The sequence below is a fragment of the Triturus cristatus genome, chromosome 6, assembly GCF_964204655.1.
Source record: "Triturus cristatus chromosome 6, aTriCri1.1, whole genome shotgun sequence".
NCBI classification, from domain to species: Eukaryota; Metazoa; Chordata; class Amphibia; order Caudata; family Salamandridae; genus Triturus; species Triturus cristatus.
This window is the reverse complement of record NC_140589.1, coordinates 778,802,086-779,378,801: the sequence shown is the minus strand read 5'-3', so window position 1 is coordinate 779,378,801 and position 576,716 is coordinate 778,802,086. Positions and strand designations below refer to the sequence as shown.

The 576,716-nt window shown below is 45.6% G+C and overlaps 2 pseudogenes; both read right to left on the bottom strand.

Moving 5' to 3' along the window:
- Positions 1-28,317: 28,317 nt before the first annotated feature.
- Positions 28,318-28,464, bottom strand: LOC146817867 (5.8S ribosomal RNA; annotated as a pseudogene).
- Positions 28,465-29,337: 873 nt separating this feature from the next.
- LOC146817866 (18S ribosomal RNA) lies at positions 29,338-30,726 on the bottom strand (annotated as a pseudogene).
- Between the last annotated feature and the right edge of the window lie 545,990 nt (positions 30,727-576,716).

Sequence of the window (576,716 nt, the reverse complement as noted above, 5' to 3'; positions counted from 1 at the left end):
TGTCCACCCATTCAAATTGAAAATCATAGCCTAAATTAGTTATTTCAGTTTTACATCTCTCTGGAGAAAGTCTCAGAAGAACAGCTCCATCGTACTTTTTCCTTTCCTTCAAAAGAAAAGAGTTTCAAAGCTTTTTCATACACCCACTCACTCACTCATAGATATACTAACACAAGTACTTGCTCATCTATACCGTCACTGAGACAAGCACATACACTCCTATAGAACCTCACTCACAGTCGCTTACTCACCCATACTGCACTCATACACACATTCACTCACATAAACAGCCACTCACACTCCCACTCATGTACCCATACACCCACTTACACACCCATTCATGCACCTGTAGAGCCACTCATGTACTCTGTGACTCACCCACACAAACACCTATGTACATCCACAGTCACCCATTCTGCCACTCATACAGCCTCACATCCACCATTTACAGCTACTGTCACACCCGCGCACTCACCCAAACAGTCAGTCATTCCCCCTCTCATTCACCATTATAGCCACTTACACACCTACTCTCTCACCCTTACAGATATTCACAGCCACTCACTTACTAATACATCCACTGACACACCCACTCGCTCCCCCAAACAAAGACTCACACACCCACTCACTCATGTATACAGTCTCTCACATGGCCTCTCACACTTTGATACACCACATACACACCCACTCACTCACCCATACAGGCACTCTCCCAGCCACTTACCTTAGTATATATGTTTAACACTTTTAGAAAACACTCACATGGTGTATGGGTGAGTAAGTGGTAGTGTGAGTGGCTTTATGGGTGGGTAACTGGGTGTGCAGTGACGGTATGGGTGGCTGCGTGGGTGTCTGAATGGCTGTATGAGTGGCTGAATGGGCGACTGAGGAGGTATATAAGTGTCTTAAGGGGTGGTGGTCCCCACGGTGAGAGCAGTGAAAAAACAGCTACTTCCACGAGGTGGGAGCAGTGCCGGCTCCCAATGCACCCAGCATGCATGCATGAGCAGAGCTGGTGGGCCCACAGGTGTCCTGGGGCTCCACCTGCGGCCACCAATGCAGCATTTTGTGGGTGCCCCAAGTGGGCACCAGGGCATCTACCTGAGGCCCCAGGGGATGGGAACCCTAGATCTGAAGTGGCTCAGAAAGGGGAGCTGCATGCCCCCATCCCCTAATTAAAAATGAAAGGCCCTGGAGGATGGGGTCCCAAGAATTATTATTGGCTTGGGAAGAGTGACTGCACACCCCCCTGCCCTTACAACCCTGTGGGATAGGGTCCCCAGTGCCTGTAGAGGAAAAATATTTCTTGATGTTGGTGGCAGCCATTCAGAGTTCTTGGTCCCATGGGAGCATGTCTCCTATTGGAGCAAATTGTCCCAAGAGAAAAAAAGTTCCTTGGATGAATCAGAACACTTCTTTTTTTAAACTGGTTTCGAGAGTCCCTTAAACCCACGTTCCAGATATACAAATAGATTTGGAGCTTAATATCTCCGAAAGTACTGAACGGATTTACATCCAATAACAAAAAGCACACTTTCTGGACTAAAATATAGCATCCTAGCATATTTAATCTATTTCTGTTCAGCAGTTTTTGCGGTAGTGCTTCTTAAAAAGGTCAGTGAAAAATGCATAGAGATTTTGCATTTTTGGGACCTTGCCTCTTTCTCGGCCCCCGCTTGACGAATCACCCCGAACGTTTCCATGCACAAACTGGGCAAAACAGAGCACACTTTTTTGAAAGATTTCTGAAGATTTTTTCAAACTTTGTAAATCAATGGGTCAATAATATATATCTACATAATTTAAGCTAAAATGTTTTTTTTCCTTTTGTATGAATACTGACAATGTGGATTCTCTAAAAAGCTTCTCACTATCCTGTGGTTTCATACCCTGATTTCAGTGTTTGGTACTGCTTAACATAAAAAAAAAAATCGCAATATACCTGTGGAATCATCCATTGAAAGGAGGTGAAAGGGTTGAATATAGTAAAGATATGTCAAAAGTACATTTTATCCTATTGGAAATGCAGGTTCCCAACATGGATTATCTGAAAGAAGAAAGTTTTTCACACGGATCTGCACAGCATTTTAGAGATTGAACTGGTCTAACTTTTTAGACACCAAATGTTATATACAGTCAGCATGAATTGTGTGACTTTGAAGTTAAAACTTAGCAAATGTATGCTGTATAGGATGTATGGTGAAGATACACAATTACAACATTTCTATAACGTCAAAAACACATTTGTATTCAAGCCAAGGAAAACAAACTAAACAGGCATGTTATTGAATTTGAACTTTCTAAACTTCAAATCTGAGATGGTTTCTGCATCTAATATGAGTGTTAAGTTAGGATCAGTGCCACTGGAATTATGCGATTCTGCGACTGATGCGGTTTCCGTATAGTTATGATTGTGTTGCATTTGTCACATAACCGATCATCTGCTGCAGAATCTGCAGATTTTAACAAAGAAATATTCCTTGCTCAAACAGATCCTTGGACATTCTGTGGTGCATAATTCTAGGGGCCCTGGTTATGACTTTAGAATGTCTACCCTAAACCATGCTTTAGTATCTGACAAGTGTTGGTTGCGTGTTGGTCTTGAAAAATGTTAGTGTTTGAGATAGCAAACTGTCAGTCTTTTTTGTAACTCGATCATTGCATGTTAGATGGCAACATTATGAAAAGTAAACTGAGTTATCTCATAATGATAAGTATGGATAGTGTGTTGGACATCCACCATTCATCATTGACATGAGGCTGTCCAACAACATAAATAGAGTAACCAAACTAACAGCTTAAGAGAAAAATTAGTCTCCCAGCTGGTCCCACTCCTGCATACTGCATACAGTGACCTCTGTTCTGTAACCCACCACAGAACCTCGATGTGTCCATAGATCAGAGTCAATATCAAAATGTAAGCCGTGCAATACAAAACAGGCTACAAAAATCTTGCACAGAACTTCTGGGGAGCACACCAGCACCCTCGCTGTGTGGTCAAGATATCTGAATGGTGACATGAGCACCCCCAAAATTGCGTTCAGTAATGGCTAGTGTATGTATGTGTGCCAAATTGTACCAGTGCTGAGATGCTGTGGGTGGACGTTTGTAGAGTGTGAGGCGAGGTGGAGAGAAAGCATACAAGGCATTACCTGCAAAAAATGTATTTGTTTTTTAACAAAGCAGTGTCTATTCTAATTGTACTACATCATGCCTACCTTCATACACAGTGTCTCAGGATAATGTGTGTGTATTCTGTTGAAGTGATTATTGATTATGTTTGAGATACCACCCCCAGTTACCAATGCAGATCCATTGTAAGGTGTTTCCAATATTAAGTTTACCCTATTTTCCAGGCACTCCTGCTCAGCCTCCCATATTTACAACTAAAACGTATGCTTATGCGTGTGGAAACTCTGCCTTTGGGCAGAGTTGAGATAATGAATGAATACATGTATGTTATTAAACAAGGATAGATGGATGTATGAGTGCATGTATGCATGAATGGGTGAGTGGATAGGTGGATCAATGCAAGAATTGCAAGAGTGTGTGCATGGATAGCTGAAAGAGTGATTGACAAATAAGTGAGTGGATACTTAAATAGGCAACATCCATCAATGCACTCACTCATAAAAAATTCATACAACTGTTATTCAACTTATTCATTCACGTGTTCATATACATACAGAAAGAATGTTTAAAATATAAAGAATCCATACCTATTGGCAAATTATGAGGATAAGCCTGGTTGAGAGCTGGGTCCTGATTCATGACTGAAGGTTGGAAGGTCCACAGTATGAGCAGCTGGGAAATAGGTCCAGACTCCTGGCTAGAGTTGGGAGGGCTTGTGTGTGGTGATGCTACAAAAACACAGGTGTTGTGGCAGGTGCATAAACAATGGCTACCTCACTTCTTATTATCACACACACTGTTTGTAGCTCTGTGCAAATCAACTAAACACCATTACTATGAAGATGTATTACTCCAATTACTTTCACAGAAGCAAAATGCTGTAACATCCTGAAAGTACAAAGGTGTCACACGTAAAGCCACACTAGCAGCTGCATCAATGATGATATGTAGTGTGCTTACTAACATAGAAAAATGAGATGGAAGCCATACCAAACAGCTCGCTTTCGTGGGAGAAGAGATAGGAGGGCCAGTAGAATTGAGTGTGGAATTCTCAACTACCCCTCACTCCAAAAAGAGAGACATAAAAAACCCATAAATGTTGGGATATCAGGACACAGGATTCTCTTGACACATTGGAGACATCTCACACTCTCTACAGGACAAAAAATTAAGTGCAGAGATTTTTGAGCAGCCAACAAAGACACTTCCGGCTCCACTGTTAACAGGTTGCAAGGGCCCTTTCAGCAGATATTAGATTGGATTTTTAAAAAGGTATATATAAAACATGGAAAGGTTTGTGAACATCTAGTAGGGAACTGCACTGGAGTGAACTGCATTGTAAGCTGGAAAAAGGTAAAATATGTCTGTTTTTTGTGAAAATATTAGGAGTTTACCCATGGCTCTGTCCTTGTGGGATGTTGCAGTATTTGTGCACAGTATCAGCCGGCATTGAGGGAAACCCACCAGACCCAAACCTTTGGGAAAACTAGACTTCCGGGAAGTATCCAGGATGGTTTGGCTTTTGTTGATCCCACTACCTTTTATTGCACTAAATACCCCGGATTCAACATACATTTGCTAAAATCATAGATTTTCCTCATATTTCTATGTGAAAAAGTTCTGATATCTGTGAGGATCCACAAAATTCCTACCAATCAGCATTTTAATTCTTCTTCTACTCAAAATAGCACCCGATTTCTGTTGCTGGACCTATCACCTGTGACAGTAAAAGACCGAAACCAGAAAAAGGGAACATCAATATTGTTCCTTTTAAATTCACCATTAGCAAGGTATATAGCTGCAATATGGGTCTGGGCTTTATCTGCACCCAAGAAAACCTACCAAACGCAGGCATTTCTGATGGCTAGTTATCAACTGAAGTCCAGGGTGGTGTGACTTGTGTGGCTCTCTCTACATTTTCTTTCCGAAAATGTCCTTCCAATATTAAAGTTTACAAAATTCAATAATTTTCCTCACAATGTTGTGAGGAAATGTTCTGCTCTCTGAAATGATCCACATAATTCCTACCACCCAGCGTTCCCGCACTTTTCTCAATAAAAACTGTACCCTACTAATGCAGGTAGGCCTATTGCACTGGGCAGAGACTGCTCAAAACTGGGCCCAAGTGAATTCAAGGCAGTGTCAATGTGGTCTTCTCAAGTTAACAGTTTTGATCCACTCTTATCAAGTGTGTTACGCTGACTCATACATGTGAGGTACAAGAACTGTCAGGTAAAATGTGGGAATGCAGGATGTTAGGATTTTTGCTACTCACCAGAAGTGGCTAAGATTTCTGTTAAATATGTTCAAATTAAGTTTTTGGATCAAAACGTTGACATTTGGAGGGTACACTGGGTAAGATATCATGCAAGGATCCATGCAAGACACCCCACTGTGGATTCTCCTCGGTCGGTAGATGTGAGAATTGTCCAGGTTAGTTATGGGTTTCTGTTTGCCTTCCACCCCAGTTCTCAAATATACCATCAAATGCTTGGGTCACCACTGGTATGTTTTGGGGTAGCCAGCTACATTACAGGGGCCATCAGGCATAGAAATAGGGTGCAGTCCTTTTAGTAACCTCCCCACATCTTATTAGTATCGTTTTTAATAGTGGAGAATGTGGATTGAAGAAGCAGTAATGGTTTTATGGATTTGTAAAAATTGTAGAATTTTTTGGGAGACATTTTTTTTTATAGTGACCAGGTGCCAATCGTACTGTATTATTTATTATTCATGAAATGTTGTAACTGGAGTTTTTTAATCTGTTTTGTGTCAGTGAACTCATTTGACTTTTGTAATTGTAACTATTTGCATTATGAAACTTTGTTCTGTGCTTTGATGGTTTTAAAAACTTTTAACCGAATAAAGCAATCTTTGACTTGAAAAAAAATAAAAAAATATACACAAATTCAAAATGTCTACTTTGAAAAGCCATCTATGTCGCCTTTTCCACAGTCTAATTTTTTACTGCTTCCAATCAGTGCCAGAAGGCCGCACATATTGTGTACCATGTCCAATGAGACCTCCTCTACACAAAAACAGGAGTGTTAGAGAGTCCTCAACAAGTTTTCTAAAAAGCCAAAAAGTAGGTAAATAGGATATACAAAATTAACTTTTGAGATGAGTCACACTGTATAGATTACCAAGGCACAACATTTGCTTTCGGCCTTTCTATTAAAATGTTTGGTTTGCCATATGGATCACATCCATGTGTGCTATAATGCCACTTCACAAAACCAACCAAATTACTGTCTAATCACACATTCCTTTTGCGACTAGTCAACCAGATGACACACTGACATCAGCCACAGATCCACCTCACCAGGTATTCAGAAGAACACTGCCCTCAGTTCTTGTAAGGTTGTAGAATCGGAATTGCCTTTCTTCAATCTCCGAAATGCACAGTTTATCAGCTTTTTAAAGATTTTCAGTTGCGCGTTGTTTCCAATGTGGGAACAGGGGCGTTTGATTCGAGCAAGTCCTGAGCTCCTGCTTAGGTGGGTTCCCTTTTTACACCATATTGGTTTCCTAGATTTCGTGTGAACAACTCCCAGCTTCTCAGACCATCGGGGTCTGCGGATTGTGCTTCCTCCACAAGTTGTTTTGCAAGGATGAGTAAGCCTTCCGGATCATCCATTTTGCATTTTATTCGCCTTTCATTCAATGTAAATTCAGAGTCATGAGTGTTTGATGGCAAAGTTTGTGGGATGATGATTGAACCTATTGTGATTTCCTGTGGTAAATGATCGCTGTGTTCAGAGGTTCCAATGTGATAGTCCCTCACTTGTGGGAACATACAGCGAGAGACAAATGTGTAGTTTATTGTGGTGCTTGCTACTGTGTTGTGGAAAGTTGCGGTCTGTCGGCGGTCTCCGGGAAATCTTCCACTTAGAGATCGGAAGCCAAGCTGCTCCACGATTGCTAAAAGCCTCCGTGCTGTCTTCGTGTGTCTACCGCCTGCATTATTATCTTGTAATGCTACATTCCACAAAAAAGGGTCCTCGTCCGTGTCGGTGTCTTCAGGAGTTCTTCTGAACATGTTTGCGTTGAAGTCCCCAGTGATGATTAGACTGTTGGTCTGCTCTAACATTAGGATTCCTCTAGCTTCTCTTTCAGCTGCAGAATGCCTTTTGTTTTATTGCGGGGGTGTAGGTAAAGGTTTATGAAGATTACCTGCTCATTTTTTTCCTCCCCCTGTTCGGTTAGTCTGAGCGCTTGCATAGCATTTGGAGATGCTATGCTATACGTCATTGACTCCATAGCGTAGATGCTCTTAATGGAGCAGTATGTAGCCAGTCCTCCCTTGCTGTGGCCAAATTTGGCACTCTTTATGGCAGGTTGGGAGAGCAGATTGAATCCATTCAGAGCAGGCAGTGAATCGCTCTAAGTTTCCTGGAATGAGAGTATGTTGAAGCTTTGTAGGTAAAGTTGCAGTTCCTGATCCGGAGTTTTGTCTCCCACCCCCGTTGATGTTCCACAAGCAAAGTTTGAGGGCGTTTTTGGTGTCTATGTAGTGTTCAGTGAACCTGGAGTGTCAAAGATTTTTTTTTTGTGTTTATGGTCCTTGATAGCCAGCCCCACTCTTGTTGGGGGATGCTTTTTGTTGCAATGGACCAATGGAGCCGCTGGTTGCTAGCTTCTTTGCTCTCTGGTATTTTTCTGCGGGTTCCGCGTAGGACGAAGTACAAGTGTGTGCTCGGTTGCCTCGGTTGGCTCCCCCTAGGCTCATTTTGATTTTCCGAAGTTATGATTAGGGGTTCCGGGTATCTTGGTCTGGCAAAGGGACGCAGCTTAATGCCCCAGGTGTTGAACTTAGTGTTTTCTTTTAGAACTCGGTCTGCCATCGCAGGTGTGGCACAAACTGTTTTAGTTGCTTTCAAACCCAGGTGTTCCGAACACTCCATGAATTCTATTGACTCTAGGTCATTAGATCTTATGTTCTTCAAGTTATTGATGGAGTTTATTAAGCGTAGGATGTTTCCTCTATTTAAAATGTCCATCCATCCCTTTGACTTATATTTGGGGTGGAACATGATCGTTGTGGAGTCCGATTGTGCCGTTTGATCTACAGGTGGTTCCTGTTTGGCTTTGGGTGTATCAGCAGCCTCAGGGGATTCTCTCAATGTGGTTATTGCCTCACCATCAATTGTACCCTCATAAATGTGTTCTCTTTACTTGCAGGGTTCGCTCTTTGGGGCATCGCCACCGCTTGTGATTGTTTTGGAGGAATTGCTTCTTTTTGTGTCTTTCCCCTCTTCCTGGGGCAGGTGTTCTGGAAGTTCCTGTTGACTCTTTGTCCCGTTGCCCACCTGGGTTGTAATTTCAGGGGGATCCCCTTTGCAGTCTTTCCCCTGTTCCTGAACCATGGCCCTGCAAGGAGATGTTGATTGAATCAGCTTTTGGTTTCGCCCCTTTCTCTTCAGCTTCCTTCACTGTTTGGATGTAAGCGAGCTGGTTGGTGAATGGTTTGTTCCTGGAAGGCTGCTGTTGGAAGGCGCGTTGTGCTTTGAGAGCCTTGGCTAGGCAGTCAATAATCCTTGCTTTGTTTGGTTTTTCCCCTTCGATCTTGTTGGGGCTGGGCCGTCCTCAGGCGGACTAGTCTCTGTTTTCTGTTCCACGGGCACATCCTTGGTTTTCAATTGTATTTGGTGCTGCTCGGCAGTTCCCATTGTGGCTAGTTCTTTTGGAGTTAATTTCTAAGACACCGCAGTTCTTATATCAGATAGGAGGTTACCCATTACCGTTGGGAGGGTTGCCAGCTTATCTACTATGGATACGCATGTGCACCTAGCCTGTACTATTTGTGTCTCCGCTTGTGCTTTTCTGATCAGAATATTAAGGTCTGCCAGTTTGTCGTCGATGTTTGCGACAAAGATCGAGAGAGAGTTGAGGACTGACATTTGGATGTCCATCTTGTCGGACTGGTATTGCATGGTGTTTACCGACATTTGCATTGTGTGGAGGAGAGGTCAGGAAAGGCCAAGAGAACAACACGGTGCGAGGCGGACGGGGTGAAGATAAGCAGAGTATGCTGAGGTGGAACAGGCTGAGGTGGGACAAACCCATCTGCCACATCCGCGTTGACCCGTTTGCCCCCGCTTTCCCCCTGCCCCCTCCACCGCAGGTGACCAATCCACAGTCAACCGCCTACCCAGGCAACAGGCCTCGACAACCACAACCAACAAGCGGCGTTATGACCGGCTTACCGGGACGTTTCGCTGGCGTCCTCGTGTTGTTGGCCGATGGCAGGGATGTATTGGCGGCGGCAGCGGGGAGGCAGTAGCGGACGAGCGGGGGTACCAGTGCCGGCGTTGTGCTACGCGTCAGAGGTCTGATTTTTGCCGCTGGAGTTCACCGCGGCCACAGTCTTAGCCTGGAGGGCGGAAAGCCTGGACTCCGGAAACCAGAACCAGAAAAGCGATGCACAAACGTCACAGACGTCACCAAGCAGCAATCAGGCAAACAGTAGAAAGAGTTTTGTTCATTCAAATCACAACTGGGATTCTGCATTTCAGCCATCTCACCATGAATAGACACTGTAAACCTGTGTCATCATGAATGCTGTTTAAAAGTTGTACATCCCTCCATACAAAGAATTGATGGCAAGATTTCTTCAAAATGCAAAGCACTGCACTTCCCTTTTTCAACTTTCATTCCCACCAGCTTCTTCGGAAAACCTTTTTGGTTGCCAGAGTAAGGCAAGGTAGCAACTTGCGATGCTTTGTCTTACTCAATACCTATGAGGGCATACAAAGCCACACATAGTGGCTTTGCGTTGGCTCATAGATATGATGAGAGGCTTTTGCTGCCGGAGCATAAAAAAGTGATGCAACGGCGGTGCAAGGCTCTCATAAATAGTCCCCTGAGGGGCTTATTTACAAGCCCCTTGCGCTGCAGGTGCGTCACTTTTTCCCATATTAAAAGTGATGCACAGGTGGCGCAAGGGGCTTGTAGATAAGCCCCTCAGTCTTTTAGAAATAAAACTACATTTTAATCAGTTTCAACCTTCCCTTTAAAATTTTGGGGCAGATTTACAAGCCCTTGCACCGCAGATGCATCACGTTGCGTGATGCACCTGCAGCGCAACCTGCTGCGTTTTTTTCACAAGCACACATAAAGCTACCATGTGTGGCTTTACCTGTGCTTGTAAATATCGCCCCATTTCAAGCAACACTAGGTGTGTTAGGGGCGTGACATGGGTGTTGCTGTGGGTATTCCCACACAACACCCATGTTCACTGAAGCATTTTCAGATTTACGAGCAATCTGAAATCTGGAAATGCGTCAGATTGCTACGCTACCCTAAGGGGGGCATCGTGAGGTGCAACGCGAAGAAATGTTTAAATTTCTCCCCGTTTTTTTCCAATTTCGATGCGTCCTGCATTCCTCAGCACGCATTGGATGAGGAAATCACCTCAATTGATTGTTTTTGTGCAGGAAGGTGGCCCTTCCTGCACACAAACAATCTCTCCATAACTCAGGCATCCTTGCACCATGGTGCAAGGGTGCCTGCGCCGGCACATGGCAGAAGTGTGTGCGCCAGTGCAAGTGGAAGCACAGAGATGTGACATATTGAAACTAATGCAGCGCACCAAAATGACTTGCGGCACCACGCTGCCTTAGTTTCTTGTTAATCTGCCCCTTTGTTTTTTGCATATTTGGGAAATAAATAAACTAATTCTTACTTTGTGTATTTGTTTCATGCATTATTATTTCTGTTCTGTTGAGTATTGTTCTGAGGTTCAAATTGTATAAATTGCTTAGGAGGGGGTCCCGACCTTTCAGTAGTGATGTAATGGGGGTCCACGGAATTTAAAAGCTTAAGAAAATTTCCTCTAGTCCAATGCTCTCGGCTCTTTAGGAAGATTTTTGACGTGGGGCCAAATACCCGTCAACATAAAAAAAGCAAAATACTTAATAATCTAGCAGGAAAAAAAAAAAATGTCATTTTCTTTTTGCTATCTGTATTGTCCACAGATGGTCATTTACAGTTTTCTCCTTTGTTCAAAATCTGGCCCTGACAAAAAGGACGGTTTGTGGCTTCAGCAGAAAAGGCGTTTCCGTGCTTGACATTGATTAGCCTGGTGCACTGCTGTCGATATTTGAAAGAGTGAAATCAGGTAAGAGGCGATTAGCACATCACAGCGCCTGCTGGTTTGCTGAATTGATTTATTGGTCCCTTTCTTTGCCTTTTACTGTTTCAGGATATAAGTATATGTTCTAGAAATGTGTTCCTGGTCGGTACCAGAGCACCTACTGATGTCATACTTCTTACAGGCACGTGTATCTCTGAAGAAGAACCTCTGTTTGGAGGCGTTGGCTTATTTTCATGAATTATCTGACTGGCACTAATTATGCATTTTAGTGGTGTGGTTTGTAGCTCAATACTTAATCTAAGCATAACAACAGAATTGGCATTTGCAATGCTTGTTTATAATGTAGGCTTCCAGGTATTGTTTTGACTAAGTTTTACTTATAAATACAGACAAAAAGGGTGTTCCCTGTCTGCATTTTTTTAAACAGGAAAATACAGAAAATGTGTCTTATTTTGAGTGACTCTCCAGTCTCTCCATGCTGTTATTTATGAATTTTATGCCAAATGTTGTGAAGATTGACAACATATCATAAATTATGATATATATTTAATTTCACTGTGAATGAGGTGATATGGTTATTTTCAGTGAAACAAGAACAGTATAATTTATGTCTTGCTAGCTTAGCATACTCTAGCACACTCAATAGTGATGTAGCGCCTAAAGGTTTGAAAATTGTAGGGGTGCATCATATTCACTGTTAGTTGGCACCCGAATATAATGAGTGTATCTTTAGTTATTCTGTGCGAAACGTATTAAGAAATATGTTAGCTACATCGTCATGTAAAAGCGTTAGGAGACGTGAAAATGTATAATGAAGGTATTTAGCAAAATGCATAACGTTAAGCTTCTGTTTAATGCAATGTACTAGACTAAACGTGTAACCTGATTGAATTAATTCATGTATGTCGTTTATCCACGTATGTAAAAGTAAAAGCACTAATGTTAGAATGTAATTTAATAGTGTGTAACCTAGTAGAGGCACGAAGTCACATATATCGTTGAGGAGAAAGGCCTGGTATTTCTTATGTTAGCTGAATGCGGTAGGCTGCAAGTAATTTAATCTAGTAGAGGTTTTGGGCTGCAGTAAATCGTAGAGTTAAAGGATGCGAAGTATTTCTTCATCCTGTGATCTCACCGCAGGTGCAAGGACAGTTGGTTCGTTAGTAAAAAGGTCTTTGTCTAACAGTTGAATTATGGAGGAAGCCAGACATGGGAGTGCATTGGAATGTGCCAATCGCAACTCCTAGTGCCGCCGGTGTCTGGGACTCAAGGCCAAAATGATGGACGATGGAAGATGGACGGAGCAGGATGGAAAATTACCGAAAGAAGACCTGGTTGAGGAGGTGTGTCGGAGGGCGTGTTCTGTGTTTTCGGGTTTCGTATTAGGGACAGCGCCCCGAGGGTTGAGCAGAGAAGAGATAGGCGAGGAGCTAGAAGGAGCGTTTAGATCAAGCTCTCCAAGTGAAGACTTCTTAGGAAGCTCGCTTCTGACACCTTTTTCACGAGTTCTTGGGTCTTAAGGGAATGGTAAGCAGGGATGTCATTTAGCATAGAGTAGGGACAGAAATGCTTTGGTTTAATGATTCCTAATATCGACATTAGCTTGGTAGTTATCTACCTCATGCTTTTAGAAGCTGTACTTTTGTTCATATTCAGCCGTATGCGGATTCTTCGTAGAGTGGCATTTGTATTAGTACCCATTTACCTGTTGAGCCTTGTGCTAAGTTGCTTGTATCTGCAGATGTTTTTCTTGATAATAAAATCCCGAGATCAGTAGAAATTGAGTTAGAGTCTTCAATTATGTCAAATTGCGGAAGGTATTCTTTGATAATTGTGTTTGCTCCCTCCACGCTATTAGGCAGGTAAAAAGGTCCAGTCGACCAGAGTGGGTATTTGAGATAAATGAATACAAGAAAATTGGGCCCCAGCAGTTGGTAGCAGAGGATGGTTACTTCCGATAGCGAGGGACGATTAGATAAGATAAGTGATCCTTGAGACCCATAGACGATAAGTAATGGTGAATCATCAGATGGTGAGCAGCAGACGACGGCGGATGATGAACATAGACGGCGAGTAGCAGTGCGGCAGGAAGCAGCAGTTCGTGGAGTGAGTATCAACAGGTTGAGATGCTGTAGATTGCGGTGTTGATTTGTTGTGTGATGTCTTGCGGAGTTATAGTGAATGTTGAGTGTTTGTGAGATCAGGCTGTGAGCGCGCGCAGCCCGGAAATTGTGGTGTAGAAGACACCCGTGGTAGATTTTGTTGACCACTCAGAGGAGATCGTGAGGTACCATCGACCACCTGGACCGAGATAGGGGGAGCGAATGTGTGAGTGTATGACAACTCGACGCTGGTCGCGGGTTGCTGCATGTGGATTTGAGTATTTGTAACCTATCAGAGGCGACAGACAGTTGCCAACCGAGGTCAACAATTTCGAGAGACTGTGGACGAACAGTCAGAGGCTGTGGACGGACAGCCAGAGAAGTAACTTGTTTGGGATAAACGGTTATTTCAGGGTATGAATGGGACGAGTGCAGGCGTGAAACGTAAACAGTAAAGAGAGGGAACTGCTGCGAACGAAGAAAGGTGACGTCAGAGAGTGTCGCGCTGTGATAGGTTGGTTGGTGTTAGCCGCGCTGTTATTAGAGGGTTCGACATTAAGAGGTAAACAGCGTGTGAGATCGAATTTTGACAATCATGAAGTGTTTTAAGGTTTTTCGAGAATTGTGCAGAGGCGATAAACGTGTGTTTACTCGAGAGGGAGAAGAAGCCCCTCCCAAGGATACTCCAGCACATTATATGGCGAAGAACGTGGGATTGCATACGATTATTTGGCTTGAGAATTGGCATAAAATGACTCAAAGTGAAGGGGAATTAGCATTTCCGAGGTACGGCTCGTTTAGGCTAGCAGTGTTGTACCAGTTGAAATCTGTAATGGCGGGGTTACGACCGTTGCCAAGGCCAACACAGTTCGAAGCACTACATGCGTGGATTAGAGCAGCGCATGATAGGGATAGAGGGAGGAATCAGGAAAGAGTGAAAAAGTCGATCAGGGCTTATCAGGATGCTAGATGGGACACAGCGGAGAAAAGATGGAGAGTGCAGGCGATAGAGGGAGAGAGACTTTATCCCTTATTGATCACATCAGAGGGGGTAAGGAATGTAAAGTCAGAAGAAGAGGATGAGAGTGAGATAGACGATGACTTATTTGAAAGATTATTGTCAGAGAGACCACCTCCGTATAACCCAGAGGTCCCAGAAGGGACATTGGTTCAAATAGAAGATACTAGAGGAGTAACAGGCAATCCAGAAATGAGAGTGGAAGGAAGACTCTCAATAGGAACAGAGAGTACGAGGAGCCCGTCTGAGGCAAGCGTAAAGGTAGAGAGAGAGGGGAGGTTACCGGATGCTTTTAAGGTACCGGTTACCATTGGACCCATTGTTTCAATTTACCAACCAGATACAGAGGAGGGCGAAAACCCAGGGCGGACAGCCGAGGGGGTTAGAGGAGAGGTCACAGAAAGTGGCCTGGCGGGTGCGATGACCCGGAATCCGAACCCTATAGAATGGAGTACACCCTTGCCAGCCACGTCAGATTCCTCAGGGGAACAAAGAGAGCAGAGACCAGAGAGGTCGAGGTCCCTGATGGAGTCGAGATCAGATTTACGATCATGGGTACTGTCCCTGAGAGGACAGGACCCAAGGGTAAGAATGGCAGAGAGAGAGCAGGTCGGCTTTGGAGATCGGTCCGCTCCAAGGGAAATGTTCCGAGAAGGGAGGTCGCAGGACCAGGAATGTGAGGAGGATGGTAGAGGAAGGGTGGTCTGTCGAGAGGTGCTGAAAGGAGCCCTGGGAGCCGGGATGATAGATGTAGTAAGGTTAAAAGCAGAAGTGGATGAGATAATAAGCGGAAGCTTATCCCTTGAAAGATTGGTAACATATGGACCGGATGAAATACTCTTTGTGGCGAAGGATGTGACTCGGAAGGCACGAGTTGCACATGAGAAATTATCAGAATTGGCTAGGCGATACGAGGTAGATTTGTCTAAAACTAAAGCATTGCAAGGAAGCCATAGGTTGCAGTACAGTGACCAGGAATTGGAGGAGAAAAGGGTCGTCGGATTGAGGGCCAATAGCAGAGATTTGATCCTAGCCGTGCGAATATGGATGACGCTTGATAAATGGGAAGAAAAATGGTCCAGGAAGAAAATCTCCAGAGGAATGATAGGAGGGACCCCACCTCCGGGTGGAGGGCAGGTAAAGATAGGAAATTTCCCTTTAAGGGAAGTGCAGAATGGAGGATACGTGTACGTACTCTGGAGCAGGGGCGATTTGGCGGCGTTTACCAATGATTTCCCCCGGCTTAGGGAGAAGCCAGTAGAGTGGTATAAGCAGGTTGATCGTTTTGTTAAGATCTCAAAGGTATTGTGGACCGATCTGAATACTTTATTCGACATCGTGGTCCCGGGGGACTTGTGGGCGGCATGCAAGACTGCCATTGATTGGCCAACTCAAGAGCCTGAGAGAAATGCATACACGAATGGCCCATCACCGGCAGTAATGAGGATGTATGACAGAGTGATTGCCTGGTTGAAGGATAAGGTTTCACCCCAAGACATCGATTGGGTAAAGATAGACAGGACAGTGCAGGAACCTAAGGAGACGGTACATGAATTCTATGAGAGACATTTGCAGGCTTTTAAGCAGTACAGTGGTTTAGATGCGTTGGACACAAAGGATATGGGACAGTTTGTTTCAAAGTTTGTATTGGGATTGAGGCCAGAGGTTAGCCTTATGATACAGCAACATTTGATCTGCTGGCAGAATAAACCGGTTGACGAGATTTTGCGGTACGCTAGGTACTGTGCTGATGAGATTGAATCCAAGCATAGGAAATTGAAGGATAACTTGATGCTTGTTCAGATGCAAACCGCTCAGGGACAGCCTAATGGGGGAGCCTTGGTAAGGAGACAGGGGAATTACCAGGGGGGAAACCAGAATGTTCAGGGACAGGGAAGGCCAAGACCAATAGACCCTAGGACAGGGATGGATGTGGCGATATTCAAAAAGACTACAGCATGTCATCAGTGTCACCAGGTGGGACACTGGAGGCGCGAGTGTCCCCTGAACCCATGGAATCAGACGCAGCCGGAAGGGGAAGTAGTTCAGGCCCCTGTGGCGGAGGCGGTACAGACAGTAACTAGACCTAGGACGATGAAAGGGGGGACTGGTGTTCCGCAGATGCAGGTCCCCAGCCACCCAGAATACAGACTGTACAGCAGGGAGCTCGCACTTCTCTGCAGATGCCAATGTTTGAAGTGAGTGAGGGAAATGATATAAGCTTGTTGGCCCGATTAGGGTCTAACAGAGACGCGGATTGTATGCTTAGGGCCATTTTAGAAGTAGATCAAGCAGGACCCTTTGTGGAAGCAGATCTTGACGGTCATCCTACGACCTTTTTGGTTGATACGGGGGCTACTAGATCGACTATAAGGTCGGCAGTGGTTCCACGGTTGGCCCTTTCTGGACAAAGTATCCAGGTCGTTGGAGTGGCAAATAAGAAGCTGGTTAGTCCATTGACGGAGCCAATTCCAATCAGGATAGGAAATTTCAGTGACCGACACCAGTTTGTGGTGTGCGACTCTAGTCCGGTTTGCCTGTTAGGAAGAGATCTACTGTGCAAACTCAATTGTACGATCTACTGTACCCCGAAAGGAGTGGAGGTAGAGACGAGAGACGATGATGCTACCTTTAAGGTTGCAAATCAGCGTGTGTGCGTGGAAATGTACCCAGCCTTAACGGTGGAGGAACTTCCACTCGATCTGAGGGACTCAGTGTCTATTGATGTATGGGACCTTAGTGGTGAGGAAATTGGTTTAGTCAAGGGAGTAGATCCAGTGAAAATCCAGATTAAACCAAATGTAGAATTTCCGAGGACACCCCAGTATAAGTTATCCCCTGAAACAGTCGCAGGGATTAAACCTGTGATTGAGTCTATGATCAGGCAGGGAATACTGATGGAGATTATGGGTAGCCCATGTAATTCGCCCATTATGGGACTACAGAAGCCAAGCGGGAAATTTAGGATTGTGCAAGACCTGCAAAAGATAAACGAAATATTTGTTCCATGTTGTCCAGTGGTACCGAATCCATCTGTGATCCTATTTCAGATCCCATGTGAAGCTGAATGGTTCACAGTGATTGACTTGTGTCATGCGTTTTTCTCGATTCCTTTGCATGAGGACAGCCGATTTCTTTTTGCATTTCGGCTGGAAAATCGTGTGTTAACGTGGTGTCGTATCCCACAGGGGTACACGGAGAGCCCATCTATTTTTAATCAGATCTTGAAGAAGAATCTCGAAGGTCTTGTGTTGCCACAAAACTCTGTTTTAGTGCAATACATTGATGATCTGCTTGTCGCGTCAGAGACGGAAGACGCCTGCAGAATCGACACAGTTGCTCTATTGAATTACTTGGCAGAGAATGGTCACAAGGTGTCTCCAAACAAGCTGCAATACTGTTTGAGTGAAGAACAGTATTTGGGGCACCGAATTGAGAAAGGAAAGAGAAAGGTGTCTCCGGATCGCATTGATGCGATACTGAGAATGCCAGTTCCCTCGACTCAGAGGGAGGTCAGAATGTTTTTGGGAATGGTGGGCTATTGCCGCCAGTGGATCCCAAACTCTTCCTTTGAAGCGAAGCCTTTACAGCGGCTGACGCGAAAGGATGTGAGTGATCCGGTACCATGGGATGATGAATGCTTAAGGTCATTCTTGAGGCTGAGAGAAGCTTTGTGCAGCGCTCCAGCTTTGGGGATGCCAGATTATAACAAGGCATTTGCCTTATTCTGTTGCGAAAAGGAAGGTTGCGCATTAGCAGTGTTGACTCAGAGTCACGGAGGAGTCCGTAGACCAGTTGCCTATTTTTCAGCTACGTTAGATCCAGTAGCTTCTGCGTTGTCCGGATGTCTCAGATCCGTTGCTGCAACTGGTGTCAGTATCGAAAGATGTGAGAGCATTGTGATGGGGCATCCGCTTACTGTCCCTGTGCCACATTCTGTTGAATTGCTGATGACTAGGACTAAAACACAGCACCTCACGAATAATAGGTTGACTCGTTATGAGCAAGTCATCCTTGCTGCTGACAATGTGACGTTGAAGAGGTGTTCTGTTTTAAATCCTGCTACACTGTTGCCTATTCCAAAGGTAGACGATGAGGAAGATTGTGAGGACCATGATTGTCTCACTGTGACGGAACTGTGCACCAAACCGAGACCTGACATTGTCAATGAACCGCTCCCAGTTTCAAATGAGATTTTCTTTGTGGACGGTTCATGTTTAAGAGACAGTGTCGGTCGACTGAGAGCAGCGTTTGCTGTGTGTACCATCACAGGGGTGGTTGAAGCCGCTTGTCTTGAAGGAGTACACTCCGCACAGGTGGCTGGGCTTATTGCTCTGACCCGTGCCTGTTTGGCCGCTGATAAGATCCGTGTAACGATTTACACAGATAGCCAATATGGGTTTGGTGTAGGTCACGATTTCGGACAGCTATGGTCCCAGAGAGGGTTTATGACATCTTCTGGTTCACCCATCAGAAATGGGGATTATATACGACAATTGTTGGAAGCCCTACAAAGCCCAGATGAAATTGCTGTTGTTAAATGTTCTGCACACACTAAAGGAACCGATTTTGTGTCATTAGGTAATAATTACGCAGATGAAGTTGCTCGATTCTGTGCAGAGCAGGGATGTAGTTATACTGAGAATCATGTTGTGGAAAGCGAAGAGAAAACAGATTACACTGTGATGTCAGCTATGGCAGACTCATGGGAAGAACTGAAGGAGTTGCAACATGGGGTCACCGATCAAGAGCGGGACAGTTGGATACGAGCGGGATGTGAAAAAGGAGATGTGGGTATATGGGTTTCGAGTGATGGACGTGCTGTGTTACCGGAATGTTTGTTGAGTCCCATGGCGAGACTGATACATGGTGCTGTACATCTTGGCAGAGATGCCATGATGCGAGTGTTTCGCCAAATGTGGTACAATCCGAAGTTTCGGACGGTAGCTGAGGCAGTGTGCCAGAGGTGTGTTACTTGTCAACAGATGAATGTAGGAAAGAGACCCGCTGTGACGTTGAGTCACATAGGTAGGTCAGGTGGACCTTTTAATAGGATGCAGTTAGATTTTATTGAAATGCCGAAGTGTAATGGGTTGAGGTACATATTACTTATAGTATGTGTCTTTTCCAGGTGGGTGGAGGCTTACCCAACACGTAGGTGTGACACACTCACCATAGCTAAGTTGTTATTGAGGGAACTAATCCCAAGGTACGGTTTCCCGACCTCTTTTGAATCAGATAGAGGAACTCATTTCCACAGTGAAATTATGAAGCTGCTTTGTGCTGCCTTAAATGTAGACCAAAGATTGCACTGCAGCTACCGACCAGAGGCTTCTGGGATTGTGTGGAGCAAGTTAATGGAATTTTGAAAGCCCGAATGGCGAAAGTGTGCTCTTCGACATCCTTGAAATGGCCAGATGCATTACCTTTAGTTCTCATGTGTCTCTGGAGTGTACCTGATAGGAGGACTGGATTGTCACCCCACGAGATAATAATGGGGAGGACGATGCGCTTGCCAGCAATACCTGCTACTGCTTTGATTAACATCACTGATGACATGATTTTGGACTATTGTAAAGGCCTGGCTGACGTGGTCCATTCTGTGTCTCAGCAGGTGCAGACAGCAACGGTTCCCGCCGCAAGCGACCTGTGCCACGACCTGTGCCCAGGCGACTGGGTTTTGGTGCGCAAACACGTGAGGAAGAGTTGCCTGGATGCTCGCTGGCGCGGGCCGTACCAGATAATCCTGATAACGAATACAGCAGTGAAGTGTGGGGACCAGCCGAACTGGGTACACGCTTCCCATACCCGTAGAGTTCCAGCACCCTTGGAAGAAACAGCCCCTCTCGAGAACGAAAATCCAGTTGAGGTGGCCGAGCCATCTGAGAGGGCGAGTCAAGCTGTAGGGGTTGCTGACGCAGCTGGTTGTGCACTGAACCAAGAACGTGAAGATAACACTGAAAGAGACTCGGAAGAAGAAGAAAGAGCTGCAGGGTGCAGTACCGAGTCGGATTCTGCTGAAGAAGAAAGCAGTGCACAGGGTACCAGTAGGGAGCGCAGAGGTGCCACAGAAGCAGAAAGAGTTTGGCCTGTGAGTCAGAGGTGGGGAAACTCGAAATCGGCACCAATAACAGATCTTGCCCTAGTTTCTGAAGAATCTGAAGCAGAGCAAGAGGACGTAGATCGACCCCAAGGTGCTCTGAGAAGGTCGAAGAGAACAAGAGTGCCGTGCCAAAAGTATGCCTCACCAGAGTGGGCATACACAGTGACTGATGCCAAGTTTACTGAACACGGGAAGATTGAGATCGATCACACTGGTCAACAGTCTCCCGTTTCCGAGAGTGGAAGTGTTGTTGAAGATCCCAGGCTTAGAGATCGAAGGAGTATTGACCATCAATATTCCGAATCCACCATTCTTGAGTATCATCCGTGGTCTGATTTTGGAAACGCTTTACTTCCCAACCTTTGCAGTCATACCCGCACCCCAAGAACTGACAACCCTTAAGCTTGAAATACTGCAGGCGGTCCTAGAGCTGTTGTGACCAGCAGTGATTCTGGATTGAGTGTAAAGTTGTTGTACATAAAAGTTTGATAAGAAGATAACCTAGGCCCGAGAGGAAGAAGAAAAAATTTAGGGATTTTCCGGTGAAGAGACGAAGAAGAGTTAGGGGAGTCTTCCCGATCAGAAGAAACGAGAAATTGGACTTTGCTAAAGGTTTCCCCGGTTCAAGAGAGTAGCTGGATTGAACTTACTGGATGAGAAAGAGACTTGTGTCCGCAGAGACTGTACTGAACATCGAGAACATTTCAGAGATGGCGGAACCTGGGAATACACATCGTAGAGCCAAAATAGTGATAGGCACAATGTTAGGAGTAGTGATAGCCGTTATATTTGCAGTAGTAGTGACTTCATACATGGTGGCCCATAGACAGGAGGGGGAGGTACAGGGAGCACCCACACCTACCACTCTAGGACAGGGAGGGGTCACTATTAGAGATCAGAGAGCTCAGACGCTCGAGAAGAATCGTATGTTTCACATAGATTTGTCCAGAGCTGATTTTAAACTCAATGCTTATGCGAAGTTGTTGTATGAATACGTGGATGCGATGGATGCGAAAGATTGTTATGTGTGCATGCAGTTGCCTGCTTCGGTAGATGAGGGTATTAGGTACCATCATCTCCCACTGACATATGGGATCTCTTGCAGCCTATTGCTTCGTTTGTTTTATGAAAGGAAACAGTTTGAGTACTTTTTCTCAAATTATGACACAGTACTTCCCGAAGTTCCGGCATATAAGCATTTGAATAAGTATGACTATTACAAGTCAGAGGATAGGCTTCGGAAGTATTTTAGACCGACTGTGAAGCTAGATACAGCTTATGCTCATAGACATAATTTGACATGCTGGTTGTCCGAAACGGAAAAGAAGTTCATAGGTCAGATAGAGGATAGGTATAGAAAACTGACCCAGACACGGAATACAGGAGATAGTCTAGTGGATTGGACGGATGAGGAGAGATGGCATAAATCTAAGGGAAGCTATGGACCGATTGCATTAGATGAGGTACAGAAGGGGAAATTGTGTGTTGCCCGGCCTCAAACTCCCAAGGAGAAGGTTCTAGTGGGGCATAGTACGTGTGAACATACCTTTACCATGGAGGACTCTGCTAAGAATTTCTTGCAGAATTCGATACAGGTGATTCCGACTGTGTACTATGTGTGTGGGAGAAATGCATATGTGATATTGCCTGCGAATTGGTATGGTACGTGTTACTTGGCGATTATCTTCCCAAAGATTTATCATACGGAAGATTTGAAGCTATTAGAGACGGGACGCCATTCTAAGGTGCGTAGAGCTGCGAATGTAGGAATGGTGATTGGGGATATATACGGAGTGACAATACCTAGCTTGGGAGTGGTTCTGAATGATGTGAAGATAAGAAGATTGGCGACTGTGGTGGATGAATTGTCAATGAATTCGGCGAGGTCATTGCTGTTGGTGAATGGAGAAATGTTGTCGATACGGAATATGGTTTTGCAAAATCGACTTGCGTTAGACGTATTATTGGCAAAAGAGGGCGGAGTCTGTAAATTGCTGAAGGTCCAAGAATGTTGCACGTATATTCCAGACAACAGTAAGGACCTGGCGAAGTACATCGTCAACATTACCACGATCCATAAGGAAATAGAAGATTTGACGGAAGAGAATGTGTGGGAAAAGATTAGCCAAGGATTTGGTCGAGTGGGAACTTGGTTTGCGAACTTGGGAATGGGATTCCTGGGTTCGGTGTTGAAGCCAATCATAATTGCAGTGGTATGTGTGATCTGTTTGTTGGGACTCTTAAGTGCCTGGAAGTGGTGTAGAGGGAATAGGGCCGAAAGAGCCCTCCGAGCAAATGAGCAGAGAATGGAGAGATTACAGGATCGTCAGTATCAGAATCTTAAAAGGATGGAAGGGATCCGACATGGTGGGATGGTAGCAACTGCAGTTTAGATCAGCTTTATTCCAGGAGAAATGAGAATGATGGTGTGATGACAGTTGTCATCAAAGGGGGGAACTGATGTAGCGCCTAAAGGTTTGAAAATTATAGGGGTGCGTCATATTCACTGTTAGTTGGCACCCGCATATAATGAGTGTATCTTTAGTTATTCTGTGCGAAACGTATTAAGAAATATGTTAGCTACATCGTCATGTAAAAGCGTTAGGAGACGTGAAAATGTATAATGAAGGTATTTAGCAAAATGCATAACGATAAGTTTCTGTTTAATGCAACGTACTAGACTAAACGTGTAACCTGATTGAATTAATTCATGTATGTTGTTTATTCACGTATGTGAAAGTAAAAGCACTAATGTTAGAATGCAATTTAATAGTGTGTTTAACCTAGTAGAAGCCCGAAGTCACATATATCGTTGAGGAGAAAGGCCTGGTATTTCTTATGTTAGCTGAATGCGGTAGGCCGCAAGTAATTTATTCTAGTAGAGGTTTTGGGCTGCAGTAAATCGTAGAGTTAAAGGATGCGAAGTATTTCTTCATCCTGTGATCTCACCGCAGGTGCAAGGACAGTTGGTTCGTTAGTAAAAAGGTCTTTGTCTAACAGTTGAATTATGGAGGAAGCCAGACATGGGAGTGCATTGGAATGTGCCAATCGCAACTCCTAGTGCCGACGGTGTCTGGGACTCAAGGCCAAACTGATGGACGATGGAAGATGGACGGCGCAGGATGGAGAATTACCGAAAGAAGACCTGGTTGAGGAGGTGTGTCGGAGGGCGTGTTCTGTGTTTTGGGGTTTCGTATTAGGGACAGCGCCCCGAGGGTTGAGCAGAGAAGAGATAGGCGAGGAGCTAGAAGGAGCGTTTAGATCAAGCTCTCCAAGTGAAGACTTCTTAGGAAGCTCGCTTCTGACACCTTTTTCACGAGTTCTTGGGTCTTAAGGGAATGGTAAGCAGGGATGTCATTTAGCATAGAGTAGGGACAGAAATGCTTTGGTTTAATGATTCCTAATATCGACATTAGCTTGGTAGTTATCTACCTGATGCTTTTAGAAGCTGTACTTTTGTTCATATTCAGCCGTATGCGGATTCTTCGTAGAGTGGCATTTGTATTAGTACCCATTTACCTGTTGAGCCTTGTGCTAAGGTGCTTGTATCTGCAGATGTTTTTCTTGATAATAAAATCCCGAGAGCAGTAGAAATTGAGTTTGAGTCTTCAATTATGTCAAATTGTGGAAGGTATTTTTGATAATTGTGTTTGCTCCCTCCACGCTATTAGGCCGGTAAAAAGGTCCAGTCGACCAGAGTGGGTTTTTGAGATAAATGAATACAAGAAAATTGGGCCCCAGCAATAGCATGGTTATCTTTTCATAAGTGGGAAAAGCAGCAGGTACACTCTGCTTTTAGAATATATCATACTTTCTCTGTGAGGATAGAGGGTTGTGAAAATCATTGTTTAAGATTTGCGCGTGTTATTAATATGTTCAAGAAAGAATATGCTTAGACTGCTACGCTTTGGGTATTCATGTGAATTCACTTACGCTTAAGGTGGCCTGCTATAACGCGTGTGCATATAGAAATGGCATAGCAAGGACAACATGGGCCCTAATATAAGGAAGAGAAGAACCCCTGTTTTGGTATTTAAAACAGTTGTAATTGAGGAGTATTGGACTCCTACAATCCCACAGCTCTCTACCTGGTGCCCTATTGATAGCTACATCCCTGGCGTGTTTTATGTAGTGAGTACATTGCACAATTGCAATGGAAAATGTAGCACAAAAGACTCTGACCTGATCAACAATACATTCAGGGCCTCATTTACGAGGTTTTGGCTCAGCGCAACGCCACAAGGAATGTTACTGCACGCCCTGCGTCAAAAGAAAAGGGCAGGGATGACCCGTATCTGTGAGATACGGAGCTTTCCTGTCCTTTTCCTCTGTGCTGCCACACAATGGGCTGCCATGCACCAGCGCATGCACCATTGCACCATGGTGCAAGGGTGCCTGCGTTGCGGAGCTGATTGATTTTGTGCAGGAAGGGACACCTTTCTGAACAAAACCAATCAATTGAGGCAATTCCTCTTTCTATGTGTGCTACACAATGCAGCACATATAAAAAGAGGAACACAGTAGGAGAAATGAAACATTTCTCCTCGTTGTGCCTCCCTAACACCACCCCTGGGAGGGCATTAGAATCTGTTGCATTCCCAGGTTTATGATTCGTCATGAATCTGGAAATGCCTCAGATTCCATGGGTGTTGCATGGGAACCCCCGCAGCAACACCCATGGAATGCCTCTTTCACGCTGGGTTCTGCATGAAAGGAGCACATATTTACAAGGCCATGAAAAGTCACGCAAAGTGGCTCTGTGTGGCCTTGTAAATATGCGAATCCGGTGGCATAAAACTGCTGCAAGGGGCTTTGTTAATGACGCCCTCAAAATAGAGATACAACACAAAAAGATGACGGACAGAATGTTGAACATTGTCAATCATTCACCCCAGTCACAGAGCTGGGTTTAATCCATTGTTATTTTGCTCACCACACCATTCCAGTTTGGACCAAACTGCCAGGTTAAGTCCTCCCTAGACCGGAAAACAAGCATCCTGGGACCGATTACAGGGCATCACCCCACATCAGCCAGGCTAGCTTGACCTGCCCCCCTGCAACCCTACCACACTTACAGATCATGCCCGCAACCTCGGCATACTCAACTACCCCCTCACCATGAACTGACAAATCAATGTTGTATCTTCCACATGCTCCAACACCCTCCACATACGTCACAAGACCTTCAAATGGATCCCCCCAAATCCAGAAAGACTGTCAACCACACACTCATAACCAGCAGACTAGACTACGGGAACGCCCTCTATGCCCAAATCAATAAATCTTTGCTCAACAAACTCCAGGCAATCCAGAACGCCGCAGCCAGACTCATCCTCAGCATCCCACGACAAGACCACATCACCCAGCACCTACAAGACCTCCACTGGATCCCTGTCGAAAAGAGTCAATTTCAAGCTGCTCACTCGTGCCTACAAATACCTCCACAACACCGGACCACAATACCTCAATGAAAGAATCTCCTTCTACTCTCCAAAAGAAACCTCCGCTCCGCTGACCTTGCCCTGGCCAAAATCTATTGCATCTGCAGAGCCAGAACAGGAGGAAGAGCCTTTCCTTACATCGCGGCCCAGACCTGGAACGAGCTCCCCCTCAACATCAGACGAACCTCCACACTGCAAGTATTCAGGGAGAGCCTCAAGACCTGGCTCTTTGGTTGAATAGGAGCTGCCTGCACTTTCCCCCTCCCCCCAGTGCCTTGAGACCCTCACGGGTGAGTAGTGCACTTTATAAATCCCTGTTTGATTGAATGATTGAGCTTGAAATGGGTGGCGTAGCGAGCACAGAACCAACGTCTGGTCATACGCTTCCCAATAAGGTTGAAAATACAACACAAAAAGATGACAGACAGAATGTTGAACAATGTCAAGCACTCACCCCCAGTCACAGATCTGGGTTTAATCCATCATTATTTTGCTCGCCACGCCATTCTAGTTTGGACCCAGCTATATGCAAATCAGCCTTGTGCCTTGTACGTGGGTCCCAGACTCACTGTGCCACTGGATGTGGGTCCCAGTGTAGAGATAGCACTTGGACTAATTAATGGTCATTTTGAAGTTGGAGCTAATGCTGCTTTATCAGCATTAACGGCAAATCCTATTGTCAGAAAAAAATAAAAGTACAGGAGTCTTTCAGCAATAGGAACAGGATATCATTTTCCTTTGCTTGAGATTGCAACATGGAAAGGAATCAAAATAAAGAAGGTTGGATATAGCACCATTAAAACATGCTCATGTCATTGGTGCTGCCGGGCTGTTTTCCTAAAACATAGAGGTCAATAGAATCTGTAAATGAAAGACCAGAGTACAAAGCAATCAACACCAAAGGGACACCGAACATAACTCAAGGTGAAGGCCAATTAAGCATCTTTGACTCTCTGGATAGACTTGGGTAAGGAGTTCAAGTCTTACTATGTGGTTATGTTTGAGCCATACTTTCCATTGAAAAGGCATTTTTCATTTTCCTATAACTGTTGACCCTGTAGACAGATGTGCGTAACTTGGCAATTGGTGAAATCAAACTGTCCCTGCATGGTAAGTTTTGTGAAGATCTGTTTACTGGAAGAAAAGTTAAGGACGGGGAGTGAAATAATTAATGATTTCCTATTTTAGATCTCAAAGGAATGTTTGGTTTCATCTATAGCCGAAAAGGCTGGACTGATTTATACTAAGCTTTGCATGAAAGGTAAACCTTACTCAGAAAGTGATTATTTTTCATGTTTTGTGCTGTATGAGAGCTTAATTTTTTTACCCATATTGAAAATCTTGAGCCAGCTCTGACTCGCACATTTTACATGGTGAAATATGTTTTTCACAGCCATTTGCAGCCAGCCCCGAATGGCGGTTTATTCCAGAGCAGTTGTCAAGGGTACGCAGACACATGGAAAATCCATAGCACACACGGAAAAAAGTGCCCTTTTCAGAACATGACTTACAAGTTGAAGGTGAATTGCAAGCTTGGCAGTTGCCATTTTAGGTGCAGGATTTGATGAACACTTTTTGCCTCACTCACGAGTCGCTTCTGATTCAAAAGCTACATGCACTGTAAACAAAACAGGGTTTTTTTTGTATATATATATATATGGCCCTGGGGAGGGGGTGGTCCCAAGAGCTCTTTGAGGCAAAGGAGGGGTGCCCGTGTGGCCCCTTCCTACATATAATTAAAGTCCTGGGGAGGTGGTGGTCCCTGGGGCACTATGAATATGCATGCCACCGGGACTTCGCCACCCGGGGGCTCAACTACAATCAAACATGGGAGACTGTACTTTGTTTTTATTATTCCAATGTTACCACTAATTCACAAATCCATTGTGAAATCGCAGCAACATTTCAAAAAATGCTTTTTTTACTAGCGGGGTCCCTAGGGGACCCAAGCAACAGGGCTTGGGGGTCAGGACATTCCTAACCTGCCCCTTTTCTTTGATATTACGTTTTTTTGGTACTTGACTGAGGCCAAGTCCCAAGATGGCTGCCAACACTTCCTGGCTGAAATGCTGGCAGCCATTCAGATATTAGCACAGGACTGTTGGATCCCCAGAGGATCCGTGTCCCTAGATAACTACTGAAATAATTTAACCAAATAACAAAAGGGTGTTTTCTGGACCACAGACAGCTACACGCGGCATTCAGCTAGGTGCCCCAGGCAGACCAGTGGCCAGCCAAACACCCGCCGAGGCAGGAGGCAAAGCTAGGCACGCTGGTGGCATACCTCCATGACAGGACCGGGTGATGGATCCTGCCATGGATTATAGGAGGGGTCTGACCTTGTGGGAGGACTAAGGGAAGCAGAGCTACCCTGCGACAGCCCCAGTCGCATCCCCGGGGAAGCCACAGGGAGATTGCCTATCGAGCGACCCTCAGACAGGCGTAGCCCCAGGAGGAACCCGGGAGTGCATTCGAAGTGTCAATGATCAATGAGTCTTGTTATTCACACTAATTTTCGCACCTAGCTGCGTTCTTCTTCGACGTACAAGCTGAGCGATCTGCCAACAAGAATCGCAGGCAACCTTTCAAAAGCATTTGCCCGCCTGCGGTCATAGGAGAGGCGAAAGGAAGGCGATGCCGTCCGTCCTTCCACCACCCACGCTGCAAGACATTCCAGCATCCCATTCAAGGCATCACAGGCACGGGTGAGGGGAACGCCTGGAGCGGCAGGAGCAGGCAGCCCCACTTCCACCGGTCCCTCCCAGAGGACTGGGAGGGACCGTGCAAGTCTTCAAACTCTCAGCCCGGCCACACGGGATCAGGAACCAGGTACCTGGCAATGAGGGAGGGGCGCCCCACCTGCATGTCAGCCATCCACCACCGGGCTCGACCCCTGCGGCTCAGGTGGTAGCCCCAAGCCATGCCAGCGGGCTGATGGGTAGCCCACCCTCCTTGCCTAGGTCAAAAGCACAGTAAAGGAAGAGCAGGGCAGCTCCTCATCCTGCATGCCTCCCACTGAGAAGAGCCAGGGTGCCCTTGCAGGGCCCGGCTCCTTCTCTTCCAGGCTGCTCTGCCGCACGAGAAGGGCTGCTCCTTGGTCACTCAAAGCCCAGTCGGGCCGGACATCGGGTGTGAGAGGGCCCGGGGTGGCAGGGCTTTCAGGGGGTGGTCCAAGCCCAGGGAGGAACTGCCATTCATTTTCCCCCACCACTGTGTCGTGCTGGGTGATTGTGGGTTCCATCTAGGGAGGGCCTACGGCTGTGCCCCTCCTGGTGGGACAGTGACCGGGACCACCGTGCATTGGTCAGTAGGGTCCTCCCTGGGTAGGCTGCGGACCGCTCTGCTGACCAGGGCTCACGAGGGCAGGGCAGAGCCCTGTACATACGGTGTGTGCGCATGTTGCCCCTGTGAGGCAGCCGAGGGTTACTCTCAAGCCACTCCGCCATTAATGATCCTTCCGCAGGTTCACCTATGGAAACCTTGTTATGACTTTTACATCCCCTAGATAATGAAGTTTGCTTGTTTTCTTGGTGCTCCGCCTGGGTTGTTGCTGATCCCGGGGAGTCCAACCAAGGACCTCACTAAACTATCCAATCAGTAGTAGCAACGGTCGGTGTGTACAAAGGGCTGGGACTTAATCAACACGATCTTATGACCCACACCTACAGGGAATTCCTTGTTCAAGGGAAATAATTGCAATCCCAAATCCCTATCACGAACGGGGTTCAGCGGGTTAACCGCACCTATCGGTGAAGGGTAGATAAGATACACGCTGATCAATTCAGTGTAGCGTGCGTGCAGGCCCAGACATCTAAGAGCATCACAGACCTGTTATTGCTCGATCTTTTGTGGCTGAACGCCACTTGTCCCTCTAAGAATTTGGATGCCGACCGCTGGTGTCGCGTAGCTAGTTAGCATGGAGGAGTCTCATTCATTAATGGAATTAACCAGACAAATTGCTCCACCAATTAAGAACGGCCATGTACCACCACCCACAGAATCGAGAAAGAGCTATAAATCTGTCAAACCTTTCCATGTACAGGCCAGGTGAGGTTTCCCTTGTTGAGTCAAATTCAGACTCATACCCCACTCCTGGTGGTGCCCTTCCATCAATTCCGATAATTTTCAGTTTTGAACCATACTCCCCCCGGAACTCAAAGATTTTGGTTTACCGGAAGCTGCTCGGTGGGTCATGGGAATAACACCGTTGGATTGCTAGTCGGCGTAGTTTATGGTCGGAACTACGACATTATCTGATCGTCTTCGAACCTCCAACTTCGGTTCTTGAATAATGAAAACATTCTTGGCAAATGCTTTCGCTTTGGTTCGTCTTGAGCCGGTCCAAGAATTTCACCTTAATGAAGAAGGGCAGTGCTTTTCCCTGAATGCCAATTTGTATACCCCCAAAAATGTTTTGTAATAAAGAGCGTAGCTACGAGTGGTGCTACTGGTGCAATGCACTAGGGCCAGGAGGTCAGAGAGGGCCGAACTACAACAGCCCCTTGAGCCCCAAGAGGACACCTAAATAACAATGCGAAAGTGCAGAAGCTGAACGAGCAATAAAGATGACTTTAGATTTTGCTTTTATCTTGTGACATTTATTGTGTGTTAAAAGACAGAAGTCAAATGTCAGTGTAGACCTCTGACAAACTGCTGACTTATCACGGAGACTGGTGTTTACTTTTCTTTCTCTTACTGTAAAGTGTGTGGATTTTGTAAAGTGTTCCTCAGGGAAATCTTGCTGGTGTGAAATAAAAGGCTTTCTTCCTACACCCAACAAACTTCAAATACCTACACATTAACTGTGTAAATATTTTTAAATAAGCAGGAAAGTACAAATGAAATGCTTTTTTCTAAGTCTAAAGTGTGATGGATAAAAGATGTTAATAGGGCCAAATACAGTTCAAGACACTTTACTTGGTGATGTGCAAATGACAAATATTCACTGACACACATTGGCCCTAATACACAAAGGTAAACATACACGTGTGTGTAAGTTTACTCTTTTTCAGTATTCTCAAAACTGCTATTTAATAGTAACTTTACGACTGTGGAGACTCTGTAGTCGAGAAGGAGAACTCCGCACATACACAGATAGGCCTGTTCCATGCCTTTGGAGGAAGCTTGCACTTGCTGTCTATACAGTACCACACGTGTTCCATATCTTTGAAGCAGGTTTGCACTGGCCTTGATTACCACAGTTTTTCCTTGTTTGTGAGGGCAGCTTGCACTGGGCCTGCAGTAGCATACTTGTGCCACGACTTTGAAGGAAGCCTGCACTGTCTGGCACTACAGTACCACACATGTTCCATGTCTTTAAAGGAAACTTGCACTGGTTCTGCAGTATCACCTTTGTAACATGTCTTTAGGAGAAGACTGGGATGCACTTTACTTTTTTTTGTTGTTGTAGATTTTATATAGCGCAAACTTGACCCGGAGGTATTGGAGAGCTTTGCATGAGCATCAGTTACGTTACAGAAGGGCACATTAATTTATTCATTGCTTTGTGTCATTTGCATGTATACCAAGGACTCCCTGCACTCCTTCTTCCTGTGCTTTATCTATTTCTGTGTGTTTCAAGTCTAACCAAAAGACTGGTTTAATGGTATCTCAATCCTCATGCTTTCTCAAACATAATACATAATCTTGCTTAGAGAAAACTGCCTTTAGGTATACTGACCTCAGTTATTCAACTGACAGAGTGTCAATCACATTTAGGTTTAGCCCTTCAGAACAAAATGCATACAATTGGACAGTTGATCAGCCCTCTTCAGTCATTGGCTTTGTTGCCAATGTTTGGCACTGCCTGGTAGACAACCACTGGACTTTAGGATGTCATGTAGTCTGGATATCTGTATTTTGCCTGCTTACTCTGTGTTATTCTCACCTGCAAATACAGACTAATGCTAATCGAGTAATTAGAGTACCAGCATCTCCACTGCCATTGGACCACAACTTTCCTATGCAGAGAACCAGGCAGAGCAACAAGCATCACTTCTGCAAGCTTCAAAACAATGTCTGCTTACTCTATCATTTTGAACTGTTCCAAGATGACAGACCAGTGTGAAGTTTCACTTTTTTTATTGAAGCACTTGCCATCACATTTGGTCGTTATCTCTTTTTTTCCTTTAATTCTACCTTTTTATTTAGGCAGATGCTTACATCACAAGGAAAAAAACCTCCTTGTTTTTTAGAAGGGAATTGGGATTGTTTTTATGCCAAGACTCTTCCTCACAAAAGTCCACAAAGTTCAGACTCACATAGTCTGCAGTGCTTATCCAAGTGTGACTGATGGAAAATTAGATAACCTTGGTGGACATTCAGGCTTCAGTGTAGCTAATTCAAGAGCTTTCAGTTACAACGGTAGACCGATTCACCAGATAATCAACATGTGTCTGTCGGACTCACCGGGTGTATCCGCATTAGTGAGGTGGAAGAACCGATGCTGGATCCCAACTTCCCTCACCCACCAGATTAGGTCAACAGGGTCAAAGCCGCTGAGGTGAATATGGAGAAGAGGGGAATACAAAACAAGGGAAAGGAGATGGAGTAGATTATGATTGGCACATCTGAGATAGAGTCCTTAGGAGGTTGATTGCATGGTCTCCCTAAGTGAAATAATAATACAATGAGTATTCTTCCTATAGATATTGGGATAACAGTTAACAATAAATGAACATACGGGCAGTAATAATGTAGCTGATGAACACCCCTCTTCTACTATAACCGAAGGTACAAATATTTAGATAACCAATTGATATCGTTTGTGTCTATAAAATTAGAAGGTACTATGCATTAACATTAAGGTGATGGAACAAGATACATAGGCATCAAAGAGTGTATAATACCCACCTTAATGAATGCCGCCGTAATATCCACTAGACCCACAAAACATATATATGTATATCCTAAAATTCTAGGGAGAAACCCAAAAATATATTTCCCTAGACAGGATATTTTAAGAAAGAAAAAACATCACAAAAAGTGTGCTGGGTCAGATTAGTAAATAGGCTAATCCATATGACTAACCTATACTGTTCTCTCTGTAATTCCAGCACAGGGAAAATTGCAGGAACATCCAAAGAAGAAACATAAAACACTCTGCGTGGATTCCCAAACAATCAGATAAGTATATGTCAATGGCAAAAAATATAACAATCCTACCGTGTACAAATGGAGACTAGGATGCTTTAAATAATATCTCTTTTTCTTTCTTTCTTCGCAGCTTACCAGGAAAGAAAAAATGGAACACCAGCTGCCCGGGAGCTGCAGCAGCAGAGGAGGCTACCAGTGAGGGAACGCCAGCTGCCCGGGAGCCGCAGCAGCAGAGAGCAACCCAGAAGAGGAAACAAAGGACCTGGAAGAGAAGACTCTTCCAGTTGATGACGGAACGCGTTAGAGACGTCAAAGGACTCCGGCGGCTTCAGGCAAAAACAGGTAAGGCACAAATGGGAGAGCGGGAAGGCTCAGCGGCAACTGAGATGGAACGCTCCATTCTCAGTCTTCCTGTTTTATTAGTGTCTGGATTTGTCCCGCCCTCCAACTGCGGTCGGCAAATGGGGCGCACCCGACTGTGTCTCTTATGCTACCATCTGTCCAAGCTCTGCTCCTCCCTATTTGAGCGATGTACCTGTATGTAAGCTGTGTGCTTGTGTGAGAGTAAGATAGCCACCATGTTTTGTGAGTGCATTGTGAGGGATGTGCTGTGTGAATGCAGGATTACCATTGTCTTTAGTGAGTACAAGGTAAGTTGTCTTTACATTGAAAGTTTGGCCTGTGTGAGTGCAGAGTGAGGCCTATGCATGTATAATTGCAGCATGAGGGTTGTGCCCAGTCAGTGGCCTGCCCAAGATGTAATGCAGAAAGTGCAGATTTTTTTAAACGCATGTTCGGGGCTTGCCCGTTCCTAAATTGTTATTGGGAGGAGGTAACGACAATATTGGCAGACTTCACTGATAGAGAGTTGGACCCAACCATGACCCACTGTATTTTACACTGGTTCCCCACCTCGTAAAAGAACAAAATTACTAGCAAATGTATAGATCTGGGTCTGCTCCTGGGCAAAAGGAACATCACCACCCTGTAGAAGGCAAAACAGGGTCCTAGCATAGCAAAGTGGAAAGCGGAATTCCTAAAGTAGAGTGTGAGGGAGTGATTAGGTTACAAATAGCGCGGCGAATTGAGAGTGAAAATGCACTGGAACGGGCGAGAGCTTGGGAAGCGCTCGTTGTGGCACTCAAATCTCCCGAAGCAGATGGGGATGATGCATCTGTAGGTGACCCTGTGGCAGCTATGGTCTAACGCACAAGCAGCTCTAAGACCACCTCGAACTGTAGCCTCACGTTTGGTAGCGGGGCTTGGCAAGCAAGCCAGTTAACACTCGGCTGCAGCAGCCTCCTATTCAAATAAACAGCCCCACTGAGATACCCGTTTTACTTGTAGCCTGCACTTAAATGACACACCTGGGAGGGTGGGGCGGGAAGAAGGGTGGGGGGTTATTTGGGGTTGGTAATTTTCCAATGGTGGCAACTACTTATCGTGATGACTGTATGCAGTGTCTGAAATGTTGACGTAGATAATAATATGATGCCGCAACTGCGCCTTAAAGAACCTAATTTACACTGTGACTTTACTATCTATCCGGGGTATGTAACCAGATCCCCCTTATTGGATGTATGGTAAATCAATAAAATAAATTAGGTAAAAAAAATGAGAGACGTGTCTATGTGAGGGCAGCAGTGTCAGTGAGGGGTGCCTGCATATGTCTTTGTGTGCATAAACTTTATAGGGGCCAACTCTATTGGCTTTGGTATGCTTTTAGGGTTATTGCTTTGAGTTGCCGAAATGCAGTGCAATGAGTGAAAATACAATAGTGTGTGTATGAATGTGATAGTAAGATTTGATATGGCAGATGCAGAATCTGTCGAAGGAGGTTGAGGAGTGTTGGGGACAGATGACAGACTAAGATGTCATCCTAGTGTTGAAGCACAGTTACTTTGCTTGCACAAGGGCCATTGGCAAACTAGCTATGCCACTGATTGTAAGAGGCTACTGTACTCTCATTTATCTTAAAATGCTATTGCTATTGTTTCTCCCATCAAGTGTCAGGTCAGGTTCTGGTCTACTAGTGACAATGCTTTCAGCCTCCATGTATACCGAACCCAATCACTGTTCCTTCCAACCAAAACTCGACTGGGACATTATTCAACAGGCCCCTAGCACAAATGCATGTACCTGGAAGTCTGCAAGCATCTAATGCAAGGATCAGCAAATAATCTAATCATTAGTATGTTTGGTGGGCTGCAGAGAAGTAACTTTCATTTCTAAACCTTGTCCTGCATTACACATAGGGGACACTGTCCTTGTGCACACCAAAGCGCACCTTTAGGCAGGTGCGTTGGGTGCAAACAGGGATAATGCACCCTATTTCAATGAATGCTTGCCCCCCCACGGCAGTTGTGTACTCGTGCTGCCCCCAGGTCAGTGAATTCAATGGCATACAAAGCTGCTGCTTCAAAGCCACTCAGTGTTTCTCTGTGCAGGTGGCATCCCATCTAAAGGTTACAGGTTTCCCTGCAGGTGGGTGCAGTGAGTGACTGCACCCGCCTACTGGGGAATTTCTGGGGGCGGGGGTGTATGGGACACCCTTTAACCCCTCGAGAGTGCTGCCCTCGCTGGGCACACTGAGAATCCTTTTCCTTTTTGTGGCACTCTTTCAGTGTGCCTCCTAAGGGCCAGTTTGCCTCAGCGCCTGCTTCCATATTATGGCGTGGGCACAGGGGGAAAGTAATTGCCTCATTTGTATGGTGCCATGCCACCAATGCAAATGAGGGATTGCTCTCTCATAATATTGCTGACGCTACATGTGCTCCATCGCTAATAGTATTAAAGAAGGGGATGCACAATTGTCTGCTGTTTTTTCTCCACTAGATAGTACTCTTGGGTTGCAAAAAGTGGGCACACATGCCTGTTGTGCCACCTGGGCATTAAGTATATACGGACACTGGGGTTTTAGAATCTCCATGCATGTACCACGGCCATTGATGTCTCCCATTTTGAAAATGGGCTGAATTGGGTGGAGCTCTGTGTTCTTCTGCTGTGTGTATCCCATTGCCTGTCCATAATTGTGTTCGAAGTTCAAGTCAACTGTAAGTACTGTGAAGCCCTGGGGTGTATCGCAACCAGCCTACCCAATTAATCCAGACTCTTATTGGTGGCAGGCAGAGGGATGTATATGCGCATTAACATCCTGGGTTGTCCACCCAGTTCACCAAAAACTGAAATGTATCCATCTAATGAGTCTGCTTTGTTCCCTTGCACCCTGCATGCAGAGGATTTATGAAGGAGTATGGAATCTCTCTAGATCCAAATGTTAGTCCTGCATGAAAGGCTCTTGAGTAGTCACACCTGCTCAGAAGCTGACAGTTGTTTCCTGTCAAATGTGTTTCCTGTTGATTTAATATTTTCTTATTGGGTCTTCTAACATATTGCATCTCAACCCCTTTTTAATCCTGTCATTTAGGCCATTGACAATCCATTATAATATTAGAGTCGGACTTTCTGTGACCATATCAGTAATTGTTGCTGGATATATTGGTCTCAGATTAGGTGTGAAAACCCACCAAACTCTCCCCTCTCTACACTTCTAACCCCCCTGAAGTTACTGTGACTCTTCCCAGCTGACATTCTGTTTGCAAAATGCAAAACTGGTGCTTGAATCATGAAAGGCAACTCTTGTTTCCACCCCTCATTTGTTCCCAAGCCCAATTAGGTACTATATTAGCAATATGGACTTCTAGAATAATAACCATGATATAAAGAGGATGAAGGTTCGCTCTTGTTTTGTTGAATGTAATGTTTTGGACCCCCCAGTTACCTCTTAGGCATATATTGCTGCTGTGGAAACTCTACCCCAACACTACGGTTTCCCTCTCCTTCGAGTGTTCTAATGCTGATTGGTAGTGATAGAGCGAAAGATTTGTATCCTACATGGGGTACTTGCTAGGAGTGCAATGTCATTGTTGTGAAATGCACTCACATATTATTCAATGTTATGAAAGAATTAGACATTAGAAGAAAATGTGAAGCAACTAACATGTTACTGTAAAAATTAACATAACCCAATGTAAGATTCGATTGTTAGTGTTTCGAGCGTGCACTTATTATGGTAATCAATGTAACTCATTTTAGGTTTCATTAACACATGTGATTCATTGGTGCATCGATGACAATAAGTGCTCTTCTAGATTAATGATGAATACAAAAAAGTGTCTTAATGCAGTTGGTTGATGTATTTGCTAGCCTACCTTGAATAGCAAATTTAGTAACTTAGCTAGATTCCAAGGCCCTGATTTGTTTTGCATGAGAAGAGTCTTTATTGCTGACAGTGATGTTTGACTTGAAGTTTTCAGAAAGTTTCCATCTCACGTTTGTATTGCAGGTGGACGTTTACTAGAGAAGAGTAGGGGTATTGTTTAATTAGGCTAGGTTGCAGAATGGAGGAGTTACAGTTAGGTTGGTTGCAGGAGATAAGGTGGAGGGAGGCTTTTTCACATGGGAGATGGAGAGAAGACCAATGACGAGCAGCTACTGAGGGGCGTGTGCATTAAGAAGGCCGTGAAGGGAGTCAAAGTCATGGAAAAGTTCATGGCTGAGCCCAGAGTACAGCTTGTGAGACAAAAAGCATTATGGGACATTTGATGAACACTATTGATGTAGCGCTTAGAAGGTTGAAAATCGTAGGGGTGCGTTATATTCACTGTTAGTCGGCACCCGCATATAATCAAATGTGTACTCAGGTATTTTTGTGTGCAATGTATTAAGAATTGTATAACCTATGTCGATTTCAATAGAAGTGTTAGCTATGTACAAGCATCTTATGTATATATTGGAGCAATGCATAGAGTTTAGTCCTTTGAACAATGTGATGTTAAAACGTGTAGATTAGAATTCGTGTCTGTAGACTGTTTAGTTTGACCACACATGAAAGAAAGACGTAAATGTCAATACTGTGATTTAGACCTGCTTGTGTAACCGAAGTAGTGGCCAGAATTCGCATATATCGTTGAGGCGAAAGGCCTGGTATTTTCTTATGTTAGCCAAGGGCAATAGGCCAAAAGGGATTTATTCCAGTAGAGGTTTTAGGCTGTAGTAAATTGCAAGTTAAAAGATGTGAAGTATGTCTGCCTTGCATGATCTCACCCCAGGTGCAAGGACAGTTGCTCGTTAGTAGAGAAGCTCTTTGTTCACAAAATTGACTTATGTAGTAAAAGCCAGACATGGGAGTGCATTGGAATGTGCCAATCGTAACTCCTAGTGCGGATGGCGTCTGGGACTCAAGGCCAAGCGATGGACGATGGAACTGGACAGCGCTCTGTGGAAAATTACTGAAAGTCGACCCCGCAGAAGAGGAGGCGCAAAGGGCGTGTTCTGAGATTTGGGGTTCTGTATTAGGGAAAGCGTCCCGAGGGTGGAGGCAGATCAGAGCGGCCCTGAGCTGAGGAAGGCTAGGCGAAGAGATAGAGGGGGCAACTTAGACCAAGCTCTCGAAGTGAAGACTTCTTAGGAAGTTTCACTCTGACACCCTTTACTCGATTGGGGGTCTTGGGGATTGCTAAGTAGGGATGTCATCTAGTACAGAGTAGGGACGGAGATGGTATGGTCCAGTGTCCCTAATATCGACATTGGCTTGGTAGTTTTCTACCTCATGCTTTTAGAAATTGTGCTTTTAGTTATTTTTAGCCGTATGCGGATTCTTCGTAGAGTAGCATTTGTGTTAGTGCCTATGTACTTGTTGTGCCTCGTATTGAGGACTCTGTATCTTCAAATCTTTATGCTGATAATAAAAGCCAGAGAGCCAAGAGATTAAGTTTCGCGTCCTTGATTATGGCAAATTGTGGACAGAAATTTTGATAATTGTGTTTATTCCCTCTACGCTATTGGGCAAGTAAAAAGTTCCATCCGACCAGAGTGGGTTCTAGTAGATAACTGCGAGATACTAAAATGGGCCGGAGCAGTTGGTAGCAGAGGATGGTTACTTCCGATAGCGAGGGACGATTAGATTAGATAAGGATAAGTGATCCTCGAGGCCCAAAAGACGATAAGTGATGCTGAATCATCAGATGGCGAGCAGCAGACGGCAGCAGATGAGCATCGACGGCGAGTAGCAGCGCGGCCGAAAGCAGCAGTTCCAGGAGTGAGTATGAAAATGAGATGTTGTAGATTGCGGTGTTGATTTGTTGTGTGATGTCTTGCGGAGTTGATGTGTATGTCGTGTGATTGTGAGATCAGGCTCTGAGCGCACGCAGCCCGGGAGTTGTGGTGTAGAAGACACCTGAGATAGATTTTGTTGACCACCCAAAGGAGATCGTGAGGTACCATCGATCACCTGGACCGAGATAGGGGGAGCGAACGTGTGTGTGTATGGCAACTTAACGCTGGTCGTGGGTTGTTGTGTGCGGATCGGAGTGTTAGTAACCTATCAGTGGCGATCTGTCTGGCCGGACGGGGCAGACGGGCGCCAAACGAGGTCAACAAGGTCGAGAGACTGTGGACGAACAGTCAGAGGCTGTGGACGGACAGCCAGAGAAGTAACTTAATTGGTTATTTCAGTGTATGAATGGGACGAGAGCAAGCGTGAAACGTGTTTGGAGAAAGGAACTGCTGCGAACGGAGGAAGGTGACGTCAGAGGGTGTCGCGCTGTGATAGGCCGGTTGGTGTGAGTCGCGCTGTTATTGGAGGATTTAAGAACAAGAAGTAAACAGAGCGCGAGATCGAATTCGCGCATCATGAAGTGTCTCAGGGTTTTGCGAGAATTGTGTAGAGGCGATAAACATGTGGTTGTGCGAGAGGGAGAAGAAGCCCCTCCCGAGGACACCCCAGCACATTACATGGCAAAGAATGTGGGGTTACATACTATAGTTTGGATTGAGAATTGGCACAAGATTACACAAGGTGAAGGGGAATTAGCTTTCCCGAGGTATGGCTCATTTAGACTAGCAGTGCTGTACCAACTGAAGACGGTGATGGGGTCCTTAAGACCCTTGCCAAGAGCGGCGCAGTTCGAAGCATTACATGCGTGGATTAGAGCAGCGCATGATAAGGAAAAGGGAAGAAGTCAGGAGAGGATGAGGAAGTCGATTAGGGCATTTCAGGATGCCAAGTGGGACGCAGCGGAGAAAAGATGGAGAGTGCAGACAATAGAGGAAGAGAAACTGTATCCCTTGCTGATAGACTCGACGGGGATAAGGCACGTGAAAGCACAGGAAGAGGAGATTGACTCCGATGATGCGGTATTGCAAAGACTGTTAGACGAGAGACCACCTCCTTATAATCCGGACGAAGAGGATGATAGGTGGGGTGAGAGGGGAGAAGCTAGAAGGGTAACGATCCAACCTGAGACCCGAGTAGAAGGGTTGGTTTCGTTTGAAACAGCGAGTTCACAGGGTCAGTCTGAGGCTAGTGGGAGGATTGAAAGAGAGATGAGGTTACCGGATGCATTGAGGGTACCGGTCACCATTGGACCGATTGTGTCGATATACAGTCCGGAATCAGAGGAAAGAGAGAGGGCTGAACGAGTGGCAGAAAGAACGAGGAGAGAAAGCGGGGAAAGTGGGTTGGAAGGGGCAACGGCCCGACCTCCAAGCCCTGTCCAATGGAGTACACCATTAGCAGCGGTGTCAGATACATCTAGGGGCGAAGAGGACCAGAGATCGGTGAGGCCGAGGACTCTGATGGAGTCGAGATCAGATTTAAGGTCCTGGGTACCGTCGGAGAGGCACCTGAACCGGAATGTGGGCCAAGCAGAGAAAACTCAAGATGACTTTAAGAGTTATTCTGCTCCCATAGAAACACCAGAAGAGAGGAGAGGGAAGGAACCAGAATGCGAATATGATGAGGGACGTGGAGCAAGTTGTCAGGTGTTGAAAGGAGCTTTGAAGGCAGGGATGATAGACATAGTAAGGCTCAAGGCAGAGGTAGATGAAATTATATATGGAAGTCTACCTCTTGAGAGGATAGTATCTTACAATCCAGATGAGCTGTTTTTCGTGGCGAAAGATGTGACGCGGAAAGCACGAATCGCACACGAGAAATTGAGGGGATTGGCGAAGGAATATGATGTGGATCTATCCAAGACTTGTGTGTTGCAAGGAAGCCATAGGATGCATTATACTGAGCGAGAGTTGGAGGAGAAGAGGGTTGTTGGATTGAGGTCCCATGCCAGAGAACTGGTCCTAGCCATGCGGCCATGGCTGACGCTGGATAAATGGGAAGAGAAATGGTCAAAGAAAAAGATCTCTAGGGGAGCGGAAGGAGGGACCCCGGGTGAAGGGTTGTTACTAGCAAAGACCTTTCCCCTGCGGGAAGTGGCGAATGGAGGGTATGTGCATGTACCATGGAGCAGGGGGGGATTTGGCATCATTTACGAATGATTTTCCCAGGCTCAGGGAGAAGCCTGCAGAGTGGTACAAGCAAGTTGAGCGTTTTGTTAAGATTTCGAAGGTATTGTGGATAGACCTGAACACCTTATTTGATATTGTGGTTCCAGGAGATCTGTGGAACGCATGTAAAATTGCTGTTGATTGGCCGGACTATGAGCCTGAGAGGAATATGATTACAAATGGTCCGTCGCCCGCGGTGATGAGGCGTATGAGAAAGTAATTACCTGGTTGAAATCGAAGGTTTCACCCCAAGACATTGATTGGGTGAAAATAGACAGGACGGTGCAGGAGCCTAAGGAGACAGTACATGAGTTTTATGAGAGACTTTTGAAGGCTTTTAAGCAATACAGTGGCCTAGATGAGCTGGAAACGAAGGATATGGGACAGTTTGTGTCTAAGTTCGTGCTGGGTTTGAAGCCCGAGGTTAGTCTCATGATACAGCAGCATTTAATTTGTTGGCAGAATAAGCCCGTAGATGAAATCTTGCGGTACGCCAGGTACTGCACGGATGAGATTGAGTCGAAACACAAGAAGATGAAGGATAACCTATTGCTCATTCAGATGCAAGCTGCTCAGGGACCGCCGAATGGGGGTCCAGTGGTGAGGAGACAGGGAAACTACCAGACAGGGAATCAGAACGTGCAGGGTCAGGGAAGGCCGAGGCCCGTAGACCCTAGGACAGGCATAGATGTAGCAATACTGAAAAAGACGACAGCTTGTCACCAGTGTCACCAGGTGGGACACTGGAGGCGCGAGTGTCCCTTGAACCCCTATAATCAGCCACAGATAGAGGGAGGAATGGGTCAGGTCCCTGGGGCGGAACAGGTACAGACGGTGACTGTACCGAGAATGATGCAAGGGGGAACCGGCATCTCGCAAGTGCAGGTTCCCCAGCCACCCAGAATACAGAACATACAGCAGGGAGCTCGAACTTATTTACAGATGCCCATGTTTGAAGTAAGCGAGGAGAAAGATGTGGATTTGCTGGCCCAGTTGAGTTTAGGCCAGGACGATGATTGCATACTTAGGGCCATTCTAGAGGTGGATCAGAGAGGACCCTTCGTGGAAGCAGAACTCGACGGACACCCTACTACCTTTTTGGTTGATACGGGGTCTACCAGGTCAACTATAAGATCAGCAGTAGTTCCGGGTGTCGCCCTTTCTGGAGAAAGCATACAAGTGGTTGGAGTAGCGAACAAAAGGCTAGTTAGCCCCTTGACAGAACCGATTCCAGTCAGGATAGGAAACTTTAGGGATCGACATCAGTTCGTGGTGTGCGACTCTAGTCCTGTTTGTTTGTTGGGGAGAGACTTATTGTGCAAGCTCAATTGCACAATTTACTGTACCCCGAAACGAGTAGAGGTGCAGACAAGAGATGAGGATGCGACCTTTAAGGTTGCAAATCAGCGGGTGTGCGTGGAAATGTACCCAGCTTTGACAGTGGAAGAGCTTCCACAGGATTTGAGGGAATCAGTATCGGTTGATGTGTGGGACCTAAGTGGAGAGGAGATTGGCTTAGTCAGGGGAGTGGAACCAGTGAAGATTCAGGTTAAGCCAAACGCGGCATTCCAGAGAACACCTCAGTATAAATTATCCCCTGAAACGATTGCTGGGATCAAACCTGTGATCGAGTCTATGATTAGGCAGGGAATACTGGTGGAGATTATGGGTAGTCCATGTAATTCGCCCATTATGGGATTGCAGAAACCAAGTGGGAAGTTCAGGATAGTGCAAGACCTGCGGAAAATAAACGACATAGTCGTTCCTTGTTGTCCAGTGGTACCGAATCCATCTGTGATACTGTTTCAGATCCCATGTGAAGCTGGATGGTTCACGGTGATTGACTTGTGTCAAGCATTTTTTTCGATTCCCCTACACGAAGAGAGCAGATTTCTTTTTGCATTTAGACTAGAAAATCGGATATTAACGTGGTGTCGTATCCCACAGGGGTATACGGAGAGCCCATCGATTTTTAATCAGCTCTTAAAGAAGAATCTCGAAAGTCTTGTGTTGCCGCGAAATTCTGTTTTGGTGCAATACATTGACGACCTGCTTGTTGCGTCAGAAACAGAAGACGCTTGCAGGACTGATACAATTGCGTTGCTGAACTTCTTGGGAGAAAATGGTCACAAGGTGTCTCCAAGCAAGCTGCAATACTGTTTACCTGAGGTACAGTATTTGGGGCACAGAATCGAAAAGGGTAAAAGGAAGGTGTCTCCAGATCGCATTGATGCGATTCTGAGAATGCCAGTTCCCTCGACACAGAGGGAAGTTAGAATGTTTTTGGGAATGGTGGGCTATTGCCGCCAGTGGATCCCAAACTTTTCCTTTGAAGCGAAGCCTTTACAGCGGCTGACGCGAAAGGATGTAAGTGATCCGGTACCATGGGACGACGACTGTTTGAAATCATTTCTGAGGCTGAGAGAAGCGTTATGTAGCGCTCCTGCGTTGGGAATGCCGGATTACAACAAGGCATTTGCATTGTTCTGCTGCGAAAGAGAAGGTTGCGCATTAGCAGTGTTAACTCAGAATCATGGAGGTGTCCGTAGACCAGTTGCCTATTTCTCAGCTACTTTAGATCCAGTAGCTTCTGCGTTGCCCGGATGTCTCAGATCCGTTGCGGCAACAGGTGTCGGCATCGAGAGATGTGAGAGCATTGTGATGGGTCATCCTCTTACTGTACATGTGCCACATTCTGTTGAATTGTTAATGACTAGGACTAAAACGCAGCACCTCACGAATAATAGGCTGACTCGGTATGAGCAAGTTATCCTTGCAGCCGATAATGTGACATTGAAGAGGTGTGCTGTTTTAAATCCTGCTACACTGTTACCTGTTCCCAAAATAGATGATAATGAAGATTGTGAGGACCATGATTGTCTCGACGTTACGGAACTATGCACCAAACCGAGACCTGACATTGTCGATGAACCACTCCCAGTTTCAGATGAGATTTTCTTTGTGGACGGTTCATGTTTAAGAGACAGTGTCGGTCGACTGAGAGCAGCGTTTGCTGTATGCACCATCACGGGTGTGGTTGAAGCCGCTTGTCTAGAAGGAGTACACTCCGCGCAGGTGGCCGAGCTCATTGCTTTGACTCGTGCCTGTTTGGCAGCTGAGAAGATCCGTGTAACGATTTACACGGACAGCCAATATGGGTTTGGTGTGGTTCATGACTTCGGACAGCTATGGTCCCAGAGAGGGTTTATGACGTTGTCAGGTTCACCCATAAGAAATGGTGACCATGTACGAAAATTGCTTGAGGCATTGCAAGGCCCTGATGAAATTGCCGTTGTTAAATGTGCTGCACATACGAAGGGGAATGATTTTGTTTCGTTGGGTAACAACTATGCTGATGAAGTAGCTCGGTTTTGTGCAGAGCAGGGATGCAATTTTACGGGGACTCACATTGAAGAAACTGAGAAGGAATTGGTGTATGATCAAATGTTAGCAATGGCAGACTCTTGGGAGGAACTGAAACAGCTTCAGGAAGGGGTTTCTGATCAGGAGCGAGACAGTTGGATACGAGCTGGATGTGAGAAAGGAGATGTGGATATATGGGTTTCGAATGATGGACGAGCAGTGTTGCCGGAAGGGTTGTTGAACCCCATGGCGAGGCTGATACACGGTGCTGTGCATCTTGGGAGAGACGCAATGATGAGAGTGTTTCGTCAGACCTGGTACAACCCAAAGTTTCGGGCAGTGGCTGAAACCGTGTGCCAGAGGTGTGTTACTTGTCAACAGATGAATGTAGGAAAGAGGACAGCTGTGACGTTGAGCCACATAGGGAGGTCAGGAGGACCTTTCAATAGGATGCAGCTGGATTTTGTTGAAATGCCGAAGTGTAATGGGTTGAGGTACATATTAGTCATAGTATGTGTCTTTTCCAGGTGGGTGGAGGCATACCCTACACGCAGATGTGACACACTCACGGTAGCAAAACTATTATTGAGAGAACTCATTCCAAGGTACGGGTTCCCGACGTCCTTTGAATCGGACAGAGGAACTCATTTCCATAGCGAAGTTATGAAGTTGCTTTGTGCTGCCCTGAATATAGATCAGAGACTACATTGTAGTTATAGACCAGAAGCTTCAGGGATAGTGGAGCAGGTGAATGGAACTCTGAAGGCTCGGATGGCGAAAGTATGTTCGTCTACGTCTCTGAAGTGGCCTGATGCATTACCCTTGGTCCTTATGAGCCTCCGAAGTGTGCCTGATAGAAGAACTGGGTTGTCTCCCCATGAAATCCTCATGGGAAGAGTGATGCGTTTGCCTGCAATACCTGCCACTGCTCTGATAAATATCACTGATGATATGATCCTGGACTATTGTAAAGGCCTTGCTGACGTGGTCCGTTCTGTGTCTCAGCAGGTGCAGACAGCAACGGTTCCAGCTGCGAGTGACTTGTGCCACGACCTGTGTCCAGGCGACTGGGTCCTAGTTTGCAAGCACGTGAGGAAGAGTTGCTTGGACGCAAGGTGGCGCGGCCCGTTTCAAGTGATCCTCATTACGAACACAGCTGTCAAGTGTGGAGGTTTACCGAACTGGGTGCATGCTTCCCATACCCGCCGAGTCCCAGCACCCTTAGAAGATACAGCCCCTCTCGAGATCGAAAGTCCAGCTGAGCCGATAGAATCACCTGAGAGGGCCAGTCAAGCTGTAAGGGTTGCTGAAGCGGCTGATGGTGCACTGAATCGAGTTGGGGAAGGACGTGAAAGAAGTACTGACCCAGAACCAGGCGAAGGAGCAGGAGGTGCAGTGGCTAGTACGTAATCGAGTTCTGCCGAAGAGGAGGAGATCAGTGCACAGGGTATCGAAGGGAAGACCGGAGGTGCCACCGAAGCAGAAAGGGTTTGGCCCGCAAGACAGAACCGGGTAAACCTGAGGTCGGTACCGGACACAGATCTTGCACCAGTTTCGGAGGAGCCAGAAGAAGAATCAGGCGACGAGGAGAATCCTCAAGGTGTGAGAAGATCAAAGAGAACAAGAGTGCCAAGTCGGAAGTACGCTTCACCAGAGTGGGCATATCAAGTGACTGATGCCAGGGTTACCGAGCACGGGAAGATTGAGGTCGATGACATTGGTCAACAGTGTCCCGCTCCAGAGAGTGGAAGTGTTGTTGAAAGTTCCGGGATTGGAGATCGAAGGAATTCTGACAATTCATATTCCGAGTCCGCCTTTCCTGAGTGTCATTCGAGGTATGATCTTGGACAATTTGGAGTTCCCGACGTTCACTACTGTGCCAGACCCACAAGAACTGATTATTCTTAAGCTCGAAATATTGCAGGGAGTCCTGGAACTGTTGGGACCAGCGGTTATGTTGGACTGATTTGAGAGGGTTGCAAGCAGAGAGGAAGATAACCTAGACCCGAGCGGAAGAAGAACAAAATTAGGGATTTTTCCGTTATAGAACGAAGAAAAGTTAGGGAGGTTTGCCTAAGTTCACGAAAGAGACATTAATGAGAAAGAGACTTACCTTTTCAGAGACTGTATCGGACACTGAGTATATTCCGAAGATGGCAGATCCTGCAAACCCACATCGTAGGGCTAAATTGATAATAGGCACATTGATAGGAGTTGTGATAGTCACCATATTTGCAGTAGTGATAAGTTCGTACATGGTGGCTCACAGGCAAGAGGGAAAGGTTCAGGGAGCACCCACACCTATTACCCCAGAACAGAGAGGTGTCAGTATCAGAGAACAGGGAACATCGAAGTTGAGGGATGATCGCAGACTCCACATGGATTTGTCGAGGGGTGATTTTAAGCTTAACGCGTATGCAAAGCTGCTGTATGAGTATGTTGATGCGATGGATGTGAAGGATTGCTATGTGTGTATGCAGTTGCCTGCTTCAGTGGATGAAGGTATCAAGTATCATCATCTCCCATTGACATATGGGATTTCTTGTAGTTTATTGCTCAGTCTATTTTATGACAGGAGGCAGTTCGAGTATTTCTTTTCAAATTTTGACACAGTACTTCCTGAAGTTCCAGCAATAAAGCATTTGAACAAATATGATTATTATAAGAAAGAGGACAGACTCCTGAAGTATTTTAGACCGACTGTGAAGTTGGATACGGCGCATGCTCACAGGAATAACCTGACATGTGCGTTATCGGAGACGGAGAAAAAATTCATTGATCAGGTAGAAGACAGGTATAGAAAGTTGACTCAGACACGAGACACCGGAGATAGTCCAGTAGATTGGACAGAGGAGGAGAGGGCTCACAGATCAAAGGGAAGTTATGGACCAATAGCGTTAGATGAAGTGCAGAGAGGGAATTTGTGCATTGGGCGGCCTCAATCGGCCACAGAGAAGGTTGCGGTAGGACATAGCACCTGTTCTCAGACTTTCACTCTGGACGCCTCTGTTAAGGGCTTTATGCAAGGTCCAGTAGAAGTGATTCCGACAGTGTATTATGTCTGTGGGAAGAATGCTTATGTCAGGCTACCCGCGAATTGGTATGGCATATGCTATTTGGCTATCATATTCCCGAAGATTTATCACACAGAGGACTTGGAGTTGTTAGAGACGAAGCAACATTCTAGAAGACGTAGGGCTGCAAACGCAGGTGCAGTGATTGGGGACATATACGGAGCAATGATACCTAGTATGGGTGTGGTGTTGAATGACGTGAAGATCAGGAGGTTGGCGACTGTAGTTGATGAGTTGTCTATGAACACGGCGAGGTCGCTGTTGTTGGTGGCTGGAGAGATGTTGTCGATACGAAATATGGTTATGCAGAATCGCCTTGCGTTAGACGTGTTATTAGCCAAAGAAGGCGGAGTCTGCAAATTATTGAAGGTTCAAGAATGCTGCACATATATTCCAGACAACACGAAGGAGATAGGGAAGTACATAGATAACATCACAACTATTCACAAGGAGATTATGGACTTGACGGAGGAGAATGTATGGGAGAAGATTGGACAAGGATTTGGAAGAGTGGGAACGTGGTTTGCGAATTTGGGAAGAGGATTTCTTGGATCAGTGCTGAAGCCAATTATCATTGCTGTAGTTTGCGTGATTTGTTTGTGGGGATGCGTGAAGGCATGGAAGTGGTATCAAGGAGGCAAGGTTGAGAGAGCTCTTAAGGCAAACGAGAAGAGGATGGCGAAGCTCCAGGAGCAGCAATATGAGAGTCTTAAAAGAATGGAGGGAATTCGACATGGCGGAGCCATGACTAGTACGGTTTAAATCAGTTCTGAAAAAGGGGATTGTAGTGGTGTGATGACAGATGTCATCAAAGGGGGGAACTGATGTAGCGCTTAGAAGGTTGAAAATCGTAGGGGTGCGTTATATTCACTGTTAGTCGGCACCCGCATATAATCAAATGTGTACTCAGGTATTTTTGTGTGCAATGTATTAAGAATTGTATAACCTATGTCGATTTCAATAGAAGTGTTAGCTATGTACAAGCATCTTATGTATATATTGGAGCAATGCATAGAGTTTAGTCCTTTGAACAATGTGATGTTAAAACGTGTAGATTAGAATTCGTGTCTGTAGACTGTTTAGTTTGACCACACATGAAAGAAAGACGTAAATGTCAATACTGTGATTTAGACCTGCTTGTGTAACCGAAGTAGTGGCCAGAATTCGCATATATTGTTGAGGCGAAAGGCCTGGTATTTTCTTATGTTAGCCAAGGGCAATAGGCCAAAAGGGATTTATTCCAGTAGAGGTTTTAGGCTGTAGTAAATTGCAAGTTAAAAGATGTGAAGTATGTCTGCCTTGCATGATCTCACCCCAGGTGCAAGGACAGTTGCTCGTTAGTAGAGAAGCTCTTTGTTCACAAAATTGACTTATGTAGTAAAGGCCAGACATGGGAGTGCATTGGAATGTGCCAATCGTAACTCCTAGTGCGGATGGGGTCTGGGACTCAAGGCCAAGCAATGGACGATGGAACTGGACAGCGCTCTGTGGAAAATTACTGAAAGTCGACCCTGCAGAAGAGGAGGCGCAAAGGGCGTGTTCTGAGATTTGGGGTTCTGTATTAGGGAAAGCGTCCCGAGGGTGGAGGCAGATCAGAGCGGCCCTGAGCTGAGGAAGGCTAGGCGAAGAGATAGAGGGGGCAACTTAGACCAAGCTCTCGAAGTGAAGACTTCTTAGGAAGTTTCACTCTGACACCCTTTACTCGATTGGGGGTCTTGGGGATTGCTAAGTAGGGATGTCATCTAGTACAGAGTAGGGACAGAGATGGTATGGTCCAGTGTCCCTAATATCGACATTGGCTTGGTAGTTTTCTACCTCATGCTTTTAGAAATTGTGCTTTTAGTTATTTTTAGCCGTATGCGGATTCTTCGTAGAGTAGCATTTGTGTTAGTGCCTATGTACTTGTTGTGCCTCGTATTGAGGACTCTGTATCTTCAAATCTTTATGCTGATAATAAAAGCCAGAGAGCCAAGAGATTAAGTTTCGCGTCCTTGATTATGGCAAATTGTGGACAGAAATTTTGATAATTGTGTTTATTCCCTCTACGCTATTGGGCAAGTAAAAAGTTCCATCCGACCAGAGTGGGTTCTAGTAGATAATTGCGAGATACTAAAATGGGCCGGAGCACTATCATATGTATATGATGCGTTGTAGAGAGAGAGAGACAGTTATCCCCATTCCTGCTTAAACTCCTGACAGAGTGCATCTACCCGCCAATGTGCTCTTTCTGTTCCTTGTGGCGTTATGCCTCTGACCCATCTTATGGCGAAGTGACTTCTTAGGAAGGCTTTGTCTACTGACACTTTTTTATTTCTTTACCATTGCCCTCTCTCGTGATTTAGTTTAGGGGTGCCACTCTAGTGTTAGAGTAGGGATAGTTAGATTTAAATACTGCATCTAGAAGAAGTGCTGATGCAAGGAGAATTGATCTTCTGTTGTCTCATTTCATCTATAATCGTAATTGCGCTTCTTGTTCTTCTTATGCTCCAGCAAGTGAACCTCTTCAAAAGGATTGGCTTCCTTTTGTTTCCTTTTTAATTTTGTACCCTCATGCTGAGATGTGTATATGTCCAACTATTTTTGAATTTGTAATAAACTGACTAACCTTCATTTGGTTATCTATTTGGGTTCTTGTGTAGCCATTGGTGTTACACTGAAATTCAGTTGACTTATAATCTTTTCTTCCCTCTACATATTCATGCTGCTAAAAAGAACCATCGGAGTTCAGACATTGAACTGAACGGGTGGGTCCAGGCTCCTTCAGTAGTGATGGGTCCCATTCGTCATCAGTTCAGCAGCCATTCAGGTCGCTGCTAGTCCACTGCCTCATTCATTCCCAGGCTGAGTATGTTCTGTGTTCCTCCTGTTTGGGTCTTCATCTTCATTGACTGGGGCACCATTCTCTGGTCTCTTGGCTGCTCATGTGCTGTGTTCCACAGTCCTACTTGCTGTACGTCTCCAGCAGGATTCTGTCTTCCCTCAATGGCAGAGTTATGCTTTCTCCATGTTTTAAAAAAAAAAGATTTTTATTGATAACGTTATAACACAATACACAAAAGAACAAACAATACAGAAAACATAAATTCAAAAAACATAGAATACAATTTTTACGTGAGGAAACAAAAAATAATACGTAAATGATGATCATAAGAAAATCATAACAACCATTAAAACGACAAAAAAAACTATCAGGATATAAAGGAGAGGGGGAGAAAAAATCATGTTAAACAGGTTGGCAGAGCCTATAGAGCGTGCTTCGTGCATGTTCTTTTTATATCGGGGCTGGACGACATTCTCCCTCCTCCCCCTAGGCTCATGTCTTTCTGGGTTAAAAAAAAAAGGACTTCCCTTGGAAGATAATGTTTAATTTGGCCAGCTATAAAAGTCTATACTCCAATTGCATAGCTTACAGCTTTTCTTTTACTCCTAGGAATGTCTAATGTTGCTGTTTCACTTGTCTGGTATAATCTGGGAAAAGCTTTATCTTTTGTGAGACATGTGTCTGGTGCTCAGATCTTCTCAGAATTGGACAATGCAAATAATGCTATCACTGTCCACATAGTTCAACAATTTGACAATGATTTTGCTGGGTTGTGCGCCAGGAGGTGTTTTGAATGCCAGAAATCAGTGTGCTTGTTCCTTAATAAAGCATGTTTAAAGGGCCTCCTTCAGCATCTAGAACTCCAGCAAGGATTTCAGGAGCAGTTCTGGATTGAAGCCCTCTGCCCTCCTGATAGCATGCTCACAACTATTATATTAAGTAATCTGCCATGCATACCTCTCTGCATCTTACAGGAGCTTTGAAATATGTCTGTTTTCCCTTTCTAGTGGGTCACATTGGAGCTGGGCGATTTCTCTTTCATTTTGGCTACCCATCTTTCAAGGTCAAGCGTTACACCTTGTTTTGTTAATCAGTGAAGAAAGTAGCCCCTACTCCCAGTAAAGCCTATGTGATACCACGCTGGCCTGTCCCTCAAAAGCCAAGATGGCAGCCAGCAGCCAATCGGGTGGCACAGTAGTGAGCGCACACGCATATCGGTTACGCATAGAAGAAAAGGGAAGGCCAACCCGCGGACGTGCGCACTACGAGCCGGAGGAGCTGGAAGAAGAGAAGGACGCCAGCTATGAGAGGGAGAGGAGTCCAGGAGGTTCACGACCTATTAAGGAAGGCGGAATCCAGTTTTCTGATGTGACCAGCATGAAAGTGTGGAAACCACAGTTGTCCCCCTTCAACACCACAGATTCCAAGAGCAGATAGGCTGTCGCTTTCCAATCTGCCAGATCTCACGAGGAACGTGGCGGCAGGCAAGCTCCTTTCCTGAACTTTATGGCACTTCACAGGTGGTGGGCAGGGGTTAGTCACAACCCACAGAGTACAAAGAACACTAAAAGTGATGAGTAATCATGAGTGTGCTGTGGTGGTGGAGGAAACACAAAACAAGAGAGCACCTAGGTGACCACAGTCAGCTACTCACGGCGTCCCTCCTTTTTGTTTCTTTGGAGGACTACCCTCCAGTGAGTCGTGGGTGACTATTGGAACATCAGTGACAGGAAGAGGACGAGGAAGCCGGAACACAATCACCTTTTTTGGGGGGCGGGGGGATTACTGACTGACCTCGAAGAAAGGCTGGAAAGACTGTAATAGACTCATGTCTTATGCAATCTTGTGCTGTTGTTTGTTTTCATGACCCAACTGTTCCGAAATAAAACAAAGAAGGGAACGGTATCCTGGTTTCACTTTGGTCTCCTGTCTTCCTCTGATAAGAGATACACAGCGTACATTGGCCCCACAGCAATGGCTACAGGATAATCAGGATAGTTCAGAAAAAATGCAGGAAATCTCCAGGTATGACAGTAACAACCTTAAAAGTCCACCTAGCGTCAATGCCTTGGCTTTGAAACTCAATTTGCAGTCCAAATCACAATCCTGCCTTACCGCTGATAACGGTCCTGGAAAATCAGATGATCCAATATCATCAACTTTAGAATTTCAATACCTGTTTAGGAAAAACAAGAAAAAACTGATAAAGTTAAACAAAACAAAAAATGGCAAAAGCTATTCTAAAGGGACCATCAAGCATTGGCTTGTGCCAGAAAAACAGAGAACATAGCAAGGTGAACCAGAATAGTACCAAAGATTGGTCCTGGCTCTCACTGGCCTTAAACTCTAGTTCCTAATATCAGACCCTTACTAGGCAATCAGTCGACACCACCAAAGATCAGCTACGCCCTAAACAACGGCCAAGTTCAGTCAGTATAGAAGTCCCTTTGATGTCAATCAAACGATCAATATCATGACCTGGAACGTTGCAGGGATACATAAAGTCTTGCAAAGTCCAACTACAATTACATTCCTTGCAGGAGCAGACATAATCTGTGCCCAAGAAACACGGGATATTTCTTCTACACCAATAGGACTATGCGGAATATTTCAAACCCGCAATAAAAGCCAACATATTCGGGAGACCGTCAGGGGGCATTTCAATATACGTTAAGCATGTACTGAAAGTACACTTTTCAGTTATAAAGAACCCCTCAGACATGTTTTTGGCAGGCATTTTGAAAGGCTTGAACACAACAGATGGCCCAATATCAATATTCTTAATCAATGTCTATTTTAAACGCCATGGGCGTTGATAGCACCCACTTACAACAATCGGACTAGAATAGATTATATTCTTCTAAGTGAGAGCCTACAAAAACATACATTAAATTATGCAGTCCAACCCCGAAATGAAAGTTACCATGCCGCCCTAACCTTACAGTTATCCATTACTGCGAAAATTCGCTATACTCTTCGCTGCATCTGAGTCACAAAGGGGGAAGAGCTACATAGACTCCTTAGAAGAATCAAATGGGGGCCGCTCCCAGGTCATAAGTTTGCCTCATGGAAATCAACATGGAAAGGCTGGCAGACAGGTCTCAACAACAAGGGGAAAGGGGAATGGGGTTCACTTGCCTACGATTTAGCATCTCTGCTTCGGGGAAGCATCACACACAGTACCTATGCTAACCCCGCCTATAAATTGGAACACCAACCAGCAATCAAGGAATGCACTCTCAGGAGTGGAAATAGTAATGTTTACCCCTATGCTATCCAACACTTTCCCTACTCTTGCACTCTCTGGAGTGGGAATAGTAATTTTTACCCCTACACTATCCAACACTTTCCCTACTGTTGCACTCTCTGGAGTTGGAATAGTAATTTTCACCCCTACGCTATCCAACACTTTCCCTGCTGTTGCACTTTCTGGAGTTCGAATAGCAATTATAACCCCTATTCTATCCAACACTTTCCCTACTGTTGCATACTCTGGAGTGAGAATGGTAATTTTGACCTCTACGCTATCCAACACTTTCCCCACTGTTGCACTCACTGGAGTAGGAATAGTAATTTTTACCCCTCCGCTATCCAACACTTTCCCTACTGTTGCACTCTCTGGAGTGGGAATAGCAATTTTTACCCCTACGCTATCCAACACTTTCCCGACTGTTGCACTCTCTGAGGTTGGAATAGTAATTTTTACCCATACGCTAGCCAACACTTTCCCTACTGTTACACTCTTTTTTTCTGTCCGCTATTCAATATTGTTCTGTATTGTTTCAGTTAATGTTGTGTATAATTTATTTAACAACATTAAAAATATTGTAGTTTTTTAGTTTGTTATATATATTTTTTATATGTTTATTTATATTATTTGTGTATGTATGTATTTATAATTTTTAAAATGTTTTTACAATGTATAAGTTATTAAAATAATTATTTATGAATATTAAGTAAGTATATATATTATAATGTATATGTTTAATTTATTTTAACATTGTATGTATTAGTTATACTTTTTAAACATTTTTAAATGTTTTTAATTAGGTTTCTTTTAAATATATGTATTTGCTTTATTTTACATTATTTTTTAACGTTAAAAAAAGATATTATTTACAATTATATTTTTAACATTGATATTTTTTTCTATATATTTTTGTACTTACCATGATGTACATAGGATGTCGATAATCTTGACTTCAATATTTTTGTCACGATATTTTTGTACCTTGATATTTTTGTAATCAATATTTTGTCAGTGATTCGCTTTTAGCCACCAGGAAAGGTCTTTATCCAATCCTAGCCAAAATAACCCCTGTCACTTATAAAGTGGCCGTACCCAACAAAGCCAAAAGGGGACAGATCTACCATGTAAATCTGTTAAAAAAAATGGAAGGAAAGAGAAAGAGGCCACAGGGGTGACAATAGGAAATATAACCCTCACCAATGATAACAAACCCCCTCTTAAGATCTTTGAGGAGATCCCTCTAGAAGATATCAACTTCAGTGAGGCATTAAACCAAAAGCAACAACAACAGTTGGTAACCCTGCTGAAGAAATATCCGAAAGTGGTGTCCACGTCCCCGGGATGTAATATCCTTATAGAACAGAATAGTGTAACAGAAGAGGGAAAAATTGTCAGGTTAACACCCTACCGAGTACCGGCTGCCAGGAGGCAGGCTATAGAGAAGGATGACCAGGACATGCTTAGGGAGGACATTATTGAACCTTCCCAAAAGTGCCTGGAATTCCCCTGTTGTACACATACCTAAACCTGACGGAAGTCTTTGTTTTTTGTATTGATTTTAGATAGCTAAACGCCATATCCAAATTTGATTCCTATCCTATACCCAGGGTTGACGAGTTAGTAGAAAACATAGGAAGGGCCCCATTATGTCTACTATAGACTTTTCAAAAGGGTACTGGCAAATCCACAATCGGCCCGAGAGAAAACTGCCTTTTCCACGTCCTCAGGGCTATATCATTTCAAAGTCCTGCCATTTGACCTTCATGGTGCCCTGGCCACCTTTCAAAAACTGATGGATGTAGTCTTAAAAGCCCAGCAGCAATACACTGCTGCTTACTTGGACGACATCGTAGTTTTCACCCCTGATTGGGACACCCATTTAAAGCACCTGGAACAGATCTTATCTTATCTCACTCAAGCAGGCCTAACCTTAAATCCAAAGAAAACCACTCTTGCTATGGACCACATAAACTATCTAGGATTCTCTAACACACAAGGTCATATCAAACCTCAAATGAACAAAGCGGAGGCCACACAAAACATTCCACAACCCTCTTCGAAGAAGGAAATACGATCATTCCTGGGTCTTGTAAGATTCTATTGCCGATTTATTCCTTGTTTCTCTGAACTGGGATGTCCCCTCACTGATTTGTTAACTAATCGTCACAAAAGTGGTCCGAACAATTAGATCGCAGCTTCACTAGGATGAAAGATGCTTTATGTCACTATCCCATACTCCATTACCCAGATTTTGCAAAAACCTTTGTTGATGCATCTGCTCACAGGCTGGGGGCGGGATTGTCACATCTTGACCATCAGGGGCAATTGAAACTAATTTTGGACCTTAGTCAGAAAATATTCCCTCGAGAACAAAAGTATGTGACCATTGAAAAAGATGTTTAGCCATCAAGTGGGATATTATCGAGTCTCTACAATACTACATACTTGGTTGGTCCTTCATTCTTTTAACTGATCATGCCCCCTCAACCTGGTTAGCCACCAATAAGAATACTAATCCCCATATATTACGTTGGTGCCTAGCCCTACAACCTTTTTCCTTCCAGACCTAATGTCGACTTCCTGTCCCATTGTCCGGTCTCGGTAGGGCCCGAACATCTATATCTAATGAGGAAGCAATGTGATACCACGCTTGCTCCCCCTGAGAAAGCCAAGATAGCGGCCAGCAGCGGATCGAGCGGCACAGTAGTGAGCACACCAGCGTATCTGTTGTGCATAGAAGAAAAGGCGGGGCCAACTCACGGGCCCACGCGCTATGAGCCGGAGGAGCTAGAAGAAGAGGAGGATGCCAGCTATGAGAGGTAGAGGAGTCCAGGAGGTTCACGACCTATCGAGGAAGGCAGAAACCAGGGGGCATATTTACAAGCAGGCAATAAAAAATTATCCGAAAAGCGGCGATAATTTTATCGCCTAATTAGCAAGGCCACGCTGACGCGTGAAACCTTGCTTTAGCGTGGGGATTCCTAACGCCCAGCTATGCATCTCTAATGAGATGCAAAGTGGGCGTTCCTGACCTAACATGACAGGAGAAATGTCGCTGAGCGACATTTCTCCTATCATCAAGCCCCACGCTATGAAGCATAGCGTCAGGAAAAGTAGCGATGACCCCTGTTATCGCTACTTTACTTACGCCTGCTTCAGGACTGTCTTAGCCATGATATCCTATGGAAGGTGGATATCATGGCTAAGTTTGTGAGTCCCTATCAACAATCTAACGCCACATAGCGTGAGATTATCGCTGGGTTTCCAGCGATAATCTCACGTTAGGCAGTTAGTGTGAGGATTTTTAGCGCTGAGGAGATAAGCGTTGCTAATAGCATGCTATATCAGCGATAAAAATCCACGTTACCCGGCGATAATTATCCTCACGCTAAGAGCGCTGAGCGATAATTATCGCCGGTTGTTGCTGATATGCCCCCAGGTTCCTGACGTGACCAGCATGAAAGCGGAGAATCCACAGTTGTCCCCCTTCAACACCCCGGACTCCGAGAGCAGGAAGGCTGTGGCTTTCCATTCTGCCACGTCCCAGGAGGAACATGGCTGCAGGCAAGTTCCTTTCCTGAACTTTATGGCGCTTCACAGGTGGTGGGCAGGGGTTAGTCACAACCCACAGTGGCATGTCTGTAAAGAAAAAGACATGCCACTGTTGGCAGGCATTGCGTTTTAGTTTAGCAAGCTGTTATATGAAAATCTGAACGTGTACACTTATCATGTGATGCTGGAGCAGTACTGTGTCTCATATTTTTAAGTCTTTAAAATTCGATGTTGTTCATAGGCAGATGTTCTACACTGCTCTCACTTCCCTGATGATTCTTGGAAAGTCATTTCCTCAAGTTTGGGGTTTTATATTGAAAGGAGGAAGATAGATAACGAAATAAACATTTTATATTGAGGATAAAATAGACGGACCTAATATATTTAGATTGTTTTATTTCCTAAATTATGTTTGTTTTTGTGCAGATGTCTTAAACATTTATTGTGTGCAAGAAGCTGTAATTGCCATTTTAGTCCAACAGCAACAACGTTAATTCCTTTTCCAGCGAGGAGATTATAAACATTTACCTAAAAGGCTATGTCGGGACAGCTGCTAATAAAAAGTACCAAAGACTTCGAAAAAAATCCACTAGGTCTCACCTTTAACAGGCAAGTGCCGACGTATTGCCTTAATCAATGCTCTTTATGTTAACATTCAAAAATGGCTTCTGCTCTATTGGAAGAGTAAATTTTGTTATTGTTTTTCAAGGGCCAAATTAGCCACTGGTGCATCCTGACAATCATTTTGTACTGGTTTAGTTCCAAAATGGCAACCATGAACTTGCTCGTGCACACACGCATTTCAGTGTTTGCATGGGTTGCAAAACATGTGGCCTGACACACCAGCAGCCATTGTGTTTTTTTAGATTTGCCATCACAGATTGGTCTACAGCCATTTTAGAACATACAAATAGAGGGGCATATCAGCAACAACCGGCGATAATTATCGCTCAGCGCTCTTAGCGTGAGGATAATTATCGCCAGGTAACATGGATTTTTATCGCTGAGATAGCGTGCTATTAGCAACGCTTATCTCCTCAGCGATAAAAATCCTAGTGCTAACTGCCTAACGTGAGATTATCGCTGGAACCCCAGCGATAATCTCACGTAGTGTGGCGTTAGCTTGCTGACAGGGACTCACAAACGTAGCCATGATATCCACCTTCCATAGGATATCATGGCTAAGTCAGTCCTGAAGCAGGCGTAAGGAAAGTAGCGATAACAGGGGTTATCGCTACTTTTCCTGCCGCTATGCTTCATAGCGTGGGGCTTGCTGATAGGAGAAATGTCACTAAGCGACATTTCTCCTGTTATGTTAGGTCAGGAACGCCCACTTTGCATCTCATTAGAGATGCAAAGCTGGGCGTTAGGAATCCCCACGCTATAGCAAGGTTTCACGCGTTAGCGTGGCCTTGCTAATTAGGCGATAAAATTATCGCCGCTTTTCGGCCGAAAACGGCCGCAAAAGCGGCGATAATTTTTTAGCGCCAGCTTGCAAATATGCCCCTAAATACCTATAGAAGGTGTAATGAAGCACAAAAAAAGAAAGCTAGTAACACATTGACAATTCACAGCAGTGAAGTTCTCTCGAAAAAAAATAATAAGAAATGTGTAAAATGAGAAGCAGAATGAGGCGCGATGGGGAGCAACAAGCAAGCAGGGTGGTCAGGGGGTGGTGGTAAGCACCCAGAGAGAATGATAGCGGGGACACTCCTCAGGAAAAACATGTATAAATAATAAACAATTTAAAAAAGGAATTGATGCCAATATACTTTTTAAGTTAGTTCACTTCCATGACATGACATATTGTGGGTGGTAGCACATCTGATGTACAACCCATGAAGCCAATGCCTGAAGCCAACTGAATTACAGTAGCCAATGGCGGAAAAGGGCTATCCAAAAGCCTCTTTCTCTATGTATATGCATGAATGGTATATTGCCATAATTTTTGAGAGCTGTCAGGAGGTGTTACATCACAGGAGATACACGGGGAGTCATTACATCGCAGGTAACTTTTAAGACTTCTGCTTCACAGGTTTTTACTACCGAGGTAAATGTAAAGGAGGGATGGGAGAAACCTCTCTTTGAACCTAAGCAAGACATAGTGGACTACATGCTGGACTACATGCTCGTTCTCCTGTGCAGGATAGATGAATACATAGAAAAAGAGAAAAAGCAAGGAGCACCAGAAGTAATGGTGTGACCAAAAGGCTGCTATGGTTGACTTCCAACCAGGGCAGAAGGTGTGGGTTTTGGAGCATATGGCTCCAAGGGCCCTCCAAGATAAGTGGAGTGGGCCCTACCCTATCCTAGAAAGATAGGAGGTCACCAATCTTGTGAACCTTGATTCTGACAGGAAGCCCTAGAAGGTCCCCCATGTCAACCATCTTAAACCCTACTATGACAGGGGAGATGTGAGCATGCTCATGGTTACAGATGAGGATCAGGAAACAGAGAGTTAACCTCTCTCTCTGGCCTCTTGTCCAACACGGATGTAACCATGATGTGGACACTGGTGAAAACCTACCTGTCAAGAATAAAATATACAGGCAGTCTGATCATGTGAAAGAGAGCATCACAGCTGAAGCAAGCAAGATGCTGGAATTGGGAGTCATAGACCCATATGAGAGACCCTGGGCCAGCCCAGTTGTCTTAGTCCCAACGCCTCATACCCAGGGTGGTATGAAAGAAATTAGGTTTTGTGTGGACTATAGGGATCTCAGTACTGTGACCAAAACCAATGCACATCCAATTCCACGGGCAGATGAACTTATTGACCGGTTGGGAGCAGCCAAATATCTGAGTACCTTTGATGTCACATCAGATAAGTGTCAGATAAGTTTGACTACAAGACCAAAAGAAAGATCTGCATTTCCAACCTCAGAAGGGCATTATCAGTTCATTGCGATGCCCTTTGGTTTGAAAATGCACCAATCACTTTTCAAAGGTTGGTCAACAAAGTCCTAGCAGGATAGGAATCCTTTAGTGGAGCATATGTAGATGATATTGCTGCCTTCAGCTGCACCTGGCAGGATCACCTGATCCACCTTGAGAAAGTACTAGAGGCTCTGATAGTGCAGGCTTTACTATCAATGCAAGCAAGTGCCAGGGAAATGTTGTATACTTGGGTCACCATGTTGGTGTAGGCCAAGTTTAAACTTTACAACACAAGATCCAAACCATTCTGGACTGGGTGGCTCCAACTACCCAGACTCAAGTCAGGACCTTCCTTGCCTTGCCTGGGTACTATAGGAGGTTTGTGAAGGATTATGGTATCACAGTGGCACCCCTCACAGAAATGACCTCCAAAAGAATGTCCAAAAAGGTGAACTGGACAGTGAACTGTCAAAAGGCTTTTAACACTCTGAAGGAAGCAATGTGCTCTGCACCTGTTCAGAAAGCTCCATATTATACCAAGCAATTCAATGCCTCTGGACATGGGATCAGAGGGGTCCTACTTCAAATAAATGACCAGGGTGGTGACTTTCATTAGTAAAAGGCTACTCCCCAGGGAACAGTGTTGAAGTGCCATTGAGGGGGAAGTCTTTGCAGTGGTTTGGTCTCTGAAGAAGTTGGGGCCATACCTGTTTGGCTGTCACTTCCTTTTTCAAACCAACCACAGGCCTCTCGGATGGCTAATGCAAATGAATGATGGTCCATATCCCTACAGGGAATGGACTTTGAAGTTGAACACAGACCTGGCACTGCCCATGCCAAAGCAGATGGCCTTTCCAGGTTCTTCCACTTAGATGATGAAGACCTTCTAGGAGAAGGTTAGTCTCATCCTCTTTTTTTGAGGAGGGGTCCTGAACTCCTCGAGACCCCCTCAACCACAACTTGCTCTGGTAAGCCGTTTCCAACACCAAAAGGTACCCCTGCTTCCACCTGTCCAGGGCCTTGGTGAGGAGGACAAAAGGTGGCCCTAAGTCCCTGATTATTGCAACTTACCTCTGCAGCTGTTGGTTTCATCTGACAGGCCTCCTGTCCTGAGCCTGCAGCCAGGGGCGTAACACAGGCCCCCGCATTCCCCACAGTGCGGGGGGGCCAAGCTCCAGGGGGCCCCCTCAGCACTGCACTTCGGCCGGGGAGCTCCTGATAGAGTCCGGAGGGGGCCCCTCCATGTACCTTGCAGGGGGACCCCCTCAATTATCGTTACGCCTCTGCTTGCAGCCTGTTCCGATTTTGGCTGTCTCCAATGCTTTGCATTGGGCACCCAATGCTGTGTTGGCTCCCTGCATCCGGCCACCCCTGTGCCGCTGATGGTGTAGTGTTGGTGCTGCCTTGGGCCCTGTCCATGGCTTGCTTCAAACCCTGAAGACTGGGTCCCTCAAGCTTTTGCTACTTACCTGTAAGCAGCTTCTGACCGATTGCCCCCAATCACCATTGATTTGCATTGGGAACCAACCTCGAATTTGCACCAGGCACCCGGCCGCCCGATGCCGCTGGTGGTGCACCATTGGTGCCTAACTGAACCTTGCCCAAAACTGATCCTCATTTCCGAACACTGGTTTTGTAAATCGATGTTATCCTTATTTATGATGAATGTTTTGTTGCTCCCATAGGTTAACATTGCAGAGTCTGAAAATGTCACTGTGTTCATTTTTTAAACTGAAAGGTTTTTGTTTTTATAAACATATTTACCGATGACAAGGTTCTGTGCTTCTTCACAATAAATATAAGCAAGTATTATTTTTATAAATTTGTCTTGGATTTATTAATTGAGTGTGTGTCTCATTTATTGCCACTGTGTGTACAACAAATGCTTAAGACTACCCTCTGATAAGCCAAAATACTAGCCCACACTACCACACAACTGAACATTAGTATTATCGGCTTTATCCTCTGTAAAGTCTCCAGGGATCCACTGGACTGCCTGCGCATGACACCTCTTTTTGGAATAATATATAGAGAGACAGTTTCCTACACTTATGCTTTAAAAACACCTGCTGCAGAGTTTCTTGTGGCCCATCAGTTTTCAGGCAACAATAAAAATGTCAAGATCATTCTGGTGGTTAATGTTCCTGCTGCAGAGAGATCTGAGTTTTGTTTAGGGGAAGTTTTGACTCAGCGCAGAGGGAGGGTTAACATGCCTGCTGCTAAGGATGTGTACCATGCAGATCACTGAACTGTGTTGTATGTGGCTATCACAGTGGATTGCTGCTTTTGTCACAGACATCCTTTTGTTACTTCCAGTTCATAAATTAGAATTCTTATATAGCACATATAAATATTGTAGGAGAGTAGGATCTGCTTCACATGGGTACCCCCACTTTTTGCTGGTGTTTCGCTGTGTTTCGACCTTAGTTTGGCTGTGGCCCTGCTAATCAGGACCCCAGCCTAGCTGCTTCCTCTCTAAAATGGTTTCCATGTACATTAGGTACATATCTAATTGGATTCTGGTGTGCCTTATAAGCCCCTAGTATATGGTATACTAAGTACCTAGGGCATAGGTACCTCAGAGGCCTACCAGGGGCTGAAGCATGTATTATGCCACCCCTGGGAAGCACTCCAGAATGGCACCACAGGTCTGCTACTGCAGCCTGGGTAAGGGTGTGCTTGCACCCTTTACGGTGGTATAGGCTACCTATATCACTATCATTGCACACACATATAAAACCTATAAGTCACTCCTATGGCAGGCCTTGACACTCCTGAAGGCAGAGTGCTTGGTTTTTATGTGAGAGTGTGCCCCTGCATGAGCAGAGCCCCTCTGCAGCATTCAGAGTACCTCCTCTGATGCTGTTTGTGGTGCAGCCTGACCATACACTCTTAAGTGCATTATAACCTCGCGGTAAATGCTAACTTTGGGATGGCTGCCCGGAAACATGTCGTGTTTAGTGTCAAACACTTTGGAATACTACCCCCCCCACCAGTTCTGGCAGAGGGGGTAGCATTCCACCCTTCTAGAGGGAGAGACATGTTCACACTGGTCTAACCCGGTAGGACTTTCTACAGCCCTGGCATCACAAAATGGATGCCTCTGCCACAGACACGGGCCTGGCCTCCTGCTGATGACTGAAACTCCGACAGGGGAGGCCTGGACAGTAGGTTTCCTGTCCCAGGGAGGTGTAACCACCTCCCCAAACAGGCAGACGTGTATTGGGGCTGGGCGGGAGCACTCTCTGGGGCTTTGAAGTCCTGCACTGGGGGCACACTTGGTGTCCCTGTGCATAGTCCAGTTCAAACCGGTTGCAGGGACTACCTGCCCCTGCTCTGGTGCGAAACTGGACAAAGGAAATGGGTGTAACCACCCCTCTTTTCAAACCCTCCCATAGGTGGGCCCCTAGAGTATGTCCAACCCCCAAACTTAATTTAAGTATGGGAACCCAGTCCTTGCGACTTTAGATTACCCTGGATGAAACTCTGCAACATATATCCTGGACCTTTGACTTTCTATCTCAACTAGAAGATGGAAGAAATCTCCCTTGGGGTCAAGGAGTGACTTCCCTGCTTGGCAGGCACCAAAGAAGCAACTGACTGGTCTGCATCGCTGAAGCTCCTGCCGGATGCTGAAGTCTTTGCATCACCAGAGGTGGATTTCCAGACTTACCCGAGGCTCCCCTGAGTCCACAGTAAAGCTGAGGCCCGTAGCTATCGTGGGTGACGTGGAACCGTGACCCCTGGAGACCGTGAACTTTTGTAGCAACACTATCTTCTTGGACTTCCTCGAAGTTGTGCTTTGGGTTCAGAGTAGCCCCAGCCTTGAGCACCTCCTGCACCAAAGATTGCTGGCCTCCACTCCACGAGTGATCCGTGGGCCAGTTTCAAGTGCGACCGCTCGAGGCTCCTTCGCGATCGCTAGCCCGTTGGCTAGTAGGTCTCCACAAAGGCAACTCCTCTTCTAATTGGGCATTTCTGGTTGCTCCAGACATGCCCCGAGTTACCCTGACTTCCCAGGACACCCCCACGCCGCACGGCCCTCCTGCTGTAGGCGCGGTCTCTGCCCCAGCACCACAGGTCCGTCCCTGACCTCGGTGCCCCCTCGCTACCGCTCGCTCTACCTCCTCCGTTGTTCTCCGCATTTTCGTCGCATTTTCGTCATTTTGTTTTAATTGTTTTATTGTACTCCCTCTCTATTATCTCAGTTTTGTGCCTATTTGTTTAGGATTGTACCCACTTGTGCGCCCCCCAGCTCCCGCTTCCCGTCGCTGCTCCCTCGCGGCCCCGCCCCCTTTCCCTTCTGTTACCCCATTGGCCGCCCCGCTCCCGCCTCCCAGTTGCTCCTCCCTCCCACTTGGCCTCATATGGAGCCCATGCGGCGTGAGCGAGTGTGACCTGTTCCCAGGACAGCACCACGCTGCACGGCCCTCCTGATGTAGGCGCGGTCTCTGCCCCAGCATCACAGGTCCGTCCCTGACCTCGGTGCCCCCTCGCTACCGCTCGCTCTACCTCCTCCGTTGTTCTCCGCATTTTCGTCATTTTGTTTTAATTGTTTTATTGTACTCCCTCTGTATTATCTCAGTTTTGTGCCTATTTGTTTAGCATTGTATCCACTTGTGCGCCCCCCCCCGCTTCCCGCTTCCCGCCTGTAGGAGAGTAGGGTCTGCTATCCTATGGTCACCCCAAATTTTTGCTTTTTGCTTCACTGGTTTTTGACATATTGAGGCTGTAAGCCTGCTAATCAGACCCCCAGCCTGCTGTTCTCTCTAACTAAATTGACACTATGCACCCTAGGTGCATAACCAATTGGAATTGGATCACCCTGTGAGCCCCTGTACCAGTGTACACTAGGTACCCAGGGCATTGGTGTATCTAAGGCCTACCAGGGGCTGAAGCATGTATTGTGCCACCCCTGGCCTGGCCTAACAAATTTGACACAACTGGCTGATCACTCAGCTGGGGTAAGTTGGTGTAACCACCTCTTACTTAGGTGTAGTATACCTATACATAACCTTAAATGGGACACATGTTAACCTATAAGTCACTCCTATGGCAGGCCTTGACAAGGCAGAGTGCTTGGTTCCATGTGGGATGGTGCTCTGGCATGAGCTGAGCCTGTGTGCAGTGGTCGGAACAACTTCCTTCTACCGTTTCCAGATATCGTCATACCATATACTCTTAAGTGCATTATGAACCTCGCGGTTAAATGCTATCTTTGGTTTTGCTTTATCAAAACATGTCGAGTAAGGTGTCATACGAATTGGAATACTAACCCCTTGCCAATTCTGGTGACGGGGTTAGCATTCCACCCTTCTAGAGGGACACGACATGTACAGTACCTGAAACCCGGGTAAAATCAGACATAGCCTCAGCTCCACAAAATGGATGCTGCCACCACAGACACAAGTCTGCCCTCCTGCTGCTGGGAGTCCTTCCAGCTTGGGAGACGTGGACAAAGGGTTTCCTGCCAGGGGAGGTGCGAGCACCACCCCAGCCAGGATTTTGTGTATTGGTCAGGTAGGGCTTGAAAGAAACCAGACATGCCTGAGGCTCACAAGGAGCCTCGGTGCATATGCCAGTTCAATCCGGTCCTGGGGCACACCAGCCCCGGACCTGGGGCGAGCTGGACAAAGGATTGGGGGTGTAACCACCCCCCTTCCTGGTCCCACCCTTAGGGAGGGACCTAGCAGGTAGTCCGGCCCCAGAATCCGCTTAAAGGTAGGAGCTGTGTCCTAAGACTTCAGACATCCTAGAATCAACTTACTACAAAGAAGAAGACGGGAACTTCGACGCTCTGCTGCACAGAGGACTGAAGGAAATCTCCCCTATGGTCAGGGAGTGACCATCTTGCTAACGCAAGCACCAACCAGCTATTCAACGTCTGCTTTGCCGCCGCCTCCCGCCGGAGCCCAAGCCCAGAGCCTGACAAGACCTGGACCTCCAGACCTCTCACTGCCCGATCCACAGTCCCTGCAAAGAAGGAACCCGTGGAGGCACCGAGACACGTGGAGCCAGCCATCTTGGAAGACCGACAACAAGCTGCAAGCGCAACGACAGAGGCTCCCTCCAAGTTGTGCTTTGGGTCCTGAGAAGCCCAACCACCGAGCAGCATCTGCACCAAAGGTGAGCCCTCCAGCATCTCCACGATCTGCGTGGGGCCCCTCTGCACTTTGCATCTCGACGCGCCTGCCCGGTCCCTGGCCCGTTGGCTAGTGGCCATTTTGGCGACCTATTTTTAAATCAACGATGCTGGTCTGGTTGCTCCAGACTGGCCCTAGCTGCTCTCCAAAAGAGCAGCCCCTCTGACCTTGCTGGTCAGAACAATCAGCTTTCCTCTCTTTCTACAAATCCTGCCTTTGCCAAGGCTTGTTTGCTTCTTTCGAGTCGCCGACACCGCCGACAGCGAGAGCCTGCGTGGGACAGCTCGTGACTCGACTCCTGGACGTCGTCGACCTTCAGGGACCACGTGGCTGCGGAGACAAGCTACACCTAACCACCTGTTTGCACCCGACATCGCCTGGTACCTACCTGGTGCCACGCCGGTCACTGGCTAGTGACTGTGAACACTGTCCCCTCTGCTTTCAGGTCTTCTATAACTCCGATCCACTCTTGGATCCACCGCATCTCTTCTGGACCGACCGCCTGCAGCATCTTTGTCATCAGGCTCCATTGAATCGATAGAAGAAACCCGACGCACTTCGAGACCTATGCACCCGCTTCCTGTGGGTGAGGTAAAGCTGGCACTCCGGTGCCCAAGTGTAGAGAAACATCTCTAGTGTCTGTGTTTTGAATCTTAAGTTCGTAGTCCATCCAGAAGACCCTTTCTGCAGTAACTTTTAAGCTTTTACGCACCCATTGAAAACCTATCGGAGCCCACGTGTAACTTTCCTCACTGCACACGCGACCCGTGGACCTCCTGGTCACTAACTGAAGTTAGCTCCTTATAGGCCCAGCGATTCTAGAGGCCCTAGGCCTTTTCCCTTTCCTGTTCGTAGTACTTATACCACTATTTTAGTATATGGTTTGAGTGGCCACCAGGGCCCATCCATATAAAGTGCAACTTCTGTATATTATAACGTTGTCTTGCTTAACGATTTGTGCTCCTGTGCTCATAAAGAGTCTAGGGGATACTTTGAGAAATAAATACATATATATTTTGAATATATATCTGTGTGGTGTCCTTTCATTGGTATAAAGGGGGGTTGCAATTGGTAAAACAGCCTGCCTAACACGCTTTAACGAGTTTAGCCTCAAAGACTGCTTAGCCTACGCTACCACTAGGGCAGCTAGTCCGAAAAGGTTGACTTACAACCACACCATAAGGGTTGCTTGGCATGGTACAAGGTGGTCACTTTAACTAGTGAACATCATATACCAGGCCAACTTCTCACACCGCCGCTGCTCCCTCGCGGCCCCGCCCCCTTCCCCTTCTGTTACCCCATTGGCCGCCCCGCTCCCGCCTCACAGCTGCTCCTCCCTCCCACTTCGCCTCATATGGAGCCCGCGCCCAGCGCCAGGACCCCTGGACCTCGACAATGCCAGCGCACCCGACGAACTTACAATGCCGCCACCCTCCACGCACTCAACGCCGGCCGGAACCCCACCTGCTACCGAGCCGCCCCGAGACGCACCCACGGACCCTTCACCTGCCAAGCCTGCAAATTCACCTGCCACAGGACCTGCACCGCACCCGCCAAGCCGAGCACCAGCCACAACCACCTTGAGTGCATCCTGCTCAACACCCGCTCCGTCCACAGGCACGCCGTCGAACTCTGGAACCTCCTCGACACAACATCACCGGACGTCGCCTTCCTCACAGAAACCTGGATGAACGCCTCCTCAGCCCCCGACATCGCCATAGCCATCCAGGAGGGCTACAAGATCACCCGGAGGGACCACATCAACCAAACCGGAGGAGGCATCGCCATCGTCCACAGAAACATCATCCGCATCACGACCAACTGCGACGACATCCTCACCGCCGCCGAACACCTCCACTTCCAGATCCACACCGACCACAAGACCACCCTCAGAGGCACCCTCATCTACAGATCCCCGGGACCACGCACACAATTCAGCGAAACCATCGCAGATTTTGTCAGCCCACACGCCCTCACCTCCACAGACTACATCCTCCTGGGGGACCTCAACTTCCACCTGGAGAACAACAAGGACTGCAACACCTCCGCCTTGCTGGACAACCTCGCCAACCTCGGACTCAAGCAACTAGTGGACACCCCCACCCACTACACCGGACACACGCTTGACCCCATCTTCTCTTCCAGCAAGCACATCTCCTTCAGCCACTCCACCGGACTACACTGGACAGATCACAGCTGCGTCCACTTCAACTTCAGGAGAACCACGACCCACCACGTCCCGCAACAGGCTCCCCACAGAAGCTGGAGCAAGATCACCGTCGACCAGCTCGCCACCATCCTCAGCCAGAACCCGCCCACCAACACGACAGACCCCGACGAAGCAGCCCGCAACCTCACACAGTGGCTCACTGACTGCGCCGACGAACTCGCACCACTGAAGAATCTTCCCAGCAAACCCGGAAGCAGGAAAGCCTCGTGGTTTACCAACGACCTCAAAAACTCCAAGAAAACCTGCCGCACCCTCGAGAAAGCCTGGCGCCTCGACCAGACAGCAAAGAACACGTCAGCCCTCAAGAACGCCACCCGCAAACACCACCAGCTGATCCGTACCACCAAGAAGACAACATTCAAAGAACGACTGGACAACAACACCCACAACAGTAAGGAACTCTTCCTCATCGTCAAAGAACTCTCCAACCCCAGCGCCAGCAACAACGACATCACACCCTCGCAAGACCTCTGCAACTCTCTCGCCTCGTTCTTTCACAGCAAAATCGCTGACATATACAACAGCTTCGGCGCACTGACCACGCACCCTACCACCGAACCATCGCCCCCACCACCACCCTCTGCACCTGGACCCCTGTAAGCACCGAAGACACCACCCGCATGATGAACACCATCCACTCCGGCTCCCCCACCGAACCCTGCCCACACCACATCTTTAACAAAGCCGACTCCATCATCGCACCCCATCTCCGGAACATCATCAACAGCTCGTTCGCATCCACCACCTTCCCGGAGAGCTGGAAACATGCCGAGCTGAGCGCCCTCCTGAAGAAACCCACCGCGGACCCCACGGACCTGAAGAACTTCTGCCCCATCTCGCTCCTCCCCTTTCCAGCCAAAGTCATCGAGAAGACCGTCAACAGACAACTCTCCGCCTTCCTCGAGACCAACGGATCCCTCGACCCCTCGCAGTCCGGCTTCCGAGCAAACCACAGCACCGAGACAGCCCTCATCGCAGCCACCGACGACATCAGGTCCCTGCTCGACAACGGGGAAACTGCCGCCCTCATCCTCCTAGACCTCTCAGCAGCCTTCAATACCGTATGCCACCACACCCTGACACAGCGCCTCAGCAACACCGGAATCCAAGGAGCGGCACTGCAGTGGATCAACTCGTTCCTCGCCGGAAGAACCCAGAGAGTCCGCCTCCCCCCGTTCCGTTCCGCGGCCACCGAAGTCATCTGCGGCGTCCCACAAGGATCCTCACTCAGCCCCACCCTCTTCAACATCTACATGAGCCCCCTTGCAGACATCGCCCGCCAACACAACATCAACATCATCTCCTACGCCGACGACACCCAACTGATCCTCTCCCTCACCAACGACCCCGCCACTGCCAGAGGCAACCTCCAGGAAGGTATGAAAGACGTCGCAGAATGGATGAAGATCAGCCATCTGAAACTGAACTCAGACAAGACAGAAGTCCTCATACTCGGACTATCTCCCTCCACCTGGGATGACTCCTGGTGGCGCCCTGCCCTGGGCAGCGCACCCAAACCAACGGACCACGCACGCAACCTAGGCTTCATCCTGGACTCCTCCCTCACGATGACCAAGCAAGTCAACGCCGTCTCATCATCCTGTTTCAACACCCTGCGCATTGTCCGAAAGATCTTCCGATGGATCCCTACCGGAACCAGGAAGACGGTCACCCAGGCCCTCGTCACCAGCCGTCTGGACTACGGGAACACCCTCTACGCTGGAACCACAGCCAAACTACAAAAAAGACTCCAGCGCATCCAGAACGCCTCAGCACAACTCATCCTGGACATCCCTCGCCGCAGCCACATCTCGGCCCACCTGTAAGACCTTCACTGGCTCCCCATCAACAAGAGAATCACGTTCAGACTCCTCACCCACGCACACAAGGCTCTCTACGACAAGGGCCCGGAGTACATCAACAACCGCCTCACATTCTACAAACCCACCCGCCAGCTCCGATCCGCCAGCCTCGCCCTCGCCTCCGTCCCACGCTTTCGGAAATCCACCGTCGGAGGAAGATCCTTCTCCTACCTGGCAGCGAAGACATGGAACTCCCTCCCCACTCACCTACGTCTGACCCGGGACCATCTCTCCTTCAGGAAACAACTCAAGACCTGGCTATTCGAGCAGTAGCGACCCCCCCCTCAGCGCCTTGAGACTCTCATGGGTGAGTAGCGCGCTATACAAATTATGCTGATTGATTGATTGATTCCTCAGACATTGCTGGTCTGCACCGCAGTCCTTTCTCTGAGTTCCATTAACTTGCCGTTGCCAAGGCTTGTTGGGTCCAATCTAGTCGCCGACACCGCAGCACTCGACAGACTTTGTGGGACAGCTCGAATCCAGCTCCTGGTCATCATCAGCGCCTCCTGGACCTCGTGGCTGAAGAGTCAAGACACCCGTCAACTCACCTGAAGCTCCCAACATCTGTGGGCATTGGTCCATCGTGCCCCTGGTCACTGGCAGGTGACCCTGACTCTGTCCCCTCTGCTTTCAGGTTCCTTCCATCCTAGATCCAGGCTTGGATCTCTTCGGACACTTCTCCTCTTCACGCCAGCAGCAGTTCTTCGCCAGCTTCCATTGAAATCGACGACGTGACCCGACACCAAAAGACACCTATGCACCCGGCTTCCCTGGGTGAGGTAACACGAGTACTCCAGTGCTCCCATGGGTGCTAGCCCTAGAACTTCCTAAGTCCAAAAGGGTTTGGTCCTGACTCGATTCTAAGTGTCCCTAATCTTTAATTTTCCAACAGCGACATTGCCCATAGAAGCTAACGGGAACCCGTGGTTGTGTTTACACACTGCACACGGCCCCCATGGGTCCCCTGTGTCACTACCTTGGGTGGTTCCTTGGGGTCCCTGCAATTCTACAGGCTCTAGGTGTAGTGTCTAGTTCAGTCGTGGTTCTTATACCACTTTATTGGTATATGGTTTGGTACGCCCCTAGGGCCCAAAAGTGTATTTGTGCTATTACTGTTGATTGCTAACTTGTAAATTAAGTACTTCGAACTCCAGTCTCATAAAGAGACTAGAGGGGTGTGTTTTATCTTAAATACATATATTTTAAATATATACCTGTTGTGGTTGTCCTTTCATTTGGTCATTCAAGAGATTATAGACTGGTAAAACAAGCTGCTTTACATTCCTTCAAGACTTAGCCTGAAGGCTGCTCTCTATAGCTACCACTAGGATAGCTTTCAATAAAGGTTGTCTTTAACCTATTCACCATAAGGGGTTGTTTGGACTGATACAAGGTGCCCACTATAATTAGTGGACAGCATATATCAGGCCAACTTCTCACAAATATGTCGTATTATATGCCATCAAAGAGCTGCATGCAAACTGCATGGTATTGGTTACAACGTTCTGTGTTTTCCAAGTCTTTCATTATATTAATGTTGTTGAAAAGGTTATGTTTGGATAGAAATAGACCTCCAACCCCTGTGGTATGTTTTTAAGTCCTGGGTTTTCTGTTCTCCGGACCACAAACTCTTAAAATATACTGCCTATTAGCATGGGTGACATGTGATTCCTACACCTTGCAACCCTGATTGCCTGTTGACTCTTGGGAAAAGCTGATTTCGAACTCTGCTCCCCCAACTACTGGATTTGCTGTGCCGTCTGGGGCCTTTTAGCCTCTCAACTCAGGGGGGTGAACTCTGCCCCAGCACCTGCTGACATGTACCCGAGTACCTAGGGGGTTGGTGGACAACAGAATTGTAGGTCAGACTTTTCAAGGAAGCCAACAATTTGGCTCCCCACCGCCTGATGGATCGCTCCCACCCTCTGAGTCGTGCGCCAAGGGTAGAGAATGCACAGCAGGCTGCAGAAGTGAGAGGCAATCACGGTGATGGCATGAGGCAAACCTGGCAAGACATGCATCTTGGCCCTTTGAAGACCCTCGGAGGTCAAGAGCCAGCAGTAGGCAGTGGCAATTTTCCCTGCTCGGCTGGGCATGGCTAGGGTCCTGAAGGCATAGAAAGAGCTTTGTGTTCTTTCCAAGGGTTGAGGCAGCAGAGCACAAAGGCACCCTGACTAGGTCCATGGTATGGCTTGCTCCCCACTGTGTGCTCTCCGCACCTGGTTCTGGTCAAGCAGTTTGTAATTGCCTTTCCAACCTTGCATAAGACATTGCTTGCGGAGTTGGACAATCGCAGGAATTGTCTTCTATCTTGTACAGGCTTGCTGATATAATAACCACTTTATACATCTTAACGTTTTTTTAAGTGGATGCACGCACGCTGATTACAATGAAAGAGTAGGGTGACCATCAAAACCTTTACTACTATCCATGCAAGCATACAGAAGACACAAGCCTCTCAGCCCCTGACTCTCCACTAATAGTAATCTGCTCCCATTTGCAAAGCCCCGAAAAATCTGCTCACAGGTAGCACCAAAGAACCTTGTTAGTACATTCAAGCAAAAGGAGGGTCAAACCCCTTACAGGGGGTAGAAATTATTTGCCCCTCTTTTCCCCGAAGACAGTAAAGGTGCCTGGTGTGGTTATTTATAACAAAACAGAGGAGCATGAGATCGGGGAAGACAAAGGAGGCGCCAGCGACCACCAGGCGCAAGCCGAGGTGTACTCATGCGTCTAAAAAACACAATGCTCCAGAAGTCCCCCCGAAATCAGCACAGCAGGAGGATGGTCCCCTACGTTCCCCTATACCAGATGAACAGTATCATGTACTCCATTCAGGATTGCTGAATAAATTTAACTTTTTAAAAATCCAATGGACGCAATTATTTCATATAATAATGGGGTGAAAGGGTTACAAGCACCAATGCAACAAGATTCCACTCCGACAAGCACTTTGTAATTAAGAGATGTCTAGGATGCCTCACTACAAAGGAAAACGTCAGCAAGTAAGAAAAAAAGGATCCTTTCAATGGGAGGACTGGGCAATAAAAAGCGTAAAAGCAAGAGAAAATCGGCTGACATTTTTTCGAAAGACAGCCCCTAGCCGTTAAACCAGTAGCGGCAATGTCAGGCATGTGGCTTGACCAGGAGTGTCTGACAAACATCTCGGTAAGGCCATCGAATGGATCTCCATCATTATATGCAACAATACAAGGTCATCCCCAGCCTAATAGCATAGGGTAAATAGGGGTTCTTAGTAAATGCTGAGGAGCATCAAGCGCCAACTCAACCGAGAGCAACGATGGAGAACTTCATTGATTCACCTGGAGACACATCCAGCAATCAGAGTCCCCCAGCAACAGCTCCTTGACCACCCTGAACAGTCAACTAGTCAACTAACAATTGTCTCATGTCGATTGCGGCGTAGGCCACACTCTTCTGTAACTTGACCTACTATGTCTTTGGAAGCTACACCCAACTACAAGGAGTCGGGCAGCAATAGGTGTAAATGTGCTCCCAGTGGACCCCTGGGACTCTTCCCCCGACTTGGCCGGATGCACTGGAACACCACATGACATTCAGAACTCCTCAATGCAACAAAAGATGGCTGAAGGCTACCTGGGAAGTTCTGTTATACTCATTTAAATCGGTAGAGGATGCACTAACGTACCAATCAATAGGGGTCTTACATAACCTGAGAGGAACTGTACAGCACCCAACTCCAAATTGCCCGGCAGATCTGGAAGGAAAAATCAACATTTGAAAAATGGGGTATTGAAATCTCACAACACCAGGAAGCTGCATATCCGCTATTTCTAGACCCAAGCCATATCCAAAAATGGCGTTTGACTATACCCTCGCCAACAGCAATGGGAAACCATGAAAAATCTGACCTAGACTAAAAAAAAAAATGTGCCCCAACAACATCTGCGCTCAAAAGGGCAAGAAGTTACTCAGTGTCGTCACCAAATGGGGAGGCAAACACTAGTAACAGTAATAGAGAGGTGAAGTGCACGCCAAGTAAAGTTCCAACGGACTGGACATGGCTTCCGGGGGCGTAGAACCAGCTACAAACAATATTTTCTTGTCAGAGTTTTAAAATGCTAAGGGATCCATTATGATAACGGACGGATCGCCAACTCCCGTCTGGCGGTGGCCCGTATCACTATAGTTGGGGGTACCGTAGGTCCTAGTGATAGGCACGTACTCACGCGTGTACCGCCCGTACACACGTGAGTACGGCCCGTATCACTGTAGTGATGGTGCCTTAGGGGTACGTGCGAAACGCGCCGTACCTGTGTGGGGAGTTAAGAATTACAATGGGGACACATGAGGGACAAGTATTAGGGCCTAAATGCATGCAGGTTGTCATGGATACCGAGTTTCACGTTCAAAATTGAACATCATGTGGTCTGGAAAAATCAGTTGGCCACATTTAACAATGTTGCAAAGTGGTTGTTGACTTGACATCATGCTGCAAAGTCGAAAGATGCAAAGGCTGTCACTGGTGTCTGTTTAAAGGGATTGGAGGAAACGTAGGATGCAAATGAGTCTGACCAATCACTCTGTCCTCCTGTAAATGAAATAGGCCAGCAAGACAGATATAAGGCAGCCAGAACCCATGAGAGGGCACTTGCCTGCACAACATGTCAGTCGATACCACTGCTGCTGTATTGTCTCCCTCTGTCACCATGTCAAGGACTGTGGAGAGGGCCCAGCCTTTCACCCAGGGGGGGAGAACAAGGCCCTGCTGGATGTGATCCTCCCACAGTAACCCATGCTGTATGGTCGACCAGGGGAGCAGGTGAGTGCTGACTCCAATACCTTTGCCTGTGCACCTTTCTTGTGTCTGTCACTTCTGGCATTGTGGCCAGGTGTGACAGACATGCAATGTTGGTTGGAGTGGGTCCCAGGAAAGGGGGGGGGGCTTATGTCTCTCATGCAGGGCTTGATGTGGTTCATGTGTGCACTCCTCACTTGCATTGTGCTTACTGTGACATTCACTGCATAGTGCATGGCACATTCCACCAGCCTAATCCTCTTGGGCATTCTTGTTCTATTGTCCTGCGGTGATTCAGTGGTCACCCCGGTGTGACAGGTGACTGCACCCACAGATGTGTGTGAGAGTTGAGTGGAGCTGTGGTGAGAGTGTCCAAATGATGTGTACGCCCCCTGGACATTGATGTGTGTGAATGTTCCTTGTCATGTGGGTGAGTGTCCATGTGGAGTGTTGCACCACAGCTGCATGGAGGAGGCAACTGCTCAATCCATATGATGTGTGAAGTAAGCCGTGCTGTGGTCTGACTTGCTGAGGTAGCCCCACACCTGTGACCCCCCCTGGCAAGTGGCACATATGCAGAGTGAGGTGTGCATCTGCAGTTGGCAATGGCAGGTGATTGATGTGTGCCTGTGTGTGTCTGTGTACTCTGCTGAGGTTTTGTCAGTGGCCTGGGGCATGTGACTGATTTTCGGTGCTGTCCATCAGCCTTCTGTTGCTTGGGATGCACAGTGTGTGCCATGATCAGGGATTGTTTGGCCCCCCTCATGCCACCTGTGCACTTACTATGCCATGTTGTGCATTGGTGCGCCCACAGTGGAAAAAGTCCCTATGACTAAGGTGCTATTACTTGCCAGCATACTATGCCCTGTTCAACAGATCAAAGATGTTCAAATGTGTGTCTCTGTGACATGGTGCAGGTGTAGTGATGTTGTCCCACTTTGTCATCCACACAGGTATCCACCTACCACAAGGGGAAGATCTGGAAGGATGCCGTCAAGGCCGTGCAATCGGTGGAGGGTCGCAGGCGGCGCCTGCCACAAGTGAGGAAGAGATGGCAGGACATCCAGTGCTGGACCCGGAGGATCGCCCGGGTCATGCTGAAGGAGCAGGAGCCTTGCAAGCATGGCGGGTGCCGGCGCCTGACCCACCAGATGCGGCATGTCCTGGCAGTGGTCTTCCCTGACCTGGATAGGCGGATACGGGAGTTACAGCAGCAGGAAGGGAGTAGGTACATGTGTGTTTGTTGTGTGTCGCCAGCTTTTTGATCTGCTCAGTCGCCTGGATACACTGCGAGGCTATATATGTGCAGTGCATATCCAGTTCCCCAAAGTCAAACTGTGCTGTTCTTCCTCCCTTCCCCTCCTTGACATGTGTTACCTGGTCTGTGTGCCATCACTATTGCACATAGTCATCTAGGCTGCCAGTTTATCAAGGTGCACACTGCTTTCAGCATCATGTGTGGGGGTGGTCTGCCTGTGCCCTGTCCTGTTTGGTCATTTTGGGGTGCTTAAATGTTGGCACTGATGCTGAGTCTCAACATAGGAGTGTGAGGGTTCAAATGAACAGACTTGCAGCATGCATTACCAATGTTGTGGCCTCAGACATGATGTGCATGAGTGGGACATATGCTTAGTGCCGGGACGGTTGCTCCTGCGACAGTCAGCTCATTCCAGGACCATGGAGCAGTGTGCACACTACAGTCCCCTGACACAGCCTGCCCTCCTACTCATGTGTGTCATCCAACACTGTGCACATTCACTCACTGTAGGTACATCATGGCTCTGCCTCTGTGGCATTGTTCCCTGGCCTAGGTTGTATTTTTCACATGTGTGATACATTTGTCCACTGGACAGGGATACACCAGTTTGCTTGTGCATACTCACACTGGGCAGTGCCTGTGTGGCTATTCACAACAATCTGTTAATGTTTGTTTTAGACCAATATGTTTTGTCAGCCCTACAAGGTGATGTTGTGTTAATGAAGCTAGTTTTCAAGCACAGTTATTGTAACCCTGAATAAGAGGTGTCACTTCTTGATCAGTATAAGTCACATTGACTCAGGTATGGGTGGGTGTGTGCGGGAGGGGCGTACATGTTCAACCCTGATGTTTCATTGCCAGTTCTGACTTGTGTGTGATGAGTCGTAGTACAGACAGTCATCGTGCAGTGCCCCCGTGATGTTGGCCAGTGCTTAATGTTTGTGCATCATTGCCAGTGTCAGTTTTTGACAATCATGTATCCTGGTTGTACATTTTTGCCACCTGTGTGTGGTTCAGATGCTACACAGTTGTGACTTTGTGTGCTGACATCTGTGGGTACATTCTGGCTTGCCATGAGGGGGAACACACAGTACAGCTAGGCTTTTTTGCTACACAATTGCAGGCCCATTAGCTTATGCATTGTCCTGGGTGTGGACATGTGTGCCACTCCAGATGACAGTCAGTAGGTCATATGTGTAGCGAACTGTGTGATCAGGTGACGGATAGCCATGTGACAAATGACATGATGCAAGTTGTTACACAGAGAAAATGTCCATTGGCACTCACTGCACCTGTCAACATGTCTCAATGTTTCATATGCGTGACCTTGTTGTTTTGTTGTGAAGGACAATGATGTGCCTGCATGCCAGATGTCTCCCAAGGAAGTGCACAAGACACCACCTTTACACTTTCCAGGGACACGCTGGCTCATTTTACAGTAAGGCACAGTTTGAACAAAACTTGTTTGGAGTTCATACATATACATCTTCCCACAGTGTGCTAGCAATTGGGTTTGTCCTTGGTTGTTGCTGATACCAACTTACGAGTGTCAAGTCATCCAGACCACCCTGGTGCCATGTATATGTACTTACTGATACGCCATTTCTGCCTAACAGTGGCTGATTTGAATGAGTCTGGCAGCTCAGACAATGACTGTGTACATGTAGTTTGGTGTGCACCTCCTTGTGTGACTTCTGCTATACAGACACATGTGTGTTGTGTTCACAGAGTGCCACATTCACACATGCTAGACATGTCCATTATGTAAAGGGTTGTGAATCTCCAGGAGTCACAATGTATTGCTTTGGGGTGCCAAAAGTACTCACAGGTCTCTGAGTGTTGGGACACCTTCTGCATTGGCATGTGGTCTTTGGCCTTCGTTGCAACAATACTGTTTGTTTCACAGTGAACAAGAGGTGGCATGCCTTCATAGTCTCGCTGTGCTCAACTGATCCCAGACACTAGCTTCTCATGATCTTGTTATTTGCTGTTGTGTCCTAATTTTATTTTTATCCAAGTGGCATGGTGGGTCAACCAACTGGGGAGTGCAGGGCTTACATATGTGGGGAGTATCCTAGATGTTACTCATGATGCCTTTCCTGATATGCAGTGTTGCCTATTTTGTTTGGACTCATGTGTCAGATGTATACAGGTGACTGATTTTTTCCTGTCTCTTCATCTTGCCCACAGCATCATCTGAGGACACCGAGGGAGACACCGGCACGGAAGTCGAGGAGGGATCGAGCAGTGGTGCCACCACTGCTGAGGAGTCGGTGGAATCCAGTGGCACGGAGGGCGAGGGGAGTGAGGCGGAGGACCTGCCCAGTACCAACACAGACTACGAGGCAGACGGGTCTGAAGCTGAGCTCCCAGAGGGGGCGGAGGCTGCCCCACAGCTGAAAGCAGCAGTACATCTCTCGCCGCCCCCTCCATTCCCATCACCGCCCTCCCACTTGCTCGGGTCCCTTCTGTCCGTGCTAGGCGCCCACATGTCTCCTTCGTGCCAGGCACCGCACTCCCTACCCGTGTCCCCCCTACTGCCCTCGCTGCCGAGTCTGTGGACATTCAGCGGCAGTTGCAAGTTGGGCAGACATCGATCCTGACTGTCCTCCATGGCCACACCAGACTGCTGACACAGATGGTGTCGTACATGGAGGGCATGTCATCAGCGATGTCTGACCAATGGAGGTTGCTGAGGTCCATGGACTCAACACTGACGGCAGTAGCAAATCACCTGCAGCGCTGCGTCCCCCCCTACCCCATCCACAAGTCCCACAACCATGCCTGTCCCAGTCACACCAATACATCCACACACACGCACCCCACCAGACAGTAGCAGCATACCACCACATAAGGGCAAGCGCACACCTCCTGACACGCACACTCAGGGGGAAGCAGGCACACCCACTGGGTCTGGAGCACACAGGCAGGCACGCAGCCACAGTCCTCGTCCACATGACTCACTCCCCAGTCCCTCCGATGTCACTCACCTTGGCTCCCCTGCCCCAGATTCGGAGAAGGAGGCCTACTTTGCTGGGCTGGGCCTCAGCCCCACTAGTTCACCTGGGCGGAAACGGTCAAGGCACTCCATGGGTAGGGGAGTTAAGTCCCCCAGCCTGTCCACCACCTCCCCCAGTAGCGCTGCAACCCATCCCTCCGACCCCCCCTCCTCCTTGGGGCCTGTTGTTTCTCTGGGTGCAGGGGAGATGCTTGAAGAACTGGCAGAAGTGTGCAGCGCCGAGCTCGCCTCCACCTTTGGTGCTGCCCCACCCCCTGTGGTGGAGTCGTCCGTCCCTGCACCCACCACACCTACCCTTCCCCCTCCAGTCCCTGCGGTGCCTGGTCCTTCCCCACATGATGCCCCCCCCCGTCGACGACACAGTCTTGTGATGTGCAGGCAAGCTAGGGGAGACGCATGGCCATGTGGCCCCCCCAAGGACTGATGTAATGGACTGGCCATTGGCCTTTGTGAATAGTCTCGTTTACACATTATTATTTTGCTGCTGAATAAAGCCTTTTCTTTTTCGTTTGGAAAGTCTTGCATTTCAGGTATTGATGTTGATGCTGACTCTACAGGAGTTGGGGTTGTGGGCATGTGTTATGTTTCAGGGACATGTTGTACTCTGCTGCTCATGGGGTGGAACCTGGTATCTGCGTGCCATCACAAGGTCTCTGCAAAGATTCTTTGTCTTGTCTGCTCTTTGTGTTTGGAGACATTGTCCCAAGGAGTGTTCTTTCCTCTGTGTCACCTGGCATCTCCCCTGCAGAGAGTTGCACAATTGTTGTGTTGCCCTGTGTCTACATATCCTTGGCTGGTGATGGATCCCTTCAACTCTGGCCATGCCTGCTCAGCAATGTGTCCGGCTGCATAGTCTATACATGAGTACAGTGAGTACCAAGGATGGCACAGAGTGTTTTGCCATGCCTTCACGAAGACATTGTCCCTTTTCCGCACAATGCATGTGTGTAATCCCAGCCTAGTACACATATGGTACTTGTCCTGCTGGGTATTTGAACACCTGACTCACAATTGTGGCCTTTGTATCTGTGGGAACTCCACCCGATTCCTTCCGTGACAGACAACATCTTGGTGGCTAGGCCACCACCTGAACATTCCTATCAGTCCTGGGATGTGTGTGTCAGTGTGTGTTCTCTTTGGCTCTCTTAGTTTATTAGGCAGTGGCATGACTATACAGTCTTGTGGCATGATCTCAGTGTGTGTATTGTGCTGCATCTGCCAGGGGTGGTTATGCATGTGTTATTTGTCCTCACACTGACATGTGGTGTGTCATGCAGTGGGGAAATGACATCCATACTCCTGAGAGTGGGACACTGCTGTCAGTGATATGTTGCTATGGCACTATCATCATTGTCCTAAGTTATGGATACGTACATTGACCCATGGAGCTGTGGTCATCTGATAATGATGTACACCCCCCCCCCATATCTCTGTCCACTGCTGGGAGTCCTCTGCGCCCACCCCCATGGCTCTGTCCACTGCTGGGAGTCCTCTGCACCCACCCCTCATATGTCTGGGTACTGCTGGGAGTGATAGGCACCCACCCCTCATATGTCTGGGCACTGCTGGGAGTCATAGCCACCCACCCCTCATATGTCTGGGCACTGCTGGGAGTGATAGGCACCCACCCCTCATATGTCTAGGCACTGCTGGGAGTGATAGGCACCCACCCCTCATATGTCTGTCCACTGCTGGGAGTCCTCTGCACCCACCCCTCATATGTCTGGGCACTGCTGGGAGTCATAGGCACCCACCCCTCATATGTCCGGGCACTGCTGGGAGTCATGGGCACTGCTGGGAGTCATAGCCACCCACCCCTCATATGTCTGGGCACTGCTGGGAGTGATAGGCACCCACCCCTCATATGTCTGGGCACTGCTGGGAGTGATAGGCACCCACCCACCCACTTGCGCCCTTGCTGTGGTACACTGCTGTCCTGGCCATACACCACCCCCAATTTACAGCTGATGTGCTGCACCAAGCCGTACGCCTGCATCCGTGGCGTGTGTACGTCTTGTGTCCATCATGTAATGGGGCTGTAGGGGTACGCGTGTACGGACCGTACCCACGCTCTGGGGGCGTGTGTACGGTCCATACACTCGTACCCCTACATCACCACTACTATGGTGGTACGGACTGTAGCCACGCACTGGGGGCGTGGCTACGGTTCGTACACGCATACCCCTACATCACCACTACTATGGTGGTACGGACCGTACCCACGCTCTGGGGGCATGGGTACGGTCCGTACACGCGTACCCCTACATCACCACTACTATGGTGGTACGGTCCGTACACGCGTACCCCTACATCACCACTACTATGGTGGTACGAACCGTAATTATTGTGCAGGTTGTATTTGTATTTTGTGGGGTATGGGTTATGTTTCCTGCCCCTTGCACCCCCCTCCTTTGCCCCTGGGGGTTGTTCTGACCTTCTGAGGCGTCTGCGTCGGTTTCTGTACACGAGGTGGGTGGCTATGAGGGCCGGGATGACACGTAGGTTGGGGGTCCATCGCTGTCCGTCGCGTACCGGTGCTCCTTGTTCGCGTCGTCCTCAATTTCCCGGCAGTTTTTGGCTCCCGTAAAAAATGCTACGTGTGGAATCGTACTTGCTGGTCCGTAAAACGCTGCCTGACTCCGTCCGGACGTCGCGTCGTAGTTCGGCTGATTTTAGACAAATATTTGTATGTTTCATAAATGGCCACTTAAAAAATTTTCTGCTGAAAACCACACAATGGATTCCTATGGAAGGAAATACAACTTACTGGTAAGTACGCTTAAAATTACTTTTCAGGGTCAGTGCTGGGCTAAAAGATGCAGCACTGGGTTCACTCCTGATTACAGGTGAGTAAATCGGAATTTGTAGTTCGGCTGATTTTAGACTAATATTTGTACGTTTCATAAATGGACACAACAAATTTTCTGCTGAAAACCACACAATGGGTTCCTATGGAAGGAAATACAAGTTACTGGTAAGTACGCTTAGAATTACTTTTCAGAGTCATTGCTGGGCTACAATATGCAGCTAAGGGTTCTCTCCTGATAACTGGTGAATAAATCGGAATTCGTAGTTCGGCTGATTTTAGAGGAATATTTGTACGTTTCAAAAATGGACACTTCGAAAATTTTCTGCTGAAAACCACAAAATGGATTCCTATGGAAGGAAATACAAGTTACTGGTAAGTACGCTCAGAATTACTTTTCAGAGTCAGTGCTGGGCTAAAAGATGCAGCCCTGGGTTCTCTCCTGATAACAGGTGAGTAAATCGGAATTCGTAGTTCGGCTGATTTTAGAGGAATATTTTTAGTTTGTGAAAATAGACAGAAACTTTTCTGCTGAAAACCACACAATGGATTCCTATGGATGGAAATACAAGTTACTGGTAAAATAGCTTAGATTTACTTTTCAGGGTCAGTGCTGGGCTAAAAGATGCAGCACTGGGTTCTCTCCTGATAACAGGTGAGTAAATCGGAATTCGTAGTTCAGCTTATTTTAGAGGAATATTTGTACGTTTCAAAATTGGACACAGAAACTTTTCTGGTGAAAACCACACAATGGATTCCTATGGAAGGAAATACAAGTTACTGGTAAGTACGCTTAGAATTACTTTTCAGGGTCACTGCTGGTCTAAAAGATGCAGCCCTGGGTTCTCTCCTGATAACAGGTGAGTAAATCGGAATTCGTAGTTCGGCTGATTTTAGAGGAATATTTGTACAATGGTGAAGGAAGGGAGCGGGCCTGAGGTGACGTGTGCAAACACGCCCTGTGGCGCGTTTTAAGTTGGGGAATTAATTCCTCTTCAATCCTGAGATCCCCTGGGGCCAACTAGCCCACCTGGTACCTCCAGTATGCGCCAGGGAGCTGCGTTGCAGAGAGGTGTTCAGAGGCCACACCTTTTTTTACAACACTCTGCAACGCAGCTCCGTGGTGCTTACTGGAGGTACCTGGTGGGCTGGTTGTCCCCTAGGGGACCTCTGGATTGAAGAGGAATGAATTCCCCAACTTAAAACGTGCCACAGGGCGTGTTTGCACAGTACCACCTCAGGCCCGCCCCTTACCTTCACCACTGTGAAAACGCGCCCCGTGGCGCGTTTTAAGTTGGGAGATTAAGTCCCCTTGAATCCTGAGGTCCCCTGGCGGCCAACTAGCCCACCAGGTACCTCCAGTAAGTGCCACAGTGCTGCGTTGCAGAGAGGTGTAAAAAGGGGCGTGTCCTCATTACACCTCTCTGCAACGCAGCCCCCAGGCGCATACTGGAGGTTCCTGGTGGGCTAGTCGGCCCCCAGGGACCCCCAGTATTGAAGGGGAATTTGTTTCCCCTCTGCAAATCCGCCAGGGGGCGCGTTTGCAGAGTGATGAAAGGAGGGGGCGTGGCCTCCTTCCGATCACGTTTTTTTTTTTTTTGTCTTTTTATGACAGCTGTGTACTCCCCTTCTTTTTCTTATTTTTTGGCCCTGGGAACCCCATCCCCTAGGGTCTGCCCCCTATTTTTTTTAAACTGTGCAGGGGGGCCGCGTGGCCCCCCTCCCGAGGCCTTAATTTGCCCCGGGTACCCCATCCTCCGGGGCATGGCCCTTTTTTGTGTTGTTTTTTCTTTTTTTTGGAGGGGGGCTGCCTTGCCACCCTCCCGAGCCACTACTGGCCCCGGGGACCCCATCCCCCAGGGCCTGGCCTCAGTTGGGGACCGTGGGGGGTCCCCAATCCCCCCACGGCCCTGCCGGCTCCCCGCCTCCTGCGGGAGCCGGCATTGCTTTTCCACATGGGGAGCAGCTAACATGCTGCTCCCCATGTGGAAAAGCAATCTGCTTTGCTATTTGGAAGAGAGAGCAGGGAAATCTCTCTTCCAAATAGCAAAGCGGTTTGCAATGGCAGGGTGGGAGCCGCGAGGATCCCGCCCTGTCATTGCAAACAGCAGTGTCCCGGGCGTGGGCACCCCGGGACACTGCAGGAGCCGGCCCTGGGGGGTGGCGGTCCCCAGGGCCACAACAAGGCTCCAGGAGGGGGGCCATGCGGCCCTCCTCCCACTTAAGTTAAAGCCCCGGGGGGTGGTGGTCCCCTGGGCTTGGGGGTCAGTAACGGACCCCCTACTTTAAATATGTAGTGCCCCGGGGAGGTGGCGGTCCCCGGGGCTGCGGGGGGGCCATGAGCCCCCACATACATTAAGATAAGCCCCCGGGGCTGGGGGGCCCCTCTGGGCCCCCCATGACTATGAAAAATTGCCCCCGGGACTTGGCCCCCCCGGGGGCTAATTGTAAACGAAGCACGGGAGCCCACTTTTTTTTTTTCGTCAGCGGGATGCGCATATCGCGATTTAACATTTTTTTTTTTTTTAAATGTTGGCTTGGGAGTCCTTGTGGGACCCCCTGAGCAGGTCTAGGGGGTCAGGGTGTTTCTACCCTGCCCCCTTTTCGCGTTTTGCGATGGTTTTTTTGAGGCTTCTTGTGCCTCGTTTCTACTGAGGCACAAGATGGATGCCAACACTTCCAGATCTAGAGTGTTGACAGCCAATTAGCATTCAGCTCGTGCACGGCAGGGTGTGCGCTGGGTGCGAGGAGGGTGCGCGGATCCTCCTCGGCCATAGATATCACTAACTTTTTTACCCTAATTTTCTCAGGAACTACTGAACGGATTTACTCCAATTAAGCAAAAGGCACAAGTCTGAACTGAGGACTACCTCTTTGCCAAATTTGGTGTCATTCCGTTCAGCAGTTCGGGCTGTAGCTGCGTCAACAGGTCCTATGGGAAAATTCATGGGGAAAATGTGTTTTGGGACCCCTCTTTTTTCTCGGCCCCCGCTTAACGAATCACCGTGAAATCTTCAGGATAGGAGCGGACCGGAGCTGGCCAAAGGTTTGGAAAATTGCGCGAAGATTCGTCAATCAACGCCAACTTTATTCCAAATAGAATGTTGCAGATTTCCTATGGAAAATAGGTCCTAACTATATCTACCTACTGGCGTCCGCCAGTAGGTAATATATATATATATATATATATATATATATATATATACACAGAATGCTGGTTTTAAAAAGGCATATTTGCACAGTGAGGTTATTATTGCTCGCACTCTGAAGACATTTATTCATGGACTATTTAAAGAGACACTGGTCTAAAGAAGCATTTAAATGATTGCAATAGGTGCTGAGAAATTGAGTATTTTCACTATTTCAGTCCAATTGAACCAACGTGTAAGCTCTATATATTAAAAAATACAGGCATTCTCACCAGTTGATAAAGGCTGCATGGATAGCTGAAACGCGTCCTGGGTTTTAACCTGCTGAGTTTGTTGCCAATAAATGAAATGGGAAACTTACGCCATGTGTGGTGGGGGAGGGTAGATGAGGGTGTGTGCATGTGTGTGTTAGGTGAGGAGACTCATATATTATGTCCATTTTCCTCCTGAAATCGCCAGCTCTATCTTTGCCCTTTCTCTATGATAACATTATAGAGGACAGCTTAAAAGATAATCAAGATTATGGATAGATATTGATGATAGACCACCAGACTCACCTGATATGTCAAATGCTGTGCCTACTACAACCTTGTTGACCATGCTTAGAGGGGTATTTAGGGCCTAGTGAACAGGCAGCAGATCTGCCTGAAGGGATACGCCCAATGCTGCTGATACTCAGGCAAAGTACAGTCCATTCTATTTAGAGATCCTTATCTGCGTGGCCAGGATTTCTGTGCTGTCAGGGCAAGCAGCTTGGCCATGGTCTTCAGGCACTGAAGGCTTTCTGATTGGGCCTTGTTTTAAAGCATTCACTCAGCAAACTTCTTTGCATTGAGAAAATAAGCTCTCAAAGCTATAGTATGCTTTCTCAGCACACAATAAAGGTGACCTGACAAGCAGGAAGTGTTCTCCCTGCGTGTGGGTGCAATTCTACATTTTCACTGTCTGTATCCATCATGCATCCATGAGGTAAAATGAGTGATAGCCTGGCCCTCAATAGAGTTGGACAACCATCATTGTGACTTAGTAGTCCATGGGTGATTGGCTGCCAGGTCAGAGGTTTACACTACTAGAGCCAACAGGTACTCGACTTTTGTAAGCAGGTACCAGCTCTAAATAGAGCAGGGGAATGAGTTTGGTGTGTCGGAAACACTGCAGAGCTTTGATGGAGTAGGAGCACCACCATACTTTAAATGAGGTCATAAGTCTCACCTGTGTCTTTGTTCCTGTTGTCCTGAAACTGCCACCATGTGATATATAACGCTAAGCAAAACACCAAGAATGGTCTGATAACAGCAAAGCATCATTCTTTAGAGTGTAGAACAGGCTGGATGTAGTTTAGGCAGATCCGGCTAGGGTCAGGAGAAGAGAAACAGAATTGCAACCCTACAACATTTTTATGTGCAATATTTAATATTTAGCATTTAGCAATGCATAAACTTATATGAACACACACATACACCAGCCTTTGAAATCACCACAAAAATGTCAACAAATCTGGCATTACAATTGTCTCTTTCTGCAATTAAGATCTCTTTTCTTTCAAACTCTGTTTCTCAGGCCTCCTATGTCTTAAGGGCTACATTCCAGGCTGTCTCTTATCTCACCATTTTGTCCTGTGTATGAATAAATATTCCTCCTCCCAAGTTGTGTGTATTAATTTGTTCACTGTTTTTCCCATGAGAAGATCAAGAGATCAAGGCCATTCTTGACTGAATTTCCCAGCTTCCGGTTTCATTCTGTCTGGTGCAACATAACTACACCCATCACCCTTTTTGTCACTCCTGTAACGGCTCACCTAATTATTAGGGAAGAGGAGAAGGTTTACTCTTTGTTTACCTCCCTAATTTTGAGCACCTGTTATGCGGTTCCTATGAATTAAGTAGGGCTGTGTATCTGAACAACAAAAACGTTAGAATATGGGAACTCGGTCCACACACATCATCGGAATATGTTGGCCCAATTTCTAGGTAACTCACAGTGCCATATCTGAACCCCTAACCTTACCAGGGAACCAGATTTTATCTGCAACCTCAAACATGACTACTCTTATTCCCCAAGGAAATCGTGAAGACAGACTACCCTTTTGTTGTTATTTTTGAATGCCTAAGGGAGACACAAGAAAGATACGAAGCTGGCTTTTCAAACATTTATCAACACAATACTATTCTTATATAGAAAGCATGAGCTGCAATTAGTAGGAGGATAAAAGAAAGAATTATAACGAGCATTACAAGAATGGTGAAAAAGATAATCAGTTCAACCATTATAACATTACTATGTGATTATATTGTTATACTCCTATCTAATACTACCAACACTATCAAGAGCATAGTTGGAGTACCACTTGGACAATCTAACCCCCAAACCAGAGTAAGATGTGCTAGGAAGCTGGCCGAGACGGAACAGGCAATCATCCCGTGCAGGATGAAAGTCAGAGTCAGCAGGGCTGCATCCCAGTCACAGTGCACAGAATTCTAGGATAATCCGATCAGATGTGCTTCTCTGCAGAATGTAGCACAGAGGCGGTTTATATAACAAAAGCACTGTTCCAATTGCACTGTGTCAAAGGTGCAGAGCTGATGCAATTGTTTGTTTGGAGCCTTAGAACTATCTCCAATCAGACAAGGGCATCGCATTCCATGTGCCTAGCCTTGGACAGAGTGTACAAGTGACATGATAATAATGCTTACTAAGATGTGCGCTGCATGAAACATAGCTTATCAGTATATAATTGTGTAAGTGTAAAACTTGAAAAAGTCACCATTAGAGAGAGATGTCAAGCTAAAAGGTGTAGGTATAATGGAGACTTAGACAAAGGCCCTGTTGTATCTTCAAACTCCGGAGAGCTGGAAGCACGCCGAGCTCAGCGCCCTCCTGAAGAAACCAACAGCGGACTCCACCGACCTCAAGAACTTCCGCCCCATCTCGCTCCTGCCAACGTCATCGAGAAGACCGTCAACAGACAGCTCGCCGTCTTCCTCGAGACGAACGGATCCCTCGACCTCTCGCAGTCCGGTTTTCGAGCCAACCACAGCACCGAGACCGCACTGATCGCAGCCACCGATGACATCAGATCCCTGCTCGACAACGGGGAAACAGCGGACCTCATCCTCCTGGACCTCTCTGCAGCGTTCGACACTGTCTGCCACCGCACCCTAGTACAGCGCCTCAGCAACATCGGGATCCAAGAGTGAAGTGGATCATCTCGTTCCTCGCGGAAGAACTCAGAGAGTCCGCCTCCCCCCGTTCAGATCCGAGGCCACCGAAGTCATCTGCGGCGTACCACAAGGATCATCCCTCAGCCCAACCCTCTTCAATGTCTACATGAGACCCCTCGCAGCCATCGCACGCCAACACAACCTCAACATCATCTCCTACGCCGACGACACCCAGCTGATCCTCTCCCTCACCAACGACCCCGCCACCGCCAGAACCAGCCTCCAGGAAGGGATGAAAGACGTCGCCGAATGGATGAAGAACAGCCGCCTGAAACTGAACTCAGACAAGACGGAAGTCCTCATCCTGGGATCATTGCCCTCTGCCTGGGACGACTCCTGGTGGCCCCCTGCCCTGGGCGCCACTCCCAAGCCAACGGACCACGCCGCAACCTGGGCTTCATTCTGGACTCCTCCCTCTCGATGACCAGACAAGTCAACGCCGTCTCATCCTCATGCTTCAACACCCTGCGCATGCTCCGTAAGATCTTCCGATGGATCCCCACCGAAACCAGGAAGACGGTCACCCTGACACTCGTCACCAGCCGACTGGACTACGGGAACACCCTCTACGCCGGAACCACAGCCAAACTTCAGAAAAGACTCCAACGCGTCCAGAACGCCTCCGCACGACTCGTCCTGGACATCCCCCGACACAGCCACATCTCCGGCCCCCTGAGAGACCTGCACTGGCTCCCCGTCAGCAAGAGGATCACGTTCAGGCTCCTCACCCACGCACACAAGGCCCTCCACGACCTGGGCCCCAAGTACCTCAACAACCGCCTGACCTTCTACACGCCCACCCGCCAGCTACGATCGACCAGCCTCGCCCTCGCCGCCGTACCACGCATCCGCAGAGCCACCGCCGGAGGAAGATCCTTCTCCTACCTGGCAGCCAAGACTTGGAACTCCCTCCCCATGCACCTTCGGCTGACCCAGGGCCATCTCTCCTTCAGGAAGCAACTCAAGACCTGGCTCTTCGAGCAGTAACGGACCCCTCTCCCCCAGCGCCTTGAGACCCTTCCGGGTGAGTAGCGCGCTATACAAATGCTATGATTGATTGAACTCTCCCAGATGACGTATGTCCAGTCCGGACTCTTAAATTGTTGCACCTGATTCTACCTTTATCCTTAATACCTGTTTTCATCTGTCACTGTTGTTAGTGGATGGAAGAAAAAGAAGGTCAAAACCTTTAAAAAGAAGTCAAACTTGGACCCCAGTCAGAAGCTAACTATGGCCCATCTTTTTTTGCCAGCAGTCACTAAAATTGGTGAAAAGGTCTGACTTTCCAGCTTTATAACATCTTGAAGAGCACCATTTACTATATGCTGTGCAGTTGAGCTTAAACCTAATTTATACAATGAGGGGCATATTTACTAGCAAAGTGGGGAATTATGGGCCCGATTCACAGAACTAACTTAAGACATAATACCCAGAGCAGGGGTAAACGTAGGGCTGCACCATATTCTTGTGAATATGGTGCAGCCCTACGTTTCTAAAGTGACGGAGTGTGTCGTTAGCCTTCTTGGCTTAAAGACACAGGGCCCAATTCACAGAACTAACTTAAGACACAATCCTAAACTTACTACCATTTTCGTATTCACAGAAGGCACTGACTCATTTTGGTATTCACAGAAGACACTTACTCACTTCGGTATTCACAGAAGTTAGGAGTCCTAACTTTAGGACTCCAAAATGCCTTCTGTGAATACCGAAAGTCTTAAAATTAGGATTTTTCTCAGTTTAGTAGTCCTAAAGTTAGGACTCCTAACTTTACTACTACTAAACTGAGAAAAATCCAAATTTTAAGGCTTTCGGTATTCACAGAAGGCATTTAGGAGTCCTAAAGTTAGGAGTCCTAACTTTACTACTACTAAATTGAGACAAATCCTTATTTTAAGACTTTCGGTATTCACAGAAGGCATTTAGGAGTCCTAAAGTTAGGAGTCCTAACTATACTACTACTAAACTGAGAAAAATCCTAATTTTAAGGCTTTCGGTATTCACAGAAGGCATTTAGGAGTCCTAAAGTTAGGAGTCCTAACTTCTGTGAATACCGAAATGAGTAAGTGTCTTCTGTGAATACCAAAATGAGTAAGTGCCTTCTGTGAATACCAAAATGGTAGTAAGTTTAGGATTTTGTCTTAAGTTAGTTCTGTGAATTGGGCCCTGTGTCTTTAACCCCTTCGATGCTCATGACGGAGCGGTTCCGTCATGAGCATCGGTTGGGCTGTGCTCATGACGGAACCGCTCCGTCATGAGCACAGCCCCCGGGGGAAGCGCTGGCGCTCCCCCCCGGGGCATCGATCGTGCCCCCACAGAGGGGGATGGCAGCGGAAGAGTTTCCGCTGCCTCCCCCGAACCCCCCACGCTTCCCCATGACGTCAGCGCGCACAGCGCGCGCCGGCGTCATCAGGAAGCGCTGGGACGCCTGGAAGCCATTTGCTTCCAGGCGTCCACAGAGGGAGGGTGAGTGCTGTGTGCTCCGGTGGGGCGGCGGGGGCCTTTTGGAGTGTATTGAGGCATCGGGGGAGAGGAAAGAGTATTTCCTCTCCCCTGATGTCTCAATACAGGGCATTCCTGCTCCACGATCGCGCACAGCGTCGCGATCGTGGAGCAGGGATGCCCCACTAGACACCAGGGATGTGTGTTTTTGTATTTGGGAAGCGACCCCTTGGGCAAGGATCGCTTCCTGGGCCCCTATAATGCATTGAAGACTTTTCTGCCCCCTCTGGGGGCAGATCGGTGTTATTTTTTCGCCGTTTTATTTTATTATTTATTTTATTTTTTCAATTTGTAGGGCGCAACAGCTACCCAAAAAGGGTTTCCCGGCGCCTAGACACAGCTAGTTAGAAGACAGGACTAACGGCTATTGAGATTTATTGTTCAAATAGCCAGGTCTTGACATGCTTTCTAAACCTGACATAATTTTCCTCCTTTCGGATGAAGGGAGGGAGCGTATTCCAGAGGGAGGGTCCCAGATGGGCAAAGGATCTGCCACCTACTCTCGCCCGTTTGAATCTCGGCATGCAGAAAAAGGCTGCCGACTGCGACCGTAGGTTACGTTTGGGAGTATAGGGGTGGGCAAGGGCTAGAAGATATTTAGGTGCCGTGCCCGCTTTAATTCTGAACATAAAGTTCAGGGCTTTAAAGCGGATTCTATTTTCAACCCTGAGCCAATGGAGTTCTCGGCGGTGACTCGAGACTCCAGAGTTTTTAGGAATATTGTACAGTAGGCGAACTGCTGCGTTTTGCACAAGTTGTAGACGGCCGACTACTGATTTGTTGGCGCCCAGATACAGAATGTTGCCGTAGTCAAGCCTCGATGTTATGAGGGCATTGACTACGGTCTTCTGCGTGGAGAGAGGCAGCATCCAGAGAATTTTCCTCAACCATTTGACTATGGTAAGACATAGACCAGTAACTTTGCTGGCCTATTGATTCATGGAAAGGGAGTTGTCTAAGATAAATCCCAGATTACGAACATGGGTCACCGGGATGGGAAGAGCGCCCATCTGATCAGGCCAATGTACGGAATTCCACAAATCTTGATGTTTTCCCAGAACCAGAATCTCGGTCTTCTCACCGTTAAGTTTAAGTTGATTTCTCGTCATCCAGTTCAGGATGTTTAGGAGTCCTACTTTAAGTAGAGAAGGAGAGTTGGGACAGGATTCGGATAGGGAAAAAATGATTTGTGAATCGTCCGCATAGCTCATAAAAGTGAGACCAGATTGTTCAACAAGGTCGGCCAGGGGTCTAAGGTATAAATTAAAAAACAAAGGGCTAAGAATAGACCCCTGGGGTACTCCATGGGGTGCCAATAAAGTATCCGAAGAGGCTCGTGAAGAGGTGATTTGGAAGGTTCGACTAGCCAAGAAGGACCGGATCCAGTCCAAGGCCTTTCCGCGTACACTATTTTTATCCAATACCTTAACGAGAGTTTCATGGGAAATGGTGTCGAAGGCCGCGCTCAGATCTAATAGCACGAGCGCGACCGTCTGACCTTGATCAAGAAGTTTACGAATGTGCTCCGTAACTCCAAGCAGGGCGGTTTCAGTAGAGAAAGCGGCCCTAAAACCTGACTGTGAGGGATGTAGAAGAGAATTTTCTTCCGCAAAAATAGATAGCACAGAATGCACGTGCCTCTCCAAACATTTGGAGAATGCAGGAAGCAGGGATATGGGTCTGTAATTGGCAGGAATTTCCGGGTTAGCAGTAGGTTTTTTTAGAAGAGGTGTAACCATGGCATGTTTCCATAGAGCTGGGACAATGGCAAGGTCAAGGGAAGAGTTCAGAAGGTTTGTAATGATTTCCAAGGAACTGTCACCGAGTTGTTTAATGATTTTGAGAGGGATAGGGTCCCTGGGGGAGCCGGATTTAATGGTCTTAAGAATCACTTTCAGTTTGTCTACTGAGAGAGCAGGCCAGGATTCCATTGTGTTGGCACAAGGAGGAGTTAAACCTAAGTCAGAGGGAGAGGGTGGTGCTTTATTGTTCATACTGATATCTAGGATGATTTTATCAATTTTTTCAGTAAAAAAGAGTGCTAACGCCTGGCATTGTTGAGTGTTAAGTGGAGGTGCTGCAGCTGTAGTGTAAGCACCAGCCAGTTCTTTGACTTTGTTAAATAGGGTTTTTGGCATATTGGTGGCCTCCAAAATGCTTTTTGAGACGAATGCGGCTCTTGCTTTTGCGCAGGCCGTATGGTACAAATTTCTGGCCTCATGATAGCTTTTCTTGGCGTCCAGGGCGTAGTTTTTACGCCATTTGCGTTCAAGCGCTTTGCATTTAGATTTTTCGGCTTTTAGGCTATCATTAAACCAAGTAGCCGGGTGGCGGTGTCTATTCCCTTTAATACACGTAGAGGGCAGGCATTTATTCGCGGCATCGCTGAGCCACTTTTGCGCTGCAGCCGCGAGGCTCTCCATGTCTGGGCTATTACCCGGAGGGTTCTCTTGTAATGTAGAATTTAACAATTCTAAGTTCACTGATTTCCAATTTTTCCTGGGTGTTTCAGGGGAATCATATTGCAAATTGAAAGCGGGAGGAAAAGTGATGCTGAAATTTATTAGATGGTGGTTGGACCAGCATATGGGCATAGTAGCGAGACATTTAAGTTCTCTGATGTTGGAGAATATAGGATCCAGCAAATGGCCAGCTATGTGAATAGGGCTAGAGTTGATCAGAGACAGATTTAGAACCTTCAAGTCATCCAGTAGGTTAGAACAGGAAGAGGTGGTGGGGTCCTCAAGGTGCAAGTTGAAATCGCCCAACAGGGAAAAATTGCTTGAGGTAATGTAATGGGGAATGATAAGATTCGCTAAATTTGAAACCCATTGAGAGGGGTTTCCTGGGGGACGATAAATCAAAAAACCAGACATCGTGAAATTTGGGTTCAGAAAAATTTGAAAAAGGCCTGCTTCACAGTCTGGAATAGCTACTGGTTCAAGAGTACATTTTAAATCTCTATTAAAAATGATTGCTATTCCGCCACCTACCTGTTTATTCCTGTCTATTCTGACAATGGCATAATTGTCAGGGAGGGCGGTAGCGATATCCGGTCCGGCACTATCGTGCAGCCAAGTCTCCGTTAAGAAGAGGGCACTGGGACTCTTTTCAGCTAGGAGGTTGAAAATGTCATATTTATGTTTCGGTAATGAGCGACAATTAGTACTGTAAAAAACATAATTTCGAGATTCGTTTTTGCGCACTAATTTTCGTTTTCTGTGTCTTCTGGAAGTATCAGGGTGGGGTTTACATATTGAAATGGTCAATTTGCAGTTGGCGCAGGAGCGTATTCCTATTTTATGAAGATTACCTATTGTGCACCTAGGATTGGGGGTAGGACGTAAAGCTTTCAATTCTGACAATGATCTTACCAGCCTGGGTTTTGCAGGGGGAGCGGTGGCCTCAGCCCCGTGCCCCGTCCTGACACGGACGGGCACAGACGGGTTAGTCTTTGGCGTGTCTTCGGCGTGCCTATGGTGTGCCCGCTGCGCTCGTCCGCTGCGCTTCCGAGCGATGAGCATAGTAATGGGGAAGAGGAGGGGGCGTGGCTATTCGAAAGGGGCGTGGCCCCGAGTCACCTGGGTGGTGACGATACCGGGAAACTGATCTTCCCCCAGCAGCGCTCTAAGCGAAAATGCAGCAAGGTAAAACACAGTTTACGTTTTAAAATGACAACAAAACAGTGCAAATAAGTACAGTATTAAAAGTTGAGGAGCAAACCCCCGGCTTCCGCCTCAAGGGTAAACTAGCGTGTCAACACCGGCTGCTGCTCAGCGCGGCGTTTTCAAGCCTCCGGGAGGGGGCGTGGCTATTCAAAAGGGGCGTGGCCCCGAGTCACGTGGGTGGTGACGATACCGGGAAACTGATCTTCCCCCAGCAGCGCTCTAAGCGAAAATGCAGCAAGGTAAAACACAGTTTACGTTTTAAAATGACAACAAAACAGTGCAAATAAGTACAGGATTAAAAGTTGAGGAGCAAACCCCCGGCTTCCGCCTCAAGGGTAAACTAGCGTGTCAACACCGGCTGCTGCTCAGCGCGGCGTTTTCAAGCCTCCGGGAGTGGGCGTGGCTATTCAAAAGGGGCGTGGCCCCGAGTCACGTGGGTGGTGACGATACCGGGAAACTGATCTTCCCCCAGCAGCGCTCTAAGCGAAAATGCAGCAAGGTAAAACACAGTTTACGTTTTAAAAGGACAACAAAACAGTGCAAATAAGTACAGGATTAAAAGTTGAGGAGCAAACCCCCGGCTTCCGCCTCAAGGGTAACTAGCGTGTCAACACCGGCTGCTGCTCAGCGCGGCGTTTTCAAGCCTCCGGGAGGGGGCGTGGCTATTCGAAAGGGGCGTGGCCCCGAGTCACGTGGGTGGTGACGATACCGGGAAACTCCAGCAGCGCTCTAAGCGAAAATGCAGCAAGGTAAAACACAGTTTACGTTTTAAAATGACAACAAAACAGTGCAAATAAGTACAGTATTAAAAGTTGAGGAGCAAACCCCCGGCTTCCGCCTCAAGGGTAAACTGCTAGTGGGCTTTTCTGCTCCCAGGGGGGGCAGAAAAGCCCACTAGACACCAGGGATGTAAATATTATTGTAGGAAGCGACCCCTTGGGCAAGGGTCGCTTCCTTTGGCCCCTAAATTATTTGAAGACTTTTCTGCCCCCTCTGGGGGCAGATCGGTGTTATTTTTTCGCCATTTCTGCTCCCAGGGGGGGCAGAAAAGCCCACTAGACACCAGGGATATAAATATTATTGTAGGAAGCGACCCCTTGGGCAAGGGTCGCTTCCTTGGGCCCCTAAATTATTTGAAGACTTTTCTGCCCCCTCTGGGGACAGATCGGTGTTATTTTTTTGCCGTTTCTGCTCCCGGGGGGGCAGTAAAGCCCACTAGACACCAGGGATCTAATTATTATTGTAGGAAGCGACCCCTTGGGCAAGGGTCGCTTCCTTTGGCCCCTAATTTATTTGTAGACTTTTCTGCCCCCTCTGGGGGCAGATCGGTTTTTATTTTTTTGCCGTTTCTGCTCCCGGGGGGGGGGGGGCAGAAAAGCCCACTAGACACCAGGGAATTAGTTGAAATAAAAATAGAAGTGACCCCTCGCTTCCAGGGTGCAATTTGTTATAATATGTATTTGGCTCACCCGCCCCGGGACTGAGTAGCCTTTTTTTTCCTGCTGTTTTCTGCCCCACCTGGCACACAACCCGATTGACCATTTGGGTAGTGACATAGCATGTTATAATGTTTATTGTTATATTTTTTGTGAATTGCAATTGTAATGTTTTTTTGTTTTAACTTTTTTGTTCTAGGTGAAGGCTTTTCCTCTTTTCAGTTTGCCGTTTTGTTCTGCTGTTTGATTAGTTTGGTAAGAGACTTTTTTTGTACAATGTAAATGTGTTTGATTTCTCTGCCTGTTTTTTTTTGCAAATGGTGTAATAATAGCAGTATGTTTAGTTTTTGAGTGTCAAAAACTTTTTGCATTGGTGCTCGATGTGTATTTTGTTGTCTTGTGAGTAATTTTTTTTTTTTCTTCTTTCTAGTTTGATATCGTTGGTTTTTGCTGTGTCACTGCAGAGTTGGTTTCTGGTGAGTGCAGCTGTCTCTTGTAATTGGATTGTATAGTTTTTGAGTACATTGATCTTTGTGATAAAGGTACACATTTCTTTACTTACTTGGTTTGCACAGTGTTTGTTGTTGTTGACTTGTTTGTGCAGTCTTCTATCTTAGTAAGTATAATGGCTAGCCGCAGGATTACTGCTCAGCAGGGTGTTGGTTTGCTGTTTGAGTCTTCCTCTGACCATGGTTCAGAGACTGACTCTGCATCTGAGGGAGAGGAGGCAGGGGACGATTCTGGCAGTGAGCTGTCTCTCCGTATGGAGTCATCGGATGATGAAGATACTCTTAGTGCGGATGAAGTGCCTGTGTTAGAGGAGGAGACTGATGGGCCAATAGTGCGGCATCTGGGCTGCAGCATGGGGCTACAAGGCTTCCCGTTGGTGTAGTGCGGCAAGAGGCATCTGGGCTGCAGGCTGGGGCTGCAAGGCTTCCCTTTGAAAGTGATGACCTCTGGGTTGCCCCTGGCATGGTGCAGCCGGCATTGCCAGAGTTTACTGGTGTTCCAGGGTCTAGAGTGAATACTGAAAACTTTTTGCCGGTAAATTTTTTTCAATTGTTTATGGACGATGTGTTTTTGGCAGAGATTGTTGAGCAGACTAATTTGTATGCCGAACAGTTTTTGAGGGACAACAGTGCCAGACTTAGGCCCTACTCTAGAGCTACCCGGTGGACTCCCACAAATGTTGAAGAGATGAAGAAGTTCTTGGGTTTAACTTTTTTGATGGGCTTGCTAAGGAAGCCATCAATGTCTTCATATTGGTCTAGCAGTCCCTTGATGGCAACGTCTATTTTTCCGGCAGTCATGACTCGTGACAGGTGTTTGCTTCTGCTTCGGATGATGCATTTTGTTGATAATGGTTTAGCGTTGCCACGAGATCACCCTGACTGTGACCGTCTTTTTAAGATTAGGCCTGTCCTTGATCACTTTGTTGATCGATTTTCTGAGATTTATGCCCCTGGGAAAGAAATTGCAGTGGATGAGTCTTTGGTGTTGTTCAAGGGCCGCTTGGTTTTTAGGCAATACATTCCTAGTAAGAGGGCACGCTATGGAATAAAGCTGTATATGCTGTGTGACAGTAGGACTGGATATGTCTCTAATTTCAGGGTGTACACCGGTAAGGAATCTAGGATTAACCTCCCTGGTTGTCCGTCCACTTTTGGAGTGACTGAGAAAATTGTTTGGGAACTTGGTAGAGGATTTTTTAACAAAGGCCACCATTTATATGTAGATAACTTTTACACTGGTGTGCGGTTGTTCAGGGAATTGGCCAAAGTGGACACTCTTGCTTGTGGCACAATCCGCTCTAACCGTAAAGGTTTCCCAAAAGAACTTGTTTGTCAAAAGCTTGTGCGGGGACAGTGCAGTGCATTGCGTTGCCAGGAGCTTCTTGCTGTGAAGTTTACAGACAGGAGAGATGTCTACATGCTGACTACCATCCATGATGAAAGCACTGCACCTGTGACTGTTTGGGGTCAGGTCGCTGAAGCGCGCAAACCTGTGTGCATTTTAGACTATAATAGGCACATGGGTGGTGTTGACAGAGTAGATCAGAGGTTGGAACCTTACACTGCTCTTCGTAAGGCTTACATTTGGTACAAGAAGTTGGCTATCCATTTTTTCCACTTGGCAATGTTTAATGCTTTTGTTGTGTTCCAGGATTCTTGCCCTGAGTCAAAGATGACTTTTGCTAAGTTTCAGGAGTCTGTAATAGGCAGCCTTGTTGTAGTGGAACAGGCAAGTGTTCCTAGAGTTGGAGTGGTGGAGGATGTTGCTAGATTGAAAGAACGCCACTTTCGAGATCACATTCATTCCCACACCCGCAAAAGATTTTCCCAGTAGGAGATGTAGTCTGTTGGCGAAGAGGTTCACGGAAGGAGAGTCGTATGTACTGCCCCGACTGTCCTTCTCATCCTGCACTGTGTCTCCCTGCTTGTTTTAGAGCGTACCACACGTGAAATAATTTTTGGGAGCATTCATGAGTGGTAAAGTGAACTGCCTGGTCTGTATTCTTTGGATAATTTGATTCTGTTTCAAGGTTGGTCTTAGTGCAATGTATTTAGTTGCTGATTTTCTGTTAGAAGATTTGTATCTATTTGCGATTTGTTTTTGTTTTTATTTTTTTCTAAAAAAATCCTACATATGATGGCGGTGTGTGTAGGCTTGCGCTTGGCTGTTGGTGTGTGTGGACTGGCACTTGGTTGGTGGTATGCGTGGAATGGTGCTTGGCTGGCGGTGTGCGTGGTCTGGCGGTGTGCATGGACTGGCGGTCTGCGTGGACTGGTGCGTGGCTGGTGGTGTGCGTGGACTGGAGCTTGGCTGGTGGTGTGCGTGGAATGGTGCTTGGCTGGCGGTGTGCATGGACTGGTACTTGGCTGGCGGTGTGCGTGGACTGGTGGTGTGTGTGGACTGGTGCTTGGCTGGTGGTGTCCGTGGACTGGAGCTTGGCTGGTGGTGTGCGTGGACTGGAGCTTGGCTGGCGGTGTGCGTGGAATGGTGCTTGGCTGGCGGTGTGCGTGGACTGGTACTTGGCTGGCGGTGTGCGTGGACTGGTGTTGTGTGCGGACTGGTGCTTGGCTGGTGGTGTCCGTGGAGTGGAGCTTGACTGGCGGTGTGCGTGGATTGGCGATTGGCTGCCGGTGTGCCTGGACTGGCGATTGGCTGGCGGTGTGCCTGGACTGGCGATTGGCTGGTGGTGTGCCTGGACTGGCGCTTGGCTAGCGGTGTGCGTGGACTGGTGTTTGGCTAGCGGTATGTGTGGACTGGTGCTCGGCTGGCTGTGTGTGAGTAGTGACTTTCTGCTGGTCACTACACACACTGCTAGCTGAGTGCCACTCCACGCAATCCATCAGCCTGTGTAATTGCTGTGTCTGGATTGTGGGCGTGTGAAAGTGATGGGCCCTTGAATGGCGCTGTGTTCTGGTGTGAGTTTTGTTATGTGATGGGCCCGCGGCTGGCGGTGTGAATGGTTTTGTATGTCTCACACGTATGAAAGGTGTATAAAAGGCCTGTAAAGAGGTTGGTGCCTTGTCGTGGCTTTACAGCTCACGAGCTGTGAGTCAATGGTTCAGTTTCTCGCCCTTTCAATTATTACCAGTGCATTTCATTTATGTGAAATCACTTGCTAATACAATTGTATCTACTGAACCATCACTCACCCTCGTGCCAAATCCAACCAGTATGTGTGTGTGCTTGCGGATTAGATGGCTGTGCAGTAATATTTGTCTTTTTGAAGCAGGGTGTACCTTGTCCCTTTTTGGTGAATTTTGTAATGTGTTGCTTTTGTGCCTGGTGGTGCGAATGGTCTTGTTTGTATCACGTATGAAAGGTGTGTGAATGGCCTGTAAAGTGGTTGGTGCCTTGACGTGGCTTTACAGCTCACGAGCTGCGAGTCATTGGTTTGGTTTTTTGTGAATTTAATTATTGACAGTGCATTTCATTTTTGTGAAATCTCTTGTTAATAAAATTTAATACACTGAACCATGACTCGCCCTCGTGCCAAATCCAACCAGTATGTGTGTGTGTTTGAGGAATAGATGGTTGTGCAGGAATCTTTGTATTTAGTTTCTCTGCCAAGGTACACTTTCCATGCAAGAATAACCCACCAACTGTAGATATTGTCGAAAACCCATGGGAGTTCATGTTGATGTCTCTCTTGTGAATTCAAAAAAAATTTTTATCCCCAATGTCCTGCAAACCTCAAAATGTCTGCCACATTTTCTTTGCAATATTATTCCAAAATTCTCACGCTGTAGGAACAATAGTTAATCTGGTTTTGCAAGGGGGGTCACTTTAGTTTTTGGCCCGGTGCTCGGCGGCCATCTAGGGAAACCTACCAAACCCACACATTTCTGAAAACTAGACACCCGGCGGCTTCCAAGGAAGTATGGCTTGCGTCGATCCCCCAACGTTTCCTTACCCAGAATCCCCTGCAAACCTCAATTTTAGCTGAAAAAAATCACTTTTTTCACACATTTTGGGGTGGGAAAGTTGTGGCATCACCGGGCTCACACAAATTTACCACCACCCAGCATTCCCCCAGGTCTCCCGGTAAAAATGGGGCCTCACTTGTGTGGGAGGCCCAAGTACCCGCGGCAGGCAAGGGCCCAAAACGTAGTGAGGCGAAATCAAAATGGCCTATCGCAAAACCACCTGGTTTTGCAAGGGGGGTCACTTTGGTTTTTGGCCCGGTGCTCGGCGGCCATCAAGGGAAACCTACAAAACCCATGCATTTCTGAAAACTAGACACCCGGCGGCTTCCAGGGAGGTATGTCTTGCGTGGATCCCCCAACGTTTCCTTACCCAGAATCCCCTGTAAACCTCAATTTTTGCTAAAAAAATCACTTTTTTCACACATTTTGGGGTGGGAAAGTAGTGGCATCACCGGGCTCACACAAATTTACCACCACCCAGCGTTCCCCCAGGTCTCCCGGTAAAAATGGCGCCTCACTTGTGTGGGAGACCCAAGTACCTGCGGCAGGCAAGGGCCCAAAACGTAGTGAGGCGACATCAAAATGGCCTATCGCAAAACCACCTGGTTTTGCAAGGGGGGTCACTTTTGTTTTTGGCCCGGTGCTCGGCGGACATCTAGGGAAACCTACCAAACCTACACATTTCTGAAAACCAGACACCCGGCGGCTTCCAGGGAGGTATGGCTTGCGTGGATCCCCCAACGTTTCCTTACCCAGAATCCCCTGCAAACCTCAATTTTCGCTGAAAAAATCACTTTTTTCACACGTTTTGGGGTGGGAAAGTTGTGGCATCACCGGGCTCACACAAATTTACCACCACCCAGCGTTCCCCCAGGTCTCCCGGTAAAAATGGTGCCTCACTTGTGTGGGAGGCCCAAGTACCCGCGGCAGACAAGGGCCCAAAACGTAGTGAGGCGACATCAAAATGGCCTATCGCCAAACCACCTGGTTTTGCAAGGGGGGTCACTTTGGTTTTTGGCCCGGTGCTCGGCGGCCATCCAGGGAAACCTACCAAACCCATGCATTTCTGAAAACTAGACACCCAGCGGCTTCCAGGGAGGTATGGCTTGCGTGGATCCCCCAACGTTTCCTTACCCAGATTCCCCTGCAAACCTCAATTTTTGGTGAAAAAATCACTTTTTTCACACATTTTGGGGTGGGAAAGTTGTGGCATCACCGGGCTCACACAAATTTACCACCACCCAGCGTTCCCCCAGGTCTCCCGGTAACAATGGTGCCTCACTTGTGTGGGAGGCCCAAGTACCCGCGGCAGGCAAGGGCCCAAAACGTAGTGATGCGACATTTGGGATAGGCAATGTTGATGTCGCCTCACTACGTTTTGGGCCCTTGCCTGCAGCGGGTACTTGGGCCTCCCACACAAGTGAGGCACCATTTTTACCGGGAGACCTGGGGGAACGCTGGGTGGTGGTAAATTTGTGTGAGCCCAGTGATGCCACTACTTTCCCACCCCAAAATGTGTGAAAAAAGTGATTTTTTCTGCAAAAATTGAGGTTTGCAGGGTATTCTGGGTAAGGAAACGTTGGGGGATCCATGCAAGCCATACCTCCCTGGAAGCCGCTGGGTGTCTAGTTTTCAGAAATGCATGGGTTTGGTAGGTTTCCCTAGATGGCCACCGAGAACCGGGCCAAAAACCTAAGCGACCCCCCTTGCAAAACCAGGTGGTTTTGCGATAGGCCATTTTGATGTCGCCTCACTACGTTTTGGGCCCTTGCCTGCCGCGGGTACTTGGGCCTCCCACACAAGTGAGGCACCATTGTTACCGGGACACCTGGGGGAATGCTGGGTGGTGGTAAATTTGTGTGAGCCCGGTGATGCCACTACTTTCCCACCCCAAAATGTGTGAAAAAAGTGATTTTTTCAGCAAAAATTGAGGTTTGCAGGGGATTCTGGGTAAGGAAACGTTGGGGGATCCATGCAAGCCATACCTCCCTGGAAGCCACCGGGTGTCTAGTTTTCAGAAATGCATGGGTTTGGTAGGTTTCCCTAGATGGCCGCCGAGCACCAGGCCAAAAACATAAGTGACCCCCCTTGAAAAACCAGGTGGTTTTGCGATAGGCCATTTTGATGTCGCCTCACTACGTTTTGGGCCCTTGCCTGCCGCGGGTACTTGGGCCTCCCACACAAGTGAGGCACCATTTTTACCGGGAGTCCTGGGGGAACGCTGGGTGGTGGTAAATTTGTGTGAGCCCGGTGATGCCACTACTTTCCCACCCCAAAATGTGTGAAAAAAGTGATTTTTTCACCAAAAATTGAGGTTTGCAGTGGATTCTGGGTAAGGAAACGTTGGGGGATCCACGCAAGCCATACCTCCCTGGAAGCCGCTGGGTGTCTAGTTTTCAGAAATGCATGGGTTTGGTAGGTTTCCCTAGATAGCCGCCGAGCACCGGGCCAAAAACCAAAGTGACCCCCCCTGCAAAACCAGGTGGTTTGGCGATAGGCCATTTTGATGTCGCCTCACTACGTTTTGGGCCCTTGCCTGCCGCGGGTACTTGTGCCTCCCACACAAGTGAGGCACCATTTTTACCGGGAGACCTGGGGGAACGCTGGGTGGTGGTAAATTTGTGTGAGCCCAGTGATGCCACTACTTTCCCACCCCAAAATGTGTGAAAAAAGTGATTTTTTCAGCAAAAATTGAGGTTTGCAGGAGATTCTGGGTAAGGAAACGTTGGGGGATCCACGCAAGCCATACCTCCCTGGAAGCCGCCGGGTGTCTAGTTTTCAGAAATGTCTGGGTTTGGTAGGTTTCCCTAGGTGCCGGCAGGGCTAGGGTTCAAAAACTACAGCTAGTCACTTTGCCAAAAAAGGGTCATTTTTCACTGTAAAATTGAGGTGTGACCACGTTGCGTTTTGCGCCGTTTCCTGTCGCGGGCACTAGGCCGACCCGCACAAGTGAGGTACAATTTTTCGCATAGGACTTTGGGGAACGCGGGGTGGGTGGAAATTTGTGGATCCACGCAGATTCCAGAACTTTCCATCCCAGAAATGTGGGGAAAATGTGTTTTTTTTGTCATTTTTTTTTGTTTGCAAGGGATTCTGGGTAACAGACCATGGTGGGAGGCAGTCAAGTCACCCCATCCTAGATTCCCCTGGGTGTCTAGTTTTCAAAAATGTATAGGTTTGCTAGGTTTCCCTAGGTGCCGGCAGGGCTAGGGTTCAAAAACTACAGCTAGTCACTTTGCCAAAAAAGGGTCATTTTTCACTGTAAAATTGAGGTGTGACCACGTTGCGTTTTGCGCCGTTTCCTGTCGCGGGCACTAGGCCGACCCGCACAAGTGAGGTACCATTTTTCTTGTAGGACTTTGGGGAACACGGGGTAGGCGGAAATTTGTGGATCCACGCAGATTCCAGAACTTTCCATCCCAGAAATGTGGGGAAAATTTGTTTTTTTTGTCATTTTTTTACGTTTGCAAGGGATTCTGGGTAACAGACCATGGTGGGAGGCAGTCAAGTCACCCCATCCTGGATTCCCCTGGGTGTCTAGTTTTCAAAAATGTATAGGTTTGCTAGGTTTCCCTAGGTGCCGGCAGGGCTAGGGATCAAAAACTACAGCTAGTCACTTTGCCAAAAAAAGGGTCATTTTTCACTGCAAAATTGAGGTGTGACCACGTTGCGTTTTGCGCCGTTTCCTGTCGCGGGCACTAGGCCGACCCGCACAAGTGAGGTACCATTTTTCGCATAGGACTTTGGGGAACGCGGGGTGGGTGGAAATTTGTGGATCCACGCAGATTCCAGAACTTTCCATCCCAGAAATGTGGGGAAAATGTGTTTTTTTTGTCATTTTTTTACGTTTGCTAAGGATTCTGGGTAACAGACCATGGTGGGAGGCAGTCAAGTCACCCCATCCTGGATTCCCCTGGATGTCTAGTTTTTAAAAATGTATAGGTTTGCTAGGTTTCCCTAGGTGCCGGCAGGGCTAGGGTTCAAAAACTACAGCTAGTCACTTTGCCAAAAAGGGGTCATTTTTCACAGCAAAATTGAGGTGTGAGCACGTTGCGTTTTGCGCCGTTTCCTGTCGCGGGCACTAGGCCGACCCGCACAAGTGAGGTACCATTTTTCTCGTAGGACTTTGGGGAATGCAGGATGGGTGGAAATTTGTGGATCCACGCAGATTCCAGAACTTTCCATCCCAGAAATGTGGGGGAAATGTGTATTTTTTTGTCATTTTTTTACGTTTGCAAGGGATTCTGGGTAACAGACCATGGTGGGAGGCAGTCAAGTCACCCCATCCTGGATTCCCCTGGGTGTCTAGCTTTTAAAAATGTATAGGTTTGCTAGGTTTCCCTAGGTGCCGGCAGGGCTAGGGATCAAAAACTACAGCTAGTCACTTTGCCGAAAAAGGGTCATTTTTCACTGCAAAATTGAGGTGTGACCACGTTGCGTTTTGCGCAATGTCCTGTCGCGGGCACTAGGCCGACCCGCACAAGTGAGGTACCATTTTTCTCGTAGGACTTTGGGGAACGCGGGGTGGGTGGAAAATTGTGGATCCACGCAGATTCCAGAACTTTCCATCCCAGAAATGTGGGGAAAATGTGTTTTTTTGTCATTTTTTTACGTTTGCAAGGGATTCTGGGTAACAGACCATTGTGGGAGGCAGTCAAGTCACCCCATCCTGGATTCCTCTGGGTGTCTAGTTTTCAAAAATGTATAGGTTTGCTAGGTTTCCCTAGGTGCCGGCAGGGCAGGGTTCAAAAACTACAGATAGTCACTTTGCCAAAAAGGGGTCATTTTTCACTGCAAAATTGAGGTGTGACCACGTTGCGTTTTGCGCCGTTTCCTGTCGCGGGCACTAGGCCGACCCGCACAAGTGAGGTACCATTTTTCTCGTAGGACTTTGGGGAACGCGGGATGGGTGGAAATTTTTGGATCCACGCAGATTCCAGAACTTTCCATCCCAGAAATGTGGGGAAAATGTGTTTTTTTTGTCATTTTTTTACGTTTGCAAGGGATTCTGGGTAACAGACCATGGTGGGAGGCAGTCAAGTCACCCCATCCTGGATTCCCCTGGGTTTCTAGTTTTCAAAAATGTATAGGTTTGCTAGGTTTCCCTAGGTGCCGGCAGGGCTAGGGATCAAAAACTACAGCTAGTCACTTTGCCAAAAAAGGGTCATTTTTCACTGCAAAATTGAGGTGTGACCACGTTGCGTTTTGCGCAATGTCCTGTCGCGGGCACTAGGCCGACCCGCACAAGTGAGGTACCATTTTTCTCGTAGGACTTTGGGGAACGCGGGGTGGGTGGAAAATTGTGGATCCACGCAGATTCCAGAACTTTCCATCCCAGAAATGTGGGGAAAATGTGTTTTTTTTGTCATATTTTTACGTTTGCAAGGGATTCTGGGTAACAGACCATGGTGGGAGGCAGTCAAGTCACCCCATCCTGGATTCCCCTGTGTGTCTAGTTTTCAAAAATGTATAGGTTTGCTAGGTTTCCGTAGGTGCCGGCAGGGCTAGGGTTCAAAAACTACAGCTAGTCACTTTGCCAAAAAGGGGTCATTTTTCACTGCAAAATTGAGGTGTGACCACGTTGCGTTTTGCGCCGTTTCCTGTCGCGGGCACTATGCCGAACCGCACAAGTGAGGTACCATTTTTCTCGTAGGACTTTGGGGAACGCGGGATGGGTGGAAATTTTTGGATCCACGCAGATTCCAGAACTTTCCATCCCAGAAATGTGGGGAAAATGTGTTTTTTTTGTCATTTTTTTACGTTTGCTAAGGATTCTGGGTAACAGACCATGGTGGGAGGCAGTCAAGTCACCCCATCCTGGATTCCCCTGGATGTCTAGTTTTTAAAAATGTATAGGTTTGCTAGGTTTCCCTAGGTGCCGGCAGGGCTAGGGTTAAAAAACTACAGCTAGTCACTTTGCCAAAAAGGGGTCATTTTTCACAGCAAAATTGAGGTGTGAGCACGTTGCGTTTTGCGCCGTTTCCTGTCGCGGGCACTAGGCCGACCCGCACAAGTGAGGTACCATTTTTCTCGTAGGACTTTGGGGAACGCAGGATGGGTGGAAATTTGTGGATCCACGCAGATTCCAGAACTTTCCATCCCAGAAATGTGGGGGAAATGTGTATTTTTTTGTCATTTTTTTACGTTTGCAAGGGATTCTGGGTAACAGACCATGGTGGGAGGCAGTCAAGTCACCCCATCCTGGATTCCCCTGGGTGTCTAGCTTTTAAAAATGTATAGGTTTGCTAGGTTTCCCTAGGTGCCGGCAGGGCTAGGGATCAAAAACTACAGCTAGTCACTTTGCCGAAAAAGGGTCATTTTTCACTGCAAAATTGAGGTGTGACCACGTTGCGTTTTGCGCAATGTCCTGTCGCGGGCACTAGGCCGACCCGCACAAGTGAGGTACCATTTTTCTCGTAGGACTTTGGGGAACGCGGGGTGGGTGGAAAATTGTGGATCCACGCAGATTCCAGAACTTTCCATCCCAGAAATGTGGGGAAAATGTGTTTTTTTGTCATTTTTTTACGTTTGCAAGGGATTCTGGGTAACAGACCATTGTGGGAGGCAGTCAAGTCACCCCATCCTGGATTCCTCTGGGTGTCTAGTTTTCAAAAATGTATAGGTTTGCTAGGTTTCCCTAGGTGCCGGCAGGGCAGGGTTCAAAAACTACAGATAGTCACTTTGCCAAAAAGGGGTCATTTTTCACTGCAAAATTGAGGTGTGACCACGTTGCGTTTTGCGCCGTTTCCTGTCGCGGGCACTAGGCCGACCCGCACAAGTGAGGTACCATTTTTCTCGTAGGACTTTGGGGAACGCGGGATGGGTGGAAATTTTTGGATCCACGCAGATTCCAGAACTTTCCATCCAGAAATGTGGGGAAAATGTGTTTTTTTTGTCATTTTTTTACGTTTGCAAGGGATTCTGGGTAACAGACCATGGTGGGAGGCAGTCAAGTCACCCCATCCTGGATTCCCCTGGGTTTCTAGTTTTCAAAAATGTATAGGTTTGCTAGGTTTCCCTAGGTGCCGGCAGGGCTAGGGATCAAAAACTACAGCTAGTCACTTTGCCAAAAAAGGGTCATTTTTCACTGCAAAATTGAGGTGTGACCACGTTGCGTTTTGCGCAATGTCCTGTCGCGGGCACTAGGCCGACCCGCACAAGTGAGGTACCATTTTTCTCGTAGGACTTTGGGGAACGCGGGGTGGGTGGAAAATTGTGGATCCACGCAGATTCCAGAACTTTCCATCCCAGAAATGTGGGGAAAATGTGTTTTTTTTGTCATATTTTTACGTTTGCAAGGGATTCTGGGTAACAGACCATGGTGGGAGGCAGTCAAGTCACCCCATCCTGCATTCCCCTGTGTGTCTAGTTTTCAAAAATGTATAGGTTTGCTAGGTTTCCGTAGGTGCCGGCAGGGCTAGGGTTCAAAAACTACAGCTAGTCACTTTGCCAAAAAGGGGTCATTTTTCACTGCAAAATTGAGGTGTGACCACGTTGCGTTTTGCGCCGTTTCCTGTCGCGGGCACTATGCCGAACCGCACAAGTGAGGTACCATTTTTCTCGTAGGACTTTGGGGAACGCGGGATGGGTGGAAATTTTTGGATCCACGCAGATTCCAGAACTTTCCATCCCAGAAATGTGGGGAAAATGTGTTTTTTTAATCATTTTTTTACGTTTGCAAGGGATTCTGGGTAACAGACCATGGTGGGAGGCAGTCAAGTCACCCCATCCTGGATTCCCCTGGGTGTCTAGTTTTCAAAAATGTATAGGCTTGCTAGGTTTCCCAAGGTGCCGGCAGGGCTAGGGTTCAAAAACTACAGCTAGTCACTTTGCCAAAAAGGGGTCATTTATCACTGCAAAATTGAGGTGTGACCACGTTGCGTTTTGCGCCGTTTCCTGTCGCGGGCACTAGGCCAACCCGCACAAGTGAGGTACCATTTTTCTCGTAGGACTTTGGGGAACGCGGGATGGGTGGAAATTTGTGCATCCACGCAGATTCCAGAACTTTCCATCCCAGAAATGTGGGGAAAATGTGTTTTTTTTGTCATTTTTTTACGTTTGCAAGGGATTCTGGGTAACAGACCATGGTGGGAGGCAGTCAAGTCACCCCATCCTGGATTCCCCTGGGTGTCTAGTTTTCAAAAATGTATAGGTTTGCTAGGTTTCCCTAGGTGCCGGCAGGGCTAGGGTTAAAAAACTACAGCTAGTCACTTTGCCAAAAAGGGGTCATTTTTCACTGCAAAATTGAGGTGTGACCACGTTGAGTTTTGTGCCGTTTCCTGTCGCGGGCACTAGGCCGACCTGCACAAGTGAGGTACCATTGTTCTCGTAGGACTTTGGGGAACGCGGGGTGGGTGGAAATTTGTGGATCCACGCACATTCCAGAACTTTCCATCCCAGAAATGTGGGGAAAATGTGTTTTTTTTGTCATTTTTTTACGTTTGCAAGGGATTCTGGGTAACAGACCATGGTGGGAGGCAGTCAAGTCACCCCATCCTGGATTCCCCTGGGTGTCTAGTTTTCAAAAATGTATAGGTTTGCTAAGTTTCCCTAGGTGCCGGCAGGGCTAGGGATTAAAAACTACAGCTAGTCACTTTGCCAAAAAAAGGGTCATTTTTCACTGCAAAATTGAGGTGTGACCACGTTGCGTTTTGCGCCGTTTCCTGTCGCGGGCACTAGGCCGACCCACACAAGTGAGGTACCATTTTTCGCATAGGACTTTGGGGAACGCGGGGTAGGTGGAAATTTGTGGATCCACGCAGATTCCAGAACTTTCCATCCCAGAAATGTGGGGAAAATGTGTTTTTTTTGTCATTTTTTTACGTTTGCAAGGGATTCTGGGTAACAGACCATGGTGGGAGGCAGTCAAGTCACCCCATCCTGGATTCCCCTGGTTGTCTAGTTTTCAAAACTGTATAGGTTTGCTAGGTTTCCCTAGGTGCCGGCAGGGCTAGGAATCAAAAATTACAGCTAGTCACTTTGCCAAAAAAGGGTCATTTTTCACTGCAAAATGGAGGTGTGATCACGTTGCGTTTTGCGCCGTTTCCTGTCGGGGGCACTAGGCCGACCCACACAAGTGAGGTACCATTTTTCTTGTAGGACTTTGGGGAACGCGGGGTGGGGGGAAATTTGTGGATCCACGCAGATTCCAGAACTTTCCATCCCAGAAATGTGGGGAAAATGTGTTTTTTTTGTCATTTTTTTACGTTTGCAAGGGATTCTGGGTAACAGACCATGGTGGGAGGCAGTCAAGTCACCCCATCCTGGATTCCCCTGGGTGTCTAGTTTTCAAAAATGTATAGGCTTGCTAGGTTTCCCCAGGTGCCGGCAGGGCTAGGGTTCAAAAACTACAGCTAGTCACTTTGCCAAAAAGGGGTCATTTATCACTGCAAAATTGAGGTGTGACCACGTTGCGTTTTGCGCCGTTTCCTGTCGCGGGCACTAGGCCGACCCTCACAAGTGAGGTACCATTTTTCTCGTAGGACTTTGGGGAACACGGGATGGGTGGAAATTTGTGGATCCACGCAGATTCCAGAACTTTCCATCCCAGAAATGTGGGGAAAATGTGTTTTTTTTGTCATTTTTTTACGTTTGCAAGGGATTCTGGGTAACAGACCATGGTGGGAGGCAGTCAAGTCACCCCATCCTGGATTCCCCTGGGTGTCTAGTTTTCAAAAATGTATAGGTTTGCTAGGTTTCCCTAGGTGCCGGCAGGGCTAGGGTTAAAAAACTACAGCTAGTCACTTTGCCAAAAAGGGGTCATTTTTCACTGCAAAATTGAGGTGTGACCACGTTGCGTTTTGCGCCGTTTCCTGTCGCGGGCACTAGGCCGACCCGCACAAGTGAGGTTCCATTGTTCTCGTAGGACTTTGGGGAATGCGGGGTGGGTGGAAATTTGTGGATCCACGCAGATTCCAGAACTTTCCATCCCAAAAATGTGGGGAAAATGTGTTTTTTTTGTCATTTTTTTACGTTTGCAAGGGATTCTGGGTAACAGACCATGGTGGGAGGCAGTCAAGTCACCCCATCCTGGATTCCCCTGGCTGTCTAGTTTTAAAAAATGTATAGGTTTGCTAGGTTTCCCTAGGTGCCGGCAGGGCTAGGGTTCAAAAACTACAGCTAGTCACTTTGCCAAAAAGGGGTCATTTTTCACTGCAAAATTGAGGTGTGACCATGTTGCGTTTTGCGCCGTTTCCTGTCGCGGGCACTAGGCCGACCCGCACAAGTGAGGTACCATTTTTCTCGTAGGACTTTGGGGAACGCGGGGTGGGTGGAAATTTGTGGATCCACGCAGATTCCAGAACTTTCCATCCCAGAAATGTGGGGAAAATGTGTTTTTTTGTCATTGTTTTACGTTTGCAAGGGATTCTGGGTAACAGACCATGGTGGGAGGCAGTCAAGTCACCCTATCCTGGATTCCCCTGGGTGTCTAGTTTTCAAAAATGTATAGGTTTGCTAGGTTTCCCTAGGTGCCGGCAGCGCTAGGATTCAAAAACTACAGCTAGTCACTTTGACAAAAAGGGGTCATTTTTCACTGCAAAATTGAGGTGTGACCATGTTGCGTTTTGCGCCGTTTCCTGTCGCGGGCACTAGGCCGACCCGCACAAGTGAGGTACCATTTTTCTCGTAGGACTTTGGGGAACGCGGGGTGGGTGAAAATTTGTGGATCCACGCAGATTCCAGAACTTTCCATCCCAGAAATGTGGGGAAAATGTGTTTTTTTGTCATTTTTTTACGTTTGCAAGGGATTCTGGGTAACAGACCATGGTGGGAGGCAGTCAAGTCACCCCATCCTGGATTCCCCTGGGTGTCTAGTTTTCAAAAATGTATAGGTTTGCTAGGTTTCCCTAGGTGCCGGCAGGGCTAGGAATCAAAAATTACAGCTAGTCACTTTGCCAAAAAAGGGTCATTTTTCACTGCAAAATGGAGGTGTGACCACGTTGCGTTTTGCGCCGTTTCCTGTCGGGGGCACTAGGCCGACCCACACAAGTGAGGTACCATTTTTCTTGTAGGACTTTGGGGAACGCGGGGTGGGGGGAAATTTGTGGATCCATGCAGATTCCAGAACTTTCCATCCCAGAAATGTGGGGAAAATGTGTTTTTTTTGTCATTTTTTTACGTTTGCAAGGGATTCTGGGTAACAGACCATGGTGGGAGGCAGTCAAGTCACCCCATCCTGGATTCCCCTGGGTGTCTAGTTTTCAAAAATGTATAGGCTTGCTAGGTTTCCCCAGGTGCCGGCAGGGCTAGGGTTCAAAAACTACAGCTAGTCACTTTGCCAAAAAGGGGTCATTTATCACTGCAAAATTGAGGTGTGACCACGTTGCGTTTTGCGCCGTTTCCTGTCGCGGGCACTAGGCCGACCCTCACAAGTGAGGTACCATTTTTCTCGTAGGACTTTGGGGAACACGGGATGGGTGGAAATTTGTGGATCCACGCAGATTCCAGAACTTTCCATCCCAGAAATGTGGGGAAAATGTGTTTTTTTTGTCATTTTTTTACGTTTGCAAGGGATTCTGGGTAACAGACCATGGTGGGAGGCAGTCAAGTCACCCCATCCTGGATTCCCCTGGGTGTCTAGTTTTCAAAAATGTATAGGTTTGCTAGGTTTCCCTAGGTGCCGGCAGGGCTAGGGTTAAAAAACTACAGCTAGTCACTTTGCCAAAAAGGGGTCATTTTTCACTGCAAAATTGAGGTGTGACCACGTTGCGTTTTGCGCCGTTTCCTGTCGCGGGCACTAGGCCGACCCGCACAAGTGAGGTTCCATTGTTCTCGTAGGACTTTGGGGAATGCGGGGTGGGTGGAAATTTGTGGATCCACGCAGATTCCAGAACTTTCCATCCCAAAAATGTGGGGAAAATGTGTTTTTTTTGTCATTTTTTTACGTTTGCAAGGGATTCTGGGTAACAGACCATTGTGGGAGGCAGTCAAGTCACCCCATCCTGGATTCCTCTGGGTGTCTAGTTTTCAAAAATGTATAGGTTTGCTAGGTTTCCCTAGGTGCCGGCAGGGCAGGGTTCAAAAACTACAGATAGTCACTTTGCCAAAAAGGGGTCATTTTTCACTGCAAAATTGAGGTGTGACCACGTTGCGTTTTGCGCCGTTTCCTGTCGCGGGCACTAGGCCGACCCGCACAAGTGAGGTACCATTTTTCTCGTAGGACTTTGGGGAACGCGGGATGGGTGGAAATTTTTGGATCCACGCAGATTCCAGAACTTTCCATCCCAGAAATGTGGGGAAAATGTGTTTTTTTTGTCATTTTTTTACGTTTGCAAGGGATTCTGGGTAACAGACCATGGTGGGAGGCAGTCAAGTCACCCCATCCTGGATTCCCCTGGGTTTCTAGTTTTCAAAAATGTATAGGTTTGCTAGGTTTCCCTAGGTGCCGGCAGGGCTAGGGATCAAAAACTACAGCTAGTCACTTTGCCAAAAAAGGGTCATTTTTCACTGCAAAATTGAGGTGTGACCACGTTGCGTTTTGCGCAATGTCCTGTCGCGGGCACTAGGCCGACCCGCACAAGTGAGGTACCATTTTTCTCGTAGGACTTTGGGGAACGCGGGGTGGGTGGAAAATTGTGGATCCACGCAGATTCCAGAACTTTCCATCCCAGAAATGTGGGGAAAATGTGTTTTTTTTGTCATATTTTTACGTTTGCAAGGGATTCTGGGTAACAGACCATGGTGGGAGGCAGTCAAGTCACCCCATCCTGGATTCCCCTGTGTGTCTAGTTTTCAAAAATGTATAGGTTTGCTAGGTTTCCGTAGGTGCCGGCAGGGCTAGGGTTCAAAAACTACAGCTAGTCACTTTGCCAAAAAGGGGTCATTTTTCACTGCAAAATTGAGGTGTGACCACGTTGCGTTTTGCGCCGTTTCCTGTCGCGGGCACTATGCCGAACCGCACAAGTGAGGTACCATTTTTCTCGTAGGACTTTGGGGAACGCGGGATGGGTGGAAATTTTTGGATCCACGCAGATTCCAGAACTTTCCATCCCAGAAATGTGGGGAAAATGTGTTTTTTTTGTCATTTTTTTACGTTTGCTAAGGATTCTGGGTAACAGACCATGGTGGGAGGCAGTCAAGTCACCCCATCCTGGATTCCCCTGGATGTCTAGTTTTTAAAAATGTATAGGTTTGCTAGGTTTCCCTAGGTGCCGGCAGGGCTAGGGTTCAAAAACTACAGCTAGTCACTTTGCCAAAAAGGGGTCATTTTTCACTGCAAAATTGAGGTGTGACCACGTTGCGTTTTGCGCCGTTTCCTGTCGCGGGCACTATGCCGAACCGCACAAGTGAGGTACCATTTTTCTCGTAGGACTTTGGGGAACGCGGGATGGGTGGAAATTTTTGGATCCACGCAGATTCCAGAACTTTCCATCCCAGAAATGTGGGGAAAATGTGTTTTTTTAATCATTTTTTTACGTTTGCAAGGGATTCTGGGTAACAGACCATGGTGGGAGGCAGTCAAGTCACCCCATCCTGGATTCCCCTGGGTGTCTAGTTTTCAAAAATGTATAGGCTTGCTAGGTTTCCCAAGGTGCCAGCAGGGCTAGGGTTCAAAAACTACAGCTAGTCACTTTGCCAAAAAGGGGTCATTTATCACTGCAAAATTGAGGTGTGACCACGTTGCGTTTTGCGCCGTTTCCTGTCGCGGGCACTAGGCCAACCCGCACAAGTGAGGTACCATTTTTCTCGTAGGACTTTGGGGAACGCGGGATGGGTGGAAATTTGTGCATCCACGCAGATTCCAGAACTTTCCATCCCAGAAATGTGGGGAAAATGTGTTTTTTTTGTCATTTTTTTACGTTTGCAAGGGATTCTGGGTAACAGACCATGGTGGGAGGCAGTCAAGTCACCCCATCCTGGATTCCCCTGGGTGTCTAGTTTTCAAAAATGTATAGGTTTGCTAGGTTTCCCTAGGTGCCGGCAGGGCTAGGGTTAAAAAACTACAGCTAGTCACTTTGCCAAAAAGGGGTCATTTTTCACTGCAAAATTGAGGTGTGACCACGTTGAGTTTTGTGCCGTTTCCTGTCGCGGGCACTAGGCCGACCTGCACAAGTGAGGTACCATTGTTCTCGTAGGACTTTGGGGAACGCGGGGTGGGTGGAAATTTGTGGATCCACGCACATTCCAGAACTTTCCATCCCAGAAATGTGGGGAAAATGTGTTTTTTTTGTCATTTTTTTACGTTTGCAAGGGATTCTGGGTAACAGACCATGGTGGGAGGCAGTCAAGTCACCCCATCCTGGATTCCCCTGGGTGTCTAGTTTTCAAAAATGTATAGGTTTGCTAAGTTTCCCTAGGTGCCGGCAGGGCTAGGGATTAAAAACTACAGCTAGTCACTTTGCCAAAAAAAGGGTCATTTTTCACTGCAAAATTGAGGTGTGACCACGTTGCGTTTTGCGCCGTTTCCTGTCGCGGGCACTAGGCCGACCCACACAAGTGAGGTACCATTTTTCGCATAGGACTTTGGGGAACGCGGGGCAGGTGGAAATTTGTGGATCCACGCAGATTCCAGAACTTTCCATCCCAGAAATGTGGGGAAAATGTGTTTTTTTTGTCATTTTTTTACGTTTGCAAGGGATTCTGGGTAACAGACCATGGTGGGAGGCAGTCAAGTCACCCCATCCTGGATTCCCCTGGTTGTCTAGTTTTCAAAACTGTATAGGTTTGCTAGGTTTCCCTAGGTGCCGGCAGGGCTAGGAATCAAAAATTACAGCTAGTCACTTTGCCAAAAAAGGGTCATTTTTCACTGCAAAATGGAGGTGTGATCACGTTGCGTTTTGCGCCGTTTCCTGTCGGGGGCACTAGGCCGACCCACACAAGTGAGGTACCATTTTTCTTGTAGGACTTTGGGGAACGCGGGGTGGGGGGAAATTTGTGGATCCACGCAGATTCCAGAACTTTCCATCCCAGAAATGTGGGGAAAATGTGTTTTTTTTGTCATTTTTTTACGTTTGCAAGGGATTCTGGGTAACAGACCATGGTGGGAGGCAGTCAAGTCACCCCATCCTGGATTCCCCTGGGTGTCTAGTTTTCAAAAATGTATAGGCTTGCTAGGTTTCCCCAGGTGCCGGCAGGGCTAGGGTTCAAAAACTACAGCTAGTCACTTTGCCAAAAAGGGGTCATTTATCACTGCAAAATTGAGGTGTGACCACGTTGCGTTTTGCGCCGTTTCCTGTCGCGGGCACTAGGCCGACCCTCACAAGTGAGGTACCATTTTTCTCGTAGGACTTTGGGGAACACGGGATGGGTGGAAATTTGTGGATCCACGCAGATTCCAGAACTTTCCATCCCAGAAATGTGGGGAAAATGTGTTTTTTTTGTCATTTTTTTACGTTTGCAAGGGATTCTGGGTAACAGACCATGGTGGGAGGCAGTCAAGTCACCCCATCCTGGATTCCCCTGGGTGTCTAGTTTTCAAAAATGTATAGGTTTGCTAGGTTTCCCTAGGTGCCGGCAGGGCTAGGGTTAAAAAACTACAGCTAGTCACTTTGCCAAAAAGGGGTCATTTTTCACTGCAAAATTGAGGTGTGACCACGTTGCGTTTTGCGCCGTTTCCTGTCGCGGGCACTAGGCCGACCCGCACAAGTGAGGTTCCATTGTTCTCGTAGGACTTTGGGGAATGCGGGGTGGGTGGAAATTTGTGGATCCACGCAGATTCCAGAACTTTCCATCCCAAAAATGTGGGGAAAATGTGTTTTTTTTGTCATTTTTTTACGTTTGCAAGGGATTCTGGGTAACAGACCATGGTGGGAGGCAGTCAAGTCACCCCATCCTGGATTCCCCTGGGTGTCTAGTTTTAAAAAATGTATAGGTTTGCTAGGTTTCCCTAGGTGCCGGCAGGGCTAGGGTTCAAAAACTACAGCTAGTCACTTTGCCAAAAAGGGGTCATTTTTCACTGCAAAATTGAGGTGTGACCACGTTGCGTTTTGCGCCGTTTCCTGTCGCGGGCACTAGGCCGACCCGCACAAGTGAGGTACCATTTTTCTCGTAGGACTTTGGGGAACGCGGGGTGGGTGGAAATTTGTGGATCCACGCAGATTCCAGAACTTTCCATCCCAGAAATGTGGGGAAAATGTGTTTTTTTGTCATTGTTTTACGTTTGCAAGGGATTCTGGGTAACAGACCATGGTGGGAGGCAGTCAAGTCACCCTATCCTGGATTCCCCTGGGTGTCTAGTTTTCAAAAATGTATAGGTTTGCTAGGTTTCCCTAGGTGCCGGCAGCGCTAGGATTCAAAAACTACAGCTAGTCACTTTGACAAAAAGGGGTCATTTTTCACTGCAAAATTGAGGTGTGACCATGTTGCGTTTTGCGCCGTTTCCTGTCGCGGGCACTAGGCCGACCCGCACAAGTGAGGTACCATTTTTCTCGTAGGACTTTGGGGAACGCGGGGTGGGTGAAAATTTGTGGATCCACGCAGATTCCAGAACTTTCCATCCCAGAAATGTGGGGAAAATGTGTTTTTTTGTCATTTTTTTACGTTTGCAAGGGATTCTGGGTAACAGACCATGGTGGGAGGCAGTCAAGTCACCCCATCCTGGATTCCCCTGGGTGTCTAGTTTTCAAAAATGTATAGGTTTGCTAGGTTTCCCTAGGTGCCGGCAGGGCTAGGAATCAAAAATTACAGCTAGTCACTTTGCCAAAAAAGGGTCATTTTTCACTGCAAAATGGAGGTGTGACCACGTTGCGTTTTGCGCCGTTTCCTGTCGGGGGCACTAGGCCGACCCACACAAGTGAGGTACCATTTTTCTTGTAGGACTTTGGGGAACGCGGGGTGGGGGGAAATTTGTGGATCCATGCAGATTCCAGAACTTTCCATCCCAGAAATGTGGGGAAAATGTGTTTTTTTTGTCATTTTTTTACGTTTGCAAGGGATTCTGGGTAACAGACCATGGTGGGAGGCAGTCAAGTCACCCCATCCTGGATTCCCCTGGGTGTCTAGTTTTCAAAAATGTATAGGCTTGCTAGGTTTCCCCAGGTGCCGGCAGGGCTAGGGTTCAAAAACTACAGCTAGTCACTTTGCCAAAAAGGGGTCATTTATCACTGCAAAATTGAGGTGTGACCACGTTGCGTTTTGCGCCGTTTCCTGTCGCGGGCACTAGGCCGACCCTCACAAGTGAGGTACCATTTTTCTCGTAGGACTTTGGGGAACACGGGATGGGTGGAAATTTGTGGATCCACGCAGATTCCAGAACTTTCCATCCCAGAAATGTGGGGAAAATGTGTTTTTTTTGTCATTTTTTTACGTTTGCAAGGGATTCTGGGTAACAGACCATGGTGGGAGGCAGTCAAGTCACCCCATCCTGGATTCCCCTGGGTGTCTAGTTTTCAAAAATGTATAGGTTTGCTAGGTTTCCCTAGGTGCCGGCAGGGCTAGGGTTAAAAAACTACAGCTAGTCACTTTGCCAAAAAGGGGTCATTTTTCACTGCAAAATTGAGGTGTGACCACGTTGCGTTTTGCGCCGTTTCCTGTCGCGGGCACTAGGCCGACCCGCACAAGTGAGGTTCCATTGTTCTCGTAGGACTTTGGGGAATGCGGGGTGGGTGGAAATTTGTGGATCCACGCAGATTCCAGAACTTTCCATCCCAAAAATGTGGGGAAAATGTGTTTTTTTTGTCATTTTTTTACGTTTGCAAGGGATTCTGGGTAACAGACCATGGTGGGAGGCAGTCAAGTCACCCCATCCTGGATTCCCCTGGGTGTCTAGTTTTAAAAAATGTATAGGTTTGCTAGGTTTCCCTAGGTGCCGGCAGGGCTAGGGTTCAAAAACTACAGCTAGTCACTTTGCCAAAAAGGGGTCATTTTTCACTGCAAAATTGAGGTGTGACCACGTTGCGTTTTGCGCCGTTTCCTGTCGCGGGCACTAGGCCGACCCGCACAAGTGAGGTACCATTTTTCTCGTAGGACTTTGGGGAACGCGGGGTGGGTGGAAATTTGTGGATCCACGCAGATTCCAGAACTTTCCATCCCAGAAATGTGGGGAAAATGTGTTTTTTTGTCATTGTTTTACGTTTGCAAGGGATTCTGGGTAACAGACCATGGTGGGAGGCAGTCAAGTCACCCTATCCTGGATTCCCCTGGGTGTCTAGTTTTCAAAAATGTATAGGTTTGCTAGGTTTCCCTAGGTGCCGGCAGGGCTAGGATTCAAAAACTACAGCTAGTCACTTTGACAAAAAGGGGTCATTTTTCACTGCAAAATTGAGGTGTGACCATGTTGCGTTTTGCGCCGTTTCCTGTCGCGGGCACTAGGCCGACCCGCACAAGTGAGGTACCATTTTTCTCGTAGGACTTTGGGGAACGCGGGGTGGGTGAAAATTTGTGGATCCACGCAGATTCCAGAACTTTCCATCCCAGAAATGTGGGGAAAATGTGTTTTTTTGTCATTGTTTTACGTTTGCAAGGGATTCTGGGTAACAGACCATGGTGGGAGGCAGTCAAGTCACCCTATCCTGGATTCCCCTGGGTGTCTAGTTTTCAAAAATGTATAGGTTTGCTAGGTTTCCCTAGGTGCCGGCAGGGCTAGGGTTCAAAAACTACAGCTAGTCACTTTGACAAAAAGGGGTCATTTTTCACTGCAAAATTGAGGTGTGACCATGTTGCGTTTTGCGCCGTTTCCTGTCGCGGGCACTAGGCCGACCCGCACAAGTGAGGTACCATTTTTCTCGTAGTACTTTGAGGAACGCGGGATGGGTGGAAATTTGTGGATCCACGCAGATTCCAGAACTTTCCATCCCAGAAATGTGGGGAAAATGTGTTTTTTTGTCATTGTTTTACGTTTGCAAGGGATTCTGGGTAACAGACCATGGTGGGAGGCAGTCAAGTCACCCCATCCTGGATTCCCCTGCGTGTCTAGTTTTCAAAAATGTATAGGTTTGCTAGGTTTCCCTAGGTGCCGGCAGGGCTAGGGTTCAAAAACTACAGCTAGACTCTTCGCAAAAAAAGTGTAAATTTTCTGTGTGAAAATGTGGTGTGTTCAGCTTAGGTTTTGAGCCACTTCCTGTCGTGGGCACTATGCCTACCCACACAAGTGAGGTACCATTTTTATCGGGAGACTTAGGGTAGTTCAGGTTTGTAAAGCAACTGTTATTACCTATTGATTTTGGATGCATTTCTCCCTTCCAAGTGAAAGACATTGTGTAAAAAAAAAGTCATTTTGAAAAATGACCAATAATTGTCATGCAAGTATGAGTATTCCCAATTTCGAAAATGTGCAAATATGCACTGTTTCTAAACTCTGTAATTTGTTCCCATTTCAGAAATACATAGGTGTCTTTCATACCGATTTTTCCATGTATACATTTTCCCACAATAATTGCTATATACCCGGAACAAAAAATAAAACATTACAAAACGCTGCTCAGTTTTTTACTCTGGGTTCGTTGGGCTCTTGGTGAACCTACAAGTCCTATATATCCCCACAACCAGGACGGTCCAGTGGATGTAACGGTACATTGCTTTCTAAGAGATGTGATAATTAGAAGAAGTTACAGGTGAAAACGTTGACTCAAAAGGCTGCTTTTTTCAACTAATTTTTAATTTTTCCTATATTTAACTGGTAGTTTCTATAAAGAAACCTTGATGGATCTACACAAATGACCCCTTGCTGAATTCAGAATTTTGTCTACTTTTCCAAAATGTATAGCTTTCCAGGATCCATTATTGTTTTTGTACCCATTTCTACCATTAACTGGAAGGAGGTTGAAAGCACAAAAAATAGCAAAAATAGGGTATGTCCCAGAAAAATGCCAAATTTGTGTAAAAAATGTTGGTTTTCTGACAAAATTCTGTCATTCCCTAAAAGCTGGAGAAATGGTGATTTCAGCCCCACAAACCCTTTTTTGATACCATTTGCAGAGAAAAACCCAGACGCTTTCATTTGCAGCCCGTTTTTCCCATTTTTCACAAAAAAAACAAAATTTTGCTGTATTTTGACTAATTTCTGGGAACCCTCTAGGAGAATCCACAAACCCTGGGTACCTTTAGAATCCCCAAGATGTTGGAAGAAAAGGACGCAAATTTGGCGTGGATACCTAATGTGGTCAAAAAGTTACAGGGGCCTAAGCGCGCACTACCCCAAATAGCCCAAAAAAGGCTTAACACAGGAGGGGAAAAGGCCTAGCAGCGAAGGGGTTAAGCCAAGAAGGCTAACGACACACTCCATCACTTTAGAAATGTAGGGCTGCACCATATTCACAAGAATATGGTGCAGCCCTACGTTTACCCCTGCGCTGGTGCTAAATCTATCTGCCTAGCACCAACACAGGCACCCTTGCACCATAGTGCAAAGGTGTCTGCTTTGCAGGGGAAGGTTGTTTGTGTCCCTTCCTGCACATAAACAATCTTTAAATGGTGTTTTGTAACTTCTATGTGTGCTGCTTAATGCAGCACATATAGAAGTTGCAAAACGTAATTTTATTTAAATGATTGTTTATGTGCAGAAAGGAACACCTTCCTGCACATAAACAATCATTGACGTTTTGCTGTTTCCATGTGTGCTGCACAACACAGCACACATAGAAACAGCAACAATGAGGAGAAATTAAACATTTCTCCTCATTTAGCCATGGTAAGACCAGGTTTTCCTTGGTCTTAATTATGGTGCTGCCCCATATTTACACCTCCTTTGTACATAAGGTGCCGCATCAAAATCAATGGATGTTGCGGTGGAACGCCCACAGCAACACCCAGTGCCCTCCTCTTTCACGCTAGGTATAGCGTGAAAGGGTTCCTTATTTACTAGGCAGCATTACGCCACATTAAATGGCTTAATGCTGCCTTGTAAAAATGTGGAAGCCCATATTGCCACAGGAACATCACTAAAAGTGATGTTCCTGTGGCGATAGGGGCATTTAAATATGCCCCAGTGACTGCCCATGTGGCTATATCGATTGCCAGATAAGATTACTGTGACGACATTTCAACATGCCTAATCCTGCTGCTGTAGTGGTGTCATCCTGTTACCTCCAATTGAGGATCTTAAAGAAAAATCTTTTTTTATTCTGTGTCACATGAAAGCTTGGGTTGCTAATGCTACCACCATTCTAGAGTGAACTATGCCTAATGATTGCTACATTGGGTTTCCTGAGTCAGTTACATACAAGTTTCAAGGTTTTCAGAATATGGCCGCATGAATTATCATGAATTTCCTTCTTATCTGTTGCTTCCTCTATTTGGAATGTACTCCACTTTGCTCTGTGCAAAATAGAGGACCATTCTGTCTTTGAAAAGGCTCTTAAAATGAATGTACTTTGTTGATTATCCTCATATCTCTTCTTTTGGTATCTCATCCCATATCTTGCCTCTTCAAACTAATGTAGCTTAGCAGCAAAAAGATTGAAAACCCTTATTCTGCTGTCAACCGAAGTCTGGGTCATTCAAAAGGAGCATAACTCGGATATTGTATATAATAGATTGTCAATACAAAAGCATTGCACAGTAAAAACACTACTTCGAGAACTACTGCTTCAAGCGTTACAATGACATACTGGTAATCATATTGTCTGCCTAGTGTCTCTCTTGTGCCCCATTCCAGGGTTGTTCTTTTCGCTACTCAGGCCAGACTAATTGACATAATTAGTATACACATTTAGGAACACCTATTAAAGAGAAATTGCATATTCTTTTCACAGAAATTGTGGAGGAGTTCCTAACAAATGTTGCATTTTGTAATGCACATTGCCAGTGCAAGATTTATTAAAAAACATTGATATTTTAGTGGATTTAAAACTGTATGTTCTGGAGGCTTCTGGGCAGAATTGAAATAATGTTTTTTGTTACTATACCATGTTATTAAAAGGAACGGTTTCTGTTGGAGTGACCTCTTTGCGGGGCATTGCCCATCAGCCATATATTTCATGTGCTCTGGAGATTGTGAAGGAATGCATGTATTCATTCCATGCTAGAACACCATTTGTCGCCAAGTTATTTCAGGTAACTTCCTTTTTTGTAAGTTCAATAGGGCTGCTGGAGTCCTGCATGCATTTACCTCAGTCGTCTTTTATAAGAACTGCTTAATATGGGATGCTATTTTACTATTTTATTTGGATTTAGGATTGTGCAGATTCCTGGCAGAGTAACAAGAGGTAATATTACAAACTGATTGGCACTTGTGGTGTTGCCGGACTGCTACCGCTGCGCGGGAGCCCACAACACAGGGTGACACGTGCCACGGAGTAGGGCCTGTAAATAACACTCGGAGCCGGGGCTAGTGATTTACTCTGGTCGCGTGGTCGTAGCCCTACTGGCGTACGCACGCACACTGCCAGCTTTTATTATCGTACGCGGGTCACCTGACCCTTACGCCACGACAGGACGCCTGTTGCGTCACAGGCGCAACCACTACATTCCTCCCCAACAACAATGAAACACAACATGGCGGCTGACTGACCCTTGCAGTCAAACCTCAAGCCCCAAACTAACTCCCAGTACCCCAAAATAAAACGTTCTTACATTAGGGAGTCTCTTAGGCGGCTGAATGGTTTCGGATTGCCCCGTAGGCTGTACTGCGACAGTCCTCGACCCATGGAGTCATCGCCCCGGCTTTCCAGCAGCTGGGTAGGGTCGGCAGTTCTCTGAGATGACCTGGTCTCGCCGGCCGCTGGGTCCGGTTCCCATTGGCACGGAACCTGCACCGGGGCTTCCGGCCCTCCGGCGTCTGCGGCGTCTTCGGGAACGGGCCCCATTTCGACATCCACCGGTCTCACCTCCACTGCGACTCCGCCATTGGGACGGCTTTCCTCCTGGTTTGATTGCTGTCTGGGCCTTTCGGGATAGTATCTTTTAAAATGCGACACATTGCGGGTTACTCTCTCTCTCCCTCGAGCGGCCACCACTCGGGTTCCCTTGACGTAGACTACGGTCCATGGCTCTTTCTCGAATGTCAACTGAAACTTTCCACTGGTGACCCTATTTTTGAGTAGCACTCTGTCCCCTCTGCGTAAGTTGGGCACCGTGGACCGTCGTCGAAGGCTGACCTGCGTGTGTCATTGGGGGGCCTCTGGTCGCCATTCCGGATGATGCGGAATAGAGTCGCTGACTACTCGCCCCATCAACAAGTGAGCCGGGGCAATCCCGGTGGTAGTGTGTGGGGTTTGACGATAGCTCCTCAGGAACGTGAAAATAGCGAGTTCCAGGGACTGAGCCTTGTCGTGCGCAATCCGTATCACTTTGTTCAGTGTACGCATTAATCTTTCGGCCTCTCCATTGGCCTGGGGCCAGCGAGGGGTGATCTTCCGGTGGCGGATGCCGAGAGACTGCAGATATGACGCAAACTCTTGACTTTGAAACGGGGACCCATTGTCCGTTCGTAGCTCTTGCATGATGCCGTGGGCCGCCATGATTTTTTCAATCTTCAGAATGATTTCTGTGGCACTGAGAGATTATACTATTTCCACCTCCGGGTACTTGGAGTAGTCATCCACGGCTACCAGTGTGTGTCGTCCATCCGGTAGGCTGCCAAAGTCAATGCTCACTCGAGACCACGGTGCTCTTGGGCGTGGTTCGACGATGATTGGGGCAGGTCTGGGGGTCTCGCCCGTCACTTGACACGTCGTGCAGGCCCGGACGGTGGCCTCCACCAGGTCATCCATCAGCGGGAACCACACCTTGGTGCGAAGCCGTGACTTGGTTTTGACCATGCCCTGATGCCCAATGTGCACACGGTCCACCACCCTTTGAGTTAATGACGTGGGAATTACTAGTCTATGTCCTCTCAGCAGACACCCGGTGCTGTCTTCAGTGAGCTCACCGCGGACATGGTGTAAACTGTCCATCACCTTTTGTGCGGTGGCTGTTAGGCTTTTCCACTCCTCCTTGGCTCGGTGCCAGTTGTTGTTCCGGATAGCATTCTTGGCGCGTTGAAGACATTCATCGTGACTCGTGGCCTCTCTGAGACTCTCCATGGAGAGGGGTATGGGGCATGACCGAGCTGTGAGGCACCTGACGTATTCTTCAGTGTCAGCGGCAGCCTCCATTTCCTGCGCCGTGGCTTTCCTCGGGTGTCGAGACAGATAGTCAGCTGGGTTTTTAGACCCAGGTTGGTACTCCACTGTACAGTTATAGTTCTGTAATTGCAGCATCCACTTTTCAATCCGTGGCGGCGGCTTAGTCGAAGTTCCTGAGAAGAGGGCCACCAGCGGTTTGTGGTCTGTTGCCACCACGAATGGTTTTCCATACAAGTATAAGTGAAAGTGGTGGCATCCCCAGTGGATGGCCTCTTTTTCTATTTGTGAATATCTTTGCTCCGTCTCAGTGAGGGATCGGCTGGCAAATGCTACTGGGGCCCACTCTTCTTGTATGTTCCTTTGATGCATGAGAATCGCTCCTAGGCCCACCGGACCAGCATCCACGGCGACGAGGGTCCGCTTCGTGGGGTCAAAGAATGCCAGGGTGGTCGCCTCGGAGAGGGCCTCCTTGATTTTCTCGAAGGCCTGGACCTGCTCAGGGCCCCACTTCCAGGAGACGGATTCCTTAGTCAGCTCTCTTAGGGGAGACGTCAGGTTGGCCAAGTCTTGAATGAACCTCCCACAGTAATTGACCATTCCCAAGAAGCTGCGGACTTCCGTGACGTTGGTGGGGGCAGTGGCCTCTTTGATGTCCCGCACTTTTTATGGATCTGGGTTGACCCCTGCGGTGGAGAATGTGTAGCCAAAGAACTGTAGCTTTTGGCGTAAGAACTCGCATTTTTCTCGGTGCAGTGTGAGGCCAGCGTCCCGCAGCCGGCTCAGCACTTGGAGTAGGCGCTCATTGTGTTCCTTGATGGTTTTCGCGTGTATCATAATGTCATCACTGACATTGATAACGCCGGGGATGTCCGCAATCAGCTCTTGTATGACATTTTGGAATACTTCCGCAGCGCTGGATACTCCGAAACTTAACCGAGTGTATCTCCGGAGTCCCAGGTGCGTGGAAAACGTGGTGATGTTGCGGGAGGCCTCGTCCAGCACTAGTTGGTGGTATCCAGACCGCAGATCGAGTTTTGAAAACCAGCAGGCTCCTGCCATTTCTCCAATGAGGTCATCTATCGGGGGCGTGATGTGCCGTTCTCGCTTGATCGCGACATTGGGGAGTCTCATGTCGATGCAGATTCTCACCGCGCCTGGTTGCTTGGGCTTCTGTGTAAAGACGATCTGGGATACCCACCGCGTGGGCCCGGACACTTTCTCAATTATTCCTGCTGCCTCCAGCTTCTTGAGCTCTTCCTCCACCAGGTGCCGCAGATGGAACGCTATTCGCCAGTGTCGCAGGGCGACAGGCTGGACCGTTGGGCCTATGTGGAGGTGAATTTCTATCCCACTGAACCTCCTGATTCCTTGGAATACTGCTGAGAATTCCTCAAGTAGATGTTGGAGGGACTCTTGGTGTACTCCGAAGGCGAAGGTTACGACTCCCAGGTCCTCCGCTGCTCGGCACCCGAGGAGCATTCCCTGGCCATTTTCGGTAACATAGACATTGGTCGTGATGGTCCGAGAACCATGTGCTAAGGTCTTCCGGAAACGCCCCCGTACTCTCAGCGGAGCGTCTTGACCATACGCGAACACTGTGATGGTTGAGGGGTGGAGCATGGGTTTTGGATCCATGGTGCTGTGCAGGGCGGTCGCCATGATGTTGATGATGGCCCCTGTGTCTACCACAGCAGTGACCTCCTGGCGTCCTACCCGGATGTTGCATTGAGGTAGGCGTCTTGATTGACGGGTGGCTGTGCCAATTATGTGGATTTTGTGCACCACTCTCTCCTCCTCCTCATCATCGTCCATGTCGCTGGGCTCCGGGTCTTCTTCTTTGAGGGTGTTCGCTGCCTGGCGAGGTTTGCGATACCTCTTTGACCTACACACTTTTTCGAAGTGGTTGAGGCGCCCACATCCCGAGCACCTTTTGCCTTTCGCGGGGCACTCAGCTGCCGAATGCGGTGATCCTCCGCAGTATCCACAGGATTTGGCTTGCCCCTGGGCCTGTGTCCCTTGTCCTTTCCTGTTCCACCTCGGTGGGGGTTTGCTCGTCACTGCATTTACAGGTTCCGACTTTACTGGCGGTTGGAGAGCTGCTTCCATGTGCGGTGCACGCACTTTCGGCAGTTCTTTCGTCCGCCCCATTGTCAATATATCTGCTAGGGACTTGCCGGATTCTTCCAGTATGTGCTCTCGCAGCTTGGCCGACGCGCACCCCAGTATTATCTGTCCTCTGATTTCTTCGGTTTCATCGCGAAACCCACACGTGGACACCAGGTTTTTTAGTCGCGCGTGGTACGTGTCTAATGACTCTTCCGGGAGCTGGCGCGCTTGCCGGAATATGAACCGTTCATAGTCCTGGTTGGCCATCGGTTAGAAATGTTCGTTGAGGGCCTGTATTAGCGTGTGGTGGGTCTTGGGGGTAGCTTCGGCCAGTGTTTTTACGATGTTGTGTATGTCTTTGCCTCCCAAATGGATGAACATTGCTAGCTTCTGGTCCTTGTGGACCTTGGTGGCCTCAAAAAAGATGCGCAGGTGGTCTGCCCAGTCCTTCCATCTGGCTGCTAATGTGGAAGGCGGCCCTTCCACTGTAAATGGCTCAATGTGGGGAATGGTGGACATCTTCCTGTCGTGTCCTGTCCTCCCAGTCCCTCTTGGCCTCTCCGACGTTGCTCACAGGTACCTTATACCCCTCTTTTGTGTGGTGCGACCGAGCCGGTCGGATGTCCGTGAGCTGGCCTTCTTATTGGGGCACCTGCTTCTTCCCCTTCTGTGCTGGGCCCTTACTCGTGGGCTACACTGCGCTCCCTCTGCTGTTCGGCCTCTTGGTAGTGCTGAGTGCTGCTGCACAGGGCGATGTGTGCCTACTATTAGTCCCTCCTTTGTGGGTAAGACTGCTTCCAAGGCCTCACTCCCCACCACCCTGCAACCAGGGGTGTACTCACAGGCAGTTTCCGGCCGTCTGCGGGGATCCTGTTGAAAACTAAAACAGTGATATGATTAAGCATTCACTGAAGACATGAATTCTCTACAGTCAAAACGTGTGTCCTGTCTTATGTTGACTAATGTCCGGACTCCTTTTTGTATTGTCATGTCTCCACGTACTTTGCACGAGAAGAGTCCTACCTTTTGGCTAGTTGCTCTTGTAATCTGCCTAGTAACAGTGTATAAATAGCTCCTTTGTCCGTCTGGCGCATGCCCAGACTTGACCACATCTGTTATCAGTTAGTCCTTGTTTGACCATGTTTTCGCGGGCTCAGGAAATTGTTAACTCCGCCCATATATTGATCCTGTATCGAAAATGTCCATAAATGGTAATGAATTTTGCTCTATGTTGTATCCACCCACTTATGAGCCCCTCTGTTGTGTATAAAAGGGGACCATGTACGCAAGTTCTTTGTGCTACTCTATGCAATACTGAAGAGTGTTGTATAGGTTGTAGGACCACCCTTAAGGGTTAATAAACTCTGTTTTGTATTTACAGTTTCCGTGCCAACTTTCTTCTAGCTTTCGTTACAGAAGGGCGAACCCTTGTATTTTGCGGGCCTAGTTGGTGCCTGTATTCAGCAATTGGTGCCCGTCACGTGGGGCTCATCGGCGACTCGGATGCTCGAAGGATTGGTCGTGACGAAGGTGAGGAATTTGGCCGGGGATGTGATCACTGCCAGCGGCGTCTTTTAGTCCTGGCATCCCGAGGTTTCTTCCTTCCCTTCCGAGCTGACCATCTGGGTGGCGCCGGTCCTCGACTGAGACCTCTTCTGTCGGTTTGCCACGTGATAGCCGTTTGGGCGAATTTTGGAACTTGGCAGTTGGAATGTGGACACTCTTGATTGGTAAGAACCGTTGTACGGTACTTGCTCCGAGTTTTGAAGCCTGGGTTGGCTATTTGAGTTTGATTTGTGATGACCGGTCATATTTTGTATTGATTACTGTGGGAATATATGCGTTGCAACACATATAGGCAGGTAATGTGGAGATATTTCTCCGGAGTTGTTTAAATTTGAACGGCGCAACGTTTAAGTGCCATTTTTGATAATACTGCATATTTTGCATTATTTTTGAGCATGCCTGCTTTTAGCGCACTCCGTAAGTGGTGCTGCTGCTTTGGAAACTGGTTAAATCTTGAGGAATCTGCTCCAGCCCCCCCAGAGGGGACTCCTAATAGTGATATGTATGTGAAGCATGGTCTTTCCTCTATAATGTACAGCACAGTGTGGAGGAAATACACCAAAAAGGATCCTGAGTTACGATGGCCTTTGTATGGATCGTTTGATATGCGTAAGATTGAGTATGTGGGACAGTGTATGTGTAAACGGCGTGCTCGGCAAGACATGTTTGAATGTGTACGGTTATGGGTGAAGGAAGTGCGTGAGCGGGAGAAGCGTGAGAAAGCGCTGATTGATAAAGAGCAACGGAAAAATGATCATGTGAGAGCGCAGGAAGCGAAGCGCCGGGAGGAAAGAGAACTGGCGGAGAGACAAGAGAAAGAGCGTAGGCTGCAAGTATCGGGTCAATATGCTGTCCGCCAGCCGCTTTATCCTGTCCTTACTAATCTTGAAGATGATTTTCATTTATTAGATCGCTCTCCACCCCCTTATGTTGGCGCGTCTGCCCCGAGGTCACAGGATTCTGGATCGGTTTCGGATAAGGTAGACACGCGGTCCATGTTATCAGCTGATCGTATGGGTGAGCTTCGGAAAATTTATTTTCGTGCGCTTAAGGGCAAGCTATCTCTTACTGAATTATTGGCATCTTTGGACAGTTGGCAGAATAGGGAAAAGTTATATTTTGTTGAAACTTTTTCTGATGAAGTGGTTACTGTCTTTCGGAAATATTCTGATGTTTTTGAGCCTGATGATATAGTATTAGATTCTAAAGCATTACGTAACGGTGTCTTTTCTCCCTCTAAGGTACCCGATGCGGTCCGACGGCTGTTTGCATTGCGGGACGCGGCGTTTGAACTCAAAGAGAAAGCGCGCCAAAAGACAGGGGAGGAGGAGCAATCGAATCCACATGTCGGCGGGAAACAGTCGTCTACCTCCCATTCAGATAAGAGTGAACTAGTGCATGCTAAACCGATGCGAGAGGCGGCACCTTTGTATGTTCCTCCTACAGGAACGGGAACTAGTTCAGACATGTCTTCCCCCGATGCTAGGGGATATTTCGTGTATAATTGGGTTCATACTCCCTGGCATAGGACTGATGTTATGGCATTGAAGAATGCTTTGCCTGACCCCCATAAGAATCCAGCGGCCTTTTATGAAGAGGTCGAAGGGGCCTTGAATGCTTGTACTATGACTTTAGCAGATATAGATTTGTTCTTTGAGCTCATTTTACCACCGGATATGTGGCGATCTGTGCGGAAGGTGGATGATCAAGCCGCTTTTAAGGCCAAATGGTCTGAGATTGAGGATGAGGATAGGGAGAGGAAGCCCGCGCAAAAACCGCCCCAGCTTATTTTAGATCTCCCTGCTGCTATCTTGACTAAGTTGAAAACGATTATCCCCCCTAAAAAGAATGACTGGAATATGCTAGCTTCGTGTAAACAGAAGGTTGATGAATCAGTTTCAGACTTCTTTACGCGCTTTGAGGAAACATTTCATGATTTCAGTGGTCAGTCACTTACGGATGATACGGGTCGACATCTTTTTGTTGATAAATATGTGGCGAATTTATTACCGGGAATAGCAGCTCGATTAAAAGCGAGTGAAAGTTCTTGGTCCACCTCATCTCCGGCATCCCTCCTGACTATGGCTCAGTATTATGAGCGTCAGGAACAAGAAGCGAAGGGGAATGAGGAGAAGAAATCGAAAGATTTGAAAACTAAGGTGATGTTAGCACAAGTGTATGGTCCGCCTCGTCGGGGGGTTGAGAGAGGTAGAGGAGGATTTTATGGTCCCCCTTCGGGTCGGTCGGATATTAATAGAAATCAATGTGCGTATTGCAAACAGTTGGGTCATTGGGCCAGGGATTGTCCGGTATTATACGCACCTCGTCAGGGACGTGGTCAGGGACCGCCGAGAGGTAGAGGGGGCTTTTCGAATTTTAGAGGGAATTCCAATGATCGTGCTCGATTTGAGCCTAACGTGCAGCAACGAGATAGACCTAATGTGTTTGATCGGCAAAATCAGTATCAAATGTCTGGGAATGACCGCCCTGGGTACCATGATTCGCAGCATGCATAGGATTGCGTTGGGTGGGGGTTGGAATCAGTTGAAGTGCCGGTTGATCAGAGGGGTCCTTATGTTACAGCAAATGTTCTGGGTTCTCCTGATCGGTTCCTAGTTGATACAGGAGCTACTCGCAGTGCGCTGTCCAAACAATTGGTTCCGAGGGCTCCCCCATCTGGCTTAATGGTTACATCGGTAGGGTTTGATGGTACACTCTCTCGAAGCCCTCTATCCCAACCCCTTGCATTTCATGTTAACCAATTTTCTGCACCCTGTCCATTTTTGCTTGCCCCGAACACGCCCGACAACATTATGGGTCTTGATATGCTTAAGCACTTTAGAGCTACGATCCGCTGCTCCCCTACTGGAGTACGTGTGATCTTAAACGATAACCACTCCATGACAGGACGGATGTGTGTGGTTGCAGAGGATACTGTATTAGCTTCTCTCCCTCGTACATTGTGGGCCACTTCAGATACTGATGTGGGACAGATGGTGATTCCGCCTGTACACATTAGTGTCAAGGAGGGTGCTGTGTTACCACGCCTCCGTCAGTATCGTATTTCCCAGGAGGGGGAGGAGGCACTCATACAGATTGTGCAGGATTTGATCAAGGTGTGAGTAGTGGAGGAAGTTCCATACAATGTCTGCAACAGTCCTATTTTACCCATTTTGAAGAAAGATACTGATACTAGGGTTTATCGTTTTATTATTGACTTAAGGGAGGTGAATAAGATAGTGATACCTCAGTATCCAGTGGTTTCTGACATCACGACGTTGCTTACTCTGGTCCCGCCAACGGCGACCACATTTTCGGTTATCGATTTGAAAAATGCTTTCTTTTCGATTCCTATTCATCCTGATAGCCGGTATCTTTTCGGCTTCACTTTGAATAATCGGTCCTACATATTTTGTAGAGTCCCTCAGGGTTATACAGAGAGTCCTAGCATTTACAGTCAAGCATTGAAAAGACAATTGGATTCCTTTGTTCTGCCTGATGGTGTAGCCCTTATACAATATGTCGACGACATCTTGTTGGCGGCCGACACTCCCGAGCTATGTGAGAAGTGCACGTTATCCGTGCTTTCCTTTTTGGCATCTAACAATCACAAAGTGTCGAAGACGAAATTGCAATTCTGTAGACCAAAGGTGACTTACTTGGGTCACCTTTTGTCTAAGGAGGGGCGTGCACTCACACCAGATCGTATTCAAGCAATTTTGGACACGCCAGTACCTTCCACACAGAAGGACGTGCGTGCATTTTTGGGTCTTGCTTGTTTTTGTAGGCAATGGATATTGGGGTTTTCACATATAGTTAAGCCATTATTAGCACTTTTGACAAAAGATACCCCAATTCCTCTTCCCTGGCCAAATGAGTGTGAAATTGCCTTTCAGCAATTGCGACAAGCCCTTTGTTCAGCACCAGTGTTAGGTACCCCTGATTGTACGAAGCCCTTTACATTGTATGTACATGAGAGAGATGGATGTGCATTATCAGTTTTAGTACAGATGCACGGCGACAAGCAGCGCCCCTGTGCATATTTTTCGGCCGTACTTGATCCTGTTGCCCGAGCATTGCCTGGTTGTTTTCGCTCGGTTGCGGCGACAGCTGTGTCAATACGCCAAAGCGAGGGAATCGTGTTATCTCATAAGTTGTTGGTATTAGTTCCCCATGCTGTTGATGCCCTGCTTAATCAGACAAAGACGCAGCATTTGACCAGTGCTCGTTTAACGGGATATGAGTTGACGCTTTTGGCTCCTCATATTACGTTAAAGAGGTGTGCAACGTTAAATCCAGCCACATTGTTGCCGTTCCCGGAAACTCAGTCTGAAGCACGAAAAGCACATGACTGTATTCTTGTGACTGAGGAACAGACAAAGGGTCGTATTGATCTCCAGGATACGCCCTTTACAGATGTAGATGGAGAACTATGGGTGGACGGATCATGCCTGAAGCTACCAGATGGTACGACTTCAGCAGCGTATGCAATTACCACATTACAAACAATAGTGGAGACAGCACACATACCGCAGAAATCAGCTCAAGCAGCGGAACTGATAGCATTAACACGAGCATGTGAGCTCAGTGCAGGATTGTGTGTGAATGTTTATACAGATAGCCGCTATGCCTTCGGAGTAGCGCACGATTTTGGCCTACTCTGGAAGGAGAGAGGGTTTCTAACGTCACATGGAGCACAGATAATGTATGGAGAGTTAATTCACAATCTTTTGACTGCATTAACATATCCAAAGAAGATTGCTATAGCTAAATGTAGTGCCCATAAAAAGGTGGTTGATAAAGTTGGAGAAGGGAATGCTTTGGCAGACCGGGTGGCACGAGAGACTGCGATGCAGCCTGATTCTACTGCAATGTATGTTGTGAAGTCACAGGCAGAAAGATGGCACGATGCTAGAAAAGAAGTGCTGGAGATACAGAGGACCGCTTCCGATAAGGAACGGGAGCAATGGTCCAATAATGGAGAATTAGATGATGAAGGGTGTTGGAGAAATAAGCAGATGGATAAATGGAAGTTACCCACAGCTTTCGTACAACCTATGGTTCAGATGGCACATGGACTAGCGCATGTCGGAGCTTCCGCAATTGTAAAATTACTCACACGAGTTTGGGAGCATCTGGAGATCGCTAGTACGGCAAAGAGGGTAGTGCAGACTTGTATGATTTGCCTGAAGTATAACCCAGGAAAGGGTACACGAACTCCAGCAGGAGGATTTGCAACACCTACTGCACCCTTTGAGGTTTTGCAGATGGATTATATTCAGCTTGAGCGCTGTAACAATCTGAAGTATGTTGTAGTAGTGGTTTGTGCCTTCAGTAAATGGGTTGAGGCATACCCTACGAAAGACAATACTGCAATGACTACAGCCAAGATGCTATTGAAGGAGTTCTTCCCTCGATATGGTGTTTGTAGATTGTTGTGGAGTGATAACGGACCTCATTTTATAGCAGACGTTATCAAGTATGTCCTGAAAGGACTGGGAATTACCCAGAAATTTCATGCAGTGTTTCACCCTCAGTCTGCGGGATTGGTTGAGAAATATAACGGTACTTTGAAGCTTAAGATCGCTAAGATCCAAGCTTCGACTTCTTTGACTTGGCCAGACGCTTTACCGCTGGCATTATTGTCAATTAGATCGATACAGCATTCTCGGACCGGTCTCACGCCATATGAGATCGTGTTTGGACGCCCAATGAATATTTGGGGTCCACCGAAACCGAAGTCAGTGTATGATGTACCTTGTGTAATGATGAATGATTATCTGGCACAGTTAACGGATAATTTGGTTTCTATTCATCAACAGGTTCGAGAAGCGCTCCCTGATCGGTCCACAGGTGAAGGACATAACCTCCGGCCTGGAGACTGTTATGATCAAGGCGTTTGAAAGGACGAACAGTCTGGAGCCGAGATGGGTTGGTCCTGAGCAAGTCTTGCTCGCAACGAGGACAGCTGTGCGAGTCTCCAATCGGAAGAACTGGATCCACTCCTTGCACTGTCGTAAAGTGCCACCTGGATTAGTGGAGCCTGCTGTATTGACCGACCATCGAGAAATCCTGACTGCAGAGAAAGGCCGTGCTGTGGAACCGAACGACACTGAGGAGCTCTTCCCGGACCAAGCGATTCCTGGAGGAAGAAGATATCATCTCAGACGAGGAAGTGATTTCTTTCTGTATCAGGACACGTTGTCAGAACGGCCCGTAGGTTAGTGAAATGGAGAGCCAATGAGGCAAGGGGGGGGTCAGCCCTGCATTAGTGTAGTGACACCCGTCTTGGCCCGCTGGTGAAGAAATCAACGGCTGCCTAAGGGGAAGAGTTCTGACAACCTTTTAGTTTCAGGAAGATATTGATTTTTATTACAAAATGGAGAAGAAGAAGATTTTTTGTGCGACAAGTTTTATTATCATTGTAGCTATTGTTGGTATAACCACGTGGTTTGTTGAGGATGTGACTCCTGCCCGTGAGTTGCTTGTTTTGACTACTCCAGTGCCTGAGGTGCACTACTTTTACACCCTTCCGTATCAAGAATTGAAGCATCGCCAGTCTTATTTGAATAATACTTTTATCCAGATGTTGCATCATACCCATGTTGCTACAAATGCTACGAACTGTTGGATATGTGGTATGATGCCAGCTCATCAGAAGAAAGGAGGAACGCCGTTTATACCTCTTCCTTTCTCTCATAATGGCTCTTGTAGAGCATGGTACACTTTGCTTTTTGCCACACGGAAACCTACAGTGGGACGACTACTTTTTAGACTTAATAGGGAATGTCATCAAGATAAAGAAGGCTATCCACAAGCGAATGGGACAATATGGGAGTGGGAAGAATATCGACCAGATAATGAATCAATCCCCTACATCTTCACGAACACCAGAGACACTGCTGGAAATGAGAAATTCGTAATCCAAGTGGCACAAGCTCAAGCGGACCTGTGTGTCCAGAGTGTGGGTCATATTCCTGTTGGTGTTAGTGATTGTATTATTGTTTTGAATATAGATGGATTAAATAATAGTACTTTCTTAGCTTCCCATAATACGTACTTCGTATGTGGGAATAAAGGTTATTATCGCTTACCAGCCGGCTGATCCGGAGTATGTTATGTATCGTTCTTATTACCCCCTGTATTCTTAGGCCTGCATCCTATCATAAAGACTTGAAGTTATTGAATAATGTAACTGTAAATAGATATAAACGTACTCTATCTATTGATGATGTTGACCAAACTGACACTAGCTTACAGCAGTATGTTGATTTTAACTTAGAATTGTTTTTCTTTGTTGGAGCTGCTCTAAATAGTAGGAAGGTTCGACGATTAACGAGAGTTGTAGAGGCTGTAACGAATCAAGCTGCTGCTGCTCTTGGGAATCCTTTGGAAGAGTTACAAATCACTAGAATTGTTGCGTTACAGAATCGTATGGTATTTGATGTTATGTTAGCAGACAGAGGTGGAGCATGTAGGATTATCGGAAGTAGTTGTTGTGTATTTATTCCTGACCACACGCCGTCAGTCTATAACGCTATTAATAAATTGCATAAAATCGCAGCTGAGATTCATACAGAAAATGGCACTTGGAGCTTTTCTGGATGGTTTCGGGCATTGATCACTACATGGGGATGGAAAGTCTTAACTGGTCTCTGTATTATTGTAGCAGTTTGGTTTTCCTGCTGCATCTGTGTTCAGTGTGGTCCTTTACTCTGTTCTTTATGTGTGTCATTTTGTATTCCTGATAAGAAAGCTATTGCCAATGTCACCTATCAGAAATACTTAAACAAGGAGGTGGAAGAGATGATGAAAATTGACATATATGATGATTATCCTAATAAGCCGAATGTCTTCAGTAAATGCTGAAAGGGTCGTCTGTTGAAAACTAAAACAGCGATATAATTAAGCATTCACTGAAGACATGAATTCTCTACAGTCAAAACGTGTTTCTTGTCTTATGTTGACTAATGTCTGGACTCCATTTTGTATTGTCATGTCTACACGTGCTTTGCACGAGAAGAGTCCTACCTTTTCGCTAGTTGCTCTTGTAATCTGCCTCGTAACAGTGTATAAATAGCTCCTTTGTCCGTCTGGCGCATGCCCATTCTTGACCACATCTGTTATCAGTTAGTCCTTGTTTGACCATGTTTTCGCGGGCTCAGGAAATTGTTAACTCCGCCCATATATTGATCCTGTATCGAAAATGTCCATAAATGGTAATGAATTTTGCTCTATGTTGTATCCACCCACTTATGAGCCCCTCTGTTGTGTATAAAAGGGGACCATGTACGCAAGTTCTTTGTGCTACTCTATGCAATACTGAAGAGTGTTGTATAGGTTGTAGGACCACCCTTAAGGGTTAATAAACTCTTTGTATTTGCAGTTTCCGTGCCAACTTTCTTCTAGCTTTCGTTACAGAAGGGCGAACCCTTGTATTTTGCGGGCCTAGCTGGCGCCTGTATTCATCAATCCGGTCAGGCCAGCCACGTGTTCACGGCCCACCGGGCCTGGGGAGATTAGATGCGAAACCAGCAGTGAGGCCCCGACCACGTGGGCACTGACGCGTCGCTCTGCTGATCTCCCGCTCCGCGTCAGACAGGTTTCGGCCGTCAAATGCATGCCGACGGCACCGGGAGGGTTTTGCGGCCCGCCGCCGGGGATCGAGATGCCACACGCGCGCACTGGGGCACGAGCGCCACGAGCCGATGGCAGCGCTCGCGGCCGCCACACCAGCGCGTTGTGCGAACGGGCACACCTGCCCTCGTCGCCACTTTGTGGTGTTGCCGGACTGCTACCGCTGCGCGGGAGCCCACAACACAGGGTGACATGTGCCACGGAGTAGGTCCTGTAAATAACACTCGGAGCCGGGGCTAGTGATTTACTCTGGTTGCGTGGTCGTAGCCCTACTGGCGTACGCACGCACGCTGCCAGCTTTTATTATCGTACGCGGGTCACCTGACCCTTACGCCACGACAGGACGCCTGTTGCGTCACAGCCGCAAACACTACAGGCACTCACCTATTCAATCACCGGAGGAATAAAAAAAAACGCAGTAGGAATCAGCTCATGACTTGACTGTCGCACATCACCAAATCAGGTGCATGAACCCACTCAGCTCAATATTTTGAGACCTGAACGTGTGTGCAGCCTCAAGTAAACATGTATTTCAATGAAAGCCTATCTTTGGTCAACAGTCGGGTCGCGGCGCCTTTTTGAAGACGGAATAAAAAAATGTTTGTGAACTTATTGTCATTTCACAGAAGGAAGTTTTGGAGTGTTAGCAAAAAGGGATTTGGACCTGAAACAACATTGCGAAAACAGGTTCTACGGTACTCTGTGGCAGATTTACAAGCCCCTTGCGCCACTTTTGCGTCACTTTTAACATGGGAAAAGTGACGCAAAAGTGGGGCACGGGGCTTGTAAATCTGCCCCTCTGTATTGAAATCTGTAGAAGCTGCTTTTTAGTTAAATTAGTCATTCCCCCTTTTAAAGATTTCTACCAGTAGCCTGTAAACATTTCCAAATCCAAAAAAACATGTTTATTATAATCATGTCGAGTTCAACCAATATGTGTACAATGCACAATTTCTAACTAGGTCCTTGCATTTGCTTTACGGGAATCTCTGCCCCATCGTTTGAAGTGCTAGCTCCACTTTCATTGGTTGAGTTTACAGCCCATCCCCCATAGTTCGGATCTCGTTGTGCCTCTGAGTCCACCCACTCACAAAAGATCTTCAGTTGTCTATGGCAGCATGCAACCATAACATGACAGCAACAGTGCCCAAAGTACACGTGAGCTATGATGTTCAGAAGCAAGATTTTGTTTGAGGAGATATCCATTAAATTACCACATCACAAGCACTCCATACACTTCATTACCATTGCTTTGTCAATAGCACTCCCCATCCACATCCTTTGATGGCATCTAGACGCTGCCGCGGCTATCCATTAGCAGTGTGCTGTTCTCTCGTTAAATGCTTGGTCTAAAAATAATTATCAAAATCAATCAGGTTAAAATCCCTCACTCATGCACTTCACTGTGTATTGATTAGTAACTGGTAATAAATAAGCCGCGTCACCCAAAGGATCCAAAAACACGTGGCAGTGGTGAGCTTCATCTGTACTGTTCAAACTATGATGATGTCAAGAGATTAACAACTAAAAGAAACTGTGCATCTGAGAAATGTAAATGGCCCCCCTTCTCTGGGACGGCTTCTGTGAATGGGATGGAACTTAAACGAATATATCTTTTTTAAGTCTAGTCCAAGCAGGTATCCACCTCTCTGTGCCAGCTCGATACAGATAGTGTTGCTCACACCTGCATGCACTAATGCCCTCATTACAAGTTATTTTATCACGGAATGCGGTAAATAAGGGCTTGTTAGATGCAATTATCCATTATTTTTCAGGTCCAGTGGTATCAGATTTACCAGGTGCGGAATCACAATTGGTAAAACTGCAACGGATTTTCCTGTGCCCAGAATTACTGGCTGTGGTAAAATCGCATGCAGAATTACAGTCCAAGTGCAAAGTATCCTGATCCGGAAAAAAAACATCATTCACAGGAAATACAGCATTTTTGTGAAACTGACACAGTGAGTTGTGTCAGAAGATTTCAGTAATTGGTCATTTGGAAGCCTAAGATGCTCCTTTTGCGATGTACACTGAAGAAAGCAACTTGGACCGCATTATGCACTGCGGCCCATTTTCCTTGTTAGCGCTGAGCGCACCTTTCAAAAGGTGCCCTAATCGCTAACAATGAGCAAGGAGGGGTTGGGCCCATTTACACCACCCACACTAGGCCTCAATAATATATAACAGAACTTTACAGTGTATAGGTGCTACAATTCATTTGGAGACTGCAAAAACAGAACAACCATATTGCATTTAGTGGTCTTAGTGATTTAATTCACCTTCAATTTTTTTTTATTTTTTTATTTTACTGAGTTTTATATAGTGCAAACTTGACCCAAAGTATCGGGTATCAGAGCGCTTTACATAACACCAGTTGCGTTACATGAGGACACATTCATTTTTTTGTAGGGCACAGGGAGAGTGATTTGCCCAGAATCACAGCATGTTCAGCGTCATTGACGAGACTCAAACCCGGTTCCCCAGATTCAGGGACATTTCAAACATGTCGTACATGAAAGAACACCGGTTCAAGACATATATAAAACATACATAATCACAGAAATGAATACAAAAGGAAAAACATGTAAATACACTAACTTAACAATTGATAGGCAGACCTATCCTTCATTTCTAGTTTAAAAGAATAACGGTCAACAGATTTATATACTAGTCAAAATGTGAATCTTGCCATTACAAGCTACCTGGAAGCGAATGAAACAACAGGCTGATTGCCATGTTTGTTGGCTGGTTTTGGTCTAAACTGATTAATGTCTTGTCCAACTAGCTGGGTCAACACGTTTCGAAACCCTTGAAATCTTTTCGGGTTCTCCTCAGGACCAGGACTAGGTCACACACCACAAAAAAATTATGACAAATAACAATGTTTTAATTCTTTATGCAAAATTATTCCTTTTACCCTACACAACATCTTTTGGTGCGGGTTCTACACTTACCATTAGTAATCAGTGCTGGAACACACTTAGATGTCCAGTGTTAAGGCTTGTTATCTTCGGTATTTAATGTAATCGGTTCTGAAACCCAGAATGAGGGACATTTATGGATTATGTGAGTAATTTAAATGCAGGTTTTTGAAAGGTACACTCTAGAGAGGTAGCGGCGTTGATTGTTAATATGCGCTCAACTCAAGCGCACTGTTGTACTGTTTACAACCACAAGGTTTGCATATTATGAAAATCAAAGCCGTAAAATGTAGACGGGGCATGTTTAAACACAGTTAATCAAAGGGGTTTCTGAAGGTCTGCCTATCAATTGTTATGTTTGTGTATTCAGATGTTTTTCATTTTGTATTCATTACTGTGATTATGTATGTTTTATATACGTCTTGAACCGGTGTTCTTTCATGTACGACATGTTTGAATGTCCATGACTCTTTTTTTCAAAGAAGCAAAGTAAATTGAAGGTGAATTAAATTACTAAAACCACTAAATCCAATACGATGGTTCTGTTTTTGTAGTCTCCAAATGAATTGTAGCACCCATACACTGTATAGTTCTAATCTCTAACAAGGCGAGTGTAGTATTGCATTGAATTCGCTGACCCCCCAGGGCAACCACAAACTCATGCTACTCTGGGCGCATTTACGTGAAATACGGAGCAGCTTTGAAGCAGCTGCTCCGTGTTTCACTGTGTAGGAGGCAACATGCCTGCACTTTTAAGGGGGATTAGAGATCCCTATACAGACAGGTGCAGTGAGTGACTGCACTCGCCTGCAAGGGGATGTTTGGGAGGTTCATAGGACTAAAGTCACACAAAGGTTGAGGGGTGAGAGGATAAACTTCCCTCTTTGACCTCCCGCTTAATATCTTAATCACACTAGAGAAGAGGGATAATAAAACTTTGGGGTAGTGAGAAAGTGTAGGGGAAAATACATCTGGTTTATAAATCTGCCCTCACACACAGCAAGCTGTGCCATGCTTCATCATATTGCTGCGCAAGCCAACGCTGGAGGTGGAGCAATAGGGAGGGGGGAAGACAACACAACATAAAGTGGAGGATCACAAGTGAGAAAATGTGTGCAGAAAAAATGATAATATAAAACTGGTCCCATTAATAATTTTAATATTGGGCACCCTGTCCAGATTTAAAACGAAGAAAATGTGGATGCTGGGTTGGGGAGCTTATAATGAGTCACCAACCCCTCCACTCTGCAAAAACATCGACATGTTTCAGTCGGCCAAATATACTACCCCGGCTTTCTTCAGGACTCTCAATATTGTGAATCCTCAGTGCTTTTCCTACCTCCTTCAAATCCAGGAGTAGTGGGAAAGGCACCCTGCTGAGTCAAATGCTCGGTTGAAAAGTAGTTGAGCCCATTGCTCATGAAGAGAAACTGAGTTTATTAGAATTCTAACCTCGAACTGGCGGGGGAGTGAGAACAGCTCCCTGTAATCACACTTGTCTGAAAGGTAAGCTGTCGCTTGACACAATTTGTCTCTTCCTGTCGCCGTGTAGAAACCAGGTGTATTATTCCCTACACTTTCTCACTACCACAAAGTTTTATTATCCCTCTTCTCTAGTGTGATTAAGGTTCATAGGACTCCCTTTCCCCCTTCCAGAGGGCTGCTATTAGGGGGTGCACTAAAAGTGCACCACCTGTGACGTGGCGCACTGTCAGTGTGTTTCCTGATAGCTTCTTTCCCTCTGCGCCCGCTTATTTAATATGGCACGGGTGCAGAGGCAAATGGATTCCCTCATTACATGGGGCCATGCCCCCATGCAAATGAGGGAACACCCTCTGGTAATAGAGCTGCCACTATATGTGTGCCAGTGCTTTCTGCATCACATAAAGGGCCGCCCTTTCTGTAATACCAAAGTTCCCCAGTGTCGCAAAAAGTGGGTGCTCATACCTGTTGCACCCGCAGGGCACTTTCCATAATACGGTCCCAGGTAGCCGTTTTCTTATTGCTTTTCAAGGGCAATATTTGCATTTTCCATCTACAGTCATCCTCTTACTAGGATGACTCTGGAAGGAACCCACACAACATGGCTTCAAAAAGAATAAGTAATCACATGTTTTCTGAGTGGGATCTTCAGGTTTCGACTGAAGGGGTCATAAAAGGGACGCCACCCCACATGGGAAGCCTGATGGTGAAAACAACTCCAAATGTAAGGACATGACTGTTGCACTATATTATAAACAGGGCCAATGCAGTTTCCACAGGCCAAGGTCAGTGGTGGATTACATAATGACAGCAAAAGAAAAGTGGCATCCTTTCCAAACATCAAAAAGACTGCCTTGCCTCAGGAGAAGGATCATCACCAGCCCTGAAATGGAAGCCCTAGGAAAATACAGTAGCGCCGATTAACTAAGGTAATCTGAGATGAAAGTCTAACTTTATGACTTGTGGTATTCACAGAAGTCATTTACGAGTCGTATCTTTACGTCCGCAGTTGGACGGAATCTCCACACCAGGGACGTACTCTCCGCACCTGGGCCATACTCTCCGGCTTGGGCCGTACCCTCTGGCTCAGGCCAGATGAAGTGTAATCAATGGTCCAGAATGCACTTTTTACCAAAGGGATCGTTAGGAATGTGTAATAAATGGTAGAGGAGGTCATGAAAATCAGTTTGGGCAAGGAAAAGGGTGTGGCCGAACACTTCATTATATCCCAGAAAGGTTTGCTCCTTTGCATCATGGTACATGCAGCACACAATTTGTGCTCCCCTCAGTGTAGACTCTGGTGTCAACACTACATTCAACACTAAGGGACGCGCCCTTAGTGTTGACTGCAGTGTTTACACTATAGTCAACTCTGAGGGGAGCGCAAGTTGTACCATGATACAAAGGAGCAAACTTTTCTGAATTGTGATGTAGTGTCTGGCCATACCCTTTTCCCTGCCCAAACTGTTTTTTATGACCTCTTCTACCATTTATCACATGTTTCTAATGTTTCCTTTTGTAAAAATTGCATTCCAGCCCATTTTATTACACTTCATATGGCCCAAGCCGGAGAGTACGGCTCGAGCCGGTGAGCACAGCCCCAGCCGGAAAGTATAGCCTGGGTCCTGAGAGTACGGCCCGGGTGCTAAGTCTGGCCTAACTGCAGAAGTAACTATATGAATTGTAAATGACCTCTGACAATACCAAAAGTTGTAAATGACTTCTGTGAATACCAAAAGTCATAAAGTTAGACTTTAGTCTCAGATTACCTTTGTGAATCGGCCCCAGTATGTTTAATTATCAACCTCACTTGCCTTGAGCAACTCACTGGAGCCACAGATGTAGGAAGAGTAGAGGAGACAGGTAAGGCACAATAAATGTATATGTATTTTATATGTATACAATTAACAAATAACTTATAAAGCAACCATCGAAAACCCATGCATCTTATAATGTTATGAACTCAGGCTGCATGACCAGCTTCTAACAGATTATATATGATTTAAAATGCACATGCATTTGAATGTTTTGTGAAAAGTACAACCTGCACACTTTCATTGTTTTCTTCAAGAATGGTGTCTGCTCAGTATGCCACAGCCATGGACACAGAATCTGATAGAGCGAGTCAAAGGACGTATTGAAGTTTTATAAATACTATGCAAAACCTTACAATTTCGCTTCATGAGGGCCAACTTGCACTAATACAAGAAAATAATAGAATTTGAGATAGCTAGGAATGGCAGAGGATTCCAGAATTCCTGACCCATGTTACCTCAATAGAAAGCAGCTCCACTATTCAACTGCTACTTTTGATTGAACGTTTATCACCGTACCTAGTAAACTCAGCTGTGGTAAAAAAAACATCTGGGTTTAAAGTAGGTAATAAAATTGCACCCTATTAATCCATGTGTAATTGAAACTGTACAGAATGCGAAACTGGTAAAGAGGGCCTAAGTGCCTGCAATATGCTGTTGGCATCTGAAAATTATTTTGGGGTCCTCTTTCGCCACTTGCAGATCATAGCACCAAAAACAGGTATTTAAGTTTATTTCCATACATGTTTCCTCAGTTTGTGGTAGAAGTGGTCTTTGTGTCAGAAGGCCTATTGGCATTATTGTTGTGGTATGGAATCCTATTTTCTTACGGATGGCACACTTGGTTGAAGGGACAAAGGAAATCCTCAGCACACGTCTGTTGTGTATCTAAACAATTATCTGCACATTGCATGCATAAATATTAACACAGTATTTTGAGTTTCTTGTTTTTCTTTCTTTATTCTTATAGTTTTTCTGCAGCTGACACGTGTTTCATCGCATACACTGGGAAATCGCCCGCAACTTTCTCAAGGCTCTACAATCTTTGGTATATTCCTTTCTTATGTGGTGATAATTCCAACCCACAATGGGTAAAATATCTGTCTTCTGTGTTAAAATTGGTGCTTCATTCAGAAAAGGTCTCCGTTTGACCAAGTCACGAGCTCGTAAGGACAGCTCCATCATCAACGTAGCCCAAAGCCAAACCATGACTCTCGAGTGTACCAAAGATTGTAAAGCCTTGAGAAAGTTGCGTGATGATTTCCCAGTGTATGGGATGAAACACGTGTCGGCTGAAGAAAAACTATAAGAATAAAGAAAGAAAAACAAGAAGCTCGAGATGATGTGTTAATATTTATGCATACAATGTGCAGGTAATTGTTTAGATACACTACCGACGTGTGCTGAGGATTTCCTTTGTGTATTCAGTGGCCTCGGACGCAATTTTGGGGGAGCTTGGTGTTTCTCCTCACCTTACAGCACCGTCCAGAATTTAGGATCTATTGAAACTAATATATGTGCGATTTTCCTGAATGGCGCCGTTTCACCTAGCTCAATACCACTGTCTATTCAAAGGTCACTTGGATGAAGGGCTGTACAACAACTACCCACTTGGAATCCTAGCCTTAAGCCATTCCTAAATAGTTCTTGTTCATTTAAGTGGCCAGATAATACTGATTTGCTCCATCCATCCACATGGGGCTGTACTATATTTCCTATCAACTTGAACTGCTAATTGAGGTCCACATTTTAAGGTCTGACTTGATAGCATAACTGTCTGCATGATGTAGTGTTACCAGTTCTTCAAAATCTAATCAGACGAGTATCCCCCTTGCAGCTCATGCTACTGTGTGTTTTGTGTGTCATTTTACCTTCCAGAAAGTGCTTACTTTGGAATGCATGAGGGCCTCTTTTACAAATAAACAGTAGACACAATCAATATGTTGTCTGTCCCATTTAATATTTTTATGTCCTATGTGCATTCTGTACCAAGAGCAATGTTTTCTGCTACTTTTTCCGAACATTGGCTACCTCAATTGAGCAGACTTTAACCCTTTCGCCGCGGCGGGAATTCCGCCGCGGCGCGGGGGGGTGCGGGGGGGCAGCACGGTGGCGCTGTGCTCATGACGGAGCCGCTCCGTCATGAGCCACGGTTGAGCTGTGCTCATGACGGAAATGTTCCGTCATGACTCCGCCCATTTGATTTGTCCCCCCGGGCGGGAAAACAGCGCCGCATAGGCGGAGCGGCCGCCAACGGCCGTGACATGACGGAACCGTTCCGTCATGAGCACACGGCAACCGTGGCTCATGACGGAGCGGCTCCGTCATGAGCGGGGAAGGGGTTAATGTGCATGCAACAGATGTAAACAACATGTGCCTGCATGTGTTCTTCCCAGGGTTAGTCCCTGTAACCCTAAGATAATTGGGGAATGTATTGAAAATATATTTACATATGATGCTCTTTCCTGTGTGGATACACTTCAAAAATAAGTATTCAAAAGAACTGGAAATTGTGCTTTGTTGCAATTCCCATAGAGCTCAATTGCAATATGCATTTTTCCAAGTTGTATATCTCTTCTAAGCCTAAAGGACCCCTGTATTGCATAACACAAAGAGGTTATTTTTGTATTAACCCATCAATCAATCAATCAATCAATCAATCAATCAATCAATCAATCAATCCTTTCTTTGATTTCAATAAAGTACTAATAAAAAGAGAAATACATCAAATATAAAAGCTGCATAAAAGCATAAACCGTACAATGTCCGTTTAGGCAAATGTTAGACTGCTTAGTGCAAGGATGAAAGTAGCAGCATACTGTAATAACACAACATTACTCATTGGTAGGCTTCCCTGTTTTCAGTTTCTATTTTAGGTCAATTCTGGTGTGGTTTTTTCAGTGTTTTCAATACCTTAAAAAACCTGTGGTTATTGGTGGTTACACATTATCGTTCCAATAAAAACAACAGAAACAGTTTTTCTGTGTTTATGGAATGTTTTGCTTTTATTATTGCTTGCTTTCTGCACTGATATGCATGTGTATAGACAGTGTGCGTACAGGGTATATGAGGTCCAAATACATTTTAACAAATCAATCTTATTGTAGTACACCATACAATGATCAATAATAACTTTATTTGGAGGCAATCAGCCATCCATAAAAGTGATATATAAAACAGTGTAAATATAAAAACATTAAAAAGATACAATTCATAAGATCAGCTCAGATTATATGCATAATAATACCTTGAAACACATTAATAAAAGGATGTTTTCAGGTTAGCATCAATGCCACAATATATTAGTACATAAAATTGATGTGCAGCACTTATTGGTTAAAAAGTAACTGGGTGGATTGTTTACCTGCGTTAACACAAAGTTCCTATGACGGTATTACCCATAATTCAGAAAATCAAGAGTGGAGAAGGAGGACAAAGACCTTATGTTAGGTCCGCCATGTGCTCTCCACCTGTGCAGGCAGGCATACTCAAATCCAAACAGTCATAGGGACTTTAGAAGTGCAGGAAGTAATGTGTACATTAAGCACATATTGCCACCCAGCGAGACAAAATAGAGATTACACTCTAAAAACTTTACTGTGGAGGCGTTAAAATGATCTACTTTCTAACACATAAAACCGCCCACTTAAGAGATGCCATATTACAACAAATCGCCAGCGAAGTCAAGGATTGTAAATATAAAAGCGCAGGTCGACATTACGTAAAATGTGCCCTTCTTAAAATTGGTATAATGTAGCGCTTCCTCTGATGATTATAAAACTTGAAGAAAAACACCACATGCATGGTGTTCTGAGCCATGCCGTCACTACAAAGACAACTAGGTAAAATTGTAGACCAGTCATTCATGTTTGGAAAACTAACCAGCAAGTGAAAAGTGCCTAGTCTTAAATGAGTCAGGACAAACCTATGTTTTGAGTTTAAAACTGCTATACGGTAGTGTTGCATGTCAGGAGTTGTTAAAATAAACTGATTTTTCAGTACACTGGGTTTGCAAATTTCGGATGTAAGTCTGATATTTTCCAGATGTGTCATAATTTCGTTTTTTAAAGAGTCTCTGCTAATAAGGTCTAGTGTTTTAGGCTTCTCAAAATACTCCGGATGGCCCAGATCATTACAAAAGTGTTGAATGTAAACTAGCCATGAGATACACTGGTATGATCTAGATTTAAGACAATCCTTAATTATGGCACGATTTAAATCAGTGTGTGCAGAAGTCCATACTTTATACCAAAGTAACATAGGCTGTAACATAATCGGGTCTGTGATAAAGGGGGCTCCGAGTTCCGCATGACATACATATACTGGGGCACTTTTAGGGGTGGTAAGAAGATACCTAAAGAACTCATTCTCAACCGGTTGTATATCACCGCATTTGTTGTGTCCCCACACACTCGCCCCATAAAGTGCAATACTAAGACATTTAGCTGTGTAAACTGACATCATCAGCTCTAGTGGATTAGAGCCCAGTCGTCTGGAGAACCCTGAGTGCCATACAGTCTTTCCTGAGCTGTAGTTTCCTACTGGAGATTGCCTTTTTCCATAGACACTCTTTGTCAAATAAGATTCCCAAATAGGAAAAAGTATCAGTAAAGCCTATAGTTTTATCATGAATTTTTAGATCTCTGCATTTAGCGGTTTTCTTCCCACATTTCATAAAAAAGGTTTTTGTTTGATTTACTAAAAGTCCAAGGTCCTGCATATAAACAGCACATTTTGTCAGCAGATGCTGAAGAGCAAGTGGGGTGCTTGCCATGAGGACGGTGTCATTGGCATAAAGAACAGCCGGTATGGAGCGTGTCCGTAATTGCGGTAAATCTTTGGACGATGCATCAAGCACCACGCCCACACTATTTATATATAGAGAGAACAGAAAGGGGGCCAGGACGCAGCCCTGTCTCACCCCACTCTCTACCCTGAATGCTTCAGTACATTCCCCTCTTTTACCGTATCTGACCCTAGCGTTACATCCCGAATATAAGCCCCTCAAAAAGCTGATGATTGATGTATCTACCCCCAGCTCTTTCATAATTAACCACAGTTTGGCATGTATGACACAATCAAAAGGAGAGGAGAGATCAACAAAAGCTGAATACATGTTCCCCTCTTTGATTTTAACATACTTCCCAAGTTGCATGCTTAAGTTGAGGCTCTGCTCCATTGTTGCGACCCCGGGACAGAATCCATATTGTGGATGCTGTGCGTATCTGCCCAGTCTTGTAATCTATTCAGGATGATACATCCTGCGATCTTCAGCAGGGAATCAAGTACAGAGATTGGCCTATAACAGGCCAGATTTGATTGATCTCCCTTTTTATAAATAGGGACGATAATTGATACGGCCCATGTTGGCAAAAATCCGACTGTACAGCATGCCCTGAGGACTAAGGTCAATTAAGGTCCCCCTAGAGAAATATTTGCTTTAAACAAATCGGCTGGGATTGCATCCGGACCTGGGGCTTTACCACTTTTACTAGCTAATATCGCCTCATTTATTTCTTCCATACTAAATGGGATCATGGAGGTGGTCTTTGGGGTATCTATTCTTGCCATGAGATTATGTCCCTGCTCTAATACCGGTGCCACTTTGGATAGAGTATAAATGGTGGTAAAATGCTCTATCCAATCTTCTTCCATAATAGCCATCTTTATCCTGGGTGCCTCTTCTGCTATCAATGGTGCAGAGTTAATTATTCTCCAGAAAGCTTTATTATCCTTCTTGGCAGACGCTTCACATAAAGATTCCCAGACCATCTCCCTTATCTGTGATTTTCTTGACTTCGATGCTTTCTTATAATCCATTCTACAGGTCTGGACCTCAAGATTCCATCTGGGAGATTTATGAAGTGCCTCTTTTAACCGTTTATGGGCCCTAGTACATAAAGTATCAAACCAGCCCTTTTTCTCCTGTCTGGCTTTTTTTACTTACGGCAGACAGATTCTCCCTCGCTCCCTGTTCAATTGACAAAAGGCTTTGATGGAATAACTAGGTGCTGCTGAATCATCTAAGCAGATCTTAAAGGCCTCACTTTTACTAGCAACCAGTTGCTTGAGGAAACCCTCCGGGACAAACTGCGTCCATCACAGGATGTGCCCATTAAGGCTTGCTAATTCTATTTCCTCTACTTTTGGAATGGTTTTATTGTTCCGCTGCTTAAAAAATTGCTTTGACAATATATCAATACTTAATGGGTAAGGATCGCTTAATGCAATCAAATGAGTAAGAAAGTTAAATGCTTGGTCAGCACATCTGTTAGACAGCAATATGTGGTCAATAATGCTATTCGCATTTCTCCTGTTAAAAGTGCATTTGCGTAGGGCATAAGGGGAGGAGATCTAGATCGCAAAGGCAAAATAAAATTTCAATAACAATTCATTAATCTTTTGCCCAGGAGCATTATGATTAAAATGGGCTTGATCAGCATCTTCTGTATTTATCATACTGCATACCTTACTTGTCCGTACATTACACAGACAAATTAAAAACTCCACCCCATAGAGTAATCGTGTACTTGCTGTTGTTTGTATAGATATGCTCCAAGTCATCGTTCAGTTTCTGTAGAATGTCTGTGATGGCTTGCCCATTGGCATTGTTGTAAAAATTAATTATGGCTAATCTAGCAGGACCGGACAACTCACATAACATTAACTGATAATAAGGGTTGTGTTTTACCATGAAATATTGGGGAATTGTAGACTGTTTGATGCATACGTACACAGTCCACCCTTTGGTCTACCATGTGTAGATGAAATAGCAGGGGTAAAGTATGCTCTATATCCTTTCATATGAATGGGCTCCATAAGCAAAGTTTTTTGTAAGCATATAAAATGAAAGCCAGTTACAAAATCGAACCAGTCTGAATTTTACCCCTTGCTCCGCTGTCCTGCCACATTCCAAAATACTGAATCTAGGAGTTCAGAGGGTACTGATTCAAAGCTATATTTGCTGATATTATCTGAAGCCACTAACATAGTACTACTAGAGGTTTGTCTGAAGTTATCCTGCTTTTTCAAAAGTCCGTTTCTATCTGGATTAGAAGTGATCATTAGATCTTCATCCCTAGCTGCATAGGTCTCACTATTCAGTCAATCCTGCCCATCCAGGTTTGACAGGCTTTGGAAATGGTTATAAATAGGTACCATAAAGTTAAAATTCTGTGTGTCTTGGAGTGGGAATGAACCTCAGACGGTCCCTTTCAAGCTGTTTTTCTGGCTGGTAAAAAAATCCTAGCGGAAGAGATGGAATGGAAGTTGGGGAAATATTAGAGGGCCTGGTCCTGGTCAGGATGGTATCCACCAGCTGTGGCGTTTTAAAAGACAGGACTATACAGCCCCCATGCAGACTTTTTTCACCTTTACCCACCCATTTGACCCTCCTCACCATTTTGATATCTTTAAATAGCCGGTCGGTTAAACCTGTTCTTACACCCAACCAGTTTAGGAACTTATTTCTTAGTGCAGACCAAGTTTCGGTCCCATTTATAGGTAAATGTGGCACATTGGCCAGTGCAATCACATATGGGGTGGCTCCAGGAGGAAGGTCGAGACGGCCATCAATCTGTTCTACAGTTTCACAACAATTATCATCTGTCGTTGTTGTTGCTATAGTAGGACCCTGACATCTTACTCCTGCCGCCCTAATGTCTGGCGCTTCCTGAAGTGAAATCAGATTGTCACATAATCTACCTTTGTTACTGTTTAGATCAATGTTTGTACTCCTTAAAGGGTCTGAGTTGGAATCATTATAAATGATTTTATTAGTTGTGGGCCTGTTCAATACCTCTTTACAGGGTTGACCATTTGTCAGCAGGGCGCCGCTTGCGTGTCCTGCGCAGCAGGGCGCTGCTTGCGTGTCCTGCGCAGCAGGGCGCCGCTTGCGTGTCCTGCGCAGCAGGGCGCCGCTTGCGTGTCCTGCGCAGCAGGACCCGCAACGTGATTTTAAGCAACTCCAGGTGCAGGGGTAAATTAGGAAGAGAAGCAGGGAGTCTGGGAGCTGTAGTCCTCCCCAACACAGACTCAGACTCCCGTTGGCGATGCGAGCATCCCCATACAATACTTCTTTAGTGAATCTTTGGTGAAGTGCGCTCAATATTTCCTTCCCATGTAAACATTTATCTGTGAAAAGGCCCTTTCAGCATAGGCACTTGCGATTGGCAACACCAAAACAGCCAGTACATAGTTTGCTAACTCTGGCCACTGACATAGCTTTCCATGCCAATGCTAGCGCACCTGAAGATTGCGATTCTCTGGAACAGGTTCTGCAACATTTGCTTTGAACTGGGCGCATATGCCCTCAATTATTGAAGCTGTTAAAAATGAATCTGTACTTTTCAAAGTCCAGAGTAAATCTTCTTTTAAGAAGGGATCCTTAACTTGTGCAGTGTACCTCAGTGAGACACCACTATTCCAGATGCTTGTTGATAGCAGTCTTCTTACATATACCTGTCATTACACCTTGCATTAAATGATTAAAGTGTGGGGTGTTTGGCAATTCACCTACTTTTAAGACTGACTCTCTAGAAAAGGGGGCTGTTGTATGAAAGGGTTTCACCCATGCTCTGTCTATGGGTAAATGTGGTGATATATATTGGGAAAAGATTCTTATGTAACCAGCCATTTTGCCTATCAGCAAAAGAATCAAACATAGCCAAAATATCAAATATGATTTTAATATTTCCTGATTATCTACAGTTTATAAAACTATTAAATAAGACCTAAAACATGCTTCTAAGCCCTGCATCTTTAGGCCAAAGACAATAAAACTGAAAAAAGTAGCAGGAAGAAGAAACACTATTTTAGTGACATCTCTAAACAACAAAACTCAGGCAGAATATTAGCCCAGTCTTTCTTGCTGCTGCCTTGCACAATGAAGTTACATTGTATTGGCCCCTTCAGGAAGAAATAAAAATGACTCTTTTTTAATCGCCTTTTCCTTTTTTTGAATGGCATTCAGTTTGTGTTTACAAAGGCGGTTTTTCAGTGTTTATATGTTTACACTGGTGAGGGTTATTTACCTTTCGGTGGGGTTTTATCAGTTATTATAGGTTTAAATCTAAAACAGGATAGCCTATTTATTGGTCACAAAACATACTCGCTAACAACCCGCGCTAACAAAAACCTAATTCGGTCCATTATGTTACAGGTTATGATGGTGAACCCCTTATGAACAATCTAGCATAGAACCATATCATAAAATGCAAGGGTGAGAAGTGTTGTTGCAATAAAACAAGTCTCATAAAATTCTCACATTAACCATTTTCCAGGGAACTGATAACTATGAATGCAGTTAGAATGTAGATATATAAAACCAATCATTAAAATCCATACTCATATAAAGTAAAAAAAAATATGAATCAGGGGTATGAAGCACAAGCTGGAAAAGCACAATTTCAGGGAGCAAGTACAGAGCGTAAGCGTATGGTTCGTTGTCTAAAAGTTGCAATCGAGAAGCATAACCTCATTATAGATACCTTCTGAAAAGCTCCATGGCAGCCCTGCACTGCCTCACATTTTTTTGTTTCAAAACTGGTAGAATATACACAGACCTCAATGCAGAATAATGTTTGCAGAAAATAATAATGTGCAGGGTGCTCTGTGCAGACAATTTGTCACAGGGACAGACAGAGAGGTTAGCAGCAAAGGTGGCGTGTTTAAGGTGTGCAACAAGACAATGGACAGTGTTATGGCGTGGTCTACCTAGCAAAAATCTATGAACGAAATTGTTGACCAATGAAAGATACGGCTAATTTAGACATAAGCTATGACTGTGAACAATACTGAGTTTTTTGTCTTCCTTTTCTTATAATATTGAGCTAGAAAGAGATTCATAAGGGGTTTATGAAACCTGCCCTTAAAGCTAGTTGTGTTCAAAAGCAGCTCATCTAAATAAAGCCATTTGCAGGTCTTGAATATATATGACAACCAAGGAATGTTAGAACTCTTTTTCAGCTTCAAACATTCTGCCAGGATTGTGTGATTTAATGTAGTCTCCTTCTTTTTCTATTATCCCAACCATAACAGGAGGGGCTGGAGTCTCACAAGACTGCTTATGTACCCTGGTCCAGTTTCCAAATGACATATGTAGTTGTTGGTCAACTTTGGTGCCCTGAGCAATTTTTTAATAAACCCATTTGCTACATTCTCAAGAAATGATGCTCACAGAAGCAGCAGACCCTGGCCTGATATGGTTCTCCTGGGTGACTCAATCTTATACATTTTTAATAACTCTTTGATTGATTTACTACTTAATCTGGTACCAAAAACTAGGACCGCTTCAATAATCCTGGCCCGCGCAGCTACTTTGTCCGCCTTCAGAGTGCTCCAGGTTAACCTATCATCAAATAGTATTCCGAAATAGGAAAATGAGGGGACCTTACTGATCTTCACTCCATTAACAAAAAAGGTCCTGTTGTCCCTATCATGGGGTTCAAATACCTTAACTTGAGTTTTAGATTGGTTAACCAGCAGGTTTAACCTAGACATAAAAGTGCAGAATTGGCCTAGAAGTTGTTGCAGGCCACTTATGGTCCTTGCCATCAGGACTTTGTCAGGAGCATAGACCAAAGCTGGTACGTTGCACTTGGCTAACTTGGGATATTCAATTTTTGAGTTTAATTGACGCTGCTCCAGTCCATTAACATACAGGGAAAAAAGAAAAAGGGGCCAGTAAGCAACCCTGGCGCACACCATGTTCAAGTCAACAACTTTCTGTGTCCGTCTGAACTATATCTTACACTAGCAGTGGCCTCCCTGTGAAGCTCCCTCAGAAAATCTATGAAACTGGACCTCAACTCAGCCGTTATTGCCCAAAGCTTCGACCTGCTGACTGAGAAGAAGGCCAAGCTCAGATCCAATTTGACTACATAGATTTTGCCAGCCTTAGCCACTGAGTACTTATTTATTAGCAGGTGCAGGTCGAGGCATTGCTCCACGGTACCCAGGCCGGCTAGAAACCCGAATTGGAGAGGAGAAAACCTTATTGTCCTTAGTTTCCAATCAATCCAGAAAGATCCTGACCATTATCTTTGCAGTTGAATTATTTAATGAAATGGGCCGATAGTACTTTGGATCGCCCTTGGACCCCTTCTTGAAAATTTGCACTATTGTTGCATGTGACCATGCCTTGGAGGGGTCCATTAAGGACATTCATCATGATCGAGGTTTGCCCCAAACAAAACTACTGTGGTCCTATAAGGGCCTTAGTGCTTTACAAGTAGGGCGCCTCTTAATAGCCTTCTATAACATCAAAGACTTTGATATCTAGGTTGCAGACAGGTTTAACAGAAGCCATCATGGCTGTCAGTGTTGTCACCTCAGGCCTGATTAAGGAATGCACCTCAATAGTAGTGGAGCCCAAATATACCTGTGAAAAAGGCTTGTTTCATATCCCTGGAGGAATAACTGTATCAAGGCTGGGTTCCTGGCCTTTGTCTAGATAGTTTCTGTTTAGCATTTGCCAGATCATCTTGCTGTCCTTGAGTTTGCGAGCCCTCATTAGATCATGATATTCTTCCTCCTTCAATAACCTTGTCCAGGCCTGTAAAGCAGTCTTAGATCCCTTTCTGTAGGCGTGAACCCTTTCTAAGTCTCTTGGTACTTCTTTAAGTGTCAGCAGTAAGAGGTTATGGGCTTTAGTACATGAGGTGTCAAACCACCTAACCTGTTTGTTATTGCGGGTCTTCAATCTAAATGGTAAGCATTTCTCATGCTATTCCACAGATTTTATCAAAGCTGCTCATAAGCTCCAACACCCCATCCTCGCTTTTCTCTAAGCACGACATAAAATAATTTAAGGAAGCAGAGATCAAATTTGACAGGAAAGAGTCCTTATCTACTCACCCCAACTCATGGTAACCCCCTTATTGTAAGTCAAGGCCATTGGTAAGGATGGTAAGTGTCTGGCTCCTACTGTCTTTCAAAGAAAGCATCAATTATCGTGACTGAGATCAGCCTATGATCACTCAAAGGGGGGTCTAAAACCTCATAAGTTCCTAAACATGTTCTCCAGTCATATAAAAGGAGAAATAAATCGACGAGGCTGAAGTGGCCATGCATCGCAAATGTGGGAGTGGCTACTAAACCACTGTTAGAGAAATCAATCGCCAAAGAACAAGTTGTATGTAGAAACAGATTGAGCTCATTCCCCAGTGAATTATGAGAAAAATGTGCAGTAGACTCGCCATTAATACCCAGCAAGTTAAAGCACTTTGAGGGGGCTAAACAATGTTTGTCATTGACGTTTCTCATCCATATAAGTGCATAACTCCCATGACAATTACTCAAACTATGCTCTATGTGGTCCTGCAACAGTCTGACAATGGCAGTGTTGTTGGCATCAAAGACATTATTATAAAATTTCACCAGTAGTATATGTTCGCTGACACATTTCATAAGAATAATCTGTAATGAGGCAAGGCCAAATTGATCCAAATATCAAAACCTTGTATTAACCTATCAACGTTTATTAAATAAGTGATCTTTTACAATTTCATTTTGAAAGTTGACAAATACAGTTCTCATTTTATCAAACAACTTATACAATGGGGGCGCCAGGGGGTGGCATTCGAAGAATGTCCACCCCCGGGCTGCTTCGGGCCGATGGTATGGCCCAGAGCAAGCACGTGCAGGCGAGGCGCCTGCTTTAGAAAGCGGCGGATTCAAACACTGCGTTCTACTCGGTAGGCAGTTTGGGTCCCCTGAGGCAGGTAGGCAGGAGCGCTTTGTTTTTCGTGCCCCTCCCACCCTCCATTTAGTTTAGATTTTTAGTTTTCTTAGGACCCAGGATGAGGTTTACAGGCGTCAGGCAGTCTTAGTTTTTTATCGTAGTCTGATTTGTACGGGGATTGAGGCAGGCAGGAAGGGTTGGGGCAGGCAGAATAGCTTAGGACAGAGAGAAAACAGATGACAGAGGAATGAGGCAGGAGGTAGGAGGTAGGAGGTAGGAAGATGGACAAACTATGGGGTTGGGGACGAGGTTCAATATGGGGAGAAATTATGGGGAAAACCCATGGGGTACCAAGATGGGGAAAAATTCATGGGGGATCAAGTAGGGGTGGCGGGGGTTATATTTGAGTTGTGTTAATTAAGACTTGCTTTATGATAGTAATTGATTGGATTGTTGCTATTAAAGCGACCTTTTACCCCCATTTGGTCTGTGATGTAATCATTGCCCAAAGTAAAAGATCTTGTATTTCATTTTTAAGCAGGCCAGTAAGTTTTTCAATGTGTATTGATTACTTTAATGGAATACCTAATTAGTATTGGTTCTGCAATAATAGCTGCTAAATAGCAGTGAAATTATGGATTTGTAGCTGGTTTGTAAAAATCTCATATCTTAGCTCTCCCCAAATATTTAAGTGACAGATTAATTTGTATTACATTTTCTGAACTAGGAGGCATATACACGAGAGCCTTGCGTCATAGTTGCACCATGCTAAGGCATTCCTTGGGCTTTGCGGAGGAGGTTCCCATGCGAATCCCCTGGTGTGTGATGCATTCCCAGATTTACCAAACCTTGTAAACCTGGGAATGGACCTACAACACAGGCACCCTTACACCAGGGGTCCAGGGTGCCTGCATTGGCACCAGGTTGCCAAAATGGCGCCAGCGCAGGAGGAAAGGAGAGGAATGCACTGTTTTGGTTAATTGTGGTGCATTCCTGCCCTTTCCCTTTGACCCAGGGCAATGTTACAAGGTCACTTGCTGCACTGCCCTGCGCCACAACTCCCATAAACATACCCCTAAGTGAGGGCCATGATTAATCACATTTTACTTTCTATACTGATAGGTCCACCTTAAGTTATTGTGTAGGTTTATAAGTAGATGTTACAACTGAATATTATTTTTTGTTAGTCTAGTTGAGATTCCTTTATTGTATTGTAATGATTTTGAGTAATCAAACAATAAGCATTTATTATAATTATGGTGCATATTCAGGAACTTATAGGGAACACTAATACATAAGGATACAAGCGGGCAGCTGGAATCCCACTAACTGGAAAGGGATTTCTGGGTAGATAAGCATGCACAATTAATACAGGAACATCATTAGCAACTTGAAGAGGTTCAGAGTAATGATGCAGGACCGACAAATAAAGCAAAACAAAATAAGCATTTATTGAAAGTATCATCGTTAATACTTAATATTGATAAGTATGATTCAATTCCCAGTGTTAATATGCATATCGCACCTGAGCATATAAATAAAGTTCAAAAAGCAAGTCAGGATAATTGAGACTATGCCAAAGAACGAATGTTAACACCAAGTCAAATGAGGTAACTCCGAGAATTGACTTCCATTGTTAATCGGTGATAAGCAGGATGTTCACATTTGGCAGTGATCCTACATCCATATGAATCAGAGGTCTTTCATAAGTATGTTAGAAAGGCATGAGCCGCAAGTGTACAAAATCATGGAAAAAATGGAAATATGAAGCCATTGTAGTTCTGTCGAAATATCCCTAAGTTGATACTTATGATCTTTATTAGGGCACCAACCAAAAATTATAGACTAAAAGGTCATTAGAGGAAATCTTTTAGCTAATCTCTGCCTTCCACCATTACTGTAATTTCACCACCGGATATCATTACCTCGCTTCACCCAAATGGAGAGCTTTTATTTTTCCATCAGCCAGTGTTTCTTAAAGAAACTGGTCCTGCTTAAAATAAAAAGAAAACTTTCCCATTTGGAAAACTTCAGTGAAAGCATTTAGTGCTCCTTTGGACCACTGCCTACTCCCCTGAGGTCACCATTCACAAAGGAGAAGGTGTTACAAACTGCATTGAGGTAGTGGTAGTTGATCAATTGTTTGCAACAACAAATAAGGTCATAAATAATTGATACGTGGCATACCAAATCACAATAAGGGGATGATGCCCTTCCATGCCCCTTCATAATTTGGTATGGGTCGTTAAATGTGTTGTGATAGTCAGAAATGCATTTCTGATTCACAAAATGGGTTTAATATATATCTAAAAGACATTTAGGGTCACAGACCCTGTGATTTTGAAAATGACATGCTTATGATAGAAAAATGGCTTTATGCACCTGGCCTCTGCTACTAACACCACAGTACAGAACTAAAGAATATGTATGGACAGGCATACAAGAGGGGCACCACTTTATACACAACAGGCGCTTGATAACTAGCTAGGTATGATATTGGAGGGGTCCTTTTTGAACACATAACATCAAACAAAAGGTCGCAGGTACCTAAAGATGTTGATTCAGGAGAATAGAGACCTTAGCAGGGTTGCTGGGTGCCATGTCCCTCTAAGGAGAGCGCGAAAATGTCAAAATTTCCGCATTCCGCAGCTTAGCGATAATTTGTTTCTTGCTCGCGCTGTAAAATAATACATTCTCGCGCGCGTGCGATCGCCTTACCTGAATCCCCGCGTTTTGCCGACAAGTTTTCCCGATCCGGTCGCGTTCTCCACGAGATGTTGGATTGTTGGTAGCCATTTGCGCTGTCTCGCGACAGTTCGCGCCCTCAGTAATGTCATTGGTCGCGCGATCACGTCTTTCTTCTCGCGATCATGCACCGCGAGAGGAGTGAAAACAAGATGGCCGCGCCTGCGAGCAACCGTATGGGTAAGTTGGCGAGCCGCGACCACGCAGAAAATAGCACGAACGGGCAGGAAAAAAACTTCCGCATCTTCGCGATATTTCCGCGTGTTTGCGGAGATTTTTAACATTTTCGCGATAATTTGCGAAAGTCACTTTCGCAAATTCCGCCCACCCCTAGTTCTATACAGACTGCTGAAAATATGTTTTTTAGGTTTCTGCTGGCTGTTCCAAGCAGCACCTCCACTTATATATGCCAAACGGAATAAGGCATGCCATATATAGAGGACATTATAAAAATTCAGCGAGTCCTCTTGTGGCACAGGATTTGGACTTCAGACCAAACTGTGTTTAACCGCCAGATATTGGTTGATAGCCTTGGGCTGGACGGGCTGAAGCATATTAGATGGTAAGAATATTTCAAGATTTTCCTATTCAACTTAGGCCACCAGGAATACTGTAATGACCCCACTACCATGTGTAAGATATCCAGGAAAGATCCTAAAAATCGATGCATGGGTTTATTGGGCGAAATTAGAACGACAACTGAAATAAAAAAATTAACGGTTCTAGCTCACCATTTGACGCTGACGACCTTAACTATTCAGCCATACATTATTTTGACCACAGGTGACTATGATAGATTTTTATTAATGCGTTTTTGCCTGGGTATTTTGCACAGATCGTTGACCTTCCCGGAATTAAATGATTGATCGAGAGTATTAAACAAATGTCCGTGTGATGATGTATCTGTACAGTCGACCATTCATGTATTATTCTTTTGCAAATTTTATTCGGCTCCAAGAAGAATGTGGATAGTTCCCGTATTAAGAGGAATTGGTCTAAGACAATGTCGTCCAGCTCTTGTGGTTTTACAATCTCTAAAACAGAATCCATCATCGCCTCCGTGACAGTTTTCTTAAAAAAAAATTTTAAATGTAGAAAATCTATTATGATGTGATTTTATGACAAATATGATTTTGTGCCTGGTCCCTTCTTATTCTGTAACTGTGATATGATTGCATTTTATAAATGTTTAAGGATATTTTATTAATGTAGACATTGTAATGTGCTTTTATGGTTATCTTGAAAGTAACTGAATTAAGTGTGTCTGATTTGATTTGATTTGATGTACAACAGTGTCGCAGACACTGTTTGTGATTCCTAATGGGGTCGCAAATGTCCTGCCTCATCAAAATTCATGAAACAGGTCCAATTTGGACCCATTGGGAATGGACAGCATTTGCAGGGATGGTGGCCTGGTGGCCTGGTGACTGCTTTTTCAATAAAGCATTTTTTTTTTAAATGCAACCCATTTTCCTTAAAGGAAAATAGGATGCATTAAAAAAGAAAAATGAAACGTTTCTATTTCATTCTTTAAGAGTAAACAGTGGTCCGTGGGCTAACTGTCTACTTTTAAAAAATATTTTTGCATCCATTCACAAAAGGGAAGGGGTTCCCAATTGTGAGTGGCTTACCTCCTACTTGAAGTAGGTGGTAAATTGCAAGAGTTTTGCGATGGTGCATACCAATCTGACTCGCTATTAGGAAGGGACGCCCTTGGCACGGCCCTTCCTAATAGCGACTCACAAACACTATTTTGCAAGTCAATGACTTGCAAAATAGTGTTTGTACATATGAACACCTTCTTTTGCGGTCGCAAATGGGCCGATTCCCCATATGCGACCGCAAAAATCGGTCGTACATCTGGCCCCAAAGTACTTCCTGATTCTGAGCCTGAAATAATCTCCTCTGTGCTTCTAATTGCTTACAATACCCTAGAGATTCTAGTTTTTGATTTGGAATAGCACATCCTCAGAGCTATAGAAACTGCAAACCTGCTAGTGTTTCTATTAAAGTCCATTCTGAGATTAAGAGACTGCAAGCACATTTTGGGACTTCTTTTCAGTTTTCAGAGTAATATACCTAGCAACATTGTTTGCTTCGACTCCCTCGCTTGACACTACTGTTTGTGCCAGTAATTCCATTCTCACACCTTTCATTGCTTTTCTCCTTAGTCGTTTCCCTTGGTCTCTCTTCTACCACTTACTTGTATTGACTTCTGTATTTGTTCTTAGACTGATCTAGGTATTTTTACTCAGCTACTATTCATTGACCTTGCTACATGTTTCTCCTGTGATGTGGCTCAGTCGTCTCGGAGACTGTTTTTGACCTGGCTTCGGTCTTGTCTTTTGGTATGATGACTCCAGCGTTCCTGGGCAAGTTTCAGGTTTGCTTGGGGGCTACTCACAGGATGAATAAGGAAAATGAAGTGCACTAAAACTGCATAACAAAGAACAGAAATGAAATTTACCCTGCCCCCTCAAAAGAGCCTCATCTAACAGCCCTTATGTTGAATGAGACCTACATTTCGAGCAGATTCATTAGTTAGCGTTACCTTAAACTCTATAAGGTTTGTCCAGCCCTTATGTTGGCTGAGACCTACATTTCTAGCACAGTCTTTGGCTGAAGAGGGTAGACCTCAAAATCTATAAGGTTCGTCCAGTATATCAAGCTAATATTAATCTGATCAATATGACTGGTCCTAAGAGTGAAATAACATTAATATTATTCACGTGAGCTCACCTCAGAGTCTCCAGTTTAATAAAGTAGTGGAGGAAAGGGAAGTTAATGAAATGCAAGCAGTGTGCAGCAATATAGAACAATATATACAATAAAGGAGAGGCATGTGTTTAATACACTGTTACTCAGATGCACACAAAATTAGTGCATATAACGGATAGCGCACAAAGTTTTATAAACAAACATAAAAATGATTATAAAAATGCAGAGTACATTTTTAATATTCATGTACATATTGAGACCTCCATAAGAAGTTCCAAGTTTGTGGGATTCTCTATTGGTTTAGCACTGAGCACGATAGAGGGATAGTTCCCTAAAGAAGTATGTGGGTGTTTTATGTGGTTGGAGCTGAAGAGAGAAGGAGGAGGGGATGCATTAGAAAATCTTGTTTCTAAGATAAAAGTTAACCAAGAGGAGGCAGTCAGTTTATGAAACACATTTCCATCCATCTCGGAGCTGAGGTAGCAGTGACTGGAAATGAACTGCTCATCAGCACTCAAAAGATGCCCAGTTTCATAGAACAAAATAGAACATGGACATACTTTTCTGGCGAGAGATGAGGAAATTATATCTACTAACGCCACATTGGATTCAAAATTTTAACACTAGCCTTGGCTAAATTTCTCTGTACAAATAGGGCGCGCCATGTAAACCCAAATGGTAGTGGGTGCCAATCCGACCTAACACATCAGTAGTCACAAATTGCGACTCACTACAGTTAGTAGTCATTACGGCAATGGTGGCATGCTGGGGTTAATGACCACCCTGTCTATGAGAAATTTTTAAATAAATATATATTTTGTTTAATTCAGACTGTTTTCCCTAAATAACAAGGGACTCTTGCCTTTTGCGAAGGGCTTATCCTCTTATGTTGGGAGTCTGTAAAGTGTCAATGTTTTGTGACTGGACTTCCTTCGCAAAACATTGATACATACCTAAACGAATTCCTATTTGGAATGGGCACCCTAAACAACCCTCTTCCAGATAGCTATTGTTTATGCCCTTTTAAAATCATTTTGTGATTCGGTAACCTGTTACTCAATGGTAAAATGGGTTTAGTACATTGCAAAACCCAAATTTATGGTCACAAATTCCGAACCGGAGTGTCTGTAACCATAAAAATGTTTGTACATCTGACCCTACACAAGAAATGACAAGCTAAGGTTGTGGCTGAATTACACTGTTGATTTTGTTTTGAAGAAACATGCTAGCACTTTAGTTTCATAAACAACAAACAATAGCTGGCACCAAGCACCATCTGTTTAAGAGCAGACAGCTATTCATTCTTGAATTCTGGAATCCGGCATCAAAGGTATGCTCATTACAGTAGGAGGTCTAGTATGGATGACATCTTGCAACCTAACAGGTCATTTAGAGTTCGGTTCTTAAAACACACTGATAGCACAAATAACATAATGGCATGGGGGTGGCTGTGAATAGAATACAGCGTGACTGCATTTCTGCTCCTTCAACTAATACCATTAGTGCAATTTGTATTTAAATCCATCGTCAATCTGGGCACGTGTGTAGCAGCTGCTCCCTCGACCCTCTAGCACTCTACTTCATATAGCTAGTCCCAGTGACCATGAAGGGGTGGCAGAAACATAAAGTAACTGGACTTTAAGAGCCCCACTAACTCCCTGCACTTTCCACCACTTATCATTCCCCAGAAGAATTTCACTGCAAATAAGGGGCTGTAGGCAGACTAAGGGTGAGACAAGGGGTCATCAGAGGTTAAAAGTATCAGAGGTCAAAGATTTTTGATAATGTGCATGTGGACATTGAGTTAATACAAATCAGAAATTAGAATTACTTCAAAAAGAATAAAGTTGACCTATTTACCTCTATTAAAATATGCTGGCTAAGAAAGTGAACAGATAACATAATAGGCGATGAATTAACTCCTGCAGATAAGTCATTCAGGCTTATGACAAATGTGTGTTATTAAATGGTGTGGTTTTGCGACCTAACCCTAAAATAATGATACAAACCTTTATCAGATCCAGTCAGGTTTGTTTATAAAACCTCAGTTCAGTCCTGGGTAGCTGTGAATCAGAGGAGGAAGGACTTAAGAAAGGAACAAATGTAGAGCATTAAAGACTACCAAAAACAATTAATAAGAAAAAAAACACGACACAAGAAAAATCTGACATCAATTAATAAAAATACGTTGTATATGTATCTTTAAATAGACACCTTATTGAAAAAAGTTACTAGAGAGTTCCGGAGATATGAATTAATTGTTAAATAAACACTGCCTTTTACTGAATGCAACACATCTTTGTAATTGACCACAATCCTAGTTTAGTTTTAGCAATGACAAGCCATTTGAAAACAGGTATCTAGGCACTCTAGGTCCAAATGCAGTAGGGATCAAGTCATGAAGATCAGTCAGCTCAAGATGACAGATACCAGTAAATGTTAGTAGACTCCATTCCGTTTCCAAATTCTTGGGTCAAACCTCGTTTGAAGTCAATGGAGTGGTCCTGATGTAAGGGATACAGGATGCTGATGATGCGTGAAGATGCTGAGGCAGTGCATTGGGTCTTTCTGCGGCCACCCCAGGGTCCTCAAGATTGTGGGGGAGACTTTGGCCTTAGGGGTCGACCTCCCACAGTGTCTGTGTGGCGTCCAGCACTGGGTTTGTTGCCACTGGTTTACTAGTGATGGAGCAAGGACTCGTATAAAAGAAACTTGCTTGGATGCAATTCTCTCAAATAACTTATAATACCATAATAATTGTGTTTGTAAGTACTAATCTGCACCAGAAAATCTGTACACTGAATCTAGGGGAAGCTTGCCTATGTTTATTACTAACAAGTAACCCATGTGTCTGTAAAATGGCTGCTAAATGCTGGATTCTGCATTGCACCTGCGTCTACTGCATCTATGTAGTATGACGTACTATCGCTTGGAGGGAAATATTTGCAGCTGCGCAGTTGCTCTTAAAATGGCCGCTTGGAACTCACATGATAATGCGCATGCTTTGCTGACACTAAACCATGTAAGTTTACTAACATGCTAATGCGAAAGATTTATATAAGTAAATGGGAATAGAGTAGAGATAAGTGGTATACAGTGAAATCATTTATTTTTGATTTTAATACTCTCTTTCTTTGATCTCTCCATTAGTTTGTATTTGGGCCTCCGTGCGGGACTGAAGCTTGTGCATCATGTGACCATTTCACATGTGCAGTTGTAATGACCCAGGAGCAGGGATGCAAAGCCTTGAATGTCATCCAAAAGAAAACAGTAACATACCCTGGGAACCAGCATGATGTCCCGAGAACGGAAAGGATTTTAAATGAAATAGCTTACATTGCATTGATTAACTTGTGAATACGGGTGGGAAATGAAGCAGGGGAAAGTAAATTAAGAGGAGGCAACATAGAACAATGACCTTAAAGAAAAGTATTAAACTTAGCATGGTGTGATGATCATCTCCCCTTTCCTTGTCCAATCAGAGTTAGAAGTTTTGTAAATTCGAAACATTTAGGGGTGGTACATACCATTAGAAAGGTATAATAGAGGTAGTTTAGTTAGATTAGTGACAACAGAGAGACGGAGAATGCTGAGAGACCGAGATGCTGTCCGAAAATTAAGAAAATACTGAAGAAGATCCAATTCCAGACTTAGAACTTTTGAGCCAATTAATTAGAAGAACATCGCGGAAGAATCGAGGAGGCACATAATAGAAGAAGATCACGGAAGAATCGAGGAGGAAGATAGTGTCAGAGAGGGGTGCGGCGCAGGCGTCGTATCTGGAAGAGGTCACCTATCCTGTGCTGAAGCCTGTCCTGAGCCTTTGTCACCTGATCTGTCCCAGGGGACCCTTTCCAATTCCTTGGCCAAGGGGTTGGTTTCAACCCCATACTAGTTAAATATAATTCTGTGTAGTATGTCAACGTACTTTTCTCTCTTTTTCATCCCTACACAGGTTCTGTCATCGTAATACCTTTGTTTAACGATTATTCTGATTGAATTATTTTCTCTTCCTCTCCTTGTCGAAGACAGTGTTCTAACTGTATTTTGGTTCTTGGCTCACATGAATTTACTAGATAAACAATTTAAACTCTCCTGAGTCTGTGGTTCTTTAATAAAGGTTTATGATATGTAATTTTTCATCTATTTAGTTAACTAAAAGTTCCATTGACCAGAGGAAAATACATTGAATCAAGAGGTTTGGTAAGAAATGATTAGATAAAATTAATCTTACAGGTATTAGCACAATAAATTGACCCCAGCGGTATCTACTAGCCTATATGAATTAGTGTGTGTTTATGGGCCCAAGTGATTATATAGTAGTTGAGTACTTAAGGTTGGTAACCCGCTGGATCAGTTTTTCTGGTAGCAGAGCTATGATTTAATTTATTAACTAGTTAGGTGAAAAACTTTCAATTTGAATTATTGGTTATGTATTAACTTATAATCAAAAGGGGGACGTCAGAGCTGGTTATTTATAGAGGTCCTGTTCCTATGCTCGTAGGCATGTCAATGTATATCAGAAGGGAACAGTTCCTCTCTTGGGGCCTGAGTAGAGAGTATCAATGGCTTTCTACACGATTATAGATGGTATCTGGGGGTATCTGCAAATTCAGATCATAATGCCCTCACACACCTGTTAGGGTGTCATGCTTCATCATTGGGCGCTCCTCGTCGGACCGGCGCTGCAATGTCCGACGGGCCTGGTGGCATCTTTATCGGAGATCTTCTTGATCTGAGAACGCCGTTTGGTGAGTGAGGTGTGTGGGGCAATAGGAGAGCAATGTCTTCTAATGTGTGCGGAATGTGATTTAAAATAGGCCCACCCTTGTTGATTCACTTTATTGAGTATTCAAGGTTGGGACTAATTAAAAAACAGTGAGGCTACGTTAATGAGTAAAGGTATTCGAGTAGCCTTTAGTTGATTTGGGTCAACATGTTTCGTGTCTGTTGCTCCGAAGTAGAGCGACACTTCTTCAGGACCGATATGTAATGACCGCTAATGGTCAGCCAAAGGATGTTATCTCCCCTTCTTAGTGCCAAGACCCTAAATTTAGGGTTCTTGATCTGGCGTTCCACCTAAATAGATAGAGTCGGGGAACAAAAAAAGGGGGAGGGGATGGGGGTATGGATACAATCAGAAACACATAAAGGTGGACTAGTCAAATTAATCAGAAACCAGTACATCACCCTATAGGAACCAGAAAATAACCGGTCTCCTCTAGTAACAATTAGTTAGGGGAATAGAGGGTTAAAAGGTATTCTGAACTAACGCTAGGTCACAGTTAAAAAACAGTTAAAAAACATTACAACATTTCTGATATGACACAAGTGAAAAGTCCAACAATATGTCAACAAAACACCACACTAGGAAAAGGAAGAAAGAGTCAGAGGGATAAATACAGTTCTTACCTCCTAGAGGTGGGTTGGAATGCCTCATAGATGAGAAAAGACGACCCGACCACTTGAACGGGTTTACAATATAACAAGGAGTAAACTGGTATGTAAACATTGAAACGTGACAATGTCAGCAGAGACAACAACAAAATAATATTGAGTAGGTCATGAAAATAGATGAAGCCGGGTGATTGTGAACTTGTATTTCGCATGCCTTAAGTGTATATCAACCATGGTGGTACACGTTTCAACAGGGGGGGAGAGTAATATCCCACCTATCCATAGTGCGTAGCTCGTGTGGACGGGGCTGATTACGTGGACACCTCTATGATACGCAATAGAAAAGGCATAGCGGGGATTGGAAATGAATGATGTACAAGTTCACCGTGTGTGTCACGTCAATAACGTTGGTAGAGGGACTATCGGGGGGATACACAAGTGTGGCGTGCCGGGAAAATCAAACAGTGTTTGTTTTCCGTGCGTACAAGGTGTTAAGCCCAGAGGTCTTGTGTATTGTTAGTGGTCTATTCTTGGGCACGTTCTGAAGCAGGTAAGTGAGTAGCGCATGTACGTGAGTCTGTGAATACCAGACCGCGAACTTTCAACGCGCATGGGGGGGATTAGATGAGCCGACATGCAGCGGCTTCGTGCGAGCAGTTCGCGAGAGTCGCGTCTATCGCCAGGGAACGCAGGTGGGTTAGGGAAGGTGTTAAAAAAGTAAAAGACTTACCCTAAGCATGAAGCGGGTTCGAGGTTGATCCTACTTGTCTTAGCCTCGTCTGGATGTTACCGCCAGCCCAGAACTCCCGCCTTTTACACTCTGCCCAAAATTCATAAGGGAACCAATCCACCTCCTGGACGCCTGATAGTCTCGGGCATAGGATCACTATTAGAACCCCTTAGCAAATTCTGTGATCATTTTCTCTGCCCTCTGGTAAAACTAATACCTTCATACTTGAAGGACACTAGGGACGTTCTCAATCTACTAGCTGACACCACTATAAGTGGAGAGATCGACCTCATGATGACACTGGATGTAGAAGCTCTCTACACGAATATTCCTCAAACAGAGACATTGAGGGTCATAGAAGAACTCCTTCTGAAAGAAGAATGGATATCAGACACTCCGGTCTCCTTCATAATGGAATGTGCCACCATAGTCATGTGTGAGAACTTCTTCGAATTCAAAGATCAATATTTCCACCAGACCCAAGGAACTTCTATGGGTAGTACCTTTGCGCCGAGCCTGGCCTGCCTCTATGTCGCAGAATTTGAACGTCTCCACTTATCAAATACCAACGTTTACACCAATAACATCATCCTTTGGAAGCGCTATATTGACGACATCCTGATTCTGTGGAAAGGGGACATAGAAACGTGTGACAACTTTTTCACTTGGGTCAATTCTCTGGACCCTTACTTGAAATTGACCAGATCCATCTCTCCAACCGAAATCCATTTTTTGGATCTAACTATTACCTTACAAGATGGCACCCTCTCTACCCACACCTACAAAAAACCAACGGACTGGAATAGCCTTCTACAGTATGAAAGCCACCATCCGAAAACCCTTAGGGACACCCTTCCCTTCGGCCAGTTCCTACGTCTTCGTAGGAATTGTGACAAGACTAGTGACTACAAAAAGGAGGCGACCCCTTTAAGCAACCACCTTAAAGCACGTAACTATCCCACTACTGTTATCAACAGATCCAATAAAAGAGCTCTCAACAACAACCGAGAGGCTCTGCTACAACCCAGAGTTAAGAAGACGGACGACACACTTACCTGTGTCACCACCTACACATCGGAATCCAATAAAATACAAAGAATTATCACAAAAAACTGGAAGATCCGTGCCACAGGCATGTTGTCATTACCTAAACCAAGGTTGGCCAATAAACGCACTAGCAACTTAAGTGACATCTTGGTACACACATGCCCAAAAACTACCAAAGTAACAGCCCAAGGTATCCTATGGGGGTCATCGCCAGTAAGAGGTCACTACCCCTGTGGAGAATGTGGAGTATGCAATCTGACAAAGGCAACTAAAGAACTCAACCTAGAAATAGGCAAAGTCTGGACTCAAAAAAACCATACAAATTGTAATTCTAAAAACTGTGTCTACATGATTACGTGCCTGTGCAACCTTCGCTACATAGGCATGACCTCACGTCCAGTGAAAACGAGAATCATGGAACATCGGAGCAATGTACGATGTGGGAGAACCACCACAAAAATGAGTACCCACTATATTGCCAACCAACATAGACCTAACGAATTACACTGGACAGTACTTGAAAGCAACCCTGCTTGGTCCTGCAAAAAACTTTTTGAAACTGAACAAAGGTAGATTTTCCGCCTTTCTACACAAAAACAGGGCCTCAACGATGATATTTCATGGACAGAAGTTAATAACACATCCACACGATAAGTCTCCCAACTGCCACCATGAACACTTGTATATTCGCTATCTCTCCCCTCCGTGGGTCACTTTGCCTTCTTAGTTCATGAAATCTTCATAAAAACCTATGCCCAAAGGTCTAACCACGTTCCGTTTTGACAACATCATTATCCTATTGTTTACCATAAGATCTATGGAATTTCTCATTAGCCTTATAAAATATCTATTTTTCATCGTGGTCGATGATCATCGAGCCTTTTTGTCATCAGCCCCGTGAAAGTCGTCTAACCTGTCTCTACCGAGTCAGGCATCCTGTTTTGGGACAATACGGCGCACCTGATGGGAAAATGCCACGAGATCTCGGCACCTCATCGTAACTTTAAATCCCGGGATCCGTCCTCTGGCGGTAACATCCAGACGAGGCTAAGACAAGTAGGATCAACTACGAACCCGCTTCCTTCTTAGGGTAAGTCTTTTACTTTTTTAACACCTTCCCTAACCCACCTCCGTTCCCTGGCGATAGACGCGACTCTCGCGAACTGCTCGCACGAAGCCGCTGCATGTCGGCTCATCTAATCCCCCCTACGCGCGTTGATAGTTCGCGGTCTGGTATTCACAGACTCACGTACACGCGCTACTCACTTACCCGCTTCAGAACGTGCCCAAGAATAGACCACTAACAATACACAAGACCTCTGGGCTTAACACATTGTACGCACGGAAAACAAACACTGTTTGATTTTCCCGGCACGCCACACTTGTGTATCCCCTCGATAGTCCCTCTACCAATGTTATTGACGTGACACACACGGTGAACTTGTACATCGTTCATTTCCAATCCCCGCTATGCCTTTTCTATTGCGTATCATAGAGGTGTCCACGTAATCAGCCCCGTCCACATGAGCTACGCACTATGGATAGGTGGGATATTACTCTCACTCCCTATTGAAACGTGTACCACCATGGTTGATTTACACTTAAGGCATGCGAAATACAAGTTCACAATCACCCGGCTTCATCTATTTTCATGACCTACTCAATATTATTTTGTTGTTGTCTCTGCTGACATTGTCACGTTTCTATGTTTACCTACATACCAGTTTACTCCTTGTTATATAGTGAACCCGTCAAGTGGTCGGGTCGTCTTTCCTCATCTATGAGGCATTCCAACCCACCTCTAGGAGGTAAGAACTGTATTTATCCCTCTGACTCTTTCTTCCTTTTCCTAGTGTGGTGTTTTGTTGACATATTGTTGGAATTTTCACTTGTGTCATATCAGAAATGTTGTAATGCTTTTTAACTGTTTTTTAACTGTGACCTAGCGTTCAGAATAACTTTTAACCCTCTATTCCCCTAACTAATTGTTACTAGAGGAGACCGGTTATTTTCTGGTTCCTATAGGGTGATGTACTGGTTTCTGATTAATTTGACTAGTCCACCTTTATGAGTTTCTGATGGTATCCATACCCCCATCCCCTCCCCTTTTTTGAGTTTCTGATGGTATCCATACCCCCATCCCCTCCCCTTTTTTTGTTCCCCGACTCTATCTATTTAGGTGGAACGCCAGATAAAGAACCCTAAATTTAGGGTCTTAACACTAAGAAGGGGAGATAACATCCCTTGGCTGACCATTAGCGGTCATTCCATATCGGTCCTGAAGAAGTGTCGCTCTACTTCGGAGCAACAGACACGAAACATGTTGACCCAAATCAACTAAAGGCTACTCGAATACCTTTACTCATTAACGTAGCCTCACTGTTTTTTAATTAGTCCCAACCTTGAATACTCAATAAAGTGAATCAACAAGGTTAGGGCCTATTTTAAATCACATTCCGCACACATTAGAAGACATTGCTCTCCTATTGCCCCACACACCTCACTCACCAAACGGCGTTCTCAGATCAAGAAGATCTCCGATAAAGATGCCACCAGGCCCGTCGGACATTGCAGCGCCGGTCCGACGAGGAGCGCCCAATGATGAAGCATGACACCCTAACAGGTGTGTGAGGGCATTATGATCTGAATTTGCAGATCCCCCCAGATACCATCTATAATATTGTAGAAAGCCATTGATACTCTCTACTCAGGCCCCAAGAGAGGAACTGTTCCCTTCTGATATACATATGTATTAACTTAGCCATTTTTACTTGTTTTATGTTGTTTGGAAATTCCCGGGAATATTGAATAGCGGGTGGTGAATGGAAACCGCACTGCAGTGAGGTTATTCTTTTGCTAAAGGTAGCGCTGAAGGGCTATGCAAGGCTGACAGTGCTGAATTAGGGATTATTTTGTATAAAAGTGAGAGTGATTGATAGCAAAGAGTTCGCTGGTGAAACTTCGGTCCTATATCACCTAGAAAGGATAGTACTGAAGGAGTAGCAGGTTCATCTGTGCTTGAGTGAATTGGTAAACGGAAGGGTTTTACTCGTAGTGTGTAAAGAGTAAGCAGAATGGTTTACTGACAGTAAAAGAAAATTGGCTTTCTGATTTTAGCGGAGCAAACAGAGTAGAGAATGTTTCTATGTTGTCATTTAATGAAGTTGTATGTAAATTGAAAGAAAAATACGTTTTCGTGTTACCTTGCAAAGGAGGAGTCAGTTGCGGGTGCTGCACTGACGTCACAGAGGGATGCGCTGGGATTGGTTGGAACAGCGGGTGTGAGACTGAAGCGAAATTGTAAAGGAGGGGTCAGTAGTATGGAGTGATACTGACGTCACAGAAAAGCTGTGCAAGTATTGGCCAAGCGCATAGTGGGAAATAGAATTTAATTGGTCTAAAGAATAGAAGCCTCGCCGGTATTAGTCAAACATTAGAATAAAACTGAACCGTTGATTTGGCTAGCAAAATAGAAGCTACACTAATAGTTAACAGTGGGTTTTGTATGTGGAGACAACATTAGTAGGGAATCGACCAGACAGAAGGTGTTTAAGTTTTGCCAGAGAACAGTATATAAGAGGATTGACTCCTAAAATGTACAGAGAAAAAAAAAAGATAACATTTATGCAGAAAATGTAAAATTATTTTAAAAAGGATAAACTCTTTAAGACTAGAGAGGGAATTCTTATCCCTCCCCAAAAACGCCCGCATCATACATGATGATGGAGAGAGGCTATCATACTTGTTTATGGTTGGAGAATTGGATAGAATATACAAAAGGTGATAGAGTGCTAGCTTGTTCAGAACACAGTACATTTAATGGGAGAATTCTGCATAATCTGAGATTAATAATGAACGAATTAGAGTCCAGACCTAGATTAACTCAATATGAAGCATTAGAAGAATGGGAAACTGAAGCATTTGAGCGTGATAGATCCAGAAGTTGCAGAAACCTTAGTGGATTTTATCCGAGACTAAAGCTTGAAACTCGAGATAGTCAGATGAAACAATGGAGACAGGCAATGGTGGCTGAGGGATTATATCTTGTACTAATGGCTGAGGAACAGTCAGGAGGCAAGTGCACAGCGAAGACCAAACATTTAACAATGACAGGTAGTGGGGAATCGGAAGAGGATTTTTTGGAGGACTAAGCTTCTGAAATGGGAGTTGAAATAGGGAAATCCAAAGTATTACAGAAACCCTACAGAGCAGAATTCAGTGATAAGGACCTGGAAAATATGAATGTGTCTGGAAGAAAACTACAGGTTAAAGAATGAATGACCATTTTACAAAAATGGGGTGACTTGGACAAATGGAAAGCTAGATGGATGCGGAAAAGGGAAGAAGCACATGCTAATCGAACTATTCCTGAATTTGTGATGAATGAAACAGGAAAGGTAGAAAGATGATATCCTATGAGGGAGGTACCATGAGGAGGATATGTACATGTTCCATGGACCAGACAGGATATTTTATCATGTACAAATGAATTCCCAAGGTTAAGAGAAAAGCCAGTTGAGTGGTATTGGCAAGTTGAAAGATTTGTGAAAGTTTCTAAAGTGTTGTTAAATGATTTGGATGGTTTGTTTGACATTGTGGTACCTGCTGATCTATGGACAGAATGTAAAATTACTTTTGATTCGCCGAGTGATGAATACCCGAGAGATGAGGAAACAGGAACCCCTTCAGAATAGGTAATGAAGAAATATCACCAGGTGATCACTTTCCTGAAAGGGAAAATTCCTCCAAAGGAAACAGATTGGGTAAAGATAGATAGGACGACTCAGGACAGAAATGAGTCCGTACATACTTATTATGAACTCTTGCTGCAGGTATTTAGTATAGTGGATTTGAGAACATTGGAGATAAAGATATGGGACATTTTGTGTATCGATTTGTGACCGATTTAAAACCAGAAATTGGAGACATGATTCGTCAACACATGTTGTGTTGGCAAGCAAGGCCCATAGACGATATTCTCAAATACGCAAAGTATTGCGAAAATGAGATTGACAATAAATGAAAGAAATTAGAGGAAACATGTATTGTGGGCACAAGTAAAATTAGCAGAACAGCAGGAACTCCAAATAAACAGCCAGACAGGAAATCAAGGAAAGGGGCAAGGCCAAAATGAAAATAATGCGGGAAAAGAAAAGGGATGAATGAGTAGAGAGGAGGCAAAGAAAAAGTTTCCTTGACATGGGTGCGGAAAATTGGGGCATTGGAAAAACGAGTGTAAAATTATACAGAACAATAAGGGCCCAAATCAGTCAGTCAGTCAGTCAATAAGCTTTATTTCGATACATAAAATATCTTAAAAGCAATGAGCGATACAGTCCCATAAAAACATGTAAGAAGTTTCCAAAATACGAATTTTAAAAGTATTTACATAGAAAGGAGTCTTTGTTTAAAAAAAAACCAATTAAAAAGAGTCATTATAAAAGGTTTAAAATCCATATATGGTTTATGCCTGAAGAGGGAAGTATGCCTGGGCCAGAAAATAGGTGAAACATTTGAGCATTATATATTTTGGGAGCTGGTATTCAAATTTCTCGCTCTGATATTCCACGCCCATCTAAGAAATTTAGCTGTAGCACAAACGTATAGGTCCCTTGGGTCAGATCTTAAGATACGTAGTGCTACTTGGAAGTCACGAGTACCCAACTCCCTACAGAGAGGTTTCAGCCAACGCCTTCTAGGTAGTTTGTAGGCGGGGCAGACAAACATAAAGTGCGGGAGTGTCTCGATAGCCGCCTCGCAGCTAGGGCATAAAAAGGGAGCTTGATGGGGTGGCTTCCAGTGCCCAGTGTATTCTCGCAAGGGAAGGATACCTACCTTAAATTTAAAATACAAAGTTCGGTCGTAAGGATTTTGTATTAGATCCAGGTAGGGTTCAAAGTGCAATGTGTGTTTATGCAGCATGAATTCCTCAGTAAGTCTACCGACCCTAGGGTTGAGGAGGTCATTCATGGCAACCCACCGCCAGTAGGCTTTCTTAATCTCTATCTTCGGCCCAAATCCAAATTTACATCCACAGACGCAGAATGAGGTTATAATGAATCAACCGCAGCAGGTTGTAAATCTACAGTCAGTTGCCAACTGCCCCTATGCCAAATTTTGTGAAACAGGCCAAGTACAGTGGATTTCAAGGAGGAAGTGGTAAGAAAAATTCTGTAACCTCTCAATTTCTTTTACTGGACCCTTATTTCAATGACAGTGACCAATGAAGGTGCCTGAGGGGGGAGGAAAAGGAGTGCGTACTTGGCACATCCTTACCGGTGGATCAGTCAGATCCATATGTTGATGGTAAAGTAGATGGAAAAGATATTACCTTCTTATTGGACACTGGTGCTACCCGTTCTAGTTTGAGAACAGCAGACATTCCAAACCTACCCCTCTCTGGAGGAGCGATCCAAGTAGTGGGCATTTCCAATAAACAGATTAGAACCCCTATTACAGAAACCATGGAGGTACGAATTGGTAATTTTAGGGAAATGCACAAATTCGTAGTGTGTGACTCCAGTCCTGTAAATTTCTTAGGAAGAGATCTACTGTGCAAAATGAATTGCACTATATTTTGCACACCGGACGGAGTTGCAATTCAAACCCCAGATGAAGATGGAGTCTACAAAATCATGTTAGCTAAACAAGGCACCGAGATAGACGAGATGTATTCCATGATGACAAAAGATGACTTACCAAACAAGGTCAAAACGACAGTAAATCCAGATGTGTGGGATTTTACAGGAAAAGATGTAGGTTTAATGGCAAATGTAGACCCAGTAAAAGTAACCATAAAGTAAGGTGCAGTTTACCCAAACACTCAGCAATACAAGATGAGTCCTGAAAGAAAAGCTGGTGTTGCAGCAGAAATTGATCGAATGATTGAACAAGGCATTCTAAAAGAAATAATGAGTAGTCCCTGTAATTCACCTATAATTGGCATAAGGAAACCTAACGGAAAATATAGGATAGTTCAGGACCTGAGAAAAATTAATAAAATTATTGTACCTTGTTGCCCTGTAGTGCCCATCCCAGCCGTGATTCTGTACCAGATACCATGGAAGGCAGGCTGGTTCACCGTAATCGATCTATGCCATGCTTTTTTATCTATTCCATTGCACCCAGAGAGCCAATATCTTTTCTCTTTTAAATTTGAGGACCATATTTTAGTTTGGAATCGCGTTCCTCAAGGGTACACTGAAAGTCCTTCAATATTCAATCAGATAAGGAAAAAGTGCCTGGAAACCTTAGTGTTGCCCAGAGAGTGGGTATTGGTGCAGTATATTGACGACTTACTAGTCGCATCCAAAACAAGAGATGACTGTGTTACTGATTCAATCACCTTGTTGAACCATTTGGCCGAAGGTGGACATAAAGTATCCCCAGAAAAATTACAGTTTTGCCAAACCGGAGTCAAAGATCTTGGACACCAAATAGAACATGGAGTGAGGAGAGTGACTCCTGAGAGAATAGAAATAATAAGACAGATGAAATTGCCTGAAACTCAGAGAGAAAACAGAATGTTTCTTGGAGTTGTGGGATACTGTAGACAGTGGATTGTAGGGTTTTCCTTGCTGGCCAAACCCTTAATACAAATGACCAAGAAATGAGCAAAAGATCCAATAGAACGGGATGATGAAAGTATGGAAGCGTTTGTAAAATTACGAAAATGTCTGCGTGAGGCTCCTGCCTTAGATATGCCAGATTACTCGAAAGAATTTGCACTATTTTGTTGTGAAAGAAATAGTTGTGCATTTTCAGTCCTAACTCAGAGACATGGCTTGATGCGACGACCAGTGGCATATTTTTCTGCTACTTTGGACCCTATAGCCTCAGCTTTACCTGGTTATTTAAAAGCAGTAGCCGCAACCTGTACTAGTCTAGAACAAAGTGAGTCAATTGTGATGGGACATCCAGTAAAAGTGCATGTTCCACATTCAGTTGAGATTCCGTTGACAAGAACTCAAACTCAGTGTCTTACCCCTAGTCGGATGACTACATATGAAAGAATCATATTAGGTGCTGAGAATGTGACAATAGGTGTACCGTTTAAAACCCAGCTACCTTGTTGCCAGATGTATATGGAGAAGAAGTGAGAGATGAGGTCAAGCACAATTGTCTGGACATGACCGAATTTAGCACCAAACCCCGTCCAGACATAGAAGAAGAACCCCTGAAGAATGCTGAACATGAGCTGTTTGTAGACCGCTCGTGTATGCTCCGTTAGGAGGGAGGATTAAGTGCTGCTTACGCTGTATGTACATTGGCTGGAATAGTCGAACCATCCTATTTGCCAGGAGTCAAATCTGCACAAGTAGCCGAATTGGTGGCTTTGATTAAAGCATGCAAAATTGGGAAAAATTGGAAAGTAGTCATTTTTACTGATAGCCAGTATGGTTACGGGGTTGTGCATGATTTTGGCCAACTCTGGATGCAGTGAGATTTCTTGACTTCTTCAGGATCCCCAATTAAAAATGGAAATTTCGTAAAAGAATTGCTTGAAGCAATACAATTGCCAAAAGAAGTGGCAGTGGTCAAGTGTGCTGCACATCAGTCAGGAAATTACTATGTGACAGCTGGCAACAGGTATGCTGACCAGTTTGCCCAACATTTTGCCAGATATAAAATGGCAGTGAACAAGAAAATTGAAACAAACGGAATCAGCTGCCAACTTATGCTACCCTCAGGATTAGAAACATGGGAAGAAGAAAGACAACTGCAAGATGAGGCAGAGATGAAAGAAAAGGAAGAATGGGTGAAAGTAGGATGCCAAAAGAGGTCAGAAGATGATGTATGGATTTACCCAGATGGCAGGCCAGTAATGCCAGACTGTATGCTTTCACAAATGGCTAGGATGTATCACGGAGACACCCACATAGGCAGGTATGCCATGATAAGACTCTTAAGACAGGATTGGTTTAATACAAAGTTCAGAAGTGTAGCAGAGAGTACATGCCAGAGATGCTTAACTTGTCAGCAGCTAAATCCAGGGAGGAAAACAGTGATCTGTATGGGAAAAATTGGAAAAGCCGAAGGTCCCTTTATAAGGTTACAGTTAGATTTTACCCAATTACCACCTTGCAGAGGATTGAAGTACATACTCTTAATAGTCTGTTTGTTTTCACGGTGGGTGGAGGCATACCCTACTAGAAGAAATGACAGTATAACAGTTGCCAAACTTTTGTTGAGAGAACTGATTCCTTGGTTCGGTTTTCCAGTAACCTTGAAATCAGAGAGAGGGTCTCATTTTAATAATAAAGGAATTTGACTTATCTGTGAAGCATTTAAAATTGAACAAACACTGCACTGTGCATACCCCCCAGAGGCTTCTGGAGTGGTAGAACAACTGAATGGCACTATAAATGCAAGACTGGGAAAGGTATGTGCAACCACCCCACTGGACTGGCCTGATTCTTTACCTCTTGTTCTGATGGGGCTCAGAAGCATTCCTGATATGAATACAGGGTTGAGTCCCCATGAAATACTCATGGGAAGAGCAATGGGGCAGGCATGTATACCAGGACACAAACTGTTGAATATATCCGATGACTTGGTAATGGAATATTGCAAAGAACTGGCTGACCTAGTGTGTTCTATCTCTCACCAGGTTGGAGAAGACGCAGTTGCCAGGCAGCTGAATCAAGCACATGACTTGAATCCTGGTGATTGGGCGGTGGTGAAGGAACACGCTCAAGAGTCATGTGTAGCACCCAGGTGGGGAAAACCACAACAAGTTATATTGGTTACAACCACAGCAGTGAAATGTGCAGGCTTGCCTAATTGGATTCACGCAAGCCATACCAAGAGAGTACCAGCACCTGACACAGAAGGTTCCCAACTGACACAAGCGATTGAGGCTGCAGAAGGTGGTAAAGCTGAAGGATCTAGAATATCGGATCCTGAAATAGCTGATCAAGAACAACCGAGCACAAGTCAGGATGACTGGATACCAGTGGTTGACATACCTAAAGTCTTTGTGAGAACAAGAAGTCAAACAAAGTTTGAAAGGCAGGAAATTAGTGAGGACCAGATAGGTATAGAAGAACAAGCTCAGGAAACTGAAAATACAATTGTTGGAGAACCTGAGCAGGACCAGATAAGGAAAGAAACATCTACTCGGAAGGAAGTGGATGAAACCTTTCACGAGTCTGGGGAGGGACAGATTTGTCTAGAAGAACACGTTTGGGCTGCAGAAACACAAAATGCACTAAGACCCGAGCAGGACATGACAGGAAAAGAAGAACAGGTTCAGGTAGAAGAAGAAGAAGAAGAAGAAAAAAATGAAATAAAACCTGAACAGGGTCAAGACAGGGAAGAAGAACGCGTCCAGGCAGAAAAAGACATTGAAAAGATAAGCCCTGGACAGGGTCAGACAGGAATTCTGAAAACAAAGATAACCAAATAGTGCCACAACTAAATGAAAATAAAAGAACATTTGAAGACAGTGACAGTTCAGTACAAGCAAAAAGGGTCAGAAGAGGTTACAACTGGCCAAGTGTTGTAAAAAGGTTAAAGTATCATTTCAAAACAGTTGATGAAGAACCTGACCAAGTAAACAAAATTTCTAGTCAGTCTGGTACATCTGCTGAACAGCCCAGATGACAAAGTCAAAGAATAAGAGTATTGAACAATAAGTTCAAAGGTCCTGAATGGACCTATGTATTTCTTGAAGAATTCGAGAATTTAGATTTAAATTAAGAAAGTGATGAAGAAATAATTACAGAACACGGGTGGAAAATAAAGCATGGGAAAGTAAATTAAGGGGAGGGAACATGAAACAATGAGCTTAAAGAAAAATATTAAACTTAGCATGGTGTGATGATCATCTCCCCTTTCTTTGTCCAATCAGAGTTAGGAGTTTCGTAAATTTGAAACATTTAGGGGTGGTACATGCCATTAAAGGTATACTAGAGGTAGTTTAGTTAGATTAGTGACCACAGAGAGGCGGAGAAGCTGCCCGTAAATTAAGAAAATACTGAAGAAGATCCAATTCCAGACTTAGAACTTTTGTGCCAATTAATTATAAGAACATCGCGGAAGAATCGAGGAGGCACATAATAGAAGAAGATCGCAGAAGAATCGAGGAGGAAGATAGTGTCAGAGAGGGGTGCGGCGCAGGCATCGTATCTAGAAGAAGTCATTCATACTGTCCTGAATCCTGTCCTGATCTTTTGTCACCTGATCTGTCCCAGGGGACCCTTTCCAATTCCTTGGCCAAGGGGTTGGTTTCCGCACCATACTAGGTCAATATAATTCTGTGTAGTATGTCAATGTACTGTTCTTTCATTTTCCTCCCTACTCAGGTTCTGTCATCGTAATAACTTTTTTTAACAATTATTCTGATTGAATTATTTTCTCTTCCTCTCCTTGTTGAAGACGGTGTTCTAACTGTATTTTGGTTCTTGGCTCACATGAATTTACTAGACAAACAATTAAACTCTCCCGAGTCTGTGGTTCTTTAATAAAGGTTTATGATATATAATTGTTCATCTATTTCTGTTAACTAAAAGGTCCATTGACCAGAGGACGATACATTGGATCACAAGGTTTGGTAAGAAATAATTAGGTAAAATTCATCTTACAGGTATTAGCACAGTAAATTGACCCCAGCAGTATCTACTAGCCTATATGAATGAGTGTGTGTTTATGGGCCCAAGTGATTATATGGTAGTTGAGTACTTAAGGTTGGTAACCCGCTGGATCACTAGTCTTCAGTTACAGCAAAGCTAGTGGTTCCCTTTAACTTGCAGTAACTTCCTTGCTGGGTGACCAAACTAAACTCTAATGACTCTGCTAGATCCAGCAGCCCTGGGGGCAACTTTGGAGGATCAAGGCTCAGTCTCCCAGGCTGTACATTTGCATCCATCAGCATTCAGGCTTCTTGGCACTGCAAGCTTCTCAGTTTTTATGGCCCATTGGCTGTAACAAGGAGGCAGCCAACTCACCCTTAGAGTCACTTCCTCTGTCTAGCATATGTGGGCAACTTTCCCACAAGTGGAGCACTGCAGGCACAGCCCTTTCTTTGTGAGATCACAAGTGCAACAGGTGCAAGGTGCAATCAAGTCTTCGGTGCCTCTTGTTGCTAGGTCCAGGGAGCAGCAATAACGTCCATCTTTGGTCCTCTCACCAGTACAGATATGATCTAAGTTTTGGGGGCAAGGGGTGTTACTTTTATGCCTGTTACGAGCCTAGCCGGATGTGGTGACTAACTAGTCAATGAGCTACCAGGTCCCCTCCACCCTGATGATGAATTCCTGTAAAGTGAAGCATCTAGTTGTCTCAGAATGAACTATTTTGCAAATTATCAACACACTGAGATCCTTCTCACAGTGTGTGGAGCTCCCAAGCCCAAACCAGTGGAGTAGTTACCTGAGGGCTACACTACTCTTGAAAAAATCAGTTTAGCAACAGATTTTCCTTCTCTGCCCAAGATGCCAGCCTGTCTGCTAAAACAAAAGAGCAGTTATTTCCAGGTATGACTACCATATGCCCTTCAAAGGTGGCTTCCCCTTCAAAGCTTGACTTTTGGGCTCACTAATGTTTGTGCCAGTGATTCCATTCTCACACCTTTCATTGCTTTTCTCGTTTGCTGGTTTCCTTGGTCTCTCTTCTACCACTTACTTGTATTGACTTCTGTATTTGTTCTTAGGCTGATGTAGGTATTTTGACACAGCTATTGTTCATTGACCTTGCTACACGTGTCTCCTATGAATTGGCTCAGTTGCCTCGGAGACTGATTTTGACCTCGCTTCTGGCTTCCCTTTTGGTTTGATGACTACAGCTTTCTGGTGGGGAAGAGCACTACTCATCTTTAATTCTTGGTCAAGGTTCATTTTTGCCTGGGGTCTACTTACAGCAATGCTTCATCTCACACTGGGTTAGCCCCCTCAAGTATTTTGATAAAACTTCCCTGTTATAACAATCCTTCTTCTGTTATCTCTTTTAAGAATCAGGTGCTCCCTACCTTCCCTGGCACGGATACAAGAAGTAAGATCACCTACAAGAGAAGAAGGTAGAATTAACCTCGCTGCTCTTTGGCCTGAGTTAAACGGTGCAGACACTTTTTTTAAATAAAGACCCCCTTTTCTTAATTTTCAAATTCAATACACAGATAATCAAATTCCGAGGCCTATAAAATGTGGTGATCCTTACAAATATTTTGTACTTTAGTTTTTGTTTTAGTAACAAAAAAATACAAATTTAAATATAGAAACATTTACCTTAGGGTTTGGCTCAGCATAGAATCTCTTAAAACTAGCCGGGTACTAAATGTAGCTATTCAACCCATTGTCAGCATACAGAAGCAAGGAAACAGTTTTAACACCCAAACACTGGGAAGTTTAAATACATTTTTGTAAGGTAGAATCCAAATAATTAATGAAAATGTTATAAAGCTAGAGTGCATCAGTGATGGCCCCCTTTATGGATTCAAAGGGAGCTCTTTCTTTCTGCATTTTGGCCTTACTTGGGCTTGATCACTAACGCCACTGCTGCCACTGCTGCCGGTGGGGTGCCACGTGTGAAGCGGACTCCATTTCCCAGCATCCTTGGGGGTATGCACACCAAACCGGACAGGAGGCGCTTAAACCAACACAGTCTTTCTTTCTGCATTTTGGTCTTACCTGGGCTTGATTACTAACGCCACTGCTGTCAGGACCCGGTTTCCTTCCCGGTGGGGAGTTGCGTGTGAAGCAGACTCCATTTCCTGGTATCCCTGCGGTACACGCACCAAACCGGACGCTAGACGCGCCAGGAGGTGCGTAAACCAACGCCAGGGCTCTCGCAGCGTGGGAGCTCCTTCCTTCTACATTTTGGTCTTACCTAGGCTTGATCACTAACGCCACTGCCGCCACTGCTGTCAGGACCCAGTTTCCTTCCCGGTAGGGAGCCTCGTGTGAAGCGGACTCCATTTCCCGGCATCCCTGGGGGTACGCATACCAAACCGGATGCTAGACGCGCCAGGAGGCGCTTAAACCAACGCCAGGGCTCCCGCAGCACAGGACGTGCGCGGGCATGCCCACGCCGTGCTCGGTCAAAGCCTGCGCCAAGGGCGGGCCCGTCAGAGACCGAAAGAGGCCGGCCCAGGATACACTATTTTCATCTTGTGATCCGAACTTACATGGACGGAAATAGGGATTAAGGTATGAGGGTCTGAGGGTCTAATTCTGCTGGTATATATTGTCATATATACTCATATATTGTTGCCATAACGAACATCAATAGAGGAAAATGGCACAGAAAACATTGAACAAACGAAAATCATTAACAGGCCAGGGAGTGGTAGGGACTTTGGATGCTTTTTTGTTACGAGCAGAGTCAGCCCTTATTCATGAAATTGCTCTTACAGAGAGAAGACTGTCATTAGAGACACAATACCCCCTAAGTCAGCCTGCAATGTTTGACCCTGTAGACCTTACTGATCCCTAACGTAGTTCCCCTTCGAATAGCATATCGCTTAGTCAGGCACCTGAACCTATTGAAGCCCCAAAAACAAGTGATACCTCAACTCGGCCCAAAGTAAATACTAGGGGACACAAATGTAAGAATAGTCAGGGGAGTGCGTAAAAGTAAAATCACGGCGGAGGAGGGGAATTGCCCAGTTATTAGCATCACTAACAAGGAGTCTATCTGAACAACTCTATCCCCCCGCAGGGTATTGATAGTGGGGAGGTTTGGACAAAAATGGGTGAGGTTATCTCAGTTTTATTAAACCCACTTATGCAAAAGTTATCCCGACTGGAAGTGAGCATAGATAAGCTAGAAAAGCTTGCAGGTAGTGCTCATACGAATCAGCCGACCCAGTCTAGTCAGATGGGCTTTCAGACTACTCTGTCACACCCGACTAACTCATGCCATTGTAGATTTAAGTCTGTCCAGCCAAATAGGAGTGACGGATCCATAACTGTACAGCCTGGAATCTCTGGCCCCGGCCTAGTGGAAGCACTCCAAACTGCTCCATTGGATCCCTCGCTCAAGCACCATATATGGTGGTTTTGACTAAGCCACATGACATAGCAAAGGCCCCAAGCACCATTCAAGAGCGACTGTTGAACATCCAAAGGGACCTCCCCCAGTAGACCTAACTATGCACGCAGAAAGGAAGCCCATTTACAAGCTGTCCAAATACAAGAAAGCCAGCCACTGAGAGGTTCACCCGATATAAACACATTACATCTCCCTCCAGAAGCAACGCCTTGCAGTATTGTGTTGGCCAATGTCCCTACGCTGCCACATGGAGCTAGGGAACATTGGACAGCACTAAAAAACAAATCGCTACATGTGATAAGTACAAGGTCGGGATTATCAAATCCGCTCTTTTCAGAGTTTAAAATGGTCAGACGGAGTGGCTGGATAGGAAGATCTAAAAAGACACTAGAGGGTGACTGTGTGGTATTAACTTTTGGGTCACCGATCTAGTTCAAACAATACTAGATAGGGTGGGTAACTGGTCAGTAGAACAAAAGGGGATTAATATTGTTCCATTGGGTTATTTCTACAAGCCACCTGGCCCCATACAGCTTTTACCAGGGGAGGACAGAGGAGGGAGGTGGAAACAACACAGATATACCATCCCAGTGAATAACTACTATGATGTCCTCAAAACCCTAGACGACAATGACTGACGAAAGCCATTAAATGGGGGTTCATCTGACAGTAGGGATACTTTAAGGTGCAACCCGATTGTAGTATTAACTATCACTCAACAGGCAGTACAAGAGTCCATAGATTCTAAGCCACCGCACTTGCCAAATGTAAGGTAACCCCCCGAGAGATGCACTAAGAACAGCTCCCCAGTCAACCGACGAGATATAAGTAAACCGTTAATCACGGCCCAAATACACGTCCTGGGTCAAACGGCGGAGGAGGTCGAGGGAGTAGGAGGAGTACAAAGTGAGGAATTACATGGAATCCCTAATATTTGTATTAAAGAAGGTTTACCACTGGAGGCGTATAAATGCCAACAGCAGTTGAACTCACTATTGACAACTCCAGAAAAGGACCAATCTACAGATGGGACTGGCTTACGGCCCCTAGGTAAGAAGTCTGGAGGCCCTAGTCAGTCATTGAATGAGTCACTTAAGCTCCAAATATTATCCTGGAACATTGCAGACCTCTCTTCCAAACTACATAACCCAGAGTGGGGGGTATTTATTCAAGATAACTACATCTGCATGTTCCAGGAAACTTGGCCCAGGGAGGCTACTCACAGACTAGGCTATGCAACTTTTAGCATAGCAGCCACATGCGGGGAAAGGGGAAGACCAGCAGGGGGGCCTTAGTATCTGGATTGCCACACACCTAGGATGTTCAGCGAAACAGATAGAGACACTCTCTAGTGATATTCTTTTCTTTATCTTGAGTTTTTCTGCCAGAATCAAGATAGCATTGATTAATGTTTACTCACGTCCAGTAGGGTACGGCCAAGAGTCTGCCACCCTTGATCTTCTATCATCGTTTTTGCCCACCATCCTTGATAACAATTTGATCATTTTGGCTGGCGACGTAAATTGTCAGCATGAACCTTTGAAAAATTTGGATGCGGGTAACCCCAATGAAGTAGACTTGCACTGGGCCATTCCGGAGCCCAATGCCCCACCAACCCGGGCTTGGACACCACTGGTAATTCAAATGAACGCCATTTAATTGAACCACTCTGTGGTAAATATTTCATTACCGGTACTATTTTTTATGCGGTAAAGTCTAGTAAGAATAACTCAGTAAATATAAGAGGCAGAATCCGTGGTATTAGAGGTTCTAAAAGGCTTTATTCCTCTATAAAGGAATTACAGTTCGAACTGTAGGCTTCAAATTCCATCACCACGGAGGTTCAGGAAGGGAAGGCAATACATTATTGACAAGTAATGATATTTATATGAAAAGTATTACATTAAGACAGATGCAGGAGGCGTAACAGCTGATAATACAGATAATGATATACATACGTAATGGAAAAAAGGCGTAAACATAGGCGTAACTAGAAACGTCATTAAACATGATGTCACAAGTGGGTGGATCCATAAGAGAATCCTGCAATGTCAGCAGAAAATATTTGGCAGAGATGCACGCGCAGCCGCATGACGTGTGATTGACGTGCAACTAGAGGGTGAAGGGGACTTGACATTTAGCTCTACATGTGGAGACAGAAGTCTGAGGGGTCATGTCAACCTAATCCCAAATCATATCTAATATCTTATGTTTAAAGAACTGTATTATCCAAAAGGAAAGGTCTCTCGGACGGAATCTATTCTATACTGACTGTTAGTGCGTGTACAAGCGTCTAAGTGTCTACATGAGATGCGAGGGGGCAGGAATCTTCCATGGTAACAGGGGCTATGAATTACTTGCATGAGGACAGTGAGGCCTGGCCCTTTGCACGGTAGCTGGAAGAATGTTTACCTAAACTACTAGACAGGAATGCATCGGATGAGGAGCGGAGCAGATAATCTTGAAGGTGAAATACAGTTTATGGCAGGCAACAGGCTGGATCAGGCACCGTTAGCCGCGCAGGGAGTAGGACAAAGTTCAGGAATACAGATGCAGGTTCGGACTGGAGCTGTCAGAGGCAGAAGGCAGGAAAAGGCTTGATGGCAGAATTCAGGGCCTACTCGCCTGAATCTGTAAAATGTGGAAAGTGAACCACATAAAGTCGGTGGCCTTTCATACTTAGGAATGGAATATCTGACCCATTCATGGCGGATCTGAAAGAGGACATGTTGACGGTGGACGCACATGTATTTGCGTCTTCATAACTGGAACTGGAGGGAACATACATGTACTTATAGCATGCACATGGAGCCGTTGGGGTCTACGATAGGGGACATAACTGATCACAAAATTCATATTTCCTCATTCCCTCCTTGTCCCCTACGGACCCTCAGGAGATATCGATCTTCATCAATCCATCGATCTGTTCATATAGCATCATTTGTTCTTCTTTCTTCTTCCAGGATCTTGAACGAAAACTTGGATGCGGGATACACGATGTGGCACACAGACCACAAATCGCTGGCCCACATTGTAGACATAAGCAGCAACTGAATAGTATGAGAAAGCCACTACCTAGGAAGGATAGGATCCTCCATCCCCAGGCTGACAACACGCTCCAGAACCAACCGGACCAAGTCCAGGTGCCTGGACTCTGGTGTATCTGGCTTATAATCTTATGAAGGCGAGTTATGGCTTTATATACTGACGGCGAGTTTTCTGGTATGAAAACACAGCAACTTGATCCGATGACCCTACAAGCTCCGCCCCTATCGGCCAGGATGACGTCAAGGACAAGACGATTTTGAAGCACAACAATCCGCATAGCAGACTGCTCTTCTGTTAAATTGCCTAAGGCAGAAGTAGTCTCGTTCACTACTGCTTCAAGGGTTCTAGTTAATCTACGTATCAGCTTACTATTAGTGACTGTACCTATATAGGGAAAGAAACCTTTATTGAAATCTGTGTATTGCTCCCATGCCGTTTCAGTGTAATCGACAATTGGGAGATCTCTCTGCTGTCTATTGTGTACTAAATGGGTATTTCTGTGATAATCAGGAGGGGCTAGGAAAACAGGTGGCAGAAGGAATGCTATGTAACAGGTACCATCCCAATCTAGAGGTAGACGTATATATGCGGTCTGGCCACATATGAAGTAGGAATGACGGGAAGCTCTAAATGTAGACTTGCCTTGATCACTGAATCTTATTACAGTGGTACATTTACTATGGCCCATGTGTATGGAACCATTCTTTCTTACACATAATTCCCCTTTTACTGGGAATACTGACATAGCGGGCAAGATTGGCGTAGCTTCGGATTCAACATTCAGAATCAGGAGGTTAAGTGTAAAATTACCTAATCCATATACTTCATTTTCTAGATCAGTTCCTGTTCTTTTGGGAAGTCCCTCCTTGTTAGGGTAGCAGACTTTAAGCAAAACTAGGTTCAGGTTTCCCCATACCCAGTTGTCTTGATAAACTACGGGATTTGAATCTAGGGAATTAATCAAACTAAACCATGCTCCACAGGAGCCATTGTGTGTGAACGGATACGGAAAGAGGGGCAAAACTCCCTTATAGTTCTGATAGGGAGGGAGTCGGCCACATATCCAACAATTGGTAGCATTGCTGGTCTGATGGGAATGATGTAACATACTAATGAAAGTGTTGTTGCGCAGCGCAAATCTATAAGACAACTCATGCGGAGGTAATTCGCTAAAAGAATGTTCTGCGGTAACATTGTAAGCATGCTTAGAAATAGGGTAATACATATGTAACAATACACTAGAAATGATGATCAGAAAACTTAGAAAAAACAAAATTAATAATGTAACTGTGCAGTGACTACGAAGCGATTTACAGTACGCGTGTTTTTTAAGCTTTATCTGTCCATTTCTCTCTCTATTTCGGTCTAGAGCACGGGTACTCATAGTACGGCCCGCGGGCCGTCAGCGGCCCGGCAAGCCTTCCTTGGCGGCCCGCGGACCTTGCAGACATAGTGCCTGTGCCCTGTGCTTGTCAGCAACACCGCCGGTTACAGCAGCGCGGAGCTGTGAGGCCGGGCGATTCTTTTAAAGGCCATTCACTTGTTAATGAGGCTTTGTTGTATTTCACCTCTTCTTAGCGCCCCTGCATCTCCCCTCTGATTGAGTGGAGATGCGGGGGCGCTAAGAAGAGGTGAAATACAACAAAGTCTCATTAACAAGTGAATGGTCTTTAAAAGACCTGTGAAGTACTTGGGTGCGGCGGCCGTGTGCGTTCCCTGGAAGCCGTCTCAGCGCGGGGTGAGGTGACAGAGGACAGCAGGGTGAGGTGATGGAGGGCAGCAGGGAGTGAGAGCAGGGGGTGAGGTGACAGCGGGAGGAAGACAGAGTGCGACAGAGGGAGGAAGAGGGAGGGAGAGAGAGGGAGAGGAGGAAGACAGGGAGAGGAGGAAGACAGGGAGAGGAGGAAGACAGGGAGAGGAGGAAGACAGGGAGAGGAGGATGACAGGGAGAGGAGGATGACAGGGAGAGCGAGAGGGAGACAGAGGGAGGGGGAGGGAGGGAGAGGGAGGGAGAACGGAGGAGGGAGGGAGGGAGACAGAGTGAGGGAGACAGAGGGAAAGCGAGAGCAATAGAGAGAGGAAGGGAGACGGAGAGAGGGAGGGAGAGGGAGAGAGAGAGGGAGGGAGGGGGACAGAAAGAAAGGGAGACAAACAGTGAGTGAGACAGGGAGGGAGAGAGAGGGAGGGAGACGGAGAGGAAGGGAGGGAGAGAGGGAGACAGAGAGAGGGAGGGACAGAGAGGCAGGGAGACAGAGGGAGGAAGGGAGGACAAAGGGAGGGAGGGAGAGGGAGACAAACAGGGAGGGAGACAAAGGGAGCGAGAGAGAGACAAACAGGGAGGGAGACAGAGAGAAAGGGAGACAAACAGAGTGATGGACGGAGAGAGAGATAGATAGAGAGGGCGGGAGACAGAGTAAGAGATAGATAGATAGATAGATAGATAGATAGATAGATAGATAGATAGATAGATAGATAGATAGATAGATAGATAGATAGGGCGGGAGACACAGTGAGAGATAGATAGATAGATAGATAGATAGATAGATAGATAGATAGATAGATAGATAGATAGATAGATAGATAGATAGATAGATAGATAGATAGGGCGGGAGACAGTGAGAGATAGATAGATAGATAGATAGATAGATAGATAGATAGATAGATAGATAGATAGATAGATAGATAGATAGATAGATAGATAGAGCGGGAGACAGAGTGAGAGATAGATAGATAGATAGATAGATAGATAGATAGATAGATAGATAGATAGATAGATAGATAGATAGATAGATAGATAGATAGATAGATAGATATGTGTGCATACCGGGTCTGGTGGCTCAGTGGATGAAGGCGTCCGCTGCAGTGGCCTGTGTTCAACCTCATGGTCATAGTTTTTTTTTGCTCTAGCCCCGCCCCCTCCCCCACTGGCCCCGCCCCCACCGGTGCGGCCCTCAGCCAGAAACCACACTGTAAATTTGGCCCCCCGAGACAAAGTTTGTGAGTACCCATGGTCTAGAGGATACATGTCAGAGACAAATTCAACCGATTCACCTTGGAGAGGACTTAAACAATCAAATTGTCTGACTTGCTAGACCTTAATTTCAGTTTATAGAGTTCATTTTTTGTCGGTTCAACCAAGGGGAGCTTTGAGTCTGTCTGTGAGGGAATGCAGGGCTGAGTGTTCACATCGGATGGTAGTCCATAAAATTTCTTGATATGACTCGAGTGCAACCACCCTTTACGTCCTTCAACCTTCACGGCTGTCCTTGTTGTCAGCAAGACGAGTTTGGGCGATTTCCACCTGGGCTCCAACTGGGTCTTCCGGTCGAAGTTCCTCACAAGGACCAGATCACCTGGAACCACGTCATGGGGCTTCACCTCAGTGTTATCGGGAAAAGCTGCAGCTACCTGTGAACGACAAGATTGTAGTGCAGACATCAAGGAAGCCAGGTAATCTGTCAGCATATTACAGTCAACATCAGTGATTTTACGAGGTATAGGCGTCCCCCACATATTTGGTGGTCTACCGAAGATCACCTCGTACGGGGATAGCCCTGTTCGAGAATGTGCTACCATTCTCATGTAAAAGAGCGCAACCGGTAAGGCTACTATCCAATCGACACCTTTTTCTCTACATATTTTGGACAATCTAATTTTCAGAGTTTGATTATGACGTTCCACAAGACCTGCTGCCTCGGGATGTCGAACACAGTGGAATTTCCATTGGTAACCTAACAGAAGTGAAACGTGTTTCATTAGTTCGGATGAGAATGGCTGGCCGTTATCTGAGTATACAACACGTGGTAAACCGAATCGTGGGAAGAATTCTCGAACTAGCTGTTTGGCAGTAGTCGGGGCAGTGTAATCTGAAACCGGGTAGGCTTCTGTCCAACGGGAAAGAGCACAGACAACTACGAGAACATATTTGAATCCTCGACATCGTTCCATCTGGATATAATCCATCTGGAGGACTTCAAAAGCATGATCGGGAGGTTGAAATCCACCCTGCTCTACGGGGATGCTTTTACCTGGATTATACTGACAACATATCATACAGGTACGTACTTTCTGTTTGGCTGCTGCTCGCAAGTGTTTGTTGAACCAAATGTGTTGAATACTGTCTAGCATAGCTTTTTCTCCTAGGTGCGCTGGACTATGTATTGTGTTAATGATGACTTGAACCATGGAGTCGGGAAGAAACCATATAGATTTTTCCTTCGTCATCCATCCTTGATCCGTTTGGATCCCTCCTAATTCAGTCCATTTCTTTATTTCTTCTGGTGTAGCATGTGTCTGTATGTCAATTACATCAAGGGCGGGATCCTTAACTGTCATGCAATGTGTTGGTGTCGAAACTATTGTCTTTGTAGTGTCAGTTGTATGAGTCTGGTTCTGAGCAGTCTGTTTAGCTGTTCTGTCAGCTAGGTCATTACCCTGAGAAATGATATCGGTAATTTTTGTATGAGCTTTGCATTTCATAATCGATATCGCAGTAGGTAGATGAATCGCGTCTAATAGAGTTTGAATGAGGGGTCCGTGTTGGATGTGGGCACCGTGAGAAGTTAAATAACCTCTCTCTCGCCACAGCACGCCGAAGTCATGGACGACTCCGAATGCATAACGTGAATCTGTGTATATGTTGACTTTCTTATTTTTGGCTTGAATACAGGCTTGTGTCAGAGCGATGAGCTCTGCTGCTTGAGCTGACAAAGTGTTAATACAATTTGTTTCAATGACTCCAGTGTCTGTTGTGACTGCGTAAGCGGCCACTAACTCTCCTGTACTTGTTCTCATACATGAACCATCTACATACAATGTCAGGTCTGGATCTGATAAAGGGATGTCTGTCAAGTCTTGTCTGGGTTTCGTCGTGATAGTAATGACTTCAATACAATCATGTGCTAATGGATCTGTTCCATTTACGGGCAAAAGTGTGGCAGGATTTAACGTATTACAACGTCTGATTTCTATATGTGGCTGAAACAATGTTAATTCATAACCGGTGAGTCTTGCTATAGTCAAGTGTTGTGTTTGTGTGCGGTTCAAGAGAACCTCTACTGCGTGTGGTACTTGTACTGTCAATTGATGTCCTAACACTATGGCATCGCTTTGTCTGATTGCTAAAGCTGTTGCTGCCACTGATTTCAGGCACGCAGGAAGAGCCTGAGCTACTGGATCTAATGTACTAGAGAAATAAGCACATGGTTTGTGTGATCCTGCTTGTTCCTGAGTGAGTACTGACAAGGCAGTACCTTCGCGTTCTGTAACAAAGAGTGTAAACTGTTTACTGTAACATGGTGTTGCTAAAACAGGTGCTTGACATAAAGCTTTCTTTAAGCTTTCAAAGGCATGTGTATGTTCTTGAGTCCAAGGGAGGACAGTCGATGTGGCTGCCTCCTGCGTTGTCAACTGGATGAGTGGTTTTGCTAGAAATGCATATTGAGGGATCCACTGCCTACAGTATGAAGTGAGACCTATAAAAGCCCGCACCTCCTTTTGTGTCTTGGGTGGTGGCATGTTAGCGATTAACTGGATGGGTCCCGCATCGCCGCAAGTCCTGCCTGGTGATTTCTTGTTGGTTTCCTCGCCTGTCCCCACCTAAGGAGGGGGTCGTCTGTATCCCTGCTGCGCCTGGAGGCGCCACCGCGGGTCAAAGGAACTACACGGGACTCCGTATCCCAGGAGTCCGTGTGGAGCTGCACCTGTGCTTCGTCCCGCCCACCAGCCCCTGACCGGTGAAAAACGCCCTACTTAACCGATAGCGCCATCCGCTACGCGGTACGCGAGCGGGACGCGCCGGACGAAGCCCGGACAAAGGGCGGACAGTCTGGGACAGTCCGGGACTGTCTGAGGCTGGGCTGGGCCATACCCCTTACAACCGTGTTCGGGATCATTAAGGGCCGCGAAGCCATCTACACTGGTAAATTTGAAATTCTGGTATTTTGCACAGTACTGTTACCAAACTAGTGATTAACCCGTTGGTATCGAGAGTTGTATTTCTGTGATTGCTTTTAAAAATGTCCACAAGCCAGAAGGAACTAAGTGTCTCGGGGATTGGACCTCTCGATAATTACCTTGTGAAAAAGATCAACAAAATCAATAGCGATCGAAGGGCCTCTTTGGGGATGGATAGCCCCCAAGATAGTCTCCTAAACCCCTCTAATGCAGTGATGGGCACGACGGTCGAAGGTATTTGTGACCCCCCCCCCCCTGTCAATGCAACGGTCAAGGCCTCCGTTCAGGTTCACATGGATCCTTTGGCCTCAGACTCAAATATGGCGGGTGAAGATATTGATGAGGTTTTTCCTGTTTCAAGACCCGTCAGGAATTGTAGAAAGCAACAATGTAAAAAGGGGGGGGTTTACACAAAGGATAAAAAAAGGGTCGAGACTTTGGAAAATGTACAGATTGATTTAGACGAGCCTCTAAACAGCAGCTGCGTTGCTAAGACCCTATTACCCCCTGACCAACTCTCTCTATTACTCAGCTCCTTTGAGGTTTTACTTGACACTAAGTTGGAACTACTAATGCAACCTCTAGTACAGAAATTAGATAAGGTCGCTGATGAGGTTAAGAGGTTGGGTGGATTATTATCAAATTATTCTAACTGGGTAGACGATAATAAAAGGAAGGCCCAGAGTGTAGTTGGACAAATGAACACAGATAGAGTTGAATTTCAACAGTCACCATCTCAGCCCTCTAATACCAACGATATAGTTACGCCAACTTTCCCAGTGACCACTTTAGCCTCAAAATCAGTAAACCCCGTAGTTAAGGAGTCGGTCCTGGTGCATAAAGATGAGGTGGAAAAGAAAAGAAGAACTATAAATCTACCTCCGGCATGTTCCCCTTATGTCGTGATTCTAACCAATGTACCACCCCAGGACAGGCATTTAGTCCCTTTGCAAATGGAATCGCATGACTCCCTCAAGCAAAAAGCAGTCTCGTGGTTACATAGGAAGTGTGGGTTCCCTCTTAATTTTGCTAACGATATCCTAAGTACTCGAAGAGTAAATTGGATCCGGCCTTCCATAAAAACATCTATTGGTGAGTGTGTCATAGTCAATTTTAGACACACTCAACATGCGGCTACTGTCCTACTGAGGGCTGCAGCCTTGCCACAAGACGTAAATAACATCCAGGCGCGTCCTTTGGGCTACTTTTACCCCCACCCCCCATTTAGAGATAGCTTTCACCTGATAAACCGGAGGAACCACTTTCCAGTGACAGAATTGGCTCCGTTTCCCCTTCAGGGTGCAGGTGTTGACTATCAGTCCATGGGTGGGTTTCATATCCCTACGCGTAATCGATTTGAGGCACTCTCTCTATTGGATACGTGTGATTGACAGGAGGTGGGTAGTTGTGGGGGGGACGCGTTATCCCCCGTTCAGGACCCTAATGAGAATAAACAACCTCTAGACCCCCCCCTATGTACTAATGTAAATCACTTGATTGTTGACAAATGCAAGGGGGTCTCTATTAAAATGTTAACGTGGAACATTGCCGGCTTACGCTCCAAGAGAGACAACACATCCTGGTTAACTTTTTTGAAAGATTATGACATTCTGGCTTTCCAAGAGACCTGGGAAATTGATTGTGACTTTTGGTTAGACGGTTATACGTCCTTTTTTGTGCCAGCTCTAAAATCACCATCTGGAAGGGCTATAGGAGGTTTAATGATTTTGCTTTCGGTGACACTAAATGGATCAGTTAGCAGGATAACCTGCCAAAGTAACAATTTCCTAATTTTGGAATTTAAACTTACCAATAATACGAAATTACTAATGGTAAATTGTTATAATTCTCAGCAAGGTGATTCGCCGAATGTTCATTTGTTATGGCTGACGGACTTTTTAAAAACTTATAATCTGAAGCAAACCACTTTTTGCCATATTATACTGTTAGGTGATTTTAATGTACACTTATGTAGTCATGACTGTTGCCTAAATGATATTGATGGTCCAGATCTAACATCCCCCCAACATTTTGAGCACTCAAGTAAGGGGGAAGCACTGGAACAACTTTTATCCGATAATCAATTGTATGATCCAGGCTTTTATGATCTAAATTCACGGGTTCCCACATTTACAGGAAGGGACAGTAACACAATTATTGACTACATATTTCTTTCTTCTGGTCTTTTAAAATATGTATGTTTTTATAATGCTATAGAGTCTTTATTTAGCGATCATAATCCAGTGGTAATTGAATTGTTGGATGGTTTTTCCTTCCTAAACATCTCAACCCCACACATGACGGACATTGAAGTTAAGGCAAAGGACCAGGGGAGGAGGCTAAACTGGTCTAAGGTAATTCCGGAGGAGTTCTTTGAATTAATTAGGCTAAAGGCGGCCCTGGATCTGGAAATCTGTGGCGACCAATATTCCACGGGGAAGAAAGTTATTTCCTCGTTTGAAGCTATTTGCACTTTAGTGGCTAAGGACCTGACTAGCAAAAGTAGACCAGCTCCCAAGAACGTAGCTACTGGTTGGTTTGACCATAATTGTAGCAAAGCCCATAATAATCTTAAAAAGGCGCTTCTGGCCTACCCGAGGAATAAAACCCAGGTATCGCAGTTAAGAAGTAATTACAAAAAAGCACTGCTGGCCCGGAAAAAAGAAATTAAACAAAACGCCTGGGCCGATCTTATGGACAAAGCAACCTTAAAAGACAGTGCGAAATTCTGGTCAATTATCAATACTCCTCTTTTTTCCAACGTTAATAATAATGTGTTGGAAACTAATATTGCAGAGGAGGACTGGTTGAGCCATTTTAAAAATATATATGGTAGCCACCTCGATCTAGAAACTTTTTCTGGGCAAGCCTTGGTCTCCTCCCTGTCTCCAGTTAAGTTTCACATAGGAGAGGTTACTAAAGCAATTGAAGACTCGGCTGGAAAGAAGGCTCCTGGCCCTGACGGAGTTCCCACCGATTTGTACAAGGCCAATCCGGTGTTCTGGGCCAACATATTGACTAATGTATTTAACACCTCGGCATGCGTGGGTTTTCCTAAATCCTGGTCTCGCTCTACTATAATCCCGGTATTCAAGAAAGGTCAACGAGCTGACCCCAGATGCTACAGGCCCATATCCCTGATAGATTCCTCCGTAAAAATCTTGGGGAAGGTTGTACTAGCTCGGATTACGAACTGGGCTTCTGATAATAACATTCTGTCAGATGTACAATATGGGTTTAGAGCCGGCCGGAGCACGGAGGATCAATGTTTGAACCTCCTCTTAACAATAGCTAAATACACCGGGGCGACTGGGGGGTCCATCTATCTGGGATTCATGGATTTGTCCACGGCTTTTGATCTTGTTAACAGGTCAAAGCTGTGGTCAATGCTCCTAGAGATGGGACTTGACCCACCCCTCGTGTATTTTCTCTCAGAGCTCCACAAAGATCTGAATGCCTCGATAAGGATGACGACCGAAGGAAAGTGTACGTCCAGCTTTAAGTCCAGTAGAGGGGTACGTCAGGGATGCATCTTAGCTCCCATGCTGTTTTCCCTTTATATAAATGTCTTGGAGCAAGACTTGTTGACAGCAACACGGGATGTTCCGCGTATGGGAGGTACCCCGATCCCGGTCCTCCTTTACGCGGATGATGCTGTCTTGTTGGCCAGGACCCCCCTGGCTTTGCAACGATTGCTGGACTCATTTGGGGACTTCATGCATAGCTTGGATTTGGTGGTTAATAACGGCAAATCCCATGTTATGTCGTTAGGACAAGCAAAAAATAAAGTAAAGCCTTTTTTCTGTAGGGGAGCTGTAATCTCAAGAGTGAAGGTTTTCACCTACTTGGGAGTTGTCTTTGATGACAAAGGCTCATGGGCCCCCCAGCTCTCCATTAAGGTAAACTCCGTGAGAAATTCTTCTGCGGCAGTACTTGGCTTTGCTAAAAGGCTGGGAGGAAAGCCGATAGAGGCAATACTAACTATCTATAAAGCCAAAACTATTTCTATTGCAAGGTACGGGGCGTCAATCTGGGGTTATATTAAACATGACGTGATCCAAACTGAGGAAAACAAATTCTTGCGCTCCCTCCTTGGCCTCCCCCAATCAACCGCTTCTTACTCAGTCCATTTGGAACTTGGGATTGGCTATATAGCAGATATGATCAAATTAGCTCCTCTGCTGCTATGGATTAAAATATGGCTAAACCCAAATCTTACTCTAAATCAAAAAATCTTAAAGGACTGTACTCGACTTGACAACATGAACAAAATTCCTTGGTTGTCTAATATAGAGTCGTTATCTGCCTACATTGGGAGACCAGAAATCTTTTTAAACCCTGAAACTCTATGTAAGGCAGATCTTGAGTGGGTAAAAACCAATTTTATGAAACTCAGGGAAGCCAAGCGTGAGGAAGATGAACTCCATAAATCCTCAGTAAGGGAACACGTCCTGTTATCCCAGTCCTCAGGGTTGTCACCATATCTTTCAATAGTATCCAACCCGTTTCATAGATGGTTGTTGACCAAATTGCGGTTCAAACAGCTACATTTAGTTCTCTGGGATGTGGATGGTTGGCATAGATTAGAAGATGTTGCCCCTTGTAAGTGTGACGATCTTTCGCCGCAAGACACTACGCACTTTATGCTTTTTTGTCCGTTTTTCAAATCTGCCAGGAAAAAGTTTATCATTCCTCTGTTAAAAAGTAGGAATTTTACTCAGTATAAGCCAGCTTTACTGTTTTTAAGCCTGCTTGAATGTCCATTAATTATGTTTTGTGTTGCTAGTTTTTTAGTAGCCGCTGTTAGAGATAGAAGGGCTAGACTTAAACTATCACAAGACGTGGATCTCATCCAACACTAGGAAACTATTTCTGCTTTAAGTAACCAAGTTGATTATGGTCGACGATGAAATTTTATGGAAATATTTTTAACTGTATAACTGTAATTTGTGAAATTGTATATATTTATCTGTTTTAGCATACTTTTATGATTTTAACAAATCGAATAAAGTGGTTTTGACTTGAACTGGATGCGATCAGGTGTAAGCTGTCTTCCCTCCTTGGACAGCGAGTGCCCAAGGTAAACAACTTGCTGGACACAGAATTGCAGCTTAGAAGGGGACACCTTGTGCCCCTTGTCGGCCAGAAATCTTAAAACCGTCAGTGACGCTTTTTCACATTCAGGTTCGCTTCGGGCGGTGATCAGCAGATCATCGACATATTGAAACAAGGCAGTGTTAACTGGCATGTGGATACTGTCAAGTTCTCGTTTCAGTGCTTGGCTATAGATGCTGGGGCTTTCTGTGAATCCTTGAGGAGCGCGTGTGAATTTAAAACTTCGTCCATTTACACTGAATCCGAACAAATATTGACTTTCCGGATCTATTGGGACGCTAAAGAAAGCATTCTTGAGATCAATTACAGTGAAGAACGTTGCTTCTGAGTCAATAGCTGTTAGTAATGAAGAGATATCTGGGACTACAGGGTATTGTGGCACAATACATTTATTTAATTCGCGCAGATCAATAACTAATCGATATACTGGTGATGCTTTTGGATCCGTTCTTTTAAGAATCGGAATTATCGGGCAATTACATACATTGGAGTCGGTTTCTACAACCACTCCTTGTGCAATGAGCTCGTCAATGATTTGCAGCAAAGCCACAACAGCATCTGGTGGTAACTTGTATTGTCGCATTCGTGGTAGTACTACTCCTGTTTTTAGTGTGACTCGATATGGTGTAATGTTCATGCAACCAACATCAGTCGGGCCTTGTGCCCATAAATGTGTAGGTAAATTCTGCAGCCGGTGATCCATGTCTCTAGACACGTAGTGACCTTTGAAGTCACGTAAAAATAATCGTACTCCTTCCGGAGAACAACATATTATAGCTCCTAGAGCTTTCAATGTTTTTATACCTAACAAGTTTTCTGGACATGATTTAGTAAGCAATAAATCTGTAGTACGTGTTAATGGACCAACCGTAAGTGGAAGAGGTTGCGTTACTTCATTAATGATAGGCTTTCCTGAGAATCCAAGGGAAATATTCTGTGAGCCTGAGAGGGGTGCCCCTGGAACTTCACTGCGTCGTATAGTTGTTCTGCTTGCCCCTGTATCAAGTAAAAACTTTCTGTCTTCCCCTAATAGTTCACTATGTACATAAGGTCCCTCTTGATCTACAGGAACCTCGATAAGGGGTAAGCCAACTTCCCTCTCGAGGCTATTTCATGTGTATCGCTGGTAATCGGGATAGTCATTTTGTGCATACTGGTACATCTGTTGCGTTGTTGCTTGTGTGGCAGCAATAGGCTGCGCTTGTGGTGGTGCTACGGTCTGTTGTGGAGCTGCCTGTTGCGGAGCTGGCTGTTGCGGAGCCGGCCTATATTGTGCATGCTGAGGGATATGTTGTTGATTCTGATCCTGTCTAGGTGGACGTGGTCTTTCCTGAGTTCTACCTGTGGCAATATTATGTTTCAAGACTGGACAATCGTGTATATAATGACCTTGTTGTTTACAATAGTTGCATGTCCCTTTCGTCGGACCTGCGGAATCACCTTTTTTATGACCATCAGCTGGAACTGACTGGGCAACAAGCATTTTCATTTTCGTATCTTTCATACGTCTTTGTTCATGTTCTTGTTCTTCTCTAATTCTATTGTGGTGATATTGTAACATCTGTAACATCTGTGACGGGGTGTTACCTTGCCAGGTACTCTCAAATTTCAATACTCTATTCTTAACTTGCGGCAGGGAATTTTCAACTAATTTTGTCACAAATAGATGTGGATATGACTCGCTACTTGCTTTTATGCCACTATTGATACCAAAACATTTTTCAAATCGGGAATAGAAATCACTAGTGTCTTCATCTTGCTTTTGTTTACAGGCTGAGATTGCACCCCAGTCCTCCTTTTTCGTAGTTAATAAACGTGGCAGTACCTGTACTAGTAATCCTGGTAGTGCTGTAGTCTTTTCCCCAAGCCCTGATCCTGCAGCTCGGGCCTTTTCTTCGTTTTCTAATGCTGTCCAGTCTATCTTTTGGTCTCCCACCTCCCATTCCTTTTCTTTGAGTTTCTCGTAAACACCGGCAGGCATTAACACTTTCAATATTTTCATGATGTCGGGGTAGGTATACTCTCCCATGAGTAACATGTCTTTTATCTCACGGTGGAAACCTGCTGGATCCTTGTCATGGCTGGGTACTACTTTCTTAATTTCTATTAATTCAATTTTAGTTATAGGCGTGTACACAAACACGCGCGTAAAGTTATTATCTTCACCTCTGATTGGGTGTACTTCGCGTAACGGATTCTGTCTATCTATGTGATATATTTTTCTTCCCATAGTGGGATTTGGAACGTGTTCTGGGTATGTGGAAACTATATACTGGTTTCGAAATTCTAGAATTTCTTTAATCAAATCAGTACCTGAACCTCTCCATTTATTCGTGAGTAATTCGGTCAATATGTCAGGTAAGGGTCCAGGATCGGAGTGTTGACTTTTATATAATATAAGGAGGTGTTGAATCATGTATATACTAGCTAAACGCTGTTCGTATGGGGTAAGATTCAGAAATGTGTGTGCTAGTGCATCATCACTGTATTTGCTGGGACAGTCAGCCCATTGTACTGCTGACCTGGCCAATTCTTGTTCATCTATGGAATCGAGCATATGGTACCCCCTTCGATCTCGGAGTAATTTATCAGCGGCTTGGAATAGGTGTTCAGGGGACCTTGTATTTAACATAGGGGTTTGAAAATGTCTGTTACATTCTGGACGTATCGGACGTATCGGATCATTAAAGCCTCTAGTATTATTATGGGGTCTTCCTCTACCTACGTAAGCTATCGTATCTAATTGTTCTGGTTCTTGCTCCTCCTCTCCCTCTGATTCAATTCTGTCTGCTTCTCGTCTTTCGTTATGTATTCGTTCTACTTCCTTGCGGATCTTTCGATACATGGCGATTATACACGCCTGTCTATCATGTTTCTCGTCTGATATGTTCTGACCCCATTTGGCAAGTTTTTGCATGGTATCATGATCTGCCTCAGGCCTGTCTTGGTTCCTGATCACGCAGTTTATGAAAAAACGTAGTAGTTGTCTTTGTACATCCACTTTCTGGTATTCCATAGCTTCGTTAATACTTTCTGGGCCTCGCCCTGTTTGGACAAAGTGATATATATTGTCTAGGTGTTCAACCATTCCTGGTATCGTCATTAAATACAATGTAGCTCGTCGTATACGTAGTGATGATAGTAGCAATCTGTCCTGTTTACCTGGCACTGGATCGTATCTACAATCCACAAGATGTTCTTTAAACATGTCGGATGTCGCTAGTTGGGGTGTACGTTGGAGTGCTAAATCTCTAAGGGTCTGTTTATTTCGCGGCGGTGTGGCAAACATGTCTGTCGTACCTCCTGTAGCACCATCTGAGGTGCTGGGCAAGAAAGGATTCGTTGGACGTAAGATAGAAATTGTAGATGCGGGAAAAACAGTAGAAACGGACGGACCTGTGGGAATGGGCGTAGGAGTTTGTTGTTGCGGGGATACAGACGGATGATCTTGACGTTGAACACCATCGTCATGCGGTGTGTGTGGTGTGGCATTAGCATATTCGGGAGCTACGTCATCTAAATAGGAGGAAAGGAAAACATCTTTTGCCGTTTTGGGATGTGCTTTTATCGGGAGCAATGGAGGTGGCAAGTCTTTTGGTATTTCCGGGGTAGCCTTAAGTAACCCTTCGGCCAGAAGAGGATACATACCATTCATAAGGGTATGTCTTTGTCTATCTACTTGTTCTGATTTTACTTTGGTACCTTCCTCAATTAATAAATTTTCTCAGGTTTTATTCGAATTCTCCCTACCTTTCTCTTCTTGTCTGTGCGCTTTTTCTGTACGTCTATATGATTCTTTACGCCATAATTCAATGGCATCTTTCTGTGACTGTCTGGCTTTCTTTTTCCATAATTCTTCTTCTACTCTCATGATGCAATCTGCATCCCAGGTCCCCGCTGCGGGCCACCTCTGACTTTCTGGCAACTCTTTGGTGTAGTCCACCCATAAATCAAGAAATAACACGGCATCTAGGCCATGCTTATGATACATAAAGTATCCTGGAGTGTCCCTAGGTGGAATGGGAACAGCTTCTTCGAGTACCCCTTTTCTGGTTTTGATCTGTCTTAGTTTTGAAAAGAGCGGCATTTTTAGACCTTATTATTTGAACACACTTAATACAATAAATACAATAATGAACAATCATTCACACCACAATATGTAGAACGTATTAAAACATTTAACATTTAACAGTTAATGAACGATGATAATTAATAGAAAACTAGTTACTGACATAATACTGACACTAAATAATACTGAATTATATGCAAGACATACTAGATATACTGCTAAACAGTACAGATACACTGCTGAAACAGTGCAGACCGGATTTGTGTACCCAAACCCGTCTTGACCGGCACAACCTATGTGCACGTTTAAATGCCTCCCCGGCAATGGTACTCACCGGGTAGCGCGGAACGGAAGGCCTCGGAACTGAACTGAAACTGGACCGGACTGGACTCGACTCGACTGGACTCGGAACTTCGGAACCTGGTGGGCCTCTGTATACCTCGGATCTTGCTCTCTCAGCTAGGCTCTGGTCGGGATACTTCGCACTTCTCACCGCCTCGTCTCGGTGTTGATCGCAGCCTCAGTCGCCCCCGCTTGGCCGGAGGGAGATACAGGAAATCCTGCAGGTACGCGTTTTTGTCCGTTCAGCTGTGGCAGGAGACCGGGCCTGCAACGCACCTCCGGCGCGTGAGATGAGAAAGTGTCCCTGTTCGGGCGCCAATTTATGTGGTAAATATTTCATTACCGGTACTATTTTTTATGCGGTAAAGTCTAGTAAGAATAACTCAGTAAATATAAGAGGCAGAATCCGTGGTATTAGAGGTTCTAAAAGGCTTTATTCCTCTATAAAGGATTTACAGTTCGAACTGTAGGCTTCAAATTCCATCACCACGGAGGTTCAGGAAGGGAAGGCAATACATTATTGACAAGTAATGATATTTATATGAAAAGTATTACATTAAGACAGATGCAGGAGGCGTAACAGCTGATAATACAGATAATGATATACATACGTAATGGAAAAAAGGCGTAAACATAGGCGTAACTAGAAACGTCATTAAACATGATGTCACAAGTGGGTGGATCCATAAGAGAATCCTGCAATGTCAGCAGAAAATATTTGGCAGAGATGCACGCGCAGCCGCATGACGTGTGATTGACGTGCAACTAGAGGGTGAAGGGGACTTGACATTTAGCTCTACATGTGGAGACAGAAGTCTGAGGGGTCATGTCAACCTAATCCCAAATCATATCTAATATCTTATGTTTAAAGAACTGTATTATCCAAAAGGAAAGGTCTCTCGGACGGAATCTATTCTATACTGACTGTTAGTGCGTGTACAAGCGTCTAAGTGTCTACATGAGATGCGAGGGGGCAGGAATCTTCCATGGTAACAGGGGCTATGAATTACTTGCATGAGGACAGTGAGGCCTGGCCCTTTGCACGGTAGCTGGAAGAATGTTTACCTAAACTACTAGACAGGAATGCATCGGATGAGGAGCGGAGCAGATAATCTTGAAGGTGAAATACAGTTTTTGGCAGGCAACAGGCTGGATCAGGCACCGTTAGCCGCGCAGGGAGTAGGACTGGAGCTGTCAGAGGCAGAAGGCAGGAAAAGGCTTGATGGCAGAATTCAGGGCCTACTCGCCTGAATCTGTAAAATGTGGAAAGTGAACCACATAAAGTCGGTGGCCTTTCATACTTAGGAATGGAATATCTGACCCATTCATGGCGGATCTGAAAGAGGACATGTTGACGGTGGACGCACATGTATTTGCGTCTTCATAACTGGAACTGGAGGGAACATACATGTACTTATAGCATGCACATGGAGCCGTTGGGGTCTACGATAGGGGACATAACTGATCACAAAATTCATATTTCCTCAACTCCCTCAGGGCATGTAATGGGCGTTCTAAATCTGACTCACCGGCAAATTTCACCTATAATAGACCAGGCTGCCCCTCTGTCCTAGATTACATTTTGGTGAACACCAAATCATGGCACCGGGTAATTGATTTCAAGATCGAGCCCAGACACGACAGCGATCATAATGCCCTGATTCTTTAAATGGTTTCGCCTCGCACCGGGGACTCTCGAAAGGGCCATTCTCCAACCGCCTCTGGGCTAACCCTAACTAGTTGCAGAAGGAGAGTAAGATGGGGTTCACTTTGCCAATCTCAATCAAACCGTCATTCCATTTCTGAAGGTTGCAAAAGAATTGAGTGAGACTGTTGATTTCTTTAGTTAATTTATTAAAATTGCGGAAAACCATCAATGTCTAGTAGCTGCCCTGGACAATATCTTTTTCCCTAAAGCACGACCAAAGAAAAAGGGGGCACCTGGGCACCCCTAGTACGATGGTAACTGCTGCAAGGCCAAGCAAACCCTTGTCTTAGCTATTAAATCCAATGACAAGTTGCAAATAAAGGCTAAGCGGTTAGTTTACAAAAATATTATCAAACTAGCTAAAAGAAACTGGAAAGAAGACAAATGAGAGAGCCTGAGAAACGCATTAAGCAATATGGATATGAGGATTTTTTGGAATCTAATAAATACAGGCTCCAAAGAGGAGAAATCAACAATCGAACCAAATCTAGGGGCAGAAGTTTGGAAGGCCCACTTTCAGTCCTTATATTCCAGGGTAGAGGGTGATGCAGGGCAAGCTACAAATGAATGTTCCCACCAACAGTATTCTTGCTCCGATACCCCAGAAATTTCCCTAACAGAGATAACAGAAGCTATAAGCCGGGTAATTCCAGCAAAGGCCCCAGGTCTAGACAAGATCCCCAGTGATCTATTTCGTACTGAACCTAGTATCTGGGCTCCGTACTTATGGACCCTATTTAATGCTATTCTTCAGGGAATGGCGAGCCCCACGACTTGGTTGGGGGTGGAAATCATCCCGATCTATAAAAAGGGTTCACCCCTCCATCCTGCAAATTATCAGCCTATCAGTCTCATTGACCTCACTCAGAAAATATACGCCAGAGTGCTGCTGGACCGATTACAGAATTGGATGGAAGAATATACTATCCTTAGCCCATATCAGGCCGGTTTTAGAGCACAAATGTCCACTATCGACAAACTCTTCAGGGTGCAATTGTTGCACTGGAAGACAGTGATCTTGGAGGGTGACAGCCTCTACATGATCTTTGTCGACCGAAAATCGGCATTTGATTTAGTTCGTGGGGAGAAATTATGGGCAATCCTATCAGACCTGGGTGCCCCCCTACATATCTCTGCCGCAATCTGAAAAGATTACATGAACATAACTTTGCCCAAATTAAAAATGGAGAGCTCACTGATTGCATGCCTATAGAGAGAGGTGTACGACAAGGGTGTGTATTGGCCCAGACCCTCTTTTGTTTACTTATTAATGGCTTAGTGGAGGCGCTGACAGCAGGGAGGGATATAGATGCTCCAAAGTTGGCGAACCGCAAGGTACCAGCCTTGATGTTCAAAAACGATACCCTCCTGCTGTCAAAGTCCCCTATGGGAATACAGAGGGCTCTGGACACTTTCCATTCATTCTGCAAGAGTAGGGACCTGGAGATAAACACTCAGAAAACCAAATATATGGCTTTTAATGCAGGGTACTCTACATGACCCAAACCCCAATTAGATGGAGAATGTTTAGAGAAAGTTTCTGTTTGTGAATAACTGGGATTGTCACCGACTGAGAAAATGGAGTGGGGTTTACAAATAAAGAGGCTAGTCTAAAATTGGCCCAGGCAATGGGGGGTTAGCAATTTTGCAGAGGAAGTGTACACATAAAACAATAGGGCCTGTGCTGGAAATATGTAAGGCACAAGCCAGAGGGGCTGCTTTGTATGGGGCAGAAATCTGGGGTCATCTGACATCTGATCATCTCTCCAAGATTGAGAATTCCTTCGTCAGACAACTCCTGGGTCACCCCAAAAGTACACCGCTCACATCGCTTTGAATGGATCTTGGAGTTGGCCCGATTGCAGTAGAGGTCGCCCTTAGACCCTTGTTATATTGGCATCGCCTATGGAGCACCCCAGAATTATCTGTGTACAGAGAGGAACTGAGGGAAGTGGTAAACCTCCAGGGAACAAGTAAAATTCCATGGTTGGCCCATTTTAAGAACTCTCTAATTTCCACAGGAATGGGTGATTTATTGGCTAGTGCCGAAGATAGTTGTCCATCAACAGCTAGGAAGGCCCTGTCAAAGAACTATAAAGAACACAACCTCACCCTACTACAACGGAGCTCTGTGACTGCCACACTGACAACATCCTTTTTAGAAGTAAAATTGCAATATAGGTTAGAACCTGTCATCGATGACATACAAGACGGAAGATGACCTGAAGCACACCCTTCGTTATTCATAGGTAGTTCATATGTATATCCATTAATATTTCAGTTCGCGTGCAATACCAGAAATGGTGCGCCGTTCCTTCGTACCAAAGCATTGTGTGTTGAAAGTTAGTGGCCAACAGTGGAGTAGGTCACAATCCGGCTGCACAGCTGTATGCACTTAGTACTTCAAATTAGTACACATCCACCAGAGTAATCCATAGTTTATCCATTTTATTTTCTTTGTTTTTCATCATGTTTATCCTTGTTTTTCAACACGTCAAAGAGTATACAAAGTTCCACGTTCATGATTGCGGAGGAGGGACGATTAACATCTATTTAAAGCTTGAGAGCGATGTAGCATTTTTACAAACAACGAGCGAGAACAGGGGGAGGTAAACACGCAATACGCTTCACATCAGGTATGCAAGGGGAACCGGCACATTGCTTGAACACGATAATGGGTGAAGTTGTATTAGGATGAAGTGATTCAGTATAAGTTACGCAGTAATGGGGACGTTTTAGGTTCATATTGTATGAGTTTGTTTTGGCAGTAATAACGAGCACAGGTTCAGAGAGTAGCAATTGGGTTAATGTGTATTTGTGGAGAAATCGTAAGAGATAAATTTAATACGGGCACGCAGGTAATTTATACGTTGTGAATACGGGGGTTGATAATGCAATGTTACTGATACACACACGTTTTTAATTCGCAGATACTCCTGATGAAGGTTACACAAACCGAAATGCATTGAGTTTGATGTGTATTGAAAGAGATGGAGGACATGAAAATTCTAAGATTGTTCACTTATAGGCCTGGATGGGCAATATTTAGAACAAAAATATGCTGAAAGTAAACCAATGAATTTTGTATACTCTTTGACGTGTTGAAAAACAAGGATAAACATGATGAAAAACAAAGAAAATAAAATGGATAAACTATGGATTACTCTGTTGGATGTGTACTAATTTGAAGTACTAAGTGCATAAAGCTGTGCAGCCGGATTGTGACCTACTCCACTGTTGGCCACTAACTTTCAACACATCGATGACATACAGCCATCCCTTGCTAAAAAGTTATATCTGCAGTTTAGGCACGGTACACTTCCCTTGCGTACTTTTACAAATAAGTGGGGGGGGGGGGGCAGTCTTACCAAGGGCTGCCCGACATGCAACAACATACCGGAGACGGATTTACATGTATTATTCTTCTGCCCAGCATACAAGAAAGCGAAACACCATTGGTTACTGTATACTGCAGTTGTGCAGAAACCTCGAAACATCTCACTGCGCACAGGCTTTCAAGATTTTAAAATATGATACTAGTATGCCTATTGCGTATTCAGTCTCCCGCTATCTGTCTTCAATGTGGTGTGTACGCTGAGCTGTTTTAAAGACAGGGCTAGCCCAATTAAATCACCCTACTCCCCCATTGTGATTGGTCGCCTTACAAATCCGATTTTATTATATCTTGTGTGTTACAAATGTGTACATTTAAATATTTATTATACTTTTTAACTTTTTAGGATTTGTTTCTTTTTTTTAACAATTCTTTTTATTTAAACAAATAACATAGTGATCACAAGGTACATCATAGTGCAGACAAATACGTATTGCATTACTGTTGCGGTCAGATCTATACATGAGTACTTATTGGCTGTTACAACCTTTATGGTGATGGTGGTTCATCATGAGTGGGTATGGTAGGGGGGTACAAATTTCACCTTGGTATACATTCCATTCATTCCATATATGTGACCACTTCTGAGGGCATCCTCGTGCCACGTATGCGTCTTTACCGTAAACATGCACCAGTCCATGTTTCTTTTCCAGGTCTCTATTGTAGGTGCATGCGCGGCCCCCCATAATTCTGCGATATCTCTCTTTGCTACCATAAGAACCAGTGTTACCCATATGATGCGCTTGTTATTCAGATCAGTGGGTTCCCACACATTTAGGAGACATCTCTTGGCTTCAGGCGGATAGTCAGTGAAAGTACTTCACTGATAATATTGTGTATTTTACGCCAGTACCTTTGGATTTGTTTGCACTCCCAAAGTATGTGCCTGAAGGTCCCCACACTGCCGCAGCATCCCCTACAGGTGTCATCAGCTGCTGCCTCCATTTTCACTAGACAGGGCCCTGTTATGTATACTCTGTGCAGTATCTTTAATTGGAAAAGCCCCAGCCTAGCAGATATAGTCACCTCCCGGGGGGAAGTAGTCGCCACTACCCAGCCTTCATCGTTTATGACTATGCCGTCTCTTTCCCATTTCTCTTGTAAGTCTTTAAGTGGGTCACCGGGGTGATTAATCAGTTTTCTGTATGTCAAGGAGATGGTCTTTGTCGGCAGATAGCCGTCTAACAATCTATCCTCGAGAGGAGAAGCTTCCGGAGGAGTGACCCCAGACTGTAGTAGTGATCGTAGTGCGTGGTGAACCTGCATATATCTGAAAGTTTCTGTGGTAGCCAAATCATACTCTGTTTGTAGGGAGGCAAAAGGTTTGATGTCCCCCCATGCCCAGAGGTCTCCTATTCTAGAGATACCTAAGAGGTCCCATTTATCGAACCCCTCGATTTCCAGGGGTTCCCGAACTGTTCTGAGTCCTATAGGGGGTTACCAGTGTTAACTTGTGGTCCCATCCCAGGCTTCTATTGGCAGCGTGCCAAATTTGCATCGGTCTCATGAGAGAAGCGTGCTCGCGTTTGGAATAGAGGGCTCTGTTGTAATTCCCTCCCGGCAGCAACCACCTAGCATAGCCTGGGTCAACCATCCGGTGGTATGTACCTTGATTGATGGTGGCCAATTGCACTGCTTAATAGTATTTCTTAAGCTCGGGGAGGGCAATTCCTCTGTCATACCAGCTGAGGTGAAGTTTGTTGAGAGCTATACAGGGTTTTCCATTCCATAGTAGGTTTCTTTGCAAGCTTTCGATTTCCCTAAAATAGCTGGCAGGAACGAGATCAGGGTTATTCTGCAACACATACAAAAAAACGGGCAGGGACATCATTTTGAAAAATGACGCCCTGCCTAACAGCGAAAGTGGGAGTGCCTTTCAGCTCTCCATATCCCGTTTCAACCTTTGCAGGGGTGGAAGGAGGTTACGCTCAAATAAGCGCATAGGTTTTGCTGTGATAAAAATGCCCAGGTACTTGAAGCCGACCGTAGTTACCTGAACAGGGCAACCCCTCAGAAGACTGGGCGGGGGTCCCTTGAGGACATATAGTATAGATTTAATCCAGTTGATCAAATAGCCGGAGTATATACCGAAGGTTGCGAATATATCTAGTACACTTATGAGTGATGCCTTAGGGGAGGCCAAAAAAAGAAGGATATCGTCCGCATACAATGAAATGCGGTCCTCCCAGGTTTCTGCCCATCGCAACCCTCATATCACTGGATCCTTACGAATCCATGAAGCCAGTGGCTCCAGTGCTAGCGCGAACAGGAGGGAGGAGAGTGGGCAGCCCTGGCGAGTTCCCCTTCTCAGTTGGAATATTTTTTACTTTCTGTTATTAACGACCACTTGGGCCAGGGGCTCTGAGTAGAGGAGCTTAATCCAGTTAGTGAAGCGCGGCCCGAAACCCATTTTTACGAGAACCGCGAAGAGATACAACCATTCGACAGTGTTGAATGCCATTATGGCATCAAGGGATACAATTATTGCTGCTTCTTGGATGGTGGCTGCCCTTCCCATTACCCGATGTACTCTGCGCAGATTCAGTGCGGTGTTGCGGTGAGGCATAAAGCCCGATTGGCCTGGGTGGACCAGTCCGTTTATCACTTTGACCAGATGGTTGGCTAGGAGTTTAGCTAAGATCTTGGGCTCCGCATTCAACAGAGAGATTGGCCTATAGGAGGCACATTCTGTCCTTGGCTTGCCCTCCTTGGGTATCGTGACCAGCGTCGTGATCCTTTGATCCCTTGGAAGAGCTTCCTGTTCCATACTTTTCTCATACATTGCTCGTATGTACGGGGCGAGTCTATCTGCCCGGAGTTTGTAGAGCTCGATTGGCAGGCCATTCGGGCCCAGTGCTTTCCCGGATCGGAGACTTCTAATTGCCTGGGCTATCTCGTCATTAGTGAATTTACTTTCCAGCAATTCTAAGTCATCGGCCGAAATGGTTGGGAGGGTAATGTCTCGAAGCAGCTGTTGAGAGTCGCTTACCGTGTGTGTTGTCTTTGAGTAGTATATCTTGCAGCAGTGTGACGCAAACGTGTTCGCTATTTCCTGTGGATCGGTGATTGATTGGCCCGCCCGTCGATCAACTCAGGCACCAGTCTAGTCGCTACTTTTTTCCTGTCCTGCCATGCAATCAATTTCCCCGCCTTGTCCCCAAGGTCGTATATTCGACCCAGCGTCTCCCTTCCCATTTCTTTGGCCCTATCTGTCACAATTGCCTTGTAGCTGTCCCTCTTGATTTGCAGAATATGTAGTTTGTCTGGCGTTATCTCCCCATCTAGATCTTCCTCCAGGCGGAGGATTAACTCCTCAGCTGCAACTACATATTTCAACTTCTCTTTCCGCACTCCGGCTATCTGGGAGAGTGTCTGCCCCCGTATCACAGTTTTAAACGCTTCCCACATTGTCTGGTGGGAGTGTACCGACCCCTCATTTTCCTGGAAATACAACTCCATTGCTTTGTGTAACGCTTTTTGGACCTCTGGATTACGGAGGTGCCAGGGGTTAATGGGGGCGACTCTACCCACCCTCTGTTGACCAATAACAAACTGGGCCCATACCGGGGAGTGATCCGAGATGCCCCTCGCTATGTGTTTAAATTCCTACACTTGAGTAATTTGGGACACTGGCATCAGTAGGTAATCAATTCGCGACAGGCTGTGGTGCGCCCCTGAGTGAAAGGTGTGCTGGAGCCTGTCAGAGTGAAAGGATCGCCAGACATCTACCAGTCCCAGGGTTTCTAGGAAGTCCGGCAACCACCGGTTTGAGGGACCTAGTTCTTGGGTGGGTGACGATCCAGCTTGCCAGAAACCACAGAATTAAGATCCCCTTCCACTATCAGGAGGCTGTCTGGAGTCGACAGTAATATAGAGCCCAGGTCTTTGAATGTAGGTCCCTGTAGACCGGGAGGGACATACACCGACATCAGGGTCAGCGCCTGCCCCTCCCATTGTCCCACGATTCCTGTGTATCTCCCCCATGTGTCAATCCATTTTGAAGCTACCGCCATAGGAGTTCCTCAGCAGTATACCCGACCCCCTTGAGCGGCAGGCAGACAATTTTCAATAGCAATTGAGTGTCGTTGCGGCCATCATTTCCGACTTCAGCTGCAATTGATCAGTTTGAACAGGCTCAGTGGCCGCTGGAGTTGCGTTCCGCTGTGTCTCTACAGCCGTCCAGCCACTCACCAGCAGTTTCAGGAAAGTCCAAAAATCGGGTTCTCCCCTCGGCCTCCACTCGGAGCCGAGCCGGAAACAGCATTGTGTACTTTAGGCCTTTTTCTCTAAGTCTCTTTTTGATTGCCCGAAATGAGTGCCTCTGTCGTTGTACCGCTTGCGTGAAATCCGGAAAAAAGGTGATTTCAGAGTTCTTCTCATACCTGAGTGGTGGTGCTACTCTGGCCGTTTGCAGGATAATCCCTATCCATGTAATTCAAAAGTCTGGCCAGTATCGGACGTGGAGTGGCTGCAGGCTTTGGGTGACCCCTCGGAACCCTGTGGGCTCTTTCAATCACAAAAAGGTTTGACAGGCCTTTTGGTTGTAGGTGGGCAGTGATTAGATTTTCCACAAAGAGATCTGTAGCTTACCCCTCTGCTTTTTCCGGGACCCCTAAAATGCGCACATTGTTGTGCCTCGTGCGCCCTTCATACATAGTTGTCAAGCTTGCTTTCTGCGAGTTTCCTGAACGCTTGTAATTCCCGGACATCATTTTGTAGCTGCATGGTATCGCTCACCAGGCTCGTCGCTGTAATTTCCAATTGCTTGACCTTTTCTCTGTTGGTTGCGAGGTCAGCCCTGATGAGCATCACCTCAGAGGGGAGTATGTCCATCTGTTGTTACATGGATGCTCACACCCCGGTGATGGCCTCCATGACGTCTTTTAATGTCAGCTCCAGGACCTCAGCCTCTCTCCCCCCCCCCGGCGACTTGTCTTTAAGTTGCTGCTGCTCGCTTAGAGCCGTCCTTTGGCAGGTTTAACAGTCCAGCTTGTTGTGTTGGATGACCTTAGTGCCTCTTGCCGACGACATTGCTAGAGCGATTGCACCTCAGGACTGAGGTCACGCGGTTGGTCCCCCGGTTGATGACAGCATTTCCCGGCGCAGGCTGTACTTCACGTAGATGGAGGGGGAACTATGGAGTTTCTGCTGGCACCGGCTCATCGCTACTGTTTGTCCAGGGAGGGTGTCGCGATATTTGAGATTGAAGATGTCTCTGCTCTGCTCTATGTCACAAAGCCCTCTCCTGCGATGCCCCAAACACTGGTATCTCACTTTCTATCAAGGAGCCAACCTCGCGGCTTACGATCAATCCTTAGCACAGGGAGAGGTTCCATTACTATCAGGGCGTTTCTGAATCGCAGGTTCCTCAATAGTAGCCGCTTCCTTATACCGTGCTATTGCGGGCAAGTTTGGTGAGTTCAGCGGGAGCCTTTACATGCAGCGAGCCTGCTAGGTGGGGGGCGAGATAAAAAAAAGTCAGAGTCCGCAAATCCAGCGGGAATTTTATCGCGGCCCACCTGTCTCCCAGTCAGCCCGCCTTCCTCCTGACCGTTGCCTGAGTAATGTGCGCCTCAGCCACCCGCCTCCCGTGTACCTGGATCCTTCCCATCATTCCTTCGTGGGGTGCGCCCCTCCAATTCTTCACTACCCAATATCGGGCCCCCCTTCTGTACCCAAAGCGGTGCGCAGTCACCACAGCCTCCAGGGGATCTGTATTAAGTCACGGTCTCCCTACGGCAGCGGGCCGCACCTCCTCGTCGTCGTCGCCCCGACCACCACTCACAGCGCTTGCATTGCTCCTCTGCGGTCCATTGATGGCAGGGCACCATCGGGCACAGTCCCACACACCAGAGTTCCTACGCTTGGCCGTACAGTGTTTTCCACAGGGGCGCCGACCCGTTTGCCAGGGTCCGCTACAGGATTTTACCGCCTTCCGCTCGCCCACTGCCGGGCACAGCCACAACTCCAGGGCCCAGCTCCCATGCTGGAGAAGGCCACAGCCGGGCGCGTCGCTATCTTTGTCTCTCTGGACTCGCCAAGGCCGAGTTTGAGCTTGTTGCACTCAGCGGCACCTCTGGTTGCTGATTCCCACCTTGGGGGAGCAGATTTATGTGCCGGATTGATGTGGCTAGGGAGGGTGTAACAGAGCGACCCTAGCTAGCGGCCATCTTGCTTCGCCGCATAGCCACGCCCCCTTTTTAGGAATTTTTGAATAACCTTTTAATGTGTATGCCCTTCACTAATGGAGAACTTGAATTGCTTGGACTGCGTTATATATGTTTCTTAACTGTGCTTTTATGGCCTTGTTAGGCCGAAATAAAGAATTTCTTGACTTGAAATGTAGTTCATCATGTTCCTATAAGGACAAACGTGAATGCAAGCAGTGGTGCTCATAATAGTTTAACCTACCAAGGCCTGAACAGAGGTCACTACCATTGTTGGATAATGTTCATCAAATGCACGTTTGATGATGAAGATGGCAAAGAAAATTTAACATTTTTCAGATGGATGTAGGTTGATAGCAGCCTGGCAGAAGGTCTGCTTAAAAGTTCTTAGTCCTTTTCAAAAACCTTCCTTGGGAAGAGTAAGAACTTTATTGAGTAACAACCATTTCTGGTACTTAGCAAGGATCATCTTCCCAAACATCTTCCACAAACAAGGTTGATAATTCCATGAGTTAACCATGATGCCCTGTTTATAATTAGTGACAATTTCAGTGGTCTTCCATGACTCCAGGATCCGCCCTCCACTCTAGTAGGCTCACATGTGGTTCATACTAGGGAAGCCCGGATTGTTTTACGATGTTGGGGGCAGGAGACTCCAGGTACCAGCAATGCTCGCGGCTGCTGCTGCACTCTGATCCCATCACTCCTGTGCCCGGAGGCACCTTAATTGCTGCCTGGGGCTCCTGCTGCATGGGAAGCCCGGATTGTTTCATGGTGGTGGGGGCAGGAGACTTCAGTCCCCAGCAATGCTCGTGACTGCTGCCGCACTCTACTCCTGTTGCTCCTGCGTCCGGAGGCACCTTAATTGTTGCCTGGGGCTCCCGCTGCATGGGGCGTGCCCTTGCGCATGCTCGGGCCAAGAGCAGGCCAAGAGCGGGCCTGTCTGTGCATATCAATGGAAGGAAGAGTAAGGGCGGGCCACCCCCTTTGGCTCGTCCCCACTGGAGCTGTCTTGAGGTTATTGCCCCTGCGGCACGGAGATTTTTCCATCAAGAAGGAGAATAAGATCAAGGTATTTCTGTTCTCTGGGAGTTTCAACCAAATATCTGTTTTCTAGCATACCCCATGAGAGTGCCATACTGATACCCCTGATTTGCCTATTCTTGTTGCTACCTAAATTGGATGAAGTGGTCCCAAATGGTGTTGAAATGTGTGGCAACCATGGGCAGAAAGAAAGGTCCCACCACCAAAACCTCGGCCACCACACCCTGTGTGTCGACTATAGAAGGTTTCTTGCATCGGGCGGTGGGGGTCGTGTCCAAAGAAATAGAACTCGTTGAGAGGAGGTTCTCACTGGACACCTCTCATACCCTGCCCCCTGGTACACTTATCTGCAGAAGTTTAGCGTAGCTCTTTCAGAATATGGACCCTGTGAGGAAGCGTGAGGAAGATCCTGTGCGGGCCATCCCAGGAACAGACAGTCCTTTACTCTCTCCTACATCAGTCATCAGTCCAAGGCGTAACTGCAAAAGGAAGGCCCATAGGGGTGGTACTGATGAAGACTCATGGGGCAGGGGATCGCACTCTTGGGAGGGTTGTTGCAGCAGTAACCATCGAAGCTGGGGGTGTAGTGTCTCGGTCCCCCCAACTAGGCTTAAAGTATGGGCCTTTGGAAGCAATTTCGAGCTCTTTTAGCACTGACTCCCTCCCATGACCTTGGGACTAATCAGGGTTGGGCCCGCGCTCTGTGCCTCCCATAAACCTGGGAGGAGTGATAAATCTCCTCCCCAGCAGCAACACCATATGTCATGGTCCTAGGGAATGCCCCTCCCCCCGTTCTCCTGCTAATGGTGAATCATACCATGAACTTAAAAACAAGGTGATGTATTGGATTAATTCACATCTCACTCCTAGGAGGGGGCTTGTAGATGCTATCATCATGGTTACGAAGAAGAGGCTGGATAGGCAATGACAGGAAACCATGGCCAGGTGACTGTGTGGTGGTTAATTTTAATAACCTCTGGTTAGCGGGTGAATTACTTGCTTTCAACTCCCTTATGACAAAAGGCCCATCAAGGATAGTCGCCTTGCCCCTGGGTTTTTTCTACAGACCGGGTATCTCTCTACTATTTCTTATTCTCACTCCACTGGTAGGAGTCCCTGTCCAGCCAACGATCTCCCTGCTACTAAGCCACCCCCCCAATACCAACTGGCAATACATTTCTCCCCTTGAGTGGCTTGGAGACCTGTGACTGACTGGTTCAAATTGAATCTTCCCAGTTTAATAGAATCCGGGCTCAAATTGACCCTTCCCAGTCTCAAATAATCCCAGACGCCCCCCAGATAGCTCCCTCCCAGCAATATATGGGTCTCAAAGTGCTGTCCTGGTCTGTTGCACATCTTGCTTCCAAGTTCAGTGACCCTAGGTGGGTTTCTTATACTCAACCCTTTCATATAATCTGTCTCCTTAAAACGTGGGCAACTGATAATAGCTTTCATCTTGAGGGTTTCACCACTTTTTTTGTACCGGCGGTGCCTTCTATGGCCGGTAGGGCTAAGGGGGGCCTAATCATGTTTGAGAAGTTGAGTTGAGTGGGTTTATCGCGGACCTCAAGTGGCAAGCTCACACACTGCAGAGTATACGACTTACATTGCTGTGTCATTCTCCAATGGTTTTAATTAATTTTTACAATAACAAGGGTGGATGTTCCGTGTCCCCCGGCATTCCTCATTTAGAGAGAGCTGTGAGTTCTGTATTAGGAATGGGAGACGGTCAACCGCTAATCATCTTGGCTGGAAATTTCAACTGTCACCTGTGTAACCTTTCTCTAGAGGGTGGTACCTCTAATGGTAGTTGTTGGTTAAATGAAGGACTACATTTTGTTCACTCACAGGAGGGGTGGGAGCTAAATGAGCTTTTAGATACTCACAATCTGACCCACGCCATGGAGTAATTGGAACTCACTGAATCCTGCAATTTGCCCAACTTACAAAGGGAGGGGTAGAGGGACAATTATTGATTTTATCTTGGTTTCTGCACCACTATACCTCCTCATTTCTCATGTTGCTATCTTTTTTAGACCTTTCAGCAACCACACTCCATTAATTTTAAGTTTGGACATTGCCGTGGGCCCAAAACCACAGCCAAGAGTGGCCCTTACGAGCTTGTCCACTATGAATAAAGGGAGAAGGCTCAAGCAAGCACAGGTGGACCCGATGCACCTACAAATGTCTCTTTTCTCTTCCTGTCTCCATGATTGTAATATGTGTTTGCATAGTGATGCAGGGGGAAGGGAGGTATTGGAGGCATATGAAGGCATAATCCTGGGGTTTAGCAAACTCTTGATGGGTACAACCACTAGTACAGGGGAATCACAAACCACATAATGGTGTAACAGGGAATGCTCAGGGTCTCTGCACAATTTGAAGGCAGTGTTGAAGCAGTTCCTGAGGGACGGGGAGCTGATTGGAAATTGTAGGTGCGCCTACAAGGAGGCCCAAACGGGGTGTAGACATAAATTACAGGAGGTATCCTGGGAAAAGCTATGTTGAGCCTGTGACACGGTGGATAGTTACCTTTTTGGAATGTTGTAAACAGGCCGTTTTTCTGAGGATTCTGGCGTGCTTTTATGTCATCATAATCCAGAGCAATACTGGGTGGCTAAAAAAAAAAGGGTGGTTCATACCTAAAGGTGTCTGCACGGAAATTGCTTAGAACTGTCACTCCCCTTAATTTAGGCTTTTAAGAGCTACTAGACCTTCATTCATAAAGTAGGGTATAAACTTCTTCAACAGGGTAAAATCACCTGGGTCTAGTTATCTAAGCCAGATACTCTTTAGCAACCCAGCTGTCACATTCCTCCAAGCAACAAAATCCCACAAACCATAACTGTCATTTTCTTAAAGAACATGACGAAGGTTATTTCAATTTTTCAAATAAAAGGTGATTTTTATCTTGCATGAGTTTCTTATATTTGGCCCTTCTTTTTTGACATTGAATATATCTGAATTTTTGATATTAGTTAATAACCCTCATTTCACAGATTTACATTCTTTTTTGCTCCAGTAATTCTGCCATGTATGACCGTCCATTTTTATGGGACATGGCACCACTTCAAATCTATTTGTTACAATAAAGATTATGCTGTTCCTTAAGAAGATGGACAATTATACAGTATGTATTTGCATCAGATTCATCAGGGTGAATAAGAGAAATTAAGGGCTCTAAAGCTACAGAACAAAGAACATAAATGGAATTTACCCTGCCACCTCTAAAGAGCCCCATCTAACATCCCTTATATTGGATGAGACCTACATTTCCAGCAGATTCATTAGATAGAGAGACCTCAAACTCTATAAGGTTCGTCCAGCCCTTATGTTGGATGAGACCTACATTTCTAGCAGAATCATTAGTTAAATAAACCTCAAATTCTATTAGGTTGGTCCAGTATATCAAGCATTATATTAATATGATCAATAGTGCTTTCCTGATGACTGGTACTAAGAGTGAAATAGCATTAATATTAATCATGTGATCTCATCTTATAGTCTCCAGTTTAATAAAGTAGTGGAGTAAAGGTAAGTTAATTAAATGCAAGCAATGTGCAGCAATACAAAAAATATATACAATAAATGAGAGGCATGTGTTAAATACACTGTTACTCAGATATGCACACAAAATTAGTGCATATAACAGGCGGCGCACAACGTTCTATAAACAAACATTAAAATGTTTCTATAATGGTGTAGCTCTGAGCACGATAGAGGGATAGTTTCCTAAAGAAGTATGAGGGTGTTTTATGTGGTTGGAGATGGAGAGAGAAGGAGGAGGGGATGTATTAGAAATTCTTGTTTCTGAAATTGCAAATAACGGATAGGAGGCAGTCAGTTTGTGAAACACATTTACATTCCATCACGGAGCTGAGGAGCAGTGACTTGAATATTAACTGCTCATCAGCACTCAAAAGATACCTGGTTTCATAGAAAAAATAGAACTTCGACATAATTTTCTGACGAGAGATGTCTATCACTGATGAAATTATGGGGGATATTCTCAAGAACGTGTGATAACTACCTCAAAATCAGTTTAACGCAACTCTTCATGTCACAGTCTATCACGGGAAAATAACTCTGTGTTAACGTGGTATTCTCAACCCGGCGGCACCATGCGATAGTCCCACGATAACGCGTCAAATGACCGCAATAAAGTCAACGTGACGCTGCATTAATGTGAAATACGAACGCAAAAAATGCTGCGATGAGTCCAATCGCGGTACAAAAAATCAGCGAAAACCAGCCACAGGCCTGCAATTCCCACGCGTCATGTGGGAAAATGCACCATAAAAGTTGGAAAAAAACCACACACAAAAGCCAAACAACAGCGAAGCCCAATAGAGGTAGCCGGAGCAAGTGCAGAGGACAACCAGAACCCCACAAGCCCCCCGGAGGACCAGCCTGGGACTTCGGGGTCAGGGAAGGGCAAGGACAAGAAGAGTAGGAAGAAAAGGTTCAGTCCGCAGGAAAACAGGATCCTGATAACGGAGGTGATAGAACACCATCAACTACTGTTCATCACCTCCACTGTGTCACTGGGAACTAAAAATGGAATATGGTAGACCATCGTGGACAAAGTGAATGCAGTCAGAGTGGTGAAGAGGACAATGGAAGAGGTCAAGAGGCGCTGGAATGATGTCAAGCGCAAAACCAAGCAGAAACTCGCAAAAAAATGTAAGGTAGCAATGCAGACTGGAGGTGGGAGTCCAGCGCCACAGGAGGAGCTGGACGAGATGGAGCAAATGGTGTCCACAGTCAACAGTGGGGAGACGGTGGCAGGAGTTGGGGGCCCGGACACTGCTCAACATAACCGGACACAACAGCAACAGGGTGAGTAACAACCAGGGACTAGGGCGACGGGGGAGATGAGCACAATGGCACACATGCACAAATGAGCAGAGCACATCTGTGGACAAACCATGCCCCAGACCCCCAACTCCCACCAAGAGACCAATGCATCCAATTAGGCAACATTCCAGCACTGCAGAAGCCAGAGGCACACCTCATGTAAGGGCCAAGGGGCAAACAAATCAGATTTGCAGGGGCGACTCCCCCAAAATGCGGCACACACACATCACATGCAGAGCACATCAACATTGACAACGATGTGGCACAATCCGCAACACGTCCACAACAGAACAGAGGGCACAACTGGTGCGGCTTGTGTGCAGAAACTAGCCAATCACATATGGCATCGCAGGGAAATGTGAGTTGACAATGTACAAGTACAAACACACACCTGTGATGTAAAAAATGTCCACTGTCCTGCAACATATAGGCAGCTCCCTACAAACAGTCACAATGTACACTGTCATTCAGTCTGAATGTAAACATGTACAATGCATCAACATACATGTGAACACAATGTTAAACTGCATCTCCCCTTCACATTGCAGAGGGAAATTCAACACCTCCAGAAGAGCAGTCCCAACCTCTCTTCTCTGATGACAAAGAGGATCACCACACCTTTGACTCCGATGTCCTCCAACAGCTTGTGGACAGCCTCCGCAGCCCACTTCCCAGAGCAGGGCAGCCTAGCTGCTGCGCAGAGAACCCAGTTCTGCACAGGACACACAGCAGGCAGCACCCACCACCATGGCTGCCTCCCAGGACCCCCACGACGAACACATGGACTTTCAACGCCATGTGTTGGGGTGCCAGGAGAAGCTGGCTGAACAGGTGCAGGTGGGGTTTGACTGCATGGCAGACAAGCTAGACGCCATACGTGGGTGTCTAAGTCCCATCAGGGACCACTCACAGTCCTTAACGGACACCCACAGTCCGCACCATGCCCTCCAATGAACCATGGCTGACATCGCCAGAGTCCTGGCCCTGAGACAAGAACGACTGTCTAGTCAGAGTGGCTCCAGCGAGCTCGCCCGGGAGTTGGGACTCATGCGGAGGCTCATGGAGAACATAGAGCGGACGCATGCGGAAAAAGCAGCTGCCACGACTGCACACCAGCGAGAGGTAGTTGGGTCCCTCAATGCCATAAAGACCCTGCTCAAAGCATTGCTTCCACAAGGCCTGGCGCTGATGCATGCTGCTGCTACCACTCCATCCACATCTCCGGCCCCTGATGTGTCAATGCCACACAGTGCGGCACACATTCCACCTCTGGCCCCTGAGGTGTCACTGCCACACAGTGCTGGAGACAGAACATCACCACCCACATGTGAGACACATGAAACAGCAGAGGACTAAGATGTGGATGAATCTGCCTTGGTGGTGAGAAGGAAGAGGTAGAATTCATCTCCACCCTATGGCCTGTTTCTGCTTGGTTCTGCCCTCTGCATCATCCCCTTCCACTGTCCCCCGATGCGCTCTGCAACACTCACCTTGGACCTCGACATGGACTGCCATATTCTGTTTGGTTACCAATGACACAGCTATCCGACTACGAACTGAACTCCTCCTCTTCTGATTTACCTGTCATTCCCTGAAGGACTCTGGCTGGCCCTATAAGGGCCAACAAAGTAAAGTGGGGTTTGCATGGCCCTGTACTGCTCCGGCTTCAAAACCCCACTGATTGTGCAATAAACATTCGTGGTCACACCGATGTGTCATGCCTATGATCTTTCAAGTGTGGAAATATGGATGAATGTAGGGTCAGTGATTCCCCCTTACGTCCATGTTGCTCATGTTGTTGGGACTTGGGTCACGGGTGACACATTGCCGATTGTGGCACGGGTGGCGCCAACACTACAACGGTGACACACGCATTAGTTACTTCCTTGTCCAGCCCAGTACAGAACCACGCCCAGTGCCCCAGGGTCATAATTCACACCCTTACGCTGGACTGGCATACGCCAGGCCAGCCCACTCGGCTTACGCTCACAGGGGGGGGCCACAATGCTACATGTCCCAAGCCATCACTGTAGGGATCTGCTGCTCACAGGTCTAGTTGTCAGCATGCCACGGCCACTCCCTCACAACTGGTTTACACCCACACCACATCCATCCAGCACAGCTGTTACAGGACATGTGACCCTGCCAATATAAAGGGCCTGGCGCACGTGCTGGACGCCATTTCTACTCTGTAACTGGGTGTCTCCGTGTGTCCCTCATTTATGCATGAGGGCCTAGGGCCCTGCCACAGCACATTGCACAGTGCCGGGGGTGACATTATGGTGTCCGCACCACGAGACTCAATCTTAAAGGGTTCTTGGCTTGCGATGCACAGACTTGGTGGCACCGGATACACTGCGGCAGGCACACCGCCACAGGATGGTGTCTTGCGGTGCAGTGAGATAGGGACACCTGAACTGCTGAGTGGCTGTGCAGCCTGCGATGATGCGCCATCCTGGCAGTCTGGACTGGTGGGGATTAGTATACGCCCTGCTGGATCACAGTGTAGGCCTGAGCTAGCGGGCTGTGCGGGCCTCCTGCCATGCGGCGTTGCCTCGCTGTTCACAGAGTTAGAGGCACCTATAGGGCAGAGCGGGTGTGCAGCCTGCGATGATGCCGTGTGCACTGATATGGTCTCTGCCATTGCGTAATCAAGACCGAGAATCAAGTGTGTGACCTGGTGGCCCGCGGTGCGGGGCTGCATGATGTGGAGGGTGCCATGGTCACGGGCTTGGTGCTCCCACCGGCACATGGTGTGCCGTGAGGCCTGGTTGAGCAGGGGTGGGCAATCACCACTGGGCGGCGGGAGGGGCTTGGGTGTGGCAGCCTGTGTGCGCAGGGGCAGGCAAGCGATTATGGTGTGTGCAACTGAATGGGCTCTGCCATTCCTGTCTCCGTGAACTGTTTCAGATGAGGGACCTGAGGACTGCTGTGTATACCGGCACGTGGTTAGAGACACACCGGTGGCAGCAGCTGAGCAGTGAGGCCTGGGTCCGCAGTGTCGGCACTCTCTCTCCCTCTCTTTTTCTCTCTTTCTCTCTCCCTCTCTTCATCTCTCTTTCTCTCTCCCTCTCTCTCCCTCTCTCTCCCTCTCTTTCTCTCTCCCTCTCTCTCCCTCTCTTACTCCCCCTCTCTCTCTTTATCTCCCTCTCCCTCCCTCTCTCTCTCTCTCTTTTGCTCTCTTTCTCTCTCCCTCTCTTTCTCTCTCTTTTGCTCTCCCTCTCTCTGTACTTTTGATGGACGAATGACACACCTTAGTATCTGTATTTCTGTCTTGCAGGCTGTGACTTACAGAATGCCCAGAAAAGACCCTCCGTGTCTTTTCAGAATTGTTGTTTTTTGTTTGATCTGTAATAAACGTTTTATTTAGATTATATTATATGGATGTATGATTTCCCTTTTTCTGACCACACCTGTATGTTAGGTGTCGTGATTGTGCGCCTCCAGGCGATTTGTTTGGTTCATGGTTTTGTGGAGTTGATGTGCGTTCTCTTTGTCCAAATGGGGGCGGGTGGGGTCCTGTGGGTGGTGACGCTGGGTGGGGTTCCGGGCTGCGTCTTCAGTTACTCGGGTGCATCTGTTGTTCTTCATGTTTAATAATCAAGGTGGAGGGAATAAGAATCTGTGATCCATCCGGCTTCCAATGGCTAGTACAAAAAATCAAGAGGGGGGAGAATGTATCACTTGTCCTGTGAAATCAGGGTCTCAGTCGTTTCGGAACCGTATAAAAACCCTCATATACGTACACAGACAGTGGGCAGTATATCTTGATTCTCCGCCTAGGTGTTCTGTTGCAGCATCATCACAGGTTTTTTTTGATAGTATATATGCTGTCCTCCGCCTGGAGGTAGACCAACTGATTTTCCAGTAGTGTCCAGATATTAAAAAGAGGGCGTGTATGTGCTCAGGTGCAGGGAGGTTTAAAATTCCCTACTTCACTCTAATGCAAGAATTTATTTAGAAAAACGGTGATGTGGGAAATTAAAAGGTAACAGAGTGGTGCGTTTGTAGACCCAGTTACTAGTCTACCGCACTAGTAGGTCAACATGTTTCAGCCTTCTCGCATTGTCATGAGACTTTCGTCAGGACCGGGTGTGCTTAAAAGCTCATTGTGGCTCCTAAATTAAGTGGTCAACTTACCACTTTTGTGTATTTGGAGTCAGATCTGTTGTATCTGAAACTGAAATAAGAAAAGAAAATGCTATAGTAGTAATTCTTGTATACCCTATGGTTTCAACATAGTGACTAATCTGTCCTATGGTATATAAGGTGATTGCTGTCACAGTTTCATCTTTTAATGTCTGTATTAACTTGCACTGCATTCAGTAAGAAGTTATACGTTGAAAACAGGTGTGCTATGCTAGTTCAAGTGAGGTTGGGGAGTCAAGTGGTAAAGCTACATGGAGGTAAGGTGGTAATTAAAGAAGGGGGTTCGTTTATGAACCGTTACGATTGACTGTATTCAGAGTTATGCTTGTTTCAAAATCGGCTTCACAGTATCAAGGACAGAGTGTCTAGTTATCCGGGCGCTCATTCTGTTTTGTTATTTAATAGTCAAGTTAATATGGGGAAAGTTAAAGAGACAACCCCATCATGAGTGGTTCTACAAATGAAGCAAAACACGTTACGGCCATTACCTTTAGAATGCCGTTCTCTCGATTTCTCAGGGCACCAGAGAGCAATGAAGGAACCTTAGTCTGTAAGAGTAAACTGCATTCAGTAACGTTTACCTTACCGCGTTTGTTTTCTGCCTTGTGGTGTTTGAGACGGTGGCTTACCGATCCTTACAAGTCAATGACTTGTTCTGTCTCTATGTGCGGTGGCCCGGTAGAAGCGGGCCCGCGTAGAGCCTGTATTTACACGGGATATGGTATTGAAATGGAGAAGGGACTAATGAGTGTCAAGTTGGTTGGCATAATGGTTGGCACTACGATAATCAGTATAGTGGAAAGACTCATGTCACCATACCACTCTCACAATAAGCTTTTATCACAGATGTTTTAAAGTTAAGATATTTAAGATGTTTTGAAGAGTCTTGAAAGACAGCAGATATTATTGCCATGTTTGTACATTTGAGATCATTTTTTTAAATTTGCATTATTCGAATGCATCATGAGACACTTATGTTTCATTTGTGATCTAAGTATCGGAATGGCCAGATCACAGTGTCTGACCCTCAGTCTGGTTTTTCAAGATGTTAGATGTACTCACACTTCATGATCTGGAAACCAGTTAAGAGTGATGTTGGACTTATGCTCAGTATGGCTTTTTTATGAAAAATCACATTAGTGTATGCCAAGGAATATTATTGTTCAATCCTTCGATCAGTTTTCAGACCATGGATCCAACGTTGTTCTCTCTCGAAAAGAACTCGTTCAGCATTGTTGGTTTTCATGTATATTGTTTCCAGAACAACCCATTTAAGGTCATCTACACTGTGGCTGTTCTCAATGTAGTGCTTGCTCATCTTGGTGGTGGCTCTCTTGCAATTTACGTTGCTCTTATGTTCACCTCTGCGTAATTTTATTTTACGACATGTCATTCCTATGTATCTACATTTGCATGGGCATGTAATCATGTAAACCACGTGGATGGTGTTACAGTTTGTGTGGTGACGTAAGATCCAGGTGAAATTAGGCAAGAGTTCTAGTTTCTTCGTGACTGTTGTCAGTTTGTACACCATGCATGATCCGCATGGGTAATGACCCACTATTGGACTCAAGTTCCATGCTGCAGTGAGACTTTCTTTGTTAGCAACAAGTGCTGGTCTTGTATGCACTATGTGATCCTTTATATTCCGTGTTCTTCTGTTGGCAAATCTAGGTTTAGGCCATTGTAAGGTGTTTGATGTTAGAATCCTCCAATTTCTGTTTATAATTTTCTTCACAGTGTTCGTGGATGTACTGTACGTGGTTACACACGTTAGTAGGTCTTCTGGTGTTTCCCGTGGTATTGTCTCTAGTAAGCTCTCTCTCGCTTGATTGCGAGCCCTTTTTTGACATTTTCTGATGGTTTTCACCGGGTAGTCTCTCATCTCTAGTTTGTACATGTACATGTACGTCGGACAATAAACGATTAGATTTCTTAGATATCACAATCTATACTGAGAATGATACTCTTCAAACAAAGACTTTTTACAAACCCACGGCACGAAACAACATACTCTCCTATAACAGCTTTCATCCTCGCCCCCTAAGAGAAAATCTACCTAATAGCCAATTCTTGCGTCTGAGACGTAATTGCACTACCCTGAAGGACTACAAAGAACAAGCTAAAGAATTGGGAAACAAACTAGAGATGAGAGAGATCTGTGAGAGAAATTATGTGGCCTCACTTGCACACATTGTAAAAATGTCTGTCTCTTCTTTTTAATACACTATGGCCCAATGTTTGTAATACTGGCAGCAATTTGCTAACAATATTTTTGCAATTAATTTTTCGAACCAACCTATGTACAAATGTAAACCCAAATTGTAGTGGGTGGCAATCCAACCTAACTCATCAGTATTCATGTGGTAGGTCACAAATTGTGACTCTCTACAGTTAGTAGCCATTACAGGAATGTTGGCCTGCTGGGGTTAGTAGACCACCTTGTCCATGGTTTATTTTTAATTAAGTATATATTTGTTTTAATTCAGACTGTTTTCCCTAAATAAAAGGGGCTCCTTCCCTTTTGCGAATGGCTTACCCCCTCAAGTTGGGAGTCTGTAAAGTGTCAATGTTTTGTGACTGGATTTCGTTCGCAAAACATTGATACATACCTAAACAAATTCTTATTTGGAATGGGCAACCTAAGCAACCCTCTTCCAGATAGCTATTCTTTATGCCCTTTTAAACTCATTTTGTGATTCGGTAACCTGTTACTGAATTGCAAAATGGGTTTAGTACATTGCAAAATGCAAATTTACGGTCACAAACTTCGAACTAGAGTGTAACCCTAAAATGTTTTGTACATCTGGCCCTACAAAGGAAATGGCAAGCTAAGGTTGTGGCTGAATTACACTGTTGATTTTGTTTTGAAGCAACTCGCTGGCACTTGAATTTCATAAACAACAAACAATAGCTGGCACCAAGCACCATCTGTTTAAGAGCAGACAGCTATTCATTCTTGAATTCTGGAATCCGGCAACAAAGGTATGCTCATTACAGTAGGAGGTCTAGAATGAATGACATCTTTCTACCTAGCAGGTCATTTAGAGTTTGGTTCTTAAAACACACTGACAGCACAAATAATATAATGGCATGGGGGTGGCTGTGAATAGAGTACAACATGACTGCACTGCATTTCTGCTAACTTCAAATAATACCATTAGTGCAAAATATATTGAAATAAATCGTCAATCTGGGCACGTGTATAGCAGCTGCGCCCCAGGGGCGTAATACAGGCCCCTGCAGCCCCCGCGGTGTGTGGGGCCCCTGAGCTGCAGGAGGGCCCCCCTCATCACAGTGCTCAGCGGATTTACTAAATGTTTTGAGAGAGCGTTTGTGTGATGCAAAGCGACGTGCGTGATAACATCGATCCACTTTAGTGCACATTTTTTTTTGCCACAAAAGTCTTCGCAAGCACAGCGCTCAATGGCACTGTGTGGCACATTTCAAAGTCCTTGATGCAAAGTGGGTGTGACGAGGTGGGGACGGACTCCCTCGTAGAAGTGAGCGCAATCCCATACCTGCTAAAGTCACAAAACATTGCATAACCAAGGGTTAGTTGAAAACAATGGCACATGTCGCGGTTGGCAACATTGCTTGATTTTTCAATGCATAATACTGTCCATAATTGTAAAAATTATAATATGATGTGATGTACCCTTGAGCCGTCCTCTTCTGAAGACAATTATACTAGAGGATAACCCTCAAGAACAGAAGTCAGGCAAAAATACGCTCGAAAGCCTCTGCGATGAGGCGCGAGGATAGATATTGTGTTGTGCTTTGCAAACATAGCATTAATTTGCATTGGCGATGAAGGAATCAAAACGCAGTGCATGGTTACTAAGCGCCCAGAGGGAATGCTAAAAACGTGAATAAGAGTTGTATTAATAAATGAAAATGAAGTTTAGTAACTGGACAGGGGTTGAAGGCTCACAAAGGATTAAAAATAAAAGTTACCGTGTAGGATTTCCAGGCCTTTCTCGTCTAGAAGGAAGATATTAATAAAATAGTGCACAGAAAAGCAAATCTGAGTTTTGCTGAGGGGGGTGTCTGACCTAATCCCTGCCCTCTGAGATGTGAAGGTATTGCTAATGATGTGCGAGGTCTCAGAAATGTATCACAGCGCCGCAGCCAGCACCTGGCAATACTACGCAATGAAGTGCTGGCACACTTTAGCTGCTGAGTGCAAAGATCCCCTCTGAGAGGGATCCCGCTTGCAAGGCGAGGCGTTTTATCCGAAGGCTGCCCCTGCAGAAAGAACCCAACACACGTTTACTCTAAGCTTCCTTCCAGACGAGAAAGGCCTGGAAATCCTACACGGTAACTTTTATTTTTAATCCTTTGTGAGCCTTCAACCCCTGTCCAGTTACTAAACTTCATTTTCATTTATTAATACAACTCTTATTCACGTTTTTAGCATTCCCTCTGGGCGCTTAGTAACCATGCACTGCGTTGTGATTCCTTTATCGCCAATGCAAATGATGCTCTGTTTGCAAAGCACAACACAATATCTATCCTCGCGCCTCATCGCAGAGGCTTTCGAGCGTATTTTTGCCTCACTTCTGTTCTTGAGGGTTATCCTCTAGTATAATTGTCTTCAGGAAGAGGACGGCTCAAGGGTACATCACATCATATTGTACATTTTACAATTATGGACAGTATTATGCATTGAAAAATCAAGCAATGTTGCCAACCGCGACATGTGCCATTGTTTTCAACTAACCCTTGGTTATGCAATGTTTTGTGACTTTAGCAGGTATGGGATTGCGCTCACTTCTACGAGGGAGTCCGTCCCCACCTCGTCACACCCACTTTGCATCAAGGACTTTGAAATGTGCCACACAGTGCCATTGAGCGCTGTGCTTGCGAAGACTTTTGTGGCAAAAAAAAATGTGCACTAAAGTGGATCGATGTTATCACGCACGTCGCTTTGCATCACGCAAACGCTCTCTCAAAACATTTAGTAAATCTGCTGAGTATTGTGATGAGGGGGCCCCCCTGCAGCTCAGGGCCCCCCCTGCACCACAGGGGCTGCAGGGACCTGTGTTACGCCCCTGCTACTACAACTATGCTACTACAACTACTGTACTACTACAGTGCTACTGCTACAGTACTTCTACTACTATTTCTACAGTACTACTATGACTAAAGTACTACCACTGCTATTACTACAGTAATGCTACTACTGTACTACTACAACTACTGTACTACTACAATGCTACTACTACTGCTACAGTGCTTCTATTACTATTTCTACACTACTACTACTACACTACTGTACTACCACTACTATGACTATAGTAATACTACAGTGCTACTACAGTACTACTATGACTACTACTACTACTGTACTACTATTACTACAGTACTACTACAGTACTATTATTACTACCACGATTACTACAGTAGTACTACTAGAACTGTATTGCTACAGTTCTACTACTATTGTACAACTACTACTGTACTACTACAGTTCTACTGCTACTACAGTACTTCTACTACGGTACTACTACTACTATTGTACTACTAAAGTGCAACTACTACTACAATACCACTCTTCTTCTTCCTAGCCCTACAGAACGGATACGGTGTTGTTGATGTCCTGAACTCTGCCCACCCTTCTCCTCTTACCGATGACTATTCCCGCCTTTCTGTGACTTACGACGCTTTTCGTGGAATATGACAAGAACTGCTCTATTCCTTTCTGCTTCAAAAAGTAGTTGACGAACATACACTTGAATGTACATCCGGATTTACAACCTGTTACTCCTATGCATCATATTAAAAATTCAACTGAAACAAAAAACTTAATGTGTAACTAAGAGCAAGGAAAAGATCGAATCCTCAGCTGTTCGCACAGTTTTTTCGAATTAAGAGCACAGCGGAAGTGGCATCTGGTGATGTTATAACTGTGGGCTTCCTTTAACTGATCTGCACTCTTCAATATAGAGCCTCACGATGGACATTCCCTTTTATATAAATAAACTGGAGCGCCGGATTAAATCCAGAGCGGGCCCCTCTGTGTACCTTGCAGGGGGCCCCCTCCACTTTCGTTACTCCACTGCTGCTCCCTCAATCCTCTAGCACTCTACTTCCTATAGCTAGTCCCAATGACCATGAAGGGGTGGCAGAAACATAAAGTAACTGGACTTTAAGAGCCCCTCTAACTTTCTGCACTTTCCATCACTTATCATTCCCCAGAAGAATCTCGCTGAAAATAGGGGGCTGTAGGCAGACTAAGGGTGAGACAAGGGGTCGTCAGAGGTTAACAGTATCAGAGGTCAAAGGTTTTTGATAACTCAATGTTCACATGCACATTAATACAAATCAGAAATTAGAGTTATTACAAAAAAACAAAAGTTGGCCTACTCACCCCTACTAAAATATGCTGTCTAGGAAAGTGAACAGATAACATAATAGGTGATAAACTAACTGCTACAGAGGAGCCATTCAGACTTATGACAAATGTGTGTTATGAAACGGTGTGGTTTTGTAGCCTCACCCTGTAATGATGATACAAACCCATATCAGATCCAGTCAGGTGGGGCAAGATGGCGACCGCTAGCCTGGCGGTGTGAGCTGCCTCTCGCTTCGCTCCCCGTATCCCTGGCCCGAAAAGAGGTGGCGCTGAAGAAAGACTGACCGGCCGATTTCGGCTTCATGCTGTCCGCGGCTGACTCCGCGGCAAAATCTACGAGCTACCTTCGACTTTGATGTTGTTTGCTGCTTCCGCTGAAAACTGCTAGCGGTATTATCGATATTTACTCATCGTGCTCATCATGCTCCTTGGCTTTCTCCCTCTCCTCGCCATCTCTGATCTGAGCTCAACTCACCGTCTGTGTGCTCTCGACTTTATTTGACTTCATTGGTGCTGGGCTGCCCGCATTTCACGTCATTTGCTGCCTATGTTGTTTCTCATCATCCAGCTTCCTCGGATACGATATTTCATCCGACGCTTTTCGTCTTGTTGGGCTAGACAATCTGTGCTTTGTTCTGCTCTACGCTTGCACACAATGCCACCAAAAAACGCCAATCAGCAGGTGAAACCCCCCAACACGCGCAGCGGCAAGAATAAGAACGCTCAAACTTACGATGCAGAGGACCTGGAAGCTGGTAATTAAATGCGAGGGACAGCTAAAACCGGTGAGTTTACATCCACATCTACCTCTTCTTCTGCTAAAAAAGGGGGAGAGCCTCCAAGTAGGGCCTTTAATCAAACTGTACCTGCATTATTTAATAAACAAGCTGCTAGAAACGCAACTAATTTGCGCGCATCGGTATCGACTCTTCCTCTCGCACCAGCAGACTCCTTATTAAACTCCGATCCCGATCCCGAACCAGAAGTGTTGCGTCTCTCTGACTCTGTGCGTGTGTCTGGATTACTGTCGCATAGTATTCTAGGATTTGCAGTCCCAAATACTCTGAATACTATTGCTGGAACTGGGGAGGCACCGAACACTACTGCTTTGACTACCTCTGTGACTATCTCTGCTCAGCCCATATCAATGTCCACTGAAACTTCATCTCAGGAACCCGTTCTGGAGTCTACTGAAATTTTTTTTTCTATGTCTGACCTCACATCTGACGAGAGCTTGGACAAGGACTGGGCTGATTATCTAGAGGACAGTAGCCTGGGAGAGGAGACGGGGGTCAGTGAGACTTCACCTGGGCTAGCGTAACTGTAAAGAAACACAAGGTCAAGGTCAGGAGAACACCCTCATCCAGGAATAAGTCTAATGGTGCAGAGGGCCCTCTACCCATTCAATCTAATCTCCCAAGCGAACAAGCTATTCTTGAAGAATCTAATTCTGATCTGTGCCCGGAAGTGACTCTTTCCATGATATACCAAACAATGTTGGCTCACAGATCAGATACAAAAATGGAGATTGCTCGCACTCAAGGCACATATCAAAAAGTTAAAAATGCTGTGCGCCGTATTACAAAATTGTGTACCGACATGACGGCCAGAGTCTTGGAAGCCGAAACCAGGATATCCACTCTTGAAGATGAAGTTGCCATACAAAAGAAGGAACTTGCCTTGGTCAAAGCACAACGGGACGACGTCAGCTTCAAGCTTGCTGAGATTGAAAATCAATCACGGAGAAATAATTTGCGCGTGCTTGGAGTCCCTGAGAATCTCGGCGGAGCAGATCTTCGGAAATTTATCTGTGAACTTTTCTCGGAAGCATTTCCTGAACTTACATCTTGGGACTGGCCACTGGTCATTGAGCGTGCTCATCGCTTTCCATTTCAAATTAAATCTAGGTCAAAAGAAGGAGAGTCCCCGAGAGCCATTTTGGTCAGATTCAATAATTTTCTAGCTAGAGAAGCTATTTTTGATCTGGCCAGACCTGATAAAAAGCGATCTGCCAGAGGCTGTTGTTTTTTCGTAAGACCAGACTTTGCCAGTCCACTGTTACTAAGCGATGGCAGCTAAGGCAATTAATAGCTGGTTTTCAAGAAAAAGGCGCCACTGTCTACTTACAAAACCCAGCCAAACTTAAAGTTCTTTTTAAAAACCAGACAAGGTTTTTTGTTTCTGAAATTGGGGCAAAAGAATATCTTGATTCTATTTGATCTAATGCTATTTCTCAAAAGGAATGGTATTATAAATGCTATAGCTATGTTGGGTTGATATTGCTGGCTGGATTAAGCTGATTTTTGAACACTATTTTCTCTTTTCGGGTCATCCGGGAGTGGGGCGGGGAGGCACTCTGTGATCCCAAGGACTGGCTATCCCTGTGCCTCATAAGGTGGGTTGGGGTGGGGGGAAGATGTCAGGAGGGGTGTGGGGGGGTGGCGGTGGTGGTGGTGGTGGGGGTGTAATTCAACATCAGTCCAATTTAAGCAAGATTCAATGATAATGACCAGCTATTTGCAAGTTATGGAGCGTTGTTCAGACTGCTCTACTAATGATGTAACATTGGGCAAAGCAATGAAATTTCTTGCTACTGTGGTTTGTTTCCAATTCTATATGGAGCCATGTCTGATAGATCCTAGTTTTCTAATTTCTCTTTGTGTTCCATCTCCCAATGGATAGGGTAATTAAAATTTGTACTTTCAACGTTAATGATCTTAATGATGTGAAAAAGAGAGGTATCTTGTCTAAATTGATTCATTTGCTGCAAATAGATTTACTTTGTCTTCAAGAGACTCATTTATCATGGGAAAAAAATGATTTGTTAAAGAATTTGGGGTTGGAGGTGTTAATAGTTTCTAGGCAGATAGGTATTAAACGAAGTGTAGCAATACTTATGCGTCGGAATCTGGGCACTGTAATCAAGACCGCTGCTGATAAATGGGGCCGCTGGGCCATGGCAGAACTTTTATTTCTCAGAACAGGTTTATGATTTATTCAGTTTACGGCCCCAACCTCGATGATTCCGAGTTATTTAATTATCTAAATCAGGAGCTTGCTCTTAGTAGTATTCCTATTATTTTTTGTGGGGATCTCAATGTTCATATCGACGCTGATTTCAATATCAGACAAAATTTAAGATATAAAGGCTCGAAGCCACGGTCCTTTAAGGCTCTGCGGTCTCTGGTAGTAGACAACGCTTTATCTGATGCTTGGCATACTGCTCATCCAGATGAGTATGGCTTTACTTTTATTTCTGCTCCACACAAGAAATATGTTCGGCTTGATTATTTTTTTTTATCTCAGTTTTGTTGGGATAAAATTGGGCTAGAAATTCTGCCTAGGCTATTATCTGATCATAACCCTCTCTGTTTAAAGTTTAGTCTCTCATCATGCGAACCGGGCTATAAATCAACTTGGACGTTCCAACGGAATTTACTTCTACAACCAGATTATATTCAGTTTATGTCTAAAGTTATCCAGGAATTTTTTTAGTTAAATAATGAATCGGCCTCAGTTCCAGTTGTCTGGGACACATTCAAATCAGTAATACGGGGAGAGACACTAAAATACGCTAATTTTCAACTTAAGAACAAGCGTGATAAATTTAGAAGGGACTGTGATATGGTTCTACACGCAGAGACACGGCTAGCTGAATGCATCAAATCGAATAGCGATATATAGGAATCCCAACTTGATTTATCGATTAAACGCAGCTCCGTTTACGCTCACATAGCTGATCAAGTAGCTCTACAGCATATTCAACATCGGACTGAAAGTTATGAATTGAGTGAACAAACCGGAAAAGTCTTAGCACAAAGATTACGCCAAAAATGCCACTGCTAATCAGATTCTTAAAATTCAAGATCTTCACGGGGGCTTTAAAACCTCCAAAGCAGATATACTTGCAGCTTTTAATGAATTTTATCAACTGGTGTATCATCAACCAGATAGTGTTTCTGATCTTTCTATAAAACACTATCTTGATAAGATTAACACTATAGAAATGTCTGCAGAACATGTGGAGTCTCTCAGTGCTCCAGTCACCTGGGAAGAGATTGAAGTAGCTATTACTGGTCTTGCTGTTGGAAAAGCCATGGGTCCTGATTCCATTCCTCTGGAATTCTATCGAGTATTTAGAGGAATTTTAAAGCCAGAATTAATGAAGATTTTTTGTTCGGCTTTTGCTGGCAATCCACCTGAATCATGGTCTTATGCTACAATAGTAATTTTTAAAAAGAAAGGTAAAAACAGCGAAGAATTAGGCTCATATCGACCCATCTCTTTGATTTCCACCGATAGCAAAATTTATTCCAAAATTCTCGCTAATAGACTGAATCCACTGATGCCGACCCTTTTGTCTATTAGACAACATGGCTTTATATTGAAAAGAGACACTACAGACCATGTTAAAAAAATAATAGCACTATTAGACTGGGCCCAGATCTCTGAATCCCCGGTTGCGGTGGCCCTGTTGGACGCAGAAAAAGCGTCTCCTGGGAATATCTTTGGTCTGTCATGCTCTGGATGGGCTTTCCCATCTCATATATTAATGCAGTGAAAGCCCTTTATATTCAACCTAAAGCTGCCATAAGAATAACCAACTCTCTTTCGAAGGGCTTTGCGATAACAAGGGGGACTAGACAAGGTTGTCCTTGTTCCCCCTTGCTGTTTGCTTTATATCTTGAACCATATCTTCGTAATCTATTCTTGGCGTCCGATATTATACCTGTAAAAATTAATACTAATTTATTTAAAATCTTCGCCTATGCGGATGATGTTGCCGTAACTACCATAGATATCAGTCGTGCATTACCAAAAATAACTCTTTTGGCCAAAGAATTTGGTGTGCTATCTGGTTATAAATTAAATCTAGCCAAAACTCAATTGATTCATTCTAATTTTGGCCGACCTAATGAATTGGTTTTTGATCTGGAAGCCCAATATCTGGGGATAACGATCTCATCCAGGGTTGATGATATTGTACGCTTAAACATTGAGCCTGTTCTGAATTCCTCTAATAAAACTCTTGAGAGACTAAATAATTTGCATTTCTCTCTTTATGGTCGAGTCAATATTATTAAAATGCTAATTTTACCAAAGTTTCTATATTTATTTTGAACCATACCACTCTTGTTCCCGGCATATTACTTCACAAAAATTGATAGAATGATCTCCAGATTTTTGTGGGGGTATCACCGCTCTCGTCGAGCGTTGAAATGGTGTTTCTTGCCCAGGCTGAAAGGGGGGTGGGGTGTCCCTAATTTTCGGCTGTACTATTGGCTCATTTCTCTAAGATTTATGGGTAAGGCGGCTCCTCAATGCTTAGTCAAAATCATCGAACCTAGTTATTATAAAAAAACTAAATTTAAGATTATTTTAGCCTGTGCTACAATTTGGCGACAATTTAGGAATAAAATTCTTGGTTTGGGTGAAATTAGTTATTATTCTCCAATATTCAATAATTCTGCCTTACCTGCGGTTTTTCATGACCAAATCATCAGAACATGGTTTTTCTCAGGAATACAGATCTTGGGAGATTTATATGAAGAGGCTCAATTCTCTTCATTCTCAGCTCTCCGAACTAAATATGGTTTACCACAATATCATTTTTTTAAGTATCTTCAGATTCGAAGTTTCCTAGAATCGAAAAGTCTTCTTATTAATTATTGTATGAACTCTAATAAGATATTAGAAATTATTAGGAAAACAAAGAAAACAGGCCCAGCTTATCAAATGATTATTAATCAACTTGATGATGATTTATCCTCTGTAGAGAGCAAATGGCTAAGGAAGCTAGATTTAGTAGATATCGATATAGGAAGATCAATCGATATATCCATGAAGGTACTCTTTAATGGATCCCTCCAAAGTCAACATTATATGTCTGTCTTCGATCTTTATTACTCTCCCGCTAAGATAGCTAAGTGGAAGGTTGGCGGCGAATCCAGATGTAATCGCTGTAATGAGGTGGATGCGGATTCTATCCATATGTTTTTTACATGTGAAAAACTTCGCCGGTTTATTGCTGATATTGAATTTTTTATTAATAATAATCTCGGGTTAGTTGTGAAACTCTCTCCTGAACTGGTCATTTTTGGTGTTCAAGCAGATCAGTCTGGGATAAGACCTACTGCTGAAGAAGCTTTGTTGTTTATTTGTATGTCCGTCTTCCGCTTCTGCATCACCTCTCGCTGAATTGATATTGAACCCCCGACTTTTCATCAATGGCAATGCAAGCTACTTTCCATTTTTCATATAGAAATGGCTATGTATAGGCTCAAGGGGATAAAGAAAAAAAGGCAAGGACTAAAAATTTGGGATCCAGTCACTAAATGGATGTAAGAAACTTTCCCTATTTTTTGTACTTTTGTTGTCTGTATTTTATTTATATTACGCTGGCTTTCTTTTACATTGCTCAATGTATGACTGTTTGTTGATGTAAAACTCTAAATAAAAAAAAATTAAAAAAAACAGATCCAGTCAGGTTCGTTTGCAAAACCTCAGCTCAGTCCTGGGTAGCTATGAATCAGAGCAGGCAGGATTTAAGAAAGGAGCACATTTAAAGCATGAAAGACTACCAAAAACAATCAACAAGGAAATAAAGACACAAGAAAAATCTGACATCAATTTATAGAAATAGGTTGTATTTGTATCTTTAAATAGACACATCAGGGGGCGTGGCCAAGATGACGAGGTGAGCGGACGTCTTCCCCGCGAGCTCCTGTGCCTCCCAGCCCCTGAACCTCGATCAGAGGCCGAATCTCCCCCTGCTCTGCGGGGGTAACGGCGATAGTGCATGGTGAAGAGCGGGCCGAGGTTGTGTGGCACCCCGAAGACCCTGGGAGGCGCCGGTGACCCACAACGGCCGCCGAGCGCGGCACCGCGGCGCTGAGGAGGAGCGGGAGCCGAGCTTAGCGTTGGCGCTCGGGGGCTGAATGTTACGCAAGAGGCCGGAGAGGCGGTGGGGCCCACCGGGGTGCAGCTGAGAGCTCGAAGGTGACCGGGTGCACCGGGGACGTCCGGAGGGGGTGAGCGGACGCCGGAGGACTGCTGGAGGAGTTGCTGAGCCCCGCGACTCAAGTACCGGGCTATACACAGGCGGGACTGCCTCGGACAACAGTGGAGCGCGACCGGAGCATGGCGCCCGGCGGGCGGCGGTGAGGAGGGAGCCGCCGCGGGGGATCACGAGCGGAGCGGCAGCAGCGGAACGCGGAAGGAGAGGGAAAGTTTAACCCCGGACTGGAGGAGGCACCTGGCGGAAGCGCTGGCGGCTGGGACCGGCCTGGGCTCACTGAATGCGGCGCTGCGACCGAGGATCCAGCCATGCCACGAGGTGAGGTGGGGCTCCCAGAAAGGGGGGCTAGGCGGTGACTCTTGGCCTGAATGGACGCGACGGAGCAGCGGGGGCCGAACAGCCGAGAGCGGAACAAAAGACAGCGACCTCCCTTACCACCCGGCGGCCTCACGGGAGCTGGCTGGGGTGCGCCACAAGGAAGGGGGCACGAACGCACCAACAGGCGCTCGGGGGAGAGACGGGGTTGGAGACCTGCCCCTGCTGAGGGGTCTGAGCCGGGAACAGCAGGGACACAGCCAACGGGGAGGACCCACGCTCCCACAAGCTAGAAGAAGGCAGCGCCCAGAGTCCTGGCTGGAGGAGGGGCTAAGGAGCCCGGCATCAACGGTCTCCGAAACAGGACGCAGTAGCCGCGGAGGGGACCGGCGGGGACTGGACTGAGGGTGCCTCAAAGTGTCGCAGAGGCCCAGGAGCTGCCGCAGGCGGTGAACGGGGTAGCACGGCTGGGGGCCTCGCCTCCCCATCGGCATGGCGAGCAGCAGAGGTGGACGGAAGGGGGAGCGCACACTCCCTGAACTCCTCGGCAGATCGCAACACAGAGCCGACAGAGGGCTGCCGTCGCCTGGTTCCTCCGGAGGTCTGGGGGGGGCTGCTGATGGAGAGCCCCCGGTCACTAGGTCCTTTATGGAATCCCTTTTTAGTTCTCTCAGGGAGGACTTCCAAACCCTGAAAACCGAAGTGGTTGGGGAGGTGCGAGAGCTACGCCGGGAGATGGACGGCTTGGGGGAAAGAGTGGCCACGGTGGAAGACGCTGGCCAGAGGCGAGAAGAAGAGTTCGAATCCCTGCAGCAGGAGGTGCTGCGCCTCCGAGACCAGCAGATCGACCTCCAGGCACACGCCGAAGATCTTGAGAACAGATCTCGGAGGAACAACGTCCGGGTTCGAGGAGTGCCGTCCAAAGAAGAAGGGGCGGATGCAGCGGGGTACCTGCGGGACCTGTTTCGGGAGGTTCTGGGCGAGGGGGAGGACTTCCCCATCTGCATCGACAGGGCGCACAGGGTAGGCCCCCCACGGAGAGCGTCGGCGCTACCCCCGGACATTCTCGCCTTCCTCCCGGACTTCCCACTCAAGGAACGAATTCTAGCGGAGGCAAGGAAGCGGCAGTCACTGACCTTCAGGGGTCACCCGGTGGCCCTTTACCAAGACTTATCGGCCATCACGCTTCAAAAACGGAAATCTTTTAAAATTGCTACGGATTTTCTCAGAGAACACGGAACGCCATATGCCTGGGGACACCCTTTTCGGTTAATCTTCCGGTGGAACGGTACTATGCATCAACTCCGCTCCTTGCAGGAAACGTGTGGGGTCCTGGGCATCACCGCAACGGAGGAGGATGGAACGACAACACAGCGACGGGGGCGCTCCGAGGGGGACGGCTGGCAGCGAATCTCCAGGAGGCGGTCCCGTGGGCGCTCCAGGAGACCGGACTCGCCCACCATCAGAGCCAGCATGGACAGCGCAGTGCGGGAAGTGGCGGAGAACACCGGCACCAACGAGGTGGCGCTAACTGCCTAAATCACTCCGGGGGGAGAATGCTATCGCCTTCTTCAATTTGCAGGTTTGGGGGCTGGAGGGGGGGGGAGCGGGGAGGGACGGGTGGCTGTACGTCCACTTGAATATATTGCCAAGGTTTGGTTTCCAGGGGGACTGGACTTGGACTATGAGGATCTGGGGCTGGGGGAAGGGAAGGGGGAGTTTGGGGAGGGACAGCCCTAAGTTTATGGCACATTGCCAGGGGAAGGGGCTGGAGGGCGGACGGGGGGGTAGTTGGGGTAGAAGGAGTGGGGTGGGGGAGGGGGAGGGGGAAGAGGGATTCAGGGGATAAGAGGGAGGGAGATCATGGCGGGAAGGGGGGTCGTCCAGTGCGTGCACCCTATCCCGATTATGGCGGCGATGCTCGGGACCCGAGACCGGGGGCTGCACAGGGGAGGCGTGGCTACATGGCGGCAGCTGTATCATTCACAGATGGCCAAGACTCTTAACATTGTGACGCTTAACGTCAGGGGCCTCAATAATCCAGTCAAAGGGAGGGCGGTTCTGTCCCTCTTAGAGAGCACCCAGGCGGATATCTGTCTGCTTCAGGAGACGCACCTCCTACCCCGAGACTGCCTCAGGCTCCGCTCCCGCGCGTTCCCCTCGCAGTTCTTCTCGTCTAGCGGCACGAAAATGGCGGGGTGGCGATTCTGGTGGCCCGACGTTTTGGAGGAGAGGTTCTCAATAAACAGGCGGAACAAAAGGGCAGGCTCTTGGCCTACCGGTTCAGAGTAGCGGGCCTCTCGGTCACAATAGGGTCTCTCTACAGCCCGAACGACCGGCAGGAACACTTCCTCAGATCGGCCTTGGAGGAGGTCATGGCTACGCCGGACAGGCATATTATTGTTGGGGGCGACTATAACATGGTCTTTGACACGGCCCTCGATAGGTCGGTGCACCGCTCCCCGCAGGTGGGGGAATTCTCGGCCGGATGCAAGGCCCAACTGGCGGAGATGGATCTATGTGACCTATGGCGCCGCTTGCACCCCTCCGCAAGGGATTACTCTTACTACTCACACGCACACAAAACGTACGCGCGGCTGGACCACTTTCTGGTCACGAGACCGATGTACTCCTTAGCCGCGTCGGCGGAGATGGGGGTGATCTCCATGTCAGATCATGCCCCGGTCGCGGCGACGTTTACCGTGCCGCCGGCGTCTTGCACCCCGCGGATCTGGCGGCTCCGAGACTCCTTACTCTATAGGAAGGAGGTGGTCGCGCAAGTCACGGCGGCGATCCAGGACTACCTTACACACAATGGGGGTCCCGACACATCTAGCGCGACCCAATAGGCAGCGTTGAAAGCAGTCCTGCGAGGGGAATTTATCGCGATCCCTTCGGTGGATAATGCGGCAAGGCGGCAGAAGCGGGAGGAACTCACCCAGGGGGTACGCGAGCTGGAGCAAATGCACTGCAGGACGGGGGCCCCCCGGGTCTGGAGGCGGCTCAAAGAGGCGAGAAAAACGCTGACGGCGCTAGACATGGACCGCGCGGAATATGCAGCGCTGCGTCTAAAGCATGCCTACTACACGGGGGGAGACAAGTGCGGCAGGCTACTGGCGAGTAAACTTCGGGCGGTGAGACAGAGGCAGAGGGTGAAAGAGATCACCGGCCCGACGGGCTTGCCTGTCACGGAGGAGGCTGACATAGCAGAACTCTTCCGCCGGTACTATGTTGACCTCTACACCGGGGAGCCCCCAGCCGCTCACGCGACGCACGAATATCTGGACTCGGTCTCACTGACGTCCCTGACGCCTTCTCAAGCGGAGACCCTAGATAAGGAAATAAGGATAGTGGAGGTAGTTTCGGCCATTGCTCGTCTCAAGCATGGTAAATCCCCGGGACCGGACGGCTATACTTCCCTCTTCTACAAAACATTTTGCACGACACTGGCACCGGTCCTCACGCGACTTTTTAACGCCTTTGCTGAACCAGGGGCCATCGTGGCGGATTTGCTGCAGGCATCCCTGGTGGTCCTCCCCAAACCGGGGAAAGACAGGACACAGTGCGGGTCATATAGGCCGATATCTCTTTTAAATGTCGACCTCAAGTTGTACACTGGTATATTGGCGGCACGCCTGGCTCCGCATCTGCCGGGCCTTCTGGAGCCAGATCAAGCGGGTTTCGTTCCCGGAAGACAGACGGTGGACAACACCAAGAGGATTACCCACCTCATTGAAAAGCGTCTCGGATCCCGGGGGAAAGAATGTTGCTAGCGGTAGACGCTGAGAAAGCGTTCGACCGCGTCCACTGGCCTTATCTAGAACAGGTACTGGTGAAAATAGGGATGGGGGACAAGTTTCGCCGCATGATATTCAATTGCTACCGATCCCCGATGGCCGTGGTGCGAGTAAATGGGTGTAGTTCCAAGAGCTTCGCCATCGAGAGGGGCACGAGGCAGGGATGCCCGCTGTCGCCTCTGCTCTTTGCTCTCTACATGGAGCCCTTTGCGCAGCGGATCCGGAATAATGGGGCGATAAAAGGAGTGAAATTTGGTGGTTTCTGTCACGCAGTCAGCCTATACGCCGACGACGTCATACTGTCCCTCGAAGACCCGCTGCGGGCCTTGCCGGCGTGCATAACGGAACTAACTGCCTTTGCGAAGGTCGCGGGATTTAAAATGAACATGGGGAAATCGGTAGCTCTAGACCTTTCTCTCTCACAGACGACTAGAACGCTTTTACAACATCGGGTGCCGATAGTCTGGTCGTTGGATACCGTCCCCTATCTGGGAATTCTGTTGGCCCCCACTTTACCCGCTATGGTCGCTGCGAACTATGCCGCCCTGGGCAAGAAAATAAAGGAGGAGTTGATCCGATGGGGACGGTGACACCCTCTCACTGCTGGGTAGGGTGGCAGCGGTCAAGATGATGATTCTACCCCAGATTTTGTATCTGTTACGAGCGTTGCCGCTCCAGCCTCCGGCCGGGTGGATCCAGAAAATGCAGGCGGACCTCGCACGCTTTATATGGCAGGGCAAGAAACCTCGGATGAGGAGAACGCTCTCGATGCTTGCACCGGAGGCGGGTGGACTAGGTGTACCGGATCTCTGAAAATACTTTCAAGCGACGCAGTTGAGCTATTTAGTGGAATGGAGCAAATGGGAGTCTGACAAACACTGGCTCTTCCAGGATCAGGCGGTTGCGGGCAGGCCTCTACAGGAGGTGCCGTTACTGCGTAGGGCGCACCGCCCCGCTAACCTATATGCCTCCTTTATCACGCGAAGTCCCGCTGCGGGTGTGGGACGCCACCAACCTTGCGCACGGCCTCACGACCTTCCCTTCGCCGCTGACACCCCTGGTGGATAACCCGGACTTTACCCCGGGGACGGAACGGGGGGCGTTCGCTCATTGGCGGGCGGCGGGCTTCAGGGCTCTATGCCATCTGTACGATGCGGATGGGGTGATTCCCTTTCGGAGCTTCCGACAGGAATACACATTCCCAGAGACTGAGAGGATGCGATACACGCAGGTGCGCCACTGGGCGCTACATCCTCAGGTGCGAGAGTCGGCAGACAGGCGACTCCTCCCTTATGAGCGCTGGCTCATGTCGCGGACCTCGGATACTAAACTCATAAGCAACCTCTACCAGTTTCTCCAAACACCCCCGTCACATCTTTATAACCCAGGGAAGGAGCGATGGGAGAAGGAGTTAGGCAGAGCCCTGAGTCACAAGGAATGGGGACAGATAGCCTACAGGGCCCAGCACTCGGCGTACCACACAGGCCTCACGGAGACCTTTACTAAAGTCTCGATTTATTGGTATTACACCCCAGAACGCATACACGCTATGGATCATAGCAAAGAGGCTACGTGCTGGCGGGGATGCGGGCAGGTGGATACGCTTTCGCATATCCTATGGGATTGCCCTCTTCTGGGCACCTATTGGCGGGAGGTGCTGGACGAGGTGGATTCCCATTTTGGATTCGAGCTGCCGCGCCTCCCGGTCTATATTTTGCTAGGCCTCCCGAATCAGCTGATGTACCCCTTAAAATCCCGTAGAGGGAGGCAGATAGCCATCGCATTGGCGTCGGCAGTGCAGAATATCCTGATACACTGGCGCACGGCCACGCCTCCCTCGGTCACAGGCTGGCTCCATAGACTGTGGCACGTATTGGGTATGGAGAAGATGTCGCTGGCAGCGGCGGGCGAGGCGGAGCGGTTCGCGGACATATGGCAGCCGTTCCAATCGTTACTGGTCACGGAATTCAGAGAACTGACCTGCCCGCGTTACCTTCGGCTTCTGCGGCTTACCACACAGGAGGAGACCGCCTCATGACGGCACCTGACACGAGCCCACTGAAAGGGACTTGGGATGACTTCCGAGTATGCCTGACGACACGCACTGGACGACATGGGAGGGGGGGGCAGGGGGAGGGGGTAGTTAGGGTGGGGGTCGCTGGATGGGTGGGGGGGAAGTTTGGGGGAAAGGTTTTCGTTATTCCCCTGTTGTTTTGGGTCAGGAAGTATCGAAGCGGAGGACGCTCTCTAGAGCAGACCATGGTCACGAAGCCTTACGCCCAGAACGGACTCTTAGCCTCCCGGGGGAATATCCCTCCCGGGTCCGCATATGGAGGGGAGATTCCCCATGGGCGGGCTCCACGGGATAGCACGGGGGGGAGATTGGTCAGGGTCGCCCAACGGAGAACTCGGAGATCCGCTTGCACCTTGCAGTTAAGACGCGGCCGGCCCCACGGGGTTGTAGGCGACGTGCTGTGTTTAAGGGGGGTCTGCCACTGGGGTGCGGGTTGGGATCCTGGGAGGTTGACTTACAGGAGCTGTGACCCGCCGGCCCCGAGTGGTTGTAGGCGCCAGCTGCTGCTGCCGTTTCGATACTCTGTTTTCTTTCTTTAATAAAAACAGATTTAATCCTAAATAGACACATCAATGAAAAAAATCTTCTAGAGGGTTCCGGAGATATGAATTAATTTTTAAATAAACAAAATAAACACTGTCTATTACTGAATGCAACAAACCTTTGTAATTTACACACAATCCTAGATTAGTTCTAGCAACGATAAGCCATTTGGAAACAGCTATCTAGGCACTCTAGGTCCAACTGCAGTAGGGATCCAGTCATGAAGATCAATCAGGTCCAGGGGACAGTTACCTGTAGATTTTAGCAGTCTCCATTCCATTTCCAAATATTTAGGTCAAACCTTCGTTGAAGTCAGTGGAGTGGTCCTGATGCAAGGAATACAGGATGCTGATGATGCTTGAAGATGCTGAGGATTACAAACCTGTGCATTGGGTCTTCATGCGCCACCCAAGGGTCCTCAGGGGTCGACCTTCCAAGGTATCTGTCTGACATCCAGCACTAGTTTTCTTGTCGCTAGTTACTGCAAAGCTAGTGGTTCCCTTTAACTTGCAGTAACGTCCTTGCTGGGTGACAAAACTAGACTCTGGTGACTCTCCTGGATCCAGCAGACCTGGGGACAACATTTGAGGGTCAGGGCTCATTCTTCCAGGCTGTACCTTGGCATGCGTCAGAAGTCAGGTTTCTTGGCACTGGGCTCTCAAGAATACAGGCTTCTCAGTTTTCACTGGCTGTAACACGGAGGCAGCCAACTCGTCGTTGGAGTCCCTTCCTCTGTCTGGTACATGTGGGCAGCTTTTCCACAAGAGGGACACGGCAGGCACAGTCCTCTCTTTGTGAGATCACAAGTGCAACAGGTGCAATCAAGTCCTCAGTGCCTCTCTTTGCTGGAACCAGTGAGCAGCAAGACAGTCCTTCTTTGGTTCTCTCAACAGTAGAGATGTGAGCTGAGGTTTGGGAGCAAGGAGTGCCACTTGTATGCCTGTTACTAGCCTAGAGGGATGTGGTGACTAACTAGCCAATGGGCTAACAGGTCCCCTCCAACCTGTTGAGGACTTCCTGTGAAGTGTAGCATCTAGTTGTCTCAGAATTAACTATTCTGTAAACTATCAACACAGTGCGACCCTTCTCTCAGTGTGTGGAGCGCCCAAGCCCAAACCAGTGGTGTAGCTACCTTAGGGCTACACTCCTCTTGAAAAAATCAGTTTGGGAACAGCTTTTCCTTCTCTGCCTGAGATGCCAGCCTGTCTGCTAAAACAAAAGAGCAATCCTTTCCAGGTGTCACTATCATTTGCCCTTCAAAGGCAGCTTCCCCTTTGAAGCTTGACTTTCGGGCTCACTCCCACTCTGGCCATCTGGCCAGAAGGAAGTCACATCTTTTCCCTCAGCAGGTCCTTTGTTCCTCTTCCTGATAGTCATTTTCACCTCTCCCGAGGAGGGCAGCGGGTTGTCTCGACGGCAGCAGCTGTGTACAACCAAAAACAGCTAATGGGCAATTTCGAGCAACAAAGTGGCAACTTTCCAAGTTGTCATTTGTAAAATAGTTATAGTAAATTTGACTTGAGCAATAAGTCGGATTTAATGCAACAATTTGCTTGACACCTTGAAGTGCCAACTTTAGTAGTCCTATATGGAAGTTAGCATAGCTGATTGTCAACATGTTAATCCATACTCACCAATGGGGCACTAGCTTTTTCACATTAAAAATTAAACTGCTGGGTTTTTAGGGCCAGGGCATGTAAAAACACATGTCATTCTTCTTTAATAATGCTCATTAGGCTTGCCTTAGGGGTGGCATATATAAAAAAGAAGGATTGGCTGTGTCATTGATTTATAATGCAGAGGTAGCTTCCCAGTCTGCAATGGAAGACTTAGAGTCATGCTTTGCTTTGTAGTGGTCGCAAAATCAGTGCTTCAGTCCACAAAGGATACTTAACTTACAGGCCCAGGGTACTCCTGGTACCATATACTAGGCACTTACAAATAAGTTAACTGATGCCAGTGGTGGAAAACCAATTAAACATTGTTTGACTCTGCCCTTTACAAACATGTTATCTTCACCCTCCCTTGTTCTGAACCTCTTTTTGCTAACCAGTGCTAAAGTGCTTGTGCTCTCTCCTTTAAACATAGTAAAATTGGCTCACACTGAATTGGCACATTTTATTTACTTGTAAGTCCCTAGTTAAGTGGTACTACATTTATCTAGGGCATGTAAATTAAATGCTACTAGTAAGCCTGTAGTACTTATTGTGACTTCCAATTACGTATTCTTTTTAAACAAGTCTCAGGCCCTCCATGGCCATTTTGACCTGGCAAAATACACCTTTTCCCCCCAGGTCTATACCTTCCTTTTTAATACATGTAAGTTACCCCTAGGGTAAGCCCTTAGCTGCCCTTTTGAGTTTTACATGTCCTGGTAGTGAAAAACTCTCAAATTAATTATTCACTGCATGCGTGAGCCTACCTCTACCCTGCGATAACTTTGGGTTAACTTATTACATGTAATAAGTGATAACTTTCAATTAGGAGCAAGTATAAAGGTTAAGTTTGATGCCTACAGAATTGAAAATTAACACCTTCTTTAACCCCTTCGCTGCTGCGGACATTCCGCTGCAGCGCTGGGGGGGGGCAGGGGGGCAGCGCGGTGGGCCTGTGCTCATGACGGAGCCGCTCCGTCATGAGCCACAGTTGAGCTGTGCTCATGACGGAACGGTTCCGTCATGACTCCGCCCATTTGCGTTGTCCCCTCGCACAGGCGGGGAAACAGCGCCGCGCAGGCGGAGCGGCCGCCAACAGGATTGTCATGACGGAACCGTTCCGTCATGAGCACACGCCAACCGTGGCTCATGACGGAACGGTTCCGTCATGAGCAGGGAAGGGGTTAATGGTAAAGTTGAATTTTAAGTCACAATTCTGAAAATGTCACTTTTAAAAAGTTTGTATTTTCTTGTCCCAGTTTGTGCCTGTACTCTGTATGCTGGGTCAAATGACATGGTGTAGCTGGTAGTTGGTCTTTGTGTATTGCTCCCACACAGTGAGAAAAAGGGAGAATAGGTGTTGTCTGGGTGGGCAATCTCTGAATTGATGAGGGGAGTAACGGTCACCTCCCACATTTGCACATCACAAAGGCTCAGCCTCAGCACGCTCACAAAGGGTTTCACGCTAGTACTTTCTGTCCCCAGAAAAGCTAGGGCAAGGAGACAAGGAATTCCAAGCATTTCTGTGGGTGGAACCCTCTAGAAACTTCCCCTACTTCAAAGCTGGCATGAAGGATACATAGTGGACCCTTAGACCCAACTCTTCGGTACACTTCTGGAACTGGGAAAGACTCAGAAGGACTGCTGTGCTTCTCTGCTGCAAGAAGGGCTGCTACTCTGCTTTCCTGCCGCCCTGCTGACTAAGAAGGAAGATTAGATCTGCCCCCTTCATCGCAAGCTGAAGTGACTAGAAGTAACAGCTGACGGACCTCCTGTTTTGAGCTACAGGGGCATAACAAACTCCAGACGTCTCCTTTCATTTGCCCAGCTGACCTGCTGCCTGGACTTGCCTGAGCCCTGCTGGCCTCGGCTGGAGTGAGTTCCTGTTCACCAAGAGATGCCCCTCAGGTGCTGTAGCCTCGGTGTGGCATCCGTTGAGCTCCCCCTTTAAGAATAGGAGAAATCCTGAAGTTTTGGTCTCTTTGTGAACTCAAAAGGGCCTGTTCGCACTCTGTTTTTCTAAATAGGTGTGGGATTTTTCTTGTGTGATGTATTCAGTATATTACTATTTGAAGTGCTGCATAAATACATCATGCATTGCCTCTAAGTTAATCCTTATTGCTTCTGTGGCAAGCTACCAGAGGGGTAAACTCAGGTTAATTTGGAGTTGCTTGTGACTTAACCCTGAGAGGAATTTTGGTTGCTGCTCGAGTAGGATTTTACCCCCCTCAACCAGTAAGCTGGTTTCCTACAAACATATACTTGTAAGCATCAGAGCACTGGCATTGAGGTCTGGTTGGCAGGTCCCAGTGCACTTTCAGTTTCTAAAATCCAGCAGCATCAGTCCACACTTTGCCAAAAGAAGCATTTCCTTACAAGACTCTACCACTCCCTTTCAAAGATGAAATGCTGCGTGAGGGGAGAAGATGCTACAAATATAGGAGGGTATGTACACCACTATATAAAATAGATTAGTCTTGCTACCTCTTCAATGCACATACCACTAAAGCGCAGTGGAGAGGAGGATCTAAGCCCCTGCAGGGAATTGAAATAGGAAAGTACACAAGTATTCCAAACCAGTTTGCTCCTTGATATATGTAAAGTACAGATGCTCAGACAAAAATAAATGAAATGCAGGAAGGAGTCTCATATTGTCAAAGATATTTAAAAAATGAGCTGCTGCATGATAAATAATCGCTCTATTTTCTGGAAGTGTGAAATTTATTTCCAGGTTATCCGTTATGGTTAACTTTGTGTGCTACAATACAGTTTATAACACACACATAATACAAAAATAAAAAAACACATCAAAAGCATACTTCAGAATTTGTTTTGCGGGATGAAATTTATAGATGCATCCCTGATAATTAAAAACATGGTTAAAACTCCCAAGGGGTATATTCAGAAGAACGTGTGATAACTACCGCAAGAGTAGCGTAACGCAACTTTCAATATCGCAGCCTATCGCGGGAAAATAACCCCGTGCCAACGTGGAATTCACAACAAGGTGGTAGCATGCGATAGCCACCAGATTACCCGCCAAATATCTGCGTGAAAATCAACGCCGCACCGCATAAATGCGATATGCGAATGCAAAAAAACATGCGATGAGGCCAACTGCGGTACAAAAAGTAGCGAAAACCAGCCACAGGCCTTCAAATCCCACGCGTCTGGTGGAACAATGCACCATAAAAACCACAGAAAAAATACAGCAAAAACAATCCAAAGCGCGTAGCAACATGGATGTACTCGACACAGCGCAGGGGCCATCTTGATCCTCAAACCCCCACAGGCTACCAGCAAGGAACAACGGGGTCGGGGAAGGCCAAGGAGAAGAGGGAGAGGAAGACGGGGTGCAGACCGCAGGAAAACAAGACCAGCGTCACGGAGGTGACAGAACACTACCAGCAACTGACCCACTTGCAGACCAGCTGGATTGCAGTCGGAGTGCCCAGGAGGCCAATTCAGGAGGCCAAGAGGTGCCGGCATGACGTGACTAGGCACAAACCCGCTGCCAACAGGAAGGCAGCAACGGCGACAGGAGGTGGCAGTCCAGTGCCACTGGAGAAGCTGAAGGAAACCCAGGCCACAGTCATCAGTGTGGAGACGGTGCAAGGAGTAGGGAGTACGGACACAGCTCGAGAGGACCTGACACAACATCAACAGGGAGTGCAACGAACAGGGACTGGGGGGACGGGGGGACGGAGGGAGTGGGCACAATGGCATACATGCACAACGAGGTGTAGCACACTGCACACCCACAATCACCAAGGTCCATGGGCCCGATCCCCTTGGCACACTGCAGCACACTCACATAGACGACAACGAGGAACAACGCGCATAGCCGACACTGCACAACAGAGGACACAACTGGCTCCGCACATGCACAGAAACATGCCTACTACATCTGACAGAGACGGAAACTGTGAAATGGAAATGTACGCGTACGACACCACATCCGTCATGTAGACCAAATGTACACTGTTCCGCAGTAGAATCCAGCACCCCCCAAACAGTCACAATGTACATTGCCATACAGTCTGCATTCAAACCTGCACAATGCGCCATCATATATGTCAACGCAAAGTCAATACGCACCTCCCCTTCCGATCGCAGAGGGGCACACAACACCTTCATCAGAGCATAGAATACGACACATCAGTGCTGCTGGAGAGGACCACCACACCGTCGACACCGATGCCCTACAACAGCATATGGATATGCCACGCAATCCCCCACTAGGACCTGGACAGCCAACCTGCAACAGCCCACACAGCAGGAAGCACTGCAAGCACAGCTGGCTCACGACACTTCACCCACCCACACATCGCACCCCAATGCCATGTTCCTGCACGCCAAAAGGAGGTGGCCCAACCGATGTGGGATGGGGGCCGAACCCATGGAATGCGAACCAGGACACATACGTGGGTGTCCATCACCCTTCAGGGGCCACCAACACCCCACTAAGGAGACCCACACTGCCACAGAGAAACATGCCGTTGCACATTCACAGTACACAACCACGCCCAGGGACGCTCAAATTTCAGTCACACACCCATGTTGGCTCTGCGTACGACGGCCCTAGCCACTCCCCCTATGAATTGAGTGCGTGACGACAAAGCTACATGTCCAAGCTCCTACCCACTGCCTGCGGTGACACATCTGCATCTGATGTACATAGCACAATGTAATGGTGTCAGGCCCAGGGCTCTCATGCATACAACAAGACCACAGGGACACACGCATATATCATGTTGAACTGGCTACGGGCACATGCGCTCGGTCCCTTTATTGGCAGGTCCAAATGTACAGTGACGCCTGTGCTGGATGTGTGTGGGGTGAGTGTGAGCCATTCCGCACGGAATGTCTGTTACTGGTAACCACTTGAACATTAGGCACCAGCACAACGGAAACAGGAAACTCATGCATAAAAGAGTCAACTTCTGAGCAACATGGAGGGAGCCGGAGAAAGTCCAGAGGACAGCCAACATGCAAACAGAAGTGTCTGAGAGTTGCAGTGCACTGGGGATGGGACACTAGAGATGAGTGTGCCCATGTGAAAAAGTCATGGATTGTAACTCTCTGACAGACACCTGATGCAGAAGATGCGGTGGGGTGTGTCATACCTGCATCCTCTTCCCCATCAACGTCTCAGGGCCACCACACTGTTTGAGGTGACATAGCTGCGCAACCTCTCCACAGCTCAAAACTCAATCAGTAACGGACAATGGCTTGCGGTGCACTGAGTCACTGGTACCTGGAGTGCTGAGCAGGGTATCAGTTCGATAATGGCATCTATGACAGGTCTGGCCAACTCCATAAGTCTGTCCGGACCACTTTGTCGACTGTGGCAGATGGCTGTTGGAGGTGGTCCTTGCGGTGGTTGCGTGAGCCTCCTGCAGTGATACCAAGTCCGGGCCGGCCCGGACTCAAATTGGTGTGTTGGGCCTGGAGGCTGTGTACAGCGCAGGGCCACAGAGAAATGGTGTTGATGACCTCAAGGCCAATGCTTCAGGGGCCATCCAATATCTCAGAAGAAGGGTTCCCGGACCTGACCAGCACAGAGTTAGTGGCCCCAGATGCCAGCACAGAGTTAGTGGCCCCGGATGCAGAGCGGCCGGCACACACCCAGCCACGGGACGATGACTTGCGGTGCAGTCAGATGGTCCATGCGACCTGAGCGGGTCAGCATTAATGTCCGAGGTGTATGTTGTGGAGAGTATCGGGGAACAGTGGAAGGTGTCCTCCAGGGCATGACGCCGAAAGGTGTGATTTTATCTGGAAGCAGCAAATGGAGGAATGGAATGCGACAGCCTCATTGCCTCCACCAATTAGGTATCAGCTACATGAGGATGAAAACTGCCCCCTAGTCCATAGACTCAGACGCCACCAAAGTTCGACCAGAGAGTATCCATGATTGTCGGGGAACAGACTTAGTGGCACCGGGGCCTGAGAGGGGATGCTGTCTGCGATGATGCCGTTATGCTGATATGAACTCAGCCATTCCAAAATGAAGTGTCTGTGACCTACTGGACCACAGTGTAGGCTTGAGGCAGCGGTCAGCAGTGGCCCACAGCCATGTGTCGTTGGCTGGCGAGGCACAGAGTTAGTGACACAAGGGCAGTTGTAGGTAGTGTTCAATCACCTCCGTAGCGATGATCTTGTTCCCTCCGGACTGCAACGCATCATCCTCTTACGCCTCTCCGTGCGTGCGATGACATGTATTCTGCCTTTTGCATAACCGATGTTAAGTTCCAAATCTGTGACCCACTAGTGCACAGCGTAGGCCGAGGGCAGTAGTCCGCATAGGGCCACAGACACGTGTGGTTGAGATGACATGCACAGACTTGTTGGCACCACATCAAAGTGAGTATAGTGACTTGTCCTATGCCTTAAATGGTGTTCACTGCCATGGTGCAATCAAGACTCCAAATGTGTGACCTACCTGACCGTAGTGTAGGCCTGAGGCAACCGTCAGCACGGCCCATTCACCGAGTGTCGCCAGCATAGGTTGGATCTCCCCACCGGCCTGCGTAGTTCAGGTTCAGTGGCACCACATGTTGGGACACCTCCGTGTATGTGACCCGGGTTTCGTCCAGACTGAGCTGCATCTTCCTCTTACTCCTCTCCATGCGACCACTGGTGTGGACTCTGTCATTCGTGATTTGCGCCTAGGTGCTGGATGTGAGACCTACTGGTCCACAGGGTAGTCCTGGTCCCTCATCCACGCATCGCCAGCTGGCGTTGAACAGGGTTAGTGGCACCACGTGTCACCGGCTGCCGTTGAACAGGTTAGTGGCACCACGTGTCGCCGGCTGGCATTGATCAGGGTTAGTGGCACCACGTGAAGAAGCCCATATGGAACTATGCCTCACTGATCGAAGGGAGTCTGGTGCTGTTGCCGGTGGCCCGGATTTGGGGTCACTGCCATTCATGACTCAGGACACAGTTTCACACATGGGGCCTACTGGTCCCAGTAATAGGCCTGAGGTGACAGTAGAGTACATCAATGAAAAAAGACTAAAGTGGGTCCGTGGCGTGGAAGCCGTGATGGTCTGAGGAGGCTGCCAAGGTCACGGGACTCGGGCCTGGAGCTTGAGCCGCAGCGTGGTGGGCCCTCCTTGAAACACGCTGGTGTCGGCAGGTGATCAGTGAGGCCTGGCTGCGCAGGGGCGGGCCTGATGGGTTCGTGGTCCGGCAGGCGCACAGCGTCGCAGGCAACTCCGCTCTAGAGGACGGCATCTGCCTTGTGGCAGGGTGAGAGGTGCGGCCCTGGCAAAGACATTGGGCTTTCCAGAAGAGGGCCATGCCCAGGGGTACGTGCTACTTATTCACACCCCTACGCTGGTGCGGCGTACGCCGGGCCATCCAACTCTGGTCACGCTTAGGGGGAGACATAACAGGCAAGATTTCCACACGGTCCCCCACTGGCTGTAATGACATGGTTGCGTGCACCAGAGGTGTATGTCGCCATGGATATGGGTGTGTGCTGCCTACTGCGGTCTGTCCAGCACATCTCCACCACTCTTGGCATTGTGTACTTTCCCAATCATGGTACTACTGCATCCTTCACACATGCCTGTTTGCACCTCTCCCCACATTTGGCTGTTGTGTGGCTGAGGTGCCATGCTGTTGACGGCTCATGTTCACGGCTTGGCCAGGTAGTGAGTTGTCTTGTGGGTGGGCATGTTGTTGTGCATGTTGGTTGTGATTTTGTGACGTGTGCATTGCCAGAGTTTGATTTTGCTTGGTTGTGGAGTTGAGGTGAGTGAACTTGCCAAGGGGCTGTGCATTTCCCTTGGTGCCATCCTGGGAACGATGGTTGCTGATGGACTGTCGGAGGATGGAGGAATCATGCACACTGGCTCTGGGTGTGGGTTGTGGTCCTGGGGTGGTGTTGATGTTGGTGGGTGTTGTGGCCCTCTTGGGTGTCTGTGCTGCATGATGGGTGGCTCCATGGCATCTGTTGCCCTTCCGATGTGGCCCTGTGCTGGTCTCCCTTTTGTGGTTCAGGCTGCCATCCGACTTTACACCAGCCCAGAGCAGGTGTAGTTTTCCTAGTGCTAACACGCCTTATCGCCTGTTTTGTGTTTTTAGCGCAGTTCTGTCTGGTCGTTGAGAATGTCGCGGCTTTTGGCATGGGAACGCCCACTCTGCATCTCAGTAGCGATAGTTGAGGAAGGCCTCTGTGGTGATGTTTTTTGCAGCTACTATCGCGGGTAAACTGGTGCTGTGGCTGTTTACACCGGCTTGTGAATTGGGAGGTATTTTTATCGCAACTTTGGCTGCGATAAAGTGCCGTTGACTCAGCGAATGTTTCTTGTGAATATGCCCCCCCAATGTTTTGCTGGATTCCAGAATGGCTGTGCATCATTATTCATTGTCCACCTGTCTCCTTGGGAGGTTTCTAAAGACCTTTGAAGTGGTGAGTCTCTTGCAGAGTTATCAGTGGCGCTAACATGTGGGTTCGCGTCAGCTGGGCATTGGCTGCAGCCCCTACTTCTACCTCTTGGGGTTGTCCCTTAATGATGCATATAGGCACATGGATGATACCTAAGTGGCTTTCCTTGATACAGCCACTCCACAGGTGAGGGACTTGTGTGGCAGTAGTGGGGGCATTAAAATGTGAAAATTGCTAACGTTTTATGGGAGAAGATGTTCAGAAGATTGGATGCCACAGCTTAGGCAGGGCCATGGCACCCCCCTACATGGCACCTTGGGGGACGTGCAAGAGGTGGATGATGCTACAGGTACACACTACTGAGTCACACTGGGTGAAGATTGGCCCATCTACACCATTAACTAAGTAGGAGTCCTCCACTGGTTTTGCTTGTGGAACCAGTGGAGGTTGTCTGCTGACAGGGAACTTCAGGCAAGTTGCGACTATATTTTGAACCAGCGCTGTGATAGACCGCTGAAATGTCTCTGCTGTACACTCCTGCATTCCATACCAGCGACCTCACATGTCTAAGGTAAAAGCATGACAGAAAGAATTCTCAAGTCGGGCTGTGAGAAATGAAAGGGCAGTGACAGGTTTCTGAAGATTTAGTTGAGGAACCTTCATAAATGGTGACCCTTCTATTTTCCATCGGTACACTACATTCAGACATGGCAGTCAACACAGGCATGACTGAAGCCACAGTGAAGGCAGTAGAGGACAAGCAGGAGGGCTTAACTAGCCCAGTGAAAGATGTAGAATGTGAACAAGAAACATCTGGTTACAAGGTGCAGGAAGTGGAACAATAAATATCTGAGATGGGAGTCATGTTGTAGGAACTTGTCTCCTTTAAATCTTGTGTGTTTAAAGGGGTCACCAAACTTTAGTCAAGAATTTAAATTCTTGACAACCTCCAGAAAGAGCTGGCCAAATTTTTGCTTGAGAAGAGGACCCTGGGCTCTGGTAGATTTCCTGTGAGCACATGCTGAAGTCGAGTAGAAGGTCATCTCGTGTGCATTTAAACTTTTACTGAAATAACGCGATAATAACTAACATTCAGGTGGAATCATGATGAATCACATGAGAAAGGGCTGCATGAAGAGAAGATGTTGTCCATGTACAGGTAAAAAATAAGGCAGAAGGACGGGAGAACTAGCTCCTGTTTTCCATGATTTAAGCCCCATAGACTTGACTAGATTGGCAATAAAGGAGATGACAGAATGTGGGTCGCATCACCAATGCGCTTCCCTGTGGTGCTCAAGATTGAATGGACACTGCTTTTTTTTTAAAACAGGACTGTTACCACAGAGTGACTGGGAATATTAAGTCTAATTTTGACCTTTAACAAGGCCTGGAGCCAGGAAATCTTTTCAAGGTCGTGTAAAGGCGTTCTCCTCTTGTGATAGAGCAGGTGGGGAGTTTAGTATAGTCTTGTTCACTGTCCTCTTGTAGTTTTGCCCTTCTGCTCTCTTATCGTTTCTACTTTTGACTCACTTGAACATTGGTTGTATTTCAGAATGTCCTCTATGGAAATATCATCTTATACAAACATTAACTCCTAAGTATAGTCTACAAAAATATTCTTGGCAGTAAATTTTCCTTTACCAAGGGGTTAATAGATTTCTCAACAATAGTTAAGAAACACTGTCCTAATGATATTCTAACAATGATATTATGGCACCATATCATGCTGGTTATGGCTAGGCAGTGCAGAGGGAATTGGTTTTCAGTGGGAACATGTTTAGTTGCTGTTTTCAGGATTTGGATCCCTCCCGATTTGTTAATAAACAGGTTGAAGCTTAAAACCTAGGTGTACTGAAAGACAATTCGCACATATAATAATACTATGTAGTATCTCTAGGGAGACAGCTCGATTTCAAGGCAATTGCCTACTTCCTAGGTTTAGTAAGTGCCATGGCTTTAGTGTGTTAGGGTGTATAAATTACTGCATGTTAAGTTGAACCCCATTAGGCATTGTTTATATGGGGGTTCCAAAAGTCTATCAGGCTGATTATTAAAAGATGAAGAAAATAAAAGGTGCAGGTCATTTAAATTAGTGAATTTAAGATCTGCTTATACCCTTTTATGGGACTTAATTCGAGCAGGGCTACTCAATTGGGCTTTGACAATTGCCCAGCCCCCCATTCCAAACCCCCTCCCCTCAGAAAGTGATCTTTCCCTTTATTTCTTCTCTGTCTTCTTCTCTGCCTCAACCCCTCTCCCACTCTTTGCCTACCTCTCACTCTGTCTCTCTCTACCTTGTGTCATCCTTATGGTTTTGGGGCTCTGGACAAGACATATTTCAGATGTTTTCGTGTGGCTCCATTTTAGAAAGCTTAAGTATATTTCAAAATGTGTAAGCACTATGCAGGCTTGAAACAGCAGAAACTGTGTATTAATATTCACACTTTTTCCGAATAGGGGCTCTAAAATGTGTCTTGCCCCAAAAGTCATTAAAAAATGACACTGCAGAGAATTAGGGGTTATTGTGACCCAATCTAATGGTAAGCTTGTTTCGACTTGAGAATGATGGAAAGCTGAGTTACCAGATTCCAATAGGTTATTTAATGGTAAATAATTGTTTCTGGCGTCTTCTGTGGGTGTTAATAGCTGGTTAACTTCTTCACTGCTATTAAGAAAGGAATGAACACGTAAATAAAGCATAAATGCAAAACGGGTAGAAAAATGGATTGTAAGGGAAAATGAAAAATGAAAGCAAGTCGGCACACTAGTTGTTGATTTATCAAACAAGAGACACATTTACTCACAGCTTTGCATATTAGAAACTGCTCCACCGACTCACAAAAAGCAGCAGAGTTCCTTAGCTATTCAATTACAGAACAGATTATCATAGAAAATCGTGTCACTTCCCTGCAATGTTATTAAGAGACAACCATCCCTAGCAAGAAGGACATGATTTTACAAGCACAGACTTACAACAAATCCAGTAAATATGTCATTCTAAAAATACATATTGTAAAACTTCCATTACTATTCAGTGCTCCTTTTTCCCTATGAATAGCCCTTTTCTACATTATCCTTTATGTTGGACATAAATGGTATCTCTGCCTGGGAAGCGTTGCATCATTATCATTAAATAAACTGTGCATTTCGCAAAACATGTTTACAAATACATACCGGAACCTCAGTGGCTCTTCTCCTTTCTGCCTTTGAAAGAAAAATGATGCTATGATGTGCATCAGTCAGTAGGTACTAGGGCTGGGAAATTGACCCGCTTCTTCTGTGCTTTCCGTGAACCCACAAATGTATGTTTATTTGTTCCAGATAGTGTTCCCGCATTTAAGAAGCCTGGGTTTTCAAAACGTGCAGGTTGATGCGTCACAGTTAAGAAATCGATCACATAAAAGGGCTGGAAAGCAGTGGCTCAATGAAATTGACTCATACATAGATATACACATAAATCATACATAGGCGTCATGTCATGTACGTAACTAATTCGATTCACATGATTTGTGTATCCTACAGGGTTCAATATTGTGATGTTGGTGCGTTCGTGTGTGGTATTTGCATGCGTTTATGACCTAGACTTGCTTTTCTTAACCCTAGTGAGTGCTTGAGTTTGTGTGCATGTGTGTGAGCTTGAGGTATGCATTGTGCACAGGTAGCAAATTTGTGTAATTGTTTATTTTTTGTATTGGCATTTTTGTTATTCACTAAATCTATTGTTCTGTTGTCTCTAATTCCTGTAGACACAATATGAAAACTGCAAGCAATTGTGCACTATCTGCTTTTTTGAGCTCTACTTATGCCTGACTCACTTGTCAAAGCGATTCTTAACCTGTGGTCTGGGGACTCCAGGGGTCCGCGATGCCTACTCAGGGGTACGCAACTTCTAAGAAACGTAAATACTGTTAACAGATGAATCAATTGTATATAAATAAAGAAGCACAATGTGAAATGAAACATTGTAAGCCGACAGTGCAGACAGTCAGAGGGACGGAGAGAGAGCTGCGTCAGGAGACACCACCGGAATCCATCTCACCTGAGTCACCTTGGCCCCCCACGCGCACAAAAGCGCAACGCAGCCCCGCGGTGTTGGACATTTGTGGGGCCGCGCCAGGGGCAACTGATGACGGGCTGAACCCAGAAACACGTGTCCAGAGATGTACAGCAATGTCTGCACCAACTTTGGTGAAAAACTCCAACTAATTTTGAAGTAAGTTTGAACTGTGCACTGCATTTACCAGGATGCAAAGGGGCCAACTGTGCTGGGACTGTGAGGCAGTGTGCTCCCAACCCCCATTCTGTTTAAAGGGCTCCCTTGAGCCAGCAAGCTGAAGAGCTTTGGAGATGCACCTGTGTGCCTGTTGAAGTACTGGGTATTTTAGACCCAGCGGTGCAGGGGCACACACCCTATTACTTCTGGGTTCACCCTGTTCCGGACCTACAGAAACACCGAGTCTTCTGGGTGAAGTCAAAGATTCGTTTATTGGCTGCAGACCAATGACAGGTATCCTAGAAGTACAACAGCGTGTATGTTCTCAGGAGACTGCTGAAAATCATAGGAACGGACTTCTCCTTAAGTACAAAATATCATGCTCCAGGCACACATTCCTTGGTTTACGATATGGTCATATAAAGGCATACATTACAAACGAAAAAGCAGAGTCATGATGACCATCCCACATTCCAGTTCGGCCAGCCCACAATGATTTACACAGTAAGGTTCAGATCCCACGTTTGAAGTAAATAGACCCCCCAATAAACATGAGCATCTCCTGTTTTGGGAAACAAGTCATAAAGCAGGAACAAGCAGGTGTGGAAGAGATTAGCCGGGGGATTGTATAGAATGAAAGGGTTTTATGACGGGTCAAACCCTGATGCTAATCACAGGTGGACGGAGGAAGGGGAGCTCGTGAGACCGGTTTGACCCGGGGCAGCAGAGCCAGCTGCCCAGGTCACAGAGAAGTCAGAGGGAAAGCCCATGTACTGTGAGGCCCTTATTAACTCCATCATAGCCTATGTGAGGGCAATGACAAGATGGCCACTGCTTCCAAAATGGAACCCGCGTAGTGAAGCAGAATAACGTGTACACAGTGCATTCATAGCTAGAACGATATATAAAGCACTCGTACATGCCGCATTTACCATTTGCGGTTCGCTAATACCAAGATAGACAGGGGTAGGGCCCTGTCCCCTACGCGGTCCCGAATATTAAAGTACGACAGACCCTCCTTTTGCCCTTACATAGGCAATCACTATACTCATCTTAATTCGAGTCTAGGTCAATGTTCACGAAGTCATGGAGATGTTGCTGTAGCATCATCCTATTACTTAGCTCGTCTCTCGATACAGATTTCCTTACACATAAGGTAGTACAGAGGCCACATATCGCAGGAGCACACTGTATACACAGGCAGAACAGGAAAAGAATGGCTAAGATCATTCCAATGACCATCAGAACTTTCCATCCCCAGGCAGATATCAACTCCCAGAACCACCCCACCAGTGACCAATCTCCCTTATCCACGTGTATGGCTTCAGATATTTTATGGAGTTTGGAGATGGCTTGATACACTGTTGGAGCATTATCTGGTATGAAAATGCAGCAACTGGATTGGATGACCTTGCATACCCCACCGTGGTCTGCAAGAATAACGTCTAGAACCATGCGGTTCTGCAGAGTCATAAGGCGATTCGCTTGGAGCTCAGCTGTCAGATTACTAAGGGCACCAGCCGTTACATTGACAGTGGATTCAACCACACGAGTCAGTTGTCTCAGGTTCCTACTATTGACCATAGGTCCCCAAAACGGCAGGAAACCCAAGAAGAAGTCTCCTGCTTCCTGACCGGCAGTATCCTCCTTACTAATCACACCTCTCACAACTCTGGTCTTGTGATAGTCAGAGGCAGCAGTAAATGTCGGCGGTAGCAAGTTCGCAATATAACATGTGCCCGAGAAATCAGGGGGCAGCCATGTATATGCTCGGTCATGACAGATGAAATATGTGCCCTTGGCAGCCAAGAACGCAGGGGAAAACTGTGACGGGAAGGTGTACGTTTCAGTACAGTCACTTCTTCCCAGTTGAGCTCTAGGATTCTGACCATTACCCTGTAAGCAGAACCGACCCATGTGGGGTACGACCCAGATTGGAGATGAGATTTTTCGCTGTCTTTCACCCAGACTAATACTATACCCCGTCGCGTTCCATCCTACATAAGGTCTCAACTCTTCCTTGGGAATGGATGAGTATGCATCGATATCCCTACTCATATCGGCAACTCCTTTCATCAAAGCCTTATTATTGGTGATAGGTCTGATGGAACGCGGTTGGCGAGGGGAGTATGTATCTAGAGCATAGAGAAACATGGTTTGGAATGCCCATGACGATCCATTGCAACTGTACGGCAGCACCAGGTAGGGAATACCCTTGTTAATGGTATGTGGCATTAACCCACACACCCAGCAATTGGTCGTATTCATTACCAGTTGGTGCTGGTGCAAGAGCTGGATAAATGAGTTATTTACGAACTCTGATCGTCTGGTCTGTTCGTGCTCAGGCAAAGGGTGAAAAGAGTGAGAGGAGGCAGTAGAAGGAAGTATAGGCTGTTGAGTGGGTGCAATGGGCTTTTGAGCGGAGAAAAACACAAATCCTACAATAAACATCGTTATGCTACATAGTGTACAAAGGCACAAGAAGACAAAACATTTACTTTTCACAATTCTACACATCCTTGCGTTAAAGTTCATTTCCTCAATCGGTCTCTCCATCTTAAAAAACTCCATCCTCTACTCGGGCCGCTCGCGGTGGATGAGTTTCTTCTGCTAAAGAGTACGCCTGTCAGTCCAGGGAAACGCCCTAGACCAACCAGAACCGTCGACCTAGCGTCTTCGGCCTGTACCCCAAAGTCTTGGCACCGCGACCCTGCGGCAGAACCCGGATGGTGGTTCGAAAAACAAAAATCAAGAAAGTCCTTCAGATGGGAGAGCAAAAATATCAAAAGGGAAATAATGAGGAAATCTTTATTTGTCCATGGGCCTAGGTCTCAAATTATAACGTAGACGGCCAGGTGCTGTTTGGTCTCGGACCAAAAGTTCAGGCTCAGTGGTGTCCAATCGACTTGATGGTGGCACAGCTTCCTGCAGAATATTGTCACTCTCTTGGTCTGAAAGTGTGTCTCTTAAGCGTGCGTCACTGAATGGTACAAAGCGAGGTACAATGTCTGTCTCTGAGTTGGCAATACCCTCCTCGACCCACTGGTCATATGGCAGAGGCAAAGGGACTACCTTGCAGTGGGTACCATGGATCCAGTGCTTCTTCCCTTTCACTCGCACTGCTGATCTTGTTGAAAGAAGAACAAGATGAGGGCCGATCCAGCGAGGCTCGTCGTTGCTCTTGCGCTGGAAATTTTGGACTAGCACCCACGTACCAGGGTTGATAGGGTGTCCAGGAGGTTCAGAGGCTTGGGGAAGAGTATCATGTACCTGTTGGTGCAAAACACGCAGTTTAACAGTCAAATCATACAGGTAATCGAGCAGTACTGGATGTTCTATTTCGCTAAATTTCGCCGGTCTTGGCACGCCCCATACATTAGCCGGGCGGCCAAAGACGACCTCGTAAGGGCTAAGTCCCACTCGTGAGTGTATGGTCATTCTGGTGGACAGGAGTGCTAAAGGCAGAGCGTCAGGCCATTTAAGACCGGTGCTCGCCTGGATTTTGGCCAGCTTGAGCTTTAAGGCTCCATTGTAGCGTTCTACTAATCCAGCTGATTGGGGGTGATTCGCAGCGTGGAACTTCTGCTTTATCCCTAGCCCTTCACATACATTCTTCATCACTTTACCCACAAACTCACTTCCGTTATCACACCACACCATTCTTGGCATCCCAAACCTAGGGAAAAACTCCTTCACAAGGGCTTTGGCTGTGGATAGGGCAGTGTTATCTTTCAGAGGATAAGCCTCAATCCATTTTGAGAAAGCACAAACAACCACCAATACATATTTCAGGTTGTTGCATCTTTCCATGTGAATAAAGTCCAGCTGCAAAACTTCAAATGGACATGATGGGGGTGCAAAGTGACCAGCCGGAGTTGGGGTTCCCCTACCAGGGTTGTACTTCAAGCATACTATGCAAGTCTTGACCACGTTCTCTGCACACTTGGGAATCCCAGCATTCTGCCATACTGGAGCCAACAACTTGCATATACCTTTCGTACTGATATGTGCCATTCCATGTGCCATAGTAACCACTGGAAGCACATATGCATCAGGCAACAACCATCGCCTATGTTCTGTCAGATCAATCCAACAACCATTCTCATCCAACTTACCCATACTTTCTCTCCACTTGCTTAACTCTTCCTCTGTGGCTTCAGCTTGAAGCGACTTCACACTCTCTATTGTGTTCTCACACATTCCCACATCATTAACCCATCTTGCGGGACCTGCAACATACATTCTAGTCTTCACATTCTGTGCAGTTTCTCTCGCGGTCTCATCAGCAAACGCATTCCCACGTCCAACATCATCTGTGACTTTCCTGTGCGCACTGCATTTCATGATCGCAACTTGCAACGGTAGGGTCAGTGACTCAAGGAGATCATTCACCAACTTGCCATTCTGAATTTTAGCTCCATGTGACGTCAGGAACCCACGCTCTTTCCACAGTCGCCCAAAATTATGAGCCACGCCAAAGGCGTACTGGCTATCTGTGTATATGTTCACTCTCATTCCTTCAGACAACACACATGCTCTCGTGAGGGTGATTAATTCTGCTGCTTGGGCCGAATTATGTGGCACTCGTGCAGTTTCCACGACTGTGTGCAAAGTCGTGATAGCATATACAGCAGTCGTGTCACCATTAGGGAGCTTAAAACAGGACCCATCTACCCATAAAGTGCCATCACACTCAGTCAGGGGAGTATCTTTTAGATCTACTCTCCCTTTCGTCTCTTTTTCTGTTCTGAACAGACAATCATGCTGCTCAATCTCATCTGAGTCTGCTGGAATTGGCAACAATGTGGCTGGATTCAGCGTATTGCATCTCTTTATGTGTACATGATTAGCTAACAGTGTAAGTTCGTAGCCCGATAATCGTGCACTAGTCAAGTGTTGTGTCTTAGTCCTATTTAATAATGTGTCTACAGCGTGTGGAACCATGACAATCAATGTGTTGTCCATTACCAAACCAGCCGATTGTCGGATAGACATCGCTGCAGCAGCTGTCGCTCTCAGACAGCTTGGCAATGCCCTTGCTACAGGGTCCAAGGTAGATGAAAAATATGCGCATGGGCGCGGTCTGTCGCCAAAAGGCTGTGTTAACACTGACAACGCACATCCATCTTTCTCGTGAACATACAATGTAAAAGGCTTACTGTAGTCGGGAGTACCCAACACAGGTGCTGAACATAATGCATTACGCAATTCCACAAAACTTTTCTGGCACTCTTCAGACCATGGGATAGGATTCGGTGTGTCTTTGCATGTTAAGGCTAACAAAGGTTTTGCCAGCAAGGAAAAACTAGGGATTCCATGCCTACAGTATGAGGTAATGCCCAAGAAAGCACGCACTTCTCTCTGTGTTTTCGGCACACTCAACTGTGCAATAGCTTGAATTCTTTCTGGGGTCAGTTTCCTTCCCTCCTTCGATAAGAGATGACCTAAGTAGGTCACTTCTTGTCGACAATATTGCAGCTTAGAGAGAGACACTTTGTGATGGAAAGCGGATAAATGGCGCAACAGTGACAATGTGGCTTCTTTACAGATCTTCTCAGTATCCGCGGCAATTAGTAAATCGTCCACGTACTGAATCAGGATAGCGCCACTAGGTAAAACAAGTGCATCAAGCTGCGCTTTCAGAGCCTGACTATATATGGATGGACTCTCACAGTAGCCCTGGGGAGCGCGTTTGAAGCGGAAGCTTCGGCCTCCCAGACTAAAACCAAAAATATCTCTGCTCTCTTCTGCAATTGGGATACTAAAGAAAGCATTCTTCAAATCGATCACTGAAAACCATGCAGCAGAGGCTGGGATCATCGTTAACAAGGCAGTTATATCAGGGACAACCGGAAACTGTGGCACAACAATCTTATTAACCTCTCTAAGATCAATCACAAATCTGTAAACAGGTGGCTGTGAAGGATCCGTTCGTTTTAAGACAGGTAAAATCGGACTATTGCAAACGTTGCCTCTTGTCTCTTCAATCACACCCTTATTAATCAAGTCGCTGACAATGTCTAACAATGCTTTCTGCCCTTCATTAGAGATCTTGTACTGGGGAATACGTGGCAGTCTGACATTAGCCTTTAAAGTCACCACATATGGCGGTATTTCCAAGAGGCCCACATCATTGGGACCAGTAGCCCAAAGGGAATCCGGAAGGGATGACAATTCAGGTGGCATCGTGTTTTTAGACAAATACATTGGGGAAACCACTTTCTTGCCTAATGTAAGTTGTACTCCTGAAGGAGAACAATACAGTGTAGCGTGCAATCTTTTCAACAAATCTAATCCCAGCAAATTCTCACCACAACCTGTTGTCAGGATCAGGGGCGCTTTCAACTCGCAAGGTCCAACAGAAAGTGACATGGGACTGGAAATCGGGTTCCTAACTGGGGCGCCAGAAAAACCTACTGAAACATTTATATCGCCAGACAAAGGTGCGCCAGGGAGTTTTGAATGCATGATTGAACTCTTTGCAGCACCAGTGTCTAGCAGAAAAGGCTCCGTTACATTTGCTGTAGTCACCTCAACATACGGTCCACTCTGATCCACTGGCACTGAAACAACTCCCTCTCTCTGTCTATGGCTGTCCTAGTAATCATTATTCTCTGCATCACCGTCCTCTGCATAATAATCATTATTATAATACTGTGCCGTATTACTAGTCGCGTTAGCTTGCTGATCAAAGCTATTGATGGTACTTTGAGGCGGCAGAGGACGCGCGTTCTGGGGAACACTTCCACGCCCTCGGCCTCTAGGAGCTTGCTGACCACCCCTACCTCTTGCGCCATACATATTACCGTTCCGCTGCATTAATTTAGGGCAACTGTATTTAAAATGACCTTCCTCTTTACAATATGAACATTGGTTGGGACCTACAGGGACACGTGGTTGGTAATACCCGTTCATTTGCTGGTCGTTCTGAAACTGTTGGGGTTGGTGATAGACACCTTGGGGTTGCCTATAATTATTACCACCTCCACGTGGCGGATAGGCCTGCTGTAAAAGGACCTTTGTCTTTAGTTCCTTCGTTTTCTTCTCCGTTCTATCTTTCTCGTCTTTATCTCTGTTTTCATAATACTGTGCAGTAGCCAGTATCTGTGCTGAAGAAGAAACAGCCCAAGAACTTTCTGAATCTTTTAACTTTTTACACAGGTCAGGAAGTAAATTCTGCACAAACTTATCCACAAACAGCCGTTGGCCACCCTCAGTACTCATATCTTGCCCACTGTGATCAATAAACGTTTCTTCAAACCTAGTAAAGAAGTCTGACACTGTCTCATCTTTCTTCTGCTTGCATGCAGATAACTTGTCCCAATTTACGCGCATCGCAGGCATTATTGTCTTCATATACGTGATGATTCTACCAGGCAATTCAGCTACTAAAGGTTCTGGTTTCGCACCACCCGTTTGTCTAGCATCAGCAGCAACAATGTTAGTCCATGTATCCCCTAGTTCTGCATTGTGATCTACATTACGAATTGATCCCCATAGAGGCTGTGGAACAACATTGCCAAACAACATGTCTATGTCGGCCAGATTCATAATGCATGACCCTGCCGTCTGTGACAACTCTTTATAATAACCTGCTGGGTTTTTACGGGGATCAGGCAAGGACTGCTTAAGCGCTAACACCTCAGAGCGCTTCCATGGAACATGCACCCAAACACGCTGGAAATGCGCTGCCACAGCGGGGTTACCACCGGCAGCTGCAACCGCTTCCTTCCATACCGGGGGCACTTCTCTCATAGGGTATTGTCGCGCTTTTGCCTTTTTCCCCACAAGGACCTCTTGTTCAAACAATGACTGTTGGCAATCGTCATTCCTTAAGGACAATACAACCGCAACTGCTTTATCTACTTCGCTGTCTACAATTATACCAGTTCCAAAATCGAACCTCACTCTACACAATTCCTGCGGGTTTGGATTTCTACCACTATCCTCCAATTCTTCACAGAGAATTTCACACATTTTCTCAAACACATATCTCTGTTTCGGGGCATCCCATTGATGGAAAGTGTTGACAACTGATTCCACATCATACAGTGAAGGAAAAACGATCCATCTACGCGCCATGTGATCTATTACCTTTTTCTCATCGGGGTTAGGCAATTGGCTGCGCAACTGCTTACGCTGTACACCAGGAGTTGCACCAGATGACCCAAAGAGAGGAGACATTAATGTAGTAACCACATTGGCTAAGCGCTGTCGCGCTGAAGGAGAAGCTGAGGCGAGAACAGGGGGAAAAACAGAGGGAAGAAAAGAGGATGTAGAGACAGGTACTGGAGTGGTGGAAGGAAGAGTGTTAGGGGAGGCAGTTACTGGATTAGGCAAAGTCGCAGGAAGTGCGGGGGCAGTTGGAAGCACAACTGGCGGCGCTTGAGAGGGCTGCGCTACTGGAATAGGAACTGGCTGCAAAGCAACTGGCGGTTGCGGCAAAGCTTGCAGTACATGCACTGGAGGCGGCATATTTACAAGCTGGGGAGGCGCCGTGGCAGTTTGAGCATACGGGGGTGGCGAACTCAACAAATGTGACATCAGGGGATCTTTCTCCTTTTCTTCTGACTCATCCTGCTTAGAATGTGGCAAAGCTGGGTAACATTTGTCAATCCCTAACTTACGCTGCCTGTGCAATTGCTCATTCATTTGCTCCTCTTCATTGTCTTTAAATTGTACAGCTGCTTGCATTACTGACATACCTCTCTCTCTCTTGTTCTTTTTCGCTAGCTTAATTTCCTTCTGTTTGGCTTCCTTTCGCCATAAGCGGAAAGAGTCAAACATCGCCGGCCGGGCTTTCTTCTTAAACAATTTAATTTCCAAATTATCTAAAATATCGGTATCAAAACTACCATTTTGGGGCCTTTTTAAAACACCATCTTTCCTGGTGTAGTGGATCCACACTTCGTTATATGCAATGGGGCCTACGCCATGTTTCACATAGAGCTCATAAGTTGGAGTTCCAACCGGAGGAACCGGACATGATTCCTCTAGCTGGAAATCTTTTCCACAACCCAAACAGAATAATCTACCAAATAGTCCAGAACCAGGCATCTTCGCTCACTAGTCTAGATCCAAACGTCAAAGGATTATCGATTACGATAGTCTCGTGAATACACGAGTCCTCTGGTTTTGGCGTTTGCAAACTCCAAAGTACCAATTCAAATGATCCCGAAGGATACCAAAACAAATGGGAGACGCTCCACTTATACTTAACTGAATATTGCTGATCGATGGCGTCACCAGAAGACTCTCTCGATTGTTTCGCTCTCTCAAAACTCGTCAAGGGTCCAAAACAGGTCGATTAATCAGGGCAGCAGTCCTTCGTAGCCGTCGGGACGCGGAGAACCTCGCAGAAAAGACTTTCGGACCACGTCGACATGCAGGGGTCGATGAAGTGGCGGCCTTCCTCCGGAATTTCCACACGAAGCTCCTCACGAACCTCTGGCTTGGACTGGTACCGCTGAAATCGTCCCGAGTTGGGCGCCAAACTGAAGTACTGGGTATTTTAGACCCAGCGGTGCAGGGGCACACACCCTATGACTTCTGGGTTCACCCTGTTCCGGACCTACAGAAACACAGAGTCTTCTGGGTGAAGTCAAAGATTCGTTTATTGGCTGCAGACCAATGACAGGTATCCTACAAGTACAACAGCGTGTATGTTCTCAGGAGACTGCTGAAAATCATAGGAACGGACTTCTCCTTAAGTACAAAATATCATGCTCCAGGCACACATTCCTTGGTTTACGATATGGTCATATAAAGGCATACATTACAAACGAAAAAGCAGAGTCATGATGACCATCCCACATTCCAGTTCGGCCAGCCCACAATGATTTACACAGTAAGGTTCAGATCCCACGTTTGAAGTAAATAGACCCCCCAATAAACATGAGCATCTCCTGTTTTGGGAAACAAGTCATAAAGCAGGAACAAGCAGGTGTGGAAGAGATTAGCCGGGGGATTGTATAGAATGAAAGGGTTTTATGACGGGTCAAACCCTGATGCTAATCACAGGTGGACGGAGGAAGGGGAGCTCGTGAGACCGGTTTGACCCGGGGCAGCAGAGCCAGCTGCCCAGGTCACAGAGAAGTCAGAGGGAAAGCCCATGTACTGTGAGGCCCTTATTAACTCCATCATAGCCTATGTGAGGGCAATGACAAGATGGCCACTGCTTCCAAAATGGAACCCGCGTAGTGAAGCAGAATAACGTGTACACAGTGCATTCATAGCTAGAACGATATATAAAGCACTCGTACATGCCGCATTTACCATTTGCGGTTCGCTAATACCAAGATAGACAGGGGTAGGGCCCTGTCCCCTACGCGGTCCCGAATATTAAAGTACGACACTGTGAGTGGTACTGTGACCTGAGAGAAACTTGGCAGCAATTCCAGCAACCCTAGATGATTTTTCTTTGCTCTCTAATACTGCTGCTCTCTACTGATGACGGGCTGAACCCAGAAACACGTGTCTAGAGATATACAGCAATGTGTGCACCAACTTGGGTGAAAAGCTCCAGCTAATTTTGAAGTAAGTTTGAACTGTGCACTGCATTTACCAGGATGCAAAGGGGCCAACTGTGCTGGGACTGTGAGGCAGTGTGCTCCCAACCTCCATTCTGTTTAAAGGGCTCCCTTGAGCCAGCAAGCTGACGAGCTTTGGAGATGCACCTGTGTGCCTGTGAGTGGTACTGTGACCTGAGAGAAACTTGGCAGCAATTCCAGCAACCCTAGATGATTTTCTTTGCTCTCTAATACTGCTGCTCTCTACTGATGACGGGCTGAACCCAGAAACACGTGTCTAGAGATATACAGCAATGTCTGCACCAACTTTGGTGAAAAACTCCAGCTAATTTTGAAGTAAGTTTGAACTATGTACTGCATTTACCAGGATGCACAGGGGCGAACTGTGCTGGGACTGTGAGGCAGTGTGCTCCCAACCCCCATTCTGCCAAGGCAGGCACGTACACACCATGAGAAAGCTGGGCTGGGCCCCCCCTCTGAGTTCTGGAATTGCAGAAGGGGAACTCAGTCCTCTTGACATCTGAAATTGCATTTGGAAGGAAAAATGGGCAGGAGAAAATCTCCAGCTGACCATTCGGAGGTGGGCAATAGTGATTACCCTAGATGCATTCATATTGAGGGCCGCTAATGTTCTCTCCCAGGAAATTGAGTTCACAGAGCACCGCCTCTCTCTGGAGCCTTCTCTTTCCTCATGTGGACTGTCCCTGGAAGATAATAACAGAACCTTGACTTAACATAAACTTCACTTGATGCATACCTTGAAGTCCCTGTGTCCACCGGACCACAATTCCCTCCCGTCTCAACAAACAGCCCCCCTATGATTTTAAGCGAAGCTGGGCCCCCTTTTCTATCAAAATCGATTACTCAATCACTGGCCAAGAGCAAGAAAAGGTGGTAAGAATCAAAAAACAAAGTCTACCAAAATCACCAGAGCAATTAGGGCTGCAGCATCCATAGAATCGGAAAGTAGCATGTGTCAACGTTCCCCTACTAATTTCCCACATTTGAGGAAAGGAGGACATGTGGCTAAACAAGAAAATATGATTACCCTTTTACTTGAGCCTCTGTTCCACAAATTAACCAAGATAGAGGAAAGATTGGCATTGTGGCACTGCTGGATAAAAGTGGAGCATGTGGTCTAGTCACCTCGACAAATCCCAGTCCAAGGAGTTCAAGGGGCGAGCGGCAGGGACAAGGGAGACTGGTAGTAGGGGAGCTTGATTTAAAGATTGTACATTCTGCCCATTCTGTGGACCTTTCAATAGACACTGTTACTTGTGCACAGCACCTGGCAGCCCCGTCCTCCTGCCCAGTTGAAAACCTTACTGGAGGGCCCAAACCCGGCCCCAGCCAAAACAAATGATTTGCAGAGTCTAAATGATCTAAGGAGGGACCGATGAAGGGTGTGGGTTGGAGACCTGAAGAAGCCTGGTTGGGACAGAAAAAGATATTTATATCAGTCATTGGACCTTCCCCCAGCAGCCTCACCTCTTGTTTTGGCTAATGTACCTGCCTTAAGAGAGGGATAAGGGGAATCAACAGCCCAACTTATGGCTAAAGCTTTATATTGGTTATCCCCCATGCTAGTGACATTGAAGGAAGGGATGAAAGTTTGTGCAGACATAATACTGGACTGTGTGGTAGTAAAGTTTAATGACAAATATCTCGTCAGGTTACTTGTAGGCCAGCTCTATGAAGCTATTTTATCTAGGATCTAGATTTCTGTTTTACCCTTGGACTATTTCTATAACCATATTTTATCATCCAACAACGGGCCAAGGAGGGACCCAGCTGTAGGGGCAGATGGTAATGCAAAATTTGGAAGTAGTGATGGCTGAGGTGTAGGAGTAGAAGATAGATTTGCCCCCTTGATGGATTAGAGGCTTACAACTGACAATCTATGGTTGTACATAACCATGTTGGGGAGATAGCTCGGCCCCTTGCCATTATTCAAGGGGGCTTAAACTCCCCAGACTGGCCGATAAGGGTGCAAAAAAGAAGCATAAAATTAACCTCCTGGAATGTGACAGGTATCGGCTCAAAGCAAGGTAACCCATGTTGGCTTGCCAATTGTCAAAACCAAGAGAGCCGGGCCACCGACCTTGTATTCGTAGATGGATTTTGCTTGTTCCTAACGGAAGCGATCCCATCTTCCTCAGGTAGAGCCAGGACGGGTTTATTGTACTTAATCTCAAACACTTTGCTTCTCAAATTTCTTTATTCTTATTGGCAGAGTCCACATTTCCACTTCCATCTGGCTGAGGGTAATAGTGACCAGGTCTGGCTTTTAATAAATTACTATAGTAAACATTTTGGGGGAAATAGGCATTTAGTGGTGAACTCACTAGAAAAAGAGATCATCAAACTTGGAAGATACTCCCCTAAAAAGGCTTCTATATAATTTGGTTAGGCCATTTTAATGCCCAGCAATGGAAATACAAACAGAATAAGGTCTGTGCCTTAAAAGATACTCTGGGCGACCCAATCCATCACTTCTCCCATCATGAATATGGAAACACCCTAAATAGGATACTACACATCAGAGACCTGGAAATAATATATAAGGCTGTGAACTGGAAAAGACCTTTAGACGCAATGAATTTGAGTCTATCTGCCAATCTGGCAAGGGAAAATGATAAGCAACTAAAGTGGAGTCAAATTGACAGGTTGAAAATGGTTCCGCAAAATGTATTTAATAGTATGGGGAATGTTCTATCTTGCCAGGAGCTTGAGACTTCCCCCGTTCTACTGCTCCCGCAGTTTGTGGAACTCATTGGGAAAGTGAAGCTAGTTTTAACTTAAAACAAAGTAGTGAAGGAACCCCTTGCAATCCGCTGGTTTCACCACACATGCACCAAATCTCTAAAAGCCCTCCGAAAAGCACTAAAAATCCAGCCTAGAGATAGCGCCCTGAAAAGTATCATACTTGAAAGAAATATAAATTAGCAAGGAAGGAAAGGGAAAGGTGTTCGAGGGAGGACTCCTGGAAGAATCTTGAACAGGCAGCCAGTACTGGAAACAGTACAGATTTTTGTAGGGTGATTAATGCCCCGTTTTTTTAAAACCACACGGATCCTACATTGGATGTACATGTTGGCAAAGAAGAGTGGGTGGCACATTTTGAGCAGATTCATATGATATTGTTCTGAAGGACCCCATCAGCCTAGAGGCAGCCCCGAAGGAATATCTAACATTTTCTTTGGGAGAAGTAAAAGGTGGCATGGCAACATGTGACTGTGGGAAGGCTCCGGCTCCTGATGGGGTCCTTATTGACTTTTTGTTGGAACACTAGAATCTGTGGGCCCCCTTGCCAACAAACACACCTAATACGATAGCTAGGGTTGGCCCCTTAGCTTTGTGGAAGAGCAGTGTTATAGTACCAATGTATAACAAGCATTTGCAATGCAATAGGTCTCGCATTTGTTAAACTTAGAGCTGTTGGCGTTGAAAATTACAATGTTTTTCACATTTTGTTTTTTCTACCAATGGCAATAGTGCTCGGAAAATATTATTACTCCACTGCAAAAAAAACATAAGTAAAAAACATTGCAATTTTCAATGCCAACAGTGATGAAGTCTTTCAGGCTTGAATATTGTCTAGAATCTAAGCTAGTGGGAGATATCAGGGGAGGAGGCACAGGGTTATGTTTGTGACATCCATATATTGTGACATAATGTACCATGGTCCTTTAGGAGGTCACACAGAAGACAACGAGTGTGGGTGTTAGGATCTAGCCTTGAGAGGCTAGACTTGATGTTAAGAATCAGAAACCAATCTTGATTTGCTATTGATTTGCTACAATTGGGTTCTGAGTTATGATTGAAACTAATTCAGGATATTGTCTCCTGTAACCATGAGATCTCTAAGGGGCTTATTTACAATCCCCATGTGCCACTTTTGCGTCATTTTTAACATGGGAAAAATGAGGTACTGGTGGCGCAAGGGGCTTGTAAATATGCCCCTAAGTGTTTGGCTTAAGATGTGATCAAAGGTGTCAAAGGCTGCCGATAGACATATTTGAATCAGCGCACATGAAGCTCCTTCCTTGAGAATGTATAAGACACTGCCTACAATTTGCCAAAACGTACTTTAAATTAAAACACCACCCGACCTCCCTAACCAACATTCCAAAAACTCTTATATGACCTACTTGAATCATAACAGTCACAGCTGAGTGACTTTATACAATTGCAAGATACTCTAACATGGTGATCGGCCTACAATTCCACACTACGGTGCGTCTGCAATATATGCCAGGAGGATCAACTGATAAAAAACATCCTTTATGGAATGCCACAACAGAATAGCTCCTATGAGTTGGAATTTGTGCTTGTTTACATAAATACCGTGTTTATTCCTAATACCGTGGTGCAAGATAGTCAGCACCATCCGAACATTGTTACAACACTTTGGGTGGTTCGGCAGAGCGCTCTTCTGGGAATGCACTAATTGCCATTTTGGGGTTTGATAAGGAAAGTTTTTATACCATGAAACTTGCTTTATTCATTATCTCGATTTTTGCCTAGTTGCCTATACCACCAAAGATCTTAAGAAAAAGGAAGATGCATGTGCATAATATTAAGAAACATTTATACAATGTACATTATATCTCCCATTTGTCTCTGAGTGCAGGTTGGAGCTGCTGGTGTGATACAAATAAGTCACCCACACTTTATTGACATTGGTAGGATGAAACAATTAGTCAGCTATGTGAGATCATAGCGGATGAACCAGAGTCAGCTATGTGAGATTATAGTGGATGAACTGGAGGTTTGTATAATTTCCCAAAATACGACCCTATTTTACTGAATGAATAAATAAGTTATTTCAAGCACAGTGAGCCCTGTGCCACCTATATCTATGCAAACAACCCAGTGGGACCTTTCATTGTATTAATACACCTGCAGCAGAACATTGTGTACAATACACAATAATGTGTAGAAATCCCATTAGGACTGGACCAGGCTTTCACGTTTCAAAGACTTATTAAAGAACATACTTAGCTGAGAACTAGTAATGATTGATAAAGGCTGTTTGAACATACGTTGCAGGAAAACAAATAATTATTGAGTTTAAACAAGCAACATGTCTCTTCTGCATTCCCGACTAACCGCCCATACAAATCCAACTTCCACTGCTTCCAAACGTATCATCCTGTCTGCTCACTTCAAACACTGACATGTTTGTTAAGGCTGCGTCAAGAACGCTGTGGGTACTAAGTAATAGAGGCAGCTGTTTAACATGCACACTTCTGACGCTATTGCATTAATCACTAGTGCCAGCACCAGGTCAATGGGCGACAGGATCAGACCCGGCCACCTGGCTCCCTGGAAGCCTTAGAATGAAAGCATCCTGAGGTGTGCCCGCTGCAGCTGGCACGCTCCTGCGGCATCAGTCTGAGCTGGACCTCCAGCACGGAAGTGCGGTAAGAAGGACTTCACGTGAGTTTGGATCCAGACTGAAATGTTTAATGTCCGAGAACGTCCTGAATCGGAGCCCGGGTGAGAGTAAAGCACTCTCTCCCACCCCCTGGGCCTTTTATATGCTTTAAAATAACACTTTAAACGAAAAATATTGCACAAATAGACACACACAAACGTGCAAGCACAGATAAAAAGGAAGACGCATACACAGACACAAACACACACATAGATATGCAGATATTTTGAAACAGCCACCTGCAGCTACATACACAGATAGATGCAACCACACAAGCATGCATACATATACACACACTTATGCACACATATGCATGCAGGCACGAGCACATATAAACAAAGCCACATATGCGCTCATAGATATGCATATAAGGAAGCATACACATACATATACAGTATTACCAAGATGATATACATTTGCACACTGACACACGCAAGCACATATGTACAAGCACACACACACACAGGCATTCCTAAATACGTGGTTTAACTTATTTACCAGAGCAATGGGTTTTGGGCTATGGAACCGTAAGAAAAGTGTGGAATTTATGCCAGTGCAATGTACCAAAATATGTATTTTCTACTAGGTAAAATTGGCCTAGCTTCAACGTGACCTTTTGTGTAGGATTCGAATAGGAAACCCCTTAACCAAATCGGTGTTCTAAGTAAGTATTTTGGAAACACTCAGGATATCACACGGTCTCAGTCAGCCTATGTAGCAAATATCAAGTTAGGAGTTCTCCTGCCAAAATGAGCGCTCACGAAAGGTCACGTTGGAGCTAGGCCAATTTTACCTAGCATACCTGTGAAGTGCGGAATTCTCACCATTTACTCTTTACATCAAAGGATTGATACTCGCCTACTGAGCCCTGACGAAGTTCTCGTCATGAGAACGAAACGCGTTGGCTGACCGTAAAATCTCCAATTCTGTGAGAAGTAACTAATTGAAAATAAAGACTCATTTGAAAAACTAAACATTGACTCCTTGGACTTCATCACCAGCGCATGCCCACACCCTCAATTGCTCAGGATCTGACGTACAGAGGCATCACCCGACGGCTGGTGCAAGGGCTTGTTGTGCAAGGAACCTGATTTAATTGAAACTAGTGTGAGGTGCAGAAACAGCAGTCCGCCGTCAAAGTATCATTGTTAATTTAGTGTCAAAACAGTATTTGGTATCTTTAATGTGTTCTGTATAAAGTTTCTCTTTTGGCATCTTACATCAGTTTTGCCATTGTGCTTACGTACTATTAAGTATTCTTACATTGTCCACGAGAACCATTGTTTTCCTAAATATATTGTATGCCCTGGTTCCTTATGGGTAGGGTCATCTTTGTTTTTCTGATACAACATTTTAGTTCAAGGCCATGTCTGGATCTCGTCTTTTAAAACATCTCTTGGAGTATCCCTGGACAGTTTTGAATAGTAATGACAATATCTCTTCTGTCCTGGATTTGAGCTCTCAGTCTGATTGCTTCCTCCCATCTTTGCCTTTACTTTAGTTCTTGCAAAACATCATTGCATCTTTGTAATATTATTAGCATGCATACCACCCTTGTCATAAAACTATGTTCTTTCTTTGCTACCTACTGGGTGCGACTTTTAGTGACTAGTTTCTGTTGATTGTGCTTTAAACAATGACAATATACAGGACACTATAGGTCGATAATTGGGCTTGAATTCTGTATACACAAGTCCACCATCATCGCTGCCAGCTGTCTCCGGTCTCCTTGATGTAACCCCTTACACGCCTGATGGGATTATCCACGACTCATTTCCAGTTACATTTTACTGTAAAAGTATTTGTTTTGGGACAATATCGACTAGAGTCTTGAAGATGATCCCTTATTAGCACGGGATCGAAACACCATTGACAGATAATAAAAGCCCCATTCTGATTATACTAATTTTTAGTACACGATCTATGTAAATAAATGATGGTACAATATATTTTGTAATTTGTGAACATGTATCACAAGAGTTTGAGATAGATAATACAAGACCTGTTCTGAGTATGCTAATTTTCGATATACACGGGTTGTGTGTAAACTTGATGATGCATTATAATTTGTAATTGGTACACGTGTCACAGGAGTTTGCGCACGAGCGCCTTTTTCACCTTACCGATCACTACTAGTCCTTTAGATTGGTTTCTTCTCATTTATGATCAAAATATTGGTTAATCCAACTATTACTTTTTTACGGAAGAGTTTTCTCCTGTTTATTACGGTTACCATAAAGTGCATTGTTCCTTATAAAGTAAAGAAAGAAAGTGAGGCAAGAAAACTGTTCCACTCAGCAATGTCTTAAATGCTGGACTAGTTAAATAGCAATACACACTACTTCGGTGCCACAGTAAGGTTATTGCATACAGCTGCCTTGTGAGAACAGCACAAATAACCACAAGATGGTGCCAGAGTACCATAAATAACTGAAAGCATGGGGTAACTGGGCACTCAAATGCAAATGGTCATTTCGCCCAAGACTTTGAAAATCTTTACAATGAAGATGGACCCACTAGTAAATAATTTAGAGGGACAAACTAGAGGCACCCCATCTGTTTTGTAAACCATAAGTTATCCAGGAGTGCTTTACTGGGCGATTTCATTTCTGTTTAGAAAAGAATGCTCAGAATTGTAAAGTGCGGGCCACACATGTTTCTTGTCTAGTCTACATAGACAAAGTATAAACAAAAAAAACACACATAAAAACACAGCCGAACTCTCAAAAATGCTAACATGTGTAACTCAAGCTTGTAGTGCAAAATGTAAAACTGAGGCATGTATTGCAACGGATGTTTGTTCTGGACCCAAATCTTTAAAACGTAATCACTTCAATCAAATTCTATAATTCACCACAGACGCATTGGTCCTTTTTTGGACCTTGCTTGTCGCACTGATAAGTGAGGAATCAGGATGTTGACCCATTGGCCACCCAATGAGGGCCAATTAATTAGTAGCCAACTCACAAGTTAGAGATCAAATTCAAATACACCACACTCAGGATGTTTCTATAAATATAAAGGAGGGCAACCGGAAGACCGAAACTTTTGAAAAAGTTCAATCGGACAAGAATCATATAAACCAGTAGCTATGCTGCAACTACGCAAAACAAGAGCAGACCAATCTGGTGTTCTGAAAACAATCTATGACTCTCTCTATTATGCATTAGAAATAACATTTTAGTAAGCACAGTTTCTGTTGAAAGAACATTAAGACACAAATAATAAAAGACTCAGAAAAATATGGATTATTTGACTATTGTATTAAAGATCTAAAATCAATGCAAATATGTAACCTTTTAAGCACTTCAGTCATGAGTCTCACATCACGTAGTATAAAACCACACAATTAGCCAAAGTAAATCTATTGTTGAATTAAAAAATCTATAAAGAAGCTGCTTTAGATTAGGAAATCCTACCACCAACAAAAGCACCAGGATGGTTGAAAAGAGTTCTCTTAGCTTGGGAAAAAAGGATCTGGTTAAAGTTTGCAAAGATAAGTCCATGGACAAGGGGAGTGAAGCTATAATCAGGGAAGTTCAGGTCTGGTCTTCTCACCAGACAGCTCCAAATCGTCCGTCAGGCACTTTCATTAGCAAAGGGAAAATGCAAGGGGCTCAGCAATGGGACTCAGATAGGTTTCAGAATGATCTCTGTGTAAAGAAGGAAAAGAGAGCAAGCCCCTCCTCTCTGACGAAATTCACTTTTATAGTTCCAATAGTCCAAGTGTGACATCAATTCTCACTTCATATTGTCTGATTAACAGGTGACTCTCCTTTCGATCACAATGTACAAATTGGTAATGTTCAAATTATTCCTTAGTCTGGTCATCAGAAACATTCCGCTCAACACAGCTTAGTTGACAAAGAGCTTATTTATTTTGTTGTTCTTCTTGTACTCATTCAATAGTTTGCATCCGCATGCAGAAACTGTGGTGGTGATACTGGGGTTAGAGGTGCTCTGGCACTTTTTAAAAACTATTACTTTGTGCATTTTTAATTCATTGGCATATCGCGCAGTGTGTTTGAGTACTGTATCTATTTTTAAAAAATGTATTGTGCACTGACTCTTAGCGCGCGGCACCACCTCTCTCCTGGCGCGCGGCACCACCTCTCGCCTGTGAACCAGCGCGCTGATTGCGAGCGCTGTCACCGCTCTTTTGTGTGCACTCGCAACTGTTATTTGCTATGTTTGGTGCTCTTCTACAGCGTTTTCTTACCGACTGATCCCTTTTCCGTTTCTACACCTGAGGCGGAAAGCCGGGTGCATCCTCCTCGCTATCTCAGCTCTTTTTCTTTTGTTTTCTTCTCCGTGGTCGCTGGGTGGCAACAGCGCCACAGTGGGGTCTGCCTTTCTCTCCCATTCCCTTACTTGTCCGGTATACGAGGTGCTGGTGGGCTCTCGGGGACAAAAACAGCGGCCATCTTGGGAGAAGTCTTAGCACGCCGGTCGGCGGACCAGCGGTGCGGCTCTCCTTCCACCTCCCCTGCACGACTATAAATTTAGAGGCTTCTCTCTCCACGCAGTGGACGCGCGGGGTGGACGCGCCTCTCTCGCTCCAAAGGAGCACCTAAGGAAAGCCCGTCTGCGCCCGTCAGCGTCCCGGACGGCGGACGGGGCGGACAAAGCCCTTTCCCTCTTGCGGCGCTCTTAGATTGTTCTGCCACTATGCGCCTCTACTCCTCTGCTGAGCTTCTCTCTTTACAAAATAAGGCGGCTCATTGCCGCTGCGTTTTCCCTACTAGACGGGCATTGAAGAAGAGCTGCCCCGGTTGCGGCTGGCATTTGGTCAAACCCACAGCAGTATCTCCCACGGGTCTGCCCACTCACCACTCCTGCTTCCTCCTTAATACTAGATCCCTTAGCAGACATTCTCTGGATGTTTTCAATCTGCTGTCGGAGTCTAAGCGGCTCTGCCTCTTTCTAACAGAGACTTGGCTGGGAGAGTACTCCGGCCCTGATCTAGTCAATGCTATTCCTGCGGAATATATCATCTTCAGGACTGACAGGGCCGCAGGTAGAGGTGGCGGGGTGGCTATGGTGGTCGACAAGCGTTTTTCCTGTGTGACTTTTCAGATTAATAACATCGCGGGATGTGAATCTCTTGGTTTCACCCTTTCCCTGTCTCCTCACCAAGCCTGTGTCGGGCTTTTAATATATAGAGCACCGGGTCCGTTAGGTCTTTTTTTTGAGGAATTGCAGGCTGTGCTCTTTGTACTTTGCGTAAAATCTGAGCATTGTATACTGCTGGGTGACTTTAATCTTCATATGGATACGAGCAGCAATGCAGACGTTGGTAAATTGTGGGATATCACAGCCCCTCTGGGTTTGTTACCGTATATCTCTGCTCCAACTCATAACAAAGGCCATACCCTTGACCAAGTTTTTTCCACCAGTGTGATTAATATGCTTCCCCTGGCCCGGTACTGTGGTCTGACCACTATTTAATACATTTTCATATCCCCTCTACCACCGTGTCTTCCATAAGACCGCTGAAATGCTCCAGAGGGATGACACAGCCTTTTCATCAGGTGTCCTCTGAAATGCTGACACACGCTCTATCTCTCCACCCCTGTCAGCCATCCGGTAGTTTAGAGGAGGATCTGGATTTGATACAGAGGTGGCTTGTGGACAGATTTGAGGAGCTAGCTCCCGAGAAAACGTCTAGCAAACCTTGTCGACGCGTTTCTGCCCCATGGTTCACTCCCTCTCTTGGTGAGATGCGACATGAGTGTAAGAAAGCCGAAAGGGCATGGCGCCGCTTGTACGATCCCGGGGATAAAATGAAATATAGGGAAGCTATCAAGCTGTATCACAGCCATATTATGGCTGGAAAAAAAGCCTATTTCGAAAAAAGGATTGACGATGCTGAGAACATAAGTAAAGAAGTCTTTCGCATCGTTAAGGAGTTTGTCTCCCCTACTTCTATTTTGCCCTCACATTCTCACACTGAATCCTGGGTTGCCCAACTCGCAATCTTCTTCACGACTAAAATTAAATCCATTCAAGGTACTTTTCCCCCGGTGAGCCTTGCATCCACACCCGCGATTAGATCGGCTCTGTCCCCATCTGGGGTGGTGGAAGGTCTTTTTTTATCCGAATTTCCACCTTTACTAACCTCAGCCTCACTTGATCTCCTCTCCCAGCTGAAATCCGGCTCCCCGCAGGATCCCTGCCCTGCTAAATGTCTTGGGCGAGTAGCGCCTGCCTTGAATTTCTTGCTTAATCCAGTGCTAAATAGATCTCTGAGCACTGGAGTAGTCCCCCAAGCTTGGAAGCACGCTCTGATCCTGCCGCTAGTCAAAAAGCCCAATCTGGACCCTCTAATCCATTCCAACTATAGGCCTATCTCCCTCTTCCCTGCTCTGGTAAAAGTGGTTGAGAAACATGTACATGTCTCTCTTTCTACCTTCATCGAGAGCAATAATATTCTGCATAATACCCAATCGGGTTTTCGTGCGAATATGAGCACGGAGACCGCTCTTCTTGAAATCACCGATGCCATTAGGGAGGTATTAGACACTGGAGGAAAGGCCATCCTGGTATTGCTGGATCTGTCGGCGGCCTTTGACACTGTTCCCCACGACGGTCTCCTTTCAAGACTCTGGGAGACTGGACTTCGGGGAACGGTGCTAAATTGGTTTAGATCATTTTTGACCGGCCGACGGCAAACAGTCTGGGCACCCCCCTTTTCCTCCGAGATGCCGTCTCTGGAAGTTGGAGTGCCTCAGGGTTCCATCTTAAGCCCCACTCTTTTTAATATCTATATGGCTCCTCTGGCGGCAGTGGCGGAATCGTTCGGTGCCCAGATTATATCTTATGCTGATGACACCCAGCTCCTCTTTACTTGTGCAAAGGGCTCTGACTTTGACGGCTTACGGATCAGAGACTGTCTGGGGGCCGTTTTCGACTGGTTTCAGCAGCACAGTCTGAAATGTAATTCCGACAAATCAGAATTGCTCTTTTTTGGGTGCCCCCCGGACCCCAGTTGGAAGACGTGGTGGCCTGCCGATATGTTTCCTCCGGCAGCTGCTTCGTCTACTGCAAAAAATCTCGGCTTTCAGATTGATGATGGTCTCTCTTTCAGACCTCAGATCCTTGGCCTTGTGGGTAAATGCTTTGGTATCCTGAAGATGCTTCGCATGTTTCTGCCACTGTTGTCTTTTCACCACAGAAAGATCACTGTACAGGCCCTGATAGGCTCTCGCCTAGATTATGCGAATGTGCTCTATCTGGGGCTGCCTAAATTTCTTCTTTCACGTCTGCAGATTGTGCAGAATTCCGCTACTAGAGCCATTTATGGTCTGCAGCGGAGAGCGAGGGCTTCTGAGCTGCTGAGAAAGCTGCATTGGCTCTTGATGTCCAGAAGGATCACCTTTAAGGCATTAACCCTTGCCTATAAGGCACTCCATCTGATTGGGCCTATATACATCAGGAAGCGTTTGGCCTTCTATGTTCCTAGCAGAACTCTGAGATCTACTTCTTTGTCCATGGCCATTGTCCCTTCCATCAAACGGGCTAGAATTGGAGGTCGCTCTTTCCGTCATCTGGCACCCCAATGTTGGAATGCTCTGCCCGTCTCCTTGAGGAAAGTCAATAACTTGCTGACTTTCAGAAAAGAGCTGAAAACATGGCTTTTCTCTCAGTAATCTTTGGCTGTTCCATCTACTCTGTTTTACCTCACGGGTTTTTTGCTAAAGCGCCGGGACACTCCTCGGAGTAGCCGTGCGCTATAAAAGACTCGTTTTAACATAACAATAGTTCATGTTCTCATTATTTCACCCTCAAAGAAGTATTGCAGAAAGTAACTGTTTCTTCAGGAATGTTGTGTGAAAATACAATAAAGATACTTCTCTGAGAGAAATGTGTCATGAGTCTTTCTCACCAAACTATGTAACAGTGTAGGGCTACGGAAAAAGGCAATTTAATGCATTCAAAGTCAACATTACTCAATTAGTAAATGAGCTTAAAGTTATGTTCAAGCATAACGATATTCAATAAAGCATGTCATATAATGGAAGAATTGTTACTTTTATTAACAGTTATTGCATAGAAATGTTCAATTCTAAATATATACTAAAAACTTTTAAAGTCCATACGTGCAAACTATTCTTAAAAATCAATATAAAATTGTTGTTTCAGGAAATCTAAGACTCTAACAGTATAAAGCATTTCTGCTGAAAGTTTCATTCATGTATCAAAAAGCATATAGATTTTGCACCACTTTTTCATTTGCTATGGCGCATTAAATGTAGAAGTTAAAGATGCCTATTTCCATCATTAATACTTGCACAAGTGTGTGTAAAACGCATTTTATACATAAATATACTCCTTCATTTTTTTACTCTTTATTAATTTTCATCATGTCATACATTTTCATTAATAATTATCATTATGACTGTTATTTTAGCAAGGTAATCGGGTAATAAGCATACTAGACTCTTCATTATCAAAATTCTTCTATTTCTACAAGTCCGAGCACACTTTTACGGTGCTGGTACTTCAGCTGCACTCATCAGTGTGGCAGACGGCCAAGCAATACGATGGTGCTGAACGAAAGACGACTACCGTCAGAATTTGTGGAAAGAAGAATCGATCGTGCCTGAATGTCAGAAACCATATTACACGCACTGATAGATACAATATCCAAGTAGCTTTGAGGAACTGCATTTGCCAGCTCACCCACCATCCATAAGGGACTACTTTTCCCCAAGAGAGCCATATGAGCTGTCCTCAGGTGTGATTGGACACCACATAATAAGTTGCATTACTGATTGGATACTAACATTGGGTGTTATTTCGAGGGTCTACCAGTCTTTTTAAGAAAGCAGTCCATATACCCTGGGACCTCTAATCATCCCCTACCACTCACCTTCATAAAGTCAATAATGAGTGATCCTGAAGAATGTGGAGACAAATAATAATTTCCATTGAAACTTACGTCAACCGGATTGTTTGATATCCCAGTCGGCAACACAATCACCGAGGTTTGATACATTATCCCCGTGATTTCACCAGTGTATGCTGTTGTCTACTTGGGTGTGTATGAATGGGAATAGTGTGTGAGTGATGTGACAGGCCAGGATGCAAGTGTGGTACCAGTATGGGGATGTGTATCTGTTTGTGAGCGCACGCAAATGCATCTCAGGAGGCTTTTTTCAAGATGAAATGTGATACATGTATTGGAATTGCACAAATTGTATTCAATACATTACAAATGAGTTGTTGATGTCAATCCTTTTTAAACAAAACTTTTGCATATGAGTACTATTTATTAGATAATGTTTTCTATTGAATAAAGATTGAATAAAACGAAGTTAAAATGTAAAAAAAAAAAAATTATGAGTCTGTGAAACAGGTGGTGGCCCATAGAGCTGTTAGCAGCCGGGAGTAAAGGGATATAGATTGAGTGGGAGTTTTTGTAGTGTTTCTTTGTTGATATGTGTATTAAACGTCACACCCAGACCCTCTCCTGAGGCCTAAATCCCAGCCACATCCCTGCAATCTATCCACCCCTGCCCTAAAAACTATCCCGACTCCCCACCCTAAGCTCTAAAACCAAGCCCCCAGCCCAAAAAACAACCATAACCCCAGCTCCCCACCCTGAGTCCTACAACTGCCTCCAGCCCTTAAAACTGTGCCTCCCCCGGCCCTGAGCCCTAAACCTCGTACCCCGGCTCTAAAGACTACCCCGACATCAATTCCCCTTCCCTGATCCCTAAAACAGACCCCCCCTGAAAACTTCTCCTTTCCTCCCCCACTTGTCGCCTAACACCTGGCCCCAGCCTAAAAAATGACCCGTCCCCCCCAGAGCCCTACAACCAGCCTCAACCCTAAAACTTCCTCTCCCAAAACCCAGCCCGGCCCTACTTACCAGACCGCATCCCAGAGCTTCCTCTCCCGAGCCTTCCAGCTCCCCTTCTCACACATCTGCAAATCTAGACTGCTCACTGCCTTAACCATGCATATGCGTGATTCAGGCATATATGTGGTTCAGGCAAGCGTTGTTCTGCTTGCGTGGAAATGGCACATGTGGCTCAGCCCACAATGTGGAAGCCTTATTCCCCCATTTTTCTAGATGTGTGCAAATTGCACATTAGAGTTTCATTGTCAAATCCTTTTTTATGCCGTGTAAAGATTAAACAACTTTTACGATGCAACATGTGTGGAGTTGGACCCATATTTTGAGCCATGCAAATTTCTCATTTTTATCTTTCTTTTTTCCATTGAATTCATGCAATCCGATTGCCTATGTTAAAAAAAAAGTCCTTTATTTCATGTGTTTTTCACTTCATACATGCATTTCATCTATTATATTAATGCATTGTCCCAATGGGTTTCGGGAATGCCCTTCATTGAGTAACAAATTTATTCAGGGGACGATATACCCCTGAAACACAAACAGAAAAAATCAATGCTATACTCATGCATAAAAAAACCACACTCTTAAGTCAAAAACATTTAAGTCAAAAGCATTTAAAGAAAGCAAATCAAACTAGTGTCCCAATCAGGTAACACAAATATTTAACTGTAGTAATTTAATCATGTAGAAACCAGAGCGCTATATGTTCTTGGTGAATCTTTATTCATAATAATTAATAAACACCACCCTGGCAAAGAACACTGTGTAACTTGTACACATCTGAAATTTGATATTCACAATGGCCATGTTAGCTTCTGCTTTATGATCATCAAAACAAATCCAAAAAGGGATCAAATATTACGGGGAAACATTATTATCTAATGTGTATTCCACTAAATTTTGATATTATTAATAAACATACACTGGATTCATTATTAATTGTCGAAAAACTATATATAGCCATCAAAACAGTGGAAAAGGAAATAGCCACTATCAAAACTGGGATATCTAAATAATTAGAAGAAATTGCATTGAAATAAATTATTTAAAAAATACAAAAAAGAGATCTATATGCTAAAGAAATTAAAGAAAGGAAAATCAGAAAATCTGAATAAATACTATTGATTCTCGAAATCATTTGGTGCCTTGGATTAACGTAATGGATAAGATGCATGAGTTGAAAATTAAATCAATTTTAAATTATCTATCTATCCATCTACCTATCCAGGTTAAAGTTGTTCCACTTTTAAGTTAAATAAAGATTTACATTTTTGTTGATTTGTAATTCACTTAAAATGTTTAAACTTTTGATAAAAAACTCAAATTAATTTAAAATAAGTAAACAAATTAAGGTCTGACTTCCATGTTGGTCGGTGTTGCCTCCGACCAACACCATTTCGGTGTATGAACCACCCGACCATAGGTTGGCGGCTCCGCACACCCTATTTTAATGCGACCGCACATAGGTGCCGATTACGATCCTGGAAAAAAATTCCCCGTACGACTCGTATCCGGTCTTTTTACCGTACGAATCGTACAAGTGCCGTACAAACTGCCAAGTACGATTCGCATGGGAAAAAGTCCATACGAATCGCATTGGGAATAATTCCCCACACGTCCTCGAGTCGGAAATGTGTCCGACACATCCTCGGACGATTTACCGTACAAATGTGAAAAGTGAAGTCCGACTGCGCAAGTACGATCCATCCCGTGCGTCCGATGTTACAACCGGATGGAAAAAACACCGTCCGCACCGAACTCCCATAGCAACCATGGAGACATGTGCCCGCATACGCGCCCAACACCCCCCCAGCCCCCGTATGTACGTGCCCAACCCCCCAGGCCTCGTATGTATGAGTCGAACCCCCACCCGTGTATGTACACCCGTGTACGTACGAGTCGAACCCCCACCCGTGTATGTACACCCGTGTACGTACGAGTCGAACCCCCACCCGTGTATGAACACCCGTGTACGTACGAGTCGAACCCCCACCCGTGTATGTACACCCGTGTACGTACGAGTCGAACGCCCACCCGTGTATGTACACCCGTGTATGTACGAGACGTACCCCCACCCGTGAATGTACACCCGTGTATGTACACCCGTGTATGTACACCCGTATATGTACGAGACGTACCCCCACCCGTGTATGTACACCCCCGTACGTACGGCCCGTACGGCCCATACCCCCACCCGCGTATGTATGGAGTGTACCCCCACCCCAACCGTGTATGTACGACCCGTACCCTCACCCGTGTACGTATGGCGCGAACCCCCACCCCAACAGTGTATATACGACCCGTACCCTCACCCGCGTACGTATGGAGCGTACCCCCACCCCAACAGTGTATGTACGACCCGTACCCTCACCTGCGTACGTATGGAGCATACCCCCACCCCAACAGTGTATGTACGGACTGTACCCCCACCCCAACTGTGTATGTACGGCCCGTACCCACACCCGCGTATGTATGGAGCGTACCCCCACCCCAACCGTGTATGTACGGCCCGTACCCACACCCGCGTATGTATGGAGCATACCCCCACCCCAACCATGTATGTACAGGCCGTACCCTCACCCGCGTATGTATGGAGCGTACCCCCACCCCAACAGTGTATGTACGACCCGTACCCTCACCCGCGTATGTATGGAGCGTACCCCCACCCCAACCGTGTATGTACGACCCGTACCCCCACCCCAACCGTGTATGTACGACCCGTACCCTCACCCGCGTACGTATGGAACGTACCCCCACCCCAACATTCTAAGTACGGAGCGCACCCCAGGCCCCAACACCAGCACCTTCACCCAACATCGCGCATGTACGAGTCGTACCAAGCCAGACACAAGGACAGCACTGTACAACAAAATTGCCGAAGTACACACCTTACACACGCAAAAAACGCACGTACACAACCAGGACAAAGCAAAACAACACAAGAATACACTATTCGAATGGCACAAAGCCACAAAACATGTCCAACAAGCACACATACAACACATTCACTTACCTGCAACTGCCAAAATCCCAAACAGAGGCCCAAAACACAACCACTCCTTATAACACACCCACCCAAAGTTCAAACGATGACCAATAAAAAGGGCCCACAGACACAAACCATGAGCCTTTGCAACAGACTCACTGCTGCCAGACCCCACAGACAACCTACAGCACCATACTTGAACCTTTACTACACTTTACACTTGCACACCTTCACACACCCACCTTCACAAACACCCCCTCATCACATTCACACACACACCTGCACAACCACACCCACACACCCACAACCATCCACACCCACACCCCCCACAACCATCCACACCCACACCCCTCACCATGCCCACTAACAAGAATCCAAAGTTCACTAGCCAAGAGTTGGAGGTCCTTGTCGATGAAATCCTCAGAAGCGAGCCACACCTCTTTGGAACATTTGTCAGACAGACCAGCATTTCCGAAAAAACAGCCATGTGGCAGAGGATTGTCGATGCTGTGAATGCTGTTGCGTCCACCAGAAGGACGAGGCATGAATGCCAAGCCAGGTGGTACGATCTGCGGAGGAGGGTCCGAGCCAAAATGACCGACGACCACAACCAGGCCAACATCACTGGAGGAGGGCCGCTCCGCAGAGGAGAGGGTGATGGCCATACTGCCGGTTGTGTCAGTGATCGGAGTAGAAGGACTCCGAGAGCCGGGTGAGTACACAAACAACTCACCTCACAAAGGCGGGAATGTCATCCACATCTAAACTCACAATCAGTCACGCAACCACCCCAAGCTATCGCATGACTCAACCACACTCCATGAACACGCACATGCCACTAGCGCAACCATGCCCCATGCACCCAGCTGGACAATGCCAAGTCACAGGCCACAGAAAACACCAACACAAGACACGGTAAGCCGGATGGCGGGAGTGTGTGCCCCAAAAATCACATAGTGCAACTCAGAAGCAGACAACAATGCCATCTGCCCATATGGCCTAGGTCACAGCCAGACAAACAGTGTGTCCCCACACAGGAAAGACTTGCCAGCAAATGGCGGACGCCTTGCATTAAGACATGGGGGTGAAGGCACGTTTTTGCACATGACAGCAGCTAATGAACAGCCAACACTGTGAAAGAGTGGCAGCACACACCACCACAGCAGCAGCGCAGACACAGACACTACACCCAATGGGTGCCTGGAGATCAGAAACAAACTCACATCAACAAGCCAAGGGCCATTCAAAGATCTGCTAAACGTGTGTGCCTAGGAAGCTGGGCTGAGGTGACAGATGGTGACACACAGAGGGAGGGAGAGGGGGAGAGAGAGGGAGGGAGACACAGGGAGACGGACAGAGAGAGGAGGCTGACACAGGGAGGGAGGGAGAGGGGGACAGAGAGGGAGTGAGAAAGGGACACACAGGGAGACCAATTCAGCCTTGTGGGGTGTGGGAATGTCTGCTCGTCAGCAGGTGGACTGCGTGCATGTAGACAAGGGTGGCCAGTGCCTGAATCCCCCTCTCTTCTCCATGGCAAAACACTGGGCCATGTCTCAACCTGTGCACGAGCACAACGCCAGCTACCTGCATTATATAAGTGTGTGGAACAACTCCATGTGCCCACGTACAGTGCAACACGGAAGGCGCCAATGCATGGCTCGCCACACCTGCTCACTCCACTGCTGACTGCAGTCACAATTGACGCAGCAAGTAAGACTGTGCCACACATAGGTAAAGTCTCAAAAGCTGTGGCCAAGGGACATACCCATGCACAAGTGCACTGTGAGTGGAATGCAAGACTTATCCAAATTCCCAGAGGAAATGTGCCAACTTAGAAACGAATGAAACATGGATGTTGCATGGAACAAAATTAACATTGTCTCTCTCACACACAGGTCAACATCGTGGATCACCCCCCAACACTGGGGGGGAAGACTCACAGGACCCGGCTCTGCGGGATGACGGACCCACCGGCAGCGACGACTCTCACCACTCTGTGGACGACCCCGACCAACCTGGCCCCTCTGGTGTCCAACCACCTGCAGCACCTGCGTCAGGTACAACTGGGCCAACCACCACCCCCACTCCTGCCACATCCCAGGAGACACCCAGGATCCCTGCCCCACCACCACAATGCAGCCAGGCAGACCAGGAGGGACACGGTGTACCGGGCACCCAGGAGGAGGCAGGCGACAACGCTAATGCCACTCCTCAGGGGTCCCGGAGACCCGATGTGCCCAGAAGGGCAGGCCAGGTGCAAGTGGGCAGAGGTGGTGGGAGTGGAGGATGGCGGAGGCGCGAGCCTGACCAGTTGGCTGCGGAACCGGTATATTCCCATGTCAGAAACATCCTGGACACATACCGGCAGGACACCACGGGCATGGCCCAGGTTGTGTCCACCCTCGAGGAGATCAAGACCCAGCAGACCCAGCAACATGCGGAGCAACATGCCTGTCTACTGCGACACCAAGGGCGGATGGAGGACAGACAGGCTGAGCTCGTGACGTTGTTCACGGGAATTCACCGTACACTCCGTCGGATGGCCGACAACATGGGCAACCCTCCCTGTGCCACCAGGCGAAGAACATCACCACCCACAGGGAGGGATCAGGAGGAGGAGGAGACATCCGACGGAGCATCCCAAACATCGTCACGGCCTGCTTCTGAGGGTTCCCGCAGGAGGGCGGGTCGTCCACGGAAAAGACCGTGAGGGTCGGCGCAACAGCACCATCTCCCAGGACACCTGGCCCACTGGACCAACAGCAGCACATCAGCAAAATACATTCTCTGCCACATGGACTTGCTGGTCACTGTCTGACCAATGTTGACAAAGACTGTGGCATGGACTCTGAGGATTTCCAATGGCAAGGACACCAACTCCCCTAGTGAACTTTGGATTCCACACACCGGAAAGCCCCTCATGTCATACCCCCCCCCCCCACGTACCCCAACAAAAATAAAAAGTCACACGATAAAGAGATGATGCCTACATTTTGCATTATTACCTTACATGTGTCTTGTAAAGTCTAACTATGCCTGAGTTCTCATATGACTTCAACCATCCACACCCTGGGGCCTGAGTCTGGCACAGGACACACATGGGTCACAATGTATTAGGCAACACAGACATGGAGCACCATACACACCCGTGATGGGCCCAACCAGCTGAGGGGGTTGCCGCACAACTGTGCCGACAGACATATTGAGTACAGCGACAGCCATGCGCAGGTCAGGGATCATGTGGAGTGTCCTGGGGGGCACCCAGGTATGTGTGGACAGGTGGCAGAACCATGTCCTGCAAGCTTGAGTCAGGTGGATGCAGAGAATGGTGGCCTGGCCAACGTTGGATGCATGGGGATGGCACATGTCACAATACCCACACAGTCATGGACATCATGCACAATACAGAGTCTAATCCCACACAAACATCTTGCTACTCAACACATAGACACATGGCCACTATCACGGAAAACCATGCCAGACATGCCGTATGCACCGTGGCAACACACCAGCATTGACTGAGAATAGGCACCTTGGAGGCATAGGGACACCTTTATTATTCATGTATTCGGGAATGCAGAGGCAACTCGGAGTACACATACACAGGTCATGTGGAGTAACATGTGGGTCCAACACTGGAACCCCCCTTCTGCAGCACAAATGCGTGATAGCCATGGAACTGGCACACAAGTGTCGGGTAACAGCTAAACACCCCCTGCTGCTCACGGAGAGACTGCCATACACCATTGATCCTCTGATGTGGAAGTCCCACACCATGTCAAGCCAATGCAAACCGTATGTGTCCGAGGGCAGTGTTACACACATTGATGCCATCATCACAATCCACTATCCCATCACAGATGACTGTCAACAAGTCTGACCATCTATTCAGGTGTACCCAGCTACATGTCATGTGTCCCATGGTGATGCGACATGTCTGCAGAGGAACCAAACATCGACAGGGGCAGTGTGCACACATCGTAAACAACTGCCACACCCAATACACCCCTGATGCATCCCTTACCCTAAGGAGACTTCCAAACTTGTCCGTGCGTGTAACGCTGAGTCAGCACACGATGACGTGTCCATGAGGAATAGCAGTGCCACACAATGCAACCAGCAGACGGCATGCGCAAGTACCTGGGGATGAGAGACACACAAGAAGTCAGCCACAAAAAGCACAGCCACTTGCATGTGCATGTACTCGACACATGTAAGGATGACAACATGCTAGGTCACAATTATGACTGGGGAAATACACTCATCACTGGCACCATCACTCGAGTGACACATCCACACACACCTCTGACTCACGTGGCATACATGCAGATGGACACACACATCGCAACACATGCCACACGGGGACCAATGCGTGCACACTCAGACACTGGTACTCACCACTAAGCAAAGAAGTCGCGTATGAGCCGACTCCGAATGTCCTCTTGTGGAACCACATCCTCCACATCACTAGCCCCATTGCCAAGCCCTTCGTCCTCCACGGGTGGATGGTCCTGATCATCTTGATCCAGGATGAGTGGCACAGCTTTCTCAACTGCCATGTTGTGCAGCATGCAGCAGACCATGAAGATTTTGCAGACCTTCGCCGGGGCATATGGGAGGGCACCGCCGGTCTTGTGGAGGCATCTGAATCGGCTCTTCAGGTGGCCAAATGTCCTCTCTATCACTCGCCTTGTCCGGCCATGGGCGGTGTTGTAGCGGAGCTGGGCCGGCGTGCTGGGGTTGCGGAGAGGTGTGATCAGCCATGGCATGTTGGGATAGCCAGCGTCCCCTACATGGAAACCACATGGACATAAGTAGGACAGGAGAAGCGGTCGTGCTGGAAGTCTATGCAAAATACAGGACAGACAGAGTGTACCCACCAACAACACATGCTCGTTCGTTGCGCAGATGCGTCATCATTTCAGGCACCCTGCTACGCCTCATGATGTAGGCATCGTGTGCTGATCCTGGAAAACGAGCACAGACATGTGAAATCACCATGTTGGACAGACACACCATAAGGGCATTGATGGAGTGGTAGTGCTTGCGATTCCTGTACGCTACCTCCTGTGCCTGTGGTGGTACCAAAGCCACATGTGTCCCATCTATGGACCCAATGACATGGGGCATCCCTCCCAGGGCATAGAATCCACGCTTGACCCCAGTCAACAGTTCAGGAGTTGGGAAATGGATGAACTCATCCAGGTGAAGCAACATGGCCTCTAAGAAATCATGCAGCACACGGCTGAACATGCTCTGGGACATGCCACCAACATGAGCTATGGTATATTGAAAGGTACCCGTGGCAAGAAAATGTAGGGCTGCCATTACCTTCAGCTTGGGTGTCAGTGCCGTAGGATACCTGTGCAGCGGTTGCAGGTGTGGTGCCAGCCTTGCCGTCAACTCCTCAATCAACGGTTGGGGGAAGCGGTAGCAGCGTATACAGTCATTCTCCCGCATGTCAGCCAAGTCTGGAATTGGTCGGGGAAGAGGCGGCGCTCTGCAGTAATTTGGAAGTGACAAGGAAGAGTGAGTGCACCACAACAACAATTTATTTGTACTGAGCACATGTTAATCTGTCAATACACATATGCTACATACGGAGTCAGGTATGTGCCACATGCCCTGGACACGTATGGCTGCCAGGTGACACTCCTACCAAGACCCAGCTACACACGGAGATTGTGAACCTCCACATGCCATGGCATGGGATTAGCTGTGTCCCAGTGTAAGTGAACAGCCAGACGCAACACAGGAGTGACATACATCAACACATCAGCAGAAGTAGGATGTTGATTGCAGAGACAGGTAGCGGAACACTAGAGCCACAGGTCACATGACATTACACTAGGACAGCCCACACACCTTGCCATTAAGGTGTACATGTAATGACTCACCACACATACATTGAGAGGATGCAGACAGGTCCTTGTTACGCTACTCCGTGTCCCATGCATACATACACACCTCACATCCGATACCACATGTGGCCTGGTGTGCGTAACAGTGTGCCATGTCCATCTACACACAGACACATGTTGGTTGCTGCAACAGCTGATGCTTTTGAGGGAACACCAACATCAAGCTAATGGGAACACACCACACATACATGACATAGATGCATCGTGCACCATGGGTAGTCACATGTCTGGTGTGGTAACCCCTGTAGCGGGCATCAGGGGACACTTGCGTGTGTTGTTGACTGTGCCATGCCAGTGACGCTCATCCCAAGTGTGCAGTACGACATGCACACATGTCAAAGGAGTTAAGGGCATGCCTGGCACATATTGCACCGTCACACATAACATCTGTACACATCTCATCATACATCTATTGCCTTCTCGACTCAGGAGTAATGTGCCACATCACAGCCTTTCACACCTGTGCCCCACACATGTAGTACTGCCCAGACAATGCCTTGATGTCCATCCATGGACAAGTATGTCAGCTCTTTCCCTTCCTGTGTGCTGCCTGTCACCACTGTGATGTGTGAAAGGCACCGTACAGTCACTCTAAGGGTCTGTGTACGTTCCCTATCACTATGGGAGTGCTGCCGTAGGCCTACCCATAGTGATGGTGAGCATACGCGCGCGTGTACGGTCCGTATCACTATGGGTACGCATACGCCAGCACACCCATAGTGATAGTGAGCGTACGCGCGCGTGTACGGTCCGTATCACTATGGGTACGCATACGCCAGCACACCCATAGTGATAGTGAGCGTACGCGCGCGTGTACGGTCCGTATCACTATGGGTACGCATACGCCAGCACACCCATAGTGATAGTGAGCGTACGCGCGCGTGTCCGGTCCGTATCACTATGGGTACGCATACGCCAGCACACCCATAGTGATACGGACCGTACACACGCGCGTACGCTCACTATCACTATGGGTGTGCTGGCGTATGTGTACCCATAGTGATACGGACCGTACACACGCCTGTACGGGCCGTTGCTATGCATTTGGGATGCCCTAGGGCCCCGGAACGCACCGTACCTGTGTGTGAATCTCCAAATTACATAGGGGACACATGAGGGACAAGTATAAAGGCCTACATGCATGCTGGTTGTCATGGAGACCAAGTTTAAAGTATGAATTTTTTTCTGCAGGTGCACAGCAAAAGTCAGTTTGAATGAATCTACTTTGTTGCAATGTGGTTCTGGAGTTGACATCATGCTCAAGAAAAATAAACAATAAAAACCCACTGACTGTGCTAGGTTTGAAGGGATTGGAGGAAACATAGGATGCAAATGTGAGTGACCAATCAGTCTGTACTCCTGTGCATGAAACAGGCCAGCAAGGCAGATATAAGGCAGCCAGGTCCCATGAGAGAGCACTTGCCTGCACATCTTTGGATTCTACGACCCAGCTGCTGCTCCTGATTCCCTGGAACCATGTCAAGGTCTGTGGAGAGGGCACAGCCTTTCACCCTGGAGGAGAACCTGGCATTGCTGGATGTGATCCTCCCACAGTACCCCCTGCTGTATGGGCGACCAGGGTATCAGGTGAGTGCAGAGTCCACTGGCACAGACTGTGTCCCTTTTTTGTGACTGGGACTTCTGGCATTGTGTCCAGGTGTGACACACATGCAATGTACTGTAGAGGGGGTCCCAGGGGGGGGGAATGCCTGATGTCTCCCAGCCAGGGCATGCTGTGGTGCATGTCTGCCGTCCTCACTTGCATTGTGTTTACTGTGACAATCACTGCATGGTGCATGCCACACTCTGCCTGTCTTATCCTCGTGGGAATGTAGCCTCTACAGTCCTCATGTGATTATGTGGTCAGCCCAGTGTGACAGGTGACTGTACCCACAGATGTGTGTTAGTTCTGTGTACCGGTGCTGAGAGTGTCCACATGATGTGTTCGTACCCTGGACATCGGTGTGTGTGTAAGTCCCCTGTCATATGGGTGGGTGCATATGTGGAGTGTAGCACCCAAGCTGCATGAGGGATGGATACACCCTGCCCATGTGAGGTGAGCAGGGAGCAGTGCTGTGTGTCTGACGTGCAGAGCCAGCCCCACACCTGTGAGCCCCCCCCCGTCTAGTGGCACATGTGCAGAGTGAGGTTTGTAGCAGCATTTGGCAATGGCAGGTGAATGTCCTGTGCCTGTGTGTGTCTGTGTACTCTGCTGAGGTAGCGTCAGTGGCCTGTGGCATGTGACTGCTTTGAGGTGCTGCACATAATCCTGGTGTAGCTTGTGATGCACAGTGTGAGCCTGGATCATTGATTGTGTCGTTGCCCTCATTCCACCTGTGTCCTTTCAATGGCACGTACTGCTTTTGCACTTCCCCAGAGGATCATGTTCCTATGACAAAGGTGCAATGCGTTGGATGCATACTATGCCTTGTTGTAAACAGCAAATTTGTTCTAATATGTGTCTCTGTGACATGTGCCAGGTGTATTGATGTAGTGTCACTTGTTCATCCTCACAGGTAGGCGCCTCTGCCAAGAAGCAGATCTGGATGAACGCCGTCAGTGCCGTGAGGAGGACGGACGGTCGCAAGCGGCGCCTGGCCCAGGTGAGAAAACGCTGGCAGGATATCCGTGCTGGACGCGGAGGATCGCACGGGTCCTGCTGGGGGACTCACCTGAGACCCATAAGAACCGCGGGCGCTGCCGTCTGACCCACATCCACAAGCGTGTGCTGGCGGTGGTCTTTCCAGACTTGGACAGGCGCTTACAGGAGAAGCAGCAGCAGGAAGGGGGTAGGTACATGTGTGTTTGTTGTGTGTCACCAGCATTTGTAAGTGCACAGTTGCATGGATACACTGCCAGGGTTTAAAGGTGCTGTGCAGATCCTGTTACCCACAGTATAGCGGTGCTCTCCTGCCTCCCTTCCCCTCCTTGCAATGTGTTCCCTGGTCTGTGTGTAGTCACTCCTTCACAAGGTTATCTAGGCTGGCACTTTATCCACGTGAACAATGCCTGTAGCATCATGTGTGGGGGTGGTGTGTAACAGGTTTTGGGACCTTGCCTGTGCCCTGTCCAGTTCAGTACTTGTGGGTTCCATGTCAGTTGGCACTGATGCTGAGTCCAGACATGGGAGTTAGTCTCTCAAGTGTCATGCCTTACAGCACGCATGTCCTATGTTGTGGCCTGTGACATGATGTGCATGAGTGTGCGATACGCATAGTGCAGGGATGGTGGCGTGTGTTGCAGTCATTCCCATTCAGGACCATGGAGTTGTGTGGCCACTACTGTCCCCTGGGGCATATTTTCCTAGGTGTCATGTGTGTCATCACAAAATGTGGACACTCTGTGTCTACAGCATAGATGGTGCTCTGTGCCATTGTCCCCTGGCACCATGTATATTGACGTAAAATGTAGTACAAGTGTCCACTGTACAGCCTGACCTGATTTTCCTTGTTCATACTCACGGTGGCCAGTGCCTGTGTGTCTTGTTACAATCATCTGATGATGACCATTTGTTCATGATTATTTGGACAGGTGCACCTTGGGTATTTTGTGTCCAATCTTGCTTTTATCCAGCCCATGTGTATTTCACCCAGACTAAGAGATGTAAGTGCTTCCTGTGTCTCAACAAATTGTCTCATGTAGGGGGTGGTTGGTGCGGGCAAAGCCTACATGTCAAAACCTGATATCTCCTTGCTAGGTCTGGCCAGTGTGTGATGTTTGTCTGGACATACACTCAAGGTGCAGTGAGCCAGTCATGGTGGGCATGTTTTCAGTATTACCTATGCAGCATGTGCCTAAAGTTCATGGATATGGTCCCTGCTCATCCATATTTTCGGCAACGCTGTGTGGTGCAGATGCAGTGCAGGATTGTCCCCAGAGCCTGCCTCCTCTGTCAAAATCCATTTCATGTCATTTGCTGTTGTGTCATGCTCTCCATAGTTTTTCAGTGGCATGGTGGGTCAACCAACTGTGTGTTGCAGGGCCTACATATGTACCTTGTTTTGTAGATGTTACTCATCTTTCTTTTCAGGCTATGCACTGTAACCTATGTAGATTGGACTCATGTGACATATGTATACAGGTGTATGATTAATTGCTGTCTCTTCACCTTGCCCACAGCATCGTCGGGGGACACGGAGGGAGACATCAGCACAGACGGAGCGGAGGGACCGAGCATCAGTGCCAGTGGTGACATCTTGGCTGGCACATCGAGTGGAACTGAGGCGGAGGGGAGTAAGGCCGAGGACCTGTCCAGTGCCACCACAGAATATGAAGCTGATGGGTCCGAGGATGAGCTCTCCGAGTGGGCGGAGGCTGCACCAGCAGCTGACAGCGGCACAACATCTCTCCCCGCCACCTCCATTGCCATCAGCCGCCTCCCACTTGCTCGTGTCCCTTCCCAGCGTGCCCAGTCACCACATGTCTCCTTCCTGCCAGGCACCGCACCCCCTGCCCCTGTCTCCACTGCTGCCGCCAATGCCGAGTCTGTGGACATCCAGCGGCAGTTGCAGGTTGGTCAGGCTGACATGCTTAATGTCCTCCATGGCCACAGCCAAGTGCTGAACAACATGGAGGCATACTTGGAGGGCATTTTCTCATCGCAGGCTGACCAACGCAACTTGCTGAGGTCCATTGACTCGACACTGACTGCAGCAGTGGGTCTCCTGCAGCGCTTCGTCCAACCCCCTACCCCTGACCCATCCACACTTCCCACTCCCATGCCTGTCCCACGTACACCCAGACGTCAGCATGCACCCACCACAACAGACACAGGCACCACACCAGCAGGGAAGGTCAAACGCACACCTCCTGGCACGCACACACAGGGTGAAGTAGGCACACCCACTGGGTCGGGGGGCAAACGTAAGACACGCAGCCAGAGTGGGAGTCCGCATTCCACCAAATCCACTCCCTCCAAATCCCCTCCCCTCAGCTCTCCTGGCCACAAATCCAGCAAAGACTCCTTCATGGCCGCTCTGTCCCTGAGCCCCACAGTGACACCACCCCGCAAGCGGTCAAAGGAGTCCCCGGTCAGGGTGGTTGAGTCCCCCCCCTGTCCACACCCTCCCCCAGTGGCGCTGCGACCCATCCCTCTGACCTTGGGGCCTGTGGTTCCTTTGGGTGCAGGGGAGTCGATGGAGGACCTTGCTAAGGTGTGCAGCGCCATCCTGGCCTCCACCTTTGGCGCTGCCCCACCCCCTGTGGTGGAGTCCTCCGTCCCTGCACCCACAACGCCTACCCTTCGCCCTCATGTCCCTGCGGTGCCTGGTCCTTCCCCCCCACATGATGCCCCCCCCCTCTGGAAGACGAAGGAGTCTGACTGTGCAGGCAAGCTAGGGGACACACGTCCCACTGTGTCCCCCACCTGGATTTGAACTTTGGATTGCCCTGTGGGCATTGTACATTTTGAACTTTCAAGGGACAAACAGATTTTTGGATGCTGAATAAAGCAATTTATTTTTCCTTCGTACACTACTGTCTGTCTGGTATTGCTGTTGGTGGACCTGCTCCATTATTTTGGGTGGTGATAATGTGTTGGGTGTGTGGGAATTGTAGTCTTGTGCTGGTCATAGGGTGGATCCTGGTATCTGGGTGCCATCACAAGCTGTTGGCTACATAACTTTGTTCATGTAAGCAGTTACTGCATGGTGACATCGTCCCAAGGTGTGTTCCTTCCTCTGTGTGACCTGTGGAGAAGTGTGGCTCAATGATTAGAGTGGCAGACCCTGATGCAGAGGTCTAGCCTGGGACCAGGGTTCAATTCCCCGCCTCGGCGGGTCTTGGGCCCAAAAATTCCACGGACCTGATAATTCTCGCCTCGGTGCCATTCCAATCATGGAGTCCCACTCTGCAACTCTGGGCAATTGCTTGCTTAATCTCCACAACGGCCCCCACAATGCTAAGGATGCCTGGCCTCCACCTTGGGGGTGCCCAGGAGTGGACGCCTCACAGGGAAAAGCCAGGATGGGTTCCACAGCGGTATTCGTACAAGCGCCTAGAGACCCTTGCGGGTGAGTAGTGCGCTATACAAGTATCAATTTACATTTACATTACATTACCTGACATCTTCCCTGCAGGGTCATTCCAATATGTGGTGCTGAGCTGTGTCTACATTGGCTGGGTGTGTGACGGACTCGTTAGACTTGGGCCATGCATGCTGAGCGATGTCTCCACCTGCATCATTCGTGGCGTCCTTGGTGGTCACTGTACTTGTGTATGTAGACTGTTGTCATGACTTCATGTGGACATGTTTTCTTTTTGGCGCTATGCATGTGTATACTCCCAGCCTCGCACACATGTGGTACATGTACTGCAGGATCTTTGTGCACCTGACTGACATTTGTGGGCATTGGATCTGTGGGTACTCCACCATTTTCTTTGCAGGGGCACTGCTGTGAGTGTTAGGCACCCACCCCTCCTGTGTCTGAGCACTGCTGTGAGTGTTAGGCACCCAACCCTCCTGTGTCTGAGCACTGCTGTGAGTGTTAGGCACCCAACCCTCCTGTGTCTGGGCACTGCTGGGAGGACTCTGCACACACCCCTCTTATGACTGGGCACTGCTGGGAGGACTCTGCACACACCCCTCCTGTGTCTGGGCACTGCTGGGAGGACTCTGCACACACCCCTCCTGTGTCTGGGCACTGCTGGGAGGACTCTGCACACACCCCTCCTGTGTCTGGGCACTGCCGGGAGGACTCTGCACCCAACCCTTCTATTTCAGGATATGTACGCTTAGAACATACACGGGTGTGGGTTTGCTCCATGCATACGCGGGTGGGGGTACGGATCGTACATACACGGGTGGGGTGGGGGTACGCTCCATGCATACGGGGTGGGGCTACGGTCTGTATGTACACTGTTGGCATGGGGGGTACGCTCCATACGTACACGGGTGAGGGTACGGGTCGTACATACACGGTTGGGGTGGGGGTACACTCCATGCATACGCGGGTGAGGGTACAGGTCGTACATACACTGTTGGGGTGGGGGTACGCTCCATACGTACGCGGATGAGGGTACGGGTCATACATGCACTGTTGGGGTGGGTGTACGCTCCATACGTACGCGGGTGAGGGTACGGGTCGTACATACACTGTTGGGGTGGGGGTACGCTCCATACGTACGCGGGTGAGGGTACGGGTCGTACATACACGGTTGGGGTGGGGGTTCGCTCCATGCATACGCGGGTGAGGGTACGGGTCGTACATACACGGGTGGGGGTACGCTCCATGCATACGGGGTGGGGGTACGGTCCGTACGTACACTGTTGGCATGGGGGGTATGCTCCATACGTACGCGGGTGAGGGTAAGGGTCGTACATACACGATTGGGGTGGGGGCACGCTCCATGCATACGCGGGTGAGGGTACGGGTCGTACATACACTGTTGGGGTGGGGGTACGCTCCATACGTACGCGGGTGAGGGTACAGGTCGTACATGCACTGTTGGGGTGGGGGTACGCTCCATACGTACGCGGGTGAGGGTACGGGTCGTACATACACGGTTGGGGTGGGGGTACGCTCCATGCATACGCGGGTGAGGGTACAGGTCGTACATACACTGTTGGGGTGGGGGTACGCTCCATACGTACGCGGATGAGGGTACGGGTCATACATGCACTGTTGGGGTGGGTGTACGCTCCATACGTACGCGGGTGAGGGTACGGGTCGTACATACACTGTTGGGGTGGGGGTACGCTCCATACGTACGCGGGTGAGGGTACGGGTCGTACATACACGGTTGGGGTGGGGGTTCGCTCCATGCATACGCGGGTGAGGGTACGGGTCGTACATACACGGGTGGGGGTACGCTCCATGCATACGGGGTGGGGGTACGGTCCGTACGTACACTGTTGGCATGGGGGGTATGCTCCATACGTACGCGGGTGAGGGTAAGGGTCGTACATACACGATTGGGGTGGGGGTACGCTCCATGCATACGCGGGTGAGGGTACGGGTCGTACATACACTGTTGGGGTGGGGGTACGCTCCATACGTACGCGGGTGAGGGTACAGGTCGTACATGCACTGTTGGGGTGGGGGTACGCTCCATACGTACGCGGGTGAGGGTACGGGTCGTACATACACGGTTGGGGTGGGGGTACGCTCCATGCATACGCGGGTGAGGGTACGGGTTGTACATACATGGGTGGGGTGGGGGTACGCTCCATGCATACGGGGTGGGGGTACAGTCCGTACGTACACTGTTGGCATGGGGGGTACGCTCCATGCATACAGGGGTGGGGGTACGGTCCGTACATATCCGTACCCACGCTGTGGAATGCTTGTGCGGGCCGTACCCAGGCCTTTGCCACGTGGGTACAGCCGTCCCGCCATTGTTGGGGTGACGTAGGTGTGGGCGTGGTACGACTCGTACCCACGCTCTTAAGGCGTGGGTACGGGACGTACCTGTATTGTTGTGTTACCGGTTCGCGTCGTCAACCACTTCCGTTGTGGCGGACGCTGGCTTTGCTGGACATGCCCCCACCCCCTCGTAGTGACCAGGTCCTGGGGGTCAGGTATGTCCAGGGCATGTGTGCTGTGTGACTTGGGTGGGGGTTTTGTGGCCTGCCCCTGCCCCCCCCCTTTCCCCCCTCCCTTTGTTGTTCTGACCTTCTGCGGCGTCTGCGTCGTAACCTGTAGAGGAGGTCGACTGCTATGAGGGCCGGGATGACACGTAGGTTCGGGTCTATGTCTGTCCGTCGCGTGCAGGTACTCCTTGTTCGCGTCGTCCTGATTTCCAGGCAGTTTTTGGCCGCCGGAAAATATTCATCGTGCGGCATGACGTCGGTGCTTATCGTACTTCCTGGTTCGTGAATGGCAGGCTGCGTGCGTCCCGACGTCACGTCGGCGCTTTCCCGGATCACATTTGTATGTATTTTTTCGTCGGTCGGTGTTTTGTACGAATCGTACGGAAATAGTATTTCCGTGCGAATCGTACTTCCATGTTTGTATCTTTTTCCGACCGGGTACGCATCGGACGGGGAATATGCTCCGTCCGACGGTTCGTACCCGGTTTTTACAGGATCGTAATCGGCACCATAGTGTGGTCGCAAACTCCCATTTCTCAAGTTTGCTCAGTTCGCCCTGACGTTACTTGACGGGAGACGCTCCGACTGTGACTGCCGACTTATTGAGGTTGTAGACTGCACTTTGCCTCTAATATTAGGCCCACCTTATTTTGGTTGGACCGAGGTTTCAGCTCTGCATAACTTCACTCCATATTCGTTTGTTTAACCTATGTGAAGCGTACTCCTCTTCTCCGATAGAATAGTGAAGTGGATGGGATTTACGATTCCCCGGCTGCTCTGATATGGTGTGGACAGATTGACGTCAATTCTAGCTATGCCCTGAAGAAGTCCATGTGTATGCACAAAACACATTGGCTGTTTAATTCATCCCGATCATTTTTAATCCGCTCTGAATAAAAGAAGAAATGTAAAGAATATACCTTCGAACACGGATCTGATTTTTCCTTGTTTATGTTATGGTGGTGCACCTTTGCTTTTGCTTGAACCTGTGAAATTCCAGCTCTTGGATTGCACTGTGACAGTGGGTGCGTTAACAGTGTGCACACAGACCTCTGGGTATTTCCAGAATAAATACATCACATGGGGATAGCGGGTCAGGTGCTGTGTTTCATAGGGTTCCACTGTCCAGGTTTGTCTTTCCCATTTCTCTATGGAAGCTTTTGCGGCAGGTGGAAACCGCCCGCAGCACAAGCTCGCATTGAGAAATGGGAGTTTGTGAAAATCCCTGCACCATGTGGCAGGCACCGTACGGTGTAGGGATCTTCAGGGGAGCACCATAGGCCCTGTTGGAACTGAGTCGAATTCCTCGGCTGGTTTAAACACTGGAGGTCGAAGTTTAAACCTACAAAGTCGGTCAGAGAGCCTCCAACCAGCGGTCGGAGGCTTTCGGACCAACATTTTAATCAGGCCCAAAATGCTAATGAGTGCGGTATTTTATTTTAACTATATTAAATAATATTATGCTGTAACATTTTTTATAGTTCTAGGTTAATAATAATTATTTCAAATTAAATTACATTTTTATTTTAAAATAGTGAATACATTTTTAAGACCTAATAAACTGTTTTATATTTCCCTATACATACCAGTGATGGAGACCTCGGCCTTAGCCTATCTGTTAAAAGTTACTAGCAGTAACTTTAAGCTCATAAATCCTGTTCTTGCACGCTCTACCCCCAGTTGTTAGGGTGCGGCTGTGACTAGGGATGACACTCTTCAGTGAGTGTCCGCTTACTTATTCAAGTTTTGAACTTTACTCACCTGACCACGCATCACTGGGAGGTGAAAAGTGCATTCCCTTTTAAAAGAACATATTGTCTTTTTTTTACAAAGGGTTTGACATGAATGCAGTTTAATGTATGCTATACCTTGTAATCGTAAACTGCTTAGAGGAGTTTTCCTGTTACTGGACGAGCCATTGACAGATGTTGTACCGCACCTGGTTAATCCCTGATGTGGGTATGAAAAACGGTGATGATTGGAAATATAAATAAAAGCTAATAATAAATGCCCGTTCGGATCTAAACAATATTTATCGGCCTGCTTGTCTATGATATGCTAATACAATTCAGAAAAGAATGCACAGCACAGTTATCAAATATTCATCATGTCATTACTCTAAAATAGCACACTGCTCAGGGCACCAGATGGTTTTGACCCTAGAATAGATAGTAATAGTTGGCAAATGGACTTCATCAGGAGCAAAAATCTGAAAACCAAAGGGAAACGGCGATACGATCAAAATAGCACCTGCCTTGATTCCCAGCAGTGCTTTTCGCACGTCAAAACAATTATTTTTCTGTTAGGCACATTGTATAACAGAAGAACTCTGGTCAAGTGCACATGGATAGCTTAAGGGAGATCCATATACGCATGGACAATTTTTTTTGTTTGCCTATAAAGTTTTGTGAAGTTCCCAATTTATTTTTTCATTGCATGTAAGTTGCCAAGTGTTTCTTTACATTTGCATAACCAAGTTAATCACAATCGATAGAGTCTGATTCCTACAAATTTACATATCTGTGTCATGTAATTTTATGCTGGAAAATGTATGCAGATTTATTTCAGAGAATTTACGTTGTCAGTGACTGGACACTGAGATGGTCTGTTTAATACCTATCCTGACTTCACGAGGCAAAGGGGACTCCTCCCAAGAGACATGGTGCCCAGTGCTTAGTTTTATTAAACAAGTGCCAAGGTTCAAAGTTTAGCACTTAAGCCCACGGTCGTTGCTAACAATATTGGTGCATCCAGATTTCAAGACGGCATAGTCTTAATTCCACCTCATGCCTCTTTCATCTACCACAAGTCACTTCCTGTTCCTTCATCTCACTCTATCACATTCGTTTTCGTCCCTTCTCTCACCTTGTTTACTGTTATCTGCTTTTTCTTCCTTCTTCTTTACCCCCTTTTGTATTTTTCTCTCTCTTGCTCTGAAAGAATGTTTGATGAGGAAATATAAGCGCTGATACTCAAAATTATGCTGTTGGACCTACCTGCATCTACAGGCTCAAATAAAAGCACTGGTTGTGCCATCCTGAACAGACAGAATAATATATAATAAATGCATCAGTTATTTCCTTTCAAGTGTCCTAGTTAGGAAAAAGAAACAAAGGGTAAAAAATCTCTGTGACGTTCTTGTTACTCTTGATAAACACTGAAGTGACACGCAAGGCACCAAACTCCCCCTGACATCAGGGAGAAGAAAATAGCCAGGCATAATTTCCGGAAGCAGAATTCAAAAGAATATCCAACTAATAGAAGGAAAATTCACTGACAAAAACTGTAACACAGAGGTAAAGAACACAATGTGAAATCAGGAAACAAATGCATTGTGACGCGTTTCCTTGTGTTTGCCTCCTTTATATGCACGTCAAACAGAAACTGACATCACAGGAAATGGTAATGGGAAGCTCAGATAAAATCCTACAGACAGACCACCAGCTTGGAAGGGGTTGTGTGAGAGGTTGTATGATACAACCATGCATGCCTAAACCACTCATGCCTTAACAACACGGTCTGAACTGCGACTGCATCTTTACCATGCATGCCTTTACAATGAATTTCGCTGTAAAGGCATGTTTGCTAAAGGAATATGTGTGGTAAATTGCATACCCTAGCCCACCTGCCCTGTGCCCTAATACCCGATAACTCAGCCAGGTAATTCAACCCTCTACAGCCCTTAAAGCTACCCTGACCTCTCACCCTTAGTCCTAACACCAGGTCCCTGCCCCAAAAAACTACCCCTACCCCCTCCATCCTGAACTCTATAACTGACCCCATCCTATCCTTAAAACTACCCCTTCCCCTCCCCCCGCCCTGAGGCCTAAAACCCTGCGCCCAGTCAAAAACTACCCCAACCCCAGTCCCCCCACTCTGAGCCCTTAAACTGACCCCCACCCTGCCCTTACAACTACTGCTTTCCCTTACCCCCTGCCCTGAGGTCTAAAACCCTGCCCCTTCTGAAAAATACCCCGACCCCAGCCCCCCACCCTGAGGCTTAAAACCCTGCCCTCTACCAAAAAAATACCCCTACCCCCCAGCCATGAGCCCTAAAACCGACCCCACCTCTAAAAACTACCCCCCTAAACCTGGCCCCCATCACACTTACCTGGTCACATCCGAAGCTTCTTGTCCCAGTGCTTCCTGTTCCTCTCCCCGCCCATCCGGGCATCTGGACCGCTGTCTGCCTTAACCACACATATGCGTGGTTAAGGCAGATGTATTGTGTAGGCAAGTGTAGTTCTGCCTGCGGGAAACGGCGTTTGTGGCTAAGGGCTTGTTTATAAGGGTTGCCCATGCTGCTTTACTGGAAATTACAGAGTTTGTTCGACTAACAAAAGAAGTCCGTTCTTCGCGCAACGTTGAATTCTGCAGTCCTGATAGTGCCATTTATGTTCTGTGTTCCCAGCAGCTTGCGGAACATCCTTGAGGGTGATCGTGAGTGCAGAAATGCCAGATCAATCCAGGCATTGAGGATGCCAATAATGATCAAAATGAGCTCTCTTGGACCAAATTGGACGTTATATACATCACTCTCACTCACGATTTTTCAGATATCTACTACACAAGCATACTTATACTACACACAATGCTTGACATGAACCCAAGAAACAATTGTGTGGACATGTATCTATAACACAATCAATTAAAAAAGCATGTTTTTTTATTATTGTAAGCAATTTATCATTAAGAAATTCCCTCTTGATCAAATTTAAAAACACTTGTATCAAATTTTATACAGCAAGCACACATACATAAACACAAGAATTTGGAGAGACAATTGGCATGTGAAACATTAAAAACATCATCAATTGGTTATTCCAGCCAGAATCAATCACAAAGGTCCACTCTGCACTAATTAAGTTGGAGCATACGAGTTCGTTGGATACAAGGAACTCGTATGGTCCAACTTAATTAGTTGAAGTACCCTGTCTCTTGGTCAGCGGGGTCGCTCCCTCCTTTTTTAGGTCTCGCCTGGCTATCGCGTAAGCGATCGCCCAGCGAGACTTATGTAGGGGCTTCAGAAAATGCTCCCAAAGGCTTCCCAGGCGGATCGGGTGGCAGTTACGCGCACAACCACGCGCATTCCATTTGCACACCAGCTACTTCCTGCGCGTGCGCCACCTCATGCATTTAGAGAGATTTAGTAAGGGGCACAAGACCTTAGGAATGCGGTTTATGGCCAGTGCATGTGAGGCATTCAAGCGCGAAGCTGGCATCTGGCATCGGACTTGAAAGCAGCAGACTGCTTTTGCCAGCACGCGCTCGGCCTCACTTCCTGCATCCCCTCTTACAACAATTAACTTTCGTTATAACTCACACCCCATATGCTCGTTCCCTCCCACCCTTCCTTTGATGTCCGCTTTTCTTGTTGTTTACAAACCACGCCACACACTGCTGCATGCCACATACTGCTGCACGCCACACACTGCTGCACGCCGCACACTGCTGCACGCGGCACACTACCGCACGCCACACACTGCTGCGCACACTGCTGCATTACACACTGCTGCACGCAGCACACTGCTGCATGCCACACACTGCTGCACGCCTCACACTGCTACACGAAACACTGCTGCACGCCTCACACTGCTGCACGCCTCACACTGCTGCACGCCACACACTGCTGCACGCAACACACTGCTGCACGCCTCACACTGCTGCACGCCTCACACTGCTGCACGCCTCACACTACTGCACGCCGCACACTGCTACACGTAACACTGCTGCACGCCACACACTGCTGCACGCCACACACTGCTGCATACCACACACTGCTGCACGCCACACACTGCTGCAGGCCACACACTGCTGCACGCCACACACTGCTGCATGCCGCACAATGCTACACGAAACACTGCTGCACGCCACACACTGCTGCACGCCACACACTGCTGCACGCCGCACACTGCTGCACGCCACACACTACTGCATGCTGCATGACACTGCTGCACGCAGCACACTGCTGCATGCCGCACACTGCTGCACGCCACACACTGCTGCACGCCGTACACTGATGCACACCTCACACTGCTGCATGCCACACACTGCTGCACGCCTCACACTGCTGCACGCCGCACACTGCTGCACGCCGCACACTGCTGCATGCCGCACACTGCTGCATGCCGCACACTGCTGCACGCCGCACACTGCTACACACCACACACTGCTGCACGCCACACACTGCTGCATGCCGCTGCACGCCACACACTGCTGCACGCAGCACACTGCTGCACGCCGCACACTGCTGCATGCCGCACACTGCTGCACGCCGCACACTGCTGCACGCCACACACTGCTACATGAAACACTGCTGCACGCCACACACTGCTGCACGCCACACACTGCTGCACGCCACACACTGCTGCACGTCACACAATGCTACACGAAACACTGCTGCACGCCACACACTGCTGCACGGCACACACTGCTGCACACCACACACTGCTGCACGGCACACACTGCTGCATTACTCACTGCTGCATGCTGCATGACACTGCTGCACGCAGCACACTGCTGCATGCCGCACACTGCTGCACGCCGCTGCACGCCACACAATGCTGCATGCCTCACACTGCTACACGAAACACTGCTGCACGCCACACACAGCTCCTCGCCGCACACAGCTGCACGCCGCACACTGCTGCACGCCACACACTGCTGCACGCCACACACTGCTGCACGCCGCACACTGCTGCATGCCGCACAATGCTGCACGCCTCACACTGCTGCACGCCTCACACTGCTGCACGCCGCACACTGCTGCACGCCGCACACTGCTGCACTCCACACACTGCTTTTATGCGAATTTACGCTACTGACATTGTAAATGACAATGCCTTTTATTTGTTTTAAAACCAAAACATAAATAAAAGGCATTGCAATTTTACAATGCCAATAGCTCAAACTCTTATAAATGCGAAACCTATTGCATTGCAAATGCTTGTTTATATATTGAGGATGCCAAGCCGAAAGCTGGGCCCAGCTTCCAGTAGCATGCTTTCAGGCTGCAGGCAGCATGGGGAGCGTTCCTTCCTCCTCTGAATGGGTGAAGTCTCTGGAAAGCTTTACGTACTGCTCTCGGCACAGACATGATAACATTTTGCATAGATTTTCTGTAAACAGTGGTGTTGCAGAGGAGAGCACTGGGCCTGGTGTATCAAATGTTTGTCTCCTTGGCAGATGCAGGCATCAGAGGTCCCATTTTCGAATAAAGAATCTGTATTTATCTCTTTGCAGGAATGCCAGTATGAATATCCCCCTAAACGTGAAATATAATCAAGGCTTACATGTTTCTCTATTACAGTTTTTTTAATGCATAAATACAGGCAGAAAAAAATGTGACCCTGTTTATGAATGTAAAAAAATACTGACAATAGGTTTTCTTTTGAGCGACTCTCCATGCTGTCAGTCATGACTGTCAGGTCAATACAAGTCAAAATTGATCACATTGGGAGTTACATAGAGGGGCGAGATGTCCTTCTATATAGCTGCATATGTGAATTAGTGCTATAATATTGTTTTCAGATGAGTGTATTGTTGCATTATATAGTGCTTCTAATAGTGCTAAAATGCAACAAGCATGTACGTGAGTGGACATTTTGTGCATTTATCAGTTAAACACACAGAGAAATATCTTATTTTCAACATAATTGTTTCATGGAGCACAAGCATTGGCATAGCCAATAGGTCTCGCCTTTGGGACCTTGTAAGTGTTTAGCCATGCAACAGTTGCATAACTAAATACTTATAAGGTCCCAAAAGCGAGACCTATTGGCTATGCAAAGCGGCCGTGCGGCCGCGAAAGTGATCGCGATCGAGATCAAACATGAAAGTAAAAGTAATCGCGGTAAAGCACGGCGCGCACACCCGCGCACTTGCACTGTAGCTCTAGGCTGGCCTGGTAGCACTTTTTGGAGCCCTCTCAAGAAGTCTCGCCAGGCCAGCGCATGCGCTGGGTCAGACGAGACCTAAAAAAACGGTTATGAATAAATAGTAATAAGACACCTAACACATTAATGGGGATAAATACAGACATGAATACTAACAAAAACTACTTGAAAGCCAGTAACCCTAGTTATAAAACGTGTCTAAAGCCTCACACCCAGTCAGAAGAATGTCTGAATACCCTCTTTGCAGAACTGTGGCATGCTTTAGACTACTGGCTTTCTCTGATACCCAAGATGGCCACTGAATTGCTCCACAAGACTTTCTTCCTCCTGCAAGACTTTGAATCTTAAATCTGAAACGAGACTCAACTTTATCGAGGAACTTAGCCTGATGTGTATTGTGGTTGCTGCCACTCACGGCATTCACTTGCCTACTAGGGTCATGTGGCGGGTGGTGAGGTGCGGAGCCGACTGCAGCAGGAGTGGAATAAGCAGGAAAGCAACAAAGTAACTGTGGTCAGAGGGCAACACAAAGAGGAACTCGGGCAAGATGATGGGTAGTGCACAAGGAAAAGGGGTGCCAGAGAAAGGAGAGTCTGAACTAACCCTGTCTGAACAGAATACAGTTCAAGAGTTTCTGATAGAGTGGACAACCACAGGACCAAAGTACTGTTGCTGAAGGAATAGCAGTGTCCAAAGTCTAGGGGCCCGATTCACAGAACTAACTTAAGACAAAATCCTAAACTTACTACCATTTTGGTATTCACAGAATGCACTTACTACTTTTGGTATTCACAGAATGGATTTACGACTACTAACTTTACGTCCTCACTCAGGCCGGAAATTCCGGGCCGGAGGCGGAGCTTCCGGACCGGAGGCGGAGCTTCCGGCCTAGAGGTGGAGATTTTGGCCCTGGCTAAAGCTCCGCCTCTGGCCGGAATCCCGACCTCCGGGCTGGAAGCCCCGCCTCCGGCCCGGAAGCCCCGCCTCCGGGCTGGAAGCTCCGCCTCTGGCCCGGAATTTCCGGCCCTAGTGCAGATGTAAAGTTAGTAGTCGTTAATCCATTCTGTGAATACCAAAAGTAATAAGTGCATTCTGTGAATTCCAAAAGTAGTAAGTTTAGGATTTTGTCTTAAGTTAATTCTGTGAATCGGGACCTGTGAGCCGAAAGGCAGACGGTGAACTTTCCTTACATTTTCCAGGCATGTCAAAGAAATATATTTCCATTAACCCCTGCTCATGATGTTCTGCTAAACTAAGAAGGCAAAAGGATCCCAGAAAGGTTCATTTGGAATCTTTTTTTTTTTTTTTTTTTTTGAAAATTTTATTGAACCATAAATCAATTACAAGCATGGGCCTACAACCACCAGGGCCGGCCGCTAGATTCAGAAAGGATCATACAGTTGTTAAGGCAGTAGTCGACTCCCGGGGCCCAGCCCCGTACATGGCTCCGGATAGTCCTAGGGAAGCAGGATACATAGGTTTAACATAAATAACAACTAAAAACAAAAGGCGAGGCATAAGGGCAAAAAGTGTGGGTCAGGCTACATCCGGGGGACTCTAATTCAGACCTTCAAATAGCTATCAAGAGGAAGGGGTACTGATAGGTCGGGGGGGGGGTCACGGGAGAGGAACGTCTATATTCGGTTATTCCAAAAGTCGCAAGGAACCATCAAGGGTCAGGGGGACAAAGCAATATCGGTGTCCACTAGGGGGGGAGTACAGATACCCCCACGATACGCGTTCCATTGTCCCCAGATTCTACCCCATGCCCCCGGTTTACCACGAGCCACATACACAGTCTTCTCCCTGAACATGCACCAGTCCATGTTCTCCTTCCATACGGACACGGTGGGAGGCCGCTGGGAACCCCAAAGCTGCGCTATATCTCTCTTGGCAATCATGTTCCCCAGGGCCGCCCACCGAGTCTGAGCCGCGTTATAATCATTGGGCTCCCACACATTCAGGACACAGCGACGCACCTCGGGCAGCAGCGCAACCCCGGTGACTTGTCCCATGACCACATGAACCCGACGCCAGTATTCCGCCACCTCGCGGCACTCCCAAAGGATATGGAGAAAGGTGGCACTGAGCCCACAACCCCGCTTACAGAGCCCGTCTTCAGAAAATCCCATCGAGACCAAACGGGGACCCGTCACATACACCCGGTGGAGAATCTTAAGCTGGACCAGGCGGAGACGGGTAGGAATGGCCACCTCCTTGGGGGACGACAGTGCGGACTGCCAGTCCTCGTCGTCCAATTCCACCCCATCCCCCGTCCACGCCTCCCGAAGGCGCACCAAGAGGTCAGCCCGATTGTTGATAAGTTTTTTATAAATTAAAGAGATAGTACTGTCGGGGACATGACCATCGAGTATGCGGTCCTCGAGGGGCGAAGAAGCCGGGATCTTGGTCCCCTCCCCAAAAACAGAGAGCAGGGCATGCCGAACCTGGGCGTAGCGGAAGAACTCCCTTTCCGTAAGTTCGTATTCGCTCTGGAGCGCCGCGAATGTTTTAACCGCACCCTTAATCCATAAGTCTCCCACTCTACTAATACCAATCGTGTCCCAACGTTCAAACCCCTTCGTTGTCCAGAGGCTTCCCAGTCGGTCGGAGGCAAACAGAGGAGTAGCACATGTTAATCGCTCACTCCAGCCCATGGCTACATTGGCCGCCTTCCAGATCCGTACCGCAATCTTAGTAGGGCCCGTAAGGGTCCGTCCAGCCGAGCTGGAGTAAAGTGCCCTGTTATAGTTCCCGCCGGGAAGCAGGAATTTATCCATCTCATACACCGGATTCAAGCCAGGCGCATACGTGGCATGGTTAATGGCCGATAGCTGTGAGGCCCAATAATACCTGCGAATGTCGGGAAGCGCGATGCCCCCGTCGTACCAGGGGAGAGTGAGCTTTGCCAGAGCGATACGCGCCCGTCCGTCCCACACCAGTCTCCTCTGCAGGCTCTCCACCTCCCGAAAGTAGGACACAGGAATGACATCGAAGGAGTTCTGAAGTGCATAGAGGAATCTGGGAAGGGACATCATTTTAAACAGTGCTGCCCGACCCAGCGGGGACAAGGGCAGCCTACACCACCGAGCCGTGTCCTCCCTCAAACTCCGAAGTGGAAGCAGGAGATTCTGCTCATAGCGAGCCACCGGGTCCAACGAGACGTATATCCCCAGGTATTTAAAGCCGGACAGAGATATTTGGATCGGAAGCCGAGGCGGCAAGAGAGGAGGGTCACCGGAGATAGGATAGACACAGGATTTAGACCAGTTGATCGTTAGACCCGAATTTCTCCCAAAGGAAGTCAGAACATCAAAGAGAACATTAAGCGACTGCCGCGGCGAGGTGAGATACAGGAGAATGTCGTCCGCATACAACGAGACCCGATCCTCGAAGCCCGGGTGTTGGACAGGCCACACAAAGGTCTTGCTCCCTCCCCGCACGACAGGGCCCGAGCTCCGGCCCACCAGGCATAACCCACGAAAAGCACCTGTACCCCGTCTCCCGACGGATCTTCTGCCCTCGGACCTCTACTCATCACGGGGCCCAGCCCCACCGGCTCCCCCGGCCGGTTCAAGCCGCCATCTTGGGCCCTGCACCACGAGGCCGCGTGGCCTCGGCCCGACCCTAACCCCGGGCCTGGCCGGCCCCGACATCCCGGCACCACCCTCCACCCAGGAGGTGAGCGGACCACTTGGCAGGTCAATGGGAGAACGAAGTGTCAAGAGCTCTTCCCCCCCGCCAGGTGCCGATCGCCTCCAGCTCCCCCCAGGCGCTGGCTCCACCCCCTGCTGGGTGTCTGGACACCTTCATCCTGGGCCCTCCGACCTCCAAGTGCGAGGGTCCGGACATCAAAGGGCGCCTGCCCTATAACTGGGGCAACTCCGGAGCAGGAAGGCAGTTGTATCCTGGAGTCGAGAGACACCGAGAGAACTCAGCCTTGACGGACTACTGGCGCTGCCGTAGCCCGCTCTTGTGAACCATCGTCCTGCCTGCTGGCGCTGCCGCGGCCTTCTGCAACATCCATCCTCGTCGGGACCTGCTGGCGCTGCCGCGGCCCGTTGTAACGACCATCCTCGTCGGGACCTGCTGGCGCTGCCGCAGCCCGTTGTAACGACCATCCTCACCGGGACCTGCTGGCGCTGCCGCGGACCGTACATCGACCATCTTTCCGGGACCTGCTGGCGCTGCCGCGGACCGTGTACCGACCATCTCAACCGGGACCTGCTGGCGCTGCCGCGGCCCATACCAACTAAACCACCAAGCTCGAGGATTGTGAGCTAGTCATCATCTCATCCGAACTACCTGACTGGTAGACAGACTGTCCCGCTACCCCTTACCCTGCTTTGAGAGACTTGAATCGAGGGGACCCCTGGGTCCAGACCTCCTTGTACCATTCAACCGTACCTTAAGAAGTGCTTATAAAGAACACTGAACCTTATCCGTGTGTGGTATCTGTCTGTGGGGGGGGGAAGTTACTTGTCTGTACGATCGCTGGAGACGGCTCTCCCCGGAGACCTCTCCTCCTGACCCCGGCCGACCCTCCCGGTCCATCTACCCTTTCTAACATTGGTGGCCAGCGGCGCGATCCGAATCAACGCGTAATCGTACAGAGAGTAGCTCACCCCACGACAAAAACACGATGTCAGCCAAAGATAGCAGCTCCACCGAGAATTTCCAAATGGATAAATTAGAAGAATACAACCACCGCGAACTGAGACAATTCTGCATAGAACTTGGCATTGCTACCACCGGCCTGAGTACCAAGGATGATCTAAAGCACGCCCTAGAGTCGTGGACAGAAACTGGGGTCGCCGGACCCTCCGACCAAAGCAGCATCACACCAGAGGGGAACGCCACGGCTCCCGAGGAGCGGGGAATGGGCCTCTCGCAGGAGGAGATCCGAGAAAGAGAAAGAACCAGATTGCACGAGTTGGAAATGGCACGACTCAAGATGGATGGGGAACTCAAGTTAGCTGAACAGAAACTCAACCTCGAGCATATGCGGCTCCGAGATGAACGAGAAGAGAAGCAGAGACAGAGAGAGCTGGAGGAGAAAAAAATAACGCTCGAGCACGAGCGCCAACTAGCGGAGATAGAACTTCGGAAACAAAATAAAGAACTGGGGGTGCCTGAGCGACCACACACCCCGGGGCCAATCGAGAAAAAAGTCCACATCCCCAAGGATGTTGTCCGCGAGTATGTCCGAGAAGACGACATACAACAGTGGTTTAAAGCCTACAAGATCGCCATGACCTCCCACCGGATCGACCGGAGTGATTGGGGAGCCGGACTTTGGGGGAGGTTTATCAACGAGGGTCGCGATGCCCTACTGCAGCTCCCAGATCACCAAATGTCGTCCTACGACCACATGAAGGCTGCCCTCCTCACCCGCTACGGCCTCACACCCGAGATGTACCGCCAGAGGTTCAGAGATTGCACCCGGATCCCAGGTACAACTTGGGTAGAATACGTGAACTATTTCAGCCGTGCCTTCGAGGGTTGGATAAAGGGAAGCCATGTCACCACTTACGAACAACTCTTTAACCTTATGGTATGGGAGCACCTGTCGAACAACTGTTTCGTCGAGCTCAGGCAGCACCTCCTCGACAGTAAGCTGACTGACCCCCGGCAGCTCGCCGCCGAAGCTGACCGATGGGAAAGCACCCGAGTGGGCCGGAGGGGGCCAAACGAACAGAACAGAAGCAACCCAGGCCAGCACCGTCCTCGGGGAGGAGGAGGGGGCCAGGGGCGAGGGAGAGACGCCTTGCCAGCAACACCCGTGGCCAGCACCCCGCCTCCGGCCGGCCGGGGCAACCCCCCGTGGCGTCCTGGGGCCCGAGCCAACGTCACGTGCCACCGATGCCAGCGAGTCGGCCACTACGCCAATGACCCGAGCTGCCCGCAGAACCAAACACCCAAGCCCCGCCAGGTAGCTGCCGCCGCCCTGGGGGAAGAGCGATCATCGGAGGAACCAGAAGAGTATGAGCCGGCCCAGCAAGAGTGGGAGCCGGCCGCCATGGTCCTGGCGTGCTTAGGGGGAAGAGACATGGTCCCGCGGGCTCCCCTACCCGCTAACACCAGGAAATACGGTCAGTGGGTGACCATTAATGGACAGCGAGCCGAGGCCTTGCGTGACACAGGCGCCAGTGTGACGGCCGTCCGCTGTCACCTGGTGAAGCCCGAGCAGATCCTGCCGAACATTCTCTGCCCCGTCCGCTCGGCAGACAACTCTGAAAGTATGTGTCAAATGGCCTGCGTCCCATTCGAATGGGGAGGGGTCTCCGGCCTGTTGAAGGTGACGGTCCGGGACGATGCCCCCGTGGACTGCCTCCTGGGGAATGACCTCGAGAGTTCCCCGTGGGCCACCGTTGAGAGAAGAGAGCACCTGGGGATGCTGGGCCTCCCGGACTGGGCCTGCATAACCACCCGGTCCATGGCCGCCCGTGCCGTCCCTCGATCAGAAGAACCGGAATGGCCGGCACCTCCGCCCCCGGTCGCCCCAGTAGAAGACAACGACAAGGCCAGCCTCCCAGACCCGACGACCGAAGGGGACGCGCAATCCCAGGACCTTCCTGACCTGGCTCAGTGGCGTCAAGAAGGGGGGCCCACCCAAGAACAGTTCCGCCAGGAACAAAAGACCTGTCCCTCCCTCGAGGGACTCCGCCAACAAGCCAGCGCCCAGAACGCAGGGGACTCCACCGGAACTCACTGGGTCTACTGGGATAACGACCTGCTATACAGCGAGCAAAGAATCGCCGAGCTGGGGGCCGGTCGAGTACTGGTGGTACCTCTCCGCTTCAGAGACTTTCTGCTCAACCTGGCACACGATGTCCCCCTGGCTGGACACCTGGGCCAGGACAAAACGTACAGCCGCCTAGTGACCCACTTTTTCTGGCCGAAAATGAGGAACGACGTCCTGAACCACTGCCGATCTTGCCCCACATGCCAAGCCAGCGGGAAGAGTGGTCGGAAGCTGAAAGCCCCTCTGCAACCCTTCCCTGTGGTCACCACCCCGTTCGAGAGGGTGGGGATAGACATTGTGGGGCCTCTGGACCCCCGCACGGCACAAGGACACAGGTTCATCTTAGTACTGGTGGACCATGCCACCCGCTACCCCGAGGCGGTGCCCCTACGGACCGTGACAGCTCCGGTGGTTGGCCGGGCCCTAATGGGGATCTTCTCCCGGGTAGGCTTCCCCCGAGAAGTCGTCAGCGACCGAGGCACGAACTTTATATCCAAATACATGAAGTCCCTCTGGCAACAATGCGGGGTCACCTACAGATTCACGACCCCCTATCACCCCCAAGGGAACGGACTAGTGGAGCGGTTTAACCGCACTCTCAAGGGGATGATTGGGGGATTGGAAGAGCCCCTCCGTCGCCAGTGGGATGTACTACTCCCGTGCCTCCTCTTCGCTTACCGAGAAGTTCCCCAGAAGTCCCTCGGTTTTAGCCCTTTCGAACTCCTGTACGGGCACCCTGTGCGAGGGCCCCTCAGCCTAGTAAAAGAAGGTTGGGAGATGGCCCCCCTAAAGACCCCTCCAGACGTCTTCAAATACATCCTGGCCCTACGCAATCAGACCCGGCGCTTCAGAGAGATGGCCAAGGCGAACCTCGAGGCCAGCCAGGAGGACATGAAGAGGTGGTATGATCACAATGCCTCCTCCGTTGAGTTCGAGCCTGGACAACAAGTATGGGTGATGTCCCCCACCGAACCATGTGCCTTGCAAGATAAGTGGACGGGGCCCTTCAAAGTGGTCGAGCGCAAAAGCCCCGTCACTTACCTCATCGACCTGGGGACCTCCCGGAACCCCCTCCGGGTCCTCCACACCAACCGACTCAAACCACACTTTGTGCGCTCAGAACTCAGCCTCCTGATGGCTACGGACAGTGGGGCAGAGGAAGACTCCGAACCCCTCCCGGATCTTCTGAAAACTCAGGAGAATGACGGCTCCGTGGACGGGGTCCGGCTCTCTGACGCCCTCACTTCGGAGCAACGCCAGGGCTGCCGGAACCTCCTGCTGCAGTTCGCTACCCTGTTCTCCCTCACCCCCGGGGTCACTCCTTGGTGTTTGCACGACGTGGACACCGGGGACAGTCCCCCTGTCCGACACCGGGCCTACCGCGTACCAGATCGGGTACGGGCCTGCATACAGGAGGAAGTGGCCAAGATGCTCACAATCGGGGTCATCGAGCCCTCAGACAGTCCCTGGGCCAGTCCGGTTGTATTGGTTCCCAAACCCGCTGCCCCCGGCACCGCACCTGAACTGAGATTCTGCGTCGACTACCGGGGCTTGAACGCTGTCACCCGGACCGACGCTCATCCGATTCCCCGAGCAGACGAGCTGATCGACCGGCTGGGGGCCGCCCGCTACCTCAGTATCTTCGACCTAACAGCGGGCTACTGGCAGATCGGCCTCACACCCAGGGCTCAGGAACGGTCAGCCTTCTCTACCCCCGATGGCCACTACCAATTCAAGGTCATGCCCTTCGGCATGAAGAATGCCCCCGCCACGTTTCAACGCCTCGTGAACCAGGTCTTGGCGGGGCTCGAAGAGTTCAGCGCTGCCTACCTGGACGATATCGCTGTATACAGCCGCCACTGGCCCGACCACCTCCGTCACCTCCAAGAGGTCCTACAGGCCCTCCAGCGGGCCGGTCTCACAATTAAGGCCGGCAAGTGCCAAATTGGCCAAGGGTCTGTGACCTACCTTGGGCACCAAGTGGGAAGCGGGCTGGTGGCCCCGCTACAACTTAAGATTGCTGCCATCCAGTCCTGGCAGCCCCCCGTCACCCAGACCGAGGTCCGAGCCTTCTTGGGGCTCACCGGCTACTACCGGCGGTTCGTGAAAGACTACGGCAGCATCGTGGGGCCCCTCACGGGTCTCACGTCCAAGAACCAGCCGAAGCGGATTAACTGGACCCCCGATTGTCAAGCGGCCTTCGAGAAGCTGAAGGCCGCCCTGTGCACCGCCCCTGTGCTCCAGGCCCCCGATTACAGTCAGGAATTCGTGGTACAGATCGACGCCTCCGACCACGGCATCGGGGCCGTCCTTTCTCAGTTAAACCCCGAATGGTCATGACCAGCCGGTGGCCTTCATCAGTCGACGTCTCCTGGCCCGAGAACAGCGCTGGAGCACCATCGAGAGGGAGGCCTTCGCAGTGGTGTGGGCCCTCAAAAAGCTCCGGCCCTATCTCTTCGGTACCCACTTCCGGGTACAAACCGACCATCGACCCCTGCAGTGGCTGATGCAGATGCGGGGGGAGAACCCAAAACTCTTGCGCTGGTCCATTTCCCTGCAGGGAATGGACTTCACTGTGGAGCACCGACCAGGCCAAGACCACGCCAACGCGGACGGCCTGTCCCGCTTTTTCCGCCTCGACGAAGAGAGTCCCCAAGGAGATGGGTGACTCTCCCCGCCTTCAGCTGGGGGGGACGCATGTTGGACAGGCCACACGAAGGGCTTGCTCCCTCCCCGCACGACAGGGCCCGAGCTCCGGCCCACCAGGCATAACCCACGAAAAGCACCTGTACCCCGTCTCCCGACGGATCTTCTGCCCTCGGACCTCTACTCATCACGGGGCCCAGCCCCACCGGCTCCCCCGGCCGGTTCAAGCCGCCATCTTGGGCCCTGCACCACGAGGCCGCGTGGCCTCGGCCCGACCCTAACCCCGGGCCTGGCCGGCCCCGACATCCCGGCACCACCCTCCACCCAGGAGGTGAGCGGACCACTTGCCAGGTCAATGGGAGAACGAAGTGTCAAGAGCTCTTCCCCCCCGCCAGGTGCCGATCGCCTCCAGCTCCCCCCAGGCGCTGGCTCCACCCCCTGCTGGGTGTCTGGACACCTTCATCCCGGGCCCTCCGACCTCCAAGTGCGAGGGTCCGGACATCAAAGGGCGCCTGCCCTATAACTGGGGCAACTCCGGAGCAGGAAGGCAGTTGTATCCTGGAGTCGAGAGACACCGAGAGAACTCAGCCTTGACGGACTACTGGCGCTGCCGTAGCCCGCTCTTGTGAACCATCGTCCTGCCTGCTGGCGCTGCCGCGGCCTTCTGCAACATCCATCCTCGTCGGGACCTGCTGGCGCTGCCGCGGCCCGTTGTAACGACTATCCTCGTCGGGACCTGCTGGCGCTGCCGCGGCCCGTTGTAACGACCATCCTCACCGGGACCTGCTGGCGCTGCCGCGGACCGTACATCGACCATCTTTCCGGGACCTGCTGGCGCTGCCGCGGACCGTGTACCGACCATCTCAACCGGGACCTGCTGGCGCTGCCGCGGCCCGTACCAACTAAACCACCAAGCTCGAGGATTGTGAGCTAGTCATCATCTCATCCGAACTACCTGACTGGTAGACAGACTGTCCCGCTACCCCTTACCCTGCTTTGAGAGACTTGAATCGAGGGGACCCCTGGGTCCAGACCTCCTTGTACCATTCAACCGTACCTTAAGAAGTGCTTATAAAGAACACTGAACCTTATCCGTGTGTGGTATCTGTCTGTGGGGGGGGGAAGTTACTTGTCTGTACGATCGCTGGAGACGGCTCTCCCCGGAGACCTCTCCTCCTGACCCCGGCCGACCCTCCCGGTCCATCTACCCTTTCTAACACCGGGGCCCACCGGATCCCTCTGATCGAGGGCTCCCAGCGGAGCCAAGCAGCGAGCGGCTCCAGGGCAAGAGCAAAGAGCAGAGGGGACAACGGGCACCCCTGCCTAGTACCCCTACCGAGAGCGAAGGGCCGAGAGACCCGCCCATTAACCACCACCTGAGCCATGGGTCCCGTGTAAAGAAGCTTCACCCAGCCAAGAAATCCTTCCCCAAAGCTGAATTTGGTCAAGACAGCCCAGAGGAATGGCCACTCGATGGTGTCAAAGGCCATCGTGGCGTCTAAAGAAACCAGCACGGCTGGTTCGGAGAGGTACTCCGCCCTGGCGAGGGCGCCGTGAAGACGCCGCAAGTTAAGAGCGGTGTTACGATGAGGGATGAAGCTGCATTGATCAGGATGAATCAGATCGCAGATGACGCTCAACAAACGATTGGCAAGGACTTTAGCCAGGATTTTAGGCTCTGCGTTTAGCAATGAAATCGGCCTGTAGGAGGCACAGCGGTCTCGTGGCTTACCGTCCTTGGGGATCACGACTATCGTAGCCAGACGCTGGTCGTCAGGAAGGGAACCTGCCTCAAGGGACTCCTGAAACATACGACGGAGGAAGGGCGCGAGTTTATCCGGGCGCAACTTATATAACTCAATAGGCAGACCGTTGGGACCCATCGCCTTGCCCGAACGAAGGGACCAAATCGCAGTTGCTATTTCATCTACAGACAAGGGGGCGTCCAGCTGCTCACGATCTTCGACGGACAGGCAGGGCAAAGCAATATCCCTCAGCAGAAGGCAAGAGTCTTCTTCATCCCTATCAGTCACCGGGGAGTACACGGCCCGGAGGTTGTCAGCGAAACATTCCACAATCTCACCAGGCTCAGTCTCACACACTCCATCCGAGACATGCAGCTCCGGGACCACACGATTCACTCTCTCCTTCTTATCCAGCCACGCAATCAACTTTCCCGCCTTGTCCCCGGCATCATACAATCGACCCTGCTGCTCCCTATACATCGTTTTGGCAGCGTCAGTGACAAGAGACCTGTATTCAAACTGTTTCAGGCTGAGGGCATGGAGCCCGTCCGGAGTGACACCCGTCTCCAAGGCCGACTCCAGCCCCGAGATGTCAGTCTCCAACTTCACCACTGCCTCACTCTTGAGCTTCTTAGCCACCACTATCTGGGAGAGGGCGTGTCCGCGGATTACGGTTTTAAAGGCTTCCCACAAGGACATTGCGGACGACACCGACCCCTCGTTTTCAAGGAAGTATTGGTCCATAGCCTTAACCAGGCTGTCGCGAGTCGTAGGGTCTCGCAGGTACCACGGGTTAATGGGAGCGATCCGCCCTGCAGACCGCTACTCGGTGTCAAAGAGCAGCCACAGTGGGGAATGATCGGAAATACCCCGCGCCAGGTGCCTAACCTCTCGAATCCGACCAGTCTGCGCCGCGGGCATAAGGAAATAGTCTAACCTAGAAAGACTCCCATGCGCCCCAGAGTGAAAGGTGTACTGACATTTGGTTGGATGCATTAATCTCCAACTATCTACCAGGCCGAAGGTCTCCAACAGTCCACCCAGCCATGCCTGGGCAGCGGGGAGGGCCCTGGCCCTGAAGCGATTATTGCTAAAGGGGGGCTCCTAAATTGTAGATCCTTCACCAAACATTCCCTTCAGCTGTGGGATCTCTTACTAGATGAGGACCTGCATATATTATTCTTAACTGAAACCTGGTTGGGAGAACACTCGGATCCAGATATAGTGGATACTATTCCGCCAGGTTATACCCTCCATAGATTGGATAGAGAAAAGGGAAGGGGAGGTGGCATTGCCATCATTGTCAGACAACCTTTTGAGTGTGTTCTAAAACCAGTAAAAATTGATAACTGCGAAGCTGGTGAATTTAACATCAAACTGACCCAACACGAGGCAATTACGGGGATCCTAATTTACAGACCTCCTGGCTCTCTGGGCAACTTCCGTAGTAGTTTACTGGAAGGGGCTACTCAATCTGCGATCAAACACAATAAAGTGTTGGTGTTGGGTGATCTGAACTTACATCTAGAGGATCCCCTACAAAAGGAGGCAGAGGACGTCCGTCTAGTCCTACAAGAACTACAACTGGACTTGATAAGTGTTGCAGCCACACATCAGAGGGGTCATTGTTTGGACCCTATCTTCGCGAGCTGGGACTTGATAAAGGCACTTACACCGTGTCAGCTCCCTTGGACAGACCACTTCTTGGTCCCTTTCCAATGTTTTTACCAACCAGTTAGGGCCACTGAGAATGGGTTGGGAAATATTATGAGGCGGAAATGGAGACAATACTCTCAAGAAAACTTCATATGCGCCATTCAGAAAGCGCAACTACCGCATGCTATGGACAGTGATCAGGCGAATAATGAATTTAATCAGCTTGTGATTGCAACCTTGGATGAGATAGCCCCCATGAGTAAGGGTAAAGCAAGGGAAGGCAGACAACGCACTGCCCCATGGTTCACTCCAGAACTCCAGCAAATCAAGTCTAATTGTAAAAAACTTGAAAGGAGCTGGAGAAGGAACCCGAGCGAACAAGGTAAAAACAGTTATAGCTTAGCACACAAAAGCTACCAGTATGCGGTGCGTAGAGCTAAAGCTAAATATTTCCAGACACGCATTGAGGCGGCCGAGAGCTCCTCACGCGAACTGTTTAAAATATACAAAGAAATATCTTTAGTCTCCAGCTCTAACACCCCCCTTAGGGCCACCGTGGAGGGATGCAATAGAGTCGCTAACTTTTTTTCTAACAAAGTTAAAGCTATTTATGCCTCCTTCACCCAACAACCAGATAAGGGCATAGATTTTATAGCAGACAGCTCGCCTGTGGCCCTTGACGCCTCGCTGCAAACTTTCGAGGTTCCCGCCGCTGACAGGCTAATAAAGATCTGTCGCAGTGTGAAGTCCGGTTCCCCTAATGACCCGGCACCGGCCTGGGTCATCTCAGAGGGCCTGGTAGCCCTGGAACCATACATCAGGCATGTCTTACAGACCTCCTTTTCCACGCAGCGAGTCCCTGAGGAGTGGAAGAAGGCCATAGTACTCCCAATAAGGAAAAAACTGAATGTAAGCATGGAAGTGCTGGAAAACCTAAGACCAATCTCCTTATTGCCTTATGTGGCGAAAGTGGCTGAGAAGGTGGTCAATGCTCAGCTTACTGAGCACCTGGAGAGAGGGAACTTACTACATCCCTCACAATCTGGTTTTAGGGCAGGCTACTCTACGGAGACAGCGCTCTTACGGGCCTCTGAGACTCTAAGAGCTGGTGCGGATGCAGGACACACTATGGCCCTGATCATGCTCGACCTCAGCGCGGCTTTTGACACCGTAGCTCATTCCATCTTGCTACGGTGTCTGAGCGAAGCTGGGGTCGTGGGCCCTGCGCTGTGCTGGCTACAGTCGTTTCTCACTGAAAGATGTTTCCAGGTACAGCAAGGGACATGTCGCTCGGTCGAGATGCCACTAGATCAGGGAGTGCCTCAGGGCTCAGCATTGAGCCCTACTCTTTTTAATCTCTACATGGCCCCCCTGGCGAAGGTTGTACAATCATTTGGGGTAGAATTGGTGTCTTACGCCGACGACACCCAGCTGCTGATTTCCCTATCACAGGACACCGCCAACACCTCCACCAACTTTAAGTCCTGTATGCAGGCACTTGCGGAGTGGATGGACTCCCACTGCCTAAAACTCAATGGCTCTAAGACTGAGGTGTTGGTGGTGGGGGGAAAAAGCGAAAATTGGTCAGCCGAGTGGTGGCCTCCATGTCTTGGCCCTACCCCCATACCTTGTGAGGAGGCCAAGAATCTAGGAGTTTGGATGAATTCCTCTCTCTCCTATGATGGCCACATAAGGCGTCTTGTGGGCAAATGTTTTGGAGTACTAAAGACTCTAAACAAAACCTTAGACCTCCTACCCATAGCGGCCAGAAGGACACTGACGCAGGCACTGGTGACCTCTCGGATGGACTATGGAAACGTATTGTTCCTAGGGGCCACAGAGGGTTGCCTGGGTCGCCTGCAAGTTATCCAGAATTCCGCCGCTAGATTGGTGCTAAGAAGACCTAGGAGGGCTAGTTCTCAAATGGCACTGGATGCGCTTCACTGGCTGCCTGTGAAGAAACGTGTGCGGTTCAAGTGCCTCCTCGTCTGTCACCGAATTGTCTGGGGCAGGTCGCCCGCCTACCTTAGGGATCTAGTCAGTCGCTACGAACCAACAAGGACCCTCCGGTCGGAGGGTGCCGGGCTGCTGACAGTACCCAGGATAAGGAAGGCTAGAATGGGTGGTCGGTCTTTTGCGTGCCAAGCAGCTCAACACTGGAACAAACTCCCTCCTGCTCTGAGGCTGGAGAGCAGTGAAGCACTGTTCAGGGCCAAGCTTAAAACACATCTATACACTGGGTAGGACACAGGCTCTTATGGTGATCGCTGGTAGCTCTAGCGCGGGGACACGCCGAGATGGCGTTACTGAGCGCTCTATAAGCTCTTTAATAATAATAATAATAATGGGCGGGTGACGATCCAGGTCACCCGAAACCACCGAATTAAAGTCCCCGCCCATAAGCAAAAGACTATCCGGAAGTTCAAGCAGCATTCGACCCAGGTCCGCGAAGGTGGAGTTCTGGAGGCCCGGGGGGACGTAAACTGAGACCAGGGAAAGGGGCTGCCCCTCCCACCTCCCAGTCAGACACACATAGCGCCCTCTGTCATCCGAGACTACCCTAGTGATATCCAACGGAAGTGAGGATCGCAGGAGAATGCCCACCCCCCTGGAACCAGTTGTGAAACCAGAATGGGCCACGAGGCGGTATCCCCCCCTGTTCATTGCATGACAAACATTACCAACCAGATGCGTCTCCTGGATAAACACCACATCAGGAGTCAGACGACGCAAATACTGCAGTACTACACCCCGTTTAATACGGTCCCCCAACCCATTGACGTTCCATGACATCAGCCTCAACCCGTCCCCCCCCATCCCTTCCAATAGATCAAAGGCCCCCCAGTCCGTAGCACAGTTCCCGAATCTGGACAAAAATCAATACCTCGCCATGTCATTTGGAATCTTAATACATTTCCTTCTCTATTCCAGGAGTATATTTAAGCCTTTATTCACTCACTTGATGGTTATTGTTGTGTCGGCGCCCTCAGTTAGTCAAGGGAGCACCCATCACAGGGTAGGCACAGTGTGTAGCAGTGCGTGGCCTGATAAATAAAGACACAGAGCCAAAGTGTGTGTCGTAACGTGGTTCAGGCACAAGTGGTCTTTCTCTTCTCGCCTGGCCTTACCCAATATTTATTACTTAGCCCACGTGGTAAAAGGGCTATACCACTGCGGGAGAAAACATGGGTAGGCACACATACAAACTCCTAGGGCTAGGGGCATATTTCGATAGTCCATCGGTTCAGGTAACATCACTGGTCCAATACAAGTTATTATCATAAAACAAATGCTGTTAAAATATTTATCTGATTCTAACAAGCAGTGCTTAATGTGTAAAACAAGATATATATAAGTGCCAGGGCTCTCTTCAGGAGGCCACTGCAACTTGCACCACACATTGCTCCTGCCATGCTGTGAATGATAGTAAAGACACAACTACCAACCATTGCACTCCTGCAAGTTTGAAAATTCTGACTATTCCAGGCCCCCAAAGCTATAGGAATGGCTTTGGTGGCAGGTAATAGTCATTTTTAATATATATTGAATTAATGTGGTTACATGAAACTGTTAGGCAAGAACCATGTTGACATAGGCTACTCTTGGAGAGAAGGGAATACTTCAATGAGAATATAGTGGCTAATATCTGGTCACCGGGTCTCAGACTACAGACTCAGTCAAAGACCAACAATTTCAAAAAGCAAAATTCCTGGGGCGAATCTATGGGCATTCTTACCACAAATACAGGTGTGAGTTACACACAAAATATGTTCTTGATAAGAAAGAAAAAAGTTATAAATGAAACCTCTGTAATGGTCAAATGCAAAGAGAAAATAGGAGGCGGTATGAAAGTTCAAAGGGAAGCAGGAGATGCAAGCAGGGAAAAATATGTTCTTTTCTAGTCTATTGAAGACCGCTTAAGGGAAACAAGCTAGCTCTCAATTTTCCCAAGATTCCACTGCAGAGAGACAATCAGAAAGACGGTCAGGTAGTGAGACAGTACAGAAGAGACAGGAGAAGATGGACTCAGCTAAGAAATATACCTGAAAGCTAAAAGAAGCAGAAAGATGCAAGGAACACAGTATTCATAGAACAAAGTTGAAGGGATAGTTCCAAACTTTGAAGAGCCAGAAAGGAGAAGATTGTCTAGATAAAGGAACTTTCAAGGACACTGAGAAATGTTGGGAAGTTTTGATTCTTTTTTTTTTTTTTTTTTTTTTTTTTAAACCTTTATTCGTGCATATTAAAAGAACAAATACTGGCCTACAACCTTCAGGCCGGCCACGATACGGTTAAGCACTGATACAAACATTACGGCCCCTGTGCTTCAACGGTCAAGATTAGCGACGAATTATGCATTATACACTGGAGAGATCCTTGACACCAGGGGGAGGAGACGTGAAGGTTAATTTTAAAGTTTTCAATATAATGTTATCAGGAAAAAAGTTAATGAAGAATAAGAACCAAGGAGATTCGAGTCCGCCAGATATCTTCACCACACGGGAGAGCAGCAATATCATTAAAACAGCAATGGAAGTAAAATCTCAGGCAGTGAGGCGACGCAGTTATATAACAGGATAGTCACAGAAGCAATTACGCACCTCTCCAGTGCCGCCCCCACTCAGTCAGCCCCACACCCGGACCCAGAATCGAAACAAGTATAGCGCAGAAACATAAAAAGAAAAAAAAAAGGCCCATAGAACTAAAGAGAAACAGTGAATTACCCCCCCACCCTACACCAATGCGGAGGCTACGGCCTACCCCCCCCCCAGCATAGTGCCTGTCGCCCAATGAACCCGAAATATAGACAAGAAAGGAAGTAAGAATAGAGTAAAGAAAGATAAGATGACAGAAAAGTAAGTGGGGAGGAGCCTACGTATCATCAGAGCGCCCTAAACCATCGGCCAACTACGGCCTCCACACACTGTGAACCCACTACGCCGAAAGCGATCGTGTGAAAATAACGTGTCACAACAATTTCGATGAAGGAAGACAAATCGCGACGAGTGCGCACAGCATGTACATACAGTTCCAGTCCCAGTCCAGCCCCTCCGTGAAACCATGGCGATATAACTCAGTCTAGCCCTGTCCCGATCGCGGGCTTGAGATTAAGCCAGCCCCTACGTGAAGGCCCCGCATCCCGTGCAGACTAAGACAATATGGCCGCTTGGGAGAAGATGGTGAAGTAGAATCACAAAATGGCCGTCGACCATCCATAGAAGTCCCTCTGTGCACCACATAAAGTCCAGATATGGCATGTAAAGTACAGGAGTTCCACAGAAAAGAAGCAGTAGGCCACCGCGAACGATTCCTCAAGGATGTTAGGTGTTGCTCAGCTGAATACTCTTGGAGACGCGGTAAAACAGGCAACAATGAAGCAGGCAGCAAGGGACGGGGAAGCAATGTATCCGCTGTTGAGCTGGAGAGCAATTGATCCTGGGTGCCGGGAAAGCCAGATGCAGGCACCAGTGCAGCACGATCACACACAGCTGTTGCGTCCCCGCGAGAGGACAAAAGCACTGGCAGACCCACGCCGTGTTGATGACCAACGGGGCGCCCACGACCCGCAGCCAACAGCATGGAGTCAAACTGTTCACTCAGCGCCTGCAAGCGAGCACACATGTGTAGACGAAGGTCCCGCAGGGCAGCCAGAACGGAGCCGCATGTCAGCGGAAGCTGCGCCCCCACATCGGCAGCAGTCCAGGACGGCACTGTGGCGCTGGTGTCCGGTGGGGGGAGGGCGAAGCGGGCAGCGGGCGAGACCAGAGTATCACCCCCCAGCCGCGAGCAGGCAGACAACACCATGTTGTACCGCCGGGCGGTACGATGGCCAGGGGGGGGGGTTCGTAGCAAGGAGTCAGTTCCCTTCAGGTCTGCCCGCAACAGGGAAACCCAGCAGTCGCCTCCCCTCCCTCGGGCTCTCATTGCGGCCGACTAGGCAATAGAAGAAGGGGGTCTGCAGTCTCCCACAGCGCGGTCCACAGATCGGGGCAGGAGACCCGCCGCACCGGGGCTTACCCTACGGCCCCAGCCCGTCACGCGCAGGGTGCAGGAGGTGTCCGGCCGCCCCTCCCCCGGCTCTTCTGGCGACAGTCCGTGGTGTGAGGTGAAGTCGGGACCGCGGGGCTGGGGTCTGTGCCAGCGGGTCCGGTGGCTGCGGACCCTCCAGGGGGCCGACAAAGGCCACAATGCCGCCGGGGTCCAGTGCGAGACAAAAGCACCAAGAACTCAGGCATCCGGGTGGGCTGAGACTCCGGGAAAGCGGCGGCGCGGACAGCGCGTTGTCGCACACATTTCTCCTCGAGAATCGGTGAGGATAGGAATCAGGATGATAGTCCGAGGCCCAGGGCCGACGGAGCCGGGCGCTCAAGCGTCTGCTCCGGTCGCCATCTTGGCTCCTCCCCCCTTTGATTCTTGATAGTTCCACACACAAGGAATGTTACCTCTGAGTCCTTGATGCTGCCATTAGATGTCAAGCACTGTAGTCAAGTCAATTGATTTATTTGTCAAACTGTCTTTATTACATTTTTTAAGGTACAGCATTAGACGTACATAGTGTATGTGGTAGAAGTCATAGAAACAATCAGAATAAGGCTATTGAGTTACACAGATGCATAAAAACAAGACTTCACCAGTGTCATAAGCTTATATAAAAGCCATGGAGCTAAGTTTGCACAATAGTTGCTATAGTGGTGCAGTTATACACACCTCCCACCTCCTCCCAAAGACAAAAATAAGACCTGGACTAATAAAAAGGAAAAAGTAACCAAAAAGCTTTTGACTATGTGTGGGAGTGAATGCTGTTACTTTGATTCAGTAACTGGGAATGGTGTTGTGAAACCCTTACTAAGTGGGGCTGGGGGGAGTCTCTATCCTTAGGGAATCAGATGTGGAAGAGATGGAGTGCACTCGTGGGGATGGGGCAAGTGGTGAGGGGAGGACCCTCTGAGAGGAAGCTGACCAACACTCCCCAATGGATCTCAAAATTCTTAATTTATCCTGGAGAATATCTGTCATTCTCTTCATTGTCAATGCATGACAGAGTCTAACATGCCATTGCGATAAGGAGGGCGCTGTGGCCTCATTCCAGTTAGCTGCTAGAGCCCTGATTGCTGCTCCCAGTCACAAGATAGATCGATCGCTTGAGGTTTGTTTATGTGAGGAGTCATCCTGTAAGCCCAAGAGTACAAAGCTTAGTGTGGATGGGATGAGCTAGGCCAGTATCATTTTGATTTGTGCTAAGATTTCAGTCCAAAAGGGTTGAATGCTTGGACATTCCCTCCAAATATGCTTAAAGTCACCTTGGAGACCACAACCCCTCCATCAGATATCAGACATTGCTGAACAAATCTTTTTCAGTTTAGTGGAGTAGCGATACCAGTCATACAGGACTTTGTAGGGTGCTTCTCTAAGCCCTAGAGAGTGATTAAAATGAGGAAAATCATTCCATAGTTTCTGCCATTGTGAGTCTTGTATTGGGGTAGCTGAAAGGGCGTTCCAAAAGTGTACATTTCATGGTATGTGTTGTAGGAAGAGTCTGTAAGTGGGCATACAGAAAGAAAATGGTGCTGTTAGTGCCCCTCATTTGCCACATCAGTGTCTCAATGAGGGTGAGATCTCGTGGCTTCTAAATGTACATCAGAGTGCAACACCCAGTGTTTTAGTTTAGTATAATGGTATCGTTCGGTTTCTGTCAAAGCAAAGTCTCGTTGACAGTTTTCGAAGTTCAATATTTCCCATCCATCGAAGAGATCAGAAATCATAAGACATCCTCATTCTTTATGAAAGGCGCCTGAGGAAAGGGCGGGTTAAAATGGATTGGGTTGTGAGAGGAAGGAAAGGTTGGCCACTCCGGCCTCTTTGTGACTGTATCCAAAAGTCTAAGGGTGGTGCCAGTGCGTGTATGGAGATCGGCATTGGGCGGGAGTGTCAGCCTTCGGTTTGCAGGGGACATCCCACACGAGTCTGCCATAATGACCCTATCCATGCGGAGCCAAGGTTTATCTGATTCTCTCAGTGCACATTCTGTAATCGCCCATAATTATGCATCTTTGTAGTATGGATGGAAGTTTGGCAGTGCCAGTCCACCGGCTCCCTTTGGTAGTTTCAATTGTTTAGAGGGGAGGTGAGCTCTTTTGCCTTGCCAGAGAATTTGGATCACCAGGGTACGAAGATCTGTAAATAATTCCAGAGGTACCTCAATTGGGAGATCTTGAAAAAGATAAAGGACTCACGGCAGAACTGTCTTCTTGATTGCATTAATCCATCCTAGCCACAAGAGGTACATTGGTGCCCACCTTTTAAGGTCGACTTTGAGCTTTCGAAGCAAGGAAGGGAAGTTGGCAAGGAACAGATCAGAAATCATAGGGGTGATCTTAATCTCCAGGTACGTGATTTCGTTTTTCACAAGTCTGAAGGGGGTCGAAGCAGCTAGTGCCTCCATTTTTGAAGACAGTAGAGTAAGGTTTAGAAGAAAGGATTTATGGAGGTTAATCCGATACCCTAATATTTTCTCATAGCATGTCAATACATGATGTAAGTCCTCCAGTGATGTTGTAGGGGATGTAAGGGAGAGCAGTACATTGTTCGCAAAGAGTGATATTTTGTGGTCACCTGCGCTAAAGGGGACACTCTGAATTTCTGGTGCAGTACTTATCATAGCCGCGAAGGGTTCGATGCTGAAAGTGAACAGGAATGGGGACAGCAGGCAGCCGTGGCATGCACCGTGTGGTAGTGGAAAGTAATCAAACCCCACTCCGTTAACCATGACGTGTGACAAGGGCTGTTCATAGTTCGCCTGCACCATGCTGATAAAGTGTTTGTTAATGCCAAATTTACGAAAAGGTGTGGAAAAGGAAGGTCCATTTCAGCCGGTCATAGGCCCTTTCAGCATGTAGCGCTACCAAGATAGCAGGAATATGTTCTTTGGCAACCTTCTCATCCAGGTGAACCACCCTCCTGAGATTGTCTTGTGTTTGCCTCCCCTGAATGAACCCCTATGGACCCGTGGAGATCAGGTCAGGAACAATCCCCTCAAGTAAAGTCACTAGTATCTTCGTGTATGGTTTAACGTCTAGATTGAGAGGGTTATAGGCCTATAGGAGGCGTAGGGTCTGTGGTCTTTACCCGGTTTTGGAATTACCTATATAGGACTCTCATTCAGAGTGGGGGTAACCTGTTTAATGGTAGCTACATGATTTAATAGGAGCTTAAGATGTGGAGTCAGCTCCGCACTTAAAGTTATATAAAAGTGTGCTGTGAACCCATCAGGCCCGGGAGAGTTGTGAAATTTAAGAAAGGAAATTGCTTCTTGAATCTTTGCTTCTTCAATTTGGCTGCATAAGGCCTCACTCTAATCTGCAGGTATTTGAGGCAAATTTACCTCATCTAAGTAATCATTTTAAGCTGCTTCATCCCAGGGATTAGAAGTGTACAGGGCTTTGTAAAACTCCAGGAAGGCATGAGCTTTGTCTTGTTGGGACGTGATCATTTCCCCTGTCTCTTTGCAAATGTGACTAATGCAGTCATTTTCATTTTTAATGTACAGTTGGCCTGCTAGAAGAGTGCCCACCTTAATTCCTTTATCAGAGGTCAATTGCTTGAGATGCAGCAAAGTGAATTCTGTTGAGTTGGTGTAACTTGCTCCTAACTTCTCCCTCAGAGGTGTAACTTTTCTTTGCAGCGCAAGAGTGGCTGAATCTTATGGGCGCATTCAGCTAGTCGAAACTCTGCCTCTGGTGTTACTCTATCTTTGGTATTTTGCTTGTTGAGCGTAGTCCTGAGGTAAATACATTTACACTAATAACTGCTTTGAAAGTGTCCAGGTGGTCAACATATCAGTATCTTTGGGCCTATTCTCGTAAAAAAGTTGCTAATGGTTTTGTGTAGTTCATCTCAGAATAAATTATCTCTAGTCAGGGATCTTGGGAACAGTGTTAAACGGTGTAATCCTGTATGAATGAAGAGACGAGAGTAGATATAACTTCTTAAGTTGTTTATTCACGAGTAGGTAGGTTTAACAGCTCAGCCACCCAACTGCCTCTGGCTCCTCTCAGTAATCTCGCTCACAAGATTCTCACCTTGAGCCAAAGAAGCTCTCCCATTCTAGAACACTGAGATATCACCAGAAAACATGAAAGACAGCTGACTGTCAGATATACATAAGATAAGGGATACATAAATAAACAAATACAAAAATAAATGGGTAAGTAACTTTACAACACATCTCCCTCTTTTACACACCAAAATCTGAACGAAAAAAAAAAAACAACAACAGAAATTGCCATAAAAACATCATAATACCATTATACAACATAATCACTCAAGTATGAAGGAGTACGAGAAATTCTGTTAGATCTCTTTAAAACCCCTGGGACATCGTTGTTACCAGCGTTTTGGGGAGAGTCACCTAAATGATCCGTCTTACCACATACAGCAACACGGCTTAAGTTCCACACTCTATGATCTGAAGTTCTCACAGCGTTGTCAAAAACCTTAATGACTTTCAAAGGTTTCGAAAATTTGGCACCAGAAACACAGAAACCAGGTCATTTTATCATGACTAAATCACCGATAGAAACCTTAGTAGATTTAACTGCATGTCTCACATCATAATTTTCTTTACTTTTCAAACACTTATAATCTTCCTTCTCCTTCCAAGAGCTTACATCCGGAATTCCACCACTGGCAGAGAGAAATTTGTTAACCCAAGGTGGTTCCAAGAAAGTATCAGGTTGTCTCCCACGAAAAAAAAGAAAAGGAGATTTTCCAGTTGTAGTATGGGGCGCAAAGCGATACACACCAACTCTCCTAGAAACCTCTTCCTTCCAGTTGAGACAATTCTGTTTCGCCAGAGAGATAGTTTCTTTTAGAACTCTATTAAACCTCGCGACAGTGCCATTAAATTCAGGGTGATATAAAGCACATTTCTTGTGAACAATACCACAATTAGTCTTCCATTTCCTTTGAGACAAGTTGAACACAATTGTCTGTCAGTATAGTTTGAGGTATGCCTTCCCTAGAGATCAGTTTTTTCAGAAAATCGATCACAGTATTTGTATTTGTATTTCTAGCAAAAGATATTTCAGGCCACCTGGAGTACAAATCCATCACTACAATAACAAAGGTGTCAGACCCATCACCATGTACAGGTCCCAAAATATCATGAGATATGTCCTTCCAAGGATCACTGGGGCGAGACCTTTTTTCCATAGGCTGAGTCCTGATCTTTAAACTCTTCTCACTAAGAGAACATTGGACTCACTCCCTAACCAAACGCTCAATCTGAATGTCCATGCCAGGCCACCAGTAAGTGGAACGCACTCTTTCCTTAGTCTTAGAAATTCCTAAGTGTGCCTCATGGGCGAAATCCAAAAGATCTTTCCTTAAAGACAAAGGTGGAACTAATCTGTGACCTCTCCATAACATCCCTTCACAACAAGACAGCTGATCTCTCACAGACTAAAAATCTTTTATGGATAGACTTCCTTGTTCCTTATGATGCCAGTCATCATGAATAAGATTCAAAACATTTTGAATAACCTCATCTTCATGACAAGCGTTTAAACAAGATTCTTGGGAAATTACCTTGTAATCAATTCCACAAACAAAACCATGAGAATGACCAAACTCTGAATCAATATTGTCGCCAGATCGAGTAACAGGAACAAGTCTCGAAAGTGTGTCAGCAACAAAGTTATCAGAACCAGGAACATGCTTGACCGAGAAATTAAAACCCTGTAACCCAACAATCCATTTAGAGATTCTCTGGGAAATTGAATCAATACCTTTACTGGTTAACACCTCACACAAAGGTTTGTGATCCATTCTAACTACAAAGGAAGTACCGCAAAGGAATGTTTTAAACTTTTTAATAGCCCAGTAGACAGCAAGGGCTTCCCTCTCAATTACTGAGTACCTAGATTCAGCACCCTTTAAACTCCTTGAAACAAACATAATGGTGTTGTCCGGATTTGTGCCACCTTGATACAAGACAGCACCAAGACCCTTAAGGCTAGCATCAGTAGAGATGATTGAGCATTTAGTGGGATCAAAATTTTGAAGATTTGGAGCATTCTGTAACCTGTGTTTTATTTCCATATACTCCTTTTCACACAATTCGTCCCACACAAATTTCCCTCCCTTTTTTAGCAAATTTCTCATGTTGAAGGTAGCTTCTGCAAAATTCTTAATAAACTTAATATAATATTCTGCCATCCCCAGAAAGCGCATGAGTTCTTCCTTAGATGAGGGGGCAATTAGGTCTCTGATGGTGTTCACCAATTCAGCCTTGGGAACAACACCATTAGCAGTTATTGAGTGACCCAAATAATCAATTTTATCAAGACCAAATTTGCACTTCTCACGTTTAATGGTGAGATTGTGAGCTGAAAGTCTATCCAACACTTGTCGGACTCTCATCCCATGTTCCAATTCATCACACCCATAGACTAAAATATCGTCCTGGTAAACACAAACACCAGGTACGTTGACTTACACTTTTTCCATGACTCGTTGAAAGACAGAAGCGGCGGAGACGAAGCCAAAAGGAAGTCTTGTAAATCTTAAAGTACCAAAAGGGGTAACAAAGCCAGTTAAATCCCTGGAGGACTGATCAAGCAAAATCTGATGGCACGCAGATGTTAAATCAATTGTGCTAAACATTTAGCACCACGCACCATGCTCAAAAGTTCTGAGATGTTTGGAAGAGGATATTTATCTACAAGTACACATTTGTTGAGCTGTCTGAGATCCACACATAATCTCAAAGACCCATCAGCCTTCCTTGCAGCCACTACCAGAGCCAACCAGGATGTTCCTTCTACCTCTTTAATAATGCCCTGTGATTTGAGCTTCTCCAACTCCTTCAACAGCTCATCTTTAACAGTGAAAGGAACATTACGCACTTTACTAGATACTGGAACAGACCCTGGAGACAATTTTATTTTATGACAATACCCCTTCAAACACCCAAGTTTGTCGCCAAACACTTGTGGATATTCCTCCATCAGTTGAGTTTGTAGAAGAGAGTGATGATTTATAGACTCAATAGCTTCTCTCTCTTAGTGAATAATGGGAGGAGTGCTGTTAGGATCTAACATAACACCCAGATCTTTGTGATGCCACCAGCTGATAATACTGTCACCTTTCTTGAAGACATAGACTTTCCCAGAAGTAAAGTGACCCTCATATTCTATTAAACCCATGAAATAGCCTCTCAATTCAATAGGGTCTCCACCATAAGCTGTGGGACGGATGTCAGCTTTAAGAAGAAGTTTTGAGCTTAAATTATCATTGAAAAACTTGCTTCACACAAGACAAATAATACCTTGGTTTTCAGACCTTCTACAAGATTGTAATCTAACGGTCCATCACCACCAACCTGATCAATAATCTGACCACACTCAAAATCATGTTGATCACTCGGATTGTCAAGACCAATTTCATTCTGTCGAGAAGATTTGATCCTACAAGCAATCACAAAATGTCCCTTTACAATACAATAAGTGCATATAGCATTCAAAGCAGGACAGGATTTATCATTAGCCCAGGGACCAACATTGTTGCATCTGTAACCTTTATTTTTTTACTGAATTGAAAACCAGACTTATTTTCCTTTATTTCTCTTACTTGGGCTTTCATTTGAGAGTCCTTTGACTTTGAATTTAAAGTTGTATTTTTGTTGACCACTGACACATCTTTATTGAGATCTTTCTTGATCTCTTTGACACACTCAAGACAAGAGAGTGCTCAATTCTTTTAGCTACTACTAAGACTTCATCAATAGAAGGCTCATCCTTGAGCCATAATTCATCACAACCTTTTCTGAAACACAACCCAACATAAATTGGTCTCTTATTATCTCATCTATAAGTGTATTAAATTTACAAGTTGACGCCAAACGTCTCAGGTCAGTAACATAATTCTCAATACTTTCCCCTTCCTTTTTGCATCCATCTACCAAAATGGTAACGTTCCAAAATGGTACTGACCTTAGGCAAATAATGAGCGTCCAGTTTACATATGCATATTTCAAATTCATTCAGATTTTTTACAGCACTGTCCGGAACATCAGGAAGATGGTCAAAAACATCTTGACCTTCTGATCCAAGACAGTGCATAAGCAACGCTGTTTTCTTCTCTACACTGAGAGAAGTATCACAAACACGGGCATATCGTTCGAAAACTTTTTTCCACTTAGACTATTTTATGGGAGGATCTCCTGGTGACTGCAAAAAAAATGGAGCTGCAGTGACATTTGCATGTCTGAAATTTACACTTAAAACAAATAAAAAAATGCACAAATCAGCTACTAGCTTACTATGTAAAACAATGAGAGAACAGTTTTAAATAATATATATGATATAAACATCCTTGAGACAAAAATACATCTGTATTCAGTACAATGAGTAAAAAGATGCCCAAGTCTTAAAATGTTATTAATGTAAGTAGTAAAAGTAGCCACGAACTTGAACTGCAGAGTGATGAAAATGCGGGGTTTAAATGTTGACGCACAGAAGCTGTGTGTGTCAGCGCTGTAGAAGTCTTAAAACACACACTTGAGATGGAGGAGCTGTGCGTGTCAGCGTCGTGATAGTGTAGCACTGACACACAATTGACAGCAGTAGCTGTGCGTGTCAGCGTTATGATATTTGCAGCAAGAAGTGATTTCTTTATTGTGCTGTGTGTTGAAAAATAGGCACACAGTGTAGAAAAAGAAGCTGTGCGAATCAGCGTCGCTATGGTGGAGCACTGACATGCAATTTTTCAACAGTAGCTGTGTGTGTCAGCGTGGTGTTGACACACAAGAGGGATCAATCATAAGCTGTGTGTGTCAGGGAAAAGTCTCAAAACACACACCAAAACAGCATGAACTGCGCGTGTCAGTGTTATGAAAACGTAGCGCTGACACGCAATGGGCAACAGTAACTGTGCGTGTCAGCGTTAAAAGAATTGTAGCACTTTGACTGTAGATTGCGCTGTGCGTCTCAGCGCTGTAAAGGATATAAAACACGCAGGCGAAGCATAAGCTATGCGCGTCAGCGTTGCTAAGGAACCAGAAATGATTACGCACATCGACGAAGCGTTCAAGTGACGGTGGGAATTTTTGACGATGAGAAAGAGAAGACGTCAGCCAACCAGCGATTAGAGCGTGAGCATGCGTGAAAGCAGCAGGAAAAAACGTCTCCTAGGCAGCAGGAAGACAACGACGTTGCATTCCAGTGACGAGTCTCTTTGACAAGAGGATCGAGAGGAGACGTCACAGAAGACCCAAAGAGGAGCGTGAGCGCGCGTGAAGGCAGAAGGTATTTCAAATGAAAATAACGTAAAAAATGCCACCCGGTCCGCAGCAAAATTACGTTAAAAGTTTAAAATATATATTTTTTTTGATGTCATGAGTTAAATGCCACAAAACATGGATAACAACACATTAAGGTAGCGTCCTGACCATGTGTTGTATAGCGCGTTATAAAAAGAAGTAAAAGTCCTACTTGGGAGTCTTGTTGAACGATACTTGATGTAATCCAAGTGAATTTCGTCGTATTCATAGGTCACTTCAGCATTCAGTTCATCCAAGCAATAATTTGGACTTGAGTTATGAAATTTTAAGTTAGAAGTAATCTTGATATATTGTAACATTAAGTTGAACGGAGATCTAAAGGGTTGGAATTGAGCTGTTTACCCAGTCGTCGCCAGTGTTAAAAGGTGTAATCCTCTATGAATGAAGAGATGAGAGTAGATAGAACTTCTTAAGTTGTTTATTCACGAGTAGGTAGGTTTAACAGCTCAGCCGACCAACTGCCTCTGGCTCCTCTCAGTAATCTCACTCACAAGATTCTCACCTTGAGCCAAAGAAGCTCTCCCATTCTAGAACACTGAGATATCACTGAGATATCACCAGAAAACATGAAAGACAGCTGAGTGTCAGATATACATAAGCTAAGGGATACATAAATGAACAAATACAAAAATAAATGGGTAAGTAACTTTACAACAAAGACCCATCGGTGTAGCTTAGTGGTAGTACTCCCAATTCCAGCATGATCATTGTGTCAGTCTATTCTTCTGTCGGGGTCATCCCTGAGTTGCCTCCGCAGATCGGTATGAGCCAGTTGCTAGATTCCAGTCTGCATGCCCACCCCAAATGATTTATTTAGGTGCCTACCATTGCTACATACAGATTTTAGATGTATTTTGATGGTGCTCTCATGCCCCTGGGCTATGACTGTGCTATATAAAATTGGTAATGATAAATGGTTAGTTACTGTACATCTCTTGGCATACAGGAGATAGGATTAAATTTGCTCAGGGAGGAAATTAGTCACATTTCAGTACAAACATAAAAGAAACTGGAGGATTGGAAAACTCCTCCTAGTATGGTATTTCTAAAGGCCAGTTTCTAATTGATGAAATACAGAAATCTGATGCCTTTTGAGAATGAATTACATAGTGACCAGGGGTGTGAAAAGTTATTTTTTCTGCGAAGTTCTTAATTGTTGTCCTGAATGGAGTTTGCAAAGAATCCTAGGTTAATTTATAAACTAATTTATAGGTTCACTTATGTGAAGATTGTCTCTGTACTGGGTATTTCAAATACATTTTCGTCGCATTTTGGGTGATTATCAGTTTATTCAAACCCAGCCAAGAAGGTAAATGTATGGAGATTTCTCCCTGCATGGTAAGCTTTTCAGAATATTTCCACGAACAATGTAAAATGTGAGCAAATGTTTCCCTTTTGACATATAAGTTGTCACAAAAGTCATTATTTGTAAGCAAATGTTGCAAAGTATACACCTTTGCAGCCTTGTAAACATGCAAAATCTTCCACAGACCTATGCAAAGGCTGTGCAAGAAAAGTCTTTGAACACCCCTTAGTAAAGTGTCTAAGGGTGGAGTAATATTGGAATGGTTATCCCAGAAGATCTCACGGTATAAGGAGCGGTGGCCATTTGCTCTTGAAGAAGATTTGGCATAGGAATGCTAGATTAAGTTAGGGTGCTTAGATGAAGTGATAATGGAAGGAAGAGACAAAATAAATTCAGTGGTTGGAAGGACATTTCCATAAGTTGGCAGAGGATGTTTAAAAACATCTCAGTGTTGTGATATTTAAAAAATAAAGATGAGATCCAAGAATGCAGAAGCAGGGAGAGGGTCTTATCTGTTCTAGGGCCTGGAATTATTTGGCACTGGGAATGGGGCAGTCCTCAGGGCACGGCCACATCTGTGGCAACAACTGCATATGTGGCTATCACCCAACATACATTTACAGTAGAGAGAGCAGGATAGGAGAAACCAAGTAAATCAGTGAAACTAACACGTAGCTGCTTTCTATTGCTTGCTCTCTGCGCCCAATATCATGAGGCATTCACCTTGAGGAAACAAGTCTATTTTTAATAAAATTCAATGAGCACAGTAACATAATCACTGCTCATTTGACTGGTTAGAGTGGACAGAAACTCTAAGGAGGACGGTAGCTGGGAAAGAAGCTGTCACTGTATAACTTTGCAGCTTGTGCTGGTACCCAGACAGATGTTGCCTGTACTCACCAACATCAGCTTCTGGTAGTGGAACTCAGCAAACACAAAGAAATGACTGACGGAGCGCTGAAACTTTTCAGACACTCACTCCCAGTCACAAATCTGGGTTGAATCCATCATAGTTCTTTAGCTAACTTTGCCACCCCAGTTCAGACCCAGCCATATGCAAATCAGTCTTGACCCTGTTCCTCATGGGAACAGACAAGCCCGAACTGCCAAGTCAGGCTTCCCCTGTAGTGGAACTCATCAGGTCCTGGTAAGAGAGGTAGTATAAGGGACCTTGAGCAGATAATTAGTACCAGCTTGGGAGGGGGCAGGGGCCTTCATGGAAACGTGGTGCTACTGAGGCCACCTTTTCATTTCATCACAAAAGCCTGCATCCAACAGAGGTGGCTGGCATGTTTGGAGGTCTGATTAGTCCATGGACCGGCATTTGTTGTTGTATTGTCTATATCTTTTCTGGACATTGACTGGTTTGCTAATCGGTGCTCAAATGCACATTAATTAAAGGGAAGTCCCCTTTAACTTCAGTTACTGTTGTTGTTTACATTCTTGCATGCATCTGCATCAAGTTTGTGTATTCTTAATTTATCCCTCCTCTTGCCAATTATTCGACTCATCCACAGCACCTTATTTGCCCGCGAGCCGTAGCATGGAGTAGAGAACTGGCCATGATTAAATTCGGTTTGCAAGAGGATCTCCCCAACCACTCTCTTGATGTGGAACTGGGATGCCATAAGCATGGCAGAGGGTGACATACCTGAAAGCCAGGTCACTAGTTCTCAGTAAGGCTTCACTTCTTGCTGGGAAGTGAGATTCTCCTTTGCAATCATAGAAACAGAAAATTGTTAAGGTCTCTCTGATACAGCGTGTCTTCACCCCCCCCCCCCTTTACCGAGTGTTGTTATCACTAAACCACATTTGGCTTTGTACAGAGATGCCCCACCCATATTCCTTGCTGCTGTATTATTCTTTCATCTGTCACAGAAGGAATCCTTGATCATGGGATGACCTGCTGAGCTCTACTTCCAACACCTGCTGTTGGTGATTTGAGTAAATCTTGCATCACCTGTAGTCTCTGAGAACAGCTGATGGCGGTGGGAATCCGAGGACATCCCATCCTGTGTTTAGAAGATCTGGTTCCAGGGCAAGCACTTCATGGGGGTGCAAGCTGTCATTTTGTGTAGGGTTGGATAGGAGTCCAGTCTGTGCATGGTGAGTGTTGCATTGGCCAGTGTTATTGTTCACATGTATCTGGACTAGGTAGTGCCGGGACCTGAAGATGTGGTAAGATATGCATGTGCCACAAACATTCTGTTCATCCTGTAATACCTCCTTCGTCAACTCGCCAGACTCTGCACAGTGACATAAATGTATTCCATAAAGCCAGAGGGGAGTTAATTTTTCCAGCTGGGTGTATACAATATGGTGAGTGAAGGAGAAATGCGACATGTTGGAAACGCTTCTTTAGTAAACGCTCCCTGCACCAGTAAAAGTAGATATTCGAAAGAAGCTATACAAGCCCAGTGAAGACGAAAAGGACAGGAGTCGTCCACTGAGCCACGAAAATGGCGAAAGTGCCTGCCTGGATTCCCAGAAACAAGGCTCGTTTGATGTGTCCTGCTTCTGACATCCAGTGAATAACTGTGACCTGGGGCAGCTCTTCGCCCTGCAGGCCTGGTGGTCACAGAAGCCCCCTCTATCCACTTGGCATCTCAGCAGTAACAAAATATAGCAGCAGACCCCCCTCAGTTCACCTGTCATCTCAGCAGAGACAAAGCATAGCAGCAGACCCACCTCAGTTCACCTGGCATCTTAACAGAGACAAAACATAGCAGCAGACCCCCCTCAGTTCACCTGTCATCTTAGCAGAGGCAAAACATAGCAGCAGACCCCCCTCAGTTCACCTGGCATCTCAACAGAACAACGCATAATCCACTTGTGCAACTCACAACAGGACTATTGACCATTTGTCAATGTGAAACTTTGTTTTCTTTGCTCCTGTTCATTTACAGTGGTGAAGCAAGGGGGCTATAGAGCCTAATGCAAGTAAGGAATGTGCCCCCCTCCACTCCTTTTCAGTATCTAAAGGCATTCAGTACAGCATATTATGGGCCATTTCCACCCCTGTGTCACTTCCCCTGCTGCACTAATGGCAGCTGTCCTTCCTGTTCATTTTTAGGTCTTGTTTAGGCAGTGCTTTGCTGTCTCTTCAAGACATGCTGTATTCAGGATAAGCAAAAGACACACAGTTGATGGACGGAATGCAGAACAAATCAAAACATTCACCCCCAGTCAAGAGATCTGGGTTAAATCCATCATTATTATTTTGCCCACCATGCCACCCCAGTTTAGACCTGGCCATATGCAAATCAGTCTTGACCCTGTGCCTCATGGGAAAAGTCCAGCCCGAACTGCCAAGCCAGGTCCTCCCTGGACCGGAAACAAGCATCCTAGGACCGGTTTGGGGGTTTCACCCTTCTTCAGCCAGGATAGCTTGATTCCAGTGGCACAGTGAGCCCGGGACCCACATCTGGGCATACCTGGCGCACTTAGGGCGAGAAAGCAAAAGACACACAATTGATGGACGGAATGCAGAACAAATCAAAACATTCACCTCCAGTCCTGGGTATTCAGGATGAGGGCATGAAGCTGTGCCCACTTTCCACCCACCGTTTTAAATGGCTTCTGTCCCTGTCCTTTGTAAATGGTGGCTTTTCATTGGTCAATAGGCATAGTGGTCCCTCCTTATTACCGCCCTTTCTTTTCTTGTAACCTTCCATGAGGAGACCTCCTGTTACACTTAGTAGGCTTTATTTACAGCCTCCGAGCACTATATTCTTAAAAACCTGCTGTTGCAGGCAGGACACACTCTCCCTCAATGCTTATTTTTTGTTCATTTATCCAGCGCAGCACACCTTGGCAAAAATAATGGCGGCCGCGCTTTTCTTTTGTTATTTGCTGGCCGAACGCTGCTGCATGCCTTTCTTTTCCTGTTTATTTCTGGGTTTTTTACAATGGCGACACCCTCGCTTTGCTTTAAACATCTCAGGCAAAAGCGCGGGTCCCGCAATAGCTTCAAAAGTAAACAAATAGAAAATACAATTGAATTTTTTTCTCCATTTGTTTACTTTTGAAGCATTGCACACCCGCATTTTAGCATAAGATGTTCAAAGCTAAAGCGGGGGGTGCTGCCGTTGTAACAAAAGTAAATAAATAAAAAAGCATGCAGCAGCCATTTATTTCTATTTGCTTACTTTTGGTACAATCGCAGCACCCGCTCTGTAGCTTTCAACATCTTAAGCTCAAGCGTGTGTGCCGCAATTGCTTCAAAAGTAAAGAAATAGAAAAACTACGTTTTTTTAAATTTCTTTACTTTTGAAGCAATCGCAGCACCTGCACTTTAGCTTATGATGTTGAAAGCTAAAGCGCAGGTGCCACAAAAGTCCCGCATTTGCAACAGTTTCAGCTATTGGCAGTGTAAATGACAATGCCTTTTAGATATTTGTTTACAAAACCTGCAAGCGGTGTTTCCGCACCGCTTGCAGGTTATGTCAACACATAAATAAAAGACATTATCATTTACAATGCCAATAGCTCAAAGTCTCGCAAATGCGAGGCCTATTGCATTGCAAATGCTTGTTTTGAGAAGTTGTATAAAACTTCAACGTTGGACGAGGAAAATATGGCCTTACTGTTAATAGGCATAGGCCCCCGTGTGTCAATGCATTTTCCCGTAGACACAGTATGCTTAAGACTCTTTGATAAAAAAAGCCCTTTGTTAATAGTTAGTTTTCCAGTTCTTCTGGGCAACAAACCCCTCCCAGCCGGTACTAAAGGCTGCCATTAAGAAGAGCGTCTGATTGTGGTCTTTTCATTCAGACAGGGCAACTCTGTCAAAAAGGAAACATGCCTGGTCAGTAATTTCCAATTTCAAACCAGGTGTTGAGTAGCCTCACTTATCAAGCTCTTTTGCACTTTACTTGAAACAAACGTTTTTAGCTCTAAGGATGGGTGACTGGCCATTTTTAAAGAACCTGCCTGATTGGCGTCACTCAGGTAATAATATCGAACGCAGGATGTGTGGCTATCACTCCGAAGCAACGGAACACATAGTTTGTGCATGCCCCGCTATGCTCACAGAAGGCTACTATTGCGGGGCAAATGGATCAGGCTAGGAGTTCGAACATACCGCCAGGCCATAATAGCAGCCCTAAACCCTGAAAACATCAAGTTGAACATTGGGCTTACCAAATTTGTCAACAAAGCGTTAAAACTGCTGGAAGATATTAGCACCACCAAATCTCCTTTACTTCAGCAGGGCGGCAGCCAGCCTGCTGGATCAACAAAAGAACCCTAGACTGCTAATATTAGCCAAACTGTTCCTGGTTTCCCAGGTGAACATTATCCGCCCACAATGCACTTGAAGGTTTTAAGCAATTTATAAGTTCTGCATTCTATTTTTAAACTAGTGGTTTCTTCTTTTTTTTAAAAAAACAAATTGATCATGTTTTCAAGTTGACCATCATCTATCTACAATACTCTTGTGGGTTTCTATTCAGCGGTCCTTTTTATGATGAACCAAACAAGTGTTAATTTGTAATGGTTTTAACCAAACAATAAAGAATATATACATTGCCTGCCAGTGCTTCTGTCAGGGCCTTGAACGTGAGCCATGATGTATCAGACTACTGTGCTCTTTCCCATATTGCAACTTTCTCTTTTGGTACTGACATGTTATTACTATTTTTCTAAAATAAATATATGGCCTCACTGCCATTGGCATTGCTGGGGATGTGCCTCCCTCCTGTAAATGTCCTGCCCCCCCCCCCCCCACCCTTGTGCCCCACCGACGAGTGACAGCTGAAGCCATCAAAGACAGACACTAGCCACATTCTACTTAATTTTGAATGCCTTAAGAGTGTTTGATTTTCCCGGGATATTGTGTTTCTGTGTTTTTTTTCATGAAATATAACTTTCATGTATAGCGCCTACTATGAAAAAGCTTCCCGTATGTATCAGTGTGAGAGCAGGTTATGAGTGGGTGTTTATAACGGCCGAAAAAGAGCTGTGGAGTACAGACCGAGGCAGTGCGAATTTCTCACAGTCAGTCAGTGGGTCATAAAAGTGGTTCATATTAGATGCTCATCCAATCCTTGGCCTCTTTGCAGCGCGCATAGAGTGATAGGTGTGCCTATTGTAAATGTGATTCTGCGTGAAAGTATGTGAAGGAGGTACACAACTGTTGAAATGTTGCCAGGATGAAAGATAAAGACAAGGTAGCACTGACAGGTAAGTGGATGCATTGGGGGAGGTGAGAAGAAGGAGAGACAAGTAAGTATATGCAGGAGAGAGTGACAATAGGGTGTTGGAGAGGAAAGAGATGAGGTATGAGATACTGAGTGCAGGATTTTAGAAAGACAGGAGAAAAAGGGCGTAAGAGTCTAACTGAGAGAGTGTAGAAGAAGGTGGTGTGTTGAGAAGAAATTGAGTGGTTGAGACGCTCTGAACGCCCTCACACATACCTCAGTAATTCATAGCGTAAAATGTTTAAATGACTTTGTGTGTGTGGGTGTGTGCATACTACACATGTGTACACAGTCTTCATGATTACCCTTTGTAATGGCCTCACCACTTTTATCTGTGGCTCTAGTGTCCTCTCCTCCCAGCCTAAAAAAAACCTCCCCTGATAGGAACCATTCGAAAAAGAAAAACGTGATTTCTCTATCCCAACTACTACAGGAAATGTATCAAATAAATATGTTGATGTTTTTAACCTGTCTCGCATTACATACATCAGCCAACAGACTGTGCACCTGCTTATTGTATCATAAATGTGTTTTTCTTCTGGGAAGTGATTGTCTTTTATAGCTATACAAATCTAGGGAACAGTTAAAAAACAGTCAGCACGCCCTCATGTAGTGCGACAAAATAAATTCCGGTTGAATGGTTTCTGTGGAGCGCCATTCTTATTGCTCGTGTAATGTCGGCTATCGGTCTTACCTAATTATGTTCACAAGCAATGGTTAAATTTAACGAGGCATTCATTTTCCCGGCAGAGAGTCACTTATTGTGACATTTTTCATGGCACACATAGTGTGGTTTCCCACAATATACTCCTAACCATACAGCATTGTGGACTCGTGTTCGGGGTCAGTACATACTTGACATACTGACAGCTCATACATGTTTAATCTACTTAGCCATCTGAATAACAGAGCAGAAGAAAGCCAACAAAAGTGCTACTTTTCACACTAAATTGAAAAAATGTATATGAAATGAGTGCAAAAAAATTGACGAGTTACATATTTGCAACAAAAAAAACTAATTATGGCCCCCAAGGCTGAAGATGTACTAACACATCATTCGTTTATAAAGCCGACTTGTCTCTTGTTGAGTATGAGCAACGAACAATGAATTTAAATTGCAAAATAAATTCACAATGCAAACTGTTGTGGTACAAAAATCCTTTTAATGGGTGGCTTTCAGAGATATAGTTCATGGCTCGCTCGCTGTCATTTGATAACAAGAATTGATGAAACACTTCACGGTCATTTGTGAAGAGGCTGTGCACCATTAAGAGTATATGCTCGACTGTCTCTAGCCCATTTTTATTGTTAAATCAGCAATTTCTGAATTTCAACCAACTAAAAAGAGCGAGGAGCACAGCAGAATAAGCAAAGAGTGTCTATCGAGTACAACATATTAAAAGATTCAAGAGGGGCGTGGCTAATGAGCCAATGGAGAAGGACGTGTGAGCTCGGAGCTCCGCGCCAACCCCGCTCATTATCCTGATTAAAATTGCTGCTGCCTCGGATCTGAGGGCTTGAACATGACCCCGCTGTGTTTAGGGGTTACAGGCCATGCATCTGAGTGATTTTGAATGGTTGGGGAGCCGTGTTGACCGAATGAGACGGATGCGTTGGTGCCGACCCGAGGTCCCCAAGATGGCGCTGAACGGTACTCCAATGAGTGTATAGTTGAGGCCGCAAAGTGGACTAGGCTGATTCTATTGTCAGCGACATTCTCTCTGCAGACAATAGGGGACCGACTGCGGATTCAGAATTGATGACGGAGGGCCAAGTGAGATGGAGCTTGAGGGGTTTGGTTTCTCTTAGCGTGGAAGGCCGCATGCTACGGCGCTACAATGAACACTTTTGCCACCGACCGGATGGTCAATCAGAACGACCAGAGTAACGGACCGAGTTCTTCGTTTTGAGGAGTACTAAATAGGGCCTCTATCGAATTTGTTGCCTACGGGATATTGTTGCTAGCTGGCTGACAAGGGCGGGGCTCAACACCATTTTTCAGGTTGCCGTGAGGTGTGACTTTCAGTTTCTAGATCATTGTAGATCTCCCTGGCCCCAGACCCAAGAGGTGCGAGGGACCCACTGGCACCGGGCTCAGATTGAAGACTGAGAGCCTTGATCTGGCTGGTGACGCCGGGTTCTTAACACCATGGGGAAACCTGGGGGAAAGCAGGGAGGAGTTCCCCTCGGACCCTGATGATTCGGCGTCGGATCGTAGGAAGCAGGATTCTCCTGAGCCACCAACCGAGACCCTGGTTCAACAACAAGTGGTGTAACCACAAAACCCAGAGTATATCTGGGGTGAGGGAACAAGAGGCACGGGGTACTGAGAGTCAGCAGCCTCCAACATAAAATGCTTAAACACAACAGTGCTGCTCCCAGTGAGGTGACCTAAGTGCAAATGTTTCTTAGTTCGTGAGTGCAGGCATCTCACAAAACGTGAAGGATTGGTCTCACACACCACCTGGTGTCATGCTTCATCATAGACCAGTCCTTGCCCTCTAAAAACTCAGTTTGGTAGAGAGCGGGCATGCACCTGACGACAGGGATGCACTTCTAAACTAAGTGGGGGCCCTTAAGAAAAAAATTGAGTTTAAAAAGCCATTATAGATGTCAAATTAATTTTAATATTACTGGCATCTGTATGGTAATTATAAATAAGGTGATCGGTGTGTCGGGGATATTATTGTCCCCCCACCGATGTCAATGGGGCCGACATGTTTCTGCCAGATGGCACGGTAGGGTCCGCGGCATTCATCGGGACCTAAGTGAAAAAACTATGGGCTCCACTCTTACCAAACTGTGGTGGGAGGGTTTCCACTGTGTGGGGTGACAAGGATCACACTCCACTGTGATGTGGCCTTGGATTCTAAAGCCTGTAAGAAAAAACATGAGAATGTATAACGAAACATAGCACATGACATAGAATAGGATTCACAATCAGCCACATGCACGAAACGCTATTTGTGAGTGACTATTAGTGCAGCAATTAGTGTCAGAAATCTGCGCACTAAGAGATTGATGGAGAAATTGTTTCCACATTGCTTACCCTAAAATCGGGACAGAATGCCCCATAGGAGGGTGAGGGCAGGAGACCCCTTTGGTCCATCGCTAAACAAAGAAAAATAATGAGGAGACAAAAACATAATGCCAGGTGTTTACAAGACGCTGGTAGTTACTTACTAGAACACATATGAGGTTCCATAGTAATTTTAGAATCGAAGTACCTGAAAAGGAAACGATAACTCATTCATTCACACATTCATACTCTTACTGATACGTGGTGCGAACTCCGCTTCTGCGCCTATGTGTGTGCTCCTCCTCTCCTCGATGTAGAATGAGTGTAGTGGCATCCGGCTATATATAGTGTCAGCACTAGGTAATTAGTACCAATAATGGTAAATAAATGTCTAATTGGGTGCCGGAGTGTGGGATCCGGTGTCCCAAAAGCCGTGCTGTAAAAAGATCAAGACCGGTGCCTGACCTGCCAAATATGGGCTTCCGGTGTACAACAAGTGACCCAGATCTTAAAGGCAATAGCAGATACGTTCTACACCAGGACATTAAAAAATTGGCTGTGGGGCTGGGACTTCTCCGAGCGGAGCATTCTAAGTTGGCTGATCGGGTGAAACAGACAGAGTTGTCCCTGGAGAACTTGGAACCGGCCCAGAGGTCCCTGACTGCCCAGATGGGGGACGTCACTCATAAGATTCAAGCACTGGAGAGGAGAGCTGAGGATGCCGAGGGCCATAATCTCAGAAACAACATATGTGTGATAGGTCTGCCGGAAGGAGTGGACAGGGCTAGCCTGATCGATTATCTGGAGGGCTGGCTTCAAGAAGGAGTGGCGCTGGAAGGCTTGTTCTAGGCAGGTCGCTCCCCACGCTGCACAGCACCACCATTGTGCCTGTGCCCCTACTGCCGAATCGCTGCTGCCGCCGCAAGTTCATGGCCCTACGCCACCTGCAGGCTGCCACCTGTGCCTCATCCCTGGTGGCCCAGGGGTGAGACATGGGTATCTGCCTGCTCGCTCGCTGTCCCTTTGCCATCTGTCTGTTTTTTTACTTCCGTCAGCCGTTTTTATTCCTTGTGTACCGTTTTTCCTTCTGTACTGTACTCTGTGCCCTTCTTTGCATTCTGTATTCCCGCTCGATTTGTGCCCTTGTGCCCTTCTATTTTGTTCCCGCCGTCCCGCTTTCCCTTCCTGCCGCTGCGACCCCTGCGGCCCGCCCCCCCCCGCTCGCCCATTCGTTCTGCTCCCACCTCCCAGCTGCTCCTCCCTCCCCTTCTTATGGCGGCCGCGATGTGGCCGTGCCGCTGGTGCGCCGATGGTGCGTCAAAGGCAAGCCCGTCTGCGCTCGTCCGCATCTGGACCACGCCCAGCACCAGACCCCCTGACCCTCGCGAACGCCACAACGACTGATGCCACTATGACGCCTGCACCCTCCACGCACTCAATGTCAGCCGATCACACACCTGAATCCGGGCCTCCCCGAAGCAGACCCATGGACCCTTCTCCTGCTGGAACTGCACCTACACCAGCCTCCAAACCTCCAACATGCCCACAGGGTAGGTCACAACAGCCTCCAATGCCTTCTGCCCGCAAACACGCCATCAAACTCTGGGACCTACTCGACTCCACCGCCCAGAGTATTCCTGACGGAGATCTAGATGAACACCTCCTCGGCACCCAACATCACCATAGCCATCCCTGACAGCTACAAGATCACCCGCAGGGACCGCACCAACGGAACAGGAGGAGGAATCACCATCGTCCACAGAAACACCCTCAGAATCCCGACCAGCACCGACGACACGCCTATCACCGCCGAACACCTGCACTTCCAGATCCACACCGACCCCAACACCACCCTCAGAGGAACCCTCATCTACAGACCACCCTGTCCCTGGCCGCAGTTCTGCGACTCCATCGCTGACTTCGTCAGCATGCACGCCCTTGCGTCCACAGACTACATCCTCCTCGGAGACCTGAACTTCCACCTCGAAAACACCAACGACAGCAACTCCACCACCCTGCTCGCCAACCTCTCCAACCTCGGACTCAAACAGCTCATCATGACTCCCACCCACTCTGCCGGACACACGCTCGACCTCATCTTCAGCCACACCACCAAACTCCACTGGACCAAGCACCCCTGCGTCCACTTCACCTTCGAGAAGCCAACCACGCACCAACGCACACAATGGGCCCCCCACCACAGCTAGAGAAAAGGCACCGAAGACCAGCTAGTCACCACCCTCACCCAAAACCCACCAACGGACAGGACCTGCTGGCCTTCAGGAGACTCCTCAAGACCTGTCTGTTCGAGCAGTAGCAGCTCCCCCGCCCCCCCAGCGCCTTGAGACCCTCACGGGTAAGTAGTGCGCTCTACAAATGTACTGATTGATTGATTGATTGACTCCATTTTATACACTGGAGAGAGCCCACAGAGTCCCTGCCCGACCCCTAGCGCCGGGGAGGCCTCCTCGTCCGGTGGTTGCCCGCCTGCTCCACTATAAAGACAGGGACTTCCTGCTGCAAAAGTTATCCTCTTCGGGCCCTTATAGGGTGGACAATGGCAAGGTGTCACTGCTCCCTGATTATACTCTCGATTTTCAGCGCCGTCGCACCTCTTTCCTGGCGGTCAAGAAAGCACTGCGCGACGAAGGCCTGCAATACTCACTGATGTTTCCAGTATGGCTGCGCATAGTTTTGGACGACAAGACTCATTTTTACGAGAACCCTGAGGAAGCATGGAACTGGTTAGAATCCTATAGGGCTGGCTGCGGGTCAGCAGGGCGCCGTTCGGAACCAGCTGTGGTAGACCAACGACCCCAATGATCGAAACGCATGAGGCGCCAACAAACTGTCCTACAGGCGCCAACTGCATCACAGATGGAGAAGGAGCGGTTGGGTGCCTTACAGGCGGTGTCGGAGCTCCTCCAGGGGTGCCTTTCATCATCAGCAGCAGACACTGGATCGGAGACGGGGTCAGATGGAACTGCTTCTTATGGGGCCAATGCCGACAGTATTACCTTGCCGCATGTAACACTGGGGACAGCTGATGAGATTGTTTGACTGTTTACCACATTGTCTTAAATTCCGATTTGCTTTTATTTAAAAAAAAAAGAAATTTCCTTTTCCTTTTTCATTATTGATACTCAGTTATCTTGCTTTATCGCTGATACAATGTCAGCTGTTGCACTATTAAGTTACTGGAGGGATGGACCGAGATATATAATCTAGGAATGATTGCCCTCGGATGCGGGGCTTGATTGTTGGTTGGGGCATGGCGCTGCCATGTTACCGGTAAGTTGGCGCATTACCGTTGGTTCCTGGCTGCCTCGCCCCTTGATCCTCTGTAGCTACAAAAGGAAATTGTGTGTTGATTAGTTTGGATGGGGACTAGCATTTTAGTGGCCTGTTCTGGGGTGGGGGAGTTGGGGGTTCTTTGGAGTTTGTTTAAGGGTAGTTCGGGACCTCGGCATGTCCCATTTGAGAGACCTATTTGGAGTTTGTCTACGATTGCACCATGGGATCATTACTTGACTTGAAATCTATCTCATGGAATGTTAGGGGCATCCACACGATGGTGCGACGCCACAAAGTACATGCGTATTTAGTGCATAGAGGGACTCAAGTTGTATTCCTCCAGGAAACACATATCACACGTCACAAACGTCTGGCCTTACAACGTAGGTGGAGGGGGCAGCTTTTTTACACCACTTATTCCGCTTTTGTACGGGGAGTGTTAATCTGGGTCAGAGCGGGAGTTCTTTTCCAGCCAATGCAGCAGCTGGCAGACCCTGAGGGGAGGTATGTGGTGTTTGCGGGCCGTCTCGATGGTAGGGTTGTAGTGCTAAGTAGTGTTTGTGCACCCAACATGGACCAGCCAGCCTTTTTTAATCAACTGTCTGGGAAACTAGCGCCTTATATGACTGGCTCAGTGATTATGGGTGGGGATTATAATTCTATTCCTGATGCATCATTGGATCGCTCCCATCCCCCTCTTCCCGAAGCTCCCATACATAAGATTTCCAGGGCCAGAAGGGATTGGCAGCTTCGATGGGGCTTGGTAGACACCTGGCGGGTACAACACCCAGGAGAACGTGACTATTCATTCTTTTCAGCGCTACACGAGTTGCATGTTAGGCTAGATGCGATATTATGTTCACCTGACGTACATGCCACTGTTACCCACAGTGAATATCTCAGTAGAACACTATCGGATCATAATCCATTATTGTTGCGGTTTCACTGGTCCCAGTCGCGTCCCACGATTCCGACGTGGTGCTTGCGCCCGGAGCACCTGGAGGACCAGGCTTTCCGGGAAGTGGTGGGGACTGGTATCACTCAATATTTCACTGAAAATGCGGGTACGGCATCCTCGCCTGCAGTGGAGTGGGATGCCTTTAAGGTTGTCTTGAGGGGACTCTGTATTGCTAATATAGTGGGGGTACGAAGGATACCTTTTGCAGGATATAGAGGCAGCAGATCAGCGCCAGCGCGCCGCGGTGCGAGTCCGGCCGGAACACCCTGAGGAACAGAGTGAGGTATCGGAGGCTAGAGAGGCGGTTGCTGTGCAGGTCGAAAGGCTGCACTGTTGTGATCACAAAAAATATTTGGTGCGCGCGCATGCAGAGCGTGTTAAAGCGAGTACGTTGTTAACTTGGTTGGCCAACATTGCCCGGAGAGGCACGAATATTCTAGAACTAAGCAGCCCGACAGGGAACCTTATTTATACCCAGCAGGGGATTAATGATCTGTTTTTGGCTTTTGAGGCAAATTTACCTCATCTAAGTAATCATTTTAAGCTGCTTCATCCCAGGGATTAGAAGTGTACAGGGCTTTGTAAAACTCCAGGAAGGCATGAGCTTTGTCTTGTTGGGACGTGATCATTTCCCCTGTCTCTTTGCAAATGTGACTAATGCAGTCATTTTCATTTTTAATGTACAGTTGGCCTGCTAGAAGAGTGCCCACCTTAATTCCTTTATCAGAGGTCAATTGCTTGAGATGCAGCAAAGTGAATTCTGTTGAGTTGGTGTAACTTGCTCCTAACTTCTCCCTCAGAGGTGTAACTTTTCTTTGCAGCGCAAGAGTGGCTGAATCTTATGGGCGCATTCAGCTAGTCGAAACTCTGCCTCTGGTGTTACTCTATCTTTGGTATTTTGCTTGTTGAGCGTAGTCCTGAGGTAAATACATTTACACTAATAACTGCTTTGAAAGTGTCCAGGTGGTCAACATATCAGTATCTTTGGGCCTATTCTCGTAAAAAAGTTGCTAATGGTTTTGTGTAGTTCATCTCAGAATAAATTATCTCTAGTCAGGGATCTTGGGAACAGTGTTAAACGGTGTAATCCTGTATGAATGAAGAGACGAGAGTAGATATAACTTCTTAAGTTGTTTATTCACGAGTAGGTAGGTTTAACAGCTCAGCCACCCAACTGCCTCTGGCTCCTCTCAGTAATCTCGCTCACAAGATTCTCACCTTGAGCCAAAGAAGCTCTCCCATTCTAGAACACTGAGATATCACCAGAAAACATGAAAGACAGCTGACTGTCAGATATACATAAGATAAGGGATACATAAATAAACAAATACAAAAATAAATGGGTAAGTAACTTTACAACACATCTCCCTCTTTTACACACCAAAATCTGAACGAAAAAAAAAAAACAACAACAGAAATTGCCATAAAAACATCATAATACCATTATACAACATAATCACTCAAGTATGAAGGAGTACGAGAAATTCTGTTAGATCTCTTTAAAACCCCTGGGACATCGTTGTTACCAGCGTTTTGGGGAGAGTCACCTAAATGATCCGTCTTACCACATACAGCAACACGGCTTAAGTTCCACACTCTATGATCTGAAGTTCTCACAGCGTTGTCAAAAACCTTAATGACTTTCAAAGGTTTCGAAAATTTGGCACCAGAAACACAGAAACCAGGTCATTTTATCATGACTAAATCACCGATAGAAACCTTAGTAGATTTAACTGCATGTCTCACATCATAATTTTCTTTACTTTTCAAACACTTATAATCTTCCTTCTCCTTCCAAGAGCTTACATCCGGAATTCCACCACTGGCAGAGAGAAATTTGTTAACCCAAGGTGGTTCCAAGAAAGTATCAGGTTGTCTCCCACGAAAAAAAAGAAAAGGAGATTTTCCAGTTGTAGTATGGGGCGCAAAGCGATACACACCAACTCTCCTAGAAACCTCTTCCTTCCAGTTGAGACAATTCTGTTTCGCCAGAGAGATAGTTTCTTTTAGAACTCTATTAAACCTCGCGACAGTGCCATTAAATTCAGGGTGATATAAAGCACATTTCTTGTGAACAATACCACAATTAGTCTTCCATTTCCTTTGAGACAAGTTGAACACAATTGTCTGTCAGTATAGTTTGAGGTATGCCTTCCCTAGAGATCAGTTTTTTCAGAAAATCGATCACAGTATTTGTATTTGTATTTCTAGCAAAAGATATTTCAGGCCACCTGGAGTACAAATCCATCACTACAATAACAAAGGTGTCAGACCCATCACCATGTACAGGTCCCAAAATATCATGAGATATGTCCTTCCAAGGATCACTGGGGCGAGACCTTTTTTCCATAGGCTGAGTCCTGATCTTTAAACTCTTCTCACTAAGAGAACATTGGACTCACTCCCTAACCAAACGCTCAATCTGAATGTCCATGCCAGGCCACCAGTAAGTGGAACGCACTCTTTCCTTAGTCTTAGAAATTCCTAAGTGTGCCTCATGGGCGAAATCCAAAAGATCTTTCCTTAAAGACAAAGGTGGAACTAATCTGTGACCTCTCCATAACATCCCTTCACAACAAGACAGCTGATCTCTCACAGACTAAAAATCTTTTATGGATAGACTTCCTTGTTCCTTATGATGCCAGTCATCATGAATAAGATTCAAAACATTTTGAATAACCTCATCTTCATGACAAGCGTTTAAACAAGATTCTTGGGAAATTACCTTGTAATCAATTCCACAAACAAAACCATGAGAATGACCAAACTCTGAATCAATATTGTCGCCAGATCGAGTAACAGGAACAAGTCTCGAAAGTGTGTCAGCAACAAAGTTATCAGAACCAGGAACATGCTTGACCGAGAAATTAAAACCCTGTAACCCAACAATCCATTTAGAGATTCTCTGGGAAATTGAATCAATACCTTTACTCGTTAACACCTCACACAAAGGTTTGTGATCCATTCTAACTACAAAGGAAGTACCCCAAAGGAATGTTTTAAACTTTTTAATAGCCCAGTAGACAGCAAGGGCTTCCCTCTCAATTACTGAGTACCTAGATTCAGCACCCTTTAAACTCCTTGAAACAAACATAATGGTGTTGTCCGGATTTGTGCCACCTTGATACAAGACAGCACCAAGACCCTTAAGGCTAGCATCAGTAGAGATGATTGAGCATTTAGTGGGATCAAAATTTTGAAGATTTGGAGCATTCTGTAACCTGTGTTTTATTTCCATATACTTCTTTGTCACACAATTCGTCCCACACAAATTTCCCTCCCTTTTTTAGCAAATTTCTCATGTTGAAGGTAGCTTCTGCAAAATTCTTAATAAACTTAATATAATATTCTGCCATCCCCAGAAAGCGCATGAGTTCTTCCTTAGATGAGGGGGCAATTAGGTCTCTGATGGTGTTCACCAATTCAGCCTTGGGAACAACACCATTAGCCGTTATTGAGTGACCCAAATAATCAATTTTATCAAGACCAAATTTGCACTTCTCACGTTTAATGGTGAGATTGTGAGCTGAAAGTCTATCCAACACTTGTCGGACTCTCATCCCATGTTCCAATTCATCACACCCATAGACTAAAATATCGTCCTGGTAAACACAAACACCAGGTACGTTGACTTACACTTTTTCCATGACTCGTTGAAAGACAGAAGCGGCGGAGACGAAGCCAAAAGGAAGTCTTGTAAATCTTAAAGTACCAAAAGGGGTAACAAAGCCAGTTAAATCCCTGGAGGACTGATCAAGCAAAATCTGATGGCACGCAGATGTTAAATCAATTGTGCTAAACATTTAGCACCACGCACCATGCTCAAAAGTTCTGAGATGTTTGGAAGAGGATATTTATCTACAAGTACACATTTGTTGAGCTGTCTGAGATCCACACATAATCTCAAAGACCCATCAGCCTTCCTTGCAGCCACTACCAGAGCCAACCAGGATGTTCCTTCTACCTCTTTAATAATGCCCTGTGATTTGAGCTTCTCCAACTCCTTCAACAGCTCATCTTTAACAGTGAAAGGAACATTACGCACTTTACTAGATACTGGAACAGACCCTGGAGACAATTTTATTTTATGACAATACCCCTTCAAACACCCAAGTTTGTCGCCAAACACTTGTGGATATTCCTCCATCAGTTGAGTTTGTAGAAGAGAGTGATGATTTATAGACTCAATAGCTTCTCTCTCTTAGTGAATAATGGGAGGAGTGCTGTTAGGATCTAACATAACACCCAGATCTTTGTGATGCCACCAGCTGATAATACTGTCACCTTTCTTGAAGACATAGACTTTCCCAGAAGTAAAGTGACCCTCATATTCTATTAAACCCATGAAATAGCCTCTCAATTCAATAGGGTCTCCACCATAAGCTGTGGGACGGATGTCAGCTTTAAGAAGAAGTTTTGAGCTTAAATTATCATTGAAAAACTTGCTTCACACAAGACAAATAATACCTTGGTTTTCAGACCTTCTACAAGATTGTAATCTAACGGTCCATCACCACCAACCTGAACAATAATCTGACCACACTCAAAATCATGTTGATCACTCGGATTGTCAAGACCAATTTCATTCTGTCGAGAAGATTTGATCCTACAAGCAATCACAAAATGTCCCTTTACAATACAATAAGTGCATATAGCATTCAAAGCAGGACAGGATTTATCATTAGCCCAGGGACCAACATTGTTGCATCTGTAACCTTTATTTTTTTACTGAATTGAAAACCAGACTTATTTTCCTTTTTTTCTCTTACTTGGGCTTTCATTTGAGAGTCCTTTGACTTTGAATTTAAAGTTGTATTTTTGTTGACCACTGACACATCTTTATTGAGATCTTTCTTGATCTCTTTGACACACTCAAGACAAGAGAGTGCTCAATTCTTTTAGCTACTACTAAGACTTCATCAATAGAAGGCTCATCCTTGAGCCATAATTCATCACAACCTTTTCTGAAACACAACCCAACATAAATTGGTCTCTTATTATCTCATCTATAAGTGTATTAAATTTACAAGTTGACGCCAAACGTCTCAGGTCAGTAACATAATTCTCAATACTTTCCCCTTCCTTTTTGCATCCATCTACCAAAATGGTAACGTTCCAAAATGGTACTGACCTTAGGCAAATAATGAGCGTCCAGTTTACATATGCATATTTCAAATTCATTCAGATTTTTTACAGCACTGTCCGGAACATCAGGAAGATGGTCAAAAACATCTTGACCTTCTGATCCAAGACAGTGCATAAGCAACGCTGTTTTCTTCTCTACACTGAGAGAAGTATCACAAACACGGGCATATCGTTCGAAAACTTTTTTCCACTTAGACTATTTTATGGGAGGATCTCCTGGTGACTGCAAAAAAAATGGAGCTGCAGTGACATTTGCATGTCTGAAATTTACACTTAAAACAAATAAAAAAATGCACAAATCAGCTACTAGCTTACTATGTAAAACAATGAGAGAACAGTTTTAAATAATATATATGATATAAACATCCTTGAGACAAAAATACATCTGTATTCAGTACAATGAGTAAAAAGATGCCCAAGTCTTAAAATGTTATTAATGTAAGTAGTAAAAGTAGCCACGAACTTGAACTGCAGAGTGATGAAAATGCGGGGTTTAAATGTTGACGCACAGAAGCTGTGTGTGTCAGCGCTGTAGAAGTCTTAAAACACACACTTGAGATGGAGGAGCTGTGCGTGTCAGCGTCGTGATAGTGTAGCACTGACACACAATTGACAGCAGTAGCTGTGCGTGTCAGCGTTATGATATTTGCAGCAAGAAGTGATTTCTTTATTGTGCTGTGTGTTGAAAAATAGGCACACAGTGTAGAAAAAGAAGCTGTGCGAATCAGCGTCGCTATGGTGGAGCACTGACATGCAATTTTTCAACAGTAGCTGTGTGTGTCAGCGTGGTGTTGACACACAAGAGGGATCAATCATAAGCTGTGTGTGTCAGGGAAAAGTCTCAAAACACACACCAAAACAGCATGAACTGCGCGTGTCAGTGTTATGAAAACGTAGCGCTGACACGCAATGGGCAACAGTAACTGTGCGTGTCAGCGTTAAAAGAATTGTAGCACTTTGACTGTAGATTGCGCTGTGCGTCTCAGCGCTGTAAAGGATATAAAACACGCAGGCGAAGCATAAGCTATGCGCGTCAGCGTTGCTAAGGAACCAGAAATGATTACGCACATCGACGAAGCGTTCAAGTGACGGTGGGAATTTTTGACGATGAGAAAGAGAAGACGTCAGCCAACCAGCGATTAGAGCGTGAGCATGCGTGAAAGCAGCAGGAAAAAACGTCTCCTAGGCAGCAGGAAGACAACGACGTTGCATTCCAGTGACGAGTCTCTTTGACAAGAGGATCGAGAGGAGACGTCACAGAAGACCCAAAGAGGAGCGTGAGCGCGCGTGAAGGCAGAAGGTATTTCAAATGAAAATAACGTAAAAAATGCCACCCGGTCCGCAGCGAAATTACGTTAAAAGTTTAAAATATATATTTTTTTTGATGTCATGAGTTAAATGCCACAAAACATGGATAACAACACATTAAGGTAGCGTCCTGACCATGTGTTGTATAGCGCGTTATAAAAAGAAGTAAAAGTCCTACTTGGGAGTCTTGTTGAACGATACTTGATGTAATCCAAGTGAATTTCGTCGTATTCATAGGTCACTTCAGCATTCAGTTCATCCAAGCAATACTTTGAACTTGAGTTATGAAATTTTAAGTTAGAAGTAATCTTGATATATTGTAACATTAAGTTGAACGGAGATCTAAAGGGTTGGAATTGAGCTGTTTACCCAGTCGTCGCCAGTGTTAAAAGGTGTAATCCTCTATGAATGAAGAGATGAGAGTAGATAGAACTTCTTAAGTTGTTTATTCACGAGTAGGTAGCCGACCAACTGCCTCTGGCTCCTCTCAGTAATCTCACTCACAAGATTCTCACCTTGAGCCAAAGAAGCTCTCCCATTCTAGAACACTGAGATATCACTGAGATATCACCAGAAAACATGAAAGACAGCTGAGTGTCAGATATACATAAGCTAAGGGATACATAAATGAACAAATACAAAAATAAATGGGTAAGTAACTTTACAACAAAGACCCATCGGTGTAGCTTAGTGGTAGTACTCCCAATTCCAGCATGATCATTGTGTCAGTCTATTCTTCTGTCGGGGTCATCCCTGAGTTGCCTCCGCAGATCGGTATGAGCCAGTTGCTAGATTCCAGTCTGCATGCCCACCCCAAATGATTTATTTAGGTGCCTACCATTGCTACATACAGATTTTAGATGTATTTTGATGGTGCTCTCATGCCCCTGGGCTATGACTGTGCTATATAAAATTGGTAATGATAAATGGTTAGTTACTGTACATCTCTTGGCATACAGGAGATAGGATTAAATTTGCTCAGGGAGGAAATTAGTCACATTTCAGTACAAACATAAAAGAAACTGGAGGATTGGAAAACTCCTCCTAGTATGGTATTTCTAAAGGCCAGTTTCTAATTGATGAAATACAGAAATCTGATGCCTTTTGAGAATGAATTACATAGTGACCAGGGGTGTGAAAAGTTATTTTTTCTGCGAAGTTCTTAATTGTTGTCCTGAATGGAGTTTGCAAAGAATCCTAGGTTAATTTATAAACTAATTTATAGGTTCACTTATGTGAAGATTGTCTCTGTACTGGGTATTTCAAATACATTTTCGTCGCATTTTGGGTGATTATCAGTTTATTCAAACCCAGCCAAGAAGGTAAATGTATGGAGATTTCTCCCTGCATGGTAAGCTTTTCAGAATATTTCCACGAACAATGTAAAATGTGAGCAAATGTTTCCCTTTTGACATATAAGTTGTCACAAAAGTCATTATTTGTAAGCAAATGTTGCAAAGTATACACCTTTGCAGCCTTGTAAACATGCAAAATCTTCCACAGACCTATGCAAAGGCTGTGCAAGAAAAGTCTTTGAACACCCCTTAGTAAAGTGTCTAAGGGTGGAGTAATATTGGAATGGTTATCCCAGAAGATCTCACGGTATAAGGAGCGGTGGCCATTTGCTCTTGAAGAAGATTTGGCATAGGAATGCTAGATTAAGTTAGGGTGCTTAGATGAAGTGATAATGGAAGGAAGAGACAAAATAAATTCAGTGGTTGGAAGGACATTTCCATAAGTTGGCAGAGGATGTTTAAAAACATCTCAGTGTTGTGATATTTAAAAAATAAAGATGAGATCCAAGAATGCAGAAGCAGGGAGAGGGTCTTATCTGTTCTAGGGCCTGGAATTATTTGGCACTGGGAATGGGGCAGTCCTCAGGGCACGGCCACATCTGTGGCAACAACTGCATATGTGGCTATCACCCAACATACATTTACAGTAGAGAGAGCAGGATAGGAGAAACCAAGTAAATCAGTGAAACTAACACGTAGCTGCTTACTATTGCTTGCTCTCTGCGCCCAATATCATGAGGCATTCACCTTGAGGAAACAAGTCTATTTTTAATAAAATTCAATGAGCACAGTAACATAATCACTGCTCATTTGACTGGTTAGAGTGGACAGAAACTCTAAGGAGGACGGTAGCTGGGAAAGAAGCTGTCACTGTATAACTTTGCAGCTTGTGCTGGTACCCAGACAGATGTTGCCTGTACTCACCAACATCAGCTTCTGGTAGTGGAACTCAGCAAACACAAAGAAATGACTGACGGAGCGCTGAAACTTTTCAGACACTCACTCCCAGTCACAAATCTGGGTTGAATCCATCATAGTTCTTTAGCTAACTTTGCCACCCCAGTTCAGACCCAGCCATATGCAAATCAGTCTTGACCCTGTTCCTCATGGGAACAGACAAGCCCGAACTGCCAAGTCAGGCTTCCCCTGTAGTGGAACTCATCAGGTCCTGGTAAGAGAGGTAGTATAAGGGACCTTGAGCAGATAATTAGTACCAGCTTGGGAGGGGGCAGGGGCCTTCATGGAAACGTGGTGCTACTGAGGCCACCTTTTCATTTCATCACAAAAGCCTGCATCCAACAGAGGTGGCTGGCATGTTTGGAGGTCTGATTAGTCCATGGACCGGCATTTGTTGTTGTATTGTCTATATCTTTTCTGGACATTGACTGGTTTGCTAATCGGTGCTCAAATGCACATTAATTAAAGGGAAGTCCCCTTTAACTTCAGTTACTGTTGTTGTTTACATTCTTGCATGCATCTGCATCAAGTTTGTGTATTCTTAATTTATCCCTCCTCTTGCCAATTATTCGACTCATCCACAGCACCTTATTTGCCCGCGAGCCGTAGCATGGAGTAGAGAACTGGCCATGATTAAATTCGGTTTGCAAGAGGATCTCCCCAACCACTCTCTTGATGTGGAACTGGGATGCCATAAGCATGGCAGAGGGTGACATACCTGAAAGCCAGGTCACTAGTTCTCAGTAAGGCTTCACTTCTTGCTGGGAAGTGAGATTCTCCTTTGCAATCATAGAAACAGAAAATTGTTAAGGTCTCTCTGATACAGCGTGTCTTCACCCCCCCCCCCCCCCCCTTTACCGAGTGTTGTTATCACTAAACCACATTTGGCTTTGTACAGAGATGCCCCACCCATATTCCTTGCTGCTGTATTATTCTTTCATCTGTCACAGAAGGAATCCTTGATCATGGGATGACCTGCTGAGCTCTACTTCCAACACCTGCTGTTGGTGATTTGAGTAAATCTTGCATCACCTGTAGTCTCTGAGAACAGCTGATGGCGGTGGGAATCCGAGGACATCCCATCCTGTGTTTAGAAGATCTGGTTCCAGGGCAAGCACTTCATGGGGGTGCAAGCTGTCATTTTGTGTAGGGTTGGATAGGAGTCCAGTCTGTGCATGGTGAGTGTTGCATTGGCCAGTGTTATCGTTCACATGTATCTGGACTAGGTAGTGCCGGGACCTGAAGATGTGGTAAGATATGCATGTGCCACAAACATTCTGTTCATCCTGTAATACCTCCTTCGTCAACTCGCCAGACTCTGCACAGTGACATAAATGTATTCCATAAAGCCAGAGGGGAGTTAATTTTTCCAGCTGGGTGTATACAATATGGTGAGTGAAGGAGAAATGCGACATGTTGGAAACGCTTCTTTAGTAAACGCTCCCTGCACCAGTAAAAGTAGATATTCGAAAGAAGCTATACAAGCCCAGTGAAGACGAAAAGGACAGGAGTCGTCCACTGAGCCACGAAAATGGCGAAAGTGCCTGCCTGGATTCCCAGAAACAAGGCTCGTTTGATGTGTCCTGCTTCTGACATCCAGTGAATAACTGTGACCTGGGGCAGCTCTTCGCCCTGCAGGCCTGGTGGTCACAGAAGCCCCCTCTATCCACTTGGCATCTCAGCAGTAACAAAATATAGCAGCAGACCCCCCTCAGTTCACCTGTCATCTCAGCAGAGACAAAGCATAGCAGCAGACCCACCTCAGTTCACCTGGCATCTTAACAGAGACAAAACATAGCAGCAGACCCCCCTCAGTTCACCTGTCATCTTAGCAGAGGCAAAACATAGCAGCAGACCCCCCTCAGTTCACCTGGCATCTCAACAGAACAACGCATAATCCACTTGTGCAACTCACAACAGGACTATTGACCATTTGTCAATGTGAAACTTTGTTTTCTTTGCTCCTGTTCATTTACAGTGGTGAAGCAAGGGGGCTATAGAGCCTAATGCAAGTAAGGAATGTGCCCCCCTCCACTCCTTTTCAGTATCTAAAGGCATTCAGTACAGCATATTATGGGCCATTTCCACCCCTGTGTCACTTCCCCTGCTGCACTAATGGCAGCTGTCCTTCCTGTTCATTTTTAGGTCTTGTTTAGGCAGTGCTTTGCTGTCTCTTCAAGACATGCTGTATTCAGGATAAGCAAAAGACACACAGTTGATGGACGGAATGCAGAACAAATCAAAACATTCACCCCCAGTCAAGAGATCTGGGTTAAATCCATCATTATTATTTTGCTCACCATGCCACCCCAGTTTAGACCTGGCCATATGCAAATCAGTCTTGACCCTGTGCCTCATGGGAAAAGTCCAGCCCGAACTGCCAAGCCAGGTCCTCCCTGGACCGGAAACAAGCATCCTAGGACCGGTTTGGGGGTTTCACCCTTCTTCAGCCAGGATAGCTTGATTCCAGTGGCACAGTGAGCCCGGGACCCACATCTGGGCATACCTGGCGCACTTAGGGCGAGAAAGCAAAAGACACACAATTGATGGACGGAATGCAGAACAAATCAAAACATTCACCTCCAGTCCTGGGTATTCAGGATGAGGGCATGAAGCTGCGCCCACTTTCCACCCACCGTTTTAAATGGCTTCTGTCCCTGTCCTTTGTAAATGGTGGCTTTTCATTGGTCAATAGGCATAGTGGTCCCTCCTTATTACCGCCCTTTCTTTTCTTGTAACCTTCCATGAGGAGACCTCCTGTTACACTCAGTAGGCTTTATTTACAGCCTCCGAGCACTATATTCTTAAAAACCTGCTGTTGCAGGCAGGACACACTCTCCCTCAATGCTTATTTTTTGTTCATTTATCCAGCGCAGCACACCTTGGCAAAAATAATGGCGGCCGCGCTTTTCTTTTGTTATTTGCTGGCCGAACGCTGCTGCATGCCTTTCTTTTCCTGTTTATTTCTGGGTTTTTTACAATGGCGACACCCTCGCTTTGCTTTAAACATCTCAGGCAAAAGCGCGGGTCCCGCAATAGCTTCAAAAGTAAACAAATAGAAAATACAATTGAATTTTTTTCTCCATTTGTTTACTTTTGAAGCATTGCACACCCGCATTTTAGCATAAGATGTTCAAAGCTAAAGCGGGGGTGCTGCCGTTGTAACAAAAGTAAATAAATAAAAAAGCATGCAGCAGCCATTTATTTCTATTTGCTTACTTTTGGTACAATCGCAGCACCCGCTCTGTAGCTTTCAACATCTTAAGCTCAAGCGTGTGTGCCGCAATTGCTTCAAAAGTAAAGAAATAGAAAAACTACGTTTTTTTAAATTTCTTTACTTTTGAAGCAATCGCAGCACCTGCACTTTAGCTTATGATGTTGAAAGCTAAAGCGCAGGTGCCACAAAAGTCCCGCATTTGCAACAGTTTCAGCTATTGGCAGTGTAAATGACAATGCCTTTTAGATATTTGTTTACAAAACCTGCAAGCGGTGTTTCCGCACCGCTTGCAGGTTATGTCAACACATAAATAAAAGACATTATCATTTACAATGCCAATAGCTCAAAGTCTCGCAAATGCGAGGCCTATTGCATTGCAAATGCTTGTTTTGAGAAGTTGTATAAAACTTCAACGTTGGACGAGGAAAATATGGCCTTACTGTTAATAGGCATAGGCCCCCGTGTGTCAATGCATTTTCCCGTAGACACAGTATGCTTAAGACTCTTTGATAAAAAAAGCCCTTTGTTAATAGTTAGTTTTCCAGTTCTTCTGGGCAACAAACCCCTCCCAGCCGGTACTAAAGGCTGCCATTAAGAAGAGCGTCTGATTGTGGTCTTTTCATTCAGACAGGGCAACTCTGTCAAAAAGGAAACATGCCTGGTCAGTAATTTCCAATTTCAAACCAGGTGTTGAGTAGCCTCACTTATCAAGCTCTTTTGCACTTTACTTGAAACAAACGTTTTTAGCTCTAAGGATGGGTGACTGGCCATTTTTAAAGAACCTGCCTGATTGGCGTCACTCAGGTAATAATATCGAACGCAGGATGTGTGGCTATCACTCCGAAGCAACGGAACACATAGTTTGTGCATGCCCCGCTATGCTCACAGAAGGCTACTATTGCGGGGCAAATGGATCAGGCTAGGAGTTCGAACATACCGCCAGGCCATAATAGCAGCCCTAAACCCTGAAAACATCAAGTTGAACATTGGGCTTACCAAATTTGTCAACAAAGCGTTAAAACTGCTGGAAGATATTAGCACCACCAAATCTCCTTTACTTCAGCAGGGCGGCAGCCAGCCTGCTGGATCAACAAAAGAACCCTAGACTGCTAATATTAGCCAAACTGTTCCTGGTTTCCCAGGTGAACATTATCCGCCCACAATGCACTTGAAGGTTTTAAGCAATTTATAAGTTCTGCATTCTATTTTTAAACTAGTGGTTTCTTCTTTTTTAAAAAAAAACAAATTGATCATGTTTTCAAGTTGACCATCATCTATCTACAATACTCTTGTGGGTTTCTATTCAGCGGTCCTTTTTATGATGAACCAAACAAGTGTTAATTTGTAATGGTTTTAACCAAACAATAAAGAATATATACATTGCCTGCCAGTGCTTCTGTCAGGGCCTTGAACGTGAGCCATGATGTATCAGACTACTGTGCTCTTTCCCATATTGCAACTTTCTCTTTTGGTACTGACATGTTATTACTATTTTTCTAAAATAAATATATGGCCTCACTGCCATTGGCATTGCTGGGGATGTGCCTCCCTCCTGTAAATGTCCTGCCCCCCCCCCCCCACCCTTGTGCCCCACCGACGAGTGACAGCTGAAGCCATCAAAGACAGACACTAGCCACATTCTACTTAATTTTGAATGCCTTAAGAGTGTTTGATTTTCCCGGGATATTGTGTTTCTGTGTTTTTTTTCATGAAATATAACTTTCATGTATAGCGCCTACTATGAAAAAGCTTCCCGTATGTATCAGTGTGAGAGCAGGTTATGAGTGGGTGTTTATAACGGCCGAAAAAGAGCTGTGGAGTACAGACCGAGGCAGTGCGAATTTCTCACAGTCAGTCAGTGGGTCATAAAAGTGGTTCATATTAGATGCTCATCCAATCCTTGGCCTCTTTGCAGCGCGCATAGAGTGATAGGTGTGCCTATTGTAAATGTGATTCTGCGTGAAAGTATGTGAAGGAGGTACACAACTGTTGAAATGTTGCCAGGATGAAAGATAAAGACAAGGTAGCACTGACAGGTAAGTGGATGCATTGGGGGAGGTGAGAAGAAGGAGAGACAAGTAAGTATATGCAGGAGAGAGTGACAATAGGGTGTTGGAGAGGAAAGAGATGAGGTATGAGATACTGAGTGCAGGATTTTAGAAAGACAGGAGAAAAAGGGCGTAAGAGTCTAACTGAGAGAGTGTAGAAGAAGGTGGTGTGTTGAGAAGAAATTGAGTGGTTGAGACGCTCTGAACGCCCTCACACATACCTCAGTAATTCATAGCGTAAAATGTTTAAATGACTTTGTGTGTGTGGGTGTGTGCATACTACACATGTGTACACAGTCTTCATGATTACCCTTTGTAATGGCCTCACCACTTTTATCTGTGGCTCTAGTGTCCTCTCCTCCCAGCCTAAAAAAAACCTCCCCTGATGGGAACCATTCGAAAAAGAAAAACGTGATTTCTCTATCCCAACTACTACAGGAAATGTATCAAATAAATATGTTGATGTTTTTAACCTGTCTCGCATTACATACATCAGCCAACAGACTGTGCACCTGCTTATTGTATCATAAATGTGTTTTTCTTCTGGGAAGTGATTGTCTTTTATAGCTATACAAATCTAGGGAACAGTTAAAAAACAGTCAGCACGCCCTCATGTAGTGCGACAAAATAAATTCCGGTTGAATGGTTTCTGTGGAGCGCCATTCTTATTGCTCGTGTAATGTCGGCTATCGGTCTTACCTAATTATGTTCACAAGCAATGGTTAAATTTAACGAGGCATTCATTTTCCCGGCAGAGAGTCACTTATTGTGACATTTTTCATGGCACACATAGTGTGGTTTCCCACAATATACTCCTAACCATACAGCATTGTGGACTCGTGTTCGGGGTCAGTACATACTTGACATACTGACAGCTCATACATGTTTAATCTACTTAGCCATCTGAATAACAGAGCAGAAGAAAGCCAACAAAAGTGCTACTTTTCACACTAAATTGAAAAAATGTATATGAAATGAGTGCAAAAAAATTGACGAGTTACATATTTGCAACAAAAAAAACTAATTATGGCCCCCAAGGCTGAAGATGTACTAACACATCATTCGTTTATAAAGCCGACTTGTCTCTTGTTGAGTATGAGCAACGAACAATGAATTTAAATTGCAAAATAAATTCACAATGCAAACTGTTGTGGTACAAAAATCATTTTAATGGGTGGCTTTCAGAGATATAGTTCATGGCTCGCTCGCTGTCATTTGATAACAAGAATTGATGAAACACTTCACGGTCATTTGTGAAGAGGCTGTGCACCATTAAGAGTATATGCTCGACTGTCTCTAGCCCATTTTTATTGTTAAATCAGCAATTTCTGAATTTCAACCAACTAAAAAGAGCGAGGAGCACAGCAGAATAAGCAAAGAGTGTCTATCGAGTACAACATATTAAAAGATTCAAGAGGGGCGTGGCTAATGAGCCAATGGAGAAGGACGTGTGAGCTCGGAGCTCCGCGCCAACCCCGCTCATTATCCTGATTAAAATTGCTGCTGCCTCGGATCTGAGGGCTTGAACATGACCCCGCTGTGTTTAGGGGTTACAGGCCATGCATCTGAGTGATTTTGAATGGTTGGGGAGCCGTGTTGACCGAATGAGACGGATGCGTTGGTGCCGACCCGAGGTCCCCAAGATGGCGCTGAACGGTACTCCAATGAGTGTATAATTGAGGCCGCAAAGTGGACTAGGCTGATTCTATTGTCAGCGACATTCTCTCTGCAGACAATAGGGGACCGACTGCGGATTCAGAATTGATGACGGAGGGCCAAGTGAGATGGAGCTTGAGGGGTTTGGTTTCTCTTAGCGTGGAAGGCCGCATGCTACGGCGCTACAATGAACACTTTTGCCACCGACCGGATGGTCAATCAGAACGACCAGAGTAACGGACCGAGTTCTTCGTTTTGAGGAGTACTAAATAGGGCCTCCATCGAATTTATTGCCTACGGGATATTGTTGCTAGCTGGCTGACAAGGGCGGGGCTCAACACCATTTTTCAGGTTGCCGTGAGGTGTGACTTTCAGTTTCTAGATCATTGTAGATCTCCCTGGCCCCAGACCCAAGAGGTGCGAGGGACCCACTGGCACCGGGCTCAGATTGAAGACTGAGAGCCTTGATCTGGCTGGTGACGCCGGGTTCTTAACACCATGGGGAAACCTGGGGGAAAGCAGGGAGGAGTTCCCCTCGGACCCTGATGATTCGGCGTCGGATCGTAGGAAGCAGGATTCTCCTGAGCCACCAACCGAGACCCTGGTTCAACAACAAGTGGTGTAACCACAAAACCCAGAGTATATCTGGGGTGAGGGAACAAGAGGCACGGGGTACTGAGAGTCAGCAGCCTCCAACATAAAATGCTTAAACACAACAGTGCTGCTCCCAGTGAGGTGACCTAAGTGCAAATGTTTCTTAGTTCGTGAGTGCAGGCATCTCACAAAACGTGAAGGATTGGTCTCACACACCACCTGGTGTCATGCTTCATCATAGACCAGTCCTTGCCCTCTAAAAACTCAGTTTGGTAGAGAGCGGGCATGCACCTGACGACAGGGATGCACTTCTAAACTAAGTGGGGGCCCTTAAGAAAAAAATTGAGTTTAAAAAGCCATTATAGATGTCAAATTAATTTTAATATTACTGGCATCTGTATGGTAATTATAAATAAGGTGATCGGTGTGTCGGGGATATTATTGTCCCCCCACCGATGTCAATGGGGCCGACATGTTTCTGCCAGATGGCACGGTAGGGTCCGCGGCATTCATCGGGACCTAAGTGAAAAAACTATGGGCTCCACTCTTACCAAACTGTGGTGGGAGGGTTTCCACTGTGTGGGGTGACAAGGATCACACTCCACTGTGATGTGGCCTTGGATTCTAAAGCCTGTAAGAAAAAACATGAGAATGTATAATGAAACATAGCACATGACATAGAATAGGATTCACAATCAGCCACATGCACGAAACGCTATTTGTGAGTGACTATTAGTGCAGCAATTAGTGTCAGAAATCTGCGCACTAAGAGATTGATGGAGAAATTGTTTCCACATTGCTTACCCTAAAATCGGGACAGAATGCCCCATAGGAGGGTGAGGGCAGGAGACCCCTTTGGTCCATCGCTAAACAAAGAAAAATAATGAGGAGACAAAAACATAATGCCAGGTGTTTACAAGACGCTGGTAGTTACTTACTAGAACACATGTGAGGTTCCATAGTAATTTTAGAATCGAAGTACCTGAAAAGGAAACGATAACTCATTCATTCACACATTCATACTCTTACTGATACGTGGTGCGAACTCCGCTTCTGCGCCTATGTGTGTGCTCCTCCTCTCCTCGATGTAGAATGAGTGTAGTGGCATCCGGCTATATATAGTGTCAGCACTAGGTAATTTGTACCAATAATGGTAAATAAATGTCTAATTGGGTGCCGGAGTGTGGGATCCGGTGTCCCAAAAGCCGTGCTGTAAAAAGATCAAGACCGGTGCCTGACCTGCCAAATATGGGCTTCCGGTGTACAACAAGTGACCCAGATCTTAAAGGCAATAGCAGATACGTTCTACACCAGGACATTAAAAAATTGGCTGTGGGGCTGGGACTTCTCCGAGCGGAGCATTCTAAGTTGGGTGATCGGGTGAAACAGACAGAGTTGTCCCTGGAGAACTTGGAACCGGCCCAGAGGTCCCTGACTGCCCAGATGGGGGACGTCACTCATAAGATTCAAGCACTGGAGAGGAGAGCTGAGGATGCCGAGGGCCATAATCTCAGAAACAACATATGTGTGATAGGTCTGCCGGAAGGAGTGGACAGGGCTAGCCTGATCGATTATCTGGAGGGCTGGCTTCAAGAAGGAGTGGCGCTGGAAGGCTTGTTCTAGGCAGGTCGCTCCCCACGCTGCACAGCACCACCATTGTGCCTGTGCCCCTACTGCCGAATCGCTGCTGCCGCCGCAAGTTCATGGCCCTACGCCACCTGCAGGCTGCCACCTGTGCCTCATCCCTGGTGGCCCAGGGGTGAGACATGGGTATCTGCCTGCTCGCTCGCTGTCCCTTTGCCATCTGTCTGTTTTTTTACTTCCGTCAGCCGTTTTTATTCCTTGTGTACCGTTTTTCCTTCTGTACTGTACTCTGTGCCCTTCTTTGCATTCTGTATTCCCGCTCGATTTGTGCCCTTGTGCCCTTCTATTTTGTTCCCGCCGTCCCGCTTTCCCTTCCTGCCGCTGCGACCCCTGCGGCCCGCCCCCCCCCGCTCGCCCATTCGTTCTGCTCCCACCTCCCAGCTGCTCCTCCCTCCCCTTCTTATGGCGGCCGCGATGTGGCCGTGCCGCTGGTGCGCCGATGGTGCGTCAAAGGCAAGCCCGTCTGCGCTCGTCCGCATCTGGACCACGCCCAGCACCAGACCCCCTGACCCTCGCGAACGCCACAACGACTGATGCCACTATGACGCCTGCACCCTCCACGCACTCAATGTCAGCCGATCACACACCTGAATCCGGGCCTCCCCGAAGCAGACCCATGGACCCTTCTCCTGCTGGAACTGCACCTACACCAGCCTCCAAACCTCCAACATGCCCACAGGGTAGGTCACAACAGCCTCCAATGCCTTCTGCCCGCAAACACGCCATCAAACTCTGGGACCTACTCGACTCCACCGCCCAGAGTATTCCTGACGGAGATCTAGATGAACACCTCCTCGGCACCCAACATCACCATAGCCATCCCTGACAGCTACAAGATCACCCGCAGGGACCGCACCAACGGAACAGGAGGAGGAATCACCATCGTCCACAGAAACACCCTCAGAATCCCGACCAGCACCGACGACACGCCTATCACCGCCGAACACCTGCACTTCCAGATCCACACCGACCCCAACACCACCCTCAGAGGAACCCTCATCTACAGACCACCCTGTCCCTGGCCGCAGTTCTGCGACTCCATCGCTGACTTCGTCAGCATGCACGCCCTTGCGTCCACAGACTACATCCTCCTCGGAGACCTGAACTTCCACCTCGAAAACACCAACGACAGCAACTCCACCACCCTGCTCGCCAACCTCTCCAACCTCGGACTCAAACAGCTCATCATGACTCCCACCCACTCTGCCGGACACACGCTCGACCTCATCTTCAGCCACACCACCAAACTCCACTGGACCAAGCACCCCTGCGTCCACTTCACCTTCGAGAAGCCAACCACGCACCAACGCACACAATGGGCCCCCCACCACAGCTAGAGAAAAGGCACCGAAGACCAGCTAGTCACCACCCTCACCCAAAACCCACCAACGGACAGGACCTGCTGGCCTTCAGGAGACTCCTCAAGACCTGTCTGTTCGAGCAGTAGCAGCTCCCCCGCCCCCCCAGCGCCTTGAGACCCTCACGGGTAAGTAGTGCGCTCTACAAATGTACTGATTGATTGATTGATTGACTCCATTTTATACACTGGAGAGAGCCCACAGAGTCCCTGCCCGACCCCTAGCGCCGGGGAGGCCTCCTCGTCCGGTGGTTGCCCGCCTGCTCCACTATAAAGACAGGGACTTCCTGCTGCAAAAGTTATCCTCTTCGGGCCCTTATAGGGTGGACAATGGCAAGGTGTCACTGCTCCCTGATTATACTCTCGATTTTCAGCGCCGTCGCACCTCTTTCCTGGCGGTCAAGAAAGCACTGCGCGACGAAGGCCTGCAATACTCACTGATGTTTCCAGTATGGCTGCGCATAGTTTTGGACGACAAGACTCATTTTTACGAGAACCCTGAGGAAGCATGTAACTGGTTAGAATCCTATAGGGCTGGCTGCGGGTCAGCAGGGCGCCGTTCAGAACCAGCTGTGGTAGACCAACGACCCCAATGATCGAAACGCATGAGGCGCCAACAAACTGTCCTACAGGCGCCAACTGCATCACAGATGGAGAAGGAGCGGTTGGGTGCCTTACAGGCGGTGTCGGAGCTCCTCCAGGGGTGCCTTTCATCATCAGCAGCAGACACTGGATCGGAGACGGGGTCAGATGGAACTGCTTCTTATGGGGCCAATGCCGACAGTATTACCCTGCCGCATGTAACACTGGGGACAGCTGATGAGATTGTTTGACTGTTTACCACATTGTCTTAAATTCCGATTTGCTTTTATTTAAAAAAAAAAGAAATTTCCTTTTCCTTTTTCATTATTGATACTCAGTTATCTTGCTTTATCGCTGATACAATGTCAGCTGTTGCACTATTAAGTTACTGGAGGGATGGACCGAGATATATAATCTAGGAATGATTGCCCTCGGATGCGGGGCTTGATTGTTGGTTGGGGCATGGCGCTGCCATGTTACCGGTAAGTTGGCGCATTACCGTTGGTTCCTGGCTGCCTCGCCCCTTGATCCTCTGTAGCTACAAAAGGAAATTGTGTGTTGATTAGTTTGGATGGGGACTAGCATTTTAGTGGCCTGTTCTGGGGTGGGGGAGTTGGGGGTTCTTTGGAGTTTGTTTAAGGGTAGTTCGGGACCTCGGCATGTCCCATTTGAGAGACCTATTTGGAGTTTGTCTACGATTGCACCATGGGATCATTACTTGACTTGAAATCTATCTCATGGAATGTTAGGGGCATCCACACGATGGTGCGACGCCACAAAGTACATGCGTATTTAGTGCATAGAGGGACTCAAGTTGTATTCCTCCAGGAAACACATATCACACGTCACAAACGTCTGGCCTTACAACGTAGGTGGAGGGGGCAGCTTTTTTACACCACTTATTCCGCTTTTGTACGGGGAGTGTTAATCTGGGTCAGAGCGGGAGTTCTTTTCCAGCCAATGCAGCAGCTGGCAGACCCTGAGGGGAGGTATGTGGTGTTTGTGGGCCGTCTCAATGGTAGGGTTGTAGTGCTAAGTAGTGTTTGTGCACCCAACATGGACCAGCCAGCCTTTTTTAATCAACTGTCTGGGAAACTAGCGCCTTATCTGACTGGCTCAGTGATTATGGGTGGGGATTATAATTCTATTCCTGATGCATCATTGGATCGCTCCCATCCCCCTCTTCCCGAAGCTCCCATACATAAGATTTCCAGGGACAGAAGGGATTGGCAGCTTCGATGGGGCTTGGTAGACACCTGGCGGGTACAACACCCAGGAGAACGTGACTATTCATTCTTTTCAGCGCTACACGAGTTGCATGTTAGGCTAGATGCGATATTATGTTCACCTGACGTACATGCCACTGTTACCCACAGTGAATATCTCAGTAGAACACTATCGGATCATAATCCATTATTGTTGCGGTTTCACTGGTCCCAGTCGCGTCCCACGATTCCGACGTGGTGCTTGCGCCCGGAGCACCTGGAGGACCAGGCTTTCCGGGAAGTGGTGGGGACTGGTATCACTCAATATTTCACTGAAAATGCGGGTACGGCATCCTCGCCTGCAGTGGAGTGGGATGCCTTTAAGGTTGTCTTGAGGGGACTCTGTATTGCTAATATAGTGGGGGTACGAAGGATACCTTTTGCAGGATATAGAGGCAGCAGATCAGCGCCAGCGCGCCGCGGTGCGAGTCCGGCCGGAACACCCTGAGGAACAGAGTGAGGTATCGGAGGCTAGAGAGGCGGTTGCTGTACAGGTCGAAAGGCTGCACTGTTGTGATCACAAAAAATATTTGGTGCGCGCGCATGCAGAGCGTGTTAAAGCGAGTACGTTGTTAACTTGGTTGGCCAACATTGCCCGGAGAGGCACGAATATTCTAGAACTTAGCAGCCCGACAGGGGACCTTATTTATACCCAGCAGGGGATTAATGATCTGTTTTTGGCTTATTATGTGGACCTTTATCAAAGTAAATTGGAGCTGAGTGGGGATGCCATCGGGGAGTTTTTAACGGAAGATGAGCTGCCGCGACTTGATAGAACACAGGCTGACCTCCTAGGGCAGGATATAGCAATGGGAGAAATTAGGGGTGCGATAAAGCATATGGTGCGTAGTAAGACACCTGGAACTGATGGATTGCCGATCGAGTTCTACTCGACTTATGTTGATCTTTTGGCCCCTAAGTTAATGACTCTCTATAAAGAGGCGAAAGATTCAGGGGTGCTGCCTGTCTCGACAAGTGAGGCCGTCATTATCCCTCTATTAAAACCCGGGAAACCTCCCTCTGATAAATCAGCTTACCGCCCGCTGTCCATGCTTACAACGGATTACAAAATTTTGAGTTTGATATTAGCGACTCGACTGCTCCCTTACATGGTGCACTTGGTCCATAGAGATCAGGCGGGGTTTATTCCAACTCGGAACACCGCCACCATTGTGAGGCGCTTACTCCACATAATGGAGGCTGACTCTTATTAGACGGAATATGCTGCCATCCTATCGGTTGACATTGATAATGCCGTTGACAGCCTGGAATGGCCGTACTTGTTCCGAGTTATGCGTTGCTTTGGCCTAGGCAATGCTTTTGTAGCCTGGAAGGCGTTATTATATAAGTCTTCTACTGCTCGAGTTAAGACAGGAGCTCTGATCTCGGCCGCTTGTGCTGTGGGTCGTGGGACGCGGCAGGGGTGCCCACTTTCTCCGCTGCTGTTTGCACTCGCCATAGAGCCTTTGCCGGCCCAAGCCAGGATGGGGCGGCGCTATTCGGGACTTAATGTGCACGGCTCTATACAATACATTTCGCTCTACGCCGATGACTTGCTTATGTTTCTAGCAGATACGGCTATCAGGACATGCCACACACATCAGGGCATGTTCTATCTTTCACATACACTGCACCCTGCCGGCTGACATGTAAGAAAAGGAAAGGTTGGGGCCTTGCAAGTGGGTGCACTTGCCAAGTCAACATAGCAGTACCAGACTGCGCAAATGGCAGGCCAGAGTCACATTTACGGGCTGTTTGGGTGGGTGGCACAATCCAGTGCTGCAGCCCACCAACAGCATTTGATCTACAGGCCCGGCACACGTAGTGCACTTTACTAGGGACTGACACATAAATTAAATAGGCCAATCATGGAAACACAAATCCATAACACATTGTACCACAGGAGCACTTGCAGTTTACCACTGATCAGCAGTGAGAAAAGTGCACAGAAACACTAAGCCAGCACAAACGGAGTCAAACCAGGAGATCAGAAAGCAAAAAAATCAGGCCAAAAGATGCCAAGTCTAACATATACACATTACATTCTACATTCTACACTACACTACATTCTGAAATTCATCTATATAAAAAAAATTCCACTATGTAGTGTCATTGATTGTTGACAAATGTGTTCTAATGGTCACAAGCATGAATCCTGGCAGGATGCGTCTGCCTTTTAATCCTGCTGTGGCTGATAAATTGAGTATCATGGATTTGGGTAACAACAAGCATCTGTTATTCAGTGGCAAGATATACCATGGATCGAATGGGTGTTTTACAGACACACATTATGTAAGAGAACACTGGACAGCTTACCCAAAGTAATTTTTACCATGGCAACAAGACAGCAGGTTTAAAGACATTTTCACAAACCCAGAGCTTCATAACCCACAGGCTTAAATATGGTACAAAAACGCACACACAAATACACTGTGGAACACAGGTACTCCTGGAACAAAAATGTAATCTTATTCCAACTTCCAAAACTCCACACGCACCTCCTCAACCCATTTTGGATACTTGAAACTTTCACCCAATGCCCTGCACTCACAAGCTCCTTCACCCCTATAATAATTGCTCTTAAATATTCCCGATTCCTTCCCACTTTGCACTATGCCTTCTCCTTTTCATCTTGCACAAATCAAGTCCTTTCCAACCTGCTTAACAGAAACTTGTCACCTCATTCCTTCCCTTTTAATGTAAGAAACAGCAATACACCACTTTAATGAACAATGCAATTTGCTCAAATAAGTTTATTCAAAGTACTGATTAGGGCAAATATAATTGCTAAATTAATTGTGCCATGTCTTTAAAGATTAGGTTAATACTCAAACATGTAATAAATTGAATACTTTAACGTAACTGCTAGAAATGACCATCTTTTCCGTGGTTTTCCCCAGATTTTTGCCTTATGTTGCTGAACATGTTTGTGTTGGCCATAGGACTCTGTGAACTCAACCACTGTTACTCCCTTTCAAGCATGTTAAAATTGATAAACACCTGATTGGTACATATAATTTTCCTATAAATCTTACCTGCATTTTCTGGGCTGCTAATCTTGCTCGCTGCACCGTGTCCCTTGCCAAAAACACCGCCAGCCGGATCCTCGCCGCTTCGGCTAGTTGCGGCGTGGGAGGACTGGCGCGGTGACTGTGGCAGACATCTTGGGTGGGGCAGGAGGGCGGATTACGTTCTAGCCTATTGGCTGAGCAGGACTATAAGTCTGCATGGCAGCGCGAGCGTGCAGCGGGCGAGCGCAGCGGGCGCGCCACCAGCGCGCCGAAGGCGCGCTGAAGGCAAGCCCGTCTGCGCCCGTCCGCGACCGTTCGGGACCAGGGGCCATACCCCCTGCCCCCCGGCTTCACCAAATTAAGCCTTATTGCGCTGATGATCTATTTAAGTTACGCGCCACTAGTAAACCAGACTGCCTGCACTCTTTTCAGGCTCTAGATCTCCCGGATGTCTGCCCTCTATGTAAACATGTGTTTCACAGTACTCTGTCTCCCTCCATCACACAAGACTTCAATCTGTTGCTCCTAAACTGTAGATCTTTACCGAAGCATAAGACTGAAATTAGGCTGTTGTTGGAGTAATATAGACCGGATGTAACCTTTCTAACTGAAACCTGGCTGACACCAGACTCCGACCCAGATATCGTATCTGCCCTACCTTTAGGCTATCAGATTCTACGTAGGGATCGATCGGGTGGGAGAGGAGGAGGTCTGGCAATTGTATATAAGGAACAATATCCCTGTAGAAGCATGGCCAGTATCATCCCCGACTGTGAAAGCCTCGCGTTCAGTATCAACTTTTCTCCCAATACCTGCTTTTCAGGCACCCTGGTCTATAGACCCCCAGGCCCCTCGAGACAGTTCCACAAGGTCTTGCCCTCGATTATAGCCGAAGATGTCACTACATTTTCAAACTACACAATGCTAGGCGACCTTAATTTTCATTTTGATACCCCCCATGATCACATCGCCAGTGAGCTAGTGAATGACCTAGCGGCTCTTCAATTGGAGCAATTGGTTGATTCCGCCACCCATGCTAAGGGCCATTTGCTGGACCCTGTGTTCAGCAACTGCTCTGACCTTAAGGCTGGACCCCCCATTGCTCTGCCATGGACAGATCACCTGCTCGTCCCCCTTCTTTGGTCTACTTATACCTCTCCCCGGGTAACTCACCGTGGAAAGAATTTCAGAAACTGGTCAAAACTTTCTGCAGTATCCTGGTCCAAAAGCCTTGCCAGCTCACGCCCCTCCCTAAATATGGATCTTACCGCAGCTAACCTGGAGTATGAAGAATGAATCTCTCATTCCCTTGATACCATCCTCCCCCCTCAAAAAAGCACAACCAAACAACTGCAAAAATCTGCCCCTTGGTTCTCGGAGGAACTCAGGATAAAAAGAGGGATTGTAGGAAAGTTGAGAGACGATGGCGACTCGACTTTCTTTCAAGTGATAAAATACTGTATAGAAAGGCTATTAGAGCCTATAAAAATGAGGTTAAACTCGCTCAAGCTACCTATTTTTCCACTCAAATCCTACAGGCCAAATCCAAATCTAAGGAAATTTTTCAAGTAGTAAAGAGCCTCATCAAACCTCTTCAGCCACCCACATTACCGGATAATACACTGATGCATTGTAACAACTTGGCAGTGTTTTTTCATCAAAAAATTCTCAACATATATTCCTCCTTCTCGGCCACTGACTCTCATCGGGCTCCTCAAACACTGCCCTGCTGTGCGGAACTTCTCACCCAACCCAGGGTTACCCTGGAATGCTTCCCCGCGCTGGAGCAGGACGCCGTCGAGTCACTAGCACGGCAGGTGAAATCTGGATCTCCTTGTGACCCTGCCCCTCCTAAGGCCATGGTGTCAGTCATCCAGACGGTCCTTCCCACCATCAAGGACCTCCTCAATGCGTCTCTCACTGCCGGCATAGTCCCAGCACCTTGGAAGCAGGCCATGGTCCGTGCCTTGTTAAAAAAAAACAATCTGGACCCTGGCGATTTTAGTAATTATCGTCCCATCTCCCTGCTCCCTTGGATAGGCAAGATCTTGGAGAAGCACATCAATTTCCACCTTATGGCTTTCCTGGAGTCAAACCAGCTGCTAGATATCACCCAAACTGGCTTCCGACCAAAACATGGGACGGAGACTGCCTTATTGGCAGTAACCGAAGAAGCCAGGAGGATGATGGATCAGGGAGGATCAGTGGCAGTGATCCTCCTTGATCTGAGCGCAGCCTTCGACACTGTTAGTCATGACGTGCTTCTCGGCCGTCTCTCTGAAATAGGAATCTCGGGCAAGGCTCTATGCTGGTTCAGATCCTTCCTAAGCAACAGATCTTTCTGGGTTTTTGAGGGAGACACTGTCTCCACCAGTAAATCCCTCAGCTGCGGGGTCCCGCAGGGCTCATCGCTTAGCCCTGCACTGTTTAATGTCTACATGCGACCGCTGGCTGAGATCGTCCGCCCATTTGGCATCAAAATTGTTTCCTATGCGGACGATACTCAGCTAGTGGTATCCCTGGCACAGGAAAACAGTAACCCCACGCAAAGAGGATTGAGGGAGTGCCTGGAGGCTGTGAAAGTGTGGATGACAAGATCCTTCCTCAAACTCAATGGGGATAAAACGGAGCTGATGTTTCTGGGGCCTGCCTCCCCCACATCTTTTGACCCTCTCTGGCCCTCCTGCCTTGGTACTCCGCCGATACCCAAGGACACTATAAAAAGTCTGGGCATTTGGCTGGACAAGGCCCTAACATTCAACACCCAGGCCACAAAACTGTCTGCGACCTGTTTTGGCCTACTTAGGATGCTTAGGAAAGTGCTCCCATTACTATCCATGGAGGCCAGGCAGGTCGCCGTTCAGGGTTTGATACAATCCCGACTTGACTTTAGTAACTCCCTATACCTAGGTGCCCCTGACTATACCCTCCGCAAATTACAGACTGTGCAAAATTGTGCTGCCTGTACACTACTCCAACTCCCACGGAAAACAGCAGCGAAACCCGGACTGAGGAAACTACACTGGCTCCCGGTCCGCCAGAGAATCGCTTTTAAGGCACTATGCATTGCCCATCAGGCCTTCTGGGACACAGGCCCGGCAATCTGCCGGAACCTCATGACTCACTACCATCCTCCAAAGCATCTCCGCTCCAGCCATGCTTTCTTAGCGACAGTACCTAGGGTTAGGAGATCGCGGGCAGGCGGCAGAATGTTTTCATATAGCGTCGCCAAGCAGTGGAACCGTTTACCCCCTCAACTCAGGTCCAACTCCAACCTCTCTTCATTCCGTAAACACTTAAAGACTTTTCTTTTCACTCTCCAAAATTAATTTCCCGAAATTCTCCCGGCGGCCCCTCATTCCACTCTTCAAGTAGCGCTTGGACGCCTTCGGGCAGCAATCGCGCTTTATAAATCCACTTTTCATTTCATTTCATTTCATAAAAGCCTAGTATATGGTGCCAGCTGTACCCAGGGCTGCCTGAATATTAAATGTTATCAGTGGGCTGCAGTACTCATGGAACCACCCACTTAAGTAGTTCTAAAAACATCTCTACAGGTTGGCCTCTGCCGCCTGGGTGTGCAGTTTTAAACTGCCATTTCGACCTGGCAAAATAAGCCTTTCTCAGGCTTAAACCTTCCTTTTTAATACTTATAAGTCACCCCTAACATAAGCCTTAAAAGCCTAGAGAGCAATGTGCATGGTATTGAAAAGTAGGATATGTATATCGAATGCTTTACATTTCCTGGCAGTTAAAAGCTCCAAAGTCGTTTTTCACTGTGGCAAGGCTGGGTCTCTGATAGTTAACACTGTTTCACCATACATCATTAAATTTAATAAGTGCTAAATTCAGTTTGGGAGCACCTAGAACATTTTTACGGCCTCATTATACAGTAATTTAAAATCCAACTTAATAGTCAAGTTGGATTTTATATTACTATTTTGAAAGTTGGAATTTTCCTGCCTTAAACCAAAAGGCTTTCCTGCTAGTTTCCATCTGTCACCTGACCCTGATGACTTCCCTGTGGTGAGTTCTGTATTGCTACCAGACAGTGGACAAAGGGCTCTGGGTGCTAGAGGGGGTCTTCTCCCTTAACAGTGTGGCCTGGGTCTGCCTGCAGCCCCTTCCTGGGCTTCATTGATATATCAGATATAGGCCTGCCTCCATTTTATCTGTCCAGTCAGACTCACTTCATACACTGTGGAAGGGGAGGAACTAACCAGAACTGGTTTAGGGGTGGACAAATGATCACCTCTCCACTCATAGTCTGGCACCAGGCATAAATGTGGAACCCACAGATCTCTCCTCAGAACACTCTAGGATTTGTGAAGGATCAAAAAAAGTACTGCCCTGCTGTCCGAAGAACCTGAAGGAAGTTTAGGTCTGCTTGCCATGAACCTGGGAACCCTAGAAGTGACTCCAGAGGTCAGTTGTCTGACCTCCTGTTTGAGTTTTAGGGACACAACAAGCCTCTAGACACCTCTCTCCCTAAACTTGCCCAGCTACCAGTTCCAATTGAACCTGCGTTGGACCCTGCTGCTGGCCTCTGTTGGAGTGAGTCCTAAACCCCAAGTGGTGCCCCCCAGGTCCTAGATCACTAGCTTGTGTTACAGTGTATTCCTCCCGACCAAACTGCAAGAAGTGGGGCTTAGAATTGTTTTGCCAACTTTCTGCCTGGAGAACTGACCGAGACTGGGATCGCCATGAAAGTCCCAACTGTCGATGATGAATCGTCGGGCAGCTCAACTACTGGTTTGCCCTGCTGGAGAAGATCTGACTTCAATAAAATACCTAATTTGGTGTTTGTGGTTGGTGTTTTGTGCTTTTTAGTGCTATTTTTTATCTAAATTTTAAAAATCTATATATTCACTTCTACTGATTGGATTTGTGTTGCTTTGGTGTCATTTTATTCATGAAAATTTTCTTATTTTTCCAAATTGGTTTGGGATTTTTTTTTGTATTGTTTTGACTTTATTACTATTATTACTTCTTTGATCACCCAGGAATTATTAAACCTCAGGTCAACAGTGATGGTGAAAAAAGGGTTTCTCAAGGACAGAGAAAAGGCAAGAATAGTTAAGACTCGCAATATGGTTTCAATTGTTAGGCATGTGCCGGTTTCTACCTCCTCAGGAATGGAGCAATATTTAACATGGGTCATAAACACCGAGTATCGATTTTATCTTACAAAACTACGACTTAACAAGGTCCACTTCCTAGCTGCATGTCCGAGGTCAGGCTTTTGGTTCTCTACGCTCCCATGTTGTGCATGTGATGCTGTCTCCGAGCAGTGCACTATTTTATTTATGCTTTTTTGCACACTTTACCGATCTTTAAGTGTTAATTTATTTTACCCCATCTTGAGAGTTAAGACTCATAAAGAGGTTACACTTTTTGCAAAGCATGTCCTTTCCGACAAACTGCTTCTCTGTTTTAATCTTTATCCTTGCTGCTTTGAAGCTGAGAAAGAAATATGCTTTATAATTATGCTCTAGCTAAAAGGTATATTGTATTATGGATTTTATGTACCATTGATAGAAATTAATTAGCCTTTTGGAATGACTTATCTTGTAAATTTTAACACTTCATTGTCTCTTTTCATTATTTTTAATTAGATGCTTTTATGATTGTATGAGTTTTTACTTTTTAGAGCTCATACCATGTTCTTTCTTGATGATTGTTGTATAAAGTATTTATTATGATCTTTTATGATCAGATTCTGACTGACTAAAGGTCATTGACTTGACTTGACTTTATTACTGTTTAAGTGATGCATAAATACTTAACACATTGCCTCAAGGTAAAGCCTGACTGCTTTGTGCCCAGCTACCAGAGGGTTTAGCACAGGCTTATTTAGTGACCTCTTTGGGAGAACTTGACAAGGATTGTGTTTATTATTTTGAAACTGGATATCAATCACCACCCTAAAATGTAGCTCTCAAACAGCTCTAACCAATTTATCTGGCCCAAAAGAATCCACAGCCGCCTTTTGCCATGAAATGCACGTAACCTCCACAGTGACAACGGGTGCTGCTCTGCAGTTGCAACCTCATCATTGATATATTGTTTAACAGCATTGGCCAGGCTTACTTTGTGCCAGAGCCCTTTCATCTAGATAGCAGGACTACAATGTGGCACTGCTCCCATTCCTCTTCTTTAATGACTGATATTACCTCCCCCATTGCTACACAAGTTCACAAAACACCATCATGCTCTGTATCATCCTTTCACTTATCAATACGTCATCTTGGAACAGAAATATAAAGTACATTTACTAAAAAACAAATTTTATCAGACTCCCAAAAAGCAACTTCTGCAGATGCAAGCCTAAATGGCTTGATACAAAGATGGTATGCCTCAAACAGTATACAGGTTATTAAGCAAGACAAAAATATTGTCAATATATAGAATAACAGAAAATTAAATAATGCATTATTTTCATATTTTGTACAGTTCATTTTGTAATATCAAAAACTCATTACATTAAATCTCCATAATATCACTAATATTTCATAAAGCATGGGTACTATCAATCATTTTTCCAGGGGCCAAAAATACGTTTGGTCTGTGGTGTGACCCAGGGCAGCACTGATGCCAGTAGGGTGTTTACTGCAGGGTGGGTGGAGGTTGGAGGAAGTGTAAAGTGGGTGCATAGGGGAGCGTGGCATGTACATCTAGTGACTGAACTGAATTGCACAATGTAGAGCCGGAAAGTGTGGGATCGATTCCGGTTTCCCCACTTAATCAAATCGTGTGGTCCTAGGCAATTGTTTCATTTCGCGAGTATACACATGACGAGACGATGCTGCAACACAAGCGCGGACACAGCAAGATGAGCAGAAAGAGCGGGGTTTGCTGGTTGCCATGTGGAAGCCCGGTACAGGGTGCAGAGAGCAGGTGCCTTCTGGGGTACTGATCAGGGGAGACGTCGGAAATCAAATGCCCTTGCCCCGGCGCCATTACTCTTCATTCCTCTCCGTGCATGCTTCAGCACTTTGTCTGACCACTCCATATTGCCCCGTTCCACACTGTGAAGTGTTGTGCTCATAGGTGTCTAGAGTATGTAGAGTCCTGGAACCATGGCTGTGGCCACAACTTAGATTCAGGCTCAATTACAAACTTGTTTACTGACCTGGCCGGTCTAAGGTGAGCTAGGTTGCAGAGCTGAAAAAGGCCTAAGCAGCGGCCACAACTATGATCAGAATCGATTTCAGTTTTGCATACTGACCTGGCCTGGCCTAGATGAGCAGGGTCGTGGAGCTGCCAAAGGCCTAAGCAATGAGGTGGGTGAGGGGGGGTTGCCACTGGGTTTCTTGCCAAGCCCCTGGACTTGTCCACCATTGATCTGGCTTAGGGTTGGGCCATCTGGGCTGCACAGGACAGCAGTTGTGGAAGATTCCCAGTGGCCCTAGGAGTAATTGACAAGAGTAGTTGCTGGAGGTTTGCTGCATGCCAGTAATTGACCTGTGAGTCCCAGTGAACCCCTGAATTTCAGAAAATCCACCATTGACTCTGCTTGCTAAGCCGTCTCCAGAGAAGGTTGTCTTGCTGGCAAGCATTGATTAGTTCAGTAGGCACCAGGCTCTTCCTTCAGTGGCAAGTGGAGGTGGCCGGCTTTAAGGTGGTGCGGCTTGCTCACAGGGATGTACCTCCTTCTGTGAATTGCTCCAGGTCTCTGGTGATAAAGTGTGTCCTGCAATTGTTGTTTATTTGATGCTCCATTGTTCACCACTATTACCTTTGGGATCTCTAATGGATTATTTAATAGAGCTCTTTTGGATCAAATGGACCTTTATTAAGATTTCGGCAGCTGGCCTCCCAAAAAAAGGCTTGCTCCTTTTAGCCAACACTAATTATAAGGGTATCAAGAAGATTTGATTAAAGAAGGTATTAATATGAATGCACAGAAGCTTGGTTCAGGCCATCTGATTTCTCTAAGAGCTTGCAAAAAGACCGAATCAACTCCCCTTTAAAAAGGGTGGCACATTTCAATCAAAGGAAGGGCTTGAACCAGATCTTTTCTTTCTTTCTGAATGAGAAAGTGGCGCAAGATGACCCTCTACCTAAATTGGAGTCAAACAAAGAGTTGGGGTCCGACCTCAATCTCGTGTTGTTACCCTCTCTGTGTATGATGGGCATGGACATTGGGAATCTAGATATGGGGGTGGTCTCCAAATATCATAATGAGGATATCACCCTACCATGTACAGACGTGGAGGTCAACTTGAGAAACCATTCATCAAAAGAGATTAGTTTGGGGCGTGGCCAACCGCTGAGGAAGATGGCAGCATGCTAAAGAGGCTCTGCTTGAGCGCGCCCATTTCCTAATTTATCTGATACATATCCGACCATGAGCATCCCTTACTCTCTTTTTTCGCAACCGTAGCCCACCCGGAACAATTTCACCGCATGAGCGGACGGAAACAACGGTGTGGCGGCTGAGTACGGAGTGCCGGACACGGGGCGTCTTCAATCAGCAAGACCTTGCGGTGGAGGAGGGGCACCCGTTGTTCCAGCGCTGGAGGTGTAGGCGGAGGAGAGCAAAGGCCCCCTGAAGCGACCGTGATCAAGAGTGCACACCCCGGGGCCATTAAATCGAATTAATCGGCAGAGACCACGGAGTCCCCTGTGGTGAGGGGTGAAGACAGCCTGGGAGTGAGGTGCGGACCAGCCGCAGCAGTGAAGACTTCCGTGAGCCCGGCCGTGCCCTGACCCGACTAGCGCAGTGTCCCGCGCTCTTTGGTTAAGAAACCCTGGATCCGGCCTCTACTTAAATGAAGCAAGGTGAAGACACCCGATACAGGGATTAGACGTCCGGGCCCATTGACCGCTCCGGGGCTTGTTAGACGCTCCCCAGAGGCCCCGTGATCGTTAGTGCTTGGCTCCACCTCCCACTGAAGATCTCGGTGGTTCAGGCCTGCCACATATCTCGACCTGGGGCTTACCTGAGAGAGGCCGCCTCCAGCTGGGATGATAGTGGCCTTGTGTGCAAGTGGGGGCCCACTCCTTGGTCTGGAGATCTCTCAGCAAGCATAGTAGCACTGCCATCACCACCCCTTGCTACGGTATGTAGACACCTGTGCACTTTGGGACAATACTGTCTGGTCAATATTCTTAAAACCCTCAGGGACTGGAGAGGGTGCTCCGATAATTAAGCTCGGCAGACTGGGGAATACATCGTAATAAAAGGGCGACCAGAAGACATAGATCTATTCTGGCAGGTGGAGTCCGCTGATACGACTCACTTATCTCCCTCACACACCATACGCCAGTGACTATACGTCGCCGTTGTCAAACCTTTTGGTCTGCGGAGCCAGAATACGGCGGGTGGATGAAACACGAAGGCCGCAACGCAGGCCAAACTGGAAAAGTTTTCCTGGAATAAGAGAGTGGGCCCCATGGGAAAGGAAACAGAAGACCAGCCTTACAGCAGCAGGTGAGGAAGGGGACGCCTAACCTCACTCTCCTAGACATAATGAACGCCATTACCATGGTGAAGGCATCGCATGAGACCAGAATTGATTTGGTCTCCGCCGAAGTTTCCCTCATACATGCGGACATGCGAAACATGAACTCTCGAATAAAGGAGGCTGAGACAACTACCAATTCATTAGTTGAAGACACCGCCACTCTGCAGAAGAAAGATGCAGAACTGCAAACCCGCAGCGACAAGCTAGAGGATCCACTCAATGACTATGAAGAGTGCTCCTGGCACAATAACGTTAGAATCCTGGGAGTTCTGGAACGTGCCAAGGGTCAAGCAATGGACCTCTTTGTGGAGGACCTGGTTAGCAAACACTGAAACTTGCATGACTCTCAAACTTCTTTTCGATAGAGAGAGCTCATAGAGTACCCGGCGGCAGGCCTTGACCCCCCGCGACCCATAGTGGCAAGGGTCTTCAACTACAGCGATCGAGACATTATATTGCAAATGGCTCACTCATCACCTCCCATAGAGATTGAAAATAGTAATGTGACTTTCTTCCCTGATTTCACGATCAAGGTTCAATGGCAGAGGCACAGTTTCCTCGATGCCAAAAGAGCCCTGCGCAAGAAGAACATCAAGTACGCCATGCTATTTCCTGCCAAATTGAGAGTGGAGGCGGAGGGCAAGGTATGGTTCTTCACGACCCCAGATGAGGCGTGGGATTGGCTTGACGGCTGGAGAGTTGCTGGAAAGAAGAACCACTAGAGCACTTGAGACAGACAAGGGCAGGGTTGGAGAGAGCGATGTTCTGGGTCTCCATCAGAGAAAGCCAGACAACCGATGAAGCTGGAAAATTACTGGCCTGTATCCTTTAATTTACTGTGGGTTCCTCCATTGCTCTTGCGCGCCCACCTTCCCTTTCACAACTGGGCTGCTGCGGTCGCGAATCTCAGGAGATGCGGTGGACTTCCTTTAAGTTGTTAATGGGCCTCCTCCCGCGAGAGGAAACTGTCCTTGCGACATGACTCTGTGAACTGTCTCCGGACATTTGAACGAATGCTACAGTAACTCACGATAAATGTTATGGAACGGGTGCAGGGCTGGCATGCGACCTGTAAGTTTAGAGGGTGGGCGATAGGCACTCTGCAATGTTGGAGAGGTGGGAGGTTCTGATACCACCATGCAGGCAGGCAGGGAGGGGGATACAGTTTGTGTTTCTTGGGCAGGGGGGATTTTTGTCATTTACGAAAAATATTGCATCCCTTTACGGTTGTACTGGGGTACGGATTGTCCTACATCTTGATGAAGATGGTGGGATGGTTGTTTTAATTAAGTTTGTTCATGGTTTTAACAAGGTATTCTCAATATGTTTCCACTGTGTTGATGTAATGTTAGCAACCACAGGTATCACGTTCACTCTGTACACCACAGTTGAAGTGGGACACATTAGCCTGGTCAGTGCAGATCCCGAGCTGATCCGTTTGGGTCACCACCACAACTCGCTACTCAAGAATGGGTTCTCCATCGCCAATCGGATTTAAATTAATGTCTTTGGATGTTAAATGGGTTAGGAGACAAACTAAAGCGGGGAATAGTATTATAGTATGTTAAAAGGCATCTACCCGACGTGACTTTGCTCCTAGAGACACACTTGCTGGGCAATACATGCCAGGCTTTGACACGCTAGGGGTTTAAACTGGTGGCGTACTCGGCGTACGGCTCTGGCTCTCGTAGGGTAGGGATACTACTCTGGAAAAATGTCCTGATGACGATTGATTATATAAAGACAGACAATTTGGGCAGATTTGTGGCTGTCTCAAGGTGTTGGGAGGAGAGGATGTTAAACTTAGTCTTGGTATACACCCCACCTGGCCTTCAAGCCCTGGCCCTCAAAGATTTGGGTGACCTCTTACTCTCTCTGCCTGAGGGACGACTTCTGATTGGGGGAGACTTTAACTCCATTGTCTCCAATAGGTTTGATCGCTGGCCCCCTAGAGACCTCCCCCTGGCTCGCACACAGATTCAAAATGTTATGGAGGCAATGGATCTTATTGACACTTGGCGGGCTCTCCACTCCACAGAACAGCAATGTACTTTTTTAGTCGGGTGCCCACCGAAGTATGTCCAGGATAGACTTTGTCATCACACCGGCGGACCAATTGGGCAGTATCAGGGAGGTCACCCACCTAGCACGGGGATATCGGATCACTCGCTTCTTTGGGCCCGTGTTGAGGTGGGGGAGCCACAAAGGGGTAGGATAGCCCACACAAACCCTTGATACCTTAAGATCCCCAAGATACACCAAAAAATTGTTAGTGACTCAGAACATTATTTCCATGAAAATGAGTCCCCTGTAGATTCGTCGCGGGTGCTGTGGGATTGCCAATACTAACAAAGAGAAAAAGCGAGAACTAGTGTGACTCGAAACCAACATATTAGTCTTGGAAGGGAAACTACATGAGGCTAACTCCGACGAGAAAAGGCATCGCGTGAGGAATACTCCATCTAAACCATGGTTTTCAGCCGAACTAAAAATGCTCAAGCAACATTGTAAAAAGCTTGAACGTGGTTGGCACGTCGATTTTTGCGCTACGGCATAAAAGACCCTTAGAGAAGCCCAGAAGGTGTACTACCTGGCCATTAGAAAGGCCAAAAGTCTCTATTACGCTGATCGCATCGAGTCCGCTAGTAATAACTCGAGTGAAATATTCTCTATCATTCAGAGCTTCATGGCCCCCAAGGCTATGACTTCCAAACTCTTTGCTTCTGCCGCCTGGTGCGAACAGCTGTCAAATTACTTCATTGATAAGATACGGGCCATTCAGGGGATATTTGCTGGCCAGAGCCTGCATTTGGACGCGGCCCCTATAGTTGCCCCTACGCTGTCTGCCTTTGCCTCTGTTGATCTGTCGGAGACCCTGAAAATGTGGAAATCTATGAAATCGGGGTCCCCTGCTGATCCGTGCACAGCCAGATTACTGGCCTCTACTGCCGAAGTGGTGAATAACGAGGTTAATTTACTTATTCACCTCTCCCTTAAAGAGGCAGTTGTTCCTTCGGAGTGGAAACAAGCCAAAATCCTCCCATTGCTAAAAAAGCCCTCACTCGACCCGGGGATTCCAGGGAACTACCGTCCTATTTCTCTGCTCTCCTGCCTCGCAAACATTTGCGAAAAAGCTGTTAACAAACAGCTCACTGACTTTGTGGAGGGGTCCAATCTTCTGCATCCAGCCCAGTCAGGTTTCAGAGCTGCCTACAGCACTGAGTCCGCCTTGCTTGAGGTCTCGGAAGCTATTCGTGAGTGTCTGGACTCGGGCGGTAGTGCAGCCCTCATAATGCTGGATCTGTCGGCAGCATTCAACACTGTCCCTCATGCTCTGCTTCTGACCCGACTAGCGGACATTGGTGTCACTGGACAAGCCTTGAAGTGGCTGGAATCTCTCCTTGAGGGACGGTCGCAACAGGTCTGGTTGCCGCCGTTTTCATCTCCTCCGCAGCCGGTTACCACGGGAGTTCTGCAGGGGTCCTCTCTGAGCCCCCTGCTGTTTAATATATATGTTACCCCTTTGGTCCATCTGGCGGAGGCACGAGGTGCCAAGATTGTGGCATATGCCGACGATACCCAGCTTCTGTTCACCTGTGGCAAATCGGATTTTTCCACCGTAAGGGTGCAGGAGTGCCTGACAGCCGTTTTTCAATGGCTATCGGCGGCTCAACTAAAATGTAACGAGGAGAAGACTGAAATCCTCCTCTATGGTAATTTTCCCCTTCGTTTTAGGGAATTATTTTGGCCTTCTGACTTTCCCTTACCTTTGTGTTCAGGACTTCCAGCTAAGGTTCGATGAGCAGTTGTCCTTCTTAACCCAGATTAAAAAACTGACGGGGAGCTGTTTTTGGATACTTAAGTCTCTCAAGAAATTTCTTCCACTGCTGCCTAGATCAGCGAAGGAAACAGTGGTTCGGGCTTTGATCCTTTCCCGGGTTGACTATGCCAATGGGCTGTATCTGGGCCTCCCCGATTACATTTAAAAAAAATTGCAGGTGGTCCAGAACGCGGCAGCCCAGTTGGTACTGAACATTCCGGCGAGGATGAGTATGGTGCATCATCTGCGCACGCTTCACTGGCTCCCAATGAGAAAGCGTGTTGAGTTTAAGGCCCTGGTGATAGCTCATCGCGCTTTATATGCTGGTGGTCCGCCATATCTCAGGAAACGCTTTGCTTTTTATGCGCCTACTAGGTGTTTGAGATCGTCCTCTCAGCTGCTTGCAAAAATTCCTCGGGTGCGCCTCCAAAGAATGGGGGGCAGATCTTTTGCTGTTAGGGCCGCGACGGCCTGGAACTCGCTTCCCGTTTCTCTACGTGCTATTAAAGAAGTTAGTCAGTTTAAAAAACAGCTCAAAACTTTCTTGTTTTAATTTTCCCCTCTCTGGATCCTCACAGGCTCACGCCGGGACACGTTATAAAACTCAATAAAATAACATAACATAAACTGTGCCTCAAAACAAAAGGCTATTCAACGGTAGCTATGGATGCTGCTAAGGCCCAACACAGGGCTACACTCAGTAAAGTAAACAAAGCGGGCGATAAGGTGGGGAAGCAGCTTACGTGGCTCGATCGCAGAGAGCAGGCGAACAAAGTAGTGGTGGAACTCGTGATCGGATCCGGTCAAACGATTTCAGATTCGCAAGACATTGTTGATCAGTTCCAGGAATATTACTGTGGGGTATATACGTCGCAAATTACATACACTGAAACAGAAGCACTCTCGATGTTGCAAGATATTCCCTTGCCCAAGCTCTCTGATGACGAACATTTAGAGCTAGAAAAAGAGTTAGAAATCTCAGAAGTAGCAAAAGCCATCCAGGACTTACGTCCGTGCAAGGCATCGGGCCCGAATGGCCTACCAATTGAATTGCACAAGTTTGCCCTTAGCAAACTTGCACCGCATCTGACAAAGATGTTCCACGAAAGTTGCGTGGCAGGATTGCTCCCGGTAGATCAACGACTGGCCACGATTGTGGTCATCCACAAGAGTGGTAAACCTAAACATTTCTGCTCCTTCCATAGACCGATTTCACTGCTGAACGCAGAAGTCAAGATACCGGCCAAATTACTTGCCACCCATTTACTGCCTGTAATCACTAGGCTGGTGCACCCCGATCAGTCCAGCTTCATGCCAGACAGGAACACTTCTCTTCCTCTGCGGAGATTGCATGGGGTGCTCGCCCGGGCTGACACGATACCTGAAGACCCGGTGGTGGTTTCGCTTGACGCGGCCATGGCGTAAAACACGATAAAATGGCCTTATATGTTTGCTATACTTAAAAAGATAGGGTTTGGCCCGGCTTTCTGCGCTGGATATATCTCCTTTATGCGGCACCGCTGGCTCAAATAGTGTATCCTCCACTTTTATGCTCGGAAGAGGCACTTGGCAGGGATGGCCCCTCTCCCCCTTACTCTTCACTCTCATGCTCGAACCCCTGGCGATGTGGATATGGAAAGATCCGATTATTAGAGTGTTAAGGTGGGCTGAAGAATGGGAGGACCGCATATCGCTATATGCCGATGATATTCTATTGTACCTTGCTTCACCGGCGGCCTCCCTAAACCGTGCATTGCACATATTCATAGTCTTTGGGGAATTTTCCGGCTACACTATTAACTGGTCTAAATCGTTTCTCTATGTCCTCAGTAGCAAATCGTCAATTTTGCCCAAAGGGTTCACTATTGCCGAAGCCACTACGGGCTTCAAGTACCTGAGGATCCATGTGTCCAAAGACTCAACACTTTTTTATGATCAGAATCTCCTCCCCCCATTGCAACGACTCAGAAGTGATGTTAATTTTTGGAAGAAGCTTCCACTGTCCCTGTTGGGGCGAGCAGCCTTATTCAAAATGATGTCCCTCCCATGTTTCCTTTATGCCTTGCAGAATACGCCTCACCCGGTGCAAGCAGAGTATTTCAAATCTATCGATAGTGCCCCGAGGGAATCTCCTATGGGAGGGGAAGCCTCCTTGAATATCAATTCCTAAGCTTAAGAGAGGGTGGGATGATGGGGCATAGCCCTCCCCAACAGAAGAAGATACTACTGGGCAGCACAGCTCACTGCAATTAACCACTGCATATATGCATCGCAGTCTGATCTGGGAATCAACATGGACAGGTGGTTACTCCCTGGCGGGGGTCTTAGGGGTGCACTGTATGCCAACCCTTCCAAATTGAAGCTTACGGGATCAACAGGACATGGTGTCCAGGTGTGGCGGACTGCCACGACGAGTCTTGGCTGGAAAGACAAAATCACAATGGCCACCCTGCTTTGGGACGCGGTTCAACTAGGCAATTTAAGACATACCAAAGGTTTTGATCTGTGGGATTTAATAGGCATCTCCACGGTCAGGGACCTATGGGGGGGGGGGTAATCTCTTTCACCCAACTACAGGCAGATTACGACCTAGCTGATTCGGAACAATTCAGATATCTGTAGATTCAGCATGCGCTACCAGGGACAATACCTAGGGGAGAAACCCACCAGTCAATCTAGCTTGAGGATAGGATCCTGGATGGCCACATTCCTGAAAGGACAATATCATTAATTTATAAGAAGCTCGTAAACAACATGCCTGACCCCCTACTCTGTCTCAGACTCCAGTGGGATCATGATGTTGCGGGACTGGATGACGGGGAGTGGTTAGAGGCTCTCGCCTCTCCTCGAGAAACAGGAATATCATCCAGGCTCAGTCTCGTTCAGCTTAAAATACTCCATAGAATATACCTATCAGGTCTGACCCTTGTGAAGGTGGGCTGCAGGACTGATGGGGGCTGTACTAGGGGATGGGGGCAGGAAGGCACAGTCATCCACAAACTCTGGGAATGTCCAGCAATCCAGAAGTACTGGTCGAGATTGACCAGGTGTATGACTGATGTTATGGGTGTTACGACTGACTGCAATATAAAGTTATATCTTTTAAATATTTTGAGGCCCAGAGACTTAAATAGTAAAGAGAAAATATGGGTGTCCCTGGGGATGATGATCGCACAGCGGAATATTGCAAGGCTGTGGGGGGCGCCGGAATTGCCGTCCATGATGCAGTTGGAGAATGATATGGACCATTGTATGTTTACCAAAAAAACAGTGTATATTTCGAGAGGCTGCCCAAACAAGTGGACGCAGGTGTGGAACAAGTGGAACAGCTACCAGGGAGAGATCTGTATACCGCCACTGATGAAGGACAGACACGAGTCGGATTAGTATTCTCCCAGTTCGACAGGAGATGCAATGTGTTAAAACTTGTTGTGATCTGTGTACTTGTTGGGGACACTGTTGATGGCTACACCATAGACAGCAATGCCTGTAAAAGGTTTTTACCTGTGATACATTGTCTTTAATAAAAAGAAACGTTAAAAAAAACGAAGAGATTATTTCTTTCAGAGCCCCGCCGATGCTGTCTCAGGCAACTGGTTTAAAGTTATTCAGTAGTACGCCAATGGAACATTCATCAGCAGACCTACAGATGTCAGCTACTCCTGATCTGGAGTTGCTTGGGAAACTGTTTTGTACTTTCCCAGGCCAATATTTGCAGGTCTCTGGGTCGCTTAAGTGTCTGGAGAGAATTTTCCCTTCAAGAAAAATCTGTAACTATTGAGGACTGCACTCAAGATATTTTGTCTGTGATTCTGAAAATGTTGATGGGCCCAAAGGGAAATGGATAAGGTTGAATCAGGCCTCACTGTGAGTCTTGTGCGAAGCTGGGGCATATTGACCAGGGTGTGCAAGCGCGTTCGTCTAAATACGTGGGGGAAGGCATCTCCACCCAACCTTTACCAAAAAAGATTGTGGATTAAAAAATGGTAAACCCCTATCTAAGATAATTTTGGGACCTACCAAGAAGAAGCTGAATGTGGAAAGTCCTATCTACTCGATGAAAAAGGTTTTTGGGCCTGTGTTCAGTGAATCCTTCTGTTCACCAGTGAAGGCAACATGTTCTGAGCCAGAGGCCTTTCCCATCTTCAGGATTAAAGACCGGGCCAAATCATGCCTGGGTGATACACCAGAGTCTGCACAATAAAAAGGAAAAGCCATAATAAAACATTGGAGCATAAGGGAAAAAAAACAAATGGAGAAATTAAAAAAAAGGACCTACAAAACTTCATTTTCAAGAAGCCGAGGACTCTGCTTTAAAGTCTGCAGTAAATAACTCTGCTAATCAGGATGCTAATATTCTATGGAATAAGAGGGGGTCATTCTCCAAAAATGGTCCCATCATCCATTACTTCTCTGGACAGGAGAGACACTGTTGTAACTGTAGCAACTTCATCATCAGACATTCCTCATTCTTCCACCCTCAATCCAGCAGCTGAAACATTTGGTATGGTGTATAAAGATGAGCCAATCTCAATATGGACTGATGGGGATAATTACCATCCATCTTTCCTCCCTGTGGATACTTTTACTTTGAACTTCGTAGCTTTGTTTGATTAATATTTGATTTTGAACCTTTTTTTCTAACTATCTTGCTTTGCAGACATTGAGAATTAGAAGTTAATTCAAAGCAGGGATATCACTCTTGTCACTCTGGTACACTCACTGTCAGGGACAAAAGCAAGGGTTCTATTTCAGTCTAAAATTGTCGCAAATCTGTTTTTTGCAAAATTGTGATTCCCTTCAATGTGTAGGGATCAATGTAATTCCGGTACTTGGGGAAAAAAATCTCTTATCATTTGTTTCATAATTCTGTTAATTCTCATCGTGAGTTTTACCCCTCACCTTTAAAGGAATTTTCAGCCAAAAAAACAAAACTTCCAGGTCTCTGTTGTGAATGATGGAAGACTTGTGACACATCACAGTACTCTAGACCCTAGATCTTCCCCACCCATAATAGATGATGAGTGCTTGAAATGGAATTGTTTGTCTGGTGTACTCAATGGTGCCCTTACATCGGACCCTGTAACTAAACCCTATAATGAGCAAAGTGGTTTCCTGAAATGTGACAGGTTTAATGGATAATGTGGAGAAAATGACATTTTTAGGTAGTTTAGAAGCTGATATAATGTGCTTCGAGGAAACTCAGTGTTCCTCTAATTTACAGTGTGATGGTTATTTTTTATACATTACAATGATATCCTATCTAGGAAAGGACATGCAAAGGGAGGGATAGCTATTCTTTTAACTAATAAGATTAAATGGAAGTACAATAGCTTTAAAGATTCTTCTCATCTCTTTCAAGCAGTAATTATATCCCCCACTGTGGGTGGGTGCTTGAAGGCCCTGATTTTACTGTTGAACATTCATATCCCTCTAGATATATCATATAATAACCTTGTATACAATATTTTCACCTTTATAAACAAGGCCATGGATAAGAAGAGTGAACTTTAGGTTATTTTGACTGGAGACTTACATTGTAAAGTCTCCAACCACTCTGTTGGACCTGGCCTTTTTTGCAGGGTTGTCCCCAAACATTTTACCTTCTTCTTCCTACTATTTCTGACCTGTTTTTGTTGGTTTTAGGACTTTGGCACTTTACCACTGTTAATCCGTGCTAAAGTGCAAGTGCTCCCTGTATAACTTGTATTGGTGATTGGTTTATCCATGATTGACATATTTGATTTACTAGTAAGTCACTAGTAAAGTGCACTGGGTGTGCCCAGGGTCTGTAAAACAAATGCTACCAGTGGGCCTGCAGCACTGATTCTGCCACCCAAATGAGTAGATCTGCAAACATATCTCAGACCTGCCACTGCAGTGTCTGTGTTTGCAGTTTTAAACTGCCATGTCAACTTGGCAAGTGCACCCACTTGCCAGGCTCAAACCTTTCCTTTTACTTTATGTAAGTCACCCTTAAGGTAGGCCAAAGGTAGCCCGATAGACATGGTGCAGTGTATGTAAAAGGTAGGACATGTCCTGGTGTGTTTTACATGCCCTAATAGTGAAATACTATTAATTTCGTTTTTCACTATGGCGATCTCTCCCATAGGTTATCATTGGAGCTGCCCTATAACTTCTTACAAGTGTATCTTCCAAATGTAAGTAGCTAGAGAGTTGGAGTTTGGGCTCTCTGAACTCACAATTCAATTTAAAAATGCATCTTTTAGTGAAGTTGATTTTTAAATCACATGTTTGAAAATGCCACTTTTAGAAAGTAGGCATTTTCTTGCTTATCCGTTCTGTGCCTCTGCCTGTCTGTAGAATCCAAGTCTGAGTTAGGATGGCAGTTGGGCAGTTTGTGCATTCACCCTAGACAGTCACACAAAGGGAGCTGAGGTGTGCCCTGCAGTGGTGGGAGTAGTTGTCACTGACCTCTGAATAGGGCTGTGCCTGACGTCACACAAAACTGTCTCCACTCCCCTGTAGTGTGTCTGGAGACAAGTCAGGGAAAGGCAGGGTCTTGTGCACTACATAGACTTTCCTTTGAAGTGTGCCTACTTCTAAGACAGAAAGGGGTATAAGTAGTGGGCCTCTGACTCCTCAAAATTGGAACACTTCTGGGTTAAATGAGATTCTGCCAGGAAGAAGAGATGGATAATGTAGGAGAGACTGCCACTCTGCCTGTTGCTTTGTTGTGCTGGCCTGCTGCTTGCTGCTTCTGTCCTGGGAGTGAAAGGACTGGACTTTGCTTTCTACATTCTTCTTCCAAGGTTCTCCAAGGGCTTGTGCATGCTTGCCTCCTGTTAAGAAGTCTCAGGGCCATCAAAGACTTCACCTACGAGAGCCTGGGCTCTTCTGCTGAGAGCCCCGACTTGCCAAGTGGTGCCAAATTCAGTTCTGGGCCCTTGGAAGTGTAACCTGGTGTGAAAATCTACCCATTGACTTTCAATGACTGTCTTCTCAATGCAGCACCGCCGTGTGGCTAAAGAATGGACGCAGCACCTGCTTTGCAGCTGAAAAATGACCGCAGCCCAAGTCCCGAGCACTGTGTCACCGACGTCCATGGAACCCGACGCAGCTCCTGCTTCGCCGCTGAAGAATCAATGCATCACCTGCTTTGCGGTTGTGAAATTGACGCAGTGCCTGCATCGGCACTGTCGCATTAGCGCAGCGCATTTGGATTTTCAACACATCATCCTTCGACACAGTCTCTTCATCGACGTTGCCCAGCAGTAAGGAACTGAGGTCGCATGTCCAGAGATCAACGCATCACCTTCCTTTCCAGTAAGGAACCGATGCATCCCCTCCCCTGACAGTAAGGAACGGACGCATCACCTCCCCTGTGTAGCAGTAGGGAACTGACCCATCACCTCCCCTGGAAGTAAGGAACCGACACATTACCTCCCTTGGGAGTAAGAATCCGATGCATCACTTTTCTTTTCTGGTGCCTCACCTCCCCTGCGCCGGTTTTGTTTCTTGATTTTGATGCATCCAAGGTACTTTGTGCTAAAAGCAACACATTCATAGATTTCTATGGACTGAACTTATTTAACCTCTGAAAAGTGATATCTTGACTTGTGTATGTTGGATTTTTGTTTTTTGATATTGTTTTATTCAGATACATTTTGGCTATTCTTATAACCTGGTGTGGACTCATTATGTAGTGTTATCCTGTGTTACTGTGTGTGTATGTACAAATGCTTTATATACTGCCTCTGACTTAAGCCTGACTGCTCATGCTAAACTACTAAGCGGGTGAGCCGGGGTTATCTTAACTGTGTGACTCCCTTACCCTGACTAGAGTGAGGGTCCCTACTTGGACAGGGTGCAAACCACTGTCAACTAGAGACTCCATTTCTAACAAACTCCATCAGTTTATTTTCATAGGTTGAAAAAGAGGAAGCCTTGCATATCCCCCACTACTCTTTCCATCAAAAATAAGAACAGATAAGAGAGGGCAGTTGCTCCTTCACCAATTGAGAAAGAATGAATGTGTAATTGTAAATGGAAGAATTATCCTAGATTCCGCCACTCCTTATACCCATAAATCTCCAATGGGATATTCAATTATCAATTACCTAATTGTTTCATATTCATTATTTTATCTTTTATCTGATTTGAAAATTGTAGATTCTACACTCAGTGCTCACAGACTACTCGTCTTCTCCTTAAAAGCAAGTATATCTCCAGTAGGGTCATGGAAACTGACGGCCCCAACTCAAAATTTTATAAAAACTCTGGTAGAACACAATGGAACCCTAGTAGGATCTAAAACTTAAAAGGGTTACTGGGGACGGCTGTTAATGCTCTGGACCTCTGGAAAGCAGATGTTTTCAACTACTTTTGCCAATTTATGAATTAGATTACAAAAATGCCGTTCATAGGCATACTAAGTCTCCCTATAAACTGTCATCTCTGCCCATGCTTTTGTTGAATAAAGAAATGAATAGGTTGGTTAGAAAGCAGTTTGCTTCTTTTTCTATTGAAAGAGATAGATTCACATCTCTTTTGTAAAGGAAAAGCAGTTGCATTAAGGAAAGTATAAAAAAGAAGAATTCAGATCATAGGCGAATAGAAGCCACACATAGAAAAAATATGAAAAGATTCTGGGAGATAATCGATGATTGCTTTGAACCTAGAGTAAGGTCCCTCCCTTCCCCCATAGGAGCGGACAGTTGGGGCAGCTTTATTTCAGTACTATAAGCAGAGACTATAGGAGTTAAACTTCACATTGAAGAGCTTCTCATTGGCCCTGAGTTCGTTATAGCTAGTTATACGCCGCTTCTGTGTGTGAGAGCGAGTCCTCGATCCAAGCTATGTGGACTTCTGGTGCACTGGGCCCAGATGAAGTGCCGATCTCAGTAATAAAAAACAAACCTAAACTTTGGGCTATGCTATTATTTTCGTCCTTCGAATTTTGTTATATGAATTTAACAGTGCCCCCCTCATGAACTGAAAGTATCATTGTTCCATTATATAAAAAAGATTATCATAGCTAACTACTGTCCAATTGCCCAGTTAGACGCAATAGGCAAAGTCTTAACTAGGTACCTTTTGGCCCAGCTTAATATCTGGGTAGAAATAATATGATCATTCCATTAGAGATAACGGGCTTCAGGGAGAAACATGGTACCTTAGAGAATATTGCAGCCCTGTAACTCATTACTGAAAAATATGTGACCATCAGCGGCTCTCCAGTATGTGGCACATTTATTGACTTCTCCATAGCCTTTGACAAAATAGACTGACCAAAGCTGTGGAAGACGTTTTCTAACCTTGGTATGCCTGGACATTTATTGTATTTAATTTTTGCTCTTCATTCCACAACCTGATGTCAGGTTCTTTTAGGGGGTGACCCGGGCTATTTGAGAGGTTCCTGATGAAAAATGGTTTGAAGCAAGGATGTGCCATTGCTATTTTCCTTGTATATATTTGATCTGCCCAGTTTTATTTAAAAAGGAATAAGCTTTTCTGCAAGTATTGGGGGTTGATCAATATCTTGTCTTTTATATGCAGACAGCATTGTAATCCTTGCTCTAACCCCTAAAGGTTTAAATGGCTGACAAGCGGCATTGCAGCAGTACGCTGATGCGCATTTTCTGAAAATTAATTCCTCAAAAATAACATTTTATGTTTTCATGAGAAGAAAGGATGTAAACATGCCAATTATACATGGTATTTAGGCTCCTAAAAACTAGCAATGATTCAATCTTATACTTTTTGGGGGAAAATCATGTGCAGCACCTTGAATGATACAGATCATATTTCTTATAATGTTAGTAAGGCGCAATCTCAGGCCAAGGGGTTGGGTGAATTTTATAATGCTGTAGGTAGAAGACATTTTCCCATCTCTTATCTGTGTATTAGGCCAAAATTCCATCCACCTTACTGTTTGCAGTGGAGTTAATTGATGTAGCAAGATGGGGCATTTTAGATATGAGAGAAGGGCAAATATTAAGGAGATTAGCATCATGTGACACCTTAGTGGCAACTGCTGCCTAGACTAGATTTTGGGATTAAAACCTCTTTTGTACAAGGTTTGGCATAAGGGATCAGGTGGACTTCCTGCCTTTTGACAAGTGAAGGTGACCCACTAAGATATTTTATAAGTAAGGACATTTTCGAAGTAAAAAAAGAAACCAGCATCGCGTGATCTAACCATTTGCTTGGACAGTAGTCTTTGTAGTAACAAAGGGGGTTTCCAAGCAATAATGGATTCCATTACAATGAAATGAGTTTATCCATATATGACATGGAATATGCCCCATGGAGTCAGACTTTCTAGAACCTATGCGATTACATATTTTTCCAATAAATATTTGAACTTCTAAATGGCATGGGTCATCAAATGTATATAATATTTGACAAAATGTTGTTCAGGACTCGAAGCATGTTTTATTTGTTTGTCCTGCTCTGCTGCTGTGCCGATTTAAGATTTTAAGACCCCTCTTTTTGAAATTGTCTGTTCGGACAAAATCTGAGGTTCTGTAATTGATGTTCAATCCCCCAAATGAAATTTTCTGTATTCAAATGTTTTACTTTTTTAAATGTTTTTTAAACCGGCATTGAAATCCCGGCATGAATTATGTTTTTCTGATTTTGCATGTTTGTAACAAAGTGAGTAAATAGTCTTACTATTTTCATATGATTTTTATCACGTAGTTGACTTTTATGTATGCTCTTGTTTCTATATAATCATAGCCTTGTACATTGGATGGGGGAGGAGGCCCGTTTCCTTTGCATCCTGATAGGCAGATTTCAGGATTGGGAGTAATGCGCCAATATATGTTTTATAAAACTTGGTTTACCAGATGCATTGATTTTTCAGTAGTCTGTGCAGAGTCTACTTTCTGGACTTTCTCCCTTGTAGGGAAATCTTTGGGACCAGAACCAACAGAATGGACCAATGACTCTTGGAGGGTTTAATCACCCTGGGTTTAAACACCTTGGAGAACTTTCTCGTAATGCTGACATTAATACATGAGAGCACATAAATCTTACTTCTGAGAGGCATGCTTCATCTGTCTGTATTTCATGAATAAACCAAGTGGTGAGCCTAGTCATCAGCAAGAACATAGAGGTAAACAACTCCAGCAAGTGTCAACAGTCGTTGTGCTATTGCTCATTTGGAATGGGGGAGAATACAACTTCCACCACTGAGTCATCCCTCTCATTATGGACACGAGATCTGGAAGAGGTTCATTCCTCTTCTCTTCTCTAAAATCAGTCAACATGAACATGGTCACTTCTGACGTGTCACAGTGGAGTTTCAACCTGTGGATGTGTAGTATTCTCAAAGGCCTCCTGGATCTCACTATCTAAAATGTATATAAGCCAACTTTTTTTTCTTTCACCACACCTTCATATATCTTGGAGTGTCAAGGGCTCTCCAGTTCCATCACTAAAATTTTCTGACCAGGCCTTTTCTCTACCAGAGTTGCCTTCTGATTAGGCATGGGTGAATGCACTTTATTTACGTTGTGGACATTACATAAAAAGGTGGAAAAATGTATCATTATTCAGCAAAATGCCTGTCTGATATTCTGTGCTATTTTCTGAATGTGAAATCTGCCCTTGAGTCCACTATGGGTGAGATGACACGTTTTGCACAATAGTAAGGTGAAGAAAAGTCCTTGCATTCAGTTTATGTAATTTTTCGTGCATATCGGCATAATTTTGGGTATTTTGCATAATAATCATAATTTGAAAAGCTAAAAATTACAGGAGATCATGAAAGTGTAAAAATAATTTTGTCCTAGCTTACTTCTGATCATACCACTGTTTGAGCAGTTCTCGAGATTTCCTTTCTTCGTGTACTGTGGAGTTTTGGATAATAAATGACATTTTGTGCAGGTTTCATAAGAAGCCTCTCCCATTCATCTCTCATGAACATCAGGGAACTCTAACAATGTGCCCAAACAAAGTTTGAAGGTCTTAGCCCAGTTCCTTCTTTGGAACGTCCCGGTGGGAAAACAAAAGGCATTGCAGTAATTTGTCCCGCATGTGCCTAAGGGGGTCCTTTATGTCCATCAAAATGCCTTTTGGGGTGCTGTTTAATCTTTTAACAAGCCCTGTGAAATGGGATGATAAGGCATAAAAATGTTGAAAGTAATACTGCACTCATCCTACATGGAGATGGAATTTACATAGTCTGCCATGAAGATTGTCCCCCAGTCAGAAACAGGCTCCTGGGTGAACCCTACTCAGGTAAAGATGCCCAGGAGGGACATGAACAAGAATTTACCTCGGACGGATAGGCGAGCAGGTTGGTCCCGGTCTCCTCCTGGTTTTCAGAGCAGTTTTTGTTGAAAAATGTCCAAGTCCTCAGTTTTGGGATTTGGCCATCAGGGCACCTTCAGCACCACAACCAAGGGTCCAGGACTGAGAGAAGACTTCTTTGGGTTTCAGGACTCACTCAGGTGGGTTAAGGCACAGGTTCAAGCTGGTTGGATCTTTTGTGTCCCTGTGGCTCTGAACTGGAGGCCAGCAAACTAACCCTTGGAGTTACTATGGTAGTCCTGGGCTCAGGTGAAGAAGCAGGGCTCAACAGCATGGCTGCAGGTTAAAAGGAGGCTGCAGGCAGCAAGGCAGTATTGCAGAGTGAACAGCAGTTCACAGCAGTAGGCAGCCTTCTGAGAGTCCTTCCACAGGTCCAGGAGAGAGCTGAAGAGTGGGTCTGAAGGTCTTATTTTTATACCCTGGGGCCCTTCTTCTGGAAGGTAGAAGAAGCTTCTAGAAAGGTTATTTGAAGTACATGGAATTTCCTGCCTTCCCTGCCTTGGATCCAAGCTGGCTGCAGTGACAATGGGTAGGTGTTAGGACATTGTGCGAAGGCGGAGCACACCCTATTCAGTTACAAGTGGGGCTGTGCTCAGGTCTGTCCCCCCACCCTGCCAGCAGATGGTTTATTGAGGTGCACCTAATCCCTCTATTGTGGGATTAGGTGCTATCTGGGAGGAATTCACAAAATCTACGGTCATCTACACCCAGTCTTGCGACCCAAAACAGACTGCAGGCACAATTGGCCAGGGTAGGAAAATGTCAACTTTCTAAAAGACATCAAACATGACATAGCTACCTGCTCCCAATTGAAAATTACAGCGTATTCAATGTAATAAGGAATCCCCAATGCCATTTTATGAGAGTGGCAGGCCTCACAGTAGTGAAAAACGAATTTAGGAGTTTTTCACTGCCAAGATGTGTGAAACTTGAAAGTACATGTCCAACCTTTTAATTACACAGCACTCTGGCCTATGGGCTACCTAGAGCCTACTTCAGGGGTGACTTATGTGTAATGAAAGGAGAGTTTAAGTCTTGGCAAGACGGTTTCAATGCCAAGTCGACGTGGAAGTTTAAAAGTGGACTCCGGCTACAGTGACAGGCCTGCGGCATGTTTTAAGGGGTTACTTAAGTGGGTGGTACAATACGTGCTGCAGGCCCACTGGTAGCATTTAGTTTACAGGCATGGGCATATTGCATACCACTCTTCAAAGGGCTTGCAAGTAAATTATCAGGTCTAAACCAATTTTACCATGTTTTAGGGGAGTGACCACAGCCACTTTAGCACTGGTTAGCAATGGTTAGCAATGGTAATGTTCACAGACTCCTAAAGCCCATAAAAATCTGGTAGATGATTTCTCGTGGATGTAAGTTGTCCTTCATGATACTCCTCTCCTAACATCTTCCTTATCTTTATTCTCCTGTGATACTAAACCTGAATTTCACACATTGTGCTTAAGCAGCCCCAATGTGTCCCCAATGAAACCATTATATTTGTACCCATAAAAGTTTAAATACGAAAATGATTTTTAGGAAAGTATCCCTTTTTCTATGGTCACACCCCCATTTTTCTGGATAGATGCTGATGGTTTTTTGACTCTAAAGTGAACTGGCCCCTGCTGACCAGGACCCGGTACATGTGCTCTGAAGCCTCAAATGTGCATGTGCAATTGGCTAATCCCTGATTGGCTTATTTCACTTACCTATAAGTCCATGTCATATTATACAAAGTATCCCCAGGGCTGGTAGGTTAAGTGTCACTAGGGAACTGCAGCACTGTACCCCTACAGTGACTAAGCGAAAACATAGCCCTAGGTCTGACACTGCAGCCTAGTTGGGCTGCTTTTAAACTGCCAATATGACATAGCAAAGTAAAGGAAGGCCTTCGTAGCACATAAGGGAGAATGCTAAATATTAAAAAGAAAGATAGTGTCCTTTTTTTTTAACATGTCTTGACAGTGAAAACTTTTAATTTTTGTTTTCACTGTAGCATGGCTGGTAGTCCCATTGGTTAACATGGAGTTACACTAGCCCATGTGCTAAGTGTTAACTTTCATTTGGGACCACTAAACATAGTAATCCAAGGTATCACATTAATTATTACACTAAACCTAACAATGCGGATGTCTGATTTAAAGTAACTTTTAACATTAAGGTGACTTGAAAAAGTCACCACTTCACTGCCCCAAAGTTCTGGTAGCCATTGCTGACTAACTACAGCAGTTGTCACCCAAGAGTGTGCTGCCCTCATGCCCAATGGTGAGAAGCGCTCCAAGGAAGGGGAACAAAGTGTCTGCTGAGGGAGGAGGTGGGAATTCCTCCAGACAGGATGGCCTAGTGGTGGCCCAGCTTTAAAGAGGCTACTACCTCTGAGAGGCAAATGCAAGTCACAACTTAACAGGAAGGGGCGGGAGCACACTGCTGACTTCCCAGCACAGTTTGCCCCTTAGCATTATGGTAAATGCAGTTTGCAGTGCACACTTACTTGGTATTTTGCTGGAGTGTTCCACCAAAGTTGGTGCAGGTTAGTGCTGTACATCTCTAGACACATGTGTTTCTGGATTTTATCTGTCATCAGTAGAGATCAAAAATGATTTTCATCTGGGGTGGCTGAGCAGGCTGCCACAATTCTTACAGGTCTCAGTACCTCTCACAGGCCCACAGGTGCATCTCCACAAGCTCATCAGCGCAATGGCTCAAGGGAGCCTTTTCAAACAGGATGGGGTGGGAGCACACTGCTGACCTCCCAGCAGGATGTATGTCGTTGCAACGCACACTTTTACAACGCATGCACTTACAACGCATTTTTTACAACGCAAAATCCATTACAACGCATTCCATTACAACACATGACACTACAACGCATTTTTAAAAACTACCTTTACAACGCATTTCCATTACAACGCATACTACCTTTACAACGCATACCATTACAACGCATAATATTAAATTGCATTTAAGGTAAGTATTAGATAGTATAGGGGTAAAAATTACTTTTCTAACTCCAGGGGGTGCAACAGTAGGGTAAGTGTTGGATAGTATAGGGGTAAAAATTACTATTCTAACTCCAGGGGGTGCAACAGTAGGGAAAGTGTTGGATAGTATAGGGGTTAAAATTACTATTCTAACTCCAGGGGTGCAACAGTAGGGTAAGTGTTGGATAGTACAGGGGTAAAAATTACTATTCTAACTCCAGGGGGTGCAACAGTAGGGTAAGTGTTGGATAGTATAGGGGTAAAAATTACTATTCTAACTCCAGGGGGTGCAACAGTAGGGTAAGTGTTGGATAGTATAGGGGTAAAAATTACTATTCTAACTCCAGGGGGTGCAACAGTAGAGTAAGTGTTGGATAGTATAGGGGTAAAAATTACTATTCTCACTCCAGGGGGTGCAACAGTAGGGTAAGTGTTGGATAGTATAGGGGTAAAAATTACTATTCTAACTCCAGGGGGTGCAACAGTAGGGTAAGTGTTGGATAGTATAGGGGTAAAAATTACTATTCTAACTCCAGGGGGTGCAACAGTAGGGTAAGTGTTGGATAGTATAGGGGTAAAAATTACTATTCTAACTCCAGAGGGTGCAACAGTAGGGTAAGTGTTGGATAGTATAGGGGTAAAAATTACTATTCTAACTCCAGGGGGTGCAACAGTTGGGTAAGTGTTGGATAGTGTAGTGTAATATTATGCGTTGTAATGGTATGCGTTGTAATGGTAGTATGCGTTGTAATGGAATGCGTTGTAAAGGTAGTTTTTAAAAATGCGTTGTAGTGTCATGCGTTGTAATGTCATGCGTTGTAATGGATTTTGCGTTGTAAAAAATGCGTTGTAAGTGTAGTGCGTTGTAAAAGTTGCGTTGTAAAGGTTGTTCCCCCTCCCAGCACAGTTTGCCCCTTAGCATTATGGTAAATGCAGTTTGTAGTGCCCGCTTACTTGGTATTTTGCTGGAGTGTTTCACCAAAGTTGGTGCAGGTTAGTGGTGTACTTCTTCAGACACATGCGTTTCTGGATTTTATCCATCATCAGTAGAGATCAAAAAACGATTTTCATCTGGGGTGGCTGAGCAGGCTGCCACAATTCTTACAGGTCTCAGTATCTCTCACAGGCGCACAGGTGCATCTCCACAAGCTCATCAGCTCAATGGCTCAATGGAGCCTTTTCAAACAGGAAGGGGTGGGAGCACACTGCTGACCTCCTAGCACAGTTCGCCCCTTAGCATTATGGTAAATGCAGTTTGTAGTGCGCGCTTACTTGGTATTTTGCTGGAATGTTCCATCAAAGTTGATGCAGGTCAGTGCTATACATCTCTAGACACGTGTTTCTGGATTTTATCTGTCATCAGTAGAGATCAAAAAACAATTTTCATCTGGGGTGGTTGAGCAGGCTGCCACAATTTTTACAGGTCTCAGTACCTCTCACAGGTGCACAGGTGCATCTCCACAAGCTCGTCAGCTCAATGGCTTACGGGAGCCTTTTTAGACAGGATGGGGTGGGCGCACACTGCTGAACTCCCAGCACAGTTCGCCCCTTAGCATTATGGGGAATGCAGTTTGTAGTGCACGCTTACTTGGTATTTTTCTGGAGTGTTCCACCAAAGATGGTGCAGGTTAGTTCTGTACATCTCTAGACACATGTGTCTCTGGATTTTATCCGTCGTCAGTAGAGATCAAAAAACGATTTTCATCTGGTGTGGCTGAGCAGGCTGCCACAATTCTAACAGGTCTCAGTACCTCTCACAGACGCACAGGTGCATCTCCACAAGCTCGTCAGCTCAATGGCTTAAGGGAGCCTTTTCAACCAGGAAGGGGCGGGAGCACACTGCTGACCTCCCAGCACAGTTCGCCCCTTAGCATTATGGTAAATGCAGTTTGCAGTGCACACTTACTTGGTATTTTGCTGGAGTGTTCCACCAAAGTTGGTGCAGGTTAGTGCTGTACATCTCTAGACACATGTGTTTCTGGATTTTATCTGTCATCAGTAGAGATCAAAAATGATTTTCATCTGGGTTGGCTGAGCAGGCTGCCACAATTCTTACAGGTCTCAGTACCTCTCACAGGCCCACAGGTGCATCTCCACAAGCTCATCAGCGCAATGGCTCAAGGGAGCCTTTTCAAACAGGATGGGGTGGGAGCACACTGCTGACCTCTCAGCACAGTTTGCCCCTTAGCATTATGGTAAATGCAGTTTGTAGTGCACGCTTACTTGGTATTTTGCTGGAGTGTTCCACCAAAGTTGGTTCAGGTTAGTGGTGTACTTCTCTAGACACATGTGTTTCTGGATTTTATCCATCATCAGTAGAGATCAAAAAACAATTTTCATCTGGGGTGGCTGAGCAGGCTGCCACAATTCTTACAGGTCTCAGTACCTCTCACAGGCGCACAGGTGCATCTCCACAAGCTCATCAGCTCAATGGCTCAATGGAGCCTTTTCAAACAGGAAGGGGTGGGAGCACACTGCTGACCTCCTAGCACAGTTCGCCCCTTAGCATTATTGTAAATGCAGTTTGTAGTGCACGCTTACTTGGTATTTTGCTGGGATTTTCCACCAATGTTGATGCAGGTCAGTGCTATACATCTCTAGACACATGTTTCTGGATTTTATCTGTCATCAGTAGAGATCAAAAAACAATTTTCATCTGGGGTGGCTGAGCAGGCTGCCACAATTCTTACAGGTCTCAGTACCTCTCACAGGTGCACAGGTGCATCTCCACAAGCTCGTCAGCTCAATGGCTCAAGGGAGCCTTTTTAGACAGGAAGGGGTGGGCGGAAACTGCTGAACTCCCAGCACAGTTCGCCCCTTAGCATTATGGTGAATGCCGTTTGTAGTGCATGCTTACTTGGTATTTTGCTGGAGTGTTCCACCAAAGATGGTGCAGGTTAGTGCTGTACATCACTAGACACGTGTTTCTGGATTTTATCCGTCATCAGTAGAGATCAAAAAATGATTTTCATCTGGGGTGGCAGAGCAGGCTGCTACAATTCCTACAGGTCTCAGTACCTCTCACAGGCGCACAAGTGCATCTCCACAAACTCATCAGCTCAATGGCTCAAGGGAGCCTTTTCAAACAGGAAGGGGTGAGAGCACACTGCTGACCTCCCAGCACAGTTTGCCCCTTAGCATTATGGTAAATGCAGTTTGTAGTGCACGTTTACTTGGTATTTTGCGGGAGTGTTCTGTGGAAATATGGATTTTTCTGATCAGTTATGTCCCCTATCTTGGACCCCAACGGTTCCATGTATGAATCACAAGTACATGTATGTTCCCTCCAGTTCCAGTTATGAAGACGCAAATACATGTGCGTCCACCGTCAACATGTCCTCTGTCAGATCCGCCATGAATAGGCCGGATATTCCATTCCTAAGTATGAAAGGCCACCGGCTTTATATGGTTCACTTATGCCATTTTACAGTTCAGGCAAGTAGGCCCTGATTCTGTCATCGAACTCTTTTTGCCTTCTGCCTCTGAAAGCTCCAGTCTGAGCCTGCATCTGTAACCATGAACTTTGTCTCACTTCCCTGCGCGGCTCACGAAGCCTGACATCAGCCTGCTGCCTGCCAAAAACTGTATTTCACCTTCGAAATTATCTGCTCCGTTCCCTGCCCGATGCATTCCTGTCTAGCAGTTTAAGTAAACATTCTTCCAGCTACCGAGCAAAGGCCCGGCTTCTCTGTCTTTATGCAAGTAATTCATAGCCCTATTGCTATGGAAGATTTCCGCCCTCGCATCTAGTATAGACACTTAGACATTTGTACACGCACTAACAGTCAGTATAGAATAAGATTCTACTCGAAGAGACCTCTCTTTTGGATAACGTAGTTCTTTAAACATAGGATGTTAGATATGATTTGGGATTAGGTTGACTTGACCCTCCAGACTTCTGTCGCCACATGTAGAGCTAAATGTCAAGTCCCCTTCACCCCCTAGTTGCACGTCAATTACACGTCATGCTGCTGCGCGCGCATTTCTGCCAAGTATTTCTGCTGACATTGTGAAATTCTTTCATAGAACCACCCTATTATGACATCACATCTAATGACGTTCTTTCATCACTCCCAGTTACGCCTATTTTTACTACGCACGAATATATTATCCGTATTATCAATTGTTACGCCTCTTGTATTTGCCTCACTGTAATGCCTATTGTATAAAAGTAATTGATTGTCAATAACGTATGTACTTCACTTCCTGAACCTTCGTGGTGATGGAACTTGGAGCAACCGATTATAATCGACCATTGGAATAAAGCCCATTCCGAACCTCTAATACCACGGATTCTGCCTCTTATTTACTGAGCTATTTTATTATGTTTCTGTATCAAATTAAGTCCCGGTAATTAAATTATTTACCACATGAATGGCGCCCGAACAGGGACACTTTCTCATCTCACGCGCCGGCGGTGAGTTGCAGGCCCGGTCTCCTGCCACAGCTGGACGGACAATTACGCGTACCAGCAGGATTTCCTGTATCTCCCTCCGGTCAAGCGGGGGCGACTGAGGCTGCGATCAACACCGAGACGAGGCGGTGAGAAGTGCGAAGTATTCCGACCAGAGCCTAGCTGAGAGAGCAAGATCCGAGGTATACAGAGGCCCACCAGTTCCCGAAGTCCTGAGTCGAGTCCAGTTTCCGAAGTGTTCGAGTCGAGTCGAGTCCAGTCCGGTTCAAGTTCAGTTCAGTTTCCGAGGCCTTCCGTTTCCGAGCTACCCGGTGAGTACCATTACTGGGGAGGCGTTCTGACGTGCACATAGTTTGTGCCGGTCAAGACGGGTTTGGGTACACAAATCCGGTCTGCACTGTTTCAGCAGTGTATCTGTACTGTTTAGCAGTATATCTAGTATATCAAGTATATAAATTCAGAATAATTCAGTTAAAGTCGAGTATTATGTTTTAGTGATTATGTTTCCCTTAGATCGTCATCATCATCGTTGCTCAGTTAAATGTTAAATGTTAAATGTTTTAAGTACGTTCTGCATATTGTGGTATGAATGACTGTTCATTATCGTGTTTACTGTATTAAGTTTGTTCAAAATCAAGTATCAGATCAGTTTTCAATATGCCGCTCTTTTCGAAATTAAGACAGATCACAACAAGAAAAGGGGTACTCGAAGAAGCCGTTCCTATTCCTCCTAGGGACACTCCAGGGTACTTTATGTATCATAAACATGGCTTAGACGCTATATTATTTCTTGATTTATGGGTAGACTACACCAAGGAATTATCAGAAAGTCAGAGGTGGCCCGCAGCGGGGACCTGGGATGCAGAGTGCATCATGAAAGTAGAGGAAGAGTTATGGAAAAGGAAAGTCAGACAGTCACAGAAAGACGCCATTGAGTTATGGCGTAAAGAATCTCATAGACGTACAGAAAAAGCCCTCCGACAGGAAGAGAGAAATAGAGATAGTTCAAATAAAGTCCGAGAAAATCTATTAATTGAAGAAGGTATCCGAGTGAAATCAGAACAAGTAGACAGACAAAGAAATGCCCTTATGAATGGTATGTATCCCCTTCTGGCCGAAGGATTACCTAAGGCTACTCCGGAAATACCAAAGGACTTGCCACCCCCATTGTTTCCAATAAAGGTACATCCTAAGGGGCATCCTAGAACCGCAGAAGACGTTTTTCTTTCCTCATATTTAGATGGCGCAGCTCCCGAGTATGCTAATTCCGCCCCACATAGACCGCCTGCCAGGGAGGTTCAACGCCAAGATCCAGCACCCGTATCTCTACAGCAACAAGTCCTGACACAAGTTCCGGCAAGCACATCTGTTTCTACCTCTGCTCCTACAGCTACTTCTATAGCTGTGTCCACACCTATAGTTGCTGTGTCGCGTTCAACGAATCCTTTCACGCCCGATACCCCAGACGGGGCTACGGGAGGTGCTAGCAACATTTTTTCTACGCCACCCAGAATAAATAAACTTACCTTTCAAGAGTCAGCACATTCACGTACCCCCAAACTCATAAATGCCCGTACGCTTAAGGAACTTCTTGTAGACTGTAGATATGACCCTGTGCCCGGTAAAGAGGACGAAATGATCTTGGCATCATTACGTATCAGACGAGCCGCGGTGTATTTAGGGAAGTTACCAGGAATGACTGCGCATCTAGATAATATATATCATTTTGTTCAAACAGGGCGAGATTCAGAAAGTATTAACAGAGCTATGGAATACCAGAAAGTGGAGATACAGGGGGAACTGTTACGTTTCCTCATAAATTGTGTGATCAGAAATCAAGACCGACCAGGGGTAGACCCGGAAGCAATGCAAATTCTTACCAGATGGAGCCAGAATATATCAGAAGGAAGACATGATAAGCAAAATTGTATAATAGCCATGTGCCGAAAGATCCGTAAAGAAATAGAACGTTTACATGAAGAGAGATTAGCGGTAGACGAGTTCGAACAAGGCGAGGAAGAAGGATCAGGACTGCCCACGGGACAGTCAGACACCATAGCCTATGTAGGTAGAGGAAGATCTTGTAATAGTAATAGATGTCTTATTGACCCGATACGTCCGATATGTCCAGATAATAACAGGAATTTCCCAACACCTATAGTCCATATAAGGTCTAACGAGCATTCGTTCCAAGCCGCTGACAAATTACTCCGAGAACGAAGGGGTTATCATTTTCTCGATTCTATGGATGAACAAGAATTAGCCAGGTCAGCTGTCCATTGGGTTGACAGTCCCGGAAAGTACAGTGATGATACAGTAGCACGCACATTTTTGAATCTCACCCCAGATGAACAGCGTTTAGCTGGGATTTATATGATTCAACAACTCCTTATACTATATCAGAGTCAGCATTCGGACCCTGGTCCCTTACCTGATATATTGACTGAATTACTCATGAATAGATGGAGAGGTTCAGGTACTAAATTAATTAAAGAAATACTAGAATCAAGAAAGCAGTACATTCTTTTTGTATGTTCAGAACATGTCTCACTGCCCATTAAGGAAAGAACCGAATTACTCATGAATAGATGGAGAGGTTCAGGTACTAAATTAATTAAAGAAATACTAGAATCAAGAAAGCAGTACATTCTTTTTGTATGTTCAGAACATGTCTCACTGCCCATTAAGGAAAGAACCACGTATTACATGGACAGACAGAATCCTTTACGAGAAGTACACCCAATAAAGGGCGAGGACAATGAGTTTAAACGCGTATTTGTATATACGCCCATATCGAAAATAGAATTGTTAGAAATGAAGAAAGTGGTACCCAGTCATGACAAAGACCCAGCGGGTTTTCACCGAGAAATTAAAGACATGTTACTCATGGGAGAGTATACCTATCCCGACATTATGACAATATTAAAGGTATTGATGCCTGCTGGCATTTATGAAAAACTCAGGGAAAAAGAGTGGGAGGTAGGAGACCAAAAGATAGAATGGTCAGCATTAGAAGCAGAAGAAAAGGCCCGAACTGCAGGAGCAGGACTTGGGGATAAAACTAAAGCACTACCAGGTTTACTAGTACAGGTACTGCCACGTTTATTAACTACGAAAAAGGAAGATTGGGGTACAATTTCAGCCTGTAAACAGAAGCAAGATGAAGACACTAGTGATTACTATGCCCGATTTGAAAAATGTTTTGGTATAAATAGTGGCATAAAAGCAAGTAGCGAATCATACCCACATCTGTTTGTGACAAAATTAGTAGAAAATGCCTTGCCTCAAGTGAAGAACAGAGTATTAAAATTCGAGAGTACCTGGCAAGGTAACACTCCATCACAAATGTTACAAATGTTACAATACCATCACAATAGAATTAGAGAGGAACAAGAACATGAACACAGACGCATGAAAGACACGAAAATGAAAATGCTAGTTTCTCAGACAGTTCCGGCTGAAGGACATAAAAAGGGTATGACACATTCCGGTGATTCAACAGGACCTGTAAAAGGGACATGCAATTATTGTAAAAAGCCAGGTCATTACGTACACGATTGTCCAGTTTTGAAACATAATATCGCCATAGGTAATACAAAAGAAAGACCACGGCCACCTAGACAGGATCAGAATGAACAAGGAGCCCCGCAGCACGCACAGTCCATGCCAGCTCCACCACAGTCTATACAATTTGTGCCAGCTGCACCAGCGCTGCCTGTTGCTGCCACCCAAACCACGACACGACAACTGTACCAGACCGCACAGTACGACTATCCTGATTATCAACGATACGCATGAACCAGCCTAGAGAGGGAAGTTGACTTACCCCTTATCGAGATCCCTGTAGATCAAGAAGGACCTTATATACATAGTGAATTATTAGGCCAAGATAGAAAATTTTTACTCGATACAGGGGCAAGTCGAACAACCATAAAACGTAGTGAAGTTCCAGGGGCACCCCTCTCAGGCTCACAGAATATTTCCCTTGGTTTTTCAGGAAAACCTATTGTTAATGAAGTGTCACAACCTCTTCCACTTACGATAGGACCTTTGACCCGAACTACAGATTTATTGCTTACTAAATCATGTCCAGAAAATTTGTTAGGAATAAAAACACTGAAAGCTCTAGGAGCTATAATATGTTGTTCTCCGGAAGGAGTAAGATTGTTTTTACGTGATTTTAAAGGTCACTATGTGTCTAGAGACATGGATCCCCGACTGCAGACTTTACCTACACATCTATGGGCACAAGGCCCTACTGATGTTGGTTGCATGAATATTACACCATATCGAGTAACACTAAAGGCAGGAGTGGTACTACCACGAATGCGACAATACAAGTTACCACCAGATGCTGTAGTGGCTTTACTGCAAATCATTGACGAGCTTATTGCCCAAGGAGTGGTTGTGGAAACAGACTCCAATGTATGTAATTCACCGATAATTCCGATTCTTAAACGAACAGATCCGAAGGCCCCGCCAGTATATCGATTGGTTATTGATCTGCGCGAATTAAACAAGTGCATTGTGCCACAATTCCCTGTGGTCCCAGATATCTCGTCATTACTGACAGCTATTGATTCCGAAGCAACATTCTTTACTGTAATTGATCTCAAGAATGCCTTTTTCAGCGTCCCAATAGATCCGGAAAGCCAATATTTGTTCGGATTTAGTTTAAATGGACGTAGCTTTAAATTCTCCCGCGCACCTCAAGGATTTACAGAAAGCCCCAGCATCTATAGCCAAGCACTGAAACGAGAACTCGACAGTATCCACATGCCAGTTAACACTGCTCTGCTTCAATATGTCAATGATCTGCTGATCACCGCGAGAAGCGAACCGGAATGTGAGAAAGCATCACTGACAGTTTTACAATTTCTAGCCGAAAAGGGGCACAAGGTGTCCCCTTCTAAGCTGCAATTCTGTGTCCAGCGAGTTGTTTATCTTGGACACTCGCTGTCCAAGGAGGGAAGGCAGCTTACACCCGACCGCATTCAGTTAATAGCTAACATGCCAATACCCAAGACACAAAAGGAAGTACGAGCTTTCATAGGCCTCACTTCATATTGTAGGCAGTGGATCCCTCAGTATGCATTTCTAGCAAAATCACTCATTCACTTGACAACACAGGAGGCAGCCACATCGACTGTTCTCCCTTGGACTCAGGAACATACACAAGCTTTTGAAAGCTTAAAGAAAGCTTTATGTCAAGCACCTGTTTTAGCAACGCCATGTTACAGTAAACAGTTTACACTCTTTGTTACAGAACGCGAAGGTACTGCCTTGTCAGTACTCACACAGGAACAAGCAGGAGCACACAAACCATGTGCTTATTTTTCTAGTACATTAGATCCCGTAGCTCAGGCTTTGCCTGCATGCCTAAAATCAGTGGCAGCGACAGCTTTAGCAATCAGACAAAGCGATGCCATAGTGTTAGGACATCCATTGACAGTTCAAGTACCACACGCAGTAGAGGTTCTTGTAAATAGAACGCAAACACAACACTTGACTATAGCGCGACTTACAGGGTATGAACTAACATTGTTTCAGCCACATATAGAAATCAGACGCTGTAACACATTGAATCCTGCCACACTTTTACCTGTGATCGGAACAGACCCACTAGCCCATGACTGTATTGAAGTTATTACAATAACGACGAAACCCAGACAAGACTTAACCGATGTCCCATTGTCAGACCCAGACCTGACGTTGTATGTAGATGGTTCATGTATGAGAACAAGTACAGGAGAGTTAGTGGCTGCTTACGCAGTCACAACAGATACTGAAGTCATTGAAACAAATCGCATAAATACCTTGTCAGCTCAAGCCGCAGAGCTCATCGCTCTGACACAAGCCTGTATTCAAGCCACAAATAAAAAAGTCAACATATACACTGATTCACGTTATGCATTCGGAGTTGTACATGACTTCGGCGTGCTGTGGCGAGAGAGAGGTTATTTAACTTCCCACGGTGCCCACATTCAGCACGGACCCCTCATTCATGCCTTATTAGATGCAATACATCTACCCACTGCAATATCAATTATGAAATGTAAAGCTCATACGAAAGTTACTGATATCATTTCTCAAGGCAATGATCTAGCCGACAGAACAGCTAAACAGACTGCTCAAACTCAAACATCCGACATGACAAAGACAATAGTTCCGATGCCAACACATTGTATGACAGTTAAAGATCCTACTCTTGACGTAATTGACATACAGACACATGCTACACCAGACGAAATAAAGAAATGGACTGAATTAGGAGGGATCCAAACGGATCAAGGATGGATGATGAAGGAAAAGTCTGTGTGGTTCCTTCCTGATTCAATGGTCCAAGTTATAATTAACACTATACATAGTCCAGCACATCTAGGAGAAAAAGCTATGCTAGATAGCATTCAACACATTTGGTTCAATAAACATTTACGAGCAGCAGCCAAACAAAAGGTCTCTTTCCCTATATAGGTACTGTTACTAATAGTAAGCTGATACGTAGATTAACTAGAACCCTTGAAGCAGTAGTGAACGAAACTATTTCCGCCTTAGGCAATTTAACAGAAGAACAGTCTGCTATGCGGATTGTTGTGCTTCAAAATCGTCTTGTCCTTGACGTCATCCTAGCCGATAGGGGCGGAGCTTGTAGGGTCATCGGCTCAAGCTGTTGCATTTTCATACCAGAAAATTCGCCATCTGTATATAAAGCCATAACTCGCCTTCATAAGATTGTAAGCCAGATACACCAGAACCCAGGCACCTGGACTTGGTCCGGTTGGTTTTGGAGTGTATTATCTACCTTTGGATGGAAGGTCCTATCTTTCCTAGGTATTGGCCTTCTCATACTATTCAGTTGCTGTCTATGTCTACAATGTGGACCAGCGATCTGTGGTCTGTGTGCCACATCGTGTATTCCACCACCAGGATTTCATTCATCACGGAAGAAGAAAGAAGAACAAATGATGCTATATGAACAGATCAATGGATTGATGAAGATTGATATCTCTTAACGGGCAAGTAGGGGACAAGGAGGGAATGTGGAAATATGGATTTTTCTGATCAGTTATGTCCCCTATCTTGGACCCCAACGGTTCCATGTATGAATCACAAGTACATGTATGTTCCCTCCAGTTCCAGTTATGAAGACGCAAATACATGTGCGTCCACCGTCAACATGTCCTCTGTCAGATCCGCCATGAATAGGCCGGATATTCCATTCCTAAGTATGAAAGGCCACCGGCTTTATATGGTTCACTTATGCCATTTTACAGTTCAGGCAAGTAGGCCCTGATTCTGTCATCGAACTCTTTTTGCCTTCTGCCTCTGAAAGCTCCAGTCTGAGCCTGCATCTGTAACCATGAACTTTGTCTCACTTCCCTGCGCGGCTCACGAAGCCTGACATCAGCCTGCTGCCTGCCAAAAACTGTATTTCACCTTCGAAATTATCTGCTCCGTTCCCTGCCCGATGCATTCCTGTCTAGCAGTTTAAGTAAACATTCTTCCAGCTACCGAGCAAAGGACCGGCTTCTCTGTCTTTATGCAAGTAATTCATAGCCCTATTGCTATGGAAGATTTCCGCCCTCGCATCTAGTATAGACACTTAGACGCTTGTACACGCACTAACAGTCAGTATAGAATAAGATTCTACTCGAAGAGACCTCTCTTTTGGATAACGTAGTTCTTTAAACATAGAATGTTAGATATGATTTGGGATTAGGTTGACTTGACCCTCCAGACTTCTGTCGCCACATGTAGAGCTAAATGTCAAGTCCCCTTCACCCCCTAGTTGCACGTCAATTACACGTCATGCTGCTGCGCGCGCATTTCTGCCAAGTATTTCTGCTGACATTGTGAAATTCTTTCATAGAACCACCCTATTATGACATCACATCTAATGACGTTCTTTCATCACTCCCAGTTACGCCTATTTTTACTACGCACGAATATATTATCCGTATTATCAATTGTTACGCCTCTTGTATTTGCCTCACTGTAATGCCTATTGTATAAAAGTAATTGATTGTCAATAACGTATGTACTTCACTTCCTGAACCTTCGTGGTGATGGAACTTGGAGCAACCGATTATAATCGACCATTGGAATAAAGCCCATTCCGAACCTCTAATACCACGGATTCTGCCTCTTATTTACTGAGCTATTTTATTATGTTTCTGTATCAAATTAAGTCCCGGTAATTAAATTATTTACCACAGTTCCACCAAAGTTGGTCCAGGTTAGTATTGTACATCTCTAGACACATGTGTTTTTGGATTCCATCCGTCATCAGTAGAGATAAAAAACGATTTTTATCTGGGTTGGCTGGGCAGGTTGCCACAATTCTTACAGGTCTCACTACCTCTCACAGGCGCACAGGTGCATCTCCACAAGCTCTTCAGATTAATGGCTCAAGAGAGCCTTTTCAAACAGGAAGAGGTGGGAGCACACTGCTGCCCTATACAGCAATGTCTGCCCCAACTTTGCTGAAAAACACCAGCTAATTTTTTAAGTAACTTTGAACTGTGTACTGCATTTACCAGGATCCAAAGGGGCAAACTGTGCTGGGGCTATGAGGCAGTGTGCACCCAAACCCCATTCTGTTTAAAAGGCTCCCTTGAGCCAGCAAGCTGACAAGCTTTGGAGATGCACCTGTGTGCCTGTGAGTGGTACTGTGACCTGAGAGAAACTTGGAAGCATTTCCAGCAACCCCAGATGATTTTTCTTTGATCTCTAATACTGCTGCTCTCTACTGATGATGGGTTCAACCCTGAAACACGTGTCTAGTGATATAAAGCAATGTCTGCACCAACTTTGGTGAAAAACTCCAGCTAATTTTGAAGAAAGATTGAACTGTGTACCGCATTTACCAGTATGTAAAGGGGCGAACTGTGCTGGAACTGTGTGGCAGTGTGCTCCCAACACCCATGCAAGTCACAACTTAGCTTGCCTGCTCCTTTGTGTAGATATATGGGCCGGTATCTCTTCCAGAGGGGGAAAACCCATTGCAGAACCGGTTTTCCAGGAGTGTTGGGGAATTATATTATTTGACAAACCTCAGGGGTGTGTTCATAACTCTGCACCAGGGGTGCCAACATTTTAGATTTGGGAAGAGAGATGCGTTGTGAGATTGGTTAAAGCCCACCCCATAGGAAATTATATCAGAAGGGATAGGGTAGTCCCATGGGAATTGTAGCCCCATTGGCTATATAATCATCCCTATCCACAAACTTGAAATTGGCTTAAAAGTGACCCCCTCCCCTGGCTTCCATCATCAGAACACTGCTGGAATCAGAAAGGACAAAAGAGGACTGCACCTGCTGAACCTGTAGACCTCACTGAGTAAGACTGCACCTGTTGAGGCAGGGTAGGACTTCAGACAGAGAAAGGCTGCTCCTATTGTTGACTTTGTGGTGAGAGACCCTAAGAGCTATACCAGCTCCTACCCCTGCCAGGTATCAGTGAGTGGACCAAGGTCTGGGTGGTTTGCTTCCTATTAAGCTTCAAGGATGAAAAAGCTCAATAGACCTACACCTGCAAATTGCGTAGCTGACCAGTAGCAACAGGATTTGCCTTGGATTCTACAGGCGTAGACAGATGATAGAGTCCTAGCCCCATGAGGTTACTCCCAGGGCCCGGACCCTTGGCTGTTGGTAGGGTGTACTCTTTCTCCGCACAGAACTGAAAATCGCAAACCAAAGGTAAACAATAATGGTTTTTGGGCACAAAGTCTGAGGCTCATGGACTACTGCTACTGGCTGGTTCGTGGATAGTGGCGAACGAAGTAAGAACAAAAACTTCAGGGGACCTCTGGACTTTACCTGTCCATTGAAGTTGAGGCCAATGATGACCTCCAGTTACAGAGAAAGCTGCTGACCTCACTATCAACGAGAAGATCTAAGATAACTTTCTAAGTTTGAAGATAAAATCTTGCCTGGCCTCAACCCGGCATCCACTTCTGACCCCACTTCCTTCACAGACTGCCTGAAAGTTTGACTTTTCCCAGATTCTTGCATTCGAGGCTTATTGACTACTGCTAGAAGTGAAAAGAAGTGATTTACAAACTTTTAAAAATGTTTTGGAGTACAAAGCAGTGATTTATGAAAAATCATCACTCTGGTTCCCTTCATCAGATTTTGGTTGAGTTGGTGTCCATTTAAAGATGGAAATATATGCAATTTTTTAAAATTGGAGTGTATTTTCATTGTCTTGTGTTTCTCGCTAATTGACTGTTTTGGTACTTATAAATTGTTTACAGTTGCTTTTGTTTGAGCTGAGTATGACCGCTCTGTGTCACAACTACCCAGGGCTGAGCTAGGGTTTTATTAAAAAAACAAAAACATAACCAGACCTGATACAAAATAGTGACATTATTACTTAGTGAGGTCTCACAACCATCCCAACTAATAATCCACTCTCTCACATGAACAAATAAATTACCACACTGCATCCTGTTCTTACTGCAGCCTGGTGGCTGGCTTGAAGCCGACACATCTGTTGGAGACAAGTTCAATATCACATAAGATAAAGTAAACAATATAATACAGTGCATTGATTTGTTCAAACCACAGAACCGGAAAGAGGTGCAATAAAGGAAGGAGTACATTTTGGCGTGCCCTTATTGGCTTATCTGCAATATCGGTTTTTTGGATACTTTTAAAGATTATTGTATCTTTTTTGTTTGTGTTTCTGTTCAATTACCAGATTACATCTATTCCCAGGTCAGTATTTGGACGGGTATAAACCCTTTGGACTTGCATAACAATTAGTACCACATTGTTTGATCTTGGTCCTCGACACTTGAATGGAAGATTCACAAACGATCAACCAACACAAGTGATGTTTAGCGCCACATCGAGTAAGTCTATACTTGATTATACTGTTGTGCACTGTTCAGTTTTTAACTTCTTTAACAAATTTATGATTATAAACAGACCAGAAAGCGATCCCAACGCGCAGCATTTAGTGCTACTTTAAAATACATGATAATAACAACAGAACCTTATTAGTGAGGAAATAATGGCTAAAGGAGGCAGGAAGATTGTTTAGGATTCAGCATTGATAAACACATTCAACATATTTGGGATCAACATATTACATAAATCTGGAAGCACTCGAACGGTAGTGTAACAAGTATAACAATGGACATCCCTACGTGTCACAGTATTTTGTCAGATACATTCAACATTTTGGCCACTAGAGTTACCAGGAAACCAGACAATCAAATATTAACAAAATTTGATTACCTCCAAAGATTTTTATATTTATTTTATATTCATTTTAGTTAAGGTATTGTGGCTTCTTCTACTCTCTTTTTACTGGATAGTTATTTTTTGTATTCAAATTTTTTTTATAAACTTTCACAATGAAGTATTTTACTTACTGTCCGAGACAGCTAGAATAACGTTTGTACTGTATGAGGAAGCTAGTTTTTATTGAAAGCGGGGTTTTCTAAGGGCCCTCCGCAACACATATTAATTTTATTGCAAATATCAAATGAGGTATTAATGTATCATGGTTCCCCCAGTTTTTTCACACCTGAAACAATAAAGCAGCCTTTCAGATCGACACTTTTGTCCAGGATGCTACCCTGCATTTAGGACAGCAACATTTGGCCGGGAATCCAGACCTCTCATTCATGACGTGACAAAGTTAGGCTTTTGAAGATAAGTCTCTTCGTACAACTGCCAGTTGTGTTTGCCTGGTAAAGTTGCCTTGGCTGGCCAACCACTGCTTCTTTCTTCACCAACCTCAGACATTTTTTACTCTACGCTCACGTGAGAGGATCAGATTTACACAGTTGTAAAAGAAGGTAATTCACAACTGAAGCCTCTATACCAAGTATGAGTACTAGGTACCAACACTTTTTTAATTCATACTTTTTACTGCTTCAAATGCAAATATGCTGGCATTCCTAACGCACCGGTCTAGGACCCCCTTTACTGGCTGCCGGCAGAGTAAATAATTAAATTCAAGATCCTGGGCACCATGAACAAGGCTGCCTAAAAAAACGTAGGCCAGACTTCCTATGTCCATGTCAGATCGCTGAGGTCCAATCATCCTGCCACCAGGCATCAGATCATGAGACAATAGAAACAAGGAAGACGGTCACTGTATGCAGAATATGTGACGTCACAACGCATACTAATACCACATTTACTACACATATACTTTTTCCACGACCTACCATTAAAACACAAACTTTTACTACGAATTTGGCTTTACCACGCGTGCCATTACAATGCAAAGCCATGCGTGATAAAGGCAACCACTTAGTAAAAGGGCTATATATATGTGTGTGAGTGTGAATATATATATATATATATATATATATATATATATATATATATATATATATATATATATATATATATATATATATATATATATATATATATAATCTACTGGGCGGTCGCCAGTAGATAGTTATAGTTAGGACCGTGTTTCCATAGGAAATCCGCAACATTCTATTTGAAATAACTTTGGCGCCGGTTGACGAATCCTCGTGAAATTTTCAAAATAGGTGGGGCGCTCTGCTCCGCTCCTACCCTGAAAGTCTCGGGGGGATTCGGAAAGCGGGGGCTGAGAAAAAAGGGGGGTCCCAAAATGCGTTTTTCCCATGCAATTTTCCATAGGGACCTTTAGTCCAAGATACAGCCCGAACGGCTGAACAGAATTACTTGAAATTTGGCAGAGAGGTAGTCCTCAGCTCAGGGATGTGCCTTTTGCATATATGGTGTCAATCTGTTCAGTAGTTCCTGAGAAAATCAAAAGTAAAATCTCATACATATCTGGGCGGAGCCTAACGACACATCTCATCGTGAGATCTGATTGGCTGTCAGTACTTCATCCAAGAAGTGTTGGCAGCCATCTTGGGACCAATATACATGATAGCACCTCATTAAAAAGCATTGCAGTTAATAGAAGGTTTTAAGACTTTAGTTACATTATAAATCATTTGTTGGGGGCGTGGCTTGAACGCCGAGGGAAGATGGCGGACCCTGCCTGAGCTCCGCTTCGTCGCGGGTCTCGGATCCGGCTAATTCCGTCGTTTTGGCAGCAGTGCTGTTATGAGGGACTGTATAGCAATGGGGACATCGCGGTGAGTCTTTTGACCGCCTTTGCTTCAAGTTTCCTCACAACTGGTGGCTTTTACTTGCATCGGCGTTTTCTCTCCCTCAGCGATGCGAGCGGCTGCCATTTTGTTTCGTTTTTTGCGGCGCTAGCTTCTCCCTCTTCAATCTTTGTCATCTGCTGAATTGAGGCTGTGTTCCCTCCAACCAATTTCTTTGTGATGCTTGAGACCCACCTCTGGATTTATTATTGTTATTTTTAGCAGTTTTTTCTCCGCTTCCTGATTCTGAGGTGCACTGGCCCATTTCCTCCTTCAAATATGCTTTGCTTCTCCTCACATGGGCTGTACTTCATGAGGTACCTTTGCGGTTAGTGTTTTTTCTCCAATTTCTGCTGCTTTTACCAGGTGCTCTCTGATTATTATTGATGGACTATTTTTATTCAAGGCTTGGGTCCACTGTTTTTTTATTACTTTCATCAGTGCATTGTTCTTGGGGTACCTCGGCCCTGCTCAATTCCAAGCTCTAGTCCATTTTCAATCGCCAATCCTTGAACTGTTTCAGTGCACCTGTGTGAGTGGTGTACTTACCTCCTTACGTTGCAGTTTCGTCAATAATTTTGCTGCTTTGGATTTACTTTCTCGTTTGAGTTCCTGGTTTGTCTTTCCTGTTGTTTTTGAGGATGGCTAGCGACCCCCACTTGTCCAGACCATCGGTCTCTGGCACAAAGCCGAAAAGACACAAAAATGATCCACCTTCACCAATTTTATCATCGCAAAATCCAATTCTGGATACCATTTTGGATGAGGTTAGAGGCCTTCAGCCCTTCATGACTGCCACCAATGACAAGCTTAAGCAAACTGACGAAAGATGGATTGTTATGGAAAGTAAAGTTCTTGATCTTGAGCAACGAGTTAGTGACATTTAAGATATCTCTACAAAGATTCCTCTTCTTGAACAAGAAATTTCAAAACTAAAAATCCACACTGAGGATCTTGAAAATCGCAATCGTAGAAACAACTTACGCCTTTTTGGCCTGCCGGAAAATGTTGAAGGGTCTGACTTGGTCTCATTTCTACAGAAATTTCTTCCAGAGCTTTTGGACCTTCAGTCACTGTCTAATCCTCTCAACATACAAAGAGCGCACCGCTTGGGTCGACTTCAGCCATCTGCTAATAAACCTCGTGGTATTATAATGTTGTTCTTGGAATTCACCGAACTCATGCAAGTTTTGAAGGCTGTCAGATTTAAACGTCGCCTTAGTTGGTCTGGTCATAACATTTTCATTTCTCAAGATATATCTAATGCTACTAACGCCAGACGCAAAGAATTCCTCGCTCTTCGGCCTCAACTGCGACAACTCAACATTCAATATGGAATCCTTCATCCCTGCCTCTGCAAAATCACTCATGAGGGTCGCTCTCGCTCCTTTGAGGATCCGGATAAACTCAAACTTTTTCTTCATAACTTTTCGTCGCATGGCATGGATACTGGCTATTGATTTCATTTACATTATTTGATTGTTCCTGCTTTAATTGTTTTATTGACTTACCTGTCCTTCTTTATTATTATGAGGCTTATAGCCCATTTCTTATTTTCTCCTCTGCACTTGTTTTTTTTTTTTATTGTGGTCCGCGTCCTTCGGTGTCACTACGCTTCCCTGCTCTTAGATCTTCTTTCTTTTTTTTCAGATCTGGATGTTCGTCCTTGGTCTGTTTACTTTTCTCTTCTTCTCTCTCTCCCACCTCTTTCCTCTTCATCTTCCTTCTTTCTACTTTTCTCTTCTTCGTTCTTCCTCATTTTTATTCTTGTTAGCTAAGTCTGGCTTATTTCATAAGACTTATCTTTCTGTTTCTCTTATTGTAACATGTCTTTCCTTTTTTCTCCTTGTCAATCCCGCAGTTGTATGGTCCTATGTTCGTACGTTTCCCTGTTCCTGGAAGTATGGTTAATGTCGTGTCGTGGAATGTTCGTGGTCTGGGCCACCCCGTAAAGCGTCAAAAGGTATTGTCTCATCTAGCTAAACTTAACACCCAGGTTGCTTTTTTACAGGAAACTCATTGCAATGATAAAGAATCACTTAAACTTAAACGTCAATGGGTCAATCAGATTGTTTTCTCCCCTGCCACTGACCGACACGGTGGTGTCGCTATTTTATTTCATAAATCCATTAATGCTCAAATCCTATCATCTGAATGTGATCCGAATGGTCGATGGATATTTATGAGGTTATCATTAATAAACGACAACTGTCTTTTTTCAATATTTATGGGCCGGTTAAACCAGACATTGATTTTTGGAATTCTATAAAATTTAAATTATTATTAATCCCCAATGCTAATATTGTGATTGGTGGTGATTTTAATAATTGGTTGGACCCGTTCACTGATAGGCAATCCAAATGCAAGTTTAAACCTGACAAATCCCACAAATCCTTTCAGACAGCCATTTCCTCTCGTCCGCTATTCGATACTTGGAAACCATGTAACCCTGATACCTCAGAATTTACTTTCTTTTCACCTGTACACCACACTAGATCTCGTATTGATTATATTCTTATTTCCAAATCACTACTACCTTGTCTCCAGTCATCTGAGATTGGATCTATTTTTATTTCTGACCATGCTCCTGTCTCCACCCATATTGACTTATCTCTCACCATTTGCAAACAAGGTAGATGGCGTTTTAATAATTTTCTTCTAGCAGATCGCACTTTTATTTCAGAAGCGACCTCTTTTATTAAGGAATTTTTTTCTTTTAATAAATCTTTAGATACCTCCTTAAACAACAATTGGGATGCTTTTAAAGCGTCTTTCAGAGCTTTTACTATTGCATATTCCTCAAAGAAGAAAAAATTGCTGCATGCTAAATATAAAGAAACTTTATCCCACATAAAAGAGTTAGAGCATAAGTATTATTCTTCCAAATCCTCTAATTCACTACAAGAGTTAATCAAAGCTAAATCCACCCTGAATAAGATTGCTACTACTGATGCCTGTAATATTCTCCTCAAGGTTAAGTCGAAATATCACGGAGGCCAAAATAAAGCCGGGAAAATGTTGGCCAACTATTTAAGAATTAAAACAGAACGAAAAGCTATTGGCCCAATTCATTCAGAAGTTGACGACTCTCTCCTCTCATCTGACTCAGACATTATTGACACATTTCAATCGTATTACAAGCTCTTATACACAGAAACCACCAACCCCTCTGAAGATGATTTTACTACTTTTTTCAGGGATATCCCTAAGCCTCAAATTTCCCAAGATAATTTTCAACCCCTTGAAGATGAAGTGTCCTTACAAGAATTATCTGATGCACTTAAATCTATGAAGAAAGCAAAAGCGCCTGGCCCAGATGGTTTTTCAATTGAATTACTTTCTGCTTTCTCCTCAATTTTCGCACCCAAATTATTAGAACTTTTTAATTCTTTTATTTCTAATTCCCAAGCCCATGGTTCTTTTTTGGAAGCTCTTATCATTGTAATCCCCAAACCAGACAAAGATCCCTCCTATTGTAAAATTTTTCGTCCTATTTCATTAATTAATTATGATTGTAAAATCTTTGCAAAAATATTGGCTTCTCGTTTAGAGAAAATTATTCCCCTTCTCATTAATCCTGACCAAGTTGGTTTTGTTAAAGGTCGCTTGGCCTCTGATAATGCCAGAATGTTTTCTAATATCCTTGCTCTTAGTACAAAATATCCCTCCCCATTAGCGGCTTTATCCCTGGACGCTGAAAAAGCCTTTGACCGTGTTAATTGGGAATTTTTACTTCACACCTTACGATGGTTTGGCTTTGGTCCTAAGTTTATTTCTTATGTTAAGTTGTTATACACCAACCCCAAAGCTTGTATTTTTGTTAATGGTCTCTTTTCCCCTTTTTTTTCCCTTCAAAGAGGTACACGCCAGGGCTGCCCTCTTTCTCCATTAATTTTCCTGTTATGTCTAGAACCATTTCTGCAACGTATCAGAAGTAACCCTCTCATTACTGGTTTTAATCTTAAATCTCAACAAATTAAACTGTCCGCATATGCTGATGATGTTCTTATTTATATGTCAAATCCTGTATCCTCCCTTCCCCCCTTTTTGAAGGAAATTGCATCTTTTGCTAAGGTTTCAGGTTACAAATTGAACTTCTCTAAAACTGAGATTTTACCTTTAAATTCTTCATGCTACAGATATATGTTTGAATTGTCTAATTTTACATGGTGTCCCCAGAAAATAAAATACCTTGGTACATGGTTTACCCCCACCATTCGTGATACACTTGCTCAGAATTTTGCTGCCTTAAAACTTAAAATTACTAATTTGTTAAATCTCTGGTCTCCGTTGTTCCTCTCTTGGTGGGGCAGACTTGATACAATTAAAATGATGATTGTTCCTCAGATTTTGTTTATATTGTCTATGCTACCCTTCAAAATTCCTAATATTTCTCCCAGATTAACTCGCTATGCACAAAGTTTCTATGGAATAACAAACATGCACGCATTGCTCTGGCTAAATTGATTCGTCCTAAAAATGAAGGAGGTGTAAGATTCCCTGATTTTAATTTGTATCATAATGCATTCTTGATTCGTCAATTTTTTGCTTTGTCTAGGGACTATAAAGATTTTCCTAAACCCGCTTGGGTTAATGTTGAATGTTCTCTGCTTAATGAATTTTCAATACGAGATGTTGTACACATGACGAACTGTACTTTTATTTCCAAATATCCTATTTTAAAACACTCTCAAATGTTGCTACACACACTTTTCTTTAAGAACCTGAATAATTATGAATCTTTTCTAGCATCATCACTTTTGTTTAACAAGTACATTAGATATCGCCACAAGTCATTTTACTACAAACAATGGAAAGAAAAGGGCCTTCTCTTTGTACATCAACTAATTGTCAACAATGTAATTCTTTCCTTCCATCAGTTACAAGTTACATTCAATCTCCCTGATTCATGTATTCTACAATATGATACACTGGCCCCAATTCTACAGGAATGTCTACAGAAATTCTCTTCTCCTCCATCTCCTCCTTCCTCTCTTTCTGACTCTTCACTATTTCACACTTCTTCTGATATTACTCCTAGTGCCTCTTATATCTATAAATCTCTATCTACTCCTATCTGTACACGGGTTAAATCTAAGGTGGAACTAGAGTGGGAACTTGATCTTTCCTTGACTCTGTCAATAGCACAATGGGATAAGTTCTGGCAGAAACTATTCAAGACCTCAAAAGCTGCAAATCTCACACAATCCCTCTTTTTTATTTTTAATAGAGTCATCATTACTCCTCTTTTGTTACATAAATTCAATCACTCTGTTACATCTTCTTGTTGGTCTTGCCCTAATGCTGAAGGCTCCTTAATACATTTATTATTTTATTGTCCCAAAGTTTATGCCTTTTGGAAGGAGATATGGTCAAAATGTACACAGATTTTTCCTAACAATATACAACTTAATATTCAAAACATATTATTGGGCACTGTTTCACCAGATTTTAATCTAGCTACTCCTGCCTCCCCGCTGTTAGACTTATTCCTTGCTGTGGCCTTTAAAGTTATACTCACTTGCTGGAAAGACAACTCTAAATTATCCTTTCTTCATTGTTGGAACTATATTTGTGACGAACATAGAATTGCATCTATCCCTCAATCCTCCATTCACATACAAATTAAATCAGACCTACTATGGCTACCCTTTACAGCCTTCTTATCATCAACATCATAATCCCTATCTACTCTTAACATCTTATTCTTCTTCCTTTTCTTTCTGTCCTCTTCCTTTCCTTTACTTTTCTTTTCTCTCTCCATCTATCCTTTTTCCTCTATCTCTTTCCTTCTCTCCTTTTTGGATAAAAATTTTCCCTCTTCTAGTTAAATAGTTTATTCACATTACTACCTTTTTTAGGAGTTTTATATTTCTTTGTGGTTTACTATGCTCTGCTTTTTATTGCCTGTTCTTAGCAAAATGTTTAAGTTTTACTACTTATACTGTTTAAATTATGTTTCCTCCTTCCGTAGTATTAGCTTAGTACTTAGTCACTATCTATATTTACTGCCATGTTTCACAATTTACATACTCCTACTGGCTAAAATTGTATTTGTTATCTTGTGTGCTTTTATCTTCAATAAAAATTACTTAACTATAAATCATTTGTTGATGGTACCATACTCATTTTAGGGATTGTGGTGTGTTCTAAGGTGATTTTACCATGTGAAAAAGCCTTCTGCTGTGATATCATGAACCATGTTTGAGAGAAAACTATTTTCTCATGCTTTTCCCACAGAGGTTTGGAAGGTGATCTATAAGCTAAACTGAGAGCATATTTTCTGTAAATTCACACTATCTTTCTCAGTCATGTAAGAATGAAGTCTGACATTCTCAGTAAAACATGTATATCCAACAAGGGCAGAGACTGTCAGTTGATTCCTTTGTGTTCTACTGCAGCTTCCCAGAGTGCTCTAAAGAACAACTAGAGCGCTAACAGTCTTACTTATGACAAAAGTATGGCACACCTGAAGCCATCTTGATTGGAATACAGTGGTAACACTTAAAACATTTAATTTACAAAGGAACAAAATGAGGGCGTTCATTTTGCCATTTAAATTATGATTAGTGCTGCATAAAGAAAAACTAGGGCACATTTTGACTTCTGAAATCCTCTTTTATTTCATAAAAAAAGTCTGACATGCAGACTGAAACATGCACTTTGAATACCAGCAGCAGACTTGCCTGCTGAGAAGTAGCTTTACTACAGTGATCTAATGAGCAACTAGAGTGCTAACATTCAGAATTTATGGAAAATGTGTGACACATCTGAATGTCTTCTTGATGGAATCAAAGTAAAAAACTGAAAGTATTTCCTACTGAGGAGACTGTAGTAAATGAGGAAATTAGGAAACTTAATAACAAATAAACCTCCCAAGATGGCCACCAGAGACAAAAGAGCCCAAATGTAGCCCAAATATCACCCAGATGTAGCCCAAGTATAGCCCAATGACAGAAGGTCCCAGAGTATTCTTAAGAACAACTAGAGCGCTTACTGTCTTACTTATGACAAAAGTATGGCACACCTGAAGCCATCTTGATTGGAATAAACTGGTAATACTTAAAACATTTAATTTAAAAACGAACACAATGAGGGGGTTCATTTTGCCATAGAAATTATGATTAGTGCTGAAGAAAGAAAAATGAGGGTACATTTTGAGTGACTTCTCAAATCCTCTTCTATTTCATTAAAAAATTCTGATATGCAGACTGAAACATGCACTTTTAATACCAGCAGCAGACTTCCGTGGTGAGCAGTGGCTTTACTACAGTGGTCTAATTAGCAACTAGAGTGCTAACATTCAGAATTTATTGCAAATGTGTGACATATCTGAATACCTTCTTGATGGAATCAAAGTTAAAAACTGAAAGCATTTCCTACTGAGGAGACTGCAGTAAATGAGGATATTAGGAAACTTCATAACAAATAAATCTCCCAAGATGGCCACCAGACACAAAAGAGCCTAAATGCAGCACAAATATCACCCAGATGTAGCCCACATGTAGCCCAATGACAGAAGTGTGCAAAACACTTATTTTTTGTGTATTTGCAGTTTTATATAGTGCAGACTTGTCAGGTATTGGAATGCTTTACATGAGCATTGGTTACATCACACAAGATCAAATTCATTTTGGGTTGTAGACATGGGGGAGATTAAGTGATTTGACCACAATCACAGAATGTTGAGCTGAAGCAGAAACTCCAACCTGGTTCCCCAGTTGCAAAGTCTGCAGCTCTGGAAGTAACACCACATCCTCTCGCCAAGGTGCAACATTTAATCAAGTGGTCAACTGGATAAAAAAACATAAAGATTACAAATAATTTAAAAGTTCTTTGTCGCTATTTGAAAAATCAGAAAATATGTCCTCATTTTAGTTTTTTAGAGCACTAACCATAATTTTCATGCAAATAAGACCCTCTCATATATGTAATTTCTAAAGGAAATACTCTAGGTATTACAGTTTTGATTACATCAAGATGACGTCAGGCGTTCCACACTTTTGTAATAAATATAGAATGTTAGCAATCTAGTTGTTCATTGGGATACTGTTGAGAGGCAGAGGCCAGGGGCACGGACTCTGAAAATTGAAGGCAGGTAGGAGAGTGCAGAGGCAACAATTTGACAACACTGGGCAGGCAGGAAGGGCAGTGGCAGCACAACAGACTATGGAGGGCAGTGGAAAGGGGGGCAGGGGCAACAAACCAACAATACAGGACTGGCAAGAGAGGCTGTGGCAATATAATAGACCATTGTGGGCAGAAGGAAGAGGCAGTGGTAGTACAACCATACATGCCAACAGACCCGTTTCAGCCAGGAAACGTCCAAAGTTTTTAAGCTCCAATGGGCTTTATTTGATCTGTCTCCTGTCTACAATCTCCTCTTTTTCAATGTAACTCAAAGGGGAAAATCAATACCCCAGTTTTTTTTCAAAATCTCCCTCTTACCAAGTTCAAAATGTTCGCAAGTATGGTACATTGAATCATGGTAGGCAGGAGGAATTGGGGTAGGGACATGGACTCGGATAACAGAGGACAGGAGGGACATGGAGAGATGCACCAAACTGACCCTACAGGGCAGGCATCAGGGTTTGCAGCAGCACAATACACCACACAGCGCATGCGGGACGGGAGTGCAGCACGACAATCCATAGAAAGCAATAGGGAGTGGACAGGACCATGCACATGGACAACAGAGAACAGATGGGAAAGAAGCAATGGTAGCTAGCTGACCATAATGGACAGACAGGAGAGAAAGCTGCAGCATAACAGACCATAAAGGGCAGGAGTGACGGATCAGGGGCATTACAATGGAACAGACAAGCCAGGAGGGAGGGAATAGGGGGTCTGCACATGGAAACAGAGGGCTGGGGGCAAGGTGGCAGGGCAGGAGCAGCAAGATGACCATGGAGGTCAGGCAGGATGGGCACTAGAAACAAGACACACCATGGAGAGCAACAATGAGACTATGGTGGCATACACACAGACCATGGAGGGAAGGTGGGACGGGGTCAGGGGCAGCTAGCTGACCACACAGGGAAGGTGGGAGGGGCCATGGCAGCACAGAAGACCATGCATAGCAAGCGGGAGGGTTAGTGGCAGCACAATAGCTATGATGGGCAAGAAGGAGGGGGCAGGGGCATGCACAAAGGACCATGGAGGATAGAAGGGAGGGTCAGGACCTGGGCACAGACAAGAGAGTTCAGGGGAAGGGGCCTCACAACAGACCGCGCGGGGCAGGCAGGAGGAGCAGTTGCAGCACAACAGATCAGGGAGGGCAGAAGGGTGTGGCAGTAAAATGGACCATGGAGGACAGGAGGAAGGGGATAGGGGCATGGCATGTGGACAGGCAGGGTGGAGGTGGCAGGGGCAGGTTACAGTCATCTGACAATGCATATGCAGCTGGGAGGGGAGTGGCAGCTCAACAGAACACTCAGAGTAGATAGGAGTGGCAGGTCCATGGAACATAGTGGGCAAAAAGGATGGAGCAGGGGCATGCACAAAGACATCAGAGAGCAGGGGGAAGGAGAATTGGGGTAGCAAGCTAAGCACAGAGGCTAAGCAGGAGGTCAATGATGGGCCATAGAATTGGGCAATGGAGGGCAGGAGGAGTGGACTGGTACATCATGCTAAATGGAGGGCAGTGGCAGCACATCAGACCATGCATGACAGGAGGGAGGTGGCTAGTCCATGGATTCAGACAACAGAGGATAGGGAGGAGGTGGATGGGGCAACAAGCTAACTGTTCAGAGAAGGTGGGTATTAGGAACTTTATTGTTTTTAAAATGTGTGTCTGTGCGAACTACTTAAAATATGAACAAGTATGCAGCATAATCTCACTTTTATTCAGGAAGAAGAGGTCGTTTGTGACTGTGACTCCGGGCTCACTTGGCAGAAACACCCCCTGAACCTCCACCCCCATCGCAAAATGTAATGCCCGTGAAAAGGGTAGGTGGACGCAGTGTTATATAGAACATAGTCCTGAGAGCACGATTGAAAATGAAAACTAGATGTAGTATATGGTATAAACTATGCACCAAAAAGTGTGATATAAGATGAACCGGGGCGTGAAATATAATATGCAATACATTGTGTGCAATGACAGATTCATTGGAGAGCGCGAGATAGCACAGGCACTAGCGTTTGCTATGCGATATGCGCCTTGGAGTGTAATATGCACAGGGCAGTGTTGTGCAACATAACTAGTCTCTAAAGTTGTAATATAAAATATGTGCTGGGGAGTGTAACGTTGCATATGCACTGTGACAAAGATATGGATCCCAGATTGTAATATGTATGGCATAGCGCTGTGCGTTATAACATACACATCGAGGAAGGCACGTTAGATGGGGCAATATAACCCGTGCGAAGGCAAGTGTGGCATGACATATTCACGGGGTGGTGTTACAGTGCACATGGGCTAGAGAGTGTCATAGCATACACACTAGCTGGTGGAATACAACACAGAGGTGTGAGGCAATTGGCGGGCACTGGTGGGTGTAACACAGCATTGGGCTAAGCCAGGAGCACGCTGTGACTCTCAAGTGAGGTTCGTCTCCTTTCCAGAGAGTAAAATAAAAAGTATTACACATCCGGCGGTGGATGTGTTTTTTATTAACTGTGAGGGGGTTTCTTGCATAGTTTGGTCGAATTTTTGTCGAATCCCATTTGAATGGCTTGGTGTGCATGTATATTAAATGTGCCCGTCAATAGCTACCCATGTTTGTATAAATAAACGACAAGGGTGTCTACTTGGAGAGTACCCACCGGCGGGGGCGCCAGGATTAGGCACGGTAGGGCGTCAGACACGTCAGAGCTTCACTAGCGGTGTAAATACATTCCATGTGGATTCATTCTATGCATAGTCGCCTTTTAATGAATATCATGCAAATCGTCATGGTGATAGGTACATACGGTTTGTCCAGCATGTCCTAGGTGTTTCTATAAATATATATATTTTTAAAATAATAAAAAACAAAGGCCGGCCCGGGGGATGGGGTCCCCGGAGCTATAAGTGGCCTGAGGAGGGGGGCAACGCAGCCCCCTCCTAAAGAATTTAAATTAAAAAAAGGCCAAAGGTTGGGGTCCCCGGGGCCGATTAAGGCCTTGGGAGGGCCAAATTAATTTTTTTCCACAAAAAAAGTAGGGTGCAGGCCCTGGGGGATGGGGTCCCCAGGGCCAGTAAATTAGAAAAAGAAGGGGGGCCACACAGCCCTCCGTCTTAAAAAAATAAAATAAATTAAAGACCGGCATTGCGCTGGAGGCCACGCCCCCTCCTTGCAGCACTCTGCAAACGCGCCCCCTGGCCAGTTGAAAGTGTGGGAATTATTTCCCCTTCAATACTGAGGGTCCCTGAGGGCCAACTAGCCCAACAGGTATCTCCAGTGTGCGCCAGGGAGCTGCGTTGCAGACAGGTGTTCTGAGGCCACGCCCCTTTTTACACCTCTATGCAACGCAGCTCTGTGGCGCTTACTGGAGGTACCTAGTGGGCTAGTTTGACCCTAGGGACCCTTAGGATTCAAGGGGACTTATTCTCTCAACTTAGAACGGCCACAGGGCGCATTTACATAGTGGTGAAGGGAGGGGACGGGGCCTGAGGTGACGTGTGCAAACACGCCCTGTGGCATGTTTTAAGTTGGGGAAATAATTCCCTTTCAATCCTGAGGGATCCTGGGGGCCAACTAGCCCACCAGGTGCTTCCAGTAAGTGCCACTGCTCTGCGTTGCAGAGAGGTGGTGCAGGCTGTGCCCCTTTTTAGACCTCTCTGCAATGGCGCTTACTGGACGTACCTAGTGGGCTATTTTGTCCCTAGGGATCCTCAGGATTCAAGGGGACTTAATCTCCCAACTTAAAAAATGGCCACAGGGCGTGTTTACACAGTGGTGAAGGGAGGGCACGGGGCCTGAGTTAACATGTGCAAACAAGCCCTGTGGCGCGTTTTAAGTTGGGGAAATAATTCCCCTTCAATCCTGAGGGCCCCTGGGGGCTAACTAGCCCACCAGGTGCTTCCAGTAAGCGCCACTGAGCTGCATTGCAGAGAGGTGGTCCAGGCCGTGCCACTTTTTACACCTCTCTGCAACGCAAATCTGTGGTGCATACTGGAGGTACCTAGTGGGCTAGTTGGACCCTAGGGACCCTCAGGATTCAATTGAACTTAATCTCCCAACTAAAAACGGCCACAGGGCGTGTTTACACAGTGGTGAAAGGAGGGCACGGGGCCTGAGTTAACATGTGCAAACAAGCCCTGTGGCGCGTTTTAAGTTGGGGAAATAATTCCCCTTCAATCCTGAGGGACCCTGGGGGCCAACTAGCCCACCAGGTGCTTCCAGTAAGCACCACTCCGCTGCGTTGCAGAGAGGTGGTCTAGGCCGTGCCCCTTTTTACATCTCTATGCAACGCAGCTCTGTGGCGCTTACTGGAGGTACCTAGTGGTCTAGTTGGACCCTAGGGACCCTCAGGATTCAAGGGGACTTAATCTCCCAACTTAAAACGCCCACAGGGCGTGTTTACACAGTGGGGAAGTGAGGGGACGGGGCCTGAGGTGAAGTGTGCAAACACGCCCTGTGGCGCTTTTTAAGAGGTAGTTTTAATCCCCTGCCCTATTATATACTAGGGGCTTACAGAGGAGGTCATGCTGATCACAGGGGGACCCCAACTCATAGTGTTCCCTAGTGTATGTAGGTGTTTTCACTGTATTCTGAGTGTCTTTTAACATAGCACTGGCTCTATGACTGGTTAGTCAGACCCAGTTACCACCAGTATCCGTCTGAAAAAGTTGAGGGTACAGGATGATTTTGCAACAAGGCTTCTTTCTGCTCTTCTGTTTGTTCTTTCTGCACGTTATCCTTCTTCCTGCACTTTTCTTCGTCTTTGAGGACTTCTGTTGCTTCTTTCTGCATTTCTTTTTTTTCTTTCTGTGCGTTTTTTCTTCTTTCTTCACATGTCCTATCTCTGTAGGCATAGTTAGAAATTAGCACCATGCTTTGACCATTACAAAACTCCAGAAGGAGAGAAATACATTTTAAAGAACTAGCGTTGGGCATGTTTCAGAGCATCCATTCAACACAAGTTTGTGGTACTGCATTTTAAGTGTAGAAATAGTGTTTTCCCCTTTGTTGGGATTTTGGGAAGAACAGAATTCCCAATAATGTTGTGCCTCTGACAGATGGACACTGCCTCGGCAGATCCACTAAAGTGCCAGTGCCCAAATTAAGCAAAGTGCCATGGTGGTGCAATATGCATCCGTGTCCCCTTCCTGCACCCCCACGCTACTACAGTTGGTTGCCGACACCCTTCTGTAATACAGATCATGTCTGTACACTTGTGCTGATGACAAGATTTTAATGGAGGGCTACCTCATTTACTTGAGGGTGTGACCCCATGCAAATGAGGGATCACTGTATCTGCACTTGTGCCATATTACAAACACAATAATTATTCAAAACAGTGATGAACGTAATGCTTCAATTTTTCTCAGCCACGTGTAATCACTCAGACTGCATCTCAAACCATCGTTATTTTGAACACCATGCAGCCTCAGTTTTGACCCAGCTATATGCAAATCAGCCATGACCCTGCTCCAATAGTGAGTTGCTTGTGCTCTGGTTCAGGGAGGACCTGGCTTGGCAGTTCGGGCTGGAATGTTCCCATGAGGAACAGGGTCAAGATTGATTTGCTTATAGCTGGGTCCAAACTGAGGTGGAATAATGAGTAAGAGAACGATGGGTTGGAATACTACACCAAGCACCTGCCAGTGGTTAAACTCATTGCAAGCAGCCTCCCATCACGTTTTGTGTGTTTCATGTACCAACCTAAGTGGCATGAGTATGCCCAGACGTGGGTCCCATGCTCACTGTGCCCCCGAAGCTGGGCTGGACCCAGCAGATGAGCCCACAACTAGTGCAAAACTGGTCCTTGCGCTTTCTCAGTGCTCCCGCAGGTAAAAAAAAAAAAAAAGTACATTTGTGTTTCTAATATCCGATACATACTGGAGCATCAGACTTGCAAATCCCATACATGACAGTGGCTCGACTCAGGCCCCAATAGAAGTCAACGGGGAAAATAAATTCTCCTGATTTTTATATGTGATATCCGACATTTAATTATATTTATCATATATATTATGATTACAACAAATAAAACATTGTTTGCATTTACATGTTCTTTTGCTCTATATCCGTTGATTGTATATATTATTTCCAATTGGTTACCAAGGGGACGTTTTAGTTGCATTGTTGAACTTTCCCTGCTCTTGGAAGAGTGATTTCTCAACCGGGGGATACCTCTTTTTGTACACCAGTTGCAAGTCCAGACAGATCCAGTGTAGCAGGTCAGCTGGGCAGTTGCAGGGAGGCCTGTGGAGCTTTTTGTGTCCCTGTAGCTCAGAACAGGAGGTCAGCCAGCTGACCCTTGGAGTTGTTCAGGTCACCTGGGATGAGGTGAGCAGGTCTAGTCTTCCTTTTCAGAGAACAGAGCAAGTCTCACACAACATATCAGTCTCTGGCAACAGGGCAGGTCTTCTTCTGCAGCTTCCACAGGTCCCAGAGTGTACTGAAGAGTTGGTCTGAGGGTCCAATATTTATACCTGGTGCGAGCTTTGAAGTGGGAGAAACCACTAGACTTCACTCCCCATCTGGTCCTGGTATTTCTTTCCTTCTCCTGCCCCAAGATGTCTTGAGTGACAATAGCCTTGTGTCAAGTTGTTTCTGAGTGAGCTTTGGCAGCCCCTCTGAAATGTAATTGGGGCAGGAAGCAGTTCCACCTCTCCATTCCTGGGGGAGGCCCAACCTGACAACACCTAGTCCCCCTTTGTCTCACTGTCTGGGCGGAATAAACAAAGGCCAAAATGACAACTACAGTCTCTTGTGTGACCCAGGATACAGGCTGCAACTACCAAGCGGTTAGGACCAGAAAATGCCAACTTTCTAAAAATTGCATTTTCAAAACAGTGACTTAATATTCACCTTTACCATTGAAGAGAGTTTCAAATTACAATTCACTAGAGAACAAACTTGACATCTGTATCTGCTCCTGAACCACTAAACTGACCCATGAGTACCCCTTCTCATCATCTTTGGACCCCCATCTGTGAGACTCCTACATTTAATCTGTTCACAGATGCATCCCAGTAGGTAGAGAGCACCACCATTAATCCAGGCTCCCTGATATACCCCCATGGAAAAATTGTTGTCCAGAGATTTTTATTTTTGATTTGTGTTTTTTTATCATTGTCTACCTAAGAAGTAATTTAGCTTAGGTAGACATTGCTGATTGAGGTCAAATTTTTCTGGATGACATTTTTAAAAATGGCAGATGTGTTGCAGTGATGGTGTAATATTTCAGGGACCATGAGACCTAGTCTTTTAGAGATAGAAAATAACTCCTCAGAGCAACCTTTCCACCATTTTCCAAAATAGCAGCTCTATAATGATGTATTTTAGCTATCATATTGGTAATTAATTCTAATAATGTTTTTGTTTCAGATGATTCAAATTAGTAAACATGAGTGAAGCAGGTGGTAGCATAGGATCCTTAACTCTTGAAAGAGTGTTGTTAACTGCAAAATCTAAGGACTCCTTCAACAAAGAAAAATTTGCCATAAGCCAAACTAATCCAAAAGGAAAGCTAACACCAACTGCAACTGAACAGAAGAGATGCTGCAGAGATATAGCAAGACGAAGCTCACAAAATGTATTTACGGAGTTATATCAAGGGGCCAGGACTACACGGAACCCAAAGTGATGTGGACCATCCAACCCCTTCAATCAGACTTCTTTCCCCAACCCAAGAAAACTCTGTCCATAAGGACAGCAACCAACTGAAGCTACTGACAGCTGTCAGTGTCAAAGGCCAGGCCTGGGGTAATCCACTGTAAGGGGGAGGCTGTAAGAGGGGCCCCTGGTAGGTCTCACTTCCAGCCTTGGGGATGGCAAGGAGTCCCCCACATGCTCCTGAGGTTACCCAGACGTCTGAGGTTTCTCAGAGAGGGAGGAAACAGTCCTGGGTGTTAGACACCCTAATTCAACTCTCCTTCCCACCAGTCCAGGGGTGGTAGCCTGAGATTGGCCACGTAGCCCTAGGTCTGTACCCTAAGGCTAAACAGGTGTCTTTCTCGCCAGGACGTCTAGGGGGGACCACCACCCTTCTTTCTCTGTCATGCAGGGGTCTGCCTGGTGCACGTCTCCTGTCCTCTTTCTCTGTAACAGTACAGGCAGTACCTCCCAGAAAGAAGTAGCCTCACTAGGATGAGTCTTGGGGTTGTCCCACTGTTGACTGTTTCCACCTCCTGCCTCTCCATCTGGGCCTCCATACTCTCCTACAGGGATTAGTACCCCCAGAACCCAAAGCTTTCGAAATATCCTGGGAGGGTACCTCTCCCAGCTCTTCTCACACTGGCTAGTGATGTATTTCCCAGAACGCAGTCAATGGGCATCTGGGGGCTAACAATGACCCTTCTCTGGTGCACTTCCTCATCACATTCCAGGGATACCAGAGCCATAGGTCAAAAGACATCATGCCCAGGGGCCAGAGTTATTCTTCACACCTGTCCAGTGTACTGCTCTGGGGAAATCAGTGCTTATACCACCATGGTCTGACTGCACATGTATCCCTTAGGGCATTGGCAGTTATCTAATTGGCTGTTACCTGATGGAAATGACGACTTCCACCCTCAGGGATCACATGTGTTTTCTTGTAATCAACCTCCCAGCTAAGGAACACCAGGGAATGCTGTACCCTCTGCTCCTGGAGAATACCTACCTGTTAGAGGGTGGTTCTGACAATCTGAGCCGCCCGGGTTCTTTGCTTTTTGAACACATAATTGTTGAGCTTTTACTGTGGGAGAGCCTCATAAGTTGGGACTCACCCACAGTGAACTCATGATGAAAGAGACTGCATGTGTATTTTACCGGTGTCCCCCTGGTGAGAGTAGGCCACTGCGCTGCGCTGCAGCCAGAGTAAGGGGCACCGGGCTGGTTACATCCAGACACGTGTGTACATGCGTGTGCACACATGGAGGGGCTACACAGGGGAGATTCCTGGCGTGCGCAGCCCAGGAGCAGGTACAGGTTGAATGGTGTGGCAGGAATTATGCAGAGCTGGGTGGTGACAGGGTATTGGCTTTATACAATGGGAAGAAACATGTAAGGGAAAGTCAGTGTGCTTTACTGTTTTCACTGAAGGACCACTCCATTGTTCTCCTATGAGGATGGGGATCACATGGGAAAGTTTCACTTTCCTAGGGCCTAAAAATTCTAGACACGCACTAAAGTCCACTGTAACTTAGGTGAGAAGAAGTCTTCTGCTAAATTCAAAACCATATATGTACTGCTTTTGGGTCATCCAGAAATGTCATATTCCTCTGAGTCAGCTCATAACCAGAGCCTGGCTAGGTGTGAACCTGCCAGGCTTGATTAATGACCTTCCTCCCCAAACTGAAGCACCAGAGGCCTAGCCCTTCACGACAACCATTCCAAAGGTGAAGGTCTCCTCTCCAAAAGGGAGAGAAGATGCGTGGAGCTACACGGTTATCCATCAGCAGCTGTCACCTGGTGCCAGGCACCAAGCTGCTCTGGAGAGAAGGCAGCAAGGGGGGAAGGGGCTTTCAGAAACCATGTGGCATGGAAGGAGGGAGCAGGGGTAGAGAGCTGAGGTGTCGCTGTTTGATAGGGCAAACAGAGACTTCCTGCCAGCCCCCTCCAAATTCTTTTAAAAGAGCTTGAACAGGAAGAGGAGCTCTCTCTGGGGTGTGGTCTGCTGAGGAAGACTGGTGCTGGAGCCTGGCACCATGGGCGGTTAGAAGGAAGAACCCCCCGACTGTCCCAGCATCCAGAATTGTGCCAGGAGGGGAGTCCAGGACCAGTGAGCAGAAGCCTGGGCCTCTGCGCAAGAGAAGCCCAGAAGGAGAGCCAGGCAAAAGGCTGGCACAGGAAGCCAGTGAAGACTGCTCCCTGCTGAGTTCACCCTCCTGGAGACCAAGAGGGCGAAAGAAAGTGCTCCCAGTGGCTGGGGCGCTCCACCAGGAGCAAGAAGAGGTCAAGATGGGGAAAATCGGCCACCTGGGGGCCGAGATGCCCCCCAGAAGGTAGGCGACCTTTGACCTCTAATTGGGCATGGGGCTCCACCTCCGGTCTCAACTATACCCCCGGGGTGGGTCAGGTCCCGGGGGCTGCCCCCAGAAGAAGATAAGTCGGGGAGCGCCGTCGCGCAACCTGTGAATTTGCCGAGGAGGGGTGCCAGGAGCCTGCCCTGGCCCCCGGTGACATCGGGGGAGGAGGAGCACCGCCGCGCACCCCTCGAAGACAGCTCGGGGGCCCAGGACCCCATCTCCGGGCCCCAGTGATGGCAGTAAAGAGGAGGGGCATGCCATCGCACTTCCCCCCTCGCGGGTGAAGATAAGCCAGGGAGCGCTGCCAAGTTCCCCGTGAAGATTCTTCAGGGGCCCAGGACCTCAACTCTGGGCCCCGACACAAAGGCCTAAGTCAGCGAGCGCCATTGCCCTCACTGTGAAGAATTGCCCAGGGTCCCGGGACCCCAACTCCAGGGGCCCAGGACCCCAACTCCAGGCCCCGAATTAAAGGCGGAGGAGGGAGGAGTGCTGTTGCTCTCCCCACGGCAGCTGGAAAGTGGGGAGAGTGCTGTCGTGCCCCCCAGAAGACCTGGCAGGGCGGAGGCAGCCTCGTGTCTGCCAGCAGGAGCCTGCAGACCTGAAGTGGAGTGCCATCTCCCGCGGCAGCACACGAGGGTGCTGGCCAGATGGGGAGCCGGCGGAAGCTGCCGGGGGTGGGCTCCCCGAGCAGCTCCCCACCAATGTGGGTTGCCCAGGTGGGACGTCCCCCGCTAAGAGAAGAGGACCCGGGGGTGTGCTCCCCGAGTAGCGTGCACTCACCTGCCACAGGAGGGGTCCGGGAGGGACCGGGCCCTCTCCAAGGATCCGGACCGGTGTGAGGCCGCGAATTATGGTGGTGTGGCTTTCCCCAAGCAGCAGAGAAGTCGCTACTATGTTATGCACACGCATGGAACGCTTCGCCTCATAATGCCCTGCAGGCCCGGACCGCCCTGCAAGGAAAAGAGGATGGTTCTTTGCGTGTGGTGACCCCAGGAGGATGGGGTCACCGCCAAATGAGTGAAAAAGTGCAGGTGGAGCTGCAGGGGCAACACAGCCTCCCCCAGCACGAAGAGGAGAAGTCCCCCCAAGGTCTCTGGGGGACTTAAAAGAAACAACCCCCTCAAGGGCTCAGCCAACAGTAAAAACATCCTGGGGCTGGAACTTTTGTTCCACAGCTGGAGGTGCTCAGGGGACTGCGCCACGGAACAGAGGGCTGAGCTGGGGATGTCTGGAGAAGGGCATCCCCTGCAGGTGAAGAGCTGCAATTGCACGAGAAGTGCATTTACCAATGTTATTTCTTTTTGAGGGACTGAAAGTCACATGTGTTATGTGAAGTATCTGTGTAAGGTGAAGTCATAAGCCAGCCTTTTAGGGGCTTTAATTGCAATACATTATAACTGTTATCAACTATGATGAGTACTGTCATTCTAAGTGATGCCCAAACATGTATTCTTGCTACTGCGTTAGGTGAAGGATAACCCAGACTGTTAGACATGTAGAGGATGTAAAGGTGCATACTGTACGGTCGGTATGAGATGCTCAGTCAGGGTTATGTGTCACCAGGCCAGGGGCATCTATTTTAAATGCTTGTTGAGATAATGGGGTGGGTTGCCACTGGGATGATGCCAGTGGAAAGGCCCTCGCTCCAGGTTATGTCAACCCACTGCATTAGGGGGCAAGATGATGTGCATACATGGGAGTGGTGGTACTAGACCCCACACCCCGTGGGAAGGGTGGAAATGTTATGCAATGTCACAAAGTAATTCCAACAGCTTATGTATATTTGTAAATTGGTGCGTAGTATTGAGTAGTGTGTGTTTAATAACTGTACTCTTCCTTTTATAAAGCAAAGTACAGACTGTACAATCAATTATTAAGTGTTATTTCTGCATACTTGTAAGTGGCGATTACTAGCCCACACACTTCCCTTGAGTAAGTCTTAGACTGCTCTGCAACACTACCCTCTGAGAGTCAAGCGCTACAATAGGGTGTTTGGTTCCCAGTGAAGGATAAATGTGACATGGTATTTGTGCAGGCCTCACAGATACTGCCTCATTTTCCAGCACTACCCCAAAGGCCACGTTGGCCACCCCTGTAGAATTTCCACCAGTGAGTGATTTTGTGGGGCAAAACTGGGAACACTCAAAGCAATAGGGTTGGAAATGGAGTACGCTAAGCCACAGTCTACCAGAACCTCCTTCCTGTTTCTCAGAAGGAGCAGGGAAACGCTTCCCCGCCTTACTCTGGAGTCTGTTTTTGTCTGAATGGATTTCACCCCTCTCACCAATTCTCCTGGGAGGAACCTGAATCACCTTTCTTGGGGTCAATCCCAGGTACCTTCCTATGGACCCTGGCCTGAGCTAGTGGTCTGCCTCCTTGGCAAGTACCCAAGATCTAGTGTGCTTGCTGTCTATCAAGTGTTGGTGTAGCTCTAGAAAACAATGACTGAACATGTGCTTTCTGGAAAATAGACTGTACAGATCCTCATTAGCATTTACTTCACTACCCTTTACCCAACCAAATGTTTCACTGATTTGGACACAAATGAGGGCAGTTCTATTTGTTGGTGCATGCATGCCAACTTTGTACCAGTGATATGCATTATACAGAAGGGGCCACAAAAATCATCTGTAATATAACATCTAGACCTCCATTACATATGGCCTATACGTTTTGATGGTCCTGTAGCAGGAATATTTGGTTCACTATTAATTTTAAGCTTTCATTTTTCACACAGATCTCAGCTGTTGCAATTATTCGGACCTTCAGAAACAATAGTTCTGGGGTGGGAAGACAATGAGGATTTTAACTGGCCACTCCTTATGAAGGCCCTAGTCATTCTTCTGAGCCATGACGTATCTGCAGCAAGCTGCAGAAACAATTGTTTTCTGGAGAGACACTATTGTAAGGATAGTCTCTCATCATTCCAAAATCTCCTATCACATCCTGTGTGTAAGAAGCAGAGACCTTCTATGGAGCAGAAATAGGAGAGTGAGCTTGCTAACTCCACATGCGAGGGCAACGGCCTTATGATGGGGCAGCTTGCAGGTGCCGCTATCCAAGCTGCAGACCTGCCAGCTTCAAAAAGCTTCTTATCATGTGAGAGGAGGGTGGATTAGTGAGGGACGAGGTCTCGTGCTCATTACTGTGTAACCATTTGTGGAGGGGCCTCGGAGAGGACATGTCTATGGAGAAAGGTCAATACACTGTGCAGAAAACTGCTTAAGAGTCACTCCTAACTCTCCTCCCACCTCCTCCAAAACAAAATAAAACAAAAGCTGTATATGGTGTACAGGAATGTTGCAAACCCCCAATGGACATGAGCTTTGTGGAGCCTCCTCTGGCAAGTACTCCTTGCAAGTAAGCCTGGGCAGAGTTCTGCTACGCGGAACTCCGTAAAGTGCAAAAAAACTATGCCGCGCTACGCGGAGCTCCGTAAGCGGGGAAGTGCTTTGGATAAATGCTGTTCGCGGTGATTTTTAGTGCTAGGTGCTTGTCTGCACTGTGCAATCATCGCGAACGGCACCATGCACAGCGCAAGCTGGAGCTGCTTCCTCTCTGCCACTCAAGTAGATTTTTAGTTGAGCAGCAGCTTTCTCAATGCGAGCAGACAGTTTCTCAACGCAAGCGTTTGCGAGCATACGCGACCGCTCGCAATGAGAAATTGGACCGCCTGCGTTGAGAAATCTCACAGGGAGGTTGATTTTTCATGCTCGCGCTCACCAACTGGATGTTGACGATCACGATCAAGGAAAAATCTTGCCGGGAGCTGAGTTCAAATCCACTAGATTTATACTTATTTTGTTGGAAAGAACGGTCACACGTTTTTAATTACCCATATAACCACTCTTAGCTTTACTAATATCAGCATTTTCAGAGATATTATATTTCGGATAGTTTACCCCTAACTGCACATTTAAGTATTTAGCAAGTAACGGAGGAATTCCATGAAAATCTAGAGGTACAAGACTGCATGCTCAGTGCCTGTATAAGAACATTGACCTCAAAGTTAACATATCCTTATGAAATGGGTATATGTGGAAATATTAGTGCATATAATAAGTGGACTGTGGCTTCCAGGCATCTGTGGACCTCTCCTGCCTAAACAGGCCATAACTGCAATACAGTTTGCAATTTCTCAAGACAGGGTCATGGTTCCTCATGTGCAGCATTTTGGAGGGTAGATTAACTGGTGTGCATAGTGCTGCAGGGAAATGCCCTCCCTCCCCTGGCAACAGGTAGATGGACTGGTGTTTGTGGTCGCAACTTCTCACTGTACACTGTGTGGGAGAGGGATGGGTCGCCACTTGTGGATGGCAGATGGTCTGATGTGCACAGTCCGGTCTGAGACACGCTGCAAGGATATGGGCCCCGTGCATGGCTTCTCTTCTGCTACACATGGAGTCCAGCTGGAATGTCACTAGTAGCTTGTAATAACTTATTACAAGTGACTAGTGATATCATTTTAATAATTGATGCACATTCAGAATTAAGAAGTTGTGTTTAACATTCACAGCAATGCTATAGGAAGGTCAGCGTATCTTAGTACTATAATGTTGTATTAGTTAGGACATTATCAAAAGTGTGTGAAGCTAACAGATTTTTCATATAGATGTGTGACGAGTTAGAGAGCAAAGTTATAGTGTGCATTACTATGAAAGATCAAAACTCTCTAGTCAGTATTCGAGCAAAGTTTGACAGCTCGCACCATGGTACAAAGCACCTTAGATACCTTCTTTTGGAACAAAAGAATATATTGCAAGTCAGAATAAATGGTTCAAATCTCACCTTGACACCAAAATCAAGCGAAGGGGAGTAGCATCAATGCTTGTACTCGAAACAGCTTTGATGCATGTTCCAAAGGTTAATTGCTGAAGACACCATAATGAGAGGTTAGTAGGTCAAACTGCGAGAAACAAGAACAGATCTGACTTGCTTCATTACATGACAAAAACTCCCGTCCCTTTATCTGACATCATCACTTTCGAAGAGATTATAATAGATTCATCAACATGGTTGCATATTTGCAATAGCAATATCCATCTCTACCAATGTTTCTTCATTGAGATGTCATGGATAGGGCAGCCTGGTGGACAGTTTTTCAATTTCCGTTCAATATGTCAGAGTATTGTAGCTGGGGTGGGATTTGTGATTGAAAATTGATTATTTTTTATTTTCGTGCATTGTGTATGTATGCTGTTGGTTTGGAATGCTGTAGGTAAGTAGATGTTTGAAGGTGATTTCTGCAGAGAGACAGAGTACCTGTAGGAAGTAATATCTGCTCTCATGGTTACCCCAACTTTTTGCCTGGTGTCAGTATGTTTTGACTGTAGGTTGCTGGGATCCTGCTAATCAGGACCCCAGCATCTGTGCTATCTCTACCAAAATGGATTTGGTAAGTACATTTGTACCTCCACAATTGGCTACTGGTGTACCCTTATAAGTCCCTAGTATATAGTACTAGGGTACCCAGGGCATAGGTACACCAGAGGTCTCCCATTGGCAGCAACATGTATTGTGCATCCAATGGGAGTCCACTAAAACTCAGACTACAGGCCTGCCATTCCGACCTGTGTAAGGTGCTGTTTGCACCTCTCACAACATATAGAATTTTCCTTATATCTGAGGTCACTACTCTTAAAAGCTTTAAGTCACCCCTATGGAATGCCCTTCAGTCCAGAGGGCAGAGTGCTTGGTTATAAGTGTGAGGGTGCCCCTGCTTGAGCAGAACACCACTACAGACCCCAGAGTTGATTCTCCAACCTTTGTTAAAGCAGTCAGCTATTTAAAGACACATAGTGGATATCAGTCGTTACGAGATGTCTAACTATATAATGGCTGTGCCGAACCTGGTCATGTTTGGTATCAAACATGTTGGAATCATACCCGAACACTGACTCCGAAGCTGGAGGTATGAAGCCATGTAGAGGGGGCCCCTTAGGGCAGTACAGTTACAGCCTTTCAGGGTCTGCCAGCAAACTCGTCCTGCTGCAGACCACAGGAACTGTTCTGCCCTCCCACTGCTGAGCTGAGCTCGAGCAGGGAAAGCTAGAACAATAGGTGTCCTGTCACAGGGAGGTGTGACCACCTCCCAGACAGGACTTAGTGTATTGGACTGGGGTGAGAACACTTGGACTTCGTTGGACTTTACCTGGAACTGAGACTGCACCACAGAAGACTCCTGCTACTTTCAGTCTTGCTGTTCTGCAAGTCTTCTGCCTCGTCTGTGTCTGTGCTTGACTCAGGTTCTCCAGAAGACCTGTGCTCTTCAAGGACATCTGAAGAAATCTCCCTTGGAGTCTCTCGCCTGCATCTGCAGGCACCGCAACAAAGCTTACTGGTCTGCTGAGTCTGGACTTCCTGAGGCCCAGTAACATAGGTGGTGGTTCTGTGGCTCTCCAGAGGCCTGACCTGTTGTCCCTGCAATTCGGAGGACAGTATCCCTCGTCGGAGCAGCTGGGCCCAAACCCCTGTGCACCATGTTGACTTGCTGTTGCCAAGGCTTGTTGGCACTGCTTTCCAGAAATCTTCAGGCTACAAGAAACTCCAACCTCCAGCACCTCATCCCTCAAAGATCAGAGTCATCACTGTGTCCTTTGCACCGTGGGCCTCCATCTTTGGTGAGCTGCATGAGGTCCTCTTATGACTCCTGTGCCTTCAGCCTGAGGGTCCTCTTGAGGGTCTTCTCCTGCTTTGGTGGGCTCCCTTGCTTGTTTGGGGCCTGCGCTACTCTCCTGCACATGGTGAGTCCCTTGGACCTTGCTGGTCCCAGCAATTGCATCTTTACGTCTCCCATGCCAGTTGCGGCTACCAAGGCTTGTTGGTGCTCCTGCCAGACACTGACCATCCAGACACCGACATCCAATGTAGGACAGCTCATGTACTGCTCCTGGTCTTCCTCAGTGTCGGCTGGTCCCCACAGCTGCAATGACAAGGTCCTCATCAGCTCTCCTGAGCTCCCTGCCAAGGGGGGCATTGTGCTTCCCTGCTTCCTGGTCACCTCTGAGTGGCATAGACTCTGTCCTCTCTGCTTTCAGGTTCTCCTGTTCAATAATCCACCCTTTGATTCCACCGGACTTCTTCAGAAACTTCTCCAGAGTCCTTTCTTCTAATGAGGCCAGGTTCCACTATCACAATTTAACTAGGAACCCTAGGTGAATGGATCTTTTGTTACCTGCTGAGAAGTGTAAAGGGGAGAAATAACTCATTTAAGGCAATTCACATTTACGATGAATATGACTCAAAAGATTATAGACTCCAAATTCCAAGTTAGTGGGTTTATTACAAAGCCAGAAACAACTAAATGTACAAGCACCTCAGGACGAGGTTGTAAAAGTACATGGAAACTAATACAAAGCCAGATCTACGAGTGAGCTTAATCCAATGAATCATGAAAAGAATGAAAAGTTCCAAAAACAGAACACAGGCAAGGACTGCCCCAACATCTAAGTCAGACTTCATCTGCAGCTAAAAGCTAAATAGCATTAGAATATCCCTACTCTACCTCTAAGGTGATATCCCTACTTAGCATTTCCCAGGCAAGATCGGTTAAAGGTGTCAGCTCGTGAAGACTCCTAAGAAGTACACTCACGTTGTATGGGTCAAGTAGCCAAAGCTACAGAACTCATTCTAAGAAGCTCCTACTCCCAGATCGATCTCCTCACCCCTTCTCCTAACTCCATCCCTGAGGCACTGTCCCTAATACAAAATGCACAGATGTAAAACATGCCCACAGATTACCTCATCTCACTGGGCACTTCTAATAGGTAAATTTCCACCGTCTTCCTCACTCCATCCAAGTTCGGCTCGATGACCTTGATTCCCAGGCCTCCTCAGTGAGAAAGAACACAGGCTCCCAATTATCGACATTTCATTTACAAAGTATCGCTTCTCCTCCATACCTAACTCCTAAAACAAAATGCGTTCGTTTTAACTAACAAAGGCAGATTCTTCCACCTGCAACGGAAACGTGAGAACAGAACAACCTTGCATACACATGAAATTCGCTGACTACCTCCAAATGCGAGAGCTTACCAGGGAAATTACATTTTCAGGCCTACACAGATCAGCCAACACAAGAAGAAGCAAAAAGTCCTTCAATTACACAAAAGTAAACATTTCATTTAGGCCTTTACACATCAAATTATACACACAAGTTAACGGTGCTTTCCTTTGCAAGCATCTACAATTATTACACGTTAAGCACAATTAGTCATCTCCACGTGCAGACTCCAACATGATGCACTTTTAAATCAAAATGCATTACATTACACATGGCTTTTCGCTAGTCAATTGCAATATACTAAAATTACTCTTTCCAAACATAAATGTCATTTTGTTTCTTTTTGCATGGCACGAAATTATCTCAATCCATTCACTGGCACATTATTATTACAACACGTTTTCTAATAATCGAATTTTAATACAACACAGGAATATTTGCGGGTGCGGATAATCCATGATTATGATGCACCCCTACAACCTCAGAGCACTATCGCGTTCTGTCACTTCCCAAGTCTTCATTGTTATCTACGGGAGGTTCCAACTTCAATTCACCCCTATGCACATGACTTCCTTGGTGCAGGTAACCTGGTTCCTGGGGCATCCATGTGTGGGGTGACTCTCCAAACTTCCGTCCTCCAAAGGGTTTCTTCGGGGTCCTCTGTGAAGGGTAATTTTTCTGGGTACTCACCTCGGGTGGTTCCAGATTCTCCCAGCTCCTCTGAGTCCTTTTGTCAAAGTCCCGTTTTTCTTTGCAGTTTGCATTCCACTTCTTTAGTATATGGTTTGGTCTCCCCCTGGAGACCAGTGTATATTTGTGCTACTTGCCTGATTTCTTTAAAGTATTTTCACATGTATGGTTGATATCTCCAACTAGGAGATATACCAATGTGTTAGTTATTGTGTTGTGTAATAAATAGACTTATTTTTCATAAACCCTGTGTGGTTCTTTTTAATCTAATCTACACTATTGATTAAATGTGGAAACACAAGTTGCTTTACACTCCTTCAAGATAAACCTGAAGGCTGCTCTCCACAGCTACCACTTTGAGAGCCTAAGGTTGTCAAGGACTACTAAAATCGCCATAAGGGTTGCCTGGATTAGTGCAAGGGGCATCACTTCTTTAAGTGTGCACCATATACTAAGCCAGCCTCCTACAGTACCCCATTTAGAGTAACTTGCTATAGTGACGTCGCATATGCAATAGTTATGTTAACGCATAGCAGTGCGTCACATTACTACAGATTTGGCACTTTGTCAATATAAATGGGGAAGAACTTGCCAAACAATCTTGTGCATTAGTTTTTCCAACTGACTCTATTTGTGTGGTGGTATCTACCAGCAAATATAATATGTCTTCTCTGCTGCCATGCAGTATTCTTATCGTTTTACAACATAGAAATAACACAAGCACACAGAGACAACACACACCAAGCAACAACGCACAGGTTTGGGCATTCATGGAACAGATGATGCTATTTGGACAAGCTTAACACGAGTTAAATCAGTGACTAGTGCTAATGTGGCTACCTAATCAATACCTGAGTGAAATGTCTAGAAGGCATTTTATAATCTGATAATATCACGGGTTAACCCAAGAACTCTTCTCTCTTCCTGGATTTATCATATAGCCTGATAGTGAAAGTGCATTCTGTCTCAGCGTTGATTAAAACTCTCCATGGGCATAACTAGAAGAGTTTAGGGTTATCGGCTCAGGACACATGCACTGTCACCTACAAGAAACATCAACATGTATTATAACAAGCATATTCCAAAGCATTAGATCTGGCTTCACTGCAGAGGTGTCAATACGTAAACGATCAAGCAAACATGGACACAGAAACAATAGAGGTACATGCACACACATTCAATACACACACGAGCAGTCCATTAAGATTATGCTGCTTGTGTATCCTTGTAGTAATGTTCATATCACCTAATCCTATACTGCAATGTGCGTTAGAATTCACAGAGTGAGGGGGGAACATTTACTATTATTTCACGTAACGCAGTGCAGCATGGAAACTTGCTGCACACTGTGTAGCGTGAAAGGGAGATAGCAGACATTCTCCATATTTTCAAAGATATAGAGTATTTTTGCTCTCTCCTTGTGCTAGTGCGCTGTGTGCTGCCTAACGCCAACACAGGCACCCTTGCACGATTATCGTGCAAGGGTGCCTGTGTTATGGGTTGGATTGTTTTTATGCAGGAAGGGAAAACAATCCAATGAGGCACTGTCCTCTTTCTATGCGGGATGCAGAATGCATCCTGTATAGAAAGAGGAAATAAAAAGGAAAAAAATATGTTTTGTCATCGTCTAGAAGACCTAACGATTTGACGCAATCCCAGTTTTACGCTTTTGTAAATCTGCAGTTGCGTCAAATTGATGGATGGATGGACAGGAACGCCCATGCTCCATCCATGGATCACCTCCCAGCTCAAAATGTAATGTAACACAGCATGAGCATCTGATTTGCGTCACATTTCTTTACAAAGCCATTCAAGGCACGCATATCAGCCCCTGCCTGGCTTTGTAAATCTGAATTAAGGAACTGTGCTGTCATGCGTCACCTTGTGTGATGTAAGGACAACGCAGCTCATTAATAATTCTGGCCTAGAGTCTTTAGACACGGGATTGAAATGAAACTTGTACTGTTTGTAAACAAGGACTGGCTGATGATCACCCTATGACATGGACACCACGCTTATAGTAGGAAGAATTTTTATTCTTTATTTTACGGAGTTTTATATAGCGCAAACTTGACCTGAAGGTATTGGGTAACAGAGCGCTTTACATACCACCAGTTGCCTTACATGAGGACACATTCATTTTTTTAGGCACAGGGAGATTAAGTGTTTTGCCCAGAATCACAGGATGTTCAGCGTCATTGCCGAGACTCGAACCCTGTTCCCCAGATTCGAGGTCGACCGCCCTAGCCCTTAGGCCAACTCCTCTCCCCTCGCCTCTCTATCACTTCCAGTTTCTAAACTGCTGTTGGCTGTAAGACCCAGGTGGGCTTCATGTTATCTTCATGACATGGGGCCTCCTGGTATCCATGGATTAAAGAGCAGCCTGACAATTCTTCAAAGAACCCAGTTGTCACTTTCTGGTGTTAGTTTGTGAGTCACACCTGCTTATTGCTATGGATAACCTGATACGGCCAACAGGTCCAGACTGGTTACTGGGCGTTTTGGTGTGCTGCCGAGCTGGGGGCTGATGTCACTGCGGTGGGAGCTAATTTCGTTGATGGAGACCTGCGTGTTCTTCAAAATAATCAAAGCAAAACGAATTTCGTCCATCACACGCAGGTCCCCATCAGCGAAATCAGTCCCCAGCTCAGCAGCATGCCAAAACGCCCAGTAGCCAGTCCGGCCCTGACGACCGAAGTCCAGAGATGAGTTATCATGGCACACACACAGCTCTTCAGAAAGGGATATGTACTGACCTTCTCCCTTCATCAGCGGGGTTGTCCGATGTATGCCTCACCTGTAACTTGGGGAGGGCTTCTCCCTTTAGCAGAGATGGGCACTGTGGGGTCTGCACACAAATCTCTCTCATTTCCTGCCATTGTGGCCTGGTTCCAGAAATCTCCTAGTGAAACACAGAAGACAATCTGCAAACATATTTTTAAAAGCAAGAACCAGCAGTAATAAATCTGTTTCTCTTTGTAGTCCCATGGGTAAGAGAGAGGGAGGCTCACCATATTCTTATAACAGAGATACTTTATGTAACAGATCCTCTGGACTCATGAAAATCTCAAAAGAGGGCAAGAAAGGACCGTGTCTTAGTGAGGAATCAAATAGAGGATAGTCCCCTACTGCTGGAAACGCTCATTTCCATTGTGTTGTCCCCATGCCACAGACATTCTCCTACGTGGGCCAAACCTACACTGTCAAGTGTAACAGGCTGCATTGGGAAGATGGAGTAGAGGTGCTGCTTGCTGGTGAGCACGTCTCACTTCTATGGAATTTCACATCCTCTTCTAAAGAAGTCTACCTGATGCCTAGCCTGGATGGACTCTTGCCTTTGAGTTGATGCCCTCTCAAGTAAAGGTCTAAAGGTATGTATTCTGCTTCTTCTAGGGGCCAAGAGGTTGAGCGTACCTACTGCCGTCATCCCTCTTGTACCTACACTTGTGTGCATCCCTGTGGCTGGTTCAGTGGGTCTGCAGGGTTTCGGTGATTTCCTTCTGGTACTACTGGTTCCTCTACTGAACCATCTGGAGGTTTGAGTGCTGTACTGTGGCAACTTTACAAATAGTAAACAAACAAGCATTGCTTCTCTTCACTCCTTCACTTTTCTTCTTATGCTTTTGGGTCAAAGGAGTGGTCACATTTCAGACCTGCTCAGATAGTTTAGTCATCATTCACATACACCTTCTCAGCTGAGGCCGCAGACTCACCCCAATAACCTTTTGTAGTCCAGCAGAGGTACAGAAACAGTGCACACAGCATGAAACACCTGTTTCTGTGCATATAACGATGTCTTCCGGAACTGCAGGGCAGTCCCTTCTGGTGTAGGGATGAGAATGAGTGTTATGTCTTTGTAGAGGTGGTTGCTTCTGACATTTCTCCCACACTTACGAGCAGCACTTGCTGCATCTCTAAAAGTAATGAGCTGCTTAGCTTGCTCGGCCCTCATTTCTGCAGAGTGTTCTTTTTTCATTGCAGTTCATGGTTGTTCTCACAATAGGCAGCTCGATACACAATCGCACAGCATCTTTATGGTAAAGAGGAACTACTCCAGGAGGCTGACCCAAACTGTGAATGGGACTTTCATCAAGCTAACCCCAAAGCCTAACTCTGCATATTTTTTCACAATATAAGCTCTGGTAAAAAGCTAATGCTGCTTTTCCACCAGACCGATAAAAGGATGGCTGTTGTGTGGTTGTTGTGGTTGTTGGCCAGAAGTTAAGAAGTGTTAAGCTTAGCACACACAGCCTGATATCTCTCAATCGATACTTTGCAGTTTCCGAAGATGTAATTCTTTTGTAAGCAGACACATAATAGCTCACTGAAATAAGGCAAGAAATAAAATAATTACAGAATCTTATTATTCCCTTCAAACACTAGAAGTATGGAGATCTTTTGAAAGGAGCTGCACCAAATAGTTTTTTTGGTCGACTTAAGCTTTACTATCAACAAAGCTGAACCCCATTATTTTCGAGAACTATGCTCTTATTTGGCCAACCATTTTGTTCTAGGTATGGATTTGCATATTGGTCGTAGTACTTGAAGTTCAAGGTAGTCCATAGCATGTCAGTTTCTCTTGTGGTCACGTCAATGTTTCAGTTCATCAAAGCCAGTGCTGTTAGACCTTGACACCAGTTTTTCATTCTTCTGAACTCTTTAGAAGGGAAGAGAGTCTTTTGGGGGAACACAAAATGGTGCTTAGTGTATGTGGATAAAAGATAACAGCTCCCAGATGCAGACTCCTGTCCCTGGAAGCAATCACCAGTTCCCCAAAAGGCCATCACCTTGTAAATCCATTGTAAGGTGTGGAGTCCCACACTGCTCACAGATCTGTCCAAATAGTTCCCAGTGCATTCAGGTAAAAGCTGTTCAGTTAGTCAAATGTAAATGTCCAGTATTTGTGAAGCGCAAACAATTACCCGAAGGTGTCAAGGCGCTGTGGGCCCTCGGGAAGACCTTGGGAAGATTAAGCAAGCTATTGCCCAGAGCCACATGGTGCTGGGCTGATCTGCCGCCGGTGACCGAACCGTGAGCCCCTGGGTTCCGGAGTCAGACGCCCTGGCCACTGCGCCACACCTCTTCCACATACCTTATGTCCATACCTTACCGTTTATTGTGGTCACTTGCGTGCTGAAGCTCAGAGTGCTGTTAGTCCTTGAAACCAGGGTTTCATTTTTTTGAACTCTTGAGAAGGCCAAGGAGGGTTTTGGGGCCGCATAGTTACCAGGTGCAAATTCCTGGCTCTGGAAACCGATTCACTAGCTCCCCAAAGGGCAGGAGCTTGTATATGCATTGCAAGGGGTAAAATCGCACACTGGTTTGCCAGCTGCTTGTTGGCCTCCCTGTAACCTTACAAAGAAGCAACACATCTGATGCAAAGTAACAATTCATGGGCTCCTAATCAGAAGCTGAGTCACGTTTAAGACTGCCCAACTGACAACATAGTGGGCGAATCAGTTCCAGCATATCGCCATAAATGAGATTAAAAAAAACGAATCCAGAGAGAGTTCCCAGAACCTGGATGGTACTCACCATTTCTAAAGCATCACCTTTTTGAAAAGAAATGTAATCTAAAAGGTAGACTTTATTATGGTTCATAAACTGTATCTCCACTTGCAAACTGGTTGATGTGCAATTTGAACATCCCTGCTTTAGGAATAGCGAGAGTACATCTGACATTGGGGCATATTATCAAGCCAGGCGATAAAATTATCGCCGCTTTAGCGGCAGAAAACTTCCGCTAAAACGGCGATAATGGGCTTGATAATATGCTCTATGGAATTCCAATTGAAGCCCATGTTAGATGTGAAGGACATCTAACCTGAGCTTCAATTGGAATTCCATAGGGCATATTATCAAGCCCATTATCGCCGTTTTAGCAGCAGTTTTCTGCCGCTAAAGCGGTGATAATTTTATCGCCTGGCTTGATAATATGCCCCCATATGTTTCTTCCCGAAACATGCTACACGTCGTGTTCTCTGTTTCAAATAACGTTGAACTCCTAATCTATGTAACTATTGGTTTAGCAACCTTGAGAAAGCATTTTAGGTTTGATAAGCCCAAACAAGATGCAAGTGTCGACAGAGGTTGGCATTGATCATGATATATGATTCGGGACAATATAAAACTAAAGATATCTGTGACACCATCGGACAGTTAAAAATGCAAACCAAGACACAATACAGAGTGGCATGAGTGTGACAAAGGAAACAGGAAATCAATGCATTCTTCTTAAAAAACAGAATAAACGTTTCTTCAATTTCTTGGATTCATAAAATAATAATACAAATATATGTTTTATTAATAACAAAGGATTAATAGTGTTCTTCAATTATAGTGAATGTTTATTAAATATTCAGTTGGCCGTCTTCAGTGAAGTTTTCTGGGCACTAACCATCAACTTGACAGCATTAAATTACATTTCTTAGCCACCGACTAATGAATTTTGAAATTATTACATATTATTTATAAGCATTTGCTCTAAGAACCGACATGTGAAGAAACACGAGGCACGCTTAACACATAGTAATTAGCTACTCGGCACTTTTGTTCATATTGCAAATATTATAATCTGAAAACCTGTAACACACAGATGACAATTTCGAGTACAATGCTTTTCTATTTCACTCATTTTATGTCAACAAGATCTCATTCTCTACTTGTGTTGGTTTCAGATAATGATTAAAAATGACTGTGATAGGGCTCTCATCTGGCATAGATTCATTGCATTTTTGAGAACAATGTGAAGCGTAATCTTTTTAAAAATCCTTTCAAATGATATTGAAGCCTTGCTTTTGGCAGCATTAGTTTAATGGACTGCCAAAATTAGTAGTTAGCTGCATTTATTATTAATGCACAGATGTTGAGTGAAATGGCCAACCTGCATAACCTAAATAGTTTCAAAGGAAATTATCGTACTTTTTTATTATCTCAACGTATAATAGACTAGGCTTCCTAAAAATGTATATCGAATACAGAATGTAAGTTACCTTGAAATTCTCAATAATAATATCTTCTGTTCACTTATTTTTGTACATTTCTTTAATTCGGATATATTACAAGTAGGTATTACAATCTATAAATATTTATTTGTGCACAATTGTGATTGCATCTCTGACACCTCTTTGCACCAGAATGGAGTTTTAGATAAAATATGCCGGGGGCTGCAGTTTAATAATAATAAGGTAAATTTTTGTGTTAAAAAAATGCTGGTGCTTCTTAATAGTGACACATTCCGTGCATCATGGAAATATGGAAAAAGAAATGATCGGATATGCAAATATCACTATTTGCAGGCACTTGTACATATAGGGGCATATTTATAAAAAGTAACGCAGCACAGCAGGTCACCTGGCTGATCTGTGTTACAGGGAAAGGGCAGGAATGTGGTACAATTATCCCAATCCGGCATATTTCTGTCCTTTCCCCAGCACTGACACATAATGGGCTGCCTAGTGCCAACGCACGCCCCCTTGCACCATAGTACAAGGATGCCTCTGTTGCTGGCAGAATTGTTTTTGTGCAGGAAGCACCACCTTCCTGCACAAAAACATTTCCCTGAGGCATATTCCTCTGTGTGTGCTGCAGAATGCAGCCCTCATAGAAAGAGTCACATTCAGAGGTCTACCAGTTATGGTAAAACTGGAAATGCATAACAACTCATGGGAGTTGCATTGGAACAACCAGACAACACCCATGGAACGCCTTCCCAGGGCAGAGTAACACAACTCAGCAATTTGCGCTGCATTGCGTTACTCCTGATTTATCAAGTCACTCAGGGCCTCCCAAAGTGGCCTTGCGTGACTTGATAAATCGTATTTTAGGCTTGCGGCATGCATGTACCACATTGTGTGGTGCAAATGCTATGCAAACCCTTTCATAAATATGCCCTGTATTATGTAACCTGACTTCAAATGAGTTAGAGTAAATGTTCATGCAAGTAGTGGTAAACGGTAGGAACTTTCTGAACAGTAATTGACCATCTGTGATTTGTGAGACTAGGGTAAGAGAGACTTGAATGAAGAGAAGGAAATAGATTGTGTTTTCTGAAATATAGGTAGCAATGATTTATGGAAGAAAATCATCTTTTCATGGAAGAAAAAGAGAGGGTGAGGTACAATTCACCAAGTTTCTGAAGCCACTACTATCTCTCAGCACTTCTTAAAAAGCAGAACATCGGTGCCAGGTGGGCTGCATGGATTGAAGCATTCGATGACTTCATAGATACACTGGAAGAAGAAAATGAAAAGAAGACAATCAAATACTTAAAAAGCCTTACAGGCAGTGGAGTGAAAGAAGTGTTAAAGGAAGTTTCACAGACTGATGCAAAATCACACCAGAAGTTAAAGGAGGCATTGGAGGCCAAGTTCAACCCAATGCTGTGTCGACTATGAAAGGTATATCTCCACCCAAGCACAATAACAGGTTGGTGGAACAATGGACACATTTGTTGAAAAACTTGATAGCCTCAGTAAGCAATGCAAATTTTGTGATGTCACCAACAAAGTTAAGCCTTTCAGATTGGCTTAGAAGGTGAATGTTGAGAAAAATATACAGTTTGGAGAAAATGGTGATGGCTCTGAGAGCAGTAGAATCAGCAGACAGAAAAGCTGCTGATATGGAAGCAGGAACAATCCACAATGAATGGGACTTGGCTGTGAAATGCAAGCACAAGCAAAAGCAAAATGCATGTAAGTTGACGTCTTCTAAGAAATCACAGTTATGCTTCTGATGTGGATTTTCGTTTCACAGTGAAGGTGAATGTCCACCCACAGGGCAGGTTTGCAAAGGTTGTGGAAAAATAATTATTTCATAACTGTGTGCCGAGGTAAAGAAAAATCAAGTGCCTCATGATGGAAAGGAAAGATGGACGCACAAACTTTCCAGAAGCACTCTTGCAACACCCATAAAAACAAAAAGCAACATCAGCCACGACAAGTAAAAACAAGACAAGATCAATTGACTTAAAACTCATTGTACAAAAGCTCTTTGATGTCACTGTTGAGTACCAGCAAAGAAAATGGGTGTGCACTAATGATATCTACCAAAAAACGGCGTGCACATATGTGGTTAGCTGTTTGTAAGTTAAATGCCATTTGGACACTGTCCCAAAATCACATTGAAAGTAAACGATCACCCCACAACTTTTTTTGTCGACAGTGGTGCGCTGATAAATATCATGCCAGTGGAAAAGTGATACCATCAACTCGAGATGGAGGAGAACTACAGGTATATTACAACCTTTACGATTCATGTTGGTTTATGTAGATATAAAAGAATGAGTTTTGGACTATCTTCAACTGCAGAGATATGTCAGAATGCTATTCGCAGAGTCCTCCAAACTGTTACTCATGCTTTCAATTACACTGATGACATACTGGTTTTCAGGAGAAAACAAGAAGAACATGACAAAGGCCTTAACCATGTCCGTCAATTACTTGCTCATGCAGGTCTCACTCTGAATGCTGTGAAGTGTGAGTGTCACAAAACCAAACTCAAGTTTTTGGGGCACATATTTTCCAATGGTGAAATGACCAGACCCAGACAAGGCGCAAGTGCTGTCATCCACTTGCCTCCCCTCCAAGATGTTACCATGCTGCTATCCTTTCTCGGCATGGCCAGTTATTGCTCAACATTCATTTGCAACTTTGCTACAGTGAGTCCCCCATTGAAAGACTTGACAAAGTGAAATGTACTGTTTCAGTGGTCTCCAGAATATGATCAGAGTTTTAAATATATCAAACATGCAATTGAGAATGCAACAGAAAGGCCCACTTTGACCCCAGGTTACATACCAAAATTACAGTTGATGTGAGCCTGTTAGGGCTAGGGGCAATGCTTGTTCAACACAATGGCCAACCAAGGGTTCAGAGACCCATTGTGGCCTATGCTAGTCGAAGGCTGTCTGAAAGAGAACATGCCTACTCTCAATAGGTGAAAGAGAGTCTGGCTGTGGTGAGGGCCTGAGAACATTTCCATGTATGCCTCCATGGAAAACGATTCACTATCATCATAGATCACCAGGCATTACTTACAGTCTTTGGAAACTCGAAGGATAAGATGCCTCCTTGCATTGAGAGGTGGTGGTTGAGTCAGCAAGAGAACGACTTTGAGATCATGCATAAACCAGCGAACGATCAAAACACAGCAGATTACTTTTTATGAGTGCTATTATATTGTCACAGTTTGACATCCAAGATGGCTGATGCCTATCTCAATTTTATTGTGAGATCCAGCATACTAGCAGCTTTGTCTGTGGAACAAATCATTGCTGCCACCAATGCAGATAAAGACCTGACCATTATCAAAGAACTTATTACCATGCAATCAAGAAGGAGAAGTACCTAGCCCCTTGCCTATGATGTTGAATTAAAAAAGTTCAAAAATGTACAGGATGAGTTAGCAATCACCCAATAAGGTGTAATACTGCAAGGCTCACGAACCATCATACCTGAAATCCTAAGACAGTGTGTCATCGAGCTGGCCCATGAAGGACACCGAGAGAACCTTAAGAGATCAAGTGTGGTTCCCTCGACTAGACAAGCAAGTAGAGAAGGGACTGAAGGCATTTCACATTTTCAATTGTTTGTCTCCCAAGGTGACACAGGACCCAGTGACCAAGTCTGATCTTCCTGCCGATGTCTGGGAGAGGGTTGCAGTTGTGTTTTTTTGGGCTGTTAGGGAATGGACATTATCTCATGGTAGTAATAGGCGAGTATTCGTGTTTTCCTTTGGTGGAAGACCTATCCTCAACAACCCATGACAAAATCATAGAACAGCTTGATGACATCTTTGCAAGGTGTGTCATCCTCATGAGGTATTCAAGATATTACGATATGATTAGCGCAGTATATCTAATGATAGTTTACCTCGTTATGGTGAGTTAAACGGCTCGAGATCCCCGATTATGTTTAGTATGACAAAAAGGGCCGAGAAACCGAACCGCCTCCATCTTGGATTACGGCTCTCTCTCTCACTTGGGAGTCACGTGGTCTTTTCCGCACACCCTCTGCTTTCCCCTTTCCTTGCATTTAATTAGGAGACAGGCTGAGTTGCTGAGAAGCAAGGTCACATCTGCTAAAAGGGAGTATCAGGCAAATTCCTCTAGGCCTGGGACGAAAAGGGAGTTACCCTTTCGACCTTCTCTGTAAAGATAGTAACCCTTTGTGTGTGCAACCGAAACTAGAAATGGGCAGGAGCTCATTAGGGGCGCCAGGACTAACTGGTACTTTTCCACATATATGGTTTTGTATGCTGTACTGATAATGTATAAAAGTGTGTTACTGTCAAGGAGCCAGCAGTCTTCCTCGGCGCACCTGATGGGTGAGGATCGACGAGGCTCCTCTATATAGAGTTTTGTGATTGCAAAATAAACGTTTGAACCTTCCACGTTGCCAACTGCTCCTTCTTACCTAGCATTTCGGGTCAATGGTAAGTGTGGCCCTTGGAATAATTAATTTGGACACTTCAGTTGGTAACCACGAAGGGACCCCGTGAAAAGGGTCTTTCCCCCCCAGTATTCGGGTGGTGGGGTTGGGGGCATCCTGACCGGTTGGCGGGAGAGGAGCCTGAGGATTTCTCCCACCCTGCACGACTTTTCGGTACGTCCCCTGCTGCTAGTTACCCTTCGCCGGGGTCCTACGGGCTTAACCCAGGAACTGGATCGATTTGGTCTAGAGGAGTTGGCAGCGGAGAACGAACATTCGTATCTGGGTGCACCCGGTGAGTATTGATTTGATTTTGACGCACGCGTTGTAAACGGTGCAGTATTGGTTAAGGCACGCGTTGAAGACGGTGTGCAATTTGATTGATTTGAGAGCATTCGTTGAGAACGATGCGTTTTGATTTTGAACACGGATTGCATTTGTCTGAAGCTCGCGCTGGACAGCGGGGCATTGATTTGAGGACACGCACCGGAGGGTGGTGTCTTGTTTGATTAAGGTTAGCATTACCGTGGTTTGACTTGAAGTACGTACAGGTTGCATTTGATTTGAGTAAAAACGGCGCGCCGAAGGATTACAAACGGATTGCACGTGGAAAGACCCGCGACCTAGACTGGGTAGCCACAGGGCATACTCCTGACGGGGCAAGTCCTCGTTAGGGGCTGGTCTTAGTGGTGAGCCAGGAGGGTGGCCGGAATCCCGCGTGTAGTTTGGTGTTTTGGACTGTGAACCAGAGTCGACGGGCTTGGTTCTTTGATACTGATTGTACGTTGTGTATGATTCGTGTACGTTGTGTATGATTCGTGTTGATTATTGTTCGTGTATACATGTTTGAAAACTAACCAAAATGTCCTGTTTTAGTAAATTGAACTGTTTTGGCTGCTGCTGTCGAACAAGTGACTCTAGACTAGCGGAGAGCCAACCCGCCCCGCCGGAGGGCAGTCCTAGCCATTTTATGTATGTCAAACATGGGATCTCTCCGTTGTTGTTTTGCACTCTGTGGCATAAGTATACCAAGGGCAATGAGGAGTTACGCTGGCCCAAAACAGGCTCATTTGACGAAAAGAAAATTGCGTTCCTACAAGAACAGCTGTTCTCTAGGCGAAGTAGGCAGGCCATGTTTGACGCCCTCGTTGCATGGCAGAAGGAGGCCAAACAACGGCGAATAAGGGAAGAGAAAGTAGCCAGAGGTAAGGCAGGACAGAATGTTACTCAGAAAGCTATGGCCTATGACCGAGACAGAGTAGAAAAGGGATTGGATTGCATGAATCGTGAGTTCCGACTGAAGGTGGATAAGAGCTATGTGACCCGCCCGAATGCAGAAGATGAGATAGAGGATTTGCTGGACACCAGACCACCACCCCCTTATGTGCCACAGAGGATATATCCGGAGGTATCAGGGGCCTCGGCCCCGGCTCCGGATATGTCCCAGGGGGCCTCGGCTTCGGCCCCCCCGGCCACCACTACCCCTCCCTCCCAGCCGAACCTCTCTTGGTTGCCGACATCTGTGTCTGAAGTTATGGCCATATTGCCTAATTTATTGACGGCAGCTGCAGCCGGGACCCCTCAGCTGTCGCAGGGGTCAATGCCTTCCCCTTCTGTTCTGCCCTCCGCCAGCACCACGCCGGTGACAGCTGCAACTACTCCGCTACGTCCGGCCAGTTTCACTGAGGGTAGGAAGTTGTTCACTCGTTCGGCCTTGGGAACGGAAGAAAGGGAAACTATAGCTACACAAGCATCCCAGTGGATGCGACATCCCATTTATACGCTTGCCGATATCTGGAGTACTATGAGAGACTATGAACCGGTGATGCAACAGCATGCCCTGGAGCATATGGCCAACCGTCTTATTTCTGTGTGGGAACAGGTACATCAGGAAGGGAAGGCTCCGGCCATACTATATGATATTCTTGATCAGGTCCATAAATCTCAGTTGGCACCGGAAGAGGTGTATGGGAAGGTACAGACCTTGGTCTCTTATAGGGCTCGTTTGCAGTCTACCACTCCCGCCGGATTCTCCCAGTTCCCCATGCGGGAAGTACACCCTATCTATCATCCAGAAGTTGCCGCAGTAGTAGATGCCCATGGCGTCATTACCCGTCCTGGGGTAGACGCCCGGTTCCAGGAACAATGGGTCTATACCCCCTGGAAGCGGAGTGAGGTACTATCCCTAAAAAGCCAGTTGCCAGATCCTAGAAAGAACCCCACCGCATGTTACAAGGAACTGACCGAGGCCACCTCGTCAGCGGTAATGACGTTGGCAGATATTGAATTATTCTTTGCTTTATTAGTACCGGTGGACATTTGGCGCCAGGTACATGACAAGGACCATGTTACGGAATTCGGTGGGACATGGGATCAATTGAGAACCTGGGATAGAGATCGTAAACCAGGGAACAAGCCCCGACCTGAGATACTGGCCTTGCCTGAGAGAATAATAACTTATATGCACTCATTGATCCCACCCAGGAAGGTAGATTGGGACAAGCTGACGGCCTGTAAACAAAAGAAGGACGAGAGTGTCTCTGATTTTTTCACGAGGTTTGAGGGAGTGTTTATTGACTTTAGCGGACAGGACTTGGCAACGGAAGGGGGTGTACGTTTATTTGTTAATAGATTTGTAACAAATTTTCTACCCGAAGTATCGGCTCGGTTGCAGGCAGCCAAGAGCACCTGGACGACCACCACGCCCTCCACGATACTGAGCATGGCTCAGTATTATGAGCATCGGGAGAATGAGAGCAAGGATAAGACAGAAAGAAAGTCAAAAGAATTGAAAACGCGGGTGTTACTACAGCAAGTGGAGAGAGGTAGAGGAAGAGGACGAGGGTTGCAGAATTTCGCTCCAAGAGGGGCGGGACAGACGCAAACGGCTGGGCGAACAGATTTGGGCATAAATCAATGTGCTTTCTGTAAAGAGGAGGGGCATTGGAGAGCGCAGTGTCCGTTGCTATATGAACAGAATACGGCTTCAAGAGGTCGTGGACGGGGAAGGATGAGTGGGCACCGTGGTGGATACACGAGACAAGAACAGGCAGCCCGAGGTGAGAACAGTCAGAATTATTTCGACCAAAACCAGACTAAACAGTACTACAATAATGGACGTGTAACGGACGAAGACGCCGGGTATACTCCAGCATAGGACAGCCAAGGGCAGAGTAAGGGGCATGTGTCAATCCCGATAGATCAAGCTGGACCTTATGTCCATGCGCGATTGTTGGATGCATCAGGCAAATTTTTGGTTGACACAGGGGCTATGAACAGTTCTGTTTCACGTGCCCTGGTCCCGGGGGCCGCTCTGTCTGGCCAGACTAATGTGTCCGTAGGGTTCTCTGGAACTCCGGTGGTGAGCCCCATTTCAAAACCACTTTCCCTTAGGGTGGGACCGGTTACAATAGAATCGCCTTTTCTCCTCACCTCCCAGTGTGGAGAAAATCTCCTGGGTATGGATATATTGAAACAATTGCATGCCCACATCTATTGCTCACCTGATGGAGTTTATCTAACCATTCGGAATACCTCTATCCCCTCCGTTCAATGTTTTTCGAAAACGGACTCACTACCCCCTGAGCTTGCACAACTCCCGAAGGATCTTTGGGCCCTGGGGGACACTGACGTAGGATTCCTACAAATTCCCCCGGTGTCCATCACCCTGAAACAGAATGCCAAATTGCCAAGGATCCCGCAGTATAAAATAGCCCCCGCAGGGGAACGCGCCTTACTGGCCATTATTTCTGACTTGATTAGAACAGGGGTGGTGGAGGAAACGGCCTCTAATGTCTGTAACAGTCCCATTCTTCCGATTCTTAAACGAGCCCCCGTACCCCAATTTCCTGATTATGCTGATACTTACCGATTTGTGATTGATTTACGAGAAATTAACAAGATTGTGGTACCCCAATATCCGGTGGTACCTGACATTAATTCCATTTTGACTATGATTCCTCCCACTGCCACATTTTTCTCGGTGATTGATTTAAAGAATGCCTTCTTTAGCATTCCCATACATCCAGATAGCAGACATTTGTTCGGTTTCTCATTGGGGGGCCGCAGCTTTAGATTCTGTCGCGCCCCCCAGGGGTATACCGAAAGCCCTAGTATCTACAGCCAAGCCCTAAAAAGAGTATTGGATTCTTTACAATTACCGCCAGGTAATGTCCTATTGCAGTATGTTGACGACCTCCTTGTGGCCTCTGATACAGAACAGGGTTGCCGCGATGCTACGGTTACCCTGCTACAGCACTTGGCCACTCATGGTAACAAGGTGTCGCTCTCTAAATTTCAATACTGTCGACCGGAGGTGACCTATCTCGGTCATCTCCTGTCGAAGGAGGGTAGACGGTTGACTTCTGAGCGCATCACAACCATAACTAACATGCCTGTTCCTCGCACGCAACGTGATGTCCACGCTTTGCTTGGTATAACCTCCTACTGTCGCCAATGGATTGCTAACTATTCTCTCTTGACTAAACCTTTCTTGTATCTAACTACGAAGGATGTGCATGAACCCTTACCTTGGACTGAGGAATGCCAGACTGCTTTTTCTGCTCTGAAAACTGCTCTTTGCTCTGCTCCTGTGCTTGGCACCCCTGACTACCGGAAGCCTTTTGTGCTCTATGTGCATGAGGTGGACGGTTGCTCTCTTTCAGTGTTGACACAGGACTTTGGTGGTAAGCAAAGGCCTTGTGCATATTTCTCAGCGGTTTTGGATAATGTCGCCAGAGCACTTCCCAGTTGTCTGAGGGCTGCAGCGGCTGTGGCCATAGCTATCAGACAATCGGAAGGGCTAGTCCTGAATACAGATCTGACAGTGATGGTGCCTCATGCTGTGGACGTATTATTAAACAGGACACAGACGCCGCACTTAACGAGTGCGCGTCTTACAGGGTACGAATTGACCCTGTTTGCACCTCATATAACGATCAAACGATGTGTTAACTTGAACCCTGCCACACTGTTGCCCCTCCCTTCAGGGGATGGTGGACAAGACATACATGATTGTATTTTTCGAACAGAAGAAGAGACAAAGGGCCGGATAGATTTAATTGACACCCCACTTTCTGATGCCCAAGGAGAATTGTATGTTGATGGGTCCTGCTTTAGATTACCGGATGGTACGACAGCTGCGGCTTATGCGATCACTACCTTGCAAACGGTAGTCGAGGCAGCCAAGATACCGTACCGGTCAGCCCAGGCGGCCGAATTGGTTGCATTATTCAGGGCCTGCGAGTTGGGAAAAGGCTTGAAGCTAAATGTCTACACCGATAGCCAATATGCGTTCGGCGTAGCACATAGCTTCGGGAGGTTATGGGCGGAAAGAGGATTCTTGACATCTCATGGCGAAAAGATAAAGAATGGGCCATTAGTTGACCGATTGCTAGCTGCATTAACGTTGCCTAAAACCCTGGCCATAGTGAAATGTAGCGCACACAAGATTGTAGTGGATGATGTGGGGAGGGGAAATTCCTTTGCGGATAGGATCGCCAAGGAAACAGCCCAGTCTGACACCACTTCCATGTTTGTAGTGACAAAAATGATAGAGGCAGGGGTTTTTAACAACACCATAGACAGCGTGAAAGAGCTACAAAAGGAGGTGACCCCGGAAGAATTGACATATTGGCAAGAACAGGTGGGGAGGCTTGATGAGAATGGATGTTGGACTGATTTGTCAGAGAAGTGTAGATGGTTAGTGCCAAACGCATTTGTGAATGCAGTAGTAGCTATGGCACACGGACCTTCACATGTAGGGGTCCAGGGCATCTGTGCCACATTGGATCCTGTCTGGTACAATGTTAATATTCATAAGACAGCTAGAAACCTGGTTCAGCACTGCATGATCTGTCTCCAGCATAATCCTGGGGTTAGCATTCCCGTCTTGGCGGGTAGTTTTGCGCCGCCCACCCTGCCTTTTGAAGTACTCCAAATGGATTATATACAGCTAGAACGAGTTAACAATTTGAAATACGTGCTAGTGGTAATCTGTACTTTTAGTAAATGGGTGGAGGCGTATCCCACAAAGGAGAATACTGCCCTGGCAACCGCGAAAGCTCTGGTAAAGGAGTTTTTCCCTCGATATGGGTTGCCACGGGTGATTTGGAGTGACAACGGGACGCATTTCAATGCTGACTTAGTTAAGCATGTATGCAAGGGTCTGTCCATTCAGCAGAAGTTCCACGCAGCCCGACATCCTCAATCAGCAGGCCTAGTTGAGAAATATAATGGGATTCTGAAATTGAAACTGGCTAAACTTCAGGACACGACAGGATTAAAATGGCCTGATCTTCTACCCCTGGCCCTGTTGTCCGTAAGAACCACTCCACATTCCCGGAGCGGTGTCTCCCCTTACGAGGTCATCTTTGGCAGACCTGCCAATGTGTGGGGAGTACCTCGGCCCAAATCCTTCAGGGACATAGACCATCCTATGCTGACTGATTATTTGTATGCTTTGACTAAAGATCTCCATTCCATTCATCAACAGATATCTGCCGTACTGCAGCCCCTGCCGGAGGGACCCGGACACAACGTGGAGCCTGGACAGTGGGTCTTGGTTCGGAACTATCAATGAAAATCGAGCCTGGATCCGCGCTGGTCCCGACCATACCAGGTGCTCCTGGCAACGCGAACAGCGGTAAAAGTTGAGGGTAAGCAGCGCTGGATCCATATCTCCCATCTTAAGCGAGTTCCTCTCCCATTGCCAAGGGAGCAGCTTGACCAGGAGGAAGGCCTGCCAAACCAGGGCGAGCCCAGCACTAGGAAACGACCTTCCCTGGACACCCGCAGAGAAGTTGACGGGCGAGGGGAGAGTGCTGTGAGCCTGCAAGACCCTTTTTGCGACCACTCAATTGCTCTGAGTGAGGCGCCTGGTCAGGAACCCAGCTCCCCGTCTGATCCCAGTGTGCCTGTTTTGTTTGTGAATCCTGGCACCCCTGGTCGGGATCGATATCATCTGCGGCCCCGGAAATAGGGAATCCTAGGTCTAGCCTTGGCAAGTGAAGTTGGGAGCCTCGGCAAAGACCTAAGGATTGATAGAACACTGGACTGAACTCGTTGAGAGCATGGAACTTTCAGTTAAGCTCTGTTCAGAACGAAAGTAGAGACATTGATTGGATTGGTGGGGGCCCAGGTGGAGTTTGTTTTCAACAAGGGTTGTGTCAAGTGCGACCCCAACGCGAGAAGTTTTTTCTGTTTTTCTTTTTCTGAACAATAGGAGTCTGCCTGTGAGGCTCTATACGGACACAGGAAAGAAGCACCCTCCGGCAGGTCGGACTGCTCGTAGTTTTTGTATCCCGAGAATATATTGGACCTTTAGTGAGGAAAATGTACCCTTTTGCTCGTTTTGTCCCTGAAGAAGGGCGGCCCATAGTACCCCGTGCCATTCCCCCACATTTGCCAATGTTCTCCTCATGGAGTTTGCGTGTTAAAATTGTTTTCATTTCTATATTGATTGTATCCTTTGTACTATGCTTAGGTCTGTTTATATATCTAGAGTTTCGCCATCCTGTGCACACCTTGATAGTGTCTACCCCTGCCCCTAAGGAACATCATTTCCAGACTTTTGCCCCCCATAAGGAGAGACACCGACAGACATATGTACATAATGCTTTCATTGAGATGCTACACCAGACTCATAGTTCTACAAATGTTACTGATTGTTGGGTCTGTGGTCTTCTCCCGTCAGTGATGCATAAGCAAGATTTGTTCATATCAATGCCCTTGTCTTATTTAGGTAGTTGCGAAGCCTGGTTTAAAATGTTATCCATGCTATATGAACACTACGCTATAGATGAACGTCGATTCTCAGAGAAGGATTACGCCTTGATTTTAGCCTATATAGAGACACACCAAGGTTTTACTCCTAATGCTGAGGGGACGGATGGTACCCTTGATCCTACCGCCTGTATGAGCGTATACACTGATCATGAGAATGATACCTGGTTGAGGGATGAAGTGTTGGATTTCATGACCTTTAATTTTACTGAGTATTTCAAGTATTTCCAAGAGCGAAATGTCTCAGATGAGAAAGTAATTCCGGTCCCGGTATTGAATACGTCCTCCTCCTTCTGTGTGCAGGGTACCGGACATCTATCCGTAGGTTATAGTAGATGTAATTACACTTATAAACTACAGACTTTCAGTAGTCCCCCAACACTCACCCCTCCGAATGTTTATTTCGTGTGCGGTGAAAATGCATACACTTGGCTACCCAGGGGATGGGCGGGCCGATGTTACTTATCTTTTCTTTACCCACCGGTCTACATAGCTCCTTCCGATTATCACAAATCTCATTCCTTAAATCGGCGGAGCTTAAAAGCTGAAGCCGCCAGTAATGATGCCACTGACCAGACTGACACTCCAGCCCAACACTTCGTTGATATCATAAAAGGGGCGTTGCCCATATGGGGACCCATCCTCAACAGTAAAGAGGTTAGGAGGCTATCTAGAGTAGTGGAAGGGGTGGTAAATACTACTGCAGGAATATTAACTAATATTACAGTGGAGCTCCAGGCGACCCGGCTTGTGACCCTCCAAAATCGTCTTGTTTTAGATGTTATCCTAGCTGATCGCGGAGGAGCTTGTAGAGTCATCGACAGCTCCTGTTGTGTATATATACCTGACTCCGCCCCTTCTGTCCATTTAGCCATTCAGAAACTACATCGGCTAGCTTCAGAAATTCACACCGAGACTGGTACTTGGTCCTTGTCTGGGTGGTTTTGGGATTTGGTGACAACCTGGGGATGGAAGTTATTTATGATTCTTTTAGGAATAGTGGGGTTCATTTTCACCTGCTGTCTTTGTCTACAGTGCGGGCCTGCTTGCTGTGCATACTGTGCCGCTCAGGTTCGCCGATCCATCCCTAGGCCCGAGCCCGTCCAAACTAGAATAGATACCCAGCGGGCTCAGAAGGAGACGCATGACTTAATGCAGATTGATGAGGGTATTTTCGAAGACTAACCCCGTTATTAGCTATGCTGCGCTAAAAGGGCCGTTCTGAGGTATTCAAGAAATTACGATATGATTAGCGCAGTATATCTAATGATAGTTTACCTCGTTATCGTGAGTTAAACGGCTCGAGATCCCCGATTATGTTTAGTATGACAAAAAGGGCCGAGAAACCGAACCGCCTCCATCTTGGATTACGGCTCTCTCTCTCACTTGGGAGTCACGTGGTCTTTTCCGCACACCCTCTGCTTTCCCCTTTCCTTGCATTTAATTAGGAGACAGGCTGAGTTGCTGAGAAGCAAGGTCACATCTGCTAAAAGGGAGTATCAGGCAAATTCCTCTAGGCCTGGGACGAAAAGGGAGTTACCCTTTCGACCTTCTCTGTAAAGATAGTAACCCTTTGTGTGTGCAACCGAAACTAGAAATGGGCATGAGCTCATTAGGGGCGCCAGGACTAACTGGTACTTTTCCACATATATGGTTTTGTATGCTGTACTGATAATGTATAAAAGTGTGTTACTGTCAAGGAGCCAGCAGTCTTCCTCGGCGCACCTGATGGGTGAGGATCGACGAGGCTCCTCTATATAGAGTTTTGTGATTGCAAAAAAAACGTTTGAACCTTCCACGTTGCCAACTGCTCCTTCTTACCTAGCATTTCGGGTCAATGGTAAGTGTGGCCCTTGGAATAATTAATTTGGACACTTCACTCAGAATACTCATTTCTGGTAACGGCCCACCTTTAACATCAAAAGGTTCAAAGAATATCTTGTTTGACTCAACGTTAAGCACCTAAAGAGTACACCCCTCTGGCCAATGGCGTATTTGAACGATTCATGAGTACCCTCAAGAGAGTCATTCACTGAGCTTCCATGGAGGGAATCGACCTAAGCAAAGCCCTGTGCCAGGCCCTCTGGGCCTATCGATCAACCGTCACTTTACAACTGGTGAGAGCCCAGCCACCTTGCTGTTTGGGAAAGCCATAAGAACAAAACTACCCCAATGGACCTTGGATCAATCAGTGAATGATGACAAAGTTTGAGGTACTGACACGACTTGGAAAAGAAAAATGAAGACATACACATATAGGAGTCACCATGTGTGAGAGACAGCCTTTGTCAAAGGAGACTGGGTACTGGTTAAGCGAAGACAAAAACCAAAAACAGAAACTCCTCTTGCCATTGATTCGTTACAACTTGCAGCGTGCAATGGACATATGGTGACAGCACATCGTCTTGGGCAGTCCATCACTCGAGACACATCACACTTTTAACACCTACACAACACTTGTCAAGTCCTGAAACCATGCGTGAGGTGACCCCATCAGCAAAACCGGCTCAAGTGCCTGAGCGTAAGTCGCTGTTGCCAGATCAGGGTGGACCTCAAATCACCTGAGCTGGCAGACAAGTGTGAGTGCCTCTTCGACAAATCTAGGAATTAGTGACGTCTGCCATCTTTTATTTAACAATGACGGAGATGTAGCATATTGATGTTATGCTCTCTATGACCCTCCTGGTTCTATGCATCTTTGGAGAGGAATCATGATATGCATGGAGCTGTTAGGGTGTGGTTAATGTTGAGTATGAGATAATGCGCAGCTCCTGTGTGCTGTATTTCATATGCATGTTCCAGTGCTGGGGAACACTCTACAGTGGGGTCAGTGGTTTATCTAATGGGATTTTATGGTTCAATAAACAGATCTAGGTATGACTGGGGACTGATGTTTCAAATACGGGATTATGGACCAATAACATGCTTTATAGTGGGATGAGTGTGAACTGGTGCGACAGGCTGAAAGGGGATTATGGTGCAAAATAAAGTTTGATTATGGGATGATCTGTTGTGCCAATCTAATGGGGCGTTATGGAATTATAAAGTGTCTGACCGTTGTATAAAGGGAGTTTGAAAGGATAAATAGATTTCAAACACGAACCTTGACAGTTGCATGTAATTTCCACAACAAAATGGTGGCTTAGATATGACGTAGCAACTTGTTCTTTTGTACGATTCAAATGAATGCATCTTTTCTAGTGAAACTGCTGATGCCATTTATTACTTGTATGTGTATATATATATATATATATATATATATATATATATATATATTACCTACTGGCGGTCGCCAGTAGGTAGTTAGGACCACGTTTCCATAGGAAATCCGCAACATTCTATTTTGAATAACTTTGGCGCCGGTTGACGAATCCTCGCGAATTTTTAAAAATAGGTGGGGCGCTACGCTCCGCTCCTACCCTGAAAGTCTCGGGGGGATTCGTCAAGCGGGGGCTGAGATAAAAGGGGGGTCCCAAAACGCGTTTTTCCCATGCATTTTTCCATAGGACCTTTAGACACAGCTACAGCCCGAACGGCTGAACAGAATTACTTGAAATTTGGCAGAGAGGTAGTCCTCATGTCAAGGAAGTGCCTTTTGTAGGTTTGGTGTAAATCTGTTCAGTAGATTCTGAGAAAATAGCCTTTAAATCAATATATATATCTGAGCCAGCTTACGGTGCGCTTACGGCGCGCGGTGGCGTGCGCGAGAGCGATTCTGATTGGCTGTTAGATCTTAGTAAACATTCGAATCGGTCGAAACCAGGAAGCGGCGGCCGCCATTTCGTGTGTTTCACTCAGAAAAAAAGAGTGATATCTTGAAAAGGGGGCAAGGGAGAGAGTTACAGACCCCCTAACATTTATAAGGGGGTGAAAGAAGGACAGAAAAGTACAAAGAAAACATTTATTGATTTTAAAAAAAATCGCGGGGTACGCGTACGGTAAGCTCAACGTACGCGTACGGTAGAAAAAAAATAAAATAAAAGAAATGAAATGCAGATTTAAGAGTTTAGATATTAGGGGGCTCTAAAAAGAGCCGTTGTGTTTATGAAGTGATTTTTTAGTGGTACCTACAAGTAAGTACCGATGCAGAGTCTAAGGTTCAAGAGGAAGACTCTGTTCCCTTCATCATTGAAGTGCACACCATCTCCTCTATAAATGTCTTGCATGTCGTAACGCAAGTTGTTGTGGTAAATGGAACCCATACCATAGTCACGGAGGAAAGCAGAAACAGATTTGTTGACGTGCTTTCTTGCTTTGTCAATCTGCGGACAGAAATGATTGGACCAGTTCCATTTTTGCCTTTGGCATATGTTAGAAAACACAAAGGCAGTTTTAGGGAAAAGTGAAAACAGTTGTGCAAAGGTGTCCTTCATAAGCATTTCCAGACCTACCCCAGTCAAAGTGCCTAGGTCATTGCCACCACAGTGCACTATTATGAGGTCAGGGTGTTGGATTTGCATGAAGGATTTCACCAATTGCATCAATTGGTACCACTTTAACCCTCTCTGACCAATCCATTTAATGTCTACATTTGGCAAAGCAAGGTCTCTCACCATATCTGTTTTCTCTGCATACTTTTCACTCCAGTAGACATAGCTGTGCCCTACAATCCACACTGTGAACATCTTCAAAGGAGAACTGGATGCACTCAGGAGGTGTAATTCAGTAGAATGGTAAAAAGAAATGAAAGACAGTTTGGAAATGGAGGCATACATATTTTTTTTATTAAAAAAAGAACTGATTGGCTGTTTCATACCATTCTAGAATAAAAACTAGGCTGTATGTGTAAATTAATAGAAGCATGTTTTGTATTGGTACAGAAAAATGTGTTACCAAAGAACAGTACTATGGATTTGCTGTTAGGTTTGAAAAGTCAAGCACTCTTGCTCTGTGGATTTGAAACATTGTTTGGTGAACTTCTGACCTAACTCCACACAGCAGTGTTCCATGAGCTGTTGCTATGGTAGCAGGCAGAAGTCAAGTTGGGGGAAGTGTACTAGGCAGAAGTCAAGTTGGGGGAAGGGTACTTTTGGAAAAGGGTTGGTTTTCAACCAATAGAAATGTGTGATTACATTTGAAAAAAAGGGGGAAGCACTGAGATTTGAAATTAACATGTATATGTGTGGAAAAAGAGAGGGAAAGTTTGCCATTATCTGGTTCTGCTGAGAGGAGAGAGGTGTAAAGAACAGAGATCCTGGCTCTGATAATCTGCTGTTTGAGTGCCACATTTCTTTCACAGCTAACTAATTTTAAAGGTGAGTTTAGAGTTTGAGAGGGGATGTATATGGTAAATTAAGAAATGAATAATAGAAATGGAATTCCTTTTGTTGAAGTTGTGTTTATTATTTTCTGTTTTGGGAGAAATTTAAATGTGAGGAACATGTAAAATAAAATGGACTATGTTTTCACGATAAATTAAGGTGTACTGGTAAAAATAAGGAATACTTTAAGGGTTTGAGGTTGGACTCAGTCATGCAAATACATACAGCATCAGTAAGGCTGGTTGCCCTTGCTGGAGTGTAGGCAGTCACCCAGGTTACACATGGTGCTGGTCTGAAAAAGCAGTTTGGACATGTGCTTTTTTAAGAATCTGAAAAGTGGATTCATAATGTGTCAGTCTGTACAAGTGTTTATCACTTGCCCAAAAAAAGAGTAGTAAGTGTGCTTTCAAATTGGCAAAGAAATTTCGTTTTGTGACTAATATGAAAACATGACTCTGTGTGCAAAGAGGAATTACAGGCAGAGATTTATTGCGTATTGCTCTGGTGATTTCACAGTTGCATTAGATGGAAAGGGGGAGCCATTTTTTGGTGCAGAAGCAGACTCTTAGCACACACCCAGCTGCTTACCCTGTGGAATCATGCACAGTATTCACAAGCGAGTGGGGTTTGAGGTTTCAGTCAGTAATGCAAATACATTCAGCATCACTAAGGCTGGTTGCCCTTGCTGGAGTGTAGTCAGTCACCCAGGTTACACATGGTGCTGGTCTGAAAAAGCAGTTTGGACATGTGCTTTTTAAAGAATCTGAAAAGTGGATTCATAATGTGTCAGTCTGTAAAAGTGTTTATCACTTGCCAAAAAAAAGAGTAGTAAGTGTGCTTTCAAATTGGCAAAGAAATTTCGTTTTGTGACTAATATGAAAACATGACTCTGTGTGCAAAGAGGAATTACAGGCAGAGATTTATTGCGTATTGCTCTGGTGATTTCACAGTTGCATTAGATGGAAAGGGGGAGCCATTTTTTGGTGCAGAAGCAGACTCTTAGCACACACCCAGCTACTTACCCTGTGGAATCATGCACAGTATTCACAAGCGAGTGGGGTTTGAGGTTTCAGTCAGTAATGCAAATACATTCAGCATCACTAAGGCTGGTTGCCCTTGCTGGAGTGTAGTCAGTCACCCAGGTTACACATGGTGCTGGTCTGAAAAAGCAGTTTGGACATGTGCTTTTTTAAGAATCTGAAAAGTGGATTCATAATGTGTCAGTCTGTAAAAGTGTTTATCACTTGCCAAAAAAAAGAGTAGTAAGTGTGCTTTCAAATTGGCAAAGAAATTTCGTTTTGTGACTAATATGAAAACATGACTCTGTGTGCAAAGAGGAATTACAGGCAGAGATTTATTGCGTATTGCTCTGGTGATTTCACAGTTGCATTAGATGGAAAGGGGGAGCCATTTTTTTGTGCAGAAGCAGACTCTTAGCACACACCCAGCTGCTTACCCTGTGGAATCATGCACAGTATTCACAAGCGAGTGGGGTTTGAGGTTTCAGTCAGTAGTGCGAAAACATTCAGCATCACTAAGGCTGGTTGCCCTTGCTGGAGTGTAGTCAGTCACCCAGGTTACACATGGTGCTGGTCTGAAAAAGCAGTTTGGACATGTGCTTTTTTAAGAATCTGAAAAGTGGATTCAAAATGTGTCAGTCTGTAAAAGTGTTTATCACTTGCCAAAAAAAAGAGTAGTAAGTGTGCTTTCAAATTGGCAAAGAAATTTCGTTTTGTGACTAATATGAAAACATGACTCTGTGTGCAAAGAGGAATTACAGGCAGAGATTTATTGCGTATTGCTCTGGTGATTTCACAGTTGCATTAGATGGAAAGGGGTAGCCATTTTTTTGTGCAGAAGCAGACTCTTAGCACACACCCAGCTGCTTACCCTGTGGAATCATGCACAGTATTCACAAGCGAGTGGGGTTTGAGGTTTCAGTCAGTAATGCGAAAACATTCAGCATCACTAAGGCAGGTTGCCCTTGCTGAAGTGTAGTCAGTCACCCAGGTTACACATGGTGCTGGTCTGAAAAAGCAGTTTGGACATGTGCTTTTTTAAGAATCTGAAAAGTGGATTCATAATGTGTCAGTCTGTAAAAGTGTTTATCACTTGCCAAAAAAAAGAGTAGTAAGTGTGCTTTCAAATTGGCAAAGAAGTTTCGTTTTGTGACTAATATGAAAACATGACTCTGTGTGCAAAGAGGAATTACAGGCAGAGATTTATTGCGTATTGCTCTGGTGATTTCACAGTTGCATTAGATGGAAAGGGGGAGCCATTTTTTGGTGCAGAAGCAGACTCTTAGCACACACCCAGCTACTTACCCTGTGGAATCATGCACAGTATTCACAAGCGAGTGGGGTTTGAGGTTTCAGTCAGTAATGCAAATACATTCAGCATCACTAAGGCTGGTTGCCCTTGCTGGAGTGTAGTCAGTCACCCAGGTTACACATGGTGCTGGTCTGAAAAAGCAGTTTGGACATGTGCTTTTTTAAGAATCTGAAAAGTGGATTCATAATGTGTCAGTCTGTAAAAGTGTTTATCACTTGCCAATAAAAAGAGTAGTAAGTGTGCTTTCAAATTGGCAAAGAAATTTCGTTTTGTGACTAATATGAAAACATGACTCTGTGTGCAAAGAGGAATTACAGGCAGAGATTTATTGCGTATTGCTCTGGTGATTTCACAGTTGCATTAGATGGAAAGGGGGAGCCATTTTTTTGTGCAGAAGCAGACTCTTAGCACACACCCAGCTGCTTACCCTGTGGAATCATGCACAGTATTCACAAGCGAGTGGGGTTTGAGGTTTCAGACAGTAGTGCGAAAACATTCAGCATCACTAAGGCTGGTTGCCCTTGCTGGAGTGTAGTCAGTCACCCAGGTTACACATGGTGCTGGTCTGAAAAAGCAGTTTGGACATGTGCTTTTATCAGAATCTGAAAAGTGGATTCATAATGTGTCAGTCTGTAAAAGTGTTTTTCACTTGCCAAAAAAAAGAGTAGTAAGTGTGCTTTCAAATTGGCAAAGAAATTTCGTTTTGTGACTAATATGAAAACATGACTCTGTGTGCAAAGAGGAAATACAGGCAGAGATTTATTGCGTATTGCTCTGGTGATTTCACAGTTGCATTGGATGGAAAGGGGGAGCCATTTTTTTGTGCAGAAGCAGACTCTTAGCACACACCCAGCTGCTTACCCTGTGGAATCATGCACAGTATTCACAAGCGAGTGGGGTTTGAGGTTTCAGTCAGTAATGCGAAAACATTCAGCATCACTAAGGCTGGTTGCCCTTGCTGGAGTGTAGTCAGTCACCCAGGTTACACATGGTGCTGGTCTGAAAAAGCAGTTTGGACGTGTGCTTTTTTAAGAATCTGAAAAGTGGATTCAAAATGTGTCAGTCTGTAAAAGTGTTTATCACTTGCCAAAAAAAAGAGTAGTAAGTGTGCTTTCAAATTGGCAAAGAAATTTCGTTTTGTGACTAATATGAAAACATGACTCTGTGTGCAAAGAGGAATTACAGGCAGAGATTTATTGCGTATTGCTCTGGTGATTTCACAGTTGCATTAGATGGAAAAGGGGAGCCATTTTTTTGTGCAGAAGCAGACTCTTAGCACACACCCAGCTGCTTACCCTGTGGAATCATGCACAGTATTCACAAGCGAGTGGGGTTTGAGGTTTCAGTCAGTAATGCGAAAACATTCAGCATCACTAAGACTGGTTGCCCTTGCTGAAGTGTAGTCAGTCACCCAGGTTACACATGGTGCTGGTCTGAAAAAGCAGTTTGGACATGTGCTTTTTTAAGAATCTGAAAAGTGGATTCAAAATGTGTCAGTCTGTAAAAGTGTTTATCACTTGCCAAAAAAAAGAGTAGTAAGTGTGCTTTCAAATTGGCAAAGAAATTTCGTTTTGTGACTAATATGAAAACATGACTCTGTGTGCAAAGAGGAATTACAGGCAGAGATTTATTGCGTATTGCTCTGGTGATTTCACATTTGCATTAGATGGAAAGGGGGAGCCATTTTTTTGTGCAGAAGCAGACTCTTAGCACACACCCAGCTGCTTACCCTGTGGAATCATGCACAGTATTCACAAGCGAGTGGGGTTTGAGGTTTCAGTCAGTAATGCGAAAACATTCAGCATCACTAAGGCTGGTTGCCCTTGCTGGAGTGTAGTCAGTCACCCAGGTTACACATGGTGCTGGTCTGAAAAAGCAGTTTGGACATGTGCTTTTTTAAGAATCTGAAAAGTTGGTTTAAAATGTGTCAGTCTGTAAAAGTGTTTATCACTTGCCAAAAAAAAGAGTAGTAAGTGTGCTTTCCAATTGGCAAAGAAATTTCGTTTTGTGACTAATATGAAAACATGACTCCGTGTGCAAAGAGGAATTACAGGCAGAGATTTATTGCGTATTGCTCTGGTGATTTCACAGTTGCATTAGATGGAAAGGGGGAGCCATTTTTTTGTGCAGAAGCAGACTCTTAGCACACACCCAGCTGCTTACCCTGTGGAATCATGCACAGTATTCACAAGCGAGTGGGGTTTGAGGTTTCAGTCAGTAATGCAAATACATTCAGCATCACTAAGGCTGGTTGCCCTTGCTGGAGTGTAGTCAGTCACCCAGGTTACACATGGTGCTGGTCTGAAAAAGCTGTTTGGACATGTGCTTTTATCAGAATCTGAAAAGTGGATTCATAATGTGTCAGTATGTAAAAGTACTTTTCACTTGCCTAAAAAGTAGTAGAAAGTATGCTTTGCAATTGGCAAAGAAATTTCGTTTTCTGTCTAATTTCAAAGCATGACTTTGTGTGCACACAGGAATTATTTTTAGATATTTAATTTGTGAAGGTGTTATTGTGATTTTCATTTATAGGAAAGGGGTTTATAGTATTTTAAGATTTCTAAAGAACATAAAAAATGTAGTAATATATTTAAATAAAATAAAGGAATGTTTTTTTAGTTTTTTTCAGGTATTGCTGAAGAGCAGTGAACAAAATTTAAGATGCCTACAAAATCCAGAGTAAAGAAAGACCACAAAAAAACCTATATTTGAAGACAACTGGAGGACCTAAGTTAGTTGGAGATGCTCATGTTGGGAAAAAGAAAAAATCTTCTGGTAAGCAGACAAAAGATTTTTTAAAGAACATATTCAAAAAAAGGAAAAATGTACAAAATGTCTGTACTGGAAAGAATGTTTTCAATAGAAAAGGACAGGAAAAAATTGAGAATTTAGTTAATGCAAATATACCTTCTGCAACTATAAAGATTAACATAAACAGAAAAACAGCGTTTAAAGAGATACGTAGAAAAATGTTTCAGAGAAGAGTTATGTCCAATTTGATAAAGGATGTGAAGAAATATAAGCAAAAGGCTAAATTTTACAAGAGAAAAAAAGAAATTGAAGCCATTGCAGCAAAGGCATTAGAATTAAAAAGGAAACTATTTATTTTAATTTTGAATAGGATGCGTACATTAGATAAAATGGTTAATGTACTGAAATCACAAAGCAAAAGGAAAAGAGTAGTGAACAGATCAAACTTTTGTAAAGTGTTTTTAGGAAAATGGATGCATAGTTCAAGTAGTGAACCTTTTTTTAATGAAGAGAGCTATTTTCAAAGTAATAGTTTGCTGCATGCAGTTGACACCAGAGGTCGTGCTTACGAAGTGAAAAATGGTTGCATAATGGAGAAGGAGATAATGGTTCCAAGAGATGAGGTACAAGTGATGGCGGATGAGGCTATGGGGAGACGTCCTAAAGCCCCAGTGTACACTTGGAATTGTAGTAGTATTTGCACTGTGCGTCAGGAATCTATTGATAAATTTCGTGAGTTTCTAAGAGAATATAGTAAAAAAAGTGTCAAACAAAAGATTAAGGTGCTTCAAAGTCTAGATCCATGCAGAGTGAGAGAGAATACTGGTTTGCAGGGTCATTCTCTGGCTTGTCTATCTAGAAAAGTGTGTAATAGTGTTTTCCATCATTTTAGGATGCTGGCTGTTCATCATACTGAAATGAGAAAGTTTGTGAGACGGTTGTATTTTGCTAAAAGTCCAGCAATAAAGTTAGATGAATTGAATAGGGCTCTGTTCCGTGGATCGGTATCAGATGTAGAGAAGGTTGTTGATGAAATTCAGTTTTGTTACTTTGGTCCTGAACAAAACAGTGCAGAAAAGGACACAGTAAATGAGGAAGAAGTGGAAGAGAATGTAGAACCCTCTGTAAGTAAGACATTTAATGATCACATAACAAAATTTGCAATAATCTCTAATGAAAGACCAAATATTACTTGTATTTGTTGCCGCAGAACTCATTATAGAAAACAAACTAGGAATGTTGATCTCTACAGAAAGAGTGAAAATGAAGATAATTATAAGTGGAAGGATTTTGCCACATATGTATTTCTTGAAAATTGTTTTGAATTGGGTGAAGATCAGCGTATTTGTAAATACTGTTACAACAAGTTAGAGGAAAATAGAATGCCGACCAGAGCTGTACATAATAATTTAGAATTGGATGCTATTCCTGCTGAACTTTCTGAATTAAATACATATGAGTCTATACTCATTCAATGTGTTCATCCGTTCCAGACCATAGTACGTATGGAGCCCAAAACTGGTAAATTACCTCCTTCAGATTTACTGAGAGGTTTAAAAGGTAGAGTGGTGTATTTGCCCTTGGATTTGAAAAAAAATATGGAAACTATTGATGCGGATACTTTGGAAACTGAACCATTAATTATTCTGGTTAATGGTGTACCTACAAAGAATAAGAAGATTTGGCAGGAGCTGGTAGATGTACGGAAAGTACAAAGAGCAAATTTGTATTTGAAAAGGAATAACAAATGGTATGAATCAATTTATATAGAAGAAGAAGAAGAAGATTTACAAGAAGACACAGAAACACCAACTGGACAAATTGAAAAAGTGGACAAGTCAAAGGAAGAAGAAATTTATGAACATTTTAGCATACATCCTCTTCATTCAAAAGAAGTTATGGGAGACAATATTGATCTGTTTCAGATGAAGAAAGCAAAAGGAACTCCCGTGAGTGTATGGGAGGAGAGCTTGGAAGCTCGATGTTTTCCCCAGCTGTTTCCTAAAGGAAAAGGAGGACGATACGATGAACATCCAGAACAGATTCCAGCTTCTGAGTATCGGACTACAAGACTATATGCTGAAGATCCCAGATTTCGACAAAGTATTCCTTATTTGTTCCATCTTTTATTTGAAAGCGACTTGTCTGCACTGTCTTATGCAGTAAATCACATTTTAAAAAGTGGAGTACATTTACAAAATGTGTCTGCTAAGGATTTTATGGAGAAAGTGCAGCACCGAGATGATCATTTGGAAACACAACTGATCAATCTGATGGCTTGTCAGCGTGGGACAAATGAATATTGGTACCGACGCCATGGTGAATTAAAATGCATGTTACGGAATTTAGGAACTCCTACATGGTTTCTAACCCTAAGCTGTGCCGAGTACGCTTGGGATGATTTACTGGATTTTCTACGAGAGGCAAATTCAAACATTAAAAACATCGAATACAAGACAGCAGGAGAACTGTGCTCATTGGATCCGGTTAATGTTTGCAGATATTTCAATCATAGATTTGAGGCTATGATGTCCTTCATCTGCAATAAAAAAAATCCACCTCTAGGAGAAGTAGTGGATTTCTTTTGGAGAAAAGAGTAGCAGGCAAGAGGTGCTCCTCATATTCATATGCTGTTGTGGATCAAGGATGCCCCAAAGTTTGGAACAGATGCTGATGAAGCAGTGTTATCTTACATTGAAGAATATGCAACATGTGCTATACCAAAAAGCACAGAAGAGAAAAAGTTAAAGGAGCAAGTTTTACGTTTCCAAAGTCATCGGTGTGGAAAATACTGTCGACGGAAATACAAGAGCAAAGATAAATACTACACTAAATGTCGATTTGGATTTCCTAGACCTGTTCTTTCAAATGGAAGAGTAAACAGTTTTATATCATCTGTGAGACATACTATCACAAGAAAATCACCTAAGAATACCTACAACCTTAAAAGAAAAGAAGAATCAAAAAATATAAATGACTACAACCCAGTCATTTTATCCATGTGGAATGCTAACATGGATATACAGTATGTAGCTGACAATTCCATTTCTGTTGCTCGATATGTAACGTCTTACATTACGAAATCAGAAAAAACAGAATTGAAGGAAATGTGGGAAGAGATTTCTCACGAGAAGACTGTCAGTAAGAAGCTGTACAGTTTCAGTTTAAAGATGTTATCGCATCGAGAAATTGAATCCTACGAATGTTCAGATAGGTTATCTTCTGCAAGTCTCTACTCGAAATCAAGAAGAATAATTTGGGCAAGTTTAGGCCTTGCAGCAATGAGAAATCGGGTACTGAAATCTGTTGGAGAAATTGAATATTTGGCCGAGAATGACCCAGAAAGTACAGATATTTTGAACTCAAACATGTTGGACACATATTATCCCAAGAGAAGTCATCATCTGGAGAACATGTGTCTTTATGAAGTGCTGCAGAACTACATTTATTCACGGAAAGCCGCAGAAGACATCAACAATGGAAAATATAAAGTCATTGGTGAGGAAGGATGTTTGGAGAAGCAAACAAAAGGAAGTTTGATAAATCACAGGAAGCTGAGTTGCGACAGTACTGACAAAAAGGAATGTTACTACTTGGCTCTTTTACAGCTGTTTAAACCATGGCGTACAGAGGATGAACTACTGGGAGAATTTCAAAGCTATGAAGATTCTTTTAATGCTTGCAAAGACAGCATACAATGCAGTACATTCTCAACTTATCTGCAAATGTTAAATGAAGAAATTGAACAGGAAACTACAATTGCAGCAGAAGTAGCTAGAGACAGTTCTCAGGACAGCCAAAGTTCAGGAACACTCAGTCAAGATCCCCTAGGACAACCAATCGTTGAAAATGAAGCATCAATAGCCATGAATGAAGTGGAAACGGCTATGAATCAAGCTCAAGAAGAATTTATAGACTTACAAAATTTGGAAAGACAACTGAACGAAGAGCAGCAACAAATTTATGAAGAGATCAGAAACAAAATTGATCACGGATTTCTACATGAAAAAAAAGAGTGCTCATGCACATCATTTCATCCAATCAGGATGTATGTAAGTGGACAAGCTGGAACTGGAAAAAGTTTCCTAATAAAAGTCATCAGAAGCTACCTACAGCAAAAAACTGATTCTACTTTGTCTTGTGTGGTTACTGCTCCAACTGGGTTAGCAGCATATAACATAAAAGGAATCACCTTACATCGTTTGATAATGTTACCAGTGGAGCATGAGAACAAAATACAATACAACAAGCTAACTGGAGAAGCATGCTTGGAAGTTTCAAGAGTATTGAAGAAGATGCAAGTTCTCATTATTGATGAGGTGAGCATGGTATCAAACTTAATGCTTGCCTTTGTGCATTTAAGAATGCAGCAAATTCTAAGGACAGATTATGACGTGTTATTTGGTGGAAAACATGTCATAGTTTTTGGGGATCTTCTACAGCTTACTCCAGTTAAAGGACAACCAGTGTTTAATACTGTGACACATGAAGACACAAAGAAGTCATTGGGAAGCATCGGTAATGCAAATATTTGGTCCTTCTTTGAGTACAAGGAACTTACTACTAATATGAGGCAAGCAAACGATGAAGAATATGGAAGTATTCTGAAAGATATTAGAATTGGACTACTCACTGAAGCTGGCACAAAAGCATTACAGAGTCGGTTGCTACATAATTTATTTCCAAAGGAAGAAATAGTTGCAGAGAAGATATACAAGAACATTGCAGAAAAGAAAAGTGTCATCTGCTTAATGCCAACTCTACGTGAATGCTCAATATTCAATGAGGAGCCTTTGAAATTGGAAAAGGAAGATATCAGGAAATTGGAAGCAGTGGACAAAATTGAGGATGGAAGAATTACTATCACATTAACAGGCACACTGAAAAATAAATTGGATTCACTAGAGAAGAACATTTCCAAAACTGCTGGATTAGAAAAAAATCTATATGTTTGCATGAACTGTAGAGTATTTTTAAGGAGAAATTTGGATGTTGAAAAAGGTTTAGTTAATGGAGCTATGGGAAGAGTTGTGGGTTTTATTAATTATCAGAAAAAAGATGGAATTGAATGTTTAAAAATAAAATTTGATCAGATAGAAGAAGTTAAAGACATTTGTCGTTGTTCAGTTCGTTTCATGCTTGTGAAAGACTTATATGTACGTAGGAAGCAGTTTCCGTTTTCTCTAGCATATGCTGTAACTATTCACAAGTCTCAAGGATTGACTGTAGATTGTGCATTTGTAAACATTGGTTCAACTGTGTTCAAAGAAGGTATGGCTTATGTAGCTTTGTCACGAGTGAAAACATTATCTGGTTTATTCATGATAGACTTTGATGATTCTAAAGTTAGTGCTGATACAAACTGTGTAAAGGAGTATAATAGATTAAGAAGAACCTATGCTCCTCATTTAGGTCAGTATCCTGTGTTGGAGAAACGTGTAGTTTCTCGTAAAAGGAGAAATGAGAATATCTGTAATGAAGATGTAGAGAGGAGGAAAAAAAAGAGGAGTGATGTAATTGCAAGCAAAAAGAAAAAGGAAAATGAAGAACAGGTTGTAGGATGTCATTTTGAAAATAGCTCTGGTGTCAACTGCTACGCTAATGTAGTGCTGAATGTTGCATTTTATCTGGAAAGTGTGCAAGAGCAGATAATAGTAAATCAGGGAAAAAGATTCTGTTCTGAGTTGAGTCTCCTTTTTCAAAAGCTGAGTAATGATAAAACTCAAATAGAAAGTGCTACTGAAATTAGAAAACTTTTAGATGTATGTTCAGGACGAACACAGTTTTCTCAAAATGTACAGCAAGACGCACAGGAATTCTTGATGTTTTTTCTTCAGGTACTGGAAGAAGAAGGGGTTCCCATTGAAAATGTATTTGGTCTCTCTTATAAATGGGAACATATTTGTGAAAATTGTTATAATATATGTGGCTCTAATGTTGATTCTGAAAGGTTTATTTATTTAACATTGCCAGAAAGTAAAACAGTCACTTCTGCTAAATTAGTTAAAGATGCTAATCATAGCATGGAATGCAGTGAGTGTCAATCTGACATGTTTTCAACGTTAATTTTAAAGGAATACGGACAGTATGTAATTTTAATGATGCAACGTTGTAAAGCTGATGGTTCAAAATTAGATACTTTAATAAAGAAGTTTACAGGACAGCAATTATCAATTTCAGGAAAAACTTTTGTAACAGTTGCAATAATTTTCCATGATGGACCTACTGTAACTTCTGGTCATTACACAGTTTATCTTAAATGTGAAAAAGGCTGGACACTGTGTAATGATTCCCAATTGATTTTTAAGCAACGTTTGCCTTTTGATTTAGCAAATTCCTATCTAATCTTCCTGAAACCTAAATTTTAGAGAGATTTGGCAACATCTGTACAAAACAATTTTACCATTTTATTGGATTACCATTGGAATTTTCAAAAAAAATGATTTTACAAATTATCATTTGGCCTAATGGAAAGGTAACCAATTGTAATGTGGACTTTTTCAATTTTTAATGAGACTTTGGAAAACCAAAAATTTAGAAAAAATCGGTAACATCTGCACAATTTAAATTTTGGAATGTTATTGGATTGCCATTGGAAATTTATTCCAAAAAGATTTTTAAAATTACTATTTGGCCATGCGGAAAGGTAAACAATTCTATTGTGGACTTATTTAATAATTAATTAATCTTTCGGAAACCAAAATGTTACAGACAATCGGTGAGATCTGTAGAATTTAAACTTTAGATTTTTATTGGATTACCATCGGAAATTTAATCAAAAAAGAATTTAAAAATTACTATTTGGCCTAAAGGAAATGGAACCAGATGTATTGTGGAGTTATTTGAGATATATTTTTGTGATTATACTTCTGAAACAAAAATATCAGACGGTATTTTAAAGAAATAAGTATTGATATTAGATGATATTTTTAAAGAATATTATGCATTTCTATAAAGTTATGTTTATGCTAAAAGAGATTGTGGGCTTTTTTAAAACAATCTTTGAGATTGTTAATTTTTTTTTTGCCCGCTGTTAAATGATGAATGCAATTGCTTTCACAATTTATAGTGAAATGCAATATATTCTGAAAACAGCAAAAAAAAGGCAAATTTTTTTTTGAAAAATATGTAAATATGTGTACTGTATTATAAAATGTTTTATTAAATATTAATACTTTTTTCTTTTTTTTCAGATTGAGATAGAAATTTTTCGAAAACTAGAACCATTTTTAAAGCAATTAAAAAAAAAATTAAATGAATAAATATTTTTTTGAGTGGGTATGGTAAGTCAAAAATTTCATGGTCCCTTTTTTCCACTTCTCCACAATCACATTTTCAGTTTTTCATTGTAGTCTCTCAAGGACCTTGTAATGTGATAATTGATTTTTAGTGTTTTTTAAAAAAAATAATAATAATTACGCATACCGTACGCGTACGGTAAAAAAAAAATCAAAAAAAAGTTTAAAAAAATATATTTTTTAAGGTTGGCTCTTAAAAGAGCCATTGTGTTCATGCAGGGACAGAGGAAAGAAAGAATGGGAATATTAGTCGGTACGACAAATGTGCTGATCTATTTTATTGTTCACTAGGGAAATACTGGTCTCCCTATGACAAATTAGATCATGACAAGTGGCGCACCGTATTTCAACCCTCAGAAACCGAGGGTTAATTTCCAGAGGACGAGAAAAAGGAGATGCTCCCCCCACAGATGAAGGGCTCACCTGACCTGCCGAAGATGGACTCGGCCCTGCAGATGATGGTCCAGGCTGAGCTGCTGTGGATGTGCTTGGTTGACTTACTGAAGGGTTACCTTCAGTATGTCGAGCATGTGTCCTTCCGTGTACATCCTTAAGGTGTCTCAACATGGTGTGATTCCCGAAGGAATACTTCTTGTTGGGATTCCCTCTTGAAAGTACACGCTTACACAGCTTACAAGTCACTAAGGGTGCATTTACCTTTTTCTTGCCCTCTGGAAAAGTAAAATACTCCCATATGAAAGAGGTCTTTTGTTTCCTCCTTCTCTGCCTCAAGGTAGTGCTGCTAGCCTCACTCTCAGAAGAGTTCTGCTGTTCTGCCATCGTATCACAAAGACAACCCAGCTCCTTCTCCTAAGGGATCACAAGCAGAAATGAGGGGAATGGGTGTGGTGTAGGAGAGTTCTAGAACTGAAAGTTGTAAAAACCAATCAAAAGTCTTGTTTCTTGATCACATGATCTACCGTGCGCGTACGTTACGCTTACGGTGCGCTTACGGAGCGCTTACGGCAAAAGTACGCATGCGCGTAAAAAAGACACGCGCACGCGCGCATGAGCAAAACAGGCACGCCCCTTCACTTCCGCGTAACGTGCGCGTGCAGCGTACGCGTTACGCGCTGTGCGCGCGTGACGTGCGTCTACGCAAATTGCGTAAATGAACGCAAACAGCGTAGAAATCTAACGTTAAAAAAAAGGAAAAAAAATATATATATATGTTATACTAATAAATCTTACCTGTTTATTTTATAAAAATGGTAAAAAAAAACATATTGTAGAATTTTTAAAATTTAACCATAGTCTTTAAAAAAGGATAGAAAATTAAAATAAAAATATGTAAAAAAAAAAGAAAAAAAAAAAAAATTAGCATTTAAAAAACCTTGCAAATTCACTGAAAAAACCATGGGTTTCACACACGTTATAGTTAGGAATTAGCATTTAAAAAACCTTAGAAATTCAATGAAAAAACCAAAGGTTTCACACATGTTATAGTTAGCTGGACATTTCACTCGTAAAAAACCAATGAAATTTCCCCGTTATAGTTAGTTCAGCTAACTATAACTCGCGCGCCCGCAATGCACTACTGATGACGTCACATATTACATCACTCATGACATGGTCACTGACATCACTCATGACATCACTGATGACATCTCAAATGACATCACTGATGACATCACTGATGACATCATCCTTGTGATAGAGTGGCAGACCTCCTCTTCCCCTAATATAACCTTTGATACACACATTCAAAAATAGAAACTAAAATGTTCAAAATAATGAACATATCAATATCAGTTACAACAACCTATTCAGTAATTCTAAGAACCACATACACATACAGTCATTCACCAACAGTCCTCTACAGTCACTCATACATGTACTCACTCATCATATGTATTCATACACCTATACATCCTGTTACACAACGCCACTCATCCATAGAGTTACTCACACACATAGTCACTCATGCTAATAAAGAATCAAACATCCATTTACTTGCATATACAGTTATACACACACCACCACACTTACTTCTACAGAAACTTACATATACTTACTCTTTTAAACAATAACTTATAGAAACACATACTTATTCATACAGGAACTCTTCCAATCTCTTACTCTCACATATACTCACTTATATACATCAATAGTCACATATACTTGTTTAAAACATATGTAGTTACTCATAAAGACACTATAGAGACAGTCATTCACTCACTAACACACCCATGCACACACTCATCCACCCATACAGTCCTGCACACATGCTGTATTCAACACATACAAACAGTGAGTCACTCATTCATGCACCTATGCACTAAGTAATACCCCCCACCGAACCATACAGAAACTCAGACACTCATACTGATAAAAAACCAACTAATAACCTATATAGACACTCATGTAGCTACTCACCAACCCATGCAGCCACTTATACACAAAGTAAGAAACTGATACAGATATTTTCATATTTAAACATTACTCAGTAAGCCATGTATTCACTATGATACACTTAATCAGTCAGATACACAATTTGTTTTGCAAAAAAGCATCCATTTAGACACTTATATACCCATTTATTCTTCCATTGACCTTGAGATATACATAAATATAAAACATATTTAATTTTCAGAAAAACACACAATCACTGGATGATGTCATCAGTGATGTCATCAGTGATGTCATTTGAGATGTCATCAGTGATGTCATGAGTGATGTCAGTGACCATGTCATGAGTGATGTAATATGTGACGTCATCAGTAGTGCATTGCGGGCGCGCGAGTTATAGTTAGCTGAACTAACTATAACGGGGAAATTTCATTGGTTTTTTACGAGTGAAATGTCCAGCTAACTATAACATGTGTGAAACCTTTGGTTTTTTCAGTGAATATATATATATATATATATATATATATATATCCAATTTCCAGGCAAATTAAAGTATGCTCTCAGTAGAAAAAACGGATACCAAAAATAGTGAATGGTCAAGTGTTTTATTTCACACAACGCGTTTTGGCACGAGGCCTTGTTCACGTGGGACAAGGCCTCGTGCCGAAACGGGATATTGTTCACTGGTTGGCTCCACCGGTATGTATGCCAACCTTCAAGGGTCCCAGTAATCCGGAAGGAGTATTTTCGTGTTTGGGATATATATATATATATATATATATATATATATATATATATATATATATATTACCTACTGGTCGCCAGTAGGTAGTTATAGTTAGGACGTAGTTACCATAGGAATATCGTAACATTCTTTTCCCAATAACTTTGGCGCCGGATGACGTATCTTCGCGAAATTTTCAAAACTGGTGGGGCGCTCCGGTCAGCTCCTATTCTAAAAGTTTTCGGGGTGATTCATCAAGCGGGGGCCGAGGAAAAACGGGGGTCCCAAAACACGTTTTCTCCATGCCAGCCCGAAATGCTGAAGGGAATTACACCAAATTTTGCAAAAAGGTAGCACTTGGGACAGAAAGAGACCTTTTTTTTTTAAAATGGTGTAAATCCGTTCAGTAGTTCCTGAGAAGATCAAAAAATAGAGTTCAAAAAATCGATTTCCCATAGGAAATGTTAGACACGGTTATAGCAAAAACTGCTGAATGGAATGACACCAAATTTGGCAAAAAGGTACTGCTTGGCTCAGAAAGCAAACTTTAAAAAAATGATGTAAATCCGTTTAGTAGTTTTTGAGAAATTAAGAAATAAAGATAGTGATATCTATGGCCGCAGTGGATCCGCGCACCCTCCCGATCACGAGCTTCATGCTAATTGGCTGTCAACACTCCAAACCGGGAAGTGTTGGCAGCCATCTTGTGCCTCAGTTAAAACAGAAAAACAAATGCGCAAAACAGGAAAAGGGGGCAGGGTAGAAACACCCTGACCCCCTAGGCTTGCTCAGGTCCAGGGCCAAAAAAAAGCATTTTTTTTTTTCAAATCGCGGATCCGGCCAAAAATTTTAAAAAACGGCAGCCGACTAAGATGGCCGCAACCTAGTGCGGCTCCGGAGCCGAACGCACGATCCCGCACCCATCCTGACATCCATCCTGGCTGAAACCAGCGAAAAACGAGCAGCGGCATCCCCTGAGTGCCTGAGGCACCGGATGAAAGCGACAGCCGTCCGACGGAGACCGTAGGGGCGGAGGGCCGCCTAACTACGGGTGCTTGGCCTACAAACGAGAGTGGCACCGGGTCCTCGGGTGGCGACCTGCCTGCCCTGGAGGGCCTGGAGGAGTCGCGGCCGGGACTTCACAGTGTCGAAGCCCTATCGCCAGACACGAGACCCCGGGCGCGAGGTAAAGTGCTCTGGAGCCGGGCTTGCCCTGTCGCCCGGCGGACCCTGCGCTTCCCTTCACGGAGGCCCCAGCATTGATTTGTGCCACTTCGGGAGCGGAGGAGGGGCAATGGCGGCGTGATCCTGGGAACGGAAGCGGTGGCAGACGGCAGCGCTGGAGTGCGCTGAGGGCGCTGAGGGCCGCCACACTTGTGAGGAGGAGCCGCCCCAGCAGTGGAGATCTTGGGGGGGGGCACCGGACTTCCCCTGGAGCCTCGTTGAGCCCCTATGGTGGGCTCTGATTGAAAAACATACGACTGCCCCTGGGGGCATCCTCGGAGCAGAGTTGGCAGCACGGGTCCTGGCATCGGACCAGAGAGTGGCGGGAGACCTGCAGAGGGTCTTGCTTACCTGGAGACAGCGGCGTGCCCCCGGTGCAACAGGCAGGCCACACATAGGTTTTCCCGTAACAGGCGGCGGCGCCTGCCGGATTACCGCTGCATTTCTCCTCCAATTCTTCTGCGGACCCGGACCACGGGGAGCGGAATCCACCCGCATCGGCCACTATGGGAGGCAAGGGACACCGGGGGGAGCGCAGGCCAAGCTTGAGAAATATGCGTTCCAGAAGGATCGGACTGGCTCCCCCCCCCCGACAAACCTAAGGAGATCACCCTGGGGGACGTCATGGCCACGCTGACCCAGATGCAGGTCTCAATAGGCACGATCCCCACAGACGTAACGTTGCTGAGAGCCGACGTCGCTAAAATAAACACAAGACTGTCAGAGGTTGAATCGACCACGGCGACCCTTACAAGCGAAGCGGCAGAGAGTAAGAAAAGGATACGGACGCTGGAACTGGTACAACAGCAGCTGATGGTCAAGCTTGATGACCAGTAAGGCAGGTCCAGACGGAACAACGTACGCCTCGTGGGTGTGCCGGAGAGCGAGCGGGGGCCGGCATTGGACCTCTTTGTTGAAAAACTTATCACGGACCAGCTACAGCCACGTGGGCTGTCGAACTTTTTCTCAGTGGAAAGAGCGCATCGGGTGCCTGGAGGACGGCCGGGGCCCCCCCGCGCCCGATCCTGGCCCGCATTTTCAACTTCCGGGACAGAGACGCAATCCTGCAGGTGGCACGTACCGCCCCCCCGTTGAAGGTAGACAATTGCACGGTAACCCTCTATCCGGACTACACCACGGCAGTGATGAAGCAACGCCGCGACTTCCTGGCGGTCAAGAAGGAGTTGCGCGCCCGTGAACTCAAGTACGCAATGCTCTATCCGGCAAAACTACGGGTGAAAGCTGAGGGACGCACTTGGTTCTTCTCCACACCGACGGAGGCCACAGAGTGGTTGGAGGGATGGCGTCCGGCGAGAGATTAGGGCCGCACGGGGCGGGCTCGGCGAAGTCATTCTGTATCCCCCGAGACTCTGGAAGAAACTGGTTCAGGAGGTGGGGACTGCATGCTGCGGGACTGAAGCAGAGAGGGAGCGACCGGACTTCAGATTACAGGGCGGCGTGGGGTGCCGAGTGGGCCCCGGCGGTCACGGGAGGCTCGGACACTGTAGGGGTGCTGTGTTATTTGAGCTTTGCTACCTTTAATAACTGTTTTTTTGCATATATAGACACATGGTGCAGGGAGCGGGCGAAGGACAGAGAGCAGCTCCTCCCCCATACGCAAGTACCAAGTTATGGGATCTAAGCACTCTGCTAAATTGGGGTGGCGGGTAGTTTTAAATCCGCTGGGCAGGGAGGCAGGGAAGGGGGTGGGGGGACGGGGTTACCACGGGGAAGTTGGTTTGTGTTATGTTCTAAGTTTTGCAACTACACATTGGCGGTTTCTACAAGATACGCCTGTCATAGACCGAGGGAGGGGTGTACAGGTTCGCCCAATTTTAACTACTCTACATGGCCGGGGAAACGTGTAAATCCACCTCGGAGGCCACCGCTAGCTCAACTGAGGGAAAGGTGCGACACTCCAACCCCTTGTTCAGCATATTGTCCTGGAACGTGAATGGATTGGGAGATATAATTAAAAGGGGGCTGGTCCTACAATATCTCAAGCGTGGGGGACCGGCGGTGGCACTCTTGCAGGAAACGCATCAGGTAGGCACGACTATGAGAGCACTGGATAGATGGGGATTTAAAATGGTGGTACACTCTGAATTTACGTCTGGTTCCCGCGGGGTGGGCATACTAGTTAATAAGCGCTTCCCTCTGATCATTGTTGACTCCCGTAGAGAGGACCAGGGTCGCTTTGCGGCATTGACCTGCCAATGGGACGGGAAACTGTATAACTTAGTGTCAGAATACATCCCACCGACACTCCACACGGATACTTTTCGGGCACTGGGTGAGTTCCTGCTGGCGTTACCACAAGGGGAGTTAATCATGGGAGGGGACTTTAATGCCACTATGGATCGGTCGAAGGATAGGTCATCCTCCAGGGATCACGGTAGCACCACTCCCAAATTGCGTGAATTTACAGAGGCACTCAGCCTCATAGATACCTGGAGAACGCGCTGTCCGGAGGAGAGACAATACACATTTCACTCGGGGTCCACAACACTCTCTCTCGCATAGACTACATTTTTGCACCAACCACAGGATTGAGGGGAATGACGGAAGTCTCACACTTACCCAGGGGCATTTCGGACCATTCTCCAGTACTCATTACGTTTGCAACCTTCGCCCCGCAAAGACGTAGGGTATTCCCAATTCACCCAGGCTATCTCAAAGTTCCTAAAATTAGTAAAGCCCTTCAGGGGACAACCAAACAGTATTTCACTGAAAACAACGGCTCGGTGACAAGTCCGACGACGTTGTGGGAGGCGTACAAAACAGTCCTCCGCGGGCAGGCGATTTCGATGGTAGCCGACCATAAGAAAACCCAACGACTAGTGGTACTCAAGCTGGAACAGTGGTTGACTGAGGCAGAGGCCGACCATGCCACGCATACAGATGACGACACCACACACAGAGTACTCATGGCGCAGCAGGAATATAAGTCCTATCTGTGGGAGGCGGCACGAGCTAGACAGGTTACAACGCAGCATATGATTTATGAACTAGGGGATAAGGCAGGTAGACTACTGGCCTGGCTCGAGAAGGGGGAGCGTGCGGCGCGGTGGGTGGCGCGGATCCGGCTGGACTCGGGAGATTTCACGTCGGAGCCGCGACAAATCGCGGAGGCCCTAGCGGCCCACTACAAAAAGATTTACACACCGGAGGCCTCGGCCACTGTTGTGGACAATCTGGCCTTCCTTAAGGACATCGCAATGCCGACGTTGGCCCAGTCAGGGGTGGCAGCCCTAGAGGCTGACCTGACTACGGACGAGCTCAAGCTCGCCATAGCAGCCCTCCGCTCCGGGAAGGTGCTGGGGCCAAATGGAATTCCGGTGGAATACTATAAGAAAAATGCCACTCACATCGTCCCGCACCTTTTGGCCATGTATACAGACAGCCTGTCGATAGGGATTCTACCCCAGGACCAGAGATTGGCTACCATAGTGGCCATCCCCAAGCCTAACAAACCAGCGCACGACTGCGCCTCCTATCGCCCAATCTCTTTGCTTAACGCCGAGGCTAAGATTCTGGCAAAGGTGTTGGCGACAAGGCTGCAGCCCCACCTTGCGGCCTTGATACACCCGGACCAGTCTGGGTTTATGCCTAATCGCAATACTGCCCTGAATATACGGCGGCTGCACGGGGTCCTCGGCCGCCGCTCATCGATAGAGGAGGACGCGGCCATCCTCTCGCTGGACGCTCGGATGGCGTTCGATCGGGTGGAGTGGCCCTTCCTCTTTGCCGTTCTTCGTCACGTGGCCTTTGGTCCCAAGATGTGCGCCTGGATCCAGCTTCTGTATACTGAGCCGCTGGCACAGGTGGTAGTAAATGGGCATATCTCGGACCCCTTTCCGTTGGGACGGGGGACGCGACAGGGCTGCCCCTTTTCCCCGCTCCTATTTCCTCTGGCTCTGGAGCCGCTCGCGGCCTGGGTGCGGCAGGACCCAGTGATCCGGGGCCTGAAGTGGACTATGGGATGGGAGGATCGTATCTCCTTGTATGCTGATGACGTCCTGCTGTACCTAGCCTCGCCGGCGTGCTCGATTAGCTGCCTCCTGGACATCTGTGCGTCGTACGGGAGGGTGTCCGGCTATAAGATAAACTGGGAGAAGTCTAATGTGTACATGCTTTGAGGCTCCCCGCCTCGGCTCCCGAGGGGGTGTGAGGTTCGGGTGGTGGAGGACGGGTTCAAATACTTAGGAATCTATGTGACCGCGGACAGAGAGAAATTTGTTGCCAAAAATCTGGCGAAGCCCCTGAATAGGTTTCGGAGCGACGTCAAGCACTGGCGTTCTCTACCCCTGACACTACTGGGACGGGCCGCCATCTTTAAAATGATGGCTCTCCCTAGATTTCTCTACTTACTTCAAAACACGCCCTTCCCGGTTGCGCCTACATACTTCACCGCCATAAACGCGGAGGTAACCAGCCTACTATGGGAAGATAAGGCGCCACGTATAGCGCTTCATAAGCTGACCAGAGGATAGTACGACGGCGGCATCGCCCTCCCTGACATTAAGTTGTACTATTGGGCATCTCAGCTTATGGTAATAAACCAGTGGCTTCATGTGCCTGGGGATGATCCGGCGTACCGTATGGATCGACAGCTGCTAGGGGCCCGGGGGGGTCCTGGGAGCGCTCTACAACCACGCGAGAGGCTGCTGCCCCGCGGGACCCACGGCACATACCCTCCAGATATGGTTTGCGGCGCAGAGGGCTCTTGGCTGGGCCGGGAAGATAACCCAGGCCACGCCTTTGTGGGAAGCGAAACAGTTGGGGGTGCTGCGCACCACTAAGGGGTTCCAACAATGGGATCTGATCGGCATTTCTAGGGTCGGTGACCTTTGGAAAAAAGGGGAACTGGTCACATTTGCCCAATTACAAGCGGACTTCGACCTGGCTGACAGTGAACGGTTCAGATACCTACAAATCCGACATGCGCTCCGGGCGGCGGTCCCACCTGGGGCCCGGCTTGCGGAGTCATCCCCATTGGAAGACTGACTCCTCATGAAACATCTGACTAAAAGAGCGACGTCCCTGACATACCGGAAGATGATAAACAACCAACCAGACCCATTTTCGGCCCTTAAGGCTAGATGGGAAACAGAACTGGGGGAATTTGACGAGATGGACTGGCAGGCGGCGCTTTCCTCCCCTAGGGAGGTGGGAGTATCGTCCAGACTGCGGCTGGTTCAACTAAAAATTTTACACCGCACGTACTACACCCGCACACTCTTATTCAAACTTAAATGGGCTGAATCCCCGCTATGTCTCAGGCAATGTGGTATGGAAGGTAAATTTTTCCACATCCTCTGGGAATGCCCTGCAATAGCCCTATACTGGAAGGCAATACTACGCACACTCTCCCAGGTGTCCAAAGTTTCGACGCTGCCGGAACCGAGGAGATGTCTCCTCAACGTCTGGGAGCCTACAGACCTTAGCAGAGTGGCGCGACTCTGGGTAACATTGGGTCTCATGTTGGCGAAGCGTAATATAGCCCAGGGATGGGGTTCTAGACAGACGCCTACCCTCGCCCAATGGTCCCGAGATATGGACTCCGTAATGATTGTTGAAAAAACAGTATACATTCACAGAGGCTGCCCCAAAAAATGGACCCAGATATGGGGAGGGTGGAATGTGTATAGAGGTAACATATGTCAACCCCCGCGGGAAACCTCAGACTCCGAATTAAGTGACCAAGACTAGACGGTTTAGCGTTATGGAGTGTTTGAAGACGGAGTGCTCTAGTGCTATCAGATGCCACAAATGTACCAATGCCTTCTGAAGCTGCTTCTAGAACCTTGCTGCACACCTGATTGGTTGTTATACTGCTGGACTAAATGCTAATGTACGTTGCTTTGTGTTTGACATATTCAATAAAAATATTTATAAAAAAAAATTTAAAAAACAAAGCGCAAGCTCCCGCGCTTTGTTTTAATAAAGCCCCTGGGTGGGCCAGGTCCTGGGGGCAGTTGAAAAAAACTGTGGGCGGGCCCCAATCCCCCCACACTTGCCCCGGTAACCTCCCCGTGGCTTGATGAAATAGGTGCGGGGGGCACGCAGCCCCCCCCGCAGCCCCGGGGACCGCCACCCCGGGGCAAATTTTTAAATGTGTGGGGGGGCTTTTCAAAAAAAAAAAATTATCCTGTGTGGGGGGGGGCTCGAACTCCCCCACACGCCCCGGGGACCGCCACCTCCCCGGGGCACTAATTATTCAAAATAGGGGGTCCGTTATGGACCCCGAGCCCCGGGGATCACCACCCCCCGGGGCTTTGCATTAAGTGGGAGGGGGGCCGCGCGGTCCCCCTCCTGGAGCCAATGATGGCCATGGGGACCGTCACCCCGTAGTGCTGGCTCCTGCAGTGTCCCGGTGTGCCCACCCCAGGACACTGCTGTTTGCACTGCTGCTGTCATTGCAAACTCTGCTTTGCTTCATTGAAGCGAGAGCAGGGAAAGCAGAATTACTTTTCCATAAGGGGAGCTGCATGTCAGCAGCTCCCCTTGTGGAAAAGCAATAATGGTTCCCGCAGGACACGGGGAGCCGGCAGGACCGTGGGGGGACCCCCCCACGTTCCCCAACGGATAGGGCCGGCCCCGGGGGATTGGGTCCCCAAGGCCAGAAGTGGCCCGGAAGGGGGGCCACGCAGCCCCCCTCCCCTAAAATCTTTTTTTTAAAAAGGCAGGCCGGCCCCGGGAGATGGGGTCCCTGGGGCCATAATAGGCCTGAGGAGGGGGGCCACTCGGCCCCCCTCCGAAAAAAACAAAACAATGGCCAGGCCCCGGGGGATGGGGTCCCAGGGGCCAGAAGTGGCCCGGGAGGGGGGCCATGCGTCCCACCTCACAAAGAAAAAAATAAATAAATAAATAAAGGCCGGCCCCGGGGGAAGGGGTCCCCGGGGCCAATAGAGGCCTTAGGAGGGGGGCCACGAGCCCCCTCCATAATAAAAAACAAATTGGCCATGCCCAGGGGGATGGGGTCCCCTGGGGCCGGAATTGGCCACGGGAGGGGGGCCCACGTGGCCCCCTTCCTGTAACATATATATATTTTTTTTTACTGGGGGTCAGGCCCTGGGGGATAGGGTCCCCAGGGCCCATAAAATAGAAAAGGAAGGGGGGCCATACAGCCCTCCTTCTTTCAAGAAAATAAATAAAAAAAGGTCGGCATCGCGCTGGAGGCCCCGCCCCCTCCCTGCAGCACTCTGCAAACACACCCCCTGGCACGTTGTAAGATGGGGAAGTAATCCCCCTTGAATACTGGGGGTCCCTGGGGGCCAACTAGCCCACCAGGAACCTCGAGTATGAGCCAGGGAGCTGCGTTGCAGAGAAGTGTTCAGAGGCCACGCCCCTTTTTAAACCTCTCTGCAACACAGCTCTGTGGCGCTTACTGGAGGTACCTGGTGAGCTAGTTGGAACCCAGGGACCCTCAGAATTCAAGGTGACTTAATCCCCCAACTTAAAATGCGCCACGGGGCGTGTTTGCACAGTGGTGAAAGGAGGGGGCGGGGCCTGAGGAGATATGTGTGCAAACACGCCCTGTGGCGCGTTTGAAGTTGGGAATTAATTCCTCTTCAATACTGAGGGTCCCTGGGGGCCAACTAGCCAACCACTTACCTCCAGTAAGCACCACTGCGCTGCGTTGCAGAGAGGTGGCCCAGGCCATGCCCCTTTTTATACCACTCTGCAACGTAGCTCTGTGGCTCTTACTGGAGGTACATGGTGGGCTAGTTGGCCCCCTGGGACCCTCAGGATTGAAGAGGAATTAATTCCCCAAATTAAAACGCGACACAGGGCGTGTTTGCACACAAGTGACCTTAGGCCCCACCCCCTTCCTTCACCACTGTGCAAATGCACCCCCTGGCAAGTTGTAAATTGGGGAATTAATTCCCCTTGAATACTGAGAGTCCCTGGGGGCCAACTAGCCTTCCAGGTACCTCCAGTATGCGCCAGGGAGCTGCGTTGCAGAGAGATGTTCAGACGCCATGCCCCTTTTTACACCTCTCTGCAACACAGCTCTGTGGGGCTCACTGGAGGTACCTGGTGAGCTAGTTGGATCCAAGGGACCATCAGGATTCAAGGGGACTTTATCCCCCAATTCATACACGCCACGGGGTGCGTTTTTGCTCAGTGGTGAAGGGAGGGAGCGGGGCCTGAGATGACATGTGTGCAAACTCACCCTGTGGTACTTTTTAAGTTGGGGAATTAATTCCTCTTCAATACTGAGGGTCCCTGGGGGCCAACTAGCCTACCATCTACCTCCAGTAAGCGCCACTGCGCTGCATTGCAGAGAGGTGGCCCAGGCCATGCCCCTTTTTACACCACTCTGCAACATAGCTCTGTGGTGCTTACTGGAGGTACGTGGTGCGCTAGTTGGACCCAGGGACTCTCAGGATTCAAGGGGACTTAATCCCCCAACTTAAAACGTGCCACAGGGTGCCTTTGCACAGTGGTAAAGGGAGGGGGCGCACATGTCACCTCAGGCCCCCCCTCCCTTCACCACTGTGCAAACGCGCCCAGTGGCGCGTTTTAAGAGGTCGTTTTAATCCCCCTGCCCTATTATGTACTAGGGACTTACAGAGGAGGTCATGCTAATCACAGGGGTACCCCAACGCATGGTGTTCCCTAGTGTATGGTTTTTCACTGTATTCTAAGTGTCTTTTAGCATAGCACTGGCTCTAGGCCTGGTTAGCCAGAGTCAGTTACCACCAGTACCTGTCTGAAAAAGTTGTGGGCACAGGATGATTTTGCAACAAGGCCTCTTTCTGCTCTTCTGCCGGTTCTTTCTGCACGTCTTCCTTCTTCCTGCACTTTTCTTCATCTTTGTGGACTTCTGTTGCTTCTTTCTGCATTTCTTTTGCTTCTTTCTGTGCTTTTTTTCTTCTTTCTTCACATGTCCTACCTCTGTAGACATAGTTAGAAATTTGCATTTAAAAAACCTTTGAAATTCACTGAAAAAACCATAGGTTTCAGACACGTTATAGTTAGGAATTAGCATTTAAAAAACCTTAGAAATTCACTGAAAAAACCATAGGTTTTAGGGTAAGTTATAGTTAGTTGGACATTTCACTCGTACAAAACCATAGAAATTCCCCTGTTATAGTTAGTTCAGCTAACTATAACTCGCGCCCCCGCAATGCACTGCTAATGACATCAGTGATGTCATCAGTGATGTCACTGACCATGTCATGAGTGATGTAATATGTGACGTCATCAGCAGTGCATTGCGGGGGCGCGAGTTATAGCTAGCTGAACTAACTATAACAGGGGAATTTCTATGGTGTTGTACGAGTGAAATGTCCAACTAACTATAACTTACCCTGAAACCTATGGTTTTTTCAGTGAATATATATATATATATATATATATATTATATATATATATATATATATATATATATATATATATATATATATATATATCTATATATAATCTCAAAAAAACACGGGTCCACCAGCCGTTGCTCCTCAACGCCACGAGTGCTGCTCAGCGCATGGAGGTTTGCGCAATTTAATTCCACATCCCAGGCTCACTCATCGAAGGAACCTTTTTCAATAGAGCACACACAAGAGCCATCTGTATTTACAAGCAAGTTTCCAATTTATTTTCGTCCTTTTGCATATAAGTCGACAAACGCGTTTCGGCCTGACCGCCTTCGTCAGTGTCTACTTAACCAATTCACAACGTGCATTTTAAATAAAGTTGTGCCATGTAATTCATAAACATAAAAAGTGATTCGTGTTTTGAAATAAATAAAAACAGAAGAAAGCACAAATGAAAGCAACACTATAGTTTCTCCGGCGGCCATTTCGTAATAGTCAATCTAGCTTGGTTTTCGCTAAATAAGGCAAGTAAAATATTTCCTTTTAACACGACTGTCTTTGTTATTATACTACCATCATTTTGATTAAATATAAATAATAATTTGTACTTATTGCTTTCTTATTTTTGATCAGCAGCACATGACCATTCTTTCAACACTTTTCAATTTCGAGTGTTACCATTGCCTGCTATATTTCTTAATTAATAAAGCCCTGTATGGGCTAGCTATTCCGCAGAATAAATCTATATGATTCAACATCTGTCTGACATGAGCATTTAGCAATCATAAAACAGATTTCATTTTAACGTCAATCCCATGTTTATACATTTGCACATCATTTGTATGTATACCTGTATTTCCATTAGCATGAACATCCGATGTCCAAAATACCATCGTTTATAAAGTACTCCTGTTAATTAGATTTGGTGGAACCCCGTTTAGCCTATATGGACCCACATTTCTTCTTCATTATTGAGTCCTTTAGGAGTCTTAGTTTGCATTTTGATAATGTATTTCGATTCCAGTACACGCAATTTTTTCACTCGATCTCCTCCCCTCTCAGATTTTGCAATCTGATCTAGACAGAAGAACGTGAGAAGATTGCTGTTGCTATTGTGTTCCATCTCAAAGTGGCGTGCCACGGGATAATTCTGATCCCTATTGTTTATCGCCCTCAGGTGTTCTAGGATTCTTTTCTTTGTTGGGTGGATCGTGCTGCCCACGTATTGCTTACCACATGGGCATACTAAACAATAGACTGTAAAATCTGAATTACAATTCAAAAGTTTTGAAATCGGGGTTCTTCCTTTCTTTCCTGGTATCTGATAATCTCTTACTTTGTGGCTATGTTTGCATGCTTTGCATTTCATGCAGGGGAAGAAACTCTTGATGGATATTGGTTTCTTCTTTCTAGGTAGGTAATGACTATTCACCAAATGATCTTTAAGGGAATTCCCTCTTCTATAAGTTACTAAGGGATTGTCAGTTAATTTATTTCCCACTACATGATCAGATTTCAGTATCTTCCAATTTCTTCTGAGAATCTGAAACCCTTGAGAAGATTTCTCACTAAAATTCATGACAATCCTGATTTTTTCTTCTTTACATCTTTCCTTATCCACGAGTAGATGTTGTCTCTCTATGGAATTGCATTGAAGTTCAGCTTTGTCTAGGATGCCTTTACAATAGCCTCTTTTTTTATCTTAATTTGGCCTGGCTAACTGCTTTGTTGTATTCTGGGGTAGTAGAACAATTACGTTTCATTCTCAGAAACTCTCCTAGGGGTATATTATTTACTACACTTCTTGGATGACAGCTTCCTGCATGTAGGATGGTGTTTCCTGCCATGGGTTTTTGATAAAGTGTTGTTTCTATGTTATTTCCTTCTATGTATACCTTTAAGTCTAGATACACTACCTCCTCCTTGCTGATACAACTTGTAAATTGTAAGTTCTGGTTGTTGATATTCAAAGCTTTAATAAATTCTTCTGCATCGCTCTGTGGACCACGCCAATTATTCTCCAATAAACTGTTCTTTGAAGATACGATCGGCCGTCCTGGAGGCCATATTGTACGTTTATGCACTTTAGGCAAATGATAAAAAGTCACCAGTTCCAGGTGTTAAAGAACTTAACACGAGAGCAATGGGAAGCGATCGAGGAATTAAAAGGGGATGAAACAATCATCATTAAGCCCTCAGACAAAGGAGGTAACGTGGTGATCCTAAAGAAGACGCAATATGAGGATGAAGCATTCTCTCAACTCAGCAAACTGGAACATTACACTCCCATAAATAAACAGCAATATGACAAAAGCATATTGGATTTCCATGAACTTATCACCAAATGGAGAGATGAGGGGACTCTCGATCAGGATGATTGGAACTTCCTAAAATGTGAACACCCGGAACTGGCGACTTTTTATCATTTGCCTAAAGTGCATAAAAGTACAATATGGCCTCCAGGACGGCCGATCGTATCTTCAAAGAACAGTTTATTGAAGAATACTTCAATATATATTGACCATTTTATTTCTCCTATGGTGCAAGATTTGACCTCGTACCTACGTGATACGAAAGATTTTTTACGTATCATAGAAGGTATATTATGGGAACCCAACATGTTGTTGATAACATTGGATATTGCCAGCTTGTATACTTCCTTAAATCATGTGCAAGGCCTAGAAGCAATCAGCTTTTTCTTGGGTAAAAGACCATTGAAGTATCGGAAGCACAATGAGATGCTAATGGAGCTAACTGAATTTTGCTTAACACATAACATCTTTGTATTTTCTGGGCAAATCTACTTGCAAAAGCCAGGTACGGCGATGGGAACATGCATCGCCCCCAGTTACGCGAACTTGTTCGTGGGCTGGTGGGAGAAGCACGTGGCCTGGACCGGTACTAATGAGAAGTGGATGGATAATATCGCTCTGTGGACGCGATACATAGATAACTTGTTCATCTTGTGGCGTGGTCCACAGAGCGATGCAGAAGAATTTATTAAAGCTTTGAATATCAGCAACCAGAACTTACAATTTACAAGTTGTATCAGCAAGGAGGAGGTAGTGTATCTAGACTTAAAGGTATACATAGAAGGAAATAACATAGAAACAACACTTTATCGAAAACCCACGGCAGGAAACAACATCCTACATGCAGGAAGCTGTCATCCAAGAAGTGTAGTAAATAATATACCCCTAGGAGAGTTTCTGAGAATGAAACGTAATTGTTCTACTACCCCAGAATACAACAAAGCAGTTAGCCCGGCCAAATTAAGATTAAAAAAAAGAGGCTATTGCAAAGGCATCCTAGACAAAGCTGAACTTCAATGCAATTCCATAGAGAGACAACATCTACTCGTGGATAAGGAAAGATGTAAAGATGAAAAAATCAGGATTATCACGAATTTTAGTGAGAAATCTTCTCAAGTGTTTCAGATTCTCAGAAGAAATTGGAGGATACTGAAATCTGATCATGTAGTGGGAAATAAATTAACTGACAATCCCTTAGTAACTTATAGAAGAGGGAATTCCTTTAAAGATCATTTGGTGAATAGTCATTACCTACCTAGAAAGAAGAAACCAATATCCATCAAGGGTTTCTTCCCCTGCATGAAATGCAAAGCATGCAAACATAGCCACAAAGTAAGAGATTATCAGATACCAGGAAAGAAAGGAAGAACCCCGATTTCAAAACTTTTGAATTGTAATTCAGATTTTACAGTCTATTGTTTAGTATGCCCATGTGGTAAGCAATACGTGGGCAGCACGATCAACCCAACAAAGAAAAGAATCCTAGAACACCTGAGGGCGATAAACAATAGGGATCAGAATTATCCCGTGGCACGCCACTTTGAGATGGAACACAATAGCAACAGCAATCTTCTCACGTTCTTCTGTCTAGATCAGATTGCAAAATCTGAGAGGGGAGGAGATCGAGTGAAAAAATTGCGTGTACTGGAATCGAAATACATTATCAAAATGCAAACTAAGACTCCTAAAGGACTCAATAATGAAGAAGAAATGTGGGTCCATATAGGCTAAACGGGGTTCCACCAAATCTAATTAACAGGAGTACTTTATAAACGATGGTATTTTGGACATCGGACGTTCATGCTAATGGAAATACAGGTATACATACAAATGATGTACAAATGTATAAACATGGGATTGACGTTAAAATGAAATCTGTTTTATGATTGCTAAATGCTCATGTCAGACGGATGTTGAATCATATAGATTTATTCTGCGGAATAGCTAGCCCATACAGGGCTTTATTAATTAAGAAATATGGCAGGCAATGGTAACACTCAAAATTGAAAAGTGTTGAAAGAATGGTCATGTGCTGCTGATCAAAAATAAGAAAGCAATAAGTACAAATTATTATTTATATTTAATCAAAATGATGGTAGTATAATAACAAAGACAGTCGTGTTAAAAGGAAATATTTTACTCGCCTTATTTAGCGAAAACCAAGCTAGATTGACTATTACAAAATGGCCGCCGCAGAAACGATAGTGTTGCTTTCATTTGTGCTTTCTTCTTTTTTTATTTATTTCAAAACACGAATCACTTTTTATGTTTATGAATCACATGGCACAACTTTATTTAAAATGCACGTTGTGAATTGGTTAAGTAGACACTGACGAAGGCGGTCACGCCGAAACGCGTTTGTCGACTTATATGCAAAAGGACAAAAATAAATTGGAAACTTGCTTGTAAATACAGATGGCTCTTGTGTGCGCTCTATTGAAAAAGGTTCCTTCGATGAGTGAGCCTGGGATGTGGAATATATATATATATATATATATATATATATATATATATATATATATATATATATATATATATATTATCTACTGGCAGTCGCCAGTAGATAGTTATAGTTAGGATCGTGTTTCCATAGGAAATCCGCAACATTCTATTTTGAATAACTTTGGCGCCGATTGACAAATCCTCGCGAAATTTTCAAAATAGGTGCAGCGCTCTGCTCCGCTCCTTCCCTGAAAGTCTCGGGGGGATTCGTCAAGCAGGGGCTGAGAAAAGGGGGGGTCCCAAAATGCGTTTTCCCCATGCATTTTTCCATAGGACCTTTAGTCCAAGCTACAGCTCGAACGGCTGAACAGAATTACTTGAAATTTGGCAGAGAGGTAGTCCTCAGGTCAGGGATGTGCCTTTTGCAGGTCTGGTGTAAATCTGTTCAGTATTTCCTGAGAAAATAGCATTTAAATCAATATATATATCTATAGGCGCGCTCCGAGCGCGTACGGTAAGCTTACCGTACGCGCACGCTGCCGTGCGCGAGCTTAATTCTGATTGGTGGTTACATGACTGTAAACATTTGAATCGGTCGAAATCAGGAAGTGTCGGCCGCCATTTTGTGTGTCTCACACTGATAAACAAAGGTGGAGAACGTGAAAAGGGGGCAACGAAGAGAGTTGCAAACCCCCTAGCGTTTGTCAGGGGGTCCAAGAAGGACCCAAAAGTATGAAAAATACATTTTATATTTTTTTTTTTAAATCGCGGGGTGCGCGTACGGTAAGCTTACCGTACGCGCACGGCAGAAAAATCATTAAAAAAAATAGAATTAAAAATCAAATTTAAGTGTTTAGATATTAGGGGGCTTTGTCGGCCGCCATTTTGTCTCTCGCAGTCTGAGGGGGTGAAAAAAAAGGTGGAGAACGTGACAAGGGGGCAGAGTGGACAGTTCCTGACCCCCTAGCCTTGGTCATGGGGTCACAGAAGGACCCCCAAGGGAGAAAAAAACGTTAAAATAAATCGCGAGGTGCGTGCACCCTGCGTGCACGGCACGCACTGCGAACCGTGGGTGCTCGGTGCGCGAAGCGCACCGAGCGCCTACAGTGCGCGCATGGTGCGCGCACCTCGCAATTTTTTTTTTTTTTTAATAATTCACAGTACGCGCATGGTGAAAAACCTGAAAAAAAATATATGAATAAATACATAACTTAGCATTTAAAAAAAATGTACAAATTCACTGAAAAAACCATAGGTTTCACACACGTTATAGTTACGAATTAGCATTTAAAAAACCTTGCAAATTCACTTAAAAAACCATAGGTTTCACACATGTTATAGTTAGCTGGACATTTCACTCGTAAAAAACCAATGAAATTCCCCCGTTATAGTTACTGCAGGCAACTATAACTCACGCAACCGTAATCCTCTGCTGATGACGTCAGATATTACATCACTGATGACATATGTGTCTTTATGAAAAATAAATATTTGTAATATATGTAGAGCTAAAGATTAATGGAAGAAGACATGGGTAAATAAGTGTCTAAATACAGTGATGTAATATCTGACGTCATCAGCAGAGGATTGCGGTCGCGTGAGTTATAGTTGCCTGCAGTAACTATAACGGGGTAAATTCATTGGTTTTTTACGAGTGAAATGTCCAGCTAACTATAACATGTGTGAAACCTATGGTTTTTTAAGTGAATATATATATATATATATATATATATCCAACAACAAGGTTACCCCATTTAGAAGAGCCAGCTTGCAGGTAGGTGAAATCTTCGTTTATTATGCAGTTTGTCAGCTCAGTGGAGGGAAACAAAGTCCAAAAGCAATGATGAGCCTGACGCGTTTCATGCTTCTCGAGCATTTCTTCAGAGGCTTGTGTGAACATTTCACGGAGCACTGATTAATTAAATCTTGAACACCTGCCCCAGTGGGCGTTGGCTCTCCCAGAGCCTGCTGGTGTTTGTAGTTTCGTTCGTTTTGTTTCAGTGAGCTGCTCTCTTGAAATGTGAATATTCAAAAATAAAACCACTGTGGGTCTGGAAATCGTTCCTCTGACTCTGGGCTGCATATTTTAAAAGCTGCACCACGACCTTCCTGCCCTTGACACTGCTTGCCAGGTGACTGCAGCTCGGTCCACTTATATGTGGCAGGGCTCTTCCCCGACCGGGATCAGGCCGTGAAACAAATCCAACAACAAGGTTACCCCATTTAGAAGAGCCAGCTTGCAGGTAGGTGAAATCTTCGTTTATTATGCAGAAGCATGAAACGCGTCAGGCTCATCATTGCTTTTGGACTTTGTTTCCCTCCACTGAGCTGACAAACTGCATAATAAACGAAGATTTCACCTACCTGCAAGCTGGCTCTTCTAAATGGGGTAACCTTGTTGTTGGATTTGTTTCACGGCCTGATCCCGGTCGGGGAAGAGCCCTGCCACATATAAGTGGACCGAGCTGCAGTCACCTGGCAAGCAGTGTCAAGGGCAGGAAGGTCGTGGTGCAGCTTTTAAAATATGCAGCCCAGAGTCAGAGGAACGATTTCCAGACCCACAGTGGTTTTATTTTTGAATATTCACATTTCAAGAGAGCAGCTCACTGAAGCAAAACGAACGAAACTACAAACACCAGCAGGCTCTGGGAGAGCCAACGCCCACTGGGGCAGGTGTTCAAGATTTAATTAATCAGTGCTCCGTGAAATGTTCACACAAGCCTCTGAAGAAATGCTCGAGAAGCATGAAACGCGTCAGGCTCATCATTGCTTTTGGACTTTGTTTCCCTCCACTGAGCTGACAAACTGCATAATAAACGAAGATTTCACCTACCTGCAAGCTGGCTCTTCTAAATGGGGTAACCTTGTTGTTGGATTTGTTTCACGGCCTGATCCCGGTCGGGGAAGAGCCCTGCCACATATAAGTGGACCGAGCTGCAGTCACCTGGCAAGCAGTGTCAAGGGCAGGAAGGTCGTGGTGCAGCTTTTAAAATATGCAGCCCAGAGTCAGAGGAACGATTTCCAGACCCACAGTGGTTTTATTTTTGAATATTCACATTTCAAGAGAGCAGCTCACTGAAGCAAAACGAACGAAACTACAAACACCAGCAGGCTCTGGGAGAGCCAACGCCCACTGGGGCAGGTGTTCAAGATTTAATTAATCAGTGCTCCGTGAAATGTTCACACAAGCCTCTGAAGAAATGCTCGAGAAGCATGAAACGCGTCAGGCTCATCATTGCTTTTGGACTTTGTTTCCCTCCACTGAGCTGACAAACTGCATAATAAACGAAGATTTCACCTACCTGCAAGCTGGCTCTTCTAAATGGGGTAACCTTGTTGTTGGATTTGTTTCACGGCCTGATCCCGGTCGGGGAAGAGCCCTGCCACATATAAGTGGACCGAGCTGCAGTCACCTGGCAAGCAGTGTCAAGGGCAGGAAGGTCGTGGTGCAGCTTTTAAAATATGCAGCCCAGAGTCAGAGGAACGATTTCCAGACCCACAGTGGTTTTATTTTTGAATATTCACATTTCAAGAGAGCAGCTCACTGAAGCAAAACGAACGAAACTACAAACACCAGCAGGCTCTGGGAGAGCCAACGCCCACTGGGGCAGGTGTTCAAGATTTAATTAATCAGTGCTCCGTGAAATGTTCACACAAGCCTCTGAAGAAATGCTCGAGAAGCATGAAACGCGTCAGGCTCATCATTGCTTTTGGACTTTGTTTCCCTCCACTGAGCTGACAAACTGCATAATAAACGAAGATTTCACCTACCTGCAAGCTGGCTCTTCTAAATGGGGTAACCTTGTTGTTGGATTTGTTTCACGGCCTGATCCCGGTCGGGGAAGAGCCCTGCCACATATAAGTGGACCGAGCTGCAGTCACCTGGCAAGCAGTGTCAAGGGCAGGAAGGTCGTGGTGCAGCTTTTAAAATATGCAGCCCAGAGTCAGAGGAACGATTTCCAGACCCACAGTGGTTTTATTTTTGAATATTCACATTTCAAGAGAGCAGCTCACTGAAGCAAAACGAACGAAACTACAAACACCAGCAGGCTCTGGGAGAGCCAACGCCCACTGGGGCAGGTGTTCAAGATTTAATTAATCAGTGCTCCGTGAAATGTTCACACAAGCCTCTGAAGAAATGCTCGAGAAGCATGAAACGCGTCAGGCTCATCATTGCTTTTGGACTTTGTTTCCCTCCACTGAGCTGACAAACTGCATAATAAACGAAGATTTCACCTACCTGCAAGCTGGCTCTTCTAAATGGGGTAACCTTGTTGTTGGATTTGTTTCACGGCCTGATCCCGGTCGGGGAAGAGCCCTGCCACATATAAGTGGACCGAGCTGCAGTCACCTGGCAAGCAGTGTCAAGGGCAGGAAGGTCGTGGTGCAGCTTTTAAAATATGCAGCCCAGAGTCAGAGGAACGATTTCCAGACCCACAGTGGTTTTATTTTTGAATATTCACATTTCAAGAGAGCAGCTCACTGAAGCAAAACGAACGAAACTACAAACACCAGCAGGCTCTGGGAGAGCCAACGCCCACTGGGGCAGGTGTTCAAGATTTAATTAATCAGTGCTCCGTGAAATGTTCACACAAGCCTCTGAAGAAATGCTCGAGAAGCATGAAACGCGTCAGGCTCATCATTGCTTTTGGACTTTGTTTCCCTCCACTGAGCTGACAAACTGCATAATAAACGAAGATTTCACCTACCTGCAAGCTGGCTCTTCTAAATGGGGTAACCTTGTTGTTGGATTTGTTTCACGGCCTGATCCCGGTCGGGGAAGAGCCCTGCCACATATAAGTGGACCGAGCTGCAGTCACCTGGCAAGCAGTGTCAAGGGCAGGAAGGTCGTGGTGCAGCTTTTAAAATATGCAGCCCAGAGTCAGAGGAACGATTTCCAGACCCACAGTGGTTTTATTTTTGAATATTCACATTTCAAGAGAGCAGCTCACTGAAGCAAAACGAACGAAACTACAAACACCAGCAGGCTCTGGGAGAGCCAACGCCCACTGGGGCAGGTGTTCAAGATTTAATTAATCAGTGCTCCGTGAAATGTTCACACAAGCCTCTGAAGAAATGCTCGAGAAGCATGAAACGCGTCAGGCTCATCATTGCTTTTGGACTTTGTTTCCCTCCACTGAGCTGACAAACTGCATAATAAACGAAGATTTCACCTACCTGCAAGCTGGCTCTTCTAAATGGGGTAACCTTGTTGTTGGATTTGTTTCACGGCCTGATCCCGGTCGGGGAAGAGCCCTGCCACATATAAGTGGACCGAGCTGCAGTCACCTGGCAAGCAGTGTCAAGGGCAGGAAGGTCGTGGTGCAGCTTTTAAAATATGCAGCCCAGAGTCAGAGGAACGATTTCCAGACCCACAGTGGTTTTATTTTTGAATATTCACATTTCAAGAGAGCAGCTCACTGAAGCAAAACGAACGAAACTACAAACACCAGCAGGCTCTGGGAGAGCCAACGCCCACTGGGGCAGGTGTTCAAGATTTAATTAATCAGTGCTCCGTGAAATGTTCACACAAGCCTCTGAAGAAATGCTCGAGAAGCATGAAACGCGTCAGGCTCATCATTGCTTTTGGACTTTGTTTCCCTCCACTGAGCTGACAAACTGCATAATAAACGAAGATTTCACCTACCTGCAAGCTGGCTCTTCTAAATGGGGTAACCTTGTTGTTGGATTTGTTTCACGGCCTGATCCCGGTCGGGGAAGAGCCCTGCCACATATAAGTGGACCGAGCTGCAGTCACCTGGCAAGCAGTGTCAAGGGCAGGAAGGTCGTGGTGCAGCTTTTAAAATATGCAGCCCAGAGTCAGAGGAACGATTTCCAGACCCACAGTGGTTTTATTTTTGAATATTCACATTTCAAGAGAGCAGCTCACTGAAGCAAAACGAACGAAACTACAAACACCAGCAGGCTCTGGGAGAGCCAACGCCCACTGGGGCAGGTGTTCAAGATTTAATTAATCAGTGCTCCGTGAAATGTTCACACAAGCCTCTGAAGAAATGCTCGAGAAGCATGAAACGCGTCAGGCTCATCATTGCTTTTGGACTTTGTTTCCCTCCACTGAGCTGACAAACTGCATAATAAACGAAGATTTCACCTACCTGCAAGCTGGCTCTTCTAAATGGGGTAACCTTGTTGTTGGATATATATATATATATATATATATATATATATATATATATATATAGACCCCATCCAGGTAAAGCCGAGGATTGGACACTGAACTATGGCACTACAGGGCCCTGTGTTTCTGTCATTCACCTGCCAAATAAAACAAATCCCTTTGTCTTCCTGCCTGTCACATGCTAGTATTACAATGAAATGTTGCCAGAAGTCCCTTTTTTGGTACAGAGACTAAGGGCCTGAAGTTTGGCGGTGTGGGAGTGAGCTGCCACACCAGCATCCTTCTCCCACACTGCCAAGCTCGAGCACAGCCTGCCCACCAGATTGGGAGTATTCTCTAGTCTGGCGGGCAGTGCTTTGGCAGTCCCAGGTGGTGAGACTTAGAAAGCTATTTCCCCTCTGCATTCAACCATGACCCTGAGGCAACACCACAGTTTTCATGGCGGGCTCACCACCATGAAAACTGGGGCTGTGAGGAAACCCGTAATAGGCTTGCCACAGCGGCACTACCAGGGATCCCTAGTGGTAGCAGCAGTCCCATGGCAGTCTGACCGCCAAACTCGGAATACAGAAGTCAGACTGCCGGTGTGGCAGTAGCTGCACTACCACTGATGCTAAACTCATAATTAGGCCCTAAGTGACAGTTGGCTACTGTTGTCTAACATTGGTGTTCAAGGGCCTAAACCATTTTGTTTTGTTCTTGGCACTGGATCAAGGCGCAATCTAAACTGATCACTAAAATATCCTCCTGATTTTGATTGTGCTTTGTCAAGTGAGACCCCATTTAACAAACACAGGATGCTATATCACATGCATTGATTACATAGGCAATGCCTGTGAAGGAAGTGACCTGATTAGGACCACCTAGGTCACTCGCGACCACCTCTCAGCCTTCCTCACAAATGAAGAGTCGGTCAGATAGTAGAGAATACAAACCAAAGGAATTTATTAGAGGTACACTCGAGTGGAGTCTGGTTTGACCAGCCTCCTTAGATTGCTGTAGAGGGACTGACATCTGCCAATATAAGGTACATCTTCGGAATCACTAAAGAAACGCCCAGACTGGAAATTTCCAGTTGGTAGCTGGTGAACAAAGGAGATACAGAAATACAAGTTGCAATCCCGGGACCGGGTACATGCTATCTCAGCATCAAGGTTACTCTGCCTGTACCCGCCGCTCTAAGGATGGGAGCAGGCCTATCTAGTGAGAAAGGTATGTGATGACAAAACAGTCTATTCATTAGTACAGCAAAGCTCGACCTTGGAGAAATAAAAAAAAATATTGCAGCTGCTTTCTGCTCAGGCGGACAGAGGGAGACAGAAGTTAGTTTCGATCATGGCTCAAAATGGCGGCTGAATACAAAATGGTGCCGCGAATACTAACTTAAGACATGCAATGCACAAAGAATTCAGCTAAAACATCTCTATTCCAACACCTTGTGAAAATACATCGTATGCCACTCACAGTTTAGGGCCCGCCACCCTTTTCATCAAACTTAAAGCTCTGTACTAAGAACAAATTGTTAAATTATTTGCTCGCACTCCCTCCTTTGTCACCTCTTCTGAGGTACCTCCCCTAGGGACCTGATACCTAGTGCTTATCTCAGTCTGGTAGAGGCACTAAGGAAAGCCAACTGAGAGCTTCCATGCATTCAGTGACTGATGCTGTGCATGTCTGTCATGAGTGTAGGTGCGGAAGCACTAGTGAGTACCAACCGTGAAGGTGTAATCTGCACCATTCAGAACCCCCGCATATCACTCACTACGAGTGGGCTTTCCCTGAATATACTCATCTTAGTGCTGCACCAAAGGAATGACAGCATCCTGGCGCACAGGCAGCACTCCACAAGTCATAAATGCCAAATTGTGCCTGATCAATATATGAATCGTGCATAAATTGACTGGGAGAGGGAAGATATTCTGCCCATGTTTTTTAAACAGTATAAGCTATGTACAACAGCTGAAGCTGTGTGCAGCCAGCCCTGTAAACGGAGGGGAGGGCTTTGGATATGCCAGTATCCGTACGAAAATAGGGACTCATGCTTCGAATATGCAGGAAACGATAGCCAGCATCACCTCTCATTACAAGGATTGAAACAAGCTTTATTGCGATAAATTGAAAACAATGTCAGTCTATATAGGGAAATTCACGCACAAGAGATCAGAGCTGGAATTAGTTTCTGCTTCGAACACTTTGCGTTGACCCTTAGCTACAAATATTATATAAACGCCATAGAGAAAAACTAATAGTTCCTTTACATTACATCACATAAAGTTGCTCCTGAGGCACTGAGAGATCTTTACGAGTTAACTCTCTTGAGGGCCTGACGATGAATGCCAAACTCGAGGCTGTGACATTTCAAACCGATAGCAGAGCAAAGCGTTCATTATTTGAAATTAAAAGGAGAATTAAATAACTCTGGGTTGCCTTGTTTTACCCTGGGTTTATTGCAGGAAATATATTTAGCGCACCATAGAAAGCCAAATGCATCCGTTGTTTTGTAATTTTTTATTTATCCACCTCGCAAACCTTTCTAATATGCACAAAGAATACACAAAGGATTTCTCAGCTGGGTTACAACGGCTGAGTAAAATGCTAAACTGATGTTATTAATAGTTTTCATTTCCAGATTTCAATTTTCCCTAGTTGCATATGAATGCACCTGCTAACAAGCACAGTTATGGCACAGTAGGATAAAAGTTTGTGTTCCTTTTGAAATAAATCTCAACTTCAGGTTTCATGATGCTATGTAAACAATCGACGTGGATACGTCCATTTTCAGCAAGAAGCAGGCTGCCAGTTACATACACTGAACAAAAAAATGTAAAACGTTTCTTCTAAATCTGATTTAGTTACCTGAAACGAGTCAGCAAGTGCCAAGAGATAATTTCATTCGCAGTGGGCACTACACAAATTACTTGGACAGCAAACATGATGTATCTGTTTTAATGATTGATAATTATTCTGGGCAGCCTTCCCTTCTATCACTTTTTCCTCACCCATGCTATTACAAACCTGAGATGAACCAGGAGCAAAACCGTCTGGTCCCCATCACAAGAGTGACAGTTCAGCTATGGAGAAGCCCAAAGTTATGTCTCATAAGAGAGGGAACAAACCCTTTGACAGATTCTCTCAGCCTGTTGGCTCAAGCCATTTAGGCCGCAGTGTCTGTGCATATCTGTGCGTTTTAGGCTAGGTGAATCAATCAAACAATGATTTGTAAAGCGCCGCTTATCACCCGGAAGGGGGTATCCAGGGAGTGGGGGGGAGGGCTGCTGCTGGGAGTTATCAGTCGGACAACCATGGTTTTAGGCCACCTCTAAACTTCTGTAGGATGGATGCAGTCCAGAGGAGTAGTGGGAGGCCACTGTTGGCTTGGCGGCCAGGTAGGAGAAGTTGTGGCTGCTTCTTTTGTGGAAACGGGGCATTGGTGAGGGGGAGGGAACCATAATAAACTGAAAAGTTTTCTTAGCTCAAAGGTATCAGCACACAATTCAGGAAAATCTAAGTAAGGCAGCCTCTCATGCAGAAAAGGCATCAGAAACTCAAAGGCGAGTCTCCAGACAGGGTGTTGGGGAAGGAATCCTTGAATCTGTTCTGCCTACTCTTGGAACAAGCACTAATATAAATACACAAATTTTAGATTTCAACAATACTTTCTTCCGTCCTCTTCATCATCCAATAGAATATCAGCAAACTCCTGGGAATAAGCACACTCCCCATTTTCTCGTCTAGGCACAATAGGCTTTCAGATATTAAAGCTTGAAAAATTACATCAGTTTTTTTTTTTTTTTTTAAATAAGTTTTATTAATATAAAAAGGAAGTACCAAAGTTACATTACCAAAAGGTTGAAAATGTAGCATTATAAAAAACAGCATGTTCAATTGGTGTAATCCAAAAAGACATAAAACAAAACAACCTTAAGTACTAAAGTGATTAAGAAGAATTAAAGGTACTTAATTAATCAAATAATTATATAAAAGGGGATTTTACAATAAAGAATAGAAAAGGAAAGAGAAGGAAAAGAAAGGAAAAGAAAAGGAGAAGGGAGGTGGAAAGATAATGAAAAAGAAATTAGTGTAAAGAAGGGTGTGAACATAAGTAGGAAGTAAAAGGAAGCCAAAGTAAATCAGATTTAATTTTCTGAGATAATGTTAACGAAGAAACAGTAGAAATTCTATGTTCATTACAAAGAAGATTCCACCATGTTAAAGTACACATTTTTGAATTATCTTTCCAACAAGTTGAAATGACTTTAAAGGCAAGAGCAATAAAAGGGTCGAATAATTTTAGCTTAGAAGAAGTGTGAGGGGGATATTCACAAGGACTTATCTCCGATTTATCTATACCTTAACGCATCAAAAGTGGAGATAGATTTAACACCCCATTCACAAGCAGGTGCAAACTGCAGACAACGCCAGTATTCCTGCGATAACTGCCCCAAAATTTATCTCCACGGTGGACACCACCAACTAACCTTAATGAGATGCAGAGTAGGCGTTCCCGTGCAAAAACACACGAAAAAACCACAACACCACTTTCACAACGAACTGCCAGATCTGAGAAGCGAACCAGAAACAGGTGATAAGCCGCGGTAGCAGCAGGGATTTAACACCTGCCTTTAGCAGGTGCTAAGCAGGACGACTACCCACGGCATGAAAGGGAGCCCAACCAAGAGCCACACCTGAAGACCCACAGATGCCATGGAGACAATGATCATGCAGCTCTGATACCCATGAGGGCCACAACATCCACCGCCACCACCTGCAGCCCCCCAACCCCCTCACGGACATACACATACCGTGCACGACACAAGAGCCACAAAAAGTGCATGATGACGTGACTAGGATCCTGTTTTCCTGTGGACTGAACTTTGACTTCCTCTTCTTCTTGTCCTTGCCCTTCCCTGTCCCTGAGGTCCCAGGCTGGTCGTCCGGGGTGCTTGTGGGGTTGCGCTCGTCCTCTGTGCCTGCTCCAGCTGCCTCCATGGTGCTTGGGTTTTGGTCAGTTTGTGTTTGTGTCTTTTTCTACTTTTATAGTGATGATTCCCACCTGCCATGTGTGTATTGCAGGCCTGGCGCTGCTTATCGCTGATTTCCTCATCGCGCTTTGGCCCATCGCATGTTTTTTCGAGTTGAGGTTTGTGTTTTTATCTCCGCTGAGGTGGTTGTATCACGGACATTGGCCGCAGTTTCGGCAGACTATCGCATGGTATGGCCTTGTTGTGAACTCCACGTTGACACAGGGTTATTTTACCGCAATAGGCTGCGATGTGTAAAGTTGTGTTAGCATTTTTTAGTGATGTTTAGCACACGTTCTTGTGAATATCCCCCTTAGAGAATTCATCAGACATGGAGCCAAGAAAGACATTTTGAATTGATAGAGGAATACAACATTGAAATGTCTTAGAAGTTACAGACCAAATGGAATTCCAACATTTAAAAACATTAGGGCAGTAATAAATTAAATGTAATAGTGTGCCATCGGAGGAGAGACAAGACCAAAAAAGGGGAGAGGAAGAGGGATTAATTTTATGAATAAAAACGGGTGTACGAACCACTCTATTGTATAGGAAAAATAAGGATTGAGTAATATTAGCAGCTCTAGAGGTGGTAAAGATTTTGTTCCATAACTTATCCCATCTTTGAGTCGAGAGGGTCAACGAGAGGTCTTGTTCCCAGGCCAATTCAACTGATGATTTTTGTCTATCAATTATAGGTGTAACTAGCATTTTATATATAAATGAAGCTTTGGGGGAGGATTCAAAGGGAATATTGTATAAAGGGGTCAGAAGGATAAATGGAGTGGAGTCATCCGGGAAATCTTTGGATATCAGGAATGATTGTAGTTCCTGTGCTAATTGTGAATATTGAGATATATATGATGAGGGCAGGTTATAACGTTCTTGTAATGTAGTAAAGGGTATGACAGAGTTATGAGATATCACTTGGTGAACATGAAAAATAACCTTTTCTTTCCACTGTTTAAAGTAGAAAGATTTGTGGCGAAACTTAATAAATTTGTTGTACCAAATGGAGGAAGCAAGGAAGGCTTGATGAAAGTTAGACCCATCAGTAAATAAGGAGTGTATCAAGTGTTGAGAGTATTTTAAAATTGGATATTTAGAGATAAAAGTACAGTTAGACATAAAGCAAATCTAATTAAAAGAGAATTCATGCAACAAGGAGGGTTCAAAAGAAATCCAACGAGGTATCAGTGAATCTTGTTTATTTAAAGCATAAAATTGTCTAATCAAAAAAGCGGTATGATATAATTTGAAATTAGGGAAACCTACCCCTCCTTCATTTTTTGGTTTAATTAATTTAGATATAGCAAAACGAGCAGGTTTATTACACCATAAGAATTTAGTGCACAGAGAATTAATTTGGTTAAAAATAGTAATTTGGGTTCGAAAAGGTAGCATGGAAAGCAAGAAAAGAATAAGAGGAACAATCATCATTTTGATAGTATTCAGTCTGCCCCACCAGGATAGAAAAAGAGGGGACCATGATGTAAGTACATTTTGAATCTTAAGTTTTAGTGAATTAAAACTATGGGAGAGGGTTTGGGGGATGGTAGGTGAAAACCAAATACCTAGGTATTTGAGTTTAGACGGGCACCATTTAAAGTTGGTGTCATAGAACATATACTGATAGCATAAAGAATTTAAAAGCAAAACTTCAGTTTTGGAGAAATTTAACTTGTAGCCAGAAATTTTAGAGTATAAATCAATCTTCCACAGAAAAGGGGGTATAGAGGGTATAGGTTTAGAAAAGGTAAATCAAAATGTCATCTGCATAGGCGGATAGTTTGATTTCATGAGAATTGTGTGGAAAACCTGTTATAAGGGGATTATGACGAATGCGTTCAAGAAAAGGTTCAAGACATAAAAGAAATAAAAGAGGGAAAAGAGACAGCCTTGTCTAGTACCTCTGTGCAAATTAAAATACGGGGATAAAAAACCATTAACAGAGATACAGGCACAGGGTTCTGAGTATAATAATTTATTAAGTGAAATAAATTTGGATCCAAATCTGAACCAATGGAAAATTTTGAACATGAATTGCCAATTTATGCAGTCAAATACTTTTTCAGCATCCAGTGATAATGCAGCAAGAGGATCCGGATATTTCTTCCCCAACGTAAGAATGTTAGAGAACATTTTAGAATTGTCCGAAGTTAAGCTACCTTTAATGAAGCCAGATTGGTCAGGTTTAATAAGCAGAGGTATCACGTCATCAAGTCGAGAAGCAAGAATCTTTGCAAACATTTTACAGCCATAATTAATTAATGAAATTGGGCGGTAATTTTGACATAAGGTATGATCTTTGTCAGGTTTAGGGATAATTACAATAAGAGCATCCAGAAAAGAGCCTTCAGATTTAGAGTTTTATATGAAGGAGGAGAAAAGTTCAAGTAAGTGAGGGGCAAAAGTGGATGAGAAAGAGGAGATGAGTTCAATGGAGAAACCATCAGGACCAGTAGCCTTAGCTCTTTTTAGAGATTTAATGGCATTCAAAATCTCTTGCAGCGAGATATCCTTTTTAAGAAGATTCATAACTTCCAGTATAGAGGGAAGAGAAGGAAGATTCGCAAAAAATGACAGAATATCGTTTTCAGAAAGATGAGTATCATTCATATATAATGAGTTATAATAGGACTGGAAAGCATTTACAATGTCTGAATCAGAATGTAATAAATTGTTTGTAAGGGTATTGCAAATAGGACCAATGGATTTCCTTTCAGTTTTCACTTTTAAGTAATTAGCCAACATTCTACCCGCTTTGTTTTGGCCTCCATGGTACTTGGACTTTATTTTAAGTAAAATATTGCATGCATCATTAGTAGCTAGTTTATTTAAATCTGATTTTGCCTTGATAAGATCCCAGAGATGAGTAGGACAGTTGGATGTAAAGTAGGCATGTTCAAGCGTTTTGATATGTTGGAGACTAGATTGTAGTATTGGGAATTTAGTGATTTTTTCTTCCTGGCAGTGTAGGCAATAGTAATGGCTCGGAAGGAGGCTTTAAAAGCGTCCCAGTTATTATGGACAGAAGTGTCATCAGATTTATTGAACTTAAAAAACTCATTTATAAAGGAGTTAGCCTCTGAGATAAAATTTTGGTCAGATAATAAGGAATTATTGAATCTCCATCGAGCATGTTTGGAAGTAATAAAGGACAAATCAAGTGAGGCAGAGACGGGGGCATGGTCAGAAATAAAAACAGAACCAATCTCAGAAGACTGGATAGGGGGGAGTAGGGATTTTGAAACCAAAATATGATTAATACGTAACATGGTATGATGTATATTGGAGAAAAATGTAAACTCATATTTATCAGGATTACTTGTCTTCCATATATCATAGAGTGGACGAGAGTCACTAGCAGATTTAAATGCCTTTTGAGATTTATCAGGTTTAAATTTACAATTTGATTTTCTGTCAGAAAAAGGATCTAGCCAATTGTTAAAATCTCCAGCGACAATAATATTAGGCTCAGTAATAGAGGACAGTTTTAGTTTGATCATGTGCCAAATATCCGGATCAGGTTTGACTGGCCCATAGATGTTAAAGAAAGTGACTTGTGTATTATATACTGTGGCATTAAGTATTACCATCATCCACTTGTATCACATTCAGTAGCTAAAACTTGAAGTTTTAAGGATTTGTGACATAGAATGGCAATGCCTCCTTTACGATTAAGAGCAGGAGAAAAAAAAACTAGGCCTACCCATTGGCGTTTGAGTTTGATCGATTCAATATCAGTACCATGAGTTTCTTGTAGAAAAGCAATTTGACAATTACGTTTTGATAAATCAGAAAGTATCTTTTGACGTTTAACAGGATGACCTAGACCACGAACATTCCACGATACGACATTATACATGTTGTAGTTTAGGGACAAGGATACAGGAACATTGAAGACACACTGCAAAAACATAAATGAAAACAGAGAGCCCCCATTCGTGAGACGTGAAGTATTATAAGAGGATTATAAAAAACATAGAAAAGGAGAAAGAAAATAAAAAGGGAAAAAGGGAGTAGAAAGGGTAGGCAATAGCTAGAAGAAATGTGAAGAAAATAAGAAAGATTGTAAAAAGAAGAGACAGATCAAGAACAATAAGCCAGATCTGAGAGAAAAAGAGAATAAAATGAGAAACAGGCATGTCAACACCCAAAACAAGAACAACATCGGAGAAAAATAAAAGATAATACACTAAGAACATTTTGACCATGTAACCAGTAATTTGAAAAACATAACTAGGGTACCAAATTAGAGAACCAGAAAGTTATTAATCCCATTAAAATAACATGAGCACATTATACATTATACATTTGTGTCCATAGGTGACCTGGAGATGGATTGCAGAAATAATTTTAATTTGGTTGGATCTTCAATTGAGCGAGAGACACCTTCGTAAGTAATTTTGCTGAGACAAGGGTGTAGTATATCATAGCGAATATTCAGAGATCTCATTTGAGGACGTAGTGCCAAAAACTCCTTTGGTCAGGCATTGGTTGCATTAGATAGATCTTGGGAGATAAAAATGTTGTGACCAGACCAAACAAGACGGCGTTTCTCTCTGGCACATTTCAGTATGTGCATTAGGTCAGTAAACTCTAAGAAGAGCATTATGATACCACGCGGTCTGGTGGAGTGAGTTTGAAGGCGACCAAGCCGATGTGCTCTTTGGATGTTCAGATGCATAGAAGACTGAAGATTCAAGAACTCAGGTAAAAAAAAAATCAAGAATAAGAGGAGATCAGGACCTTCAGTATTCTCCGGTAGACCATAAATATGCAAATTGTTCCTTCTGTTGCGATTTTCAAGATCCTCGGTGTGAAGCTTGAGCTTTTGGATTTCTTGTTCGAACATAGGAATCTTGGTCATCAAGTCCTGAAGGTGGCCTACACGTTGCTCCATTTTCAGTGATTTTACCTTCCATGTTGATCCATCTATCTTCAAACAACTTCAGTTTTTTGTTGGTGGTACTCATGAAGGGTTTGAGTGCACGCAATTTGTCCAAAAATGCATCCAGGACCGGATTTGAAGATGACTGAATCGGAGAAGGTTTAGGTTTGGTACCAGAGGAGGAGACCTTAGAAACAATAAGTGAGTCGGTAGACATTTTGATAATGCCTGCGTGATGTTGAGGAGGCTTTTTAATAGGAGAAAGTCTGCGCATAAAGGTGTAATGGAGAAATCGTAAGATAGTAGCACACTGCAGATGTATACATGCTAGCAACATCTCAAAAGCAGACAGAGGAAGAAGTAGGGGTAAATATGATCCCACTACAATTTATGTTGCTGAGAAATATAAGAGTGTGTAGCGGTACATGCAGGAAGCAAAAAGCCAGTCCTAAATTAATTTGCTCAGTGGGCACCAAGGGGACACAAATTCCAGTGGCAGGAGCTTAACTCAACAAATTAAATCATTATAATAAGACAGTAATGCGAGATCCCTAGGACCAAGTGAAGTTGCAGTCATGAGGATAGTTATTAAAAAAAATAATGCACTGTGGCAATAAATTGATGAAAGTTCATGGCAGAAGTAGAAATACATAAGGAGTACTGAGAAATACTGGTTTTGAAGAAAAGCTCACCCAAATAGCCAAGTTTGCATGAAGATTCTGTAATTCTGAGAGAAAAACGCATGTTGCGAGAGCAGTATTGCACAAAATGGCGGCCGCTTGGTAATGAAGGAAAACTGCGTATGCGGCGAAACTCGACAAAAAGCAAGTATAATTACATTCCCACTAATTAAAAGATTGCCACCATGAAGTACTGTTGGAGACCAGCTTTGAGTGCGTTGGACATGGTCTCAATGCGGACGAAAATTGAGATCTTCGCTCCGTGAATGGACGGAGCTCAATAGGATGCCGCCATCTTGTCTGGATGCATAGGCCATGTCCCGAAAAATTACATCAATGATGTTTTGCAGTTCAGACAGTTCTTTCCATGAATCATCTTCTGGCACCTCTTCTCTCAGCAAGTACTCACTATTGGTTGTCTAATACATAACAAACATCTATTCACTAGCTAACAAAAAGCTTCTGAAGTAGCAACATCTGCAGTAAAGAGAAGAAAAACATCTTGCACAAACAACAATTCAAACTGGACTTTCAGTGTTAATGCATTGTTTTGCAGTTAACATGGCATCGACAGTTAGGCTTACTTATATCAGTCATTTTCAGGCTTATAGCATTTTAGTATGAATAGCTACTGCAAATCTTTCATTTTACATGTGTCTTATTTCAATGTAAAGTTTGCACATTATTAATAAGAGCATTTAGTCAGCGAATAAAAATGTGCGCCAACAATGCTCTCTTAGTAAAGACCAGGCAAATAAGAATGATTCTAAAAACCATGAATCTGAACCATGAACAAGTTATTTCTCATTAGGGACCAATGTCCAAACTTCCTTGGTTAGAGAAAGCAAATGAATGCTTTGTAGACACTGAATGGCTACATAGACAAAGAGCATCTACTTTCGCAAAAAAGTCTGGGTTTCATCCAGTACACAGTATTGATAAAGATACCCTAAATATACAGATGTTAATTGCATTATTGAGAGTGGAATTTCCAGCCTACTGATTATATTAGACTTATAAGCAGCCTTCGAACTAGTGGATCACAAAGGCTAATAAATAGATTGGAAATTCATGTGAGCTTCAAAGGTCATATTCTCAATTAATTTACATCATTCCTCGCCAAACTCTGTCAAGTGGTGAAACTAGTTGACTACTCCTATCGAGAGAGTGAGGTGACTTCTGGGTTTCCATAAGGATCTATCCTTATATTTATATCTAAAGTCACTTTGTATTACCCTTAACTGGCATTTTTTTCCTTTCCTCGATATGCAAAGAACATGCAAATTTGCCTTATAAACGTCTACCATCTCATACCTTTGCCTTCTCAGATCATGCCACCGGTCAATACAATGCTGTATATCAACAAACGTTGTCTTACTAAACCTGAATAAGACTGTTTGTTTTCATTTCCTCCCTCTATCTCAAAGGCACTCTAGGTGCCACCCTTCTTGACTGCCTAGATAATTGATGTCTTTCTGCCCACGCTCAAACCAACCATAAAATCACTATGCTTTACTTTAGAATGCTTGCTAACTCTTATCCTTCACAAAGATAACTAATGGCATTGCGGTTTGAAATGTTCCCTAGTCTTGTGGACCCCCCGCAATGGAAGCATAGGGAGAATCAAAAATGCCGGCTTTGTGGCAGTAAAAAGGAAGATTCGGTTCATCTTCTATGCCACTGTAAGACACTGAAACCAGCGCGAATTACCTTTTTACAGAGCGCGTTCTTGGACAGAGGAATACATTTGTGTAGCACCTCTATTATAAGAGGACTGGACTCAACCGATTCCCAAATGAATTGCAAATTGATAAAGTTTTTACGCCTTCATGAACAAGAACTGAAAGCAAAAGAGCTAATTTGAAGAATATTTTAACGATTGTGTATGTCTTATGATTTTTTTTTTAGATTATAAAAAGGTAATTTTTTGAAAAAATTTAAGAATGAAGAAAAGTGTGTATGTAATATTGTTATGGTTTTAATTAACTGAACAATAAACTATGATTATTATTATTATTATCCTTCACATAATGTGGCCAGGATTGACAACAATGTCCTCCATTCTCTGGAAGAGAGGAAATGAAAACTGGAGCGCATACTCTCGCAGTATATAGGTTAGACATTGGAACTTCTGTTTTAGCACGCAACCCCATAAAAGGCAATTCTGCATTCCACAGCGAAGTTCATGACATCTTTAATAAAGTGTAACCACATCTCCTAATAATGTGTGAACTCCATTGTCACCTCTTAAAGTGATCCAATTTTCAAGTTATGATGTCTGTCCAACAACACAATAAATACTAACAGTCCCTCTTAGCACTGTTCTCTACTTTCCATATTGCAAGGCCAAAGAGAAAGCAAAATTGCCTGAAAGTTTCAGAACATATCCTTCTTAGGGGCTGTAACATTGGTGTACAACATGCTACTAGCAAATGTCAGAACCCAGCCCACCCTCATCACTTTCAGGAAGCAAGTAAAATTGTACTTATTCCATCTTTACCTTAGTTAAGACTTCTCTTCAAAACATATCCTTCCTGATCTCCCTAAATCCTCTTCTTCCCCTCTGCCCCTGTTTGTTCAGTGAACAATGATACAGATTTCTAAAAATGCATTTTGCTTTATTGGTTAAATATTAAGTTCTTTTCTATGTAGAATTCATTTTTCAATGTTCAACACTTCGCCCCTTCGCTCATATCTCTCCGCTAGGAGGCCTCAGGGTAGCTATATAAATATAATTTCATTCATTCATTCATCTAAGCAGATGCATCACTTTGTAAAGCCCTGCGCTACATTATACCTGTGCCAGGGATAATGTATGAAGGGTGGGCGTTCCCATTTAAAAAATCTCATAGAAGTGGCGCAGTGAAATCTAGCAGATTTCACTGCGCCACTTCTAGGATGCCACTGCGTCAAAATTATACACCTGTCTCACAGCAGGCGTAAGACTGACGCAGGCCCTTTCACATGGGGCTTGTCCCATGCAAGGCCACATTGCTGGAGTTGCGTCACTTTTGTGACACACTCTAGCAAGGCTGGTTTGGAAAAAGTAGGGACCCCTACATAAGAATGAACTTGTTAGCTGTAGGGAAAATGACATACGGGGGAAGGAAGCAAGCAACAAGTATACAATAATCACAAAACTTGCAAATTCCAGGGCAACATAATGATAATTATTCAACAAACATTGTGTATTGTTGCTAATAAATGACTGTGTCCATGTTCAACTATTATTTTATATTAAAAATCTTTTTATTTTCATTCTATTTATATTTTTCAAGTATCAAAGACCCATTTTATCTTGTAATTAAATTCATCAATGCATCAAGACAGAGTTATATATATATATATATATATATATATAATCCAAATCTTAAGCTCCAAGAAATTCAGGAATAAGAAGACAGCACACCAGGAAATGGCACAAAAACTTTATTGTGCGCTAGCTTTCGAAGGACGACGCGTTTCGGCGTTTGCCTTTGTCAAGTTACTTCCTGTGTGACCATCGGTCATAGAAATACGAATACAACATTCATGAACATAGAGAGAATACTTCGAGAATACATTGTATCGCAACCATGATTGACGAAGAAAATCATTAGATCAAGTAAATGATTCAGGTACTGTAGTAAATACAGATATGTGAATTCAAAGACAATTGTCTAAGAGACATAAGCTATTTAACGTGCGTCAAAATATTAAAAAACGAGATTTGTCCGTAAAATTCGGAAACAATAAAGTTATAACGAGTAAACAAGATACGTGTGAGAATTCACTGCTCATTATGAAAATCATGATTCAAATTCATTCTAGTACATTTTTGTGTGCTAGTATGCTGAAAGCACCTACAAATGAATCTATGTGGGCTACACCAGTTATACGGATGGAGGTAATCACTCCACCCAATCTGAATGGACACGTTAAACACACTACAATGTAACGGATTCACGCTTCTAATTCAAAAATAACAATGATGGCGCACGACATATTACCTGATCAGTGTGATACAACTTAATAGAAGAGAAGGTTGCGCATATATTGAGAATGAAGTAGACACAATAATAATCCCTCAGTAGCACCTCGGCTAAGTAGTGGATGCTGTACACAGTTGTGCTAGTCATATGGCAGACAGAGAATAAATGATGGACATACTTCACCAAATGTGTAATTGATAATACTGTTGTCATAATATATATCCAGGACCAGAGGTCAAAAAATATTGAGCTGAATAAGGAGCCTGTGGTAGGTGATATGGGATACGTCAGTCATTCTCAATAGCTGATGTGCTCTCTTAGTATTAAACCGGTTATGTGATAGGCAAGGTTCGGAAGTATCCTATTAGTGAAAACTGGAGATTGGGGAGTGAGAGGAAGGTGGTGTATATAAAGTAAGTGATAGATAGAGGGTATAAAGGGGCACAAGGGAGGCTCGTGGCTATATCCAAGAGCAACCGCAAATACGGTTAATATTTATATATCATCCCAATTGGGGAGAAAATATATCGACCTAAGTGCACCTGGATCCCTATCTGAATAAAAGTGAAATAAAAGGTGAAAGAAATAAGAATAAAACAATTTAGACTTAAAATCCCAACAGTATATTGGGAGTGCTCATGTTTTTCCTGGGACCATATATTTGAGGATCAATTTGTCTGAGAGGCCATAAAGTAGATGACTACAAGCCTATGTGAGTTGCTAGTTCCTCTCCACTGTTGAGCCCTTTCGGTATCTTAGAATCCAGATCAATGATGAATCTGGATTCGAGTACTCTTAGGTCTTTTTCCCGATCCCCACCTCGGATATGTTTGGGGATTCTTTCCACTCCAAAGAATCGTAGGCTACTGTTGTCGCTATTGTGGAATTCAGTATAGTGACGGGCTACCGGATAGTTGTGATCGCGGTTCGAGATGGCACGCAGATGCTGCAAAATTCTGAGTTTGAGTGGCAATTTTGTGCTGCCCACATACCTGAGGCCACAAGGGCACTCAAGTATGTAGACAGTGAAATCGCTGTTGCAATTAATTTGCTGTTTTATGGGCCGTCTATGGTTCGTACCTACACTATATTCTTTGCAGTTAATGCCATTGCGATCTGCCTTGCACATCCCGCAGGTATATATTCACTGAAAAAACCATAGGTTTTACACATGTTATAGTTAGCTGGACATTTTACTGATAAAAAACCATTGAAATTCCCCCGTTATAGTTAGTGCAGGCAACTATAACTCACGCGACCGCAATCCTCTGCTGATGACATATGTGTCTTTATGAAAAAAAAATATTTGTAATATATGTATAGCTAAAATTTAATGGAAGAAGACATGGGCAAATAAGTGTCTAAATACAGTATTAGCATCAGCAGAGGATTGCGGTCGCGTGAGTTATAGTTGCCTGCACTAACTATAACGGGGGAATTTCAATGGTTTTTTATCAGTAAAATGTCCAGCTAACTATAACATGTGTAAAACCTATGGTTTTTTCAGTAAATTTGCAAGGTTTTTTAAATGCTAATTCCTAACTATAACGTGTGTGAAACCTATGGTTTTTTCAGTGAATTTGTACGGTTTTTTAAATGCTAAGTTACTTTACGCCGTTCGTGGCGTGCGCGCCCACTTAACGCAGTTCGGTTCCGTGCGCGCACGGTGCGCTTCGCGCACCGTGCGTGCACAGTGAGCACGCGGTGCGCTTCGCGCACCGCGCGCCCACTTTACGCAGTTAGTGCCGTGCACGCACGGTGGGCACGCGGTGCGCTACGCGCACCACATGCCCACGTTACGCTGGATGGGCCATGTACGCACGATGCGCTTCGCGCACCGTCCGCACACGGAGGACATATTATGCGCTTCGTTGTGATAGGTAATCTATTAATTGCTCCTTTCAATTATTAAGCCATGCACAAAAGTTAGCCTTCGGCCACCTGTTGCACACGGGGGTGGGATAGTGTGGATAGTTTTTTTTTTTTATTAAATTTTTACCGTACACGTACGGTAAGCCTAATCGGCGTTTTTTCGAAAATAATTAAAATTGAATTTTTTGCCTTGGGTGTTCTATTAGGACACCTTGATCAAGGCTAGGTGGTTAGGAGCTGTCTAACATGCCCCTTTACATGTTTTCAACCTTTGTTTTTCCTCCCCCCCTCAGAGTGCGAGAGAGAAAATGGCGGCCGCCGCTTCCTGGTTTTGACCGATTCGAATGTTTACTAAGCTGTAACAGCCAATCAGAATCGCGCTCGCGCACGGCACCGTACGCGTACGGTAAGCTTACCGTAAGCGCACGGTAAGCGCACGGAGCGCGCTTACAGATATATATATTGATTTAAATGCTATTTTCTCAGGAACTACTGAACAGATTTACACCAGACCTACAAAAGGCACTTCCTTGACCTGTAGACTACCTCTCTGCCAAATTTCAAGTAACTCTGTTCAGCCGTTCGGGCTGTAGCTGTGTCTAAAGGTCCTATGGAAAAATGCATGGGAAAAACGCGTTTTGGGACCCCCCTTTTTTCTCAGCCCCTGCTTGACGAATCCCCCCGAGACTTTCAGGGTAGGAGCGGAGCGTAGCGCCCCATTAGTTTTGAAAATTTCGCGAGGATTCGTCGACCGGCGCCAAAGTTATTCCAAATAGAATGTTGCGGTTTTCCTATGGAAACAGGGTCCTAACTATAACTACCTACTGGCGACCGCCAGTAGGTAATATATATATATATATATATATATATATATATATATAGATTATACATCATGATCATGTATTCACAGGGAGAACAATACAGTTCAATTATACAGTTGATTAAACAATTTATTGGCAATGAATATTTATCAACAGTGGAAAGGTCCAGATGGTTCATGGACAAGAAGGAAGGCTGGCGGTAGATGGAAGCTACATGCGTTTCGGATGGGTGCCTTCCTCTGGGGACCGTCTCAACTTTCTCTGCATTGAATATATAATAAAATATGGTCTCAAATTCTGTGTACACATATGTTGAATATTTGTCCTGGAATAATGTCTATTCTATTTCAAACGTTTAATATATAAATCGTTCTGGATAATAATGTTCAGTATCTCATGAAAGGACTAATTTGAAGGGAAGGATATTTAAGAGTTTGTGAATTAAAACCATATTCTAAAAATATAATATGTGTATTAAAAGCTGTGCATATACTTGCTTCTAGTGAAGGACACCCACCAGTGATAGTTATTCATTTTTTACCAATAGGTGAACAGAAAAACTTGATTAGAAGTTTACCGGTAGATAAAACATGCATGGATTGTATGTTATTTTCATGAGTAATGTTTCATGCAGGATATATCCTAACCAGTCCATTTTCTATTTCACTGCCTTAATGATGAAAAATATATCAGCTTACGTGATCAGTGTACTAATCGTAGGCTTGGTGAGAATGATTTTAAATAATCGGGGACACCTAGGGTACATTCATAAATAAAGAACATATCTACGCATATTTCTCACATTGTTTCACTTATAAAAGGTACACGCTATGGGCATACAAGTTTAAGATAGCGGAGAATACCTCCTTTCAGCCATCCTATCCAGTACACTTTCTATTTCAATGTCTTGACAACGCGAACCATGCAAGGTCACGCGGTTCACGTACCATCTACAAGTTTGGAGCAAATTATTTAAAATTATATATTCAATGCAGAGAAAGTTGAGACGGTCCCCTGACGAAGGCACCGAGCCAAAACGCACGTAGCTTCCATCTACCGCCAGCCTTCCTTCTTTTCCATGAACCATCTGGACCTTTCCACTGTTGATAAATATTCATTGCCATTAATTGTTTAATCAACTGTATAATTGAACTGTATTGTTCTCCCTTTTAATATATGATCATGATGTATATATATACCTCTGTCTTGATGCATTGATGATTTTAATTACAAGATAAAAATGGTCTTTGATACTTTAAAAATATGAATGGAATGAAAATAAAAAGATTTTTGATATAAAATAATAGTTGAATATGGACACAGTCATTTCTTAGCAACAATACACAATGTTTGTTGAATAATTATCATTATGTTGTCCTGGAATTTGCAAGTTTTGTGATTATTGTATACTGGTTGCTAGCTTCCTTTCCCCCTTATGACACTCCAGCAATGCGTCATTACTGCGCCTACTGATACATCAGAAATACTGGCATATCAGTAACTACTTGCAACATTATGCTTCATACAGCAAATATGACGCATCCATCATGTCGCAAGGAGGGCGCAGTGAAAACTGTTGCATCGCTGTTTTCACGCAGAAATTCAACAGTTTTCATAAATAAGGCCCTTGATTTATAGTGGGCAAACTACTCAAATGATAAGACAGAGAATTTTCCAACATAGGTAAGTCGCCAGACTGAACACAATTAGAACCATGAGCAGACTTCAGATGATATGCAGTGGTCAATGAATGAACAAGAGGTGGCAATTTACCCAACATTCTTGTCTTGAGAGAATGCTGTTAAATATATTGACAACACTCAGTTGAAAAGGGATCAAACAAATAATATAAATGAGCTAATGTGATTCTATGATAGTAATGCTACATTTGCTGTTAAATGCCTCTGCCTAATTCCTGGATAGTAGTGTGCTGTAAATGTAACTGTTGTTCCTTCCTCCATGAGTGAAATGTTTGGCCATATAATTATTTGCAAATCACCAGATGTACCTCAATATTTCATCTGAGTACATTTTTCCTTGGTTCTTCAATATGAGCCCCATAGGTACTCTCGGCGTTTGCACTATTCAAAGTTTTGATCAAGAAACGATCTGTCCCCTCACATTATGAATGTGTGGCTAGTGTACAATCAATGTATAATTGGCAATATTGTGCGTTAATGGAAAATTATTTATAAAGAGTATTATGTATGCGTAGCTCATACCGAATAACATGAATGTCTTTATTTGTCTAAAATACACAGAAACCATGCCCGGCACATAAACCTTTGGCAGTCTGACACACTGTTTGGTTGGTGTAGTCACACTACTGACATGAGAATGAACTTCTTCTATGCTTATTTGCAAATCACCGGACCTGCTCATTTAATTATCCAATCACTTGTGTCCTTATTATTGCATCATGCTGCCCATACCCACACTCGTCACTTTTGAATTATTCAAGGTTTGGATCAAGGTGGGAATTGTCCTCTCATACAATTTGTGTTTATTTGTCTGAACCCCCCGTTTGTGTTCAGTGACCAATCAATATACACATGTCCAAGCACAATGTAGTGTGTTTTATAGATATTTACTTGCAGAGTATAATGCACATGTAGCTCATGTTTAGTCCAATAACATGAACTGTTTAATTAATCACAGGTTGAAAACTGACAAACCTGTAGTTGTCCGACATAAGGCTTGCTTGCTCTAGGCCTGATACTGACTATCACATGCCATATATCTGGACGTGCCCAATTCCTCTTTAATGTTGAGCTGACACGTACCTGCTGACCTATGATCTCTATGTCACAAACAATAACGCGCTTAACGCTTAAAACTGACATGTATTTAGAAATAAACGGTTTTGAGATAGGGTGGAGCGTTGCTCCAGAAATAGCGAACCTATTTATATACTATTTTGAGAACATATTGATTTTTAATGGCAATTATCCCCACAAAACAAATATTTGCTCTTGGCATCACTACATTGATGATGTATTCATCATTTGGCAGGGGATAAAATAATTGTTGGATGACTTTCCTGGTCTGACTCAATAATCGGTTTGGAGACCTGATATTTACGATGCATGCTGACAAATCTAAACTAAATTTATCTAAACTAAATGTGCTTGACCTAAGGATGTATTATGATGACCGTACTCTGTTGTGGAGTCTTTTTGCAAAACCCACAGACTGGAACACGTTACTACAGTTTTCTAGATTTCTACCCCTAACACTCAAGCTTACTGTAAGGTCAGCTCCTACATGTCTTCAAAGAGGAATACTTCCAAAATGCATAAAATCTATGAAATACACATTTCAATAGGGGATACCCCAAAACATGTGTCAAATTCTCAATTGAAAGGGCAAAGTTTACTCTCAGGGAACCCCTACTTGAACCAAACACCAGAAATACCGCCATGCCTATCTCAAGTGTGACCGCTTAAAGTCCCAGAGCTGACAAAATCAAAAAGATTATTTAAAAGAATTAGAAAATGCTCAAGACCTTTTATCTTCTCACACTATTGTTTTCTTATAAAATAAGAATTGCCCCCGCTATTTAAACGCAATTTGATGGGCAGTTATCATCTACTTTACCCTAGGGCTGTGAAAGGTTAGTCAATCTGCCCTGAATCTCTATTAGTGTGCACTGGCTTCTAGACTACATTAAAACATGAATTGTGTCATAACATTCAAATGGGGTACTGTTTTCTTTTCTTTTTTGATAATCACATTTATTGGCATTTAAAAAACAAACCAATAAAATGACAGAACACAATTTGCATGGTAAATCGAAATACATCTCCAACAGACAGTAAGAGCCAAAGCCATGATAGGGGTACTCTAGCAAGCCACCCCGACTGAAAGGCAATACATTGGTGCATAAGAAAATCAGAGCAAATAATTTAAAACAGTAAGTTCAGCCACTTGCCCCATACCTTGTGGAACTTCCCAGGACATCCCCGGGCCTCAAAGAGAGGTTCCTCCAGGGCCGCTCACCAGTCCACCCCTCGGCGCCACTTTCGCAGGGTAGGGGGTTTGGCCTGAGCCCGGAAAGTGCGTGTCCGCTCTAGAGCCGTCCAATCTATCAAACACCCCCAGAAGAAGGCGCAGGGGGTCGTGGGGAACCTGCCAACCCAGAGTCTGAGTGAGCTCAGATTCCGTTTCCTACCAGAATGGAGCAAGGCCCGGACACAACCAGACCATGTGGTAAAAATCCACCGGAGCTTTGCCACATTGTGTGCAGTCCGGGGAGGGGCGCAGTACCACCTTATGTAGGTTCACCGAAGTGAGGTAAGCCATGTGGAGATAGTAAAGTTGAATGAGGCAGAGTTTAGAAGAGGTTGTAAGGGTTTTGGGAGCCATGAGGGCATCATGCCAGTCAGCTTCCTCCTGGGGGCCCAACCATCCCTCCCAGCGGGTCCGCAGCAAGTTCAGGGTAGTGGGTCCATTGTTCACTAGGGAGCAGTTTATCAGCAACACCCCTCCTCTTCCCAGGTTTACCGTCATAACCTGCGCCTCCAACGGGCTAAACACGGGCAGCGACGTGCCTGGTGGGATATGTACGGTGAGGGCGTTACAGAGTTGTAAATACTTATAAAATTGGGAGGTGTGAAGGGAATGGTGCTGCTGTAGATCAGGGAATGCCCTGACGTGATCCCCCACCGAGACATCCCCAAGGAGCGAAATCCCACTGCCGAAAGCCCCCAAGGGTCGATGCTTCTCGCAGCCATGTGCCATGCCACAGAGGTGTATGTTGAATGAGTCGCTTGTCCCAGTGCATGTGTCGCAGGGCAGAGTGCCAGGTCACGAGGACTGCTTTGGTAATTGATGGGATCGCCTGTGGAATGGGAGCCCCGTATAGGTATTCTTGGATTTGTGGGAAGTCCATGGTTCTAAGTTCAGTCCGATAGGCCGGGTCAGACCACCCCCCAGTGAACCAATCATGGATGACGAGGAGTCTGGTAGTCAAGTAGTAGAGGTGGAGATTTGTCATACCCATGCCTCAGTCAAAGGGCAGGATCTGGCAGTGGGCCAGGGAGATACGTGGCCTCCCATCTCCCCACAGAAACATTGTAATCACCACCCCATTAAAGTCTCGGAACCAACTACCCAACAAATGAAAGGTGGCATTCTGAATGATGTAGAGGAAGCAGGGGAGGTTCATCATTTTAAAAAGTGCCCCTCTTCCAAGCGGGTTAAGTGGTAGGGATTGCCAGTGCTTGAGGTAATTTTTGGCTTTCGTGACCAGGGGGGGGCAATATTAAGCGCCCATTCCAGCTCCAGGAGCAGAGTCACCCAGATCCCAAGGTATATGAAAGATTGTCTCCTGATAGGGATATTAGACTGCCAATCAAAGCAAGCCCTTGAAAGATGGAGGGGGATCAGAGTGGACTTAGCTGGGTTGAGTCGCAGGCCTGAGACATTCTCGAAGGCCCGGTGCACCTCCAGGGAGCGGGGACCGGAGCACTCCGGGTCAGCCATGAAAAGCAGGAAATCGTCTACGTATAGGGCAATTTTGTCCACTTGGCGGGGGTCCCAGGAGACGCCCCGGATTTGGGAGTCATTACGTATGAGGCAGGCCAGAGGTTCCATCACTAGCGCGAATAAAAGGGGTGAGAGGGGGCCTCCAGATTTGAAATGCCTCAGAGAAGGCACCGTTGGTAAGGACCTTGGCTTTGGAGTTGGAATACAGGACATGGATCAGGAGTCGGAAATGAGGGCCGAATCCCATCGTCTTCTAGGTATTTCCAGTCAACCGTACCAAAGACCTTCTCAAAATCTATAAGTAGCAGTGCCAGGTATGATGTTAGGCTATGGCGGTGAGCCAGGGCGAGATGGAGGCGTCGTATACTGTGCCGAGTGCCGCGTGCCGGCATGAAGCCACATTGGTCCGGGTGGACCAATTTATGCAAAAGGGGGCGGAGACGTTGGGCCAGGACTGTGGCAAAAATCTTCATTTCAGTGTTGATTAAAGAGATCGGACGGTAGTCTGCACAAGAGGAAGAGGGTGGATGGGTCTTCGGGATGACCACGATAGTAGCCACATCGGTCTCAGGGGGAAAGAAGCCCTCCTCGGCCACATGCCAAAAGAGGTCTACCAAATGGGGCACCAACAGTCTCTTTAAGCCGCGTAGCACTCCTGCAGGAAGCCATCCGGCCCTGGTGTCCTCCCAGGATTCAACAAGGAAATAGCCCCTTGTATCTCCTCTGGGGTAAAGGGGAGGTTGAGGTCTGTCGATTCTGCCTGGGTAAGGCAGGGGAGCTGGACAGCTGCCTGCCCCAGCAAGTCGATCAGAGAGACCCCAGCGGGGTGAGCTGAGTACAGCTGGGCATAGTAGCCTGCAAAAGCCTGGGCAATAGCCCGTGAGCTGGAGTTTTGGGTTCCAGCAGCGTCCCGGATTTCAGGGATGATTCTGTTGGCCCTGGGGTAGGAAACCACGTTATAAAGCAGCTTTCCGTTCTTGTCACCCCATCCGTAGACACGGGCCACAGAGGAGCGCCACAGCATCCTGGCAGAATCAAGGGAAATCTGACGGATTTCATCCCGGATTGCTGCTAGCTGTCTAGCAGGTTGGGCTTCGGCTGTATCTGTGAGGGTCAGTTCCAGCCGCATGGCCTTCACCTCAAGTTGGGTCAGGCGAACAGTCTGTGCCGCACGCTTCGTATGCACTAGGCCCCTGGCTACGCCACATATGGTGGCCTTACCGGCCTCCCAGAGTGTCCCCGGGGAGGGGACCGAACCTTGGTTAGTAGAAATATAATGTCGCAACTCCACCGCGAGTGCGTCCTTAATCTCTTTGTCTTGTAAGAACCACGCGTTCAGTCACACGACCATCCCCGTCCCGTCAGCGGCACCTCCTAAGCAAAATGAAATGGCTGAATGGTCCGAAATTCCGCGGGGGAGAATAGAGATGTTGGAGACATGTTGGCAGTCGGTGGCAGCTAGGAGGAGCAAATCGATGCGAGAATGGGTGTGGTGGGCCGCTGAGGTGTGGGTATATTGCTTCCCTCGGGGATTCCAAATCCTCCAGGCATCACACAGACCAAGAGCAGCTGACCAATCTGACAGCTTCTTGGCGTGGGATAGGCGCAACGGAGATGGTTCTCCAGTCGTGTCAAGCGACGGTTGCATAACTGCATTAAAGTCGCCCCCAGTTACTGTCTGATCCAGGGGCAGGGCAGAGATTGTAACTGTAAGGTGATGGAGAGTAGAGGGTAGTGTAGCGGGTAGGATGTATATTGAGACTAGGTTCAGGATGTGGCCTTCGAGCCTACCGGATATGGTCACATAGCGACCCTGTGTGTCAGTCGTCACATGTGTAGGAGTGAAGGGAATACCCCTCCAGATTAGTATGGCCACAAGCCGGAGTGCCACACCCTGTCAAACCTGTACCTTGCTAGAAATGGGCAGTGGGTTCCTAGGAAATGGGTCTCCTGAAATAGGAGAGTGTCGGTTGCGTGGCGCTGGGTGTACTTGAGGACCACTGCACGTTTTATACGGTCTAGCAAGCCACTCACGTTCCAAGACAGAACGTGGAGGGACCTATTACTGGTGGGCATCTGGGTCGTGTGTGAGGTGCAGGCGGGGCGGACTGAAGGGGCCCCGGTCCCTGGGGGAGCATGTACCGCAGTCAGGGCGGAAAGGTGTGGCATTCACAAGGTGATATGCTGTCTGTCGATGGAGATGCTGTGTGCAAATGTCAGGCTGTCGGTAAAAAAAAAGCAGAACAATGGCTCAAACGGAGCCAGGACAAAAACAATTCGGAAGACAACGGCCCTCCCCACCCCAACCCCGCCTAATGCCCCCCACATTATACTTCCGGAACTGAAGCATCTGTCACCCAGAAAAGAAAAATAAGTTAACAATAACAAATAGCTAAGCTAAAACGTTTAGCAGGGAAGATTGTGGCAATGATTGATTCCTCCATAGTGACAGATGTCATGATGTCATCAGCTGCTTATAAATGTAAAGTATCGCAAGTGTTATTCCTCAATATTGGCCCGGCGGGCCTCCACAAATCAGATTCCCGCATCGTCACCGCATTTTCTTCAATAATTTATATGCATAATATTCTCTTTTGTAAATATAAGGTGTATGCAAAAAGTTGTGGCCTGTCTTTAAATGTGTCAATTATGGGATATAGATGAAGTAGCATAACTTTGATTCCACCCTTTTAATACTGTAGCAGTGCATCATAATCATGTGTAGCAGGCACTCAAATATATTTTGTGTGATTAATGTTACTAAAAGAAGATGGGGTATTGTATATTTAAAGTACTCCACGTGAAACTTATGAAACTTATAAATGGTGTGCCCAGAAATGTGAATAATAGAAACTCATACAATACTTATATATTAACATTTTATGAGAAAGCAACCTTTATAATGTGTCTCATGTAAAGTTGATGACTTAATGTATGTGTAGAATAATGTTTAGACATTTATACATGTAGCAAGAAATTATATACATATTGGTGTATGTTGAAATGACATCTTTTATGCAATCATTTACAATTAATTCATTTGTTATGTGTTTAGAAATGTGCACATATTCTGTAACCCTGTGCACTATTAATTTGACATGATTTTAAGGCCACAAGCACAGTTTTTAGCATATGCCCATGTTTGTAGTCTAATATTTGATCTGTATTTAACCTTAAAAGTAGAATGTGTTTGCTTGCAATTTTGTTTCTACTGCAGGTGCAGACAAAGCTTGATTATTTAGTAAAGGAGGGGTTGTCCTTTGGTAAGGTAGCAAGGTATGTGAAGATGGACTTAGCATGGAGAAACCTGATAACGAGCAAGAAGGCGAGTTACCATGGAGGAGGACAATGGCCAAGGACGTAGGAAGTAGCAACTTATCGATGTGGGAAAGATGGTGCCAGTAGCCAATTTGTGCCTGGAATGTAGAAAATTACAGAAGCTCAGCACATGATTTACCTTGAATGCAGACTAATATCTTATGCTATAACATAGTGAGGGTCAGAGAGAGACTTCTTAAGACTTCACAAGGTACAGACCTCTTCTGCTTTGTGTGGCTTCATGCTACATGACTCTTGTTTGGAGGTTCTTCTATTGAAGACTCTGACAGCTGGCCCCTTTCTATCGCTCATTTTACTTAATGCTTTCTAGCTTAGCATTGTTCCTTTTAAGGTAGTGCAGAAAGAGATAGTGCGCTCATGCTTATCTTTGATAATCAACTGATGAAATGTAACATACAATCCTTTTTCCTGATTACTTGCATCACCATCACTGAATTAGTTGTATGCTTTTAGTTATATAGAGTAAATCTTTTTAGGAGATTTGGACTTATTCTGTTTGTCCAATATTTCTATAATGTAATGCTGAGCCAGATTTACATCAATCTATTTTTGAGTTTAAAATTTAAATTTTCTAATCCAACATTAGTTTGTTGAGTAGTTATAGTGAAACCAAATTGGTTATACTGTATTGGGATTTTAGCCATGATCGTTTCTCCCTCTTACCTCTCAATCAGTGTGGTAAATGATGATGCAGGGTATCATGTAGTAAGGTGAAACAGGATCAGGTTTATTCATAAGGTAGAAGTCTCAGGTCACAGGTAAAGTATGTATGAAGGAAGCCCTGCTGGGAGCAGCATCCTTGCTGCTCAGTCCGTGTATTCAACTGACACTCTCTCAAACCATGTACACACCAGCATGCTGATTACGTTACTGTCACTCGGGCTGAGCAGCAGGGGACATAGCACTAAGAGGAAAATGCATTGCAAAGATGAAGATACCACAAGCAGCTAAAAAAAACATCAGGTTGAGGATAGGATACCCAGAGCTTTCTCATAGATGACTGGCTATTTGGTTTTAAACTACAGGATTGTAAAAATAAAATAATTCACACTTGCCAGTGATGTCCTATACACACTGGACATAATTTTGAATATTTCTTAGTGAACAATTATCTTCTTTATATTTTAAAATAGTGCAATGGCACCAAGAATGCAAAGTATCCATCATTATTAAAAAACCTTTTAAAGGAAATGGTTTCTTCACATGTGACCATGTAATGTGAGGGTTTTATGGTAAGTGGAGAGTTATAGACTGCTGGGTAGATGCAAACCTAATGGGAACAGATCTACATCGTCTGCTTGACAATGTTTTAGTCATCCATAACCGACATCCTTGTAGTGTTTCTAAAATAGACTCCTGAATCTGTTCTATTAATGGATGGAAGACAATGTGATGGTGCCCTCATCTAGTAAACAATGCGTGGCTGTTGAACTGGGCCTTCAATTTTGTTCATACCAAATAGAAATTAGTACAATCATAATATTGAGAATACACTGGAACTTTGATTCCGCTATATGTTTATGGCACACCACCTTTTATCCCTGTTTTAATTTTTGGGAGACATTGATGTAGTGAGATTAGCACTATTGTTGTACTATTTTGGAGGTGGAGGGGGGGCAGGAAGTTTAATAAATCCTAAAGACAGAAGGTAAATCCTTTTAACGACAATGGCTTTCAGGGTGTTGGCCATTAAGATCACTGGGTGGCATCACAAATCAAATGATGGCTTCCTCTTTTGGCTCAGAAAAAAACTATTTGTGTGGGACATAGGAGCATTGGAGAGTGCTTGCTAGCAGAATGGGTCTGTGCCCTGACATGTGGCCTGGCCTAGCCTTTTTTAAGTGCATACTATCTCCTGCTTCCAGTTTCCTGTTCTCTGTCTTGGGCAATGGGGACTTGTAGGTAGAGTCTACATTGAGGATATCCAGAAGAAAAGGGGAAGGAAACTGCCAGAATATCCCAGTGATCCCACAGTCTAGTTCAGAGTCCTTTCTTTATATTTGATGTAGGCTCAAAGTGGACCCTGCTGACCCTTGAAATCCACATGCTGGGTTGATGCTCATGGATATTGTAAACAGAGAATTTCTAAAGTTCTGAGGTAGTGAAGTGTTTGACGCTTTGATGCTGAGGTGGTCACGAATGACTGGTCTTTGCTATGTTCAGCAAAGCTGAGAATTTTAATTTGTTACCCCTGGTGTTGGGTGAAAGGATGAGTGGATTCCTAGAATAGAACCAGGAGTCACTTTGACAGTTTCGGCCACAGCCACGAGGCGTCTTCTCGTGTCCCGCAGTGCAGGGGGGCCTGAAACTACATTTACACCCACAGCTAGGGTGGGACTATGTCCCCTAGCATTCCACTGCCTGCAGGCAAGGGAAGCCAATGCTTATATCTTGGCTGCACAGCACCCACAGCGCAGGAGTCACTTTGATAGTTTTGGCTGCAGCTGTGAGACATCTTCTTGTGTTCCACAACTGCATTTTCCCCACAGCTGAGGTGGGACTACATCCCCCAGCTTTCCACAGCCTGCAGAGATTGGCAGCCAATGCCTACATCTCCACTGCATGGCTCACACAGCGCAGGACACGCCCAGGTGCGTGCCTGGGCAAAGACTGGGCCAAGTGCAGGCCCGCCTGCACCCTCCTGCGCCCATCAGAGACCAGAGGAGGCTGGGATGGACCCCCACCTTGACCCAAGCTCCTTCAAGATTCTGAGGTACTGTTATCGCTCCTTATTTGCCATTTCATTACGCCCTCTCCTTTTGCGATGGCAACGCGTAAAACCCCTATTCCAGCTCCGTCTGGCATCAATCCTATCTCCTTGGATGGCTATATCAGATGGTCACTGGGTGTGTTAAACAAGGAAATTGAGCATGCTGAGCATCGTCTATCTTCCACGATTGCAACAGGTACAAGTGACTATTCCATCTACTGAGATGGTGCACCAGTCGGTAAGCAACTCCACCTCAGCACCTGGTCAGGGCACGTTGTCTGCAACAGCGCTGCTGCCATCATATATTGTTCGTCCCATAGACCCTGGACAGATACCAGTCTGTTCCTAACCTCACCCCACAATAGTGCATCCCTGCCAAGCATAAGAGACATCAGGTGGTAAGAGAATCACAACCTCTTTTAGACTTTCAAACAAGCTTTATTGGTTTGGGCCCTGCGACCTCAAACACACTTTCTGCTGTGGAGCTGGACACACTGCACAGGAAACGTTTGGACTGTGTGAGGGAGGTGATGGAAAGTTTGCTTTCCCCTATTATTATATAGCTGGGGTTGATCGAAGAACTTCTACGTAGCATCCAGACCTTGCACGTTGCTATCCCAGTTATCCCTGGGGTTCAACCAAGTCACAAGACAGCTCCTGGGGCTTTGCACTCGGGCCTGACCTGCTTACAATCTAACATAATCCCCCCTAACTGTTTTAGGGATTGTCATTTAGGCTGCCATTCTTCTCCATCTCATCACAAGATGCAGGGATTCTGCGGATGCACAGAACTATGCTTGGGACCACAGGGCCTTAGTAGGCAGGGACTGAGTTATATACCCACCTTAGTACCCATGAACCCAGCACTGACTAGCTAGTGTCTCACTTGCCCTCCTACTCACTCACAGAGGAACAAGTGATTGGACACCCCAGAATACAAAACTCCAGACTCTCTTAGGAATGGCAATGAAAGGACACACCCTTTCGCTCTCACACTCATAATTGTCAGCAATAAGATCTGACAGAGACACGAGTAAAGTTTAAAATGTTTCCCATAGAAGCCCAGGTTCACACCAGAACCTGGGCTTCTATGGGAATTCACAAGGGCAGATTATCAAGCCCATTATCGCCGCTTTAGCAACAGTTTCCTGCCGCTAAAGCGGCGATAATGTTATCGCCATCCTTCATAATATGGCTCATAGTTTGTTTTCTCAATTTCCAAAGACAACCAAATTTTGCTGACAAGAATAGTTGGATGGATTGGTCCAACCAAAAAACATTTAAGAGGGACTGTGTAATTTTAAACATCCCAGGGACACAGGAGAGACCTTATCCAGGTTTTCATCTCATACCCCACATTTTGGTAATATGACACTTCTTCACTTGGGCTACTTTGATCACAACCTGCACCAAGCCCCAGAAGTGTCTAATGATCCGTTATCCAAACAGCTCTCTTCTGGTGTTTACCCACCCTATATCACCTTATCAAATAGGTTCCAGGTTTTGAGCGATCTACAGGAGTTTGATCAACGTCATATTGCTGAGGAATCTCCCTTATCCTTGTGTTTGGATGTTCCGATTGCCCAGACCACTTGCCCCCACGCCCATGCTCTAATTTAGGGGCATATTATCAAGAAACGGCGTTGATAATGGGCTTGATAATATGCACTCGAGAATTCCCATAGAAGCCCATGTTCTGGTGTCAACATGGGCTTCTATGGGAATTCTCCACGGCATATTATCAAGCCCATTATCGCCGCTTTAGTTTGCAGTTTTCTGCCGCTAAAGCAGCGATAATTTTAACGCAGTGCTTGATAATATGCCCCCTATTGTCTAGAATTGTACCCACTGTTTCTGTTCCTACTAATCCCTTTATGCCAGTTAGGACTGTTCAATCTAGTTTATCTAGTCCTTCTGCTTTATCTTCAACACTAATACACCTTGGTTATAAAGGGATCTGTTACTTCAATTCATGGAACATTTCTGGGCTCCAAAATAAATTAACATTCCCGGATTGGTATACCATTCAGATCTCACATTTAATACGTCTCCAGGAAACGTGCTTTTTTGACCCTACATAAGTAGAAGGGGTTTCCTCTTTTTTTACTGCAGCCACACAACCCCGGGCAGATCAAAGGTGGCTTGCAGATTTTAATTTCTAATTTGTTATCTGTCGTTATTAGAAGGTCTGGTAGTATTTCTTCATATTATCAGTTTGTATGGTCGTCATTTAGGGGTGGATCGATTTGGTAATAATCAACTTTGATAATAATGTGTTTGATTATCCATGCAGTGATGTTGTCTCTGCTGTTGACGTGGACTTGGACGTGTTTCTGTGTCTAATTCACTCTAATTGCTCCATCCTTTGGGCTGGCGACTCTAACACCCAAAAATGTCCTTTTTCAGCAAGGTGCCTGTGTGGCCAAACTGATTTAGTGGGTGCAAGAATCACACATCTCCCACACAAAGCGTATGGGAAATCCCTAAACTTTTTTATAATTTAATATAACCATCTATTATTGGAGAGGGGTAACAGAAAGGGGAATGAACATACCGCTTCTTTTATTGGTAGAGGAGCCCATGCTACAATTGACCAAATCCTAAAATCCTCTGCTGCTAGTGACCTTGTTTTTAAATTTAGTAATTCCAACCGCAGTGAGTGATCATGATCCATTGGATCTATCCATGTCTTCCTATGCAGATAGCCTTACAGTAATCACCTGTATTGCTAATTCTATCCCAGTTGGGCCTAATGGCATCCATATCAAGGCATTGATTGCAGTTGCAGAAGTTGCTAATTATAAATGTAGCTGAGTTTAATTATTGTCTGGGTACCGAAGTGTACCATGGTGGGCTGTTGTATGCATTTGAAAAAATCACCAGGTCCCTCAATGTCCTACTCACATGATCTCCTAGACTTATGACTACTTAGACACATGCTTGGTTCGACCATTCATGTACCAAGGCATTCAAGCTCCTGCCGATTGTGAGGCTCCCTCTATTTATTTTTTGCTGACCTCAACAGTGATTTTGATTTGGTTGATCACTTAGGGCCCTCAAGAATATTGTCCTTTTTTGTCCCGGATGTACAAGAATCTTTCTACCAAGGTCCATTTTTAACCCAATGGGGAATGTTTCCCATTGTTTAAAATCAAGAGGGGAATTAGACACAGTAGTGCTTTGGCTCCTTTTTTATTTTCTCTTTTTAACAGTGGGGTCGATGATGCCCTTCAAGCTCTGCGGGACGACACGCCCATCATTGCCGGTCGATCAGTTCCAGTGTTGTTGTATGCCAATTATGCTGTGCTGATGTCAAGGACCCCCGTCGGCCTGCACAGACTGATGGATTCATTTGCTGATTTTATGGAGGCCAGAAAAATGAAGATGAACAATTCTAAAACATTTCCAATGTCATGTAGGAAGAAAATGTAAAAGTTTAGGACCTTTCGTAGCAGGGCACCCCAATTGTGAGATTTACCTCATTATGTTATTTGGGTATCCTTTTCTCCAACAAAGACTCATGGCCCCAACACATGCAAAATGCTCATTCAAAAATGAGCCTGTGAGGTAGTCTATAGGTTCTCCCACAAACTTGGAAGCCATTCTGTTAAGGAAATGATTAATATTTGCAAGGCGAGAGTATTGTCAGCCGCCATATATGGTGGGGGCCTCTGGGGATATGCGCCCTGTGGCCCTCCTCAGGTAGAGGAGAATGTTTCCCTTAGGTGCTTGCTGTGTACCCCGGCTTCCGCATCATCTTTTATTGTCCAGAAGGAGGTTGGGCTATCTTACCTGCAGGACATACTTTCACTCAAGTCTTTACTACTATGGAATTTTATTTGGGCAAAAGCTAAAACAGCTTTTACAAATCAATCATTCTGGATTGTCTAGCACTAGACAATATTTTTAATGTTCCCTCAGCGACTACCTTGTCATCAAGAAAATAAGGAAGCTTTACAACCTGGTGTTAGCTTCCAGGAAAAAGGAGCTCAGGGTATAGGCTTGGTCAAACTTTGCCCAGCCGGCTGAGAATAAGGATGTTACACTGTTTTGGAGAACAGTCAACACCCATTGTTTTTTAAATGATAACGGACCTGAATTTACTTCCCTGCAAGTGTGGGTTGATCATTTTTGGGTAATTTTTGATGGTGATGGTATTTTAGACATAGGCAAGAGTGTCAACCAATCTCGCTGCAGGTCCCTAGATGTTACTGTTGACGAGGTTCTCCTTGCCCTAGAACATAGTGCTGAAGGTAATGCACCCAGCCTTGATGATGTTCCGGTTGATGCTTTCAGAACAATGGGTGAATAATGGGACCCTATTCGGACTGGAGTGCTCAACGCAGCTGCAGAGGGTATGAACCCTTCTAGTTGGGCTGAATCCATCATAGTGCATGTTTTTGGGAAGGGAGCTAGATCTGACCCGAAGTGCTAACGCCCAATCCCCCTCCTTGATTCTTCAGAAAAGTTGAATAGTAGGGTTCTCCTATAGAGATTAGAGCAAGGAGTAACGGACAAGTCTATCCTTCAGATGCACAGCATGGATTCAGTAGGGGGTTGGGGACAGTGAAGCAGTGTGTGAACTTAGACCAGCTAATCGGGAAACTCACCATGGCTAAGTCAGGCTGCCTCTATTTATGTTTTTCTGACCTTAACAGGGCTTTTGATTTGGTTGATCACTTAGGGCCCTCGAGAACATTGTCCTTTTTTTTGTCCCGGCTGTACAAGTATCTGTCTACCATGGTCCGTTTTGGCACCAATGGGGAATGTTCCCTATTGTTTAAAATCAAGAGGGGAATTAGACACAGTAGTGTTTTGGCTCCTTTCTTATTTTCTCTTTTTATCAGTGGGGACGATGATGCCCTTCAAGCTCTGCGGGAAGACGCACCCAACATTGCCGGTTGCTCGGTTCCAGTGTTGTTGTTCGCGAATGACGCTGTGCTGATGTCAAAAATCCCCATCGGCCTGCAAAGACTGATGAATACATTTGCTGATTTTATGGAGGCCAGAAAAATAAAGAGTAACAATTCTAAAACATTTCCAATGTCATGTAGGAAAAAAACTTAAAAGTGTAGGACCTTTCATAGCAGGGCACCCCAATTGTGGGGTTTAACTCATTATGTTATTTGGTTATCCTTTTCTCCAACAATAACTAATGGCCCCAAAAAATGCAAAATGCTCAATCAAAAATGAGTCTGTGAGGTAGTCTATAGGTTCTCCTACAAACTTGGTAGCCATTCTGTTGAAGAAATGATTAATATTTACAAGGCGAGAGCATTGTCAGCCTCCATATATGGTGGGGGCCTCTGGGGCTATGCGCCCCGTGGCCCTCTTCAGGTGGAGGAGAATGTTTTCCTTAGGTGCTTGTTGTGTACCCCGGCCTCCGCATCATCTTTTATTGTCCAGAAGGAGGTTGGGCTATCTTACCTGCAGGACATACTTTCACTCAAGCCTTTACTACTCAGGAATTCTATTTGGGAAAAAGCTAAAACAACTTTTACAAAATCAGTCATTCTGGATTATCTAGCACTAGAACATTCTTTTAATATTCCCTGGCTTTCTTACATTAATTGCATTTATAAATCATTATTTGGTCTCTCTGTGCCCCCAGACACACATAGTATGCTCGCTTTTCATAAGAGTGAGGTTAAGGCCTCTTTCTTAAGTGTTTAGCCTGAGAATAGAGCACCTGTTGAGTCTAAGAAATATACTGTTGCCTCTTATATCTCAGACACTTTCCAGGAGTATTACCAACCGTATTTGTCCATGGTGGCAAATACCCAACACCCTTTGTTTTAACTAGGCTATGGCTGGGCATAGTACATTTTCTTGTCACAGTCCCTACTATGAAACAGCGGCCCACAGAAATGGTCCGATGCCCATGTGACGGTATTTCGAAGCAGAGCACTCAGCACTTTATTCTATTTTGTAGCTTTTATGAAGGCCCAGGAAAATATTACCTGAAATCGATCTTTCTTACACAAGCTAGGGATTATAATGCTGCTTTAAGATGTGTGTGTGCACCGGTGGATCCTTTTTCGTGTCTTAGGGCCTCATGTAGGTAACATACTATTTACCGATTCATAAATACCGAATTTTACCGATTCGGTATTTATGAATCGGTAAATAGTATGTAGGTGAATAATCGGTAATTATTACCGATTCGGGAAATATCGGTAATTATGAATCGGTATTTACCGAATCGGTAATAATGCATCCCTTCCCATTCATTCCTATGGGCCTGGAGGCCCATAGGAATGAATGGGAAGGCAGTTACTATTACCGATTCGGTAAATACCGAATCGGTAATAGGGGAGGCATTATCATGGGTGGCAGGGTGTCACATTGACACCCTGTTGCACCCCTGATTCGTGCATTTGTGCACATGTGGCAGACATACATGCCCTAAGGGCATGTATGTCTGCCACATGGCACTTTACAAATAGCACAAAAATGCTACATTGCATTTCTGGATTCGGTATTTACTGAATTGGTATTTTACCAATTTCTTAAAATTCCGATTCGGTAAATACCGAATCCAGAAATCAGCCACCTACATCTCAAGTGCCTCAATACCGGTCGGTAACGGGATATTTACCGATTTTCGGCCGTTACCGACCGGTATTGAGGTACCTACATGAGGCCCTCAGTATTTCTTCTTATGTTTGGAGAGCGATTTGAGTTAAGAAAAGTATTCTATTTTAATCTGTGGTATGAGGACGGAGCTGGGATTTTTAACTGTATGGTTTTTACATTGTGCATTGTATATTTGTTCTTAAATGTTTTCGTAATTATCCGTTGCTTTTTATTCTTTGTACTTTTATGACCTATTTTGATTGTGCCAAATAAAGACTTTGATGTCAACCAGTGTCCATAGGGTCAAACACAAATCCCTATTGTGGAAGCTTTAGTCCAGTGATTCACTGCGAAAGATAGTACCCCTTCACTACAATGTGTTTTTCTTCATTAACACAGCATAGAGATCACCTGTGCAAAATGAATGAGTGACAGTCTGCATAATCAAAGAAGACCGTGGAGCATGTCAAAATTAACTACTTCCTTTACAAATTTAATTTATGTCAACATTACTCAGATGAATCCTTCAATTTCATTAGACAAGTGTCAAATCCCACGCACAAGATCAAATATAGCTGAATTGGAACAAAGGACGTGATTTTTTATTACGACAATGTGCGACCTTTTTAAATTCATTGTTAATTAGAAATGCATTAGGAACAGCTTAGTTGGCTGCTCAAAATAAACAGTTGATCTTATTTTTGGTGTCATATTTTGAGGATATTAGAGGAGAGGTTTCTGTGTGGTATGAGGCCCAACACAGGTGTGTTCAACAAAGTGGAATGTCATACCTTTTCACACACAAACTTGTTGACTGCCACTAATGTATGTCCTTGGTGATAAAGTAAGACAATGCTTGGTGTAATACTATTTGTGAGAAAGTGGGTTATTAGCTAGAGTGAATAAGAATCCCACACAAGTAATAATTCTGCTACCTTCTTAGGTCCAGTAGAGGTTTCCGTAATTTAAACTTGAGCTAAGGCACAGAGAAGAGAGGTAAAGCATTTAAAAGTACCAAAACAGTAAAGTCGTAATTACAGCACAATAAAAATACCACTTCTATTTATAAAAAATGGAGAATAACTCAATGAACAAAACGAAACAAAAATATATAAATCCAATTATTGGACCCGGAACAATGAGTTTTTAAAATTTAAAATACAAATAACGGCAAAAAGCGCCAATCGCTGTTATCTAGTTGTGCTTGACTGGTACATAGGAGCAGTTAAACTCTGACCAGTATGATGTGCATGCCAGCTACAGAAATCAGGTAAAATCTGGTCAAAGGTTTAAGGGTCCGATGTATATATTGGTGGAAAGGGGATGCAGTACCCTTCCCACCAACATAATGATTTGCCTGCCAGAATTAAAAGAAGGAAGTTCTTTGGTGTAACCATTGTGGAGACTACTCCATCTCCAGCGTGGTTAGATCCCTCAGACAGCCCAATGGTGTAAGGGTCATCGGAGGCTGACCTGTTTGTCTGCTCATCTAATTTAGATGGGTAGACATAAAGGTCAGTTTTCACTGCCCATCACTGCCAAGAAAATACTGGCTGGAAAGGAGCCGTAAAAACCGCAAAATGCCTCTCTCTCCAAGAGATATAACTCCCATGGGAAGGAGGGGCATTTTTTATTTTTATTTTGAAAAACAAAAACCTGCCTGGGGTGCTGCTTTTGAAAATAATTTAAAAATAAACACTTTGCCATATGGCTTTGTTATGTTTGAGGGAGCCAAACGGCAGGGTTATAATACATTGATGAGAACTGCCTGGAGGATGTATGACATTACAACGCGGGTTTTTACCACGCGTGCAGTTACATCGCATGCGTTACAATGCATGCGATGTTACAACGCTATGCCATTACAACGCAAGTCTTTACATCGACTTGCGCTAGATGGCGTGCTAACATTAAAAAAGTGTAATTTACTATTCCAACTCCAGTCCACTTAACAGTAGGGAAGGTGTTGGGATAGTAAACTACACTATTTGTAATGTTAGCACGCCATCTAGCGCAAGTCGATGTAAAGACGCGTTGTAATGGCATAGCGTTGTAACATCGCATGCGTTGTAACGCATGCGATGTAACTGCACTGCGTGGTAAAAACCGCGTTGTAATGGCTGTTCCCCCTGCCTGGACGGTGGTTCCTATCAATGCATTAAATGTCTGCTGGCACAACGTACAATTATGAATTTGCTAGTTAGGAACTACACCATGGCAACAGAGTAAAATACTCTATTGTCCTGGTGGAAGCAACACAACCACCAATGTATAAATTGTGCCCTAGGTCTTTGTTTTGGAGGTAAAAAAGCCACAGTGGGGCAAGCAGCAGTCTGTGGCTGAGGAGGGCTCCACAAGGCTGGATAGCAGTCAGACTAGGTCCTGGCAAAGTTGATGATTTTTAGCGGGATAACTCCAAGCAGGAGAAATTCAAAACTTGGCCCAAGGAAGGTCCCTCACCAGTCAGATACTTTTGGAGTCTTCGTCAAGTGAAAATTTCTGCAATTGGACTTAGTCAATTTTTTGGAACTTAGATTCCTCCAATGAGGCAAGTCTGCAAGCTGCAGCCAAACAGGGCTTTATGAGGCCAGATACCCTCTCGGCAATGTCCCATTGAAATGGTTTTGGTGCTGCAGAAAAGCTCCAGCGGGAACTAAACTTCATCAATTAACTTTCCAGGTTTATCCCAGTCCTCCAAAGTTCCTTGGAGCAAATACAATTCTAAGTCCCAGGTTTCTCAAGATGTTAGGAGGAGTACACTTTGACACAGCTATGGCTCCCAGTGCCTCAGGAATAGCATTTGGGAGCCAAGACAAACTCCAGTATAAGTCATCAGCAAGGTCCAAGGCAGGTCCAGTTGGAACTGGTTAGCTGGGCTCTCAGACAAATTGGCTTCTGGTCCCTTATTATGTCCCAGTAGCTTAACAGGAGGCCAGCCAACAGACCATTTAAATCCACTTCTTAGTTTTCGATACAAGTGGGATCAGGTCCAGCCTTTAAGCTCTCCTCACACTTCTCAACAGCAGGTGTAGTCCTTCTTCTGTCTTCCACTGGTCCAATAGTATTTAGCAAAGGGTACCCAGGGTGTCAAATGTAGGCCTGACACTAGCCTGGGATGTGGCTGACTCCTGGCCCAAACCTAACGAATAGGGAAAAAGCTTCCAGAAGCAACCCTATCCACTTTTGCAGCAGCTCCTGTGTCCTACTGCAAAATATCTCACAGTACCTACCTTTATCTCTACCTAAAACAAGATGGTAAAACCTTTCTGTTTAGAGGTCCTGTGTTCACCCCAGAGGTGTGGTCAGGGAAATGAGCAACCCTTCCCTTATGTTTACTTCAAACCAGTTATGGGGGCAACTCTTCTCTCATTGGGATTGGTGGCTGCCGGATTAAGTGACAGAAGAGGACCCTGCCCGGGTGTCAGCTAACATTTGCCTGTGGTAGGGTAGGCCTCTTTGCAGTTAATTAAGTGCCTGGGAATAGACCAGATGATCATCCTGCCAGAGGAAAAGAGCACCCTCTAACACCTCAGGATATTCTCTTAGAGGCCCAAGATGTAACGCCAACTCAGTAACTTTCCTACACATGACATGTCCTGCATTAAGCGATTACTGGCCAGTGGTGCTGAAGACTCTTCGAGGGATATCAGGGGCAAAACCTTAACTCGCACTTAGACATTGTCTACTCAGACCAATCCCACTCCCAAAAGCTAACATAAGGAATCTGGGAGGTAATGCTCATTTAAGGATCAAAGGTGGTGTGCAGTGGTAAAGGTAAATCAGGATAATTTACAGTTGGGGAGTAGTGGTAAAGACAGGAAAGTGTAGTTTTAGGGAAAAATGTAAAACAAGTCATTTGGTCCAATGGCTTAAAATGCACCATGTTATACCCTGCAAAACTCAAAACTGACCTGGAGAGGAGAACCAATGTATTCACTGACGTGGCGGCACATAAATCTTATGAAAGACACAGCAACGTTCGGAGGACATCTCCAACAATGGAGCCATCTCCATCCCTTTAAAATGGAGTGGGGGAGGCAACCACAAATAAAGAAGAGTAGTGGATGTTACCATGGTCCCTGTAAACTTCACTCCTGCACAATGTTCAAGAGACTGGGAGCTTACAAGCTGGCACTATATTGACCAAGTGAGCTTCTTACGATAGTAGAGCTGCTCCTCAGTCCTTCTGAAAATTCTGGATCATATTCTTCTAAACATAATGGGCACCATGCCTTTTACTGCAGAAATCAGGGAGGCATGCCCCTAGGTTTGTATCATTATTGAAATGGCATAACGGCCGAGTACATTAGCAATTGGGGGAATTGGCCCTGACACATGGGGTAGTCAGTGTAGGGGAGGGTTTGGGGAACCGTATGAAATGCTAAGTTTTCTCCTTTAATGCTTGCATCAAAGTTTCTTTGCAAAGGTAGAGTATGTGGCAATAACACTGTTTTTTACATTTGCTGATTTGTAACCCTTTCTAGGAAAGCAGTGACATTGCTAACCTGCAGTATTAGAGGCCTATCCAATCCTCAAAAGGCCAGGAAGGTGTTAGCATAGCTTGATGAGCCCGGAGTGGATCTGGCATTGTTACAGGAGGCTCACTTGGACCCATAGCACACTGCTAGCTTTGCTAGGAAATGGGGTCAGCACAGATTTATTTAATCATTTTGTATTTATTCAAGAGGTGTGTGCATTCTAGTATGCCATTCCATTGATTTAAAACTACTTAGCACATATGAAGACTCAGAGGGTAGATTTATAGTGATCTTTGGGCCCCTCTACAATAGAAGAGTGGTCCTATTTAATATGTATGCACCAAACATGGACACACCTCATTTTCCCACTAACATACTTAATGTAATCAGATGTTTGGACACAAAGGTGGTGACCAGAGAAGGAGATTTCAACTTTGCACTGTAATTGAGAATTAGATAGATCTAAAGAGTATGGCTCACATAATACACAGGCCACAACAGAAATTTTAGATCTAACAAACATATGGAGATTACGACATGGAGTTACTCAAAAGTGTTCTTTATATTCATCTCAAAACTTAGTGCTCTCCCACGGAGAATATTGGCTCATGTCACGAGTAGTTGCACACTGGGTCTTGGAACTTCATACATTTTCATAAAAATCTCAGGCTACTCTCTAATAAAGTTGATTCTGTCCCTGCCTTGATCTAGGCTGAGTCATTGCTGTATGCGTTGTCCCGGGATGAACAACACAATGCCATTACAGGAGTCTTCCAATTTATCATGGGGGCAGTACTCAAGTGAGTCACACAACAGGAGTCCTTTAAAGTTTACATATGCGGCACAATCATAGCTAAATATGCAGGCATTCTCAAGGCAATAGAGAAGCAACTGGAGTATACTAAACAGGACATTAAGAACCTATGGAGACCCAGAACAGTTACGTAAATGGTATGAATGCCATGCAGCATAGATTTTTGGAACAAGAAGACAGGAAAGCAGCCTTCTTGGGATGCCACACACTGGCCAGGTAGTAAGGTGAGGATGAATGACCTCAGAAAACCTTTGCTGTTAAAATGCGATAGAGACAGCAGTCACATATTGCAGATAGAAGAAGAGGGCGGCAAGCGCTTATTGACAATGAGGACACACTAGGAGAACTTTTAAAATACTCACAATGGTTCAAACTGAGAAACACTTAGATGACATTTCCCTAAAATGGTTGACAGACTGTCACAGGCAATTTTTGAAAGTACCAATAGATTTAGAAGAAATAAATGCAGCCATCAAAAAACTTGATGAAGGGAAATTCCAGGGCTTTCACCCAGGAGTTTAAAACAATATGGATAAAGTCATATTGGCTCTGCTCTATTTGGAAGTCTATCCAGAAGCTTTGAGAGAAGGCATATTTTCCCCCTCATATGGGAAGCCTTCATTACAGTGCTTCCGAAATCGGGCAGGACTTGACCAAATGTACTTCATACCACCCATTACTGCTGCTTACATTTAGATAACAAAATACTGGCAAAGGCAATATATATTTTTCTGCGTTCACTCGGCCCTTTTTTACTTTCCAAATATTTGGTCTTCAATGGATCTTGTGCTGTGCTGAGAGGGGTTGGTTATTTGGGGAATTTGCAGTTACTCAATGAGGACCAAGAAAAGGATAACTGTATCTGCAAACTCGAAATTTAACTCATATAGATAAATCTCAGACAAATACTGTAGATATAAAATAGGATCACTGCAAACAAAACTCTCCTAAGGAAACATTGGCAGGCAAGGATCATGCAAACCAGCAGCTCCTTCATAGCTATAAGGAATAATAGCATCAGGGTTTGATGATCTGAAACTTCACTCTTACATTTCTGTTTAGTCATATGGTAAACCAGTATAAATGCACACTCAGAAAAGGACAATCAGTCAAAATAGTAGACTCAGATTGAAGCAGTTAATTTGGCTTATCAGTTAAAATGGAAACAATTTAAATGTAAATTGAGCATTCTGATTAGTATTCAGATTAAATTGATTTAATGAAATACCAAAGCTTGGGATTCAGGAAAGGTAAGGTGATAAGAGAGGGGCCGTCTCCCTCAGCCGAGGTAGACCCCCCGCCCTAGGCATATACAGCATTTTTGTCCATATAGATAGGTAGCCAGGTAAGCCGTTTGCAAAGGCTTGTTCAGGAAAGTTCCAAGTAGCCAGTTCAGTCCAATAAGACAGAGACCTGTCTTATCTGTTGCTGAAACAGCAAAGTCACAGCAACACAAATGGAAATCTCCGCCCTCGCTCTCTTGTCCCACTCGATGACAGAACCCCCAAAACTTCCTTGGGGAAGGCAATTATATTCTGTCAGTTCTGGGGTGACACCTCCTGGCATCACTTCAATTTGTCAAATCACTAAGTCTATTGGTCAGTTCATATAGGATGAGTGAAATGCGGCAGTAAAGAAGACACAAAAGACAGAAAAATAGGTGGATCGATTGCGCATTTCCTTTTAGTTATTTTATCATGTGACACATTGAACAATGGCACATTGAGGATAAAGCATAGCAAGTTCAAAAGGAAACTTTCCCAGGCAGCTGTTCGAAATCATAGCAATGATTGTAGCAAGTGCTCTTCACAGTACTGGAGAAGTCAAAGGAAACAAATAATAATTCAATATTACTGGCAATAATGTGAAATGTTCCAATACACTTTGGTTATACCAGTCCATGATTTCACTGTAAGAGTAAGGCCTACATATATTTAAGCAAATATACGGCAAAATCATATTAAATGTGAATGATACATTAAAAGAAAATGTAAGCATATGAGTTCAAATATATAACTGATGCATTAATAATCATTTTAATATGTTTGAAATTAATGTAAGTATGGTGTGCTCATAACATTTTTGCAAATACCAATGTGTACATAGAACTAATATTTTGTTTAATAATTTTTGTCTATAATCTAAATCATTAATATATATGTGAAATACATCCTAGAGAAGTTTCATGAAGTCACGGTTAAGTATGATTGTGCAACACCTACTTTTCTTTAGTCATTTTCGGAGTACACGCTATTACATGAAATGTCACTTTCATTAATTTTTCACATGAAATCCAAGTTAATTCACATTGTTTCAATTTAGTCTCATTAATGTTCACACTCATATATGAATATCAAGCTGATTAGGGATAAACTCCATAACATGAGAATTTACCATTCTTCATATTTCTAATACTTGTTAATAAATATGATATATTTTCATTATTAAATCATATTTTCCCTTTCAATATGGGAAGCCATCATTACAGTGCTTCCGAAATCGGGCAGAGATTCAACCAAATGTACTTCATACCGCTCATTGTCACTGCTCAATTTAGATAGCACAATACTGGCAAATATAACGTATATTTTTCAAGCCTGCAGGGCAGAACATCTGGATTTTATTAATGACACGCAGGGTAATATTATGCAAATCTCCTTTTATTGCCCACTCACAGAAGCAACAATAGAAAGAATTTAGAACTTTAAAACATTCCATTAAAGTATATAGTTAGCAACATGCAGCCTTCTTCCCCCACTGTGAACAAGAAAAATCCAAACACAGAACTAAACTCCAAAGGTGAATGCTCCCCAAAGGTTATCCCATATATTACTATCCGAACTGTTCTTAATCTGAAAGAAAATAGAAATAATACTCAATTACTGTGGGTATTTATGTGGTGGAATAATCTTAGACTTCATGTTATTAATAAATTCCAGATTTTCTGCCCACCAGACTGTGAAAAATCTACATTTCATGTCAGGACATAGAGGCTAACGTTATACAAGTTTAAAGTGCTGTTAATACATTATCACTTGCATTTACAACAGGTCTGAAGCAGCAACCTTTGAACATATTCTTATTTGACCAGTCTGCCGAGCTAAGGATCTCTTGCAAGCCACCGCTCAAGATGAAAGCTTCTGACGCTGATAACCCCTAAGTGAATTAGTTCCAAACTTACTCAGCCTCTCTCATAACATTCTTTACCCACCTTGCCAAGGTGGGATGCGAAACAGCCCTATGAGGTCACCTTTGTAAAACCAACAATTGAGCAACATTATTTCGCAAACTTTCCCTTCTTCTCTCATACCCTTTCAAGCATTTTACCACACAAAGTCTTTAACATGCCCCAAAGTAAGGATCAAAAACAGTGGTAGACAAAGTCTTTCTCCTTCTATTAATATATATATACCAACTCCCTCTGGTACATAGGCCCAGCTAGTGACATCCAGGGCCCTCATATCAGACGTTCACCTGACCAAAACCAGACAAAGTAAAACAGTCAGTTTATAAGAAATATGTTTTAGCGACAAGCTAGAGTTATCACCCCAGTTTGTTAAATCTTATAAGACATGACCAACATCCCACAAGGAAGTGTACTTCGCAGTATGTGGGTTAAGCACTTGCATGCTATGCATAATTGTCTTAGGGGCACATGCATCAACAATGCCATTTGCGATTCCTTATTAGCGAAAAATAAGGAATCGCTAATAAGGAATAGCAAAAGGCTATGCATGTAGGAATCGCTATTCAAATAGCGATTCCTTAACTTTCCTTAATTGCTACTAGCAAATTGCGAGTAGCAATTAAGGAATGCCATCCCAATCATTCCTATGGGCCTCCAGGCCCATAGGAATGAATTGGAGATTGCATGAGCAAATAGCGAGTACCAGTAGGTTCTCGCAAATTGCTCATGCAATTTCAAGGGTGCAAGGGTGTCAAAATGACACCCTATTGCACCCCTGAAATTGATATGTGCACATATGTTGCACACACACATGCTCTAAGGGCATGTGTGTGCGCAACATGAAACTTTGAAAAATGCACAAAAGTGCATTTTTCAAACTTTTAGCAAATTACCATGCAGTTCATCTTCATGGTAATTTGCTCCCCCTATTAGCGAATTCGCTAATTTTTTTACTTTCATGCATTGCATTTAAGGAAGCCCAAATTGAGATTCCTTAAATTAAGGAATCTCAATTTGGGATTCCTTAAATGCTATCGCTATTTAAGGAATCGCTATTTAAGGATTCCTTAAATGGCGATTTTTGCTTTTGGGTTGATGCATTGGGATTGGGTATTTTTAACTCAATACCGGGAGCTATTAGCGAATCGGTATTTTACCGACTGGATTTTGGCTTGATGCATGAGGCTGTTAGTTAGTAAATTCTTTCTGACAGATAAGTCATCTACCAAGGAGTGCCCAGATGTTATAGCTGATCTGTAGACATTCACTGTTCTGTATGACATCCCAGAGCTAAAGAACTCTGTTAAGTAGTTAATCACATGAACTTAATCAGTGGGAACAGGATTGTAATTCTGTTGAATACACAAATAAACCCATTTCTTCCAAGCCAACAGATATGCTTTCTTTGTTTCTGAGGCCCAGGACTCTTATATGAGTTGTAAAGCATCTGCTGAAAGCCCTGGGATTTCCTACTGCCTCCTGAAATCCTCCAAGCCATCAGAACGAGTAAGACCTGTTGCGATAGAGTAAGAAATTCTCACCCTGGTTCAAGATTGCATCCCTGAAGGTGAGTACTAGGATAGGAAAATCTAAGGCAATTTGCAATAGGATTGGAAACTAAGCCTGTGACCTCCAAGCTGGTTTTAATACTATTGCAGCTTCTCTGCATCTGCATACTTGCAAAAGCACCCTTGGCGGCATAGTAAACAGAGCGAAAGCATAGAGTGCCAAACCCCTCCAACCCTGAAATAAGGCATCTACTCCCCAAACCTGTGGGTCTGATCTCCAACTGGAGAACCTCATCAACTGCGTTTTCAGTCTGTCTGCAAAGAAGACAACCCTGAAAGGATCCCATGCCCCCTGAATACTCAGGAATACCTTCCTGTTCAGCTTCCAGCTGCTGGAGTACCTGAAATTCCATGAAAACCAGTGCTCCACAACATTGTTTAAACCTGAAACACATTCCGCCACAACAGAAATTCCCTTTCTCAAACAGTACCCCCAAAAGTCCTTCACCAAGTCTGCAAGACCCTTGGAATGAGGTCCATCCATCTTCCTGATGTAACTCACTGCTGACACTTTGTCCATATAGAGCATTACGCACATTTCCTCATTTATTGGGTAAAGCAACGTACCGCAAATTAACCTGCCAACAATTCTAAGGAAATTATGTGTGTCAGCCAGTCAGTCAAAACAGTCTTTATTTCGAATATTTCATCTTAAAAGACATTTAAAATTCATCAAATACAATTAAAAAGTTAATGTATTATTTATAACAATTGAGACTAAAAGCTATTTAATAAATAACAGGTTAAGATCAATAAAAAAGTATTAAACATACATAGACTTTGACTTGAAATTCATTCTACAGTTGGGGGTAATGCTACGCTATAGTATGTATAACCAGTGGTAAAATTTCATCTTTTCCGTATAAGCCACGCCCAACTAATATATTTGGCTAGACCGATGACCACAAGAGAGGATGTATCAGTCTTTAGGATCCTTCTAGCGGCCTGGGCTGATCTGACACCTAGTTCACGACACACAGGTCGCAGCCAGACTCGCCTAGGTTGGTAATATGCCGGGCATACAAATAAAAAATGATCTTCTGTTTCGACCAAATTTTTACAGGATGGGCATTTATCAGTGCCATTTAAGGACCAGCTAGAAGTAAAGGAACCTAAAGGAAGGGTACCAATTCTGAATTGGTGGTATAATTTCCGATCCAGCTTTTTGGTTATTACGTCCCAATATACTTCTAAAGATGATTGATCCTTAATAGACAAATAAATTGCGGTCAGGGAACCACCAGTAGAAGGAGTAAATCGTTTTTGTGAGGCCCAAAGCCAGTAGGCATCCCTATATATTTTTTTAGGGGGAAACACAGCAGACACAGGGTTGGACCATAAGTCACCCATGCCCATTTCTGTCAGAATAAGTTTAATTTCTGTAAGCCAACGAATTCTATGGGAGCCTCTCATATCCTTTACCTCATGCAGCGCTTTAGCATAAATGGATAGCTCCGGGGTAGTCCATAGGCGTCGCCAAAACGCCAGGGGCCTATACCGGATCATATCCTCTATGGGTTGGCAGCCCAGATCGAATAACAAGGGGATACGTGGGGTGGAGGGGGGTAGCCCTATCAATGATCTCAAGAAGTTGTTTTGGGCCACCCTCAAGGAATCAAGATTACTAAACCCCCATAGCTCGGCGCCATACATGACTGCAGGGAGGATTTTAGAACCATAAATTTGTATCACAGGTGCAATGGGTTTAGTGCAGGAATGCATATGTTCCTTTAATAAGGCACCACCAAGTTGGGAGTGCTTTAACCTAAGCAATTCTATCTGGGGCCCCCAACTTAGGTTATCACTAAAGGTGACCCCCAAATATGTAAATGTAGAGGTCTGTTCCAGCCTTGCACCACCCATTTCAACCCTAGCTTTAACGGGGCGTGGGCCACGAAGAACCATAAATTTGGTTTTCCCCACGTTGACCTCGAGCTCATGTTCGCGGCAGAATAACTCAAACCTAGAGAGGGCCAATTGAAGCCCCTGTCGGGTTTTAGAAATGAGGAGCGTATCGTCCGCGAACATGAGCAGGGGCACTTTCATTCCTGCCAACGAGGGGGCATCAGTCGGGCAGTCAGAAAAGTATCGAGTTACTCCATTGATGAACAAGGAGAACAGTGTGGGGGCCAGGACACACCCTTGCCTGACCCCTTTAGACACTTTGAATCTCGTAGTCACTTCCCCAGGCTTACCCCATCTAACCTGTGCATATGTGTTAGTGTGCAATTTAACTAAAAGCCTCAGATATTCGGCAGGCATGCCCATCTCCCGAAGAGCCTCCCACAGTTTTGGTCTAGGCACCAAGTCGAATGCGGACCTTAGGTCGACAAATGCTGCAAAGAGCATACCCCCCCCTAAATAGACTTCCTTCCAATATAAAAGTGTAAACCTAAGGGCTTGGTCTAATTATGTGTGACTTCTTCTCTTGAATTGACCAATGGCTCCTGTGGGAGAGTTCCCACATCTTGCCATCGATCTTTCTAAACTCACATCTGACTTTATCGCTAGTTCCCGTTCCTCCACAAAACAAATTTTGTTGCACGCGCTACATCGCATTTTGCGATGCAGCACGCGCAACCAAATTTGTTTTATTTATTTAAATGTTTACTTACCTCCGTTCATCAATATTCCGGTGTTTGCTACCCCCACCCTGCCCCATGCCCGCCCCACCTCACCGCCCCACGGAACTCCCTCCATGGGCCGCTACTGCCCATTTCACCTCTATTTTTCATAATTGCTACTGACACTCTGGCTCACTGGCTTCATCACTATCTTTCACATAGAGGGCTTATTGCACTCAGGATGTTTACTCTTAACTATGTACATGGGCGACATCCTACTGTTTATCCAGAAACCATCAAACAACCTCTTTCCATGATATGACAGATAATTACATTTGGCACATTTTCTGGCATACTCATCAATTGGGACAAAACAAACTGTTTCCCCTTACAGGTTCTCCCGTGAAGGTGGCCCTTGAATATTTTATTTGTTGGTTAGACTGTCCGATTCAATACTATTAGGGAGTGTTTCTATTCACAGACACTGAGTTCATCATTTTGATGAATTATAGCCCAGTGATAGATAAACTTGCGCATCAGATTGATACTTGTGTTAAAGTTCCTCTATCCCTCATCGGTCGACTGGAAATCATAAAAAATTGTACTCCTCCCACTAGGTTTTTGTATCTAATCACAAGCATACCCAATCCACTAAGCAAGAGTTTTTTCCAGACCGTAATAACACTGCCGATCAGACTGATTTGATTAGAAAAACAAGCTTGGATCCAGAGGGTAGTCATTACATTCCCATATGAGAAAGGCGTATTTGGGATATCTGATCTAGAAACAAAGAGGGTTATTTACAAGCCCCTTGCACCACTGGTGCGTCACTATTAACATGGGAAACAGTTATGTACCGGCGGCGCAAAGGACTTGTAAATAAGCCTCATAATATTTAGAGGCATAATGCCACTTTGCGAGGTATTGTATTATCCAGATCCCAGACTACCCATCCTCATTCCGGGAAAGACCAAAGAGGGGGCCCTCCAATAGATTCCTTCCTACTAAATGGGCCAAGAACCAAAATAGAGAAGTCACCATACCCTTCTGTGTTGGGCGTGGGTGACTGTTTGCCAAAAAGCTGGAGTTTCTTTCCTATACTTCTCTACTATAAACATAGCTCATAGCCCACTTCTTACACTCACAAAGGAACACGGGGTGTTGCAGACACTATCTGCGGCTAGACTTACTACACTGGGCTACTTATACATGGAAGGTATATTCCTTACACTAAAACAGTAACAAATATACACATCCTACACCTCTGGATGCATTTATTTATATCAGACTAAGAGACATGGTTCATGAAGTGATCCGAGGGATCAATGAGGAGCCACTGAAATTCAGACTACTAACTCAGGTAATCAGATTTTCCGACTCTACAAGATGGGTAATTAAGTTATATACAGATATATCTGCCCTGAAAATGACCAGACCCAACTGCAGCAAACAAGTCTGGGAACTAGACACTGGGTCCAACATCACAGACACTAAATAGATTTACTACTGTATTCAGACTAGAACAATATCCATTAACTATAAGCATAGGATCATCCACTTAAGCTTTAACACAGACCTTGCTTTATCCCTGAAGAGCAACATATGATAGATTTGAATAGACTCCATCTTTGTCCATGACGTTATGATGATTATGCAGTGTTTATACAGATAGCCTGGCTTTGTCCGCCTATTCTTGATTTCTGAAGTGAGATAATCCCCACTATCTCTACTATAAATGGTAGTAGAGTAGAACTGCATGGCTTTACTAGGGTATGTTGAGCTTATCCCATACAATGTTTGACGCCTCATAGAGCATGCTCTTTGACTGTCCACATGCAGAGTCAAAACGTGCATGCCAAGTTCACACCTTGGATGGTCATCGATTAGCTCATGAGGAGTAAAATATATAGATGCGGTGAAGGGCACTTGTTGTACTATTGCAGACAGGAAGTTGTGTTTTGTTGTCTGTGTAGAACTTGGGATGGCAGAGGATTTTGGCGCATCCAAGAACACAGATCCTGACGTTTTTATAAATAACTTGTTGAAGCCTGCATGACTGAAGGTAAATTACATTATACAGAAATAGGGCTGACAGTTGTTTCAAGTATAAAGGGGATCATGACTCCTGGATGGCACGTCAAAATGCCTTTAAAACAGATGCTGTTGGTGGACAACCACACCCAAATTGTGCTATGCATACAAGAGCACTAAATTGCATCATATTAGTGTTGCACCAAAATGTATCCTTTTGTTTTTGTTGCCAATCATTAAGTTGCTGATTATGTCTACTGGAATTCCACAAACGATGGTACCAAACTGATGCATCGCGTGTCAACAGATTGCATACATGATGGAAACAATTCCCAGAAAAATTGAGAATATTGCTATTGTTGTTGGAAAACTCTGAAAACCATGGTAGTTCCACCATTTCCTTGGATTCTTGTTGCTAGTATCAACAGAGGTATTGCTTTAACACCCGATTCACCCATTTATTGTGCCCATCTCACTGTGAATGAGTAATAGGAACTTTGCGTGGTTTGGTAATCACTTATGTCTCAAGTCTGTAACTTCTGCATATATTTATGGACAGTAGAGTGCAACCAGTCTTCTTTGAAGATGAATGGCTCTAATCCACAGCAGCACATACCTGTAAACATTGCCAAGATTTCTCAGCGTATTGGTGATCACTGGCACAGAAACTAAGCAGGGTGTATGTGTTGCCACACACTTCCTGTTTAAACAAGGGGATGGGGCACAGCCGTGCATGGAGGACAGCTGCAGCAAGTCCAAACTTTTGCATACCCACATTTCTCTGCCAAGCATAACACCATCAAAGAGAGGGCTTTGTTTTGCAATTCCAGATTTAGCATATACACCTTCCACTAGCAAAAGGTTAATCTAAATGTAAGCTGGCAATTTCAGTGGGAAGCTGACAATTCTTTCAGGGCAACTTTAAACAATGTTTTTATGACTTCATCACAACCACCCTACACCATAGTAACTAATGAAGAATGTCCTGTTAGGCGAAGTACTACTATGGGAGCAATTTGCTCACTAGTGTCAGTCAATCTGACAGGAAAAGAGACTAGCTTAGTTAATGAAAGACTACCAACATACCTGATTTTTCTATTTTCTAAATTGTATCTGTTAGAAATAGGGGTCTCTAGTTGGCAATGGTTTGTACCTTTGTCCAAGTAGAGACCCTTCTTCCTAGTCAGGGTAAGGGGGATACACTTCTAAAATAACCCCTGGTTACCCCCTTGGTAGCTTGGCACGAACAGACATGCTTAGCTCACAGGCAGTGCGTAAAGCATTTGTGCATGCATACAGTAACATACTGAAAACACTACGAATGGACACCAGACCAGTTTAGAAAATTATTTAAAACTTTATCTAAAACAAACAAGACCAGAAACGACAAAAATCCACAATACAAGAATGTAAAAATTGTTACTTTGCAAGATAACCTTTAAATTGCAGGAACACAGTTCTCCCGAGTCAATACCTCTGTCCAGGGCTACCACAATGCTGAAAATGACAGAGTCTAACAATTCCAGCCGACCGCATCAGTGCGGGTCAGCTAAGGCGAAGATAGACTTGAAAACAGTACCTTTTTGTTGCGGCCGACACGATAATACGAGCCAGTTGGGGCAACTGTCACAGTTGCGTTGCAAAATGGAAGCGGAGCAGGTGCGGTGTCCTCATGATGCGGTGCAGAGAGCGGCTCAGTGACGATCGTCCAGATGGTGTCGGTGAGACCAAGGCCTACGGTGCAAGATGAAGCGGTGCTCGATGCGGTATTGGCAGGCTGCCATGAAGGTGACGGACCCGGTCGATGTACCGGTCGGGCAGCGACAGTGTTGGTGACGTCCAGGCAGGGTGAAGCGAGGCGGTGCAGAATACGGTGCCCTCAGGTCGCAATGCAAGCAACAGCTCGGTGACGATCGTCCAGACGGCATCTGTGAGACCAGGGAAGTGGTGCGAAGTGCGGCGGTGCCTACTGTGGGGCCTTTAGGACACAGAATCCTATGACGGACTTGGTGACAGAGTTGTGTGCCCTTTTCTTCTGCAGCGACTGAAACCAGCAGTTCCAGAGATAGCACCCAGAAGGATGGTGAGGTCTTTGCTGTTCCTGAGACCTCTTGAGCAGGGGGCAAGCTCCACTTCCAAGCCCTTGGAGATACTTCTCAAGCAGGATGCATACACAGTTCCTCTCCTTGGCAGAAACATCTACTGCAGGCCAACCCTGGACAGCACACAGCTCCTCCAGTTTCTTCCAGCTCTTCTCCTTGGCAAAGGTTCCTCTTGAAGTCCAAAGTAATCTAAAAGTCTGGGGTCGGGCCCCACTTTTTATAGAACAAAATCCTTTGTTCTCTGGTGGCAGAGAAGCCCTGTGCCCAGCCAAAACCAGTTCTGTCCTCACCAGTGCAGCTGCCTGGCAGGAGGTGAAGACATCATTGTCCAAGGCAGACCAGGCCTATTCAGGTGTGAAAGGAATCTCCTCCCCCTACTCTAAATGCAGCCCAGGTCTATTCAGCACAACAATGGCTCACACTGGAAAGGCAGGACACACCTCAACCCCACAAGTGGCAGTCTAAACAGAATGCACATACCCAGCCCCTGCCACTCCAAAACCAGACAGTCAATACACACACCTAGCAGAGGCACACAGTATGGCTAAGCAACAAAAATCCTACTTTCTAAAAGTGGTATTTTCAAACACAGAATGTAAAAATCATCCTCACATATTCTGAGTTCAGGCGAAATAAACATTATTTTTCCATCTTGTTCCCATTGGCAGTTATACTTATAAGATGTTATGAGTTAACTCCCTATTCTATCCTATGGGACAGATAGCCTTGCAGTAGTGAAAAATGAAATTGGCAGTATTTCACTATCAGGACATGCCACACTCATCAGGTCATGTCCTACCTTTCACATACACTGCAGGGGTACCTTGGGCCTACCTTAGGGGTGACTCACATGTGAGAAAAGAGAAGGTTAGGGCCTGGCAAGTGGGTGCTCTTGCCACGTCAACATGGCAGTACCAAACTGCGCACAGACACCGAAGTGGCACATCTGAGTTACATTTACAGCTGCTTAAGTGGGTGGCACAATCAGTGCTGAAGGCCCACTAGCATATGATTTACAGGCCCTGGGCACACACAGTGTATTGTACTAGGGACTGACTAGTATAACAGATATGCCAATCGTGGAATCACCAATCCATAACAACAATTTGCAGAGGGAGCACTTGCACTTTGGCACTGAACAGCAGTGGCAAAGTGCCCAAAGCATCTAAACCAGCAAAAACGAAGTCCAACACACAGCAAATAACCAGAGGCAAAGGCAAAAATACAGGGGAAACCCACACCAATGATGCCGGGTCTAACAGTAACTAAAGGTTTTCCCCCTTTATATAATGGCACCATGCTTCAAAGAACACTTTTAATGCTAAAGGCGGTTTGTCTGCTATGAATAACTGCATTCTTCTGCAGTGACCTTACAATTCTCCCCCTCCTCCTTCTACTCCCCATGGACTTGTTCTATGTGTTTTTGCGATGCACTATTTTATTGATGTAACTGTGTAACTTTATTTTATTGATGTAATCTTGTAACTATATTTTATTGTTCCTCATGTAAAGCGCTCTGATACCTCCGGGTCTAGCCAGCGCTATATGCAACTATCCAAATAAACAAACAAACAAGGAAAGTTAGGTACTGCATGTCTCTGATTTCTACATAAATATTGATTGCTTTCTATACAATATTGTATGCGGTACCCTGTTCAAGAAATCATCCTTGTGGGTCACGATGTCATAACATGGAGAAGTTAAGAAATGTGGATTTAATCCCCGGAAGGCTTGGATGGCTTTAGCTGACCACTGCAAAAGAAACCTTTGTCTTAATAACTATTCAAAGGTAGAGAAAATCCATAAAATAAGCAATAAAAAATATTGTAAGTCACATACTCATGAAGGGGTGGGGCAGGCTAGCACATCTTGTACTTTTTGGGGCCTGTTTTAATGCTTGTTGGCGTCATGACAAAACCAAGGAATTAATAAAGTACGCTTGTGAAACTGATGTCTGTTAAGGTTCCTGTATAGGTTAAGCTATGCAATCTTTCTAGAAGGATTTGATTTGTCCTACATGCATATCATAATGGTATGAGGAAACTGAGGACAGTATCTATTTAAATAATAAATAATGAATGTAAATACAACTGTGATGTTGCATGAACTGAAAGATTACCTGCAGTCATTCATTCATCGATAACTTTATTTTGGTTGCGGCGGACCATAAAAGTGCAGAATAAAATACACACAAACACTATGTTACCTGCAGTCTATTCAAGCCGTACCTGGTGTGGAAAGCCATCTTCAATTCATTTTCAGTCTCACCTGACATGGTCAGTGACATCACTGATGATATCCCAAATGATACCACTGATTACATCACTGATGACATCATCTACAGAATCTCTGACACACACACTCACATCCCAATATAACCTTTCATACACCCACTCCAACTTCCTCACTACCATTCTCAAAGCCATTGACATACCCATACCAGTACTGACACACTCACTCACGGATTCATAGGTGTACAAACACATCCACTCAGTCACTCATAAAGCCATACATACACCAACTCACCAACTCACTCACTAGTACAGCCACTGATATAACCACTCATACATCCATACAGCCACTCACAGTCACTCATAGAGCTACTCACACACCTACTCACTCACCCATAAAGTCAATCACACAGCCAATTACTCACCTATACAGTTATACACACTCACTTATTCATAGATACTAACACATACTCACTCACCTACACAGTCACTGACTCAGGCACACTCTCACCCATACAGCAAATCTCAAAATCGCTCACTCATACATACAGTCATTGAACAACACTTGCTGGAAAGAAATCAAAATCCAGATGGACCAAGACATTCCACATTCATGGGGAGCATACCTGAGAAAATCATTAGCGGAATTTGATATACAAACAACATGGGACAGGCAGTTAGAGCGGGTAACTTTTGGTAAATTGGTAAATAAAACATCAAAGAAGAAGTCTTTCCTGGAAGACAAAATAACAACCTTGAAACGCAGACATGGGTGGACCGTGATTAACTCTTACATATCAACAAAGCCTCAGACATACTTATTAACACATTTCAGTACTGAGTTAAAAAAGAGTTTCATAAAATACCGCTTGGGCATGCAGGATTCGAAAGATCTACAACCATCCTGGCAAAGCAATGATCAAGCTTCACACTGTCGACTATGCGTCTTCTGTAACGAAACACTAACACACCTGCTGTGTGCTTGCCCAGCAGTTAAGGATATAAGGAGGGGGCTTTTAAAACCAATTTTTAACGAATTGAATATTCGCACTTGCAGGCAAGCAGTGATACGTTGGCTGGAAGGATCCTCAATTATTCTGGTTTGCCGGGGTGTCAAATACCTAGCAAAAGTAAGGAAACTTTTAAGAATAAAGCATGATCAAGGACGGCAAGGGCGCCGCATACACGGCCTACTAGCCCAAACAACAAGCAAAAAAACTTTTTTTTCAAAAGATATACTCGACAGGATAACGGGAACAACATAGAAAAATGGTCAAGTTTGGAATTTAAAATGGACACTATCTCGAACAGGATCTAGCTGAAAGTAATCCTGGACTTTTTCAGACACTTGCGCAATTCTAAAAGCTTTTAATAGAACCCGCACAGATCGTTTTAAACTGTTAGATAACATTTTATGTGTATTATAATGTTATTCAGATGTTAAAATCTTGGTAACCATGACACTGAAAAGTAGTATTCAATGGAAGATTAAGTTCAATATTTTTTTTTAGAAATGTACATTGTAACGATTTTAAGTAATCATGTACAATAAACTATTTGACTTGACTTGACTTGACAGTCACTCTAACACATACTCGCTCACCTACACAGTAACAGACAAAAGCACATTCTCACCCATACAGCAACTCTCACAATCAGTCTCTCAAACATACAGTCACTCATATACTCTAACACTCACCTATACTGCCTTTCCCATTTACAGTTACTCACTCATATACCACTGAAACATCCATTCACTCACTGACACAGCCATATACACACTCAGTCACTCATACAGCCTCCCACAGAGGTACTCATTAACCCATACAACCACTGACTCACCCACTCACTCATCCATGCAGGAAGTCACACACACCCTCACCCAACCACACAGACACTCATAAACCCATACAGGTAATCGGACAACCAATCAATCACCCATACAGCAACTCACATATACACTCACCAACCAATACAGCCACTTAGACAACAAGTGGCAGACTGATAGAGACATTCACACAACCTAGTCACTCACACATACATTCACTGAGAAACCTAATCTCTCACTTATACAGTTAGTCACACAGCACCTGAATCATCCATACCGGCACTCATACACCCACTGATTCATCAATACACCTTGTTATATATATTTTACACTCATAAACCTTTTAAAAACACTCACAGTCACTGGATGATGTCATCAGTGATGTCATTTGAGATGTCATCAGTGATATAATATGTGACGTCATAAGCAGTGCATTGCAGGGGCGTGAGTTATAGTTAGCTCAGCTAAATATAACTGCTGAATTCCTTTGCGAAATCTGAGCCTAACTATAACGTCTTTGAAACCTTTGGAATTTTTTCAGTGAATTTCTACGTTTTTTTAAATTCAATTTCCTTACTATAACATCCCTGTAGCCTTTTATTTTTACAGTGAATTTCTAAGGTTTTTGAACTGCTAATTCCTAGCTATAATGTCCATATAACCTTTGTTTTTTTCCATGAATTGCTATGGTTTTTTAACTAGTAGTCGCATTTGGAGAGTGGTGGAGAAAGGGAGTTGGACCGCCGAACAGCTCTCAGGCATCCCACTGTGTAGGACTTACAAGAGGTATCAGGTGGGCTTCTTGGCCCACAAGGTCCCTCAGGAGTAAAGAGGACTTCATCCCCAACCAGTAGTGCACCACGAGCCGAGTTTGCAGAGTGGTGGAGAAAGGGGGCATGGACTTCGAAGACTTCTTAGCAATCCTTGTGTGTGTGAATTATTGGAGATAACAGGAGGGGTAGTTGGCCCTCAATGATGTCCTTGGGGGCAACTACCCCTCCTGTTATCTCCAGTAAGTCCCATGCAGCAGGATTGCCGAGACCTGGCAGGCGGTCATGCCCCCTTTCTCCACCACTCTGCAAACGCACCTCCTAGCACACCACTAGTAGGGGGATGAAGTCCCCCTGGCTACTGAGGGTCCTTGGGACCAACTACCCCTCCTGTTGCCTCCAGCAAGTCCCACACAGTGGGTTTGCTGAGAGGTTTTCAGTGGCCACGATCCCTTTTTCCACCACTCTGCAAATGCACCTCCTGGTGCACTACTAGTTGGGAGATGAAGTTCCTTTGGGTCTTGAGTGTCCTTGGGGGCAAGAAGCCCTCCTGTTACCTCTAGTAAGACCCTAACTGCTGGATCATCAGAAGCCATGTCCCCTTTCTCCACCACTCTGCAAACGTACCTCCTGGTGCACTGCTGCTTGGATGAAGATGTCCACTATTAGTCATCAGGCCCCCAGAACAGAAGAGGTCCTCATCCCCCCACCAGCAGTGCGCAGAGAGAGTGGTGGAGAAAGGGGGCATGGCCTCCAACCACCTCTCAGTAATCCCACTGTGTGGGGCTTACTGGAGGTACCAGGAGGTCTTGTTGGCTCCTTAGCACTGTCAGAAACAAGGGGGACTTCATCCCCCAACGAGCAGTGCTATACGGGGCCTCTGGTGAGTTGCTGTCTTTTTATTTTTTTATTTTTCAGGAAGGGGGAACGCTTCCTTGGACCATTTTGGGTCCCAGAGACTCCATCCCCATGCCTGACGCCTTTTTTTTTTATAAATAAAACTGGAGGGGGACCGCACTTACCCCATCCTGAGGATGATTTCGGCCCTGGGGACCACATCCCCTGGGGCATGAGCCACCTTGTTGGAGACTGCAGGGGGAGCTGAAGGTAAAATGCTCTTATTTGCTCAAAGCGGAGCACACTGTTTGTTATGGCCATGCCATAGCAAACTGAAATGTCCCGGGGGTGGGCACCTCAGGACATTGCTGGAGCCGGCCCTGGGTTGTTGTCCCCAGGTCCATGTAGGGCCCCTGGAGTACAGCTGTGTGGCCCCCCTCCTTTGTTCACATTTGCCTCAGGAGGTGGTTGTTCCCAGGCAGGAGTCCTCAACAGACCCCCTTCATTATTTTAATTAGCACTTGGCATGTGGCGGTCCACAAGGCTGCAGGGGGGATGCCATAGGGCCTCCCCCACTTCAAAAAATAAAGTTTGTGTCCCAGGGGGTGGCGATCCCAGGGCAGTGGGAGAGGCCCTACAACCTCCCCTGGAGGTGGTGGTCCCCGGGGCAGGGGTGTTCCATGAGACCCCCCCACATCATTTTGATTAGCCCCGGGGGAGGTGGCAGCCCTCGGGCAAGGGTGGAGTCCACAAGGCCCCCCCCCCCACATAAATAGAACTAGCCACTGGGAGGTGGCAGTCCCCAGGGATGGGCAAGCCTAGTGGGCCCTCCCGCATTCAACATTAATAGTGCCCCGGGGAGGTGTTGGTCCCCGGGGCGACAGGTGGGCCCAGTGGACCTACCAGCATTAATAATTAAAAGTGTCCCAGGATATGGCAGCCTCCGTGCTTTGATTAACCTAGGAGGGGAGTTCCATGCACCCCTCCTATATTTACCTTATGCCCCTGGGACCTGGCCCACCTGGGAATTATTATAAAGCATGTCCTGGAGCCCGTGCATGTTTTTTTAAAAATGTTGCCGCAGATCACGGATCCACCCGTGAGTCCGCATCAAAATAAAACAAATATGCTTTTTACCCCAAGCAGTGTCCCTTAGGGACCCCCCACCATATCTGGGGGGTCAGCGTATTCATACCATGCCCATTGTCTTTATTTTTAACTTTTTTCTGGGACTTGGCTTCAACCGAGTCCTGAGATGACTGCCAACATTTCCTGGTTGAAGTGTTGGCAGTCAATCAAATTTTAGTAGGCTCTGCGAGTCCACTGCAAGGACTCACGTCCCCAGGTTTCTATATTTTTTTTAGTTAGATATTTGAAAAACTACTTAATAGATTTACTCCAAATCACAAAAACCACACTTTCAGGACCAACATCCACTTTTCTGCCAAATTTGGCATACTTCCGTTCAGCAGTTCGGGCTCTAGTCGTTTTCTAAAAATGAAAAATCGCCAGAGACTTAACATGGGAAAAACGCATTTTGAGCCACCCCTTTTTTCTCGCCCCCGCTTGTTAGATCACCCTGAAACCTTCAACACAGCAGCTGAACTAAAAACTGGAAGTTTTGGGAAAATTATGTGGAGAGTCGTTGAGCAGTGCCAAAGTTATTGGCAAAACAAAAAACTTTGTCCTATGGAAAGTTTGGTCCTAACTATACCTATATATATTTGAATTGTGAATAAACCCACTGGCAAGGTTTTCTCTATGGTCTTTCAGCAGGGGGTTAATTCTCAGCTACAATAAAGGGCATAGATATCACTACATCAAAAGAAATCCCACAGAGCTAGGTCTATTTGACTACTGAAATGCCAATTCAGTGGTGAGGTATGACCTTACACTTCATAGAACACATCTGTGGATTCTTAGGAGATTTTGGTAAATGTATGCAATATCGCCCCTTATATTGTGTAATTTCTCAGTGCACGCCAACATTCAAGTGAATGAGAATCCTAAATTCAGATGAATAACATTGGTTTGCCAAGCAACCGAGGACATAGTCAATGTCATGTTTCCAAGCTGATGTTGGCATTGTGCGTGGCAAAATATTCTCATGATATTCCGGAATTTTGTATCTGTCAGATCAAAACATAGATACTCTTGGAATGTAGCATGAGTAGTCCCTGTCTCACTGCACAGCCGAGCCCTCTGCTTTTTGCATTTAAGGTGTTTAAAGTGTAAACAGCTCGGATTTTCTCCAAGGTAATGCATGAGCTTCCAACAGCACAAGTCGGAAACAGAGAGATGCAACCTCTAATCACTGTTTCTGAACAGAGCTGCCTGCATTTAATGCATTATCTCACACAAATTCCACACTGAGCCACAGCATGTATCTGTTCAAGATCCAGCCCTTGGTGCTAATCAATTCATCAAACCATTGATAACAAAGATCGCTGTGAATTTGAGGTCCAGGTGTTATTCTGCAGCAGTCTTCTGCACTTCACTGTCCAACCTTTCAGCTGCATTGTTTTTTGGAAATGCATTAGCAAAGTATCTTTCTTTCCCACAGTGACATCGAGAATTCTGCATTTTAAACATGTTATTTTCTTTCTGAATAAGGCAATCATTGATGCTTCCTACCTGTTATGGCTTTGATGAACCATTTTCACCCTTTCGTGAATAACTTCGACCCCATTCGTTTTCCTATTATTTCATCTAACTTTATATATACAATTAAGTATGTTTTTTCACACTTCCATGTACAGAATGGATACGTTGATATGTGGTATATTTCAGATCATTTCTTATACGAAGGAACAATTGAGGTCAGTGTGACTATAGAAGGAGAGGCATGTTTACAAGGAAATGACAGTGCGCTGAGCTGCTGCAAATTTTGCAACACCGTGCTCTGCCATTTCCATAGAAGGGATATGCCCTATTACAGCAATACTGCGCAACCTTGTGTTTTCGCTAGCGCTAAAATAGCTGCCTAGTGTCAATACAGACACACTTACACCATAGTGCAAGGGGACCTGTGTTACAGGGAATTATTGTTTATGTGCAGGAAGGAGTCCCTTCCTGCACATACACAATCAATGATGGCAATTTGCTACTTCTTCTGCAGCACACATGGAAGTAGCAAAAAGTTGCAAATTGGCATTATTCAATGGTTGTTTATGTGCAAGAAAGGACACCTTCCTGCACATAAACAATCATTAAGGGCATTTTGCTCCTTCCATGTGTGCTGCAGAATGTAAAAAGCAAAAACTATGAGAAATAAGAGTATTTCTCCTTGTTGCGCCATTTTAACGCCTCCTATTGCATCCTTGTAAATCTCCGTCAGTGTCAAAACACAATGGGTGTTACAGTGGAATGCCCACAGCAACACCCATTGCACGCCCCTTTCACTCAGATACATGCATGAAAGTGTACCATATCTACAAAGCGGCGTTAAGCCATAAAAAGTGGCTTAACACCACTTTGTAAATAAGGTGTAGGGCGTTGCGCCACAGAACATCAAAAGAAGTGACGGCCCGATGGTGCAATCCCCTTGTAAATATGCCCCATCTTTACTAAACTTGTTGGCTGTGAAAATACAATACTATTGTGATAAAACAATGACACATTTCTATACTGAACAAAATCATGATTTATTTGGTCATTCTGATCCATCAAATGTAACGACGAACACCATCCCACCCAAATAGTCACTCTCAACTCTGCATGTAAAAATGCCGCCGGGTTGCACAGGAAGGTATAGTGAAAAAATCAGTAATTATACAAGAATTATGTCGGTCTCACAATTAAACTGTCCCGTGCAATTGTCTCTGTTGATAATGGAATTACGTCCTAAATGCCCCAGAGAGGTAGTTTTGCTGAAGGTAGAGGTGCAGGTGTTCTTGAAGATGTCATAACTTGGGGCAAGGGTGCCACTATTGGGGCCAATTCACAAAGGTACATAGGAGTAGATAAAAGAGTACTACTTTCCGAAGTCCTAAAAATGTTTGTTAAATGTTCCCTAGTCTGCCCTACAAGACAGCTTTAAGGTCGCTGTGCTCAGTAATCAATTGTGTGACTGGGATCCACCACTCCAGCCTTAGAACCTGTCCGGGATGAGACTTGTATTAAAGAATGAGTCCCTCCATGGTGCCTACTTGTGACAATTGGAGGCTTCAAAATGTAGCTCCAGAAAACAATTGCTCTCAAGTACAAGCACAGGGAGTGGAACCTCAGGAGGAAAGTGATGGGCCTCCTGGTGGAATCCAGAACCTAAGCACGAGATAATTCTGGATTACCATGCTAAACGTTTAGGCAGTCATATTATCTTTTTCTCAAAATTTGGTTGTGTGACGTCTTCACCAACCCTTTCTGTTCCTTTCTTGAGAAATTGCCTCTTTGCTTGACTCATATACAGATTATTCTATCAAAGTTACATGTTGCTGTATGAGTAAGATCGCTGTATACAGGTAGTTTCTTTGGTTGGCTTGTGCTTTTCCGTCTTATTTCATGCAACGCTGGTGTAATATTGTATGATCAAACCATAACACTCAATTGCAACCGCTTTTACATCAGTATAACTCAGATCCATCAGCAAGCTATATGCTTATTGAAAAGAATTACACTTGATAGTTTCTTTTTGAACGCCACTTATCCTTTTTTTGGCATCTAAGGTTTACAAGGCGTATCAAAGGCGAAAGAATGCATAGAAAATAGTCAGGATAATTTTGTAACATGGCAATTATCCCTCTCTCTGCTATAATAATCACTTTGAAATGATTTAGACAGTTCCCAAATACCCTTTAATTGGTTTCTTTGTATTTGTTTGATGTTTTAGTTGTAAGTCTCAGAAAGGGAAAAACACTGGATTTCACTGCTTTTCTCATATTTCTACCAGTCTGTACTTAACAATACAGGCCAGATTCGTAAAAACCGTCCAGAGGCAATACAACTTGGTCAAGCATCAATGGGTACAATTAAGCAATTTCAGCCAGGTCATGGCCACTCTAAATGAGAATAATGCCAATCTCAGACAGATTTCGGCCCTATTTTACCTCATCAGCGAGGAACAGCTTGTATCCTATTGCACAGTGAGCCACAGAGCTGCCACCGACCTGAACATGACATTGACCATGAGCATTACCTCGACTTGAAACCGCAGCTTGAGGTAATGGAAATGGTAAATGTAGTTAGGGGTCAGGTCATGTAGTTGTCAGCCACTGTAATAAAGGCTCATCTTTTGGCCTACATCTGACATCAGTAGTGCATTTGCACTATGTACTTCTTATGATGAACATAAAAGGAAAGCTGCCACTATAAATATAGGTTGGAAAAAGATAATGTGTCTTTCGGCCCTTTCTTTAATGCTGACATGACCTACTCCATACAGTGAATCTGAGAAAATGGACATGTGTGTGCTCACTCTACAAATGGGGAATGTTCGACTTCCCTGGTGCATGTGAATGCTTGGGAGCAGGCTACTAAGGACCAATGATCCTTCGAAAGTCTGCCAATGAGAGTAGCCGAGTCATAAACTAAGGCATTGCACAAATAATTGGCATCGATTCAGAGACTGCATCAGATCTGTATCGCTTGTCTGTATATATGCTGACATACCATACTTAAGCCTTTGGAGTGGTCTCCCTGAGAATTGCTGCAGTCAGGGACAGCAGCCTTCTTGGTGGGTAGTGGGTGCCTTAGGACCCCATTGAAGCACCAGGGTGGTGGCACATGTACATTGGGGTAAGTGAGACTGCCTCTCCTTAATAGTGCTAGACCATGGAAAGCAAACTTGCACCTGTAGCTGATGTGCTTCATCACTCTCTTTTACGGTGTACAACGCAGAATGGGCAGCTTTGGACAGGTCTGTACCAAATTAGGCAGTGCCCGATGGGCTGGTCTGACAGATAAGTGCGCGGGCTGTTTCTTGGTTGTTTGTGGGGCTGTTTTATGGCCTAGTGGGCAGGGCTTACGGTTGATTTCTCCGATATTACCACAAATATTGCCTGTACCAAGCACAAATGCATGCAGTCTCTCACACTTTGCAAAACGATTATACAGCTTGTCTCTACAAGTTTTAAACTGCCCTGAATTGGAAATGTGGTCAACTTTTTAGCTATCTGATTCGCTAGTTGGGGCCACTTTTAATTTGGCGCCCTGCCCATTTTATGCCCCAGTCCAACTGTGATAATGAAGCACCCAGAGACACAATGTAGCCTGGGGAATAATAGGGTTAATATCCTTGAAATACAATGGATCTTGAGAAACAAGCTAAATAGATATTTGCGGGGAGGAGATGCACAACAGGGATGATAAAAAAAGAAAAGTTTTGCAAATGTACAAGATAAAAAAAAACGAGTGAAAACAGTCGTCATGGAATAGGATCAGAAATTAAAACTGGGCTGAAAAAATAGCTGTGGCCACGCACTCCACCATTCAAACATTGTACAAACAACAATAGATAGGTTATATTTTTAATAATTTGGATAAATTCAAGTATATCGCAAAATCTCCAAATGTGTAAGTCTGGTGTCATTTCAACAAAATGAAAAGGACACGTTGGACAACGAAACTGACACGATTTCCCTGTTGACCTAATGCAGTGGTCTTCAAACTTTTTGATGTCGAGACTCCCCGTCAAATTGTTTTAGCCGTAAGGAACAACCCCCCCCCCCCCGACAAACATTTTTAGAACCTGATATTTCTAATTATTGACAACCATAAATGTTCTCTAGAGAAATGGTCAATCTGTGGTTGCAACTCATGAGTACCAGTTTACAACACGAAATAGCAATACGCAACAAAAAGGTGATCAGTGCAGATTTATAAAGGGCCTTCTACTGAGCGCCAACACCTGTTGCTGCTTTTTAGTAACTTTTAAACCTTTTGAGTAAAAAACATTTTTTTTTGTTAAAATCAGCAGAAGCGGCAGATGATGGATAATGTGGCAAATCCAGGAATCTATAATTATGCTAAAATCGATGTGGCCACACAATCACATAATCCCAGTGGCCCTTGGTATAATAGCTGTAATGCATGGGCTGCAACTTTATTGCACAGCATCAGAGGAAAACCATACTATATTTCATGGGATGCTGACGGCTTGGTATTTTCAGCTGCATGTCAGTGGAGGTAGCTGAACATCATTCATCATAATTAAAACATATCATTTACAATCATTTAAGATGAACTGTAAGGTCCAAGTAGTATGCTTTAATTCCAGGGTAGGAAGTGGTCCCTTAATCTTCCTTCATACTGTTATTCTAAAAAGGTTTTTATTTTTAACATTATGAAAATAAATCCTTCCATTTGAGCAAAAACTTACTCCTGGTTATATAATTTTGCTGCTTTTGATGATTTCAGTTATGTTTTGGGGGGCTGGGGAGCCTTGAGAGTCTGAACAAGGGGGCTGGGTCAAAGGTGTGGCTGAAAACGAAATATTCTGTATTTGTTTTTAGGTCTTTCACCCTCAGGTAGCTACATATAAAATAACGGGCAGCTTCAATGCATAATAAATAATTAAATACAAGTTGTTACTCAGTGGGAAATGAACTAAAGTACATTATCAAACTTCTATTAGTTAATGCACCACAACAGTCTGTGTGAAACCAGAGAGCCACAGGATTAAATTGTGGTTGGTGCAGTGGAGAATAATGAATTGTGTCTTTTTAGTGCTATGAAGTCCCAGTCTGTGACAGAAAGCACTGTGAAAAAGTAAGTCATTATTTTATACAAGATTGACCACTACAAAATGCACAAAATGTTTTACAATAAAATGGTGCTTCAAAAATATAGGGGCTTATTTACAAGCCCCTTGCACTGCCAGTGCGTCACTTTTTATGACGCTCTGGTTGCTCAGAGTGCACACTCATATCTTCAATCCCACATAAAGTCATGGCCTGCTAGATGTGGTATAAGGCAATGCATTGCAAGCTGCTGCATTGCCTTACACTGCGTTAGGGGGGCGTTCCATGGGCGTTGTGGTGGGTTTTCCCATGTAACACTCATGGGTTTTGACACATTCCCAGATTTACAAGGATCTGTAAACATGAGGATGCATCAAAACTGGAAGGTGTTCCTTCCTGTACAAAAACAATCCTGCCAACAATTCAGACACCCTTGCACCAAGGTGCAGGGGGGCCTGCATTGGTGCTAGGCACCAAATGACATGCCAGCAGAAAGGACAGGAATGCACTGTATCTTAAACATAGGGCTAATTTCTGCCCTTTCGAATTGGAGTAGGGCATCACAGTAAAAATACTTGTGGTGCTTCCCTACACCATTTCATTGTAAATGAAACCCATAGATTTTAGTAATACCCAAACCCTACGTGATGCAATTTTTTTACATAACTGTCCATGCAACACCTTCTCAGGGATAGTAAGTGCTATGTAAATATAATGAAAATTAAAAGTAAGCACTTCACAGCTCACTGAACTCTATGCACAACCACGCAAAAAATGTCAAGTGTTTCGATCAATTAACTGCAACAGCACCCTCTTGTGCTGGTAAATCGAAGCTTGCGAGAGTTCTTAAGTTGTTTCACCTATCTAAAGAGGGTTCTTGTGTTTTCTTGTTTTTTGTTACAGAAATTGGTTGGTCCTGAGGAGAACCTCATAAAGATAGAGGTTCGAAACGCGTCGACCAGTTCGGTCCTTTTTACATCCATTTGGAAAGCTCTGCCCTAAATGTGCTTTTGGTGCTTTAATTGTATATGAAAAAAAGAGAAAATGTCGGAACACACATAAAGTTTGGAAAATAATTCATTTCAAAGGGAGAG